The 576716-nt window shown below is 36.0% G+C and overlaps 37 protein-coding genes across 47 annotated transcripts in view; 21 read left to right on the forward strand and 16 right to left on the reverse strand.

Moving 5' to 3' along the window:
• Positions 1-292: 292 nt before the first annotated feature.
• LOC113500632 (odorant receptor 13a-like) lies at positions 293-10398 on the forward strand. Its single transcript, XM_026881484.1, has 9 exons — positions 293-581; positions 976-1163; positions 1909-2066; positions 3082-3335; positions 4179-4275; positions 4732-4831; positions 8804-8911; positions 9921-10085; positions 10342-10398. The coding sequence occupies exons 1-9, from the start codon at positions 467-469 to the stop codon at positions 10396-10398; spliced, it is 1242 nt and encodes a 413-aa protein (XP_026737285.1). The 5' UTR covers positions 293-466.
• A 5707-nt stretch (positions 10399-16105) lies between these two features.
• LOC113500643 lies at positions 16106-18061 on the forward strand. Its single transcript, XM_026881502.1, has 2 exons — positions 16106-16582; positions 17511-18061. Exons 1-2 carry the CDS (start codon positions 16541-16543, stop codon positions 17901-17903), a joined length of 435 nt encoding a protein of 144 aa, XP_026737303.1. The 5' UTR covers positions 16106-16540; the 3' UTR covers positions 17904-18061.
• Positions 18062-20561: 2500 nt separating this feature from the next.
• LOC113500501 (A disintegrin and metalloproteinase with thrombospondin motifs 3-like) lies at positions 20562-62222 on the forward strand. Its single transcript, XM_026881326.1, has 17 exons — positions 20562-21144; positions 21218-21324; positions 21429-21597; positions 22365-22530; positions 39701-39841; positions 41898-42017; positions 48132-48264; positions 49830-50026; positions 50507-50652; positions 52004-52122; positions 52402-52510; positions 53445-53800; positions 55516-55616; positions 58142-58264; positions 59735-59839; positions 60243-60375; positions 61357-62222. The coding sequence occupies exons 1-17, from the start codon at positions 20577-20579 to the stop codon at positions 61645-61647; spliced, it is 3084 nt and encodes a 1027-aa protein (XP_026737127.1). The 5' UTR covers positions 20562-20576; the 3' UTR covers positions 61648-62222.
• A 32665-nt stretch (positions 62223-94887) lies between these two features.
• Positions 94888-122895, forward strand: LOC113500567. Of its 2 annotated transcripts, none has more exons than XM_026881412.1 (5): positions 94888-95567; positions 120192-120424; positions 121078-121181; positions 121268-121383; positions 121459-122895. In XM_026881412.1, exons 1-5 carry the CDS (start codon positions 95423-95425, stop codon positions 122355-122357), a joined length of 1497 nt encoding a protein of 498 aa, XP_026737213.1. In that variant the 5' UTR covers positions 94888-95422; the 3' UTR covers positions 122358-122895. The 2 variants fall into 2 exon arrangements, with proteins under 2 accessions (XP_026737213.1, XP_026737214.1); XM_026881413.1 differs by lacking the exon at positions 94888-95567 and adding an exon at positions 115651-115929.
• A 25850-nt stretch (positions 122896-148745) lies between these two features.
• Positions 148746-152449, forward strand: LOC113500629. Its single transcript, XM_026881481.1, has 3 exons — positions 148746-148871; positions 149332-149510; positions 149935-152449. Exons 1-3 carry the CDS (start codon positions 148829-148831, stop codon positions 150172-150174), a joined length of 462 nt encoding a protein of 153 aa, XP_026737282.1. The 5' UTR covers positions 148746-148828; the 3' UTR covers positions 150175-152449.
• Positions 152450-153124: 675 nt separating this feature from the next.
• On the reverse strand, positions 153125-154493 carry LOC113500627 (peptidyl-prolyl cis-trans isomerase-like). The gene is made up of 2 exons (XM_026881480.1): positions 154316-154493; positions 153125-153765 (listed from the first exon to the last, which is right to left on the reverse strand). The coding sequence occupies exons 1-2, from the start codon at positions 154382-154384 to the stop codon at positions 153337-153339; spliced, it is 498 nt and encodes a 165-aa protein (XP_026737281.1). The 5' UTR covers positions 154385-154493; the 3' UTR covers positions 153125-153336.
• Positions 154494-155087: 594 nt separating this feature from the next.
• Positions 155088-159103, forward strand: LOC113500626 (methylthioribose-1-phosphate isomerase). Its single transcript, XM_026881479.1, has 8 exons — positions 155088-155222; positions 155306-155442; positions 155627-155725; positions 156542-156678; positions 156953-157161; positions 157605-157768; positions 158041-158242; positions 158822-159103. Exons 2-8 carry the CDS (start codon positions 155311-155313, stop codon positions 158935-158937), a joined length of 1059 nt encoding a protein of 352 aa, XP_026737280.1. The 5' UTR covers positions 155088-155222; positions 155306-155310; the 3' UTR covers positions 158938-159103.
• Positions 159104-160151: 1048 nt separating this feature from the next.
• On the forward strand, positions 160152-203270 carry LOC113500625 (disintegrin and metalloproteinase domain-containing protein 10). Its single transcript, XM_026881478.1, has 16 exons — positions 160152-160669; positions 182041-182240; positions 182324-182390; positions 186168-186359; positions 191812-191995; positions 193608-193767; positions 194928-195092; positions 197029-197200; positions 197476-197687; positions 198051-198285; positions 198650-198767; positions 199007-199176; positions 199453-199715; positions 199839-200071; positions 200230-200411; positions 200494-203270. The coding sequence occupies exons 1-16, from the start codon at positions 160609-160611 to the stop codon at positions 200592-200594; spliced, it is 2715 nt and encodes a 904-aa protein (XP_026737279.1). The 5' UTR covers positions 160152-160608; the 3' UTR covers positions 200595-203270.
• On the reverse strand, positions 202451-208253 carry LOC113500624 (membrane-associated protein Hem). The gene is made up of 2 exons (XM_026881477.1): positions 208049-208253; positions 202451-207334 (listed from the first exon to the last, which is right to left on the reverse strand). The coding sequence occupies exon 2, from the start codon at positions 207328-207330 to the stop codon at positions 203953-203955; it is 3378 nt and encodes a 1125-aa protein (XP_026737278.1). The 5' UTR covers positions 207331-207334; positions 208049-208253; the 3' UTR covers positions 202451-203952.
• Positions 208254-209003: 750 nt separating this feature from the next.
• On the forward strand, positions 209004-215155 carry LOC113500681 (cell division cycle 5-like protein). Its single transcript, XM_026881546.1, has 16 exons — positions 209004-209225; positions 209311-209576; positions 209798-209928; positions 210253-210412; positions 210638-210806; positions 210897-211031; positions 211224-211378; positions 211590-211748; positions 211880-211958; positions 212080-212172; positions 212437-212608; positions 212871-213059; positions 213373-213578; positions 213910-214072; positions 214341-214480; positions 214943-215155. Exons 1-16 carry the CDS (start codon positions 209181-209183, stop codon positions 215081-215083), a joined length of 2403 nt encoding a protein of 800 aa, XP_026737347.1. The 5' UTR covers positions 209004-209180; the 3' UTR covers positions 215084-215155.
• Positions 215156-215771: 616 nt separating this feature from the next.
• On the reverse strand, positions 215772-226457 carry LOC113500804 (Fanconi anemia group M protein). The gene is made up of 18 exons (XM_026881703.1): positions 226285-226457; positions 225969-226101; positions 225375-225558; positions 224644-224909; positions 224191-224337; positions 223165-223289; positions 222637-222880; positions 222211-222319; positions 221991-222092; positions 221480-221663; positions 220727-220796; positions 220333-220536; positions 219830-220013; positions 219321-219506; positions 217297-219194; positions 216904-217082; positions 216542-216644; positions 215772-216303 (listed from the first exon to the last, which is right to left on the reverse strand). The coding sequence occupies exons 1-18, from the start codon at positions 226455-226457 to the stop codon at positions 216097-216099; spliced, it is 4698 nt and encodes a 1565-aa protein (XP_026737504.1). The 3' UTR covers positions 215772-216096.
• LOC113500682 (DNA excision repair protein ERCC-1) lies at positions 226367-230929 on the forward strand. The gene is made up of 6 exons (XM_026881547.1): positions 226367-226651; positions 227468-227744; positions 227899-227969; positions 228149-228343; positions 228698-228883; positions 229732-230929. The coding sequence occupies exons 2-6, from the start codon at positions 227639-227641 to the stop codon at positions 230020-230022; spliced, it is 849 nt and encodes a 282-aa protein (XP_026737348.1). The 5' UTR covers positions 226367-226651; positions 227468-227638; the 3' UTR covers positions 230023-230929.
• Positions 230930-231233: 304 nt separating this feature from the next.
• On the forward strand, positions 231234-302004 carry LOC113500683. Of its 5 annotated transcripts, XM_026881548.1 has the most exons (6): positions 231234-231431; positions 242119-242358; positions 274654-274746; positions 296729-297031; positions 297214-297333; positions 297460-302004. In XM_026881548.1, exons 2-6 carry the CDS (start codon positions 242191-242193, stop codon positions 301663-301665), a joined length of 4890 nt encoding a protein of 1629 aa, XP_026737349.1. In that variant the 5' UTR covers positions 231234-231431; positions 242119-242190; the 3' UTR covers positions 301666-302004. The 5 variants fall into 5 exon arrangements, with proteins under 5 accessions (XP_026737349.1, XP_026737353.1, XP_026737350.1 ...); XM_026881552.1 differs by lacking the exons at positions 231234-231431; positions 242119-242358 and adding an exon at positions 263856-264858; XM_026881549.1 differs by lacking the exons at positions 231234-231431; positions 242119-242358; positions 274654-274746 and adding exons at positions 286607-287683; positions 293107-293375.
• Positions 302005-303629: 1625 nt separating this feature from the next.
• LOC113500731 (mannosyl-oligosaccharide alpha-1,2-mannosidase IA-like) lies at positions 303630-361425 on the forward strand. Of its 2 annotated transcripts, none has more exons than XM_026881613.1 (10): positions 303630-304344; positions 346043-346261; positions 348343-348522; positions 350562-350664; positions 351183-351290; positions 352384-352611; positions 353764-353902; positions 356116-356260; positions 357345-357461; positions 357705-361425. In XM_026881613.1, the coding sequence occupies exons 1-10, from the start codon at positions 303736-303738 to the stop codon at positions 357861-357863; spliced, it is 2007 nt and encodes a 668-aa protein (XP_026737414.1). In that variant the 5' UTR covers positions 303630-303735; the 3' UTR covers positions 357864-361425. The 2 variants fall into 2 exon arrangements, with proteins under 2 accessions (XP_026737414.1, XP_026737415.1); XM_026881614.1 differs by lacking the exon at positions 303630-304344 and adding an exon at positions 344886-345332.
• On the forward strand, positions 327629-333806 carry LOC113500733. 3 transcript variants are annotated; one of them, XM_026881617.1, is made up of 4 exons: positions 327647-332871; positions 332941-333102; positions 333241-333326; positions 333469-333806. In XM_026881617.1, exons 1-4 carry the CDS (start codon positions 332589-332591, stop codon positions 333790-333792), a joined length of 855 nt encoding a protein of 284 aa, XP_026737418.1. In that variant the 5' UTR covers positions 327647-332588; the 3' UTR covers positions 333793-333806. The 3 variants fall into 3 exon arrangements, 2 of the variants coding, with proteins under 2 accessions (XP_026737418.1, XP_026737417.1); XM_026881616.1 differs by having other exon boundaries at positions 327648-333102; XR_003401232.1 differs by lacking the exon at positions 333241-333326 and having other exon boundaries at positions 327629-333102.
• LOC113500732 (putative nuclease HARBI1) lies at positions 333461-337333 on the reverse strand. Its single transcript, XM_026881615.1, has 2 exons — positions 334834-337333; positions 333461-334713 (listed from the first exon to the last, which is right to left on the reverse strand). Exons 1-2 carry the CDS (start codon positions 335040-335042, stop codon positions 333825-333827), a joined length of 1098 nt encoding a protein of 365 aa, XP_026737416.1. The 5' UTR covers positions 335043-337333; the 3' UTR covers positions 333461-333824.
• A 16857-nt stretch (positions 361426-378282) lies between the features above and the next one.
• LOC113500835 (xaa-Pro aminopeptidase 1) lies at positions 378283-383288 on the forward strand. Its single transcript, XM_026881730.1, has 10 exons — positions 378283-379385; positions 379801-380007; positions 380198-380414; positions 380502-380763; positions 380998-381253; positions 381472-381679; positions 381908-382141; positions 382318-382389; positions 382502-382656; positions 382782-383288. Exons 1-10 carry the CDS (start codon positions 379098-379100, stop codon positions 383004-383006), a joined length of 2124 nt encoding a protein of 707 aa, XP_026737531.1. The 5' UTR covers positions 378283-379097; the 3' UTR covers positions 383007-383288.
• A 1277-nt stretch (positions 383289-384565) lies between these two features.
• LOC113500727 (STAM-binding protein-like A) lies at positions 384566-401613 on the reverse strand. The gene is made up of 10 exons (XM_026881609.1): positions 401563-401613; positions 390854-391006; positions 390139-390406; positions 389929-390057; positions 389453-389565; positions 388990-389137; positions 388514-388651; positions 387418-387530; positions 386885-386987; positions 384566-386625 (listed from the first exon to the last, which is right to left on the reverse strand). Exons 2-10 carry the CDS (start codon positions 390979-390981, stop codon positions 386563-386565), a joined length of 1203 nt encoding a protein of 400 aa, XP_026737410.1. The 5' UTR covers positions 390982-391006; positions 401563-401613; the 3' UTR covers positions 384566-386562.
• On the reverse strand, positions 400087-404292 carry LOC113500726. Its single transcript, XM_026881608.1, has 2 exons — positions 403842-404292; positions 400087-403577 (listed from the first exon to the last, which is right to left on the reverse strand). Exons 1-2 carry the CDS (start codon positions 404092-404094, stop codon positions 401167-401169), a joined length of 2664 nt encoding a protein of 887 aa, XP_026737409.1. The 5' UTR covers positions 404095-404292; the 3' UTR covers positions 400087-401166.
• Positions 404293-407714: 3422 nt separating this feature from the next.
• LOC113500728 lies at positions 407715-414170 on the forward strand. 2 transcript variants are annotated; one of them, XM_026881610.1, is made up of 7 exons: positions 407715-407875; positions 408340-408407; positions 412145-412304; positions 412540-412679; positions 412931-413087; positions 413687-413753; positions 414133-414170. In XM_026881610.1, the coding sequence occupies exons 2-7, from the start codon at positions 408353-408355 to the stop codon at positions 414136-414138; spliced, it is 585 nt and encodes a 194-aa protein (XP_026737411.1). In that variant the 5' UTR covers positions 407715-407875; positions 408340-408352; the 3' UTR covers positions 414139-414170. The 2 variants fall into 2 exon arrangements, with proteins under 2 accessions (XP_026737411.1, XP_026737412.1); XM_026881611.1 differs by lacking the exons at positions 407715-407875; positions 408340-408407 and adding an exon at positions 408431-408706.
• An 888-nt stretch (positions 414171-415058) lies between these two features.
• Positions 415059-417035, reverse strand: LOC113500730 (CDGSH iron-sulfur domain-containing protein 2 homolog). Its single transcript, XM_026881612.1, has 3 exons — positions 416817-417035; positions 416021-416229; positions 415059-415438 (listed from the first exon to the last, which is right to left on the reverse strand). Exons 1-3 carry the CDS (start codon positions 416911-416913, stop codon positions 415346-415348), a joined length of 399 nt encoding a protein of 132 aa, XP_026737413.1. The 5' UTR covers positions 416914-417035; the 3' UTR covers positions 415059-415345.
• A 664-nt stretch (positions 417036-417699) lies between these two features.
• LOC113500805 (PH and SEC7 domain-containing protein 1) lies at positions 417700-437143 on the forward strand. The gene is made up of 21 exons (XM_026881704.1): positions 417700-418024; positions 425895-425961; positions 426868-426921; positions 427282-427366; positions 429290-429535; positions 429905-430021; positions 430391-430511; positions 430831-431003; positions 431161-431271; positions 432395-432507; positions 432703-433076; positions 433256-433431; positions 433689-433882; positions 434085-434286; positions 434601-434761; positions 435064-435190; positions 435534-435635; positions 435741-435885; positions 435994-436116; positions 436201-436309; positions 437139-437143. Exons 1-21 carry the CDS (start codon positions 417890-417892, stop codon positions 437141-437143), a joined length of 2940 nt encoding a protein of 979 aa, XP_026737505.1. The 5' UTR covers positions 417700-417889.
• Positions 437144-438450: 1307 nt separating this feature from the next.
• Positions 438451-439606, reverse strand: LOC113500464 (BRISC and BRCA1-A complex member 1-like). The gene is made up of 2 exons (XM_026881274.1): positions 439350-439606; positions 438451-439267 (listed from the first exon to the last, which is right to left on the reverse strand). Exons 1-2 carry the CDS (start codon positions 439403-439405, stop codon positions 438478-438480), a joined length of 846 nt encoding a protein of 281 aa, XP_026737075.1. The 5' UTR covers positions 439406-439606; the 3' UTR covers positions 438451-438477.
• A 287-nt stretch (positions 439607-439893) lies between these two features.
• On the forward strand, positions 439894-441990 carry LOC113500465 (RWD domain-containing protein 1). Its single transcript, XM_026881275.1, has 5 exons — positions 439894-440068; positions 440311-440513; positions 440785-440928; positions 441162-441348; positions 441740-441990. The coding sequence occupies exons 1-5, from the start codon at positions 439999-440001 to the stop codon at positions 441850-441852; spliced, it is 717 nt and encodes a 238-aa protein (XP_026737076.1). The 5' UTR covers positions 439894-439998; the 3' UTR covers positions 441853-441990.
• On the reverse strand, positions 441991-461898 carry LOC113500806 (tubby-related protein 4). Its single transcript, XM_026881705.1, has 15 exons — positions 461697-461898; positions 457825-457989; positions 454196-454378; positions 450655-450828; positions 450027-450288; positions 449118-449218; positions 448566-448790; positions 447860-448169; positions 447504-447680; positions 447101-447222; positions 445276-446977; positions 444631-444835; positions 444354-444510; positions 444027-444233; positions 441991-443806 (listed from the first exon to the last, which is right to left on the reverse strand). Exons 1-15 carry the CDS (start codon positions 461790-461792, stop codon positions 443690-443692), a joined length of 4203 nt encoding a protein of 1400 aa, XP_026737506.1. The 5' UTR covers positions 461793-461898; the 3' UTR covers positions 441991-443689.
• Positions 461899-462754: 856 nt separating this feature from the next.
• LOC113500754 (DNA polymerase theta-like) lies at positions 462755-469932 on the reverse strand. The gene is made up of 9 exons (XM_026881641.1): positions 467720-469932; positions 467499-467623; positions 465567-467425; positions 465312-465495; positions 464822-465003; positions 464571-464740; positions 463886-464213; positions 463469-463733; positions 462755-463163 (listed from the first exon to the last, which is right to left on the reverse strand). Exons 1-9 carry the CDS (start codon positions 469819-469821, stop codon positions 462865-462867), a joined length of 5514 nt encoding a protein of 1837 aa, XP_026737442.1. The 5' UTR covers positions 469822-469932; the 3' UTR covers positions 462755-462864.
• Positions 469933-470315: 383 nt separating this feature from the next.
• LOC113500758 (UPF0415 protein C7orf25 homolog) lies at positions 470316-472508 on the reverse strand. Its single transcript, XM_026881646.1, has 8 exons — positions 472237-472508; positions 471981-472164; positions 471752-471888; positions 471366-471562; positions 471040-471251; positions 470818-470952; positions 470522-470664; positions 470316-470435 (listed from the first exon to the last, which is right to left on the reverse strand). Exons 1-8 carry the CDS (start codon positions 472384-472386, stop codon positions 470352-470354), a joined length of 1242 nt encoding a protein of 413 aa, XP_026737447.1. The 5' UTR covers positions 472387-472508; the 3' UTR covers positions 470316-470351.
• A 913-nt stretch (positions 472509-473421) lies between these two features.
• On the forward strand, positions 473422-476957 carry LOC113500761 (proliferation-associated protein 2G4). The gene is made up of 8 exons (XM_026881648.1): positions 473422-473580; positions 473761-473995; positions 474314-474467; positions 474550-474771; positions 475037-475129; positions 475205-475318; positions 475401-475547; positions 475856-476957. Exons 1-8 carry the CDS (start codon positions 473496-473498, stop codon positions 475943-475945), a joined length of 1140 nt encoding a protein of 379 aa, XP_026737449.1. The 5' UTR covers positions 473422-473495; the 3' UTR covers positions 475946-476957.
• A 660-nt stretch (positions 476958-477617) lies between these two features.
• On the reverse strand, positions 477618-478322 carry LOC113500763 (MICOS complex subunit MIC13 homolog QIL1). Its single transcript, XM_026881650.1, has 3 exons — positions 478165-478322; positions 477929-478085; positions 477618-477849 (listed from the first exon to the last, which is right to left on the reverse strand). Exons 1-3 carry the CDS (start codon positions 478170-478172, stop codon positions 477652-477654), a joined length of 363 nt encoding a protein of 120 aa, XP_026737451.1. The 5' UTR covers positions 478173-478322; the 3' UTR covers positions 477618-477651.
• An 86-nt stretch (positions 478323-478408) lies between these two features.
• LOC113500759 lies at positions 478409-480631 on the forward strand. Its single transcript, XM_026881647.1, has 5 exons — positions 478409-479267; positions 479395-479517; positions 479644-479790; positions 479897-480118; positions 480317-480631. The coding sequence occupies exons 1-5, from the start codon at positions 478791-478793 to the stop codon at positions 480581-480583; spliced, it is 1236 nt and encodes a 411-aa protein (XP_026737448.1). The 5' UTR covers positions 478409-478790; the 3' UTR covers positions 480584-480631.
• On the reverse strand, positions 480624-483167 carry LOC113500756 (interleukin-1 receptor-associated kinase 4-like). The gene is made up of 4 exons (XM_026881643.1): positions 482728-483167; positions 482478-482644; positions 481373-482400; positions 480624-481222 (listed from the first exon to the last, which is right to left on the reverse strand). The coding sequence occupies exons 1-4, from the start codon at positions 482898-482900 to the stop codon at positions 480806-480808; spliced, it is 1785 nt and encodes a 594-aa protein (XP_026737444.1). The 5' UTR covers positions 482901-483167; the 3' UTR covers positions 480624-480805.
• A 172-nt stretch (positions 483168-483339) lies between these two features.
• Positions 483340-492459, reverse strand: LOC113500755 (DNA polymerase zeta catalytic subunit). Its single transcript, XM_026881642.1, has 20 exons — positions 492277-492459; positions 492061-492191; positions 491756-491884; positions 491578-491672; positions 490703-491493; positions 490446-490626; positions 490271-490365; positions 488977-490193; positions 488783-488905; positions 487986-488682; positions 487709-487900; positions 487489-487609; positions 487118-487362; positions 486772-486932; positions 486367-486504; positions 485931-486068; positions 485424-485614; positions 484856-485083; positions 484323-484554; positions 483340-484168 (listed from the first exon to the last, which is right to left on the reverse strand). The coding sequence occupies exons 1-20, from the start codon at positions 492290-492292 to the stop codon at positions 484007-484009; spliced, it is 5283 nt and encodes a 1760-aa protein (XP_026737443.1). The 5' UTR covers positions 492293-492459; the 3' UTR covers positions 483340-484006.
• Positions 492460-492854: 395 nt separating this feature from the next.
• LOC113500757 (protein Lilipod) lies at positions 492855-510870 on the forward strand. Of its 2 annotated transcripts, XM_026881644.1 has the most exons (10): positions 492855-493220; positions 494347-494611; positions 495590-495817; positions 496454-496519; positions 501441-501593; positions 506052-506254; positions 506713-506874; positions 507440-507671; positions 508344-508500; positions 510316-510868. In XM_026881644.1, the coding sequence occupies exons 1-10, from the start codon at positions 493155-493157 to the stop codon at positions 510464-510466; spliced, it is 1683 nt and encodes a 560-aa protein (XP_026737445.1). In that variant the 5' UTR covers positions 492855-493154; the 3' UTR covers positions 510467-510868. The 2 variants fall into 2 exon arrangements, with proteins under 2 accessions (XP_026737445.1, XP_026737446.1); XM_026881645.1 differs by lacking the exon at positions 492855-493220 and having other exon boundaries at positions 494502-494611; positions 495582-495817; positions 510316-510870.
• On the reverse strand, positions 496978-501085 carry LOC113500762 (tetratricopeptide repeat protein 12). The gene is made up of 3 exons (XM_026881649.1): positions 500159-501085; positions 498421-498666; positions 496978-497377 (listed from the first exon to the last, which is right to left on the reverse strand). The coding sequence occupies exons 1-3, from the start codon at positions 500432-500434 to the stop codon at positions 497165-497167; spliced, it is 735 nt and encodes a 244-aa protein (XP_026737450.1). The 5' UTR covers positions 500435-501085; the 3' UTR covers positions 496978-497164.
• A 40-nt stretch (positions 510871-510910) lies between the features above and the next one.
• Positions 510911-511888, reverse strand: LOC113500773 (ribonuclease P protein subunit p30). Its single transcript, XM_026881665.1, has one exon. The coding sequence runs from the start codon at positions 511797-511799 to the stop codon at positions 510912-510914; it is 888 nt and encodes a 295-aa protein (XP_026737466.1). The 5' UTR covers positions 511800-511888; the 3' UTR covers position 510911.
• A 57-nt stretch (positions 511889-511945) lies between these two features.
• LOC113500770 (putative malate dehydrogenase 1B) lies at positions 511946-514782 on the forward strand. The gene is made up of 5 exons (XM_026881663.1): positions 511946-512317; positions 512445-513010; positions 513087-513555; positions 513642-513762; positions 513847-514782. The coding sequence occupies exons 1-5, from the start codon at positions 512027-512029 to the stop codon at positions 514083-514085; spliced, it is 1686 nt and encodes a 561-aa protein (XP_026737464.1). The 5' UTR covers positions 511946-512026; the 3' UTR covers positions 514086-514782.
• LOC113500765 overlaps positions 514489-576716 on the forward strand; it is a 99574-nt gene continuing 37346 nt past the window's right edge. The window contains exon 1 of the mRNA XM_026881653.1: positions 514489-514619. Coding sequence (XP_026737454.1) covers positions 514514-514619 — 106 coding nt within the window. The 5' untranslated portion in view covers positions 514489-514513. The remainder of the gene's footprint in view (positions 514620-576716) is intronic.

Genomic DNA, 576716 nt, shown 5'->3' on the forward strand with positions numbered 1-576716 from the left:
AATATGTAATATGGTCACCGATTATGGAGACTGAATACACCCGCAAACATGAATTGCCTAGGCAACAATATGTTGGGCCTGTTTATTTGTTGGGTATAACCTAGATATTTTACCCTTAAACATTCGTTAATCATTTAAATATTAAGGTTTTCCCAGAAAATCTAGTTCTTATTTTGGTAAATCGGTAATTCTGCAGGTGTCACGATGAGTGCAATTTACCACTCGATTAAAAAAAAAGAAGAACAAGAAAGCTTAAAAATTTGAAAACAAAATATAGCAGATGGAAGGAACATTCACGTTATTATATTCACAAAAACACAACAAAACTTTGGAAATGGAAACCAACATTGACTGACATGCATGTAATTAGTGCATTATGTCAATAATTAATTGAAACCTAAAGATATATTAGTGGCTGTGGGATCGACCGCCCTCAATATCTATTAGCTAATTAGAGCAACGAACAATGAAGATCGTTAATACTTTTTGGAGGAAGATAACGCATGGGAAGGATTTGGATGAAGCCGGACCTTTGGAGAAGGCGTTCTTTGAATCCGTATATCGACTCTCTTATATAACAGGTAAAGATCATAATTCTATCTCTATAAAATTATTAAGTCCTGACGTTATTACGAGCAAGTCCCACTGGTCATATAAGCATGCAGTGTTAATACCTATAAACTTACAAGGCTTTAGTTGGGAGATTTTAGTATTTACACATAAGATGCATTATAACTTTAAAGTCTTTGTAAAATACATAATTTGGGCGATTTTTTATTTGGTTTTCAAGAATAAGAATAAATAACGTTTAGATGTTTAAAAATGTTGACTGGGCCTTCCTCTTTCCCTTGATCCGTTGTTCCCTCCCTTAAAACTTTTGTTGTTTCAACGTTTGTATTTTGTTTATCAGACTATCCTCTAACCAGTTTGTAAGCCTCTAAATAACCATTTGCTTATCATAATCCCTTTTTAAAGGGCTATCGACATCCGACGTCGATATCAAATACACGATATACAGTAGCACGGTTAGGATCCTGTCAGCTTTGGTAGTGATCTGTGAGATATGGCGCGTGCTCGGCGACAACCTGAGCCTGGACGAAATCATCTCCTGCATTAACGTCATCTCTATACACATGATCACTATCTGGAAACTCATGATAATGGTATGTTTGATCTGTTATCTATCAGGGTATCTACTGATTTCATTACTGTATATGATTGGCGAGGCAAGAACCCACATACGTATGTAAGTTTCAAGCAAATAGTAGCGAAAAGGGGAAAATGTCAAGATAATACGAATACATCGGTATTAGTATTAAAAGTACGATTATATATAAATGGGGCAAGATGTGGAAGCGAAACGGCTGAATACAAGGCAATGGTCTTTGATCACTGGTGTCTGACAAAATACTGGATTTCTTCTGCCAGGTTTTGAGAAATTCGAGTGTTGTTAATCCTCAATGGATGTCATGATACTTAAGTTACTATTCAGATTATTAAAAGAATCCAAAATAAATCCAAATAAATTAATTTCAAAACAATAAAGCAACCACGCCTTGTAAATAAGGTTATCTCGTAAATTACACCTTTTGAGGTGCATTCAGACATCTCCATAGCACTTTATTCCTGTAGTGCATAAAAGTTAGTGGACAAAAAGGATTCCATTAGGAAAAAAACCGATAAGTGCTGCGCAGTGGTTTATGCTTTTAAGTTGCAAGAATATTCGGTCTCTGGACAATGAAAATAACGTGGCTCATAATAAATGGTAATTTATTAATTTCAGTTTTCTGTCTCTTCCAAAAGGCGAGATACAGAGGAAATAAATAAACAAAGAGAGGCCTAATCCCAGCAGTGGATTATTCAAGGCTGATGATGATGATGATGAAATTATATGATTATGTTTTATAGGTGAGCAATAAAGACGTCTACAAGAAGCTGGCGAAGGCTATGGAGTTTTCTGATATATCTACAAGTAATAGAAAGAAAATAGTCGATCGTTGGGTGAACACGCACAGGAAATACTTGAAGGTGCTGATGACTCTGTCGTGCCTCACTCTGGCTGTCTGGTAGCTACTCATTTTAGTTACTTATTAAATAGTAAATATTTAAAGATGATAAATATTTTAAATCAGGCTTACAATATTGACGGTTCTGCAAACGCTATAAAAATTAAAATCGGTTGGGAAACAAATAAATTTGTGCGTGCCACCACCCAAACTTATTTATCACCCAAATTGATGGCCGGTAGGAACAACCATTGCCTATACTCGATCTTTATTTATACTATATCCGTGAAAATTTTGTATTAATAGCTATCATGGTTTAATAAATACAGGCTGGTGACAGACTGATTGCCGATAGCGATGCCTCAATAATTAAATTCCTTGTTTACCCTTTGGGTACAGAACCAGGTGTTTATACCCGAAATGCTCAAAGAAAGATACAATACACCTTACACGCTGAACCTCCGTCTAATTCGATTGCCTAAAGACGCTACAAGTTTCGAAGTAATTTCAGCGAATCCTTTGTCGTGTTTACTGAATCAAAGAGCTTAACACATTTACGTTGCACTTAGCTCAACTTGTAACGAGTTGGACTGCGAGCAACTCGAAGTTATTCCAACTTCGAGAAATGAATGTCTACATTCATTTCAAACTTCAAAACGTCTTTTACGCATTTATGCCAGGCGGTGTTTGCTTTTACTCAAAATTAATTGTAATACTTTCTAAGTAATAACATTTGAGTCTATTTTGAAGAGTCTGAACCCGAAACGTTAATAAAGTTGCACCATGTTTATTTTTTCAGTAATGAGGATTCATTATTTTGTACCATTTTACTATTTTGCGCTGTTCTTGCATTATAAATAATAATGTATAAGATGTACTACGTATATTCATTTTTAAAAGAGTAACTTATGGAGTTTCTTACCGATTCTTTTCCATATCAATGACATTTTGGAACACAGTACAGTCATTATTGTAACGTTTTGAAAGTGCCTGGAAAACGGTCTACTTGAAATAACACTTTTGATTTTTAATTTTGAAAAATCTTGTGTACTAACTGAAGATGTATATTACCCAGGTACACCTACCCACTTGTCGATGAAGTGGAGTACAACCTGATAACAGATGTGAAGGTGCCAATAGCCTACCACACGCCCACGCGGTACGCAATCACGTATGTGGTGGTTGGGATCATGTTCAACTATGCCTCGTTCCTGGTCATCATGTCTGAGGTCATCATGCAAGCCTACCTCATACCCCTCATCTGTCAATACGCTGTCCTCGCTGACTGCTTCGAAAACTTACTTGAGGAATGTGCTGTAGAGTTTGAAGGTACAAAGAGGTCAAACCATTGTTATAGTCATTTTAGACTCATAGTCATCGCATACACCGAACCCTTTTAAAAGTCGTGACAAAAGTTTGATATCTATCGATGAAAACATGTTAATTTGTGAAATCAATATCTGTCAGGATTATGGCTTTCGTTACCGCAAATGTAATAATGTGTATTTGTTAAAGATCGTCGTTTGTTTGGACCAGGAGTATAAAATGCTTCATTCTTTCAGGAACAAAAATGCCATATCAAAAATAAAGGTTCATAATTTCTCTTTTACTTTTTATGATCTGCACCCCTTTATCAGAAAGTGTAACGGGCCGTCATGTGCACATTGCTTTAAACATTCAACGTTCAACGTTCACAGGTTTCACCTTCATTGAAAGCAAATTAAAATGTCGCGAATTTCAAAGCGGATGGAAGCCGTCCTTTTTAACAAGAGGTCGAGTTTTTCAATAGCCTAAAGGCACTGCTGTCATACGTCAAATTTGGAAAATTTTCCTCTGAATTTTGCAAGGCTGAGCTCAGTGAACTAGGTCATTTATGAATGCTTTTACTCAATTGTCAAACGGAACATGTCGGTAACTGTAGACGAAATTATGCTTTTGCTAGTTCATTGAAATGAAGCGGGGTAAATTAGGACGGCCAAAACTAAACCTGGTTAAGGGCTATTTTTCAAGCGATCTTTTACGGTTAATTCAGGCGGTTGCAGAAGAGGGATACCGATTTACACCGTGTAATTTGCTCATAAAACAATAGCATTTACATAACATTCACATTCTATATTTTATATAAGTAAGTAGGTTGATTCTAAAAAAATTATAAAGTTATTTATATTGCAGGTATCAAACAGGATTTATTAGTGAAAGACACGAAATTCAAAGAAAAATATTTGGCAAGATTAAGTGAATTAGTGAGAAAACATCGGCTTATCTTGGAGTAAGTGCATATTATATACACATTTACGAAAATATATACCTCACTTGATAAATAGCGCAGTATCAGATTAAAATAGCCCATATCATTGCCAACCTTTAGCGGTTCCACTACATGCAAAAGGACGTCAATTATGAAAACAAAAGATGGTTTTAATTGGCAAAATCAGCCCTTTACACCGACGGGTTTGGGAAAACTTGTAGCCATACTAGAAATAACTGTCTTCTTTCCTGCCTTCTCTTTCTAATAAGCAATAGTGGAAGAGAGAAGAAACTATTCATCCATTAAACTAAATCGAAGTTCGATTGATCTTACATGAGAAGTTGTCTTTATCCGGTGAAGGCTGGTTCTATTTTAATCTTCTAACCATTCGGAAAATGAAAGAAAGATTGATTTACTATGATTTGGTTACAATTATCTGCAGCCAATTGTTATTTTATTCTTTGAACAATGTTTCAGCCAGTCCATGGATTTAAAAGCAATACTGAGCGCTCCCATGCTTGGGCAGTTAGCATGCAGCGGCTTACTCATATGTTTCGTAGGATATCAAGCTACAACCGTGAGTATTTTCAGAACACAATAAATAAAATGGAAAAGTTGGTCTGTGGGCGAAGTTATTCCAATAAAATATGGTTCCAATACTAAAACTTATACGGCTTTAAAGCTCGACTAGTTGGAGTAAGGCGATTAACGAGAGGATTTATTAAATGCGAGCAGAACTTTCGAAAAGGACGCCTTAAATGTTTGCTCACTAATATCGTACGGGATATTGTATTACCAGACCAGTTGACTACTTCCAGCGATTAACAGTTATAGGATTTGAATGAGATTGTATGGGCTTTTTAGGAAACTTTAATTTCTTTGCGATGATATTTGTTTGTGGATACAAAGCCGGTGCATATTATGTTAATAATTCTGGTTCATTAATCGAATCTTAACCTTTTCCGTCCCAACATGCGTACAATATATTTTAAATATAAAGTAAACTCGGCAAAAATATCTAGACTGAAAATTAACTTACTTACAATGATCCTCGAGTAAGGAAGTTCAATAGCTAAGTTTTATCTACAGTAAAAAAAAAAAAAAAAAAAAATATATATTTATTAAAAACATAGTTCACATTACTTAAATACATGTACGAATACAAATGACTCGGATGTAAAACCAGTAAAAATATCTTAATAGTCATAATCATAGGAGTTGAGTTAATCTACACCAAAACATAATAATATACGAGAAGGATGGTCTAAGGATAATATAGGGACACCCGAACTAGGTTTGTTTTAAACCTGTGTTTCGGGTTATCAGTGCAGAAAAATGATTGATGGATATTTTAATGTAATTCTATCACTTAATTGTATTATAAAAGACTAAGCAGGACAAGCTGTCCTGAATTATTTAATTACATTACCTGTACTTATTATTATAATTTCTAAGCTAAACAGTTTATTGTAATATTTCTAGCAATTTTTCCGTATCTGAGTAATTGAGGGACTGTAAGTATTCTGTTACCATTCTATTACACCTATTTAAGCTTACACTATATAACTTAAGTAGCCTGTTAAACTTGTTATATAAATAGGGTCCTTGAAATAAATAAAATCTGTTAGTAAAAGCATGTTGCGTTTGTGGGTTAGTGCAAACTAAATCCTTTCTTCTCTTGCCGGAAGGTACCGGGCTGAAACCAATTTCAGTATGCTGGAGTCGTACTATATGTAGAATAAATAACTGGCGTACTGTAAGTACTTTGCATTCCCTGTATAACTGGTGAGTAGGAAACCTGAAAGGACGAAAGGTGGCGACCTTTAGGATTGCTCTTTGAGCACGTTCTAGGGGCAAAATAATAGATTTAGATGCACCACCCCATGAGCCTATGCAGTAGGTAAGAATGGATTGGCACAAAGCCATATACACCTGGCGAATTAGATTAAAGTCTGCAATGTTGCGTAAGTGTTTAAAGATATAGATTAATTTACGTACTCTGGTGCATAATGAATCAATATGTTTACGGAAATTAAGGTGACTGTCAATAGTGACACCTAGATATTTAGTATTGTCAGTTTTTACTAATGTAGGGCAAGCGCATGCAGTCGCCGCGGACGCGCTCGTATTACACTTATGCGCATAAATATTTAGGTTAGTAGTCGACTTATTACTATTTCTCATTGAAAATAACATGTAATTTGTTTTACTTGAATTTAATGTTAGAATATTATTGTTAAGCCAGTTAGACACTGCATTAAAACCATTTTGGGCATTTTGATAGACCTCATCCTTAGACTTGCCTGAGAACACAAGAGCTGTATCATCAGCATACGATATAATGACACCATTTTGCAGAGACAAATTGCACAGGTCGTTTATGTAAACTAGGAATAAAGTAGGTCCCAATATACTACCCTGGGGGATTCCGTAACTACTGCTGTTTAGTCCCGCACTTCTATATTGACCAATTTTTACGCACTGCTCACGGTTATTAAGATAGTCCGAGAATAATTTGAGCTGTGTTCCTCTTATACCAATTTTTTCCAGTTTATACAATAACAGAGAGCAAGCAATGGTGTCAAATGCCTTGGCAAGGTCTAAGAAGATCCCCATTGTGTACATACCTTTATCTAGACTTGTACATACATAGTTAGTTAGCTGATGCACCGCTTGGTTAGTTGATCTTTTTGATCTAAAGCCAAATTGGCGATCCGAAAGCAAATTATTGCTCTCAAGATATTTAATAAGCCTAACGTTAATTATTTTCTCCAAAATCTTAGAAATTCCTGATAGAACTGCAATTGGTCTATAATTGGTAATATTGTTTTTGTCTCCGGCTTTAAAAACTGGGGTTACTAAGGCCTTTTTAAGCAGATTAGGAAATATACCGTTCGATAAACATAAGTTAAATATGTAAGTTAGTGGAGGTGCAATTATGTGCTTGAATCTTTTTAGTACGCTATTTGGGATGTTATCCCATCCAACGGCACAAGAGTCTTTTAAACCATCTATAATACTAACAACCTCTTTAACGTCCGTATCTAATAACACAAACGAATATAAGGTATTAGGCGACATATGTGTAGTTTGTGGACAAGAATTTCGGGAATAATTTTCAGCTAAATCTTTACCCAAATTGACAAAATAATTGTTCACTTTATTTGCCGCTAGTATTGGAGTTACATCTGTTGCTAAAAGTTCTAGAGCAGAGTCTGATTTCTTAGATCTGAAAGTGTTACTTTTAACAACTTTCCATATCAGCTTACTGTTTTTGCCGGCTTTTTGTATTTGAACTTTGTCATATTGGGTTTTTATTTTTTTTCAATAGGTTATTACAGAAATTCCTGTAGCGTTTGTAAGTAATGGAAAGCATCTCGTTATCAGGTGCAAGTTTTAGCTTTTGGTGAAGTTTATCCCTATGTCTAATGCAACGGAGAAGGCCAGGCGTAATCCACGGCTTAATATTGCTGTATTTTCTAGGTATCATTTTGTTAGAGGTATTATTACTAATTAAAGTTTGTAATGAACCAACAAAATACTGCAAACTAATATTTGGATCACTAGAACTGTAAACGCGGTCAAGATTTAAGTCGCGTATGTCGTTTTCAAGTGTCGTCATGTTTAATTTTGTTATGCTACGCATGCAGTTTTTTCTAGGTAACGAGGTTTGTAATGTTAGTAATATTGCTTGGTGGTCAGTAAGCGATGAATTCGTAATATAAGTTTTTGATGGTAATTTAGACTTTATAAATATGTGATCTAAGCATGAACCACTTTGGTGTGTAGGGTAATCATGAGCTGGCCATAGTCCATGGAATGTACAGATATTGAGGTAGTTATGTGCATGAGTGTTAATTTTCCCAGAAACAATGTTTATGTTTATGTCGCCTAAAAGTATGATATTATTATAAGACGAAAGCTGTTCTAAGATTATACTAAGCGAGTTTAAAAAAGTATCTACATTTTGAGATGGTGGCCTATATATAGCCAATGCTACTATGTTTAGGTTAATTTTAATCAAGAGGCTATTACAGCCTTGGAATAAGGGTTCTTCTACTGCTACTTTTAGGGTATTTTTAATATATATAACCAGGCCATCATTTTGATTGACATTTATCGCGGTTTTATACATAGTATAACCATCTAGCAATGGCAAATTATCTACTTGTTTTGATAACCAACATTCTGTAAGTACTATGATGTCACAACTTATATCAAGGTTCTGTAGAAGAACTTCAAACCCACTAAAATTTCGGCAAATACTACGAATATTCTGAGTTAGGAAAGTTAGTAGTTTTTCACCAGTAGGAATATTCTTTTTGCAGTTTTCGACATTGCAGATTATTGCTTCAGATACGGAAAAATGATCAATTTCGCTTAAGAGATTATTTATCATTGCGTTAAGATGTAAATAAGTTAATACAAAAGAGAAGTAAAATCTAGTGTTTAAGTGCTACTTACAAGTAAAATAATCGGCGCTCTTTAAGATCAAGATTGTTCAATGTACTGTTCTGATCAGTGAAAGCGTTGGTTATTTATCTTTCAGACCATTGCTCACAATTTGGGCAAGTTCATCATGACGTTCCTGTATTTGGGTTACAATATGTTCACGTTGTATCTGATTTGCCGATGGTGCGAGGAAGTCACTGTGCAGGTACCTACTTTTGTAGTACATTTAGTTGCTATAAAGTCTACAAGCAGAAGGTAAACATCGATGACACTTATATTAACCTGACTGTTGTGTTCATGATGCTCACGTATCCTGGCATTGGTTTATGATATCCCAAAGCCGGCGAAAGGGTTTTCACATGTTAAAAAAAACATAGAAAAAACCAAGTGTCTGCGCATGGATTTGTATGCAAGCTGGTTTGATCCTAAGGCAGGCAACGTGACTTTTTTAAGTAGTCACATGGACTTTCTTAATTATTCTAAGACACCAGTGACAAATAATGAAGGAAAACATCGTGAGGTTCTTATACCAGCTTCACCTTCACCGTCTTATCCCAGCTGTGGGACGTATGTACTCTGGAATTGTTGAGAAAAAATAAGTTACGGAATCAAAAGTTTACCTAGTCTAGTCCGTGATTTGCATTGTAAAAATACAGGTAACAAAATTAGGTCCAATACGAGACAGTTGCGCTTCGCAAGTACGGTAGCGAGCGCTTAAATTTGTTGATCCGATCATCTGCATTGCAAATGCTAGGAACATTCAACTACGAGAGAAAGCCATTGCAGATGCAGATGCCGCCTAATGTTAATTGTATGTATGTATGTGGACCGTCACTCGAGCATTGTCTATGTGTTTACCTTTGCATACACTTACGGTATAGGCACACTTGGGAATTAATGAAAATGTTCGTCTTTTGACGTTTTGCGAAAATTAGGCAAAGGTCAGGAAAAAATACAAATTTGGTGCATTTCACCATGTAGAAGGCAACTTGAAATGCCAGCATCAATATTTGCATATAAGCTTTGCAGGACTATCTGATCGTCGATCCGTGTAATCATCTTAAAGTGGAAAAGAAACTAACTTAGCATAAAAAAAACGAAAAGACTTCCTCTGTTCCTTCCCATTCTGAACAGTTTATTAATTTTTCACCATTTCACCAGCCTATTAATATTTCTTTTTTTTACAACAGTTTTCCTCTCTTAATTCGATGTAGAGTCAGCGTATCGGCGAGGCAGCATATTTTTCTGGTTGGGAGAGTGGAATCTCTCAAGTGCCGGGAGTGCGAGCTACCATGATCTTAGTGATAGCAAGAGCCAACAAACCCGTCGTGTTCTTAGCAGGAGGGATGTATACTCTGTCGCTATCCTCTTTCACAAATGTAGGTGGTAACTGTTTCACTATTTATGCACAAGATATTGTTGGAACACTTACTGCGAGCTTTTAGACTTATCGGTATTTGAAACCGAGAAGCCTGTTAAAGCTGCACGTAAAGGCTTTGCTTCCACAATCTCAACATTTGAAATTAGTTTTAAAAGGTTGTAGTACAGGCACTACATGATGTTTACCGCATCTCATAAGCTGTTTCCCAGTTAACTTTTATGAGGTACTCACATAAATTATATTTAATTTTCCAGTTGGTGAAAGCATCTTACAGCGCTCTTAACATACTGTTGAGAATGAGCCATGAATAATTCACGAGGTATATGATATTAAAACATAATTCATTTATTTTCATCGTACCTAAATAAACTTTATTGCACAATAAAATTACTAGAATAAACTGAAATATAAACATCATACCTTGCATGGCCATCATGCCATCATATGTGGTTTAATAAAAAAAAAAACCTTTATCTGCGATCCACTTCATGCTTAATATCAAACTTAAAATAAACATTCCACAAAATGGAGAAAATATTCTATAAATCAGGTCTTTCAAAAAATTAGACCTACCTTTAGTTTTCACAAATTGCTTGTCTAATAACTTTTGAACATATTACGATACTTTGTCCATGTATAACTACACTACACTTACAACAACAAAAACGATACCTGACGATATACAAATATATAAATGTCGGTTAAACAAAGAACTTAAAAAGGTATTAGCAATAACAATTCTAGTTGAGTAGTGAATAAGGCTTTGTGGGCACCGGTGATACGCGTTTAGCATGACAATGGCTCGAGTGCTTGCCGTCAACGCCAGAACGACGAGATATTCTGCGAGAATTGAGAATTACTAAGCTGTTGCTTGGATAAATAAATGAGAATACTTTGGAATTGTGTTATTGGATTATTTTTGTAGAGTTGCATTTGTTTTTAATAGAGCTCCTGATGTCTTCATAAGGGATTGGTGTGAAGTTTCTCTTGATAAACTGACTGAGTTATCCGAGAAACAATGGGTAACATAAAAAACAAAACTCCAATCTACAGCCTTTTTAAGATTAGGCAATTACTTACGTTATATCAATTGACAAATTTAGTTTACTGCTATTCGAACTAGCTTTCGATAAATAGTTTGTTATTTTCAGAAGCTCTAATTAGAAAGCTATTTCCCCAAAACGGATAGGAATATCGCGTTTTGGGGAAATCCAAAAAAAAAACGAAACATACAGTAAATCGTATGGACATTGACGAATATCCTAATCGTTTTCTCATTCAGTCTATACCTGATAAATACTGCAAATGGCATTATTTAATTTATAGTGCTCATATTAAAGTAGAGAAACGACTTTAAAAGAAAACAGTATTATCGAATACAGCACCCCAAAAATATTATAAAATTATTTTCCTTGGCTTTTACCTGGTATCATGGCCATTTAGTTGCCTGATCCATCATGACTCCATCCCAAATATTATATAGGCCAGTATCTATGAGACACTTATACGTTACGTGATCAAATATTCAGGCCTCCTACTTTCCCCACGAGCGAGTGACGTCACCGTCGCGTGCATTATTAATACAAGGTATTACAAAGATATGTTCTCATCGGGAAAGCCTGTAATTATATTTGCTGGTGGACACTGAACAGTAATAATCGATATCGGAATATGAATGTAGAGTTGTTGCATTGGCTTTATGTGAAGCTTTTGTTTAGGTGGACAGTTGTTTTTTCAGGATGGATGGAACTTCTTTAAAGTTTCGGTACCCAATAGGTTATATCGAAACGTCTGTATCTCATGAACTGTGATAGGTACCCAAACAGTTGAAATTTTGACAGGCGATGGATTTTTGTAATGCCATAATGCCCAAATTAAGAAGAGCTAAAATCATATATTTTAAAGTACTGTACTTGTAAAAATATAAGTAATTTTCTGAAAGCAATTTACAAATTAAACAAGTCGATGTCCTTTTATTTTCATTGTAATACTCCAATCTCACAGATAACATAAAAAAACTCTACGTAGCCGTTCAATAAACTGAAGAAGAAATTAGTCTGTGCCTCCGTCGTGTTTCTAAACCTTTGTTCGAGTTTTATATTGTTAAAAGTTTTCCCGAAGTTTTATATCTAACGACGTAAGTAGGACGGTGCCCATCGTTTCCAAGAAAACGATATTTCCAAGTTTCTCAGGAACAATACAAATCTAAAGAAAATCACTTCAAGTGTATTGAAACAAAAAGGGATGCTAAGTCGTGATGTTTAGTATTCCCTGCAATATTTATCATCAAATTTTTATCTCATGGGCTCTAAAGTTCACTGGATTTAGCATTTTTTTTAAATAAAGTTAGCCTAGCTGATATCGGTGATATAAGAAGCCATCCTCAAATTACTTATATAGGTTAGGCAAAAGTATCTAAAAATCTACAAACATTTAAAAATTGCCACATGGCCACATCTTCAAATCCAATATCGTTAAATCAGTACTAATGCCATTATGGATCCAAGATGATACAAAACACAGCGCAAAGCGGCATCTTCCTTCTACAACACCTGAAGGTGTGTTTTAAGAAATCATACAGCTAGGTACAGGTCACCGTGGCTTGCAAAGAATCAAAGGTTAAACTTGCAATATTCTATTACATTAGTTTTCCTTTTACGAGGCGTAAATACATGAACACATGTGGCGACAAACTTGTTTCTCTTAATTGGACATTATTCGAAACTGTGGCTTCTAATGAGGGTCTCCTAATTGGGTAATTTAATAACACTGGATATACAGCTGAGGACAAGCCTAGTTATTTATATTGAAGACTTGTTTTATAGGTGATTTGCAAGATGAGGTTAGGTACTCTTACTTACCAGAAAAAATGTTTTTATTTTATAAACTTACTTGCTGTTGCCCGCGATTACATCCACGTGGTTAAAAGATATTTGTTTAGAATTTTTGTTGTTTTACACAATTTTTCAATTTTCCTACGGGAACTACTTAAGAAATCGGGATTAAAGGTAGCCTATGTTCTTTTCTAGATCAAAGGTTATATGAATGCCAAATTTTATCAAATCCGTATAGCCGTTTTTGCGTGATTAAGTAACAAACATCCAAACATCCACACTTTCACATTGATAAATATTAGTTAGGATAAAAAGCCGGTCAAATAGAAGTCAAACTCATGATACAGAGGCTTAAAAGAAAAAAGGAAGTTAAATGACAAATATTTGTCACCCACCATCAAATTTTTGACCGTAATAGCGGTGCTTAACCTTGATCTATGCTACAGAACCCTACAAACGGCTGACAATAGCTGGTCATTCGCCATTTGCCTACTGATAATATGCAAAGGTCGTATATATAATGATAGGATATGTGTTATTAAAGGTAAGTATTGGGCTCACAGATGTGAAAAAATATATCTGAATTCACCATTCAACTCTTGAGATCAACAAGTCTAATAACGTCCTATAAAATTAGAAAGCCGTAGATCGAATATAAACTTCTTGGTTAACCTATTTGAGTTTATAGTTTTCTTTTATCATAAAGGTTATTGCACAATATTGGTTTCTGAAATATTTTCCTCGTTGCAAGGTAACGCAGAGTTCTAAAGAAATCCCTTTCTGAATTGTTTCTTGGAAGCGCTACCAAGAATTTATATTTTTTGATAAATGATTTAATAAAACTTCAATGGTTTCCGGTTGAAATTCGCAAAAGAATATCCGATACAGTTTCCTAATTTTATTATGTACAAAAGGTTTGAATTTTTACCAAATAAGGAAATCAAGTTAACAATTCTCCAACATTCAATAATTTTGTAAGTATGATGTGGCCAGAAATATTTTGTTAAATAAAAACCATTTGCGTCGCATAACACAGTACCCAAATAGACAAAAAAGTTTTTAGAGTCTCTAAATAACCACTTCCAATCTATTCCTACTTCTTCCTCCTTCCTTACTTCCTTCTTCCTCTACTTCTACTCTATTTTTTTAAGAAAAAGAAACAATTTACCCAATTATTTTCGCGAAGTAATCAATGTAGTCAATTTTTTTTTTGAGAAAATTGATAATTTCCACACGCAGATGCAATTGACTCTTCCGGACTTCATTTTTCCAAGTGACAAGAGTTCCCCCTAACCAAGATTTTCGGTTAATTCCAATTTGCCTTTGCAAAGTCCCAAGAATGTAGACAAACATTTATAACCATCAAGTTTAGACATCAGGGCCTTTGTAAGACCCTCCATATATTAATACCAGGGTCACTTTGTTGGCAACGATCGTGATGTTAGACCAAAGTTATCGAGTTTTGTTTAAGCACACACCAAACTACTGAACCATTCCCTTTGTAGTTCAGTGACATCAATATTTGAATATGAGAGTTAAGGTGGACGGGCCTGTTGGTCTAGTGGTTAGTGACCCTGACTGCTATACCGGAGGTCGTGGGTTCGATTCCCGCCCAGGACAAATGTTGTGTGATGAGCATGATCATTTGTTCTGGTGTCTGGGTGTAATTTATCTATAATATGTATGTATTTAGAAATATATAAGTAAATTTAACAGTTGTCTGGTTACCATAACACAAGCTCTGCTTAGCTTGGGATCAGATAACCGTGTGTGAGTTGTCCCAGGATATTATTAAAAAGGTTTATTAGGCAAATATTTTCTTGGATACCTCATATCTTTCGTCAAAGATTACTGATAAGAAAATGAGTCAGAAATGAATTTGATGGAAAACCATGCTGCGTTCTTTGTTCGTTTGATATTTAAATTATATTTTTTTAGAGTCAAGGTTATTAAATCATACTCGGTGCAAAAGCCTAGAGTACTTGGAGAAACCAAAAAATACACATGGTGGTTATTGTTCTCTTAAAGCCAATATTCTAAAATAAAAAGATTCTTGAAGCATATGACTCTACATTATTTGTGTCTGGAAAGAAAAAACTATTCAACAGGTATTATCGATTTATAATATCTTCTCTTCTCTTTATCGACTTCTACTACCATCAGAAAAGTATCGAAAATACCAAAAAATTGTTAAAATCGTACACTTAACAGTCACCTATGTATAAACTTTGTAACAGTACACTTACCTATACATATGCATCGTATTTCAGGTAGAGATCTTAGCCACATGTATCTCGTCACTGTAGCTCTGCTCACGACGTATCAACCGCTTCGGTTTCTAACGAACATCGTAATCCGACATTAACATGTGAATGACAGATTTGATGATGGTTAGTTTATCTGTAGCTGTTAATGTTCTTACTATCTTTATATAAATGTTTCTACTGAACGTCTGCATGATACAGAACTCCTCCTAATTTACGGAACGGATTCGAATTATTAATTATTTTTGAATGCGTTAGGGTGGCATTTTGGATGGTTTAAAAACACATTTTTATTAGTTGGTAATTTGAAAAAAAAAAACTTAAGTTGTTATCTTCTTCTAATATATAAAATTCCCGTGTCACGATGTTAGTTACCGTACTCCTCCGAAACGGTTCGACCGATTTAAACGGTTCGACCGATTTTTATGAAAGTTTGTATACATACTGGGTAGGTCTGAGAATAGAACAACATCTATTTTTTATACCTCTAAGTGTTAAGGGCTGCTTACACTAAAAAAGAAAATTTTTTGGACGAAATTGATTGATTTTATTTTTTATAGTGCTTTAAAGATACATAGGTCAGCTAGTATACTACATTAGTCTTCTCATTCATACTTTGTCTCATAACATAATAGCTTGAAATATCATGCAGAATAACGTTTGTGGGATCCGCTAGTCGTTATGTAAGACGTTAAAAACTTTTTCGATAACAATTACTCTATATTTGCATGTTTATTATTGCACATCACGAAAAGGTTGTTCTTTTTATTATAGAATATTAAAATATTATTTGTTCTGTTAAAGCTTATACGCGTAAAGTTTAAAGCGATTCAAAATATAGAAACAGTAATAAGAATATTTATTATCGATTATTTAAATCACGAAACATTAAGCAGCATATTAAAACTAAACATTTTTGTTCAATGTACGTTATAGCCGACATCTTCGGAATATATTATATAATTTTAGCAAAAGAATTGGTGATTCATGACAGCAAGGAAGCGCTTATAGATTCCAAACAATTCGCAGACAAAGAATAGATCACATGTCATATTAATAGATATGTATTTAGCATATTTTTAAAGAAACTCTACTAATGGAGCCACTTGACGTAAACAATAACAATTATAATATCATATTATAATGTTAATTCACGCGTATTGTTATAAACCATTATGCTGTATGAAATACATTGAGTAGGCAGGTTGAAAAATTAGCCAAAATGTCTGAATACCAATTATAAATAGTGGGAACATGAAATGAGTCTCAAAGTTGTTGGAGACAGGGAAGAGTACGGACCTGATCAGCTCGAGACTACTTCTGCTCAAGAGTAATCTAAGAATATCTGGAAGAAAATGTATCTACCAGGGCTACTTCTTGCGTTCTCTTATTTGCAAGTGAGTTTATTTTTCTACATTTTAGGGCCACAAAGTTTACAATTTTTATTTTTTTAAATAAAAATTGCAAACTTAACAACTAGCTAGGTATAGTTGAAGTTAGTTTGATATACACACAATAGCAACATAGAAGCTGTAGTGTAAAATGAGCCGGATAAGACTCTACATTGGGCTGACTCTACACTCTACTTCTACAATTAATAAAAAGAAAATTTTACAGAGAGGGCTGTAAAATTTTCTTTTTATTAATTAATTAATTTTGAACATTTAGTTGAAGTTCCGGCTGCTGGATATTGACCTTACTGGAATAAGCTTTTTATATCATACACCTAGTTCGCATATCTACAGTTTAATCCCAATGTAGAGTCTTATCCGGCTCATTTTACACTACAGCTTCTATGTTGCTGTTGTGTGTGTATCAAACTAACTTCAACTATACCTAGCTGGTTGTTATCATAGTATATCTACGTTGGTATCAGACATTTGATTTATAGTTGACGCGATGCGAACCGGATCCTTCGCTTATGATCGCGACATTTGGCACAGGCGTCATCGTTTGTTTTTGATTGATACACAACATGTAGTTATTAGCTTTTATCATTTACTTATACCGACATCGTTTAATTCGTGGTTAATTTGTGTTTCCTTCGTATTTTGTTCGTTCGCAATTTTGAACTATTGTATCCTTTAAGTTGTTTTGGTTTTTTGCGATCAGTTCACAAGATGGTTTCTTAGGTTTACGCGAATATTAGACAATGAAATAAAATTTACGGATTTTCTTGCGGTTTAATTTTAGATTTTAGTTCCGGACGTTTCGTTAAGAAGATAAGAGATCCTTTAATAAATATAAAATTTTCGAATTATATACAAAAAATGTGTAACTACTGTTCTGTGTGTAACGTATTAATAAAGTATTTATCCATTTCAGTCAGCTCAAGGACCAAACGATGTGTATGTCCGCAAAGGCTCTCTCGAGAGCTTGGCTGCTGACCTCAAAGCCACCTCTCCAAACTTAAACCTGGAAGTCTTCAAAGATTCTGCCATTTACCGAGAGGGCAACATGGGATACTATCTATCAGAGAACCTTCGCGAATTTGTATCTGGAGGTGACGTACAGCCTACTGAGCGTGGAATTATCATCACCATCACTTTCGATCCTCCTAAAACGGCTGAAGATGAGACTACATACGACCAGCATCTGGAACATATAGTCCACCTTCTTCGGCAAGCTGGAGTCGAACAAAGCCTGGTCTCAGAAGACGAGTCTTACATTAAACCCATGCTTGAATATTACAATAGTCTCCAGACCACATCTGCTTAAAGAAAATTAGATTAAAAAAAACTTGAGAATTATTACCACAACCGATACTGTTAGAATCAAATTCAATTTTAATTGTTACTTCTTGCACTGGCTGCGGTTGCACTTTTCTGTCCTTGTTGTTATCTTGCATTTGTTGATAAATATAGCCTTCTATTAAACTTGGTGATATTATTTAAGCTTAAAATCCTGTTACCCTTACCCCTTCATATCTACAAGTTTCTGTGGGAAAACTAATAAATACTTATAAAATTCATTCAATCTTCCCATATAAAATTAACAACAGCTCCTTAAAGGCATATGACTGATCATATGCCAGAAGAGCATAATTTTTTCTTGAAAAGATTTAATACCTATTACATTTATACGAGTTCCGTTCTAAGAAATGTAACATTTAAATTACATGTACAAATACACCAAGAATCGCATTTCTGCATCACACAAATGCTTGTCCGATGCAAGGATCAAACCCGCGAAACGTCGAGCTCAGTTTAACGTTCCGAAAAATCGTTGTAAATTTTTCAGTTCTTTCTAAATTATTTACAATATAAGTACTTACAAGGCGCTGGAGAACATATGGAGAGGCTTATGTCCAGCAGTGGACAGCTGAGATGATGATAAGTATTTACTATTGTTACCTTTGAGAGAGTCTGAACAAAGTTTGTTTAACACACTGTAGCTACTCGTATTTGTGAATACCTATTCATTTCGGTTAGGATCAAGCGTGTCGCGTGGCCCATTATTCGGTCATACACCAACATTTCGAGGTGCGGTTTATTGTAACAATGCTCTATTAGTGATGGTCGCCTGTTCTGCTGCTGAATCTGCTTACTCATGCCCCGTGATATCATCTGCCATCTGCTCAACTACATTTTATAATTCGTTAATTTTGGGATCATGATTAACAATTGCAAAAAGTCCTTCTGTCTTGTTTAATTTACAGTATTATATTCAAACGACAACGAGTTAATTATTTTGTGCCGTTAATTAATCAATCAATATCACCTTTCGAGGTCCACTGCTGAGAAAAGTCCTCCCCCCATTACCGCCACAACACCCGCATCTCCGTGTACCATGTCACTAAATTTTAAATTAATCTAGTCTACCTAGTTCTTTTGCTCTTTAGTTCACAGTGCATTCTCAACATATATTATTCTAAATTCTTTATATCACTTGTTGTAAATTAATGCTTCCTTCACCTAAACATAGAATAAAATACATACACGAAAGCGTAACGAATGTCGGTGTCAATGCGCAAATTACTTGTAACACGTAAGCATCCAATTTTAAAACAAAAGAAGCAATTACAGAACACACAGTCATGTTAATGAGTAGCAAAATGTCGCCGAAATACATTGCTTTTAATTGAAATAGACGGCCCTGAGTTAAGATGAGACCATCCACAAAATACACATGTCTATTTAAAATATATGAACGAATGCATTGTAATATTTGCGTGCGAACTTGCGAAGCAAGATATAGGTTAGGTATGTATGCGTCAATCACACGAAGTGTGCTGTAGACTTGTTATGCTAAGTCCACAACTACAGAATCCACATACGTCGGGTTGAAACTGAAATTGTGACGTAGAGAAATGTCACCTGCAGCTAATTTGTCACAAATAGCGTCGCCCACAGTAACCTCAGTGGGAGCGAGAATGGAGTTAATTGGCGCCCAGTGCTCGCAGCTAGCTCGGACAATTGTTCACGCATTCAATCGCTGAATGAAACAGATTTGTACTACAAGAATGTTTCTTTAACATTGCAAGCTAAGAGTATTGAGTCTGAGACTACTTATATTTTCTTTTAATAAAGTTGCGCTTAATAGAACAGGATATAGACTATTCGAGTTGTTTTCAAATTTTGTTGTATTTTGTTGAGTATTTTGCGAGTACTTTGAAGTTTGTGGAGTTATGTTGGGCAGCGTGTAGGCCCGGCTTAATATGGTACACGTACAATGTATTGTGGGACTGTGTATGGAACAAGCGTCGCCCGTTCCACGTGACTGAAATATTTATCAAGCACACATTCATAACATTAGGAATTTACTGCAAAAGTATTGCATGTTTTAAATAAATCTGCTTATGCATTTATGTCCGTTGGTAAGATATTTGGGAAGCTATGAAGCATTTACATCCCATCATTTTTGCTTCCTTTAATTTCTTGCCGCAGAAAACAGTTTTTCGTTTTTTTTTTCCTATTTTACACGAAACGTATGAGTTTTTGTATAGTCTTGTGTAAATATATTGCGTCTCTAAAGACAAGGCAGCTAACACATAAGTTTATCGTCAAAATAAATAACACATTTTGTAAAACATACTGTTGTTGTGCACTATCGGTTCAATTAGCAGTGCAAAAGTTCATGCACTTGACATTTATCGCAGAATTCTTATCAATATTGACTACAAATTTGCAATAATTGTCACAGTGGAAGGAAACGACTCATCGATTATATTGAATCTAAATAAAAGGAAAGTAAATTACATCTAACACAAAACAATCGGAAGTTCACGTGCACATACACAGATGTAACGGAGCTATACGCTAGGCGATAATAAAACAAAAACAGGCGCTCGCCCTTTGTTTACAAATGACGCATGAGGCATGAAGCACATGCAATCTATAAGTCGCGGAGTCGTTTACCTTCCGCGCGACGAGACGCTCGCCATGTGCGTAGATGCGTAAGCGCAGCGCGTCGTACGGCGTCCGGCAGAGAGGCGGAGCTCGCGGCGCTGCGCGGACGATGCCGCTCTGGCTGTGGGCGGCGACGCTGCTGGCGGCGGCCGGCGCCGGCGCGTGGGCCCCGCCGGCCCGCTACACCCGCCACCTGCAGCTGCTGGGCTGGCAGCTGGAGCTGCACGAAAACAGAGCCATAAGCTCACCATACTACAATGAGTGTCAGTTTTATAAAGGTAGAGTCGTAGACGAGGAGGGCTCCTCAGCGACGGTCACGGATTGCGATGGCCAGCTGTACGGGCTGCTGCAGGTCGGCGGCGAGGAGTTTGTGCTGCAACCGACGAGGAGTGACAAGTCGCACGTGCTGCGGCGTCGGGACGTGGAGCTGTCGGAGAAGGCTGCCGCGTACAACCTCACGGGTGACACGGTCACCGACCTTGAACTTGACTTCGGAGAGGAGGACGACCCGGTGCCGGTGCCGCATGTCCGGCCTCGACACAGCGAGCGGTACTCTGACTCCGACGTCGAGTACTTTCGTGGAGTGCAAACAATCAGTAGACCACTATCAGGTGTGTTCAGTGTGGTTCGACGAATTGGGAAAATGAATAGCGTGAATGTGTATCATTGTCGTTAATGTTTTAGGTGTCAAGGGATTGTGGCTTGAAATGGCCATCGTGGCCGACCATACGATGATAAAGTTCCACGGTAAAGAGAGAGTAACGCATTACATCCTAGCATTAATGAACATCGTGAGTATTCCGCCGCTGTATCGGCTCTTGTGTTTATTTTCGTATGACGCTCCCGTTTGGAGTGCATGCTTTAACTCATTCAATATTTATGTAATACATTATAGGTCAGTGCCATCTTCAACGATCCCTCTCTGAACTCGAACATGACGCTCGTCATCAACAAATTGTTTCTGATTGAGGAGAAAGATTATGTAATAAAAAATGGGAACGTGAAGAAGTCTCTGGAGGCAGTGAATAAGTGGAACTACAAACATTTAATGAAGTTGCCGGCAGGTGCAGTATATACTGAACACTATCTAATTTTTAATTCCACAGATCATCAACTGTGGGCTATTTATTGTAATCTGCTACAAATCTTAAAGCCAGTAGACTGTGTCACAAGGTTTAGTTTATTCTAAGATTTATTATGATAACTTCCGTTATTCGCACTAACGCTTCTCACTCTATTCGCATGTCACACTATTTTCACGAAATGTTTTTTTCCTTGTCACTTTATAACCACTCATTTTGAACCAACGATATAAGTCAAACAAATATATCGAAAAAGTAACATTATTCGTGACTTTGACTGTTTCTCGATAAAGAGCTCTTTCTTTTGTTAATACTATGTGTTTTCTTGATAATATGCGACACAAACTTATTTGCTCAAATAATTTTAACAGCAATATTATCTGGAAATTAATAAATTGTTTAGCAGTAAAAAAAATGTAGAGTATTATCCCGAAATAAGGAAAAATTAAGTGACTAAAACCGATCATTCTAATACTTATCATGACGCAAAATAGTTCATTATCAAATTCATTACATTTTTTAGAAGTGTTCTAACTTTTAAACGTTAAAAGAAAAATTGCAACAGTACCCGATACTAAAAATCTATATTCAGTTATCGTAGTACCGAAATTGATTCCGCTATTAAAGGGATTGATGTAAAGTAGCTCAAAACAGCAAGAGTCAAATAGAGTAGCCAATGCCATGTATCAGAAACTAAATATAGGTTGCAAAAGAAGTGGAATTTTGAATGTATCCCATATTTACCACAGGCAGCACTGGCTGGGACGCAACAGTCTGGTTGACCCGGTCCCAGCTAGGCGGGCCGTCCGGCTTCGCCCCCGTGGGAGGCGTCTGCTCCAGAACCAGGTCTGCCGCCATCGACCGGGACGAAGGCCTCACCAGCGCCTTTGTCATAGCACATGAACTGGCACATCTGTAAGTGATATACTTGACATTTTTTATTTGAGTTCTTGTTTTTTGTTTTATTTGTATTAGGAATTGTTTAGGATAAAAGACAAAATTTTAAATTTCGAACGAAGCTAAGAACTCTTCTTCATTAAGTCATCAATATTCTACTTCTGTGCGCTTTTATTTAAAAACTTTAAAAGGTTCGACTGATTTTTAACAAACATATCTAAGAACACTCGCATATTAGGTTATTTAGGTTGTCTTTAGAAGAAGACAAACTAAATTGAAATAAAAATCGTTGTAACTGTTCGAGAGCTATGATGCCATAGTCAGGCGCGTTAAACTTATAAGACATCCAAAAAGGGGTCAAAAATAAGGCAATGTTCCAGTTTAGATTTAGTACAAATTATGCATATTTATATGACATGTTATATGATGTAACTCGCTGTAACGATGTGTCGGGAAGTGTCGATAGATAACGACTACCATTCAACAAAACGACACAACCACACATGTCAGTCCCTTATTTACAGTATAAAAACCAAATATCCAAAAACCAAATCTAAGGTACTTTTTAGGTATAAATTCTTCTTATTTTTCTAAACGACATACAAAAACCAGCCTTATCACTTCGTCATTAACGACAAATTTTAATCAATACTTTAAATTAATAGTGTGCTTTAATCACCCACTGATTGACACGAAACCTCAATTACGCCTCTCAATTCAGTAAATAATCTTGGTTCATACATTATGTAGACAAATCGGTGTGTACCTATTTATGCGGGTAAAAAATTGCCTACCAAATGTTGCGATCAATCAGAGTGCCAACTGTTCTTGTGTAGTTATTTGTGAGTCTATAATTGTTTTTGCTATGAAGTTTGTTCAAGATTATCGTTTATTTCTGTTATTTCTAACATATGTGAGTTTGGGATATATGTTTTGATTGCACGCTGATTTTATGAAGAAAAATTGCCAAAAGACAAAACTAGATCAATGCGATTTTTAAATACAGCATTTCTGTATGCGCAACATGTTGATTTTAACTTAAAAATAAAACTATAAAAATGATTAAAAATACAATACAAAATTGTATCATTCATGAATACAAGAACCACGTTTTAAAGTACGATTGCTTCGATAATAATGACCTTTATTACTATTTAACTATTAAACAAAGGTCAACGACCGGACTGAACGAGTAGGTTTTCAGTTTTGTAGCAACAGATAAATATTTTTGATGGGGGCCTAACATCGCCTTTAGAAAGACTGTTCTAAAGTGCAGATGATGCAACTTGGCACGTCGGGTAAGAGCTACAAAATATCGCTGTCCCCGTTTCACAAAACTATCTTGTATACCTTGATCTCGCTCTATCAAACTTTTATCTGTTTTCTGAAGCGCCAAGTTACATCGGTCCCACTTTCACTTCTTCGTCTCGACTACTTACTTAGAAAGCTGTTGGTAGACCCCCGGTTTTTCATAGCAACAGTTTTTACCATCGGTCAACTATGTGTAATTGAGTTCCCTCTAATGCATGTATTGCGTGCAAGACTCTGAACAATTCTTTAGACAGGAAACAATTTCGCAAGTGTCTGTTAGCTACATTTAAAACAAGTGCCAAATATTATAAATATGTACTTGTTCTTGCTAATATTACGGTAAAAAAAAAATCCTATTTTCTCGTCATGTTTTATTTATATATCTTCAAACATTTACCATGTTTAGGTGTTATCTCAGCCAATATAATGTGAATGTGTGTTCTTTTGTTACGTTTCCACGACTAAAATCTCATAAGCAATATTTTAATTAATTTTCATCTAAACTGCGTGGTGTCGCTTTATTATAGGTATAGTTAGGAAAGATGCTTGAACCAGGTGATACTAGGATAAAAAGTGCCCTATATTAGTAAAAAGTACTCTCCCGAAAAAAAAACCTTGAGAGAAAGTTAGCATAAAATATAAATATTACAATAAGTGCGAATATATATTTCATCTGATAGTATAAAATAGGATAGGTAGTATAATTCTGATTCTAGGATTCTTTTTGTTGGTTTTATATCAACAATATCTATAAAAATAAAATAGTATTGATTCATTACGGAGCGTACTCGTAGATAAAAATAACACAAGATCGTGATTTTTATACATACGACGTGTTTTGCTCTAAAAGGATTTTTAACGTCCTCTCATGTACATTTTATGTGAGTCCCGTATGGATTGAAGGGTAATATAAAGCCGTTTCGTAACAACTAGCGATGGATAGTTTGCGGAGAAACTAACAAAGAAGGGTTTAATTTTGCTTTGAGTAGTTTAAAATTTAAAACATTATGCTCTGAGCTATACAACATAACGCTATGACTAACAGGAGCAGAAACAAGCAAAACTCTATTTCTCTTCTCTTTATATATTTCAGTCCTAGTTTGTACTAGGTGCCTGAATCATGCAAAAATCTAATTTCTTTTTAGTCATCTGATAACTGCAGCGAAATGCAGAAGCCTTGTTGAACTGACAATAAATTGAAATCTGTTCCGACATGACAGTTTTAACTAGCCACCTTAATAAGCAGCCGTACCTAAACATTAGTTAGGAAATAGAAGTTAAATTATACGAGGCATGCAGTAAACGGCAGCTTGGCATTCAGTAAAATGCTGAGTGAGTCCACTCGCGTTTAAGTATGGAAACCACACGAAAGACATAATTAACCATTACTGTAGTTTTATTTATAGCGTCCTCTCGCGAACGTGCTCAATTTAAGCAATAACTTACTGAATGAATGTGTGTGGGACTTGGGAGAAAGATTTTGCAACAAAAAGGTTTACTATCGTTTGTCGTCACCTCGATAACGTCGATATAGATTTTCTGTTAAACTAAATATAGTAGAATTTGCGGTGGAAAACTTATGATTGTTTAAAAGATACTATATCGCATTGGCAACTAGAACTGGTGTAGGAGACACCAAGAGGTGATGGTATAATCCAGAGCTTTGTTTGTATGACACGTTTATCTACACAGACATCGAAAACTATATTTCATTTTATCTCTGAATCGATAAAACTCCCTACATTTAAACAAATCAAATAATTATTAACTAAAGCAATATTTCTTGATTCATAATACGGAAGTTAATTTGAAACAAAACCCTTTGTTGGCCTATATGTTGACACAGTGGTGACGCACTAATGTTTACTAGAAATAATATAACGGTCATAAATTAGAAGAGTAGTCTGTTGCGTTTACTTTAACCATTCAGCTAATGGGAACGAATGCATTTATCAAAACAAGACACAAAGGCTAAGAAGTTTCTTCAACAATTACTAACGCAATTATATTTAACTAAATTAATGGATAGGTACTTACTTTAGCTTGCGACTTCATTTGCGTGAGTTTCAAATACTTGCCTGAGTGTTAATCCTTGTTTCATCTATAGTACCAAACTTGTCCAAATGTCCATTATTGTATTGCAGAAGTTTAAACGTAAAATAATGACAAATACACAAGGTATTTTTTGTCTTTTGTAATAAAGTGCAAATAAGTGATATATTTAATTAAACCCATTAAAGTTATTACGGTACTATAAAAGTTTTCAGAATAAATAAGAGTTACCTTCTGTCGGGAACTCCTAAAACATTTTATGTACATTTAGCGCGTCATTCAGACGTCGCGGTTCGCATCGTAAAATGTACTTCATCCTAATGTAGCGGTCGACGAATAACGATAAAGTAGTGAATCAGTGTGGGCCCCGGGCCCCTGCCCCCTGGGCCCCGGTTCAAAGTGTACTGAACCCAACAAAGAACCCTTAGTCCGCCTTTTAATTAGCACTCGATTTATTCGTTTGTTCAACGATCTCTAACAACGATTAATGAATGGTATTTTTATGGCTTTAACGCTGCGTTATGGTACTAAACATCGTTTTCCACGAATTGAATAATTGTTTTCGTCGAAATGTTTAAATTTGTTTCACTTGTTTTGTGTGCAATCGTTTTATATCTTCCGAAATGCAACAAGTTTTATTTATGGAACCGGTAATGTTTCAATTCTGTAATTTTATGCTTTGCTTTAACGAATGTTTGTTTTGATTGTTATTAGTGCCATAAATATTTAAATAGCATTATTTGAATCGATAATACGACAACGTCTCTCTGTTTTGTGCACACATACCGTATCAATTGAAAACATACGGAAGCAGGATTCTTTTTAAATTCATAATTTACTTTTAAATATATCTACGCATTACGTCGATCAAAACCGTTTTATTTATTACAAGACCTATCACAGTCAGTGGCAGATCTAAATATACGCGAACATATAACATTACATTGAAATAAATCTTTGCTCACTCGCACAAGATGTGGATATGCGAGGCTTTCATCTATTTCTGGCTGGATTGATTCCATTTCATTGATATCGACGAGGAAGGTTAAACCGAACTTAAGCCTATCATAGATTTATCATTATATGCATATATATGCCTATTAGTTTTCCTATTTAGTACGTTATACGTAGATACTACAGTAACAGAACGCAAAAGACCATGTAATTCTCGTAGTCGATTTTTGGGCCCTCAAAATTCATTTGCTCGTCTTCATTTGAGTGAGTCGATCAGAAAAAAAATCTGGTAGTCAATTTTTTTTTAATTTAAGCTATGCCATATCGCCTTTTTCGAATACTAACGATAGGATTAAGGGTTGATGGAGCTCGGCAAGCTAAAGAGAGCAGCTGTATGAATACCAGACCAACCGTAGAGGTCGTAATCTAAAAAGTTACCACTATTGCAGAATACAGATTGATAAGCCAATTCACGTTCCACTTCGTCGAGTAGTTCGTCAGTGAGAACGGACCCTTAGCGTATAACATTTATGAGGCTATAGAAGAACTGTACTAGATGTATATAGCCACATTCTATTCTTTATTCAATTGCGTATTTAGGTTAAGGCCATCACGGCTTATGTCAAAACGAGATATATTATGTCAAGTTTTTGTTAAATCCGCTTACAGAAAGTATTGGGTTTTGATCAATGGTTTTCATCCTTGTACAGTATTTAGTTGTATCTTACGGCTTAAATTCTTGTCTAGATTTCAGATAAGAAGAACGCTATTATTATTCCATTACATTGATGGAATTAGGTCATAAAATTGACCGTAATAGCTATAGTAAAACGCAATGCAAGGAATAACTTTTCCTATTTACGTTAACATTGAATCTATTTAAAGATTGGTTGTGTAATTCAAGTGACATTTGTTTATTCGCTTAGTTTGAATCGATTGAATGGATTGACATGAGAAAAAAATGTCATGACACTAGTATATTTCAGTTGGAAGCCGACTTCAACATTGTTGTGAAAAGGCTAGGATGATGATGATGACAGGCCCTGATTCCGTCATCTATTAATGTAATACTATCGCAGTTGTGGAAAATAGACTCCGCTCTACGCCGTGTAGTGAAGCTGTGATAGCCCAGTGGTCAGACCAGAACTGCCAAACCTCATATTTCGAGTTCGATCCCAACACACGCACTAACTCTTGGAATGTTGTGCGCATTCTACTAATAAATATCACAGCATACGTTTTTCGGGAGGCTGGTAAAAATTAAATACCTGCGCCTGATCTATCTCCAGTTAATATGAGAGTCAGGGAATGAAGAGTGCATCTGTCTTGGCGCACACAATTGTGCACTCTTATATTCATGTATGTCCGAGTTGGTTATTACATCCTACTACTAATATAAAGGCGAAAATTTGTAAGTATGGATGTATGGATGTTTTTTACTCTTTCACGTAAGAACTACTGAATGGATTTGAATGAAACTTTACCACAATATAGCTTATACATCAGAATAACACATAGGCTATAATTTTTGAGGTTTCTCATGTGAGGTCGTAAATAAACACATTTTTTGCGCTTACATTGCAAACGCTGACTGAATCCTACAAGATAGATAGAAGGCAGGTATAAATTATAACTTATATCTTCTAACCACGCGGACGAAGTCGCGGGCAACAGCTAGTTATTTATATTATTTTAAAAGGTAGCTTGGTAGGGCTGAGGTAATAACCACATAACTTTTAGACTATAACTAAGGCAACAGATTCTAATTACTTAGTCTCATGGCGACACTTTTGTCTATCTTTCAAAGCTGAACGTTTGACTTGTTTTAATTAAGAAACTTCAGTCATATCCATATTTAAACATTGACGTCGAGACGTTTGCTAACTAAAAGTTTGTAATGTAAGACGAATTGAAGCACAAGGAAAACTATTAAAATCTGAGTCATTTATTTATTTTGAAATAGTTTTAAATAGAACTGTTTATGCCAATAGCTATTCGCCAATTTTAATTAACATATTTTTTTTATTAAAATATCGCGTTCAACGCATGATATTATTCCATTTTAAGTAACCGCTAATTGGATTAAGAAAAACATTATATTATATTTATAAACTGATTATGAGGGAAGAGCAAGAAAGAAAGGGCTCTACGTCGCGCAGTGTGCTATCTCGCTTCTACACGTACGAGTATTACTAGAAAGTAGTGGTAAGGACCAGACACAACTATGTATTCTTCAGAACCCCGTCTTTTTAAACACTCAATAACATGAGCACAGGACTTGCGCCACACACTCGCATAAAAATTAATGACTTATGTAATCTGAAATTTAAATGTTTGTCCCAACGTGATTGCAATGTGTAACACATTAGCTTAAAACACTGATTTCATTTCTAAGTAAGACGTGTGATATGCATATGTATCAATTGTATGCAGACCAAACTGTACTCCAGTATGGTCAAACGTAATACTAAGTCAGTGGCCGTAGCAAAAACAACATTACCACTATGATAATAAGAGCGTTATTCATGTCTTAACTTGTGTCGAATGTAGGTGACGACTGTTCGCTACTCTAGGTTGATTTCTAGATGGTTTGTACAAAGGCAACTTCTGTGCTTCGAAGCTTGTTGCTATATAACGCGGAGTATGTAGTGTTCTACAATGAATTACAAGTTTCTGGGATTGTCGTATACTACAAGTTATAGAAACTATGACCACATATGTCTTGATTTAGAACTCCTGTTTATTCCTAGTTTTACATCGCTGGTTGTTATTTGAGAAAAGGTTTTCTCACGTGTAATTATCGAGACCACCCGACTAGTTTCGGAACAATTATCTACGAGCTTAGGCCACGATTAAAAATTTTACTATACTAAAAATTGTGTTTTTTCATTGCTTTACAACGTTAATTATAATTTAAGAAAAGATTTTCTGACGAGTATATAGAGATCGCCCGACTAGTTTCAGATACAACCGATGTCCTCCATTAACTACGAGTTGACGCCGCGAACTAGTTATTTAAAAAAAAATCGGCTCATAGTTCTCGAAGTACGTTCCACACACAATTTACATAAACACGTATACATAATGTATTTTATACATAAAACACATTTCCCGTAACACGAGACACGACGCTTACATTTCACAAAAGTTTTAACGTATGGGACTTCCTGAAGTAACTTTAAAACGTGTGCTTAATATGAATAAAAGCAGCTGCGGCATTTTAACATCACGGTACTTTTGTTGAACTAAGTGCCTGGTAATAGTTGAGGATTACATACATCAACAATCTGAATGGGCACTTAAAATGATGCTCATCTCAAATGTATCCCCGATCTCATTTAAAATATTGCTTCCCTGAAATAATCAATATAAATTACTATTTGATTTGAGCTAACAGAAGGCGGTACGTTATTCTTGTATCGTCTCAATAATTAGGTATAGAACTTTATGCGCTGTTTGCCAACTGCTTGAACTAAAACTGTCTATGAATTTTAATTTATTGTGGATGTAAGTCGGTTAATATTTGTCATATTAAAAGCTTACATAAGACGATCAAATCAAAAACTCTGTTTCGTGAGACAGATTTGCAAAAAGTATTGGTTGCATATATTTTATCTCGTAAACAAAAAAGTAAGGAGATACAGTAAAACAAAATCTCATGTGACGTCACTTACCAGTACGCTCTTAACTAACAAGTGACGTTTCTAGCCCCCACTACCATACATTTCATCATCTTATGTGCTTTTATTCGTTCTAACCTTTTTAATAATGTGACACCTATTCAATACTAGATGTTGCCCGCGACTTTGTCCCAGTGTTTAGAAGATATAAGTTATGATTTATACCTGCCCTGTTTTTTTCACATTTTCCATTGTATCTTCGCTCCTATTAGTCGCAGCGTGGTGGTTTATAGCCTAAAGCCTTCCTCGATGAACGGTTTTCTCAATTTGGAGATTTTTTCAATTTGGACCAGTAGTTCCTGAGATTAGCGCGTTCAAACAAACAAACAAACAAACTCTTCAGCTTTATATATTACTATATATAGAGTATAGATATAGATTTTTAAAAGTCTGACGGTTTACTTAGGTTTTTTTATGAAATGCCCTCTTTAAATCGGTTCTTCCTTCTCCCCATACAGGGTTTAAACCACCAAGTACCATAAACGCGGAGTGGTATAATAACAGAGAGGAATTCGTGAAACTTGAGACTCCACTCTCCACTTTCGTTCGGTTTCACGCTCCTTAAACATTCACAACGGTTCTGAAAGACGGTAATCGTGAATTGTTTTTATATAAAAATACCTTTCCTTGTATGAATTTTCTAGTTCAGTAAGCGAATTTTCTTTATGAATTTGATTTCTAAACACTTTTTCATGAAATTAAACGTTATTTACCTAGAAATAACAAATTATGCAAACAGCATTTAAAAACAAAAATATTTGATATGAGAAATAACAAAAAATAATAGGAAAAATATACGATATGTTTGTCAATATACTCCTCCTGACTGGGACGATTTCAATGTTTTTGTTTGCATTTGGGTGGCACCCTGTATGGTTTAGATTCTCAAACCAGAAGCCCGTATCAGCAAGTAACAAACCAATTCCTGTTGCAAAAACGACAAATTACAAAGTTTGTTTCTAGTGCCTGTCATATTACATAACAATCAATTGCGATCTATTATTTATGATAATCAAAATAGATTTTAAAGGAAATATTAAATAATACGAATTAACCGCAGAAAATACATGCCCAAGTATGTAGGTACCTGATTGCCCACGTGTTAATCCTTAATAAGGAAGCCTATTATTGCCTATATATTGGTGTCAGGTTATTTATGTCTTATCTATAAATCAATCAATTTAACAAATACTCCATTGATTTAATTGCCTATTGATTTGAAATCGAGAATATTTGTCTCGCGTGGGTATCGATTTAACGAAATAACTACTATTAACGCCTACTGCATTCATTACGTTAATTATCCGTCTATTGTATTAACATTAACGCGCACTCGAAAACAAAATGTACAAAAGGACACATTTTTTTTAAGAACAATCGTATACAACCTACTTAGAATAAAAAACTTCTGAGGCAAACTTGATGATATTCTAATGAACAATTTGATAGCTATTTTACGTTACCTGGATGAATAAAAAACAACAAAATGTTTTTTATTTTCATTTAGTCTGAAATTTTGAGGTAACAAACTATATACAGACAAATCGAGTACGTCTTCTTTCTGAATTTGGTTGAAAACCAAAATAACAGCTTCGTTGAAAAAAGATCTACCTTTGGCAATCTATCACTAGACTGTCACATAGTCCTTTAAATCGGTCAAAGACTGCTCTTACGTTGACTGCATAATTAAAACACCTTTCTTTTACACGCCTCGGAGTCCAATATCCAGAAACTTGGTAGGTGGCTTCTAAATTATCTAAAACGATAAGAGTATTTAGGGTTCCTTACTCAAAGGATAAAAACCCCTATTACGGCGACATCGCGGTCTATCCGTTTGTCTGTCAGCAGATTGTATCACATGAACCGTGATAGGCAGCAAAATTCGCACAGATTAATTATTTCTGTTTCCGCTGTAAAAACAAATAATGAAAATAAACATCGAAACTAAGCAAAGGTTGGTACATTTTTGTTGTTTTTTTATTCAGCTTATTTATACAGAACCTCGCACTTGCACTCGCACTTGACCGATTTTTATAATGTTTCCGTATCTATTTATCTTCTTCTGGTTATACTCACACGACACCAGAAACCTTGAGTAGTATATCAATGTCCGCCATCTTAGAACTGTCTTCGGAAGTGTGTTCCTTTAATTAGCCCGTAAATAGTTTGAGGAAGACGCGACACCAGTTTGTGTCCAATTCCTATTTAAATAGAAACTAGGTGAGACTAATTCTGTGATTTACTCCATCTGTACTTTGAGTTGTTGGATACTAGATTAATTTAGATTGGAGAACAGAATTAAGTTCTGCAGTGTTTGCTGTTTTGTGAGCAATCGTAATTACATTAAGAATTCTACTGATATCATTCAAGTGGAATTTGTGTGTATGGATGTATGGAAATTTGTTCTTCTTTCACGCAAAAATCATTGAATCGATTTAGACAAAACTTAATATTTCAGATTATCAGGATTAACACATAGCATAGCGATTTTTGTCGAAATTTTATGTTCCCGTGGGATCATTTTTGATTTCTAGCAGAAGGCTTTTAAAAACTTAAAAAAAAAAATATATTTTTTTCACTTGACAGTCACTGTCATTTTTTAACCGAGTGACATAAATAGATACCAAAATGAATTTAGACAATCCACTAGTAAGAGGCTCAAATGCGTCATTTATTATGTTAAAACATGTTGCGTTTTAGAATATAACAGAACCTTTTTAATAGATAGAGCCAACAAGACCTTATATGCTTACAAAGTTTAAACATTTTCGCATAAACGCAAAAACTAGACTCCTAAAGTGAGTTATCTCCGCTCTACATTTAAAGTAATTACTGTTAAAACTAAGGTTTATTATTATTTTACCTTTTACGTACACCGTAACGAGTCTGTCTCTATAAAAGTATTTTCTTTGAGATTCAAATGAGTGGTTTTATTTAGCATACCGAATTAAGCAAATCTCTAAAGTTTATTAGATTGACGAGATTTATATCAACATGGTTTTAGTGCACGGCCCTAAAACAGGTTTTAATATTTTTTTTATTACACGTCCCACATGACCTTGTAGTCAAGTTTTAGTTTGAAGTCATTTTACCCTTACATCTTTTCCTAAATAAAAAGGTATCCTTGGTTATGCTACATAACCTCATCTATAGATCAGATTCAATATAAAAATGTTCTCTTCAAAACAGACTACGCTTTGTCGAAATTAAACCGATTATACAAACCATAATAGCTCTTCCGCTTTATAATATTACGTTCATTTATTAACCACCATGCAGAAACTATATTTGTTAGTAAATAAAGAGAGTTTTCTTAGGATGCTGCCAGACACGTCGCCGTCTGATACACGTCGGGTTCATCTCAAACACGTAGTTTATTTGTTTAAACGCTAAACAGAACTTCAGGAAGTCTGGACTGAGCTATATACTATATTATCAATATTTATCAGTTTATAAAGGAGGGTTTCTTGAACCCAAATTTCTTTAGATTTTTTATTTTATTTTACTCAATTTAATTGGCAATCGGGGCCTTTAAACCATGCCAATTAGTTGATTCTGGTAAGACTGGAAGATAATTCTAATACAGAATGACAAAAGCTAGTCAGTGCAGATTACAATTACAATCATCCTAAACTATACTAATATTGTTTATTTGAAACGCGCTAATCTCAGGAACTACTGGTTCAAACTTAAAAATTCAGAAAAAGCAGGGCTAAATCATAACTTATATCTTCTAACCACACGGACGAAGTCGCGGGCAACAGCTAGTATTCCATAAAATTAAAGTTTGTTATTCTATATGTTTGTCAATTCTCCATGCCTAATCGATTTACTAATTCTGATGAAATTTGGTGATACCCTGGATTAACGTATGGACAACTTCTTTCGACTGCGTCTGAATGAAAGCAATGTTTTCACAGCTTTAACGGATATCCACGCAAGCTAAACAGGCTGACTTAATTATTTATTGTGTCCCCAAATCACGTGACAATTTAGAACATGTGACGTTCGACATTCTCCAAGTGGCTATATTACTTGACATCATCATAATATCTCGACATATGGTGTTGTCTAATTGATATGTAATACTACTCTTAATTAGATCAATAACAGTACTTATATGACTTTAGTGTTGGTATCAATGGCTTATTATGAATAAACATTGACTAACTACTGTAATGTCAATTCATTTTATGAACGTCATAAACAGATAGCAGCTCAACTGTCACTTTACAGTGTAAGTACGCTGATAGGTTGATATTTGAGCAATCTTTATAATTTAGTTGCATCTCACTATTCATTGATTTTAGTTTTTGAAAGAATTTATAGTCAATTGTATTAGTGGGACAAACTGCGAAAAACAAGATTCAGATAGTGTTAGCGTTTAGTTGGGTATATCATATTATCAGTCTAAACAGATGTTTACGAATTTTTGACGAACCAAATTGCATCAGATGCGATCTCTTAATAATAGTAAGCCAAGTCCAAATAAAAAAGTAAATAAGTAGATTGCCCTTTATTAAATGATGATCTAATAAACAAATATAGCTTATTAGAATAAGCAAAGCCAGTGTTTTGCGGTTTTAATATACAGCGTCTGTTTCCAACGAAAATAATATCAAATTTAGATTAAATTCGGCTTATCTACACTGGGCACTGTTTGTATTAGGCCTAGGAGATAACCTCAGGTCGCTAGGTGACTCACAAAGGATTTGACTTGCTTCCAAATGACGTAATGATAGCCTGAAATAAAGTGTCGACATGAATGAGACTGATACATTGGTCGTTATGCTAGTCTACGAGGCGTCTTGCATTAAGGTGCAGTTACATGGGCAGACCAAACGAAAATCGTCAAAAAAAAAGAACACAAAAGAATTAGAACGCTATTAGTGAACTCCTGGGCCAAAGAATGTACTCACTGGGTTCCATCCAAAATAAAGCGGCGGCGACGATAGTCTCGAATGAGATGGCGACGAGCTGGATGCATACCACAAAACATGGTAAGAAAAGACCGGAGAGAGTGGAAAAACCTAAGGGAACCTGGCCTTTGGGACAGTAATGGCTAAATAAATAATGCGTATTTCTGTCTTGTTCAGCGCTCAGTGCTAAATTTACCAAGTGTTTCCACACATGCCCTGACCTTTTGATGTGCGCCGTATGTTCAACAAATGTATTTCCGTTGCGGTCATCTGTCACAGTTTTAAACATGGGTTCCCGACACCGCGGTAACTAAGCCGTATGAAATTTGTACAAACAGTTTAAATTTAGATTCCAGCAAAGATACGCGGTCAGATTATTTTATTTGTGTCATTAATTTTTTATAGTCTAACCTTGAACTACACTTTGTTAGAAATAGCAAGTTTAATAAAACATCTGAAATAAAGAAAGAGTAATTTAAGACCACCGTGATGATGTGAATTAATTTACAAAAACATAAACATTTATTTATGCATATTTTCCTCGTGTTTTAACATTAGGTACGGTAGCTGATTTTGTGTACCAATAACGATTTATTAAGGTTTACATATATTGAATAAAGATAACCCTAACAACACTTAATAATTCCACACTTACTAAATTATGAAAACAATGTTTTGAAACGAATTAATTATAACAACACATATTCACGCAGGAAGTAGCATTGAACGAAAATAATTTTGGTTTGTACTTAATAAAGCCCTTGGCCCAGAACTGAATTATCCAGAACATTTTAGTAAATGGATATAAATAAAACGCGAACTACCGTCTCTTTAAGCAGTGGTATTGTAGTTGTGGAAGTGAGAGAGGGAGAGCTCCATCATTACACGGCGTAGAGCGCTGTCTCTTTTCAACACCGTTGACAGTCTTACTTAAAGACTTCATAGTAGGTCTCCTGCTCTACATGCAGGCATGTAGAAGTCTTGAGATAAATCTTTATACGGCGTTGTTTGCTACACTATGTAGTACAGATAGCAAGGATAGAGGGCACGAACAGAATGATTTATAACTTATATGGTAACCTTATCGTGCCAACCTAATTGTTTTGGCGGCAGGGAAATAAATACGGTCAAGGTGTGTTGTGACTTGTGAGAGTTATCACATTTATTACTTGCGAAGTATGATATTATTATACCCATTTAAAATTTAATTTTTAGTTATTTTTGTACCGGTTAATAATAAAATTGGTTAAGTGCAAGTCGGATTTGCTACACTAAGGATTCCGTATTAATAGGTTACACAAATTTTGTCACCCATCAACAAATGTATGACCGTAACAACCGTTATTTAAGCTCCACCTTTGTTTTTGAGGTTAGAGCGTCAGTAGAAATATATTATCTGTGTAATTTTCAACTGTGAAGCTCTCACAGACAGAGAGCGGTGCTTCAATAATAGTTATTTTATCCTTTCGGTACTTTCGTAATAAATAAATAAATGAATTGTTGCTTTTGTTCCGTCATGGATTAAGCTTTAGTAATTCTCCGTTAGCAGTTCCATTTTTTTAAAACCAAGACTACCTACTTAGAACGGACTTAAAATCGATTTATTCTTCCCATCCATATTTTTAGTTCTAAAATTGAGATTCAGAGAAATACACAACTAACGAGCTAGATAAAAAAAAGCAGAATGTTAATAAAAACTCGAAGATCGTTTGTAACGTGACACGGTCCACGCTTGACCGATGTGTATCTGAACATCTGTCTTATAAAAACACTAGTGACATTGATAGATCTTCGTGTATTAGATACATGATTATCTGTTAATTTGTCTGTCTGTACCGTTTTGTTTTGATATGATACTGTTGAGTGATTTTACTTGTTATGTTTGTAACGCTATAACGTTCAAAGTTGACGGATAAATATTGAGACTAAACCAAAATTTATAAATAAACAATTGAATAAAATAAACTGTAGCCAAGTTTATTCCAAAAGTTGTTTTACATTTAGTTTATTTCAATGCAATTAAAAAAATATAAGTTTCTTAAGCTCACGCATATAATATACAACCTCTATTTAATTGCTCGCCATAGTCGAGTAAGTCAGGCAAGTATAACCTTCTCTAAACACCAGATAATTTATGTAACACAGAGCTCAAGCAACTACACGACTAACACCGCTTCACTTAGATTGTAATTTTACATAAATTCAGGTAAACGTCGAACAATTTCCCAAATCGTAGTCTTGATTAATACGTCACGTCGCGGCATCGCGTCGGTACCGGCGGAACACGCGGCAAGCACGAGCAATTAGCTCCGTACTACAGGATTAATTAATTTGCCTCAAGGGAGGTCTTGGGTAAACATGCAGGGAAATTAATCATTATTTACTTACGATTTCGTTACTATGTCTTCTAAGGTATCTACTAAAAATCTGGGTTTTGTTAGAATAGGTACTGGCATTCTATTCGATTCCAATAAGTACCTATCTAAATTATAACTATGCTCAGAGCTCGTATACCTCGTATACATGAAAAAAGGCCTTATACCAAAACTTGTTAACAAATACTGGCCAACATCACATCGTACACCAATTTTATATTATAAAAAATAAAAAGCGGCCGAAAAATAATACAAAAATAGGTTTGTAAACTAAACATTTTTTTTAATGAAATAGCAAACTGGCCATTAATATACAAAAAAACACAATTCCTATTTTAAAGTAAAACAATTGAAACAAAGAGTAAAGTAAATAATAATTGGAAGTTAAAAATATGTGTTTTGTAATAAAACTTGAGCTTAATTGATTATAAATTGAATTGATATAAATAGCGGGTAAGTGAGTGATTTATAACTTTCGAAGAAAGACGATTTCCTTTACATTTTTTACTGAATGGAGAGTTCCACACGATTGACGGGTCGCACAATTAACAGTTTTTCTTAACAATTTCGCCTCTCACGCATCCAAATACGACAGCTTTGCCTTTTTGGGTGTTCAATGGTACTTTAGTCATGACGACGCTTGAAACGGTTAATTGCCATCACACGCTTTATAAAGGCGGCTTCAAACAACCGGGCCATTTAAACTAAGCGAGTGAACCGAGGCAAATTGTTAAAAAGGTACCAACTTCATTCACGTGTAATTGACAGGTATTCAAACTGAAATGAATATAACTGTTTGTTTTGTGCGTGTAGGCGAATAAAAAGTTAACAAATTATTTATATTTACTGTAGGATAGTGTTTTAAAACGATATTTATTTTTAAGTATTTTGTATTTATGCAGTTTTGCTTCCGGAACTGAAAGTACAAGGAATTGTGTGCTTCTTTTCTTTGAAAAGAAAATAGTTTCTGTTTATCGAAACTTATAACTTTGTCTGCGTTTTCCTTAGATTATACGTTTAATAAGCCTCACACATACACACAGTCATAAGTTTTCGATATACATAAAACGTATATAACTACACCCCAAATAAAAAAACACCGTTTGGCACTAAAATGGAGCCACAAACAACAGATCTTTCATCTCCGTGTCAACACTCTAATTGTGTCATGAAAGCTTATAAAAACACAAATCATTTGTATAATGACAAAAGAAAATTTGAAAACAAAGAAAGCTGAAAGCTGTTAACTCGTCAACGTAGCACTGCACACGTCTGGATTTTACAAAACAAAAGAAACAAGTATAATGTGCGAAGTAGAATTTATGACCGCGGTCCCATCTTTTGTTTCACATTATTTTATTGAAATAAAAATGCCTTTATAGGTTTTAATAGCTCCTTTTATTGTTCATAAATAAACATGTGTGAAAGGAGTGTTGGATACGACGGTTATTGTTTTCATACACGTCTTTGATTGGCGTTTATTTCCGTATAAGTAGTTAATGTGTTAACAATTCATTTACCGTTATTTGCTTATTACAATGGCTGTCCTTTTTAGGATGATTTGAATTACCTAAATACCTGAATATCTTAAAAACAGTTATTAACAGACATTTGTTTGTCAGCCTAGAGACATCTAAAATCCTATAAGCTAGAAGCTTCCTTCTTTTAATTTAATTTCCAGTTAAATTGGATTAATAATATATATTGGCATAAAATTACTATTTTGTATATAGTAACTATAGTGAGGATGGTTCATTACTAAACGGGATTTCTGGTTTCGGATCCAACCAGACTCCTTAATCAATTCCATTCCAATAAAAGAGCGTGATTAAAACGTTTTGTTATAAAACAAATATTATTCGCCTCACAAAAATTATTCATTCATTTTCTTTCACAGATTAGGGTTAACCCATGACGGGGACAGTCAGTGCCAGACCGAAGCAACTCGAGGGTCAGTTATGGCCCCGACGGTCCTGGCTACTCTACACAACTACGCCTGGTCATCATGCTCCAAGGAACAGTTCCATGACAAATCCAAGTATGTATCAACCACATAAACTAGAAAGAATTCGAAAATCTAGAAAGAAAAAAAGGAAATGTACGGGTGCGAAATTTTCGCCAAATCTTCACCCGTCAAATTTTTAGTTTAGCATATCTATATTTGATGGGTGACCATTTTTTTTGAGCCTATATGTGCAGAACCTTCAGTGTCGCGAGTCTGACTTAAGCAGTTTCGCTTTGCAATATGTAGAATAGGTAGCTATAACGTAGCTACCTAGTATACTGATTGCTTATCCACCAATGTAGTAGCGTGAGAAAACCAATAAATAAAATCTGAACATGAACAATTTACTTTACAAAACTGGAGATAGAAACATCCCTCGCCAACCTTCATTATAATTTTAAATCAATCAATTAATTATCGTTCGCTTAATATTGTTAGTCTCTTTGCGTTGTTGTTACATTTTTTCTCACAATAATAATCTACCTTTGAACCGTGTCGTTTATTTTGTTTGTTATTTCTCGTACCCTTGTTCTTTGTTCATGTACAAAAAAAATTATTTCAGCTGTCGGCCAGTTATAGTCAGTAAATAAACTTTCTTATGCCCTTTCTACTTTCTTACAAATATTTCCCTAAATCTTTTTACTAAGGTCAGCATTATTTTGTGCTCCAATATGCAGAAATCTAAAACGTCAGTAATTTTTTAGTCACCGTTAAGTGCCATGCTGTCTTATAAAATTTACGTATTAAATAACAGCAAATAAATGGTTCAAAATATTTCAAAGTTATATTACTTTTAAAAATCAAAGGTACGACGTGTATACTTAAAAGTTCTTGATATCAACAAGTGAATAATTCGAAGAGATTATATTTGTGTTCCCAGTTTATATAGGTGGGGTAAAGAAGATAAATCCAAACTCAAATCATGCAGACTTAGATTTCAATCGAAATAATGTTTACTTAGAAATACGGTTCGAAAGATAAGTAATTATTTGCAGAACTGAACTGAATTCAACGTTTATCAAAGAACATTTATTTGTGTATCGAAAAAGGTACTTGATTAAATTATTTATAGAATTACTTGGTAGGAATTTATATGTTTAGGTATATTGCATGTGTAGAGTACAAAATCATCATCGGCCTAGCCTTTTCCCAACTATGTTGGGGTCGGCTACCAGTCCAACCGGTTTCAGCTAAGTACCAGTGTTTTACAAGGAGCGACTGCCTATCTGACCTCCTCAACCCAGTTACCTGGGCAACACGATACCCCGTGGTTAGACTGGCTGTCAGACTTTTTTCAGCTTCTGACTATCTGTAACGACTGTCAAAGATGTAGGAATAACAGCCGGGACCCACAATTTAACTTGCCTTCCGAAACACGAACGTGTAGAGTACGAAATATAATTTATAATAGATACAGAAAATCTAATTAAATATTCACGCACGTTTTAATAATCAGTTTTTGTATAAAGTAGTAGAAGTAGAAAAACATCTTTAACGTTTGTGTTAATGTTCTTTTTAACCTAGTCTATCTATAAAGACTATATCAGACTATTCCAAGTAAATCTAACTACCAATAGTATCCCACAATCATTGTCACTCTGTGTCCTGTGTGACGTCATCGCCTTCTGCTCTGCTCACCTCAAATATCTCGGCCGACCTCTAATTAATATAATTAAATTGTATCTGCATTCTCATTAGCGATTATATACCTAATATGTCGAGGTAAATCAAAGTGATTGTCAGGGTAATTGAGATGGTTAAGGTCATGTGTTATGAGAATAGTGAATACAAAGTGTGTTAAGATAATTTTGCCACCACTAGGAGTATTTTTATTCGTGTCGAAAGCTGATATGACTAAATTGAAGGGAGAATCAACTCTGCGAATCAATTTTGAGTCTTGTAGTAAAAAAACGATTGTTTAATCAAAAACCAAAGTCATTATTTTTTCTTGCCAGTATCCCACATCTGACCCACACCCAAGAAACAGAAAAACGTCATGTGCTTTGAAGAATGACGGGCCACTATGAAATAAAGAGCACCCTAATTCCTAATTTCTTGATACAATTTCTGAGAATAAGGCTTTTGTCAGGCGCTGGTGGTGTTTGCACGAGCGAAGTACTGATGAAGGCGTGGAGCTGGGTGGTGCCAAAGAACTATCCAATTACGTGTTCACCATGGACGAACAATGCCGGACAGAATTCGGGGAAGGGTAAGTTCATTAGTGTATGATAATTAGGACTTAATGTATAAAGAATTGAAGTGAATTCACGTGTAATTTTGCATCAAAATTATTGAGCCTCAAAGGCTCAATGAGATTCTGAGAAAGTGCAGACGCTGGCTTTGCAAGTCAAACTTCAGTGCTATCACAAAACTAACCATAACTATAAGAACGAATTCGGCTAACAAATGAATACGTGATAGTTTTATGAAAGCGAGGATTTGCGATCTCAAATCATTTGAATAAGGCATGTAAAACCCTGTCTCTTAGGTTTTATATAAATCCATGAAAATATCAAATAAAACCCTATCTTGCAAATCTTACTCAAAGTACGACTTGCTGGAATTACCGTGAATGCCACAAATAAAACAACTAGTGGACTCTTTACCTTAAGATAAGCTCCTGGTCAAATAACTTCCAAGTTTCTTATCAACATGGCTACAAGACAGAAGTTTAGGCGCAAACAATTACGAATTTCATCTGTAATGAACGGAAATAAATAGTGTTGAAAAATGAGTAAAACAGAAAAAAAAATGTGGTAAATCGTTTGACCACATTTTGATGGTATTATTTGTACAGTAGTTTCGTTTTTTTATATTATTTACTACGCCCATAAAACAGACGGATAAAACACGGATAAGAACAATTTGAATAAATACTTATTATATTTCCACAAACTCCTTGGTTAAATTAAAAATCGATGTCTGGCCTTGGTAGTTCATTACTCCATTCTATTTTGTTTAAAAGAACAATGGCTATTTAACTTTTTTCCTCTACATCTGACTCAATATAAACCACAAAGAGTTAAGATACATAATTTATGGTGAATCTATATTCCCTGTTTGTGGGCGCAATGACGCTTTAAAATAAAGAGGTCCGCAATTGTCAGACGGTGATGTGACTCTATATAAAAACTACGTAAATACAAATACAGGTACTTATTAAAGTTAGGCTTTAAAGATATAGGTCTGCTTAGTTTATTTAATGTCAGATGTTAAACAAGATAAGCATGCAGTTTAGTAAACAGAGCCTTTAAGATTTCTAGGACACTCTGTATGCTCTGTTGTATGTATGTTTAACAATACTAGGAGTACCTAAGCAATCTTTAAGCTGACATCCTTTTGTAATAAAACACAGTGATGACAAGAAATGCAAAATAAATACTTAACATAGTATGTTATTTACTATGAGGATAAAAAGGAAAAATGTTGAATCATCGATGGCTACGTTACAAATAATTTCAATAGAACGAGTTCATAGATTGCAAAACATCCTAAATCGTATATTTTGTTAAGCCGTTGTTTGCTATAAATATCAAACTATTTAGAAACCTAATACTTGCTTAGCTTTTAGCTTCAACGGACATTCCCTTCAACTACTTTTACGTATTCAGATTGCGAAAATGTTGCTCCTACGTGATCATACGTGGTACTTAGACACAATATTTGACGCAAAATTGGATCCTCAACATTTATCCGAGTAGGAAATGGTTCATACCACATAATATTTCAAATGAAAAGTAGTCAATTTTTCCGTATATATTTTTATTTTTATTACTAAAAGGCTAGTTATCCCAATATTTAAAACGGATATTCCCCGTACTAATCCGAATAGATTTTCAAAACAGTTTTTGATTGATGATAGCTACTGTTTCATCACGCCGCGTGATTGATGCAAACCGAATGCGGTTTTTCCGGAAATTTGTATTTTTTCAAGCGATATTCTAGCAAACATCCCGACATAATCCGAGCAAATATTAATTATCCAATCCATACAAATTGAGATGAATATTTTGGCGAATTCGTTTTCAGTTCCTCGTATGAGAAGCATATTAATAGTACAATGAAAACAACTGTTTGACTTAGGTTTAATTTACGTACTTTTATTTATTCCAATTAACATAGTAACTTACAATAACAAAACGTTTGAACATATGTTGCTTTATTATTGAATAACGAACTGAACACTAAAACGAATATTTTATTGATCTCTGTTATATTGTCAATTGAGTTATATGACATTTAGTAATTGTGGTTGATTCTCAATGCGGGCTCGATTATAAAATCAAAACCAATATTGTGTATTGGCATCGTAAATAACTTTAACTAATTTACTTGTTGCTCCGACACATAAATTCGTTAATGGTGTGCCAAATGGAATATTTTGTAAAAAGATATCTCCAGATATAAACATACGCCTTTCCTTATTAGTTCTAGTGTTAAATCAGTTCATAATAGTCTTGGTAGTATCATACTTTTAGCGTACTTGAATTACCTACGATGAAAAGAGAAGACTAAAACCAGAATCATTAAAATTTAATCTTATAACTTTTGAAGGCACGTATAAAATCACATCAAAGGAAATAGCAGGCGCAAAAATATAACCGCATTATTGATCGGGAATGGTGTAAAATTTGTTGAAATACGTGTACGCTGGCGGCGCGGCGCGGCAACCCTATTTGGGACACTACAGTTGAGGTTTTTCCGATAATCTGTTTACGTGTAGTCGAATCTATGCACGGAATATATTTGCGGCGCTGTACCTACTCGTACATGGTTTTAAACAAACACGAATATTTAGAAACATTTCGTTGGCGAGTAGAAACATAGGCATAAGTAAGGGTTTTTCCAAGATTGTTGTTGTCTCTTTATTTATTTTATAATCAGCTATTAGCGTCATCAAATGGCAAAGGCCTTTATCCTTTTTTTACTTTTCGTTTCTTATGGCCAACAAAGGGCTACATACTCGTTATCTTGTTGCTATAAAAAGTTGTTTACAAAATAAATGTATGTCTTAAAGGCCGGACAAACAATTTAAAAAGCCTTGTTTCATTTCTGATGACTTGATAGAATAATGAAAGGAAATGAAGTCGATTGCTTCATACCGTATCGCTATGATTGAAAGTAATTTCTTTCAGATGCCTACTTACTTGTGTATTGCAATGAAACTATTTTTGCATTTATTTTAACAGTGGCTGCCTGCAGCCCATAACGTGAAACATCAAGGACTCGCTTTAACCCCTCGGCACAGTTACAGCAAATTTAATACGTGTTTATTATATTACTGTTTCCTGCGCTTCCACAAGCTTTCTAACTTTAGTCAATTTAAATATGGTTAATTGGAAAGATTAGCTTTATTACTTCAATAAAAACTTTATTCCTGCTGGCATAATAATTCTAGGCCCACTTGTCCACTTGCATGGTTAATTAAAATTAATTAGTTAAGTGCTGAGCTACTAACGAATGGATTTAATCACATTCCTTTCCGTTAGTAAACGCGTTCATTAATTTGAGCTGCGGTTTAAAGAAATTTATTTTTGGAATGTTGTATTATTGTTTACGTTTACATTAACACGTGGTAAGACTACTATGTGTATTGCTTCATCTACACCGTTCAAAATAGGTCATTAAAACGTGTTGGGATTGCTGAAAGTTTTCCATATACTAACACCAATATTATTAAACTGAAAACCGGAATATAAAACAATAACACAGGCCAAAACTTACATTTTAATCTTTCGTAAACTTTGCACGTTATTTGCACTGAAAATTATTTGTTTTATGGCAAACAGGTAAAAAACAATTTCACTTAGACTATTATTACTGGTATATTAATTTTAATATGAGAATTTTTGTTTTGTCTGAATATTGAGTCTTTAAACGATGACAATATAGTATTTTCTATGATCTGCATAGCGATTTCAGAATTTTATAACTACTTGATCGTCTATAGCTGTCTGGCACTGGCCGATGTTTGTGTAACGCACCACAAAGAGTATTAAAAAGAACTAGTTTTATACACAGTTTTTAATGATATCAAAACAATCCTTAAAAACAAAGGGTAGCCTGGCTTTGTGAGGGAGCGCTCGCCCCGGGCAAGGATCGACATCGCGGGCTCAAAGAACGTAGCGACATGATTCTTTAAACGTAACCAACCCAAACAGCGAACTAACAGTTGGCTTCATTTTGTTACAAAATGTAAGTATTACATATCTATAAGTGTGTAGGTATTTCAGCGTCTTACACGTGGAGTTGAAAGCACTATGGGTAATAAACTTAAGGCAAAGTGAGTATTCATACGCAAACTCTTAATGAACCTACACGTCATGTAGTTTATTCATAGTGAAAGTATAACTAAACGAAGTATTTCTTTATTAAAATACAAGTCATTCTTTAAGTTACTTAAAATATATTTCAGTCCATATACATACTGTGAGAAACTAGCAAATGAAACAAAATATTCACATAGCCGAAGTAAAGAAAATGTTTGGACTTATCATTATTTTGGTGTGTCTACATAATTATATTAGTCTTTTGTTTCGGCCCTTACGAATAAACCAACAGATATTTAATACTCATATTCAATTTTACTTAATGATCAGTTCACTTTGATTGGTTCGTAACGATACGTTTCATTGGAATTTAGGTCGGGTTTCATTTGAACTCATGACGTCGTCTAATTATTGAGAACAAAGGACGATAGTTATTGTCTCATAAAACATTGCCTCGGAAATCATCCTAACTTGGCTTTTTATCGCCAATTACCAGCGTTGGGATTTTATATGCTTTAATGAACCGTAAAATTGCTTTATTTATACAATGTAAATCTGATTACGTTTATTGTTTCAATCTGTTTAGCAAAGCTCAGGGTTTTACACAATCGAGAAAACCCTCAATCGTAAATTGTTTTCGGTTTATTTTTATTATTACGTAACAACAGTATGAAAACATCGTTAACGCTAACCGTAATTCTCCTTAGAGAACTTGTGAAAGTGATTCTGCGATAGCATTCGTTATACAATTTTCCCTGTAATTATATAATTTCCCATAGTATCTACGCAATTTAATTAAGTTAGAGCCTAATGTTTTATCGTCCTTGGGTCCTAGCCGAATAAATATTCATTGCTTTGAAATAAGCTTGCCTCTTCAATATCTAGGCCTCTTTAATTCGAACCCAGGCAGATACGGTAAAAGTACGATAAATATATTATTATAAAACATTTTCAATGCATAATGATGAGTGTATCTACTGCCTATCATCTCGTTCAATGAAATCGTTGTATGACTGACAAAACCTCATTTTTCGTTCATATAATGTGAGCGAAATATGGGGTCTTTTGGTAATCTCTGTAAAGCACGTTTTATTAAAATACGTTCTATGAATATCGTTCAGTTACTGAATTATGTATCTCATCGTAATTACGTAAACATCGATATGTTTATTAAATAATGTAGTTTGGTTTTCTAAATTTGTAACATCATCGGATCAAAATATTAAAACAACTTTCAAAAGCTAATTTAAGCTTTTACAATACATTTTTTTTAAGTTTGTGATATATAAGTTTATAATTTAGCTCATTTTTGTATTCGACATCAATACTTCCAACAAATCGGAATTTACTCATCATTATAGACGTGTGTTGTGGCTACTGCTTAAACGTGGTTTAAACGGATAAATCTGTATCTGTCAATCCTAATAGATCTCTGGTAAACGGTCTACCGCGTTTGATTAGTACTGTAATCCACAGACTCCGCAGCTCAGATAGATCAACCAAACTCGCGGTTTTTGCATTACGTCACTAATCTGTAGCCAGGACATACAGACGACCGCACATGACTTGCAAACTTCACATTAATTCCTTCTTCAATCAATCGAAATAGAGTCTATTTTCGTAATTCTCATTAATCCACAGTTTGCGGCCGACTGTACCCTGTTCAAATGCTATCCGCTAATTTAACCATTCGATATCGAGATCGCTCGAATATTTGGCCGTATTCGGTATTCAGCTTATTAAACAAACGTTTCATCAAATCATACTCGACCAAATATTTGGTAAATGAGAATTGTATTATTATCGATGTTGTTTTGATATTTTCGTTTGTATGAAAATGTCTTTATATAAAGCTTTAGTTAGAAAAAAAGTTAAGCTTTTGAAAAATATTATTGTAATGTCGTTAATTTTATTTTCAAATTGTGCTTGTAATAATATAACTTTTCAACAATTAGCATTTTTTAAACCAGTTTAGATTCAGGACCTCTTATTTCTGTTAAATTTCAGTATTCAGTAAAGCTCATGTATATTTAATAATGTATTATATTGTTCAGTTTCTCGGTGTGCAAGTCAGTGAAGGTCCGTGCGGCGTGCTCCCGGCTGTGGTGCGCACATCGCGCCATGCCTCACGTCTGCCGTTCTAAGCGAGCACCGCCTCTGGAGGGCACACCCTGCGGACACAACAAGGTAAATAGTCTATAAGTAGAGTGAAAAATATTTAATAAAAACAAAAAGAATAGTAATAATAATATTCCACTGACATGTGGGTATTTTTTGTGATTGAACTACATTTTAAAATTATATTAAAATAATGTTTAACGAAAAGTGGCGCGATAGAGCATGGCATTCGTGCTCGCGTAACGTTATCGCATACCTTACTAGGGATTCCATCGCCGCTCGCAAACGGAGGGCACGTGTGCGCGCATAAATTCAATGAAATCCTTTGTGAATATGTTTTTCAAGCTATGCAAATGACGAGTGCTGGCACCGCCAGATAAATACCGACGCCGACGAACCTACTATTGTACAAAGTGGTGAAATAACACAGCACTCCTAGAGCGCTTTCATGCCAATTCAAAATTCAATGACAATTTAAAACCAATTTCAATCCGAGGACACTTCAATGAAGACGCACCCATTTTATTTAAAATCGGCCTGTTTTATCGACGATACGAAGATCTGTCATTGAACTCTTGAAAACTAATTAGCTTTATTAAGGAACGCGCTAAGAGGTTCGTCTCGGAATTTCGTAATTCTTTAACTAGGCGTGTAATCACAAGCTGACTTACCATAGAAAATTATTATGTTTACGAATATAGTAAGTAAGCTTAAACAAACCGACTACTTTTTTAAACCTGAAAATCCAGAGTAGATTCAAAATGTGATGTTAAATTGCCCTTCAGAGCCGTCGGACTTTCTAATCTGCTTATAATAAAGCCGCTTTCAGACTTCATAAAAACAGCAGAATAGTAATTTACTTGTGTCTTGTTATTGTTCTAAAAGAAAATAATAGCTTGCCTAGACACATTCATGAGTATATTTTAATGATTATGTTTTCCACAAAATGAGGAATGAAAATCATGTGGTGAGGAAGGCGTTAAGCATGGATTTGGGTGGATAAAGGGGAAGAGGACGACCAAAGAAACGATGGATTAATTGTATGACAGACGATATGGCTGTAAAGAGTGTTTCTTGTGAGATGACGGCCGATAGAAAGGTATGGAAGAAGATGACATGTTGCGCCGACCCCAAATAAAATAATTGGGATAAGGACAGGGGAATGATGATGTTTTCCACAAAATAATCTTTCAATGAAATAATTATGTAATTATGTACTTGTTAAAATAAAAATGCGAATAATTACATTCAAATACCTACTTATTACAAGAAAAGAAAGATGCTGTTTTTCCATTTTGCAGTTATCTTTATAAGTAAACTTAACATTGATGTTGAAATGTGGTTCCCCAACAAAGCCAAGCCACTCTACTTTGACTAATCTTATAAATATTTGATAGTAAGGTTTTTGGCTTTTATCTCTTGCTACGTGAGAGATTAAAGCTTAGATCTTAATAAATAATAACTTACGTTATATTACTTAAGGAACTCGCGGCATAAATAAATTATTTATTACAATTTTGGAGTATCTTCACCGTGTTTATTACATGATACGAGACTCATCCCAAATGTTATTAAGTTTATAGGTAAGACTGGTTCTTAGAAAACGACATATAAAATCTAAATTGTTATTACAGTGGTGCGTAGACCGGATATGTGAACCGATGCCAGGCCATGTGATCCAGACAGAAGCTGATAGGAAGAACACTGAAGTGGATAACACCCTGGACAGGGAAGAGAGGCCGGAGTGGAGCGAGTGGGGGGCATGGAGCAAGTGCAGTGCGGACTGCGGGTATGGGCTGCGCTCGCGTGTGCGCCGGTGCCGGTATAAAGGGTAAGTGACAGGGAAAACTCAGCAAGTTCTTGTGTAACCACAATTAATTTGTGGGTCATGTATAACACAAACAAATTGATATCTGTATATTCTACTGCCTTCCAAAGCAAGGCTAAAAGAAATCGCTAACTGAAGCAAAAATAAAGATCATGCATTGAAAAAACATAAAAATCCGATACTCTAACTGTTAGCCCATACAACGGGTAAACAGACGCACAACGAAGTTATCTTCTTCTTCTTAATTTAAAGGCTTGTACAAGGCTAAAAATATGTTTTTTTTTGCCACAAGTCGCAAAAAGATTGCATGACTGGTGGAGATATATGTGAGATTTATTGAATCTTATACTCTTTCATTTCCTAGTTCCCTTCCGCAGCCTTTTCTCCCCTTTCAATAAACAGGAAGCCTATACAGAGTATTTTCCCAAACGACCTTACTCCGCATCATTTTAATTTTGATCCCTCACCATGTTCGTCTCTCAGCATGATATCGGAGAGCGCGTGTGAGGGCGCGGGCTCGCAGGTGCGCACGTGCTGGGCGGGCGCCGCGTGCGCCGCGACGCGGGACCCGCGCGCCGACCTCTGTCTGCGGCAACACAACCGGTTCATACCCTACGTGCATCCCAACCGTGAGTGCTATCATGTAGTTAGGGGTTCCACTCACTTGTTAGAATAAAAGTACTGGTTACTATTTTTCGGCTGTATTAATGCATCTTTGACAGTCGTTCTGGGTAGTCAGAGCCTAACAACTGGTCTGACTAAGGTATATCGTGTTCCCTAGGTAACTAGGTTTGTCGCTCTTTATAAAACACAGGTACCTTCCCTCCATCCGATTAGACTGGAAGCCAACCCCAACATATGTAGTTGGGAAAATGCGAGGAAGATGATTAGTTAGAGGTTTATCAGCTGTTTTGTATTTAAAAAGAGAAGTGGTTATTAATGACGATGGCAAAGTGTATCAGAATTTAATATTGGTCATGGTTTACACATTAGTCCATATTTTTAGGTTTTCGTACCCAAAATGTACACACAGAACCCTGTTGTAAAAGCTCCACTATGTACCGATATTTTGTTTATTTCTTTGCCCCCTATCGGTCCCGTGTCTCTTGCCAGTGACATCTATCCAATCAAATATTATTAAACGTCATGTCAGATGGCTATTTTCATATTTGCCAAGAAAAAGGAAATAAGTTTATCTATGCAAAGCCTTTTTCTAAAACTGTGTAACTAAAGATTGAATGTCTTTAAGGCCGTCGGGCAAAAACTACTGTTCGAGTATTTTGTTAAAATTCAATCGAAAATTGAAAAAAATATTTGAATATTTGAAAATATTGAAAGTAAATTCCTGTAAATTCTCACCCGTGTTTCACGACATAATAAAAAGCTGTAATAATCTTCACGAACTCTCCGAACGAAAAAGTTGTACAAAATTATTATCGCAAGCAAAGTATTCATTTTTTCCTGAGGAGATCATTAGTGAACATCGTTTCCACTTTTATGTTGGATAGAAAATAAAGAATAAACAAGACTATTGCGAAGCGTCGGAATTTAAGACATGATATTCTCTCCCGACGTTACAAAAGCTTTGCACGACTAGGATTATGAATATGTTGCGTTTCATCCTCTCATTACTCTTCAAGTGTCTTCAATTACTAGTTTAAAAAAGCTTTCAGTTTGTAGTATTGTGTGGCAAATTTGAAGATTCCTTTGTCTAGAAAAGAGCAGAAACTGATTTTGTTGATAATGAGGAACATGTACTTAGACAAGCTGCACACTCAATAATATATTGAGAGTTCAGTGATCAAAAATAATGGCTAGAATATATTATTGAATGCAGTATCTTTACATATTTGTCAACATATGGTCCGCTCACGCTGAATGTTATTGGCAATGTTACTGCATATGTGGCTTATTGTAGAAAATAGAACTTTCCTATTTTCTTTTGTCATAAGAAAATTTAACGTATGTGTTTTATTGCAGAAACCCAAGAGTGTGAAATCTGGTGCGTTGACTATGGTGGAGGAGGACCCTCTAATTTTGGATCACTGCCTGATGGCACGTCATGTAGCTACAATAGACCTTACGATGTCTGTTTTCAGGTATGTGACATTTTTTCAATAATTTAAACACATTTAATTTGAGTATGCCACTAAATATTGTGGCTTAAAACTTTTAAAGTATGATCTGAGTGTTTTTTTTTTTATAAAAAAGCTTGAAAACACTTTTACTTCAGTGTTGGCACAGTGTTTTTTGTAACACACATTCTGCCTTCGACAAACGAATTATACCCATCATTTGTAACTATCCTCAAGCATCATAATCGTTAAATACTTCTGAAATGATTTCAAACTTTATTAACCAACTCCTGATACCTCCAGGGAACCTGCGTGAAGGGACAGTGCAACTCATCAGACACCATTTGCAACTGGTGTCCCGACGGCTACTGCAACAACAACACTCATATTTACACAAGAACACTGGGAACAGGTCATATATTAACTCACTAAACACTCTCGTAAAAATTTCCTACTCATTGACATGCGTTTTAAATTCACAATAAGCCAAATCAGTTGAATAGTCCTTTAGCGAGCGGAAACAGTTAAAAGATTAAACACAAATAAAACGAAAAGAATGGTAATATCCTTTATGTTTCTGTTGGAGTGTTTCACAATCTCAACGATTTCACAGCCATGTTTTGGAGTTGTTCAATTGTTAAGATTATTATAGGTACTAACGATAGTTCTAATGGATCATCATATTATATTAATTAAAACTAAGTCCTTTAAGCAATTTTAACTCACTTAAAGTCGAAATTAAAGTAAATTGTCACTTAGTCAAAGAAGAAAACGAGTCTGCTTGAGTGGACTATTCAGATTTAATCGACGGGGTAATTAAAAACTTCCACTGCCATTGTTCAGTGTGCATTAAGTTAAACGAAGTTTAAGCTCAATTTTATAAGGAGACGCTCGAATTCAGGAAGCGAGTGAACGTTTTCTAGGAAACGTGGAAAGTCTTGCCATTTACTTACATTTCATTTTAAAGATCAGTCAGTAAAAGAAGTTACCTAACGACATCGGACTAAGATGACTTTCAAGTATTATGAAAAGACGAACAGAAACATGGTTTATTAGTATAGAATTGAATAACGTTACATCATTGATTTTGTTTGGATGTGACGGTTATTGCATATTAATTGTTGCAGGTTTTGTAGTCAACGAAAATGTATAGTTTTGTTAAATAAATTGTTATTTTACGGCTGATTCTCTTTTACAAAGAATCAGTCGTAAAAATCTATCACAAATGGGATTGTGTCATAAATGACGTGGATACATAATAAAAAGCCTCTCCCTTAATGTAAAAAAATCTTTAAAAGGATTTCATTGGGAAAGTGATATAATTAAACTTATGAATCTATCTCCAGGTTGGAGTCGCATGACGATGATCCCACACGATGCTCACCAGCTGTCAGTACACATCGCCACCCCCGTACCACTAAACATCGCCTTACGGGAACGACGAAAAGACAAACAAGTGCTAGAATTGCGGAGACACTCCAAACCTTACGATATCAAGCAAGACAAGTACCTGAAGTACGACCCCAATGTACCTCAAAACCTCCAGATTATAGAAGTGGATAGTAATGTTATAGATATTAAGGAAGGCTCGGGGTCCGAGGGCTCGGTGGTCGCCGCAGGGACCCTGCTGCGGTGGACACAGACCGACACAGATGTCTTCATTTCATCTGAGTCCCGCCTGCAGACCGACTTAATGATATTGGTGAGTCTTCCAATAGCTCTTGTCTTCAAAACTTTGCTGCAAAAAGTTCTCGTTACGAACTTTGACGTAGACATCACAGTAGCTTTTTAGACTAACTTTTCCTTTTTATAACATTTTTTGGAAAATATCGAACGTCTTAAAGCATTTGCAACGGAAAACGGTATTCTATTCTTTAAATGAGAAACTATTTTTATTTAAAGTAAACACAGTTAATGAGATTTTAAGTACACTTGAATGGAACACGTGGAGTTAATTAAGATCCAAGTCTAGTGGAACTAGATAACCTTGCACGTTGGCCGCACAACTTTGTAGGATTTCCAGCTTATTATTAATCGGGTACTTTGAAAAGCGTTCGCTTCTAATTTACTAGGAATAAAGTACGCTCGTGTAGTCTGGATTATGACGGATTTATCCCTCTACGTTAGCCCCGCTGAATACGTCCTCTGTGCAATAAAAAGGAAAAGTGTATTGCTGGCGCAGACTTGATTTTACTATTGAAATAGGGAATATGGATTCTCTATATGGACTAATAAAACAAAATCAGGCCAAGGAAATGCATATCGGAATTTAAGTCTATATCAATATTTGTTTCGATATTTTCATTTTGGAGATATGTATCGTGAACATACTAACTTTAAACTTCAAATACCATGTTTTATTAATAGTAATTGTAAAGTTTGAATGAAATAAATCAATACACATGATCATGTCATTAAATACGGTCTCAGAATGGCAATAACACGTTTGTGTTTTACGTACTCGAATCAGACGTGACACCACACTCATAGCTAAAGTCTACAAATAATAAATAACATAATTAACACCAGTATTTAGCCCCACTTACACCGTAACCATTCATAATTAATTCATAAGAACAAGTAAACCCCACCACTCATGTATTCGAAACTAACGCGGCTTAATTCAAAATCATGTACAAAATATTTAATCTAGCGAACGTGAAACTCAAGCACACGTAATACAAAAAGGAATAAACTATGAAAAGTGTAACGAAGCGAAACAAACATTGAATGATAAGGGTCGGCAACATCCGCGGCCGGTTAATTATTCAGCGACGCTTTCAACTGCGCCGCCAAACTTAATTGGGAACTCACTCCACTTTATATCTCATTTTTCTTTATTATGTTTTATTTAAAGGGTTTTTAGAACGTTTACAGTTCTCGTAAACGAGTGCGGGTTAGGACAAATGCTTTCTAACACAAAAGTTGTATAGGTTGACGAAATTAAGAGCTCGCCTTTCTGTTAATACTTGGAATAAGTACGACCTCTCTACTCTCTTTTCATTTGTATTGTTTTAAAATCGCAAATAAAAGGCTACGTGTGATTATCTACGTTCTACTCTCATTAAAATGAATTCTTAAATAATTTCCTGAGTAATAGGTTTCTAACATTTTAAGTAACAGAAATATCTCGCTATTTTTTAAATATTGGAATCCATTATTGACTTTTGTTCAAGTTACATTGCTATTTTAAGTCAACAGAGCTTTCGTCTAACATTTTAATTATTATTTCAAAGCGAGGTATTCATAAGCAAATGAGAATCAAGCTTTTTAACACTTTACAGCTATTTGCGCTTTCCACTTTGGTGCTGACATAAATTGTCAAAATGTTTTCAATATTAAGAGCTACTAAAATGTCTATTAACATTTATATTCATGTACCTAAACATTGCTATTTACTATATTTGTTTGATACAGGCAATAGCTGAGCATCCAGCGATGTCAGGCAAGTCAGTCTCAGTAGAAGTGTCAGTCAACTACAGCACCCCAGCCAGCCGCACCAGGCCGATGGAAATCAGGTAATTGAGCACTTAGACTACGGAAACCGAAAACCGAAATCGAAACTAAGAAAACCTTAAAAACATGATTCATACTAAAATGATTTCGCGAATTGAATCACCTTCAACTTTCCCACCATTACGACAACAAATTATTAAGGACTATCCTTATTAAAACATTTGTGCAAACCTTTATGTAGTCGAAAAACAATTTAAAATATGTTTGAGTATTGTAGGTTTACTGAATACACACAAAATGTTATTCATCTAATAACACTTAAGAACTGCTAAATAGGACTTTCATAAGCTTCGCTGAATAGATACGCGAAGCAGGCTCATGTTGAAACGTACAAGTTGAACAAATCCCTCCCGTATCGCTGAGGAACAAGCTACGTTAATGTATTTTATAAACTTCCAGCCTTCCGAATCCGCTCGCGTTTCTCCAATACTTCAGTAGTACGCTAAGTAAAACAAAAGTTACCTTTGTCTGTCCGTAGCGGGCGTCTCGGGAAATTCTTTTTCCAATATGTCTCCATTCCTGATTTGTATAAGACTTTGTGACTTTCGAGAATACAGTTAAGGTTCAGTAAATATTTCCAATTCGACGGTGACTGTGTATTTCCATTAAGGACATATGTATACCTACCTTTATTTCTTTGAAGTCAATTATTAGGTATCACATCGATATTTATATTAGTATTTCGACTGTTTGAAAATTATAACATTATGTTTTCGTCGCGTTGTAAACAGTTCTTCAACAATAACCAGAAACTTGGCAATTAAAAGTTCCTCTAATTACTAAACTTAGTACTCATTAGACGTGCTCACGCTGTACACATGCCCCGTGCATATGCTTTGTTATTTTTCCTCTGTCTTATAAATGTGTTTTGTTTTGACTTAGTACACAGAACACGAAATACTTTTTATAGTTCGTGTCGCTATTAACAAATCCGTTTTCATCGTCTTGTTATTAATAAACACGTAAACTTTGCTACTTCGTCCAAACTAAGGCGATGCTTTAAGTGTTGTAACATAGTGCTCTATAGCAAATACTTTCATTTAGCCCATGTGCACTGTACTGAAAAATATTTATAGTGAATGTTCATCGTAAAAAAGGGGCACGATTGTGGACCGTCTGCAAGCTCCTCAATTCTTAAGAAATCTGCTCACGTGGAAACTAGAAGTTTCTCGACTCGTACTTTTGCTGAGTCGCATCCACTAAGGCACCGGAATCGCATAGCCATATTATTCGAGCGTAGAAGTTCTTAAAAAACTTTATTTATTCGTTAAAGCAATATTTGAAGAAGCTTTATATTGTAGAGCAAGTTTTCTTATCTCCCATTATTAACTTTTCAAAAATAAGACGACGAAACATATATTATACAATGCGTACATTTGTAAAGGGGTTGCTTCTATAGCCATGACAATAATGTGACATACATACAAGTAAACTGTCGCATAACAGCTGTTGAGTAGTCATAACTTTTGAAACTCTTCCATGATTTACACTGACATAAATCACATATTATGATGTGGTTTAGAGTATCGCTCCTCCAACAATAGACATTGTCTCCTAACTTTGGATTGAGCCTTTCTACAAATGTTTGTATTGTAACAAGTTTCATGTATACTTGAAAAGTTCCACTACAAGTTCCCTTTATCTGACAATAACTTATTCTTTACTTTAACTTCGCTGTTGTTATTCGGTATTTGAAGATTCATACCCTTTGTATGAAGTTGTTTTGGAAGAAGTGTTATTTATAATGAGAAAATGAGACATTTCATACAGGCTTCTGTGAATCATTAATAAGTCCTAGAAAGTACCTATATTTTTCATCCCAAGTCTTATTAAATTTATAGGTATTATATATCAAACACATTTGCAATTAACTTTAGGTGTTCGCATTACGAAAGTAATTCAGTAAAGGCTACATATTCTAATATTGATTCTATCAACTAAAACATGAAACCAATATCAAAAACTGTGAATTAAGTAGGGATAATGGTTTTCATAATTTATCACTTTAGCCTAACACATCAGCGTAAACAATATTCTGCCACATAGATACATGCACAGCGCACAGATAGAGGCACTTCAAACAACTTCGATCAAACACTTTCACCCTTTAAAGGTCACGCTGTGCCTTTGTTGGGCTATAAATTATGTATAAATCTGTTTTACACAACACTGGCTACATGCCTTGTACATAAAGTTGATGCGCAGCACGCTGTTACACCTATTATCTCTCATATTTGCTACTTGTGTTTATTTTGCGACGCAGTGACAACAAGACGTCTGAAGATGGTTCTAAAAATATGTTTTATCTTCAAAGATAAGATTAAGTTGAAACTAGTGTTATAACTATCAATCTTAGTCTTGTACTAAAGACTTTACATGGCAATTTTTTTTCACTTACTATGTAAGTAACCTACAACGAACAACACGTCATCTTGTGGACCGATCATAGACCCTTGTCAGCCTTGTTGCATGCTTTATCGAATCGTCAATAAATACATTACAAAAGAAAATTCTGTGTCATTATCAGATGGTCGACAGAGCGCGGGCCGTGTTCGTCGTCGTGCGGCGGCGGGTTCCGCGTGGTGCGCCCGCGCTGTCTGCGCGACCACAAGTGCGCGCCAGTCATGTTCGAAGCCTGCAATGTACACAGGTACTTAACCTAGCTCTTGTAGCTGACCAATGTTATATGGAGAGAGGAACCCAGCAGTGGGGCAGTCAAAAGGCTTATTATCCGTTTTCAGGTGTCAAGAGGGTTTCCTAATATTGAAAAGATTTCTATTGTTGTTTCCATGATTGGTGCTCCTAAATTTGTACATATACACCATGTGTGTGTATTGAGTATGGATAGAAGTAAATCTAATAAGGATCACGATAAAATTTTAAGCGTGACTACATATACCTACTAAACTGTAACTCTTTTTATGTATAAAATAAGACATTTTCTGTTAAAGACCGCTCAATATCAAGTCATATTATCAAAAATTCAACAAACTACCAACAAATGTTTACCGTTTAGTAAGTTACCGTCCAATCGATGCAAGGTCTTGCTTATTCATATGATGCACAGGGCATTAGAGCCAACACGCCACAAAGTCGTTAGGCTACTGCGGTAACGGGAAGATTAATATCATAATACACAACAACTGGTGCATTGTGAAATACATACAACGATATAACAGCTCTGTGAATACCAACAATCTATACGAGAACAATTAATGTTCTTGGAATTGTTAATTTTAATTTCGTTGAATCGCTATTCAAAATACCTAAAGATATTTGATATTGAACATTTTAATACTGTAAACTTGACAGGTTTTTTGGAGAAACTATTCTATAATAGACAGTAACTGCAATGCTATAGATATTACACATCTAATCCGATTGTGGCTCTTACAAAAATACAAATATTTCAATCTAAAAAGAAAGTATTTTTCTTGAGCTAAGTAAGCGTGGAAGAACCCAAGAATCACCGATTAGCCGACCTACTTACTTTATATTAATGGAAGGCAAGGACCCTTAACGATATTGATTCCATCTAAATTCCTCGGCGTCCTTTTCGGAAGCCAGAGCTTTGATTGAAATATCATCCGTCCCGAAATTTTCTTCGCCACGTACATTCCCGTCAGAGTAAATGGCAGTAGGTACTTACTTACAAGCTAACTGTAAGTTCTACCACAACCTTGTGTCGTAGCGAATTTCGGACTGAAGTGGAAATACCGAACTACACAGGTATCTGTCTGACCCAGTTCTCGAGAATGTTCGTGTCACATTACGACTGTAGCTGGCAAATAATTAGTGTCGCACATGGACCAGACGTCTAGATGTACTTTATGTCCCTGTTAAACAAGTGCTACATAAATAGAACAACTTAATTTGATGAAACAAAAGAAACATTGTTTCGGAAATTTATCTTTGTAAAAATATTTATTTTACCAAAGCAACATCACTTCTAAGGTTTTAAAAGCTGAAGCTTTTTGTCTAAAATTGATAATGTATTTCCGAAAGCGGTTGATGGACATAAGAAAGAAAGATTTCGTATTTCCAGGAAACTTTTATTTCTGTATTTTATAAAAGATCATAATATTAATAATTAAGGTTATTAATTGGTGACGTTGTTCAGCTGTGAGTTCGCGTGGGCGGGCGGCGAGTGGGAGGAGTGCAGCGCGACGTGCGGCGCCGACGGCCTGCAACAAAGGCAGCTGTACTGCGTGCCTGTTAACGCTAGGTACGATATGCTACACATTTTAGCTAACATTTTACACGTGCTATGAATACATTTTCCACATGACATGACAGGCACATGACGGTATTTTCCCTAAATGATATCACGGTCTGGTTTTAGTCAAACCAGGTTCGGGTTAATACATTATTTTATACAGATTGACTAATTGAAGGACGTTCACAAGCCTGTAATTTTATAAGCAGTTTAAGTATCTATTCGCAGTCCAGATTTCACAAATGCCTTTCGATTTACAAATAATCATATATCTACGGAACAAGCCAAGTAGCTCAAACTTTATGTTTTATTGATTTACAGGACTTTACATTATCTTCCTCACAAAAACCTTTCCTTAAGAAGATAAGTCAAAAAGATAACCGCTAGGTTTTGAAATTGATTTCCTTTACAGCACTTCTTCAAGAAGAGAACTAATAAAGAACAGCGTGTCCCCATCGCTGTGTCCCTCACAGAAACCTGAAACGCAACAAGCTTGCAACCGACTGCCCTGCCCAGTGTACTGGCGAGAGATGCCCTGGACCGAGGTAACATAAAAATATCAATCGGATGAAGGACTGAATTCATTTTCATAAAATTAGCAAAGGTGGTTCGTTCTTCTTTTACAATACCGATTCTTCATCTCAACGGATCTTTATAATTTGAAACAAGAGATATAGATTGAACACACAGATTTAAATGTATTTTTCTTGTATGTTCAAGCATCGAAATGTAGTCTCTAGAGCGCTGATATTTGGATGCGCAAATATACCGTACGTTAGCAACGCGTCTCTAGGGCCTCCTGTGAAACAAATTCCGGATTTTTTCTCAGTAAATATGTACATAAATGCTGCCAACAATAAGGCCCAAAGTAACCAAGCGTTAACATGTAGAGGCCGTATATAAATGTAAATGAACGTTTCATGAAAAAGTCATGAAGCTATGAGTAGCCTAGTTTATACAGATGAAGTTAGAATATTTTACATTTAGTACAAAGTAGCTATCAAGGAAACTTGTCGAATAGATATTGTTTACGTGACCACAGCGTTGCATGCCTATCTTATGACGTTAAAAATGAAATCAAAGTCAAGTGAAAACCCATCCGGTCGTTTTCATTAACAATAAAAAAAAGCATGCTCGACCATTTTCAAAACATTTCCTTTTACACTTTGCAAATCTTTAACTATGGAGCCGTACCGTGCACACTCAATCTCGAAATTCTTTTTTTTCTGCGCATTCCGTGACCGTGATCCGAAATGGATTGACGGTCCATGTTTTACGTGATCCTTCACAATCATGAGACTGAGCGTATACAGGATACGCCGATATCAGGCACCCTATATTTGATGCACCGTATATGCAATGCTAATTTCTTGCAAGTAGGTAAATAAATAATTTTTACTGACAAAAAAATCCATAATTATAATCGAAACTGCCATTCATTTTCGTAAGACATCTTCAGCGCCTATAGGCCTAGAGGCGTCGAAGATGTTGAAGTCAACTACCTCACATATTAATCGTTGTTCCAGTGTTCAACAACATGTGGTCGCGGAGTATCTCGCCGGCCGCTAGTGTGTCCCTCCCCCGAGCCGCACCTCTGCGGGCCGAAGCCGCGCGAGCGTCACAGGCGCTGCCGCGTGCGCGCGTGCCCCCGCCGGGCCCCCCCCTCCCCCGCCGCCTGCCCGCCGCGCGACGCCACGCAGTACTGCGAGCTGTTCGACTCCGAGCAGCTGCGGCGACACTGCCAGGTCACCCCCTTCAGGAACTACTGCTGCACCGCCTGCAGGGACCTCGACAGATACACCAGGGAACACGGGTAGACTTCAACTATACGCTCGGGACTATATCAAATTTAGATACGTGATCTGGAGGACGTGGAGGGGAGGAGATGAGACGCTCGACTACGCAGTACTGCAGGGATATTTTGGGCCTCAAGGCCCACGGACATACTCTACTTATAAGCCGAGCTCTAACTGACACGCGACTAAATTCTTCAAGCCACTGGCAGTTGTAACACTGTGCACCTTCCAAACAACTGTGAGGTACACCACAACATACATGGCTTGCATAATGCTCATAGACTTTAAGCCATTCTAAAATGTATAACTGTCGCTACTGTATCTACTGTAAAGTGACAGCTACAGCATGAGGCTTAACGACATTTTATTGTAGCTTAGTAGAGTATCTCTAGGTCCCTACAGCACCACATCGAAGGTTCCCCGTTCGTTGTAATACGTTCCAAATGAGATTCCGTGTCAGTATAACCAGTATTTTATACGTTGTTTTTCATATTTATAATAATTTAGCAGTAATTAATTTTAAGTGATAATAATAATGCGCAACGAAGTGCCATAATGTATTGTACACTACTCAACGTAATAAATGTGCTATTCTTTTAATAATAAATGTTTTATTTCTTACATGACCTAGTATGGCCAGTATAAAAACCATTTGTAATTTTAGAATAGTTGTGTTAGCTGAAATTATGAAAAAATCAAAATAACATACACAATAATATTGGTGCGATGGGAGTGAATCAATATCGCCAATTCTAATACGAGTCTGCATTCTGTATCGGACTTTTACCATACGGAATACTGCTTGAATAGGTACCACACTCATACCATAAAAGCTTTTAGCCAAGCTCTACAGATTTAAAAGCACTGCACGGTAATCTGTTACTACATTTTTGTTTCAGTAAAACACCCTTTGAACGAACAATTAATTTGTCCAGTTAAAGCTAATGTAATTAGGAGAAATTAATATAAGATTTTAGTAAGGGATACAAGATATTTATTTCTATAAAAATAACTTCTTCTGCTACCGGTGACTCTTGAAAGGCCAGTAAGTTTATTGTAGTACTCTTATCGGTAGCTCGGCAACAAAGCTCTGTTAAGCTAGCAATCTCGGTACACTCCCTAATGTTCTTAAAACGTTTCTTTTTCGGCCCTAAGGCCAATTTTCCTTTCAATGACAGTAATATATGATACATAATGTATTTTGCATCTGCAAAGAATTATAGTTGAGGTAAGATTCGAATAGCATCCCAAACTCCACCCAAGAGTTATTCCTTAAAATGTACGACATATTCGCTTGGTTCGCGGTACTTGCTCGTTTTGTCCAAATATTCAAAGTTAAAACGATTCTAAAAGTACGGACAGAAGACGTTCCGAGTTTGTTTCAGTTGTGTCGGTAGTCGTAAATTTATGTCAACTGTTTTAAACTTGATAATGGAGCCGTTTATAAATCTGATTGTCCAATTTCATGATGTCATAAAGTTTTATAGACGGACATTATTTTAACAACAGGTGAATTTCTATAAAATGAATGAATATTTTTTGAACATTTTAAATGATAATTTTATAATAGTGTCTACGACTGTATTTCTATTAACTTTCCAATCGAACCTAATTACCTAATACATTGAATTTCAGTTCTCCGAACGATTGCATACATTTAAATTAACATGTTAAGCAATCAGGATTGCTCGCATCAATACCTAGAACATTTAATATGCATTGTGAACTAGTTTTCCATTACACGTGAGTTACGAGAACGTACAAAAAATAGTTTGATAGTATAATTAAAGAATGATAAAACTTGTTCAGTGCAAGTCAAACTCACGTCACAGGGTTAAACCTTAAAAAAATATGGATAGTATGTAGTGTGTAGGTCATCTTGAAGATAGCTAGTTTTCAGACAGTTTTAGACACAAACCTTCATTCCTGAAATTTATACACCACGCAATGAATAGAACGACGTGGTCAAAGTTAATCTTCTTACCTAGAAGCCGCTAATCAATATACCTAGTCACATAAATAAGGGAACCACTTCACCGAACATTACTGGAGTTTCTGAAGAACCTATAGATTTGGAGAACTACCACTGTCTCTTAGAGTTATACTGTTGCTGGTGTGGAACGGGACAGCGAACGAAGCTGTGTAAAGCGTTGTCTCTCTTCCACAACATTTATAACCGGTCTTTAAGTGGTAGTAGTTGGCCCCTAGCCTTTGTTTGTCGCGCAGAAAGTCGAATATAACGTGTTTACGCCAGCACCGGTGAGATAGCAGCCAAGTTTCTTATTAGTTTCCTGTTTGTAAGATTAAGTTCAGAAACGAGAACAAATAGTGTTTAGAACTTAGCAAAGGATTTATAAATTAAGTTCCTCCTAAGAGTTTCCTTGAATAAAATATGGAAACAATATTGCTTGGCTTAATTTACTTGATGGCGTTAATGAATCGACGATAAATTGAAGTCTGTTCTATAATGAGACTAGTAATTTTACAGCTTATCGATTTTAAATTCTGAACCATATCTTAGCAATGGTTTAATTTACTGTTTATGGTATTCTTCAGTAGCTTGTGAAAGTCTATTTAAATAAATGTGCGGACAGCATAAAAAAATAATTTTAGCTACTTTATAACCATAAAATAAAACCTGCAACCGATGTGGCTGGTTATGTATTCTGCCTAGATTATCAAAACAGTGCTCTACATACGATAATTAAACATAACATAGACCAAACCTCTCTCAAATTAGGTCAAGCAAGGTTGCTATCCTAGAATCAGTTTTCACAGCTGGCCAGTCATTATAATTGGAGATTTACTAATCCCAGTCGCAGACGCCATTGTTTTTTTGTGTATCTACGTTAAATAAACTTGGCCACAAAGGCATGTCTAGCGGGCAAAGATTTTAAGAGAAAAAAGTCGTTGAATTTTACAAACAATTAAACAAATCAAATCAAGAAGATAGATAAGTTACGATAGATTTATTTAGTTTGTAGGTAAGTTGAAGCTTCATCGATCTTCTGAAAAGCGTACCTATACATACCTCATATTAAAACAAACATCGTCATAACTACGACTAATGTAGTAGAGGATGACTTTTTAACAAAATAGTCACCTGCAAATGTGCCAAATAAATTAAATGCGATTATTCGCGCTCGCTGCGTCACAGTGTATAAAAAGTTAGCTCTTCAGCTTGTTAGCGAGCAATGGAACTCTCAGTTGTTAATAAACTCGATATATTTCAAACTAGCTGAGTCAGGCCTGGGGCCAACTGATAGTACCTACTCTGACATCTGTTGCATTCAGTTAATCCAGACTAAAGGCTGAGCTTTTATTCTATAGCGTTAAGCCCAATGACACGTTCATTTGTATATTTCAATTTGATTGCTGCAGTATCTTTTCAGCTACAAAGCTATGTGATAATACTGTTTTTATTTTATTTATATTTAATTAACTTTTACAATTAACAAAAGAAGGATGAAATATTACAGTACAAATGCAAAGGTGCCTTTGAGCAGTAGTTGAAAAAATGGCTGAGTTTTTAGGTTTTATTTAGTTTTAATAGGAATCATGACTGGATATGTATCAAGAAACCCCTTGTGACGTAACAGGTCCTCAAAATTTATACATGAAGTGACGGCGTACGACGTCCACTGTAATTATATCAATAAATATTTTCTAGACAAAGAAAAAAAACGTATCCATTATTATTCATTAAACTAGGACGGTACATGAAGGACATTTATTAAAATCATAACTATAGAATTTTGGGTCTTAATATGTACTAGCATTACGTAAGTGTGCAAAACAAGTTATATACATTTTTGGATGTCACAAAGCAAACAACACATAACTCTGTCATAAACTATACATACACGACCTGTACTAGATTTGACAATATCGCATTGCATATCAAATTAAAATTGAGTGCAGCTTCGCATTGACACTCAAACAAAAAAGTTTTAGTAAAATAGTTTCAATATCACCTAGTCATGTAGTTCCTATAGAAATGTGAATCCCAAAATTGTAGCTTCACATCACACAGTTTCATTAAACTTAATGGATGCTATCAAACGCAGTATCGGACATTGCTGAAAGGAAAATGAAGGCTTTAGCTGACGAACACTCGACAAAATTATAGATTTAAATCGGTGCATAAGTATTATACTTAAAAAAGCTGTGTAATTTTGAATCGTGTTTTATTTTTTATTGACAAATTGATGTTGGATTAATTCAGTAGTAGTTTAGTTCTCACAAAGTACCTACTATAATTGTTATTATTTGTAATTGTTCCATAGTTGAATTGTTTGACTAAAAATGTACCAATTTTCCCAAGGAGCTGACAACTAGCTTAGAAACAAGGTTTTCATTAGCATATCAATCAAAAACTTCTAATTTTATGTACAAATAAATAAGCAAACTTTTTGACATAACGTAATTAATAAAGAATGTTAATTAGAGGATTTTAATAAAACTGTTTCTGTTCTCTATATTACTGTTTCTTAGTAATAAGGATTTATTAAAATAAATTTACGAAATCTGTTGACTTGAGACAAAATAAATCACAAAAGTAAATGTAAGGGAGTTATACCGATCACATTATGCTCGTATAAAGCTTATATTAATGTACAGTCAGCATAAAAAGTCCGCAAACAAAACCACAGTACCCAAAAAATCGATGAGTAAGTATCTGTTGTGCTATGTAAGGAATTACTCTTGACACCTAATCTATACTAATATATAAAGCTGAAGAGTTTGTTTGTTTGTTTGAACGCGCTAATCTCAGAAACTACTGGTCCGAATTGAAAAATTATTTTTATGTTGAATAGACCATTCATCGAGGAAGGCTTTAGGCTATAAACCATCACGCTGCGACTAATAGGAGCGAAGATACAATGGAAAATGTGAAAAAATAGGGCAGGTATAAATCATAACTTATTTCTTCTACCCACGCCACGGGGACGAAGTCGCTGGCAACAGCTAGTTTAGTTATAAATAGGACACTAGGCACTAAAATTGTTGAATAATAATAGTAATAATTCATTTGCGTAAAATGTAGGTAAATGGACTTGGTTGGTATAAATTAATGCCATATATACATTTTGTTCTTTTAAGACATGCAAATGTTTATACAAATAATTAAAACACCATACATTTTTGAAGCTACGAGGTACATGTAATGCAAGTTAACATTGAAATTATTTATTTATACTGACTCTTTGTAAATAAGATTGTATTCGCACAGACCTTTGTTGCCGACTGTACATAGATGTATTGTATTGTTGGTACGTAACGTCGTAATATATAAATATTATGGATGGAGTGGACATTCATCGCCATCGATCCCGGATAACCTTTGTGCCGCGTCGGCGTCGTGCGTACGCTATTTCGGGAACGCTAAACCACTAACGGATGACTATGATTAAACCTGTACAGATTAAGTGATATTATAATTATACGGAAGGACTTTTACAAACAAAATTGGTAAAAGAAATTTTTGACTTCACTTAAAAGAAAAATATGCCTCCTCTCCAAAACTATTGGTTATAACCAAATTATATAGAGTAAGAGCCCGTTAGTACCGTTTATCTGCCAAAGCCACCATGACCCAAACTCCATAATCGACCATTGTTCTTACCTATGTTGGGAGCATACGCTGATAAACTTTCAGCTTTTATAAAATAACGTAGGTCTGGCGTCCACGGGCTCTTAGACCAATAGTAATGAAGAGCCACGGCACACACTACGTAATCAAATGAACTATACTGCTACTAATAAGTAGTTTACACTTAGTTTTGTAAAGACAGTATATTTTATAATATTCTGTAATAGCTTCTCATAGAACTGCTTGAATTCCTATCATTCGCATAACCGATTGCCAATAATAAAATCGCTGAACATGAACTAGTTCATGTAATAGAAAGTCACAGATGTCATCGATAGCGTATTGTGCGATGCACTTCTTGACATTTTCTTGGTATCCAAGGCAAAATAAAGAAGAACAATATTATTGACTACAGCTTTTAATTATCCAAAGATAATAAGAACCTCTGATGAGATATCAAGTTCCGATCTCGTACTTTATCGCAGTGGTTGTCGCTGATGGAAAATGAATCGATAACTTTTATGTAAAGAGAGACAGAGATATTATAAATGTACTTAAAGATTTATTTGCTGTTGAATAAAGTGTACGTATCAATATAAAAAAATTACATACTTTTCAAGTAGTGGGTACAAAGTCTTAACTGCAATGATTAATTCTATAACCGTTTTGTCGTTTCGTTTTCGTAGAATGCTAAAGCTTTAAAACAATTTATTTAAGCTATAAAAGTATTAAACAGTCTGCAGCAACACAATTCCACCCTTTATCCAAACAAACATAAGCGGCTAATGTCGGAACTAACTCAGACCGAACAACACGATATCCACTGGAACGGGAGGCACTAACTTTTTATTTTATTATCTCTTAAACATTCTCTGTAGCTTGATTTACAAAATGAAATGTCCTTTTCACACCCACTCGGGGGACTGCCAATAAACCTATTGGACAATAAAACAACCTTTGTTCAGCATTCAACGTTTCACGCGAGTATTTTCTGGCACTCGGTTGTGTTTTGATGTTTTTACGAGCATTTATTGTTGGTTAGCAGTTAAGTCTGAATTTTGCTATCAGAACTTTATCTTCTTAATTCGGACTGGTTAACGTCTTTTAATGCCCATTTTTTACCCAAAAAATTAATTTGAACAAATAATATTTTTATTCCTTTGTTTATTCATTTATGTTGAGGTATGAAGAAAAAAAGCATGAAAATATTAAAAAAGGAACTTCTTTTTTAATACTATATTCGTTTGTCGTTATTCAACATTATCTTACCACGTATGTGAAGCAGCTGATCTGAAGAGCCACATATTTATATTTTCGGACTACACCCTAGGGATGATAAATATACTGACTCACAGAGTATTGACAGCCGCGGCACAAACACATAGAGGGATATATCTCTCTATACATTTTATATCTTGCCAAAAGACTTTACGGATATGTCACATGCCAATTGAAGATTTATTAAAGCCACATTCGACCGTAACTAGGTTATTAAGCTGGGTCATTTGACATTTCCTGTGTTCCGTCCTTATAATTATTATACGTTATATGTAACATAATAGTTGGTTCTCTCAGTACTGTTTGGTAAGCGCTTTAATTAGTGCTAGTGTGGTAGAAGAGAAAACGCAATTAGAAAAATTAATGTTAACGTTTCGACAGTGTCCAAAAACAAAAAAATGTTTTATAATTTGATTTTGGTAGGCAAGTGGTGATTAGCATAATAATTGCGAGGTATTTGTGTTAGTTATGTTATTAAAGCCCATCCTCTCAGATAGTCTTAAAGAAAGGGAATCAAACACCGTTACCGTACAAGCACTAGGGTTATACTGAACATCGATAAGAAGCAACTGTTGTCTATTTTCAAAATAAAACGCATCTGTAATTAACGCCAGCTCTTGGAAAACTTTCTTAAGCTTTCATTCTTTCGCTTTTGCACAGAATAAAACAACGCCATACTTTATCAACAACAGTTTATCTTGAAAACCTTACAGTACTATAGAATGATTAAATACATCATCAAAATTCCTTCGTTATCTTGTAGAATATTTTCAGGCACATTTCGTCTATAATTACGGCATCGAAAGCTCCGAGGGTTACAACTACGAGTCGGTGAGCAATTAAACTGATTTTTCAGCTATTCAGTTACCTGATAAATTTGAAGTTAACGAAGCGAAATGGAACTTCAAATATGAAAATCCAGTTTCATAGGTCAGCCATTTTAACTGTCCGGTACTTAGAGGCGTCGAAATAATGAGTGCGGAGTTTCATAAAGGGGGATTTTGTGAGGATTTAATTTTCCCACAATTTTAAGTTGAGTTGTTAAAATAATTAAGACTATACATATAGTTTACCGTTTTTATCAGAAAAGTATTGGAAGCATTTTCATAGTATCCTCATTTATGTTATACTTCATTATTATGGTTCGCAAATGTTAAGCAATACAATTTGGGAAACTGTGCGCCCGTCTGAATACTCAAAATGACAGTACAACGAGATGCGTTCGATACTCAAGAACGACACAGATTAAAAACACACTTCCTAAGTATTATGCCGTCCTTGTTATTGCACACAGGAATGTAGAGACAAAAAGAAACAAAAACCAATCCGCAACACGTCTTTCTTGTAAACATTCGATAATTAAAAACATTCGAGTATATTAAAATTGATACAGAACATATACAAATTCCAATTTCATAGAACGTATTCACGAATGTGTCGGACAGTATCAATTCGTTCGCTATATTTGGCAATGACATCACGCGAGCATTGTTCATTGTATGCACATGACTCTATTAATTTGATTTATGGTTGTGCGACCTCTGGTTATTGCGATTTGACACGACAGACCACACTATATAATATGCAAATTGAGGATGCTGTACTTACCTAGGTAATGTTAGGTATATCTACGTATGTATATTTTGATATGGGTTGATCATCAATTGCATAGTACAGTGGGTTTATTCTGATTATTCCGTGGTAAGATCAAAGCTTGTATTGCGTATAACTTGAGTGCCGGTGAGGTGTCATACCGAAAAAAAATCAAATTCCAGATTACTTTTGATTTTTTTAATATCCCAACGTAGATATTAAAAGCACATCTAAAAGTAATTACCTCTTTTCATTTCCAGCAAATTAATCGTTTACTAAATATATAACCACAATTTATATTAGCTTAAAACAAGCTTTCGGATTGTTTTTTTTTTTTGTCAATTTAAATGAATCTTAACTCGATGGTGCTTTTAACGGAGCTCTTTGTCTATTATTATATCGCGTTACCACACAATATTTAGGTAAGTTTTACGTTGCCGAAAAAACAGTTTAATCGATAACCAGGTAGCGTATCAAATTCAACTTGCAAGATTTGCTTACAGACACACAGACAACGAGAGAGGTGTATGTGTTTATTTCATTATACTTTATCATGTATGCATTGTCAAAAGGAAAAAAATAAAATATTAAACGTATTTCAACCTGTAAGGAGTACCATTTAGTACAAAACGTAACTTCATACAAAGTTTAACAATACCATAGCAGCATTCAGGTGCAGTCTCTGAAATACGAAGCTGATATTGTACGTACATTTGAGCGTGATTTGCGCTGAGTCGGCTGTCAGTAGCGTGAATCATGGCGGGAACCGGACCGAGATCAATACGGCACGGATACAACATCAGCTCTCACGCCCGATATCATTCAAACAGTTATTTTGTTGTATAATTAGATCTGAACTGGAATTTTGACTGTGGGTTTTTGTAATTTGGATTACGGGAAAACATTTTCTTTTAGTTTGACTATGCAATATTCATTTTGGTTTAATGTATTGTAGCATTTATTTTGTGACCTCCACACTAAGTGAATCCATATGTTGCTGAGGATTTCACAAACATACAAATCACGCACAATGACACCCAATTTAATGCCTATGGTTTGAATATTACTTACACATAATTATTTTTTGAAACTTCAAATTCAATTATCGCAACAAAACGATTCAATCACATTCCACATTCTTGATTTTTAAGTTAATAGTTAACAACAATGAAAACTTCCTTTCTCACTAGTATAAAACAGTAGCTTCAAAGTTGACAGGTCCTAACTGGGAGGGACCGTATAAAACAAAGCTCACAGAATCGATGACAGAGAGATACGCTACTATTGGAAAGTCGCATTTATTTGAAACTAAAACGTTGTTTCATAACAAGTACTTAGATATTACAGCGTAGTCATATTTTGCGCTAAATACCTAATTATAGGATATAATATTTCACAACTTTCCCACACTGCTCTCAAACTAAGCAATGCTTGTATTATGAGTATACTCAGCATCTGAAAATCATAGTTACATACATATTCTGAATAAACAAATATAAAAGATAAATTACACCGAACACAGATCACACAATCGTACTCACCACGCAAACATATTGTGTCCTAAGTAGGAATTGAACCTGCGACCTCTGGTACAGCAATACGAGCCACTAACTACTACACAAGACCAGTCATACACTATATAACCTAACCTAACCATTATCTATTCATAAGATTCTACCTCAAAAGTTTAAGATAAAGGGGGACTATTACTAGTCATCCTTAACAAGAGTTTAAGCGCTTTTGTAAATAGCATTACGCTAAGTTTCGGGCGAGTACCGCCTGTGTCCTGAAAATCTTCGACGCTTCGGTGTTTGGTAACCGAATCATAATTTGCATTGACTTAGGAAAGCGGAGTTTATTCTAAGGGTTAATGTTGTTAACAACGTTTAACATAGCCGTGATTTGTTAGTGTAGTCAGATAACACTATGATGGCGTTCAAAACAGAAATTTAAATTATATATGTCATTTGAAAGCCGTTTAAAAGTTACGATTTATATTGTTAGGGGTAAATAAAAAAATCCATCATAAAACTTCAGTTGTTTTGCCATCTGACTGTGGGTCTACCGGGTTGTATCTCATAAACCATAATACCTATATAATTGAAATTTTCATAGATAAGGTATGTCTATTGCCACCATAACAAGTTAGCTAAGAAACGGTTAATATGTTCATAATTGATGAGTGTTTATCGGATGACCGAGAGTGGTACCTACTCATCCAATGTTTGAATTTATTTGTACGGACACCTCGTCATCGCAGTCCAACTCGCGCTTAACTAATGTAGTAAAAATATTCTATACTGTATCTAGTCATTATCCATTATAACCTAATCTAAAGAATCCATGTTTACAGATTACATTAGACTATACCTATATAGTCAAAAGTTTCAGAAATATGTTCGTACTAAATCGAATTCCTTTTAACTGTAATAACAAATAGCGTGAAGTTGCAAAGCAGCAAACGTTTTGCTGTCGTCTGGCGCTCAAAGCAAATTAATATGCCATTAGTGTGGATCCCGGCGCGCCATAGACAGCAGACGCCGCCAGACACCGCCAGCCTGTACCCAGCCTATTCAGTCCCCTAATTTCTCTGCCAGACGTCTGGCAACAAATCCGAATGACTCTGGATTTCGGTTTAATTTCCGTTGCGACATATTTTTGTAGCTTTCGCCGCAGAAAAAGGACACCGAGTCGCGCATTCGTTTTGCTGACAGAGACCGTGGTGAAATAGGAAGACTGTATTATTTTTCATATCTGAAAAACAAACATCAAAAGCTACATATTGAATAATCAATTAAATGCCAGGACTTAGGTATTTAATCTACAAATGAATGATCCGATTATTTATAAGTCCTTGTTTAAAAAAAAACTCCCGACTCTGAGGGTTCCGTACAAACAAGCTAAAAAATAAGTAAAGAAAATTGGTATCAAATTAATGAGTTGCTTACCTAACCATAGAGGTTAAGCAACGGTTAGTTCGCTAGTTTCATGCTACTATTTTTGATTTAGCGGCAGCAGAAATATGTAGATGTGAAAATATAATATGAAAATTATAACGGTCTAGATATCACGGTTCATGAGTTCATTAGCCTGGTGACGGATAGATGGACAGACAGCGTGAGAAATAGGTAAATAACTACTTACTAGATATCTACCAAACTAATTTGTAATCACAGTACAAACATCAAAATGTGGCGAACAGATACATGCTACGAGTTACAAGTTACGACAAGATTTTTAAACATTTGGCTACGGAACAAAAAAAAATAGAAGGTACGAGAAATACATTCTCGAAATGAAACGGAACAGTCGGTAAAACCCATGTAAACCGGTACGTTTGTGTTCTACGTTTGTTAATCTATTTCTCTATAGATTGGAAGTATTCGGAGTGCTTTGAGTAAATTGGTTTGGTTTTTCTTCATTTATTGTGACAGTTGGATAAATGTATTTCTGCAGTATATTTCTCGCAATCATTTTCAAAGTGTGTCAGATTCATTTTCACAGTGTATGTAAGATACGGAAGAATAGAAGAGTTCGAATGTCACGATTTTCATTTGTTTTAACAGACTAAACTAATTGACAGTAAAACTTTTCCCAGTCCTTCTTGTAAACATCGTCACAGTAAGAAGCTTTGTGATAATACTTTTGTAGCCTCCTTGTCTGCTGTACACGAGCTCGCAGTATCGATTAACCGGCTTTGTAAAACAAAAAAGAGTTTCCGACATTTTCAAGACTTGATTCAGTACTCATAACCTGTTCTAGATGACTATACCAAAGATAAATGCTTAATGATTCGAAAAAGACATTAAAAATCGAATTTAGGGTTATAATAGTTACGATACTTATTCAGGTGCTCAAATTTTCGTGGTTCGCTTAATTTTAATGTGGCACGTGCCTGATAAATTTAATATTATAACACAATTATACCTTGTTAATATTTAGCCGAAACCCTCTAGGTATTTACAATCAAAGATAATAATATTATACAGTTGTAGACCCACATTCCATTAATATTTATACAAGATCCATTTCAAATGGAAACCTATCTACTAGAAACAAGGAACAGAGGAAACCTGACTATTATAACTAACTTTCGGTTCTGGTTTGTACCAATTATCACAGAAAGAAGTCTACGTCTCTTTCTTCTTACGTGACGTTTCTAGCCTAGTTAATTATTTCATTCAAGCAATTATCGAAGGATATACGATATAATAGGTGTTAAAGACTACTAGAAGTACGAGTATCTAGTAATATGGCAAAAAAATTACATTATGATTTACAACATTGACTAAAAACCTTTTTACGTCGTCGAGCTAAGCGAATCACCAGCACTCCGTCCACCGCAAAGCGCTACTTCACTAAAAACGTTAAGCATTTTGCTCGATAACGAAACTAGACGTAGAAGTTTATCAAAAGAGATAGGGCAAAGTGACCTCAAGTCTATGAAGCCAGCGGACTTAGGTACGGGCACATAAGACTCAGACGAGATGTCTAAGCCACCGATCTAGCCTCAAAGCATGCAACTAATTGCTCTTTGTAACTCGAACTGCGCGATGGACTTTGTGAAATAACTCCAATGAAAGCTCGAACAAACTTATGTTTAATTTAATAGCTGAAGATTTCCATAATCAATTAAACTCTGAACACTGAAGTTTGGTGTGATTTTGAAAACATTAATTAATATTTAATCAAGAGACAGAGACAGAAACATTAATAATGCAAATGCCTTAGTTAAATTTTACTTCATATTTTTATTATTCTCTGCATATTTTAAGTTCGAAATCAAAATCGCCTGAAAATTAAATAGAAAACGTTTTTTCCTTCACGAACTCACTTTAAAATGATTATAATCGATCAATAGCTACAGCCAAGTCACATGTTTATGTAGATTAGCCTCAATAGAAAATGCTCAGACGTATAGAGGTGACATTTTGTTTTAATTAGTCAAGTGACTTTGAACTGTTATCCATACATTCAAACAATTTGATTTCCGAATTGTTACTTGGCTAAAGGGATAGAGCTTCCGGAAAAAAATGTCCTATAAGAAGCCTATCTTTCTCCCTCGAGCTCGAACTAGACGCGAGCGAAATGTACTACGTTATAAGATGTCAATATAAGCAAACATAGAAAAAAGGCTTTGTACCTACGTCGCGCAGACAAGAGTTTTAATAAACCAAAGAGACTTATTTGTTTTTTCAAATCTCAAGATTTGATCCTATTAGACATTTACTTATTTGCCTTATTTTCGTAGCCTTTCTATATTTTTTCACCAATATCGAAAGGTCAATAGCAACTTTGAAAGCAACAAAATCGCAGATAAAGCTTTACAGCCCAACTCATTTCACACATTTTGTAAATCACATAACTTATAGTTAGACCTCTAAGTGATAATGGCATTAGTTGACCCACGTTTGGACCACATGGTCGCTTCCGTAGGAGCTCTTAAGTTACTGTAGTGACAAGGGTTTGTAACGATATTACCCATCAATGGTCCGGCGACTTCACTCAATAAAATAACGTTTTTGACTTTACGACCCTCTTTACCGTAATTTACTTTTGGCTAAGCTGTGTATTTTATTGTGTTAGGTTAAACAGTCCAAAAGGATTTTCGATAAAATCTAGGACACATACAACATTTTTTGCCCATTTGTGCCCGGTTTTCATTTTATAATTTTTTACCACGTAAAATATTTTTTATAACAAAGACACTGAAATGTTATCTAAAATACTCTATAATTTGTAATTACGCAGTAGACCAGACAACATTTTTTCAATGTTTGTTTCAACATGCATTTCAATAATGAAACAAAACAACACCCCTACATAATATGCATACAATTTTATTTGCCGATTTATCATGAGTTTTAATATCTACGTTACCTTTATTATAATGTAGATATCTCGTGATAATCTGTGAACATTTTCAATAGGCCACCGCGCTGGTGTTTCCAGTTCATTTAATTTGTTAGCTTTTGCATGACCGCTGTATTTGCAGATATCATTATATTCTGAAATATTGAAGGCTCGTCGAGTTTGTTCAATTATAATGGATGGTTATACCTAATATGCATATACCCAGTGTTCAAGTGATTCTACTACAGTTTTAATTACAAATTGATTTGATAACAAGATAAACTTGTGAATGATAAATTCTTTTTTCTCGAAGGCAAATTTCGTCACCAACTTGTAGTACAAATTCTGACTTAAATTATATTTATCATAATTACGAGACTTTGTAACGAGAAATTAGTAAAGAAAACAATAAATCTGGTAGAAACAACTTTCTGTAAAGTTCTCAAATACTTAATTACGAGAGCGCCCAAAGCTGAAACTGAGGGTTACATTTTGACTGTCGACTCTCAAATTAATAAACCATCGCCCTTTACACAACAACACACTGGCTGTAGCGAGGGCATTGTACAAACGTTCTTAATTAAAAGAGAGCAAATAATCTTCAATTATTTACCTCCACAGAAAAGGCAATTTATGTAATTTTATAAATTTGTATTCGATGGAGAATATTTGTTGCTAAATATAGTATTCCATGATGTAGTGTATTCCATGATATAGTGATCTAATAATGACGTATAAGAATCGTTTGTTTTGGCTGCCACAGTGTCTCATCACAGAGAGCTTTAAACGATGTAGGATCAGAAATGCGATTCATGTAAAAAGAGGCCTTTTACCTTGTATCATATTATTATATTCTCATATATTTATCGGGGTTGCCCGACTAGTTTCGCCGCAATCCCGGCAATCTTTACGTACCTACCGATAAGTACGTGTGAGTAAAACGTCGATTTTGTTTTTTAATATTCCATTAAAAGCAGCTGTCCTAAACTAAATAAGAATTCTCAAAACGTTTTAATTTCAATAAGTCTATAATAATAAAAAAACAATTAAAGTCAAGTTATCCACAATTTCTCCTCCCAATAAAACGCTCTCATCCTTCGGCTCATAATTTGAAATACAATATAGCCTTAAACCACAGTCGGGCCAAGAGGCGGGGAGAGGGGCACGTGAGCCTCACGGCAGTCGGCACGTGTACCATGTGAATAAAACACATTCTTCATTATCAAATTGTAATGTGAGCTTCATTGAAGTTATTTAGAAACAAAAAAACATAAACTTTATAATGAAAATAGAAATTAAGGTAGAGCGACGGCCAGTGCGGTCACTAATTTAGTTTTTTAGGTTGTTCTTGAGTTCTGTTCTTAGAATCCTCAGATTGACCGGCATTTAATCACTTTTTTTTCTAGCCGTCAATGCCACTTCATGTTAAATTCTTCCCATCCCTTAATCGTTTAAAGGAGGTGTTAAACATGGCTAGTAAGCTAAATAAATAATATCTAGGCACAAATAGGTCCAAATATAAATTTCGTAACTATGATATCGAACAAGCCGCAGCAAGGATGTCTTTTGAAAAAACTCCTTTTACCCGCCGTGTTTAAAATACTCGGAGCGGCGGACAGGTCCAACTATCGTTATTTTCAGAGAGCGCTTATTTCCACGACATAAACTTTTACGTTTTCTGACGTTGGATTTCAGCTAGTTGGGCACAATTGGAACATTGTATTTTGGGACAGGTACTTATTTGGAATTGCAATACCTAAGAAACAATTTATTGACAATTTAGAAAAGTAGAGTAAATGTTATAGATCGACAAATGGATCGATTTCGAGTTAAGTTGCGATAATATGTCGAACTTGACCATCTATTTAGAAATATATTAAACTTACCTAATTATATTATAACAACTAGCACTTAATATTGAACTCTAATTATTCCTTCCCTATAATAATTTCCAATAATACTCACGTACCTGTACGAACAGTAAACGAAAATCAATTGATACTTTAAGTCGAAAATCTCACTCAGATTTTCCATTCGTGAAAACTTTCACGTACGTTGCGCGTTATGGCCGCCGTTCGGAATGGCACTAAGGTGTGTGATTTTAACTCGACAGATCTGCAAAGTGGCTGGCTCTGGCACCTATCGAACTCAAATCAATATTGAAGGATGCAACCTGCTCTACTTGCTACAAAGTGATTCACATTTCGAAAAAGCGATTTTCTTTGTTTTATTATTTTTTACCTACCTGTATAAGCGTTAGTTGAACAGATATCTTCATTTCTTATACTTATGGGATGATGAAAGTGAGAGGAGGTAAATATTATCTGTTGTTAGGTTAATTACTGGAAATATATAATATATAATTCCCATATACAGCTGAAAGGCTCAATTAAATAGCCGGATAGCCCAGTAGTAAAGGTGACTACAACGAAACCACGCTGCTCGACGTGTCGCGGATTTGATCCCCAAGGACAAGCGTTTATGTGATTCACGCATGAGTGTCCTGAGTCTTAGTGTATATGTACATGTAATTTGTATTATTAAACCCCCTGAGGCAAAAGAATTGATTTCCTTAGTGCGGCAGTATTTATATAAAAAAAACTGATGAAAAAAGAAGTACTGCAAAAAACTTGTCTCGCGAAATATTCCTCTCTGCTCCTTTACGTCCCAAAACTCTCATTTTTGAAAACCTCTATTTTATACCATTTATTGCTCTTATAACATTTATCTAGTCTTTGGTAAATAAATATAGCGACGGTTTCTGTTCATCAACGTTCACGGCACTCGTAATAAGATTCTGTGGTAATCCCACTAATCTTGAACAAAGTAAATATATTTCGGTCCTCGTCAATGCGCAGAACGGTGACCTTTGCCATTAAACTCTATTCCCAAAATGTAAACACATTGTGTACGGTAATCAAATTTAATGTGGTTGTCACATATACGTAAAGCTCTTGGTAATCTCGGTTAACATATTGCCATGGACACGGAAATTAAAAAGTAATGTACAACGTAACATTCGCACGAGTCGTTAAACTGGGTTAAGAAAACTTTGGGATTTTCTAACCCTTCTGTTTCCGTACTAACATTTTTACAGCTTTCAACTTTAGTAATATTACTTGGGAGCAATTGTTTTAGTTAATTATGCTAAAATTTATATATTTCTCAAATTATTTAATGAAAAAAGCGAAATAAAAATGTTCATTTTACAGGCAAAAAACTTAAAACACAAACTTAAAAAACTAAATTTGAATGACTACACGTCATTCAAATTTAACGCATACTGAACAAATCACAAACTGTCTATTAATTTATAAGTATTACGATTTAGTAATGTATTTAAACTTCTACACATTCTACCTCCTGTATGTCAGCAACCCTTATAAGCAGGGGAGCAGAGCGGAGTAATCTGGGCCGGTACACAACGCCACAAGTTTTAATGGTGGAGACCGTGACCCATTGTCCGAGCCACTAAGGGATTAATTCAGATTGTGCGGACACCATGTGTACTTAACTTCATATATTGTACATAGTTTATAAGTCAACATAAACTTAGTTTGTAAACAACATGTTTTGTATGTCGTAAAGGATACTTGGATCTGTAGTTATTGTCATCTCATCATGTCACTTACCAAAATATCGTACGCGATTCAATCAGTTATCACCACGCAAAACCGACTGTGCACACGGGATCGATCTTCGCAAAGCAAAGGCATTTGTGTGATCCATGAATGTGTTTTCGGAGTTTGGGTGTCTTTGTGCCGGTCTATCCCCTGCGACACAAGAATGAAAAAATTAAAAAAAAATGGTGTTTAACTTACGAGTTATCACTAAAGTTATTAGATAAGTGAAGACTAATTAAAAATCACTTGCGCTTTTAATTTGCTAGAAATTGTTAGTAATGTCAGCAGGTGTTGAAAAAGCTGCTGCTTGAGATAGTGAAAGTAAAATGTTTAATTGTCTCTTGTCGCTGTTACAAAGCGTTCTTTTGTCACTACATTTTTAACAAGCGTTCATGAATAAAGGAGGGCTTGCAGTTTCTTGTTTATCCTGAAAAAGGTCAGAAGCAGGACTTTTAATGAACGTTTAATCGGTGACGGAGAAACTTGAGCTTAAAAAAAAACTACGACCTTTTTGAACCGACTTCAAAAGAAGGAGCTTCTCAATACGTCGGTTTCTTTTTCTTTATGTTTGTTACTTCAGAGCCTTGGACTGGATGAACCGATTTTCTTAATACTTTACATTTAACGTTAGCCCTCGTGTGATAGCTGTCATTTAGTCCCATTTTCGGTTATTGAGTTAGAAATAGTAGTTAGTATACGTTTTTGTTCTATAAATATATTATAACTTATATAACGGTTCATATATTTCTCGAAACAATTTGAATAATATTATACATGGTATTACGATAGTCTTAAGATCGAACATATATCACCCACATATTTACTGCACTAAGACAAGCCTGAATACACAAGGGAATTTATCCCACAACTTGTGCCAGAACTCTGTAAATTTCCAAACAGCTCAACAGTTCGCCAAGAATCCGACGCGCGAAGTTAAACCGAAATCTATAATAACTTATAAGCATTATTCAAAGACCCGTGGAATTGCTATAGATGCAGCCACCAGCGAGACGGAGAAAACTTATTATATGAAAGTTCTATCGAAGCGCACAAACGTATCGATATGACGACGAAAATTATTAGCAATAAGAATTTCTTAGAAGCCGGGCATTCCTCCCAGGGACTGTGAAATATGTTGCCCGGATTTCGAATACTTTGTCGTGTTATTAACGGAGTTGTATAAAGCTCTATACATCTTTGTCTAACCTTTTAAATTAATGAAAATAATTGTGCTCTTTTCGTCCTAGGTAAGTCTGCCATGAAAATGTAAAAATTTGCACTGTGTAGATGCAGTAAAAGGTATCAGTTTTTACTTGTAGTAGTAACAGGTGTTTTTAGTGACACTAAACGATTAAGTCGAACATGATGTGACAAGATAAGACATTTATCTGTAAGTACCACAAGGGATGATCATAAATTAAGAGCGATGGAGTTATATTAAAAAAACTACGCGCTTCTTATGTTTTTTTTTTAACTTTTGATGGCATAAAGACACTAACTGTTGAGATGTCAATTATATAATGTTCATTCCATTCATCTTTCTACTTAAAAATAATGTGATTTCAGGCTCACTAATTTCTGACGCTCCTGTATTATTATTTTTCCCCCAGAAAAAAACCTGAAACCTGAAACATTTCTACACTGGGCCTTGAAAAGTAAGCAGAGACTACAGACTACAGAAGTATGTAGAAATAGATGCTCCCTCATCCAATTTCCACAATAATCTCTTGAATACTAGGAATAGTTCATTGACGCGTCGTTCATAACATGACGCGTTCTGTTTAATAACGCGTCCTGGTAGCTAGTTTTATATTATATTATATTATGAGAAATAAACAGGGCTGTACTCAACTTTTTAACACTCACATAATTATTACTGTAAGGTGTCTGCGGCAACCTTGAAATGCCGCGACTGATATTAAAGGACGAATTGGATACGCACAACATAACACTGAAAAATGCGAAATGCGATAAAATAATGAAAAAAGAAACCATTTTATTAAGAATAAAAAATATAAATATCAGACAATCGGTGAAGAAATACACCAATCTAGATGACAAATAACGATACAATTAAATAATCAAGTTGCAAATTTTTCTAATAACTATCGTGAGAATGATTCATTATTAAATTATGCAACGGCTTACTCACGCGTGCTTGTCGCGAGTGCCCGACTAGTTTTGGACCCTACCGGAGTCCTTAATCATGAGCTGACGCGGCAGCATCTCGAGTCAACTCGCAGTAAAAAGACGAAAAGGATGGTTGATACCTCCTGCATCTGTGGGACAAAGACGTCTACAAACTCGATTTTTTATCTCTCATTGACAATGCGTGTACAATAACAATGTTTATTTATGTACCATCGGTACAAAGAAGTATTTTATTTAATACAATATCGTTTTACATCCATTGTGACATGAATACGGCCCACTACTGCCTGCAATATATCCGCATTAAATGTGAGTTACTTCGCCCCACCTGCATTTTTCACTCGTGCAAGCTTAACAGAATGACTCGCATATCTTTTTAATAAAACCTGTACAGTCAACTACACGTTATACTTGGTTTTAGGAAAGAAAACGCCAAGAAATCTCAAATAATATAGAGCTAAAGGGATACAATTTTTAAGAAGTTCATATTTGTACTCTTACTGACTTTGAGGGTAGAAACAAAAACCTATTCCAAGGCTCAGATGGTGTATTTCTGTTGTCGCTATAAAAATCTAAAATACGGTCACACAGCGGCTGGTAGTGTCATAAAATTGATGAAGGAAACTTTAATTTTTCCAAATTAATTATTTTTCTTATTTATACGTATTTCTTCGGAACCCTTAGTGTCGCTCCCGATTTACATTTGTCTAAAATTACTTTACTAACCTAGACTATGCTTTTTCTATAAATATTCATTCTATGCAACTTTTTTCGCAAAACTCAGTCCATGTCTGTGTTATTACATCATATACTTCATACATGCTTGCTGTATGTATATGTTTTAATCTAGCAGGAATGAGCAGCCTGTCTATAAACTTTGTACAATCTAACATTAATTATGTCTCTTAGACAACTATTTCGTAAGTTATGTGGAGTCTGATAGGTATATTATGTATGCAATCCCTTGAGTCCTCATTCTTCTAAAAAATCCCGCACAAACATTCAATTCGAACAAGAAACCCAGAATCAAAACAAGCTTTTGTGGGTCAAACAAATGCTTGTCCCGTTGTCCTACACGGGGATCGAAATCACGATCAATTTGGCGTGGTGACCTATACCACTCGGCTTTCCGAGTAATCAAAGAAATCCGGTCAAGAAATTAAATATTTGGCTTAAATTTTTAATGTTTGTTAAGTTTTAAAAGATAAGTCTGGAGAATGAAAAGGGAAGACCTTTAGCCCAGCAGCGGCTTTTTTCTTAGAATGACAAAATATCAGACGTCACTACCTATTCAGTAAAATAAAATCTATCATAAATAGTTCTTTTTTTTAAGTTCTTAGAACTACCTTAGTAACTTTAACTACCATACAGTAGATTAATAAGGCAAAATATCCTTCAACGTTTAACCAGATTCAAAACTTATTCAATACAACGCAACAATTTGAATAGAAACACCCAGAACAATTAGACCTAATATCGAACAGGTAAATAATTCATGAACTCGTGTAGTGTGGATTTAGTACTTGTAGGCTGAATACTAAATAAGTACTACATATCGATTCATACTTTAAATATTCAAATCATTTTCTAGGTCATTTCACACTACGAGGTCAACGCAAAAGCTGGTACTAATTATTCACAAATATTGACGAGCCCGTGTGGTCTAACGTGTAGGTACATAAATGTATGTAATTATATACAAGTGGCCGCATGTTTTAAACCAGGGCCCCGATTTTGCTATTTACAATAGACAATGAATGATGGCAATTGGATTAAATTTGAGATTATACATATTCTCTTAAGCATTTTGCCAACATAATAATTGTAAATCCACTGTATTGATCTCGAGTATACCGTCCCGTACTGAATTTCCAATTATTGTGGTGGAAAAATGCTTAATAGAATACGAAAAGTGTAATTTTAAGACAATTTTCAGTCAATGTAAATAGCAGAATTGGGGCCCAGGCTAGTGGTCTAAACCGGAACACGGCAAGACCCTTGTTATCACCATTATATGGTCATTGCTTAATATTCTCAAGAAATTTATGCGAATCCTTAATTGAAACATATCAAAATTTGAAACGGTAGCCCGAACAGAGTAAATTTCTTGCATTAATAGCGTGGCAATCAATACACCTCCCTTGTCTTGGAAATAATCTTTCTTCGGCAGTGAATTAATAACAGGCCGGTATTTGCATAAATATTTATTAAATTGGCGAAATAAATTATGTAATTAGAAGGGCAGTCAACGGAAATAAGCAAATATAAATCCTTCTAGAGAAATCCATGTTTGGTCTTAAAGAATTCATTATAAAGATAAATATAAAGACCTCATAAAAGTTCAAAACCTTGTTTTAAAAGTGCGAACGTAAATCTCAATAACGGTATCACTATAACAAAGCCGATCGATTATTGAGGTATCAACATTGCTTTATTACTCGACTTGTCAAAATCAATAATAAAGTTGTTACTGGTAAGTACGTAATAGCAGGTCACCCCTTAAAACAATTTCCAACAAAATTCTCTCGATTCTGAACAAGGAGACACTTTTTAACTTAATAAAAAAAAACTTTTACTAAAACAAAGTGTACTATAACAACTTTACTAAATATAATGTATAGGTACTATAATGACATCATTCAAAGAAGAAAAGAAGGGTTCAATTTTATTACTCTTTTATTTACCTGTACCTTATTCTTTGAGAGCCAGTACTAATAAGGAAAGAGTACGGATTCCCATTTTTCTTTCTTTTATGAGATGGGAAAAGTTCAACGATCAATTTAATTTACATAATTAGGGTCAACTTAGCATAATGAAATACACTCGGAGATAATTTTGTTTGTTTGTCTTTGTTCCAAATTAGTTCAATTGTTTACAAGTATGATGGAGTATACGTTCTTAAAGTGCTGCACGCCTAACAAGTAGGTCAGGTTTGATAAGATATTTGAGGTTCTAATGCATAGCACGTATGTATGCGGAGAATATATTAATTATAATTTGGTCATAGATAGTGTATGTTAACAAATAATAAACGGCCAAGTAGGCTAAAGAAAAACATATCCTTAGACAGCAAATAAATTTTAAGATCGGTTTATTTGTAAACAAATGTATGACTTTAACAACAGTTGCTTAATCTTTATTAAGATTTATTTCTACTACTATACTATAGTATTTGTATTCAAAGCGTCAAAGGAAGCACATCATTTTTGAAAATTTCATCCGTCCACCTATCACGGTTCAAGACACATAGCCTTGGATCGAACGGACAGACAGCGGTTCCACATTAACAGGGTAACGTTTTTGACCTTTGAGATCGAAACTCTAAAAACTACTAAAACTACGCCCCATGACTATCCATACCTCTAAACAATAACTTCAACAACTAAAATAATACACCCACACATTACGACATGTTTCATTATAAACAGTTCATGAGGGTGAAACGTAGGAGTTATAAATTAATAGGGAATTGCGGTCGCATTAGACTTGATTACCTATGCGGAGCAACAAGTCTACAAAGTTCCGCTTAGTTCCAGCCTTCAGCGAGAGCGGCGAGCGAATGGAGTAACTCGTACTAGCTATGTATTTACTTATAGAAGACGATAATCGTATCTCTTAGAGGTGTTTGCTGATACCTATATGTGTTATTGAAGTTCAAAATGATTTAAAAATGAACTGAGAGCTTACTTATTAAACTAGTTTCGTATAAATATTTTTTATTGGTACTAGTTTCCAATCGATACGCAGTCCTTAATCATGTACTGATGCGGCGACTTAAGTTCGAAAATTACTTTAATAATATGGTATCTAATTATATTCCTTTCGACACGACGGTTTAAACAGGAGTTACTTTCATTTTACTTTTAATAAAATGGTATCGAATTATATTGTTTTCTTGATTTGAAAAAAAAACAAGTTCGAGGTGCGATTATGTGCGTTAGCTGAGCATAGTTCCTCGTGCGCTCCATGAACTACCACTCGTGTCGGGTACCACGGTAAGCTGTACAAAGAGAATAAAGAGATTGCTATCATAGTGAAAGACAAGTAGATAATCATATTAAACGACAAATTAACAAAAAGGAACAAAATTATATTCCATTTAATATTTGCGCCCTGACCTAAATTGACAATTAAAAAGTTATAAAATCTAATCAAATATTTAGCTGACAATCCATTAAATATGAAATTGCTTTAACATCGCCGGTCGACATTTACAACGTAAGTCGTAATAACGGAACTATAACTAATTTACTTAATAATGATGATTTCAATTTCAGTCATTGAAACGTGACAATTACTTGACTGCGGAGTTACACAACTGGGTATTAATAATGTTATTTACACATATGTACCCATTAGTTAGTAATGAACGTACTTAATACGACGTTACGTATGGTTTGCTCTGATATTACGATTTAATCAACTCAGTTAATATCGGCCTTCAAGCAGGACAATAACTTCATAATAATTGCTTCAGTGGCACAGCGATAACAATTGACAGTTATTTATTTGTAAAAATGGTACTTAGAATCTTTATTTTAGTAGTTCAAAAAAAATTGAGCTCATAGTTTGACTGCCCTGTAAAAAATCCGTTACGTAATGTAAATTACCTGAGTTTACTTTACATAAATTACCAATTCGACAGTAACCATTGCGGCACATAATTACATCAAATCGCTTTTACTTGATGCATAACACTGATAATACCGCTTCTTATCCTCAATATTCAACAAGTACGTAATAACAGCCAAAACTCTAATAAAATATGAAACAAAAACATTCACTGGAATACGTCTATCGCGTACTCACTCAACAGAATCGATACCAACTATCGTACGAGTATATACCGAAGACAATATTCGTAGCAATCGAATGCCACTCGATTCACGCGACAATCGATCATCGGCTCCTAACTCGATATTCCGAATTCTAATCGAGATTTAAATGTCTCTTTGTTTACCTGTCACGATTACGAACGATAATATCAACAGGTTTACAGCGTTATCGAAGCTTTATCTTTATTTATGAGGCCTGATTTGATGTAAATACGTTTACAATAACCATTTAGGTGATATCGAATTGAATTATGTTTTGTTAACTTTTTAGAAGCAATTTTCAATCATTGTTCTGTATTTAATGTGCTCAATTTGTTGGAGAGGAAAATTTTGTTTGAATCTAAGTTGAATTTGTTGGAAGAAAATGACGCAACGTTTATGTTTAGGGAGTTAGTATTTTGTGGGCTAGATAAATGAAACGAAACTATGAAAGTTAGTGTTCGATCGTTTCTTCTAAGCTGGGGTACCGCTGATCCTTAATTACTACTAAGTAGTTATAGTTGTACATTGTACTGTATAGTAGTTTTAAATATAGGTACGTATATTTAGAAAAAGAGTACAATCTTTTTTGCGAACCAACTAGGTTTACATCCTCTTCTGCAACTTGCATAGATAATATATTTAGTAGTTGTGAAGCAAATAAAACATTACTCTTAACTGATATTACATCTGACCACTGTGGCCAACTTGCTTGTTTTCCCCAGTTACTTTTAAATAAATTTATTAAGGTGGTCAGTAGACCTTACACAGCGCATCGTTGTTCCCGTTTTAAAAACAATATCAAGTCCAAATTGCGGCCATCACTTTTGGACTCCTCTAACCCTAATGCCGCTTATGGAGCATTTTTTAATGTAGTTAAAAGCGAGTTTGACGTAACTTTTAAGTGTAAAACTAGGCAAGTCAAGTGCAGTTCTGCTGCCTCATTTAACCAATGGGCCACTACTGGTATCTACAAGAGTCGAAGTAGGCTGTATGAGTTATATGGCATGAAAAAATATAAATTTGACACAAATTTTATAGACTATGTTAGAAATTATTCAAAAAATTTTAAGAAGGTTTGTAACTCTGCTAAGTCTAAGTATATCAGCGAAAAAATAAAAAACTCTTTAAATAAAGTAAAAGCCACGTGGAATATTATTAATCAAGAAACTGGCAAAGCTACGAAACGTGACAATAACTTAGAGATTTTAACCAACAATAAATTAGTTACTGAAGCTAATGAAATCGCCACTATTTTCAATAATTTTTTTGCTGATATACCAATAACAACAACGAGTGCTTTAAAATCATCATCACTTGATGCAGAAAACTTATTACGAAATTGCGTGCCCAGCTGTGATTCTTCTTTTAGTTTCGAATATGTGACTCCATTAGACATTACCAATGCTTTTAAATCACTTAGTCAAAAGAAAACCGAAGATCTTTGGGGCTTCTCGGTTAAACTCCTAAGTAACATAATAAACATTGTTGCACCCTCTTTAGCCGTAGTCTTTAATAAATGCGTAGACGTAGGTGTCTTCCCGGACTTAATGAAGCATAGTAAAGTCATGCCGTTATTTAAGGCAGGTAGTAGAAGTGATATTAGTAATTTCAGACCTATATCAATTTTGCCAGCGTTCAGCAAGATTTTTGAAAAATTAATGTTAAAACAGCTTCTACATTATTTCAATGACAAGACCCTCTTACATAGCGAGCAATACGGTTTTACAAAGGGACGTTCAACTACCGATGCCGGTGTAGCTTTACTAAAACACATCTACGAAGCTTGGGAGAACTCTCAGAACGCTATTGGCGTGTTCTGTGACCTTTCAAAGGCATTCGATTGCGTCCGGCACGACACTTTAATATGCAAACTCGAATATTATGGTATCAAAAATAGATCACTGGATTTAATTAATTCCTATTTGAGTGATAGGGTCCAATGTGTAGATGTTAATGATAATAAGTCCACCGGACTACCTGTGAAACTAGGGGTACCCCAGGGTTCAATACTCGGCCCATTTTTATTTTTAGTTTATATTAATGACTTACCATTCTCTTTAAAAGGCATATGTGACGTTGTGCTGTTTGCAGACGATACTTCTTTAATATTTAAAGTTAACAGAAACAGAAATGACTTTAAAGAAGTAAATAGTGCACTTAATCGGGTCACACATTGGTTTTCAGTTAATAATTTAGTTTTAAATGCCAAAAAAACCAAATGTGTTAAATTCGCGATGCCTAATGTTAAGAATCTTGGGCCAGATATTGTTATAAATAATGAAGTGCTAGAGACTGTAGCATAAACGGTTTTTCTCGGCATTACAGTTGATGCAAAATTAAAATGGACGGCGCATATTGCTTACCTGGCGAATAAACTCAGCTCTGCCGCTTATGCGGTTAGAAAAGTTAGGCAGATTACTGACGTGGACACAGCTCGTCTTGTTTATTTCAGCTACTTCCACAGCGTTATGTCCTATGGCATACTTCTGTGGGGTAAGGCGGCTGATATAGAAGCGATATTCGTCTTACAAAAGCGAGCTGTCAGATCCATTTACCAGCTAGGCTCTAGAGTTTCTCTTAGGGAGCGGTTTAAAGAGATAGGCATTTTAACGGTAGCATCCCAATTTATTTTAGATAATATACTATTGATACGAAAAAATCTTCACTTATACTCGAAAAACAGTGATATACATAGTATAAACACTCGGAATAAACATAAGTTAATTGGTACATCGCACCGTTTACACAGGGTACACAACTCATGTGTGGGACTTAGTGTTCGCCTCTACAATAAACTACCTCTCACTTTATTGGAACTGCCTTTTAGCTCATTTAAAACAACCATTAAGGATAAACTATGCAAGAAGGCTTATTATACAATAAATGATTATTTAAATGATAAAAATAGTTGGTCGCCGTGATTTACACAGGACGGTTTAGTGTGGATTAATGTTTGACGTGTATTTGTGTAATTTGATAGACATACTCTATGTGTGTAACATTGTGTTACCTATTTTGTTTTATTTTTAGTATAATTATACGCATGCACGTATATATTATTTATTATAAATTTTGACATGTATAATTTATTAATTATAAAATTGAATGACGTAGCAATTTATGCCGCCTCCGTGTTTAGGGCTATGCCAGGTAAATCAACGTTTGGGGTATTTCTTTCAGTCTTATTTTATTTTATTAGCCGGCAGCAGATACGTCATGCTCCCTAAGTCGTCACTGCCTGCGGTGGCGTCTTGGGTCGGGTCACCTCCTTCCCTCTAATATGGCGAGGGAGGTGATGGCTGACCCTTGCGTCATACTCGTGAACGGGTGCTGCTTGCGATGGCTGGTCGGTCTGCTGACCTTGGCCTTAGTACTTAAAGTTTAATTTCGTATAGGTTTATATACAGCGACCTCAAACTTTTGTTTGTTTGGCATGGCACCTGCACACTTATTTTTGTTATTGTTCTGTACAATTATAATATTTTTTGTAAACGGAATGACAGCGTGCTGCTGGGGAGTTTGTTGCGCCGTTTCTTCTCTCACAGCAAAAGCACTTAGGAAGCGGTGAAGGGTGGGCGAAACTGGGTGCTGTCCAATGTAAATGACCTTCAAAAAGTGCTACTTAGTAGCCTAATTTGAATAAATGAATTTTGATTTTTGAGTAAATTAGCCATAATTAACAGCGCAATAATTGGTTTTGCTAATGGATGAAAAATATTAAAACAAAGTCTGTGAAAAAATTATTATTCTTTTTATCTCTTTTCATTCACGGGCTAACTTCATGAGAAGAGACCCGGTCCTTTTTAAAGGCGTGAACGGGGACACAGGTCCAACGCACAGAGGCGTTCTTGAGAACTTTAATATAAAATGTGATGGGGCATCTACTAGGCACAATTCACCTCCGCTCTATGGGAGAACAGAGATGAAGAATCCAAAGTAGATGCAAAACTATTGCAATACGTATGTAAAACTAAATAGGCTATTATATAAATGAGACATGTTAAGTGGACCAGTTCCTTAAAATTATTCGGAGCACTATGGCACCTGCCTTTCACCCTGCCTGGTATTATTATTATACCACAAATCTCTATAGTTCTATAAAGGGTCGTAAACTTCGTATAAGTCTCACGTAACTCGCTCTAGAACATTACGCTTTTACCCTTATGACTGATAGCTGTACACATATCCTTACATACACAAACCTATTAAGCTCAATGTCTAATAAAAATAAATATTTTTTATCAAAACAAAACCTAGTCTTTTGATATTCATAACCTCAGAATATGGAACAAATAGATCAAAAACAACATACGTAAATATGAAACAAACAATATTTTATTACAGTTTTTGAGCAAAAAGTTTCGTAGCAAGAGAAAATAAATATTAATGTAGAACACTATTTTTTTTTCTTTTAACATTCCTGTTCTCAACCTTAATGGTTCTCTACATAATTGGATAATAACAAGCCGCATTTTCACATACATTTTCCTTAATTATAGCTGAACCAATAAACACGGTAATTTTTATTCAAACCGACTGCATAGCACTGACACATTAAATTAAACAGACAACTCATAACCGCAACTAAATAGGGTATGCTCGGATTAAGACCCTTTTGGGGTCAAAACTAACCGAGAACCCATAACCTACCCTTTAATTCTAATTACTTCAGAGATTCTTTAGCTTTAAACTTAAAAGTAAGTATTTTTACGCAAATGTAATCTGTACATGAGCCCTAGTTTTTGTTCTAATTTAGCATTAATTGACTGAAGACCTCATTCCAAAGATCAAATTACTCCCTGACGTCAATCATGTCAGATCAATTAAACAAGTTCACATTGTACAGCTGTTGAAACAAATGACTTTATCCTCGTAACTGCAATTACCACGCTATAAAGAAAGTCATCATCATCCTAGCCTTTTCCCAACTTTGTTAGGGTCGGCTTCCAGTCTAACAGGATGCAGCTGAGTATCAGTTTTTTAAAAGAAGTAACTGCACATCCGACCTCCTCAACCCAGTTACCTGAGCAACACTTTAGCTCTTAGTTTTCTGATCTCAGAATTTCTAGGTTCTGGCTACCCGTTACGACTGTTAAGGATATGATAAGAACAGACAGGACCCAAAATTTAACGTGTCCTTCCGAAACACGCAGGAATCTGTTATGAAATAGATGCACGGACCAACCGTATCAAGCGTAGCTTAACACATGATCGATCCACTGGTGGTGGTAGTTAAGTCACGAGCCACAAAGTAACCGTGTTTATTCAAAAAATGTTGGCTCGACATAAGATGCCTGCCAACGGTCCGCGAGTACAGGCCGTCGTCGCAAGCAACAGGTCGAGATGTGTTCTCCCCTACACACCGCCCCCACCCTAATGCCGTGACGGGAATAATCAAAAGCGTACACTTAAAAATAACCGTCTTAGTGACGTCGAAGTAAATGTAAACTCACTTTGCGTGTTACTTTTTTATCCGAAAGATAAACGGACGCCTGACCTATTTCGAGTCGGCGGCCTTACTTAATAAAGCCCTGTAGGGATATTTGTGTATACTACTCAGATGCTCAGTTATTTTTGCATTATCTGCTGCTCTGGTTGGATATTCACGATATCTACGTATATTCGTATTAAGGCATTTGTGTAAGGGGGTCTAAGTCTTGGGAATAAATAATACTGACGCTGAAGTATACATTTTACTACAGAAATATTCATCACTTACCTAATTATGATTCCCTCAACATTCAACGTCAGCACTCGCAGATGCCTAGTTTACCTACATTAATACGGCAAATGTGCTTATCCGCAACACGTCCTTGACACGCCAAGTTGACAAAGATGACCTATATTATATTAAGAATATAAAAATAGGCTTTTATGGCTAAAACTTTCGTGCCACGAAGATTACAAACAATTACGAATCAGAAACGAAATAAAAACAAATATTTACGAATATCAATTCAAAAATATAACCTTTTATTAAGGTCCTCCATGGACCAAAGATAAAACGAAGGAAATATCGGAGACGTTTTATTAAATTATCCACAAGTAAAGCGCACTTATGGAATTCCAACAGAATAAACCGTACGTCCACACAATGGAATAAAACAGCACTAGAGCGTCGACAATAAGAAATATATGAGGATATTGCGATAAAAGTCAGACTCGGGGCCATTTCTCGTCCATAAATTTCAGAGGGAACAGAGCCTGCGTATAATGACGATACATTTTCAGATCACGTGCTTACATAAGCAATAAGCGGTGCTTTAATCGACGATATGAATTCACGTAGTCTTGTGACCTAAAAAGTAAGAGAACATCCCTTATCTTGCAGTCGCTGTCGCTTTGAGCTAGCGATAAGCTCTTGTTCTGCTAAAGGTGTCGGTCTGTGTTAAAGTTACTGTGTTACTCGGCTGAAAACGTATCAGGTAAGTTTTCAATGACACTTTTAAATTGACTGATACTATTATTTTATTTTACGATACACGATCGAATGTTATTTCTGTTATATGACGTGTTTCATGTTTTAAAATCAAAGAAATAGGAAGTAGTCAAAAAGACTAACATAAAAAGAAACTGTCTTTTTTTAATATTTCAAGCTTCGCCTTAATTACTTCTATATGTTTTTCTGCACCTAATGTGACCCACAAGGAAAATATTAATATAAGTCATAGCACGAACAAATAAAGTTAAAGAAACACTATAATTATTTCGAAAACTTATCATTATCTGAGTATAGCATTTATCTATTCTAGAACTACACTTCAAAACGAAGGTAGCCTTTCTTGCACAACGCTGAAAGGCCATAAAATTAGTCCTTATTATAAACAAATAAGTGCGTATCAAAGTAGAAGAAGCAAATAAAATTCCGCAACCCTTTTCAGCCGATTTGCTACGGGCTTCAAAGTAATGCCTTCGCATGAAGCAGATTACGGTCTTCATAAAAACCTTGGGAGCGAACGGGTAAATTCACACGACGTAGTCTTAAAACGTAGGGACGCCTACTATATTGATATAAACACAAAATTATTTAACATACATAATAGATGATCTGACTAGAAAGGACTCATTATTCCGTTTAGTTTATTAAATAAATTAAAGGAAAGGAAAGTGCGCATTAAGGAAAGTGTAATTATTGGAATTGGCTAACAACGTCACTCGTCGGTAAAAATTCACTGATGAGTGACACAAAATTTCAACTTACTGTATAATATTAATTTTCGTTTACTTACGCTATTAAAGAAAAAATAGATATCCGATATTTTACATCTGTCTGACGGATCTGTTCGATTTTTTTTTGTCTAATACGAACTATAAAAAAAGCATAAATATCCTTCAACAAATTAAATAATTGGAGACAAAAATTTTGATGAAGTTGATCTTATTGTCTCTTAAACAAAGCTGATAATTATTTGGATGACTAATTGGATCGTCTTTTGTTTCTCAATTTGCCTCATTATCAACCGAGATCTACATTTTCTGTACACATTGTTACATTTACTGAACTAAGCAAATAGCTACATAATATTGTCTATCTTTATAATAAGTATCTGCTTTTGTAGTTTCCAGTTTCATTTCAGTTTCCCAGGTGTTCGTTATGCCCGGGTCTTGGCTCACACTATTCATACCGGTTCGTAATTGGGTAGCAGTACGGTCCACATCCATTGTACCTTAATATAGGGACCGACCTACACATCAGATTATTAACTAGTCTAAATCATATATTTTGAAGCGAAAGGTATTTACTCTATGTATCTATAGATATTAACACAATATAACGCTTTGTATTTTCGTTCGGAAATTTTCAAATAAAAATGCTGGTAAAGCAAAATTGAAATATTAATTAAGCCTTTTAGGAGGCTCCTTAGAGATTCTAAACATTTCACATTTAATCTCCAAACCAATTAATATAGCAAAATAATTATCGTAAAAATATTAAAACTGCAATCTTAATTTTAATTTTTTACTTCATTTTCATTAACTGTCTTATTATATTATGTTGGTAAAGCAAACACAGAACGACAAATAGTTGCAACGTAATACCATGTGTCTCAAGCTCACAAGTTAAGCAAAGCTTATAAATAATTAGTCGTCGTCATTCGTCGCAAGTTTAACTAGCTTTATGAACAAGTTATTTAAACATACAATACACATTAATATCACTCTCAATATATACATTTAATTAACTACAATTTAGCTAGGTATACCTAGGCATAATTATTGACCTCCAACAAACGAGTCGTATTCACCAAATTATATTCACGTAATTTTTCATCCACCAAGCTTTTTGGGTTATTCAAATTTTCGTCGAGTACCAAAAACAGGGTTGTACAAATAAGCACATTCGGAACATTTATTTAAATAAAGCCTTAAATAAATTTACTGTCCTGAAGTAAAGACCGCCGGAACAAAGACTCCATTTCTCTCAAAGGCCAAGTTAGGACAAAGTCCAACCGACTGGTATTGGATTAGTACATGTAGTTGCAACCTCCATGTCCACAGTGCACAAGATCTGTCAAAGGCTTTAGTACAAAGCTCGCTCCAGTGGGCCAGGATAATACAGACTTTGCCGGAAATTGGAACGACATATAGCTCTAATCCCTACCCTGCCTTCTTAGATAAAATATCATGACCTAAAACTCTCAAAACATCTTCCTATATGGAAATCCATCAGCTGTTAAAACATTCAGTAAGCCCCAATTCCGTTTCGGTGAATGTTTCCATTAGACTGACTCAATGCTCTAATTGGGCGCTGCTTATCTATTTTTAATCTTATATTTTAGTAACCGCATCAATCTATGTTACTAAATTGAGGCGTAAATATTATTTTTAAAAAATCCATGATTTAAAACGGTCACTATAAAGTAATGGTTTGGAAAATCGGTTAGAAGATGCATCGAAAGTTTGAGCAGTCGAGATTTACATTGGGCGGGCGTCGGGTCCGGGAGAGGCTGCGGCGCGCGTCCCGCCCAGTGGCAGCTCGACCGCCGCACCGAGCGCACGCCGCGTCGCGCACGCACACCACACGACCCGCCGGTACGCGACACAAACACACGCATGCATTACCCAGCCCCCCCCCCGCCCGCGCTGTCACCACCCCCCTCCCGCCACTGAATCCCCCCCCGTGCCCCTCGTATCCTTTCCCCCGCGTCCAGGTGGATACGTATTTCGCACACGTTCATCAACAATTAGCATCACACTTTTGATACTGTCATTAACAATGAAACGTTCAATCAATACGTATTCACCGCGGGTGCAATTTAAATCTCTTTTGTCTGCATGTCTGTGTATCTACAGTATTTTATCTTTGATTGTTTCCAAAATGTTTGTAGTTCTCTTCTACTATCACTCCTTATTTTCTTTTGAATCTATGTTTTACTCAAATTACTATCGGATGTGTAAATCACGGGCCTCGTAAACACCAGTTAATGATACACTAAAACGTATTCTTAAATCGGTTCTCATTAAAGTTGCTTAACAAACGATTATCGAAGTGATAACCAAGGGATTAAATGTTTACGTCAACAATTTCTCAAATAATTTAATAATGTTATTGCAAATTAACCTCATTTTAAGATATTAAGATTTTCTGAAGCTCATCCTCGATCCAAACCCTCCAAGGTTAAATTGTTCGCTGAAATATTTATAAACACTTTGTTTTCATAACTTAAAATTAAATATCAAGCCTCTCAAGTCAGCAATTAGAAGTATTTTGTCTCGCCGAACAACCCTCCGATATCGGGATTAATCCGCAGAAGGAAATCTTTTCAAATGAACTCTTACTTTATTTCAATTTTGCTTCATAAAGTTTTAAAAACGTTTTGATGATGAAACCATGGCTTATGAATAGACTTCATTTTGTGACTGATTCAAAGTTAAATAATTCAACAAGGCAGCTTGCTTCTTTATAAAATTTTCATCAAAAAGTTTTATAATGATCTACATGTTAAGATAAATATGCAAACATACAATTTTCCTACTAAGAATTGTTGTCTGTAATTTGTAACCATTAAAGCTAATCAATCTATGTAGTTGTAAAGTATAGTTAGTTAGTATGCCTTTGAGCGAGCCGGGACAAGGTGATAATGACTAGGTCAAGGTGTTTCCTAGCACCCTCCCCTAACGCGCATATACTATAACCGAAAACAAATACAACTAAAATAGTAACTCAAATAATCAAAAATAACTAAAAAACCCTTTCTTAAATTACATTTGACGTTAATTATGGATAGATCAAGTGTTTATAAATTCACGCGATTCATAATGGCTGCTATAAATGATTTTTAATAAATTATGCACAGCGAATTAATAATGCACGCCTTGTAGCCGACTCACTAATAATTAACTTTATTTATTATTACGTATTGTGAATAATACTCGTTTGGTAACGGCTAAAGCTTATTGTAAAGACTATATCGGTTGCTAGTCTAAGTCTTATTTCGACTTTAACTTACCATAACATTTTCTTTCCTTTACAAGAAAACTAAAACAATTAAACTATTTTCAATTTGATGCGACTTTTAGATGCCTTATCCTTTTTTTTATTGATGAACTAAACAAAAGACAAATTCTACTAATTATTTCGAAATTTGCATATTTCTAAAGGCAGTAAGTAGCAAACGAACAATATGCGTAATTTTATAAAGGCACACAACATTGCTAATCATTTAAAACGAACAATGAACCAATCTTAGTTTTTAAACTGTTTGAATAGTGAAACAAAAGAAACAAATGAACAATGACTACTTCTCTGAATTCAATCACATTTGAGCAGCCATGTCGGCAACGTTCGTTAATGACGCCGATGAATACCGCTTTTACAATTAAAACGAGAACCAATTTCAGGTATTTTGTAATTCAATTAAAAATTCGTCGACAAAACCATTCAATACTTGAAAAATTTAAACGAATCTCGTCCCGCAGTTCATTTTTAAATAATCTCTGACAGGTTTAAAATAAAATGGAGTTTAATTTTAACGTTAGTCTGTTTTTCTATCGCCAGCTCTCTGCAGTTGAGGCTTGCGGCTCTCATTAATCTCAGTTTTAATATTCGTGGGGTCGACGTTCTGATGAGTTTCTGTTCTTTTTATTGTTTATCTATTCCCACCAAGTAGTTTCTTTGTGTATATTATCATCTTTACTAGATAATCCCCTATCCCTTCTTCGTTTGAATTATTAGTCGTAAACTTATATTTTATTTGATGACTTCGTCTTCCTACATTCCAACTAAACACACACTCGCGGAGATTGTTTTGAATCAGTTGTTCTAATTCAGTTTTTAATATTGTTATTAATTTAGGTAAATGTGCGGTGTCTGACCGGAGTACTGTATATTCGTTACAGTAATAGTGTTTGAGTCATAAATACCTGTTAATTTGGGATCGGCGTGGGGCATGCCCTAGCCCGACTCTGACCGGATTTCGGATTTCAATCGGCATCTGGAGATCCGTCAGGTTTGTTATGTTCAGTATTTTTTACAAATAGTTGTCTAACATCTGAAAATGTGACATCTTACTAAAGAAATCTGATTACTTGAGTATGCTGAGTCAAGTTTTGTACGAAGATTGAAGAATATCTAATTTCAATGGACCGTTCGTATTTATAGTAGATTTAACGATATAGGAGACGAATCATCATTTATCTTACCAGCAATGAATGATTGCTACTTACATAGTAAAGAATCAATAGATTTAAGAACATTTGCAACAACGTACGGGTACGATTATTTCAGTAGTTAAATGTCATGACGCTATAGGCAACTTTGCACAATTTTTGTATCCTTTCGGCAGTAATACATGATAAAGGGAAATTAAAAATTTGAAAAAGTTGTTATTCGAAATGCAATTGTAATAGAAAGAAAGCATTCTCTGTTGATAGTGTTTTCAAGAGATATAGATAAATCAGAAACACTTGATGTTTCCGACGCAAAATTAAAAGGGTGATGCTGATCTGAATGCACATAAACAATACGTCAACAGCAGCATTTAGTAAGCAATTCGGGTATTCATAAATAACGTGAAGGTCATTCTTAACATATACGACTATACGTACTTCATGTATCTCGTTCGCAGGAGTAACCTTTTCTAAAATAACCTTTTGACACGATGCTCTAAAGCCATTTTCCACTTTATTTACGTACTACTCGGACGTCAATTTTAGGGCTGCACTGTATTGGCGAGAATGCCCCAATTAATTGTGTTTGTACTCCGAATTGGTTTCATTTAAACCTCCGACGCAAAAAGAGGTTTGTTATAAGTTTGAGTTGTCTGTCTGTCTTTCTGTATGTCTAACTCCCAAATTGAGCTATTGATTACAGTGAAGATTGTTTTAGCTTAATGGTGAATTATGTGCCAGTGTTCTTGGATACGTTTAATAATTCGGTCGAGCTTTTTACAAGTTTTGAGAACGAAAGTATGGAAGTATAAGAACTGACTGAAATAAATAGAATATTAATGACTTAATCCAGGGGATTCTGGCCTCGTTTGAGGCACAAATTCTTGGTGATAAATGGGATATAATCATCCGATATACAACTTAGAGTACTATTTACTACATCACAGTCTTTGCAATTCTGCTAAAGATTATTTTGACATTTGTCATGTGGCTTACTGTCAGGATCGTTTTTTGTTTTACGTCAGATCATGGTTGAGTAAATAAATTACAAGTGTGAGGTGCCAACTAATGATATTATCTACATTCATTTTTTTCTTCCTATATTAATATGTCCAATTTAATATGTTCCAGTGCCTACCATAAATGCTGGATGGTTTTGTGGGTTACTGTTGTGGATTGTTGCAATGATGAGCTTTTGTATTTGCATTTGTTCCAATTTTCTGCACTCTGTTTAGTGCCATTGAAATAAAGTAATTGTTTATAAGGCAATATCAAACAAAATACTTACCATTAACCTGCCTCTCCATCTGTCTATCACTAGACGTTAAATATTATGACCGTGGACTAGACCATTGATAGTTTCATAAACGACGTATTTCTTTTAGAAAAAAAAATGAGATTAAACAACTTTTGTTACAGTGTAAATTGGTGACCATTTTCTTTGAAAATTTCTCCTTTTCTGTGGCGTAAGCTGTGGTGTACGGTAAACTCATAATATTACTACTATTAATACATAATATTACTTCTCGACTTAATCTTAGTTCTCCACGAAACAATTCTTTCACCCCGTTTCCCGTACCTTAAGCCAAGTGGACTCAAGTCTATCAATACCTAAAACTCATTCCCATTAATTAAATAAACAAAAGACTCACAATCCAACAGAAAAAAATATGCCTATTTTATTAAAAAGTAATAACATACCGTTTCGGTATAGGTACGTCACGCCAAAGCGAATCCAGCTTCCTTTCAACGCCCGCCACGTATCGTAATTTGCGAGATAATACCTCTTTCACCTTTCAACACTCCGAGTGCCGCTACACTAATGCACCTGCTTTCAGGCCCACATCTACATAAACTCTAATAATAGACCCACTAAACCTCTACCATGAGACCTTAAGACGAAACTGACATTACTACAAAATTGGTACAGCACAATGCAATACGTGTAACAACGTCGCAGTTCGTCTACGTTAGCAGTATTTTTTCGATATCGTGGTACAGGCACTGGAGTATTATAAACATGTATTAAGATTTATGATACATTTTTTACCTTTACGTTATTTGAGGGATACATCTGTCAATCATCTTGATTTGTTTATATCAATCCGCGCCTCAGTAATGTGGAACGACTTACTCCATCGTTTTTTCTTCTAGCTTTATAACGAAAGCGTATATCTGTTCTATCGACTATTTGCGTGTTCCTCCCACATTATTTTTTACGTTTTTCGTGCTCAACAGATGATCGATATGAATTGGAAATTGATTGTTCGTTTTATTAGTGGAGGTGTTTCGGATATCGTTGTTTATGCTCCTTAATAATGTATGTTAGTGTTGCATTTGTATTGTTTGATTGTACAAGTAATAGCTATATTCGTATTTATAGAATAGTAATCTTACTTTCGTATTTGAGCCGACTGTGTCGCAGGCTCGATCCCCGTAGGACAAGCATTTGTGTGCTCCACGAATGCTCGTCCTGACTCTGGGTGTCTTTGAGCATATTACTTGAATGTTTCTGACTAATTGATTCCTTAAGGCAGTCGTACTTTAAAAAGTATAAGCTCTACAGTCATCTCGGACATTCAAACTCCGCAACAAACAAAACAGCATCGTTCCCTTGTTTTCCTAATACCATCGACTTTTATCTAGCACAATATTCACTCGCTTTCATGTTCGTTACTCACTCGAATTGGGGCGCAAATTCACTGGTGTTTGGAAATAACCCTGTTTAAGCGGAACCAACTCACCGCGGCTATCTATTGCTATTGGGCAGAGTTCGCTTTCTGGAGTACACTTAATGACATAGGCCCTGAACAATGTTGCATCGTATTAATAGAAAACTTAAAAATGTACCAACCCCTTAACAATCGCGGGGCGGAATGACATTCCCTTTCGATAACCGACGTGACTTTGACTTTTGCGTTCAATGCATTCGTTTAGAAGTCAGAAAAGTGGTCTAGTTACTATGAAATTTATGCTATTCTTTAACTGACATTTTTATTCTAATAATTTTCGTTATGACAGCTTCAGAAATACATCATAGGTTGTTTAAATTTTATAACATGCGGAAAAACTGAAATTATGGACACGTTTTTACCCTTTTGGTAGGGAACTCTAGAAATAGCTTCACAGGCCTTGGATAGAGTTCGTTTTACGTTTAGTTTGTATACACTTAACATCAGTTCTTAATGTCCACACAGTTCCCTCTCGTCCCGAACTACAACAGAAAGCAATCTCACTAAAAGCCGGGAAACAATTGGTTAGTTTCACGTTTTGTATCGTTTCAGCCTTATACAGGGTGCACTGATTAATACACGCTCCATTTACATAATCTGATTGAATTGCCAAGTTCCCGGACTCACAATTGACCGAAATTTCCCAGTAACCGTCAAGTTTGAATGTTTTTGAAGGATTTTTTTTCCTATTTCAATTCAAATTTGTTAATTACTACGAGGAAGTACCCATTAATTATTGAACCTATTGTTCTAATTTCTATTTTTGGTCTAAACTCTTTTAAAATTCAAAACTTTGCTATATATACAAAAACGTTGTAACTGCCAACAAAAAGATGTCTCCAAAAGATGATCAATTTTGTAGCAAAATGAAGCAAAGTCAATTGAATTGCAATAACATTGTGATATAGAAGCAGTGCTGTCTCAAACTTAGAAAACCTGAACGATAAGAAAGAGACGGAAATAATTGAAAAATTGTTGATGATTGGCTATTAAAATCATCACAAACACCATTAAAATAAAAATAAAAATCATATTGAAAAATCGTTATAGGAGATATTTCTTATGCTAAGTTCAGCTGAAGGCTAACGTCAAGCGTAAATAGGAATGAAAACGGTGTACGTTCTATTTACGTTCAATATCTGTCATATACATAGGTAGGTAGAAACACCAATCATATTCCTAAAGCGGAGTGCAGTGTAGCTCAAAGCAGAGCGGCCGTCCCACTGGAGAAGCAAATCCTGCAATATTATTTGCATACACGTACGGAACCCAAGACACACAAGTAAACAATAAAAATGGCTGCGATGGCACATATTGGCTTTCTATCCAGACTGCAGTCAATAGAGTATTTTCAGTGATCAAATATTCAGTAGCCAAGTCTTTACTTTCATTACTTATTTTTCTAGCCGAAAAAGTTTCATTACAAATTGTTTCGGAAACCATAAACAAAATATTTGTTTGTGATGTTGTTGCAGTGTTATTTTAAAATTTTGTTTGTTTCATATTTTAACCAAACAATCCGTCCTATATTTGTTTTTATACCTTTATTTACTTATTTAATGAATTATGTAATCTGTTTCGGTCAATGGGAGCTGATAAAAAGTTTTCGACTTGTTTATTATTTTTGGCGAAAGCATAATTTCTGAAAACCAAGGCCACGTAATTATAAGTGTACCTATAAAACTGTATTAATTAGATCAGGCTCGCTTGACAAACTAACGGCTCTGTAATTCGAACCGGTCCTAAAAACAAATGTCGGACAGTTTGCTTTACGACTGTGACCGAAGCACTGTTGTTAGCAAACATTTATACTTTACATAATTTCCTTTGCATTTCAATGTCAAAATAAAACTAATTCCTCTTTAATTTCTTCAAAAGAAGCTTGAAATATTATTCATGTTCGCAATAGGCGCTTTGTCATTTATTTTTTTATTACCACGACAACAAATCCATAGCTTTTCTCGTTTTCCTTGAGGAAAATCAGCGCAGATTTTCCTGCCATTTCTTCAACTATTTACTGTTTGCTTAATTACTTTTTACGAATCAACGATCCTGTCACGAATCAAAGGAGTTAATAACCTCTTTTAAGTATTTATATACGAAAAGGGTTTTTTTTTCATTATTCTTGCTTATTTGATGTAAGTAATTGTAACGACGATAAAAATCTACTGATAAAAAATGCAGTGAAAATTAAAAGCTTTTAAATTAGCGCTCTCCTAAGTTTCTGTTTTCAAAATAACTAGTTTACTCGGTAAGATTCTATTCTAAGAGAAAAGACTTTAAATGAATAAGTATCTGCCACAAAATGACAACTACATCTACATAATAATAAAGTTCAAACAATCAATATTATGAGGCGGTGCATCAGCGGGCGAATTGGAAGGCAAACAACAATTTCATTAAACGCTTGATCCAATGTTGGTTTATTGGTTTCAAAGTAGCCTCTTACCTAGAAATAGCACTGTCACGGATCAATAAAATCTTGAACATGCTTAATTGGAAATTTTGAAGAGTTGCGGCTTTGTTCTTACGGAGATTGGATGTTAAGTAAAAGTTTGGAACAAATGTTGGTGATGTGTAATGAGTTTCGTAGATTTTCGTATAAACCTTTATCCTTTGACACGTTTCATCTTACCATCAGGTGAAGTACCTGTACGGGAAGGCAATGTTAATTACGTTTTGTTTTTTGTAGGGCATAAATACACACGCATTTAAGCGTACCTTAATATGGATAGCCGGAGTAGCAATTAAATTACATTAGATAACATTTTGTCTGTCTTTTTTGTGTGACCGTCTGTCATCGGTCTCGTCAAGAATCAGCAAAATGTCCAGTGAGCTATTATCGACCATATTTGGATGACAACATTTCCTTTGTAGACGTATTTTCTTTCATTTATTTGTACCAGGGACCGGACAACCCCACTTTAGAGTTAAGCCGTTTGACAGGGTAACCCGTACACGGGGTAACTCATATCGCAGTGTTACCTTTTGTTCGAGTTACATCCTCGAAACCCAGCGAAATGGTTAACACCTTCATTATGGTAACCACGTAAAGGGGTTAACCCCTTCAATAACTTAACCCTTTGAAGTGGTTACCTTCACGAAAGGCTTTTATTCGTGTTACCCTGAATTACCCACTAAACTTGAGCGGCATACTTGCACCCTAGCGGCCCCTCATTGCTTTACTAAGACTACAGCTGATTTTCTTCTATCGCCGACGCGTCGCGCCGCGACTCGCGCCTCTCGGACAAACTACCTACGCGCGAAACGTCATATAGGTAACTAGCTGTTGCCCGCGACTTCGTCCGCGTGGTTAGAAGATATAAGTTAGGAATTTTTGAACGAAAGCCCTCGAAGATTAATATTTTTCCCCGTATTTGCCGCATTTTCCATTAAATCTTCGCTCCTATTAGTTGCAGCGTAATTTTATATACCTAGCCTAAAACCTTCCTCGATTATTGGTCTATTGAACACAAAATGAGATCAATTTTTTTAGATGAAATTATTTATAATAATTTAAAAAAAAATCGAATACAAGTTTTTTTTCATTTTTTGCATTTTCTGAGAAGATTTGACGGGTGAATTTTCGATTGAAAATTAGAGTGTTTTTTTATATTAATTCAAAATAAGGTGAAAAAATAAATATTTTTAATCAAATCAATTACAGCGTATTTGGGACACAAAAAAGTAAGTTTTCACCAAATTTCGTTACAAAAATAAATTTTTGTAAAAGATAAAAATAAAAAACCACAATCTTGGTTTTTTAGATTTTTCACATAAATTTTGAGGTTATGTGAAAAAAATGTAAACACAAAAGTTTTAGATCTTTTTCTTTTAGAACTTTGCCATTTGACTTTTTTCGATACGAATTTTAGTTTTGCCGGAAATCGATAAAAACCGTTTTTTACTCTTCAAACGTCACTCCCACCCCCTTCCCGACCTCAGATCACCCGTAAATTATTTTTCTTTTCATTTTTATAATATTCCCCTCCTTTTCTAATGGGTTTCATCCTACTATATTTTTTTTTGGTTTTAAAAATTATCGACCCTGGTCTACAAGTATAGACACGAAAAATATATATCACAACGTTTGAAAAGTGCGACAAGCAAAATTAAACTGTAAGATCATATCCACAATGATTTTTATTCCATGTTTACAAGTCGCTCGGTAAATGCAACAATGGCGCCGCTGGGCGGTAAGATGTCACGTGCGCTCGTGGTTATACTATTTTCAAACTAATGTCTATGATAAAGAGTGCATATTGCATTGTCTTAGGTTGGAGTGGGTTACCCTGTTACAGTGTTACAGGGTAGTAAAGGGTAACCTGTTCGGAACAGGGTTACAGTAATCCGTTCGAAGGTGTAACATATGTCATAGGGTTTTTTCTTGAAGCGCTTAAAAAAACCCCTTCAAAAACCCTTTCAATGAGTATCCGGCCGGTCTCTGATTTGTACACATTAAATGTTGATCGTCCGACTAGCAATTGACAGGTTAGATTTTTTACCAGTTCATTTTTTGGGGCAGAAATGTTAGTTTCCAACAGAGTCTTTTTCTCACGCCGAGTTAAATTAATACATTTTCCGCAATACAGCCTAACCATAAATGATGTCTAACGATTCCACAAGCCAACCTCGTTTAAATAAGTAAATTGCGCACAATCAACGCGAACAACATAACAAGGTTTTTGTGTGACGTATCCGTGCGACACCGGGCTCATTAATTAATTAGCCCGAACGTTCGCTACGCCGCACACTCTTGATGACAATTTAGCTCTGACGTAATTGATGCTTTTTAGGGTTCCGCAGCCAAAAGTTAAAAACGAGACAATGTTAATTAGGCAACTCTATCTGTCCGTCTATTCGTATGTCCTTCTGACACTTAGCAATATGTCATGAATCGTGATAGCTAGACAATTGCAATTTTCGGCAAAGTAGTCGATTCGCCCGAATCAGACGAATCGACTTCTTTTAATTTTGAATATTTTTAGTGCAGATTCACCCGAGACAAATTTAACAGCGGGGGAATCCATTACACCAAAATTTTGTAATGCACTATTCGCCCGAAACTGAACAGATCAAATTCGAGCGAATCGACTACTAACCCCAATTTTCACAGATTATGTATTTCGATATAATAGTTATAACACAAAATAATGATATCGTGGTTAAGCAACTGTTGAGATGGGCGTGATTTTGTTTTACTTTGACCTATTTTCGGGACCCTCAGTGTCGCGAGTCCGACTCGCACTTGAACGGTTATTTATATTTTCTGCGTCATTGATTTTTCTATTAGATATTATTGACACCACATTTGTGGAAGTGTTATAATTGTTATTTTAAAATGTTTGCTAAGAACAAGAAGCACGTCAATCGTAATTTATTTCTTTTCGCCCCTGGTATAACAAGAGCAGAAGGAAAGCCCAAAAGAATAAAAAAATACCACATGAAATGTAAAAAACTTGTTTAGTAATTTAGACTACTGACTGAACTTAGCTTAAACTAAGTATTTCTTTTGCTTCAGACAGAAAGTGACTTCATACATCTGAGTCAAATTAAAAACTATTAAGAATCATTGACACAAATTAGTTTACCTTTCAACCTCAAGCAATCAAGTGCAAGTCGATCTAAGTAGTTGATTCTACCTTAAGCGCACTGCAAACCTCTACAAGAACGAAGCTACCCAACAAATTAAACGTTTTCCACCCAACATAGAACCTCGCTAAACTCGTATCGATCGCCACAAGAATAAAGTCTACAATTTTATCTCATACTTGATTCTATTAAAAGCTTGCCCTTATGTTGGCTCATAATAACGGCAACTGGGGCACAATATCGTTAAGTGAAGCAAGGTGGTGACCTTAACACCTAAGAAGTAATGGGGCTTTGTCGAGGCCGGGTATTACGTATAATAGAGTATGCACAATATCCGAGCTATGCCTCTAGTCTAGCGTATGTATGGTATATAGTATTACTAGCTGTTGATGGCGTCTTCGCAAGCTTGGATGTCGGTAACAGTTGCAAGGAAAGCCCCTTTTTTAACCCCCGATGCGAAAAACGGGGATGTTATAATATTAATTGACGTGTCTGTCTATATGTCTGTGGCATGGTAATGATGGAGTTATTTTAATTTGTTTTAAACATGAATTATGTGTGATAATCAGCTTTATTTTAAAAAGAAAAATATACATTGTTTACAAAGCGTCAAAAAAGACATCCTCATTCCTGCCAAAGTGGGGAAACGTGCCCAGAAGGCTGGCTGCATTGCCACGTTGTATGGCAATGCTAATTCTTTGGGCAAAATATAGACCAGCCTTCTGATCACGTGTAGAGTCCACCAAACGCTTTGCGAGTTCTTTATAAAGAACTCGTGCACCTGGTCCCCATGTGACCCGAAACGGCTTAAAAATATAATTACCAACAAGGTTATTATATTTCCGCCGTTTTAGGGCTTCCGCAGCTCCAGCAGCGATAATTATTAGACTCTACATGTTTGATAGAAATCGGTCGAGCCGTTTAAGTTGTAGGGGGTGACAGTTTTAGTCTCGGAGGATTTTTTTTTAATTTTAAGAATTCGCCTTAAAGTTAAGCCTATATGTTCATCCGAGTTGTCAGCTACCTCCATACCACGTTTTATCGAAATCGGTGCCACCGACTAGGCGTAAAGAGGTAACAAACCTACAAACTCACACAAATTACAATACCAGTGTTGGTACCAGTTATGTAGGTCCGCGTCGTACTTATTATAGGTGTTTCAAGGGTTTGTGCGTTCGGATCGAATGGAGATGATGTTACGTAGCAATAGGTGTAATATGTATAGCGAAGAACGTATTCTTACTTCCTCTTAGATTTACTAAGTTGGAAAAAAATCTGCTTTTCATCCTTTCTTTTCACCAAATGGTTCCTTGTTAAACTGAAATTGCGTTACACACTAGTTGTTGCTCGATGTCGGTTATAACTGCAAAGGAAGTTCTGGAAATCCAGCGTTAGATCTAGTATCTACATTGAAGCCGCTTTGATTTACTGAGCGGACTGAATTTCCTGTGTTAGCTTCGCTGCCGGTGTAGTATACATCGCTATTGTCTATCCATTACGGTAATACTCTGTCTTGTGTAAGGATATTATATAAACTGGATCATCATCATCATCATCCTAGCCTTTTCCCAACTGTGTTGGGGAACGGGATGCAGCCATGTACCAGTGTTTTACAAGGAGCGACTGCCTTTCTGACCTCCTCAACCCAGTTACCTGGGCAACATGATGTTCCTTGGTCAGACTGGTTGTCAGACGGTCTAGCTTCTGAATACCCGTAACGTCTGTCAAAGACGTGTATAAACAGCCGGGAAGCACCATTTAACGTGCCTTCCGAAACACAATTTTATAGACTGGATTAGGTAGTAAAAGAGTTAAGACTCTTTGGGGTCTGCTTTTGTAGGCTTTGCTAGGATCGACAGAATTCGGTCCTTAGTAAACAAACTCATGTCTTCAGCACTCGATACATAAGTAGTAGTACCTAGCTACTACCTTTACCTATTTTCGATAGTGGAATTCGTATGGCTTAGGACGGTGTATCAATGGAAGTACGCTCGGGTTAACTAAAAAGTTGTAATAAAGAAAGAGCTTGTTTGGAGACGAAAATCATGTGTTTTAGAAACTTGGGTTACATCGTATTAAAAGGGGCCTTATCTTTAGTCGAATAGCACCGAGTAAGCGAGATTTTGCGAGTAAGCGGAACTCTATTTCGAAAGAAAGAGGGAAAAAAACACACAGATTATGTTTTTCTTCGATTGCTTTAACATCAAAAACTAAAAATAAAGCAACAGTTGTTACGGTTATGAAATTGTTGGTGGCTGACAAACAAATTGGAGAGTAAGTTTGACTTTAGGCAGTCAGTAGAATTTTTTCTCCTCCTTAAAATAATAAAACTTTGTATCGAATCTCCTTTGTTTTAAATTAAACACAAAAATATGAATTCTCATAAATCAAATATACGTAGAATCTATACGTATTCAACAGGAACCGGTCTACGAGCGCGAGGGACGCGGGTACGGAAGCACACAGCATTAAGCTCTATGTAACTTTACTAACGCGACGGTAATACCTAACACTGTTTACCTATATTTAAAACAAAAGAGAATCACGTAAATTGCTGTTCATGTTATGAATTTTACATGGAATGTTTATTATATTGTAGGGTGTAGTCATTGTGTCGTAAACAAGTTGAATATTAGTAGGTATCGAAGTACTATATGGTATATTTCTAGTGCCAGAACGGACCAGAAAAATACCTGAATCTAGTCTAACCAAGGGGTATCGTGTTGCCCAGGTAACTGGGTTAAGGAGGTCAGATAGGCAGTCGCTCCTTGTAAAACACTGGTACTTAGCTGAAACCGGTTGGACTGGCAGCCGACCCCAACATAGTTGGGAAAAGGCTAGGCCTAGGCCATTTATAATGAGACATTTGTATCATATTAGTAAGATAGGTTGATGACGTCACTTGCTTTTTGGAGAGCCGTATTATTTAACACACATATGTAAGTATAGTTAATCCGTTAATTTCTAAACAGTTGAATTTTAAATCAATGTTTGTTTTCTCGTTCTCCCAATACGATCATAAATATCAGACGTGATAGTTTATAAGAAGTAAATTTTTGTTCTGAAAAATGATATTCTTCTGAAATCACAAAATGAAAACAAGCTTTTTAATTAACCTTGTTAAAGATTTTATACAGAACATCTATGTCCTTTGTGAGAGTAGCATGAAATTCAATATCCGTGCACATTTCAGTCCAGGTGGACATTTCACAATATCTATAGAACAATGCATACCTAAGCTTCGTTCAATATTTTATTAACTGAAAAACTTTTGACATTGGAACCTCTATTATTCTCAAAACCCAATACTGAAATACTTTATTGCATTCCACTATGCTTGCTTTGCTTACTACCTAATAGGTGTAAAGTCTTAGGTTGTGAAAGGAGTTGACAAGACAATAAAAAATCAGTTCCGATTTAAAAAAAAAAAAAAAAAAATGGCAAATGGCTGGAAAATATTTTAAAACAAATAACGAGTGTCATAATATAAGAAGGAACTTATGCTTTGATTTACAATGGTTTTAACATGAATACTATTCCAGCTTTCACACAACGCCATTTAGTGCCAAACTAAGCAAAGCTTGTATTATGTGTACTAGACAATCTATACTAATACATAAAACTGAAGAGTTTGTTTGTTTAATTGTTTGTTTGAACGCGCTTATTTAAGGAACTACTGGTTCAATTTGAAAAGATCATTCATTGAGGAAGGTTTTAGGCTATAAACCATCTCGCTGCGACTAATAGGAGCGAAGATACAATGGAAAATTTGGAAAAAAACAGGGTTTTTTTCCAAATTTTTATATCTTCTAACCAGGCGGACGAAGTCGCGGGCAACAGCTAGTTGACTAATCTAGATAAACTCCACCCAGACACGGAACAAATGATCGAGCTCATCACACAACATTTTGTCCTGGGTGGGAATCGAACCCACGACCTCCGGTATAGCCAGGGTCACTAACCACTAGGCTACTAGGCTAGTCAAATAATATATTACTCATGTCAGTTAAGGTACTGGTAAGTAACTATACTAGTGATAAGACCGTAAGGCTGTAATCAAAAGTTTCAAGTCTGATACCAAGGCACATAACGACTTCTTTAATATTGTGCCCCTTTTAGAAGTAAATGCCGCAGCTACCGCCAGTTCGACGGCACGTAAAAATTTGGTTCCTGCGCTTGTTGTCTCTCTGCTCTTGTCAGATAGCAGTCCCATCGGGCTATAAGAGTAAGGGAACATATATTGCATCTGTGTTGGTGTACAAGCTCGTGCATTACAGTATTCCCCACACAGTTGGCAAGTGGGACACTAGAACCAGATCCTGGGATCTAGCTGTGAGTCGTGTGGTACCAATCTCATCAGGTGTACAAAACAAAGAACAAAGAGCAACTACTAACCTACTGTAATTTTCGGGATAATTTATATTATGTATGTCAATACATTATCAGCGCATCGCCATTAGCGTCTATTATTATTCAAACGAGATACATTAGGCATGTGCCATCAATAAATGATACCATCACAGCATTAAAACCTATTGTGTGAAACTGCTTTGTTTTCATTCGTTTAATGTTTATTTATATCTTAAACATATATACGACTAGCTGTTGCCCGCGACTTCGTCCCCGTGTTTAGAAGATATAAGTTATGATTTATACCTGCCCTGTTTTTTTCACATTTTCCATTGTATCTTCGCTCCTATTAGTCGCAGCGTGATGATTTATCCTAAAGCCTTCCTCGATGAATGGTCTATTCAACACAAAAATAATTTTTCAATTTGGACCAGTAGTTCATGAGATTAGCGCGTTAAAACAAACAAATAAACAAACTCTTTAGCTTTATATATTATATTAGTATAGATTTACGTGTCGCAAAATTAGTTACCATGCACCAACGAATTATATTATTTAGTAGGTCACAGAGTCCGCTAGTATCTTTTTTTCATACATCTAAGGGTTACCTACACGAATAACGTTCCAACACCAGTCACAATATAACTTTTAAACGCGGCGGTAGGCATCCTGAACGATGAAGTTCTAGATTTAAAATAATTGCAGATGTAACTTTTACATTGCCAATGCTTATCGATAGTACTCTTACTACAGACTCAGTACATAACTCACATTCGTGAAAACTTCACAAAGGTATACGTCATTCACAGTAACTTGTTACCGGTACCACCTAACACCAACAAGGAGGTTGTTTAAAGTGTCAACCTCAAACATACTCTCACGTTCTTCAGTCTCAACTCCAACACAAAACAACCTCTCGCACCTTCGTTTTATTACTCAAAGCACTTAATTTTATGTCAGCCTTCAGCTGCGTGTAAAAATTACTTTTCTGTGCCTCAGATAAATAATGTTACATCCATTATTTATTGTCGAACCATTAAGTCTGTGTGCTGAAAAATAAGGTTTCATACAATTGTGTGTTCGTGTTAATTCTAAGTATGTTTATTCTTTAATTTATGGGATGTGATTTTAATTCTTATAGATTAAGTTATCTACACGGCCTTGTAATTTTTTGTATAAGAAACAAAACACTCCTATTTAATTTATTTAAGAATAAGGAAAGAAGCCAGTCTTCTTTTATTCCACAAAAACAAACATCAACAAAGTATACTTTATGAGACTTAAAAGGATATGAAATATAAAACGTTAAGTAAAAGCTGCAATACTAGCGCGGGTCACGTTTAATGGTGTAATTAGAGGCGCAAGACACAGGGCGCGGGCAAAAGACGGCCCTCCCCAACACAACAAGACCCCAGCGACATTTAACACGAGCCACCGCCACTTTTCTTTTCATTATCACAAGACACCTTCTCATTATTCCCGGCACTTATTTTATTGCCCCTTACTCTAATTTCCGCGATAATTGTAAATGTAAACAAACGCTGTAGGTTATTAACCTCTAACATTTGTATTGTACTGTATCGTGGTGGTCTTACGGTTTTATGCTTGGATTTGTATGCTCGAGGTGCGGGTTCGATTCAAATGTATGAAGGATTGCAACGCATTGCACATAAAAGTGCGGATGACGTGGCACGGCGGTTCAGGTTCAGTCAGTAAGAGTCTGTTACTACCCGTTCCCTCCCCGGAGGAAGCGGGTGTCCATGAGGATCCCCCCAAGTTACAAGGCAAAGTATGACGTCTTCAAAGTTAAATGTACTTTTTTAAATCTAAGACACCACTAATAAACGGCGATGAATGGTAACTTGGATTCGAAATATAGAAATCATGAAATCGCCCACCGAAAAATCTTCCCTAGACTGGAATAGGTCATTATCCAGCAATGGGACGTTATAAGCTGCTATAGAGTTATATTAAATTCTGTCCACATTATAAAAGGTCTTACACGTGTCTGCAAATCTGTTTGGTTAAATGTATTTGAATAAGAGAAAAAAATATGCCCCACTCCAACCTCGTTACTCGAAATGAGGTTATATACCCCATGGCATAAGCTTAGTATATGAGGAAATGGATTGTGAACGTCTCGTTGCCACTGTGTAAATGTCTCGCATTTTCAATTACATACATTTTATATAGACGGCTGCGTCAACTGTACTGGTTTACCACAAATTGTAAAATATTCTACAATAAACAAAAATGTTTTGCAATACAAATCATTTTTGTAGAGAATGTGTTTTAGTAGCGTTACAAACAATGACGAACAAATTAACAATGCGTGTCAATTTATTATTAATTTCATTGCGAATCACGCTGCAATTCAGACTTAGGGCATAAACTGCGTTACGCGTGTGTACGCACGTGAGCACGTCGCGGGCCACGCTTCTGGTGCACGCACGTGAGCACGTTCGCGTGCTTATGCGCGGGCATCGGCGCGTGCATCCGCGTAACGCAGTTTTCTCAGTACAATTTTGACGTTGGAGGTGTACAGTCGAGTAATTATGGATAAATTAATGTTGTATTATTTATCAAGACGACGGCGACGACGATTATTTCGCTTGATTGGTCCCATATGGCAGGACGACACTGAACTTCAACAATTACCCTTTCTGTATCAAAATTTGTAATTTTTTGTTATGGGCCGGGCACGCGCGTGCGGTCGGTTCGAGATAGCGCTGTCAACTGAACAAGCACGCGCGTGCACCCGCTAGCGGGCTTCGCGCGTGGACCCGTCCAACGTGATGCGTGATCACGTCGCGTGCATGCGTGCCCCATTGCACGGAAGTATCACGCGACGGGCTCACGAGCGTGTGCACGCGCATGGGCACGCGCGGGTCGTTTTTGTATGGACACGCGAGAGGCACGCTTAACGCAGTTTATGCCCTTACATGAATGACAAGACGCTCTGCTGACCTTTGTACTGAAATTGTATTTACAAACAAACCCTGTACAACCCAAACATATATGTTTATCATTTAGCACTGTAATTTATATTAATTTAGGTACTATGACTTTGTTCTTGGTGCCCCGTATATGATAACTGTGGAACTTGTCGAGATCACAAGCGTTATAAAAAGGAGAAAAAAACGGTCAAGCGCGAGTATAAAAAACTGTAAACAAATTGCACATCCATGAAATTTATGAAAGAACGAATCATTGTTTTTACCTTGATACTTATGTCTAGCTATCACGGTTCACGAGATACAAGTCTGATGGTGGTTTTACCCGTTAAATATGGAACCTTAAAAAGGTATGCACTAAATAAAACCCTTAAACATACGAGACAGAGAGTTACCACTCACTAAAATCTTAATTCAATAACCGAGTTTCACGTAACTTCAAAAGCAAAAATATTCAATAAACTAATAAACAGTTATAAAGGAACATAAACACACTCTTTCAGACCAATACGGTTCGTTAGAAGTTTACGGCTTCACTCGACTCCAAGTGAAGTTTCATGTTAGTGGATATTGCCAACAGGATTTCATGATCCATAACCTGACAGCTTAATAATAAAACTAAAGATCCGTATTACTCGGTGACAGCTAAGAGGTATCGCCATCGCCGTTGAACTGATAAGTCAAAGGTTCGAAGTATGGATGGGCTTTGTGTTAATTATCAGTTGCTAAAAACGGAAAAGGATAACAGCCAGCATCATTGAGAATTTCAAGGGTGTTAACAAGGGTTTCAAGGGTTTGTTACCCACCGCCCCCTTTTTAACGTATTTTAATACGGTAACCCACATTGTAAATCAATCAGATAAGAAGAAAGAGTTCTAAAAAAAACGTTGGAGAATAATAAAAAAAATTGTCAAATTTAGTTCAACAATAGTTTTTTCTACAACATTTTTTTATTATTATTAATTATTTCACACTCTCATCTATCTTTACAGGATCTTAGCCTAATGCGACAGAGAAGTAAATAATATTCTTATCCACACTAAATTGTCATTGTCATAAAGTTGTAATGACATCTTCCGTCTAGCGTTTTCTTAGACTGTGCTCCTGAACAGATACAAATGAATATCAATAATTTACTTCAAGCGACTGCCTATCTGTCTTTTATACGCCATTTACTGAGTAATAAGGTATGCGCGCGGAAGACTGACTGTCAAGGAATTTCTTATTATTAGCGCGATTATTTTAAATCCACTTTTTGCGTTTGTGTTCTTTATAATTCAGAAATTATTGTCAGTGGATAGTTGGCAGCTTGGATCCCTACATATGTTATTACATATAACATGAACGAAGTATAACTTAATCCACAAAGCTTTGATCTTCGTTCCGTACAACCTCTAGTTCGATACGAGTAACGAGCTCAGTCAAATATTCTAACCAAAGAATAACTCTTTGTAAAGATATGTCGATTTTTCATTAGTGAGTGACACTTCGTTCATCAAAACTGTGTTCTCGGCCGCTTACCAGGTATAATTACTTTTTGTTTATGCTGTGTTCACAAATGAATGAAAAACTCCCGCGAAAATGTTTCGATATCATTCCTCTCTTAATTAAAGTTGATTAGTGCGAATGTTTCCGTTCTAGATTAGTCTTCACAGAATGCTTTCTAATTACATTACACATTGTGCTGTTAAAACATTAGAACGTAGAAAGCTCAAAGTAATTACCTTTCGTTGAATCCTAATGGTAGATTTGGATTCTGCATCTAACTCGAAATAACCGATCATTCGTATATACAAGATAGTGTCAAACTATTATGAGTAGGTCTTGACAGTTATTTCCTGAAGTTGCATCTGCAACGGGATTGGTACCCGGGAGAGGGCGGGAGAGCCGAGCTCGGGGCTGGAGGGGCGGAGGGGGGTTCGGGGCTCGGCGGGAGGGGACGCGGAAACGGGTCAGTGCCAAAGCAGCCTTGGCCTGCCGGGGCCGCTGCCAGACCTGTTGATACTCAATCAAATGATCGTAACACTCGATTAGATAATGTCTGTTATTGCTCCGATTTGTTCACGAGTTCTGGATAAGTGACTGTGATTATGTAAAGTTGTGTTATGGTTATAAAAGACAATCAGTGAGTTAAGTGGACTTTCTAAGGATTTGCAGGTAAACTTTAAAGCTATTGCAACTTTTTGTTAATTAAACAAGCGAATCTTTGTTTCCAACTGGCAAAAAAATAATTTCTAATTCTTTGTTCTGAATTTGAACATGAAATATAATACGTGATTGAGGACCTCATTAAAGACAATGTTTTTCATCATTACGTGATTGAACACACTTTTCACCTCAAAGGATCATTCACTATAGAAAGAATCTTAAAAGAAATCCCATTTAAGAAAATATAATTAAAAAGATAATCGTGCAGCACAAAGTTCACCCCGCTACTGTTTCTCGGAAAACTCATTATTTTTCCCGGGGAAAAATTGTGAACCTAATTAGCTAATAATAACATTTCATGTACCACGCAGTGTTTCTTACTCTTTATCCGATAACAAAGAGGTATACTTATATAAGTCTAACTATAATTTACAACAAGGCTCTGCATTTTTAAATATGAAATGTGTTTTGTTTATAATAGCGCTGCAGAACTGTATACTGCTTTCCAACATGCAATAATCTTCTTGTAGAATTTTTATTACCCTGTCTGTACACCTAAAGCATTTATAGATTATATTGCCGTTTAAAAATAGCTTTGTAAACAAATGAAGTTGTAGTTATGTGTTTTGATAGAAATAAACTTCAGTTATTACAATTATTCAGGCTACATCTTTTTGGTGGATATAGTGGCCTTAAAGATCATGTGGCGGAGCTTATGCTTGCTACCTTTAAATCTCACTCTTGGCCAATGGTCTTATCTCGAATTGATCAGGGTTGACTGATTTCATACAGAGGCTTAAATGGTTAAAAAAACAAACTGAATAATAGAATAAAAAAGATTTATACAAATGCCTTAAACATTTTCTACAATATTCAAAGAAGAGAACAAGCGTGTGAACAAAAGAAAATCAAAGGAAAAAGTGTTCCGTCCACGAAAAGGTCAGCATTGAGTTTGTACAAAGTTTTATGGAACTCCGACATCAAAGTGAGTGAATGTGGCAAATAAAATGGACTTTGTTCTTCACTTTTTAATGCTTCTAAATTTGTACGAGATCGGTTTGAGAGTTTAAAATACTTCATGTTATACACCTGGAGCTTTGAATGAAAATAATATTACCTTTCGATTAGCATCTTTACCTGCAGCCGTTGATATTATGAGGGTAAATGGAACGTTTCTCTGTATGGACGGTAAAATTTCCTTTATGGTTTATTTCCTTCGTATTTTTTATTGGAAGTTGTCTCAGTCCTCTGTGATACTAAGAGATTTAATAAGTCACTATTTACATCTCTGATGTGTGGTGGTTGGTTGAAGTACATTTTTGTGGTTTGTTGTAACACACGAATCGCTCATGCTCAAAATGAGCCTTTTTTGAGCTGTGATAACAAATATTCCATTTTATCCTATGAGGTAGGATTACCTACAAATAAGCACAGAGTGACACAATTTACCATTTTTAATATCATCTGTCAAATAAATATACTTAGTTTCAATTATTATTTCGTAAAGCGCTCTTCATTTTAAACTTTCTCTTTCCCTCTTTACCCAATACACGAAATATAAAAGTAAAGTAAATAAACTCACCTAGAACTAGTAAATAAGCTTCGATACTCAATAAATGATTAATGTTAATGGATTTTAAGTGGAGCACTTTGTATAATCAACCTTGTATCTGCCTCTAGTACGGAAACCGAACAATACGGAGAGTTGGAGACTAGACAAGTGTAGCGTTCGATAGAAACAGGACGAAAATAAACAGATCTAGGCCACGCCCACGGGGTCCACGAGATCTACTCTCTTAGACGAGAGAATATCTCATTCAACACTCTGTTATTACACAGATATACAAACTCACCGTTTACAAATGACTGATTCAACAATTGCCTCATGTTCTGGGCCTTATTCCATTTTTAACCAGATACAGAATTAAAACAAGTGAATGAATTCGAATTGAATTGTTTTATTTTACAATACGTAGATACTAATTGGTTTTGAGACAGGTAGGTATTAGGTAGTTATACTATGAGTAGGGACCTGGTTTAAGGACGTGGTGGCCTTACGGTTCTATGGATGGATTTGTTTGCACGAGGTGCAGGTTCAATCCCAAAGCAAGCCAAAGTACCAATGTGAACCACATTATTTTGAAAAAAAATATGGTACATTCTTAATTATTCTCAATAAGTCTAAGGTTCCAGATGTCAAATTCTGAAATCGCCAACCCTTAATGAGCTAGCGTGGTAATGAAATGCAAATGAAGAGACCTGTGCCCAGTAGTTGGACGTATATAGGCTTGTTTTATACTTTTAGTAGGTGAAAGGTAGAAAATGTAGGTTATTGAAAACAAAGGCAAACAAGCCTATGATTAAACATATACAAGGTGTGCTTGCAAAGTATATAGTAGCTAGTCGCCTCTTCGCTGGCCGCACATTAAAACCTCAAAGAAAACTAAGCAAGGAAAATGCAAAAAAGAGTTATTTAAAAATACAACTTGTTATTTCTTGCCTTGGGAAAAAGGGGCGATGTCAGCAACTGTCGATAAATGGCGTGCACTCTATCATCGCTTTGTCAACCCTAAGCTTTTAAACAACACAGCAATACTGAGTGATGGTAAATACCTTAATAACAGACAACCTTAGGGTTGCTACTTAACCACCTGTCATACGGGTAATGTTATGCTGTCAGTCACGTGTTGACGCGACACCCCTGAGTAATTAATCTTTGGATGTATGTGTGGGGGAAGGAAAGTGTGTTTATAATTAGGGATGTCATTCTTATGAAATTAGAATTTTAATTTGAGAACGTATGGTTTCGAGAAAATAAAAATAAATAAAATAGACTGAAACTGCTGATATGATTTGCATTATACAAGCAATGTATATTTTCTTCAGATTAATTTTAATTATGTAAACCTGAAAAAGGCTGTGACGAAAATTCTATCTTGTTTACACATGTCTTTGTCTAGCCACTCCTGTTTCTCTTGGCATAACTTGACATACTGCGATTTGTTGTTTTGAAGGTGACCCGTCCAAAAAAAAGCACGTACTAAATAAGTTGGAAGAAGAAATGAAAGAACGTTTCAATGGATTACAAATACCGTAAACTCTTACTGAAGAAGTAAATTCACTGAAACACAAATCACTGAAATCACTCATTTTCTGTCAGCTATTACGGGACTTATCGAAATAATGCCACCGCTTAACAAAATTAGGTTAATTCCTCCCGAATATTTAATCCATTGACGAAATAAACCGTTCTAAGTTTAATAAATATTTAATGAAACGTATATAGCGGTAATCTTTTGTAAACCACAAGTAATTTGCTGTTAATCATGATGTTACAAAAAACATTGTGAATGTACTTTGAATTTGGAAAAAACTAAAAATTGGAAAAAACCCTGATCCTGAAATAGGAAACCCGTTTAAAAAAAACTATTGGTTTTAATTTAACGATATAACATTATTGTACTTTCACTTCCCTGTTTGAAACCTAACCGGAATTTGTTAACTATCCGGCGGGCTGCTACGCAACTAATACGAATATAAGTTTTGTTCCACGGTTTACTGAACTTAAACAAATTTTTATTCTTGTCATATTATTACAATACAATGAAGTAAAACTCTTTATATTTTAAAAGACAATCTTAATAAATACACAAGCAATATTGCAAAACAATTTGATAGATAAAGTGTTTCGTAGTTGTTTATTAAAACCCGCGGGTACGAGAAATTTATGGAATGCTTAATATATTAGCCGCAGCGCTCCAGCGTTTTACATCCTTTTTAATATACTGTAAAACTTGCGTTCATACATTAGCCCAGATACGGATTATAAAAGACATTTACGAGGTAAAAGTAGGCGAATAACTCTACATAAAACCTCACGCCATCCATATTTTACACATTGATGGAAAGCTTTCAACACAAGTTTTTGCTTGTTTTTCATAATTTCGGTCACCTTTGATGATGAACGAACGATGAACACATCGAACTTTTTAAAATGATAAGGTATTTAAAGACTTACTTCAACTGCATCTTCGTTTATCACAATATTATATATTCACATCACGTAAAGGCGCTATCAACAACAACCAACAGACTTTTCACGTCATGAATTGTGACATGTCAATATTTTTTATCACCACTTTCAAAAAACAGGCAGAAATAAGACCATGCCAGCCCATCTTCCAAAAGATTAAATGAGAACATACCTCTATTAATTTACAAAATGGAATATTGAATAAACTCATAATAAAAAACAAATCTATCTCACACAGCAATGATGCGGCGCGGTTCGATGGCCATGATGGGTGGTGGTGAACCACTCATCGTTGTGGAGGAGAGTGGCACCGAGGACACGGACTCCTCGCCGCGGTCGTCGGCTCCAGGGCGCGGGCTCTCCGTGGACCAGGAGTCACCGCCAGACCCGTACCACCTGTCCCCGTGGCGTGACACTCGCAAGCACTCGCTGCCCACACCCTCGTGCACCACTGGGCCTACTGCTAGCCAGGTACATAAAAGCAAGGAATTGAAGTCTTGGATTGGGCAGTAACAGTATACCAATTGCTAATTCCTGAAAACGCTACATTGAGCTGTTTCCGGAAAACCACACACGTGTTAGGGTTCAGTCTTTAAATAAAAGTTTTGCATTAGATAGGCAAAAGAAAAAACCCCTTGATCATATCTTTGTAACTGAAGTAATGCATACATGACAAAAAGCTCCTGAAAAAGATTCTGTATGAAATTAGATTCAAAAGAACGCATTTAAAACAATATTATTTAAAGTGCCGTTTACATGTGTTTAAAAAAATTGTTAGGTGCGGCAAACTTGTAGATAACTCAACATGAAATGAAAAATCTTCGAAATGGCTAACTTGAAACTGGGCCAAGACTCCGAGGTCATTATTATTGTTTTGATTGTTCAATCTTTGTTTACTATACCGATTTGTACGACTTATTGGTGTTTACTCTCAGCGTGAATGTTTCTACACGTGATTTGTTTCTATAAACACACCTACGGAGGCCTGTTCCATTATAGACAGATATTTCACGTGTTTATTTGTCACGAGATTTTCAATTGTTTTGACTCCTTGTTTAGATCAAATTTATTTTAGGTGACATGTTGTTCTTATAGCAGTATTACATAAGGTGTTGTGGTCGTAGGTTCGCCGTTTGTCTGAGAGGGGCGAGAGTGCTGCTCGCGATGCACGTGAAGCAGCATTTTTAGCCACGCTGAGCCAGGCACCACCGCAGCCTGGTGGTCGAAGGTATGTATTTTAAGATCTTTAATCAAAACCACCTATAAGAAAGTTCAAAATGTAATTTCAGTTCTAACGTATATGTCTCTTTGCAGACATTCCGTAGTAACGATATCTAAAGTGCCTCAGGCACTTTTTGGTCGCGGACGCCGTGAGTCTATCGCAGCTTTCCCGGCATTGGCTCGTCGCAGAGATTCCGGATCTAAGAAATGTGAGTCCATAACAATAATTAACACAATAATAAAATATTATTTTTTAATGAACAGATGGCATGTTTTGCGTACAGCTTTAGTTTCAATTACAGGCCCTCCGGCTACAGACACATTTGGCAGTACCCATAATCTACAGCTGGACATAATGGACGACATAGTTCAGGCGCGCAAAGTGCGCATGCGTCTTTGGAATACTTCCAATGAGCGCGTGTGCGAAGTCCAGCCGCTGGATGAGCGTTCCCCCATGAGCGGCTCCGTACGGTACACGAACCGCGGCCGCAGGCACTCAGACTACGTGGGCTCACCTTTGCCACCGATCCCAGCCCGCCGCCGAGCTTCAGAGATGCCGCCGCCGCCCCCCATTCCACCCCGCACTGGTGCCGGAGTCGTCTGCACTGACACAGATCTTCATCTCATGCTGAATGCGCTCACTTCCTCAGCCACTGAGATCGATACTTGCGGCAAACCGGAACGGACTAGGCGACTTGCTGACATGAGGTCGAGCAGTTTCGATGCCTCTTCGCTACGTGACAAACCACTGGACTCTGGTACTACTTGGTTCACTAGAAGACACCAGACCTTAGCTACTAAGAAAAAAGAAAATGAACCAAAGAAAACCAAAGTAACTTTTGCTCCGGACTCTAAACCAGCTCCCGGCGATGTTGCAGCCGTGGTTTGGGACAAACCATCCGGCTCCGTGGTGGATGCTAGTGCGCTCGGCAGTGCCATCGAAGTATTTCTACGAAAAAGCACTGCCGCAGAGCCAGGAGCATCTACATCCGGTGTAACAATTGTAAAAGAATTGGCTCCAAAAACCGAAGTTCGGCTGAAGGCTCGAGACATTCCGGCTACGGCCAGGCAGACAGGACGCCCCGAGGGCGAGCGCTGGTACCCCAACAGGCCCGAGGAAGAGGAAGCGTCAGAGAGCTGCGACGCTACTCTCTGCAGCTCATTAAAAGACCTTTTCGTGTAGACATAACATGTGTATTTAAAATCTTGTAAATTACATACCTTTAGTTGTCGAGTAATAAAGATTCGTTTCTAAAATGGAGAGTGAGAGGTACGCGGCGGCAGACGGTGGTCGTGCGCCGCCTACCTGATTGTACTTTATGAATCTTTCTATGTGATAGACTACGCGCCGGCGCCGGTCGTCCTGAGTCGACTCACGACCGACGCCTGATTCGCGTAAAATTATTTTTAGAGTAAATTCTATTTTCATTGTAAATTTTTTGATATTAGTGATCAGAATATTGACTTATTGTTAGATAGAGAATTATATTCGTAATTACCGGGCGCGCGTTTTCCACGCCGAGAGGCGGTCTCCCCCCGCGCGCCCGCCCCTCCCCGTCTCGTTCAACAATCTGTGTCTTGTAATCCAGTGTTACCATTAAAACGATTAAAACTTTCTCATATAGCAGATACTAAGGCGGAGACGTCGGGAGAAACGTACGCTTAATAGACGAAGGCGACTTCCTGTCGTCCTTAATCAATAAAAGTTTTTATCGATGTTACGCTGCATTTTTATTAGATAACTCCCCACACTTCCCGTACACACTACACTTAACAAAGCCCGAACCAGTGTTCTGTAAAACATACAGAACCAAAAATAGCTCGTGTCTAAACTGTTGAATGAACCGTCTACGTCACTTTACCCTGTTACGTGTAAACAAAAAGTTAGCGATATAATTTAAGAAGTAATACGTTGTAGAATCGAGGGCCAAATGTCGCTGACGCATATTTCTAAACAAAGAAGACTGACAAACTTATAAGTGACATCGGAACCAATTTGCCAAGTTTGACGTGATAACTTTTTCAATTACTTGGATAGGTAAGCTTCCATTCCAACCGTTTAAGTAAAATAAACGTAAGATATCGTTAATATTCTCATAAACCTGATAACAGTGAAACAATATTTCTGGTCCCCGTTTACCCTTCAAAGTTGAGGATCGATAAAGACATAGCCCCTCTACATCTACACGACTGACTATAGGCGAAAGAACAGACAAAATCTGATGCGTTGAATTAAAAATATGTGTCCCCTTTGATTAATTATTATATTAAGTAGAAAAATACTAGTGGCTGGAGAACCAAGTAAAAACTTCAGGGCCAACTTGAGGGCGGCCTACGTCCAGCATTGGACCTCGATACTCTGAATTGATTGATTGAATCGAGTAAAAAGGCCTTTCAAATTGTTTGACATACATCACAAAAATAAACCTTTTTAAACCCTCCCTAAACACATTAGCGCCGCACCATTCCTGCGGGTTCATCAGATGACTAAGTGACGTCATTATAAACGAGTTACAAGATAAAGTGACACATTCCTAACAGAATACGTTGTTAATTGCATGAAGAGGGCCATTTCAAGCTAATTTGAATGTCAACTCAGTTTCCAGAATTAATTGTGTTCGCTCAGTTCTGCGCTGCGGTGCTCGGTATAGTGGCAACCTCTAATTGTCCTCACTGTGGCATTTGCAACGGAATGTTTAATAGAGCTAACTATATTACATTCAGGGGTGGATTCGGGGAGTTCCTTCTTAATGTTAAACTAAAAGGTAGTATTTAGGTGTAGTAAGCTTAGCGCAAACGTAAAAAAACCCTTATTTTTACTTCTTTTTTTCGCTCATTTGTTGCTCACTAGGCTCTAGGTTTGTTGCATTCATGGGAGGGCATAGAATCTTGGAAGATGACATATTTTGTCGTGCTCTGGTGGTATATGGTGGTAATAACTCGGGTGTGATAATCGGGGCATGCGTGCCGTTTGCTCTCACAGGCTAGCTCAAATTGATACACTGCAAATATTGACTCAAAATGGAAACACAACATTTTCTAGACTAGTCTAGAAAACTATGACTATTGAGTTCGTTTTGACTATAATTTTTAAGGTAAAAATGGTATGAAAAAGCGATAGCATTTATCCTATTCGATGAATCAATCATTTCATTTCATTATAAAATGATTTTTAAAATTGTGACACTCCTGCAAAAAATTGTTTACTACATATCAATCAACCAATTGGAAAACAATATCCAATTTTCTTATTGACTGGTGCCAAATAAAAATAAGTTATTTAAATTGAAGTTGATTGGAAATAAAAGTTGAATATCTGTTCAATCATGTGTTTAATAGAAATTTTCCACCATTTCAGTCGCGGTTCATGAAATAAAATGAATAGGTTTTGTAATGGAATGGTAACTATTGGTAAAATTAGAAGCAGGATGGCGATCTACTGGGAGTAGAGCTAGGTCTCGACTGCTATATTCTTACTTGGCGACTTTGTGATAAGGCGTCAGATTGTAATTTAGAGGAATGGTGACACGAGAAAAGTTTTTGCTGATCCTGACGCCAGTATCCAATCCTGACGTCACTCGCGGTAATGCATAAACGGTAAGTTGTAAAAGGTACAGTAAATAAAGACTCAAAATCAGTGTTTTAAAATCTGAAAGCATGGTGTTTGCCATCTCATTAAATAGATAGTCGAATAGGGATGACAGCAATATTTTTTTCTACTTATCCGTCTTGCAGTATAATAAATAATATGGATACCTACGTATTTTTTCTGTTGTCCCGCAAACACGAATATATTTATAACAGTGAACTAACGCGTGACGACACGTTAGTGTTTAACAATGGCGTTACAGCTTTTCAACTTTAAAACAGTTTATCTGAGCGGACTTAGAAGACATATTATACCATAATTAAATGTATTGGTACTTTCTTCTTTCTAATCTTTTTAGCGTAACGGGCATTTTCACTGGTTGCCTTTTTCTTTTTCAAGCATAAAACCATATTTACGAGTACGTAAACAAAATACATTTTCATAGTTTCATTAAAATTTTACGTCTTAAGATAAAAATATGGGCCGTTTTTTCTCGAGTCCGCTTTATAAATTACAATTACAAACAGTTAGTAATTCGAAAGATTAAGTTGAAATATATTTTCAAGTTCTTAATACCTGATAGTCATATATTTAAAAAGTGCCTTGCCTGAATTACTACGAAACTAGGTTATTTTCTTGAACTTATTCTCTATATCATAAGTTCACGGTCTGTACAATTAGTACAGAAACCTAAAAATTTTAGTTAAACGGTAAACACGGTCATAAATTTTATTGGTGAACCATATTTTTTTGTATAGAGTCGCGAATCCGACTTACAATAGACAGCCTTTTTCTAGTACGTCTTTATATCATTCAATCAAAATTACCCTATATTATTTTCAACACAAATGCATCATAAATTCCGACAAACAATACACAGATATTAACCGACCACAGCACGTATACACTCTGTGCCTTCCGGCATTTAATTAAATAGTAGTCCAGCAAACTGTACGTTATTGCTTTTTATGACTGAGAAAACGCCTTTGAGTCGCGCGACTGTTTCCAGTAAAGGATAACTTTTGTCAGCTTTTAAGTTTTTAATTTATAATTTCATCTCTGCACCGACACAGGAATGCTGCCTTTTCAAGCTTCCTTTGTCCTACAGTCGTACAAATTGGGCTAGTCATACAATTGCCTTACTGTTTTGTTCAACATGCTATTCATTTACCTTCTCTTTGCGATAGTTTTGGAACATATTATATATTATCGTATAAGACCGCAGTCCAAAAGTAGTGCTAATTAGGCTCAATTAATAAACTCAGCTTATTACGATCCAATTCTAGACGTAGGCCCACCCAAGTAACAAAACAATACCCAGGCCTTCAGATTAAAATAAACAATTTTCCTAAACATCTTAGCCGTCTGTTTCATCATTTAATGTCATCCATGAAATGTCAAATATGAATGCAATATCAGTACTATTCGGTATTGATTTTACTATACGCCACTAATCCACGTCAACTGAAGCTATATATCAGTGAACTGTTATTAAAAATCCTCTGCTTCCTTTGTGTACCCTTTGGCCGAGCGTCCGACGCATAATAGGCGGATTTTCCATTGTCCGCTACGTCGTCCAGTGACAACTTAATTCCTAAATTAGATTCTGGTTTATTTCACGATATGATATTTTATGGAGGCTTTAGATCACATACCCTTTAGGTACTAAGTTGATTTTAATCTATAATAACATTAAAAAGGGGTAGAATTAGTGACGATAATCGAGTAATCTCAAAAATTAGAGAGCCGATTTTGAAAATTATTTTACCAAGTGGCATATCGACGAAGTGGGCAAAGCTCAGGCAGTGATAATCTGGTATTTAAATATCGTCACCAGCTTTATGTCACTGGTTTTGAGGCTTAATGACGTCATAACCTAAATATATAATTTAGGTCATAGGTCAGGCTATTATAATTTTATCTGAAATAAGTTATTAAGGGATTGTCGTAAGTGGTTTCACGTGTCTGAATTCAATTAAGTCTAAATGTGCCTTCTTCGGTTTGGCCTTTACCCGGTTCATTGGATTTGTGGGTCTCACTGTATTTTGGTGAACCCATTTTAAAATTGAGCTCTTTATTTAATTGAGAAATTTATTCATGTTTTTTATTGAAGAGTATCGGTTAAGTGAACTGGAAAATGAGTCTATTGATATTTTTTTTGCAACAAACTCTGTTTGCATTTCAAAAGAAAAACGAAAATTCTGGAGCAAGTACTAAATCATCATGCAACTCATCATTGGCCTAGCCTTTTCCCAACTATGATGGGGTCGGCTACCAATCTCACCGGTTTCAGCTAAGTACCAGTGTCTTACAAGGAGCGACTGCCTATCTGACCTCCTCAACCCAGTTACCTGGGCAACACGATACCCCTTGGTTAGACTGGTTGTCGGACTTTTTCAAGCTTCTGACTACCTGTAACGACTGTCAAAGATGTAGGAATATCAGCCGGGACCCTCAATTTAACGTGCCTTCCGAAACACGAAGGAACTCGTTATGACAAAGATGGTCACCCATCTACGGACCAACCGCGTCAAGCATAGCTTAACCTGTGATCGATTCACTTATGCGGTTATAGCTTAGCCACGAGCTCCTCATCATGCAACTGTTTTCTGAAATTACTTTTAATTTGTTACTGTTTATTTTTTAACCTCAACAAAGAGGTTAAATATTCGGTGTTAAAATCAAACGTTATTTATGACAGACTCGTCATTGCGGTTTACCTAGTGCCCTATATAGAGGTGAGGACATTATCGCGTATACAGATATGATCTACAACCTACATGCATGGCATGTGATTGCACCATACATAAACATGACAACAATTACGATTAACTTAATGACAATGAAAAAACATCACTGTAAAAATAAGCTCCAAAAAGTTTCATAGTACCTAGGTAATAAATCCTCATGTTTTATCGAACTCAAGTCAGAACATTGATATTCCAGAATTGACATAACAAACTTACGTACCTGTTTGTGCTCAATAATATTTGTTGACTCGAACATCTGCAATCACAAAGCTAGTATGTTATTCCAACATAAATCCGTCACACTTTGGATAAATTCAATTTGAACTCAAATAAATCAACACGTTTCGTTACAAATGTAGGAGTCGTGTTTCGAATACGTATGAGGTACATGTGTGCAAATCCTATTTGAGATTTACACTCAAATTGGCCGAAACGTGATGGAAGAGACAGCCGCAACGACGTGATTGGCTTAGCCGTGTGTACGCTGCCTTAGCCTTCGTTGGAAAACCAATACCTGCACCCATGTAATTTAATTCTGATTGCTGTAATCTAGGTCAGCTTTAATGTTTTGCTGATGGAGTCATGATCGAAATTTTAACATTCAATTAATATCTGTATGTTTTCATATTCATAAATCTGTCAGTATTTAAATCAAATCGTGCTGAAATGGTTCATAATAAATGATATTTTATTCAAATATATTTTCGTGACTCATAAAAATGTTCGTTAACATAGCAACCAGCATTACACATTTAATTCGGTCAATGTTTATTACAGATTATATTATATTATGTGATATAAATCTAGTTCAAACATATGGACTGGCCTTTTGAAGTTAGACATAATACGCCGTAATAGATGTGAACCATTCTGTGTCTGATGGCACACATAAATCAGACATACACCATGTCTATCTCTATTTTAGGAAGCTTCACGTTTCAATGGACATCGGTACCACCTAACAGACTACTAGTATTATTAAACTAGTTCATTGACAAATGTTCTGTATATAGGTACAAGTTTAATAGATTAATGTTTTTAAGAAATACGATGACGTCGCGGTTAAACTAGTGGGCTGAGTTAGAAACATCACACTGCGTTCCATAACGCAAGTAATAGATGTCGCAGTAAAAACGGCCAGGTTAAAATGGGAGTGGGATGGTCATGTTTCGTGAATGCAGCCCGAACGATGAGCAAAAATCGTCACCCACTGGACGCCAGAAGGACATCGTCATCGAGGTCGTCCGCGGTGAAGGTGGTGGGATAATCTAGTCAAATATGAAATCACAATAGACGAAGAGGTTTAGGAAAAAGGAGAGGCCTTTTCTCAGCAGTGGGATCTAAAAAGGCTAAAAAAAGTTGAGATGAAAATCTTTCATCTTCGGTATCTCATGCAGGAATTAACGCGATATAAACTAGTCAAATGTATTATATCTCAGAGAGTAAAGCAGACAACGCTCGGGCTAATGACAATATGTTTACAAAAATGTAGGGCGCTAACGTATCTTCTCGAAAGGTCACGTGACCTACACTCCTCGATTATTGAGCTTTAATCAGCATTAGTAATGCAGAAAGTACAAACTATTAAAGAAGTGTTATTTTCGAGTCTTTACTTTAAAGGGTAGGGTACAGTGTTTGCGGATAAGTGGAAGGTGATCTTGTCTGTATGCTGGGCGTACTGTGAGATGAGTGCATGATTGAGTGACGCCATATGTTTTACTATTTAGTTTAATTTTGGCTCTAGCTTAGTGGTTTTTGCATTACTATATATTAATAAAAAAAACAAATGAACCCAGTGATGTGTATTGATTTGTATTGTCGGGCTATTAAAAAAATATCAATTATAACTTAAATTATAAGTTTTCGAGCAAACAACCCGATGCCTTAGACTTCAATTCAAATACATTAACTCGGAGTATACATATTTGAATAGGTTCATTACTCTGTACACGACAAACATTAACGTTAAACCAACATGAATCCAATATGTCGTATAATCAATATGTAGTTTTGTACTTAAACTAAAGATATACATCTGAATGGAAAAGAGCTTTTGTAGTATTAGTTTTTAATACGTTTGTGCACATGTTATTGTTCCGAAAGATGTTTTGATACTAAATGCGATACAATGTGATTAATTTTAAGTATTTATGTTTAAATTAAGGTTAGCAATTGGATGGTTTATATTTAAGGATTGGATTTTTTTGCAGCTCAGGGACATTCATTCTATTAACTGGTAAAAGGCTCAAGAAATCGGGTATTTGACTAAGGACCGATTTTTCAATCGCCGGATAACTTTTATCTGACACATATGTTTAAGATTTTGACAGCTTTTATAAAGAACAAGAGACTAGAGTGGAGAGTAAAGAGTCCGTCAGACAGATTTCCAAAAAAAGTTGATTACGCATTTTTCATTTTATCACATCATTAAAAATCAATTAATATAAAAAGCACTTAAGTTTTGGTAGTAGGAGTTAAAGACATCACTTGCTAGAAAAAAAATCATACTGGTTAATTTCTATTATTATCGTTATTTTTTTATGTCATCAGTCGAGGGTATAATGCTATTGACGAATGCGATATTATGAATAGTATGTGTGTGACCTAAACTAAACAATAGGGTAGCAAGTCTTTGAGAGGAGATCGTTCAGTTTGACCGTGAGCAGCTCTTTATAAAATGCTGACTGACTATATTTCTACTACGACGTCTGAGAAAAATCTTTTATAGAAATGAAGGTCGTGGCAATGCCTAACGTTATGCTACTGCGTATAAATTTTCTTAAAATAGTCCAGTCATCAATAAACTTAGGAATTAAAATTGTTTATTTAAATAACCAATACTACATGATTGCTTTTTTACTCTTTTGGGCGCAGTCGCCTATGAAAAGGATTTATCGACCAAATATTTCGTCTATTATTTTTAAGGGTGCGTTACCCAAAATGCAAAAACAGAAACGTCGCATCTGTCCACCTGTCACCAGGTTGTATCTCATAAACCGTGATAGCTAGACAGATCAAATCAGATATGATGTATTTGAAGGCTGTTTTAGCAACATCTATTTAAAATATTTAGCGAAATTTGGAACAGAAATTATTGGAGATAGATGTTGTTTCAATAGTCTATTTGTGCGAATCCGACTCTCACTTAAACGTTTCTATTTATGGGGCATTTTAAATGACATTGCGTATTGATTTCTTCTGATTTTTTTTTCATTTCTACGCAAATCTAAAATTTTAGCTAATCTATTGACTCACTTACAGGGGTTCAAATGTTCGAGATGGTTCATAACAAGCTCTTTTTACTCAATAGGTAATTTGTGTGAGTGGCGGTCCCTTTCATGATATATTTTTAACAAGCTGAAAACTCGGGAACACCATTGATGATCCACGTCAGTTAATGATAAGGGTTGCAATGATAATACTGAATTAGGTTCATTTGATTTAAACAGGGTTTGGGTATATTATTACCGCCCATGTTTACAGTTTGGTTTGCCATGGATAAAGTGAATGACAAATGAGAGAAAACTAAGGTTTTATGTGAAAGTCTATTCTTACGATGGATAACTATAATCTTCTTTTGTTTTTGCTTTAAAAACGAGTTCCGAAGGAATTCAAGGTCATTCTTGCGGGAAGTTTTTCGACATTTAAGTTACGTTAAAGACCGCCCAGTCTCCGACCAAGCCGTCATAGTTCACACAAATGCTGGTCCTACAAAGAGATCGATATGTCTACAGCCTATAAGCTATAGGGTACATGAACCGCTCCTACCTTTCACCTGATAAACTATTCAGAAAAAGAACTCATGTATCATTAACCTATTTCCCTTCATAAATAGGTGAAGGGATATTGTTTCAAAAGCCGGTAAGTCTGTCTGTTGTATCAGATGTCTCGTAAGTAAAAGGAGAGCCATTTTGAACGTGACACCGTGAGTCACGACCCTCGCCGCAACATTACGATTCTGTTTGAATTGTCACTGAGTATTCCACAGGAATGTCAAATTCTTAGGTGATAAATATGTTAATGATTCTAAGAATGAAATGTTGCTTATTTTATATTATACAAGTTGTATAGAGCAGCGAGAGGGTTGGTATCTAAACTAATAAAGCGAGGAATCCATATTTAGTTTAACATAGTTTGCAATATACAATAGTCACTCAGCAAAATTTTGCAACCAAGACGCATAAACAATCAAAGACACCGGATCCTCAATAATAGGGTTCCGTATTTACTCTTTGGGTACGGACCCTATATTTAAAGGTTCTGGTAAAGTTAATAAAATACAAGCAAATGAGGTGTTACCTTATTTTATGTAGTCGTACCCCAACGTATTTTACCACTGTCCTATAAAAAGTGCATGCAGTTGTTGCGCCGTTTCTTCTTCACAGCCAGAGCAATTAGGAAACTGTGAAGGGTGGGCTATACGGGGTGCTGTCTATATAAATGACACTTTGACGTTTCAAAAGTGCTACCCTTTCTTGAATAAATGATTTTGATTTTATATTATTTACACCATTGCTGAAGAAATTTTCATATCAACACTGAAACATAATTTTGTTTACTCACTACTCATACATCACTTTGTCTTTTCTATTGATTGTTCGTGATGTTCAAATGTCATTAATATACCTAGGTGACTCACGATTAAACTGTCACTTGTTTGACATGAAAATCAATAGCAATAAGTTATTTCTCGGTCTAGTTGGCTGACATAAAACATATAGGTAGGTAAGTGTATAGTAAAGAGAATAATTTAAGTCTATAGTGGTTTCTTAGGTTTACGCGAATGTTAGACATTGAAATGAAACGACTTTTACGGATTTTATCGCGGTTTAATTTTTGGTTTTAGTTCCCAAGTTAAGTCTAGTTTTAAGTATCGTTAGTAGGTAGAGTAAGTAGAGTCCACGTTTCTCATGTTAAGAAGACATGAGCGTCTATTAACAGGTTGGTACGTAACTAAGTTTCCGTAACTAAAGTGTGTACCTATAATAGGCATGCATACGAGACACTATGTTACTTAATTTCTAATTTGTTAAATATGTATGTTATGCTGTTGGTATACCTAATAAATAAATAAATAAAGGGTAAAATAGGACGCTACGGTCACCGTGGCACGGGTGTCTGTCCGTTTGCCCGTCAGACTTTCACCAGGCTCTGACGACGACTTCTTCAACGACTTAACTTGAAAAAACCGTGATAGCTAAACAGATGTAATGTTCAAAGATGTATTTATGCTTGTTCTATAACAACAAACACGAAAAAACGCAGTTAATCAGTTTGGTTTGTGTCAATTTTTTTGTAAATTTTGTATTTGACCTACCTGTACGGCTTTACAAAACGGAAAGTTAAAAGCAAATATGTTAACCTATTCTTCATTTATTGAATACGTAAAGGTAAAAAGTTCTGGTAATAAATGGCTTTCGGGTCTCGACGCATCACATACGTTCGTTTAGATCGATATTAAATTTCACAGACGATTCGAATCGCCTAATAATCGAAAAGAGGATATTTATCCCGCATTATCACAGCAAAAAAACTGAATACTGATAGTACAGTAAAAATAAGACAGTTGTAAATGCCCGCTTAATCCACAACATGTAGCCTAGACTAGTCTTATAAACGTGGCAAAAAAATAAAGATAAAGATGTAAGTAGTGTATTTTATGTTGGTCTACGTTGTTATTTATTTTATACACCTTCCTCTTCATATCCCTGCATCACCCTTTCATTGACTGGCAGAGAATGCCACAGGCATTAAGTCCACCATTGTACATGTTTTTTATAAGAAGTGTAAATAAATAAATAATAACAGCTATACTAATGTAATTGCTGCTTAGATAGTTCGATTTGAAATTATCTCCTTAATTAAAAGTGAGTTGAATTCGTATCCGTATCGTAGTAGTCGTCGCCCTAAATAATTTACGATTTGCTCTGTCCCATTTTATGACTACACCTTAAAAAAAACGTTCAAAAAGCAAAAAACATAAAACGCTCTGACTGTTTAGTCAGGTAGGTATTAACGTAATGGAAAAAGACCTGCTGTAATACAAATAAAAGTTTTACGGTACTTTTATATCTATTACAGAGAAATGTTTTGAGGTTTTATTTAACAAACCGACATTTAAATTGGGTCTCTCCCCTGAGTTGAAACGTAGGCGATAAAATAATACGGATTTTATGTAGTCGGTACGTGAGTCGCTACATTATTTCATGTTTCACAGAATGATGATAAATTATGAGTCGCGCATTGATTTTCGAGTTGACAATGACATGCAATGTTTCTATCTACGTATCGATGTTGTTTTACGAAAACTGAGTACTACTAGCATTTGAAGTTGTTTTGATTTATTTATTAATTGATTGCAGTTTAACAGCTCAAATTTAAACTGTTATGTACCTATAAATATTAAATCTGCAAAACACAAACACCATCTCTCGAATTCTAGAACGTATACACATATACGTCACATAATACGGTTTATTATGTGACGTAATTCAACTTGCTTGTTTCCACAGTTTATTTTCACACATATATTTTTGAATGAATATTTCTTGCAAATACGTATTATATGTATGAGATATTATATAAGTAATCAATTTGAGACCAAAAAACCTTCATATCGAAAATATTAAAAATTTACGACTCAACTATTCAGCAGACATTGGCATCGGTTGAATCACAAATCACATATGGTAGTAAGCCTAGCGGTTAATCCGGCGTGACGTCATAGCCGGGCTAAGGCGGATTATCCAGCTCGATTGCGGACATCTTCCGATCGAACAAACTTTACTCAGATTAATGCCTGGCTGCTTACATTACGTTGTCTGAACTTCTGACATTACCATCTCCAAGTGGTATTTATTCACGTACATATCTTACTCGTGGTTAATTAATAAAAGTTTGTGAGTTGTTTTCTATGTATTCGGCGCAAATATTTCTTGCTAAGATTTAAATTTGGTTGGTATAATTGAGCCGTATTATAATAATTTAGTTAATTGAATTATGATTTATTTTTAGTTGTGTGCTTTGCATAGTTGCTTTTATTTCAGGTCGTGGTGGTATTGGGTAACAGACATATAACATTTGTGAGAATTTAAACTGTTTAGCTTTCATAGCTCATAATACAGGCTGGTGACACACTGATGGACAGACGACCAGACAGAGCGGTGCTTTAGTAATAGGAAGCCGGAAAACTGTGTCGTACCTAAATAATATTTGACATTTGAGAGCAAAATTTCGTGGGGCGAAGAAAAGGCTTGGCTCGCCGCTGGTCTCTAAGCTTTTAGGGAGAGATTACGTCCATTCTGCATATTTCATTTAATTCGGAGCGATTACATTTTCAACATTGTGGGACCCAAAACTTTTGCCGATAGCAGACATGGATTAAAACAGAACTTTTTGAATAAATTAGGGATATTGGGATATTATTCAATGTGGCGATAATAACTAACAAAAGTTGAATATTGTTTTAAGAAAATGTAGAGTTTATGTGTTTTATTTCATCGAATTTGGAATTTACGTTTGTTTTAAAATTTAATGATATCAAAGATTTTACAACGGCGTAAATATTACCAAAATGTTATTAAAATAAGCAGAAAGAGATAAAAAGAATGTCCTGAGCAGACCAAAGGTTCCAACACGTTTTCTTTTAAAAATAAAATGAATTTTAATGCAATCACCGACGTCGACTATAATGTAATACCCTTGCCTATGATTCAGCTAAAACTATTTCAATGTACCATTTCCGAGAAGATTTCACAACTCTAATGGTCCTGCCAAAAATTACTAATAGGCAATATTCAAACCTCAGGCACAATGTTATCTGATTTTGAAGTCAAAGAAATAAAATACCTTGAATAGGGTGTTCTTGACCAACGCCCGGCTCAAGGACAGCTTTTAGGCATAATTAATGCCTAAATGGGGCATCAATTAACGATAGCGTTAGAAGGAAACACGATAATTATACAGTGTCCCAAATGTAAATTAACATTTGTAAAAATATTTTTGTATGTAACGAATCCAATTAGTCAATGATGATTTAGTATATCGTCGATTATCACAATGCCAGAAGCTAATTCGAGTTTCTACAGTTCTATCTAATCTTAATAGCTATTGATCGTAACAATCCTAATAATATCAACTTTCGAGGAATCACGATTTACTCTTTTCTCGAGAACCAATAATCCAGGCTATGACATCGTATAACCTTTTTATGTTCTTGTTCTAATCCGAAATATAATTCTAATACACATAATTATGATAATTAATTTCCCAGAAGTTTTTCAAGAGCAACAAAATTTAGCCGTTAAGACAAAGAGTTTGATATTATACAATAATATAGAACGCAATTAAACTGAATTCTATAAAAACTACTGCAATTCCAACATAAACTGATTCAGTAATAACATTTTCGAAACGAGGTTTGTAGCTTAAAGCTACGTGGCTCGTAGCGGCGTAGGTCTCGTAGCCGTTCGTAGCCGAAGGGCATGTATTCATGTAACTAGATTTGAGGCCCGCTGAGCCGTAAGTGAGTCAATTAATATTATAACGTTATCGCCGCGTCACCTTCCGTAATATTATTGTGATAAACTGACGGAGACTCGATCGGTGACACGCGAGAGGTTTATGGTGTAGCTACATAAATACGAAGCTTAACCAATCAGTATCGATCCTGTGTTGGATGGTGGGGACACAATTTCGGACACAGTACCTATATGTATATTATATTAGTTGTGAATTATGCTTATTGTCTTGTGTTGTGTAGTTTTCACGAAACAAGAATCAGTACTAATTCAATTAGTCTACAGACATAGGTGGTAATTAGCTTGATGCATAAGACCTTGACACTTAAGCTGCTTCATAAAAAAATATGGTTAAACCTGTTAACAGTCAATTTACATTTAACAAGTTTCATGTCACTAATTACTAGTGGAAAAAAAGCTATGTAAACTAATCGCGATGTATCCACCTGTGAGCATAAAATGTGAACATGCGAAACATAATCGTTGACAAATGTTATATTATTTTCCTTTATATCTATGCACCTTCTTAATATCTTCTTTGGCTGACTAGTAGACTGTGCGGTGGCTTACTATAATTCGAACTCAAAACAAGACGTTTTCAAAAATATTACTAAATTACGTAACAAACGGACTGACTCACTCAGCAACAAACACAATTTAGAAACACGTGTTTCACTAGAACGATTCAACCTATATCAAATCTGACATTCACAGATCGATAGCTAAACTCCAGGAACTACAAATTGGCGATGAGAACTTGCCCGATGCAGACAGGGTGTTAAGGCTACGATATTACAAGAGAAATAGCAATATGGATGAAGGAGGATCACAAGAATTACTTTTGACAAGGACACTCGGTACACTGATTTCCAAGGCTTAAGTTTAGGAGCGTACTGCTCTTCTGGAAGGAGTTTGGATTGCTGGGCCTACCGCTTCCCAGAACTACACTTCGCAAAACAGGTCAACTTGGAACTTAAGTGTGGAAAAAAAAGACCCTACTAAAAATAGATAGGTTTTAAGAAGGAGAGATCTACTGTCGTAATATTTCGCAGATTCGTATTGTAGCGTTTCGAGTTTAGAACAAACAACTATCTAAAAATACCTACTATAATTACCTCAAGTAACCACGCTAAAGACATTTTATTTACTTACTGTGCTACAAATCTACCCCGAATGGCGTCAATCCCTCCTCCCCAAACGGCAATCCTCGCTCCGCCACTGGATAATACGGACCTAATAGAAATCCGTCGTAATAAGGCCGTTACACAATACAAGGACCCCGGATCATCCAATTTATTCAAATATATTACTGACGTCGACACAGACTTTTACTAAAGCAATCTGTCAAAATCACAGAAAATGTAAACGGATAAATATTTGACAAAGGTTTGATTCCACACGGTTGGCCTTTGAAAGTGATTTATTCCTCCTTACTGTTTAAGATTAAATTCTATTTAGGTACGAAAATAACTTAATCTTTTAAGAGCTGTTTATTAACAAGGACTACTATTCTTCCAACTAGAGATTAGTCAAACATAACCCGTTTCGATATTCTAGTTAGGTTTATCATAAAATACAGTCATGGTAGAGCTTTTAAATTAAACTAATAAAAAACAAGTCATGATAAATCGCAACAACTAAAAACTGGAGTTTTAAACTGCTGCGACACGAATTTAAACATGTTTATGCAAATTGCAATAAATTTGACGTTCATCTCTATTTACTAACACACACATGCAAGGAACTACAAGCTACAGGAGTCAACACTCCTAAAATAATAATACTGCAGTTTTGAGAGCAAAAAAAAACCTATACAGGGCGTAATGTGGCGTCACGCTTTAAATTGTCTTTTATTAAGGATGTGGTAGCTACCAGTACAATAATAACAAACATTCCAAGTCTCCTGGAACACTAAAAATGTACAGGCTACCACTTATTACTGCTAACATATTGAAAATTATATGACTTATTTTAAAGAAATAAATTTGACTTTCGCAAGTCAATGTATCCACTGTCACGAGGTGTGTTGTACATTTTCTCATACTGAAAACAAACATTATTATTCTCAGCAATTAATTGAAAGGCCTTACATTTACGAACATATTGTAAAAGGATGAGTCAGTTTAAATGCAGATAGCATAATATTTTTTGAAATAGTCAGATGGGTTGTTAGGTAGTTAATAATGTAAGTATAATGATACCATGCAGGAATCACATCATCTATATATTAATACGTGATGCCAAAACTTTGTACCCCTTTTTACAAAAATTGCGAGGACGCACGAGCATAAAATTTGGCACACTTATAGTTTATGTGCAGGAGAAGTGCAGAACGCTAATGTTTTTCAATAATAATGCTTATAAAGTACATTAAATCAATAAATAAAACATTACCCACACTACCATGCATTTCACACACACATGTTTCTTTTATATTTCATTTTGTCCATAGACATAAAGTACTGACATTGACATTTCAAAAATATATATATTTGCCTATACATACTCTGTGGTCAAATGGTTTTTTTTTTTTTTTTTTTTTTTTTTTTTTTTTTTTCCTGGCTCTTCACGGTTAGTGTTGGCCAATGACAACATTTACAAAAGGTAGGGAAACTTAGGAATATATAAAAGGACGATAAATTTGGAGCGACAAATTGATAAATTAAATTACAATTTTATGGTATTCGAAGAAATGAATGACGCTATACATTTATATACATGAAAGTTATTAGAATGAAGTAAGGACAGGATGGAAGAAGGAAGAGGAATATTAATGGATACTAAGCTATTTACAAAGGAACTATGGAAATGGTTTCTTTTGATTTTCATTTTGTGCATAGGCATAGAGTACTCAAAAAAAAGTTTTATTTGCCTCATTTAATATAATTCTTTTTTTAATAATAATGCGTAAAAAATACATTAAATCAGTTAATAAAACATTATACTAACCAGCATGCATTTGACACACGCATACATACTCTGTGGTCAAATTGTTTCTTTTGTCTATTAAAGACATAGTTGAAAAGTTTGTTTCCTGCAGTTTTATTGAATGTTTAAACTTTTAAAGTTATTTAAAGTTTTTTTATAATGTTTGAATATTATATTTTAATAATGTATATTAAGTCACTTACAATTTAAATTTATTATATGGTCGAATTTCGACCACTCGGCGACCACTAGTAAATATAATATTACAACGCTGAGGAGGTTTATTTGATGTTAGTTTGATCACGCTAATCTTAGGAAAACTACTAGTTAGATAGATAGAACATTCATTTAGGAAGGCTTTAGGATATAAAGCCGAAATAGGAGCGGAAAAATTACAAAAAAGGGAAGAAGATACGTGTAAAATCCTAACTTTTATCTTCATAATCACGTGACTCGTCGCGCGCAACAGCTAGTTACAAAATAAATAGTTAGTTTTTCTTTACCTGGCCAGCTTTCTATGACAGATGAGCGACTGTTTTAGACCAGGTTATGTATGTCCAGTTTCTGTTTCGCTTTTAAGGAGTTTCTTCAGCGTTATTGCTAGAAGAAATGTATCTCGTCAACATGCAAAAATAATGGGTTGGGTATGACGTCCTTCTTTGTCTATTGAGCAGTGGACTTTAGATATAGCGATGGATTGAATGTACTTGTGACAGTATCTTTTTTAATTATTTATGTAAATACATTAAAACTACCTTATCTATACTCTATATACTAATATATAAAGCTGAAGAATTTGTTTGTTTGAACGCGTTAATCTCAGGAACTTCTGGTCCAAATTGAAAAATTCTTTTTGTGTTGAATAGACCATTCGTCGAGGAAGACTTTAGGCTATAAACCATCACGCTGCCACTAATAGGAGCGAAGATAGGTACAATGGAAAATGTTAAAAAAACAGGGCAGGTATAAATCATAACTTATAACTTCTAGCCACGGGGACGAAGTCGCGGGCAACAGCTAGTACTCCATATAAACAGTGAGATAGATAAAAAAAATCCATTGATTCTATGTAGAGTGTTCACGGATACCTTTTTATTTTTCGCACACAAATTATGTTAGCGTGTGCGCGTCACTGGACGTTGTTGTTTGCGTAGGTACGCTCTGCTTTTTTTTCCTTTTCTCTGCCTGCGGTGGACAAACACAGAATATACACGCACTTGAACAATAGCTGGAAACCAAACTGGAAAATAAAACCATTGTGTAATTTATGTAATACAAACACTGCTATTTTAGAGTTTATCTGTTGTTTAATATTACAAAGAAGTTAAGTTTTCGAAATTGAAGATTTTGGAAATAGTCTTAGAAATAGAAAGCCACGATATTGTGAGTGTTATAAGATATTGATAAGATATGTATGGACAGCATGGACAGCCGAGTGGTTGAGGCCACAACGCCAAAACCCACCGAATGCGACGTGCTCTGTTCGACAAGCATTGTTTGAAACCGACACAATATATATTTTTTTAATTTATTTATGAATTGAAATTCCATACAAATAGAGTCGTTTCTTTAAAAACAAAAACGATTATTCGTCATTAAATGCTAGAATATATCCTCATTGCATTTTTTTTATTAATTCTTGTACTCCAACGAACGAAAAGCTCAATAAATCACCTGCATCCTTTATTTCCGCACACTCGTGCAGCTTGCCGTCTCAGTGGACGGTCATTGAGTGAAGTGTGCTACAAACGTCATGAATATCCGAGCAGCGATTGAAACTCGAGACCACTTACACAGAGCAAAATGCAGCCAATATGCTTTACTCGCAATGTTGGTAACAATGTTATTATGAATTAAGTGGGTTGTGGTTGTTTGCTGATATATACAACCTTTTTTATAAGTACGAAGCTTGCTAGCGTTGTGTTACATTATTTATGTAGGTACTTTATTATTTTTGAAGATGTAGCGGGGGTTTTGATAGAATTCAGAAATAAACCTCTATCAATAAAATAGTAAATTTAAAACTTTATTTTATCCACAATACTTTGTAATAACTCAAACTCAAAGGGTTAAAACGGAGGCACCTCTGTCAGACCGTTCATCTGTCGCCAGGTTATATCTTAAGTGCCGTGATAGCTACCGAGGTATAGGTGCTTTAACAGCTCATAACCGTATGATAAGTATTTCTATTACCGCTATAACAACAGTGCACTAAACATTAATTAACTTATAATTGAACTAAACTTGAGATAGAAGTATAGAAGTATCGCAAGTTACTTTTTGAAACGAATCCCTCAGTGTCGCGAGTCCGACTCCCACTTGACCGGTTTTATTATTTATCTAAGGGCCGATTTTTCAATCGCCAGATAATTTTTATTCGACGAATATGTTTGACGTTTTGACAGCTTTTGTATAGAAAATATGTCAAACGGCCATATTTATTCCTCAGATAAAAGTAATCTGACGATTGAAAAATTGGGCCTAAGTCACTCTATCTATCCATTACTAATCAAATATTGTGTTCGAATTTTAAACGTAGAAACACACACTAGGTCTAACTATGAAACTGATCAATTGAAAACCTTCCAGTCTCAGTCAAAGGTATTATTCCTTTTTCTCCATAAGGGAAAATCACAAATCGACTAGTAAACCGGCAATCTATACGAACCTTCAATTCTTTGAAAGTAAGAGGTAACAAAGCCTCTAACTGAAAACAATGGTTACATTTCAAGGGAAATACGCTGACGAATTTATCAGTTACCTAGACGTTTCACCGTTTCACCGCCTGTGGAACAAATGAGCTGCATTTGTACCAAGACTTCACAATACTATTTCATATGTACAGTCAGTAACGAAGTCAATAAAATTACAAAGAATCAGTATTTTGCAGTGGATTTCTGAGTCGTGAGACAGACGGGTTCGTAAAAATAGGCTGAAGATAAACAAATAGCTTGGATGACAAATGAATTTGTGACTACCCTCAAAAGTGTGTGTCAGTCACCAATAAATTCACGAGTAAAGCCACCAAGCCACCTTAACTTCAATTTTTATTTCTATTATTTGTTGTTATAGCGCCATAGCAGCAACATAAATATATGTATTGTCTGTGAAATTACACCGGTCTAGCTATCACGGTTCATGAAATACAGCCTGGTGCCTATGTGAGGTTATTACACGACTCTATCAAAAATTGACGGCATACCAGCAGAATGCCATTAGGAAAAAAGATACAGTTTAGTGAAGGACGGACAACGGAGCCTCGGGTTCCGCTTTAACCCTAAAAATCAAGATATAGCGCGTTTTAACATTTTTTTAACTAAATTTTTGGTGACAAGTCAATTTTTTAATTCAGTAGCTTTTCAGATCCCTTTGAGACTGAATATGTGTTGTTCGACAAACGGATTATGTCAATCTTTGTTGCTGACCTTACAAGTGGCAGGTGTTACGTCATTTAATTAGTTCATTGGTTCTCGAGTAGCGTTTTAATTAATAATTAACATCGTATATTACGACATCAAATCATGTAGCACATTTATTTAAGTGGTTCCAAACACATGTATTACATATTCGATAATTGTACGAAGAACGATTGTAGATAGAACTTTGATATCAAATTGGCCTCTCATACGACGGCTGATAACTTTATAATTGCATTATACTGAACCAGTGAACCTCTTTAATGTAAAAAGAATCCAACCTTATTTATTTATTACTACACTCATAGAATCATCAATCAAATCAAGAAGTTGCTTTTTGCTTTCTACAAAGGCCTCATCTTATCTAGATTTTTTTTCAGAATTAGCACCTTTTCCAGTATTTTACCGTTTTTTTCTAATATAGTCACTTTAGGAGTCAGTTATTAAAAGAATATCATACTAACCTAAAAATACTTATAAGACTTAGTCAATAAACGACAAATTATTGATTAAATATTTATACGACTGTCGTACGAAAACATAAATGGACGGAAACAGAAAAAGTAAATAAATATTCAGGACACACGCCAAAACAAAGAAGATAATTCGGTTTGATAAACGTTAATTGAAGAATAATCAACGTGAAAGAATTTATGAGGCGGTGCGGGGCTGCCGCTACCCGTACCAACAAACTCTACAAGCAAGAATTTAGCTGTTGTGGAAGCGAGACGGAGTTACGTGCAGAGTATTGTGCCATCTCGCTTCAATAGCCGCAGTAATCCTGCCAAATGCTCATAGTGAACGCTCAAAGGTGTCTGGCAATTAGGTGCGGTCACAGCTTTTCGCCAACAATAATCCTTAATGAAATTTGCTCCAAGAGATTCGTTTATACGCCATTAACTTCCCATCAAAGATATATCTTCGTCTGTCTCGAAGAGTCGTTTTCTCGCTTCGCGTGGCGCTCGCCGAACTATAAAAGTCTGAGATTATTGATGTAATGTAATTGAAAGGAGATCGATGTCACGTGAAAAGCAATTTATTAGGTGTCGCCGAGGACTGGGCCATTATTACATACTTATTTATTCTGTAATTGGACTATTTCGACTGACACCTGTCGAATACCATGACTATTAAGTATTGGAAAATTTAGGTTTACACGAACACATTATTTTGTATCGTCATGTTCTTTTATTGATGAGAATTTCTATAGGTTTTTAGTGATAATAATCGATAGTTTTGGCTAGAAATTTACTACATTTAACGTTAATTAAGTGACTTTACAACAAATATTCCTAGATAAACGATTTTTAAATATAAAATAATTAATGAATTTAATGTTTTTATTATATGACTAAAGAAGATACCAAAGTACAAACTTTTTGATAATCAGAGGTACCTATATTAAACAGCTGTTATTAAATATTTAAAACCAGTATAAACTAAAATTGATCATAAAAAATGTAGCTACGCAACAAATACTAGATAATAAATTTATAATAATTTACATTAAGTGAACAAATGTCTTATTAACGTTACTAAAAGGTTACAAAGTAAACCATTTCCAGGCGCTTATGAATAGTCCGCGTTCTAATTGCGTGTTTAAAATGTAATGAAAGAACGAGCGAAGCTGTCCCACTTGTCCGTATCATTACGTTGTAATCGTAGTTATTACTTTGTTAAATAAGATTCCGAATTGAAATGAAACTACTTTTACGGATTTTATCGCGGTTTAATTTTTTGTGTTTAGTTCCCGACGTTTCGACACCTTTGCAGGTAAAAGTAGTTTCATTTCAATGTCTAACATTCGCGTAAACCTAAGAAACCACTAAGATTCCGAATTGTTAAATTCCTTGGTAATTTGTTGTAGAGATTTGTTTGTTCGTATGCATCTCTTGTGATATGAAGTCCTAGTGGCAGGAAAAGTTTCTTAAAAGGCTTTCTTGTAGTTGGAATAGTAAGGATAAAAGACTGGTTAACGAGAGTTAGACTCGCGACACTGAGGGTTGAATGATAATAATGAGGCGTAGGACAAACGCGAACAAAACACTATATCTGAACTTTTGGTTACATATAATATTACTTTTAATTTGTGTGTTAATTAAGACCTACTTACAACTAATTTTGATAACCGTTTGTGTAATTTTAGGAACCGCTTCAAATGACTAATACCATGTTGTTTTAGGAGGTAACCTAGGTAAGCGTATAAAACAACTGTTTATTTGTAGTTTAAAATGTAAACTTCGAGTATAAATTACTCTTTTGTATTTTTAATTAAAAATAAGCTTTAATAGACAGCGCCTCTAGTTGAGAAAACCAATTGTACTAAGGTTCTACCTATTATGTACCCATTTTATTTTTTGGTGCTAGAGAATGAAATATATATTATGGTGTAATTATATTTAGGTTTAAAAATTTTAACACACACAAAATATGTTTATTTATTTATTTAAGATGAGTTAGTGTAAATAAAGTAACAATACAGAGAATTGGATTCAGTGGAGCGCGGGTAATGGCGCGATTGTGAGGGTCCAAATCTCGTTAGTCAATAGTTGGCGTCAAGGGGCCTACCAGCACCCCATCAAGAAAGACTGCTGCAGAAGAGAAAGAGAGATAGAGCTCTACAAGGTATAGAGCAGCATCTCTGTCCCACACTAGCAACAGGGTTACTTTCAAAGTTAGTAGTAGCCCGCAGAGCCGCGAGAGCGCAACTTCCAAGAATAAAATTAGTTTGAATCTCTGTGAGGGTACCATGTAACTATCCAGACATTCTTTGTGTGCATTGGAGTGTAATCTGGAGAAAATATTTACTTTCATTCCATTTGCAATGCTTATTATATTATCTTTAATATAAAAAGCAACGCGAAGAAAAAATTGAAAATTGCGGTCTTCTTTTCTAATTAGATAAGTCGATACCTTTTAGAAATTATTGTTTTACGTACCTTTTAAAAATTACTAAAAGTTGTATGTAAATGAGGAAAAATATGTCTGAAGAAGGTAGGCAACAGATGTTTAAATTAATTAGAGTTTAAAATGAATAAAGTAGCAAGACGAACTGCTGTACAAATAAAATAATAATGTGATACTGATGCAGTCTGCGAATGAACGCGAACGCGACGGTAGTAATTATCACAACATTAAAACTAAAAAGAAAATACATACGGTTTTTGAAATTCACACAAATATAGTATTAATTGTAGTATTTATGAAAAATCACTCTATTCTTAAAAGCTCTTCATATTGTTGTGGAAGATACTGGTTTCTAATTAACTTTAGTTAAAAATTCTTTTATTGGGTTTAGGTACTTACTACTAAAATTTCCAAGTCACAGCCATTTTTCTAATTACCATGGTAACCATCTCTGAATACATTATGTATGAACACGGTAAACTATAAACAGTTACCTTCAGCTATAAACGAACTTATGAAGATGACGAAGCGAAATTAATGTATATGTATAATAAATGTATAAATTAGAAGTCAGGGAGCTCCGTCTCAATGTTACGCAAACAAAGAACAAATTCTTTTGATTAAACGTAAAAATAGTTCGTCATCTGAATAGTAAATAGTTCGTACTAAGTTGATATAGGATAACTTTCTTTCTCTTTTCTATTACTGCAACAATGACTTTTAGAGTTTCTATTAGGACCTCAAGTTAAAGTATAATTATTTAAGCTGTGAATCATATATTCGTCTAAACTAGGTGCCCAGATGTTACCACAACAAAAAAATGAAGTAGGGTCATAAACGAGCAATCGAGCCTAATTAATTATTCACGAGCAACGGCACTTTCTAGATTTTGAGCTAGCCAGCAACAATTTGAAAAGAGTCACCTTGACATTATAAAGAATTACGTGTACCTATCATAAAACGTTTATATTAATTTACATAGTAAACAATAGTAATATAAACGGAGATCGGTATGAAAGTCAAATAATATTATGGTACACCAATAAACATATGCATACTGAAATCACTTTGTCCCGAGGTTGGTGTACTTAACGGAATGACCTCCTTCGCTCTGGGCCTACGTAAACACAATCCTTGAGCCCTCCCCCTGTTACCTTCGCAAATACCTTCAGATATTAGATAATGTCCAAGAAAAACTATCGAACATCAACGTATCCATTATTTATAATAAAATAGGACACTAATAAACTTGGTTTTTTATTGAATCTGGGCACCGAATGTTGAGTACACCTGCGGTTCCCTTGGATAAAAATATACACTTATATACACTATGTAATTGTTTTTTACTGTATTACATACTTTTTCTTTACTATTCAATAAGGAACCCTATCGTAGGAAATGTATTTATTAATTTAGTCGTCCACAGGTTGTTAACCTTGCATCCTCCAAATTTGATACACCAAAGGCTCGCCTGTACCGTCCTCGTTAAAACTTTTTCACAAAAAAGATTTTTTTATTACTTGTCTTAGTGAAAATGTCAAGTCAATCGCCGACCCCTATCACAGATCGTTTCACCGCTCGCTTGGATCCCAGGGGAACGTGAAATCAACAAATCCTACCCAATTTGAGATGTCTTGTTACATTTCAGATAAATGCGAACTAAATCATGATTTTATCTCAAGTTAAATGTTAACAAATTATTACTACGTGTATAAAAGAGTGCAACACTAAATCTGCAAATTCCTTCACTCACTCACATTTACTAAAACACTATAAGATGAAGGTAAATATAAGAAGTTAGGAAAATTATCCAAACAATGCCAATTATTCGCGGCTTGCATCTTGTAGATGCGTAAATCGATTATCTTAAGTACTTCTTGTCACATCGCTCTCTTGATTCCACGCATAGAACAGACCCGAAACACATAGAACCTTTTTCCTCTTTATAGAGATTTTAACATCGTTTAAATCGTTTGAAATGTCTCTACCGTTACTTTGCATCTGAAAATGACAGAGTATTGAGTAAACATGATACTTATTATAAATGTCAGTTTTAGTATTTGGCTAATTGTATGAATACACTTTACGGTAAACTTGACCGATGTTAGCTAAGTTGACACACTTACGTCATATACCCCGTATACGCTAACAGGTATTAATGTGGAAAAATATACGCTTACCACATATCTCTCACGAGGCGCGTACATTTCCGATTGTCATTTTGCTCAGTCGATATGAAGTGGGGAGGTAACGTCAGCCAGCTAATTAATGTAATATGGAGTAATCCTTTGTTTCTCTACACTTAAGCATACCTAGGTGTCCTCTCTAAAAAAGTTCCTAAGCATTTTTAAGGTAGGCCAGAAATTGTCTTGAATTATACTAACAACGAAATAGAGTGAGGAGACCAAATTAAAAATCGTTACAGACAAAAAATTAAATACTGTCATTTTGCTAACTGGCTCCATTAAATGGGTGGTTGTTGAGTATTCAGAGAATTACTAAGAAATTAACTAAAAGACCTTGAAATGTTTAACCCCTTTTTGACTCTTTTATTCGGGAGCTCAGGTAGGTACGGTAGGTAGGAGCTAAAGTACACGAAGCTAAAATGTATCCCCATTGTAAAAACTATCAGCGACATCTTAAATTTACCCATAAGTGAAATTATTTAGCACCAAAATACAAATTGAATGTGTTATTTGGGATGCACATAACTAAAAGATAATAGTACAATACTAAAAGAGAAACTCAGCAAAACGAATATCAGGAAGTATTAAAACCAATATACAATTCCATTAACCACCACTATATAACTTAGATACATGTTTTATCACTGAAACACATTATATGATTGAGCTCGCGGGCTCGGAATAATAAAGAGTGACAGTAAATCGTAGCACTTTCCCATCGACAATTTGCGGCAATTTTCCACTGAAGTCAATTGGCAGACAATTGAATCTTGATCGAAGATATAAACTGTTTTATGCACACGAATAATTTAACAACATATATACCTAAATACCATGTACATAATATTAGAATTGAGTAGGTAGATAGTTTAGAGTATTAAAATGAATTATGATAGAGCTGTTTGCACAAGCTTTGTTTTATTAAATAACATTTATAAATGATCTCTGATGTGTAGGATTAATTTTCCCCTTTGATGACTTTTGCATCTAATTTTACTTCTAACCGTGTTAAACCATTCATTTGGTCGAAAAACTAAAAGTTTTTGCAGCAGATAATGATGGCTTTCGCAAAATAAAATGTTCTTTGTGTAGATGAATATTTCTTTTACAACAATTATTAATTTGTTCTTCATCGACTAAGCAGTGCTTGTTGGTCTTGTTACGACCAACGATAAAGTTTTAATTTTCTAAAGAATTCCGAAAGTTGAGATTGTTTCGCCTGATCAAAGTGTTTCGAAGAAACCCTGAGGGGTGTGTCGGGTGGGGGGGGGGCGGAGTCAGCCGGGACCTGCAACAGGTCCTGGTCCAGACGGGATCGATACGGAGCCTGGGACATGCGCACTACGCATTGCAAACATCATGCGCTCTCTGATACTGCTCTGCTTGTCATTACTATCGCCAGGTATGTTAAATAGCACTTTTAATACATATATAACTTAGTTTTAACCTCAAGACGATGAAAAGCGATGCCATAATTTGTATTTCGAACATTTTTCATCATAAGCTCAATTCCTAACCTAAATTCGACCACAAACGTCAAATATAGTCTATGGTTCGCTATCTTTGTTTTGATTTCAGAATTTTCTCGAATTTTCCTTTGTTTTTCAGAATAATATGACATATTGAAATGTGATATTAGGAGCTAGATTACCAGGAAATAGCATGTTTTGTTGATGTTTACATTTTCCTTTGTTAGCTACAAACACTTTTTCATTTACAAACATTTCTACCAAGTTAATCCCTTTATTCACTATCTGATTAATCGGAAATCGCATTTCCGATTCACCACGTAACAGTACGTTTAAGAAAGTATGTTTAAGAACTGGCTACATTATCCTGACAATTCAATCATTGTCTTCCAGAGGGTGATTGCGACTTACTCCGGGACAGTGTCCACGTGACATCAGCAGCAGCCAGGCCCAACAATGAGCTGTGGTGCTACAAGTGCCTGGCCGAGGTGCCTGACGACCGCTGCGCTGATCTGCGGCACAACAACTCGGCGCTCATACACAAGTGCCACAACGATCGCAGGATGTGCATGGTAAACATTACTTTACTTAATTTGTAAACTGTGGTTAGTGGATACTGTTTTAACAGACAAAATGCTCTGACCATCTCTAATATGTCTAAAGTAGGTATAGTACTAACAGTCATCTCAGTAAATTGCCAAAGGCTTGAGTGTCGTGGTGACCTACTTATTATTTCAATGTCTACTAAGTATATTATAACATATACTTATATATGTATATTCCGAGCAAATATTTATAATAATTAAGTATTTATGAGCGTTTCAAGAATATCAGGACTGGGTACACCATTTTCAAATTCGATTCTTATAAACTTTTGTATCATTAATCTTTGTTCATGATGTTTTTTTCACGATTAAACAAACAGCGAAAGCGATGACAGGCACTTGTTTTTGTGTAAATGCGACATTTTGATTTCAAACAAGACTTACCTTACAGGTGAAGCGTTTCTCCTTTACAACATCAACGGAAAACTCAACGACGCTGCCCAAAATGTGGGCCTTGGAGAGGAACTGCACCAAGCACTGCGAGCCAGGCTGCATCGTCATTGGAGAACGGACCAAGCTCTACGCGTGCACCTCTTGCTGCACAACGTCCCTCTGCAACTACGGATCTGGCGCTAAACAAATAGTCCTCGACCTCATCATTCTTGGATTCGCACTAATCATCGCGTTATGATTCCACTAACCACTTAGTTTAGCTACACTTGTACCAGGCGGGAAAACGGAAACAATCGGCAATCTGAACTACTTAATAATGATGTCCAAACCCTTCAAATGATATCCCCATATTTATTATTGAAATTTGTTTCAAAATGACTAATTATGGACTATTCTTGGCCCACTTAGACACGCATAGGTCTCTTTTAATTAGTAAAAATGAGAATTTATTGTCCGCGAAGTATCTTTGCTGACAGAGGATTCACGTTTACAGATTAATTAATTGAATGGTGTCCCCGTCCCACTAAGCGGTTTTAATCTACTTCGACCGACATTATGCTCACTGTCTCAGTATTATTAACTTAAAGTTATTTTAATGATATTCCTATACAAATAAATATTATCTTATAACTAAATACAATATCAAATATTTACTCTTTAAAAGAATAAAAAAAAATTACTACATCGTAGGAATGAAATAAATCAGGAGATTATCGTCAAAGTCATCTTCCATTTAGGTTAGGCTGTTTAAATAAAATGCTTTTAGATTAGTCTAGATAATAGGTAAGTTACCAAAAAACAATCTCGAATAAACGTAACTAATAGAGCGATTGCCTCAATTTTATCTAAGTATTTCTTTTCTCATTTCTCCTAGGTAGTCAAAAACTTAATAGTCTAAGTCAGAATAGTTGTATTGTACTCGGCCTGGAATTGTCTCACAGGTGGGCATTTGGGCAAAGGCCTCTATTTATTTAGATAGGGAATAAACATGATCCTCATTTCAAAATTAAATACCAGAAATGAAATTGGCCTTCGAACTATCGACCAAACGTGACTTAGCAAGTAGATATGTTAATTAATAACCTTTCAACAGCTTTGTAACTCCGTAGCTATGACAAACATAAGTACTTACCATGCTTAAGTAGATGAAAAATAGAGAAGGTCCCACTAGCTGTAGTCACAAACATCCGAATTAAAAAAAGTTTTCATGACAATCTGTCGTTACTTTGTTTTAAAATATAGAGACAGCGTGAAAATTATCACCATAAAAAAATGTTGTAACGGTTTTCAATAAAACAAACTGCCCAATACCAAAATTACGTTCGCCACACATAAAATATTGATCTTCAAAAGTTCAAACCTTATAAAAAGGTTAAATAATCATATCGTATGTAAGAGAATATAAATATATTTTGCTATGTATAGATATATTGCCTTGATATAAAGGTTGTAAATAATGTGTGTTTCTGTGTATTTTTGTTGAATAGTTTTTATCTTTGAATGTAGGTACAGTCGTCCGGAAAAGACTTAACCGCAAACCACACAATGTTAAAGATAGTATGTCATCTAAGTACCTATTGCAATACATGGGGAAGTAACTCTACCACTCAATTTTGATTAAAGAATATGTGAAGTTTTTATATTCTGCCACAGGTTGACACACTTTTAACACATCATTATTTTATGCTTGTGACTCTTTTTCCTAATGACTGCACTGTGTTCTATTATTTCATAAGTTGATAGGTAGGGACAATATGAACGTCATTATAGTGATAAATTCTTAATACATTTTAAGACTTCCGACAAGCACAAATACTATCTTCTTACCTACTTGCGTCTGCAGCTAGTGGACTCGTTTCCCTATAGACCTGCTTGTCTTAAGAATATCAGAGAATATTTGTCTTTCATCCAATTTATGAAAAAAATACTTATTAATAAAATATTCAAAGAAAAAATAGAGTACACTTTGAGGTTGTATTTTAATTATGTTGTTGAAATAATAAAGCTATCTGGAGATTAATTTATCGTTTTTTTATCTTCACAACCAGCCTTGCACGAGGCTAAACTAAAGTGACTCCTTACAGACATGTGTTTCTGTACCTGGACCTTCCGTTATTTACAATGACCGATGAATGAATGAAACTTGGATCAAATTTGCAGTGCTCGTATTCTCTTGAGCATTTTGCCAACCCAATAATTGGAAATTCATACGGAGAAATTCATTCGTACGGGGCGGACAAAAAAAGTTACAGTTAATGTAACTTTTTTTTAATATCGATTTTCACATATGATTTACCTAACCAATAGTTTAGAATTGTAGATACTGCTAGTCTATAATATAAATCTTACAAAAACATGCTAAAATATTCAAGTATTCACTTAGAATGTACAACCAATAACAAAAGTATAATAAAAGGCATTTAAATATAACAAACTCGATTCGTATTTCTTTGTACAAGAGAATAATAAGTATAAAATTACCTCGAGAACTTTTGTGCCCAGTTGCGAAGGTCAGGCAGCATAGCAGCGTCCCATATAAAATATAAGTTTCCAGCTGAATCCGGCGAGACTGGAAACCAACCCCAACATAAAAGAATAATAGGCTATTATATAGTGGCTCGTAGCGCCCAATAACAAGATCGTATGAATCATTGCTTAATTTTGTCGTCGACTGTATATCTTTGACCTCCAAGGTCGACCGAAAAAGGTATGATGTAAAATACACAGTTTAATGTTTACCAAGGAAAACTACCGACGAAATTGTTTGCAGACAGTAAATTTCCCCAAAACTGATGTAATTAAAATTATTCCATAATAGTTTCTGCTCATTATTTAGAATTTTTGTAAATTTGGATTTATTTATTACGTTAATTTATGAATTCTTTCATTCGATCACAACGGAAATTTCTAGAAATTTTAGTACATGTAACAAGGAATAAAGTCAGGATAGTCTACTAAATTTAAACTGTTGCTAATTCATGGCATGCAGGCATAGCTTGTTTGTTTCATATAGAATGCATTAACTACAAATTGTGTTTCTTGTATTAATTCATCATGTTAGTACTCTGTGGGTGTGGATTTCAATTTGACCCAATCGGGCATAGATAGTGCAACAGAATCGGCATGCTATCATGCGTAATCAATAAAATAAGTTACTCATAAAAACATTAGGTGATTAAAAAATCAAGTTAGTTTATATAAGTTAATTTATTATGAATAAACAATGCACAGAAATAAATGCAATCCCTAGTTTGCAACCTAAAACATAGCAATAAGTTTATCATAATTGGAATGACCCATATTAATTGTATTCTCTTGAAGACTGGGAAGGTATTGGGAGGACATAGTTTTAAACTTAAAAAATATTGTGTTATACTTTTATAATTATTACTGAATTAAGTTAAGAGAGTTGACCACAATCGGAGACAATGATTTTCTTTGAGGGCTTGCCAGACTGGGAGCCGAAGGCTTCAACTTGCTTGACAACATCCATGCCTTCTACAACGGTTCCGAAGACGACGTGTCTGCCGTCCAACCAAGAAGTCTTCACGGTGGTGATGAAAAACTGGGATCCATTGGTGTTGGGGCCAGCGTTGGCCATGGACAGGACTCCAGGGCCGGTGTGCTTGAGGACGAAGTTCTCGTCAGCAAACTTCTCACCGTAGATGGACTTTCCACCAGTGCCATTGTGGTTTGTGAAGTCACCTCCTTGCAACATGAAGTTGGGGATCACCCGGTGGAAGGTCGAGTTCTTGTAGCCAAAACCTTTCTCGCCGGTGCACAGGGCGCGGAAGTTTTCACAGGTCTTGGGGGTGACATCTGTTCTCAGCTGTAACAATGTAAAACAAATAAATGTATAATGCAAATAGTCCAAGTAGCCACCTAACAATTTGAATTATGGGTGTGTCATTATCGCGAGTCAATCGAGTTAGGCATGAGTAATACGAAAATTCTGCGAGCAGTGAAGTCGCCGCCGGCGCATTGCTTACGTATAATACACCATTATAGTAGCTGTATCAATATCAATACTTGCAAAAATATAAACATCGAGATAATGGAAAAGTCCGCTTTAAACATAATTACCTATCTACAGCTTGAAGATTTGACCTTCACTTAACGGAGGTAATCTAACTCGAGATTATATACATAGTACATGTATAATATGCTATATATAGATTATAAACCTATATTCCACATGGTGATAGTTCTACATTAAGAAACAGATTCCAAAACGAAAGAAAGAACACATCAAAATAGTAGGCGATATACCAATAAGAATTGTTAACAAGAGAGCGTGGTTTTTGCAAAATCACGCCGGGCGGCCAAAGCGCCGGTGTGTGTGTGACGAGATGTAACCCGAAATATATGATGTTACATACCTCAACAACAATTCTTCCCAAAGCTGAACCATCAGCAGAAACGTCAAAGAAAACTCGTGGCAAAGCCATGGTGCGTTATTACTGAGTTTCAGATAAATTAACTTTAATTCACGACAATGACGATGCGTCTCCTGTCGATGCCGGGCGGAAACAGAATGAAGCATAGACAAATGTCTTACGTCATTTCCTACGACGTTCAAAAGCTACGAATAAAAACTTACAGCTTAACAGGGTATTTATTATTTTTAACTTTATTTACTTTAATAACAGGAAGAGTAAACTCAAGTAAAAGAACTAATTGGAAACATTTCAATAACTATGTGCTTAAAGTAATAATATGTTCATTGTAAGGACTGGTTATTGTAAAGCTATTCTAAGAAATACTTAAACCGCCTTAATTTATTGTTAAGTGAAATCGCGGTACAAAAATGATGCTAAAATAACTTTAACACCTTAAATTCATACCTTCAACTATATCGTGTAATACAATGAATATTAAAATAAAATAATTTTTTTTCTATTTTTATTTCTTCGAATGATGGCCAGCTTTTTATCCCATTGCAAAAGTAAGTTTATAAATAATAAATGGAATGAAAAGTGTGAGAATTATGCAAGTATAATTTCTTTGGAATTATGTGATATAAGTCAGAGCCGATTCTGGTAATTTGTTAAATTAGCAGCCCACTAAATATAATCATCTCAGAATTAGAGTTTGCATAATATGCCAACTTTGTTTTGTTCCTGAACGTCTGCATTCAAATGTCAAACTGACGTTTTTATTTGACTGACGTCTAAAATTTCAGTACGTATTTCATGCAGGTAAAAGTTAATACATTCGGGTTTAATTTTAAAAAAGGATAATTTCCTAATCTTCTTTCAATAAATAATTCATCCAGTAACTCAGCCGGTATGATAGTAATACATGATTTTCAAAAATATATGTTTTAGTTCCTCGTAACTACTTTATATTAACTTTTTGATTGTTTTTAGTTAAAATGAGTTTAGAGTCTATAAAATATACAAGAGGAAGCTTAGAGATTTTAGACCAGCTTCTATTGCCTTTACAAACAAGATATGTCAAAGTAAAAGGTGTTGAAGATGGCTGGAAAGTTATCAATAAAATGCAGGTACAACATTTTATTATATTCTAACTGACTGCTCTAAGAAGTAACTTGTTGCTTATTGCTACAGATTAATTTCGATGGCTGTCGCTCATAACAGAAAAGTAAAATTACCACATGTTTCCTGAATTAGAATAATTGTTAAAGTTTTTGTATTTATGTGTCCATCACACTTTTATTTATTTTCTAGGTCAGAGGAGCCCCCGCCATAGCTATAGTCGGATGCTTATCACTTGCGGTCGAACTAGAGAGGGATAACAATTCAGACAAAAAAATTATGAGGCAAGAGGTCAGTGTACTTAACCCCTTAACAGATAAAAAGTTTAGTATTCTGTGTAGATAAACTCTAATCTGACACTATGTTGATAGCTAATTTTTACAACATTCGAGAATTATGTCATCTATAGAACCATGAAACTTGAGGCTATAATTTTTCATAGGTCATGGTGTATTTGATTACATTTTAATTAACAATAATCAAAAGTGATAAGAGACCTATTGTTAGTATTGCTTCAATACAATAAATACTGAATTTTAATACTGCTTCTTGTCAAAATATTGTTGAAGATTTGCCCTCTATGCATGCTCTGTCAAAATGTACCAGGCAGTATTGATAAGTCATCTTTGCATATGACTATGGAGGCTATATACTTGATAAGACAGACAGATGGTGAATAAACAGTTTGTTGACACAGTAAACTTGTAGTTGTGAGGTCATGATGATGTATAACAATAACTGTGTAAAATATGTATGTAATAGGTATCCACATTTTAATATTACTGGCAATACAGGAGGGACCCCATTTTTCTGTTTATTGCTTAGAATATAAAGGGATGACAAATTTCTTCATTCATTTTTGGCGGTGTTTTTAAATGATAAATCTAAATCAGAGCTTTATACTAACTCATAGAACTTTAGTAATATGCTGTAATTGGGTTATGTTGTAATAATATATACATTCCAGAAATTTTGCTAAACTTACACTTGCCAAACATATTTATAGCAATCTAATTAATTAAATAATTCTAATTACACAAGTAAATAGAAAGGAAAACATTAAATGAGAACCTAGATTTGTAATTGGCATATTTCCATTGATTTCAGATTGAGGGTAAACTGAATTATCTGGTTTCTGCTCGACCAACAGCTGTGAACATAAAGCTGGCAGCAGATGAATTGATAAATTTAGCAAATACTCTAAGTGCTGACGAAAGTGTCACTCCTGAGGATTTTAAAGAAAGGTCAGTCCCGCTATTTTTCGCTTCAACAGTATAAACGAAATATATTCTTTCTTACTTTTTAGTTGCTTTTTTCATTATGTTTATGCAATGTAGTATTTTAAAAACTACTTAAAGCAATTAATTACAGCTTTAAGTTTATGATTACATGTGTTTCTATTTTATCTCTCAATATTAATTTGATCTAGCCATCATAAGCTGACCTACTAATGACAAAACATATTTTTTCTTGATGAATACGAAAAGGAGGTAAAATATTTTCAAATAATTTCACCAGGTTTATAAGCAGAATAGAAGGAATGCTGATAAAAGACATAGAGGACAACAAAGCTATAGGCAGGTATGGCTGTGAGGCTATACTAAAGACATTGGAAGGTGATGGTCCAGTCAGGATCCTGACACACTGCAACACTGGCTCCTTGGCAACTGCCGGCTATGGCACTGCTCTTGGTGTTATTAGGTCTCTGCAGGAAACCAAGCGACTTGGTGAGTTGTTATGGTTATAGTCTACATCTTGTGCCCTTATAGTCTAAGCTAAATTCATATTCATTCTAATGAAATCAGAGCGCATTCCTTCTTTCTTTAATACAAGCTAGATGAACTGGATTTAATTCAATTTCCATATTTAAAAACTTGTTCATATAAAATTTTCTTTCGGTAAGATTTCTCATGGTAGGTGCTTCTTGACTAATAGTACATTAGCTGAGATAATTCATTGTATGTTCTAGACAGAAGAAAGTATGTTTATCATCTCTCGTGGACGAGCTGAAGATGGTTGTCATAGGGAGAAATTAGCGGAAAAAAATACTTTGCATTTTAAACACCATTAAAATTTAAAACCTTCACATCTCCACGTAATCAAAATCGCGGGCAAAGGCTAAGTAAAATAAACCTTGATAAGGTATATTATCCTTACTTATGAATTTCAGATCACGTATACTGCACGGAAACGAGACCTTACAATCAGGGGGCGCGGCTGACGGCTTACGAACTGGTTCACGAGAAGATCCCATCCACGTTAATTGTGGACAGTGTCGTGTCAGCCCTTATGAATACTCGGAGGATAAGCGCAGTTGTTGTCGGTGCTGATAGGGTTAGTTCTAATTCTGGAGTAGTCTCTGTTCTGTTTGTATGTTAGGATTTCAAATAAGCAGATACCTGAAATAATTCATATGGTTAAGATAATATTACTGAGAGTTTTTAAGTAAATATTAGTCCAAAAAGTGCAAGCAAAACATATAAAATTAGGCATTACGTCAGATTTAAAGCAAAAACTTCATTTCTCAGGCAATAAAATACCAAATTTGCAGAACAACTTGTTCATATACCTATATGTTAAATTGCCAATATTCACATCCTTTTAAGGTCGCGGCGAACGGTGACACAGCTAATAAAATAGGAACGTATCAAATAGCGATTACGGCGAAACACCATGGAGTGCCTTTCTATGTGGCGGCCCCACTGACTTCCATAGACATGGCGCTTACGTCTGGAGACAAGATAAAGATTGAAGAGAGGCCAGATAGGGAAATGACTCATGTTGGCGAACACAGGATTGCAGCGCCTGGTAAGATCAAATTAAAGCTGATTTAGACAATACAAGAAATATAGTGATATTTTGCGATGTAAAATATTATATAGCATAGGCAAGCTGTGCTCTTATTTTACTTTTTATAAGGGCCAGGGCTTCGCAACTCACTCGAATGTTGTTCACTCACCTCCATCGACCCCATGAGTGCCTGAACACACAGTCTTGTGTAATTTTGTGTTTCCAAAATTTACATGTCTGTCATATATTATATTTTTCTGTCCATGTTTCATTTGAGGTCGACTCAAACTCATTCTTGTAAACTCCTATTTTTTCTTAATCCATCCCTCTCTCTTTTCTTCTCTCTTTTAAATGGGGTCATCCTTGGTGGCGTGTAAACCACCAACGAAAGCACTCTCGAGGAGGGCGGCCGATGGCGGCCGACCTAGTCTTACAAAAACTACCAAAATCCTTTTGAAAAATGTTCAATTATGTTACGAAGTATTTCAAACCTGATAAAACGTATGACTATAACGTAGGAAATGTGACCATATGTAAGCAAAATGTAATCGTTTTTTTCTTATGTTACTAACAAAACGTAATAATTTATTGTTTCAGGCATAAATTGTTGGAATCCATCTTTCGATGTCACGCCAGCTGCATTAATAACTGGAATTATCACTGAAAAAGGTGTCTTTGCACCCGACAAATTAAGCGAAATCGATTCCAAATAACATAATTATTGTATTTATTTTTGCCAAACTTACAGCATCCATTAATTTAAAATTATTCGAAATATTATAAGTAGGTCGTATCCAATACATAGCTATGTTTTTATAAGATTGTTATACTGTTTATTGTTATAATCGCATGTAAGAATAAAATTATTGTAAAAAAATATTTTAGTTTTTATTTAGGATCTATGCATACTGCATACTACGTAATATTTCGAATTGTTAAATTTTGTATGCGGAGACCCTCGAAACGACGCAAACTAAGTAACTGTTTTGTATTGAGAACACCCTTTAGTGTTTGAACAACTCAGCGCAGTGTTCAAGAATTCAATACAATAAAAACGTCTACAGCAATTTATTTTATAATTGATGCGTAATGAACCTATGAAAATGGAAGATTGCTTGTAATCAAATCGAGTTTGCTTTGTCCCTAAACATAGCTAACGGCCAAGACCAAAAATCTGAAAAAACTAATCATACATAAGTTCTTAGTACCAATTTGGTGAGACAATCGACGAAGTTCCCTATATTGGCGTAGCGTGATTTAGTGGTGCAATGGACGTATGTTCACCAAAGCAATAGTTTAATATTCGTATGACAATATGAACAATAATATGACCTTTTAGTACCTATCTAGGCTCGACAGCTACCATTACTAAAATGTACTGTGTTCCACAGTACTAAAATGAAAAAGCCTTATTAATGTCAACATACTGAACCTCTTTTACTAAACTTTATAATTAAATTAATGCACAATATTGACTTCTATCATGGCCTAACGTGTGCAGTGGGCTAATAGAGGTTTTGTACAATAGCTATTCATACTATGTGCTAAAAATGCTAAAATATATAAATTTATGGTAACAATAGAATTTTCGTAATTCAAAAAAGCTATAATATTTAGTGATGCCTTTAGCAGTTCCATTACCATAAAAGTCTTTCGGTTTAAAGCATATCTACTAAAACTAAAAAGAGAATCACTAAAATATATTTACTTTTTTGGACCGATGCAACAATATAACGGCTCCAGCACATTCATAAACTTATAATAATATAAAATACAAATACATTTACTATGTACATTTTTTCATGTATTAGATAATTTAAAACGAGAACATTTGGTTTATGAAGTTGCCATATAGAAATTCTGCAGAAACTACCATGTTGTGACTCACGGCTCAAATCGTAAGATGCTAAACACAGAAAAGCTGATAAAAAAAATCAATTCCAATATGTCAGGTTGTTGGGCAAGTCGAAAATTTAGTTTATAGTTTTTAATTATTTAGGCTAAGAATAGGACGTTGTGAATTAAACAAATAAATATGGCACAACAATACAACTTGGTGCATTGTTGATGATTCATTTATGTTGCAATGAGGTGGTTCTAAATTTCGTTTCTCTTTTTGTTAGACACGGAAACGGTTCTTGTTGTTATTTATTGTTTCCATTCAACTTAAATTCGGCAATCTTAATAAGTTAATCATAGTGGTGATAAAAGTGGCAATTGGTTCTAAGTACAAAAATAATTTGTTGTAATGTAAATAAAAAAATATTGTTAGCTCGCGCATGCGTTTGTGTCAAAAACAGACAAAGGTTTTGTATGGTTTGGAATCAGCTGTATTTTATGTGCGATGACTTAGTGATACAAAAAGTGTGTGTTTGCAAGCGACAATGTTCAGTGAAATCGGATATATAGTTTTTCTACTTCTTGCTCTACCATACATCGAAAGTGGTAAGTACCTCATAAAGTTATATTCTGCAACCCACTTGCAATAACAGACCAAATAATCTCGCTACCGAAATGTGTCCTAAATGATTTGAATGACTAAGACTTCGGGTACAGTAAGGCATGCTGTCTTAGTGTATTCCTTGCTATTATTTTGTTGATTACCTTGGAAAACTAAAAAAAGTAACTATACTTTTTCGCTTGCGTGTTTTTATTTCGTTAAACGAAATAGCCATAATGATGATAATGATCATCATCTTAAATCTCTTGCTGGATTCGCCATAATTCTGTGTGTGACTCATAAGATTTTTCTGCAACTTTTTATTCATCTCCATCTGACTGAGTTTCAGACAACAAAGGTGAATGTTCCATAAAATTGGAAATCAATGACCACACAAAAGCATTGGCTGTATAATGTCACACAATAAATACTACTGTACATAATGTGAATAGTTTACTATACAAAGTAACTGTATTGTTTATTATTTACATACTCATTCATTGGTAACAAACAGTATGTCCTATGTTTGTAAATTGTAGTGAGAAATTCTGATTCTCATATACAAAGTAGGTATATGTTTATCTCATAAAGTTGTAACCAGTATAATTTAGTTTTTTCTAATGAGAGGGCAAAAGGCCTCTTTATTTTCTTAATTATTTTGATAACATTGAACTTCTGGCTGTTGTCAAATGTTCAGTGTCAATTAAAAAGTAATGATTATATTATCTATTCATGTTATTAAATAAAATTGCATGATTTAATATTTTTAAACATTCATCTTTTCTAAAGCATTCATGCTGTAATTGCAGTTTTTTTTCTTTTGTTTTAAACTGAACTAAAAGCCAACATTACTTCAATTATATATAATTTTACATTAAAACAATTTATAATTATATAAAATTATAGGTACATAGAGAATTGTGTTATCATTTCAATGTATTTATCCTGGTTAATATAAAGGGAAGTTCATACATAAGCTCAGGTTTTTATTAATAGACTTAGTTATGCAAACTACCTATCTTCAAAACAAATTCTGAAAAATACTGTGAGTAGATAAAATAAAATGTTTGTTATGTTATTTTTGTAAGCTACCTAGTTTTATCTATTTATTTTTCATCATCTTTAACCATGACCACTAGAGCTATCTCCCAATTTAATAGAGGTGATAAAAGTACTTAAAAGTAAAAAAGAAATAATTGTTTGCATTACTTATCAGTCATAAAATGAAAAAGAAAGAATGCACAGATTATATCTGAATTTAAGTAGTGTATATGGTTTCAATCAGTTTTTTTTTTGATGATCTAAAACATACAAAAAATACTGTTTTATGCATTAAAAATCTAGCATTAAGGGTTTTAATCCTCATGTGGAGAATGTTTCACCAACATTAAAATCACGGGCACAAAGACCACTCATAGAAAAGATAAATAAAAAAATATTCTTTTAAACACACATTTACAAGTAAGTACATACATACATGTACAAGTAAGTAATTGATTAGTATAATGTGTTTAATCTTTAATTAACTATATTATAAATGAAAGGTTATTTTTATCTCTATATTCAAAAAGCTAGATCCATAATCATTTTAATTTGTCATAGACGTACCTTTTGATGGATCACTTATGTTTCTTATTAAGTTCTATATTAAATAAGTATTAAGCAAACAACATTTCCTATTGTTTTGCTGCTTTATTATTCTGTATATATTATGTCAATGTTTTTCCTCAATTAAGCCGTTTTGATATGTGGAAATCAAAGTGCATAACAAGATAAATTATTTTTATGCATTTCTTGCATTAAATAATAGAAAAATGTATAAATTCTATATATCATTCAAATGACAAAAAGGAATAGTTTTACATAATGCATAACAAAGTTTTTGTGACATGGTTTTGAGCACACTCAATAACTTAAAAATTTGATAATTATCGTAAGACACTAAGTAATGTCATGAATTTAATAAGCTACTTTTAGCTATAAATTTAAGCACTAAAAGTGTTGCTGTCAGATTACCATTTTAAATACATATTGAAGTTGACTGAAAATTGTATGAAAAAAAAACCAAATGGTAAACTGTTCTTTTAGCAGTATTAGCACTTTCACAAACCAGTCAAGCATTGAAAATGTATTTAGTAACAATACATTACATAAATCAATTGGACTTTTATTTCACTTGTTGCTTGTTAAGAAATTAACAAGAATTTCTGGCAATTAAAATAATTTAATATTTTTATTTTGTTTAACTGTCACAAGAATATGCTCAGGATTCGATTGATATACAATGTGCAGGTTTAACATTTTTTTTATATACCTTAACTAGCCGATGCGCGCGACTTCGTTCCTCGTGGCTGTGAAACTCAAACCTCTCAAAACCTTCAAATCTCTATTTATGTATGTAATTGTAATTTATCTTAGTCAAGCTAAATAAAGCATTATGCTACCTCAAATTTCTATCATAATATGACAATATGAAAAATCTTTAACAAGCTCTCGCCCGCGGCTCCGTTCAAGTGCCATTTAAAACCATTCTCGGAATTTCACATTATATTAAAAATCTACATTAGTAAATCTCGAGTTTTAACAAGTGTTTAGAAGAATAGAAACTTATATGGCTTGCTGTAGCTATTCTTACTTATGATACTTTTGTTCCACATTTAATATTCGCCTATCAATTTTCGACGTCGTAGCGCCAAAAACCGGTTTTAAAAGTCTGAGTCATCACAGATTAGTCTTATTCACCTATCTGCCGTTGTAGGCTATTTTTTATACGAAGTAAATAATAAATGGCTTTGATTGATATCCTTATGTTATATTTCATGGTTAAACAATATTTTAGTACGGTGAAATGGTTTTTGTATTCATTTATCACTGTAATTGAATGTAGTTAGTATACAACGAAAGTATTTTCTTTTATTTTTATTTGCTGCTTACATTCAAAGGCGGAACTTAACGGTATATTCTACGATTTAAGCAAATATTAGATTAACAGACATTTGTCGATCAAAAATGGTGTTATGCAGAGTATGAGAACGAGGATTATTCACTTTCCCGTCTGGAGATTTTAATAGTTCGATAAGCTATGCGTAATATCCTGCATTTATATTCCGTCGAACCAAGCATTAAAAGAACCGTATTTATTACTCTGATACAGTCACGACAAACAGTACAAGCTGTTCATAATTATATTCTCGATCCAACACTATTACATGGTACATATCCTGTTTTTATGAACATGGTATTCAATTAATAATTAATAGTCTATTGGCTACGAAATACGAGAGAAAGAGTCGACCAATGTGAGATCACCTTTAATAAGATATTTGTAGATTTTGTAGTGGGAAATCTTTTTGCAAGTAACGTTAAGCAGGACACAAACATGAGAGGAAATATCCACTTTGGATATCTGTTTGCATCCTTTGGTTTTGCAGTGCCATTCAATCAATCAGAAGTGAGAAGGGGGAGGCACACTCAACACTTGCCTAATGTATGTAGATAGGCTAATGACTACTTACCGGATATTTATAATTGATCATTGTTGTTAATCTATACGGTGTTTATTTTAAATAACATCGCATGTCGACGGTACCATGGTATAATTAACTGTTATAAACTTACAAGCATAGGCTCATTTCCGAATCAGGAGTTCTCATGCAAAAAGATCGAATGTGAGCAGTTCAGTCACCCGAGAATCTAATGAAATTTGTATTATGATGTTTTAGTATTACATAAACTTGATTTTCCTGTTTTTAATTGATCGATATGCTTAAGAGGAAAATGACTATGAACGTAAATGACTAAGAATTACTATTAAAATGTCTTAATTACTGCCGACTAGCGGAGCTAGAGACAATAATAATTGTATATTATGTAAAGCATATTTTTCTCGTCCGTTGATTGTCAGTTGTTTTTGTAAACACAATATTCGCTGATGCCGGCCGTTAGCTGCAGGTGACTTTGATTTATTTCTATCGTAGTTACCTAGGTGAGTGAGGGGTACTACGATCGTGTGAAAAAGCAAATGGCCCCCGTTACGCCGGGAGGAAATGACTTCCATTCATGCGCTATCTATCCGTTTATCCGTACGTACCTCGAGGAACAATGATCGCAGTTTAAAGATACGGCGACAGTATATTTTACAAGCCCTACTATAAAGTTTTATAGTTCTTAATGCTATCATAATAGCAACAGAAAGTAGCGAATTCTATTTATTATCTGCCTACGTCGCATTTTGTTTAATCAGCTGTTATTAATATTGCCTCATTAAGCGTACTAATGACATTGTGTGCTTTTTCTTCCGCTATTGTCAACAATACCTTGTTTATTTTGTACGTGTTTATTATAAGAATTTGCCTAAACAATTTAATATAATTTAGTTTCATAATTGGTTTGCCAATCAATAAATACTTACTAGCTGTGGTTTTCCGCTTAACAATTTTCTTCTTCTACTATATTTTTGTCTAACCACAAGTTTAACTATAAAAATACAAATATGAAGAGCAGACAAATTATAGTTGTTTTATTCGGTTTTATATCAAAACTTACTGTTTTTCCCTTTTTTATAAATTTAGCTAGTTATTAGTGTAATTAGTTTTAAGATGTCCATTGTTGTGCGTCCATTGCGTAAATCCGTCGTTTGTTCGTCGCGTTCTCAAATGCGTTACGTCCATCCGTCCGCTCCACTTAACTGTTAGACTTGAAAAACAGGTTTGTATTTAGGATAATAATACATATATAAAATTATTAGCCAGGTCGAACGTTCTTGCTTTTGTATAAACGAGATTATATTTTAAATAATTGATTAATTCATTCTGTTTACCGCTCATAATAACATTATTTTAAATTTAGAATATAATTAAGTTTTTAATAATTCTTTTTAATTAATTTTTCTATTTAAAGATAATCAACTAATTTATTAAAATCGATTCTCATGTTGTGTTTAGCTTATTTATCAGAAGGTAAGAAGTATATTAACTAAATGGGCAATATTTTTTTAAAGTTATGTTTCTTAATATTACAGCTTATCGCTTGCCAGTGCAGTCAAATTCATCGTTAGTTAAGAAGAGCCTTTATCCTAATGCAGAAAGGTTGGTTTTCACCAAACCTCCGCTGTGTCCACTGACGTCGACGGTACATTCTTAATTTGCGCAGAATAACGGTGCCTGGTCAGACTAGCCATAATAATCTTAGTGTTTTTAAGTATATACTCCGCAGGTCGCTAATTTCGTTTCTAAATTACTATAAAATAACATTATTAAACAAAAGTAATTACTGTCCAACTTTTAAAGTAGCCAATTACTTCTTTACATCCGTGACGCGAAAACTGACCGTTTCTAAACATGTACACGGATTCTCTAGTGATATTGCATCGGTTCCTCATAAAGAGATTTATGGCTAATAATAAGTCGACTGTCATAATAATATGTTCTGCATTATTAATATATACTATCAGGAGTTTTTATCTAAATGAATAAAGGCGTCAGTAAATAAAGTTGCAGCAAAACAACTGAAGCAAACAGAATACTGCAGCACGACTTTCATGACTCACTGTCGTCAAGTACGAAACAAGCTCAATTAATAAAAATTGAGCAATTTGTCTTCAAGGGAAACGAAGCAAGCGTATTCTCTCAACTCAACAGCATAAAATACTTTATGTTACTACATTTCGATGTTAGCAATATTATTAAGAAATTTGCAATTTTAGTACGTTTCTTCTGTTCTTTTGTTGTTCGCGTCAGTGAAGTACAAGCAACAGCTCGTGGATGGCCAACGATATTGTTACCTGATAAGTTAAGAACAATCGTATTATTTTAGTTTGCGAAGCTCATGAGACAGTGTTGACGCATCGCGTCGCTGCGCGCGAGCTGTGACGGCGCGGCGACGGGTGCGTTCGTTGAACCGGCGAGGTCACGTCCACCCATGACGTGTGCAGCTTACAAACACTCTTTCCGCACTCGATGCCAAGTCCGAGTGACTGACAGACACCGAGCGATACTAGCGATGCTCCACACAATCGCAGTTCTCAGTTCATCATTCATAACGCCGGTATCGCCTGAGGCGTGTCACTCTACTCTTGTCCCGCTCAACGGATATTGTGTGCCCTCTCGTGACGTATCAACACGATATTTTTAGCTCTTTCACTTAACCCTTTTAACTCCTTTCTTACATGTTTCTTGTGATCGCCTAAGTAATATTCAGTTTTACACATGCCTATTCCCACAACGTTTCGATATAATTAAGTAATGACTTAATTTATTAAAACGTTAACTGAACACTGATGTTATAGGGTCTGTCACACGGTTGAAATCAACTAGTCAAAGTAAACTAGTTTTACTTTTTACAACGACTTAATTCTAAACCAGAACACGCGATCTAGTAATTTATCGAGTAATGACAAAACAAGTTGGATCTCTTAGTTTATTCGTGCAGTTTTATAGATCTGTAATGTCAATTAAGTATTGAAAAAATTAAGATTATACTGTTTTTTCAAAATATGTATAAAAAATAGTGCCCAATATTGGGCAAACATTCAGAGGTGATGTTATTATATCTAAGCTATGAACATACCGATAACTGCATTTTTATCAACAAAAAGTTGAGAACTGATAAAAATTACATAAATTCATTGTACAGAACATATTATTTCAGGTCAATTGATCAATAAATTATTCGGTTCAGAAAAAAATATCTTTCGATTTATGTTGCAGCTGTTAATACCTTTAGTTTTACATTGACTCGAAAAAGAAAAACAAAAAAATCGTAGAGCTATATCAAAAGCTCAGAGTTGAAAAGTTTTTACTGCATTTGACACAGTCAAATAGACAAAACCCAAGCGATCGCTGTAAGTCGAACGCCAATATATTTCCAAGTAGTCTCGTAAAACGTTTATAGGGATACTACTCTACATATGCCATAACGAAACACCTCAATTCCTTGCATATGTGAAAGAGCACAGAATAACATTAAGAAAATATTGCCTATTCAATAGATTTATAGATAGCTGTTGAACACCACACAACGCCTATTTTGACTTAAAGCCTTATTTATGTACAGTAGACACTTTGCTTAGTGTCACTCTTAAATGTTTATTTATTTGTCTGTTTATTTCACTTAACAGTGGCGGGGATAGTATGGTACATCGGGCTTTTTTTATTTAAGTGTTGACTTAATCAAAATTATATTAATCACCATCTCTAAACATGCGTTCAAAAAATGAGTAGCGTTAATAGTAACGTGACAGTACATCTATAAATTTTATTTATTTTACTCTATAATAATCTCAGGTTGTGTTGTGTGACAGTCACACGCGCACGGAGTGTGACTATAATAAAACGAATAAAAGCGTGTTAAAAGAAAGGGTTACTAATTCTGGAAATGCGCTTTCTATAGAGTTTAGAATAATAATGTATTGTTGGTCAAATTTATATGTTGCTGACCACCATGTCATGATTCAGTAATTACTTCAAACATTATGTAGGAAGTACCTTCGTTTTAACCTATTTACGATAATTTTCATATACTCATTACCTATTAACATGCATCAGTCGTTACGTCAAAGATCTTTATTCAGTAGTTCTCAACAGTCAACAGAATTCATTCTTTATGTATGGAATTTAGTTGGACGATTATTCCAACGTGAACTCATCAGAACTCGACGATAATAAGCATGAATTTATGTATGTTTTCCTTTTTCGTGAGCATCGTTATTTCTTAGACTTCTTTTACTTACTTCGTAGAACTTTGTATTACTAATGAATAGGGAACATTACCAAGCTTCTAAACAACGTTTGACGTAGCTATATAGTAATTATGTGCAAATTAATTTAAATTAGTTTCTTGTGGTATCGAACAATGGAAATAAGACCAATAAAATTATTAATTTATTACCGAACTATTTAAGTTGTTAAATGGTTATTTCTGAAGAATAATGTTAATCACTTTGATGAATATTTAGTACTACGCGTACTAGTCATACAGTAAAACAAGTCTAATTAAGTAATTAGTGACAATACGTATTTTATGTGATTTTCCTTATCTATACTAAGACTCATGCACTAACGGTGCTAACCAGCTTGTACTAACTGTATCCAGATTATGTACAACCAGGTAAAGAAACAATATTGCACAAAATTAAAAATTCTGAACTCTTTTTTTACAAACACGTAGTTTTCAGAGAAACTGCAATCCTGCATTCTTTTGTTAATTTAATTACAATCAACATTGTACAAACATTAAAAATCAAGCTACAAAAACACACGCGACGTTGGCGGGTGGATGGCACGTGCATTGCGCACTTTTCATCAAACATTAACGGTTTTTATTTTTGCAAAAGTACGATAACAAGGTGTGTTATAAATTTTATAATACAATACGTATAATATATGAGTCGCTGGTTTTTCTCGTTACCTGCAGCGCGCAATGTCATTGTCTCTGTTACATCACCGTAATGTAAACTTACTGAATCGTTCTCACAACATTGTGCGAGTTCAACGCAATTATACTCTTCAGACTTTTATCGCGTCATCAAGTCGACGAGGTGTTCTGAAAAATGAAAGACACCGTATATTATATGAGCATATTGCTTGTGTTCCAATGAGCTGAGTTGATGTAGATTCGTTTCGGTAGACGTTATCTAAAGTCTGCATGTCATGTGACATTATCAATTTTAAATTTAAATGCGCGTAAAATCCATTTCTTGTATCGTATTGTCGCTGTATTTACCATCGTTGTCACATCCTGTCTAGTTAGCAGTGTGGTTTTGATTTAGTTAGGTACCAGGTCTGAAATATAACATTGTTTTAGCGATAACATAAATAATGTGACAGGAAATGTTGTGTTGACCGTCAACTTGATTACCATTATTTAACGTATGACATTAACCTTTTGTCTGTGCATGAGTGCCTGCACTATAGTAGTACCTTATGTTATGACCTCTACTCAGTGACTAACCATCGGCCACAATGGCCGCAAGTTAATTATTATTATCCAATCACTACTGTTGAATTACAATCTCGTTAAACACAGAAACATCGTCAGGAAGATAATTACCAGCAACGTAATCATTGCTAATTAAATTGAAAGATCGAATGAGATAAACGTAAGAATAGAATTATACATGAATCGATTTATACAGCTGCAAGGATGACATCTCTTTTATTATTTGCATTAAATTTGGCATGATAAGATAACAGTTGCAAGGCTGCACGTGTTTCAATATTGTTATAGGAATATGTACATTGTACGGAGCCTAATCTCCAAAATGGCTACCGCGTCGGGCGGTTAGACAGCGCCTGGCACTGCCGGCAATCCCTGAATCGGTAATGCGCGGCTGTAAGAGGTGCATTGATATCCCATTTGCTGACTAACGTTTAGAACGTAAGCTGAATAGAAGGCTTTACTTTAGAATATCTTTAACTCTTTAATATCCTTTCGATAATCTCTAGTCGATACTTATTTATTGATCGTTATACTTATAAATAGAAGTATTAACTTAATAGCATATTCATTTTATACTTGAGTAGGTACGGTTTAGGTTCGTGTCACAAGTTATGTGCGAAGATGTTCGAACTTTATGAGCTAGACTTCGCGCAAGAGTTAACTACGTCTAGTGAATGTGTGCGAGGCACAAAGCGTATCGTACTGACTCGCATAATAATGTACAAAGTACGTGTTAACCTTGAAAAACTGGGTCCTTGACATTGAAAGGACATGAGGAAAACATGACAATTATTGCTTTTCTAACATGTTGAAAAATTATAGATTTGGGATTTTTCTTGAAAACTGATTTCTACTCCGTCATCGTTTCGTGCTAAATCGTGCTAGTTAAACTAATTTGAGTCAAGATCACGCGTGCTGCGTTATTAGAAGGTCGACGTACTAAGTATTGAGTTATTAACTACTAAATAAACCCGGTTAACTAATATTAGGCCAAAATACCGAATAAATAGCCATTTAGCGCTTAATAGGTACCTTGTATTAAGCGTACCGTTTAAATATACACGTCTACGTGTTGATTAATTGTCAGATTAAATCTAAACCGGCCGTAGTCATTGTAATGAGTCAGGCTTCGTCCAGTTGTGCGGTAAGAAAAAAATGTTACAGTGGTGTTTTGGTTGTAGCAAGGCTTTAAATCGCGTTACAGCCTTGGAGGCCGGTCACGCTTGGCCGAGCATGACGCGGCACAGGCCCGAGCCCAGCGCCAATATCTTTAATCTATTGTACCTTCGATACAATCTTGGTAACACCACACGCGTCAACCTTATCTTACCTTGTAAACCTTGTAAAGATTCATCAATTTTAATTATAATTATGCAGAAATAATTAGAAAATGGCAACCTATAAATGTTTAGACCTTTGAATCTGCACAGCGACAACGATTTGCAATTATATATTTTTTTAATCATAAAAGGCAATATCAAATTCCAAAATCATATTTAATTTTTAGCATATTTACTTGTACACATATCGGTTAGCTCTCAATACATTAAACAAAATAAAATTGATAGAACACACTCATTTATTACTACGACACTTAATATTTATAGTGCACTAATAATGAGGAATGTTGCAAAGAAAACAACAAAAGATCATGAACCGTGATATTCAGTATGCCAGTCATTACAGCTTGTGTTAAATAGATACTATTCGGCACATCGACTTTCACTGTGTAAACAACGTCACTCAATAACTCATGTACCAACATGAGTTATCGCAACGAGACAATAGGTACTACCATCGTAAAGCAAGTTCTCAAAACATTGTTGTACGGCCAACAACAGAAGTGGTTAACGCAATCACATTTTCAAAACAACTGCACACTACTTAATTCAACTGAGTTGCTATTGGGCTAGTAAGGAACAAAATAGGCTTGACGCCTGTTATAGTAAAAACATATTGAGATCCAATTTCTTTATGACTGTACAGCTCAAACATGCCGGCAATTTGTAATACGAATGTTCGAACACTCTTACGATAAGCGGTCATTAGGGAATACTGATACAAATAGACTTGCCAAACGGATTTGTGATCATGGTTAGTTAAATGGCGCACGCGAGGATACGATTGTCCTGTTTGACGATTCACTACTCCCATATGTTCTGCATGCAATAAATAAACAAAGAAACCATAAACCATAAAGACATTCTTGTATAGGGTATGACAAAAAATCTCTTTAGTCGGTCAGACAGTCTTCCAAAAAATATTGGATACGTGTGTTTTCTTTTGTGTCAAATACCCTTTTCAATGAGGATACTTACCATGTAAATTATCTAAGTATAGATGGATGGTACACTCTATGAAATGAAGAGAACTGTGTTGTGTCTTTCTTGAGTTAACAGAACTACTACAAATACATCAAGGTTGTTTGATTTAGCCAATACGATATTAATTGATGAGTTATTCGCCTCGTTGCAAAGAGCTTGATGAATAAGCTTTTTATTAGCGGTACAAGTACGCGTCTGTCCGAGGTCCTGAGTGACAGAACTGCTACGATCAAGAGGTTTGAGCCGTCAGTTATTATATTTTACGGGTTCCATTTCATAATATAATATGACGCTTATTGTGTTAACATTATTTCTTAAAAATATAATTGAATTTTTCATTGAATCAGTACTTGAATTCTGACTTGAAATAGCATCGTCTTAATCTTACAAACGGTTCACAGTTTATGTATATTAATTTATTTAATAAAAACAATATCAACTGAACGGCAAGACATTTCCAATTTTAGATTTTGATTAAACTCAACGATATTGGCTATGAAATACCCATTAATGGAATTTTAAGAATCGCAAACCTTTTTCTTTATTCTCATAAAGGATTGAGAATTTTAAACGACGTATCACATGAGGTATTTTAATAAAACAGTGATATGTCTTTAGAAATATTAAAGATCCACTTCGTACCTGATTAATGGAGCACTCATCTCAATTTTATAGAGTTTTATATTAAAAAAATGAGCTACAATTTTCTATCATTAGCTGTGTAGAAATGGCGACTAATTACGCAGTTGGAGCCAGTCGGGCAGTTGTTAGCTGACATAATGGACAGTGAACAGAGAGGCGCAGTGTGTCGGAGGATAAAGACTCTTGGGCTAAATGCACAAGGACTCGCGAGGGCTAGAACTAACAGCCAGTGTCGTGGGAAAGCCCATAACCATAGCATAATAAAACATTTAACGTATTGCTCCTATTTTTTTCTACAAAGGAATAAACAGTTCCGTCCTTATTCTTAGTATCCTCAAAGCGTAGACTCGAGATCCGATCTTTATGAGTATAATCTTCAGATTAACAATGTTATTCTGATCCAAACTTATTCAGTAGCCGCTCGGCTCGGAGTTATTTTCGTTCGTTGTGGTTTGCATATAATAACAAGATATTAAGTTTTATTTCTGTCCTTTATTGTCTGAACTATGCTAGGCACTGGATTAAAACAGAATTTCTAATTGAGACACGTAGCAAATATACAGGGACAGGGTTAGGTTTATTATGTTGTAAATGTGCGAGCAGTGGGAGCACGGTCATCGACCCCGCTGTAGCTACCATCCGGATCCATGCTCCAGGGCGGGCGGAGCGCGGCGGCCCGTCGCGTCGCCCGAAGTTAGGCGCCCTGCAAACATAAACAAACGTCTGAACATGCCTGATAGCTGCCACCGATGAATGGACAATCATTTGTATTTGGTGTTACGGCCCTATGCAAAAGAAATTATTAGAATTTCTACTCACACAACATACTCTTATAATTTAAGTATGTTTTCTACATTCTTGATTCTATAACCAATGAACTCTTACTCGTATTCATATAAAGAAATGAATGTTCAATCCAAAACGGCGTTATTTATCCATTGATCACACTAAATAGCCATTGTTGCGGGTAAAATACATTCATCGGACAGTGAGTGGTAACATAAATTGATTGATAATTGTCCGTCCGTGCAGCTGACGACACTTGGCTTTAATTTGTAACGCTTGCACAAGAATTACCTAATCGACCATACAATTATTTACCAAAACTTTATTGTTCGCAACACTTCGTGTAAATCTTTAGTTACAAAACAACGGTAAACAGACTTTATCATGATTGTTTCTTACTGATAATATTGTGGTAATGTTATTGGCTTATATATAAAATGATGCCACGTAAGGTATTTTTATCTAGGAGAAAATACGATGCTGTAAGAATAATTAGGTCAGCGGAACAACGGGGAGGGAGTTCACACGCTAGATAACACTGTTTTGATTTCCTGCAATGCTTGTATTATCTCTATTATTAATATCTACGTTGTGTAAACATAAATAATCTTTGTGCGGTTTGCGGCCAAGTTGGGCCAAGCTCCCTTTCATTGTAGATGTGGTAAGAGGCGACTGACGGATTATGTCAACGATCGGATATTTGTTAGTTTGCTGGAATATTATTTATTACCGTTCGAAGTTAATAACTCATCTAGGTATATGTTTATTTCGGCTGTGTGGAATACGAATTAGTGTCCTTAGGTTATTTACTCGTGTATGACAGTTTCTGGTGAGAAAACCAAGGATATATTCTATTAACGTAAATAAAGTGTCCTTATGAAGAGAATCCTAAAATAATTATAATAAAAGCCAATCCATTCTTTATCACAATTTTAATTTCCTGTGCATGTTTCAATTATTCTGTACAACAGCTTCACAAGTACTTGATAATAAAAATACTGTTTTTTTGACATTATTCACTGACGCACGCTTTTAATAATGTATACTCGTTTCGCGAATGTTTCTACAATATTAACCGTACAATGCTATAGGGACCGTTTTGTGAGCAAAAGCAATTTGGTTCAGATATAATGTGTCGGGTACGAGTGGTCGTGAGCTCGCAGTCGCTGCCCAACGAAGGCAATTAGCGACACATGCCGTCGACACCGTCTTCTTATAAAAGAGCTCTCCAACTATTGCACCTCTCTTACAGTTACTAAACTGCTTGTATATTTTTCAACATGCTCTATTTTTCCTGCACTCAGTCCTTAACAACACGCGGAGATTAGTCAAAACGAAAGTTGTTTTTCATCAAAGCGAAACGAATTTAATCTATCACGGATCACGGTATTATCTTTACGTAACGACAGAAACTATCCACAATGTCGCCTGTGGCTACCAATTACGTTTAGTTGTTTAACCAAACTTTCAACAAAGAAATGGGACGCGGTGGGGTTGGTTGGTGTCAGTTTAATTGGATGAGGGAGCTGCACAAATTCGCTCCACCAGCCACCCAGTTTATCAATTAGGTCGTATTGCACGGAAGTTTGGTCCCATCAGTGTTTATATTGTTCATTGATTGAGCAATTCTCGTATCCAGTTCATGCGGCTATTGTGTGACAAATCGAAACTCCACTCCTCATTTTAGAATTTAGAAAGATGCTTTATTGAATTGATTTGTATTGTCAGATATGTTTTGTTTGAAAGCAATCTTGGTCAATGTTTGTTGATCCGTTTATTACCGTGACATTATAGCAATACTTTGCACGTAAAGGGAAACTGAATACCGAAGTCTAGCCACCTGATCAAATGATGTTTACACGCGTGTTAGTATTTCAATTCGTCGATAAACTATTAAACTGCTTTAGTGTATTGAAGTTCCGTTCAAGTAGGGAAAGCTTGTATCGACGTAACTGGTCGCTAAGTAATTGGTCTCGTCCCTTGAGTATTCCTCCGCTTTATAGCTTGTTTTGTGCTGTTAACGAAAGTACTTTCTGACGGTCAACTAATTAGATTTCCCTGACTGGTAACGAAAAATTTGATTTGTTTTTTCATCATCAATTTGTGTTATTTTACTCCACGGTCTACTTATTATTCGTATTCCACAGTTCATACATAAAGCGACACTGTCCTATTTTTAAATAAAATCTTCAATTTCGCGGTTTATTTGTAAAGCTTCCATTGTTTGGTAAATAAAATGTTTGTGTATTAGAACAAAACCCATTTCCATTGTTGCCATTATACTGGCCGTGTGGAGGGCGAAAGCATTACATATTTAAAGATTGGCATAAGGCACAAAAGTAGTAAGTAAGAGCATGCCCCTCGTTAACGAGCATCGTTATGTTTAGCGATCCATTTCCTTCAGTTGACTACAATAACTTGTGCAAAGACGATAAACGATAAAATGGAAATAAAATGAGCTTAAAGTGCTTTAACACAAAGCGTGCTCCTTTTATTTTGACATTTATTATATCGTCATATTTTTATAGCCAGTGGCCGTCCATAAAATCAGGACTAGATCAGTACTCGAGTAAACAATGAAGAATGATTATCATCATAAAACGGGATTGATAATTAATTGTTCAGGGTAAAAAATATATTTTTTGACGTATCACGGCGTTTCAGGTATTGTCAGTAAAAGTCTGACACTACCCATTTCCTTCCCCGAGGGAGTGGAAGAAGAATGAAGATTCCCCCGCCTTACTAAAACAAAAAAGGATTAAAAATTATTTTAGATAGTTTATTTTTATTAGTTTATGTTTATTTTGAGTTAAAGAATGTTTTGCAATGCCTATCAAAAACTCTCCGACACAAACATTCTTACATCGATGACAACGTTTCATTAATGACATTTCATGTATAAAGTCATTGTTACTGTTCTCGTTAGTCTAGCATTAGATTGGTTTATTTCGCTTAATGAATACCGAACTACTTGAATGTTTTTCCCCATTATGTTACAAACAATGAATTATGAAATACGTTAATGACCTTTAAATCAGTTGGTATGTTTGTAGTAGCTATTACTTGTAACTTGTCATTTTGTTAGACTTATAAAAAAATAAGGAGATTTTACTAAAGGAATCTTAATAGCCCGTCAAACTACAAGGTAATTCTTTGAATTACAATGACATTGAAATATGAATCTGAAGGAAAATAATAGTCTAACTATAGCTGAATAATATAAGTTATCATTATAGTCCTTGCTTTATCTGCAATACTAACCCCAGCCACACATACCTAATACCCAAGTTAAGTTTTAATGTAAACATCCTGGTACCGTAACTTTCACAATCATACTTATTATGATGAACGACATTCATTAGTCACCTGATCACGGGCACGTACGACACCTGTCGTACAAAATGTTTAGGTAGGGGTAGTCTATGAGGGACATTTACATCAACGTGATTACTTAACGTTAATACCTCAAAACGCGTGATATAACTGTGTACGGCCAATTCTGGCGACAGCAAAGTTAAGGCCTCACGCAGAACAAAGTTTGGAACACCGAGGGACAGGCGAGTAATCCATAAATCCCTTGGAGAGTCCTCCGTAGGTACTTTCACTTCTGATAATATAGGGTCGTCACGTTGCAACCCAGGGACTTGTATGGCGAAGGCTCCAATTTTTGATATATTTTATGGTTTGCAGATGTAATGAAGCGAAGTATTAACTTATAGCTTTTCTTTTGTTGGTCGTTTCAGTTTATTCTTACAGTTATCGTAAATTAGTAAATATATTGGACATGTTTAAATATATATTTAAGCTTGTAGAGGAATATTTTAAGCTTCAAATTAAGGCTTCTTTGTTTACTAGTGTTGAGTTCGTTTCGTATTGTCAACTGCATGCTGTTTTTAATCTGCTTTTGGATTCAACTGAATTTAAGTCAATTCGACTTAAATTCAGTTTAATTAAACATTACTCATAATATACCATGTTCATGTTTAACCATATCTTCTTAGTCACCAGTCATTGAGTAGTTCGTACGTAGTATTCTCATTGGACAGAGAGCACGCACACGAGGACCGTCAATAATGTAGTAGTAGAAGCCTTCTTAAAGGGAAGGGATAATCTTAGAACAAAATATATATATTTACTCTAGCTTTATTCGTAGGACATGAGCATTTACTATATTTTCCTTTATGTGCGAGAAACTTTCCTAAATCATTATATTTTGTTGACTGCTTGCGCTTATAATTTTCATTAGTAATTGATCTTCTAAACTTTCCTTCGATCTTTTATGTATTTGCTTCCTACAACGCGGTAACAAAGAAATTTTATTAGCATTGATTTGAAAATTGGAGACTTCATTGAAAATGAAATATATTAGACGGTATTGAGTTAGTTTCAATGGTGACAAAAAGTGCAGAGAACTATGAATAGTACTGTATAATACAGCACACTTTAATTGCTTCTTTATACGTATAACTTTCATTATTATACATAGTATAGCTGTGAGCTTATCTGAGACAAGCTCAAACGCATCTTCTTGGAGATTAGGTCCATGATGTAGCTTATGTTTAGAGCTAGAAAAATCTTTAAACTTGTCTCCAGCTGTAATAGGTTACACCACAATGATTTGCGTAAATCATTGTAATTAAAAATATCGTCGCCCTATTTTTGATCGAGTGCCTTTTTTTGTAAATTTTCCCTTTTTATCCGGATCTATTTTTGTTACCCGTGGAAATGTAGGTTAAAGGATTGTTCTTTGTTCAATTCGAATTCATTTTCTATTATGTAAATAAAAGCGCAATTTACGATTGTGTTTAATTTATATAAAAAAAACATAGGTATTTGATTTATAAAAGTTTTATTTCCCAGACTAATGGCAATTATTTTGAGAAAGTTATTTCATCGTATGACTTCTATAAATTAACTTTGCTCTCAACCAAGTTGGCAAAAGCTATTAAGACATTCGTTAAACTTTGAGTCCTTAGTGCGTAACTCCTTGTTCATTTGTCAAGTTACAGCCATATAAACACTAACGTATGCTCAAAGTTTTACTCCCACTGTTGGTTTTAGACTCTTAGAGGCTGACTAGCGACAGCCCCATTTTTGTGATCATAGTATTTAAAATTTGTGAAATGTTCTTCATTTTACTTTATGCAGGCTGCGATCTGTTTCCGTCTATATACATACAGCCTTGTCTACGTCATAAAAGAATTACGAACTACATTGCAAACATGTGAAAGTAAAGCAAAGGCTAGTTTAATAATGTTGTTCCAATTAATGAGATAGCGATCTTACTTCAGAATAATCATCGCATCAATCATAGAGATCAGTAAACCCTAAAGCTAACTTTCGCTTGTGCGTTAATTCAAGTAATCATTGCTTTGTTTTTTTTTATTTTCTTATACTCGAGTTTATATTGAAGTCAACCGCTTGCTTGGGAGCGTGACAGTACTTCACGGCTTAGAGTGTCGTCTTTCTTCCACAACTGCAATATTATTACAATAAAATGCAATGGTTGGTGATCAGACATAGGCCCTCAGTGGATATACTTTTATTTATATTTCAATCCTTTATTTCAAGATGGGTAAACCGTAAAGTTCATTTTTATTAATTCGTCTCTGCCTTTAGTCACTTTGTGTGCTTGATTGTAAGAACTAACGAGTCACGAGTACACTTTGCGTTTTTTGATATTTGCTAAAGAGCAAGGCCGATGTTATGGGCCCAGTAGTATTTTGACTTGCCGTGCCTTGACTGCGCAAATAAATGCCGAATGTAGCGTTTTCGGCAAAAGTGAATCTTATTGTAAATAACTTTCACAATCAGTTAATATTTTGTACACAATGATTCACCCACTGCAGATCTGTAATTACGTATCAGGAAAACCCAATGGTAGTGCTAGTGTTATATCATGATGCATACTATCTTCATTCTCGACGGGATTTCCCTTTTTTGTTTTGAGAATAAAATTGTTCTCTAAACATACAGGTTTTAACATGTATGTCAACTTTATTATAAACCTAAAGTTCAAAGTCTATCTCGATAATTTTATTAACTGTGTGCAACACTGCAATTAGTATGTAATTATAAATTATCCAAGGTAAGACATTGTATGCGTGATGCTTAAATGCATAACAATGTCTATAGCCCGCTTTAAATCACTCACGCACTCATTGCTAAAGTATTTCAATACTTCGCAACTAGTCCACCCTTGAATACAATTAGTTTTGTTTCCTTTTGTTGATACGTACATACAACTTGCGTGGGAATCCAGACAACTGATATGATCATTGTTATTTTTATTTAAAACACAGTTTTTTGTTCGTTTATGTAGTCATATACACAATAGAAAATATAAAGTTAGGTAAATGGACGTTTATAGCACTTTAGTGAGATGTAATTCTATGAACGAGGAACCTGCGTGAACATCAAATGATAACAGACATGAAAAGCTATAAGTAAAGGCTTTACAAATAATAAAAGTAACATCATATATCAAGTAGCGCTTTCGCTAAGTCTAGAAAAATGGTCGATTAGGGAATTAAATCAGGCAGTGTGGTGGCCTGGCTTGATAATCGCGTCCAGAGCACGGCTGGCGGTCCTGTCCCACTGACCTAGTGACACGGTACCTATTGCCCAAAGCAAAAAGCTTTACTTGGTACTGTTCGTACGCCTGAACAAATAAACGCGTATGTAAGTGTAGGTACTATGAACGGCAAACCGCAAAGTCACGCTGTAAAAACTTTGATAAATCATTATGTATTTCATAAATAAACAGTGCATGATTATGTTTGTGCGAGTTCACAAAATTTAAATGCTACTTTAACTACTTTATTTGTCTATGCATATTTTTATTTAAAGAGGACGCGTCCTGAAAAAAGTAGTAACATATCTACATATATTATGTCATTCTCGTTTTATACTTTCCTTAATAATTTGGGTACATTCCTCCTCAATAATTAGGATTAGTTTTTTACTTTATCCTTTTTACAAGGTGTACACCAACATAATAATTTACTTATTTTATTTAAAGGATTCTTTATTTCTGATTCTCCGTAGAAATGAATACGATCTAATGTATCAACAGGATGGCTGACAAGCGTCGCATTTTATTTGCGTACATACAAGGGAATCAATTTCAGATGGCACGTTAAATAAATCCGACGCGTCTCACGCTGTCTCGCATTCAGATTGCATTCAGCTGCAGCTCCCTCGTAACTTATGTCCCGCTACCCATCGCATAGCAAACAAATACCAGTTCCGTACAATTTCTCTGTGTCGAAAACTAGTTTCCACTTTTCTCAAATCGCTTTAATCCTATTCCCAATATCAAGTTGTTCATGTCGCTTCGGGTTGCATTTTCTCGAAATGGAGGCCTAACGAGAACGTATAGGCTATTTATTTGCTCCGAGCTTCCTACGTGCCCGATGCGCTCGCCACGTAACAACTTCCATATCCAGTGCTGGACACCTTGTACATAATAAATGTTGTGTACAATACACCACACAATGGCAGAATATAAATAACTGACCGAAGTAGGAGACCGGAGGCATATTGTTCTAGCTGGCATGTACTTTAAGTACGCAGGTACTTGCAATGGCTTTAATGACCCCTTAGTCTAATGGCATGACCAGGCGTGTGTTAGTAGTATTCTAATGCACATAGGTGATATTTCATTAATTATATCTTCTTTAATTAAACGGTAAGACTTTTAGTAAAATACTATACCGCTAATATGTTAGCCCTCTTAAATCAGTAAAAAGTTTATAATTAAAGTTCGAATATTTATCACTAAGAAAATCGAATCTTAGTGGATGGCGTTTAATCAAAGTGTAGGAGTTAGCAAGCAGTAAAGTGATGTGTGCTCTGTCTGTTAAATTGTCGACTAGGGACAAGACGAACTTGTTCGTAACCACCCCAATATAAATTAAAAGAACTTACATAAAATCCGGACGTGGCTTGAACGAACATCCTTTTAATCTAATAGAAATGCTACAGGTAATGCTGTATGCTCTATCACAAGAAAGATTGTATTATATCAAAGGTTGGACTGACCGTGGTGGCAAGCAGTCACTGCTTCCGACCACGGCCAGTGCAAACCTGATCGAAACGTTAAGCCATCAAAGGTAAATTAATGTTCGCGATAATTTCCCGTTTACGTAATATAATATTTAAACATGGAACACAGTTAGTTCACAAGCTATGATTGCATTATTTTTCACATTAAAAACTAGTAACTCGATTACATCATAAACTCCACGGTTTTATGCTTTTTATTATTACGTTTTTATAAATAATAAAGAAATCTTTTTTATTATTTTTTTGGCGGTGTAACAAAAGTTATCTGTCAAGTATATGATGAACCAGACACATTTACCTAAAGCGTATAATATAATTATAAAAGGATCTGGTATTTAACTTAAACCTTCAAGTCTAAAACAAATCTAATTACAAGGTTTCTAATAAAAGATTAAAATTATGCCTAATTTTATGATGATAGTAAATTGAATAGCATTTTTTACCAACCATAGGGATTAAACTTTTTTGAAATCTACGTAGTCAGTCTCTGCGGGCATCCCTTTTGTCCTATTTCTCAGTCAGTAGTCCGTATCTACTTTATCTTTGTCTGGTCTTTATTCTTGCTTACGGATAAAAGCTTTTATACTTGGGTCCGTTTTAATGTCCTTTTTTCTTTTCAGCTTCTCGTCGTCGTCTGAACGAGTACATCGAGCACTACGAGGCGTTGGACTACGACCCCGATACGTTGCACGCGCAGCACTTGCGTGCCCGACGCTCAATAGATGCGCCATCAGACTTGCGACTCAAGTTCCGCGCGCACGGAAGGAGTTTTCACCTGCGATTGCGGCGCGACTTGTCCGCTTTCAGCGAAGACTTTAAAGTAAGTAATGCCACCTGGTTTAAAACTTAAATGTCGTTCGCCTTATGTAACATGTCAGCAAATTTATTTCCTCCTATGTGCAGATTGAGGGCACTAAAGGGCAGCTACATGAAGTCGACACATCACACATTTATCACGGAGAGTTGGCTGGTAAGTAGCTTTGTAAAATTTCGAATTAATTGAGATTAGGTTCATACTATCAATAGTTTAGGTCTTATTATCTCGTCCTAGAGAAAAAACATATATTAAAAAAATAATATGCAGACATTTAATCTTCGGGAATGGTTTAGTGAAAATTAGAAGGGATTCATCAGTTTCTAATACGTAGAGAACAACCAGTTGTTTGCCATAAATACATGAAAATATCCGGTTTAACTCTGAACAATTGCCACCTGCGCTCTCTTTCGATATATTTAAGTCTTTGCTTTCAAGTAAGTCGTAGGTAAGGTTTTTTTTTAACACGAAATGTAGACTATTTTTTTTTGTTATGCTGACTTGTTACTAAAGTCAATTGATTTCGAAACAAGCTTAAAGCTTTTAAAAATTAACTCAACTTAATAAAAAGTACATTGTGACGTCAGGTATAGGTTAAGGTGTTTAGTGTAGAACTGAGCACACACGTACTGAAAAGACAGCTCCAACTTTGTAGGTGGCATGTGGCGGACTGACAGCCACAACTCGGGACACTCCCATTGTACACCCGGAGCCGAGAACAGCGACGTTATCTGCACCCAAGATAGACGCTATTGTTTGTCCTCACCCCGAGGGAAAATTTAATAAGTCCTCGCTCGGAGTATGTCGACCGCGATTGTGTTTCTCTTTAATCAAACAAAAGCCGAACGCTAACTCTCGGTTCGCATCTGCCCACGCTTGCAACCTTGCCGCTCTCGCAACCGACTCGCGCCCCGCGAACCCAAAGCTTCTCTCGTTTCCTACATTAATAATTCCTTGAGAGCACTAAAACATATTTCTTTTCGCAATTACTGGCGGGATGGCGTCAAAGTCCTGGCTAATTGGGAGCTTTTGGTGGCCACTCGACTTTTAATGTTGGCAAGCGGAGGCCGCGCCGATGGGTAGACGCTCCGCTGGCTTAACTACGCTTCGCTATGTAAATAATTACACTGTTGAAAATTTCGCCCCGCATTCCTGGTCTGCTAAAGAAATGATCAAAGGAGATTCATAACATTTTTAGCGCACTATAAGATGTTTTTTTTTAATGGCGTTTAAAAATAGTCTTAAATTGGCTTCAATGCCCTTTATTATGAAAGTTCCTTTAGGTTAGGTTAGTTGGTTATCGGTGAAAAATGTTGTGCGATCCTGATGCGTATCGACACCGCGGTGCGGGTTCGACTTGGAGTTCGGGTGCGGGTGTTATGATGGTGAAAGTTTGGAACAGTGTAAATGGATAAAGTTGCGGAGGGCGGCGCGGCATCGATCGCAGTTCGTCGCCCTACTTACAGCGGTCTCCGCTGCACTTAGTCGTCGAGTTGCAACCTACGTTTTGCATGCACAACCCACGGTGTCCACATATTTCTAAACAATGATTACACGGTTAACTGACTTTACCAACAATAGACTAGGAGGAATTCGATTGAGAGCCATGTTATTTAATGCTCCATGTTTTTTCTTAAACCATTGAAAAAGTAAGATAATAACGGTTTTTTCCTGGGAAATATAAAAAAGTATCTTTCGATTAATTTTCTCTAGAAAATTGTTCTATCTGTTGCGTACTCAAACGCTACCGCTTCTTTTAACGGATTTCTGTATTCATATTTTAGTGTCAATAAATTGTACGTCTTTAGACTATGAATGTTTTCAACAATCAAATACAAAACAAATAATAAAATTCTACAACACTATAAAATACAGTGTCTATTTAGGTCGCCCATTGAAAATTCAACGAACGAGTAAACATTGCGTAAACAAAGAATATTATACGTGAACTATTTCTAGGAAATACTCACTTTCGTTGAGTACAACAATAGATGCTGTTGTGAAACGTGAATAGTCACTCGGTTGATATAAAATTTACTTGAATGATAAAATAAGAGCGGAGCAGTGCACTTGACTTCAGAAAAAGTGCTCGAGTTTTTCAGCCGCGCTTCGCACTTGAATTTTACTGAAAAACATTCGGAGCTCCGCGGTTAGTGCGGAAAACATTTCACGTTACTTCCGTACTTCCCAAATCGCTCGTAATTGTATGTGCACTGTGTGACCGGGATTGTATAGGACAGGATATTATATAGATATTTAAAAAAATGTAAGTCAGACTATAAACGCATATCTTTTTCGTTCATTAGATAAAGAAAGCAGTGAATCACAATATTCTAGCTACGAAAGAGACAGAAAAACAAATTAAATTTGAACAGAGCAGAACGAATACGATAAGTTAAAAATCTTTATACCATCCTCCCTTTTTGATCCCATTCCTACATTTGTTTGTTTAAACAACAGTTTGATTCCATGTATTTTTTGTCATATTCTAGGTACACTGCACTTATAACATTATAACCTAAATCCTTATTTGAGCGTTGCCAAAAATATATTACAAATTCATTTGACAACAACATCTGTTCTTACATCTGCAGTATCAATTATGTCAATGAAAGTAAATATAACACTTGTGTTGGCGATAATTTCCAAGAATATTGAACGTTTATCAGTTTATATCGGTGCTTCATTCCCCAAGTTTACCGTTCTCGGAACGACTGCAGTGACTGTCTTCGATTCAATACTTCATTGTCTCGACAGAATTGGTGTGAACCTTGTATATTGTTACTGTAAATAATATGTACTTAATATTTTTTTAATGTTCATGTGATTTAATAAAGGACAAAAATAGTGTATAACTTGTCTTGCCCCTTAATGTTTAAGATAGGTGGTATTCTATTCTAAAATCATATATTTTGTGTAGATACTGTGAAAACGAAAATAACGCTTGACCGCTTTATGTTCGGTGGTTCAAGGCACTAAAAATATACCAGTAATTTTCTGTATGAAGGATCATAGAAAACACAATAACATAACAAGTGCAATACGCCATTACGAATAAACTGTTATACCATTTGTCATTTGTTACAATATAATTCCATTAACGCTGGGGAATATAATTTTCTATTAAACCTACAGTCACCGACAGCAGTTAACCGTGCAATCAATTTGAACGCACCGCGCTAGCACCTGCATGTTCCACGAGGAAGGGACACCGAACAAATGTACGCCTTCATGGATGTAATTGCAACGTTCAATTTACGTACAATACACCACCGGCCCCCATTAGTGTACGAGTACTGTATGAGTCACCAGTCACTAGCTATCATTATTAATATCCCTCTGATAACTATAACTAACGTGGTTGTGACACGACACCGTTTAATCGTTTTGTGGAAGTTCCAACATTATCGTAAGAGCAGTAATTGAGGTTCGGGTGACTGAGACCGATATCGCTAAGCTGTGAGGTAAAGCATTCGGTAGCCGGATTACCTATGCTGCATAACTTACATTACATAACCGGTCGGTTTTCGAGTTGGAACGTAAACCTGATACTAGGAAGGACTTCTTACTTCAATAACTTGCCGTTTATTGTCCTTAGTCAACAATGGATTTATTGTTTTTATATTGGTCTGAAATGTTGAACGGCGTTTTATTTTAGATATGATTTTAAATGGTCGTTATGCATATCTTGACTCTTTGCAAATGTTTTGACAAACTTAACGCAAAACATGATTGAAAAATAAGTTATATATATAAGTAATAAGCTATATACTTCAAAATATTATTTTTCCATTTTGTTTTCTGGTTAATTTGTGCATCATTATAATAATTGAGCTTTTTGCAGATAATGTTTATGCCGGCAAATTACGTACTTATGTATATTAACTACCTTTAGAACCACTGTACAAACTAACCCTTTATTTGTTTACGCAGATGATCCACAGTCGACGGTGTTCGGTTCGGTGACGGACGGTGTCTTCGAAGGGAAGATCGTAGCGAGCGATGGTTCGTTCTATGTGGAACATGCCCGTCGATACTTCCCTCCTAATGGGACGCGAACCCGTGTCCACTCGGTGATCTACCGAGAGGGTGACGTCAACGACCCGTACGCTCATCGAAGACATGGTGAGTACAGCCATACTCTGAAAATATTACATATAGTATTCAATAAAACAGCCTACTATTATACTGTTCGTATTCGTATGAGGCACAAGGTGAGTCGAGAGTCGGAGACACACAGTTACTTGTAAGTTCGTACCAATTTTACAATCAACTCGGTTGCGATTTCATCTACATTGATAAAGATCACTTTCTGGATGTAGAAGCAACCTGGACAACATGCAGTGAAATAATTAAATTCAGCGGGTCTCATATATACATCTCGATTAAAGATTCATAATCAGGATATAAACGGAAAGAATATTATGATTCATAATTCTAAACCATGCTTTTGGTGCAAGAAAAATCCGATTATCGTGTAGTTTCCTACATACTATACGCTATTTTATGAGTCGTATCAAATGAAGTAATCAAGTTTTACGGTTTTAATCCCATTAAGGTATGTACAATTAGGTTGCTTCGCAGAGGTGCAATAACAAAATTAACTGTGTAGAAATTTGTAACTACACGTGGTGTTTGTGGAGTCGGGAGTTGAGGGAGAGGCGAGTCGCGTGGAAGTTTCGCCACAGTATGTCGCGCGGCAAATGGATTGCAACGCAAGGTCGTTTAACAAAGTTTAATCCCATTTGCTCGGCGCGCTGTCACCGGCTGATTGCAGCACCGCTTGCATCGGAAAATTCGCATAATTTATAACGGAACATTCAACTCGTTCATTGGCCGACGACTCAGTCATAAATTCATTCAGAGGCAGTCGACTTTAATTCCCCATGACGAGCTTAATAAACTTTAAATCATATTTTATCGTTGTGTAGATGAAATTTGGCACGGTTCACAATGTCATCAAACCAGACTAAATTCCACGTTACATATTCATTCGTCCGTAGGCTGCGCTGGAATGGTAATTTCGCGTCAACAACACCGCCCCGCCTGCCGAGTTTGCATTTTTGCCGTTTCAACTGTTGTAGATGCAATATCATTGCGCGGTCGTAGTACACTCACCCATCTGAATGTAAAACTGATGTATTAAATAAACACGACCCCTCTTTCGACATTGCTTTTGAATTCAGACAAAATAACCATTTTAAACAAGTATGAGTAACGACACTGCGTTGCAGGGTAATAATAAAATCCGTTTTTATGGTTCCGTTGTAAAACAAGCAACCCTATACCCTCACATGTCCGTTTGTCACAGAAATTTATTTCACATTTTTCCCCTAGCGAAGCATGCCGAGCGTACGTTATAGAATTAAAAACAAGCTCTACTATTTGATTGGGCCACTCTGTGCCTTGAAGAGCTTGCGCTTGGCTTAGTTAGTTTTCAAGATAGGTTTTATGATTTGGTATGTAGTGAACTAGTGAACGTTAATCTTGACTACGTTTATATTTTTTAAACATTTGGGGGTACTGGGTAAACCTGCTTCACGAAATATAACGAACTTTTGCTATTTATTATAAACACATAACCACTTACAGATATAGCAAACATCTATAACAGATATTATTATGCGTATTCTTTCGTATCTCAGAAAAGTCCTCGCTTCTGGTGATTTTTTCTTTATGTTGATAACAAGGTATTTCATTTGTTTTGCTTCCGAAAATTACGTTTGATCGGAAAATAAATTTTGTAGGTATTGAATGAGCAAGAAGGGTCGCGTTTGTAGCTACATTTGTTTTCATTACGAGTTATTGAACAGCGTTGGGGTACCCCTCTACGCGTTCTCTATGAAGCTTTTATTTGAATATGAAAGACTTTCACGACCAACCAAATAAGGGATATTTTTTAGAATAAATAAAAAAGTAATTTTTAACGACTTTTGAAAATAAAATCGCCGGAACAAAAGCGCCACTCATTTCTATCTATTTAAAGTAAACATTAATAAATATAGAATAACAATAAAGGGTTCTTAATATTTTGGAAGTCAGGCAACATACTCTAACGTTAGCTTAATTGTATTCAATGGTACATGTTTTCATTTACTTCATCCACGATGTAGCTAAGATATACAAAACAAACACGGCATTAATGTTGTTGTTTACCATCGCATAAAACAAATTAACCAAGTATATAGGATAACCTCTCCGAACTGTCTTGAGCGAAGACTGGAGCAACACTAATTTAATATGTCCAAACTCACGAGCTCATTTCGTTATACAAAGTATACAAACTGCTGTGAATTTTGTTCTACCCTGAAGCAATTTATATAATAACTGTATCCCTATGTGCGCTATTATTAAATTCATGTGTTTACAATAATAATATTGTAATATTCTCGCTTTCGATATTATAACGAAATTTAGTGATGACAGTACACCCAAACGGTTCTCGGGTATGGGATTTTGCACGGATGCGATTTTGCTGGCACCGTCCGTGGCAGCATGTGTGAATAAAAGTGTTTCGATTGCTAGTCATCGTTGGCTATGTATCAAAGTTACATGTTTAAGTCTTCGTATGAATCAGAGAGAGCCATTAGGTTTCAAAATCTCCTTTTTTCAAGAGTGAATGGAAAGCGTAATTAATGTAAAGCATTATACAATTACCTTCATTCTCAGTTATTTTAATACTGCGCAAAACAGGTACAAGGTAGACTTCAGAACTTACGCAATACTATGTTATTATGCATTTATATTTAGCTAAGTTCGTAACAAAACAAGGTATTGGCAGCCTTAGAGTTTCTATAAGGCGTTGCCGTGTTGTTCACTTGCCTCCGTAGCAGCTTAGACCGCACCGACCGGAATCGATGCTGTGAAGTATATTTGCATGATCAATGCAATATTTCGAATCGAAGTTATAAGGACCACGTTATTAATCTTACAATACGTAACGTTTATATCGAGAACCCTGTTGAAATATCTACAACATTATTATAGAGTAAATCTGCTTGATATTTATGATCAGGCGTACGTGTACTTTAGATAGTCGGAAGTATTATAAGTGAGTTATATTCCTTTCTGTATTATTTGATTTCATAACAATGGATAAAATACTGACCATTTATACTATCAATAATGGCTTTTTGTCATTGTAATAGTTGTGTTTTGAAAGGACGTTACATACTGTTAACGTTAACGTTTATACAAAATACTTTTCCTTATTAATTAAATCAATTTTTCAACCGTACGTATGAATTAATATCTCTTTGGTATTTCATGACAAAAAGACAGGAAAACTCGGTCAGAATGCTGTCAACGTTGTCTTTTATACTTTAAATCACCTCAAGCAATTCTGAAAATTAATGTAACATGGCTGGCGTTGTTCACGTAGATATTATTTTATAAGACCGGTTGGGAACGACTTCCTAATAAAAGCAATATTACGTTGCCCTTATTAAAACTTGTTGAAGACTTGCAGCCCTCACCGTTCTTGTTCTAACAGCTATCATGTAGTATGTATATGTATAATTAAGTTGTTTCATCGCACTCTTGTTCGTAATTAAACCCGCTATGGTTGACGTTTTCGTTTCGCGCAAAATTAATCATTTCCACGAAAATGTAGTCTTATATTTTTCAGTAAATATGATATTTGAATAGTTGGTAGGCTTTAACAACGCGAAATGTACGCCAGCAGGCGGTAATTTCCGTTATCTGGCTGGCGCGCCGCACCCGCGCACAGGAGGTTCGTTAAAATGCAGCCCGCCGGATGCGAAACGCCAATGTGCTCTAACACGACACACACGAGCTGAAAAAAAACTTCACTATTCAGCACTTTTTAATTTTAAAACTTCGCTTTTCGCTGGCAGTGTACGTACCTAGCTCTGACGCGTCATTATAATCTTTCTATTCATTTCTTACCCCGTTTGAATTACAGTACCAGTACAGTTGTTATTCATCTATTGTTAAATTATATTGCCTTAAGCTATTTTTAATTGTTATGTTTTAATGAACGTGACGTGTACCCTCACTTTGCTAAAATGTATTTTAATCACGTGTCTTAAATTTAATAAATCATGGTACCTCCTAAACGTTAGTCATATGTCATCCAACAGGTCCATGTCATATGCAGTTGGCAAAACATTACCGAGCCATCAGTCTGAACGCTGGTAATTACTTACATCTCGCAACTGGGAGGAAAAAACAAAGAGATTAATATATATTAGGGTAATAAATCTAACTGGAACTCGCTTGATAAATAAATCTCAGAATAGCTCTATAGTAAAGAGTTTCGTGTCAGCGTTCGGTATTTATTTCACCGCGAGTGGGCCGAAAGTAAGACGGCGGTGTCCGCTGTATACTTTATACCTCAACTCTTAACTGCTAAACATTTATTGTGAACTAGCTGTTACGCCCGCTACGAAACGAATAGATGCTCAGAGTAATAGAACATAAAATCTTGGTTAAGAACTAACTTAGTACCATTTTCATCCAAATTCGCTCAGTTTTTTCATAAAAGACTAACAAACATCCACATGTCATTGTATATCAGCGTTTCATTTACGGCTATTGGTTTTAACTATTAATGGCTGCAAGCATTGTCATTGTAAACTCTCCTATATATGTTTACCAATAAGTTCGTCTTGACCGCCGTCGAAGTACAACACATGAATATTTTTTATTGAAGCGTCGTCGACTGATCTGGATTATAAACTTTGATAAATCGAGATATCGTATTCGAGACACGTACGACGTTGCGTCTATTTGCTTCTTGTAATACCCATAGTATAGCGTGGTAACGTTTACTTGTTTGAAGTTACATTGCGTCTACTTCTTGTATAATAGCTACCTGGGTTGTTACTCATTGGCTCGGATCAGATAAAACATCTTTTAATAACCTGATAATCTAATTACATCCAACAACACTAACTTATATTTAAAGAAGCTGCAACAACACTTAAAATTACGCAAATTGTCTAGAATTATGTGATTATGATAAGTTATCAACACCCCTTTCAATATTTTCTTTTTACACCAAGCCAAGCAAAAGCTATAATTTAGGTTTCGCAAAGTCCTCGGAGACATGCATCGACCGCCACGTGTGTTTCACATTTCTTTTGTTCCTTAGAACAATGACCTCATATTCTGACAGTTATTGTAATCATAAGAGTAGAAATAAGTAAAGTAATCACTAAGTCATACACATTCCAAAAGGAGCTTTCACCCTACAGGATATATACAAAAAATGTAGAGAGGAGTAATTTTTTTAAATATGCAGTACGTTTAGTTCCATTTGTGGTAGCAACCAGCGGCAAGGACGCTAATGCTTTTTAAATTGAGGTGACGAAGGTCTGACGAAAATTTAACATCTAGTTTTTTCGTTCAAGGTTAACATTGCGATATGGTTAACAATTTCATTACCATTCTCGTTTATAACCGTAACACTTTAGCTATGTACATTTATTTATATGTGTTTGTTTCGTAGGTGACTAACATTCTTGACTTATCCAAGTGCATACCCCATTACACAGAATGAGCTAACGATTGCTGAGATTATGTCAAGTTTTTAAAGTGTTTCTGATGTGTTTAGGTCACGTGGGCGGTTGCGGCATCACCGACGAGGTCGTCCAGTGGATGGAGCGTATTCAGAACTCGGGCGTGGACGACGAGCCGCAGTCGTCGCCTGCGCCCGCGCCCTCGACGCCGACGCATGGGCACCACGCGCCCCCCTCTCCTCCTCCCCACCCCAATAGTTTGAGGGATGATGAGCCCAGGTAAACATTATTAGACAAATAAATATAATAGCATAAAAACCTATTTTCCTGCAACGTAGCATATCTCAGGTTTTGTTGGGTGTAACAAATATAATAAATATTTTATGCAAGAAGATTATTTAAAACACAAATAAATTCGAAACCAAAACTACAAAATAAATAAGTTATTTCTGTGTGAAGATAAAAGTGAAGAGAATCTAAAATTACTTTCTGTAATTACTTGGTTCTGTCGAAGCTCTTACTATTCAACTAGTGCTTTTACAATAAATATCTAACGTAAGATTGAGTAGAATTTCATTGCAGTTTCAAAATTTAATTTTTAGAACAATATTTTAAAGCTGCTCTCTAATGTTTTATGTACATGGATTAACACAACACTCCTTTCGCTCATTAAAATTCGGTTTTGTTTTACTATCGCTGTTTTACTTTGCAGCCAAGTAATATAGTAAGTATACTGCATTTTACTTTTGTAAGGAACTTTAAATCTACGTAATCCCAAGACAAAACTTGGAACGCTTAAAACTATTTCAGAAAGAAAAACTCAAAGATGCCGTAAGTACTAGCTATTGCTTGCGGCTTTTCTTTCTGGATAGGTTATATCTACAAAAACATTACCCTTTTAATCGTTATCTCTGCAGCCGTTTTGGCCTGAAGATGTGACAAACATACATACAAACACACTCACATACTTTTGCATTTAAAGAAAGGATAGCGTTTTATTTGTACACACAAGCTTCAAACAAAAAACTTTCGTTGCCATGTGGGCGCAACATATGCCACACGTGTGGGGCCTCTAGCAAAAAAATCTAGTATAAGCACAGTGAACACGCCCCAATAAGTGCTACATGCAGTCCAAACCGTTCAAAATCAAACGGCTTATAGAAGCCTATTAAACTCATTACTGGTTTATTGACTTGCATCGGTCAGATCTAGGGAATTAGGTTGTTGCTAAGGCGATGAGACGGCAACCTGTTTTGTCCCTTAATGCACGACTTTTACTAAATGTCTAAACGCAACGCGAACACTACACATGGACTAGTAATCCAATTTCTCCGATTTCTATTTTCAACGTTTTATCTAAGATGCATGCGTACTTTATATGAAGGTAAATTATGTGTTTTTTTGCTATCTGTATCAGCTTACGACTAGTTTTCGAAGCAATATTGCTCAAAGCTGTCGTGACAAAAGCATCTCAGTAACCAACTATAATTTAAAGGTGACTCAATCTAAATCCGTATAATTGACCTATCGCCTTCGCAATTTATCTCCTTAACTAGAGACAAAATTTTGAGACAAGTCGGCTCTACATGTCTACACTGTTGTCCTTTGTTTCTATCCTGCTTAGCACAGTCTGTCATGGGACATTTAGATGCTAATTTCTCTGTTTATTTCTTTTTGCAGCAAGTAAAGTTGTCATCTCTCACTGTTTGCTGTCGAACCTGGTTATGAGATTTTTTGGAACGCTATTCCTTCTCAGTCTCGTGTTTGTTGTACTTCCAGTTCCCTTTAATTTAGCGGCTAAAGCATCATTAACATGCGCTGATAACCTTCAACGTTGTTTTGGAAAACCCTTTTTTTATTTCTTTGTTAGACCATGATAATATTGTTTCAGATACTGGGATGTGCATCACTACAATAAGTACTCGCGCGCAGCTAACACCGGCGAGCACACGCGCACCCGCCGGGCGACCATAGACAAGCGGAACACGTGCTCTCTGTACATACAGACGGACCCGCTCATATGGAGACACGTTAGGGAGGGATTCCCGGACGTAAGTCATCACTCTACTGCTATTATGCTAAAAAGTTTGGTTGTTGGCGCTCACCTTAGGAACGTGGTTTGAACTGATGTTGTCTTTTGGATTAGATAGAGCATTTATTGAGACAACAATGACAACATATATAAAATATGAATCCTTACTAATATTATAAAGCTGAAGAGTTTGCTTCTTTGTTGAAACGGGCTAATCACAGCAACAAAAGAAGCGTTATTTCAGAGTTTGATAGCCCATTTACTGAGGAAGGCTTTAGGGCATATATTGTCACACGGAGCAGACCAGTAGAGAAGATTATTGCAATCTAAAACAAGTAATCCGGTTTAAAAATTATTATCCTGTTTTAATATTACTTATATTCATAATCACGCGAACAAAGCCGCGCGCAACAGCTAGTTATAATACGAAAAAAATGGATGCAACCCGGACTTAGCTAGATCTATCGGGCTACTTGCAAAATAAATATCCTTTTATTAGAAGTTTCATAAAACAAATGAAGTATCGTAAAACTATAACTTATTATACCCCGTTGTATATAATTGCAATTGCTATAGCTGTATTTTCTGTTTTATATACACTTGCCGTTCATACGGAGTTTTTGATTACGAACCTACCTTCATAATGTCAAAACAGTCTACTGGAACAAATTGTTCCGTAAATTCTTTTTCATTATTCACAATAAACATGCATACACAATTATTTGTAAATGCATCAGTTCTCTAAAAATATGTGCTATGTCATACGAATATTTGAGTCACTTTTGCTTTTCCTCTATTTATTTCTACTTTACTCTGTAAAGTAATAATATTTTTATTAAACTGTGATTAAACTAGGTAAATATTATTGACAATTTTTACAACAAGGTTGATCACGGTCATTCTTTAGAGTTCCTCCGTGTTTCGGAAGGCACGTTAATTTATGGGTCCCGGCTGTTAATTATACACCTTTGACAGTCTTGATGGGTGGTTAGAAGTTATAAAGTGTGACAACAAGTCTTGCTAAGGGGTAACATGTTGTCCACGTAACTGGGTTGAGGAGATCAGACAGGCAGTTGTTCCTTACGAAACACCGGTAGGAACATAGTTGGAAAAGCTAGGATGTTGATGTCTAAATATTTTAATCTAAATATCTATATAAGCATCGTTTTATTTTTCTAGCACCGAGATCCCAGTAAAAAGAGTGAAGTGGATATGAAGACACGTGAAGAGATCCTATCTCTGATATCGCACCATGTCACCGCAGTCAACTATATCTACAGTTATACCAAGTTCGATGGCCGACTCGAACACAGGAACATCAAGTTCGAAGTTCAGAGAATTAAGGTGAGGATGTTTAATATGATCATGTTTTCCACAAAAAGTATAGTAGGAAAAATCGGTATAATTCTTCTGAAGATTAATTAATTTCTTTATAATTCTATCGTCTAATCGAGTAAAAAATAAGTCAAAGCAATATGCGCGAATATTTAGAAGAATTTTCCTTAGTAGCTAACGAAAAATATATCTATATGTGTATGTATACATCTATTCTCCAACTTTACCATTACATTAATAGGAAGACATTTCAATACTTTTCTGCTTTTATGATTATTAGAGAATCAACTTTGTACGGTTACACTGTTTTCCGAAATGTTAATAAATAAAGCAACCTTAATAAAAATTGATTGCAAAAAGCGAGCTATTATCGTTAAACTTTATCTAGGTATACTCTCTTATAGAAATAGGTTTGGTGACCAATGACGTGTGGTTCATAAAATGTGTTTTAGTGTAAGTGTACCTACCACTATACTCGGTTACCGTATTGTACAAAAATCAACCGTAAGTCCTTTAAATAATGGCACAGCGAGTCAATGAGAAGTTCTTTTTTTATTAAATGTCGAAAATGGTACATCCATTTGAATATTTAAAAAATGGGGCTTATCGACTTACTTTAGAGATTAGGTGTCAAGTCAATTTTGTTTGTCATGCTTGTAGACAAGAACGTTTTTCCGTAAGCTTCAGCGATCGGTCAAATGTACTGAATGTCATTACTTGTCGAAATAGTCGTTCCTTAACATTTTAAGTTTTCCATTGTAGTCGAATGCAAATTTTCTGATTACAGCACTGGACACAATCATTTTAAAAATTTGTTTCTGTAATCTGAATTTTACTGCTGACGTTACTTAAGGTCATGGCCCACGGCAGTTATACTGCATGACTCATGCTAGATAATGCGGAAAATTTGATTTGAAATAGCAATGACCATTTCGAATGTTATCGGCAGACATATTTAGAAACGGTGTGCATATGCAGCTTTAATTAGTGTTAGCTTACGAAGAATAATGACCTCATCTCCGTACGGAGCCAGAAATATTAATTATCCGTTCATAAATGTAGCTCACGTTGAATCTTATGAGGCTAGTGTAATTAACGTTCGTCGAAAAATATTTATTTATTAAAAATATTTTTAAGTAATTTTAGGGGGTGCCTTATCAAAAGGACGGGACGAAGAACGGTACCTTGTTACTAAGACACTGCTGTCTTTTCGTCTTTCGTCAGGCTGTATCATGAACTGTGGTAGTTATTGTGCTTTGTCATAAACCACAATAAAGATTAAAAAAAAATAGGAATAACAGGAAAACTAAAAACTAAAAAAAAACAAAAGAGTACATTATTTCACCATTACTCCTAGCCCTTAGATGACGTATTTATTTCAAAAATCCAATTTATCAAACTTGTTATGCCTTGTTTTGTTTCGCACTGCCATTAACGATCACACGCACGTGATTGTAAATGCCACTGCTATTGTAATCACGTGCAATAAAACGAATTTATATACATATTGATTAGGTAAATGTCCAGTAGTTGAGTGATGGCCGATACTAATGTATTTGAATACATTTTCTTTTGATAATCGGTTTTGCAATGTGTTTCCAGTAATAAAAAAAAGAACGAGCACCTATTCTTGTATATAAAATTATATCCTGAAAACTCTTCTGTATCACCAATAATTGACTGGTATGGAACGGCTATAACGATGGATGTGCGAAGACGCCTTTACACCATTTTGTACAAAGAGTTTCAATAAAATGTTTATCCTTTATTTGAGATCCTATTTGAAATCCTAACTGTGTTTTGTATCTGAAGATTTTTTCTCTGTTCCATTGTTTGATGCCAAATGATATGGCATTAAATCCGCCTTTGAACTACTTAGTGCAAGTAGTTCAAGAACTGAAACCGTATAAATTGTTGTATATTCTAATGCGTAAATTATCTTTAGATTGACGACGATACAGCGTGTAATACGCACGACTTCGCGGCCGAACCCAACCAGTTCTGCCTGGAGAACATCGACGTGTCCAACTTCCTGAACCTGCACTCGCTCGGCAACCACGAGGACTTCTGTCTCGCATACGTCTTTACATACAGAGACTTTACTGGAGGCACACTAGGTAAGGAGAACACCATCTGTTCTAAGAATACATTGATGTGACTTTATTATCATCATTACTTCTTCTCCGACAAAAATTTAAAACTTGTCCTACGAGACGACACAAGATTTGCTGAGATCATCTTATTTCTTGATTCTTGGACACAAAGTTAACTTCACTTTTTTATTTGTTTATTCACAATTATTTACAGAAACACCGCGAATCATGCGCCGAGAATAATTTGTATCTCTCACTACCTTCTCTGAATTGATTATAATAAAAATATGTGTTCGCAGGTCTAGCGTGGGTGGCGAGTGCGAGTGGTGCATCAGGAGGCATCTGCGAGAAATACAAGACTTACACGGAGACGATAGGCGGCATGTATCAGAGCACGAAGCGGTCCCTCAACACGGGCATCATCACCTTCGTCAACTACAACAGCCGGGTCCCGCCCAAAGTCAGCCAGTTGACGCTGGCTCACGAGATCGGACACAACTTCGGATCGCCGGTAACAGTCTATCTAATAACACTTTATACTGTACAAATCACTTAATGATTATTGTATTTATATAATAATCTAATGTCTATAATGGTTTTGATATCCTCATACCCTGACGGAGATTTGTCGGTGAGACCTAAATGGATGTGGGAGTTCAAATTCAGGCAAGTACTAATGTGACTTTTAAAGACACATGTACTTTCTTGGTTATTTTGAATCTCGCGTGACCATAGCGTACACGTTAACCTACGTGAGAAGATTTCAATTTTTACTCGAGTCTTTTCTTCAATAATAAAATTATATTGAAAAGACTATTAAACACAGACACAGATTGATCTTATCCCTTTTACTCATGAAGTACATTGATCACAGCACGACTACCCATCGGAGTGTCGTCCGGGCGGGCAGCAAGGCAACTTCATAATGTTCGCGTCGGCCACGTCAGGCGACCGGCCCAACAACAGCCGTTTCTCAACGTGTAGCGTCGGCAACATCAGCGCCGTCCTCGACGCTGTGCGCGACGGACGCAAGAGGAACTGTCTCACTGCCAGCGCTGGCGCCTTCTGCGGGAATAAGATTGTGGAGGTCGGCGAGGAATGTGACTGTGGTATGTTTGCTGAAATATCATCATCATATTCTTCATTCTTGCCCGAAATCACTCGTAAAACCTTGAATACCCATTGTGAGATCAATTTTAAACTTGTAGGTATAATCAGCCAGAAATATGCCTGCTTATAATCAAATTCAACAATTTGGTATTGTTTCTGGGTAACAAAGTAGTCTACTCAACAATCATTTGGGAAATTCCTGTATATCAATAAAATACATACTTTTGAACATTTTTAGTAGGTCTAAAATCTGCGTTTGTTTATCGACTCTTAATGGTGACAGTAAATGTTGCCACACCAAAAAATACTATTATTGCAATTGCTACGAACTTATGTGATTTTTTTGTTTCTCCTCGTTAAAAGGTTACGACGAAATAGAATGTAAGGACCGGTGCTGTTATCCGCGACAGGTCAGCGCATTGGAGAGAGAGAAGAATTACACTGCCAAAGGCTGTACGAGGAGAGCTAAAACTCAGTGCAGGTTAGTTATCAGCCGTATTTCTGTGGTCTTTATGAAATTTTGGTCATAACAACATTGATGTTGAACAAAATCTAGATACAAAATTCCGAACAAAAGTGATCGTTAAAACTTTCTACTTTTTTCAACATCATTGGTATTTAAAGATATGATACAAACACAATTTTTACTAACTTATAGCAGTAATAGTTAACGTATTTTGCATTCTCAACATTATATTAATAAATACTTCCCCCTCGCAGTCCATCACAAGGCCCGTGCTGTAACGGCAACACGTGTGAGTTCGTGCCGTCGTACCGCAACCAGACGTGTCGCGAGGCCTCCGAGTGCAGCCACGCGTCCTTCTGCTCAGGGAACTCGGCCGACTGTCCGGAGCCCAGAGCCATGCCCAACCACACCAAGTGTAATAATGGTAAGTGATCTAAGGAAATTGTTGAGTAATGGTGTACGCGCGACTTTTTGTTTGACGTTGTCAACGTAAAAATTGCTTGCTTGGTTAAATTTCGAGAAGGTAAGAAATAAGGATTAAATCGTCATGTTTATCTTTCGTAAATACTCGGGAGTAAACCGTTGCATCATTTAATAATGAATCAGCCCCACGATAGTTATTATAAAATATCTTTGTCAATTTTTTCAGTGCAAGCGATATTATTGTTTGTTGTTGTTGACCGAGTGGTTGTGTTACCAGGCACGCAGCTGTGCCTGGGCGGCGAGTGCAGCGGCTCGATCTGCCTGGCGTGGAACATGAGCGAGTGCTTCCTGTCGTCTGCGCCGCGCGCGCGCGGGGACGGCGTGTCGGCCGTGGCGGACCGGCGCGCGCTGTGCCAGCTGGCGTGCCAGACCGGCCCGCGCCCGGACTCCTGCCGCAGTACGGCGGACTTCGCGGCGCGCGTGGGCCTGCCGCCCGGCGGGATCAGTCTGCGGCCCGGCTCGCCCTGTGATAACTTCCAGGTGGGGTTATGGCGCTTAGCGCTTTTAAAACTAGAGTAATAATAAGGTTTTACGCGACGGGACAAAAACCTTGTTGAACCCAGTTTGAAACAAAAATGTTAATATTACAATTAATTCTTTCAGGGTTACTGCGATGTGTTCCTTAAATGCCGCGCAGTAGACGCGGAAGGTCCGCTGGCACGGCTGAAGAACCTGCTGCTGAACCGCGCCACACTACAGACCGTGCAGGCCTGGGTCACGGAGCAGTGGTGGGCCGTGCTACTGGCAGGAGTGGCGCTCATCGTGTGTATGGGGGCCTTCGTTAAGTGCTGCGCCGTGCACACGCCTTCTTCCAACCCCAAGCGACCGCCTGCCAGGTACTTATACTCACTATTGGGCCTATGCTTTAATTGAATAAAGAACCTCGGGTTGTATAACTCGGGAAATCGCGCACATTCTGATGTAAGAGTGTATACATGGTGCCGATATTATTATATTTCTGCAGTAGAATAATATAACATTGTTGTAAACACAGACGGTTGTCGGAGACGCTACGGCGACCGATGAACACATTGCGGCGTATGCGGCACGCGGGCGGGGCGGGCAGCGCCGCCGCGGCTGGACGCTCGCCTGCGCGGGCGCCGCGTCCCGGACATAGGCGCGCGCGGACACATAAAGGTTACGCACCGCCGCTCACGTATGCACACAGAGATCTCGGTAACTATTACACCAACATAATATATTTATATCTTCTTCGTCTAACATTGATAGAAAGCTAATATATGAAATGTTGATGCAGTAGCAGCATCGGCGCCGGCAGGGCCGAGCGGCAGACGGGGCGAGCCGTACGCGAACGCGTACCCGCAGTCGTACGAGATGCGGCCGCCGCAGAAGGTCTGACAGTACGAGTACGTCGCGGGCGCGGGCGGCGGCGAGGCGGCGCTGGAGCTGGTGGCGCTGGCGCCGGGCGTGCCGCTGCTGCTGGGCTACGTGTACCGCGAGGACGCGCGCACCGTCACCGTGGGCTCGCAGACCACCATCACGCTGCACTCGCCCGACGCGCTGGCCGTCACGCGCCCGCCGGACCGCCCGCGCGACGGCCCGCGCGACCGCCCGCCGCCCGACATGTAGGCCGCGCCGGGGACACACTTATTTGCTCAACGCGGGCCGGCGCGAGCGGTCCGCCCTCTCTGAGCTCAAATGTAGAAAATATTCGCATGCCACGCGGCGATCGATCAAATTATTATTTTTATACAGAAAATACCAGGGAACTCTTAGGGACGGCGCGATGACCGTGTGAACCAGTGATACGTTTTAACTGTTCAGTAGAGTGTTGTTCCCGTAACCGGACATTTATGTATATTTTTGTATATAAATGGAGAGGTATACAAAGGCTACGATGTAAAAATATCATACGACTATAAACCAGAACGTTCATACCGACTCTTAGAGATAATTGTAAAGTAACTGCATTGTTTTACTCGAATCTCCGTAATTGTAATTTTTATATAAAGTTATTTTTAACGTATTTAATGTAACGTAAGTGGAATGTCGAGGTGCCATTATACCGATTTGTATTCCTGTTCCTTTAATAGTTAGTTCTTCATTTTTCACTCCATCGTGATAATGCATTCGACGTAATGTACATTTTATAATAATTTCATTAGGGCTCAAATAATTACATATTTTCAAAATTTGCATTTAGTCTTCCTACGGCAATGAATATACTTTTTGGTATTCGTTTATTTTATTTATCCTATTTTAAGTAGAGTGTAATGTGGAATTCAACAATATTGCCAAATGATCAAATGTTATTAGACTGAACCATGTTGCTAAGATGACATTTACAAACTCATTCCTTGTATTATTTAGTAACTGTATGAGTTGTGCGCAGAGTGGCTCAAGTGGTTTCCACGCATTGTGTTGAATGGTGTTCTAACAAACTTGCATATCACACACCGCTCCCTTCCTATTCCTCCTATACCTGTGTATCCGAATGTTTTGTCGTACAGTCCAATTGATCTCTTTGATAGATTACGAGATTATGTTTACAATCTTATTGCGTAGTATTATTACTTTCCGTCGTGCAAGCCAAAGAGCATGATGTATTTTTATTATTTCTATACATTGTAATATTAAGAATCGGTCTTATAAGTATACCATATTAATGCCATTTTATTAGTGAATGTCGAAACAATACGCAAGTTCTTGTAATTGTACTATAATACTGTATATTTGTATGTATGTAAACTGAGGGTAATGTTCTGTTGTAGAATGACTTGACCAATCGTGTAACCGACGGATACATTATGTCCGTCAATAGTAGTACTCAATGGCATTATTTCTCCTAAGTGTAAGCTAGATTACCGTAATAGATTATTTAAATGACAATGTGAATATTTTTAATTAACAAGATGAATGTTACAACATGTGATTTCAAAATAATAAAAAAACAATAAATTTTACATGAATTCGATACTTTCATTTACTTTCTTCTGTTCGTATAACTTTATTGACCTTAGCCCAATTTCCTTTCCGAATCTTATTCGGCTAGAAATTTAGTCCAGGCCAACATCAGTATCATCATAAGACTACCCGGTACAAAGAAACAAGTATTGAAATACGTCTAATATTTTTATATATTGAAATTTCTATCTATATTACAAGTCTGTAACACAGATAGTATGAAGTCTTCTCACAAATTCTACTTTCCATGGGTTTTATTGAATTGTATAACGTGAATAAAACAAAGTTTATATATTTTTCGAGTTTAATAAAGGATATATCTGTATATACAAGGTACAAAAGTATCGTATCAATAACTAGACAATAAACAGCGATCGAATAAATATCGACGTGTAAGTCAATACCTATAAAATACAAATTAATGCAATAAATTAGCATGTGCCACAATGCATTCAATTTCACTTATCTAGACTTTAAAAAAGCACGAAGTGAATTTAATAAAGCTGTGCATAGATACAACAACAAAAAAGAAGAACCGAGATATCTTCCATGCGTGGAAACGATTCATAAAAACGTAAAAATCTATTTTGTCGAAAATATGTATACATATTATATTAATAAATATTTCAGAAAGTTTGTTTGATTTATCGAAAAAACGAAAAATCTGTTAAATGAATTTGTTGAGGAATGACGTCAAAAAGGGTGCTCCCGTATTTATTTTATTTTTCGACAAAGCAATAACCACGTCTATTATTTTTTGATAATTAACTTCATAGACGAAAACAGTCAACATCATCTACACATACAGCGGAGCGCATTAGTCATACGAATCAGTAGCTTCCGTAATCCAAACGGATTTCCTATTAACTACAGTAATGATATAATTACATACAAACAATTGTATTACTATGTAGGTACCTATTTATCTATGTACCAGTGCTCGTTGCTATTGACTATTACATTGAATGATTGAATCAACTATAAATAGAGATATTCGTAAACCTAATGTAGTTGGTGTTATAAGTTAGGTTAATTTTATCTTACATATGAACATTGCAGTGCTATTTTCTGAATTTAATGGTTAAAAACGTTGAAATGTGTTTTCTTTAGGAATAGTAGTATTTATTATATTATAATCATAAAATAAAAAACTTAATACATTATGTAACTTTTCAATAATATTTTCAGTGGATCAAATTAACAAACTACATGATTTTAGACTTTTAGGCGGTGTCTACTCAATCTCAGAATGTAATGATACTAAACTACAATTTTGAAGTATCTATGAACTATAAAAGCGTCACGGCAATTATATAACTAATCACCTAAAGTATTCACGCATCTCTGTGATCCATACAAGTTAATGAACTCCACGGATTTGTTATTACAATATATTAATCAATAATAAATCTTTGACAATAATTGAACTGCGATGTTTTCTTATAAAGTATCTACTTTAACTAAATATATTAAAATAAAAACGATTACACCTAAAATATTTGCTTACAAGAAAATCCAATAGATATTAGTACTGAAAGGAATAGAATAACAGTCTCATTAAATCTAAATCTTTTGAAAAACAGTTACAGGTTTTTATTTCAGAAGTATAAATAAAATGATTCATCAACGTGTCGATAATAATTTCAAATATGAACATATTAAAAATGAATGCCTTAATAATACTCGCAGTATTGGAATTTGTCTATACAACGACATAGTGTAATAATAAACTATGGTGTAACTAACATGCTACGCAGAATGCTTTTGTCTTTCGTCGTCTAGAACAAAATCATTATAAATGCAATGCCATTTGTTCTTGCTTGTACACTTCGTGATAAGCGTTACGTATTAGAACGTATGGGAAGCAAGATTCTAGCAAGTCCATCGTAAGGAATGGTGATTCTTGAACAATTAAGTCCAAAAGAAGATAAACAGATTCTCGGTTCTTTATAGCTTCTTTGTCGGTCTCCTGACCGAGGCGAAGCAGAGACGAAGACGCTAGAGCCAAAAACTCTTTCATACGATCTTCGATGTCGCCTTGGCCACAAATAGTGAACAGTGCGCCAAAGATGTGGTTTATTGCAGGTGCCATACAATGGATATTATTTGCATGGCCTTCTAGAGAAGGTCTATAGAATGAACCTTCATTGCGAGCCAGTCTGGGCAGAGAAACAGCTACGAACACCATTAAGAAACATACAATGAGATGCTCCTCTTCCTCTACGTCAGTTTTATGTTGGCGTAGGGCTGAAGCTAACGTGGGGTCTACCTTGCAAGCCAAACCCGCGGCTGAACACATTTCCGATATTACTCGCATTGGATCGCCGCTTGGCAGTTGTTGCTGAAAATCTTTGATTGAGCTAATTAGGAATGGAATGCGTCGCTCCAAAACATCCAATAGTGACTCTTGTGCCACTTGTCTAAAGCTCAAAATGACGCCAATTATTGTCATTCTTTGCAAAACGTTGTCTACGTGTTGGAGTCTTTTGAACTGTTCTCTCATTATTTCAGGTTTATCAAAGTGTGTCCTAAGCATTTGAAGCACTTCCTTGTTCTGAACAACTAATTTCTTTAGCTCTTGGACTTGACTCGCAATATGCCACATCAGTGTTTCGCTTAGCAACTTCATGCCGTAAGGTCCGATCAGTTCAGCCAATGCTCGAAGTTCATTAATGTCCGAATACTCTTCAGCATTAAATGGAATTGCCCCTTCTGCTGTCAGACTTACAAAAGCTTTTTGATTCATGGAAAAGCAGATACTTCCAGCGCTGACCCTCCTGAGTAAGATTTCCGAATACCACTGCGTGTAGAGTGAGGCTATGGTTTTTTCCCCGTGACTGTCTGTGTTTTGTGTTTGTTGCAAAAGGCAATTGTTAAACACTCTCGTTATATCAATATGGACATAATTTTCAACTGTTTGCAGTACATTCATGTACGCTCGTACACTGACCAATAACTCTGATGGTTTGGCGATTTCACTAGTATCCTGATTAAACATCACCATGCCAACAAGTGCCTTCGAAAATCTAGTCTCTAAATGCTGATGCAAATACTCGCGAGGTGCGAATGTATATTCCCATACATTGACAGTAGCGCAATAGTTAATAGCGTAACATAGCTCTGTTAGTGCCATGTGTAGTTTGTCCATAGTGGTGAGGACTTCTCTAGTCTTCCTGTAACTCTCAGCTCCTGGCTGGACGATTGCCATTGTATTCTTTTTGTTTTTATCTTTCTTCTTCCTATTAGCCAGGTGTGCAATAGTTTGCGCACAATGTTTCGGAAGTAACTTGTCGCTCATTGTGCATTGTTCATCACAAATTGTAGTGATTATGTTTTTAGCTTCTTTTGCCATTTCATCTAAAAATATGTTTACAACTGAGAGACTCCTTTCTCTAATGTGGTGTCTTTCTTCGGGGCATAACTCATGAGTGCAGTTTTGGAAGTGACTGCAAATTAGCGGGAATGCAATAATGTAGCGATTTTGAGCTGGAAATTCAAGGCACAAGTGGAATTGACTTTCAAAGATTTTACTGTAAAAACAGAACAGGGATAAGTCAGATGTTTCGACCATTATTTCATCGAGATTATCAACCATTTTTGTGTGGAAGACCATTTTATCAATAAACTGTGCTAATTCCCTTTGATCAACGAGACTGAACGCAGCTTTGGCAACTGAAGTGTATGTCTGCAGCCTGAACCAGTCTAGCCGGAAGGCACGGAAATCGAATAATTCATTATCTTCAACTTGCTTTATACTCAGATTGGCAGCAGTGCTGCACAATGACGAAAGGATTATGTTTTCATCGTCGGGATTAACTTGGAGATTCTGTATCATCAAGTTTAATGCTACAGCATCAAACCCTGACAGATATTGCACGTAGTATCTCTGCATAACTTGGCTGTATTTTCTCACTAGAGCTCGGAGCTCCTCCATATGGAACAAAAGTTCTGGAAGCTGGCGGTCCTCCAAATCTTCAGCAGCTTTGCCCTTTACTTTTTGGGGAGGATTATCATTGTGTCGCAATAGCCAGAACACTTCATCTCTTGCATAGCAAAGACCAATAAAAATTAACAAGGCTTTCGGTCCTAACAATCCTGGCTGGTCTGTTAGTATGAGACCTAATTCTTTCAATGCAGTTCTCAAAAACTTTCGCCTTTCCCTGTGTTTGTAACCAGCCTTCTGCACAGCATGGTGATAACAATCCTTTACCTCAGATATTCTCTTGCCATAACCTTTTATACCATCAAAGTAACCTTGGATGTAGCTGTGAATGTAAATGACCTCATCACGGAATAATGCAACTACCCAGCCTGACTCTAAGGCACTAACCCACATCTTATTAGCATGGTCTTGTTGCAACATTTGATGGCAGATGGCAAAACCAAATATGACCCATCTCTCTAGGCATTCCAAAGACACATATTCACATGACATGGTGTTAGTTTCAGATGGTTTCAGAAGTTGTGCCGGGTTGCTAACTAAGCTTAACTTTTGTTCCGACCTCCAAGTGTCTGCTGTCAGATTTCTTGCAGGATATACTTGCCACAGAGAATTAAGTGCACTAGAGAGCACTTTTTGATGAGGGAGAAACTCTTCCGAAAGTTTTTTAAGAGGAGCGTCATAATCCAATATCATTTGTCCCAAGCGAGGGAAACTTGGATCAATTTGGTTGTTCACCATTTCATGGGCAGCATTGAATAAGCCTAGCACGGCTTTGCGATCTTCGACACGCGACAGCAAGATCATTAAAGAAATATATGTTGTTATCAAATCTAGGTAATTTTTAGTCAGTTCAAAATTTAGTGTCAAGTCCAAAGTGACTTGACAGGCATCAAGAATATTTAGCAGTTCACAGACATTGTCTTTAAAGTCTAACAGATCTACAAATGTATAGTAGTACAGTGAAAGGGATTTAATAATTTCATTACGAATGTTTGTGATGGCCTGAAGGCCTTTGACGTCAATGTTAGGGAATCTTCTTACAATATTCTTGATAGAAGACTCTAAAACCTTGTCAGAAAGAAATCCTGGTTTTGATTTGGCATCTCCACAAGCTTTCTTAATGTTGTAGATCCTGGTCAGCATTCCAATACCTCGGTCATTGAGAATGATGAGCTTCTCAGCCAGCTTCTGCTGGCTGATGTGGACTGATCTTGACAGTGTCGACATGGTTCTGTAAACAAAATTTATTCCTCATCATACAAAAAATTTGACAGGAAAACTATAGAATATTATACATAAATATGTAGGTATATTGAGACTCAAATGGTTCTTATTACTAAGACGTTGAGGATAAAACCAGCAAAAACAAAAATAAATAATTAGTAACAATTCAGTGTGTATTCTAAATAATATAATATATAATGAGTATAAAATATACTAATGATAATACATGTGTGGTGTAAAATAAATGCAAAATCACCAATATTTGTTACATTTAAGTATTTTAAAACAAAGTTGATTGTAATATCATGAGAAACTTACTTTCTATGAATTGTATTTATCTTAAACTCTAGCTGCTAAGTAAATATATTTTGATGTCAGTCGCATAAACTAAGCATAAGAATTTATTCAACTCCACAATAGAAATCATAGCATCAACTACAGACAAAAGAATTAGCGCAATAACCGCTAGTTCAATTCAGAACACTGAGGTACAATTCAGAATCAATTGCATGATTAGCAACGCCAAATACAAATTGGTGTTATCACATCCTTCCTGATTACACAAATTGAACTGTTTGCTTAGCTCTCAAGGTATCACTACATTTTTACCGCACTAGTAAACGTTTATCAACTAATAATAGATAGTACGATAGTCTAAGCTTGAGTAGATTCAGAGAACCATCAGAGTAATGATGAATAAATATGCTTGAATCATAGTTACCTTACACTGTGCTAGATCTCAACGTACCAACTTTACACGTTAAGTCAATGTTTCATGGTATTCAGTTCACTGAATCGGTTAGAGGAGATTCATTTTTTAGTCCTTTACGCTTCACTTAAATATGTTTTTATCAATAATCAAGGAAAAGGGAGTGTCAGAAACGCTATCGTATCGCCCATTTACGAGAATTTGACATTTCATTTCATTTCGAAATGTTGGTACCGAAACAGTATTGCCATGTCGATGTTTAAATTGTACTTTAGCGCATGCTCTTGATATTTGGTATTATTTTCAACCGACTTCAAAAAGGAGAAGGCTCCCAATTCGCGTTGCTACCGCAAAACTGAGTTACTGATTGTGTGGATCCTTATTTCTCCTAACGTGAAAAAGCTGTCATTTGGTACTATGAAAATATCATCAACATTGGCTCAGTAGTTTTCATTTGAAGTCAGTTGTATGCTTTTAATGCCTCTTCATCTGCATGGTTTGTACTACGTGAATGCGTACCCCGTTTGTGGCATCGGAAAAAAATGGTTCGATTCGGTTCGGAAGTGTAATATAAGTGTATAGTCTGTTTTGTATAAGTATGTATTAGTATAGTGCATTTTAATGTTGATGAATCAAATAAATAAAGTGTACATTTCTTGCAGGGCACGATAATCAAAAGTCGACCTAGTCCCAAAAAAAAATGTGCGATTATTAAATTGGCGAGGGCTCTCCAATTTATAGCGAAAAGATTATGCTGTGTTTAGTGATATCCGATATAGCAATCACCATCATATTTTTTTTATCATTACAATAATAATACTGAACCCAGAAAAAAAGTGATTTAAAGATTTTCAACAGATATAATAAAGAAGAATAAAATCGTTTTATTATCCCTAATATTGCGTGATATTGCCATCTAGGAATAAGGGGTTGACAGTACTTGACAGGAAATTTTAGTTACTTGACGTGACGCTAACTTCATCTTTCTGAATGAAACGTCATTGTGTTTTATCAATCGGAATAAATCACGTTATTTATTTGCTGGATAATTAGTATGTGACCCATAACAAAGTTTATAATTAAACACCCAGAAAGTTATATTCATTAGAATTTTGTGACCGGTGGCAGAAATAACTCATAAACCATGCCGCGGATTATGATAAAGGGTGGCGTTTGGCGCAACACCGAGGTTTGTGATTTTACCTGAATTACGCACGGATAAATCGCTGGGATTCTTGCTCTAGAAGTAATTTTATGTTTAATTGTCTGTTTAGGATGAAATCCTTAAAGCGGCGGTAATGAAATATGGGAAAAACCAATGGTCCCGTATTGCATCGCTGCTGCACAGGAAGTCCGCAAAACAATGCAAAGCTCGTTGGTACGAGTGGCTGGATCCGAGCATCAAGAAGACAGAATGGTCTCGCGAGGAGGACGAGAAGCTGCTGCACTTGGCCAAGCTCATGCCCACACAATGGAGGACCATTGCTCCTATCATTGGACGTACAGCAGCACAATGCCTCGAAAGATACGAATATTTACTGTAAGTTATATTTGTAAAAAAAAATGAAAATTGGTGATATTTATATTTAGAAATCTAAAGTTCATTTTCATTAATGATAATCTGAATATTCAGCATAAATTTATATAACCTGTTTGCTGTGATTTTCAACGAACTTGAATTTTAGATATCTTGCTAATAGGAAATTATTCATGATCATAGTTTGATATAATCTATTTACTCTGTTAACTTTAATCATTCAGCGATCAAGCTCAAAAGAAGGAAGAAGGGGAGGATATGGGTGATGATCCCCGCAAGCTAAAGCCAGGAGAAATAGATCCCAACCCAGAGACAAAACCAGCCAGACCTGATCCAAAGGACATGGATGAAGATGGTAAGTGCAACAACCCTGATAATCTGGTGATGAAGATTAGAAATATATATGTTTATGTACACCTGTGGACCACATTAGGCTAAATTGAGTTGTTGATTTTTAGCCAACAGCTTTGCCAGTGCCAGATAATCAATCACTTCTTTAATATCCTTGTGCTTGATCAAAAAAAAATTGTGGTCAATACTAATTGTCTCCATTTTTACCCACCAAAACCATTTATCTAGAAACTTATATCACACTGATTATGCAAAAGTAGGTCAAATATGAAAACTGTAGAAAAAAAGATATTGTAACACATTCTCATAAAAAAATATTTTTTTTTAGAACTTGAAATGCTGTCAGAAGCCCGAGCTCGTCTTGCCAACACACAAGGGAAAAAGGCAAAGAGGAAGGCCCGTGAAAAGCAGTTGGAGGAGGCACGGAGACTGGCTGCCTTGCAAAAGAGGAGGGAACTGAGTGCTGCGGGCATTGCTGTCCCAATCAGGTAAGGGTTTCTCTAACAAAGAGATTTCATAAACATCTTTATCCTTATACCATTCCTTAGAAAATATAAGATGTTTATACTTGTATGTTCTACCTTTCAGATTACAGAACCCCTATAACCATGAACATCTTTCCTGCTTTCTAGATAGTATATAAATCTTATATATATAGTTATAGAAATCTTTAAAAATCAATTCAGTTTTAAATTATATCTTTATTTTCATAGGCGAAAGAAGAAGCGTGGTGTTGACTACAACTCTGAGATACCTTTTGAGAAGAAACCTTCAGCTGGGTTTTATGATACGTCTACGGAAGTAGTAGACCCAATGGCGCCAGATTTCTCTAGACTGAGACAACAGCATCTTGATGGAGAATTACAATCAGAAAAGGAAGAGGTAAGGCATCACAAGCATAAATAAAGTGTGTTGTTATATTTCCATGATTTTCTTCTAGTTTAAAAGTCTTGATTGTAATGTTTGTTGTAGAGAGACAGACGTAAGGACAAGCAGAAGTTAAAACAACGCAAAGAGAATGATGTGCCTCAAGCTATGCTGCAGGGCGACCAGCCGGCGAGGAAGCGTAGCAAACTGGTGCTACCGGAACCACAAGTTACTGATCAGGTAATGTATTAGTACCTAAGAGGGTGAATGTGTGACTGATGAATAATCTTCCACCAATTTCGGTAACTGCGACTGCTTCGACTCTATTGGCGTGCGTGCGTGTGTCGAGCTCTCGACTCATCTCGTTTGGCATCCAGCTCAGAAAGCCGGCGTTCTTCAAAGTGATTGATATATGTTGTGTGTTGCATGCAGGAGCTGCAGCAGGTGGTGAAGCTGGGCCGCGCGTCGGAGGCGGCGCGCTCGTGCGCGGGCGGCGCGGGCGCGCCCACGGACGCGCTGCTGGCGCAGTACGCGCTCGCGCCCGCCGCGCCCGCCGCGCTGCGCACGCCGCAGCCGCATCACGACAGGTCCGCTGCTCCACACCGCGAGACAAGATAACAGTGGCGAGCCACTAAAGTGCCCTGAACACATAACACGTTGACATAACTGCAAATGCACCACACATGCCATTTTATTGTGATCATTTTATATTGCACTTATAACCAATTGCATTCATTCACCTTTTCCAGTAAACCATGATTAATTTCAACCAACCAATAATGTCCTTGTCTGTTGTAGGATCTTAATGGAAGCACAGAACGTCATGGCCCTGACCCACGTGGATACCCCCCTGAAGGGAGGTCTGAACACTCCATTGCATCAGACAGACTTCTCCGGCTCACTGCCGCAGGGACAAGCCGTGGCTACGCCCAACACTGTGCTAGTTACACCATTCAGGTATGGTCTTACTATATACACACATAATTATTATTCCTTAAAGGATTTTGATGCAGTTTGCACATTCAAAACCTAAAAGTGATTGTTTTTTCCTCTCTTATTCTCTAACTGTAAATCTCTGCCCAACTCAGATCTTCACGCAGCGAAGTATCAACACCGGGCAGCTTTAATACGCCTAGTCAAGCAGCGGCAACACAGCCAGGACTACTTGTATGTATAACTTATTAATATATCATTGAAGTTTTATAACACACTGGCTGTGAAATCTTGACAACATAAAGAGAACAGTGCTTTGGACTAGATATCATTTGTTTGTTTGGTTGCTTGACAGACACCGGGACTTCGGGACAAGTTGAGCATCAATCCTGAAGACAGAATGAGTACTGGCGATACTCCTCAAGCCGCAGTTCAAATACAGAAACAGGTAACAATAAACTTATTTTAAATGTATGTTAAGCTCAATTCTGCTGAACTACTTTATGCTATACTATACTGCTAAACTATTTTATGCAGAGCGACAATTGAAAATCTAGTTAAAATATCTGTAGATAGTTTGAATTTCTTAAAAGAACTCAAGGAAGACTTGTTTTTCTGTGGTTGGATCAGAAATGTTTCTTTAGTCAACCACAATTGTATACTTATCTACTAAATCTCAGTAAAATAAATAAACATAAATCATATATTACAGCAAAAAGCATCAGTTCGCAACGCTTTATCGTCGCTACCGACACCTCGCAACGATTACGAGATCGTAGTACCGGACCAGGAGGACGAACTCATGGAGAGCTCTGCATCAGACGCTCATGTTGAAGATCAGGCCGACGCCGACGCTAGGCTGCAACAAGAACAGGAGGAATTGCGTATGTTGTAATTTCGGCATCGCCGAGCCGTAGTCCAGATAATGAATCGGAGTTATTCATCCGCTTTGATTACGCTCGTTGTTTAATAGCAAGGCGAAAGGAAGGATGAAGATCTCATTCCAATTTGAAATGTGTACCTTTAAAACCACAGAGAGCTTTTTTTTCTTACACTATTGTTGTCTTTGTCTAAACTGGTCCGTGTGGTAGGCAAATATCTATTTGTATTTACGTGAGTTAACGCAGCCCCTCCCGTGTCGCGCAGGGCTGGCGGCGCTGGCGCGGCGCTCGGCGGCGGTGGTGCGCGGGCTGGCGCGGCCGGCCGAGCTCAACGCGGGCGTGCTGCGCGGCGCCGCGGGGGGCGCGCTGTCCGCGCTGCAGCTCGCCGAGGACCTGCTCAAGCAGGAGATGCTCACCATGCTGCACTACGACGCGCTGCGGGACCCGCCGCCCGGTACGCAAGCTATTTGGAATATTTCACCTAGAATACATACTGCACGTGTATGATGCAATTGGTAAAAACAGCCCTAATATGGCCTACTCGTTGCTGAGGTCATTGCGAAAAAAGTAACAAAGAAATATAGCAATAAGACTGCATTAAATCTCTTCTACCCTCCACCAATTCCAGTTTCTCCTATATAAAACATCGAACATGTAGGAAAATACTGAGAAATGGACTTTATACGGTGAATTATAGACCTTCTTAAAAAAAATGTCATCAGGTTACGTATTTTTGAGCACAAAATAAACATACATCTTTCATTCAGGTGTCGACAAAAAACGTGCAGTACAGTTACAAGCATCACACTTAGCGTTCTTGGAACAACATCCTTACGAGGAGTTCTCAGTGGAAGAGCTAGATGCTGCTAAGCTTGAGATGAAGAAGGAGATGGAGGTAGTGAAGGCGGGCATGGGCCACGGCGAGCTCAGCATGGACGCGTACACGCAAGTGTGGGAGGAGTGCCTGGCACAAGTAAGGACATAATCCATTTGCTATCATAATTACAAAGTTGTTTTCGCGATGCCATGCAGACTTAAATCCTTGAATTTCTAGCTATTCTATTATTTCTTTTATATAATTCAGTTTGGTGGCTAGAGTAAATCGTTCTTCTGTATGTCTGTACGGTTAGCGATATTGTATATTGGTCATTTATTACGCCTTAATATCTTAACGCTATGTACACAATCTGAAGTACTTCAGATTCTATATTGTAGGACGTGTTTTGTTTGTATATAAATAAAAGTCCTTTTGGGTTTCGGAAATTTGACAGTAGACCGCATTATAATGTTATGTTTTCTTTCAGGTACTTTTCTTACCTGGACAAAATAGGTACACTCGTGCGAACTTAGCAAGTAAGAAGGACAGATTGGAATCAGCTGAGAAACGTTTAGAACAGAATAGGAGTCACATGGCCAAAGAAGCAAAGAAATGTTCTAAAATGGAGAAGAAACTTAGGGTTTTGACAGGTGGGTTGAGTACAGACAGTATTAAAAAATGCCGCTCTGTAATATTTAAAACTAGTCTCATTCTGTCTGTTATAGTAATGATAGTATTGTTGACTACATTTTATAGATTATGTAAACGTAAACTTTATAGATACGTACTAGAGACCGTGAGAAACCAAACAAATAAAAATAAGAAAGACTTAATATAAAAACATATCTGGTACTCATAATTGGATTACATACAATCTATGCATTAAAAATTGATTTACTTAAATTTGCATTTTCACAGGGGGATATCAAAGTCGTGCGGCTTCATTGATCAAACAGTTCCAAGAGTTGCAGGATCAAATAGAGCAGGCCAACTTGGAACTGTCCACTTTCAAGTTCCTCGCCGAGCAAGAAAAGGCAGCCATTCCACGTAGGATCGAGGTATGTCGATAATAATTATAAGAATTCAGCTTATAAAATCCATGAAATAAATGCACCTATTTCCCATAAAGCAGGAAGGGTTCCTGCCAGTGAAGCTCGTATTTTTTTAAGAATTATAATATTCATCCCTACTAATATTATAAATGCGAAAGTAACTCAGTCTGTCTGTCTGTGACGCCTTCACGTCTAAACTACTGAACGGATTTAACAAAATTTGGTACAGAGATAGAGTTGACCTTGAGAAAGAACATAGGATAGTTTTTATCCTGGACTTTTGAATAATTCTCTTGGAAACGCGATATAGCCGACCTCGACGCGGGCGAAGCCGCAGGCGAAAGCTATTTATTCAATATTTACATTCGCACACAAGGTTTATTACAAAATCAATCTCAATGAAATCAAAATCAAAAACTCCCTGACAGCTCATATTTGATTTCCATTATAAACTTGTTTTGTTTTCAGTCGTTGACCGAAGACGTTAATCGGCAAACGGACAGAGAAAAACAACTTCAGAAAAGATATGCGGAACTTCAGGCAGAACTCGAGGATCTCCACAAAGGAAAACAACCCAAAGAAGTAGACGCGAAAGCCTCGGACGAGTAAATTGTTATATTTATATAATACAACAATAAATAATTATAATTAATTCAGGTTTTGTTCAAAATCAGTCGAATTTGAAATATGTATAACTATAATAGGCAGACAGAAAATAAAATTAATTGTTAAGTGACAAAGTATTTTATTTTTTGTTTTATATACAACATGATTTACACTAAATATATCAAATTATTAAGTATTAAACCATAATAAGTTATAATTTTCGCTTAGAATTGAATAGCAAAATCATAAATACTATGTATCATTACTATAATTTGACGACCTCCGTGGTCGAGTGGCGTACGCACCGGTTTCAAGGTGTCGCTAGCTCTGAGGTCCCGGGTTCGATCCCCGGTCGGGTCAATGTAAAAATTCACATTTCTACATTGTCTCGGGTCTGGGTGTTTGTGGTACCTTCGTTGTTTCTGAATTCCATAACACAAGTGCTTTAGCAACTTACTTTGGGTTCAGAACAATGTATGTGATGTTGTCCGCATTTATTTATTTATTTATTTATTTATTTATAATTTATATCACAGTAGCGGTTAAAATCCAGGCCCGCTGGATACTGGCCATTACATCCTCTAATAGGACAGCCGCCTTCAATCTTAATATTATACTGTTATGTACATATTTTGCTCTCAGTCAACTACCGGGCAACACCGGTTTCCATAACAACAAGAATCAATAAAAATGTAGTTCGAAATGTCCTTTATTCAGTCTGAAAAATGTTGCGATTTGAACTATCTTTTGATCAGGCTTTGGCTAATCAAAAGAAACATCGCTAATCGCCGACTATAGCGATTTACCATAAACTTATTGTACTAGTGAGAAAGGGATAACAGAGACTAATAGAGACAACAGCTAGCATAGGAGATATGGTGACTGGCTACTTTATAAATGACTTATGAATCATAACTCTTTGTTATAAGACCTCTTACTAATTGCTCCTTGGTTGGATCGTAAGGTTCGATCCTTGCATTACATAAACCAGTGAAGGTTGACCCTCATCATCACGTTCACCCGCTATCATCAGAATCACTGTGTATTAACCTCCTCTTAGGTTTATGTTTTTTCACAGCCACAGGGCTGTCTTCTTGACTACATATTCTTCTGGACTTCTTCTTGGCCTTCCTCTCTTCCTCTAACACCAATTCTGCTAGCTCCAGTTCCGATACTTCATTAACTTGTGTGAAACCGATGTGGGAGTCGACACAAAAGCTATCCTAAAAGAAGAAACAAGGAATAAAGATAGAAAACTAGATCAATCTTCAATCGCCCCTTTATAAGAATAAGTATTTCGCTGTGGTCAATACCAAAATCATTTGATAACATTGGTGTTTATTAGTAAATGCTAGAATAATCTGCAGGAGTAAATAAAAATAAAAGACTATTATTTCAAATAATCTGATATAACTATTCTTGAAGACAGTGTCTATTGGGCCTTATAAAAACACTACTTACCATTTCATAGGTGTCATCCTCAACGTACTGTGACAACACGTCTTCTTTCCTGAACCTTGACGGTAGGTCAGGTATTTTAAAGCCTCCGCCTCTAATGGGGCTCCTGAAAATAATTGTCTCTTATAAAATGACAAGCTTTTTACATTCAGTAAATATGTTACTGAAATGTCCAAACATTAGTTTAAAATAACATCCTATTTTTTTCGGAATAAAATGTAACTTTTGTACATATTGTGTTCTTTACGTTGCTCTTCTGAACATTCATGCATTTCTACCTTGAAGCCATTTCTATTTACGTGAAAATACGACTAATAGACGAAGTCGTCATCACCACACTACTATATTTCCTAATTCCAACTTACTTGATAGACTTCAAGTAGACGGCCTGTATGTCTTCGTGGTGCGTGACGTTATCGTCGCAGATGAAGTCTATGATGCTGCCGACGCTCTCGTCTGACAGCTCATCACCGCTGTGACCTTCGTCGTCCGATAGTTCAGCTTCTAACTCCAAGAACTCGTGACCGGTCTTCTTTTTTTTCTTCTAAAAATTACGTTATTATTGCAATGCATTTGTTAAAACCGTTCAAGACATATTCATGAAGGATGTATAGTAAATAGCTGTTCTACGAAGGGATGTGAGAAAAGTACCCTACTTTTTATTTTATTTTTAAATATGGAAGAATTAATCCTGTGCTGTACAAGCTGATAAAGCGCTATTGCAATAAAAAAACTGTGAACACTGCGGTAGTACTTACTTTCCGAACTTTACGATAAGTTGTTGATCCGTTAGCATCTTGGCAAGGCGACCGTTTAGCGACAGAAAAGCTCTTCTCGTCACAAATAAAATCATCATCACTGTCATCAAACGTTAGTTTGCGTTTCTGCGTCAATTCAGCTTTCTTAGGACTCTTCTTAAATATAGCGTCAAATTTACTTTTATCAATTTTTAGTTTGTTGTCGCGTCTAAACATTTGTAATGCGCTTAACTTATTATTTTTGTCATCATCATCTTCCTTTGCACCATTGAAATGTGGGTTCATATTTTCCTTTTGTGACAGCATGCGAGGTGGTGAAACAACAACATTAAAAACTGTCTTATCACTGTCGTTGTTCTTGTTCAATTTACTCGACGAAATAGCTGCTAGCACTTTTTCTTGTAATGTCATTCTTTTATCATTTTGACTTTCTAGCTTTGGTTTCTTATTGAAATATGGTGAAGATGTTACAGTATCACTTGAATCTAGCTTTCTCTTATTAGTCATTGGACTTTTATTACTATTTGAGGTTATATTAATGAATCCAGCGTTGTCGAAGTGTTTTGTTACGTCATATATTTGGGTATCGTTTGAATCGCTGTCGCTATCGAGTATAGTAAGACTACACCTTAAGTTTCCGTGTGATGTTGACGCTACGGAATTTGTCGTTTCATTATAATATGAAGTTTTCCTTTTTTCTGCTTGAGTTAGAAGGATTGGTGAAACACTTCTTTCTTTTATTGCTACTCGCTCTGGAACTTTATTTTTATTTGCAGTTGATGTGTTACTATCTGTTGTATTAATCATATCCACTAATTGTGTTATCGTCATTAGACTCTTATTACTTGTATCAACTAAACTGTCCTTCATTACGCTTCTTTGTTTTAAAGCTCCATCACTATTATTTGACGTTTCTGGTATCAACTGCTTTCTGCTAAACGGTGTTGAGCATTTCGCTCGATCTTTCTTCGTAGACAAAGATAGTTTACGAGGTTGGCTGCAGAGTATAGGCGAGGTAGGAATATCTTTGGCTTTCGGTCTACCAGACAAAATGGACGGACTTAAAGGATTTTCTGGATTGGGAGCTTTTTGGGATTTTGTTTTCTGGGTATTATTGCTTTTGGTGGGTATAGCTGTTAGTTCTGGAGGTGTGTCATCTATTACGTCGTCAGCAAATATGTCATCGATACTATCTAGGCCGAAGAAACCTAATGCATCATTAGTTTCTTTTTCCTCAGGTACTACTTTGGTTATTTCCTTTTCTATAGCTTCTTCTGGACTACTTTCAGCGAATATATCGGCAATATCACCGATATCAAAATTATCAGACACTGCAGTATTGTTCTGTTCGTTGGCCTCCTTAAAAGGTTGTTCAGGCTCATTATCAGACAGAAAATCTGCCTCCAAGTCGAAATTATTAGTTACTGCCTCAACTTCTTCGTCTTTTGCCTTTTTAGAACATGCCAACACAGTGTCCGTATCAAAATATTCAATTAGATCTATATCAGGTAGCTTTATATCTGATAGTGTTTGCTTAATGGTATTTGAAGATTTCTTTTGTGCTCTTAAATGTTGTATGTCGGTGCAGTCGCCAATGTTCTTGCAAACATAGCAGACTTTATCTGGCTTTGTGTTATCTAAGCTTAGGTCAACAAGTAAACTGATCAAGCGAGTTGGAAGACTTCCACTGTTCTGTAAACCTAGATCATTTATAGATTTCGTATAAGACGTTGTTGATTTTGTTGAAGCGCTGAAGAGAGCTCTAATATCACCATATTTTTTTGGAGATTCGGTTTCCTTTTTAGCGGTCGGAGCTTTTTGCTTCTTTTTGGGTTGTTTTGTTTTTAATGGAGAATTGAATATAATTCGCTGTGTAGGTAATTCCTGGCTTGGGAAACCTAGAAAAAAAGCAGAATGCCTTCTAAGTATCTTATTATGACAATAAGGAAGAAGCCTTTTCCCAGCTATAGATTGTTTTTTTTTTTGTAATTAATTAAGTGGTTTAATAATGTAAGGTTACTTACTAGGGTTCTGTGTCGACGCCGGCATATCAAATCTCTTGGCATCACAATACTGTAACAATTCTGTTAATATTTCTGAATCCTTCGAGTGATGTACATTAACTGTCCTATCTAACCTCCTTTGCCAATCCAACCACTTACTTAATTTTAAACCATTGTCTTCTAAATTGTGTGCATCGTTAAGGGTTTCTGAAAGTTAAAATGGAATTATGCATATTAAGACTCATAATGGCTATTTCAAAACAAATAGAAGCTGAAAATATTACTACTAATATTTAAAGTAAGAAACTGACTCTCTTTGCGTCTGTACAAACCGGTTTAATGTGTTCATAAATAAACCGCATTTTATAGAACTTAAGACAATTAACGTATATAATGCACATTAAATTATTATGCTATTCACATTACAACACGACATTGGTCTTTCAATTTATGTTCTCGGATAAAAGCTATTTTTGCAATACTCATAGTTTAGTATGTAGATAAGCCAAAAAAAAAATAGTCTACATTACCTTTACTCATAGCCCAATACTCCTTCTGTGGGACAAATAACTGTTTTTCAGAGTACCCATCGGGGAATAAGTCATTGAACTCGTTTTCTGTTATAAAACTGTTGCTGTTCGCTTCCTTGACTGTCGAAGTAGAACTTCTTGAAGGACCTTGTTTAAATAGCATACTTCTTAAGTCTTTTTGGTTCTAAAACATAGCAAAACATTTTTAATATATTTATATTAGTTTTGAATAACTTAGCATAAAGTTCATAATACAAATAGTACCCTTCCCATTATGCTAGAATACAGTCAATTTGCATTAACTGGAAAGTGACTTTATAATAAGCGAGTGATGCTAAGTTACATAAATTCCCAGCAAGCTGAAAATTGGTGATATTGTTTAAAATATAGTTATAAATAAAATTGTATTTTACTTGTTGTGAATTTATGTAACTTAAAATTTCTAAATTGACCGAAATATAGTACCATTTAAATAAATAAATAAAATATTTAATTATTATTACCTTTTTAGACTTCTCAATAACTTCCTTCCCCTTGTCCTTGGGCTCCTGTTTCTTTTCCACAGTAATGTACATCTTCTGGCACTCGGGCATAAAGTCGTGAGGCATCATGCGAGGGTTCAACTTATACAGGTTGTTCTTTATATCTTCTGATTGTAAAATCTTTTTATTGAGCCCATCTCTTTGCCGCATGCATTCCGTTAACGTCTAAAGAAATGTTATCTATTTATTTTGAACCTTATTTAAATGCATTAAAACTGAATTCTGATTGAGATTTTTCTTTTTATTATTGTTGGGACAACTGACGAACACGGAACAAAATTGTACTCTATCTGTTCGGATACAAAGTCTAAATTAGAAATGCGATATTTCCATAATTATTATAGTACTTAATTACCTGTTGTTCTTTACCCTCTGTGACTAGGATGAATACTTGTCCGCCGCGCTCCCGCCCAGTACGACCACATCTAAAAATAATATTGAAAATTTGTAAACAACTATACTATTTGTTACCACGCGCAACTAAATTAATCAATTCAATAAAATAAACAACAAATTGCAGGTGCTCGTTATCTGTCTTTGGAAGCGGATAGATAAAGTGTTTTACTACACGTGTTATCAAAATCGATGTCGCTGTTACAATTTAATTGGTAAATTTCTTGACGAAAAACTGAATGGTATATTTTTGATAATTGTTACCAAAATGGTAATTTTTGTGCAGCTCGGAGACTGCATTAGTCAATATTGTTTATACTTGACGAACAGGGAAAATATTAAGTAAGTATTGCTCATATCTCAACTTTATCATTTCACCATTGCGCTGTGTGACCCTTGTACATATATAGTTTCCACGAAGCTTTTTTAATGAAAAACATCTGTGGAATGCACGTATAAATAAATTGAATTGTTTGTGAACTGCGTTTATGACATCACATTTATGAGAGAGTTAATACCACTTTTAAATACCAGCTTATATACTTGCCCCTGCCGAGCACAGGCTCCTTCCTTTATATAAAAGGTTTGATTTAAGCATTGATCACCAGGCTATGGGTTATCTATTTCAGATACCAATATTTGAAATCCAGGTTTCCTCACGATATTTCTCTTCACCGATTTCCTACAGTCTTAGAATAATGAAGTAACGACCTACCGTTGTACAAGTCGCACGGGTGACTTGGTAGAGATATCGAAGCACACGATGAGGTCGACGGAGCCCACGTCCAGCCCCTCCTCGGCGACACACGTGGCCACCAACACGTTGCACTCGCCCTTACGGAAGCTGTTCATGACGCGCACTTGTTGCTTCTGAGAAACTACTGCTTTACCGTCCTTGCCTGTACGAAAACATATTTGTGTGAACTTTCTGCTCCAAAATGAACATATATTGCACATAGGGGTTTCTTAGGTTTACGCGAATGTTAGACATTGAAATAAAACTATTTTTACGTAAAAGTAATTTTATTTCAATATACAATACACTACACAATAATGACCTAACAGGAAGAAGTCATCTCGGAGCTTCGTTTTGGATGGGTTGATATTGTTGATTTTTTTTTTATTTAACTTGTAATAGCTGTCATTGATTTCATAAACTCTAATAATTTATTTTGGTCTTATGTGTCTATAACAGAGAGTCTTGACAAAAATTTGAAAGAACTGACCTGAAGCGCCTTGTCCGACAAACATTTGCGGCTTGATGAGCGGCCGACACTGCAGCAGCAGGCAGTGAACCAGGTTCACACTCTCACGGTACTCGCAGAACACTGGAACAATGTATAATTATACATTGTACAGGTCGTGAATCACGTATTTTTAAGGATGACACTTGCTGTCGGAGATAAACTTAGAGAAATATGAGTAGTACATATTATGTTACAATACCTATGGCTCGAGTGTCTTGCTTGTTATGCTGTGACTTTGTAAAGTGGTACATCATTATTTCTTTCAGTTTATGAAACTTAGGGTGTCCGAAACACAAATCCTTTGGAATCTGAAATTATAATACGATCATATTTAAAAAACTGTATAAGTACAGCAACAAAATGTGGTATGTTAAGAGAACAATTGATTGTATCGCTAACGAAAGGATAATGATGGGGAGTGTTTGTGCTGTTTGCCATAAACTAAAAAAAAGATTTTTTTGCGCCCTAAGAACATTCGTGAAAAGTTAAAAGTGCGCGAGTCTAGGTACTGTCTGTTCTGACCTGTCCTTGGCCAATAATACCCAGCTCTATCGACACCAGTACCACAATTGACGGAATCCAAAAAAAACTTTATTATAAAGCAGAAAAGTTCATTTTCGCTTACCTCAGGCACAGTCCCATCAGGCAGTATACTCCGGTCTAATGATAAAGGATTGACTCCCAAGTCATCACGTAATCTCTCTAGGAACGCTGTTAGCTGATCATCGGACTGGATCCAGGACTTTTCTGGGTGATCGTTGAAGAAGTTGAGGAATACTCGCGAGCCTTGCTGAACAAGTAGTTCTAAGCCGTGGTATAATGCAATCAGGATTGTGAAGTCTTTCATTATGTAGTTGTGTTGGGGGTGCCTGAAACATATGTTTATGTAATTCACACTTACATCTATCTTTATAGGATCTTAGCCTTATGCGACAAAGAAGTAAATAATATTCTTATCATACTAATGTCGTGTAATGTTATATGGAAATGGATTTTATGATGAAGAAATGTTTTATTATTGTTATGAGCCTCAAACACGATGTTTTTCATGATAAGAGAATGTAATGCATGCAGAACTTTTTCAGTTACCAATAAAACAAAAGCGGTATTTAAGCTTTTCGTTTATTTTATGTATCTTCCTTCGATATCTTACCTTGCACTTCGATCCTTATTCTGAAATTCTTTGTAAAGCATCACTATCCGACCTTTCGATAAGTTTCCTAGATTGGTCGGCAAAATGTTCATTTGTTTTAACCTCCTTGCATATCCATCTAATATCTGAAATGATAGTGAATAAATTTAAGTAGGTCATATTCTAATATTTGGCAAAGATCTTACAATCGTTATCGTACACACATACGTAATTCAAAGCTCACAACACTGTGCAGGAAGCGCAACACTCGAGCGCACACATTATTATATTCGTAAAGTTTCGATGTTTCACATTTGCCTGTTGTGTGTATCCGTATTATTACAGCACACATTTTTTTGTTATAGAGGACACGTAGCTCCATCATCCGTAATAAATAAATATCTAACTGTTTAGGTTCATTCCGCTATTTACAATGGAAGATGAATGAATGGAAATTGCATTTGACTGGTAACAGAAGCCCGGACAGGCATTGGAGCCTTAGTTATAGCGTAATTATTTTTAGGCTTTAGGTACGGAATACCAAACTAAGGACCTTGTAACGACAATATAGTTACTAGTTTAAGTCAAACTATCAGGCAATGCATTGTTTCATACATTGTACAATTATCGCGGAATGACGAGTATAATATCTTGCTTCCTCTACTATAGCGATGTATGAAGCAAATACATTAAATTAGTCATGCAGCGGCATACATCTATAAAGGATGTTAATATATATTATAATTTTGCAAACTGCGCCATATGTGTATAGGATACATTTTTTGTTTTGTTTGCATTGTCTGCATACTAATTACAGTTTTTAGTAACAGTATCTACCTATATTTGAATTCTGAAGACGCTTTTGGTATCAGGTGGGTCACATTACGAGTCTCGTTGTCGATCGAGACATTTACGAACAAGCTACACTGAAGGGAGGGCGAAAGGGTGTTATGGTAAACTCAACTTTATACACAGTTGACTTAGATGTGATATTTACAAATGTCGTCCGAGGGAGGGGAGGGAGAAAGTGTGTTATGGGAAACTGACCTCTATGTACTGTTGTCTTAACTGCGTAAGTTGCGTGTCCAGCTGGATGACCACCGTGTTTATCTTGCGCGCGTGACTATATCGCGCTACGTCTAGGCATTCTTCCGTTCTAAGCTCCAAGTGAGCTATGTGAAGGTTCTTGACTACCTGTGAACATATTGACAATGCTACATCGAGATGTCACTCTAGGTTAACTAGAACTAATGTATTTTAATTTTAAGATAAGGTGTTTTACTCTTAACACTCGTAAAAACCCCTTGGTAGATGTACTTTGAATATGATAACTAAAAGGCATAATTTTGATAACTAAAAGGTTTACTTTGAGATACTTAAGGAAGAAAATATTGTACGTTTTGATCGCAACAATACAGAAGGCGTACAAATCTATGAAATATTTAACTGTGGAACGTTACACACTGATTTACAAAAATATATGTTTTTATCCTTACTTACATTGGAAACATCATCAACCTTACTGCCAGGTGTAGCTGATAATGCCAAAACTCTATAAGTTTTAAGTCCCAAATCATCTAAAGTGGATATAATCTGGCAGTATGCATAATTCCTTTGCGCTTTGTGTGCTTCATCAAAAACTAAACAGCGAATCTGGTCACAGGGACAGATACCTGTTTTCATATCATTATAAATTACTTGGGGTGTAGCAAAGAACACTCTTTTCTTCTGCCAATGTTGTTTTCTTAGGTTTACTTGCATGTAACCTGCAATGAAAATTATAGTATCGTCTGCTGGTTAACTGATCTAACTGTACGGAAAGCCGAGTGGTATAGGTTAAATTGCCAAAGCAACTGTGCACGACGTGTCGCGGGGTCGATTGTCGCATTTAAATTTTCATATATAATAAATACAAATATGAGAAGAATTTTGACTTCTTTTCAGTTAATAAATCAAAAAAATTACATAAAAACTATTCTATGTGTTAATCTAGATTATAATCTATATGTGTACTAGGCATCTTCCAAATCCGTTTCATGGTTTTGTGTGAAAAAATAACAAATTGAACAAACATCAAACCATTCTAAAAAACTTTCTTGTTAATAAAATAAGTAGGAGTCTAAAAGCAAATCTAAAGTTGTTGGCAATAAAGAATGGAATGACAGAGAAAACCTTCATACAGCTAAAAATATAGATAGTAAATCCAAAATAATAACAATAATATACTTTACCTGTCATTTCAATACTGTCATTGGGTGGTATAGCAATAATATTGTAGCATGCTTCTATCTGCTGGGCCACGAGTGGTCGGGTTGGAGCAGTGAATATGATCTTACCGAGAGGATACCAACGGTAAAAGTTGTACATAATCACTGCAGCTATGAAGGTCTTACCAAGCCCAGTTGGTAGGCTGACCTATTTAGAATAAATGAAATGATAAAATTAACATAAACTACGATAAAGTTTAAACTTAGGTGCTGCAGAGTTCATTAAAGCTAGAATATATAGTAATGTTATTAATTTTGCATTTCTATTGCAATTTAGAGATACATAAAATTATAAAGTTTGATTTTTCCAGTAATTTTAAGTTAAATACACTTGAAATAAGTAAAAAGCTATAATAAATATAGCAATGAGATTCAACAGCAAAGATAATGTTTTCTTTCAAGTAATATTCTAAATTGATTTGCAACACTCAACCCACGTAAGTTAGTAATTATAGACTTTAGTTAAAATAGCTTTTTGCTGTCAAAGAATATATATTCTATAGTATATTTACACTATAGTATAAATTAATAAAATGAGTATAACTAGATATAACTTACAAGTGTATTCTTTAGGATAGAAGCCCTAATAATATTGAACTGGTAATCCCGAACTGGGTAGTTTGTGGGGTAAATCCATGTTTTCCCTGTAAGTTTGTCATATCCACTGATTTCTTCATCACAACACAGGGCACTGAAATGTAAACACTTTTAATAGCCATGGTTTAAGTTTAAATTTAAAATAGGGATGCAACATGCATTATCTTAATTAATCATGTAAGTACTTGCTTCTAGGACAACAGACCAGAAGTCAGAATACAACTGATAAGTCTATTGGAAACTGTGATTTTTGTATTACATTTATAAAACAACTTACCTGACATTTAAGGCGCTTTTATTCAAAGAAGTATTTATGTTATTCTGAGTAAACTTGGATATTTGTTTGGAGGAATCATTGAATTCGGCCAAGAAAGTCGAGTCCTCAAATATTTCATCGTCCTCAAAGTCATCGTTCTGTTTAGATTTACTAGTAGAAGGAAAATTATTCATAATAACTTCATAATAACATGTATTGAATGTAAACACAGGGAAACGTGATTAACTATTCATTAGAAGAATATCGAGGCCAGATGGTATATCAGAAACGAATAATTCATAATTATTATAGAGGTGACTTAAAGAACTTGAAAGTTAAAACAACACAAACGATATTGGCGGTCTTTATTCCGCTATTTTGAGATAACGTGAGACTGATTGACCGTGATTATTTGACAGCTCAACATGACATACTACGTCAGATGTGACAAAATAACAATCGTGTAGAAATACAATTGAAATGAATAGCTAGGTCCCAAAATCAATAAGGCGTTGTATTAAGAGAAAAAATAAGTTCTTAAAATAGCACTTTTATAATGTAGTGTGATATTATGAGGATGGTTTTAGGCAAACCAACGTTTGCTAAGACATAGCTTTAGGTTGATTTGACAAACGTAAAATTCAAAGTCTAGGTTAAGGACACAGGATTACACGAAGCGGTAGCTGCATGTTATTACACAATTAGTATTCGTAATTAAAAAATTGTATAATGTGTGTCATCATCCTCCTAGCCTTTTCAGAAATGCGTACAACACATATTATATTTTACAAATGCGGATACGGAGGGCCGGGTAATGTGGTGTCAGTCACGGGAAAGGTCTGTGTCCAGCAGGTTCGGACTTCGTTAGGCTGAATTGATAATTAGATACTTACACAAATGTTATATTTATGTATTAATATTTATTGTTGTCTTAAATTGCTTTCGCCTCGTCTTTTTTTTAAACTTAGTTACCATCTCCATTGCAAATGTATAATTTAATGTACATGTTTTTCTCCATTATTGTAAAATTGTTTAATTGTTTTGCACATCTGTAAAGTAGTTATAAGATTCGTGAAATGTTTATTTTTATGTTTGTGTTTATTTTATTGATGTGCCTAAATAAATAAATAATTGCAAAAAAATTCAAGAATAATTTCGTGATTTTAAACACTTTGATATATTATGTAACATGTTACAATTCCAGTTACAGTATTCCTTGATCCTTCCTGTCACTGTCACTTGTCATTGACCAAAACAAGGCATTTTAAAGTTTTGAATTTTAAAACACAAACTATGCGAAAAACTGATTAAATACTCACTGAAATCACGTATTGAAATAAACACCAGTCGCCTACTTCCTAAAGTTCAAGGTATCATGGAATTAGAAGATGGTTTTGATGATTTACTCGCTGAAATCAATGAACCAACTTCACCGAAAGTTCCGAAGATAGAACCAGAAAGTTCAGAACAAGTACAACCCGGTGAGGAAGTATACTTATATAAATTTAATGTTCTTTTTATCATATACTTTTTTATGTTTGTTTGAGGCTATATCATACGACAACCTCTAATAGTTGCATGTTGCCTATAACCTTTGTTATTTTAACTTATAATAAAAAAATACATGTTTTTCAGGCACATCAAAGGATCCTGTTTCTAAACCAGCTTCATCTAAAACTCATTGTGTATTAGTAAATCAGAAGCAGGTAAAGATCTACTACTTAACTGATATTTTGAAGTTAATTAAAATAATCTGTCCCATTGTTATTATAAAATAATTATTTATTTATTTAGTTTGTCAGCCTGTGGCATGCAGATGCCAGACTAGCCACTGTTTTGAAACTATAAAAATAACTGTTTTTTTTTAATTCTTCTTTTTTTACAGAGAGGCAATCCAGTATTGAAGTTTATCAAAAGTGTTCCATGGGAGTATGATGATATAATACCAGATTATGAAGTGGGTAAAACTATATGCTTACTGTTTCTCTCACTGCGGTATCACAATATGAACCCAGACTACATAAACAACAGGCTGAAGGAACTGGGGAAGAAGTATGAGCTGAGAGTTCTTTTAGTTCAGGTATTAGAAATGTTTTTATTATTCATTTTTATTTAAAACCTTTTTGCTCTTTGAGGTACATTGACCGAAAAACGAGCAAGAGTTGTTGTCAAGGTACCCCTAAAGATCTTCTATGTATGTAATCTAGTATATAGAATTAAATGAATATTTTTCATTATATCATAAATACCTCTTGCTCTAAACTTAAATTGAGTATCAAACGGGTCCCTAGAGTACGAAATCTATTTTCTTGGCCCCCTAATGATTTGATGACTTAGTGGTTTAGGAGTTGACATATATATTTTGTATGTACTATTTTTTTCTTGCCATTTAATCCTTTTGTCTTTAATATAACCCTTAATTTTTTTCTTGTAGGTTGATCTCAAAGATCCCCATATAGTTCTAAAGAACTTGACTAGAATCTGTCTCCTCACAGACTTGACTCTCATGTTGGCCTGGAATCCTGAGGAAGCTGCAAAAATCATAGAGAACTACAAGATATTTGAGAATAAACCTCCTGATAAAATTATGGAGAAGGTAGAAAATGATCCTCACCAGAAGGTAAGTTAAATATTTGTGTTATATTTTTAAAGTAAGTTCTAAATGGTTCTAGAATCATGTTATTTTAGCCCATACCTAGAATGTGTAAAAAAAATAGTAGGAGTTGTAAAGAGAGTCAAGCAGCCTTTGCCCTGTTGCTGGAAAAAAACAATAATAAGGTTTACTGATTTTAGTGCCAATATTGTCTGTGCTGATACAGTGTAAAATCATTGCAGTATGATAGCTACAACTCTTATGCTCATACTCATTCACTCTTAATTCACAGCTTGATTCAGTGTTTTGTAATATAATTTATGATACAACATTCAGTCCGCTTGTACCTTAATGTCGTATTTTATAAGGATGCATTAACATTTAGTTAAGTTTACTAACTACGTGAGTCAATCGGCGGGAATCAACTATACACGTTGTTAAAGTGCATGAATCTAAAATACCTGTTTAGAAATTTTCTTTTTACATGATTGAACGTCAACGTCCGTCGGGCATTGCTCTTGAGACGTATCTGCCTATTTCGTGCGGTTATTAACTTTTATTATTGTCATAGTTGTCTGCCCGATATTTGCGACTCGGTACAATATCTTAACTTCTGCAGACACGCGATGACTTCACAATACGCTACATTGACATCGATCGGTCTTTCAATACACAACCAACTTGCGGGAATAGTTTTGTGGTGTGGTGTTTAGAAGTGTTTTGGCCATCTCATATTATAGAAATGGTTTATTTAGGTATTGATGAAGAAGTCAAATGAGTACTAACATACTAAATTAATGTCTTAATTAAGTCATAAATACTACCGATATCATTAAGCTTGGAATTCCGTTACTCACCTGATCTTTTTGTTTTAGGTCGTGAATGCATTAACAACAATCAAGCCTGTGAACAAAACTGATGCTATGACATTAATATCAATATTTGGTACGTTAGAAAATATAATTAAGGCATCGGAAAGCAGGCTTGCTGATTGTCCAGGTTTTGGCGCTACGAAAGCAAGGAAACTTTACAAGGCCTTGCACGAGCCGTTCTTAAAACGAGCCAATGTAAACCAAAATCAGAAGAAAAACGATTTCGATGGTGATTTAAGTATTGAAGACATAGAGAAGATTGAGAATGAAGTGGAAAAAGCTGCGGAGAGCTGATAAGAGCTTTTAATGTTATTAAATTGTGCTTGATAGTTAAATTACATACTGGGTACCCCACCCGAAATTAGATTTTGTCATTGTCACGAGTATTTTCTACTTTCAAGGAAAATATAAGGAAAATAAAATAGGGATCAAGCAAGTAAATTGGAAGAATATAAGGACTTTAGGCCCCGCTTGTCGTGAATAAGTGATTACGTTTGTCACGTTTTTTTATTACGTGTCAAAGTACGAGCTAAGTGAGCTCGCCTCCGCCATTCCCAAATTTTGCTATTAATATTGTTTTAAACGTCGTCTCGCGAAATAAAACACCTGATTAACCAAACGCCAAGTGAATCAAAAGTAAGAGATACCTGTACATAGTTTGAATATACTTAAGCAATATGATTTTGTGATAAGTAGTTTAAGTAGTTAGTAAATTTACCAAAGTTCTGTAGCTACGTTAGGCCGTTCACGTCTATTTTTCTATAGAGCAGTGGTGGATGGCCCGTGGTGGATTACTGTAACTCTGTACTTTCATCTCTCAATGTTGGACTTCTCCCCGTGTACGCCTTTAAGAAGAAGGACCGGGCCTCCTTCCTCCTCCACCTTCCCCTGAAGTTAACCCGTGAACGAACAGCGACATTTAGGTCACTCACTAAATAATAAATCGTTACATAAACCCCCATCAAGTTGTTTGTTTGCTCATAATTTCTGCAAAAGTTAATTTAAGTAATTTTGAACTAACAAATAGCTCGGGAGGATCTCGATAAATTTAATTATAAGCACGTACCTAATTTATTTGAAAATAATGTATAAAACAGTATCTTAAGTGTTTTTTTATTGTTTTAGTGCAATTTCTGTTGCTGCTTGTTTATATGCATCATGTTTGTTGTGAAATCAAATAATAAAGAGTTTTTTACACTAACGCAGTAGTCTCTTTTTTCACCTCAACTTATTAAAAAAAAAAACTCATCATCCAATACTCGGGAGAAGTGTATTATTTTCTTTTACTTTTTTTAGTATCGTATATCGAGGGACGCTTGGCCGCTCAGCGCTCGGCTCGCGGCCGCTGCGTTCAAAATAAAACAATCAACAGCGAACCGGCTCCGCTCGCGGTTGGACGCGCGTCGCTGTGCCTCTGACGGTTATCGTCGAAATAAATAAACGTTTGGCGGGAAAGTGATTATTTAAATTTGAATTGTGTTCTATTTCGCTAATCCTGTTTTTTTAAACTAGGCACGGTGCTCACCGTGCCTACATTTTTTTTGTTTTGGTGATATTTGGGACTTTAGTTTTCAAGGTGTGTAAATTTCGTGATTGGAACCTTGTGTGATGGATTAAGTGGGACTCAAGGGTGAAATAACCAGAGGTGCGAACGTTGATCAAGTTAAGGGAACTGTTATTGCGTATACATTGCTGAGTTTATGGTAAGTGATTTTTTTTTAATTATAAACAATAGTATGTAAGATGTTATAGTAAAGTAGGTAAAGATTTTTAATTGTTTTTTTTATCCTTCTACTTTCACCCCTTAGATAACCCAATGACCCTGATGGTTTATTTTTCTGTAATAGTTATATCATGGTCATGTTTATCTGACTTAGTATTCTAAATCTTTTTCTTATAAATTATTAAAAAAAAACAAAAAGCTCAAGATAAGTATTAGATGTATGTATTTAATTATATAAGCTTGCGTAGTGAATTAATAGAGCAGTCGTTTTTCCTGTTTGAACTCGATAATATTTAAAAATTAGTTTTTAAGGAACCATGGTTAACATAATATAACAACATCTAATTAAGTAAAATATAAGACGAAGACATTTACATTTATCTGCAAAGACATCTAATTATACAGCTATGTTTGTACCAATAAACGAAAAAGGCGAACTCAACTAAGTGAATTATCTTACTAGATGTTTTTATTTTATTTATGAGGTAACTAAGTAATTAAAATTAAATGAAATAATTATTGTAATTATAATAAAATAAATCATTTTGTACCTAGGACATCATCAGGTTTAGATACGTCTTTTTTTTCGAACGTTTGACTCCAAATTTCCTATCTGACTACCCTGAGAAAAATGGCAAAATAAACTTATTGTTTGCCGTCTCTTTCAAAGTCCAGACACGATAATATTTCATGATTTTCATTCAACTCACAGGCGCATCAGTGTTTATTCATAAATGAATAACTTACTACTTTAAATTATGTTTAGAAAGTTCTATTGTCGTAGAAAAGAACACTCACACTGACTCACGAAAAGAGTGAAAAATCTTTGAAATGTGCCTAATTTTGTAATTCATTACGGTTAGCTTTTGTTTCACAATTAATTTAACCAATCGTGTTTAAAACTCAAAAATACTCAATGGGTTACATTAATTATGTAATAGTATTCTACTATTCATTCAAAGACATTTGCTGATCGTGATTTCAAATACGGTCAACGGATATTTGGCAACGTTAGCTACGTTCAAAAGTAATTGTTAGGAGAGAAAGGAAGAACTATACGCAATAGAAGTAAATGCTCAAACTAGTGCTCATTTAATTATGCATTAACGAAATGTACGATGTGTTCTAACTCTTCATGACCGAAGATTGTGGGTGTTACTGTGTTGTGTTTTTCGTCTTCCTGAAAAAAACTTTTTTCTAAAAAACATTCTGTTTCGTTGAGCTCTTCGCCTTGCTGCATCTAGTTCTAAGACAAGTACGTAATACGCCTTCCTCGTATCATTAATTTCCAAAATTTTTACCAATTCAGTTTTCATCATATCTACTTTTAACTAAAGCGCAGCCATCCTTACATTGTTGATAATTTTTGGGACGTGATAGGGACGAATTTCAGACAGTATCAGACATACATACTGTCTAAAATCCTGATTGTAGAGTAGGTAGGCATCTCTATAATAAGTATAACATCCTCTTGAACCTATAGCGTCAGCCAATGTAGTAAGGATAGGGATCTTCCTATTGAATGATGGGTCTCGGACCGCAAAATAAGTATTTTAGATCCATTCTGTTCTCGTGGTTAGCACATAATACCTGTAGCGAACTGTTGTAGGCCGGCAGCGGATGTATTATGAGTTAGAAATAGGACTGTTTGGCAAAGGATAGATTGGCTGTCATATGACAAGAGATTCAATAGTTTTTCGTTGTACTCTTTTGGACTTAAACAAAAGCAAAGGAGGCACTAATCACAAACTTTTATATTACAAATTACTTCTCGAATACTCCAGCTATACTTACAAAATATTGTTTGTAACAATTGTAACTTTGAACGACTTCAAATCTCTACACATTAATGATTATTTAATAATGGTGGATGCCTACCATAACTACTGATCGCTTAATTGCGTGTACGATGCAACAAATTTGTAAGTCATACAAGAAGTAATAGCACGATCCAAACAACTGAATGCCGGTTTCGAGCCCCTACTTATTTAAAACTGCGACTAAAGAACAGGTGAACGTGGCACGTGCCTCCAGCCAGCTGAATACTGTGAAGAGCAATTTTTTTTAATGGCTGTATAATTAACTATGTCTATGCAGATAAATGTGAATGTCGTTTTTTCTACCACATCAGAGAGCGTGCTTTGGAAGCTTCTGAGTTCATTTTCGTATTACAGCCCGTGCCATAATTTCTAAGAACGAGTTTCTTCGATTAATATTTAAATTGAGCTACCGTTTCGATAAGCTGGAAGGTTTGAGTGGTTCGTGAGCATACAACTTAACGAGTCGACGAACTGTGCCCGTTAACTAAACTAATATGTTCAAAGGTAATTCTGTCATTGCACAGATCCTACCATTTATCAACAGTTATATTTCCCTGCTCTACAATTATTTCATACTTTTAAGCATGACACATCGCATGGTCGATTTAACCTAGTTATAAAGCTGTGTATATGTCACCATAATATCGATGTCAGTTTATTAACGATTTTATATTATTTATGTCTTTTATAATTTACGGTCCAATCTGCTCGTTAATTTGATTTCATTAAGTTTATCTTGTAGTCTGAGTTTACTAACTACTATAATTTATCCTATGAAGACTAGAACTAGAACTCGTGGATAGACTATCGTATCATGTTCGCAATGTTTGCTTTTCTTTGAAAAAGGTCAGTATACATTCTGTAGGCTAGTAAAAAAAGCAGCTTGGCTTACCTCCGCCTTGTTGGCTGACCTATACTCAGGCTTTAGTTATAGGCCCTAAGTGTACAACCACACTTAAACATAGTGGTAGTTACGTGCCCTTCATGTTATTACATATTTTATTGCATTCATTTTGTTTCGTGATTGTGTAATGTATATGAATCAGGCTTGAGGCCACATCGTGATCATCACGGACTTCGTGTGACAAGTAAGTCTCCGGCGGTGATCGTGATCGCTTTCATCGAGATATGGGCCACATCACGACCGACTAATCTCAGCCAATCTGTTGATACTAGTAAACAATAGGCCGCGGGAATATACTTTGTGAAACTGACAGACATGCGAATATGTATGTACCACCGAGCACTGCGAATGAAACTTAAGATAATATTGGAACATTTCCAGCTAATATTGCTGCTTCTAGTCTGGTCAACAGTCATGCCTTTGTGGGAAAATCACTTGATCGGTTAGTTTGCATTCAAATTGAATATATCAATAGTTGGGCACTGAATACTTTGTTTTAAATTTTAAATTCAGTGTAGTGCAGCTGACACACAATAGCTGATAATACTGAGTGATATCATTTTGCTAAAGCTCAAATTACAATATTAGCATCTGTTTGTAATGACATGTGTTTCCAAATGAATGGTATGTATTTGAAAAACAAGTACTTAGGTACCTACCTCAAAAATGGTTTGGAGTCGGTAATGTACAATATCGAAGGTACTTGTATGGGCAGTTTGAACACAAGTATCTACATGAAGCAAATCTTTGTTAGCCTGTACTTTGAAAAAATACAGCCATTTATGGCTAATGCAGTACGTCGACAGTCGATGCTGCCCTTTTGAATAAGCTACAGAGCTTCAACAAGTTTAACTTCTTCATCGTCACACTACTCAGATACGCCATTATATTATTCAATTCACGTATCCAGATTAATTTGTGATTGTCATCGTTGGTGGTCTCAAGAGTTTAGTAGAATTTTAAGTTAGCTTTTTTTGAACTAGTTCATATCAAACAGTCTGTATGGAAGTAAGTCTAGAGATATACTTAGGTAGAGTCGATTGAAGTGTAGTTTAGTCTGGAGTCGAAACAAAGCTCTTACAACGCCGTGTGGCCTTGGCAAAGCTTTAAACATAGGTAATAATAATAACTTAGCTTTACCAAGTCCGTTTGGACTGAATTTGAGCGGAGAGGAAGGATTTCGTTTCGCTCTTTTGTTTAAGGCGAAATGTTATCATAACATAATGACTGGATCATTATGTTATAGGTAGGTTTTAATGTAAATAATAGAGTTCACTTTGCCAGTGCCAAGACAAGAAGTATAAACTAAAGATTATCTACTTATGAGTGTTCGATATTATGAGGTGAAGATCCATACGAAGAATTTATAGAGGTATAAAAAGGGTTTGACTATCAGTTTAGTGATGATCGTGTCAATATCCGTGATGTTTATGTGGCTGGTGTTTTTATTACGGGGCCAAATGTGTTTATAGTGGAGGAATACTGTCATAAAATAATAATAGTAATAATATGCGAGGCGCGGCGCGGGCGGCGTTTTGACTCGTGCCATCTCGCGGGTCGCCGACTCGGAGCACGAGCAGCCTCCGCTTTTGCTCTTTTTGTGTAACGTATAATCAAGTTCGTGACGTTAGCATGTGTGTGTGTCTCTCGTAGTGTGCCGTAGAACACGTGTGCTTGGCTGTAAGACTGTCTGTGCTCACAACATCAAGGCGTTTACTTTGGATAGATTTGGTTCGTAATTCATATGAGCGTAATGCTTTGCTAAGCTGATCTTTGATGACTTAAACTATCAATTGGCATTATTTTACAATAACCGAAATGTGCGACCATTTGTAAGTTCGTAATATAGGGTAAAATCCGGACTGTTGCCCCAGGCATTGGTATTTATAACTCAATCAGGTAACTACTCCTTACATGGGATAGAAATCTATACCAATATATAAAGCTAAAGAGTTTGTTTGTTTGTTTGTTTGAACGCGCTAATCTCAGGAACTACTGGTCCAAATTGAAAAATTATTTTTGTGTTGAATAGACCATTCATCGAGGAAGGCTTTAGGCTATAAACTATTGGCCATAGGCTGCGACTAATGGGAGCGAAGATAGAATGGGAAATGTGAAAAAAACAGGGCAGGAATAAATCATAACTTATATCTTCTACCCACGGGGACGAAGTCGCGGGCAACAGCTAGTTACGAAATAAAATAGGTCCGCTAAAATCGCTAATTATCTGAAAATATTAAACTAAATTATTTAATCTTTTTTATAAAAAGTATTACTAACACACGGAGTGTTACCAAAAATTTCGGCAACTTTTACGGAAAGTACCAGATCTTTGTCGGAGATATTCTTTAATGTTTTATCTTAACGTTCCAAATGTCAAGAAATATCTTAAACTGTGGAATAGATTAAAAAGAAAACCCAAAAAACTACCTATTAATAGCATAAAATCTTCAAAAAGAGCATGTCGACCTTTAAATATATAGACGAAGAAAGATTGACGTCGTCTTATTTCTTTCATAGACTCTACATTGTTCTAAAATTGAGTGCTTACTCACTTAGATACATATGTAGACGTAGACAGTGTAGTGGCCGACGGTGAGCGACTAGAGACAAAAAAATGTGGAACATGTTACTTTAGCTTATTTTCTTTTGGCTTAAGGCTCTATACTGACCGCAATAGGCAGTAAGATCTACGGAATGTAGGCAAGCCTTCCGAACAATTATTTCCGTATTATTGCACGTGGTTATAGAGATGCTAAGTTAATTAATTAAAAATCAATTATTAACGGATTTCGCGGCATTTTATATAATCATTTGGCGTTTCTTAAATGGTTCCTGTTGGCACAGTTTAGAAACCGTTTGTTTAGTCAGTAATTTATGTGTAATAAGATACCTGGTAGATACACAAGTAAAGCATTGATCTAATATGGGTAATAACGTTTTAACGAGCTCACAAAGCTACGTGTGTCTAACTTGAACCCAGTATGAACCCAGTCAAAGGGAATGCTTTTAAACTTTTAAAGTTATCACTTAAAAATATTTATTACTAATGGAACACTTGAAAGCGTCGCTTTCTTAAATTCTTGTGAGAGTTAGATTTTTTGTTCCCATGGACCTAATGTGCAACCTCTTGAGCGATTCTGATTTTTTTTCAGTAATGTGAGTGGCGTTGAAGCCGAATCACACGCTAAGTTTAAAGTTCTGATTTGTTTATGAGATAAAACTTGAATATTTTCTTAGAATAAACAATCCAACTTCTCACTTGACACCTGCAAATGTCTTTGATTTACTGAAGTGTGACTTGATATTCGCGTTCTTAAAGAACTCTACAGTATAATTTAAAACTTTGAAAGTAATAAATCACTGTATGACGTAACATCTACGATCTCTAAATTACAGTAAACAAACACTCAAAATAACCGTCAATTATTTCTGAATTTCTTCGTATAAGACGCAGTCGACTGGTAAAAGAAGCGTGACTAAGCAATAAGCAACAATTACTTGATTGCTGCCCAAACTAACTTGTTATTAGGCTTTTAAAGAACGTTTAGTGACAAAGCGCATCATCATACATGATTGGACGTCTTATTCGAATTGAGAACGACATAACAATTGAAAGTTATAATTATATTTGCCTCGAATAAAAATACTTACAAATAAAATATCAAATTACTGAATCGAGATTGTTTCTTAGTTTTAAAGTGCATAGTGATAGAAAGTAGTAGACAGTAAAAAGAAATTAAATATCCTACAACACGTATAAAAAGTGAATCTTGAGCGTAGCGAACGCAGGAATGCGCGCTGCGGTCGTCAGTCCGATCATTTCGGTGATTACAATCGTTATTACTTATTACTCACGTGATGTCCGAGGCAAGAGTGTCTGCTAAAAAATATGAGTGGGCTTCAATATATAAATTGCAATTAGATTATCTTTTTGATGGACGGAGAAAGTGCGTTTATTCTTCGACAAAAATTATATCTTTTGTCACGATGACTCCCGTGGGTGGCGGACTCTACCTACTTTGAAAAACTCTACATTAATGAGCACCAATTTAACCTCCTTGCACCGATATATTGAAAATAATATAAAAGAGTTCCACCCATGTGAATTAAAACTTATGACATTTCAACCGTCTAACGTGGATCTTTTAAAAATTAAATTATGTATTATAAAGAACGTTGCGCTTAGCAATACTAATTATCTAGAAGTTTTTATATTTATAACCTTGAGTGAGCCAACGAAACAGGTTTGGTTAACACTCGAGTTTAATTATTTTGGGTGCACCAATTATGCACGGTGTATTAGTACCAACCGTTATGGGGTTTTTAACCCTTCGACTTTTAATTGTTGGCTGCGTTTAATTAAATAGAGAGATTAGAATATTATCGTCAAGTTTTTATTCTTGCTTCTATTTGTTTGGATCCCTAATATCAGTGAGATAGTTAACCAAAGAGAATATTATTAAACATTGTAAACTTAATATTAAAAATTGGAACTATTCACTCTGTGATAAATGACAATCGTAAAACGAAAAGAATATCATGTATAATCATTCAGTTTAATGACCTGCTTTAAAGGATGATGAGAGAGCAAAAATAAACCTCCTAACCGCTCAAAGGGGCTTTGTCCGCTAAGGCCTAAAGGCTGGATTTGTCAATAAACCTTGTACTAAGCCATTAACTTTTAGTATATTTGTTTTATGAAAATATGTGCAGCTCCTTCAGGCAACAATTAAAATAAAATAAAAAAATCGTTTTACTGTTACAGTACCTAGTTACTGCTAAACAAATTGCATTCTAAAATTGCTCTCTGTTAGGCTGTAGAAAGAAACCTCCCGTAATAGGAAAGTTTTATTCATACAAATGTTTATTGCTACCGACTTCTGCGCCGGCTCAGTCCGGTTAACTACAAATATTTATGCTCTGGAATCCGTAATCACGATCTCAGTTACTTGTAACTGAATCTGTAAATAAAATAAGACGAGAACGTGTTCGTTGCACAACATACACAACGCAAATGATATCCAGGAATTAACCCGGATTTTTGTTAAATTATCGACGGATCGAAGCGAATCGGAAGTGTGCAAGTGACTGAAATAGCGCAGCTTGCTTGCTTAGTATTTAGAAACAACATGTAAACTCGACACGTACGCGTGCATTTGAATTACAAAACATTGGCGCCTCTAACGGAGCATTACGTTTATTGGAAAACGAGATGGACAACACGAAACGAAGCTTTCGTGATTGTGTATTGTAAGCGACAGGACAGGTGACGCGTAGGAATTTATATTAAAGAAGAGACAAAACGTTTCCTTTGTTATGTTGCTAAGACTACAAATATTAAAATGTTATCTTTGATTGTAGTGGTTGATTTTATTACCAAAATGAAACGAAATTATTTTTCAATCAATTGCCCAATTATATCCCGAATGCTCAAATTTTAGCTTAAAAAATATTAGAAATTTTGCTATTTTTACGTCTTTAATTAACTGAAAGCATACTAAACAGCTTAAAGTGATTATTCGGCCTTACACCTCAAAATCTTATGAACGACAAGAAAAGTAGTACTGCCTGGTAGCTGCAGCTGATTTATATGTATAACACCTATAGTCCGATTTTTAATTCGAGGCAGAAAAATGACAATTGCAACTGTCATTTATACAAAAAAGGGTGACCCGCTACAATAGTGATGTTTGGAAATCTTACTACGACGATGACATTTAGTCATGCTTTATTTTATTATGTATCAAAAATTTACTATTTCTATTAATTGAGCTTTTATAATTGTAAGTTGATATTAAATTTGTTTTGCATCCAACCACTGCATAATGTCAGAATTCATCCAGTTCGGAGTTGGATGCGCTCGACTTTTCTTGCATGGTAAGGTGCTTCATCTTATACCACCACCGCATTTGGCTTTAATTTTATAAATTTAAATTAATATTATTATTTTTTTACATTTAAAAACAGTCACCATGCATGTCTTTTGATTAATTGTCGTAAATATTTTTTTTTTATACAGAGCTAATTTGATATCTGAATAAAAAAATGTAAGCTCGACTAACTTTTGATTGTAATAAGTCGATTCTAACACATCACTATTTATTTGGAATTAAAAACCTGCCACACTGGAAATGTCATTTTACTGCCTCGAATTAAAAATCGGACTATAAAACTATTTCATCTTTTACAAAATGTTTAAAAACCTTACACGTACACAGATTGAAATAAACCGTATTATTGCCTCGGCGATTCGCGGAAGCCCGCACATGTGCCTCGGTGCGCATGCGTCGCCGCACCGCAGGGCGCGGGCGCCGCCAACATGCAACACTAATTTGGACAAATTATCGGCAAAAACAACCATTCCTTTTATTTGTATTATAAAAAAAAAACCACAAAATGCCCTTCTAATTAATGCTTTGAATTCGTTAATTTAATTAATATACTTTTCCTTGTTTGTTTTAAGGAATTTATTTTTTTGTTTATCGTTTTTTATTTGGGAACGCACTTTAGTTACACATTAAATAAAATAAAGCAGGGTTATCGTAAAACTTTAAGATCCGATGTATCGGGAATATAAACGATCAAAAATAAAATTAACATCAGTCACTAAACTGAGTATATGCTCCAATTTGCATTTTACCAATAAAACCTTTGACTCGTTTGGGAAGTGCCGTTTCAAAGCTTTGATTTTGTTGAAATTGCTCCAACTTACAAACATGTTAACTAAAAAAAAAGCAGGTAATTATTTTCAGTGTAATTTAAATCAAAGGAATACTTCACAATGCGGTAGCTGTTAATCGTACCTTACGTAGCGATGTAAACAAGACGAAGCAATGTCATCCGCTTTTCTTTTACAAGGTTTGATCATTAGCGACCGATATGGCTTACCAGTCGGCTAATTGCCATCTGATTTCCTAACATCGAGTATTCTACAGTCCGGATATATACTAAAGCAAGTCTAAAATGAGGTCACTATACTTATTACCTATTTTCTCATTTTGCTCTTTTATGGAATTTGCGAGAAAATGTGTGTGTTGTTTCAGAACACACAGAACATCCCGTTTTATAAAATTGGTAATTTGGGAGTTATACCTTTGTGTCACCATAAGATTGTTATTTACATTGAGTGTTGCAAAATGTTTCTCTATTTACTATTAAGCTAACACCAATTTGCACGGTCAGTCTAACAATTGATCGATAAGTGGCAAGCTTTGCCAACGTTTGTCAGTTGGCTTGAACCCAGCGAAGGTTGACATGAATGAAACAATTCATTGTTGTGGGTAGGTTGGTACCTACTGCAGTAGTCGCCGTCCTAACAATGCTCACTCGTGACTCTAGCAGTGAAAGGAATCGGTTAATTAATCATTGTGTAATTAAATATGAAAACTCGACTTATTAACCCCAATGTAACAATTATAAGAATGAGAACATGGAACACGATTGTCGACTCCGCCTACCGATTGTTTTGTCCGGGCTGTGTGAACTTTACGTCAATTCTTGTCTCTAGCTGTTTGTATTGTGGGCAAAAAAATTGCTTTACATTTCAGTGTCACGCTTGTTAGACTTTTTGACGTTTGCATACTTTTACTGTCACATTTTGTGACTTCTACCAAAGCAAAATTTAATTGTAGAGCTACCTACAGACTATCTACGGTTTGACATAGATTTATAAGTGATTTAAATTAAGTACATTCTTGAAGCAAGAGGCCCTTATTATTAGTTTAATGATACTACCTATAGGGCTATCATACCCATAAATCCATTAATACTTTAATATTTTACATACACCATAATTCAATACCACAATTGCTGTCTCCGATTATCCACATATTATAGCCATATATTATAAAGAAGAAAGCAAGGATAAACCGAGAATCGTAAATCAAACGTGTTAACGAAAAAAAAATATTAAAGTTTCCACTTTATTTTTATCTTTTCAGATACGAAAAATGTGGACAGGTGACAAATTACTGTGATCATATGTTATCAAAATGGCGGCCTGGTGATTCGCAATGGCACCAACCATGGTGACTCCCGCTCACGAACGTTACTCAAGGGAAACGGAACTCCGGCCGCAGCACTCGAGAGATGGATCCCGAGATTCTGGAATATTCCACACTACTAAAGGATTGTGGAACGCTCCGGGCCAAAACAACTGTTTCCTGAATAGTGCTGTTCAGGTAAGTCAGAATTTAGTATTAAGTGACGAGACTAATATGGGTGAACAAAACTAAACACCTTCGGTACTGAAACGCGCCATATTTGTGATGAAGCTTCATTTATTTTTAATCTTCAGAAAAACATCTAACGATGGTAGGAATTTAGGATCATCGTATAATAAACAAAAAGTTGTGGAATGTGACAGTGATCTCATCACTCGTAAAGTTTGATTTGTTCGTGCGAAATTAGCTAAAGGTAAGCAGACATGTGCTTAAATGGGTGTATGCGAAGCTCTACGTGTTGTTTGACTAGTGGGCGGCGACATGATATACGTGTACCTAACCTACCTATGCTTGGTAGAGTCGCAGTGATTGATTATGTAGACATTTCAGTTCAGGGACATATAAGGAAAATTAATTTGTGGAACGGGTACGAGCCTCCAAATTGCTTTGTTTTGGGTATATTTGGGGGAACTCTCATGACTACTGGCTCCACGGAGGAGGATGCGGTAGTGTTAGATTCTTACTGAACAAAACTAAACCACCGTGCTAGGTTATTTGCGTTTTGCAATGCATTGTATGGCAATGTTATCTGCACCTGTCCGGTTGCTCCAAAATTCCCGCAAAGGTGGTTAAAAAGTCGTGAGTGGTATCAACTTAGAAAGACGTTAAAGGCTCATGTGGACTTAAGTATAAATTGAGTTGTACTTTGTACAATTTCAATAGAAACATACGCTGTGCAAAGAATATAATAAAGGCAAGTAATATCAAATTGCGAGCTTTTTTCTTAAGAAATGAACATAATTCTTACAAGGCACATAAAAGTATTTAGAGTTTCACACCTAAACACATTAACAGCTTAAGTGTGCGTATTAAAAGCCATAATTTTCCTGGACTTAGAGATTTCGTTTTAAGTTGACGTTTATAATATTGAGAGATAAATTCGGAGATAAATGGGAGGTATTAGTATGCTGTCATTGGCGCGCCTTCGTGCATTATTCAAATTTCATCGAGTAAGCTGGAGGCCTAATCCTCAATCTTGAATATTTAACAAAGCATTATTCGTTATCAGCTTCAGATATTAGAAGCCATGGTTTTAACATAATTACGTGATATTAGTGGGTGTTCCTAAATGTTCGCTTAAAAGCTTTTAACGTTTTTTATGTATAATGAAATTACTTACTTTTCAACTACAGTTTCACATTGTATTAATGGTAATAATAAATAGCTTAAAACATTAAAGAGTCTCTATAATAGTAAAATAGTTTTATAAAGTAATTTGTAGAGTTCAGAAATCATAATTTTGTGTGTAGAAAAGGTGTTAAGTAAAGCCAAATGCACTTTTATTATATGTACAGCTTGTTATGTATTCAGTATAAGTAAGCAAGTACTTATGTTTAGTACAGTAAATAAATTGCCTAACACCGACTCTACAGTCAATACTTACACCAATAGTAGGCCTACGGTGTCCAAAAAACATATTCTTCCAAAACAAAATAATAAAAACGGCAATAACGATACATTTTATACAAAATACTGGTACGATAACATTTTTATGGTCAAAGGTAAAATACTTAAATTATAGACGGACAATATGGTTTGGTGACACACGATATAACTAACGGTGTGTACTCATTTACACCGACTCTCCTTTTATTTACACATCAAAAATGAATTCTATGTTCTATGTTATAAAGTAAGTTGTTGTGTGACGGTATTTGAAGATGACACTGTTGGCTATTTCCATTAGGGGTCGTTTGTTGACGTGACTGCTGTACTAATAGTGTTGGAACCTGTTTGTGTTCAAAGGTTTCTTCTAGTAGCGTACGTAAATATTTTGATGAAGATTTATATTGGGCTTGGGCATTAGAAAGGTTTGATTGTAGAATGAGTCTCTACCTTTCATGTTGTTCTTTGTATTGTAGAGCAGCTGAACAGTAGCTTTTTACAATCCCTTATTTGTTTAGTAGTTTCCACTATAAATTCACAATTATTTTTAATAACATTCTCAGTTTTCTCACCAATTCGAGCACGTGTGGTCTGTAGAGACGTCGACGTCGACGATTAAATTATAAGTTTTCACACAATACCCACTTATGTAGTGTTACATTTCCCACAATGGCGTCAGGCTCATTGAGACAGACTCGTTTGAAACGCACGAAAACGTTACGTCGCCAGAGTGTTGCCCAGACTGTGGGAGAAGTTAAATAGACAACCATACACTAGAGTAATATTACAATATTAAAAAAAGTTGTGCCTAGCAGTCGTGTAACCGGCTTTGCGGCAGCCTTTGCCCTCATAAATTTTGTATTCAAATATTGAAAGCAAATTTGCAGGCCCATACCAAACTCATTCAGCTAACTGGTAACACTTATTTTTATTGTTGGGAGTCATGGTTTATAAATTTTGGTTCGGTGCGCTGAGTATTAATTTGAATTGTGGGGAACTGTATGTTCGTATTTTTTTTTAAACCAAGTTGTCGATGGGTGTCTAAAATTTTGACTTCATTAGTAGACAAAACACTTGCAAACTATTTCTAACTATTAGACATATTTAGAACTGGCATGCACGTAAACAACGCTAGAAAGTAATAAACCTATTTCAAATAATAGCTGGTGCTAAAACATTTCCTTTTCATCATATTTTGTAATTACTTTTTTAATTGCTCTCACATTCATAAGTAATAGTTAGTTGTGGCTCACGTGCATGTTGGATACATTTCTTAAATAGTTACGTTCCATCGCGGTCGTTGTGTGTTGATAAATCTGGTCCAATTTACATAGACATAATTACGACATGGAAAAGACTCGTAGCGAGTACAAAAAACTGCCTTCCATCAGTTCTGGGCGTAATGACGTGTACCATGGGCGCCGCATCAGACATCCATTAAAATGCCAGCCTATAGGTAGATAGTAGCTACATACGTACAATCTCAAGTGAAATTTTCTACGAAATGAGACAAATGATGTCATAGCTTCGAGCTAGTCAGTGTTAACTTAATTTGGTTTGAACACGTTATGTTATAGAGATAGGTATCGTTGTGATGTCTCTTAATGTCACAAATTCTATGATTTATTATTGCTTTGTTGGAAATAGTACAAATTATTTTACTTTAAAGTCTGTCGAATCATAATCCGTATCATATACAAAAACAGCAAATACTTAGGTAGATATGTATATTTAGTCCTTATAGGAATTTTGTTCTCAGAAATCATAGAAAAAAGCATGATCTGCAATTCTACACAGTCCTTACAACCAATACAAGTTACTTCTATTTTACATTTACCACAGATTTGCGGCCCTTTAGTTCCAATCAAAAAATTCTAGTAGTGGAAACATATTATTTAACATTCCAAAGGCTATAAAAGCGTGGCTAAATAAAGAAATGTACCATGAATAGTTGGCACGAGCCAGGAATGCAAGAAAAAGTAAAACCTTGAAGGAGGCAGGGATTTGCGCGGGCTGTGCGCGTGCGCATCAGACTCGCGAGCTGGCGACGCGACATGGCGCGGGACAGATTGCGTCGCCTGTATTATGATGGATTACTCTCGCTAGACGATACCTAATCAGGCAATTTCTTTGATAAAAAAAAAATACATATACCGATTCGCTCAACCGACTTTTGCATTAAATAATCAAACAGCAAAAGACGACCTGCAATACGACATAGATCCATCACACATAATTATTTTGGAACATCTTTTAGACGATTAATGTTTCACAACCAATTAAATATGCCGCTAACACTGAACCAGACTGATATTAATGCGAAGAGTATTAATAAAACGAAACAAAGATCGTGTGAACTTAGCCTGAAGAGATATTCTTAAAGTTTTCTAATAGACGTCTCGCGTTCCCATAAAGGTAGATCAGATATTTAATTGGAGCACGCGATAGCCCTATCAATCTCGCTCAGTAATAGAATCAAAATTACTTCATTGTTTTGAGTACTTTTGAGGCAAGTACAGTCCGCAACAAAAATTAGTTCACAAAGCAAGATTAAAAACAGACAACTATATAAAATCAACACTAGTAACGAACCAACTGTTTTGCTCTTAGGTAACAAAATGGGCTTAAGATCTAGTTTAGGTACTTAAACCATACTCTATACGTAATAATTCGCATACGAGCACTTTGTTAATTTTTTGTTAACCAAATTTTGTTGCTGACTTTACAAAAGTATGGGTCAATGCTCTTGCGGGCAAAATGAATTAGGATTTAAGATTTAGTATCTTCAAGATAAAGTCGGAAACAGATATCATCGTGTTAATCTCGTATCTCTTATCTCTGTAACGGGTTGAGCTTTCAACATGTGTGAGGAAAACTTAATTAGGCAACTGCGCAAGCGAATCAAAACAGTTTGAAATATTGACTTTAAATTGCGGATGCTGTAGATTTTAAACAGTAAACACCGTGTTTTTAAATTGGATTAGATTTAGTTTTAACGTTACTTTGAAGACACTGTTAACTTCATGTTCTTTTAGTTCTGACAACGAAATACATAGAAATTTGGTGTGCCCCACAGAAAATAGTCTGAGGACATCAACTACAAATGACTTTTTCTACGATAAGCAATAAGGTGTGTACCAGAAAACGAGTTCGTTATACTTTCTTCAACCTGTTCGTAGACTTAAAAGATAAGACCGTGTTAGACCTTACCTCATTGTTTACATGCCTTATCGCTTCCTTAATGGATGCCTTGGAAGTTATAGTAGGTACCATGGTACTTATGTCCTCACTTGCTTGTGAGAACATGCTTAACGTTAAGTTGGTAACACTTGCGTATTTTATGAGCCCATAATTAACTACTGAACGTGGCATAATACGAGGGCATTTAAATGACAATGATTGGTCGCAGGAATTGCAAGGTTGGGACTATTAATTTGTATAAGGAATTATACAGCTTCTTCGAAGCCTCTTTATGTGGCAAGATCAAAGTATACGGAGTGTTCGAAAGCAAGTAAGACGGTCGGTAATTGAAAACGTTTGTAGCGCAATCCAGATATTACTTTGAGAGTTACACCGTAACATTGAAATAAACTTATTGCTTTTATATTCACATGTAAAGTCGTAAACCTTTCTTGTAACAATACGCAAATACATAGCCCTATAATCGTAGGTTTACGATAGCTTGGTAAAAGTAGATACGCTTTATGCGTTCCAATCAGAAACCTCGCTTACATTATCAACTATTAAATTTTCTTGGATAAAGGATGGATGAAGTAAACAAACTATAGATTTCATTCAAAGTAAAAATGTGTAGGAAACATAGGCATAGTTTATATAAGACGTCGTTATCGATGTCCCATTTCATACGGTTTTTAACAATACGGCGGCCATTGGCGGAAAAGCACTAGTCTGAAATCGGCAATTAGATACGGAATGAAGTCACTATTTTATTGTTCTATCAATAATTTATTTCTTTTGTGTCAAATTGAATAATAGGATTCGTTAGCGTTGGAATGTGTTATAGACCAGTCAGAAAGGTAGACTTAGTCATAAAACGGCAAGAATTATACACATTTAGAAAAAAAAACTATTAAAGAAATACCTTTAGCTATATCGTAAATCTTAATGTTCTTTATTTAATAAATAAGTAGATAGTAAGTGTTTAAACTGAGTTTAAATCCTAAAATGATTATTTAAAATCACAACTGCAACACATGCCATTATTTTTTCTGTAGGAGTGTCGAAACACGACAAGATTCAAATACATCACCTGTTTAATAGCACGAGCATCAAAAGAAATGTTAATCGACTTATCAACACCTTCCTTTTTTCTCCAAGTGATTGTAATGCGAGTGTGAGCGAGACGGTCGATTGTCTCCTGTTATGGAAAAGAGCGGGAACATTGAAGCTAGTTTTCTAAACAATTCTCTTTGAACAGGTGCACGTGTGCTTACACAAGTTATTTTACAAACTATCGTCTATTCCACTCACGTCTTATACTCAGTTGTTTACTTAAGGCCCACTTTGTATAATGCCATCTATATTATATACATTGTAATGGCTTTAAAAAGCAGAATAATGTATATAGCGCCGGGTTCTTACGATTACGATATGCATTAAAGAACAATAGTTAAAAAATATTTTGCAAGAGAATTGAAAGCATGAAGACCGTAGGTTCCATTTCTACTTTTAACCGTAAAGTTTGGCATACTTATTATTAAAACTATGTAATACTTTTCAAGTATTAGGGCAAGCTTTGCTTCAGCGTACTATACGGGCGTGTAAGGGGAGAAAAAGAGTGGAGTAGGTATGCAAAAAAAATCAATAACAATATCAATTTACCCACTAACCTAAAATGCAATAAAAGCAAAACCCCTGTCCATGAGGAAGGTGATAAAATGTAAGCTCGTTAGATTGATAGTTGAGACGGTACAAGCATTATATCTCGCACGATATTAATGTTCAGATTGTCCTCCACCAACGTCTTTTGTTCCATTCTTTTGTTATGAACTAGGAATAAGTTTTATGGACTGCGCAAACTGTCCGTCATCAATTAAACATTTCTGGTCAGCTAAAAATGTAATGACCCCGAAAAAATAAAAATATCAAAATAACGATGTTTGATTCTGCCAAGAATGTCAATTAGCATTTTATTTAAATTTCAAATTTTCAATGTTATTGTTGAGTTCCTGAAAAATGTTTTAAATTGCATAATATTTCGCCTATACTAGTTCAATTCTAATTTCGACCACGTCAGACATGTCTTAAGTATAAACGGCGTGACGAGAGTTGCCAACAATGAATATGAAATGAGGATGTGTGAACGCTTGGAACATAATAAACATAACCGTGATTTATATGTTGATTACTTTTGTGGGAATGTAAGATAATGTTATTCGACACGTAAAATATATTAAATAAATTATGTTACGTTTACTACAGGAAAGGGCTGATGAGAGAGGTCTACTCTACTAACACAAGTATTTTTTTGTCAATTAGAAGTATACAGTTTATATAAAATTATGTTTTTATTTTGCAATTTAGAGTATTTAATTCCCTCTCTTAAGATGTGTCCTCTACAAGGTAAATAGTTTTAAACAAGTTCAAAAAGCAATTGGTTTCAAATTCGGCCAGTATTTTCTTTAATATCTATATTATTTATACAATTGATGGATGCTCCAACATAAAATGTTACATTCAAAGTAAACAAAAAATTTAATCTTTGGTGTGAAGTGAGATCTAAACAATACAATTAACATTACAATGAATTTTACAACATAGTTAACGTAAAATTTAAAAATATTAAAATATTTTTGAACCGAACCATTAGAACATACATTATGTGTATTTCTAAAGGTACCAACTTAACAAAGGGAAATTTATTCGACATTAGAGAATCTAAATCTTTTTAAGTTTTTATGTACAAACACATTCACACACTTTTTAATTTAAATTTTTAGAAAAAATGACACACCAAGATTGTTTACCTTTTTCAATACCTCAATAAACTATAGTCCTTACATGGACTACACTTAAAAATGAATTATTCTAGTTTTAAAATGGTATACACAAAATAAAACAATTTTGGTAGTGTACAAAATGAGTTAAATAGTAAATATTTTATAATAGCCTAAGATTTGATAATACTATGAGATACAATTATAATATTGTGGTTAATATATCACAGTCGGGTAGCATTCTTCAGCCACCCTCCGACATCTGTAAAAACAATGCATAATATATAGTAATTATAAATTATCTTATTAAACTAATATTCAAGTAAATAGTGCACATGAATTACCTCTTAACTTAAATATCTTATTACCAAGTTTAATACGGGACTTGGAATCTAAAGCAATCAGATGCTATTTTCCACTTGCCATCAACTGCTACAATTACAAACGTTTCTTGAAATGGTTTCCTGCTTTCATCATTTTGATATGTAACTTCTCCACAAGCCTGGATTATGTGGGTGAAGTTATTGGACACCACACTTTCAGATATTGGCTGAGCGTCCAACGCCTTGAGCACATGGGTACTAGCCGGCAACTCCATTAGAAATTTCTGAATTTTCTCGTTGCCGTTGATGCCATTACCATTCCAAACTAATAACCCGGTGTCCAAATAAAGTTTAGAAGTTAGATGACGGCTGCTGTCTAATTGTTTATAAAACAATCTTGTGAATTCTTCAGCAGTTTCACACGCATTTTCAATATTTTTGAACACTGCTTCTGCCATGATGGTATTGTTTTTAAATGATTTATACTGTTTACTATTTACTATTCTGCACAGCAAATACTGCCCTCAAACAAGATTCATAATGACAGTGACATCCTCTGACAATAGAATTATGCCACAGATAAAATTATTCATACAGACTACCCTATGTTGACACATTTTCCTCTGATCGATTTGAAACCATACCTTACGTATCGTAAATATTTTTAATATTGTATTAACTGATTTTTTTCTTATCTTGGTTCCTAAAATATGCCCTAACAGTATTCATAAAAAATCTTATAACCAGATCCTGTTGTAGCACCTGTCGATCAACATACAATAACTCACAAATGCTTTTTTATGTAACTATTGAGATGAGCGTGCACTGAAATTATATTGTAATTAAATGTCATCACTGTAATTAACATTTATAATGTGATGTATAGAGCAAAGGTGTTCTCTCGTATGTAAAGACGAAGTGTTATGAGACTTATGAACTTGCATTATCGACTGTCGATAATTATGTTTGCGTTAATGGTTTATTCTAACATGTAAAGTGTATTGCAAGTTGAACAACTTGAGTTATCCATTAATTATATTACTATTCAAGCTGATCTTCTCACGGTTTCCATTAATAGTTTATTGAAAATTCACAAGCACCTAGATACATGGGAGTCAAGCTAATTATTTATTTTTTAAACGTAGCTTTCGAGCCGGCCTTTTTTGATTGGGTTGTGTGTAGTTTATGAATTATTTTGTCACCTGAAGGCAGCAAATGCTCCAAGTATCAGCCAGTTTCCATTTCATAAGACAATATCAATGACAGGGCTTGCAGTGTGTTGTCCAAGGGTGCCTAAAGGTTGTTTTTTACCGTCGCACCTGCGCTTGCGACGACATTCTGTCGTGTGCCAAGACTCCCGGCGCTCCAGACATTTCCGTCACACCGCCTTGTTTTTATCCTTCTCACTAATAATTAAATATTAATGGTGTTTCATTGTGAAAGTTGCAGTTAAATGTACTGTTATTGTAACTTGCTTTAGGTTTAAACTACTCAGCAACAAGACCTTGCAAATGTTATCTTCAGGCGCAAGTTTTTAGGAAAGGTTGTGTTATTAAAAAGACTACAGATTATAAAATATTATAAAAACATTAATCACTTTAATAGCTTTTTTTTTAAAGATATCTCTTACGGCACCAGGGGTTTTTGCATTAAAATCGGGGCCAAAATCCATACGCAATTATACAATTGTATATTAGATTAGTGGCCCTTGTTTTAAGAGGTCTATCAGTAGTATAAGACAATGAGAGGCGCGATGTGGGCGCCGAAGACGGTAGCGTCACGGGTCGCCGCCTCCGGAAGGAACCGTGGCGTGGCCGCGTGGGAACCGGCCGCAACACTTGGATTCACCCTATTATTCACCTGCATAATGTTTTGATAATTAGAGCAAACCCATTACCTATGTAATTCTTATGTGTTAAAGCTATTACATGTTTTAAGGTGATGACTTAATTAGAATTATATTCGTGTTTAAAAGTCGAGTAGGCCAAATTGGTTTGATACCTAATTTAAAGAGTGACGTTTTATTTTTAAGGAGGTCCGTATAAGGATAACTTGAAAAATTAGTATGCCCACCTTCACCTAGCATGTTTCGAAGGTAATAAGGCCTAAACATGGCTCGGCATTATTCAATTTTAGTGGATGTTTTTAGGTCGTGGAAAAATAAAACATGGGTTTCTGATTCATTTTACTTTCTTTTTATTTTTCTTTAATTCTTTTCTTTTTTTTGATACTTCCTTTAATTCTATTTGTTTATTTGATTTTGATCCGGATTGGTGACTGAATATTACACCTATAGAAGCGATCAATGCTCCGACGTAGAACGCACTACAATCACCTATTAAGGGGCTGATGAGGCCATAAGTTATCGGCGTCAAGAGATCCGATGCTATTTCTATGCTATGGGTCATCCCTATAAGGGTTCCTCTACAATTAGCTGGACTTCTATGAACTATAACTTGTAGCGTCACAATTTTAGCCAGAGAAAAAGAAAGCGCTTTAGGAACTATGAGTGCCAAAAACACAGGGACACTCGGAGCTAACGCTAACCCTAACAACGAGACTGTCATTAAAATAAATATGTGTGACATTCGCCGACTATAATCTTTGTCATTTTTATAAAATTTCAATAAATATACCACAGTATTATTAGATATTGATCCGACAATTCTTTGGAAGTTTAGTATGTATGCTAAACTTGAGGGCTCGATACTGAAATTGCTGTCTAAAAATACATTAAAGTTGCTGTAGTATTGGCCCATGGCTAGCATCAGAAGGAACTTGAACAGTAGTATGTCCCAATAGGTCGTCCATTTGATGCTGTATAGCTTGTTAACGGTTTGTTGGCATGTATCTAAAATTGAACCAGGATTCTCTGATTTGGACCCACTTTCTGATTTTCGCCGTTTCTGATTTGTATTTTCTGGTAAGAATCTGATTAGATCTGTAACAAACAGTTATGTTACCGTCATATATGCTATATGTATAATGATTATTGTAAAATATGTGGGCCGATTGTGATGCTAGAAAAGACAAGAAAGCGAAGAAAATTGTGTTTTTGTGATATTAGCTTATAGCAATTTGTAAAAAACGAGGCTTTATTACTTTTATAACATAAAACTTACCCCTATTAAACATAAAAAGCGTTGCTAAAATGGCGCAGAGTATAATAAAGCTGACATCGGGGTACGCTTCGGTGATGCGTTCACTTAAGCCGGGTCCAAAGGCCAGGCCAAAGGTGCTGACAGACAAAGATCTACCATACAAGGCTGCTATTTGGTCCATATCCTCTATGTAGTCCGGGGCCAAGGCTTTTGATAGCGTCTGCACATGCTGAAAAGAGCCTGACAAAAGAAATGCAAACATTAACTACCATCCGTTTTAAGAGCGCTCCTCAACCTGCCTCTCTTTCTTTGAATAGATTAACTCAGCGAGGTCTTATAACATATTAAATAGAGTAGTGTTTGAGAAAAGTATTGAAAAAGGGCCAAGAAAAAATTCAAGTTTCTTGACTTGAAGACGGTTGCAGACTCCAAAATATTTTTCTCCGAACGAAAATATTTTTACTCACCAATAATCGCTCTCAAGGTGACATATGCGACAAACGATGTTGTTATTCCCAATGAAAAATAGGAAACGGAACAAATAAATAAGCATAATAATAGTATTGTTTTTCTGCCTTTAACATCAGCTAGGCTGCCCTAGAAACAAAACACCATGTTTTAGTTTTATATTCTCAATAGCTTATAATAGACCTAATATTATATAAATATAGAGTCGTATTTTGAACTTACAATAATAGGTGATGCTATTATTTGGCATCCTGTAAACACGGCTCCCACGATACCAATCTGAATGTCATCAAATCCTAATGTTCGTTCCTGACTGTTTAGATGAGATGCCAGTAATGACACTGATATCGAATCCTAGAAAATTAAACATATAAATTTTGAAATTCATATAATTCTAAAAATGCGTTTACATACTTTTTGCCCGCGAATATGTCTTAGAATGCAAGAATTATTGACGTGACAGCGCGGCGTAACAAACAATCCTTATTAAGATAAATTGATTTGATATTTACTATTTATTCAATGTATTTTATAATTCTTACAGATGTTATGAACTGTTTCGTAACTACATGTACCAACATCTTGTATTTAATACAGCCAAATGATTCATAATTTATAATCCTTAAAAAAGAAGCAGAAAAGAAAACTTACCAGTAATCCGACGAACAAAAATACTATCATTGGCGAAGCCATTGTTAATATTTGTTTAACAAAACCTTTGCAAGAAGCTCTAGATAGTAGTAAAATACACGTTGTGTAGCAACTACCTACATTTTAATAATTAAATTATTTACTATGAACCGCGCACTACACCGTCCCAGCCGTGATTAAATCCTTCGTATATCTTTATCAGTATTTGATAAAACAATAGATATCATATAATTTATTTATCATTCAACTAACTGTAATTTATTATCATCATCGCATACGCTAATCATTAAAGATTAAAAAAAAATAACACTGATTTTGTTAACTGCAAATTGGGATCAACGTACGAACAAAATTTGCAAACTAAAATGGGAAGCGATTTTCAATTGCCAATGTCCATCCAGACTGCGGCAAAGAACAGTGAAGGCAAAAAAAGGCTGACTAAGCACATTTTAATTCACTTTTCCTTTCCAAAGATAACGCCTTATCAAGGATCTTATTTACTAAAAGTCCTATAGATTAAACGTTAGACGCTATCTTTTGAAGACTTTGTACTCTGCATGGCCTAGACCTAGACCACGCAGGGATTGAAGTAGCACTTTGCAGCAAAATTCGAAATAGTTACCGCGACCACACAAAGGGCAAGGAAAAGAAGGAAATTGCGGGGGTTTAATCAGTAAAACTCTGACACACATTTTGCTCAAACTAAAGCGGGAGGACTCATTGATGCTTGATGCTTTTTCATCCGGAAAAAGCAAAAGCATTAGTGTCGGCGTTCAAATAGACTAAAAATTTGTCTGTCAATTCTATTTTAAAAATTAGGTGAAGCATATGACATTTATCGCACTCATTTATATAAGATCTTGCGGTTCCTTCGCTCCCACGGTTGGGCATTTGAATAGCTCCCATATTGTGGGTCATTTTTATTGCATTTCTAATAAGCTGTTACGAGTGCAACCGTCATGGTTCACGATTTAATTGTTTTTCTTACATTGTCTTTGACTGTTCTTGAAAATATCTTTTGATATGCAAGAAAGTACGGTACAATTGTTGCAATAACTCAACATACATTTTTAAATGCTGATTATGCAAATTTTCTAATTTTGATAAATGCAAGTTTATTAATCGAATATTAGCACTGCTTATGCAGTTTACAAAAATCGTTTATTGTATTGATATATTTTATCCAACCAAAGTTTTAATATGTAATTCGCCAAATACAAATTTCGCCTTTGTTTTGAATAAATAAATAAAACCAGTGGATCAGCTACTGACTAACCCTGTTTCCCTAATTTAAACTCTCTCATCCATACAAACATAAGTTAAGCGCAATTTCACGACAATTTGTCCAAACCGTCTTCGTGTGTGTCCGGAAATGATAAAAACTATCTTCTATAATATCCAACTTCCTTTCATCTTCCCAAAATAAAACGGAAAAGGCATAATATCAAAATAATTACGAAATAATGTATAACGGTAACAATTTCATTGTTGGCACTCCGTAATGAATAGTGTGAAAGTTGAAGACACGGACAATATTGAAATGGCTATTGAAATAATGATGCTAATTTAATTGTCTTGTTAATTTGTGTTTCTCTTTGTTTGATTGTTGGTTTGGTGTGAAATGATATCATTATTTCTGATTAAGTTTATTTACTCTTCACAACCTTATTATATGTTACGGCGGTGTAACTTTCGCAAAAAATGTAGTTTCTGCGTATTTTTCCCGAAATCAGCCAATTCTGAAAAATGACAAGACTTGGCGGTTTATCCAGAATGTCTTTCTAGTTTCTCTTCAAGTACAGTTGATATTCTATAAGAAGTGTCAAATAAATAGTGTATCATCGCCACGGTGTGTTAATTACATGGTGTTACGGTTGATTACCTAGAATAGCCCGGCGACCCCACGGTTGGCCCCTACTTAAAGCATATTATTCGGTCTGTCAGTCGTTTGGACACACTTACACCGCTTCAACTTTGTCGTACGACACTATGCTTCAATGCTTTCGCTGGTTTTGTGTATTTAAATACCGTTTATGTATCAGTACATTGAGTTCTTCAGTATACAACTGGAAAGTTCTAGCGGTACTCTGATAAGACATTTTCAGTTGCCAGTTTCTGATACACAATTTCTAATATATCTATTTTTAATATAGACATTGTGTAACTATGTACATTGAAGGTATCTTTTGATTTGTCAATGTTGTTAAATAAGGAGTTTTTTGCTTAGCTTCTCCTCAAGTCCAGTTTGATTGTTTTTTCCTAATGTAGATCTTTGCCTAATGTAGACCAATAGCAGTCCTCAGTACTTACAGACTGTCTGGCTGTACTCATATAGGTCGTAGATGGAATGGCCTCCTTTGTACTATACAAAGATAAATGACTCACAAACCGCTTTCAAGACAGACAGATACAGTTTGTAATGACGTAACTGGCAGTACATAACATTGGCACATTTCGGTTGCGCGCACTGAACGCTTCCTGACCGTCTTCAAGGATATGCACTCCTGTGACCAATTCACGATAAAAAACCGCCATTGTTCGAATATAGACCATTGTAATGCTCTGTCGTAACTCGCTCACGGTAACACTGTACTGACATTTACAACTCCGAATTTTAGGAAACAGTTAAGTATCGGGAATGTTTTTTTGTGATTTGATACTAAAACGTAATTGGACACATTTCAGTGTTTTGTGTACCTACTCTATTATTACGAGTATTTACAAGCTTAATTAACATCACAAAAGAATTTCGAGATTACTGACATTATTGAAATGAAAATCAAATTGTTTAAAAAAAAATCTTTAAAAGTCCCGTTAACATCCAAAAATAATGATGTTATTAAAGTGTAACAATCAACAAGTTTTTTCTATGCGATATCTAAGAATCGCGTTAATCTCATGATCAGAATAGTCAGAATAGCGAGGGCGGGTCTTAGCCGCCAAGACGTGTGGGAAAGCCAGCCGAGCTTGACCGGCGACCAGCCATGCTCCGGGTAACGATCTAATTACAACACCTGACAGGTGCCCGGTCAAAGGTTGAACAATTGAGCCCTTGAATTACAGGTTATTCTCGTACTCTGCAATAAGGAAGCAAGGAACTGGTAGTCAACCATACATGGGTACGTCTGAAAAGGACATGCGGTATGCAATTTAATTGTTTTCTAAGTCGGCAGTATCTTAGTGATTGGTCTTCGAGATTCTTGACGCAAAAGGATAATTATCTGTTTACTTGTTCGCACGGCCATTTTTAGAAAATTTTCAAATGTTTTTAAATACCAGCCTGTAAACATCCCATTTCTGGGAAAGGTATCCCATGTAGAGAAGGGCAGATATGTAGATTTAGATTCAATCTTAAAATGTATTTCAATCAAAACTTTTCGGTTAGAGTTTTTAATGACAATACAATTTAGAATACTACCCGTAGTGTTGTTTACGTAGCTACCATGTGAACTTGATCATGGAAAAAGCAATTTATGCAATCCAATTCAATAAATAAGATGTTCCGTCCTTTGTTTCCCGACTTAAATGGTAACGAAGCAATTTATTTCCAATATACCCAGTTCGAAATTGAAAGTCTCGTAGAACAATTGTATCAATTTATGGAAGTAGTAGTGGGATAACTGTGGGATCGCGGTTGCTTCAAGCTTCCCGCTTGCTCTGAAACTATTACAATGTTGCGGTGGCTATGTTTACTAACATTTAGGTAAGTTTGTTATAACAGAGTAACACCTAGTTAAACCTATCTATGTCTGTTTTTGACCTCATCAACTTCATCAACTTCTATGGAACTATAATAAAGGAGTTTTTTTTGACCTGTTTGAATTTTAAAGTTCGTCAAAGTTGAAGTTACGTATGTTATGCAAACTCTATCGTGATTTTATTGGACAAATCTCTCTATGTAACTCTAATCAACTCAAGGACTATGTAACACACATGGCATCAGTGCAAAGTTCTGTAATACCATTACAACTGGGCTTGGCTTTTGTTTACGTCCAAAGGCCGGTTTAGACAGATTTCTCCAAATTCGGATGTGGGCTTCAAGGCGAAATTTTCGCCTTTAAAAAAGTTTTCTATGACGAAACTTATGTCGCATATCGGTAACAGTTTCCTAATATGTCTTATGCGTATCAGACGTCGTTTGCTCCCACGGGTCGGCGCCTGCGCACCCAGCCACGCTCTACGACGTGTGATCACCGTGAGAAGTTATACGCCAGTCGCGGATGGCAGATTTCATACGAATACAATTTTTTATTCGTAATATCGTATAAAAAAAATGTAATGAGCGTGATTTCACATTTGTTGATTATTAAAAATTTGCTTTAGTAGATTACTCTATGCTATTAAACGTTGAATGAGTTAACTAGCTACCCTTATAGTCAGAAAGCTAAAGTTTTATTTTTAGAGAATTTTTTACCTTTCATATTAAGTTATATATTTATTTTTTGATAAGAGTTGCCAGTTTTTTCGGTAGAGCAGGAGGCAGAAATTATTATTTTAGAAGTTTGTTGTAAAGTACTATTTTGGTAATAAGCTACTGGAACTCTCTATTACATCTCAAAATGCCTGACACCCAATTATGCCGTTACAAACAAATACATGTTTGTTTAGATACTCTAGTTTTATAACTCCATTCCATCCAATTAACTGTAATAAAGCATAAAAACAATAGCACCGAATAGTTTTTAATAAATTGATCATTGAGGCTGAGATAGACACTCAGATGGCTATAAAATGCAAATGAGACAGCCGTCGAATATAATTTGGCTGTTAACCCGTTGGTTCGCCGTAAACACGAGATTGGAAACTATAAAACTCGCTAAAGTTTCGGAGAGCCATTTGTAAGACGGCCATGTGTGGTCACTTAAAGTGCCGGTTTTTGAGGAGTGGGCCAAGATTGTGGGACGTCCAAGGGAAACTAAGATAGATAGTGTTGTCCCAAAACCAGTCGGGCCTACTTGGATTAGAAACCTCGTGCGATATGCTCGTCGATCCAGTTTAAACTCATCTTTCATGTAAATTGATACCGTGATATGTTTATTTATGTATCAGTTATTTAGGCTTTGATAGACCAACTATTTTATGTGATATTTGAATAATATCTACATTATATGAGATATGTGAAATTGGAAACAAGACCTTAGTAGTTCATCGTTAACGTTGAATTTAATAAAATGATTACAAAACGTGTGGTGGTCTAGTTGTAGAAGTGTCTATCTTCGAAGCATGATGTTGTTCGATATTTCGTATCTTGTTTTAAATAAGTATAAGTTCAAGCGACGCAAGGGGTGGTCAATAAAAAAAACATATTTCTTGTTCAAAAGTTGTTTGGAAGATGTCATTATCTATGAGACTGCCATTATCATTGCACTGTTTGCGTATGTATAGGTATTGTTATTCGTATAGCGTACTATGAGAGAATTTTATGTACCTACATACTCTACACATTATTTTTTTTACAAGTTCTTAGTTTCAAAAGTTTGAATCTCATTAAATTATTGGTGTTTATTACAAAAACGTGGCAGGTGAATGACGTAAACGTTTAGATGGGACTCCATTAATAAAGAATAAAAAAGTTTTATGGCTTGACAGTGATTTTTATATCACTTTTAACAAGTTCGTAAATAAAATATTAGAATTTTTATTGTAAAATATTTGTCTATTGTTTGAAACGATGTCACATAAATATGTATAAGCGAAATCAAAATCTAAGGGTTTGTTGCGAAAGTTTTTTAGATAAAATTGTAGTAAACGATATTAAGTAGGTACTTAATATTGCTAGTTATGTTGGCAGTGCTTTGCATGGTATTACAAACTTATACAGTTCGTTCCACCCGTCTGAGTGCCCCAAGTGTTGCGGGTTTGTGAATGGCGCTGTCGTGGGAATCGCGTGCAGTTTCGACGTAGTAGCACCCGCATGTAACAACTTAGCTCTAGTGCTTGTAACAGTCTGGAAAGTTTACTAATCTGGGAAACATAGAGAACAATGGCCGACTCACGGGTTATTGGAAACCGATTGTCGACGACTTGATTATACTGGCTCAGATATCATAGCTTTATTCGAAGATAATTTCAAATAAAAAAGGATTAATCACAAGTCTTTTAAATAATATTAGATGTTTCGTAAATCTTTTGCTAATGTCTGTCATTTGAAAGTGCCTAGTTAAAGATAAAAAAGTAACGCAGTGCTGCAAATTATTGCTCGTGTAAACCGGCAGGCGCTCTGCAATCGCAGTATTCTCAGATTCTTTTCTTTTGATTAACAGTTTTGCCTTTTATTTTGATGTGTGTACTGTTATTTTAATACTTCTTAAATATTTTATACGTAATCATCAATTTACTTACTTAACCTCGATAAAGTCAAAGTAACGAATGTATGTATCTTTAAAACTTTACACACCTCACAAAGTCATTCTTCACTTCGTGAAACATTATTATATTCCATAGTAGGACATAATATCTATGTCCTGCTATATTTGGCCATGTCTTTAACGGTAAACATCAGCTTTTTGAACGAAGTGGTCATTTCCTCTTAGCACAAAACTCGTTTGATCTTACTACGACCTACTACAAGATCAACAGTTTGTGGAATACATAAACCCAACCTTCTTTTTATAGCTTAAGTGTATGGTGTTAGAGTTCATATTTCTCTGATGAAAATAAATTACATGTGAGTAAGAGAGATAAGTATACGTTTGTATAGTACTACTACTACAAAAATTACAAACTAAACCGGTTAGGGGTGTTGTAATATTATCTTCTACGATGTATGGGCATTAATAAATACTCAAATGAACGTTTCTTATTTTATCGGACAGTTACTCCGAGAGAAAGAGGCTTTAGTGTCAGAAAAGTAATGAACTGAACACTTTGTTTTTCACTGAACACAGTAATTAGACGTAACACCTCTTGATTTTTTTTCTAACTGGCATGTATGTGTGATTAGAAATTATTATCCGACATAAATATGAACTTCCCACAACAGTACTTAAAATAAGTGGTTTTCTTCTTATTCTGTATTTCGTTTTTATTATTTCTGACTAAACACCAACCTAGCCATCTGAATTACTATCAGCACATCTTTACGCTTTACAATCGCAATACGAACCTTGTTTTTTTATTCTCTATCTCAATTTATTGTATTCAAGTATGTGACATGTATTTTATTGAGATTATTTTTTCTGTAAACCCTATATAAACGCGTGATTTTAACTTATATGGCCTCACTTCACCTCTCGAAATAACATTGTTACAGTTGAGGAAGCAAGATAGAGCACTACAGTTATAGAGCGGTATCTCTCTTTAACAAGTCTAAAATTCTTATATTATAAGACGGTGGTAGCGGTAGTCTAATATGACCGCCTAACTAATTATAAAGAAGCTTCTAAAGGATTAGATCCTTATCTCCGCTTTTTAAATTACGTTTCATGCTTCCAATAGCCATTAAGTCGATCGCCTCGTAATAAGATTACGATAGCTTTTGTCAGGGATGAATAGGGAAGTGGAAGGTTGTGTTTTGTTTGGGGCTGTTGTTGTTTTACGATGAAATATTTTGGTTTCAAGAAAAAAGAGTGTTATTATGTATCTTCAACTAGCTAGCGATTAGTTTTTAAACAGTCTATATCAGGGAAATTCTTTGGAAAGAAGATAATCCTAGAATGATTATAGTGTTTTAATATAAATACCTTTTAACTCCTTTTAACCTTTACCTTTTAACTCAAAGAATGTATTCCATTAAAAAGTCTGTTATTAGATACCGTATCAATAAAGACTTACATTTAAAGGTAAGCGTTTAAATAAGAATCTAAAACGGTATATACTTATACTGGCTGTAGTAAAACTCATTACACGTAGAATTCAAATTACTTACGCGAGGTTTTACATATAAGAAACAAATGACGCTCGTCTGCCGGATCGTTAATACAGGCAGCTAATTATAGGCCGAAGGCTGGTTAAATGTTGTCATCTCGTGAGCAATCCCTCCAGCATTCCTTGATGCCAGGAATGTGTGCGTCATCAGCATTATTATGGTTTAATAACGTATGGCTTCATCGTTTTTTTGGCTGTGAGGCTGTAGGATGCGTTTTGTTAGTGATTGTTAATAAGATTGAAATTGATAGATAGGTTTTTTAGATTGATTGGTAGTTTGCTAACTGCCTAAAATATTTGTACGAAGGGCTATGTTATGAAAATCAATTTGCCCTTGGACGTGTATTGAGCTAACAACGAACGCCTTTGAAACTACTGGAATATTATCAAAGTACACGAATACGATATGAAAACAAAAAGAGGTTTCTCTCAATCTCATTAAAATGATAACCAATAAACACTTTTTATAAAACTAGTTTCGTATTTCAACAGGCCATTACACCTTCAATTTCTTGAGTCAAAATAATAGTTGGGTCCGTCGTCACGCCGGCTATATTCTATTTCTCACCTTACTAAACGAGACAGGAGTATATAATTGGGCCAGACTGCCCACTACGCAATTACTACGGAATGGAATAAGTAATACTTGGCTTAGACCAGTCAAGCCGCTCACTGTTCGGAAACTCGACGCTTTTTATTTTTTATTTTTATCGATTCTCTCCTAAAGGTAAGATTACTGACGTAAAAGGAGGCGTAATTTGTTGTACCAAAATAAACGGCTGAATGTTGTTCTCGAAAGATATACTGATATGTTCTTAAGTTTTGTCATTTATAGGTGCGCCTCGTGGTCTTTACCACTTCAGGATATTCAAGGGTTGTAGCTTTGTAATGTGTTTTTAAGTATATTAATGGATGCATACAGTTAGGTGCGCGGTTTGATCAGATAACCGGACTATTAAACAACTATTAACCTACTTTACTCGGGATGATTAGTAAGAAATCTAAATTGGACTATGTTTCCAGACTTTATCATATATCCAAACCCTTTAAGCTAACGATTATAGAAAAGAACCTTCTTTAGGGGCCAAAACATTGTTCAAAATTTCAAAGTACGCACTCCTGCTATTTAGAATATAACAAAGCAGTGTATAACTGTGACCGCACGTGCGCTAAAACAAAGGGAACCTGAGACCTTTGTGCTCAGGCCTCAGCACAACAGATACATGTCGCCACAGTAAGGCACCGAGGTGTTGCGCCACCGGCGCGGCGGCGGTGTGCCGCTAATATCTATACACGGACACACCTACAAATTGTATTGATAAAGCAAGATTGTCAAACAACGGGAAATTGAGGACACGACAAAATGTATCGACGATTTGTTCTGCAGTTCGCCGTAGTTGTAACTTGAATTTTCAGCTGAAACCGGTAAACTGGTGTGGATAGGTTCAAAACTTTATATATTTAGACTGAAGTCGTATAATTGGTAGTTAGTACTTAGTCGTATCATATTTTTTCAATCGTCAATATTGGTCAAAGTTAGCTGTCCAACTCGGATCGGACATCAAATAAGAAAGGGTATCACAATACTTAAGGTCAATTATTATCATCGCTTATTCTTATAGGGAGATGCAAAGGTCAGTGCAAAGCTAGATCAAAATTGATGAGACCAGTAACGTTAGACACACATCTAAGAAAATAAATTACACATGTGCAGGTCAAAGTGAAATAGGCAAACGTCGTAAAGAACTTGTACGAGTACACAATTAGTTACACTAACCGTTATTACTACGAGTTGTTTACTACAATTTCTTACGAAAAAATGTGCGTGCTTACAACATGCGTGAATAGGAAATATTCTTAGGAATCGACAGATAACGTGTTACAAAAGATTACGTATACAAGGTGTGTTATTAGCGATTATATTTTTTATATCGTTTTCAATCACTTATCCCGCTGTGCAGACGAAACTCCCTCGCGTTCGAACCTTTTTTATACGGACACCTGCTTTTAAAAGAATAAAAAAATAAGAACAGGTAAGGATGGTATATTATTTTTTGGCTCAACACGGCTTCGCGCCTTTTTGTTATCATGTTTTGGTACAGGTGATATTCGAAGGCATATTTAATAGAATTTCAATTCAAGTTATGCATTTTACGTAGATATGCATATTTAAAAATAGAAAGATATTAAGGAAAATTCAAGAAGGGTTTTCTTGAATCTTTCGAAAAATATTCTTGCACAAAAACATAATAACGATACTTTATAAGGAATGCCACTTCCCATCGTATTCCTTGATAAGTTTATAATAACAACAATTTCTGTCATCATTATTAAAGGCATCCCGTGCGTGGTTCTATAAAACAAGATGGCGGATGAGGCTTTAAAATCCTGATCAGATTAGTTCCCGCCGTAGCCGCGCGGGTCGCTGTGTGTTTAGTTCCGTACTACGCCGCGGGGCGTAGTGGCGCTAGCGTGGCGCTGCGGCGGCGTGTGCGCGGCTCTACAGTACACTCCCACGTACGATCTCTCGTTGTAAACATCGCGCGTGTCTTGTTTCGTATCAATGGACTAAAGACTAAAGGATTGTTATCATGTTTTCTATGAAAGTGGTGTTTTGAACTGTGTTGCATGTGAACAGGATTACAAGGATTTATTATGACGAAGGCTAAGATAACGCGAAGCAGCGCTCTGTACCACAGCGCGAAGGTGAGCCCTTAACTAATTGTTGATATCGATGTTATATTATTTGGAATAATGTTTTCAATTAGCTCTACAATACGTAACTCATACATGAAGTCACATACATTTTATAGAGTTAAGTTTTCTACATAAGCGTGTTATTTATGTAAATAAACGGTACCTAAACTAACTACACAACAAACTGCATTTAAATATAGCTACTTATAGTAAATACTTTCGAAGTTCTAAAGTTTAACGTATAAAGCATTCAAATCTCTTCGTTATATATTTCGTGTTGTGCTTGTATGGAGAGCGATTCATTCGGGTCCGGTTTCTGGACGTTCGTCGTGAATCTTGATCCCTCCCGCCTTCCCTCGAAGCCTCCGTGCTTCCAATTTAAAATATTGCAGCGTTTAACATAGTATATAATGGAAACAGATAAATTGTAGAGTTTTTAATGCATTTTAGAAGTTTGTTTTGGTTTAGTTAGTGCTGCATGATATGATGATAGAGTAGCTTTGTTAACTTCATGTTATTGGAGAATACTAATTACATGTTAATAATGAGCATTTTAAGATAACTCTATTAAGCAGAAGGAAGCAATTATTAAATTCTGAGTAACAAATTTTTCCTTCATTCATGGCAACTTTTGTCTTGTCCTTAAAACAAATTATCCCAACAATGCAACATTTAAAACATAAACAAAAAGTTGTCTCAACTCTTTCCGTATACTGTAGCCCAACGCTTCAAATAAAAGACATCAACGCACTCGAACAAAAGAGACAACAATACTTTAAAGGCGCTTTTGTGCATGCGCAAGGGGGACGGATATATACCTGTGTTTATAGTTATACTTATTTATTTGTATGTATATAATTATGCTGGGATTTTGTATAGAGGTACAGGTAGGCTGCACGGATGGTCGATCTCCCCACTTTTAAAAGGGATGCTCTATAATGGGGTTTATTTTGACCGTATGTAAAATGTACAGGCATTTAAGCCTTGGGGTCTTTCGTTTCGGACAGTGAGTGCTAATGTTGCGTGAATGGAACAATTCTTTAACTTATTCTCTGATAGATTTGGGAATTTCTGTGTGGGAATATTCGTAATGATGAGTGGAAGTTAACAATGTTTCATTTTAATATGTAACGGATTACGGTTGTTGTTACCTTTTCAAATTGTAAAACAATTATTTGCAGTATGATTGGAATTGCGTGTGAAGCATATGTATGAATGGTTGATACTAACAATTGGTTTTATAGTCGGTATGACGAACGAAAACCTTGCAGTAGAGATTAAAAGATTAAAATACTTCTTGAAAAAGGTCAATGACGAAGTAGGTTCTACTTAATCTCTTACAACTCGTATAGTGCAAGACTAATCTGTAAATACTTGATTTGTATTTAATGAATACTTAGATAATAATTTCTGGCGATTTCAAAAAAGTAAATTGGCCGAGATGTGTGAGGTTCTCGGAAATTGAGCGCACGTTCGTCTCAATCTACCGACCGGTTCCGGGCCGGTACGTTTTACACCCTCTCATACGAATATCACCTTTAATTTTCAAATGTAAAGTCCAATTTGGTATGTAGTAGGCAGGCCTTATATAGGTACTTTTACATATCACTTTTTAATGCTCAATCATCTCAATATATTAATAACAGTACAGGCTGTTGGTAGTAAATTATAGAATAACTGCTAATCAAATCATGGCATACGAGATTCGACCGTGAAATTTGTGTGATTAGGTTCCAATTAAGTTTGTTTTTATATAGTTTTTCTTACACTATAGAGCAAGTTGCTATCCGTACCGGCCAATTGCCTTATTAGAGGCTTCTCTTGCATAAAGATATTTTAATTCTAAATTTAGAGTCTGTTTCGGCATCTTGTTCTCTTCATCATGTTTTCTTGTAGTACCTAATAAATTATTGTCGGCTATAAAACAATTAAAAAAGACAGTAACTACATAAAAAGACCTTCTACTACATTTAGTGGTCATTAGATCTCATTTCTTATTAAAGTTAAGCTGCACTTTCATTCAATTTACGATCACACGAGAAAGTCCCTACTATATAACTAGTAGCTAACAAAAACGGATCCCATTAGAAAATTAAAGGAATATTCAATCTAGTAACTGCATACAACTCATTTTGAACATAAGAGCAAGTACTAAACGATCTGAACAAGGTAATCTGATACTCGTTAGTCTAGCAGTAATACTCGAGTACAAGACTATAGTTGATCGCGTTGACGATAACAATCGTAGAAAGTAAATTTCACTGTCTACGTCACAATGCAATGTGTATCTAGTATATTTATCATTATATATGCGAACTTGTGCCTCTATTGCTTGAAAAGGTATGTAGGTAGATTGATGGTTTGTATACGGACGGTATGGTGTAAAATTTTAGATGATCACAGTGTAGTTATGTCTACCCAGTAGATAAAGAGGTTTGTTTAGATTTTGAAAGACGGAGAAAATACAAGATATTGCCTGCCTGAAGTTTCAGAAAAACGAATACAAATTCAAAAGCATTGGGATGGAAAAACCATTTAGCGTACTACAGGACTAATAGCTACGTTATTAAAAGGTCCTTATGCGCGATGACCTCTAAAACTGGAACTTTTTGTTAAGGTTTTGTAAAGTCTAAGACGCGAGACGTGCCTAAATGTCTGTCATTCGCAACTTTACATATTCAATTGATAGATACAGCATTAAACATAACGACGATTTTATACTTAGTATTCAGCCTCATGTATAAAACTGTTCATAATATGGTAAATTTTTCAAACCAATAACATAATTGAAAATTAATAGTCGTGCAATAAATAAGTAGAATATTTACATTATTCATGAAAAAACAAGGAAGTCATATTTAACCCAGCTTAGGTATTAAACTGCAATAAGAACTGGTATCACTGGTATGTATCTGGTTCTACACATAAATCTGAGTAATAACAGACAGATTCCTTCTAAGAATTTTATAAACAATTGATTGCGAGAAAAATCTAAAGAATAAACTATATCACTCATGGCGATTGTATAATAATGTTTATGAATAGTCATTATTCAATAAGATCACGTTTATAAGATTGTTATGACATATATCATCGGCGCCACAGTAGAGAACTGTTATGATTGGCGAGATTCAATCATGTTGTCATAGATTCCGTGACAATCCATGATTGTCCGTGTTACTCCGTGACTCACACTCACGTCACGGTACAGTCGCCGCCTAGATACGCTCGTCACATACCTGTAGCTCCTAATTAACTCTTAATTAGACCGCAACATGCTAATTCCGTGACTTACCGGTAAAGCTAGCATAAGACACAAATCTACACTCTAGTAATGTAAATTTGTACAGTCAGCAATAAATTAAATGAAATCATTTGTTCTGTAAGTAATATGTCTTCACTTGTGTTTTTTTGCCTAAAAACTGTTTAAAAAAAACAGCAATGCAAAAATAACAAGAAAGATTAACACTGAAATATTTTATTCGATTATTTATTTTAAATGACCTTTTTAAGTAGCTAATAAGCAAGTGTTCGTTGTATTTTGCTCCCGACTGTACAATATTTCTAAATTAGGAATTTAAATCATTTGTTCGTAGACTAATCAGTTGTGTTAATCAGAATAAGCAGGTTTAGTTCTAATGATGGTAGTTTAGTGAGTTTTGATTTATTGCTTCCAGAGTTTTAGAATTCATATTACGCAAGTCTTAGATATTAAGTATTTAATATATTTTAAGCATTCTGAAGCCTTTATTCTGAACTCAGTATTTGTTTGCTTCAACGAGATATAATTCGAATGGTTTGTTGATGTTTCGTCATGTTTTGTTTTAAACACAGACGTTTGTCCGGCAGTGGACCTCAATAGGCTTATTTTTTATTAACACATCCATAATCAACGAAGCGTGCATCAGACTTACATTTCAAATGCAATATTTTCAATAACAGCTCTATTTAATGTGTTATCGATTTTAAACACATGTTGGTTTACACGTATCGCTTAACGAAATGAGCAATCAAACGCGTTTGCTCAAATTATTAATACGTTGTAGTGTAGTGGGTGAGTCGCTTCCGTGGGGGAAGTGCACCGGCTATATTTTGATTTAAATACAACTTCCGCTCAACGATTGCCGATAGCGCCCACTTGATGCCCAATGCGCATTTAAAGGATAAAAATAAAACGTTTGATTTTATTATTTTAATTTTAAATTATATTGACGATAGCTTTATATAGAGTCGGTTTTGTCGTGATTTGTAATGTTTTTGTTTTAGAACAATGGTTTTCCTAAAACGATTAGAGTTAGAATGAGGGAATTCTCTGGATTCGAATATTATCCTTGCCTCTTTGTAATAGGTATATGGTATGCTATGGTAATTCTGTATACAGAAAATTAAACTAATTTACTTATTACGAACATAATTATACAATAATCATAAAAAGTAATTTTCGCTTATTAAACCAGCATCTAAGTAACCACAAAGAGGCGTATAATAAAATCTAGATAAACCACAGTTATAATAAGCATACAGACAGATTATAAGTCGATTAAAGAGTTGTAGTAAATCGTGCGAGCTGGCGGCTTCCCACGCGAGCCATGGAGCGTCAAATCGTGGTTTTTACTTGTAATATTATTCAATACATGTCCGACGCATCACTGCCCTCCCCTCTAATGTAATGTACGTCATGTAAAAACGTGTACTAATTGACCCTCTCTATTTCACATTTCTTTTGAATCATAATTATCACGTTCTTAGATTACTTTGTACTAATCAGTTTGCAAGCGGTTGGTTTGTTTTTATGTAAGTCCCAGCTTTCAGCCTAAGCACAGTGATTGTTTCATCAGACTTATCTGAGAGACTTTACAACTAGAACGAAGATAAAAACTAACTGTGATGTATGCGTAGCCTGTAAGTAATCGGGAAATTTCGGACAGCTTCGTATTCTGTCGGGCATACAGCAAGAACTAACTCTTAAGTAATTGATGATTTAAAATGTTTGTTTATACTTTTCAATAAATTCGAATAACAAAGGCAGCATTACAGCTAAGGGCGTTTTTTGCAATGCGTTATTTTTTTGCATACGTTTGTTAAATTTTAAGATATTCAGCATTCTGTACTACTTCTGTCGGCCTAAATGTAAAGTATCATAATGTGTACTGAACCATATTCTTTAAAGAACGTCTTACGCATTTATTTAGTTCTCTGTATTTATAGGTAACAATTTGCGTGTTATTCATAACATGTAGGTCAAACGTGCAATAATAAATAAACTGTAAATAAACAATCATAAAACGTGTCGATAAAATATTATCTTAAACACATTTTGTTGTGATCGTAACGTTGCAGATCATTGACCTATATTTTAAATATAATTTAATGATATATGTACTTTGGAAAAAGTAATATATTGAAATGTTACGGTAGAAATATTATATTACCTTCTCATACCTAATTATTAACCCACGGCTAGACAAAGGCTTTTAAAACATTTTTTTTTGTTTCACTCAGACGCAGCTTCGATCAAATCTATGACATGGGCTCAGATTTTAATCATAACTGCGTTATAACGAAAATAAAATTCTGCAAAAATGTTATATAGCTTTGAATTCATTTTAATATTTCTTACGAATCAATATTACATTTAAATAGTGATAGAAAACTGTCAAACACCCTAGAGTCAGTCAAAAAATATTAATGGGAGGAACATTTAGGTGTCACTTCATGGTCCATTATTCTTCGTCGCTTTGATAATACTGAGTGAAAAAATCAATTTAAGAGAGTGCTCCAATTTATCAAAGTCGTTGAAACAGTTCCCATTCCGAAGCTTCCGATTTAGTATTCAAGACCTACTGCACTTAAAAAATTTCAAACGAATTTATTAAATAGTTTTTAGCTACAAAGGTAGGTATTTCCGATTTACCGCCTATTTGACAAAGTTTACTATGTATGTTTCCTATGTATTAATTTGTATTGTATATATTTTTACTGCAACACTTATACTTACACTTTTTTATCCTGGATGACGTCACGTCTTAACGGAGTTAGGTGTCAGCCATTTCTGCTTCACAATTTTCGAATATTGTAAAGCTTAGAAATTGTAAAGCGATCAATAGTTTTTTTACATTATACGTCAAATACATTATCTGTAATTTAACAACTTATTTCTATTACAAACAGTTATAAGTTCTTACGTCCTTTGATCTCTCAATGCGCAGGCGCAGCGTCCCGTTATACGTCGTCATACGTAACTTGTTAGTCTCTAAACAGACAGCAAACATAACGACACTCTGTAGAAAACTATGCAAAAGATTTTAAACCTTAATTTTTCAACAATAAAGTTATAATTCGTATAATAAGAAGTCTGCCAATTTATGATTACGTACTTACGTGTGAAGAATGAAATTGCATTTCGTTTTTATTCATAGCTTCCTAATTGTATTATTAAAATTTAACGTTTGGACAAATACATCCTAATGATGTGGCTTACCTTGTCTCTCTTCCACAACTGCAATATTCTTATTTCAGGATTTAATTAGCCCACTGATCTTTCTATGTAACGATAAGGTTGAATTGACAATATAAACCTGTGCTTTGACATTTAATAAATCTTTCTTCAGCACAAGGGTTTCTTCACTTCTTAGAATATTGCTCAAATACGCTTTCAACAACTTAGAGTATCTAAAATCTCCACTTCGATTCTCCAAACCTTATCTTAAACAATAAACAATGACAAATCCGTTGTTCCGAAGACCATCGTTATCTGCGACAGAACGACTCTACTTCCATTAGTAAGAAATTTTATCTGTTTGTCACGAGCTTTACTTAAATTAGGCTGTGCACACACGGACCGGCAGTCACTTAACATCGACCTCCGAAGATATTCTTCCCTAAGGCCAGTGTGAAACCATCCTTAGTGGGTTGTTTGTTCAAGAACAGTGCCTTTATTGCTTATTTGAGATGCTTTTATAGAAATACAAGGGAATCTTCACGTTCTTAGTAATTCCTTACGCAAACATGCACTATTTCGTGACGTAGATACGGCTTTGTTATAGATAAACTTATGTAAACTACTGATAAAGCTTTGTAGAATATTCGTGACGTTCGAGAACAAGCTTTTTGTATTCGCTGCGGATTTTTGCAGTGTCTATAAATATGGCGTCGATGGTAATAAGTTCATTACATATTCCGCTGTTGTCGCTATAAACTAGTTCAAATGCAGTGGTTACTAACTACATAAGTGGTTTATATGTCGCCAGTAACAGTTAGTTACGTGACTGAGAAAAATCTCCATTAATCTGCCGCTAGTTGTGTACTAAGCTCATTTCGCGGAACATTACACTGTCGGCGCGCACCGCGCATGCGCCACTTGTCCATCTCACATCTGTCATCCTTCCTCCTTATTTTTTCACCTTCCTGTTTCTGCTATCCTGGTACAATATTAAAGGGATTCACAAAGTTTTACAAGGTTAAGCGCGTACTTTATAAAAATTGTTTAATTAAAATTAGTTATTTAACTTTATTTTTGGATTTCTCGTACACGTGCTATTTATTAAGCATAATGAGACACCTCTTATGGTAATTTAGTACCTACTTGCATGTTAATAACTAGCCAAAGTATGATCGAATAAAACATTGATACGGATAAAAATAACAAATGACGACTTCGAACGATTCCAAGATACAAAATAAAACAAGAATATTACTGAGAGCATTCAACATCTGCCCGGACAGGCTGAATGCACCTGCCTTTGCGCGGCTCTGCCGAAAACCAGCGCGAAAAACTACCCGCCGCGGCGTATCGCTCATTATAATAACAGGTGAGGTTATGGCAAACCTAGAACCTAACTGTACACAAACACGATAATTGCATACATACAACATATTACTATAAATTCTGTAGTAAACTATTTTCTTATCGTACGTAATTGGAATAATGAGTGTTTTTGCCTAGCTTAATATTTACTACGCAAGGTGTGTGTAACTTTAACAATTTGTACAATATTTTGATGGATAATACCAATAAGGTGGTGACTGGTGATAGACAGTAATGACACCTATACATAAATGCAAACTTGATGTAAATATTGTCTTTATAAATATCGATCTAAATGCATGGAAGCAAAATGGCTGCTGTGTGACATTTAGTATTTACCCTTTAGAAACTGGTCTATAAAATCGTGGAGTCGTAATTCTTGTTATTAAATCGTAACAAAAATTAGGTAGCGATGACATAGCCGTGCATTAAATGTTTGATGTGGGCGGCGCAGGAAGTGTGTTGGCGTTTGCCCATTATCATGTAACCGATACGTGCATCAATTATCTTAAATAGTATCGATGATTTGAGCAATATCACGACTATCTTGTATGGTCCGGTTTTTATTGATTAGGAGTATCATCTCTTCCCAATTTATTAAATAGTATCTTCTAAGTACGACTCTAGATAATAAAACAGTAACCTAGGCTGCATATTTATATATTTAGACATTTTTCGTTTACAACATCTAAATTTATGCTTCATCGATCAGCATTATAGTATACCAGTAGCACTGTCTAATCTACAATGCTGTTGGTATTATAGAAATACATTGACAGTATTTAGCTCTTTGAATTTACGATGATCAATGATGTATAGCGATTATCCAAAGCCTTTATAATCGGCAAGTGCTAGCGACACATGTTGCTGACACCTGACGCTTGCCACGTGCACCTAACGAATACTTTATTATCAACATCTGGTACCTTTAACCCACCCAAGTAAACGTGCTCACCGTTAAAGATGTCTATTTTCATTTGACTTTGAAAATGTACTACAGATAATTTTGATTTCTTAAGCTTATTATAAAGAGATATGTTATATTGTCGATTTGATCTTGTTACAAAATTTTTATTCTGAAACTTGTTTTAAAAACTGGTTAACCTAGTTTTGGTATTAAATTTAAATCTAATATAGGTTTTAGGTGACATCTTATTTTAATATTAATTAGTATATATTAATTAGTATCCTAAATTATGGCTTTTAACATTTATAAAATGTAAGCATATGAAGATTCAGTAACTTTGTGTCAGACTAAAGTTTGTGTTTACTTCTTTGCCAATATATTTACTATAGCAATAAATTATTTTAATGAGTATTATAAGCTGTTTCTATCAGTTCTTAAGTAGTTCATTTAAGTAAATTTTCATATAATTATGGACTTCGTTAAACAGTCTAGTGTTGCCTATTGCACCTGCTTTGTGCATGTGCCCGACTCACTACCATAGTAGAAAACTAATTAGCCTATTAACCAATATTTATTAGTTTATCAGTTGATATGATTTCAGTGAAAAACAGTGCCTGTACCTGAAATATACAAATTTGTAGCCGTAAAGAGCCTTTGCAAGCTAATATCTTAGTATCAAGAACAGCTTCTGATATTTCTATTTTTATGGAGGTGTAATAGGAAACGATAACTTACATTCAATTAAAAGCAGTATGTCGAGCAATTAAATAGTTATCATGAATCGTGAATTTAACTAACAAGACCAGGAAAATATAATGGTTTTAATATAAATAACAAGCTAGTTAGTTCATAATAAATAAAGCTTCGGATAAATATAGTCTTCTTTTAAAATAAAAAATTAATTGATCAACGTGTGTAATATACCTGACTCTAGGCAAAAATTAATAAACTAAAAATAGGTTTCAATTATTTATTCCGTGTAATAATCGTCCACGCGCTACACAGCTGTGCAGTGTGCAATAAGACTACTGCTGTTTACCGTGTTATTCAATTATATATATATTTATATGTTTGTCCTTCTGTTTGACAGGTGCTATGGCATCTGGATATATTCCGGCGCAGCTTCCGCGAGCTCACAGGCCACGCTTGCCTTGGACCGTCCTGCATTTTTTGCGCCCTAAAGGTAAGAACAATTACTTCACTCTTTAACTTCATACATCTGCTGCAAATGAATTTAACTCGAAATATCGGCGCTTAAGCCTACGATAATTAAGTTAATCATCAATTATTTGAGAATTCCAGTTACGAGGTATAAATTGGTAGCAAAAAAATCCATTCCTCGTATACGCGTAATTCATTGCAAGTTGTGTTACACAATTTGCTTAGTAGTTAGTACATAGAGTAGGTATTACAAGATAAGTTCTCGTTGCAGAAAGCGCAAAAGCCTTTCTCATAAAACAACGGCGTGTTTTTGTTGCGCAACGACTGGTACTCAACATAGAAACATGAGGCTTTGACCACTCAAAACTACTCGAAGTACTTTTAACAAAGCGAAAGAACAACAGAGTAGGTACAGAGTACGGAGTAACCTCGGCGGTTGCCCGCCAGACAAACGTGACCTTTTGGGAACAATAGAATCTCTTCAAAGCCTGATTCGAAACGAAATCTCGGAGCTTTCGATGCGTAAATACAAAGTCATGTTTAATATAAACCTTCTTTTCATACAGACATGTGACTTTTTACATGCGAATACGAGTTTGTGATGGTACGCTAATTTGTTTGTTCGCAAATTAATACGAACTTCTCGGAATACAGAACTGTGATTTCTTATGATGTAATTAGGCTTTTAGGCTTAAAATAGCTTCGACACGAGCTGAGATTCACGGGTACATAGGGTTAATTTACTAGACTGGACTGACTGGTTTCCATAGAATGTCTGCAGCCTCCCGCCAGCGCCAGCGTTGTGATTTAGCTGCTTACCCAGTTTATTCTTGTTAACTGCAGATTGGCCCTGTGCCTGAGATAGTTTTATGGCCCTTTGTCCTGCAATCCGGGCTATCCGACTTCCTATCAATTTATGCCGCATTTATTGGAGAGCTTTTTTTTCTTTTTGACATGAATAAAATAACATGTAGTAATTTAAGTAGGTAATATTTTAAATTTTTGACCATAATAAAAACGTACATTCTAAAAAGACTGTCTATTCTGTGAAGATGGATTCGATAGATATTGATTCCGATTAAAAGTAATAGAATTGACATGCATTGTTACTAGAGCAACACTTTCTACTACGTACGATACATTTGTTTGTATTTGGTACCGACAAAAGTAGCAGCCAGCGTGCGCACGCGCCGCGGGGCCGTTACAATTCCATTTTCAAACTCGTTTGAAGTTGGCGCGCTTTTCAACCAATCAGGAAGGTTGTGAGTTCGTAGAACTCTTAGCCTCTGCCGTGATTGGTCGCCGTTGTGGCGCCAAGCACACTTAGTTACTCCTTTCTTTCGAACACAACGACACATTCGTTTTTCGAATTTGAATTTAAACTGCGCTACGATAGATTAAAGGCTGTTTGGTGCGTCTATACCCAATTAATTAGAAGAAAATAGTTTTTACCAAAATCTTAATCATGATATCGTTCTTTATTAAAAGGTGCAAAATAAATTAAAATAATTTCCTCAATCTCTAATCTACCTACTTTATAAATCATCAGAAAAAGTGAATGGTGAGGACTACAGAAGTTTTGTTAATAATAATCTATGATCTATGAGTTTTAGCTATAGATACTTAATGTCATTGATTAATTGTTTTTCAACAACAATACCCCGAACTGCTTCTGTATAGTTCATTAAATAATATTTAACAAACGTTCTTATTCTTAAATGATAAATCTTATAATTAAATCAGCTATGAAGTTTGAACTAGCTACCTATCGCCCACGGCACTTTTTACTCTCGTGTCGTGGGTGAAAATTAATATGCTTCGCCTAATTATAAACTTGTTTGTGACCACGTTATACCAATAAAAAGTAAATATTCAAATGTATTTCTTGGGATTAAGTAAAAAAAAATATACGTGAGGTTAGGAAAATGTCAAACAAATGGCTGTAACTGTTCTTTTTATAGAAGTTTGAATATTAAATTCTCGGAAGATGTCAATAAAGTTGGTTCCAATATCGTACTACCGTAAACAATTTGTTTCATCGTAAAGATGTTTTGAAGTTACGCAATACTTGAATTACGTCTTCAAATAACGGTATTATGGCAATAGTATAGCTAATGAATGGGTGCAAGGTCCATAGCGATAAAAATTGAATTTGTTTTACGGGACTACGAATGCGAATCCAACCTTAACGTTGCTTTTGAAAATAACCAACTAAACTAGACCTCCACTAGTACAAATAATGGAAACATTTCTCTTCACCAATTCAAAGTGAAAGGCGACTCCAAGGGTCTAGGATTTTTTGCTGAATATCCAAAAGATTGGAAAACAAAATAATTGCTCTATCATGCAGAGAAGTCCCATTAAAATCAATTAACAGTTTATTGATAATCTATTTAAATGTTTGTGTTATTTAAGAGGTTAGGTGAAATCAATCTAACTGGTTTAATTGTCTAAATGTATAAAGAAATCGTGCTTCGAAGTCTGGAATACATGATTAAAAGTTTGTTATACAAGTTAATATTGTTTTTACACGGAGCAAAATTGTCGTGAGACTTGTGAAGTAGAACAGCGATGGATATGGGTACATCTAGAAGACAATGAGTGCGCAGTCTCTAGTTACAACCGGCAATTAAAACTTTTACTTCAGCTTTCATATAACGGCCTAACGTCAGTATTTCACACAGATTTACATAGCCTACATGAATATTGTTCGTTTAGTACATGGAAAATAGGAAAATAAATAGAAGTGCCTCTAAGCAGCCGTAGTAAGCATCAGTGATTCTCGTCGCGTTACGTTAACTGTCAAAAACGTAAAATATTAATCATTTTGCTCAGTTGTTTAGTTCCCTCATGCTAGTAATACATTTAAGTGTAAATCGTTTAAAATTTGTCAAAATATATGTCGAGTTCCACCTGGTCATCATCTCTTAGACGTAACTTAAGCACGTAGAATAAATGCCTCTTCCACATATAGATCGCTTAGTCTAGTTACTTCTGACTGTACCTACTTTAGTGTGTAATCCGATTAATATCGTTGCAAGATTCCGCCGTAATGGGTGTCAAATTAGATACAGAACGAATACAGAAGAAACAAAAACTCTTTGGTATCAAACGCTTACTGAATCGAATCAATTGCGTTTAGTGACCGATTCTTGATAGACACAAGAAACTTCTTTTGTAATTACATTAGCTGACAGAACTCGATATGGGTCAATTAAAGTATAACTTTAACTATGTAAAATCAGCAAGAAAAGCATGAACAAAATCAGTTTACAAAAAAAATAGTGTTTTTGACATCCCCCGCCACACAAAGATTTAAAAGAAATTACTTAGTGCAAGAGTCGTATACAAAAACGGAATAGTCTATTTTGTCTTGTAACATGTAATGTACTTGTATTGCATTTTCTTACGTTAAGATAATTAGCAATATCTGTGTTCTTCAATTCTCGTTGCTGACTATACCTAACACTCTATTTTCAGAAACCATAGCAATCAACGAGCAAGGTTTATTGTTTCTACATCTCGAAACGTTCATTTCGAAACAAACTTAAGTAGGAAAGTGTCAATATATTTTCCCTAACTAATGTATAATGAGTTGAATATTACGAGGTATATGTATAATATATGGTATGCAGGCACAGCGCTAGGCCATGATCTGGGCACGTTTTGTGGGAGAGTGTCGCAGTATTACGTGCCTCTAGCTGAGCACAAACTGGGGCAGACAACCACTAAGATAATATTACAACAACACTATACTATACTTGAAGTTTCGTTTTTAAATCGTTTGAAAACATAGCCCTGTTTGGCTTGCATAGATCAATCAAAACGTCGATTAAGTAGGTACCACAGGCACCAAGCGGTCAGGGTCAAATAGAGTTGAAATTAAAAGCTTATTAGTTACAGTTATATAAAGCATAGTTCTTTGTAATTATGTCTATCAATATTCACGAAATTAAATCTGTCAAATTAGAAATTGGCAAAGGTTCTTTATAATTACTGCTTTGTAGACGCTGGCTAAGCTTAAGGACATGCCAAGGGGTATTATTAACTACCTTTTAATTGTAATCTTTAACAACTCCACTAAAAGGTTCAAGTGAGAATCTTCTTGTATATCGGGTATAAATGACAGTAACATGTCAAGTGTATGTTTTGCAATAATAGCGATCTCTTTCCTCCCACACAAAAGCTCTTATGCGCTCAAGACTCTGCCCACACGTTTCTCTATATAAATTTTGTTTTAAATATTTTATGAAACAATAATGGCTGTCGCTCATACCAGTAATAATATCATGTTGAGTTTAAATCTGCAATTCAATGGCTGTTGATCTCAGCACAAGCATTGGAATGACGTAATTCTCCGTGTTATACCAATTGTTTCAATACACATTTTTCTCATGTATCGATAAAATAATAAAATAAATTAATTCATAATACGAATTATGCAAATGCCTTTTGTTTTGTAGAGCAATTGTCATTATGAAAAAAAAAAACAATAGAGGAACTACAGTTTACTACATTTTTATGATTAAATTAGGTCGTAAGATCCATTCAGTTGTGCGGCCTTATTGCAATATAATTGGCTCTACAATAAAATCGTAGCTGAAATTGCCGGTCGAAGGGCTGACGAAGGCTTTATGTAATGATTGGAGAGTGCACACAATTTCTGTGTTTTTTTTTGTTTTTCATTCTCACAATGAGTCCAAATTCTTAGTATTATTAATGTTAGCAACCATAGAAATCGAAATAATAAGGTTACCTTATTTACCTTATTATTTAGATTTCTATGTTAGCAACACATTTGCTTGACATTCCAGTCTTCGAAATATTCAAATACTTAGGTTAAGTAGATATTATTTTGTTTTACTTAGTACCTACCTGTTCAGGCAGCTATAAGTATACCTCTTTGGATTTAAGTTTATCTACTTTAACTTCGAGTTCAATCTCATACTCATATACAGACTATAGATAGACATAATATTTGTCAGAATTCACTAAACGATTAAACGTGTTCACTAAATAAGAAATACGTATGTATGTATTAGCAACACTATTACAAATACACGTTTCAATTAACTCGCGCAATAATATCTTAATCAAAGCCGATCGTGATGATCAATAATTGAAAACACAAACTTTTGAATCAATATTTATTTACCGTTGTGGAAAAGAGACGGAACTCTACGCCATATAGCGCTGTCACGCTCCCACAAGTACTAGCAGATCGCACAAGGCTAAGTAGTATAGTGAGGTGCCATCATTTCATGGAACTCACGAAGTAAGTATCTGTCATTCCATTGTTGTAACTGATACCCTGATACCTCTACTGCACAATGCACAGGATGTGAGCAGGTAGAGTACGTACCGTTTTTTTCGCAATAGTAAACAATAAAATCGTTTATTTGAAAAAAAGAATAGTTTTTCTTTTTAAGAAAACAAATTTAAGTTACGTAAATTTGACCAGTGTCATTATTCTAATATATGACACTAGTGGTACTGCAGTAATCTTTAGGTTGAATTAATGTTTGTATATTTCTTTGGTCAGAGTCAAAGGTTATAGAAAGTAAATAGCCTTTGACCTACAAATATGGTAGAGTTGAAATTATGTTGAAGCTTTTAATATTCTAACGGTTTTTCAGTTTCGATTTGTAAGAAATCCTGTATATGGTCACGTAAATTGATGTTAAGACTTGCTTTTATATTTCTCGCTACTATCCGCCCCCATTTTTCATGAAATTGATTTAATATAAGTTTACTATGTCTTTACTTTTGCCTAAGTTTCCAGAAATATATGTATTATAAGTACAATCACTTGTACTAAGGCGTGATATCCTAATAATAATAAATTCGTGTTTTGTGTAAAACCTAGTTAGTATCAACTAGGATAAAAAATCTGCGCGGCACATTAAAAGCTATTAGCTGCACGTTTCAACCAGTAAAGAGTTTTTACTCTTATCTTTAGTATAAAAAAAAACAATTCAACGTTTGAATTTTAGTCGCAAGACTACTGGCTGGTAAATTCGAATTATAAAAAAAGTCCGCGGCTTAAGCGATGACATGGTGCGTTAGTTTCACTACACTTTGCTTGGCTCCCATGTAGGCCTTTTATGTCTTTATATTAAGTACAATAATATTCATTTGATACTTATGTGTAAACCAGTGGTTTAGTAGTTAATCGAGTTTAACTATTTTGTTCCAGATTGATTTGGTTTTAATTTAAATGCTACATGCATTCTGCACGAACTATCTCATAAACTATCCTGTAATTCATATACAAAACAACCAAGTCTATACTGATACTAATTATTCATAGATAAATAATCGCTGGTGACTATAATCTTTTCCACCATAAAATCATAGATTTACGACTTTCATCGAAGAAAACTATTAAGGAAAATCAATAACTACAAATCAATCTTTCAATACCGTTTACGCAGCATCCGCGTCTTGCATTGGCTTAAGTTCATCTTGCATCTTTATATATATATTCTATAGCTGTAGTGGCTATGACATGGCAGAAGTTGGTGTAAACGAGAAGCCAAAACCGGTTCTGCAGCTGCGCGTGCGCCGGGCCTATAGATACTCGTACATGGGCCATGGTGTAATGTAGATCTATTATGTTACCATCGTCCGTGGTCCGGCACGCTCTCGCGTGATCAACCCTCATGAAACATAATCAATCAAAGGTTTTCACGACCACTTCGTAACGAGAACGAATTCGTTCGATCATGTTAACACGTTTAATCGTTTAGTGAATTCTAGTGAGTTCTGAATTCTTATTTACTTTTTTCGGGAGATTGCTTATGATTATTAAATATTTATTATAAGCATGGAACACAGAAAATTATGAGAAAGTAATGAATGAGTAATAAACAATCTTTATAAATAATATCATACGTAAGGTACACAATACATTTCGAGAAAGTTACGTTATATGGGGATCACTGTAAATAGTGAAACCTGTGTTTCAGCTCATCATGATGTTTAAAAACACTGTTTTGTTATCTTTATTTAGATTGCTCTACTAAACAACTATACTTTTTGTCGTCTTTGACGTTAATTACAGCAACTCTATAATTTAGCTAAAAATCGAAATTAAAAGTAATAAATCATAATCTGATTTCCCTCGCTATGTAGGAGTTTTAGACCAAGGATTTCGCCCACTTACATTGACCATTGATCGCAATCACTTTTGAAAAATAAGTGGTTGTCAAGTTAATAAAATTTGTGTTTAGGTAGTTTAGTTGTAAAAATGCAATATTTATTAATTTCATTTGATGTTGTATACTACTTTTACTAACTACAATTTCTCGTAGGTAGAGAAAATAACACAGCTTCATATTTTCATTTCTAAAAATAATCAAATAGAAAAGAGACTGATTCACAATCATGTGTAACTGGAAAGTGGTGAAAACAGACCTTTTAGGGTCCGGCCGGTCGCCACGTGCGACAACGACCGGTCACGCTGCGCCCGCGTACCTCCTACCAATGCACTCTACAAATCACCACGGATAACATCGTAAACTTTATTTTATTTGATTTATTGCGTAATTAAGATTGTCAGGTTTGCTTTCTTTACTCCTGTCAGAGTTCATGGTAAAAGGTTCACGGTCAATGTATGTGGGAGGTCGTAGGTTGTAATTGGGTTTGGAAATGTATTTCTACAGAGGTTTTAATCAATTTTTAATAGACGAGGTGGTCAAATCTTGTTTGTCTGGCAGTTGGGTTTTAAATTAAATATTCATATTCTCCCGTGATTTGTTTCATTTTGGCAGTTAAATCCAGTTTAGAAGGCGTTTTAGAACGTTCTATTAGTTTTTGCTAAATTCTTCAGCTGGTTTTGCTAAACCAAGTCTAGCATAACTAAAACCTAAAGATGCAGAAATAATAGATAATAGAGCCGTCCTACATTGTGCTGCTAATGATGTTTGCTTCATTATAAAAGATGAATGCACAATAACGAAGAATTCAGTTTTTGCGGATACGCTTAATGGGGCTGCTATTGTAGTTTTTGGAATACTATATTTAGGTATAGCTCTGGATGAAAAACAACAAAGGAAACACTAAGTAGGCGAGCAAAAAAATTAAAATTGTAGGTTTGTTTTATTCTAGAACCATAAAAACGCAGTATGAAATATACAAATAAGATTAATATCATACCTTATGCAAACTGCATAATTTCTATGAAAAATGAGCTCTGTCAGACATAATAATTTCACTATAACTCCATTCAAAAGGAAACGTACTTACCCTGAGTACGTGTCAAAAGAAATCATCAACCGCAAAATGCCAATACCATCTATTATGTGGTTGTCATTACAATAGGCCCAACGGTCCACATTCATTCCATTGTCGTCTTTATTGCTATTGTGTTTAAGCTCTAAATAGGTTATTTTTGTAGAGCTAGGGATGTATTCACATTAGCCATTGCACGTCAATCATTGTACGCATATGTGCGTGGCCGACTGACATGCGTGTGTGGATAGGCTAATCGGCTGTTGTCAATTCAATGTATTGTTTTACGCGTAAACATGGCTTTGTTCTTTTTATTCTAAAGCTGTTGTCATTTGTTTTGAAGGGACACTAACAAAGCTCTTTTAATGGTGATTATTTGATTGATTAGATAGTTTTTTGCCAAGTGATAACATATTACTTACTTCGTTTAATTTCAATTATGTAAGTTTTCTGCCTAAGAATTAAGTGGAATAATGGAAGTTTTTCGAAACTACATATTAGTTACTAAAATATGGGAAAATTGAAGGCACATTAATTCACATTCACATTGAAGGCATAAGTAATCTTTGAGCATAGACAATGACTAATGAGTTATTTGAAGCTGTTTTTGTGGATCTCATGGATTCAAAAACTAAATTTATTATTAATAAATTTAGTTTTTATAGGAACCGTGGCCATAAACAATATCATCACGGTTTCTAGGCAAAATCTGACCTACCTGAGTTGATTCAAAAGCTCTGTCAAACAAAGAATAACTTTAGGATTAAGTTTAACCTTCAACCCACTTAGAATGGCTTGGCTAGGTACTGGCTGTGGAATGCGTAATCGTTGACCATTATCTCAGGTGTTATCTACGGTAATTATTTACCTGTGGCAACATCTAGAGATCCGAATTGATTTGTAGTTAAAAAAAAAATGTTGCATTTAAATCTCGTTAACAACAAAATTGAGTATGGCTTACATGTGGATGAGTGTGTTTCTACACAATTTTTCATCCACTTGCGTTGAAATAGCTGTTGGATTTTCAATTTTATATTTATGTTTTTTAATTTTGTATTGATCCATTTTCAAGGAAATACAACTACTAAAAACCCTTCTTAAACCAAGTACTTTAAGTAGTCCCCATTTAAAGTAATTGCCGCAGAATCGGAATGTTAAATACCAAATTGCAGTTAATGACTACCACCTATAACGGAAACAATCTTACTTGCTAGTAAAACTTGGTTTAAAATAATTAAAATATGAAACAAATCAAGTTTAAGACATGTTTGGGTGTCAAACTGGTTGTGAGTGAAATGAACAAGTGTAAGACAAAGTGGGACGATGACACACTTTTGTATAGTGAGAGTGGCGTTACCAAGCTCAATGTCCGAAACTTAATGAAGCCTTGAGAAGTAGTCTTTGATATAAATGTCTAGGGGTACCTTTTTAATTTGGGTCAAGGGTATTGAAGAAGTCATAATGTGTGCCTAAGTTAGTGGCAATGAAAGCATTAAAAATAACTTTAAAATGGTTCCCAAATGAAATTTTTCAATGGTGCAGCATTAACAAAAAAAATTGTTTATCGTATGCCATAATTGTCCATTGCGTGAAAAGAACATTTAAAAAATAAATCGAATGTTTTCGCATACCCTTCTTCTTTGGACAATACTTTTGCTAATTGGAAAGACCAACCAAGATGACCACATAGAACATATTTATCTACAACAGTCCTACCTGTATTCATCGACCACCTTCTTAAACTCATATTTATTGTCGTGTGAACGTATACCGATGCAGGTGGTTCCATTGTTCAGGTTAATGCTCTTTTATTGAAATCTCTATGTTTGGCACGGACAAAAGATTCTGCTCTGCCGTTCAAAACTAAGCACAAACGTCTATTTTCCACGCACGTACATTGATTTCGCTTCTCATGATTCCTCGATGCGTGCGTATTTGAATTGGAACTTGGATGCAGAAGCTGTGTTCTATAGTTTATTTGATTTCAGCATTGTACTCTAGTTTCAAACTGTTATTTGAACTGTTGTCGTCTTCTAAACTAATTTAAATAATTCGGAATGCATAACTTGCTGTGTTAATATGAACTCTACCAAAACTTATTTCCTTGCTAGTTCTAAAATCAAAATCCAGACAATATTTTTTTCCGAATAAAGTGTTAAAACCGGCCAGTACCTACTGAACAAATTCTATATGTAATATTATTGCTATTGTTCATTCACACGCTCGGAGATGAAGATTCGTAAAATGTGAATTCCAATATGTATGACGTGGCTCAACTACATCGGTAGTTACAATTGCCATACATAATTTTATTCAGCTATTGCTAATAATTGCTAAATTCTTGTGCGTTGAAGTCCCATGTATGATCGCGTTAATACTCTAGCAAACCGTACTCTGTATTCAATGTACTGTGGCTAAACATAAATTGAACGTATTCAAGAGTGTGTTTCGTTATTAATTTCCTATCTACAAGAAGCATGATATATCAAACTTAACTAAACCTCATGTATTATTCTTGAAGAAATTAGAAGCCATTAAAAATATAGAACGATTGCGATTTTAAATGTAGAGCCAGATAATAAAATCCAAGAAACTCGTAATTATTATTCAGATATATTTATTCAGCATTTTATATGTAATAACGTCATAACATATGCGGGTATATTCACGGTCGCGAAAACAGGTTGTTACAAGATTTCAATAGACTTTAATATGCAACTAAACTCTTGACATTTAAAGCATATTGTAGCTGGCTGTATTGACACGTTTTAACGAACTGTTTGTATTTATATAAAATAGTATTCAGCAAAAAGTTTTACGAAAGAGTTTCTGTTCTATGATGATTAAAACTTGTGTTTGGAATCCCGTTTCAAATATTGTTCTGTTTGACAGCTGACAGTTCTTAGTTTTTTTTTGTATAAAAGACACGCGTACCTCATTTGTTTATCTAAAGAGTTCGTTGTTCGTTGCGCCAGTAGTCTCATCAGACAGCCAGATAAGAAAGGCATTACATTACGCTGGCTTGTCAAGTATGAGTGTTATCATTATAAGTATATGCAAGTGTCGTTAGTCCGTATCGCGTTACTGAAACCGGTACAAGTAACCGCGGCGTGACCCCGCACTCACTAGATTTGTTTTGCATGCAAGATATACTATCTGCTAGATTAGATATTGTCTTAACACTGAAACGGATACCAGCAAAGCTTTTCAACAGCTATTTCCTCCTTAAATCCTTGAGAATATTTAATTACATCTAATAATATTATTATTGTAGTGTACAAATACAGGCCAATTTGTTGCGTTTAATTCGTGATTCGAACTGACATGAATACTAATGTTGCCAAGGTTTAATTTGTCAAGTAAGATTGAGGTGTGTGCAACTCTGTAGTGAAGGGTGAGACCAGACGGTTGCTCGGTCGATGATCTAAAACAGATAGTGATACAGACAGTACTCGTGTTTGCCTGTACACCGGATTAATTACGAACGGTTCCGTGGCGTTGGACACAATGACGTCATTTACTAGTACTTAGTAGGCACTCATTAACGTTAAATGATGATGTTTTGGCTTTTTTTTAGGTCGTTGAGGTGCTTTGTCGCTGACTCAGTTAGTGATTTATCAAAGTTTCTTTAAGATTAAAAACGTTTCGATTAGTTTTAATTTTTCAACGATGCTGCTTACATAATCTTCTACGTAACTTGTATGACACATCTACAGAATCATCCAGAAACTTCAAAGTTTACAAGCACTATAACTTATTTAAAACAACATAGCTTCTAAGAAGGTAGAGCTTGGATGTAATATTAATAATATTATGTACGTTTAGATAAACAATCGTGACTCAAAGTGGATGTTACATCAAGTTCCTAGATTACAAATATTGAACACCCTGTTGGCATCCAGTTTTATATGTAAGCAATTAAAAGGTAGACACTGGAATAATTTCAGCTTATTTAGTTATCTCCTTAAGACTTTAACTGTCCGTTTCTTTACCATGTAGAGACTGCATTTTTACGAGCCATAACTTTACTCTCTTTATGTTAAGCAAATACCTTTAACCTTATTCATCTTTTGTTCGTAAACCCTTTGTTCTTCGCAGTTCAGTTGTAAGCTTTCGTGAAAATTTTGCTTCGACCGAAGTCTACATCTAATAGAGTGGCCAATATTTTTCTAAAAGCTACGGAGAAACCAGTTTCTGAGCCAATAAAAGGTCGCACCGGTACTTAAACATTTTATACAATCATTTAAATGTTGTTGTGACAGATTCCCGTTTTATATGTACAGTATTTTAATTATAATTGCAACGTAAATTGTAGTTTCCACATATTTTTAATCTCCTTGCTTTACAACAAGTAAGAAACATAACCGGACTCCCGCGTAAGCCCCTCGTGGTTCTCGCTCGCACTCGGCGGCTCTCGCGTTTGGCGCCAAAGCCTTCGCGCGTTGTCTCTGTCGCTCGCGTGCGCCTGCGCAGCCTGTCACTGCGCGCCGACTCCACGTACAGTCGTACATGACGCCTCTCTACCGGAGCGCGTACCGAGCGTGTTTATTTTGTGTTTAATCGAACTTGTGCATTTGTTACATCCAAAACACAATAACAAACCCGGATAGCACTTCGCAGTGACCCCTGTTGTGCAAACACTACAGAGTGAAAGTGCCGTGTCCCAGTGAAATGTGTCAGTGTTAAAGGTCATTATCATATAAAATCGTGTCCTAATCAAGTGAACGGTATTGTATCTATATTCGATGTGATCTTATACAGTGAATTGGTTACTTGTTAGCCTTGTGAACGACAGCTCTGTGATGACTGCAAACTAAATATACAACTAATTTATTTAAATGAGACAACCCTGTAGAATGATAAGTAAATGCGCGGTTTCAGGGTCGCGTTTTATTTGGTTATCGAAATAAGAAATTAAAGCAATCGATTGGTTGCCCCACACAGGGCGTAGAGTTGCGACACTTTAATGGCTTTGTAATATGTCTGAGTTCGTGTCTAATCTATTCCTAGCTCTACAAATAGTTCTCTAGAAATTATTGTAACAAACTATTTATTAATTTGTCCATTTAGCTGTCTGTCAAACGCAATACTAATAAATGGGAATACAAACCACCGCATTTCCACTTTAACGCGAAAAATATACTCAGTTTTTCTTCGAATATGAAACAGTTGTCTCGCGTCACTAATTATTTTGGTATTGTTTGTTCACCCACACGGCGCGACATACACTTGCAGAGCAACAATCTAAGTACCAACATATTCGCCAAACCCGACGCCTGCGCACTTATACATTGTCATAAATGCTCTCCATGTCCTCGGTACTAATTGCTTATCACTCCTACATCTCCTCCCAACCTGCCATTGTATATTAAAACAATTTAAATGTAGATTCGCTGGTATTTTGATACCTACTTGTTTAAAGGTGAAATCCTCGGAATTTGCATAGATATTCACGCTGTGGATGTAGGTACTTTTTACGTTTCCGAGGTTCTTCATACATATGTATGGTTTTAAGGGGATTGTTTGGTTTTTTCGGAAGTTCGATAATGTATTCTCATTCATTTTAGATATTAGTTTTTTTGACTGTTCTGTAAAACACAAAGGCAGGACATGCAATTTTTGGAAGATCATTTGAACCTGGAATTCACACAGGCTTTTTAATTCTCTTTTAATACAAACTCACTTACGTATACGTTTCAATTTTGGCAAATGTCAAACTATTTCGTCGTCATGGGTATTCCTCGCATCGAAAGCGAATGGCCGTAGTTTCAGTTTCATAAGCAGTATATTTATGTGTTTCATCAAACAACTTGCATACGGGTTAAACACGTTCCTTGATGCATGCATGCTATAACGCCGGTTTCATCTGACATATTGATCGATCGATACAACATACAAATAACAAACTCTATTTCCAATATAAAGTACCTAAGATAGTTGCCAAAATTGCTTTGATTCACAAAATAGTATTTAATACGAACATAAAACATAGTTTCCTTGTCCTGAAGAATTAAAAAAAAGCAATTGACAGACACGGACTTTTGTAGATAGAGCAAAATGAGACTCAGCGTTCTACTCTTTAATTAACCTATTCAATTTTCCTCCTTCATTTGTCAAAGCATTTTTAAAACCGAATTTACATAAGAATTGCATCCATTAATCATTGTGTGCAAACATGATGCTGGCATAAGGGTTCCGATTGTGTATCGATAAATCACACATCGGAGTTTATCGCGGAGCTCTCTTGCACAATGGTTTATTGCGGCGATAATTGAATTAGATGTTACGAGTTGAACGAATCGATTGTGGTCGCCGATAACACCGACTAATCGAATGGAGCGTTACTCGAGTTCATCATACTGTGATAACGATTCATCTCGTTCCTTCACTTGGATTTTATTCCATATCAATATGCTAAGAAATATTTGGTAATAATGACTCATTTGTTTCATTCTATTTGGTCGAGTTTCTCTTATTTAATTACACGCAGCTCAGAACTAGTATTTCTAGGACACTACAAGCTATTTCCGCAAGTATCAGTAAATGCAGGAACGGTTCAAATATAACGAAGTAGGTCACAGTTATTTATAACTGAGGTTATCTGCAGATCATCTCATGGTATACAATGGTTTTCGAATATAGACTTCCCTGTGTTCGCTAAAATCTGAAACAACAACAACTACTTAAATAAGGTACTTATTAAATTGTTAAAAGTGAAATATCCTATCCTCTTACATATCCACATACTCAGATATTTTGAGAGATAATCTCATATTCGACCTTATAACAGATTTGCCGATGTACAACCTCCTTGTAACAGCTTCAGAGAACCTATTAGGTTGCATTACAATAGGTAATTGATACATGTTGGATTCTACAGAATTAAGGGTTCCGCTGAGTGTTGCAATCGTCGATTGTTTATGGTTTCACACCTTAGCAACCGCAATTACAAATGAATTAGGTTAAAATTATCTACGCCATATGTATGCCTGATAGGATCTTTTAGATGTAAACCCCAAAATTTGTAACTATTGTTTGATGCTTGAATGTTTTGAAAAAATAAGTTATAAACTTAACCCTCCTTGTAACGCTGTCGGGTAAATTACTAAACAGTTATCCAGCATTGACATTAATATTCTGTTCCTTATGATGAGTGTTGTTAAATGTTATTAAAAGCTCATGAGCCTCTTTAGGTTCCTTGTATCCCGTTAGTGGCACAAAGACGTAATTATTGTACACTAGCTTTTCGCCCGCGTGTATGTCGGTTATATCGCGTTTCCAAGAGAACTCTTCAAAAGTCCGGGATAAAAATTATCCTACGCTCTTTCTCAAGGTCAACTCTATCTCTGCACTAAATATCATTAAAATCAGTTCAGTGGCTTATACGTGAAAGCGTAACAGACAGACAGACACACAGAGTTACTTTCGCATTCATAATATTAGTAGGGATGTGAAGTTTTAGTTGAAGGCTTAAATATTAAATCATGAAGGCACGATAACACGATCTATTGACATTTTACCAGCACTGGGTCAGCATTGGTTCTCGATTCAAAAGTCAACAACATCCACAATGTATAATGAGCTTTTACATAATACCCATCTAACGTCATTTTAGACGCATCAAAAATATATTAAAGTAAGAGACAAAGTACACAAGGTCTGTGTCGCAAGAGTGTGAGTAACCGATGGTGTGATATGCCAGATCCGCCTCTTGAATAGCCTTATTCGGTGAAACTGTGGCGAAACGGTGCAGAATGACAGACGCAGTAAGGTCAATACTTTTTAACAATGAACGTAATATGACTTAATGATTTGAATTGCAGATTTGACAGGGAAAACCATGCGGGAATTCATAGAAGGGCATACTACAAGGAAACTTTAATATAGTTATGTCATTCATGCTTAGAAGGAGAAAAAGTTTAGGCGATACATTTCAATATAAATCGATTTCAAAATTTTCTATACTTATCGAAAACTCGTGCGCTAGTTTTACACACACGTCTTTCTTTCGCGTAAACCTCAACATTACATGATCTGAAAGCGGGAAGTTGTTAATAAAATTAATAAATAAAAAGATGATCGTTTCTCACGTGGAGTCACAGCTACTCTACAAGTGTAACTGGATCGCCGGCGGTGGGAACCTCTCACGGTTCATACTTATTAAACTTCTTTTATTAATAAATATACACTTTTCCTATTCACTATCTTTTTTGTTAAACACGAACGGTGTTGTACAAACATTTGATGGTGATTCAGTTATCTACTGATGCTAAGCAAAAATATAAACATATCTCCGAGTACTTCCAATATAAACATTAAATAAAAAATCGTAGTAACTAGTTGGCTTTTGCATTCATAAATGACGATACTTTATTACATCTAATCTACTTACATAGTCCACGACCGTAATCATCCCCAATACGGGACAGCTTTGTTAAAATTATTGTTAGCAAATATCACCTGACTATTACCATAATTTAGCTCATTCACACGCTACTATTAGTTTTCGAATACGATCAACATCGCGTGTGGGCGAGATTTTTAGTTTTCCTTATAAGGTGGTCTTACCTCAGTTCTAAGAAACAAAAGCTTTGAACTTATAAAGAATCCGTCCTTTCAAATTCGTAACTTGAATGAATCATTAAATTAATGGTAACTTCGGAAGTTTGTAGTGGTTTCTTAGGTTTACACGAATGTTAGACATTGAAATGAAACTACTTTTACGGATTTTATCGCAGTTTGTTATTTGGAAGTTTGACTTATAAACCCATTTAAAGACATATTTATAATGATTTTAAAATTAGCCACATGTGATAATGTGTTTTATGTGGGAAACGAATGACATAATTTTCTTTGGAAAGAAAACTACATTTTTGCGAAACAAGTTGTGCCAAATAATATTTTTTTTACATGTTTTTGAGAGTTCGATATTTATATTTGATTTAAGAAGTACCCCTCTTACGCATCGGCCGGTCGAGGAGGAAACTGACCACATATTTTACAACTTCGGCATACTTACTGTCTGACTCACGTGGCGTGAAAGTTCATTCATAATTTCAATAGAAAATGTGTTACATATGTTATGCTTTTTTATCAATCTCATACTTTTTGTAAACTATTAATTTAGATGTAAAGGGTCGGTTCAATAGGCTCCCTTAACATTTTTTAGCTATGAGTCACGTATTGTAGTCTTTTTGTTCAAGTTGACACATTTTTTGAATGTTAAGATGATTCATGAAGGTTTAATTTTTGAGAACTTAGAGAATTTAAGAAAAATATTCATGTTTAGTTGAAAAGGCAATATTTCAGTATCTATTTATTACAAAAACAAAACCACGTGTTATTTTAAGCAAAGGTTTAACTTTTTTTTTTTAGGTTTAACTTTAGATTATAATCCCAATTGCAACAGACCATGTGCTGGGCACGTGTACTCTACTCTAAGAGTAGTATTTTCTTAAAATTTCTTCACATTACGAAGTTTTCGAGCTTATCGCCATAGAAATATAAACAAAAGCACACCGTCATAAAAGGCTATAGTTGGCTTACGTAGAGTGCTAATAGGCAAGAGTGAGACAGAGCATGGCCCACGTGAGGTACGTTAACAATAGATTAAAAAAAAACGTGGTACCTGGAAGGTAGAGCGGGTCCCGCCCCCGCGCCGCTATCTCTTGTCTCAAGCCAGTCTGCACGAAAGCCTGCGTAGAGCCGAGCGTACGAACTCTACCGCTAGAAACTAGTTATTAAAAACTTATAGTTAATTTATAATTGACAAACAGTTTCATTTGTGTTGTGTGCTCTTGCTAGTTAACCGCGACACAGGAATACAACAGTTGCTTATTACTTTTGTGACCACCTGCTGCGTTATACACCTGACGTTTTCGCGCCCAAAACTTAAGGTTTCTTACGAACTGACAATAATAATAGTAATAGTGTTGAACATAGTGACAGTGTACAGTGTGTACTTGTATAGGCATATCTTAACGTAACGCAGTGCGGAGTTGAATTCAAATGAAAAGTTTCTCAATCGTACGTGTGCTGGTTACTTATTGCCTTGTAGAGGTGTTTGCGGACGAAGACGAATGTATATTTAGTTTGCAGCCATTGTGCGATAGGTATGGAGATTGAATCCAAACGTGAATATTTTTATTAGGTAGTGATGCGGACTAAAGTGAGACGATGATTAAGTTTCGGTATAAACGTAAGGAGTCGAATGATGGCGGGAAGAGCGGGACAGCGATACAGAAGCAGAAGATTGAGGGTCTGCGGGACCGGGAGCTGCTGCCTCCTAAGGACATGTTGCTGACTGGCTCGCTGGCGGGGGTCCGGAACAACACGCTGCCTCGCTCGCGCCCGGCCTCCGCCGCGCGGCGTGAACCCCCGGAGCCACTAGTCAGCCAAACTACTATCACGCTGTTTAGAGTAAGTTCTTGCGTGTTGCAGAAAACTTGAAAGTAATATACTATGTATGGTAGACTCTATTATTACGCATATTGGTCTCTTGATTAACACAAATATTGCAGTACATGTATGATGTATTATACCTACAGGTAAAAAATATTTTTATGAAGTATTTCATATGAAAAGTTTACCTAGCAACGTCAAAATAATCTCTAAATAGCTATTGATTAATTCATTTCACGAATTCCACTAAAAGTCAGTAGCGCTGTTCAAAAGACATCAACGATTTCGTTACAAATGTAATCGAGTCGTTACTTCATTGCCTGCTAATTGTTCATGTAATTATTTATTTAAGCACAACCAGTGCTGTACAAGGAATCGATACGTTTAATGAATATTTAAATTCCTGTAAATATTCATTGAAATGATTGAATGTGCTGATTACTTAGTTTACAAGTTAAATGAAACCGTTTGACTTGATTTATACTTATTTTTTAATTAATTTATGTATTTAAGTCATAGCACTGTGGAATAATGTAGGTAAACTAAGTACTTTTAAGTCACAGCCACTCAGGCAACGTTAAATTTACACGTAACGAAGTACAAGCAAGTTTTTAGTAATAACGTTTAGCTTTTAAAGCAAACTATAACAAAGACAATACATATGGCCCTTCAAGGAAGGAAAGTAAAATATGCATATTTAGTTAAACACAATATATGTAGTAAATGAAGACAGAATAAGTTGTAGATGCGAGGCTCGTCGCTGACCCCCCTAAAGGCTATTGTGTCGATGCCTCCAAAGGCAATTTGTCTCGGGAATACATAACGTGCCCACTTAAGTATGTATGCGCAAGCGTCGGCCTCCGGCGTAACTCGCGCTTGGAATCGACTATTGTCTCCACATCGTGACAAACACTAACATTATATTAAATTATTATTACAACTTATTCTTATATTTTAAACACGTGCACTTCAAACAGCGGTTACATATTAATATTCATCTGATGGATTAAACTCAGTTTATAGCTTATTTGCTATCAGGAAATCAACATATTTGTCTATTTGATATTGAATATTGTTAAGAATAATAATCTTAGTTACTGCATAACTTAACAGCACTAGGTAATAAATACAACTGCTTTAGATAAACGTGATAAACTATTTATATGCAGCGCTGAGGGAAAATGAGTCACTTTTTTATGCTTTAACCATAGAAATCTCTGATGAATAAGGCGTACGATTGCAAAATTATGTTTGTCATGTTTTCTGAAGCTCTTGTATTGTGAATTACGCATACGAGTTCTGCGACCTCCATAATAATATAAACGATGTTTTCTTGACGTTTTAGTGTCAAGCACTAAATACAAACTCGCGTAAGCATGATAAATGTACGATTATATTGAATTGTGTAGAGTTAGAAAGAAAATATCCCACGAGCATTAATATAAACATACATATATGGCACGGTTTTCCTAGTTTTCTCGCCTTGTATAGAGAACAGAGTTGAGGTACTAGGCGAGCAGCAATACAAGAAGCAGGGTCAGGGCGCCTCGGCCGGGTTCACCGCATCATTCTCACGTAACAATAGGCCTCGTGTCTGTGTGCCTGGTTCCCACCCCGCGCAGCGCTGTGCCACTAACGTCAAATGTATGATGCATTAGTTCCGTGTGTGTTCCTATCCTCGCCATATACTTTGTTAATTAAAACGACTACATTCTACAAGACAGGTTACTTGACATAATCACTGTATTTGCGACTTCAACGGCTAGTTAAAGCCTTCCGTACTTTACGAAGTACTTGACATTTTCTTGAGTTGTTGAAGTTTTAAGCAGCAATTAAGTTTTGTACGCTACTCCAAAAATTACCAAAATATAGCATTTAATTCAATGTTAACAAAAACGCAAGAATCACTTTTTCTCATTCCAAACTACAATTAAATTCTGAACTAACCGCACGTGTGAACAACGTTTTTGAATATGCCTCTAATGAAGTCTTCCAAAGCAATTTCGCTTACAGCAAGTTAGACATTGAAATATCAATTAACCGCTAGTTAACTCGTTGAAGTAAAAAACGATTCAAAAGCAAGAACCGTCTGGTATAATAGTACTTACTGTATTTTGCTAACTATACAAATTGTTACATAAATGCAGCTAACAAAAGCTTGTATGCGTGCCTTTTATCACAATCAGTTATCATTTAGTATGTCTTATGCAAAACTTTCCTGCGAGGAAATTACTTTTTGTAGACCGCTTTTTGTTTAAGGGCGATGACCGGCAAACAGGTCTGTAGAACTAGCTTCTAAAACTCTATAAGGAATAGAGCTGCATTTATAAACTAGTATGTAACATTATTATATTTGGGAAACTGCAAAGTTGCTCAATCTGAAACAAAATTGAATTTAAAATATTAATTTTATATTTTACAAACCTTTTTGGAACGTTAGCCTTATTTTTAGCAAACCTCTCCTAAGCTCGAAAATACACGTGAATCGTATTAGCAAGATAAACAAGATCACAGTATTCGGGTTTGTTTAAACTAAACAGACGAGCATCGTATATTCGTATCTGGTTTTAGCCGTGTTTATAAAGCTGAGTAACGGAAGGCGCGGCGCGGCGCAGGCGCAAGCTGCGTCCGCCGCGCACCGGAAAATACGCCATTTAATTGTGCACTCATCTTTATCAGGTTGAATAATGTTTGTTCCGCTTTACAGGTAACAATAGCATGTATTTAATAAACAAAATGAAGTAGAAACTTTTGTGGCCATGTAGAACAAGCAATAAATGTTATCTCTTTTTGAATTTACGTTATTCTAATGCATTTAATATTATAAAGCTATATGTGATACTTCGACACGTCCGACCGAATGTATCTAATATAAGTTTAATATCTTCTCGAGTCGTAACGGTTACGAAATCGTAAAACAGCGAGATATATCTACGTATATATAGGAAGGTACGTCAAATCACCTCGGCTGGGTCACGCCATGTTTGTGACCTATACCTTAACTCGTATTCGTGCCATACTGGTTTTGTTCCAGTCTTGTATCAATGTGGTGCAGCGATATTCAATCTTATTGTGCCTACGTTAAAACTTAAATTAGCGTAATAGCCAGTTGGTCAAAACTTTCTTTATGTAGAGCCTGCGGCCCCGTGTATTTTTACGAGAAATCGTTCACCGGTTTATAAAAAAGAAGGTTGTGTCAAATATGACATGAAACAACCGTAGAGTGCTCATTGAAAAAGATTACAAAAGTAATTAGTAGATGTTTTAGTTATAGACTCTTTGTCCATTTGTTGATTCTGAAAAGGATAAGTCTAAATCGAAATAACTTTTACTTTATAAACGTAACTTATGAAAGATTTCTTTGTTTACAGGAATTGTTCACACAGCTGCAATGGTCAGCGGAGCGCGCCCCCGCGGCCGACGGGCTGCGGCGTGCGCTGGGCGGCGGCGGCGCCCGCTTCCAGCTCGGCTGCATGGCCGACGCCAGCGAGTGCTTCGAGCACCTGCTACTCCGAGTCCACGCCCACGTGGCCGCCGGCTCCGGTGACAGGAGGGACGACGACGCCTGCCGGGCCCCGCACTGCGTACCCCACCGAAAGTTCGCCATGATGCTGGTCGAACAATCTGTATGCAGCGCCTGCCAAGCAACGTCCGAACCTCTGCCCTTCACTCAGGTAGGCATCATATATTATTGATTATTATACCGGCTTGTTATCGTCATCAATCGCAGCGCAGCCCTCCGTTTATCAGCGAAGTTAACTTTCATATGCTAATATCAACTTCAATTCATTTAGATGTATAGAAAACAAAACACATTATTATGATATGTATTAACGATGTTTTGTTCCTTTAACAGATGGTGCATTATGTGTCAGCTACAGCTTTAACAACTCAAGCCGCTTTGGGTGAACATGGAGACAGTTTCGGCCTGCTTCTTAGAAAAGCAGGAGGAATGGGCGATATAAGAGACTGTCCAGTAAGTATACACAATTGATTCGTAATTTCCAGAAACAAAATGTTTATTTGTGTACTTGTAAATGGATATTTCAATAACCTTGATTTTGTATTCAATGTACTACAATCTGGTTCTCTTTATTTACAGAATGCGTGTGGAGCAAAAATACAGATTTGCAGAACACTCATGAATCGGCCTGAAGTTGTATCGATTGGCATGGTGTGGGACTCTGAGCGTCCCTCAGCAGAACATGTGGCGGCCGTGTACGCAGCGCTCGGCACAGAGCTCCGGCCTACCGACGCTTTCCACGCATGCGTGGACCGTTCGTGGGCTGCCCGAGCCACCCACCGGCTCGTCGGCCTCGTCACCTACTACGGCAAGCACTACTCCACCTTCTTCTTCCATAGTAAACTCCGCCTATGGATATACTTCGATGATGCGGATGTCAAAGAAATAGGACCGGAGTGGTCACACGTCGTGGAAAAATGTCAAAGAGGACGATTCCAGCCGCTCCTTCTTTTGTATGCTGCGGTTGATGGAACGCCGTGTGACACTCGTCATGCTCCTAAAGATGTTGTTCCATTCCCGGCACCCGAACCGCGTCGAGCTGTGACGCCGGCGCCCGAACGTCCGGCGACTGGGTTCGCTCGACGAGCCGTCACTCCAGGCCCAGACAATGAGAGTGACTACATAAGCAGAAAAGCTGTAGAGAACATGCTGGAAGTTCAAGCGAACCGCCGCGCACAACTGAATCGTAGTTTGAGTACTGGTTCCGGATCGGACACCCAAGAAAGGCCGCGTGCTCGGCGGGACTCTGGAAACTGGAGTGGAGATCGTAACAGTGCATCTTCTGCATCTTCATCCACGGCTGAAAGCCCATACATGTATCCAAGAGGTCGTGGCGCGGGCAGCATTCCCAGCAGCCCCACACGCAAAGGAGAACTCTCTAGTGGCGGCTCGTGTGATGCGGGTTATGACTCTTACTCTCTGTCATCCACCGATAGCCTACCACTACAACAAGGTCTACGACACAACCTACAGCTGGCTCAAATACCAGAAATAACAACACGTGGTGAATGTGAAGCTCTTTGTTTAGAAGCTGACAGACTCCTAGAAAAGTCTCGTAACGCTGAAGACTCAGCTGATTATGAAACAGCTCTAGTGCTATGCGACGCTGCTGCCACTAAGGCTCGTGTGGCAATGGACGCACCATACAATAACCGCCACATGGTGACTTTCGCTCGCATGAAACATAACACATGCGTAATGCGTGCGCGCAGTCTACAAAGGAGGATGGCGGGCATGACTAGAGTCACAGAAATACAACCAACTGCTCCAATCAGAAATACAAAAGGTGGTCTGGAAACATCACCAATGACTATCGAAATCTATGCCACGCTTCCTAAAAAGAAGGGCTCTTCAAAAAAGTCTCCCAAATGTATTGAAGACGATATCGACACGGTAACACGTGAGCGCCCGCCTAGACACAAGTCTAGGGATGATGAAAAAGTCAGAGAAAAACGTTCTAGAAGTGAAGACCGGAGTCGTGCTCGAAAAGAAGCGCCAGTCGTTAAACCTGTCGAGAAAAAAGAGGAGTCAGCGGAAGATAAAAAAGCTAACAAGAAACAACACAAAATACGAAGAAAATTATTAATGGGAGGTTTAATTCGTAGAAAAAATAGATCGATGCCAGATTTGACCGAAGGAGCTGACGCAAATAATGAGGCGAACAACAAAGAGAAGCGTGTCTCTTCCGTCGATGACACCGAAGTTGGAAGAACTACCGAGGATAAGACGAATTTAAGCGGGTATTTATCTGAAGGACATTTAGAGTACTCAGTAGCAAGCGGCACCAACCCTAACCTCGAGAGAAGTAAACTAATGAGAAAAAGTTTCCATGGGAGCGCCGGAAAGATGCTGACAGCAGCAAAAGTACCTCCTCCACCACCTCTACGCACAACTTCACAACTAACAGCCTCTAAATATGCATACACAGAACACGGCAAAGGGGCATATCCAACGGAAATTGAAGAAGACGGCGGCTTCTCGGAACAATACGGAGACGAACCTCAATCTTTGCCGTTTTTGCACTCTTATGATGACAAAAATGGAGGTCATTATGACAGGCTAGACACATCGCCGTCACAAAACTTCCACACTGTGGTGACTAAAGCAATGATTCATCAAGAGCAAAGCCCCGTGAAAAGGGATACGATGCAGCCATTGCAGCCAACCCACAACACAATTCAAAATCTCACGAATAGTTTTGATAACGGTGTAGATGTGGTTGACTGTGCTCTCCCGATGAGGAGGTCGCCCACAATGTTTGAGTTGCCACCATACCCCAGTCCCATGAATTCTGTAAACCACTCACGACAACCCAGCGAAGAGTTCCCGCCACCTCCACCACCTATTGATTTAACACCACTACAAGACGAACTTGAGAAAATACATAATGTTAGTGAAATGTCCATGGCTAACGACCTGGAAGTCGCGAAAGGATCTCTCTTGGCAAGTTTGCAGGAAAAAAGAAATCAAATATTGAGGAATGAGGAGAGCCCACAAATTCTTCAAATTGAAAAGTTAAACGTTCACCCATCTTTACTAAAGGAGCTGCAAGCTAAACAAGCAGCTTTTAAATTGAAACGTTCAGGCTCTTTAGAGGGGCAGCTTTCATCTCCAGTGGAAAGTCACAATTTGTACGAAAGTAACAATAATGTAAGAAATATTGCCTCGAGATTTGAAAATAATGCCCAAAATGTATCACAAGAAGGTGACAGAACGCATATCGGTTTTGTGGGTATGAGTGGAAATAGAGACGTTATCAACTGTTCTGATCAAACTAATGCCGGACTCAATCGGCGCGCGTCGGCATCGTCAATTGATCCGAAACAAATCGAAGAGGAGCAATGCGAACAGAAGTCAGTTGCGAACACATATGGTGACAGAAACAAACCTAAAAAGAAATCGGTGTCGTTCTGTGACCAAGTGATCTTAGTATCAACGGCCGAAGACCAAGAGGATGACAGTTACATTCCAAATCCCATCCTAGAAAGAGTTTTGAAATCGGCCATGAACAAGCCAGAGCTAACAACTATGCCACTGCAGTCGGACAAGCCATCCTTACAGCGACAGGACTCCTTTGACAGTCAGTCCTCTAGGTCCACTATATCTTCACTGTCACAAAACTCATTTGCGCCCAACGAGAATGCGCATGCAGAGTATGTTCGATTACAAAACAACTACCCAGCGTATCAGATGCCACCAAATCGTGCACCGTTGCAGCAGCAGTACAATGCACAAAAGAATAACAGTGTTTACGGAACGAATTCGCCCGTTCAAACTGCACAAAATCAAAGTGCAATAAACAATAATCAAATTTATCAAGCGCTTCCCACCAATACGCCGCAGAACACCACAAGTCCGATACCTTACAACCAACCGCCGTCCGTCTACTCAAATCACAGCAACGCTAGCCCACCGAACTTTAGCCAAACGCCTGCGAACCGACTGACGCCCACGCATAACCCTGCCTACATGCCTAAGCACCCTGTCAACATGCAGAGGCCTCTACCCAACGCATGCCACCCACCTACACAGCTTCATCCTATGAACCCAGCTATCAACAACGCTTATTATCACCGAGTACCACAAACAGCAAGCGCTTCCACGATGCCCAACAACAACTACGCTACGAACCGTCAGTACGGTCACAACATGCCAAACACCAATCACACATCTTATCAAAGCGTGCCCACCAATTCGCCGGCTTACCAGAGCTATCATAACCCACCGACAAGCTACGCAGGCTCCGAATATTCTAGTCGATATCCACAGACCAATAGTACAAACCACTACACATCGTCGTCGTACCAAAGGGTTCCCCCGCCCCACGGCGACGTTCCTATTGAGAACTACAACACAATCCCACAGAAAATGACAAATAACTACTATGTAGACAACCCATCCGGTCAGCCCCGTGTCCAGGACACAAGGCACTACGCCAACACGCAGCAGCAACGCATGTATGGCCAAAATGTTAATTTAGAAAATAATGTTAACAACGAGCAGATCGGACAATACCAGTATGCTCAGAACGGTTACAATCCGTATCAACACATACCTCCACCTAAGCAATTGCAGAAAAAGTCTGTATCATTCGAGCCGGGCACTAAGGGGGGAACGGACTCGCCCATACCTCCGCAAATGAACGGCAACCCCCCCTACCCGGGAGACGCACAGGCCTCACAGAAGACGCTGTGCAACTTGTGTCGAAAGAAAACCGTCGGCTCCCCGGCCATGTATTGTCCAGATTGTGACTTTTACATGTCCAGGTTCAAACCCCGCTCATAGCATAAAACTAATTATGCGTAAAACATACTCAATAGTGTAACTATAACAAATTGTTTTGTAAATTATATTCTTGTGGAATGTTAGTTGTTCAATGTATTATGTACCTATAATGTAATAAAAGAGATGATTAAACAGATATTAAAATAGATTTATTGTAAGTATTAGGGCTTGACTGATCTCATGTGCGAAAATATTTTTTTATAAACTTTCAGACTTATAATTTGTAAGAATTGTATGATTGTAACCTTTTTCATAAAGTGCCTTAGTCTCGTAAATAAAAATATGGATGTTTGTTCTAACATCTTAAATCAATAAATTATTCCGTTTTAAGTAAAGTAACCTTTGTTTTATTTGTATTTGAAAAAACTGACAATACTTACCCCGAGATTTACGCGCAGTTTTGTGTGCGTATACTGTACACTGCACACGTAAAAAGTGAAACAACCCTATGACCTTATTTTTCGAAAAAATATTGACTATGATATGCAACTTTCCAGAAACTGGTTAAAATAATAAAGTTAACTTAGATGAAGTTTTTTAATTCCGGAGACACAATCACACCAAAGTATGGGAAAAAGAGATAAATATATAAATTATTTATTTAGCATACACAAAGATTACAGAACTAATAAAATGCAATGATGTAGTAGCGGGTCCCAAACTAGGCACAGCCTGTGACCCAATTCAGAGCACATAGTAGAAACATGTTTCGTGTTCTGCTAGCACTGGATTGAGTTTCACTAACTTTTTTCAGACGTAATAAAGTATGATGAAACGTAAACAATATTGAAAATAAAAATTAGACAAATACATTTGAGGTGAGTGAGGGGTGTAAATGGGTGAGAGTATAGTGAGTGTAGGAGTGTATAATATATTGTGTGTTAGGAGGTACTAAATAGTTCTACAGAGAAGACTTTCCGTTTCCTTGTAAGTCTGGTAAGCCTTGTAAGATAATCTGCCAAAAAACCACCGTCAACCTCATCTCAAAAAATAAAGATCGCCTCGACTTCGTTCGAGGCACGGCGTACTGTCTGCGAGGCACGGGCTCTGCTTATATTCATACTTTTTTTTCTAGTAAGATTTAAAAAAAACCTCCAACGCCGCTTATTGATTGCATGTAACGAAGTCGAGGTTGAATGGCTAAGTTAACGCCATCTTCATCTTAAATTGAGAACTACCTAAGTGCAACAGGTGGTGTGGTTTCAAAATGTAACTAGATGTCACTTAAAACATTTGGAACCATAGCACAGATGGCGCCGCTGTCTCTAAAAATAAGTAATTGCCAATGAAAAAATGAAATTGTATGTAGTAGGAAAATTGTAATTTCGTCATGAAATGTAAAAGTAAATATATTTTTTGAGTTTTTCTGTTTCATACAAAACATATGATGATATGTTTCCAGCACTAATTCTTTTCAGAACGTCATTAAATGACGTAATTATTTAACTTTCACTTAAATTATTATCTTATAAATATTCCCCTTATAATTATAGTCACGAAATCAGTAAAGTGATAAAAACATTGAGTTTCAAAATTAAATTAGTAGTTTTAAAGATACCTTAGTTAAGTAACACTAAATCGAAACGTCAACAACACAATGTTACCATATGAATAAAAAGAAGTATAGGGGTATTTTAAAATAGGTATTCAGAATTTATTTCAGCGTCTCATAAAATTATGTTATGAACGACAATTCAAGAATCTTCAAGTTCAAACGCAAGACAATTCAAATACAAAATATATGTTTGATGTTAAACGAACAAATCTTTCTCTTTTATTTATAGTAGTTTTGAAAAATCGTGGTCGTTTTACAAAATATAAACATGAATAAGGAAGGAAAAATTATTAATATTCAATAATTAATTTTATTGATAAATTCTATTTCTTCATTTTTCTTACTAGGGACTCTAGTTGGGAGATATTCTCTTGAGGCTTGTATCCCAGTTCCAACAAAACTTTTTCAAGTTGGCAGTTTATTAATGGCGACCGCGGGTGACGGGTCGTTTGTCTGGAAACTGTCACTATTTATTATTTTAGATATTTAAGTGTAGACACTGTGTTTACGTAAACATGACGGGAATTTTGCCTTCCTACCAACGATTTGTTAATGGAGTTCCTGTGCCGTCCATTTCCCGACGATCCTTTCGCTTACGAGAGAAATATTTGATTGTTTCTGTACTTTTGACATTCGGGATCGTGTGGTTAGGTGCACTGTTTTACCTGCCAGAGTTTAAAAGTTCCAATAGTGTGAACGATAGTGTTTACAATGTATATAAGAGAATTCAGAAGGCTGGGCCCGAGCTGCTCATGCCTCCGCCGCTGGCACAAAACGACGTCGGAGACTTTCCCGTCGTGGGGATCGCTCACCACGGTGGAGAGGGTGATGATCCTCACATAGTGGAAGATAGGAACCGTTTGCGAGCTAAGATAGAGGAGGACATGGGCATGAAAGTGTTAGAAAGGCCTCAGTTCGATGTAGCACCTTCGATTTCTTCGTCGCGAGGACCTAGCAAGCCTCCAGTAGATGCGATTGAGGAGCCCGCGGTCGGTAACAATGCAGCTAGCAAGGACGTGTCACCGTCAGGACCTAAGGCAGAAAGCTCCAATAAGTTTGTGGCTGTGGTACAGGCACCTGGAACAGATCCTGATCTAAAAAACAAACTGGAAACTGTCAAAAAGGTGAGTCATTTACACATTTATACTACTAAGTTTGTCCATTTGTCCTTCTACCAGAGTAGATAATTCCTTGTCTATGTATCAATAATTTGCATTAATTTCATTTCTGTGAAATGATATGGTTTTATTTTTTATGAAATGCAAATATCTACTTGTTCTGAGCATAAAATCTTAATTTTTAGGTCTTGCCAACTAGTGAGTAACTCAGACTTAATCAAAATAAACTCATAAAAAAGTCTTATCAGTCAACTCTTGCAATGATTTCCTATTATTATTATTACCCATTCAATCAATTAGCTAATAATTGCCTACAATTATGTATTTAGGTAGTTGTCAAGGTGTGTCATGTTTAGCTTTAGATAAGCTATAATAAATTCATGATAACAAAAAAATGTTCAACTTAATGAACTTCCTTTTTAATTACTAAATTTCTTGTTGATGGAGTACAGTATGGTATTTGAAACGGATTGAATTTAGTTTTTGAAATCGATTAAAAATAATTTGTTACCTGATAGCAGAAAATACTCTAACTGTTACAAATTGAAAGAGGATAACTTCTTCAAAATTGTATCTTTTACCCGATGTTTATCTTAAAAGCCAATATGTCATATTTATTACGAGGAGCAGATCAGAAAAAAATTGTAAATAGTATAAACTATTAACAAGTAACATTATCTAAAATTATTGCTGACCAATTAAGAATGGCAATACACTTTCTATGATGTCATGTTATAAACATGAAAATTTTATACTATGCTCAAGAGAGTGTAACAAAATAAAACAATTTTTTTAAGTATTACATATTCAGCAATGATTTACGTAGAAGACCGTTACACATTAATGTAGATTAGTATTTCAATGAGTACTTACTTATGACTAAAATAGTTATGATATTTAGATATTATGTGCATGGTAAGTTTTATTTCATTTATTAAATGATACCGTATGGAATTTGTTACGCTACACACATACGTAATTTACAAGAATGATTGCTTTTTTAATGTTTGTCATGGAACTAAATGTTATATTTCATTTTATGTGATGAATATAATGTACTTTTTAAAAGATCATTAACTCTATAATTTAGACATCCGCAGCAATTTTTGTTGTTTTGGTTGTAAGTGAATTTGAAACTTATGAAAGATTTATAGTAATTTAACCAGCAGTCAATTATCAGTAACTGCATATTTCTGTCATCTTAATAAATTTGATTAATCTGGACATGAAGGTGATATCAATCCTGAATCAATTTTTTTTATAAAGATTAAATAGAACCAAAGTTCGCTTGACAGAGACTAACAAGAAAATCCTATTCAATAGCAGGTCCTAAAAAATAATTACCTTGACCCAACATGATAAGAAATGTAAATTGCCCTATGCACTTTGCATTGTGCTTGCCATGCATAATGTAGAAAATGGTTATCACTTCAATTACAGAATACCAAACAGCATTCCATCTAGAAAACGTAGAATTTCAATCAATATGAAGAGCTCTGAAATTATAATAAATGTGCTAAATCTGTAACTTCTTTTTTGCCAAATTCGCAATCGCCGAGTCAACTTCGTCAATGTCAAAATCAGACGGGCCTGAAGGATTCGTTATTAAAGATTATCTTAATAATTTGATTCTCAGCAAATCGTACGAAAATACGGATTATTTAAGATTTTACTAAAAACATCAGAGATGAAAGTTGACAATCTCAATCGTAAAACTGCAGGATCGAAAACGCCGATATTTTTATTACTCGCATTAGAAAGTGATGATTACTCTTATCCAATTACGAATAATTTTCTAAAATATCCGTGCTGGTATCAAAACCCGTTAAATCACTTTCAATAATCCTTGGACAGAAAAGGTTTAACTGCGCCTCCTATTATCGTAGCCTTGACACCGATGAAGCTCCACAAGTGTACTAAGAAAGTAGAATCAATACGTATTATTTACATGTTAGATAACTGATGTAATTGTTGAACAATTCTGTTTATCAATAAACGCGAACATAGGTAGACGACCTCTTTTCTCATCTAAGATTTCCTGATTTCTCGTGCAGGGGTCACCTTTTCTTAGATTGGACGTGACTTATAAGTACAACGATTATATTGTGTACCTCGCGTTTTAATTGCTATAGTAATATGGATTACTGATTATTTTCTACATATGTTGTATTTATTTCTCCTAAGATGTGAACGTGACGATCAATGAGTATGAGGAGTCCTAAGACGTGTATTTATTGTTCGGTTGCAGGCTTATAGTCCCTTGAAGCAGTAAAAGCCTTCGCTCGAACTAATTGAATACAGATCTGTTAAAAAACAGTCACAGGCGTTTTTTATTGTAAGAACTAGCGTACAGGTTGAATCTAGGATTCTTTTTGCGGTATTCGGTATCATTATAGTAAAGACCGTTATTTCGTGTGTGACTATGGCAACATTAACTCACAACATTTATAACGGAGATTGTAACACATAAGGTTTAATTCAAGACTAATTTTGACCTACTATCGCTCTATTTTAAACTATTTTAATTACTGCGTCCTCGCTTTGTGACCATTGTAAAGCGAGACTCGGACGCATTGAATATCTGTGTCAAATTACAATTCACTTCACTCATAATCGCTTGATTAGATAACAAAACTCAAATTTTGACATTGACAATGTTTATGCAACTGGAACGGAACAATACATGAAAATGAACCGAGGCATTTATTTAAAAATCGATTGTTTTAAATATTTCAATATTTATTTTGCGGCATGAGTAAAAAAATTAAGGCTTTTTAAACATATATAAAATACCTACCTTTATTCAAAATATTTCGTTCTAAGTGGTTTAAATGTTGGTTTTGCGAAAAAATACAGCAATCGACGATCGTATAATAGTACTTGGTGCTGTAGCACAGAGCTCAGGGTCGTATGATAATTTGCCGTGCCTAATCACCGTCGGCAACGCTCGAACATGTTAATCAAATCCTGCAGACCATAACGATATGAAACCAAATGGCTTGAAAGTTGATTTATACTGTATGCAAGTCACTAACATGCATTTTATTGCTTCCACGTGCTACCTTTGTTTTTTTAAACCTTACTGACTCTGGGGAGTCGTTTGCACTTATCTGTTGGATTCACTTTCCAATCTATGTGTCTTTTGATCAAAGCATTGATGCTTTCGTATCCTATATTCTTGTTAGTCACGCCATAAACTTTACGTTCCAAAAACCATCTATCTGTCGTCCGTTTCCTATCGAGTAAAAACTCTCATAAACCATTATCAGCGTTGAAAGTACGTAAATACCTACTGTGAGCATTCCAAACCAGGTAGATAAGAAAATAGAATTACTACGAACATACTAATTAGTTTATAGAAACTACATACATGCAAGACTGTAACGAAAACACGTAATTAATCAGGGCAGACATTAAATAGCGTATATATCAACAATCCAATTTTTTCTCAATGCTCTTGTTAATTGCTTGATAAGGACATAAAACCTCTTATCTCTGTTATGAAATACTTAACTATTATCAAAGAGAATTTAATTTTAATTGCACATGAATGTTCTCATTTAGATGACTTAGTATAGAAGTTCTGAAAGATTCTATCCCAATTTAAATATGCGATAGAATGGCCCAGTGAAGTTTTATAACCCCATTTATTCATTTTATGGTCATTTCGACATCCATTAAATGACTATCTATGTCAATTGGAGGATATTATGTATAAATTGGGTTTCTTTTAATTCTTATTGCAATTCGGGTTTGTCTCGCTTGTGATGTACCTATTGAGGAGACGTGATTTTATACCATTTATATTTTGTTTAATTGACTTGGGAAGTTGGGTTACATCAGATTTTTCGATAGAGTAAATAATATCAACTAATGGGTCGTAATCGCACCATTTATACGAGTCAGTGATTGTATGAGCCCATTAAAGTCGTTTAAAATACTACAACTAATAATGTCAATCACGAGTCGTGCTTGATTCGAATATTTCCCCTTCGTTACTCTATTTTCGTTTAAGAAAGTAAAACGATTAAATAATAACTCATTTTCATGAGGCATATGTGTATACAGTTCATGTACATTATTAAATAATATAGTATATTCTGGTAAGTCGTGTGAAAGTAGGAAAATTCCATTCAAAGAAGCTTTGTTCCACATAGCGACCGTGTGAAATCGTTCAACCTAAATTTACACCATGCTCTAATACATATACTATCTATACCATCTATATCTACCCATTCATTGTACAACCAAATAAAAAACTTAAGAAACGAATAGCGCCTTATCGGAATAATCGAGCAATTTGTAAACGTTTTATGAAGATGTTTATCAAATTAATTATTCAAGCCGACAATGGCAACTACGGGCGCGTGCAAGTAAAAGTCTAGGCTTTCTCCATAACTTTCATGGTGGGCTGCGATATTAATTTCGTATTGGTCGATGACCGGCCGGTGGCAGGGTAGGCGGGAACCTTTGCCTTATGGTTATGGCACCATGCTCGCATGCATCGCAAAGTAAAACTTTGTTTATTACTAAACGCATGACTTGCGCTCTGTACTCATCTGTCTTGGATTACTTCAGAATGTTACACACTGGCCATTCAATATTTGCGTCGAGCTTCACTTGATTTAGAATATGTAATTAATTCCTGGCCATTCAATGAAAGTGAATAATGCATTGGGTTACATAAATCATTATATTTAAATGTTAAGCGAGCCCGCGGTTATAGTTATTTCATAATTTCAGTTCATTCAGCTGGTTTAAAACGGTACTTTATTTCTGAGCTGCTAGATTTTTTACTTTGTTTTATTTTAGCATCAACTTCTTCATACGTCCTACTCATTTCAGACGTAGTTACTACCTAGTATGTAGTACCTAGACCACCTAGGTATTATTCCAGCTACCGTTGTGGTCTGATTATGTTTGAACAGCTATGAAATTAACAAACAAACCTATTAATTTTATCGTTTTGTTCTTTGACAACGTATTGTTTAGCCTGTATTGACTGAGCCGTGTATTTTATGTGACTGTGCCAGTGACTCATATACATAAAACTTGAAAAAATAAAATGTAGCTGCAGGAAATAGGTTTTTGTATTATGCAAGTACTTTTGTATAAAAAAAAAATAGTTTTAGCAAATGAAAGTTAAAAAAATAGATGTTTGATTATCGTAGCTTTTATTTTGATCCATGATGTCTTACATATATTTGAGATGCAATCTTCAAGGGGGTATTAAATTAAAAAAGAACAGTTGAAATAAACAGCCGGTCCGTTTACCTCACCGTGTGTACATCGAAATAGATGTGGAGCGCACACGACTAGAGCGTGGAATGACACACGGACGGTGTGGATCTAAAAAGCACATTCCGCAAATACCGTGCAGACCCAGTTTACTTGTGTCGGCGTCATGGTGGCGTGCTAAGTACCTAAGGTAACGGCACACCGAATCGGTCTCGTCGAGACGTCGCCGGTGACCCCACGACACACATTTCCCACTAAAACAGTAAGCCATCACCGTTCACTGCACACCAAACTAACGACACTTTCTCGAAAACAGACGTGCAGTATTACAGCGGAATGTTAAAACTAAAAATATACATGTCCAAGATATCTCAAATATTTAGGTTGCCTCCTAGTATTCGAGCGAAACTACTATTATATATTTATCCGTAGGAATTGAGAGGCAATTGACCGAGGGAGATGCAAATTCTACATAAATTACGCGAAATTGCGTCATTACGGCATCATTTTATCCAACCGACCTACCTACCGTGTTTCCGGGTTCTGAATGGTTAGAGCATGTTATTGAAGTATCGACACATTCGAGCCTCTGCCGTTGTTAGAATTTAGGATATCGGAATTGAACTTTGTATTCTAAATATAAAAGTCTACGTATTTTGATTTTCTTTATTTATGTAGTTTAGTAACACGGGGTGATTGAACTTATGAAATAATTGCAAACAAATAGATGCAGAGCGTTTAAGTATAAGTCATGCCTATTCATGATATTGACACACTCCTTTGTTATCAGATAATATCTAATTGGTATGATATACCCTTATATAAACGGATACTAAAATGTGTCCGTTCCCATAACTTACAGTTTTGATGTCTTCAAAATACGATGTACAAATTCGATGTCATTTCAAAGGGCCCTTATACTAAGTTACTAACGTCATCTGATTACAGAATGTAATTAATATCCAAAATTATAATTCACCATTAGGCAGTAAACATTATATTAATTCGAGTGATAATTCAAAGGGCGCGGCGTCGGCGTCGGCAAACCGTCGCGCGTCGATAAGTTAGCGGCAAAACAAACAAAACGTTGTTGACGACGGAGTTGGGCTTGTTGAGAGCAAACCGGGGCAATTAGCCGGCCCCCAGTATCGCGCCAGGGGGAAGTGATAAAAAAAAACTCGGTCAAGAGCGCAAATCTCTGCTGATTTAGAGTCCTGTGCGCTTAGGGTGTACCCAATGTCGACAGGTGAATTTGCAACCTGACAGTTTTGTTTCAATGCCTCACTGCCTCAATAATCCTCGTATCCAATGAGATTAATTAATACTACATGCGTCATTGTACCAAATGCTGCACTGAGCTTCAATTCTCCGTATTTCTCTTGCATGTGGCCCTCTATTGTTTCAAAGAGGAAGACAATCGGCAGCATTACTTGTGATTCATTCTCTGTTACGTAGATTCAATATTCCATAAATCATTTTGATGAAGCTATTACGTAGACTAATCGTAATAGTAACTGAAACGGTTACGTGTTGGCAATATCTTTCATAATCTTAACATGGGGGGTACTACTACACCGGTAAAGAACATTTGTTGATGGTGACGTGACATTAACTTATCGCTAAACATTATGATGTAATCTTGATAACAAAGTCACAGCTGTTCGGAAGTTTCTTTTATCGTTATCGATTTAGACATTTTATCTTTATTAATCTTTTTTTTCGTTGGAAAGGTTATGGCCCTCAATCGATCAATACCTGCTCATTAATATCCCACTTCTGGAGTGCTGGGTGCAGGCCTCTTTCTACTACATAGGTTTAATTGAACACACCACGCTACCTCTGTGAGTTTGGAATTCAAAGTCCAATACTTGGTTCAGTAACTCAGGTTTCCTCACGAGGTTTTCCTTCACCGTTTATCAGTGGTGTCTTAGAATAATTAAGAAAATACATTTAATTTTGGAAAGGTCACATTGTTACCCGTCTGCGTTGGGTTCAAACCTGTAGCTCGTGCATACATAGAATCGCAAGGTCCCACCTAGACAAAAAACGGAAGCTACAAAGATATTTACAAGTGTGAAATGACATCATTCGTGCTAAAGACATAATAAGAACAAATAAAGAGATATTGTAGCATAAAGTTATGACAATCTTTGAATACTTTGTATGGTTAGGAAAAGTATTCTCAAATTAGTCGATTATGAAGCATTAAATTCATTTATCAATTTTAATTACCTAGCTAGATAGACATGTGGCAGACCGTTATTGATACATGAATATTGCATTTTTAAAACATCATAAAAACTTCAATTCATCTATGAAGATGTTTTATGAATCTAGTGAAATGCTACCGTTAGATAACCCGTAATCTTTCACATTATAAGCTATCAATATGTCGATCCGTTATTTGAACTCTGTAAATTAAATATGTATATTGTTTGTTAAACAGTAGAATTCAAGAAATCAAAAGTGACCCTCAATTATATGATTATGAATGCCACGCAAAAGCTACTTATTTCGTGATTACGTATAAACTTTGTAGAAACAATACCCTCTTTTAAACTTTTTCGCAGACATTAAGGTTATCAGCGTCTTCTGTAAATAGAATTACACTAATGATGTCATATTCTTTTCCGGTAGCTTTAATCGTGCGACCGTTGAATTAGTTGAGACTATACGTATGAAAGGCGCCGTCCTAATGCGTGCCGCAATTAGCACACAGGACGCTCCGGAACAATTTTATTGCGTTTAATGTCCCTCCAAACTGCTCCCGACGGGACTTCATCACATTAAGAACTCGATCTCATCGCTATAATGTTATCCATCCGAGATATAAGAATCTTGGACCTCTGTTATTTATATTTAATCATACCGTCCACGAAAACTACGGTTTTCCCAATACTTCTATTTGCAGAACAGATTATGGTTATTATCTACGAACACAATCGACTTAATTACGGAGTGTAGGTTTAGCGTGCACTGATAGTATAAAAATATGCATCATAAAAATGTTAATCTGTCTTCGAATGATACAGCTCTCTTTTCGACACACTATTACTCACACAGCATTGTCATTCTGTAAGGCTCCGCATGCTGCAGTTTTTGTGGCATGTCTGTACCTCGGGATACGTGTTTACATGGCGACGGAAGACGCATCTCATTCTCTCATATTTCGGATTGTTCTTTTTGCGACATTTGCCGATTACAATCGGCTGTACGTTCCATATGTGCGCTAATTTCTTCTAAATAAACTTATGTATGGAGAACGATTATAACAGGATTTCGTTCGTTTGATTCTGCATTCCTTCAAGTATAACAGTAAATAAAAAAAAAGATTAACACTTTAGTTTTAAAGTTTTTGTCTAATGGCGAGTTTGTTTTAAATCAGATTAATTGTTTGCTAAGCGCTAGAGATCCGATATCTAAATTGGTTACTTAGCAGGAGTCTGTAGGAAATAAAGTAATGAGTATCTTCCGTTCCTAACCACAACAAGTTGGGCCCTCCTTTGTCCAATGCCTTGGTCGTCTCGATCCGTGTCAATGAACTGCATCGAGACTTTACGAAGGCGAAAAATATTTATCCTGCCACGAGACGTTATCTTTATTTCGAATAAATATTTTTTTACGGTTATTGCTTATGGATGTTTTACCGTAATAATGTTGCATATCATTTTCAATAAAGAGATCTATGTTATTATTTATGTTTCGTGATGAGTTCTGAGTCTGAGTCTTTAAACGGTTAACGCAGTAATTGATTAGATACGGAGTTCGGTTTTCTTTTTCTTGTCTTTCATAGTTTGCATGAGGAAGGAATGGTACTTTTCTTTAACTTAAATGTTGTTTATATACGATAATAATAATAAGAAATAAAAAAATAATCTATAAACGTAAATAAGTATCTACATATTCCTGCGAAGCTGCTTAACAAGTTTGCTCATATTTCCGAATATGTTAGATTCTTGATTTCACTTAACCCTACTATCCTCGCATCACTTACCGTTTATCTCCAATTGAGTATTATTTACATTCTGAGATTTTCTAAAACACGTGAAGTACGATTTGTATGTTTTTTTCCTTTTTCTACGATTACACTTTTTCTGCATCGGTTCCGACAATATTCATTGGTGATCGTGAAGAAAGAGCGTGGTCGAAGTCTAATGGACTGTGAAAAGTAACCGGACACTTCGTTTTTCTTACTTTCCTAGTTGGCCCTCGGGCCTCGGGCAGGAGTTCGTTACACAATATCTCAGCCAGTGAGCACGGCGGATATACTCAGCTTACGTTATGCCCAGCCAGAAACAATACTCGTGCATTTAGGTGAAATGTTCATAGAATATTGTTTGTGGAAACTCGCTTGCTTGTGACGTCATGGTATAAACTTCACTTTAGTATAATACTAAAGTGAAGTGTATTTTATTGATTGTGTTATTATAATATATTTAAACTTCCTCCCTTTCTTCCTATTTTGATGGTTTCTAATTCCTTTACGTTTATTTGTTTTTACAATATTAGGTTTCCTTCGAAAACGTTCAATAGTATTGTTTATAAATCAACCACACCTAGCAGTGATTCATTTGTTGCAGTGAATGATTTCTTTTTTTAATAAAACCACTTGATTCGGCAGTACCATGCCTCCGACCAATTTGATAATCAAGGAATATTAACATCATCTACCACAAGCAATTACCACTGATATAAAAAATAAATAACTTGTTTTATGATTTCAATAACGAAACAAGTCATTTTATAAGTGCCTTGTTTGTGTTCTTTGTTATTTTGTGTGTTGATGATAAGAAGCAAATTTGGATTTTGTGCACTTCCCTATGACTATCCTAAAAAAAAAGAATTTCCTCTCCAATTCACGAAGCAACTTATTTTTGTTTACACAAATGGATTACTGAAATAAATTACCAATTATACATTAATTATCAAGCAAACATATTTAACAATATACACTTATTATCAGACAATATTGAAATAATTTCAGCTTATGACGTAATTTTCATTCTTAGTTCAACTAATTCAAACATCTTCGAATCTAACCGCATGCACATAAATACTTTATATTCAGTACGAAGTTACGTTATGAGTGAAATCGTAAAGTAACCTATTAAACCAGCATCCACGTCATATTATTGCTCGTCACTATTCATATAAATAGGCTCGAGGCTAACACGGTAATATCACAGTAGAATTCTACTAAGGCAATTACGAAACATAGTAGAGGGAAGTGCACCTACACAGCTGGAAAACAACTAAACCTTCAGTCTTTGACGTATGTCAAATATCTAGGTAAAACAAGATTTTTATAAAATTGTTTAGACATACAAACACTATTTCCAAAAAATGATTTTTCTATTAGTGCATACCCCCCGAGTGCCGCTTCCCTTAATATTTCTATGTTCCGTGGTAAATATTGAGGCGAGATATTTTCACTTCCTCAGCAACTTCACTACTCGACTGTGCCCCTAACATAAGCTAGATATGTTTCCGCCTTAATACGCTTGTTGTTCGCGTTCGACGCTCAGCTAATGTGCGATAATGCGGGACGGGGGGTAACGACAACGTCTCAATCATTCGCCTGACACCACCACCCGCCTGATTACAGTACTTATGGAGTCATTAAGAAGTTATTATTTTGTGTACATGTTGATAAACTTGGAATATTGCCAAGGATGCTGTTACAGGTAACTTCATGGTAAATCAAATGGTATGCCTCAGTTGCTGTCATTTCTAACAGTTTCTTGAAACTGTACCAGATTGTTGCTAGTTAAATCTCATATCCAAAAAATATTTAATAATTACCTACATTTCAGAAAACACCCAGGTCATATCCCTTCAAACAAATTTGTTCCAAAAAAGATTTAGGTATTAAACGGATATCAATAGATCCAATAGAGTTGTGTGCCTCGAGAAATAGTTTATCCCGGTAAAAGAACTTTCATCTCGCACTGAACCGGGCACAACTCTCGCCCATTGATTTTATATAAGACGTTTTTCTCAGTATATTATTGACGTCCTTTGAAAAGGTTTGTTTGTTATATGTTCAATAGACCTAGTTACGGCCCACGATTATACGACGATTTTGTATAAAGGGTTTGTACCTAGGTACTTATCACAATAGTTTTATCTTCTATATTGGATTACGATTATCGCATTATACCTTATAAAAACTCATTCACATTTCTTGACAGGTATTAGTCTAATTAAACAAAAAATACTCAATAAAAGTATTGAGTATTAAATATAAACAGTTATCAACATACACATTGCTTGATAGCTGAATTTTTTAGATAACACTTATGCTCTTTAATTAATATTTATGACTTTATCTTTTTAGGGTCTCGTACCCAAACGGTAACAGAAGCACCTGTCTATCCGTCTGTCACCGAGTTGTATCTCGTGATAACGAGATAGTTAACATTTTCAAAGAGGACGTTGTTTTGTTGCCCTATAACACAAAAAATTAAGTTTGAGATTAGGCTAAACTAAGTAAGTAAGGATTCTTGTGGCTAAAAATTTGATGGGGTGACTCTTATTTATTGCAAATTGATTTGCCCTTAGCCTATTGTAGTGGAACCCTCAACGTCACGAGTCCGATTCGCACTTGCCCGGTTTTTTCACATATTGTTACCATGTGTTGTTATTGATTACGTATCTTATCAAAATATAAATATACTGAGATATTATATTATTCCACATCTACAAAAAAGACGTCGACGTATATTCAAGTATCTCAACGACGTCGCATGAAAATATCGCGAAAACATTAAACACACTCGTCTGAAAATATATTGCATGCCTCGTGTAATATTTAAAACGATTTTCTCAAGTTTAAAGCGAATTTATTCGTAAATTTTAAACGCGAGCGATGTTTAGCGAATTCCGTGAGCTCGCCTTATCTGGCCTCGTTTGTCCTCCGGGAAGCTCTTTAAACCGATACGGAGAGTTCTCTATAACCTTCAAAGAAACGGGCGAATCACGCTTCTCATGTAAAAGGTACCAGTAAACATGTACGGAAGACGTCATCTGCATAATGCATACACTACACCTATAAGAAATATTACACTCGTTAAGATCTTCGTACCTAAAGGTCGTTGTACTAATAACAATGTTACGTAATACAAGCCTGTCTGTTTCACATCATGTTTCATATTTACTTTCCGTTATTAACACATGTACACAGCATACTAAATTAGACTGTAATTCGTTCACGCTTCACGATATTTTATTGTAGTTCCCGTACTTTTGTATGAAATAGAGAGTAAACTTCTAAATGTCCCTAGCATTATGAAGATTTATTAAATTACGAGTAAAAGTCGCTGCCCATAACTTTTTCCATTCTTTTGTGCGTGTTCGTAAAATTCTGTAGATATGATCCAGCTATGGGATGAACTAGTTTTCTTTACGTAAGATTTTTACTGTCGTCGAGTTTAAATTTTGTCCTGACAACAGAGCTAAGTATAAAACCTTGTCATCTAATGCCGCTTTTGTGTCTCCAAGCCAATTAGACTCACATTGTGTGGTGTGCTGCATCTTTATAATTTTCAAGATTACTGGCGTAATATAATTAACTGTCATTACCGTAACACAGTTCTCATCAACATACTTCGCCAAGGTTAAATATCTTTAATATGTCGAATAATATTTTTTATATTAAGTGATAACGCTATTGCGTATTTATGGAGATCAACCGAATCGAATGAATCCGCCTCATGAAAGTTAGTATAAAAACCAGCCAAGTGAAATAAACGTGTGTGACAAAAATTTTAGGTACCCCCTGTCAAATGTGTCTGTACCTCAACAACCTCTCTTTGCTTAAACGCGATGTTTAATTTTAGTTTTAATTTAACCTATTTACTTCATTATTTGATTGCGGATTGAACTGACTGCGGAGTCTCAGTATTAGCGCAACCGAAATCATTTGGTAAATTTCATGGGATACAAAATCTTAGACGGAAACAATTTATTTTATTTCGGACACTACCAAGGTTTGTGGCAAAACAATCGAGTGGCAATTTATCCAAATGTATATTTTCAGCTCTGCCGAAGTAACTAAAGTACCAAGATATAAGGCATTGGACTATCCAAATCGTAGGCGTTGTTTGTTATTCGAGTATAGAATTTCACATGCTTACTATTCCTAGAACCTTACACCAATGGCACCGGGATATAATTGCGCCTAATTGGTTTGTTATACAGTCTCACTACCGGCCACGGTGATAATTGTAACCTTAAATAAGATATTTGTATATGCTGCTCACTAGTCTACTTGGAGATTACTCATAAAAAAACTTAAGTAAGCCTTATACTTTAACTCTACTAATGAACACTAGCACAGAATGAAAGCTTTTCCAGTAACGGTCTTATGTACTTAGGTAAAAATGTACGTACTACAGTTAGTTTAAAGACAAATCACTACATAGTATAAAACAAAGTCGCTTTTTCTGTCATGTGTCATGTTGTCCCTATGAACGCTTAAATCTTTAAAACTACGCAACGGATTTTGATGCGGTTTTCAACAATAGATAGAGCAATTCTTGAGGAAGGTTTTAGTGTATAATAAGTTTAGGTTTTGTGTAAACTGACAATATTACAACGATATTAGTTAAACATGTCGGAAAAAATTAAGCCATTCGAGAGCTTTCCTCGAGAACGCTGCCAAAACCTTTTGAGTTACAACAAAACTATGTATGGCGGGTTTGTACCTCTTTAATAAATCTACAAAAAAGTCCGTGGTGGTATATGTCTATCTTCCAAGGATAACCCACAATAACCATTTTTATGTGTTTTCTTAATACAGTAAAATTATGGGTTATTTACGAACCTATTTTTAACAATACAGTATTAATCCTTATCCAAATAAATAAGTTAGATATATTATACATGTAATATAGAACAAAATTGCCTTTTACACTACACCAAAAAAGTGAATAGGTAATGAGTTATCGTAATATTAAAATCTCCGCGCGAGAAATTAAAAATCGATGAAACGTAGCGAAGATATCGTTAGCATCTATATACTAATATACTTATACTAATATATAAAGCTGAAGAGATTGTTTGTTTGTTTGTTTGAACGCGCTAATCTCAGGAACTACTGGTTCAAATTGAAAAAATATTTTTGTGTTGAATAGACCATTCATCGAGAGAGGTTTTAGGCTATATATCATCACGCTGCGACCAATAGGAGCGAAGAAAAACTCATAACTTATATCTTCTAACCACGCAGACGAAGTCGCGGGCAACAGCTAGTTATAAATAAATAAGTAATGATACTAATATGAATATTTCGTTTATTTCAGGTAATTCTACCTAAGCAAGGTGTCTACGAATCTCTCCAGGGTAACATTTTAAACAGCGTCGTTAATATGTTTTTATATTTCCCCTCTGTTCACGGCGTTATTGTAGCAATTCCCGATTTCCGTTGTTCCGGCCATATTTCTGTACGTTCCTTTTTACGAGGAACATAAAAACCAACTCAGGGCTCGCGAGTAAGTACTTGTGTAGAGTCGTCGTATTACTAGTGCTGACTCGGAAGGTTGCGGGTCGGCCTGTTTGCAATAACGTACGACTTTGGTGTCTAATTCTTTTTCCTTTTTTCTGTGTAAAAATCACTCAGCAAGAAGCCGCAAGCGTTTACTCCTCCTTACGCAGTGATACGAGGGTGGCAACGACGGCTGCCGGAGCCGCCTGCCCACATAAATAATCGGGGGCTTACAAATTCACCCACCCAGCTTCTCTCGACAATATCATGAAAACTTTGAACCAAATTGATCGCAAAACGTAACTCTCTAATGGCGTGTAGAGCCGATTATAATGGACAGTTTTAATGCCGCTTGCCAATTAAAGAGAATCCTTTTGTAATTTGGAAAGTTTAATATTAATTCGCTTGTAACATTAACTCGACTGTTATGAGAGTCCTTCGTATTATTGATATTCGCTTCTAAATTATTGCAGTCCAGATATAATATGCGTATAACCTTCCGACTGATTTACAAATATGCAATTGATTTGGAGATCTTACCGGGCGGGAACTGAGGATCATAAATTGGGCAGTGCGGATCCCCTAGGCATAAATCGACAATTGTCCTGTCAACGTGTGGGCGCCGCCGCCGCGCCGCCAGCCGCCGGCACCTCTCCCGATACACAATGTCCACCACATATCAGTCGATTCAATCTCGCTTTTGCGATCACTGTATGAATTAAGCATTTAAATGCTGATGAAGGTACTTATAAATTCTTTCGAGTCTCAATTAGATTTATGACCTCTTTTCCACTTCTACTAGCTCTTGCCAAGATACTGACTGAATATATCTAATTCGGTGGCTATCTAATTCCATGAAAATGATTATTTATAACTTGAACATCTGACGAAACTAATATATTCACGAGGATTACGTTATTTAATAAGGCAAGCTTATACTCGCAACCGTTTAATATGATGTTGTCAATCAAAATGCTGAAGTGCTCTCCTGTCCGTTCCTGAATACTGAAATACGTTAACGATTCCGTTGGGTTGTTATTTACTTTTAGTAATAATAAATAAGAATATGTGAATGCAAACAACTAGCGCCGCCGCTAGACTCGTAAACAAACACTCTTACTGGCCCCTTACGTACGTTACGTAGCATACCTTTAACTGACTGAATTCTACTAAGTATTAAATGGAGTTTTTTGACATTTTGTAGTGTACTAAAATTAAGCTAATGAGTTAAAATAAAGCTAAAAAAAAGTTAAAACAAGCAAGCCAAAGCCAATCTTATTTCTACGGTATTTCAAAAGGTACCGATAGAAACGGCAAAAAATATACGATTGTCTAACGCATGACCGAGGTTTATATGTAGGTTGTGCTATTGTATTATTCTCCTTGCGAGCTTCACAAAATGTCTCGTGTACACATTCACCCGCACCGTACTTTGAAGGTCAGAACACATTCGCATTACGTTTCATATTCATGTGCCGTGCCCGTCACCTTAACGCTTCCCAAACTTAGTTTTGTTGGCAGATCGATTGTGACTTCGTCGTAAGTTTATAAACACGTTTCTGAAGGAGAGACCCTTTTTATCATATGTACTCTATCTTAATCTACCTTTTCAAAAGTTTCATTTGTGCTCGTAAATGATGTAGCGAAAATCGTGATAAGGTAGAAGCGCATACGTCCGCGGTAACGATTCAAGCATTCAACGTAACGTTCTGAGAAGTCTCGATCTCGTTACGATAGTTGGTGTTCAGCACCCCGGGGCCGCCGCCGCGTCGCTCCAAAACTTATCGTGAGAGATACCGGGACCATGCTGCCGCCGTGCGATGAATTAATTTGCCACCCGCTATTATTTAAACTACCCAGATTGCAATAAAGATACCTTTGGCTCTGGGTCTTCAGCATAACGTCACGTTATTATCTTGTTCCCGAAAATGTATACTAATTTACTGTACATTTATTAGTATTCAATAAGGCAGGATCTACATGCATGGCAGTTCAGCAGTTTCAACACGGTCATTAATTACAGCTATGATGTATGCTTTGTCTCTGATGTTCATACATGAAATGTGTTGGTGTTCCCTTAAATTTATGACGACATTACAACAAAGAGAAACTGGGATTCGATCGATGACCTGGCATTTACCTTAACTAGAAATGGCGTTTCAGTGAATAGTTCATAGTTCCTCTTTTCTTAAAAAAGCATAAATTGAATTTCCTGATAGCGGTAAAAGTGAAAGGACTCGTAAGCGTATTGTGGAAATAGTTGTTGAACACATTTGAGGAAACTTCAAAAGTGGAAAATTTATTTAAATACAAACTATGCGGAAAATGCGAAGTGAAAGTTTGCGGCGATGGTTGAACAAAACCATATGTATACGTTATTGTAACTAGTGTGTAACAATAGTCTTGAAGCGTTAAGTATTGTTACGGCACGTTACGTCATACACTGTGGTTTCTGTTTGGTTTACTTTTAATTTCACGACCGTTATTACGTTAGTTAATGAAGGTCTTTCACTTTTTCACAAACATAATATAATTTAAGAATTTCTATGTAAATCTAAATTCATTGAATACGAACCACGTCTTCAACATTTTGTCTTGATACGACGTCGTTGTCCATAAACGTATATTTCTCGAATTCAAACAATTAGAAATTTCATGGTTTGCGTTTTTGTTGGGATAAATAAATATTTTATTCGAGTATGTTGGGCAGTCGCGTGTCAGTCGACAGTAAGTGCTCCAGTGGTGTCGCGCCGTGGGTCCACTCGCCTGTGATGGATGTAGCTCGCTGCGATCCGTCATCGAAGCGGATGCCGCCGCCGACGGATGCCTCCCTCGTTTTTTTGCAACGCTAAGTTATACATCAGGCGACGGACGATATAAATCCTTGCGTACTTGACAGCGTTTCATTGAATACAGAATTGAATATACGCTAATTAAGTACCTTCTTTCTTTGACTGCAAGTATATTTAGTGGATGAGTCTAAATGCTAAACTCGGGCTCCCGCGCCTTAAGAGTAATGAGTTACTATTTACATACGTGTACTGTGGGTGCGATGGTGATAAATGCGTTATCAACCGTATGCATTCTTCCGAAAACATTTTAGTTTAGCTATACTGTATTCACGTTTTACTGCGGTATCTATACCGTTAAAAAAAAAGTTGTTAAAAAAATTATAAAAAAGTTTAATGATGCATTTAAATTTGTTTTTATTTGTTTTCGATAACTGAAGAATATATATTTTAGTAAAAAAAAAGAACTTTCACCGACTTCAAATTACTGATTCGTCCATATTTTATGTCATTGTATAGTTCGTTGCTTAACGCTATGGAGTTGTAAAAAAACTATTGAATCAGATGTTAAACTACATTATTGTTAACACATCAATTTGAGGGAAACATATGGGACCAAAGTGGTTTAATAATATCTACTGCATTAAGAAACTATATCTTTTTTGTAGGATAAAATATCGTCAATGGCTTTATCTGCTCGTGCTTATTAAATTTGATAATTCATCAATCCTGCAGGCTGCGCCATCGCGCCGTCCATCCACATGATAACAAGTTCCCGTATTAAAATGCGCTACTTGTTGCCATGTTACATAAAACATTAACCCCCCGTGGTGATCTGTCGTGTTTCGTTTATCATATTATCTTTATCGATTAAGCCTCAACTCTGCATTTCTAATTCTCCTTTATCTTTCGTATTCATTGTATTAAAAGATTCCCCCAACTCGCTCTCGTTATGGTTTGTGCGGATTAAAGTCGTCGATGTTTTTGTCCTGGTTTTTAAACGGCAAAAGCTTTCGTCGCGTCGTTAAATAAATCAAATTTAAGATTTCGTGGAGCATTAATCATGTTGCATGTTGTCGGCGCAGTGCGTCGTGTTTGATAATTCTGTCGGTGCCCGTCGGAGATGAAGAGCGTGCGTGAGCCACCGCTCGCTCGACGTTTTTGCCCTGCTCCCGTCGACTCGTCTCATTGTCTCACCAGGCGGCATATTGGATCTTACTATTCGACACACGAAGTAATACAATAATTAAACCTTAATTTGGACTTGTAAAAATATGGGCTCTCAAAAAGGACTCGGGAGCTAATTTATAAATTCAGTTTATAGTATGACGATTTGTGGAGAAATGCTAAGCAAATTTTATGCGTTTTATGTGGTTTGCATTCTTGGATCTTATTTAACTATTTGTTAATTAACGAAATCATAGTCGTATTTAAGAAAATGTTTTAGTTATTCACCAGGTAAGCTAGCAGGTACTGAGTTAAAACTAAGATCATAAAATTTTCACGTCCTAAATTCGGAAACAAGTACTGATTGATCGGAATAAATGTCGTTTATAAGGCGACGGTCGTAAAGAAGCGGTCTTTGCGTCACAGGCAGGCAGCACGGATCCTAGAAAATTAGATTTTACTTTGTTTCTGTGACACCGGAGATTTAAGCTCGAGCTAGTCACAAAAATGTTATTCCACCACCTGCAGACGTTTACGAACCCTCGTAAAACTGATGGTCTGAGACACTGAAAGTAAAAGTGTCTCTGTTTTATAGGATTCTCTTTATATGTACATTATTTACGCATCGCAGTTCGCCATTTCTTCTTTTCTACCTTTTTAATGTTAGTCGTAATTTCTAACCGACTTATATAAACGATTTTGCATAGTTAAATCGAAGAACAGTTTGCCATCTTAGTGATTAAAATATTGCAGTAGATACGTTGGTAGCTCAATTAATGAGCGGGTGGTGCCGACAGCCCCGGGACGGCTGCATATTGCCTGCCTGTACAGCGCCGCTTGCCGCGCAGCTTCTCCGATTGAATTCTTGGCAAACACTTGCACATTATTATCGAAAGTCTTCTTCGAATGAACCGAACAATTTAAAACATAGAAATGAACATTAATCGTTCCTTTATCCTCGACGACTCCTAAGCACCTTTCAAGTTCTAAAGATTAATTTTAAACGTTTTTTTCAGATTTTCATAAGATAAACTGTTACGGAAGTTCCGCTTCATTGTTGTGAGTCCGCCAGACGAGGCGGCAGCTAAGTTTATTGACCATCGCCAAGTTAGCCTCTACCAAAGTACGCCACTTTGAGGAACTTTAACTCGGTAAAAGCTATGGCCCGGAAAGCCCCTTTTTCTCCATTTATTGCTAAAGTTCTTTCATACGTGTCTTGAGAACTTGAAAATTCTCTTTTTAATGTTAACTTAGCGCCTGTGTGGGTCAATACAGTTTTCCAATGCTATTGCGCTTGGATTCGTATATTAAGTGAAGGGGCTTTAAAGTACTTAAATGTTCCCGGAGTCTGCATTCGTTGGCAGAGTGCCTGTTTTCACGAATTGTTGCTCTCAGGGCGAGCAGGCGACTGCGACAGCATCTGTACCCACCTCGGCATTCTCAGTGCCTGTCGTCCGCACCAACTGGGGATTATTTATCTAAATTTAGAACAGTTTATTGTCACGAGCAAGCACTGCTTATACATTTACCTTGTACTACTTTTTCTGTTGTTTTAACTCACGTAACCCACTTTAATTGCTGACTTTAAAACGTGTTGTGATCACTGTTCCTTGTTTCTATTCCGACATCAGGTAATTTAAGCAGAATATATGTATTTTGGAAGATAATATTTAAAACATAGAAAACCATTTAAAAAAACGCGTCCTCTGTATGTATTTTATAAAACATTTTATTACAAATACGAAGATATATTTCATCGCGCCTATATTTGGTTACATTCCCGTTTTTCCGCCTAATATACTCTGTACTGCAGCTTCTCCAATATCGATTTCGTCTACATGCTTTGCATTCTAAATTAAAACGGGAAAGGGTTTGAAACGGTTCAACCGAGTTCTAGTCTCGTATTCTCCATCATGCCTTCGTTGCATTCTCAAACTTTAAGCTCTGCCTTCTAAACTGCACCGCCTCATTTTTCTCCAATGCTTGAGATTCCTCACTACTCCACGGACGTTCATCTTATTCATACCGTTTTCAAATTGCCCGATAGATACTGTATAATTTATAATATCTCTAATCAGAAATTGAATAAAAGTGAAAAAAAAAACTCAGTCCTGTTTAAAAAGAATAAAAATTCGCGATTGAGAGTTGGCGGATGTCATTTGGATAGTAATTTCCGCCATTACCCTTCTTTCCCTGACCAGTTATTAGAGGTCTGACAGTTTTATTCGACGACGTTGAACTCTAATTATCCTGCCCATTAATTACTGAAATGAAACGACTATTAGAGTCTATTTCGTCTATCAGCTGGTATTGTTTCTCGTAGCATATCAATAGACTAACTTTGCTTTTAGTCTTCCCCAAAAAAGATTTGGTGTCTACGTGACGATACTAAAAAATGTGAATAAGCAAGTTTAAAGAACTTGATACTGTTATACCTTCATATAAAAGTGAGAAACTCCAGACTCAATATATAATTTAAAGCAATATGCTTAATACGTTTTCCTCGCCTCGTAGGTAGAAACTGTCGTGTCGCAAACTTTAAAGATATTCCTTGAATGTCTCAGTCCTATGTCCTGAGGGAGTAGTTACGTGCCTGTATGCAGCGCCCGAGGCCTCATGTAGGTACCGTATTCACAAACACCACTCCGATCGTTTAAAGTGTAAACTCATGAATTGAACGTTATTTTATGAAGATAAATAAAGCTCCTCGTAAGGTAATTATACTTAAAAGAGCCTTTGGTGTATTAAGTAAAATATTGATAATTTGTCAGGCTTCATAGCTACAATACACTATGCAGGCGTTGCAGTTTAAACTGACACCACGGTGAGTTCTTATTCAATTTGCATCTTTTTCATAAACTGCTGAAGGGCGAAAATCTATGAAAAAGAAGGCATCATTCTCAGTACATCAAGGGAACGCTGACAACGACACGTTCTAATAGAAAATTTTCATATTCATAAGGACGTAGAAAATTTGCATATAAAACGAGCAACTTCGCCTCCCCCGACCCGCGGCGCTAGGTCGAGCACCCTGTTTTCCATTCTCTCTCCTTGTAAGAAGTCAGGAAGATTTTAGTTTACATTTAACAAGTCGCCGAGAGTTTCAATTATGTAAGTTCAAATTTACACATGATTTGTTCGAGTGGAAGTGCTTGTAATAGTTTCCGCAAACTACTTGATAAAAATGGAAATGGTACCTACAGGCTGACTCAGTTTGTTCACCGCCTTTTCCATTTTGTAGTACTTTACGTATTTAATTGGAAAAACTGGACTAAAAGGTGTAAACCCTACTGATCATCAATTAAAACAATATGTAGCCAACATTCGTTAAACCGAGTATTTCTATGACGACAACGTATTGATTTGATTATGGTAATTTTCCCTGTGGTAGGTACTGAATTTTACATAAATCAGATGTTTTTGTACATCCGAAACGAATTATGTGCCTACTTCCTTAAATATTTTACTTCTCTCTTTGCTCTTAAACTTTGATTGCTTAACTTGAACTTTGATTTTCCTTTTACGAAAGTCATCAACGGCGGCAATGTTATTTAATTCTAAAAGTAAATGGAAAGAAATAAAGTTCTCTAGATAATTATATTTATACACCGAATATACATATTCATAACGTATTCCAAACAACAATACATGCAATTATTATTCTGCGCTTTCGTTTTGTAAATATAAAACATATTGTTTTGAAATTTAGATGTGGTGATACTGTAGTATCTTCGGGATAAGAGATACTCTCCAATGAATATTAATATATTTTAATACTTCTTTTGAAACTTGTATTAAGGTCGACAGCTGAATCATTACTAAAATTGCATTGTAGGCACGTTATAAAGGGCAAAAATTCGATGACTACACTTCATTCGTTGCTATGGCAAAGTAATTTTATCGATATACTTAGGTACAAAATGTAATCGGAGTTCTGTTGCTGTTAACAATATCAACAAAAGATTTTATGATAGCTTTTCAATGATATTATGCTTTGTTTTTTATGTAATATTCTTGAAACTGTGTACACAGATGAAGTAGTAAACCTAGACCGCGGACGGGGCAATGCCATACACTTGGATTGAAATTGAAATGAATTGTTTGCGGAGTCAACCCCGCTACAGGATTATATGCGGTTTGCTCTCGCTTCCGCGTAAATTGGATCTCGAATGAGATGTCTTTTTCCGAATCGGTTGCAATGCTTGTTCATTTTTAACAGACTGTGACAACCCAATGAATCGATCCCTTTGAATGCCGATTGCTTTTTGCCGCAACGGCACACAATTGTTTGAGGTTATGCATTCAAATAAATATCTGCTGTTAGATCATCACATGCGATTATTGTGCTGACATACATTCGGTAATAATAACAATAGAAAACGCATGATGCAGAATGCCGTATAATTGCGGCTTGACATTAATAGTCACCAAATTCTTAGCTAATCTTGCCATGGCGGCCGATTAACGAATGACCTCAGATCCGCCTACCGCAGTTCACAGGTTAAACCACGGGCCCTACGTACAATTCTACCATAGGTTTTATTGTGCAATAACGTTTCCGGTAAGCAATTGTAATGCAAATATGTATGACAATTAACCTTACAATTAAGTGATTAATATATATTAATTATTCACAATATAGAATTATGAATATAACTTAGTTTGGATGCAAACAGACCTCTGTAAAATTGTTTTACTTTGGAAAATATTGGCTGCAAATGTAACCAATTTACGTTCCTTTTTACAAACGGAAATTGTGCTCGCCGTTACAGTGGAGTACCTATTTGTGTTTTTAGTGATTTAGTTTATGGTTGTGTTACAACCCGCTGTTCCGGCATGATCAATTTAAATAATATGTAATTTTTTTTCGAAGATGTTGACGTATTGAAATCCTTTTGGTTGGAAGTTATTTTATTAGTTTAATGTTTTTACTCAAAATCAAAAGTTTTTATTTCAAATAGGCCGTTTTTCAAGCACTTTTTAAACGTTACATTACTGTCTCTAGATGTACGGTTCCAAAGTATTATTCTTAAGAAGACCCGCTAAAAACTCCATTCATTTACTTACGTTTCTTTCTAGCCTTCTATATAGGTACTATATTTCCGAAATACTTTACATATATTGCCCATCTTATCTTAACTGGACTGTAAGTTGTCTTAAGTTTAGACATTCAATTATTCAATTTAAATTCGAGTGCAATTATTAATTGGGCAATTATCTTCCGTAACCCTACACGATTAATAACCACCCTTTAAACGTATGTAAATGGTATTTGAAGAAAATAAATAGTCAATCATAAACCTAGAGACTGACTAAGCATAAGAGTAGAAGATCGATAAAGCCGCAAAATTAATTATTCATTATCATCAAATCCGCTTTCAAATTCCTGTAAAGGAAATTTTAAGCTGACGTTTCAGACAAGATATATTTCGTAGTCTCATAATATATTCAATGTAAGGTCAGATCAAGATATTAGCCGGATTGGCGGCGTAACTAAGGGATCATGACTCTCATGTCCGTCCATCAAGATGAAATTATTGAAATAAACGTATATTATTTGTGATATTGGTAGCGAAGCAAGCACGCGCGAGGGTCGTGTGAAATCCTTATTGCCCAACAACAATGCGCCTCGTGACTGCCAATGCGATTTTGTCTTCAGATTAAACGCTGACATAAATTCCCTTGTATTTATTATATCGATATGAAAGTGGAATCTAGCCGCTGAACTGTAATTTATGTATGTTCTACGAAGAAATATAATGTTTGATAATCTTCGGCGTGGATATCAAACAATTGTGTTTAAGGCATCGTTGATACGTAGATGCGAGGATACGAGAATGTTTTGATCATTTTATGTGGTTGAATATATACGTCGCGTTTACATTAAACTCATATAAACAAAGGTAGAGTTAACATGCCACTTATCTAATTAAATCGCGCTAATCCTTCTACAAATATATCAGAATATTAATTAATTAACCGTTTCTGATTAAGTAAACACAGCGAGCTTCATTTTGTAATAGCATTCAGACAGATTTTCAGTGACTACTTGTCGCTGAATAGCGCGCACTCGAGCGCGACGTCCTTCCTCCAGTCGCTCAATGGATAATGTACGTGCCAAACGCTAACTTAGCCAATCGCCGCTCCGTCATTTGGGGCGCATCATTAGTCATTAGTTAGTGTCTGTGACACAGATTATGTCGTATACACAAATAAGAGTTATCTTTCACAGCTTACTAATCTGTATTCACTACGCGTGGTCTTAGAAGCAAGGATGAACTATCCCAAACATTTTCGACTGCCGCTACATAACAGCCGGTCCCCGTAAAAACATATTATGTCTGAGCATTATGTCCGTTAACAATGCACATCTGACATGCCGGGGCCTTTGTCGCGTTCTGTACGTACAATTAGTTTCTTATACACGCGGAATTGTGAAATCGTGTCTTTCAAGATTCTGGTTCACCAATTTTTGCCTCGATTTTAGCAGGTATGTAGCGCATGTCTCAGTTCGGCCATTCATTTTTTTTTGAATTGTACAACATACGTGCACAGAAGCAAAATTCGTCAAAGAAAAGAGCCACTACATGTCGTAAATCAACAATTTTGTCGAGTGTAGCCCAGCCGGCGTTAACTTAGCTCCACCGACTTTGAAATTACATTTCGTCTTGAGAAAAGCTTTAACTTTGTGGTCTTTTTCTCTTCAGAGGGCTTTGTCTCGAGAAAACATTAATACAAGTTTCAAAGTTCAGCTTTTAAACAGATTTGAAACCCTCTATGTTGCTTTTGTAAAGAAATAACCAAAATAATTGTTTTGTGTAAAATAACTTAGGTAAATATAACATATTTACAACACATCTATCTTAAAATTTAGGCCTTTTAGCTGAACGATTTCGAGGGTAAATAGCGTCACCAAACTCAAGCGAACCGTTTGAGGTTTATCTTCACCCGCATGACGGTTCCGGCTGTTTTCTATTTATATTCTATAGTTTCTACACTATTTGTAACCATAGCATTGTTTAATGTTTTAGTCTTCCACCACTTCACTTGTGTAAATATTAGCCACTCGTGTACCGTATGAAATATGTGAGACATGTAAATTTCGAATTGGATGAGCAATGTTCTTAAAGTAAACTTGGAGGGCGTTTAGAAGTTTGTGACTTCGCTCAGTATTCGAATAAAGAGATTTCTTTAAAGTTGTTGGATTCGAGGCACGGGTGGCGGAGGGTGGTTAGTGTGCACCGCAGGCTGCCATCACGACGAATATTAAGGCGAGACGTGCTAGTCGCACCGTTCACCGTTTTCTTTCATGCATCGCCGACTTATCTTTCGCATTTCGATACAATCTCGATTGCCAGACACGTGATTTGAAAATGTTTACTACCTACAGGATTATGTTATAAAATTTTGTTCCCCCTCCCTAACTCATAAAACGTGAGTATATGAAGTTACATCGTATTCTCAATACTTTGTGTAATTTTCCTTTTGTAATCATATCAAAGAGATCTCAGTATTATATGTGGATTGTATCAACATTTTTTATCCATATAAGAAAAATATTTTTTTCTGAATGAAAAATGGGCTTCTTTCAATGCTTCGTTTTATATAAAATTATAACGGCATTTATTTGCTTTTGACATCGCCAAGATCAGTAATGTAAGTACCAAGAACCTGGACAATCGAGTATGCGCACACAATACTCATACAGTTTTCGATACAATTTAAATAAGTACCCAAACTAAAATTTTATACCGGATGTAACTTACTTATCAAAATTAAAAAAGTATAATATTACATCTATAATTTGTGGTAAACGGTTGATGACGCGACGAATATATGTCCTATATTTAGTACGTATATACAGCAGAGAAGGGAAGATTTTTCCGTTCACACACCCACATCCCGCCTTTTCCGTGTCGCCGTGGTATTGCGGCAGTCGTTGCACTGGGGACCGCTCGTTAGGGACTGTCCACTGCGATAAATCGAGTTTTCTCTATCGCCTACTGTAAATGCTCGTTCGGTTAAACTCAGCCTCGAACTACGTAACTTTTTTTGTACTATTGTTGGTAGTCGATTCACATTTTTTTGCTATTACCAGATTATGTGATTAAGGTTTTATAGTTTTATCCATGGCATGCCTTTAACGCCCTTCAACAGACTTGCTGATTTTTATTTGATCTCGGTAACGGCCTTTGATTTAGTAGATCGTAAACGTGATGTTCTACTAAGTAGTTTTACGACCTGTACGACTACAAGCTTGCATAATAGATTTGTTGGGCGATTTTTCAGCCGAAGGTTAGGTCTCCCAAAATGTAGCAACATTTATTAGCAGGCACGCGAGCAGTTTCTAATTCCATTAATTATACAGAAGGGTGTTTTTTACACAGAAACTACGGAGTTTACAACCTTTGTTTAATTCAGGAAAAAAAAGAAACATGGGTTGGTACGTTAATCAAAAACTCAATCAATAGTTCATAAGAAAAGATTCTTCAAACAATTTTAAATACAAAACAATAGCTAGAATTAGCGATTAACCAGAGGAAAATAATGTAATATTGAAATGTTTTAGTTAAGGGGTTGTCGGAAAAATATAGTAAACATCTTGTTTTTCGGGATTCAAGTAATATTATTCACAGAAACTTTTGCGACTGGTTCTGACAGCCATATCATTAATTAAGACAAGTCGTGATTGATTACCTATTTAGCATCGAAACATTGGCATCCATACTAATAAAGTTGTGTTTGCGAATTAACGGGTGATGCTATAGGTGCTAACCCACCATTTAAAGTAAGAATTCGTAAGTTATGGGATAAGGACAGCGCACTATGCAGCGTAGAGCGATGGTTCGTAATCAACAACTACAACTCCTGCACTACAAGAACTGGTGGAAGGAAAGTGAATGGAGAATTAATAAATTACATTTATCTAAGAATGCCACACAGTCGCAGACGGAAGTTAATACATAACTAAGGAGCAATTAACTGTTATGAAATATTTTAATCACAGTAAAATACAAAGATATATATTATACAAACAGTCTCAATTAAACTTTTCATTATTCCTTAGACAGAGAGGACGAGATATATCACTACGCCTGTTCGTCGACGTAGAGAAGCCGAAATTCAGTAGCAAATGCAGTAAGAGTAGCAACTGCAGATAATGTAAGCGTGCCCAGCGCCAACAATGTCCTTATCATAGAGCACAAGCCCATGCCAAAACGTTTATTTGATTTAGGCCCGGTTTCACCAACATCGAATTAACACGAGAGTAGCTACCCCAATATAAATTTATTCTAACCATTTACCCCTTGGTTAACTTCAATTTCATTTCACCAAGTTAGTCTGCGGATATCTTAATCTTGTTTAGTTACTCTGTAACCTTGAACGAATGGATGGAATGAAACTAGAACGCTACCAAGTAAAATAGTCCGGTTGTTCCGTGCCTGAGCAATGGCGCTCCCTATTTTCTAAAATTGTTTGGATAATGTTTTGACTTATGCTTTGATCATATTTGATTAGTTTCCTTGTTTATAATTGTCATCAAAATAAAAATAAATAAATAAGACCTGGAAATGGCAAATTATAAGAGAAAGCGATCTGCTAATTGGATGGCATCAGAAAAGACGCAGCTGGTAGATCTAGTTACTGAGCATTTTCATGTCATAGAAAATAAAAGAACCGACGGGGTTTCAATGAAGCAAAAACTTGCGGAATGGACGACAATATCCAATAAATATAATTCGCAGACAACGCTTTCCCACCGTACTGCCGAAAATTTGAAATCCCAGTGGGAAAGTTTAAAAAAAGCTACCAAAAAAGAAGCATCTTTTAAGAGGATGCATTTAATTAAAACCGGTAAGTGTATGTTACAAAATTTTTATGGCAATTGTATCTATAAATCTACAAAAACTTGTTTTTTCTTAGGTGGTGGACCATCAAGGCCGAAGATTGATGATCCTCTTCAAGAGAGGATCCTGGGTCTTATAACGCCAAGTGCTGTAGGTCTACATAATCCGTATGATAAAGATAATGTAAACGTTACAGAAAATATCACGGAATCATTTTCAGCAGAGGCACATAAAAAGGGTTTGTCAGATATCAATTCATACCTAATAAATAAAAGTAACAGCCTTAAGCTTTGAATAGTATGATAATGTCTCACGAAAGTTTAAACTCAATGTATTGTGTCTTTGCACGATGATCTTCTATTATATATTTTTTCAGACGAATTATTACATACAATTCCTGGCCCTGAGGTTCAGACTAAGTCAACACACCACGTTGATACTAATGAAACCATGAATAATGTGGTAAAGTTGCACACTTTTTACATCATAGATTCAAAAATATTAAACAAAAATGTTCCTTAATTTTAGTAAATTACCTGTTTCTTCATATGTGTACTGTATTTCCATGTTTACGGTTGCTTTACATATTATGTATCTTTTTTAGGATTGGGGCGATTACACTCCAAACTGTCTAAAAACGCCTGTTTCAGAACAATTGAAACCTTCAGGCAAAAAAAGGCCTTATTCAGGAAAACGACTTGAATGGATGTCGAAAAGGCGGCCGCAACTTACGAGAGCCTCTCTTGAAAACTTGCAGGAGTTGAAGGGGAAGGCTATTAATGTCCAAATCGAGCATGCAGCTAATGAGAGAGAAGAAGCTAAAAAATTGTTTGAAATCCAAATGGATATACAACAAGAAATTTTAAAACAAGAAAAAATTAAAACTAGGTTGCTACTTTTAGAGTTGAGACAAAAAAAACGCAAATAAATATTTATTGCTTATAAAATTTGTTTTATTGGTTACAATATACTTTGAAAATAATTATTAATGATAGCATCTCGCACTGAATTGGGCCTGATGTATTGTTGTGGATGTTGTGGTTGCTGAGTTATCTGACCATGGTGTAAAAGTTCATCCCATGGAGCTGGAAGTTGTAGTGCGGGATCATCAATGGGATTGACTTCACCTCGTTGCATCAACATATTATGCAACACGGCAGTGGCTACAATAATAGTCAAAGACTTGTCCAGCTTAGTGCGAAGCCCTAAGGCCAATGCAGGAAACCGTTTCTTCCAGATCCCGTATGACCTTTCAACAGGATTACGAGTCCGTATTTGTGACTCGTTATAGAGTTGTTCCACTGGAGTCCTAGGGTTCTCTAAAGGCGTCATCATGTACGAAGTGGAAGCATACCCACCATCTACTAACAGCAAAGCATTGCCATACTGGCCAGTTTCAAACTTACTTTTTATGCAACTATTATTGAATATAGTGCTGTCGTGAGATGAACCTGGCCACCGGGCTACTATATCAGTGATCTCCAAGTTTGCATTGCAAATAGTTTGCACGTTGATGGAAAAGTAGCCCTTTCTGTTGCGATATAGTTCTGCATGATCTCCACCTGGTGAGGATATACGGACATGAGTACAATCCATTGCACCAATGACTCGCGGAAATCTAGCGATTTGAAAGAATGAATCCTGTTCTTTTCGTATTTCCTCGCGTGTTGTTGGAAATCGGATATACTCTTTGTGCAACGATGCTATTGCTGCACTGACTTGGTGAATAACTCTGTGTGACGTTGGTGTACTGATACCGACAAAGTCACCAATGCTCATTTGGGTATTATTTGTTGCGTAAAATCTTAATGTAGCTAATAATTGATTGACAGGCGATATTGGCTTATTTCTGAAACAAAACGAACAAGTGCTAGAATTAATTTCCACTTTTTACATAGAAGAAGGCACCTTTTTTAAATAAAATTTGCATAAATTACATAAATAACATGCTATTATTAAGAAAACTCACCTATCTGATGTATACTCCAAGCGGTGCTCGATTTTTGCCAGTAAACTTAATGTTGCCTCCTTGGATAAGCGAAATCTTATCACAAAATCGTGTTCGTCGTACTCTTCAAAATAATTAGCCCTTTCCTTAAACCACCGTGGACGAGGACAAAAATAATCATCATCTTCGCTATCGGTTTCATTTATTAATGCATACAAACGGCGCGCCATTTTTTAAATGCGATGAACTGACTTGACAGTGACACTTCTAACCAAAGATTAGCAGCTTATATGACCGAAATTGGCGGTATATGACCTTATTCTAGTATAGAGGTTTTATCATTAGTTTAAATGTTGGTGAAACGTAAAATGGATATACTCGAGAGTAATTAACGATTTATTCTTGTACTAAGACTTATACTATGTTGGTGAAACCGGGCCTTACATATATAATTAAAAGAGCCTTGTTCGACACCTAAGTGCCTTTCTAAAAACTAAAAATAATCTTAAAACTTATGTTAGCTTTACCTTGACAAAATATTGTAAAAATATAAAAGTAATTTAGGTTTTTACTGTGTCTCACGGTAAGGCACGCGTGACATCGTGCCATAAGGTGTAACACGCTTCCCGTATCGCTGGCAACGTACTCTCTCTTTACTTACCAATTGCAGTAAAATAGCAATAACAATAAAATGTTGAGATAAAACTTTTGATATAGAGTGGTGGTCGTGAAAGTCGAGCCATGCTCAGCGCCCTCAAAACTCACCAGTATCTGAAGTCCTAAGTTCTACGATTCGTGATTTTCGCTCTTTCCCAACAGATCCGTATCGGCACATTGGTTTATCTTTACCCTCGATGGGTATGGGTGGGCGTATGTCGCGTTATGACTTGGATTTTTAAACGATAAATGTATTAGTACATATTTTGGTTATTTTTATCCGCAATACGCTTCCGTTATTGCGCCATTCTGTTATCTGCATTGCCTGTCTCTGTTCTTATGATTTTTACACCGATTCTGTTTGCGAACTGAGTAAGAAACAAAATGGATGCAGCTATTGAATCTGATACAAAAAGAAAAAAATACCAGAGTAATGTATTTTTCTTATTACTTCCCAGTTTGATTAATCTAACTACAGATAATAAATATATAAAGGTCTAAAAGCATAAAGGTATTATTGCTATTATCCTTTTATCTTGTATCATGTTGTTTATAAGGTTTTTGCGCGCACATTATTATTTATACAGCAAATATTTTTCCTCATCGGTTTCAATTAGGTTCGCTTACACAAAACATACTTTTGTAATTTCCTTCAATTTCTTTCATTTGGTCTTCGTGTACAGTACCGTCCGGGGTACAATGAGCGTGTGTGACTTGACGTAGGCCGCCTTAATTAGCGCGCAGTCTACGAAACAATACAAATAACATTTTTGACTCGGCCGTGATTAAAGTTGTGGGAGCGTGTTTGCGGGTATGCAAATATTTTGTGCTGTTCAACGGCATACCGCACCGCTGTCAGCACTCGTAAATTCGGAGATTACCCGCAGAGTGTGTTCCCGCTGTATATTAATGGATGCCGCAATAAACCGTTGTCGTAAACAGTTTAATTGAAAAAGTACGTTATAATTACTTATCGTATATTATGTGCGTATTCGATTTCAAACCAATGAACCTTGATGATGGATGTATATTTTAGGACGTGTTTGTTTATTACATACTTATTTGTCGTAAAGGCACGACAAAATGAAAATCTTAAGTAGTATTATTTATTAACATCATCGAAACAAAGGTGCTACTTTAATTTCCTGTTCGAGTGCAACATAAAGGCGGCTTAAAGCGCATTCCTAAGAAATGCGGCTACCTTACAGCTTAAACTGGGCGGCTTAGCGGTGCCGAATGAAAGTTTACACAAAAGATAAACTCGCCTCCACTTCGACGCCAACTACTCTGCAGATTAGCTTTCCTATTTCACGCTCAGCAACGCCCTGATATTTCATCACTAAGAATTTAAAGCTATACGTTTAAAGTGCAGCAAGATATATCGTCTGCCTAAAAATAAACTTTACAGTAATGACGAAGCATATGGAGTGCTTCGTGTTGCTCAATATGTAATTCTGTTATTAAGATCCAAGTACTTATAAATAAGAATAAAATGTTCTATTATCTAACACACAGAAGTCTTTCTAGTATTTACCTCAATTACAAATATCTATATTTCTTTGCACAAAATATTATACTCATACAATATTTAACAAAAGGTCCTTAAAATACTATTTTATTATCGTCGATCGTTTGAAGTGGTTCCTCTCTATAATTGTGATTGTTCGCTACTGTACACCGCACGGAGACCGTCGCGCGTCGCGTGCAATACGCTACGTGTGATAGCGGCCTGTTTCCAATAGAGTCAGACAAACTTGTGGGAAATATTAACTAACATGAAAAACAGCGAACACTTGATTAATTTACATTATTTATATTCGTGTTGATAATATACAACAAACAAACGTGTACATTCAAATAGTATTGCAGTCAAGCGTATTGTTTAGTTTCATTCAATTTAATTTACCGATCGAATAAATCTAATGTTGTATATAAATATAAACTATTGTAATGATTTCATTTACGATATTAAACAATATCTCATAAACAACAAATAAGCAAAAACAATTAACACAGACAAAGTCTTTAATTGTGTATGCTTCATATTACACAAATGGGTATAATTAAATACTTATTATTTAGTTCATAAATCATCAATCTATCAAAATTAAATAAGTAAAAATGTTAATTACTTAGCGGACCAAATTACACTTTATATAAATTTCAAAAAAAAAACATTCATCCTTAAATATATTACGACAGCGACATTCGATACGATATCAATCAGACGATTTGTAAAATATTTTCATTTAAAAATTGCCGTAGACAATATGTTGGCTTGCTCTATGAATTGAATATATCCCTGTAAGCTTTTCTGAACATTTATCATTTTTACAAACCACTTATAATTTAAAAATAATGAAATACTTGTCCTTTCTAACACTATCAAATATCAATGTAAACTATACTCACGTGAAAGGCGTATCAAAATATTTAATTATTATATTATACGAGCAGATAAGCTTGTCATGCCATAACCGCACCTTAGCTCCGCCTAATAAATCATAAAATTGCAAGTATAGTGTCACGTTCTCCCAAATAACGTTCTGTTATCGTCTCATATCGTGAACTTATAATATATCAAACGTACAAAACTGAATTATGTGCGGATAGAGTAATATAATGTTGGGATTTTTTATATGAAACCAAACTAGGATTACAAGAAACTTAACGCGTATTAGATACATATCAATTTACAAGTGTTGAATTAATTATGTAAATAGTATACAGGCCACGTAAAAACATTGCAGGTCTGAATTAAAGTCATAAATCTAAGTCCTAGTTTTAGATCTCTAAGATCAGGGTCACTCTAGCAAAGAAGCCTTTACGAAACCAGTTAAACATTCGCGAAACAATTATGCATGCAGTTCGTTTAAAAGTCACAAAACTCGTAAGTCAAGCTTCATTAAGTAATTTATTTTTTCGAACCTTATTTTTACTTTTGTTGTACGTTTCTTCTTTTGTGTTGATGAATTGCTCGGTGCTATAAGTTAGGCGAAGTTTTTTCAGTCGATAGAGCCGATAGTTTTTGCAGTGCGCAGGTGTTGCAGTAAAAATAACAGGTTGAAGGTAATGTTCGCCTTCGACCCATACGAAATGGGAATCTCGTAACTTGTCTAACGCCGAAGAAATGTCGTCGGTCACCTACGAATAGCCATTTTATTGAATCGAGTGGAAGCCATCGTCTACAGGCAAACTTTTGTTATTTAAGTATTTATTAAAGCAATAAACAGAACTTGTTTGTAACCTTCTTTATTATGTTTTCGTGACTTCAATATAATATTACACTTATAAATGGCTCACGTTTAGGTTTATATACTTAATTTTCTATTAATGTCGTCATGTTTTTGAGCTTGAAGAACATACTAAAATTTTATTGGTTCCCAACACGACTTTGTTAAGGTTTCAGATTTTTCAGGTCAACCGTGAAACTAGTTTTTCGGTATTAACCAGTGGTTTCTTATGAAAATTTAGTTACATATTTGAACAAAGCCTCGTTACAATGCCCAGCATTTTGCTTTAGTAGAGCCCAGTATTGCTCTATTGAACGTTGTGGAGTATACTGCTAAATCGGAAACGCGCCGGTGTTTGCGATCCGCGCCTACACGAACTTCCGTCTACGCTGTCCTGAACAAATAGAGCGGTACTGTTAGTGCAACCCTGCGAATGGGCGTTTCATTGGCCGTGCTTACATGCAACCATTTATAAATTCAAATGAACACACAGAACACAATATAACTGGGCCGGTGCGTATCACCTCTCGCCGGTCGATATCTGATTACAACTAACCCAATAAACAACGTGTCGGTTTTCCATTTTGTTGTTCCTTATTTAGTAACAGCGCCCTATTATGTATTACTTAAACTTTCAATAATCAAACAGCCCCTTTTTATGAGGTTCATAGTTCTTATCAAAGGAACAATAATTAATCAACTACCTCAGACATCTATTGTTGCTTCAACGTTAAATAATTCCGGCCTCTAAAGAATTCTGTTTATCAGATCTCGTCTTCGCTACGTCTTAAGTTGATAAACGATTTCATGTCATCCTTACTATTTATCCTCTTTAAGTATTCAGCTAGTTTCTTTGTTTCGTGTTATATTTTTGCGTTACCTTTTTCAGAGGCAGTGTCTAAACTAAGAGATGTGCGAAAATATTCTTACCCGCACCTGTCGGCTCACACGTTAACTACTCACGTATATAAATGCCCTCCAGTTACATTTTCTTTTCCTTCGCGGCAGTAACATTTTCTTTGTATTTTTGTACTTTTATTTTCTTAATACTTACCTCATGCGGATACGTATATGTTTGTTCAAAATGGTGTCTTTGTGTTTCCCGCATTAATAAATCTAAATCTATAGTTACAAGTGCCAATCAATTAAGTATGATTACAAACGTAAGCCTGGTATAGTAGTTTAAAGAATGTTTAGTAGTAGTCAGGATATCGTGATTGACAATAGTTTAATTCTGGGGTGATACGTGAAGTGGTTCGTTCCGTGAAGCAGCTCACGTGATAATTTATCATTAGCATTACTTAATGGATGTTGTTCCATAAGACCCCGTGAGAACTAAAGCCACTTATGTACAGTTGGGTGAAATATGATTCCAACTTGCAAGTTTTATGATTTAGTAGGTAAAGCAAAGGTGCGGTGACCTGCCACCGGCGACGTGATAATGATAAATGTGGGCTTCGCTAACCTCTATCAAAAATATTTTCCGATTCCGGCCCTCGCGCGTTCTAAATGGAAACAGATTTTTATTGTTTCAGTAATAATAAAAACCCGTATACAATCCTTGCAATTTTCAGGATTTTGAACGACCCTAGCCCGCGCCCGCAATAATTAATTGGTTGTGCTTCGTCATATTTTTTAATATTTCTGTCTGACTGATGATTTATTTCACCGCTGTCACGTTGCGGGTCAGACACGGTGATGCTTGCAAATCCTTTGGTTCGGCGTGCCCTTATAATGGACATAAAACACGAGCGAGCTAAAGGGCCCGGTATTATTGGATATCGTTTACAAGGGTTCCCATGTTTGTCGGTGAGACAGACGCCGACGATCGCTCGTTTTATCCTCGTGAAAGGCAGTTAAGTCACAAAGGCGGCCCACTTGCGAGTTCTCTTTAGAAAAAGGAGATCTACAAAAACTGTCGTCTTCCGTCTACGAGTAAATAACGGTGGTCCATTAGGAGCTGCCTGTGACGGCGCGCGCGCTTCCACGATAACGTGTTTCGTGCAAATCGAATCACGAGGGAGCGAGCCATTATGCAGATTTTCCATTAGAGAAAAACTCAAACAGTAGCTCCGTCCTTCAGTTACGTCATCCTGCGCGTTTATCGTGACACAGGCCCGTCACAACCATCGCTCTCGAGTTTCGATCGCCCCTTGTACTTTGTCCTGATGACTTACAAAATTTATCGCCATTTCAGTAGACAATAACAAACTGAAATGTTTATAAGTTCAACAAATGATGGAATGTCGTTGGACGTTAGGTATTATCTGCTAGGTATAGTATTTCGGTTGCTTTTAAGTTTCCGCTTTTTGCCGTTAACTACTAAATGGTCTAACAAACTTATTTGGAAAACGTGCACAATGGGATTTAAGTGATACATGCATACATGGCAAGATATATATGTAAATCTATCTATAGTTGGATTACATGAAAAACAAATGTTCCTAAATCAAGAGTCTGCCTCCTGCCCTATATACGTTATTCATTTCAATTTTACGGGTTGCTGGTTCACGTTGCCTGACGGCATCACGTTAATCAGAACGATCGTATGTGTTTGTTGGTGGCTGAAGGCGAAATAGACTAACGTATTTCGGGACAGAAAACAATCGATCAATGACAGCCCGCCAATCTGACACCTCGGAACGGTAGCGAGGGTCGGGAGTGTCGGGACGCGCGGGACTCCTCGTTAAACACGCGTTGTCCGCTGGATTTGATGCGATAGTGACGTAAATAATCACATGTTGTCGTCATGCCAATCCTTCCTAGGGTGTTACAATAAATTGACATAATTGGACACAAAAATCGATTACTTGAGGTTTTTGTCAGCTCCTGTGATGAGAGTGATTATAAGTAATGGCTCTCATCAATATTTACGCTAAAATTGACAGAATTAAGTTTCGGAAAAGATTTGTACGAATTACCAAATAAGTCGCCTCAAAGGACTGCGGGCTTCAAAGTATCAAATAAAATTCCGCTACAGTAATCACTTTTCATTCAAACACAAATAAGAAAGATATGGACGCATCTGCTATCTGCTAATCAACTTGATAAAATTATACGAGCAAATAAAATGCAACTCGCAGCCGCAGTAGTCACGGGAAACTTTTAATACCTAATAAAACAAGTAAAAATAATGAAGCTAATAATTTCCCAGAAAAATAATTATAAGTAGTTCCTAGTAAATGTCATGGCTAGCATTATTATTTGTTGTAATGGCTAGATATGCATCTTGGCAGGTACGTACGTTGATGTTATAAAACTTATAAATATAAAAACCTCCAGAACAGATCTTATATTACGATTTCATACTTGTCTACAAATATGAACGAACAAACCTCTAAAAGAACATTTTGATTCAATTTATTCAAAGAAAACAGGTTAAATAATTTTATATGACATCAAATATTTTCACATCTAGTAATGTTAAGAACATGAATCCAAATAAAGGTCAAAGCGTCAAATCAAGAATTCAGCATAAAACGCGACAACTACGAGTCTCTTTGACAACTTGCGCGAAAGAGGCACTTCTCCGACGACAGCATGTAAATAAGTTCTCAACAATATACATTTATAAGCAGAAGACTTTATGATAATATAGAAGCCGTACCGAATTGAGAAAGGTACGTTTATTTTATTTAAGAACATCGTCTCCTCACATAAACCTTTAAGTGTTATTTATAACAACTCTAAGCAATACCACAGCTTAGGTACAAAGTATTGACAAATAAAGTGAACTGCGCAGTGGATTTCTGGAGATAAAGGTTTAGTGGCGTCGCGGGCGGCAGTTAAAGTGATAGTTTGGAGGGCCGCACGAGCAATAAGTCAGTGTGAAGACGTGTGTGGAGGAAGAGGTCTTATGGTGTCTGCGCGGGCTATAACAGTAAATCTGGAGGAGGCTTGGATTTACGCCGGGCCGGCCGTACTGCACTGGAGGCCGCGCCCGCACTTAATTACCGCCCGCCGAGATTAGTTCCCGCTGCGGCGGCGACGGCACATATTGCCCCGCCTCTGCCACCCGCCACTACTTTTCACCATCATCCACTTCGTACATCTGAGCCGGCTACCGTCTATTATTACCCTTTTGTTTTTCGCACACCTTAATGGTTCACTCTGTTGTTTCATGAGAGCTATTTAAATCGTGTGTAGGTATAACATTAACAACAAATAACAATAAAATTAAAATGATGTTTTGAGAAGCCATCGACAAAATGATTTGAGTGTGCACATATCTTTCAACGTTTAGGAATCAATTAACTCTCCGCCAGTAAAGTATTTATAATTAAATAAAATTATTTGATTGGGGTCGTCGCCTACAGACACGAATATCGAAAATTTCTTTTTTCATGAATTACAACTTTATCTACGTGCTTGTCTGAACAATGAGTAGTTTTACCGCACTTCATATCAAAATAGTTATTTTTATAATAATATAATTAAATGTACGAACGATATTCCCATAACTCAAATAACGAGACTGATGTAAATATTTTGTCACCTTCGTCGTAACGTATTTCTCAGGCGCAAAATGTATTTGACATCATTAATATCTCTCTTTATCGCGACTGCTTCGAAAGCTGTACGTCTTCCCTTAATCTGAACATGGTAAATTGTTTCCGTACAAGTCACCATTTTATCTTAAACTATGGTACTCTTAGGTATTTTTTTAATGGATACAGTATACGCTCACGTATACCAATATAGTAACTATAGCAGATTTTTTTCCTTGAATGGTTATCTCGTCTTTTATCGGCACGGAATTTCCTAGCACAAAAAAAATTGTGACTCAAATGATTTACGGAATATACCGCAATTATTACTTGAAGAATGTCGAAACACAAATGCGCGTAGGTGTAATAGTTGAAAAACAGTTGCCAGACATTATTGCTGCTGTGTCCTCGCAAGAAAGTCCCTGCACGATTTATGCCTCGTGAAGAACAGAGCACTTCGACAGAAATTCAGAATGTACAGCTAAGTCTCATGGCTCACCAATTTAAGAGTTTATATTTGTGGATTTGTACTCCACATAATTGTGGAGCTAAAAGACAGGCGTTCGAGTCGGTAATTTTTGTTTCTGGACGATTGTAATTCTGTCAGTCGTTTTGATTAGTCAATCATTTTCTATTATTTGTTTACCTTTTTTCAATTTCATTTGAAATGTTAACTATATCTTGATGGGATTTTTCAGTTTTTATTAGATTTTTGTAGAAAAGGGTCTTCAGGATTTAATATGTTATATTGACTTGTGAATGGATTGCACTGTTGGATAATTGGAAGTTTTTTCACCAAACCTCTGAAATGATACCACATCAATTTTAAGGTTTATGTATCAACCACAAATTCATGGAGATTACGATAGTAGCAATTAGTTTTCTTGTTTTTAATGTTTCAATTCATTTTTGTTGTTTAATTAAGTGAATCAATTCTCAATTTTCAATTCTCAATTATGTGTATTAGGGCAGACATTGCCAGACAAGCTGTCTTTTATTTTACATCCGAATGTAAAAGCAAAAATTACTGTCTACAGCGACATTAAAACATTACCAATTTGTAGATCAAACGGAAATCGTTATGTATTTTGCTGACTTGAGTTACATTTGACATAGATATTGAGGGTACAGTAAGCACTTTTGCGTAGAAATTGAACCTTTGCGTCGAACTTTGTCGATATAAATATTCGGGTCGCCCGTACCGTAAATATTTGTTCCGATCTCGGCGTTATACGTGTCGTAAGTAACATCTACATACGTTACGTATTGCCATAATTTATTTTGGTGAACATAATTAAGTTTAATACTTAATTGTAAAACAATCTTATCAGTACTTTAAAGTTGGCCAAATTGACAAGCCAAGCAGATCCCGGAACAATAATTACGATATGGATAAAAACATAATATGCGTCATGAAATACACTTCGTAGCAACGACGGCTCATACTTTATTTTTACATTCGTCACTACCCATAACATTAATTTCATACATCAGTCGGTGAAAACAAAAGGAATATTTAGACTCTGTGGGATTTATTTGTAAAGTAGTGGAATGCTTTACAATAACAAATAGTATTGATGCGGTGACACCGGTATCTGGGAGATCACCAAACATCAACATGGTAGCGAGTGACGGCTGATCACATCATCAATCTCTCGCGCGGCGGCGACTCGTGCGCAAGTGTTCGCATTCGATACATATTTATTAAATTAGAGTTACTATACTATTGCAAACTATTGCCACATATTTGTTCCATTCAATAGATAACATGTAACACGTGACATATTGATAAATTCTGCTATCATATATGAGATATATTTTTCCTGAATGTTTTATTTTTGCCGATAGCTATTGTAGTGAACGGTCGTTTGGAATAGCAGTGGATTAAATCTGGAGTATAGTTACCGTGACATTAACAATGCGTACAGTACTGCGCTTAGTGCTTGTGGCGGTGGCTTTTACCGGCACCATGGTGCTGTTGGTCCGGATGTCGGATGATTTGGAGTATGGCGATTCTGCCAGGAGCCCACGTATATCGCGCGTGTATCGCCACGTTGCCAATGACATAGAGAGACAGTTGGAAAATGCAGGAGGTATCGAAGGGACAAATTCTACGAATTTAAAGCTGCAATATGTCAAACAGGTGTGACTTTTTTTAATGTAACGTGTTATACGCCATTAAAATTTTCTCAAGCTTTAGTTTCAACTTAACATTTTCCGACTTGCGTAATTTTTAAGAGACTTTTTCTCCAAGTGCTTAAGTGGATGTTTACGTGACCGTAATAATAAATCTCGTTGTGAATTATTTCAAGTGCTCACAATGCGGGAAACGTTAAAATACTTTCTCATTATCCGGCCCATTATGCCCGTTTAGCAGTTGTGGTCAAGAAGTCTGACTTCAATGTTTTAAATTTTCATCTCACTAAGTTTTGTTTAAAGTGTAATTGGTTAAGTCGCTCAGTTTTTCCAAGTCACCGGAGACTGGAAGTTTCCCGGTACCTAATAATAATTAATGGCCCCGACGAAAGTCCGATATCCTTTCATTAGTGTCCCGTCTCCGCACGGAGCGGTCGAGATTAAAACTTGTTCAGAATAAGAGCTTTGCGAGCACATTTTTTGAAAAGACTTCGTTCAGGGCAAGCTTTTGAAATGTGAAATGTGGTCGACGCTTTATGAAAAAATATTTGTTTGCATGATCTGGAAAACATTTTAAACTTACCGTGAAAGCGACAGTTTCTGGTAAACTTTAATCTTGAGCTCGCGGATTTCTGAAATGGTTGCCTCTGACACCCTAGGGGCCTGTTGATTTTTATAAACCTGGATGAAAAATAATGTTAAAATTTTCGTTTGTAGATGATGATGCACGCTTGGAACAACTACAAGCTGTACGCTTGGGGTAAGAACGAGCTGAAGCCGATTTCGAAGCGAGCTCACCTATCGAGCGTGTTCGGCGCGGGCGAGCTGGGCGCCACCATCGTGGACGGGCTCGACACGCTCTACCTGATGGGGCTCAACGACGAGTTCCGAGAGGGCAGAGACTGGGTCGCGCAGCATTTACATATTAATGAAATAGTAAGTACGACAAAGAGCTCGTCTCTTGCGACTGATTGGGAAGTCAGACGTGCTCAAGTATTCATAGAATTGACAAAGACTTTAATTTACATGTCAAAAACTGGGAAAGTAGTAGGTAAATTGTTGATTTAGTTTTTATGTGTCTGTCGGTTTATTTAGGTAGGTGTAGGAAACGTAACTAACAGTAATAATTGGTACGAGTATATGTATTATGCCCATGCCTTTTTTTATGTCTTCTATTACATTCCAGACTTAACCACTTCCATTATTTCTATATAATTTAATTCACGCGTAACGCATGCCATTCAATCAGAAAAGGTTTATATACAGTTATAGCACAGCTTTTATCTATGTTATGATTACTCTGGCGCAGTATGTCGAAGCGCTAAATTAGTCGTAGCCAAATGGATAACGAATCTATTAATAGACGCCTAACATGCCTCACCAGTCTGCTCTAAGCATTACGTATCAATGTGATAAGAAAGGCCAGAGGGAGCTAGATTGCTTAATTTTATGTAGGACAGATGAAATATTTCTGTATCTGTGTCAATGGAGAAATACGTAAGTCTCCAGAAACGTCAAAATAACGTTTGGACTATTAATTATGCGAAGCTTGTGGTATGCTTCAATTATGTTTCATATGTGTAAAGATTATGGTAACTTTAACTCTCCAACCCAAAAAAGAATACAGTAAAATTGAGAAAATAATGTTTTGTTTAAAATGAAACACTTGGATTTATGTTATTCTTTGACCGAAACGCTTAACAATAGTGTTTGGTTTTCTCACAGTCTATAGTAAGAGACGAAAGTAATACAACAATATGTTATTGTCAGGCTCGACAATAACATATTGTTTTAACGATTCAAAACTGGCGACTCGACGGACAATTGATGTCTGGAAAAGCGGGAAGAGGGCTAGTGATGGGGTCCGTTTGAGATTTGCCGAAAGAATGATGTTTTGCTTTACAGACAGAACTTGTACTACTAATACTTATAGTAGTCCTAGTACCGTAGTGCAAGCGAGGAAGCACAATTCACTTTGCACAGCGGCGCCTCGTTTTATAACATCAACAGTCTTCTTAAAGAGCTGTTAATAAGCTCGCAGTAGATTATTTTAGATGCTATTGGGTATTAGTTAGCAGCTTCATATATATGTAGATATTGTTTGCAAATAATTAGTTATAACAACAAGTATTTTCTTGTGCTAAAATAACTAAGTGACAATTTCTTTTGTAAAATGTTTGGCGTGGGAATACTCGAGACATTATTAAACTTTCGTATGAGAATGCCTGAGAGAATTTCCACAATTACACTAAATATTTACCTTTATATATGAATACATAAATTTAAAATGTCAAAATTGTACCTCATAGCCCAATAGAAGATAGGCTGATAATAGAAAGGTCAATTTATACGTCACCTTAACTGATCGTATTGTGTGAAAAACAAATGCCGCATCGACAATATAGATACTAAGTAGAGCTTATCGAAAGCCTGATAGTGAAACCGTAAAAGGTATATTCAACAGCACCATTTTACCATAAAACGAAAATTATTGCGCCATTTGGAGAAAATTAAATTATAAAAGCATGTGTTTGAAGTATTAAAACAATGTCATGACTTGAGTAAGGAATTTATTTTATTTTTATGTCACGACTGCTGTATAAAAATAAATATATTATAACCAGTCACATGTAGCTAGCTATAAGGCTTGCAAAACTCAATCGCTGCAATCACTAAATCAATTAATACCTATCGAGGTCCACTGCTAGTAAATATTGTGGTAAAAACCGTATATTTCTCAAACAGAATTAAAATAATCTCACAGATCAATACACATACATATTCAAGAAGACATCATAATAAATTATGGAAAAAAATGAATAACTATGTTCAAAGATAACGTTTAAATCTATTGATATCAAAAGAATATAGCAATATTATTATAAGTACTAATTAACCATTATTTTCAAATCGAAATAAGGATTTTCTTTCTAGAAAGAGATAAAGCTTATTAATGCTGTGAGTTTTAGTACTATTATTTTTCATTACATTTTGTAACCTTCACTTGTTTTGCCCAGGATTCTGACCTATCAGTTTTCGAGACGACTATCCGCTTCGTTGGAGGTCTCCTGTCGTGTTTCGCCCTGACTGGGGACACCATGTTCAGGGACAAAGCGGTTGAGGTCGCCGACGCTCTGCTGCCAGCCTTCGACACACCCACGGGACTGCCGTATGCACTCATCAACCCATCCACTAAGGTAACGATAGCTCACTTGAATATTGATCAAAGGTCATAACAAAATTGCAAAGTTTCAGAGGGCGATTGACTTTTTGAACTATAGGACATTTAAATGGAATCCATAAAAAGTAACAAGAAAATTGGCGTAAACTATGAAACTATAAGTTATAATATCACAAGCAGTTTGTAATAAAACTTTTACGTCTTATATTTGATAAAAATGGCAGAAAATATATTACAAGAATGTATTACTCATTTTCATATTTGTCATTTTTAGAGTTAATATCAAGTATAATTCAACTATTCAATCCTAATGAAGATCCAGTCAACAGGTCTAATATATTTATGCCAATTAGACAGAATTAAGTAATAACACATTAATGATTAAAGGCGCGAAGAACCTTTATGGAATAGTACCGGCAACGTTTATGCGTAAAATAAACGTCTGAAACCTAATTGCCTTCGGGTCGGCTGTCCTTGGAGCGTTAATTTATAGATTATATTCATATTTTGTCTACCCACTGTCACATTAAACGTGCCCTGACTTGGATATTATTGCTACACTTAGGCCTGCGTACAATTAGATTCTCTACGAAGATGGCGAATGTGGGATCGGTCGATTAGTGCTCGGAGCTTCGGTTCTTATACTAGCAACGATACGACTATTGAGTCAAAACCTACATTTAGACTATTTCTAAGCTATTTGATCTACATACATGTACGTCAAAGTATTAACATTAAATATTCTGTATGAAACAGACAGAATATATATTATCACTACAGATAAGACAGTGTTCAGGTTAATTATTCAGTAACAGAATCTATTTTTCGTTTGTATATAAATGGAGGGTAATGTACGCAACATGCTGAATACTGAATATTCTGCGGCCTAATTCGCAGAAAACAATAACGCTACGTGACTCACAGCCTTCGAGGAAAGCCCATCTAGGTGTTTTATGATCCTTGTCGGGAAAATATGTTTATCACATCTGAATTATACCTAGGCCTTTTATTGTGAATGTGTTTTTGTGTTCTAATCGTTTGTGGATGCATTGAAAATTGAAAATTAGCCTTTATTGCTGATACTAAAATACAAGTTTTCTTACATCTAAACAATTTTTTTTTTCTTTTTTTTTACTTAAACTGTCAAATTGGATTTCCCGGTTTTATGATCAGCGTGTGGCGTGTGGATGCATTAGTGTTACTTTAATTAGAAATTTAGGCGTTTCTAGTGAAACTTTAGAATTAATAGTGCATTAATCCGTATCACCTTTGTCCGAAAAAAATATACATTCAGATAGAGCGTTTTTACTATCTACTTTGGTGATATCGTGTGTTGCTCATCCCACTAAATATCTATGTTAATTTTGTGGAGTTAGATAATACGTTCGACAACAGTAGTTTTACAAACCCTTTTTAAATATGAGCGATATTCACAAATGGAAATATTTTGTTGTTTTCGGTTATCTCGTGTTATCATATTGTTTCTACCTAAAACACTTGGAGTACGTCTAAACATGCGATAAAAAGCCCGGTGAATGTTACTTTAAAAAGCTAATTTACTAATAACCTACGTGTATATTAATTTATCATGCAACATTATGATAATTATGGAAGTAGTAAGCAATTAATTTTATAATCATATGAAGAAACAGGATACAATCATTTCAATATCCTAAACCAGCAATTTCCACTTATCAATGCAGTCGTAATAAATATTTATTATCAGTAGAAAAATACCTCCCATCCGGTTAGCCGTTGTATACTTGTAATTAATCAGATATTACTGCTGATTGTTTTAAGATTATTGCTTTTTATTATTACAGATTACTTATTTTATCTTATAATTTGCGAACGAAAACAAATAATACTTCGGTTACATTAAGATTCAATTAAAGATAGTTAACAAAGCTTGATTTCGTAAATAAATTTTTGAGCAACACCTATCTCTAGATTACCGCTAGTCGGACAGAAGCGCTAGGCTCGCTTGCGTATGCAGAGCTTCCCAACCCTTTCTATTTTCATACCGCAGAAGTTAAATAATGTATGTGTTGGCAGGCGAGCCGGCAGTACCACTGGGCGGGACCGAACAGCATCCTCTCCGAGCTGGGAACCCTCCACCTCGAGTTCACCTACCTCAGTGACGTCACCGGCCGTGATAGTAAGCACACATTTGTCATACTCCGATATTACCAGTCATTCATCATTCTCTCTCCAACGTCTACCGAACCGTCGCACTAGTCGTTTTCTTTTTAAAGCATATTTTACAAAAGCTGTAATCGAAGCGAAGCATGATCGAATTTCAGAAAGTGATAAGTCTTATATTGAATGATTAATGAGTTATCGGATGGATTTTTCATTTTCGTAATAGATCCTTTTTTGTCATTGTTTTGACAGGACGTATTCTCTGAAAGTCCGCTAATGGATAAAGGAGTGCTTCACAGCTTTCTCTATCTGATAACGGTATTATGATCTATGTATTCCGTTTCGTGATAACTGCGATTGTGGGATCATAGTCACGAGTATTTTTACGTCACCCGTTAAGATGGCTCGTGTTTAACACTTGGTGGATAATGACTGCAGGTGGTGATAGTACGCTAACTTTTCTACATCATACTAATTAGGAAACCATTCGAGTTTCTTTTGTTCCTCCGTGTATATTTACCATGTGTCGCGCAGTCTACAGGCAGAAAGTGAGCCGCATCCGTGAGGTGCTCAACAACATTGAGAAGCCTGGTGACCTGTACCCGAACTTCATCAACCCTCGCACCGGCCAGTGGGGACAGAGTAAGTAAACAGTTTCTTTTTTATCTGGTCAATGACCGCTTTCGTACGCGTTTGTTTTCCAGGGCTTTTAATCGTATTTAAATTCTGATTGTATGTGCTATGTATTTTTTTAAACGCCGAAGAGGTCCCGAATCTCTATAAGTTTCCAATTTTAACTCAATACATTTCAACACCATACCTGTAATATACGTACAAACTATCAAAAAGCCATTAGTAAGTCAAGCCTACATTACTACATTACTATAATGGCTTATCATCGCAATATTATTGTCACTCTAATGGAACTATCTGCACTAGTTTTATAGCTAATCATTTTACACATCCTAAAGCGATATTTATGACTGTACTGACGGAATGTAGGCCTATAAAATCATAGAAATATCGCAGTACACCTCGCTAAGTCTTCATTCTAAGAAATTGATCTTTCCTCTACAGTCAACACGATTTACCAAATCTGTTTATATAGACGTCGATATCAAAGGCCTATCAATACACTAAGATAAACTCTTAGAAATGGTTGACAGTACGCGTATACACACCCTTACAACATCAAATGAACTCACCCTCTATAATCAAGTTTGTCGTCTTGTTCCGTTTCCGAAACCAATTGATAAGATTAGACCAATTGATGTAATCGATCAGATGTAGTGTAGTCAACCTACAGAATACTATTAGTCAAGGTCGACTACGTTTTACAAAGTTCGTTGAAATGTGAACGAAATGCCCAATTTATTTAAGGGAAAGTTTCAAGTGTATATCTTGTTCCCCTAAAGGTCACGATCACAAATAGCACGCGTTGTTTGATTACCTGAAAGTTTGTGAACTACTATAATATTTAAGTTGCGGATGTAACAACGACCGGCCAGCACGGCGCGTTTGTTTCAAGTCACTTATAATGTAACAAGACAGGTAGAACAATGAATTTAATTTTTCGGCCCATGTCAGAGGGATTCTATTTAAGGCAAAAAAAAACAGTGAAAACAAAATAACTCTTAAGATACCAGGCTTTTTAGTTGTATATGAAAACCTTTGAAAGAAGATCATGGTCTAAAATTGACAAGTTAATATTCTAAATACTACGTTTGTTCACCAGGGCACATGTCTCTGGGCGCGCTCGGCGACTCATTCTACGAGTACCTGCTGAAGGCGTGGCTGATGAGCGGCGGCGGCGACGAGCAGGCGCGCGTCATGTTCGACACCGCCATGCAGGCCGCGCTCGACAAGATGCTGCGCGTGTCGCCCTCCGGTCTCGCCTACCTCGCCGAGCTCAAGTACGGAAGGATCATAGAAGAGAAGATGGACCATCTCTCCTGCTTTGCCGGTAAGTCAACACTGTTGTGGACATGCTGCGCGTGTTCCTCACCAGCCTCGCCGACCTCAAAAGTGGAAGGATCGTAGAGAAGTTGGATCATATCTCCTGTTTTGCCGGGAGTCAAAACTATTGTAGGTATTGAGTACCGGCAACATGCTGTGAGCATGAATATCCTGCCTTGCTGACCTGAAAGGTGGAAGGATGATAGAGAAATTGGACTATTTGTCTGTCTATGCTGATGAGTCATAACGTCGAAGTCACGGTCTTCAACAAGGACGTAACCTCTACTTGACATCATCGTCATAACTATCTTCATAGAATTGTATTTTTAAGCTACCAAAATCATGATCCGGTACCTGATGGAGGTTTAGATACATAGATTTTTTGTTGTGGCATTTTGTAAAGTCCTAAAGTCCATTTCGGTTTAGTAAAGAATTTGAATGGAAACCCGTGGCATAGTTAAGGTAAGGAAATTCTACACATGCGGGTTATTTATCCGGTTGTTAAATTATATATTATGCTCATGCGCGTACGTGGCGATATGGGTTTTAACAACACTTAACAATAATTTATTCTACTAGACACGCTTGGCCTAGTTAACACCTTATCAGTCGATACTAAGTTGCTATCTATAGTTACAAACTATACCCATGTGCGTATTTCCACAACTAAGTTTGATTGCAATGGCTTATAAACGAACTACTCAATTTTAAGTTTTAATTGGTCATGGTAACACAACACTTTCCGATAAATTGTTTTTAACCACTTCCTTATCCCTTGACTCGTATGAATATTCAATATACTATTGTTAAACTATTTTAAACATTTTAATATGTATTTTCGTAGATATAAAGGACTAGCTTTTCGCTCGCGGCTTCGCCTGCGTCGAAGTCGGTTATATTGCGTTTCCAAGAGAATTCTACAAAAGTCCGGGATAAAAACTATGATTCATGAACCATGATTGAAAAACTATGTTCTTTCTCAAGGTGAACTCTATCTCTGTACCAAATTTCATTAAAATCAGTTCAGTGGTTAGACGTGAAAGCGTAACAGACAGACAGACAGACAGAGTTACTTTCGCATTTATAATATTAGTAGGGAAGTAGGGATTATTATAACATACTTTCCTACCTATCTAATAATATAATGGTAACTTTCCAGGTGGAATGTTCGCATTGGCATCTACAACTTTGGACAACACCCTATCGGAGCGGTACATGGACGTGGCGCACAAGCTGACCAACACCTGCCACGAGAGTTACGCGCGATCTGACACCAGACTCGGACCAGAAGCCTTCAGGTAAATAGACAAATAAACTTTGATTCATTTAGATCAGTGAAAGTGATAAATAATAATATTAGTGAAAAGTAGAGTCCAATTTTATAACAGACTAGCTGTTGCCCGCGAGCCCGCCCACTACAAATCAAAAATAATCCCACGGAAACTTAAAATCGGCTATCCTTTCTAACAATCCACGTTACAAAACTATATGTATACTAAGTTTCGTCCAAATCCTTTCAGTGGTTTCTGCGTAAGAGTTACAAACATACATACATTCAAAGTTTTGCGATTGTAATATTAGTAGAATGACTAGTGATTACATTATTGGCTCCGAATATGTTTTATTTTTCCTGTTCGTAATGATATAACCACAATAAGGCACTACACGTGTTCAATAATAGTAGAAATACTATAACAAAACGAATTGTGTTTGTAAACCCTCATTTGTTTTGAAAGTATCAAAAACACTCATCGTATATTTGTTTATAAGACGTGTTTTGTTATATCATGAGAGTGTTGTACTAACTACCATTAAATAAACAAAACATTCAATAAAAATCATTATATATTCGCTGTTACAAAGAATCAATCATAAAGTAATAAATTTCCAATAAATAGCCAAATATAGACTGTCTGCATATTCGAATTCATGACAGCATGAACAATATTTCAGATAAAATCTACCTTACTGCTTTGTAATACAGGTGACAATAATTATAGCGCAAATAATGACTGTTTTAGTGAACATTATCATAGGATTGATTGAGTCACACAGAAACAAGTTTACCATAACAACGGCATACCTAGATACGATGTTATTGACTCCTATCTACGCTAATCCTCTTACCAGATTAATGAATAAAACATGAACGAAGACACATTTGAATATTTACTAACATTAAATTAAATTATGACGATAATGTCCGTACATTTTGCACGCCTTTAAAGGATGTACGTAAATGGCAATAAGTTCAATATATTTTTACTGGACACCTTTTGCATAATCTTTGAAATAAATATGTATGAAATGTTAAAGTAATAAATGTGTCGTATGTACTGTAGTATCAATGTTGCAAAGAATACTAATGAAATGTTACGATACGATAAAAATAACCAGTTTCCTGTGCCTGCTGTGTGATTAGCCTAAAATACCGGTCAAGTGCGAGTTAGACTCGCGACACTGGGGTTCTGTAAAAATATGTTAAATGAAACAATTTTAAAAGAAATTGCACCCATCTCATTTTGGCCGTACCGACTACAAATTTCTAAGTTAACAGAAAGATATTCATAATATAATTAGTGAAAAAGTTTTTCGCCCAGCTATAATTTATGATTTTGTTGTTGAAATTATTTATAAGCGACTTATGATGGAACAAAACCATTACTAATAGAAATAAAAAAAATTAAGGGTGGACAACCTTACCATTTAGGGGTATAAAAACAGATAGTACAAGATTCATAGACCTACTAAATATGCAAATAAAATTTCATTCAAACGGTAACTAGTACATACTGTGACACGAGAATTTCATATAATTATTAGATATGAAGGGGGAAAAAAAACAAATTATATAAAAAAACATTATTATATTCTACGTTAGGCTCAGCTAGAGATTATTTAAAAAACCCATAACATTTTATTTTTATAGCCTTACAAGGACACGATTAGTTTTAAAGACACACACCGTTAGGTATCCCTATAATAAAATACCTTATTCAAACACATGTAATTTTGTTCATCGCAATAAAATATGCGAACTGCAATAAATACCGTAATCGTGTTATACAAGTAGGTAATAAAAATCCGCACGTGAAGCGTGCATATATGCTTTAAATAATAAACATAATATTTTAATACTTCTAGACTACCAGTTAACGAAGCGGAATCCTTACTAGTTTCGATACAAAGTCGTTATCGAAGGAAAATTGTTTGGAAACATAAGGATAGTCGACGGTTATTTTTAATATTGAAACAAAATATTAATGGTTTCTTTGGTTTACGCGAATGTTAGACATTGAATGCGAATGTTAGAAACTACTTTTACGGATTTTTCGCGGTTTAATTTTAGACTGACTGTCTGCCCGTGACCACGATACCTGCAAAGGTGCCGAAACGTCGGGCACTAAAATCTAAAATTAAAACGCGATAGAATCCGTAAAAGTAGTTTTATTTAAACATAATTATTATTTTATACGACATTAACGTCACCATCCTTTCATAACCGTTACAGATTCTCCGGTGCCGTAGAGGCACGTGCGCAAAAGAGCAACGAGAAAGTGTACCTCCTGAGACCAGAGACCTTCGAGAGCTACTTCATCATGTGGAGACTGACCAAGCAGCAGCGGTACCGCGACTGGGCCTGGGAGGCCGTTGAGGTAAAACCGTTTATATTTCCTAGACCGGAACAAATTTAGCCATAAATGTAATTCATCGAAATTTATTCGGAAATAAATTAGAGCTGTTATTCAGCAAATGAGGACGCAGAAGACAGTTTTCTATCATCTCGAGTCTTTTTTAATTTCATAAATATTGGACCTTTATTTGATAAATTCTGATATATCGATTAGTCCAGTGAAGCAGTCTGAGGTATTATCCATTTAGTATTTATACGACTTGTAAGCTCAACGTCAATAAAGAACGCTAATCTACAAAAGCAGTGCCAATACTATTGAACTTTAATTTATCTTCGATAGTTTTTCAAGGCGAAATCGAAATCATTAATGTTACAGTCAAAAGGAAAAGTTAAGGATCAAATTAGAAATGAACGAAATTCGCGTCAATTAGTAGTGTCGAAGTGTTTCAAAGCAGTTCTGACGCGAGAATTGAATTTCAATGGTCAATTGATTACTTACCTTCTGGCTAAATAATGCTTGAAGCGTGAACGATACCAGACTTTTCGTCTTATCGCAAGTCGTAAAATTCAGTTGTAAAAAATGCCTGCCGACGTATTTTAATGATTTCAGGTATATTTACATAAGTTGATACAAACACCACCTATCGGGGGATTGGTAACTTTTGAAACGTTTGCAGTCACCCCGATAGGTGGCGTTGTCCTCTATTTTAACAGGAAATTTATTAATACATATTTGAAAATTATTTTTTTTCACTCGTCTTGTATTTGCAACAGTTATTATTTACTGCACAAGATAAAATGAAAGTGAATTTATTTGAAATAGTTCCATGCCATAGCAAACGACAAAACATCAAAGAAGAAGAAGATGATGAAGACGTAGTACTACATGAAGACTTATTTAATTTTGAATGTAACCTAGATTCAGCATTCAAATAGCAGAACACTAAGAGAATTCATATCATACCGACGCAAGGACAATATGAAATGTGACGGATCACACCGCCTACATACTGTCCGGTCTTTGCCTCCGGGGAATCACTTACAATAGTATTTCGGGAATATCACTAAAAAAATACTATTATTCACTAAAATGAAACATGTTGTAGGCTCTGGAGAAGCACTGCCGCGTGGAGGGCGGCTACACGGGGCTGGTCAACGTGTACCACCAGGTGCCGCAGGGAGACGACGTGCAGCAAAGCTTCTTCCTCGCCGAGACACTCAAGGTGAGCAGTAATATTCATGATAAAAATATTAATAGTATAACTGTTTCCCTTGAAAATGGTGAGCTAGGACTATGCCTGACATCATAATGCCAAAAAATCCACAGTGGCTTGTCACGCCTTGACTTAGTCTAAAAAGTAAGTTTTTTTTATAAAATTGTGCCACTACAAGACAACGAGCCGAATGCTTTAACTGATTCCAATAGAAATTTCAGAAACTTTTAATATTTTTTTTATCATCCGCAGTACTTATACCTGATCTTCGCCGACGACTCATTCCTGCCCCTTGACGAGTGGGTGTTCAACACCGAGGCTCACCCGCTGCCCATCAAAGGCAAGAACCCTCTCTACCGCGAGGCCCAGAAACCCATCGCAGTTGCAGGCGCTGAAGACAACAGGCTATAAACACATAGTAACATGTACTTTGTTTTTCAAATTGTTTTGTTTCTAATGCCGATCACTGACTTTCGCACCAACGTCACATATTCGTGAATCCTACATGGGACAAATTCGCCGAGCATTGTTTCCGGCATCCCCAGCAGTGTCAGTGTCTGAGTGTGCGAGTGATTGCTACCTAACATGATCGTATACATTCGTATGTGTGTGAAGGTACGCTCATGTGAGGAATCGATGACTGTTTCACCGTGCAGCTGTGACCTAAGCTCGTATTATGAACCGCTTAAGCTAATTGTCTGGTTTTGAAAGAGATAGCTCTGTCTTCCATATAGCTTCATCTCTCTTTATCGGCAAAACAGTTGGTTCAGTACCGCAATGGCCTCTGCACGCGAGTCACGTCGTGATTGCTTATTAAGTTTTCGCGACGGCATTTTAACCTTTAGTCTTGTCTTAAAATAATAAAGAAATACAGCAAAAATATTAAAGAAATAGTTAATTCGTTACTTATTGGATATGTATAAAAAGCTGTATATGTTTCATTGGTTGATATTTAAATTAATTCGAATAGCTAGCTACATTTTTTATTAAACATTTATATGTATATGAAATATGAAATTATATGTTGTTATAAACTTAGTTGACTAAAAATAATGACATATTCTTACATGCTAATCGCCACATAACTTATGATAAGTACATACCCCTATAACTTAATTGGTAACACTACAAGCTCTTATGATATATCCTACGTATAATCTCAGACATTTGGTACGTAGTATTAAATTATAAAACTATAGCTAATAAATTTATTGAATGTGTATCGCATAAATCGATATAATTTTTAAACCAAAATTACTTTCAAATATCAGAGACCTCTCGGTTAACAGATATTATATTTAAATAATTTCATTGTTTTTGATATTGCAGTTGATCAATCAATAAGGAAATTATTATTAAATTAATCAGCGTTGTAAATCATAGGTCAGTTTAAATAATTGAAAAAAGAAACAACCGCAAAGAAATCATTAATCTGGTGGTTATTTGTCGAAATTCTTGAATGCTTTGAAAACAAAATCCCATGACTATAACAAGTCTCGCCGCGTCCGTTACAAATTAGGGTGATGTTGCTCAAGTCAATTAGTAGATGGGATGACGTCACGTTCGTAGTGTAGATAAACCAGTACTAATCAACGCAGTTCAAATATCCGTGATCTCAATCGTCATTGTAACACGCCACAAATTATATGATAAATAGTAGCTTCCTTATTCAATTTTAATGCCAGAATCTTTCGCAGTTTCGTTAAAAGTGATATCTGTTGCAAATTTCATTTATAGTTTATATTGATTCTGAAAGTCATTCCCATTATTTCGTTGATTGACAACGTAATTCATTATATTTTTTATATGTATATTATTATTTTTTAGAATTATTATTTATTAGTTATGAATACTCACCGGGAAGTACTTTATTTTGTAGGGAAAATTATTACTAAAACTGATTAAAATCTCGTAGTGAGATGAAATTCGATTGAGATTAAATATTGACGACAAATATTGCGATGTGTGACTCAAAGGGCTCAGTTATATCGACCAATGTTAACTTAATGTGGGCATTACTAAGTAATATGCACAAAACTAGGAGTTTCTTAGGTGTTTGTACGTGGCTTCGAGTACATGCAACATGTGGTTAGACAGCTTTGATAATGTAGTACTGGTGTAATCGATAAACATTCGTATGAATGTGTACAAACAACACGTTTACATATTTCAAGTTTTATCAATTAAAAGACAATGCTTGTGATTGTATGTATGGTGATTAAAATTGTATGTTCCAATTTAAAATATGATGTTCTCGAAGCCACAAGTCTATTCTATCATGTCTATGCTTAGCTAATATTATAGTAGTGGACGAGGAGGCGCCCGCGCCGGCGACACTCACATAATGTCGCACTTTCAAATCGTTATTACGAATAAACACTCGCCACGTTAAATTTTAAGTAGATTTTTACCTACTGATATGTAATTTAACTGATAACTTAAATATGAAACTATTTTTATTTATTGAACCCTATTATTTACTTTCTTATTAATAATGTAGTTTTCATTTGTGTCAGATCTCGTATTTATAAACTTGAAATATATTTTCTATATTCTTTTTTAAAACTTATCATAATAATTCGGTTTAACAAACTTACATATCTGAACGAAATTTGTAGTGAGTTTAAACTTGTTAGTAAGTAATAAATATAATAGAGGCATGGATGTAACACCTGGACCGGCCTATGGAGGAATTAGTTCAAACTTGTGAGTGATTCAGTTACTGTTTATTGTAGACCATGTACGTACCTGCAGAGATATAAACATCTGTGTCAATGTTACACAGAACGTGGAACACTTGTGTCACCTGCTATCAGTGCAGTAAACGGGTACGGGCCGAGTCGCTTTGTTCATTTTGTGATTTAATATACAAAGTTACATAATATATTTTATTATAATTTTCTGCACCTGTTAATAAAGCATAAAAAATAAATAATTGTTCTTTGTAATGAATTCGTTGGATTACGTTTGTTCTTCATAGCGAGCCACAAAGCATTGGATCAGGATCACTAACTGATATTAGAAATCGTAGTTGGAATAACTGTAAATTGTGTATATAATAGTCATAGATAATAAAATATTTTAGTTCTAGGTTTCTGTGTGTAGATTTACATTGTTATTTTTTTAAATTAAGAGATGTGGGTGTGCGTCCGTTGATGTACATATTTATGTTTATAATATTTATGTTAATTGTATTTTGTACTGCCATGTTACGCGGCGTCTGTTTGCGGGAACGTATCATCATTGACAATTACTATCTTCCATACAATAAATCCTTTTATTCAATAATTGAATTCCATCAATTTTGCATAAAAAATCCGTTCAATTATCAAAATTTATATACTCATCACAACTAAACTTCAACTATGTCAGATATTTCATATACTTCGACATAATTTATTTATCTCGTTCATGACGATACGTTAAACGCAGATGCCTAGAAATTTATGTAAGTCCCTCAGAGTGAAAATACAAAAGGAACTCGAGTGAGAATACTGTACACCGGTAGGCCACGATCACAAGAGTCGTTATCAACAACAAAACACATCTTTAGAACTACTTACTAACCCAACCTACATAATTTAGACCATTTAATACTTATTTCTAGTAAATCAACGTTTTTGCACTAATATGCCTTTAGATACCACGAAATTATAATTTCATTTCCTTTTAGCTTATTGTTTATAACCAAATTAAAAATGGCATAATAGGTAATTAATTAGACCTAAGATATGTTTGTGTCTAATATCTTAAAGTTTGTTTTATCCCATATTAAAATGTATGTGTCGAATGATATTGTATAACTGTTATAAACACTTTTAAATGAATACAAGTACGTGCGATGATGAAGCTCACCTTTTGTATGTTAGTTGTTCCGTATGTACTGCCTGTTGCGGTGTATGTATGAAGTTGTAGTATTTAAAATAATAATGTACATTTTTCGGTTATTAATAAAACATGTTTATAAACATTATTGAGTTTGTTTTTGTTTACCCGATGTCATTCCGTTTCTCGGAAATCTATGCAGAGGTCATTAATGATTGTCTTATCTATTATTTCATGTTGAGCACACGTGGTAGTAAAGTATTTATACAAAGTTTATGCAGTTATTTTTTGAGATTTCTACTTCTACTTTATCTACTACCTATATTTTTGAGCCCGTACTTTAAATTGGCAAGTGAAGAATTTTATAAGACATAGCAGTTAAAAATATGACACACTGGAGTTGCGAAGGTGACACAGAAGCTGCTATTCGATGATGTGCAGTAGGTTCGATTCCCATCAAACCAATTGAGAATTTTATTCTTTATTACTACTATTAAAAAGTGAATACTATACCCGAAGCATAACTCATTAAAGATCCAAGTATTTTAGTTTTAAGTATTTTACTAGTTCGATCGATGCCTCCGTCGAGTGGCGTACGCACTGGTTTCAAGGTGTCGCTAGCTCTGAGGTCCCGGGTTTGATCCCCGGTCAGGTCAATGTAAAAATCACATTTAACATTGTCTCGGGTCTGGGTGTTTGTGGTACCTTCGTTGTATCTGTATTCCATAACACAAGTGCTTTAGCAACTTACTTTGGGTTGATTTACTATAATATGGTTGTGATGATGCTTTCTGCTTCGAACAAAGACAAAAAGAAATAATCTTCGTCCCTAAACCAAATTAAAAACACCACTGCTCTTTAAAAAAAAAGTCTAACACAGAAAATATGTCAAACAAAACACCTTCTCATATTACAGATAGAAAATAATGTGCAAATAGGTTCATTATTGCTTTGCTTGGAACGACGCGACGCCGGCCTATAAAGAGGGTGGCGAAAGGTAACGAAGCCATAAGTTTGGTAAATGCCGCGGCATGATTGTCTCTGGGCTAACATTTGTGCAGCCATCCAATTAGGGGACGGTGTTTGTATAGTTGGATACATAACCTTGCCGACTGTACCTACGTGATTTAAAGGTCACGGGCCTTGAGTGTTGAGTCTTGATGGCCAGTAATGATTTTTAAATGTTTTCTTTTGATTTTTTTTAACGATTTACGACGTACTTTTTCCTTACGTCGCGGGAGTTTTACTCATATTCAAATCATTACACACAGTCCTAGCCTAGTTTGGCAACTATGTTATAATTTATGAGGTTTTATAAAGTGCACATAAAAAATCGAGTACGAGTCGAACTCACGACACTGAGTTTGAGGCTCCGTTTAAATAGGCTAAAGGAAAGCAAATCAAACCTTCTTGTCACCCATCATGGCCGTAAAAATCTTAGTTTAACCTCGATCTATAATTTTAGTATCTGTTGTTAAAGATAAATACAACCATACATCACGCGTACATTATAGCAGTTCATGAAATACAGCCTGATGACAGACTGACAGACAGCCTCAGCAATAGGGATCCGTTTTTAGCCTTTGGGTACGAAATACAAACAATCACGTGGTCTACGGTATGTTGACGTAATTATATGCGATAGCACTACCTACCTCAAACCTTAAATATCTTTTCCTATTACATATACTCAGAAAAATGTGCCTTACATCAACTAAATATCAGTAATTGGTACCTACCCAATTTTAAACTGGCTAAACTAACTTATTTTGTACTGGATGAACTCATCGCTCCCTTCAACACCTTGCCTATAGCGTCCAGAGCTTATATGAGTTTTATTGTCGGGTAATAAAAAGCCAGGTTCTTATCTCGCCTTGGAATTCTATTAGCAGCAGATGATGTCAGCTATTCCATTAGTTACCTGCACTCCGAAGGCTGCACATTATAACGTGATGGTCGTATAACCTACAGTGTGTAGGCATAGCCAAGTTAACGAGGCGCCTATGAAACCTGCGCGACACCGTTTCAGGCTACAAATATTGTTTCAATCAGCGCAGTAAGACAATTTTCTTTATGGCTGTGGGACGCTCCCTGTCCCCATTCTATACCACCACGGCAAAGGGTGGTGGGGTTGCGAGGGGCGAACCCAAGCTTTCAGGATAGCTTGCTGAAATAGTTGAGCGACTGACAAAGTGACGAGCGCGCCCCGCGATACACACCGACTTCACTCTTCCTAACTGATTTCAGCACAACTTAATTTCTATTTTAATTTTCTTCTAGTAAATAATTTATTTATTAATGTTGTTTTAAAAGTAAGCATTATTATCGTTGAGATTTATCATTATTTGAATACGTAGTTGACCCCGTCGTGATAGTTTGATAGCTTTGAACATGCTTTGAATTCGTTTTTGCATTAGTCTGGAGTGATATACAGCAAGTCACTTCAAACCATGTGGGGAGTCCTGCACATTCTGGCAGTAGCCACATTCGGCCCAGGTGAGTTCTACAACTACCCTATATGACTATTCCATGTAATATTAAGCATCTACTGTAAATAGACATATAAATGTTACGTTAAAGTCAATGCGAGTACAAACTTTTTCGAAAGGTTTTCGTGTGCAATTATTCATTACCGGTAAATCATTTTTTTTAATAATTTAAATCGTTATGCGGTCGGTGGATCGGTAACTGAAGCCATTCCTAAGCTGCGTAGCTTGGAAACCCACGTGTAGGTCTGAGCATCCTAACGTCAACTTTTCCTCTCTGAGAAGAAATGTCGAGACTAACTCATTGTTCGCCGTCTCAACTTGCCAGATCGAGACTACCAATAGAGATGATGAATTTAGACCAATTAAACATTCGTTTTACTCCTAGCTGTCGGTATCGTAGTTATAATAAATAAATAACTTGTATTAACTATATTTAGCTACAGCAACTACAAGTTAAATTAAATTTATAAATGTCGCATATTCCTATAAAATCAAGAAAATTAAATTGTCGACCAAATCATTCACCGGGTACTTTTTATTTTGAGTGCCGAATTCATAATGACATCTAAATGGAATAAAATTAAACAGAGTTATTTTAGAAATAAGAGACGACTAAGTTATCCAATTTTAACTAATTGGTTCATTTTAATAGAATGAATCAACTCATATGGTAAACTTTAATTACATTTTTAAACATAAATTCATAATTAACGTTAAAATACTGGCCTACATTACATTAAAAATGCAACCCCGGACGTGACGCTTGTCAAGCCCGCACAACCTTTTAGGTAACTTCCGGTGACGAGTTCCGGTCCACGTCGGTATCTCGTTGCACAGTAAATAGGGGCCTAAAATTAAACACAACTTGCTCTACTTTACTACGTACTGATTGAAAAACAAATTCCAATATAGTTTATACGTATAATATCACAAGCTCTTTGTCTTCCTATTTTTGTAACACTTTTCATGACTGCTTTGCTCCTATTAATAAACGTGATGGTATGTATCCTATTAAATACTGAAAGTATTTTTTTAAATCGGGCGATACTTTTTGAAATCCTAGAGATTAGCACGATCAAACAAAAAATAACTCTCTAGATTGATAATATTATAGATTTGTAACCACCAGAACAAACATTTAGCACATACGACTCGCTATGACAAAGTTAAGTATGCGGATTGAATAAAGCTCGTAAGTAAAGTGTATGGTAGAGCCAAATAACCAACTGCGAGTCAAAATAAACTTCAAATCGCCAAAAGCGTGTTACACAACCCATTTTCTTTACTTAAAGTAAAAAAAAACTAGCATAAGGCCAGTTCAAACTTAGTCTTAAAAATGGGAACTCTGTATAAACGGCTGTATTTTTACTGCCTGTCAAGTCAGCCGTTTTCCTTTATACACGCTGATTTTTTAGTCGTCTTACAAAAGCAGCCCAGTTTATGGATCCAATGACTAGAACACGTTCATGATAAAAAAATAGGTATTTTATGAGATTTGAATAAATTTAAAATGCAATTTTTATTCAATATTATGATGCAATTCGTAGTTTTTTAGACACACAGCTTACTTGTTATTTATTTGCACAAAACATCCCTGTGTATTTCTCAATTATAGTTGCAACAAACCCCAGTAAGCTAACCCTACACACAATATTCACTGCACTGCGCGACTCCTAGGTTCGATTCCCGCAAATCAGATTATTGTTGGAATGTTTATCTTGTTTGACACAGACTCGTTATAAAGGTCAGACATGTCTTTTTATCATAATAAATTATAAAATAATTAACCCATGAAGATAAAACTTTTATTTTCATTCTATTCGCATGTTAACACGCCATAACGCATGAGGTTCATGCGAACATTATTAGAAAGGTACTTAGCCAGATTACACATAATTTAAACGGACGTACCATTTAGGAGAATAACTATTTATAAAGCAAAATACTGTTGAAATCTTATGTATTTTTTTCCTATTTTATTTTAAGTATCCCTCGGCAATATTGGTAGAATACATGAGGAAAATTAGTGCATGTTACCAACTTGCAAATAATATATATTCCCTGTACGAATCCTTGATCCACAAAGCTACGGCAATGTAGGATAGCGCATTGTGATTTTTTTCAGTTACATCCTTCTTCCCATAAAACAGGGAATGTAATAATTAAAACGTCAAATCTATTTCAAATTCTTTTTACGAAAACATATAAATTCATTTTTGCGAATACGCATTCATCCGTAGCGGATGAATTCACATTTCATTGAAAAATGAAATGACAAAAAAACCTTTTTAAATGCCTTTAAAAAGGACACCTATCGTGCATTCATAGAATGCGTCTGTAAAAAGATTTTTTTATTCATATTGTAGTGAAATTCCACAAGACCCGTTAAACAGCCTCTTTACAATGTGCAAGTGTCGTGATCATCTGTTATTCCCACGGAATAAGGTAATGCGTGCGAGCGGCGCGTCCCAGGAAAGGAAAGAGATAGAAAAGGGATGCTGGAGGCTACGCGGGTGCGAGCGTGAGAAATACGGGATGCTGATGGGTCCTTTTTATTAGGAGAACATGACAACCGAAGATATTAAAATCCGTGAGGAATCCGACGGGATTTACAAGTGAAGATGTGTTAGTGTGTGTGAGAACGAACTTGTGTAGAGGTTGAATAAGTTCTTTTTGATTGGCTTTAAAACTTTGAAGATAAAGATAAAGTATAGGATTCCGAGAATAAAGAAATATTAAAGAGGTTTTAATTTACTTTTCAAACATATTTGATTATCATCGTTACTTAGGACATAATGTGCAAGTTTGCTGTTTCCCTATACACATCTAACAAAAATTTAACGAGATGAAATAATCTATAACAGGAAAGGTCACGTCAACAATAAACTCCTAACAATTTCCATGGTCAATCAGGGTTTAACGATTGGGAAAAAGATGGCTTTTCTTTTTATAGTAGGCGCGTAAGGCTAAAAGTCATAACGCACGGGGTTCTAGGCGCGCCGGGCACTCCCCTGACATTTATCCGTAGACCATAAAAAGAAATATCTACTAGGGTAGCATCGCAGCGAAGGCTTGCTTCGCAAAGGCCTCGCCGCGCCCCATAAACTCGTTCCGCTCTGACAACGTCCCACTAACCTGTTTAACGCTAACTCTGCTGGATTTACAAAAGTTAATTAGTAAAGTAAAATGCACTATTAGTTCAGTACTTGAAATATTCAATTTAAAAAAAATGTATAAACATGAACTGGTTTTCTGAAAAATAACACGACTACCGTAACCGTCATCCCTTGCATCACAGAGACTCATGACTTCTCGGTATTATTAGTTTTTGAATTAAAGCTAATCAAAAATTTATGTTAGTACACACTTATCAATACAAAAAAAACATGCAGATAACATTCACATAGACAAAAAACTTAAGTTTTAAATAATTTTAATAAGTTGTACTAAAATGTAAAACGTGCTTAAATGTGGATTATTACCTAGGTATAGTGTTCGCAAAATTAAATTCTGTTCTCAAAACGTTAAAGGTTAGCCCTAATGACTAAATAAAGGTAATTAAGTGGCCGGGATTGTAGGGTAAGGCTGAATCGCATAGTTGTGACACATATCGAGGTCGCGACCGGCCCTTGGTCCGAGGGGTGAAGTCGGGGTGGCGGGGGAGGGGGCGCGGTGACAAATGATGCCCATTGTCTTACTTTATTAGTGAAGGGTTGCGCCGCCACGATTCTGATGACCCATAAACCCCGGCCAGATTGCTTGTCCGTTATTAAATTTCACTAATTTAGTAATTGTGTTGTTGTTAGCTTAAACATTTTAACAGTTGGTTTAAAGTGCTTTAATCAAATTCTATAGATTTAAAAAAAAAATGCTCCAAATGCATCCCGATTACACATACTCTCTACTAGCCCTCTTGTCATGTCTATTAAAATATACAACAAGCTTCCTGAATCCTTCCGAAATGAAAAAAAACTAAGAATATTTATATATAAGCTTAAGAATATTTTACTTAGTAAATATTATTATAGTGTGCAAGAATTTTTTAATGACAAAATAGATTAATTTTAAGTTTATATGTTAGAGAAAAAACAATATTAATAGTAAGTAAGCACACAACTATATATTTGTAGTTATATTTTAACTATATCTCATTATAATTAAGAACAAATTTAGTCGTAGTTTTGCTTTTGTTTTACTTTTGCCGTGACCGATAGGTTTCACAATTGTTACTATTATCCTTTGGAGACCTTTATACATTGTGAAGAGCAAATAAAGTATTGAGTATTGAGTAATTGAGTCAGTAACATTTTCATATAATGTACTAACATAATATTATTTACGGATGTATCGGGGTTCACCCCTTGCTAAAATAATGCTCACCTCGCCGCACCCGCTGCGGTATATTGACGATATACTTATGATAATTTTGAAAGCAACGAAATTGTGGATTGTGTTAAGCAAATTACCGTACTTAATTCGACGTAATATCAAAAACATCTTCGATGAAATATTTTGATGTTCCGCTTACTAAAACAAGGTTTTCACTAAAAAATATATGACTATTACTGGTAATTAATGGCAATATTTAATTGCTTTTGTAATTGTTATTAAATTGTTAAAGTTATCTATTAGAATGTTTGAAAGCTTAAAAATTTTCACTAAAAAAAACAGCTGTTAATGATTCTTAGAAATTAAAATTATCATAAAAATATAATGGCCTGTAAATTTTAATGATCTTCTTATTTAAGAATTTATCCAAATTGATTTCAAACTTGTTACTTGTTAATATTAAGGAAAATTGATGTTGTAATATATTCTAAGAATAATTAGTTTTGTCCGACTCTACATTTTGAAAAACCTTAATGATGTTGCTCATTATGTGTTATTTTGAGCAATAAGTGAGATATGTAGCAAGATACTTATGACTGTGTTAGTATGAACATTAAAAGCGTCTACAGTTATCAGCTGGGCCGCGTAAAGTGAGCAAACTTAACCGAGTGCAGTGCGGTGAATGCACTCTTGTTGAATGCAATTGCAGGGAACACCGCCTCGGCCGGCTGTGCGCCTGGTGGCATGGCCGCGCGACTCAGCCCACCACGCCGGCCACTTGGCAACCAGACAGACAAACAGACACGACCATGGCACACTTACAGCACTGACCACTCCGCCTGCCTGTCATACTTCTTGTAAATAATTATTTTAAAGTGCGGTACAGCGATAATGATTTAGATTTACTGCAGCTAGTTGAAGCGTTGCGTTTTGTTATGTGTCTATTTACGTCTTAAGATCTTGTTGATTAAGTTTTTTCCAAATAATATTCTAAATTTAACATCTGAAAACAGTAACAAAAAGAACTCGATGCGAATTCTCAGGATGTTTTGAGAATCAGTTTTTGTATTTCATGCACATTTTTATACAACTGTTACCAATAACTAGAATGATCTAAAAAAAAATGTAGGGCATGTAACGTTACGTTAATATCCATTATGTTAAACCCTGTAATGGCCCGCCATATGCGAGTTTGGTAAGTAGCCGTTGTCGCTCGTTTCGAAAGCAACTTACACCTTCTACAGCTTATAGGTTACTGGTAGATGGGCAACACCGTTTCCATTACAACACCCACGCGCGCGCATTTCTCCGCCTACCTTGGGGGATGAAACATTCGCGCTCCGGAATAGCCGCTCTCGTTTATGTTGCCCTGGTAGGACTAGATTGCGAGCTTTCAGGAAGGGAAATAGATGGCACTTGGCGGCATTGTGGCCGCATACTTGCGCCATAGCGACAAGCCGAGGAGCAAGGGCACTATTCCCGGCGTTAGAGCCGAGCCTCCGAGTCGCGGTAACGAAGTCCTTCGTGCCCTTATCCTTACTCGGTTCACTCTGGTACCTACCGAATATGTTGTCCTGTTACTTCTTTGCTCTAATTACGCATATCATTATGTCACTTCTCTTTTATTTTTTGCTCTGAGATTCCTTTGTTGAACTTTTTATGGAAGAAACGACATTGCTTTTTTGGTTATGTCGAGTTAAATGCTTTTATTTGCCTTTGTTTTAATGCGTTGAACTTTGGAACATATTTTTATCTCACTCATTCTTTTGGTTATGATCAGGAGAAAAGAAGCCACGATTAAAGTTCTTGTTGTTAGTAATTTTAAGGGCTTTATGTTGCATCAGTACCTACCGACTTATGTGGTATTACATATAAGTTGTAGGCAGATAGAGACTTACTTAGTTTTTCCTGTTTCACTATCAACTACATACTTATAAATGTTTACCATACTTATTTTTTAACTTATAACTATAACTCAAATACTTAATTCCCGTTTAGAGCTTGCATTTTACACATAAAGGGAGAAAAAAAGAAGATTCCGAATTAAAATAATTACCTACACATAATTATCATGCTTCGGACTCTACTTTTTTCTTATACTTATATGTGAAAAGCTTTTTACAAGCCGGAAAGTACTAATTTCTTTCAGATCTCAAACAGTAACGTATTAAGCTGTTAGTTATAATTATTTAAATACATCGTTACAAGTTAAAAAGTCGCCAAAAGTTTGAATGAAACAAGCTGTATTCGCGCATGCGTGTTTCCGGCATCTCGGGGAGCTTGGTCCCGCCTCATCCCAAATGCATCTATCCCTCACGTTCCCTTTCACCTGCTCCCCCAAACCAATATACCGAGCCCTATAGCTTCGAACACGTATTAATGGGATATCGATTTCTGGTCAGCGAGCCTCCTCTGCACCCATGATGCCTTGGTGTTTTCCGAACGGATCGACATTATCGGCGATTGCCGATACGTTTCCAATAATCAAACTTTGAAAAGAAATATCGACAACGGTTGCTCATGAAGGGACACCCTTAGCCTAATTGGTATTTTAGTTTAATTGGCATTAAAAAATAATGTTGATTTAAATTGAATGCTAATTATGTTTCTTGATACCACAGTTAATTACGTTTTGCTTTTCCTAAAATGAAGAATTTGATATTTAAAGATTTCTTTGACTATCTAGGCTATAGGTATTCTTCTTACCCTGACCGGATATTGATTTTCAGCACACGACCGCGACACCGCTTTCACTTCCTGCTGCCCTAGCACTTACTGAAAGGATTTCCGGTTTGGATCCGTCCCCTTCCGGATTTCATCCGGGATTTATAGAACACAGATTATTCCCCTTTGAAGTATTGCATATAAGCAAAAACTGAAACATTGTTAATTTAATATATTCTGTTAATTTGTATAGTTTTAAGGTAAACCATTTTCGCACTAGTTTCAGGGTGACAGTTTCAGTGTTAATAGTTTTCCTTTTTCATCATATTCCCATATAACTCTTTCCCTTCGGCAGCCATCTTAGTTGCCGGGGGTCGGATCTGCAGCAACACCGCGCACAAGTGTACTAGGCGCGCAGAGTCGGTAAAGAGTTTGCTCGGATTTCAGAGGCAGGGCTCGGTCCTACGCGGTGGTACTAATAAATTGTACGCAGACTCTACTTAGTGTAAAGTTAATAACATTATAATTATGTATTAAATATATTTTTAAGTAAATAAATATGTTTTTCTTTAACATACCTACACTTTATTTTAAATAGCAGCTTACTCAATACTCAATACGTTTGTTGCATTCCACAATGTGAACTTATGCTTACGATATGGTATGCTATTAATTACGGTAATGAAATAGTTTATCTTTTAGGTACAATTCTAAGTAAATTGGTTCTTCCAATAACTTTGTTTAAGTTTCGTGTATGATCAAATTCTAGCTATTTGACTTAAGAAAAGTTACAAAAAGATAAAAAGGTCAGTTAATTGAAAATCTAGTCAGGGGCATAGTCAATACGCATAGGTTAGGTTCTTCTGGTTCACGTTAGGCAAGTGCTAGCGCGCTACATGTCCTCTCACTTTAGCAGTAATCTCTCCCTTTTAGTAAGATCTCTGTAGAATATATTTATTTATATATCTAAGGAGAATGTTTTAAACATGGACGCGAAAATATGGTGATGCTCTTAGAACTTGTTTGTGGCTTATTACTTATAAATATTGCACATATGCCAGTCAATTTTATTAATACAAGCATCTGTAGGCGTGATACACTATGACGATTGAAGCAGAGTGTTTTCGTCGCTGTACCTTTCAAAAAATACTTATTTAACAAAATGTGAGACTTTTTTTATCAAAATAACATTTTTAGGGGACTTGACTTGGATCCGATTCGGCAAATTGCGGGCGCAGCTTTCATAATAAAATCTGATAAAATTGGTTAGGTACATTAAGGATAGATAGGACCAAGAGATAGTTATAGAATCTAAACTAGATTTAGTAATAGGGGGTTAATTTAACCTCTTCTGGACTCTGACTACCGTGTACAATACACCCCTTGTGCACGTGTCATGGCCGCCGGTGTCATACACACAAGCACACAGACAAAAACTGTTCATGTGTTTCTGAACTACATGCGAATTATTATGTGTGCGATGTAATGTGTATGTCTACATACGTCTATTCTACAGGCGTCGTATTTACGCTAGTATTCGTAGATTTAAGTGAATGTTGACGTATCGCGTGCATACTTACATAGGTATAAGTTGTTTAATATTTCTTGGCTACGTGTGTTTCGTATTTACTCTGTTCTGTGTCTGTCTGCATTTTAATGGAATCGTAAACCATATAAGCATGGAATCGTAAAAGTTTGTTTTCCAACAAATAAAATAGCCCAAAAAAATATTTTGTCACTTGAAGCGTCTACAAGCATTCTATATTAAATGGAGTCTAAAATAATATTGTAACCTCTGTAATGAGATCTGGATTCCGAATTAAGATTTTCTGGAGCATGTAATGTTTTCATGACCTATTTTGAAAATACTTTTACCTATACAGTACCTACATATACCTAAGCCTGCGATGATTAAATTAATATGGTGTTTAAAACAGAAGATATTGTCTAACATCAGATTCTCGTTTAGACCTTATTTTAGGATTTTATTCGTGCCTGAATGTATTCCTTTTCTTCAAAACAATTATGTATTTTGTAGCTGATTTTGCATTTATTCTTTAGAAAGCTTATTAATATTGTAATAATTAAAAAAAAATCTACTTGAAATAAACGGCAAACGCCGTTTTAGAAAAAAGAGAGTCCGTACTGTAGGTATGTACAAAAGGGTTCGACGGCGTGCGTAGCTTCTTGCGTAAGTTGCTACAACCTGATTGGTTGAAAAGGCCACGCCCAATGCGTAAGCCAAACCAAGAATTCGACAGGCCCTTACGACGGCCCTTTCATACTCTTAAAGTCTTTGCGAGCCTAGTAATCTGTGTTATATTATAAATAATTTAAAGGGCTCCCCGATAATATTTTATTTGACAACAAACAGTTTATTATTTGTAATGACTAATAATAATAGGGGTGTGTAAAGAATGCAGTTGTTTAATTTTTGGACATTTTCATTTGATATGCCTTCACACCTAACTTTTAACCAATGGATTAAGAAATTAACCACGGTAATCACGGTCATAATTTTGTTTCTAAGAAGAAATCTCCATAATTAACAGTAATTAAAAATGTAAATTATTAAAAAGGGCCCGCCTGGAGCCCTCGAAGAAGGTGTAAATGACAGACGGGGCTTCTTTGTAGTGAGAAATAATGGGCATGTCACTCCCAATGACTTTGTGTACCAGGCGCACATAAGTAGGTAGGAGGCGCAGAAAGGGCTTTGATACTGAACCTTTATACGAGACATTTTACTGTTCCGAACGTTTTTATAAGTCTTGAAACAGAACGAAGCTACAAGCCACTGTTGTTACACCTACATATACATATTTCAATTATTTTATTATTTGACTTATTGGTGGTTTACGGAGGAAATAATGTTTATCGAACAACTTGCTAACCTAAAGTAGCAAAATACATAATGAAACTTGGAAACTGTGTTTAAACAATAGAATAGCTATAATTTATATAATTGTTAAAAATAACAAAAATATGTGGAAAGTGGATAAAGAAATAAATTGATTTATTTAAATAAATATTTATTTATTTATTAAATGAAAAAGTATGATAAAGTGTTTCATAAAATGTGTATTATATGCTTAAACATGTTTAATAATAAACTATAGATAAGCCTTCAAGACAATAATTAAAGTACCTCATGACGTTCTGTAATTAACAGAATAAAGAAAATTATAGCTAGAACCAAAGAAAAATTTCCCCGAACAAGAGTTATTTTTCTCTAGCGACATTCCGACAAAGATGGCCTCACTTGAATCCCATGTACCAGGCAAACATGATTTGAAAGCGGCTGTACGAATTCCAACAAAAATATTTCTTCACTCGGTATGGCTCGGGTAAAAGTTAACAATTACTTTACAAATGTAGAGTTCGTAGGTTAACTGAAGTTACTAGAGGTTTTAGAAATACAGTAAATACTATTACCATACTCTTTTCACATGTTCTAAGTCGACAAAAATATGAACAAGGCAATGTTCTTGTAATTCTGATGTTTTTAACCATCTTGGTTCTAAGTATACAATAAACACATAATTTTCATAGAGCTACCGACTCTACCTCTCAACTGTGTTATTATGATGTCGGAGAGTTTAAAATAAAATAAAAACTGATTTAAATTATTAATTTCTTTTTTGCAAGAAATATCTATAACATCAAGTTCGAACGATTTCGTAGCAGCTGCTACGAATGATTTCATTCACGACTTTGGCAGTATGACGTCATCGCATATAGAGCTTTGCTACAGCGTTAGTAGAGGTTTGCCCTACGTAGTATAAATACGACGGTATATGTAGAGTTTGCACACGCGCCCCAACCCACGCACATTTCCACACCCCTCACGTCAACAGCTGACTACACACTGACGACACACGTGTGTGAAGAGCCTCCACCCCGTTTATGCTACCCTGGTACTAATAGCCCACATGTGCAACCCTTTCTGACACGTGGTCGTGCGTGATCTCACACACTACTATAACAAAATTATTAAGTACGGTAAATGTTATTAATTAAGGACATGTGTGTAGTTAGGAGCTACAGTGTTTTTCATTTGGTGGTAATGTATTCAAATCGGAAATTTTTGGGGCAGGCGGAAACCTTAAAGTAGTAATTAAAATAAACCAGATGTGTTCTTGAATAACAACTATACCTTACTAAAATAATTTATTTAAAGAATTACAGTACTAAAACAATTCATACAGAACACGAGTATGAAACACGTGTAATGCACACATGTGTAAAGTGACACAGCCACGCGCGATGAACAATGAACCTATCTTCGGAGGCACAACACAAGCAGAGTCGTGGTTGTAAGCGTACAGTAACAGCCGCTGTCTGCGCCGTCGCACACGCCCCGTGACGCAGTGACATGCGTCAACACTGACTAGTACACCAGGCCCGCAGCCGGCCGAAGAGGTGCATTGCCCTTCATTACACCACCGACCAACGTAACATGAACTGTAGTTTACTGCACGCTCAGATCCCTCTGTTTCCCTCCAACGTACGTTCGTTGCACTTGTAGGGAAGCGTAGAGGGGAAAGAGACCAAATTATCGTAGAGGGCAGACAATGTGGTTCTCGAAGTCGTTCTCTGTCTTTCACATTGCCGCTGTATGCATTGCCTCACGCCTGTGTGTTTACTAACACAGATAAATTATTTTTACTTTTGTAGCTCCACACTAGTGACTCAAAGAAATGTTCCATGCATGTCTGTGCGGATTAATTCAATGAATTGTTGGCTTACACCAATAATAATAATTTTTTCCATTATAAACTGCACATAGATACTATAGAGTTTTATCCAATACAGTAAAAAGTAGACGGTGAGAGAACGATTTTAGATCGTGATCGAACCGTGAAAAATGGTGCAATCAAAAAGGTAGAGTTTGGTTTCACGAAAACGCGCAAAACAATCAACTGTTGACTATTATTTTGCTCTATTAGGAGTAATCCAAGCTTATATAGATGTCCAACTAAAGCATTTTTTTATGTCAGTCCTAGTGATCCAGGCGTGTCTGGATTAAAGCCTATTGACGTCAAAAACTCATAACAAAAGTAACAAAGTAAATAATAAATTATGTTATGTTAAAAAGCGATACAAACAAGTTATCTTCTTTACTTTATGAATTCCTGATACATTGTATCATGTGTTTACGCATTTTTGTCACCATGATAATTTAATTTACATTTTATTTGAAATCTATATATGCAATGTTAAAACGACATTCAATTTTTATAGTACCTACAGGTTTTTTAACTATCGTTTCGCTATTTTTAGATCAATACTTAAAAAGATGCATGTTAGACACATGCATCGGTGAGCTAGTTGAAAACGTGACGTCATAGTACACCTTCTCATATGCAATAAGCACCTATTACTTAGGCTGAATACCGAACACCTTCTATCAAGTTAGGCGCTCCTAGTAAACGATCCACCTTTGACGCGAACGGGTTACGTTCAATGAACTAACGTTGCTTTTGCAATGCTAATATTGCCAAGTTATTTGTTAGTTAGTAATGTTTGTACGTTATTATTGTTTAAGTGGTTATATTAACTTAATACTTATATTTTGCAAAAAATATATTACTTATGCGTTTTTTATATTAAAGCTTTATTGTTTCATTAATTGAATCAGATAACAAAACAAGATAAATAAATAAAATTTAAGAGCAGCCCGCCCGTTGTCACTTGAAAGTTGAATATAAAAAAACACCCTTCCAAACTTTGTACCTGCGGAATAACCTCCTACCATGTTCTGACAACCTAGTCAAAGTTGACGTCATAACACGAGAAAATAAAAATACTTTTTCCCATCGGAAAAAATCTACTATGATAATTAGGGATGACGAGCTTTAAGAAAAAGCTACCATCGATTGACATTTGCCAAATTCAATTGTTTTTTAATGTAGTTTTGTCCCATTAGGAGGAGTCCTTTGGTCGTTAGTGTTGTTCACTAACAAAATAAGCCACTTTTTATATTTGAAAAACAAAAAGTATTTCAATTACATTTGCCTTATCTTTTTACTTTGTCGGGTAACACACACAGCTTTACCTTGTTCACAACAAAGGCCGGGCCTGCCTACACAGCACCCCACACCCGCACAACGTGACGCGGCCGTGACGGCGGCTATTCGGAAGCTGCAGCCTCCCTGCAACCCATAGTACCCTGGTATAAAAAGGGGGCAAACCATTGTCCTTACGCACACGCATTTTTTACGTAACAATGACTTTTTGGCGACAAACAATAAAGATTATTATTGTTATTGTGCCTTCTCAATAAGCACATTGTAGAGATAACAAGGTTTTCTAGCTAGGCTTTTTTTAATTTCTGCTCTAAAACACTATAGTTTCATGTTATAGACATTTTCGTTAAGATTTGAAAGAAGGTTTTCGTTGTAAGGACGATATTTTTAAGGTTTACAATTTTTACATCGTGTCTTCTCACTCCCGCACGTTGATAAAATTGAATAAGGAAGCAAAAGGACGAAGTACGTCACAAGGGACGAATTAAATGAAATGTAGAGCCGTCCCGATCCTTTGTTTGTAGAAACGAGATAAACATGTTTATCACATAATATGTGTTCTTTGTCTTTTTTAATTAGTCCTAATTGTCCGATATTTATATAAATTAATGTAATTGAAGTGCTCTTTGAGGTGTGTATGAAATCAAGCAAGTCTTTTATTAGAAACTTAACTACATTTACAAATGTAGAGCACTTATGCAATACTTTAAAAACCTTTATTTCTTACTAAATTGTAGGAATGTAGAGTAAATATTTCTATTTGAAATTGAAAATTTGGCTTGAACCCTCATTATTTGAAAATAATTTGTTTAAATTTAAAGCAAGTGTTTTGTTTTCACACATATTTATAAATTGTACGTAGTAGTTATCGCAGTGAAGTGCATTATCATTATCAATGTTGTTTGTACGTAGTTGGCTGAGTGAATGGCCGCCGCTGCCGATCCAGCGACAGACGGTCGTTGCCTTTTATCCTTGAGTATCCTTGAACAGGACGACGCGTCAGACTTAAACCTCTTATATCTTATAACGCCCTGGTACCTCGCAGGATATTTCGTCCCTTTGGGAATATAACGGACCATCCTTAAGGGATTTTTCTTTTACATTTTTTATCGAGAAGGCCAAGTAATCCTTGCGATTACATGCTTTGTAACTTTTGTTTTATTTTTACGAGCAAAATTTATATTGTATACGTTATTGTATTATTTTATTATCTTTATGGCAATAATTAGTGCTTCTTCATTAATTAACTTAATTCCATAATTAGTTCTTTTTAAAGAAACGTTAAGTAAATTAGACGTTTAACATCTGAATTAAAAACCGTGACGAAGTATTTTCAGTCGTTACTCTAAGTAACGTGTTACAACAGCTGTTTACTAATTTTCATACAACGTAGTACAACGACTCTTCGATCTTATGCTACCCTAGCGCTTTCTGACGTCATTTTAGCCATTACAATGTAACAAATTACATCCTTCATTTTATTACTCTCAGCAGTCTCCACCCCTATATCTCGTATGAAAGGGAAAGGACAGAGTACTTCTTCGTGGTTTCTGAAGTCCTACTAGTTGTTGACGTCATTCCAATAGAATCCACATCCCTTGGGTACCCCTCGAACATTGACCTTTGCTGGAAGAGAGAACTCATGTGGAGGATTAAGTTCATATACCTGTCTGTGCTACGTATAGCTTGAATAAGTGAGTCTTGTATGTTTCAATTACATCTACGTGGCCAAAAAAAAACTATGTACTGCGGTTTAAAAAAACCAGACGTGCGACAAATCAAAAGTTCATATCAAATGGTGTTTTTTTTTTTAATAAAGGACCTTTTTAACCCAGGCAGTCACTCTAACAAAATAAGATCTCCATAGTTAGCTATACAACACAGCGCCGCGCCGCGCCGGTCGGCACGCCCCCAACAATGAAAATAAAAGGACCCCGCGGTCGGGAGCAAGGCTAAAACGAGAGGGTGGATTCCGTTGTCTGTTGTCCTTGTTGCACCAATGAGCTTTCGAAAGCTTTTGGTCCCGCCAACCTCCTTATTCCCTATGCTGCCCTGGTACATTCCCGCGCCACAAACGCCACTGTCGCTAGCCGCTTTCTCCTTCTCGTGAACTTTTTAGCTATCGTAATCGAGAAAGGGACGTTATATTTATTGCTTATGTCTCGTTCTACAGCATGAATTGTTCTCCACGTAAATGATATAAGAATTTATAGTCATGTAGAGTTATAATTTACTCTGTAAAGTAGTATCTACATTAAAAATTGCCATTTCGGAAGCTTTTTTTAAATAATTAACTTATATTTGAGAAATTAATGAGGTTTTTTATTATTTCAGTATGTTGGGGAGCACGTATGTCTCAGCAAGGGCCTTTGATGCCGACCGCAACTGCTCCGGTTCTGACATCCATGATGGCTCGGTCCCCGGTCCCGCTGACCATCATACAGGAGCAGCCCACGGTGCCAGCGCCGCCTATCTGTGCTGACGCTACTGACATCACCACGCCCTTATCCAGGCTTCGCAGCGCTATGAAAAACCCGGCCTACACACAAATGAACGCGTTCTTTGATGCTTTTCTTATATTCTATACTGACGAACATTTGGTAAGAACTTTAGAATCTAAAAACTCTACCTATAATTACATTCAATTTGATTTATTAGTGTGCCTCAAATAGTATCTCATATCTCTAACGTTTTTGGACAGGATAATTAGCTAATATTTTAAATTATATTGTTTTTATATATATAGTGTTAACATTTTGTAGAGTCACAAATTTCTACGCGTGTGTTTGTAATTTTACAATTACAAATCTGGGTATGTTTCATCGTTTGGGGGTCTACATAATGTGAGAATGTCCACGAGATCATTAATTCGTCGTCATCATTTGTTGATGACTTTAAAATCCCTTATTTCTCTGGTCTAATCTATTTTATTCTATTTAAAAAGCAAAAGTGGTTAGTAATTAAAAGGGCCGTAAATTGCGAGTATCATCTTAGGATTATTTATTTTTTAATCAGAGCGAAGAGCCGTTACAACCAGAGCGTCGCTTGGAGTACATCAGCGGCTGGGATGGTGCGGGCACTGGGGCCGTGCTGGCAGACGGCGGCGCGGCTGTGTGGGTGCCGTCCGGCGACGTGCGCCGCGCGAGGACCATGCTAACCTGCGCCTGGCTCGTCATTGATGCCGACGACCCTAGCCAGCCGACGGTCGCCGAGTGGATTTCCGTGAGTTTAAACCCTAATTTTCGAAATCAATGTGTTTTTTTGAGGAAGCAATATAAATTTAATGTAACAAAATAATTAAATATCGGTTTTAAAAGTTTTATAAAAAAAGGATTTCTCTTTCCGATTAGTATTGAAATATCGTGTACCATCGTGTGCTTAACTAGATGCATTAGTATTGTGCTCTTTTTAGGAGAGGTTAGCACGCAGCGGTCGCGTAGGCGGCGACGCTCGTTTGACGTCGGTAGGAGAATGGCAGGGCCTATCCACGGCCCTACAGCGCGAGGGCCTACAGTTAGTGCACATACCTACATTGGTTGACCAGCTCTGGAACGAGGAACCCGACCCAGATCGCAGGAGGCCAGACTTTCCTAAAACCGTTGCAAAAAATTACGAAATGGAACACGCTGGTAAATTCTTCTTTTTCTTTTTTAATGCATTTAATGCATTTCTCTTAAGATTCAAAACGATTATCTACTACATCAACTTAATTCTAGGCGAAAGCTGGCGCGACAAAGTGACTGCGGTCCGAAACGAATTACGCTCTGTGGGGGCCGACGCTTTGATCGTGACAGCGTTAGATGAGGTGGCGTGGTTGCTGAACGTGCGCGGGCGGGACCTGCCTTACGCGCGCCTGCTCAAGGCCTTCGTGGTGGTGAGCATGCGCGACGTGCGCGTCTTTGTCCCGCCGGGAAAGCTGTCCGTGCACGTGCGCGACGCGCTCGCTGTGTACAACTGCGTCACTAACAACTGTACGAGGTGGGTGGCGTCATTGGACTCAATGGACTACTATATGATCAAAATTAAGATGCTTACATTTTTGCGACACAGAACAACAAAAAGGGTTCCGTAGTGGCTTGAACTGCTCATGTCAAAAAAACTGTACATTTTTTTGGTACCATTTTAATTATCAATTAATGACATCAGTAAATCATTACGCATCAGTAGATAAACCAGAGAATAACTGTAAAATAAATACTTCTTTTTTATTAGAGTAAGCGAGTACACTACCATCTACTCGGAGCTACGCCGTGCACCTGAGTCTAAGATCTTGATCCCGGCCGCGGGCACCTTCCAGCGCGGTGCGTCAGCTGCCATCGCTCAGAGCGTGCCGCCCGCCAAGCGCGTGTTCCTGCTCTCGCCCATCATTTATCTGAAGGCGCAGAAGAATGAGGCTGAGGTCAAAGGCATGAAGAAGGCACATTTACGCGATGCCGTCGCTATGTGCACTTTACTGAATTATTTAGAGGTGAGGTTGTAATTCTTGTACGACTTGAACTTTTGATTCGATACTGCTAAAAACCTCTTAACAGTACGTCAGTATAAGTGACATACGGCAGAACCCAGTAGCTATCGATAAATCGAAATATCGAAAACAAATAGACATCTTTATATCCAACTAACTTCTCTTCTCACTCTTATTTATAGGGTTATTTTTTATGATACAACTAATAACTTCTATCTCAGACTAAGTCGGGTCTCAGCGAGATGTCAGTGGAGGTGACGGTGGACATCACCCGAGAGACGCAGGCGGGCTACGTGGGCCCCTCCATGAAGACCCGCGTGGCATACGCTGCCAACGCCGCGGACCCCGACTACAGAGCCACTAACGTTACCAACAGACGCATCTTCAAGAACGCTACCCTCGTTATACAGTCTGGGGGGCAGTATGATGGTCAGTTACTCGTAGCTTTAAATCTCAAATTTCCTTTTCCGTTTACTAACTAGGTTGTTGTGTAAGTTAAAGGAATTAACTAAAGTAACGTTAATACGAAGTCTGTGGCTCTATATACAGACATAATGTTCAGTAGTCATACCAAATTCTTCTTCGAAGTAGCACAAGGCCACATTTCGACTTCCGAGTCAGTGAGAACTTCAAATAATATAACATTGATATAAACAGAGGGTACAACAGTGGTAACTCGCACTGTTCACTATGGGACACCGTCACGGGACGAGCGGCGCGCGTACACGACGGTGATGAGGTCTATGGCGGCGCTAGCGGGGCTGCGCGCGCCCGCCGCGCTGCCTGCCGCGCACGCGGACCCCGTGGCACGCGCGCCGCTGTGGGCCGCCAAACAAGACTACCCACATCCCACCGGACATGGGGTTGGAGCTGCCCTGGCTAGGAGAGAAGGTAGAAACCCTTCAATCTTAATACAAATATACAAGTAAAAAATCTTAAATTTTTAATTCAAAGCAAACTACATCGGCTGGTAGTTTTTCTTTATTTCTCCATACGTTTGCACATACGTAACGGTCAGAAAATAATACGTAAGTAGGAAATAACCGCTGATCCCGATTTATTCACAGATCCAGTAGTCCTAGATTACAGACAAGACACTAATCTGCACACCCTAAGAGAAGGATACTTTATTACGATTGGTAAGTTAACTAGGGATCATTATGTTGATACATCCGGCAATGTCTCATATCGACAATAAATCATATTTATTCCAAGCAAATAAATGTCTAATTATTGCCTAATTTATAACAGAGCCCGGTTGGTATGAACCTGGTAAATATGGCGTCCGTCTGGGGAACATTTTTGAAGTGGTATCCAGACCTAACGGGTACCTAGGGTTCAAAGAGTCTACTCTGCTGCCCTACGATCCCAAGTTGATTGACAAAGCTTTGCTGACCGAGTATGAGGTAATGTATTGCATCATGAGCAGGATCTTTAGACATTTTTAATAATTTTGCAACATCAGCTTGGAAAAGCCTGGTAATAGAGTTCTAAATAAACAAAACTTAAATAGTCTTTATTGTTTTTCTAGATAACATGGCTAAACGGGTACAACGACAGAATAAGAAAAGAAGTTGGCCCTGAATTGAAGGCAAGAGGTCTGACGGACGTTTACTACTGGATGATGAACAAGACGATACCATTCGAACTGCCATCTAAAGCCAAGAAACTAACAAGCAGCTCCGCCGAGCCCAATGTTGTTCAAAAGGTCACTAACATAATTCTTGCTATAACTGTCCTCCATGTTGTAGTATGAGACTATAATTTATATTGACGCAGTGACAGTTGTATCACCTGAACTGACAATTTTAAAATTACCTAAATGTAAAATGTAAGTTAATGTTAATGTAAGCACATTCATTATACTCGCATAATCAGGCAAAAAGATTTTTTAGTATACTTTATTCTGTGCTAATCCCCTGTAAGATCGCGAAAAAAAAATTAAGTGGTTTATCATGGCCGTACAGATTTGTCATAATTTTAGGTACGTACTGTATTTAAGAAAGAAGAAAAAAAATATAAGAAGGCCATCAACATTTTAAGCACATATCGTAAATTATAAAACATTATTACATGGCGGTGTTTAATTTAAGTCTTTTAAATAAAAAACATTTAAAACTTAGTGGATTTGTTGTAGAGTAGATAGCAATTTTTAATTGTAAGGTATTTTATCTATCTTAAAGTTACATAGAGTGCCTTTTGAGTACGAATGTTTATCCGAGATGGTGCCTTCTAGTAATGGAATTGTGAGCAATTTTCTTCAATGAATTGAGAATTATTTATTACTTGCTGGTAGAGTGAATGTATTTTATAGTAGTATTTTACTATAGTAGTTGTGTTTAAGCATGTCTCTTTAGAATATACATAAAACTTTATTATAAGAATAATATAATTATTGATTTATTTAGTATCGTTATTATAATTCGTTATTAGTCTACTTCTACGTTTTTCTAGTATTTTCCCGGCATTTATAAATTGTAGTCCCTACTAATATTATAAATGCGAAAGTAACTGTCTGTCTGTAACGCTTTCACGTCTAATCCACTGAACTGATTTTAATGAAATATGGTACAGAGATAGAGTTGACCTTGAGAAAGAACATAGGATAGTTTATATCTCGCACTCTTGAAAGGTTCTCTTGGAAACGCGATATAACCGACCTCGACGCGGGCGAAAAGCTAGTCGTTAAATAAAATTTCCTTTCCAGGTCTAGTTAATTGTTAGATATACCAAAACCGAATCAAATCCATGCTGAATAAATTAATGTTTACATTATTTCAGCTGTATCAGCATTCATTATTTATTCAAATGGTTAATACAATTATTAAAGGAATCAGTTTCGCTTTACATTTTTTAGGATTTAACCACATGATTTAATCGTATTTTTAAAATAGTGCCTCTAATTTAAATTATAATTAAGTAAGTAAGAAAATGGTAATATCAAGCACCGAGTGCCTTATTGAAAAAGTAGTGTGTAAAAATATAGTAATAAATGTGTAGTCTTTCTTGTAAGTGTTTTTGTAATTATGTTAAATGTTGATGTATGTCATTGCGACAAAAAATCTTAATATGCACAAAATTTATAGTTAGATGATTAATGTCATAAATCTTTGTGGATTTAACTATTTATCCAATTTGCACCTTGTAAACTTATAAAGTTACCACTTATTTATTATACTATTGTAATAGGTATGTAGTTGTTGTAATTTAATGTTTAAAAGGTGTGTGTGACGTAATTGTGTCCGTATAGCGTTGCTTCACTGCCAATCTTTGCATATCATAACCATAATATTGTGCAATAAATAAAACATATTATGAATTTAATAAACTTTTTATTCACATTGGTCCGTGTTAGCTGAATCACACATACATAAGACTGTTCTTATTTACTAGACGTTGTTCACACGTTCTTTGTTTACCGCAGGTTGTACGCATATTTTTAAGATTGGAAGAAGACTAATATTCATTTGACTAAATACTTTATTAATTCCTCAACAATATAAAACATAAAATAAAATGTAACATATTATTTTGAAAACTATCTCGTAAATTTTGAATCAAGAATAACACGCGAAATAAATATAATAAAAAAATTATAGTAGGTAAACAGGTTTTTTACTAAATAGTAAGGCGTGTCTGTTTTAGTTAATACGCAAGTGTAGTAAATTATTTGTGATTATGAATATAAATGAAAAAAATCATAACGGTAAAACATGTGATTTATATCTTGAACAAACAGAAATCAAGAAATGAAAAAGATCACTCCGACAGTCGCAATTAATTGTTTTTAATTATACATGAATATGTTACAACATTCCGGTATATACAAAATGGCACGAATGACATCACCACACGAACGTGCTTTTAAAGTGCACTCAAACATCACAGTGATAGTGAAATAACTAAGTTTCAATATATACTTAAATTATAACAATACTTACAAAAAATAATCAATTATTAACACTCAGTGTAATAAAATAATAACATCGATTTTAGTACATAGAAAGTAATGACCGATGATTTTTATAATTTTGCCTTTGGCAAGTTTTTATGTTATTGCAGCAAAAAATATAAACTAAAATTAAGGCAATATAAATATTCAATTTGTTTTATGATAATACAAATTAACAGTGTAAGTAATCCGATAAATATAAGAATATAATATTTTAATATCTAAATATGTATACTTTAAGCTTCAGTCTTCAGGCTGCGTCTTAATTATCACACAATAAGAATACTATCAGTAACCTGTCCTACTAATTATTATAAATAATAATTGTTTGCTTTTGAAAAGTATGCTGGCTGTTGTGCAGTCGAATACAAACCTTCAGTACGAAATATAAAGAAACTCAGACCAATATAATACAGAAAACTGTACCACTGAAAAGACGTTATTGTTATTTAAATGAATATCTTTGGTCAAGTACTGGGTGTTGTGCAGTCTAAACTACGGTCAGGATCACATACAAAATGTCACAAAATGTCTACTCTAACCAAATCCTCCGAGTCTAAAAGCGAGTGTAGACAATTAAATTTAGTTCCCACGGATTAAAACCTTATTTTATTTAGTGCATTGTTGAAACTAATTCGTTACCTCTACTTTGTTCGTAACTTAAACTAAAATACAGTTTAAATATGTGATGTATTTATTTGGTTGAATGCGTGTGTGAAGGCAGAACCGAAAAGCATGCTTTTGCTGACCTAAATAAAAAAATAAGATTTTTATTTTAGAATGAAGCTAGATTCTTTTACTTCAAAAGCATATTTTATTTATCTCAAAGCTCTAAACTCGTAACGTCTTTATATATTTTAACAAAATATAATTTCAACATATAATTTGTGGCATAACAGTATCATAGCCATTACAATCATAACAAAAAACGAGAGAGATTGAGAGAACAACTGTCAAACAGTGTCACAGACAACGTCAGTGTTCAGTCGGACTACAGTCAAACCAATCGTACTCTACTCTTTATGAATTAAAATATGACTACAACTCAAACTCTTTCTCTTAGCCCTAAGGATTTATGCTTTCCTAGTATCAATTAATATATTACAAATAACATCCACGCGATTCATAATTGAATACAACCACTAATTACTAACAGCCCACAATTAATAAACAACCTGTACATACTCAACCAGTTATGGTCATATATTTTTTTATATTCTCCTATCTCTGGCCGATATACAGATAGTTTATTAAATTGGGCTATCTCTATACAATAGATACAAAAATAAAGCGAGGTAAATGCACTAACAGTGAACGTAAGCAGTAGTGGAGGATTTGAAAACTCGTTCTGTATTGATGCTCATCTCCTGAGGTCAACAACTTCTACTGGCGCAGAGTCGTCCACGCGGATGTGTGTTACAGTCTGTAAAGCAATAGAGAAAAAATCTTATAAACGAAGAACGATGCTCAACGTCATGAAGTGTGTTGCCACGCTTTCATAATTGCAATCTTATTAATTTAAGTGGTAGGCCCATGCCCTTTAATTTGTAAATGGTTCATACTTGGCCAATCAATATCATTTAGTTAATATTAATAGTTGGTATGTTAATTTAGTTAATTAATTAAATCTGACATTGCAGAAACGTGTAGTTTTTACCATTTTTAGAAAGAGAGATACTTACATGAAAGAGTGGGGGATCATTTGGATGTGGATGGAACCCACTCTGTCTGCAATTCGTGATAAACTGCATTCCATATTCTGGCGTTAATGCAAAGTAACCAGTTCTGAAAGAATTGTAATAAACAAAATATAAAATACTAATACATAAAGCTGAGGAGTTTGTTTGATTGTTTGTTTGTTTGTTTGAACGCACTAATCTCAGAAACTATTGGTTCAAATTGAAAAAATCTTTTTGTGTTCAATAGATCATTCAGCGAGGAAAGTTTTAGGCTATAAACCATCACGCTGCGACTAATAGAAGCGAAGATACAATGGAAAATGTGCAAAAAAACAGGGTAAATATAAATCATAACTTATATTATTATCTTCTGACCACGCGGACGAAGTCGCGGGCAACAGCTATTAAAATATAAAGTTAGTTACCACATCTTCAAATATTTGAGATGGCATAAGCATTGGGTAACCGTCTTTTAACTCGGAGGGTCAACGGTACAAACATCTTTTTTGATCATTCTGAAAACGAAATAAACTTACTCATTATATTTGGGCGCGCAAACTATAGCAATAGCCTCGGGCATCATCAGCTGATACGAACACTGCGTGTGAAGGTCCACGGATGAGAGGAACGCTGTCTGAGTCGGATGAGTCTGTAACAGATGTACACATCAACATTATCAAAACTGATGTGTATTATACAGTAAGCCGAGTTGTTTAATAGATCAGCGCGTCTTTGATCCCCGTATTTACGTAACGCATACACAAATGTTAGTTCTAATATGGTAGTCCTTTATGCATAATATATGATGTGACTGTTTACGACACAAGGATGAGTTTCCAACAACATTAAAATCTGATTTTATAAACAAGAAATATCACTACTCAGTAGTACACATTCCGTAACAACAATTTTTTGGTCGTAACATGAGTCTTACTATGTTTAAGATGTTATCAAATCATATTTTGAAATCCTCAGGGATCTCGCAAAAAGTGCAAAAACTACAGATAACGTAAATATGCATAATATTTGCTACTCGAGAAGTTATCTTTATAATTTTGGAATGACTCACGCGTTTTATCTACATCAATGATTCATTTAATTTTATCTTAGTCAACAATGTCGTGATAATTGATTTCATGGTTGTCAGACTGTCACAGAATGAGTCATTATGGAAAATACAGGGGTAACGAAGATAAGACAATATTTATGACGCTCATCTTCGTTTCCTGTGACACACGAAAACAGGTATTATTGTGATCGAGTTTGAATTATTAACCAAACCGCTCTCTTCTCAGATAAAAATTGTTGATGTGCTGTTATTCTTTTGGTCAACGAATCAAAGTAGTGAACACAATAGACTAAATTGTTCTCAGTTTCCATAAATCGAAGGTCAATTAATACTCCCACTATAATTGAACGAGACAACTACGACATTAAATTATGCCCTTAGTATGAAATTAGCATGTCTAAAATTTTAAAACCTGTTTTCTTTGTATTATGACTATACATATAACTCTACATATACAGTGTGCTTAGTGAATAATCTCGATCAAAGACAGACTTGTCATTATATCGTCGGTTCATACGACCTCTAATAGCACCTATCATGTGTCGGATATAGATTGTACTCACATGTATCCACCCGAGAGTGATAAGGTTGTGTTGATCCTGATAGTGGAAGATCTCTTCTTCATTGTTGGTACTGCACGAGTCGGCTGTACCAGTCTGCTTTGGCACCACCACGTGCGTGATCTTCAGCTGGTCGCGTTCCTATAATATTTTTTACGTTAATAATGAACTTTTGTACAAAAATATATTAATTTTTGTTTGTTGTTGTTTTTATAATACTGGCACCTCGAAATTATCGCCAATCTGTTAATGTTTTATCAGACTGATTGTTCAACCTATGAATACTATATCTAGCACTGTCTCATCTAAAAACTAAAAGGAGTAAAAATACAGGTTACAAAAAATAAAGGGCCAAAGGTAGGATAGTTATATCCAACAAATGTATACTAGCTATTATGAAAGGCAAGACATATAAATGGCAATTATTATGAAAGGCAAGGGAATTCAGGGAACTATTGGTGAGCTATAAGAGTAGTTACGAGTATCCCGGCGAGTATGCCGCAGGTCTCGACGTTGCGCGCGGTGTTGGCGGCGGCGAGGCGCAGGAAGCGCGCCAGCAGCGCCGCCGGCACCAGCACCGGCCGCAGCCGCGACGCGCCGTACAGCGACTCCACGCTCGTGCTGCCGCTGGGGGAGGGGGGCACATACTTAATTTAATATAGTACTGTGTAGGAGGTGCATGGCTAATTGTAACTTAGATAGATTGGCTCAAAATGTTTTTCTATCCTGATGAAGCAAGCCAGAGATATTTGGGTAAATCTACCTAGTTACAAAAAAGAAGGTATGGCTTCGCACAGACTGCCTAAACATGAAATATGATACATTCCAAATAGGTAAAGTTTGAAGAAAAATTAATCCACACAAGAGTATGTCTCGTTCTATGCAGCTAAAAACTTAGTCTCAATCCATATAATATTAAAAAGGAATGTAGAATCAACTCACGCCTGGGGTTTCGCAGGTGGGATGAGCGGCGGCACAGGCTGGTAGTTCGCGAAGTCATCTGGGTACAGCACGCCGTCCACGGGTGGGGCTGACGGCGACACCGCCCACTGATCCTGGAAACAAACACATACATATTTTTTTATACTGAACTGACACAGGTGTTAAGTGCTGTAATATAAGCTGTGTAGTTGTAAGCAGTAGAGTTTGTTGCAAATTTTATAACGAACTAGCTTTTCGCCCGCGTCGAAGTCGGTTATATCGCGTTTCCAGGAGAATTCTTCAAAAGTCCGGGATTAAAACTATCCTAGGTTCTTTCTCAAGGTCAACTCTATCTCTGTATCAAATTATATTTAAATCAGTTCAGACCTGGTTTAGACGTGAAAGTGTAACAGACAGACAGAGTTACTTTTGAATTTTAATATTAGTAGGGATGGTGACTATGGGCCTACTCAGCAAAAATTGAGGCAAAAACATACATCATGAAGCAGGTGAGGTGTTGTTGGGTTTGTGTCTCTTTTGTTCTCATCAGCTTGCAGCCTCTCAGCCAGCTTAGCATCTTCCCTTTCTTGCTTTTTCCTTTCTTCTTCTGCTTTGCGTCTCTTGGCCTGCATAATACATTTTGAAGATGATATTAAGTTTTGGCAGATTACACATCTTATCTATTTAAGCAACATTTTTACACAAACCTCATTTTCTAGATATGCTGCATGTTCTTTAGTATATTGATCCAGAAGTCTCTGCTTAAGTTTTTCTGCTTTGGGCATGACCTCTTTCAGATTTGTTTGATTAACAGATTTCACTTCAACTGGGACGGACACATACTCCGGATGCTTACGAATCTTCTCCAGGAACAATGTCATAAACTTCATATACAGTATGTACGCATTTTCAAGGCTGCCTTCTGCTAGGTACACATTTGCCATCCTAACCATCTCCAAACCTGATCTGTAGTACCTACAAAAAATTAAGAAATTATAATATTTAAAAATTACAATTTCATAAATCATGTCTAGAGCTAGCTCTGTAGATATTGACAAGGTATTTATATTGACAACTCTTTATATATAGATTGTGCTATTGTGATAGTGATAAAGTTTATAATACTAATTAATATATGATAATTTTAATTAAATGTAAACAGACTAATTTTAGCTAGGAATCACAAATTTATCAACTTTTACATCTTAGGGTTTTTTGAGCCAGGTACTAGACTGGATATTTAACAGTACTGCAACGTCTCTGACAGACGTGTTAAATAAGGAAAAGGCTAGATTTATATTTATGTCACATGGGATAACTAATTAAATGTCATTGCATACCAACAAATCAAAGTAAGCTAATAAGAATGTAGGTTTTCCTTATATTCCAATAATATACTACTGTACTAGTATGAGAAGTTACCTCCTGGGTGGCACATTAGGGTCTACATCAACCATAGCACCGTAAGTAGCCAATTGTTTGACTCTTGCCGTAGCATCTAACGAAGCCAAATCAACTGTAGATTTGGTGCGCTTTTCCTCTGCTTGCATAGTGGTAAATTCTTCCGATTCTCCTCTATAGCAACGTTAATTATATGTATAACAAAATACACACAACAATAACATGCACTTAAATCAAAAATGTTCTATAAGATACCAGGCCGATGAAAAGCAATAAACGCGCGGTAGGTATGAGGTACAGTCGTTTCATAATGTCACTATTCACAGTTGTCAATGTCAGAAATGAACATTTGGCATTGACAGTTGACAACTAACTATGGGTGTGTTCAACAACAACAACAAACGAAATAGGATCGTGTTATGATAGTGTCAACTGGACCGTGTTGTTTCAATGTTCTTACTTGAATCGATAGATGGTGGACTACAAAAATCATGTAATGCAATGTTTAGTCAGTAGTAGTGTCAATAGTCTTTAAAAAAGTGTTTAGGGTAATACCTAAAAAGAAAATAATTGAACCCTTATAGGATCTTTTTTGTCCGTCCGGCCGTCTATTTATCTTTTGTATTGCGTCTAGCAGAAGTTAGAATCAGATACTATAAAATTCTAAAGTCAAAAGGTCATGTTGAACGACCATGTCGTGCCTATACTAAAATTCGTTGATGGGATAGCTTTTGATGTTGTGCAGGGTAAGCTATTCAGCTATTACAATTACACCTGCAGCCGTCGAGTATACATAACTTTGAAGAAGAAACCGAGCGAAGAATCCTTTTGGCCTCTGCAGCTTTAGTAAACTACGTCGAATTCATTCATTCTCATTGCTAGTACCGCAATCTTCAAATAAAGCGTCCTGTGTTTCATGACCTAAGGCACCCTGACGCCGAAACGTGGACACTAACAACAATCCAATATTTTGATGTCGTTGAGCGAGTTATGACCTTAGTTACTTTAGAGAATAAAATGCGACATTAAATTATCTTTTTTTTTTACTATTACATGGGCTATTATATGGGCTAGCCACGTCTCTCAAAGGACCGATGACCACTCAGTCGAGTTCTTCAAACGAGATCCAGCGGTTTATGCCGCTAGACTCTCTCAAGGGAATCACCAGAGTAAAAACTACTTCTCGTCGTTATGAAAAATCTTTTAAATACATTACAAATTTTTACTATGTACCTACAGGTTTATACGGAACTCTCGGTGCGTGAGTCCGATTCACACTTCGTCCGATTTTTTTGGGTTGAACCTCTATATAAAACGCGAGATTTAGGGCTGATCATTATGTTGATTGAGGTCTAAGACAATGCCTGTTGCAAGTTTGCAAGCTACTTTCCACCAAACGACCAGATATTGAGTTCAAATCTGCAATTAGTTCCCACTTTTGTTGTCGAAATCAAAAACCAACCTATATCATAACAATGAAATTGGCTCTTGTTTCAAATTTGTTTTTGATTTTTTTTCTGTATTTATTTAATACGAGCTGTTCGCGACTGTTCTGCCCGCGACTCTGTCCGCGTGGATTTTAGTTTACAGAGAGAGACAGACAAACGGAAAGATAGTTACTTCTTCATTGATTTAAATAAATATTATTTATGCCATATTTCTAAGTCCTGGAGGAGCTCGTGGCTAAGCTATAACCGCATAAGTGAAACGATCACAGGTTAAGTTATGCTTGACGCGGTAGTTCCGTAGATGGGTGACCATCTTTGTCATAACGAGTTCCTCCGAGTTTCGGAAGGCACGTTAAATTGTGGGTCCCGGCTGTTATTCCTACATCTTTGACAGTCGTTACAGGTAGTTAGAAGCTTGAAAAGTCTGACAACCAGTCTAACCAAGGGGTATCGTGTTGCCAAGGTAACTGGGTTGAGGAGGTCAGATAGGCAGTCGCTCCTTGTCAAACACTGATACCTAGCTGAATCCGTTTGGACTGATAGCCGACCCCAACATAGTTGGAAAAGGCTAGGCCAATGATGATGATATTTCTAAGTCCTAGTCCATTCCAGGAAGAAGTTTAAAAAAATTACAAATATTGACCCCCATTACACGGCCTTACAGAACTTTTTTCCAGTTAAAAAGAAGCCTTTGTCCCTCCCCAGGCTCTAGACAATATCTGTTTATCAATTTCATTACAATCGTTTGAGTAGTTTTGGCATGAAAGCGGGAGAGACATACAGTATCTCTGTATGTCTGTCCCGCTTCTTTCTTTCGCACTTATAATATTAGGACCAGTAAGGATATTAGGTAGGATTTTCTTGGTTTTTATTTAATGTTGATTGTCTATAAAACTGTTAGGATTCGGCTATGCATAATATACAAATTGTCGACATTTGACTTTTTGTATCATGTCCCAGCGGGTGCACGTCGCGTTATGTACCCTGTATAAATTTGTCTTGCAATAAATTAAAGTTCATTCGTTTTCCTTTAGGGGTGCTATAATATTCTTACCCGAGTTGCGAGTGGTCATTTATTGTTCGCTCAAATGTTAAAGGCAAAACTGTGCATGGGAAGTTTCTTCGAGAATATGCTTACCAAAAATTTATGTTAGCAGCTAATCTAAATATGCGTAAAGAAAACTTTGATTATTTCAATACAATTAATATATTCATATAAACATTTTAAATACGACCGCTTTATTTATAGTAATTTCTCCTAATATGTCTTAGTTTTATTAAAAATTATGACCACAAGTTTATTTCAGTGAAACATTTAATCTGAGCCACTCCCGCACATTAACTTGCAACAAATGTATCCACAAACAATGAGAGGACACCAAAAACAAATCGAAATCAGGTATAAAAGTAACTGACAAATGTTTTCCTGACATTTGTAACAGCCAAGGAACGTGGGATATAAAGACGGGCAGCATTTGTATACCCAGAAACAAGGCCTTTTCCTCATAGCATGGATGTACAAAGGTCGACAACTAACTGCAATTGGCCATGCATCCGCTTCAGCCTCAGCAACAAGCTCTCGAATACACGTAATGACTTCGCTTATCTTGTTTCCTCCTCCTGTTTCTCCTTTTTGTGCTTTCTTTTTCTTTTTCTTAAGCTCTTCCTTTTTCTTGGCCTCTTCCTTTTTCTTAGCTAGTTTAGTTGCTTCTTTTCCTTTAGCTGCATCTTTTCCTTTGGCTGCTTCTTTGCCTTTAGCTGCTTCTTTTCCTTTTTTTGGTTCCTTTCCTTTTTTTGTTTCTTTTTCTTGTTTTGGTGCTTTCTCTTGTTTGTTTGGTGGAACGAAACGAATAGGCCTGCGTTTATAAGCACGCCTAATTGATTGTTCATCGCCACTTGGTTTCGGTCCACATTTATTTAAAGGATTGATAAAACACGGTAAGCGCGCATAATTCGGAGCTGGAGCTCCTGCTGCTGGTGGTGGGTAATAATAATTGGCAGGAGCAGGAATATGCTCTGGTTTTGGATTATGACCAGGATAACGCATTGCCACATTATCAAAATCTGGTTGAGGTGGTGGCATTTTTTGGTGGCCGGCTGGACCCTGATGTTGTTTTTGATGCTTTCCACTCTCAGTTGACTTTTTTCGTCCTGGATGAACTTTACCCGCTGAATGCTGCTGCAACAATCCAGGCGGTTTGTCTACAGGTGTAGTACTCGTTAAAACATGACGGGATGTCTTGCGAGGATATGACACAAATGTCAATCTTTTAGGGCCTTCGCTATCTAAATTAGTAGATTCAACAGGTAGTTTAAAACGAAGAGAACCAGGACTATTGTGATACACTTCAGACCTTTGAATTGTAATATGTGTGGCGTGATTTTGTTGAGTATGACTCATTCTCGCTAAGCCTTGAGGATGTTCAATGCGATGCATGTACGATGGTTGGTGCGATGTTCTATGTGACTGACTTAAATGTTGATTTAATATTTGAGATTGGAACATGTTTTCCGACGCTGTTGTTTGTAATTGGTTTTGTACTATTACAGGTGATTTCCTATAGTGACTGACAAAACATGTCCTTGGTTGTCCCTCAGTAGTATCAACCCGGGAAGAATTTTGCTGCATAGATCTTTGTTGATCAGCTGCATGTATTGGGCTGGTCTGATGTTCGCTATTACAAATATTGGTTTTCTGATTTAAACTTATTTCTGGGTATTTATGCTGTTGAATCTTATAGTATTCCGACTGATTGTGAGGGCATTTGCATTCACTTGGAATAGTTGGTACGACATGATTAGACTCTACAATTTTACTGCTTTCAGGCGTGATCTGTGTTTGTTGATGTAATTGTTTTCGAGATGAAAATAATTGGTGCTCAGATTTACTTGGCTCTTTTATGATTGTTTGATTTTGTGTAATAGAATGTCGTGAAAGAGTAGGTCTGAAAATTTCAGGCAGCTGATTTGAAAAATCCTGTTGTCTTAACTGAACTTGTGTGCCTGTGGGTCGATTCTCCTTTCCATCGGCCGTACTGCTTGGTAAATGGAGAAGCGAGCCAACCCCGGGCTGTCGTACTGGAGGTATTGGTGTAGAACCCTGAAGCTGGCGCGAATTTATTAAATTATTAGATTTTCGAATTGAAAGTTGCCGTGAATATTCAGGTTCCTTAACATCTAATGTAGAGTTAAGTGGAAAATGCCTTATCAATTCTATAGGTTGGTCTGTTTTAGAGGTTGTAAGGGGTATATCGATTTTCATTGTAGCTTTGTGATGTTTCAATATATCAGCCGACTGAATTTGGGGAATTTTAAGTTGGCTTGGTGTTAATTTCGAATTTAATTGCGGGTTCAAAACTTCCTCTTTTATAGTTTGTTGGGACTTGTTACGTAAAATCATGTTCTGCGTGTTATCTGATTGAATAAGCGGTTTTTGTTTGCAACAACATTGGCCAGGTATTAATGGGATAGGTATAAACGGATGTGAAGGGTACCTTTGTTGAGGTTTATTTGGAAAATGTAGCAGTCGCGTTGGCTGACTAAGGTTTTCTTGATTACCACGCTCATATGGGTGTTGAGCTACTTGAGGAGTATCAATTTGATCGGTTTCTGGCCTATTTTGATTTTCATAAATGTGATGACTTGTATTTACATTTTGTTTAGATTTTTTTTTTTCAGAAATTTGTTTACCCGGTTTTTTATTTTCTCCTGGTAAAAGAGAACTTTTATCTTTATGTGAGTATCGCGATAATTTATTAGAATACTGTTTAATTTTTTCACGTAATCCCATTGATCGAATCTGTTGATAAAGCGACGAATTTTTAAATGTATGATCCGTTTGATTCGAAAGAGTTTGTGGTAATGAATCAAAGCAATCAAAGTTTTTCGCACAAATCCTGTATAATCGTTGTGATTTATCTGATAGACTATTGTAAGGGATCGTAGTTTGTTGACTTTCATTACGGCGAGAAACGTTAAGTAATCTGATATTTTGTGGCAAATCTCTTATCGAATCTAGATAAAGATTTTGATGATTTGTAATTTGAGAAAGTTTCGGAACAGGATTTGAAGATTTAAGTTTGGATTTTCTTTTTAATACATGATCCGATACATCGTCATTCTGCGAAGACAAAATTGTATCATTTGTGCAATTACACTTAAATGGCGTTACAGGAAATAGTATAGAAGAATCATGGACTGTGTTAGCCATCATGTATGGAGCATCATGTATGGATTGTTGGGATGGTCGTGTATTATGTTGAGCCACTTTCGGTGCTTGACGAAAAGTTTTAATGGAGGAAAGTTGTAATGAAGGGACCCTATGATTACACTTAATACAGCTAACATTTGATGGCTGGCTTAAATTCTCCTTGATGGAACATGAACATGGGTCATTTAGTTTAATAGAATCGTAAAGCTGTGTTGAATTACTTTCGGAATTGTTAGATAAATCCTCGTGACCTGGGCATCTACATCTACTATTAGAATTTACTGAAAGACGCAAACCTAAAGATCTTTTTCCGTTTCGACTATCTGATTTTAAACTCATTGGTGATTTATCTTCTTGTAAAGATTTCCGAGTATGGGATGATGACGTTAAGATAGGCAAAGGATGAGATATTTTTGAATGTTGGCTGACACTACACGTTAAAAATTTTTGTTTAAGCGGATATTTCTTACGACTAAATATCTTAAAATGTAATTTCTTTACTAGTCTACTTATCCTACATGAAGCATACGTTATTGAAGTCGGTGGCATATGTGCTGACAACGATAATTTATTTGAGGAGCATTGACAATCTAAATGCATATTGAGGGGTCTCTTACAAGTTTGACATATATCTGCAAAAGCCTTAGGGGTTGATTTTTTTATTTTGCCGTGCTTATGCTTAATTTTTTCAGGTTTACGGGAATAGTTATCAGGATCGTTACGGTCGATAGGCGAGTAAACACACTCAGTGTGGTTGAATGATGTTTGGGACATGCTATGTTTAGATGGCAAAACTGGGTAAAAATTAGTTCTATTGTCTAATTTATTCTTCAAAGAGCAAGCGCAAGAAGGGCAAGTTTTTTTCGAAAATGACTCTTTTTTGTGACAACGACAGGGAGGCAATCTTTTAAATGAGGAAATTCGTTTTTTTAAAGAGTTCACATGTTCTTCAACAGATTGTGAACGAGATCCTACAGTCGAGAGCTTAGGTACAGTCACAGGCTGTGATTTCGAGGATCGGTAAGAGTTTGCTGTTTCCCTCGCGATGTTACCAATTTGCTTTCTGGTTTTATCCAGATAATCAATTGCTTTATTTTTATACGAAGCTGATCTATGTTTTGGTGAGCAAACACAATGCGGGTGTAACCTTTGAGTCTTTGGCTGTGTTTCCTTTAAGGACTTCTTGGAAGGCGATATAATTTTAGTAGGTTTAGGAGAGGAAGGAGGACCAGGAGCATTTTTTTTAATTTTCTTTGTGAATTCTTCAGAACCTTTCTTGACCAAGGTCTGTTTTTTTGACTGTCTGTTCAATATCTGCGCCGAGTCGGGTGGATGGACCTTAGTCGAACTTGTCTTTCGAGAATATAACGATTTGGCTGGCTTTGGTGGGGTTTGCGAAAGCTCTCCTGTTAAAGTAGATTTATTTGCAAAGTTTTTATGATGATCAACCCTCTTATATAATGTTTCAATTGACGGTCTCAGCGTCGCTTTGTGTCTTTGAGGCGATAAAGGTAGCTTTACATTATTTTTTTCCATTTCCAACTTCTTTCGGCATGTACAACCAGCAGGTATTCTAGATACTGGTGATTTTCTGACTGGGTGATGGGACAGTGTCGTCTGTTGTTTTTTAGCATCACCAGTAAGGCCTCGTACGTTTTTTTGATCCCCTTCAATTGGTGAATGAATTTCTGGATCTTTTTGCTCTTGAACGGCCATCTCATTTAAGCAATCACACTTGACTCTGGTATCTGAAGATTTTTTTTTTGATTGATTTAAGCGTTGCACCATTACGCCAGAAAAAGCTTGCTGGTCATCATTTACGAATTCCTGATTACTATTCGATGACTTATTTGTACACTCATAGTATATTTCGTCCTTAGGAACCTGATGTTGTACGGTGACGGACGTTGTCTGGGTTGATCGTTGGTTATTTACCACTGGACCGAGGGAACTCAATTCATTTCCGGTCTGACTGTAGTTTCGTGTTTTTAAAATAGGCTGTTGAGTGTTAAGTGCTTCCTTATTAGTATAACTAGCTTCGCATGAACAATTCCAAACTGAGTCCAACTTCAATAACTGAACTTCTGCGTTATTTTCTCTGTGTGTTTTAAGCTGTTCAGGTATACCATTTAAGTCATTAAGGTCCGCGTTTGGTCCACAAGCGCAATCCACAGCTTTTGCTGTCGAGGACTGTTCATAAGGTTGTGTGCTTTTGTTAGTACTTTCTGATGCTTTGACACTTAAAGATCGTTGTGAGGCCACCGTAAATTTAGCAATAATAGGTTCATTACTTGTTTTAGTTTCTCTATTGAATGAATTTAGCTGCCCTGATGGTGGGCAGTAGCAGTCTGTTGCAGTTCCGTCTTTTACTAAGACTGCCTTGTGACTTTTCTGCAGTAAAGTTGTACTTGTTTTTTGACTTATTTTTATTGAAGGTTCGTTTGATGATGATGGGCATGGACAATTTAGGCCGATATCGACCGTAGCCGGCGTTGCAGATGTTTTAGTTTCAGCTATATCTACTTTTTTCAAATCCTCGGAACCACAACCACAATCTACCTTCAATTGAGATGGTTTATCTGGCTCTTTGGAGAACTCACCCTTTAAAAATTGCCTATCGGTTTTACAACTACAATTTACCATTAATTTAGATTGCTGATCTATTCTACAACCGCAATCAATCACTAATTTAGATGTCTTCTCGTTTCCACAACTACAATCAATCATCAATTTAGATTGCTCCTCGGTCCCACAACCGCATTCAACCTTTTCCTTAGAAGATTGTTTTTGTTCAGAGGGGTTTATTTCTTCTTGAGCTGAAATTGGTTCCTTTTCAGGCCAACATTCACATATTACGGACTCCTTTTTCTTAATGACCGATTTCTTACATGGACAGCAGGGTTTCAATTTGTTGGACTGTGTTTCAGCCTTGCAACGGCACTCTATTTTTATTTTAGGGACCGACATTTTTTGAGGTATATTTTTTTTGTTAGAGTACGCAGTTTTCGTTTTTAGGTTAGTTACGCGTGGTTGTAAATCTCCAGCAGTAATTAGTTGTTTATCGGTCTCACACTCGCAGTCAATCGCTATTTTGTAAGAAAGGCCTGGTTTCGTAGTTTTATCCGCTTTGTCACGTTTGCCCGAAGCCAGTCCTTTTTGTTTTGAATCTGTCATTACTTCTCTATTAATAACATTTCCAGGTTGCTTTGAGTTGGGACAAGGACAAAAGGGTGTGAGTGACTGAGTAAATTTATTTTTAAATTTTTTATTGCTTCGCTTTTTGTCCTCTTCATAACATGCGCAATCCACTTTACTCTTTTTTAGGTCAGCCTTTTTACCTCCCTTTTTTAGTTCCACAGAAGTTTTTCCTTTAGTTTTTAATTTTTCTTTACAAACACACTGAGATGATTTTTCCATTCCTTTTGTGGCTGCACAGGCACAGTCTACTGCAGCTTTTCCTTTAGTTTTTAATTCTTCTTTACAAACACACTGAGATGATTTTTCCATACCTGGTGTGGTTGCACAGGCACAGTCGACTGAAGTTTTGCCTTTAGTTTTTAGTTCTTCTTTACAAACACACTGAGATGATTTTTCCATTCCCTGTGTGGCTGCACAGGCACAGTCGACGGAAGCTTTTCCTTTAGTTTTTAATTCTTTTTTACAAACACATTGAGATGATTTTTCCATACCTGGTGTGGTTGCACAGGCACAGTCGACTGAAGTTTTGCCTTTAGTTTTTAGTTCTTCTTTACAAATACACTGAGATGCTTTTTCTCTACCTTGTGTTTTGGCTTCACACGCACAGTCGACTGAAGTTTTTCCTTTATTTTTAAGTTCTTCTTTACAAACACATTGAGAAGTTTTAGCTGCCCCTTCTGTTCCAGGTCCACAAGCACATTCGACTGTTGTCTTTTTGCTTACTTTTTTTTGCTGGTCTTTACAAGTACATTGAGATGCCTTTTCTGTCCCTTGTGTTCCTGTTTCACACGCACAGTCGACTGCAGTTTTAACTGCTTTATTTGATTTTGTTTTGCATTGACATTCGACCTTTTCTGAAGATTTACAAGGACAACAAGGACGCTTGTCCGACTTAAAAGAACCAATACGTGAGATGCTTGATAGGCGATCGAAGATATTGATTTTACTTTTCATGGTAGAAAGACGTGATGCTGATTCGGTCCAACACCCACATTCCACTAACGTGGTATCACAGCCACATTCTACCGCGGAATCCTTTGAAGGGCCCTTAATATTAAGAAGTTGCCTCGACATGTTTTGGGATCTATCAATCATATCTTTTTTGTTTTGACTGAAACTATGCTTCGATACGTTTTGCGACCTATCTATAAATTTTTTATTCTTTGCATAAATACTATTTTTTGAAGGATTTTGTGCCCTATCTATTATATTTGATTTTGACGCGTTTTGTGATCTATCTACCAGATGCTTTGACTTTTTTCTGAAAGTGGTTTGGGACTTATCCGATTTGTCAATTTCAATTGTACTTGTTTTGGCCTGTCTAGTTAATGCAGATTGTGATAGTTCAGCTGCTACACTTCTATTTTGAGTGTTTCTATTCATGTAGTTTTGTAATCTTTTGTTCCTAGGCTGACTTTGAGGACTTTTTCGCTTCCGTTGTATTTCTTTTGGCTGCATTTTTTTTTGTATAGGTTTGCCTACTTGTTTTGGTTTACCATTTTTTTTTTTTCGTTTTTTTCTTTATCGCACGGGCAATTCAAAGCTATCCTTGTTCTAATAGAATCTTCTTTTGAATCGGAGCTAGCAGTAAGTTTTGTATAAAATTTGAGTATTTTACCTGCTAAACCAAACATGTGCATTGGATATACTTCTGTATTTGTGATAACCGGGTGCCTAGTTCCACAGGGACAATCGAAAACTACTCCAAGCGGCAGTGTCCCACTTTTCCATTGACTTTGGCATTTTAGGTAATTTGTTTTAAGTGTTTCATTTCTATTGGTTGAATTTAAGTGCTTCGATGTAGTGTATTTATAATTGTGAGATGAACATGACATTCTATACGATGGATAACATTTCGTTATAGGAATATTTACCTTTTGTCCTTGATGATAATGAGATGATGTTTCTGGCATTGACATTGCAGCTTGTTTACTTTTGTTATGAGACTCACAGATACAGCCCGCACGAGTCTCTATTTGTTCGGCGTCGCCTGCTGGCGATAATTTTTTGTTTTTTAATTTTTTCGGGCACTGGTCGCCATGCACAGCACATTTAACAGGAGCATTAGTGCATGCGGCTTCTTGCTTTTCATTTTGACCTTTTCCCTTCGGCCAAAATTTTGGTCTGAACTCACACCGCATACTCTGCACAATTCGAGTGCTCGATCGTTTATTATTATTACGACGTGAAGGTTTCATCATCCAACCTCTGTTGTCTGCGTAGTATAAAGTATATCGCTTTTGCGGATTAGGATGAGATGAAGTCATAAATGTAGATCCAGATGATCGCGTCTTCTTGAGTTTAAGCGTAGACATTAATGCATTTAAAGAGGTCATTACAGTACCAGCCGCCCGTGTATACCAACTGGCCGCTGAAGACATAAAACTTTTACGGTTTTCCCGCGAACAATGGTCACACTGCATTCTCTGGTAATAACTATCAGTATCTTTTTTACGAAATCTATCTGTCAAAGATTTCCAAAATGAAAACGTTTTTCTAGATTTATTATTAGCCAACATGTTTGTCAATCTCACAGGACACATTACTACCCATGCCAAAATTACCGCCAGCAGACACGGAGACCAAACTACTATTAGAAGTCCAAAGAACGCATATTTGATACAATTTTTTCCTGAAATTCTAGACTTAGAATGGTAAGCAGCAATATTTTGAAAAAATCCTCTGAATATTCTTTTTCTTTGAGTATTTATCAAGGAACTCTTTCTTTTCTTTTTTTGACTTCTCCGACCCTTACACACAACAAATTGTGGTTTGTACAATTCACTTGGTTTTTTTTTGCACGAAGGACCTGCTGTAGGTTCCGCGAGTAGCTTTTGAGGACCCAATATACTATCTAGAGAGCTTGGCTTCTGATGGCCTTGCGGACTTTGTTTTGGACTTGCATTCGGACTTGCTTTCGGGCTTGCTTTCGGACTTGATTTTGGACTTGATTTTGGACTTGATTTTGGACTTGATTTTGGACTTGATTTTGGACTTGATTTCGGACTTGATTTCGGACTCGTTTTTGGACTTGATTTTGGGTTCGATTTCGGACTCCTCGGACTTGCTTTCGGACTTGATTTTGAACGCTGCTTGCTTGTAGCCTTATGGTGGGAAGATGTGGCATCACGATAGGCGATAGGAGGTCGACGAAGTGCCCGAGGTATCTCCACTTTACTGGAACCGACACAAGCATCGCAGCAACATCTTTTTACAGACACTAGGGAAGATGGTGAAACGGCGACGTTTTGGTCTTTGTGCATGGCATAATGCGAAATATTTGTGACCCATCCTCCATCCTGACGGAAGGAAACGTCTCGTTTGCGACGGTGTCGACGAGCATGAGAGTGAACTTTACTTAAGTTATAATAAATTGATGAATTTTCTACACGATCAGAGCTTTTAACTGCGGAGTTAAGAACTCTCATTGCATGATGTTTACATCCATAATCTGTGCCTGGCTGAGATTTAGTCTTTACCTTACGTCTGAACCCTTTTCGGAGATTTTTAAAAGGAAATTTATCAACATTTAAGTAGTTGCAGGAGATCTGATAAAGGTAGGGGTCAAAATATCGATTGCCTTTTTTAAATCCGTATACGTCACTGGAACATTTCTGTTCCGAGCCTATTTTGGGCCGTTCATGCTTCGCTCGTTTTCTTGAATGTCTTATGAAGCTGGGAGTTTCACGAGAGAATAAAAAATGTATGTCTTCGTGATTTTTTGAAGATTCCAACTTCTTTCTTAAATCTTCTTGCTCTACATCAAGTGTGGATCTTCTGCTAAACAATCTTAGAGTTTTCTTCTTTTTACGTAAATACGAATGTTTTAACTGTTTTGGGAGATCTTCAAAACTCGAATTCAATTTCAAATCTCGATTTTGTAGTTTACCTGAAAATAAAAAGCGGAAATCATAACTAAACATTTATATGGTGTCTTAAACAGTATTGGGCTCATATAGGTGAGCCCCGCAGCGCTGGTTTATATTTATTCGGAATCAGACTTTAAAGCGATCCGTATAGTACATTAGTTGCATCTCAGTTATTACTTCTGTATTAACTCTGTTTCAAAATTATATAAAAAGTCCCCTACTCTATTCTTCACCTCACGTTCGCCGAACCTAATAAGTGTTCTATTCAGAAAATTAATACTTACTCGGGGATGAAATCCGGAATATCTCGCTCTTTGACTTGTGGGTCACAAAATTCGTAACTTTAGATGATCCCGAAGAAACCACATTGACTTCTGGACATTTTTCATCACTTGCTTCAACTTCATTTGTTTCGTCAGGTTTATCATCAACAATGACATCATCTTCTTTTCCAGTCTCTTCATGTTCTGCAATGGTTTTATTGTTGCCGTTTTCGGCATTAGCGAAACCCACAACTCGTAATCTATGTATATCCATACTCTTAAAGGACAAATGCTACTTGAGACATCTGTTGGAAATACTTTATTACAAATAAAAAGACTATAAATACATAGTAAATAATGCCTTAGTTAATTAAATAAAAATTGTAAATATATCTTAAAAAAATAGTTAAAATTATACCGACTATCAAAACTGACAGTCAAAATATGTTACAAAATATCATGACGGTTTTATTTTTCTGTATTTTATGTAAAAAAGAGGTTAAATATTGTAGATTATAAGTAAAGAAAGTAAATATATATTTTTAATCGTTTTGAAGAATTTTGAATATTTTTATTAATTATTTATTTTTTAAAGTGTATTTTTTTTTGCTTACCTACTAACGATCAAAATGCCAATGCCCAAGGTTTTATAGTCGCATCTACGGAACACCAGTGAGATACTTCGTTACAAAGAATACTGTTATCAGCATAAATATGAAACTACTTCACAAAAAAACGAATTTGAATACCTACAAGATTTTTTTTGTTATCGTATAGTATCCCCTTTAGTATAGTTCAAAACTCTGGCTGTCTAATTTACTGTTACTGTGAAAAAAAACTCTTTTCTTTATTCTAGCTTTCTACATATTAAGTACCATCTAAATCGGCGCGGCAGTTTAGCTGAAGCATAAACATGTAACAACCAAACAGTTTTGTCATTATGGATTCGATAAGCTGCCTGTTGCCCGCGACTCCGTAAGCGTGAACTTCAGTTAACAGTGCGCGAGAGATTTCGTAAAGCCTTCAGGTCCCCATTACTCCCCCTCGTTCATATCAGAATACCATTATTATGAAATAAACAATATTTGAGCCGAATTTTAAAGATGTAGACCATTCCACCCTAACATACTTTGACCCCATTACACCCCCTTACAATCCTGTTTTCCAGTTAAAAACTACCCTATGTCCTTTCTCAGGCTCTGTGTACCAAATGTGATTAATTTCAATCGGTATGTTTGTCGTGAAAGCGAGATAGACAGACACACTTTAGCATTTATAATACTCATTGGGATTGCTACAGCTACTTACCATCTTCTTTTTATAGGTACTGTAAGAAACCAAAACGGTATTTCTGTTTATTCAAAAAATTTCTTGATTTATTTCCAATTTGTTCTACGTACCTATAGATCAACAATCAGAATTACAAAAACAGCAAAAGCACTTGCACAATAGCAAGATCAGTAGACAAGGTGACCAAAACAGGAAACTGGCAAAGCACACCATAAAAAGCTTCAGAGTTCCACAACGTGTTCGCTGGGCTGGGCGTGAGCTAAACCCGGAGCATGCCGGGAAGCCACACCCTAGAGGCATTCTGCCCATTGCCATTCTAAAACAATCGTCGGTGGCTGCATCAAAATAAGAATACTTTCTAGGTCCGTCAGACGAACTATCGCTAGAACACTTTCCCGGTGTACAATAGCCACCAACATTATCTTCACAAGGACAAGAGGCGAACGCTTTCTTAAAGTATTGTTCGCACAGGTTACTGAACGCTTGTTTCTTCGTACTGAAACATGGACAACGATCACAACTTAATAAATTTTCAACCATCCCGTGTATTTTGTCAACCCAGTTACATTGAGTTGGATCACATATTTTACAAATTTTCTTTTTCTTGCGCTTTTTCTCTACTTTTTCTTTTACATCAACAGCTGCTGTAAGTTTTTTTCGTGCTTTATTCAATTTCTTAGCTGCTCTCAAATCCGCCTTAGCTTTAGTATTACTCTTTTTCTTGAGCTCATTCATTTTCTTTTCCAACTTCTTTTGCAATTCCTTTAGTTCTTTTTCTTTGGATGTTAAGTAGTCTTGCTTTCTCTTCAGCATTGCATCTAAATCTAAATCATTTTTCGGCGGGGAGGGGGGCGTCTCTGTAGAAGGTGACTTGATCTTTATCTTCTTCTTCTTCTTGAAAAAGTTCTTCATTTTTCTATTTCTTGATTAGATTTAGAGACACGTGCTTATAAAAAGTTGGTTCGTTTTTATTATAACGTTACATCACTTGTTAGAATGCAATTATACTCAACTTTTTATTCAACTCCTTTTTTTTAGTTTTTTATAGCTTCATTTTATTTATAAAAATATTATTAAACTTTCGTCCGTTACATTTTAGTTTCCTGATGTCCTTTTGACAGAGCAAGTAGTAGTTTGATTGATGTAAGTATTTTTTATCTATAACCGAGTAACAAAAAGCAGTTCGTGTAGTAATGAGGATAGCTGACCAGTTAGTTATTACAGAATATTACACTGCGATTCGTTTTGAACCATGTACACACTGACCTCTATAGATAACATGTACACCATGTGTCACCTTTTCTACCTTTTAAATACACCTTTTCAGTTGTACGTTCCTAATATGAGATTTACCCTATGCCTAGATATTCCAGGTTTTCATTACATACTTCAGATGATATTTGAGTTAATATCCATTAAATTTTGTAAAATTTAAAATAATGTTTCACATTTGAGAATGTACTCGTGAGGCACGAACATTCAATACAAAATCAAACGGGCAATGTTGATTTCTTAAACAGGACAAGCTGGTTTATTCAATAAGTGTAAAATATAAAATAAGATTTTCGTATAAATTAGTACTCAGTTACTCACTAAACCGGAATGAGGCACATAGGAAGAAACTCGTAGTCTTCTTTTTTTTGGTCACATATAAGCTTGACGCGACAATCACAGGTTTAACTTTCAAATTTATTCAGGTCCGCGGTCAAGTATGGGCCAAATGCTTAACTTAATGAAAAATCACGTGTTTATGTATCGATGGATCTAAACGAATTGAAATTACTAAAGTTTTCGTACAGCTTCGGTTATTGCAGTAAATGTAAGTTATTTCACAATAATCTTCGCAAAAACAGGTATCACAGTATTCACAGTACCCGTCATCATCCATTGTTTATGTGTAATCAAGGCATTTTGTGTTTGAGTGTAAATAAGTATAGTGGTATCTGTATAAAGTATAGTATTGTGTACTGTGCAACACATGTAGGGGTCACCGGCATCTTCCCGACCGGGAGCGCGGGCGCATGCGCGGCGACGCGAATTCCCGGCAAATGTCTCACGCGCACCGGGCCGACGTTTGACGAACAAAGAGGTTTTTATCTCAATCTACTTATAAAACAGGCTCCTTCTACAGCATCGACTCGTTTTATGGACAGACTTTAAGTAGACTGTATTTGTTGGGAACACTTGCAATTTTATTACGTTGTATTTTATCGGAAAATTGTTTACGATTAAAATTACTCAAAAAGAAAATAATTTTATTATTTCTACAACTTAGTTATAGATAAAACCCCAATGTATGTATGTATTTCTGCTCACAAGAGAAATATAGGCAAAAACCTCAAGGATTTGAACCCGCGCTCTAGACGAAACACCAACAAAAACTTGCGACTACCTCTCCGCAAAACCTGGATATGATACCGTCAGATATTATAGATAAGTTTAAGTAAGAACGTTCTAAATCTTCATCATCTTTTCACCTTTGGCTTATGTATAATTCGCGAGTTCAGTGTATTTCCTGCATGAGTGAGGTCAGAAGGCTCCCGCGGCAAGCGGCACAGGCGGCACTCTCAGAGCCGCGAGCGGCGCGCACCGGCGCATAACACGGCCCGCCTCGGGAACAAGCGAACGTCCGCGCTCCGCAAGCCCGCCACCGGCGCCCGCGCACGCACGACGCTCATCAAAAACCAGTGAATCACATTAAATTGAGTTGAACGAGAACAGTGTTACTTTCCATCAGAGGCCAGACCCCTCGCAACAACTCCCAGGTATTTTTAGAGCAGTCGTGCTCACATCCAGAACTGGTTTTCTAGTTTTACATCGCGAAAGTGACTCGAATAATCTTGTTTATTACTAGTGTTACGTGCATTCACACAAAAAAAATAACATTAGATTATTTAAATTACTGCGTGGTGTGTTAATGAACGCAGTAACACTGGATTCGTTCGTTCCACAACAATCTATAATTAGCAGAACGTGTTCGATTTGTTTACGCTTGCATACTAAACACATAAAGTTTAAAATAAAAATATCCAATGCATGTGTACTAATGGAGTATTGGCTACCCTAGACGTAAACGTAAGAGGCAATTTCTAACAATGATCAGTTCCATTGTCCGCTTATCAGTGTTCGTTGCTACGTAATTATGTATGTCAGCGTGTGTGACCACTGCAGATAAGCGCATAAAGTAGCGCTATTTACATAAATAATACAATTGGGTGTCTGTTTACAGGGCGGGTAATGAAATGGCGTACTACCAGCTCGTGACACTCCTGACTTTGATGATCGCCGCTACATCGGGTATGTATAATTATTGGCAATTAACAGCACACATCTGTGTTCACTTTAAATAAACTCTACATACAGATATTCCTCAGTCAGGAACTTGGCACAGAAATCAGACAGACTTCGTGACACATTGGCAGATGCATACCTAATCGAAGCTTATCAATATTAAGTGTCCTGTATCCCTGCTTAACATGTTTTGAGGTGTCGCTATCCATATTCAGTGTTTATATGCATAACTCATTACTGAATGTACTTTTAGATGAAACTCACAGAGAACGTTAAACTACTTTTATACAACAAAAACTTTCTATGTAAGTACTGGTAACAAGTCAGACTAGTTTATTATCAAAGATATTATGAACAAGTCCGCCCTAGTACGCACTACATCTCCAGTATGGCTTTTATTTTCGAAGTCATCTCATACATCTTAAAACCATTATTGTACGATTCCATTGTTGCGACACTTGCGACAGTTGCTTAAAATGGCTCCAATTTCAGACAATAACGAATATATCCCACATATATATTTGTGGTTCCATTCATGTAAAACATCTATCTATGTTATCACAATGATAAAGTGTTAAGAAAAGAATTTCTAGTAAATAGATAGCCATACACAGAAGCTACATCAAAACAAACCCTTTATCAATAGAATCATGAATATTTATTCCGAAATCGGAGAAGTATACATCAGTATCATTTGTGTGGGAGTGATTCATGATTTCGATGATTTAAACAGCGACTCATAAGGAAACCCATTCGTATTATTATGTAAATACCCCTTATGTGTAAGATCAGAAACAAAATATATGGACGCGTCTGTAGTAAGTAGCGTAAAACAATTATTATTTACATAGTGATTCATGGCCTCAGGTGGCCGTGAATGAATGAAGTTTGAGATTATGGTTTTACCTCATCTTGACCTTTTTACAGTGACTAAGATTGTAGAACATTTTTAATCTTATTCTACTCTCCAACGCACCACGAGCTATAGAACAAGAGCACGCGTCCGATACAAACAAAGAAGTCATATGTAACTAATAATAGTTTAAACAGTAATGTGTTCACATGCTGCGAGTAATTTGTATTCATTGAAATAGCACGTGTAACTGAATTGTTTACGTAAATAAACGTACAAATAGTAAGTAGTAGTAAAAACAGTTTATATTACATCATTTCCAAAATTTAAGATCACAAAATTACTAAATACAGCGCTTATTCAAATGGACTCTACAAAATCCATAATTACAGTAGGCATACTTACTCATTGGTGATAAAATGGTGTTATTATCTCATAAAATTTGTTTACCGTCTTACAAACCTACTTAGTTACAGATTTAGTTTTAGTGAAGCGATAAAAAGTGAAAAAATACTTCTTCGATAGCTCTCGTACCTGATAATGGCAGTCCACAAAACACGAAGCTATAAAAGTATCTAGTATATAGAGTGTGGGATGTGTGATCTGTAAAAATACTCCAGTCTTCTCCGGGGCTATGGTGAATATAATTCCGAAGTTGTCATAGAGATATCAACAATATTTAAAAACATAAGCAAAGTAAAAATTAAAAATAGTATCTAGTCATGCTCTACTTTAATTCAGTGTAGCTTGTCGTTGTTGGAAGATCAATAAATAAGGTGCTTACTTCACAAATACAGTTAGTACATATGTGAACCGAGATCAATTTCCCGGATAGCCTGCGAATACTTGGATATTATAATCGTTCGAAAAACAGGGTCCCCTCTCAACTAAATAGCTGAAATGGTTGCATTAGAATGTACCCACGCACGGTACACAGACGAAACGTGACCGGTTGAGTTGGAAAAGGGACCTAAGTGGATTATTTCCTTTCCCGGCGTAGGTCACCGGTTCAATGTACATGCATAACGATTTCGCAGTCGAATGGAAGTTTCTGTGTGGATTATAGTTGACCTTAAAGATATGCAGTAAACGCTCGCCGGCTTGAAAGTACACACAATCTTGACTGCTTATCATATCGCGCCAGTGAGGTGCAGATAAGTAAAAATTACTTGATCGAATAACCCTTAATCTCCTTCAAGTTCGTGGGTTCAAGAGTCAAGTAGGTGAATGTAGAAAGTAATAACAAACAACCACTTACTGCTCTCACATTTGTCTACACCCACAAAATAAATAAAAAGCCATTTCAACAAGCTACCTGTAATGTAAGTGCACTCTACTCTCTGTCGGCTACTTCAGAGAGTAATAACATACATACATACATTATAGACACTTCATTTATCTGCACAAGATAGACGAAATAGGAGACTTGCGTGACTGTGGGCACTGGAGCCGAGAAGATAACGGACCGTTTAACCAATTTACTGTATTTGGTAACAGGAAGACTCGAATCTTATCTGTTGATGACTTTACTGTAGAATAATGCAATAAATAGTCTTTGGTAGATAAATTATTTAAGATCAATAAAAAGTGATAGTAAAAAACTCATTTTAATAATAATTATAGGGAAAATTTTGTAGGTACAGGAAAAAGATTTCTCGGTTTCGAGAGTTAATGATCACGAAAAGTTACAAAATTAATATGTCTGTTCCGACAATTTATTACAGTCGTATTGTTTTGAAGCGTGTCCAATGAATAAAGGTAATGAAGGCAGCCATATAAATTATTAATTGAACTGAGCGAGGATTTGAATCAATCAGTAGTTTCAAGTGAATTCTTCGTGAGTGATCACGAGCGCTTATTATACGCGGAAGCGTTTACCATTCTTCCGGCAAGGGCCGTGAGAATAGCAATATCTACCTTTTAAGCGAGTAGAAACTACATGACCAATAGTGTAATCTATTAGGTACCCACTGGCGTAAACAACCACAATGACAACACACATTAACTCAAGCTCAGATAGCTTAATTGCTCAACCTCCTAATTTGTTCTAATGACGTCGTTAGACAAAGAATTTACCAGGAAAATAATAAACTACCATCGCTGAGTAAAGTGCAGATAGTAAAGAAGGTGCAATTTAAATGCAGTGTAAAATGATGATTAATCACGAATCTTGTCCGGGTGTTTAACGATTTCCTTGAAAGGACTCTACTTAATGACCAATCTACAACCAAATCATTAATTTGTTTTAATAGATTGGAATTACCATAGAACAATAGAATTCAAGGAAACAGTGGAAACTATTGCTCGCGTAATAAAATATCTACCTAGACCTCTTTCATATACCTACCTGAATTTGAAGACATCATTCGAGCATAACTTTTTTGCCAGTAAATAACGCAACGAGCAGTGATCTAAAATACATACATCTAACGAGCACTCCATTTGCTCCGATAAGTACTTTCACTTCGAGACACGAGGTTACTCTCAACAATAAGATAATTGTGAGTCATTTCATCAATTACAGTATCATTTGGATATACTTAAATATGAGCTCAGCCGTCGTTAGCCCAGGAAACCGGATTTTAACACCGTTAAGTACACATTATGTTAAAGCTGCGCCTGACCCACTAATTGAAGTGTTCGCCGGCCTCCCGGTCCGTGGCGACACGAATGTTTGCATTTAGATAAGTTTCGAGACCACTGCAGTCTATTCTCTATTAGCTAACAACTTAACACTGACTTTTAACGTAAACTTTGAACATGATAACGGTTTATCGGCATTTCCAAATAACTTTCACGTCGGCCGTGTGATAATTGATTTGTGTTACATAGCAGTTTAAACTAATCTTTTAAGCAATATCTGACTTTTGTATTCTCTTTCACATTGCAGTTGTTACTCCGTGTAATGGCGAGAACTCTACTCCAAAAGAACAGGACACCACATTGCCAGAACTCGCAAAAGAGGAGGAAGACAATAGCCGCTACAAAACTCTGGAGGCTAACGCTACTGTTCTGAAGCTCTTGGTTGACGATAAAAATGGCGTCAGCAGGTTAATACCTACCTACATTAGCCTATTATAAGCCTTCTTCGACGTCGTAAAACCCTAGATGAGATTTGGAGGGAGAAAAGTCAATAATCTCAAGCATAGATCACCATCAAATGTTTGAAATCAGTAAATAAAACTATCAGGGATGCCTTTGCCGGAGCTGTGGATTCCATTCACAAGCTTTGCGATATCCTAGTAATGTTCAAAAAATACATGAGGAAACTGTCTATCCCTTCAGATCTGAGGTGTTCGATATGCTCCACTCTCGCGATGACATCGAGTCACACATGGACCTGCCCTCTTTTCCTGAGGACGCGGAGGCCGCTCGCGTAGAGGTGCCTTCTGTGCTGCCTGATTCTCAGGCTGAATTCTTACAAGGTAGGCCCGATAGTACGTATAATGTGGTCGCACGTGGTTTGGACAACATTAACCCTCAGGCTTGCCGCTTTCCTTTTTCCTTTTTGATACGATTCCAAACCCAGCGAGTACAGAGACAAAATAATTCCAAGGTTCTATTACTCTCAGTCTGTCGTGTAGCTGAACGTATGATAATGAGTTTGGAAAACCACTCCTCTGTATCTCACTTTTCTTTAAACATGTTTTAACTTAATTCCTTTGTATAATTTTAGGTCCTGGTGAGACAGTTCGAAAGGATTCGCAGAAGTTCCGGTACAGCAGTGTGCGCGGCGAGCCAGCAGGCGCTGCCGCTGGCATCATGGTTGTTGTGACGTGCAGCATCGTGTGTCTCGCGTACACCGCGCTCATCGTGTGGAGAAGAATATACTTGTGAGTACCAGTTAATAATCTACCTAATATGTTGTTCATCTGTCTCGTAGGAAAAATATCTTAATATCCACGAATCCAGATCCGATCTTTATGAGTTGTGAGAGCATTAGTTGACTTAAATTCAAAAAAAGAAAGAATTACATTTATTTTTTAAACATGTCGAAATCGGTAAATGTCCCTTGATTGCGACATTCAAAATTGATTTTACCTCTCATTTCAAAATTTGAAACCGTCGCGTCTCACAAATATTATTTATTTAACTACGTACGTCCCATAAAACGGCTATTGTGTGGTTGTAATATGATCCGCGCCTTCCCGCGACCCGGTGCGTAGGAAGCGGTCAATTGGGACGGAAACCGTGTTATGCTAAGTGAATATAGCCCTCTAGAACACATTAACGATGACTGCCTACAGCGTGCAGCGGTTAGACGTTGATTTTGTTCTATTGTCTGTTGATATGATTTCGTGGTAATACGTGATATGAATTTCATGCCTCTAAATATACTTAAAAAATAGGAGTAAACTTATATATAAAGGAAGTTCATTGAATTTTGCTTCGCACTTTAGACAAATAGATTAAAATCTTTTTTTGTTTTTAGAAAAAGAAATGGTCTCAAGCATGAACTGTTAAGAAATGAAGAAAACATTGCTGAAACGAGGATAGAGGTAACTAATACTTTGTACTTACTAATATTACCTATATGGCTCTATTTACGTTTGTGCCTCTGCGGTTAACGCTGTCAAGGTTGTAATATACACATATAATTGGTACAGTCACCATCAAAAGGAAATGAAACAAATTGAAGGGCATGACCCTTTAAGGAAACTGCATTATCCGTTGATATTGACTAGACATAATAGCCATTCTGTCTGGGTATAGATTTAAAACCACACGAGGCTTTAAAAACTCGAACTGGATTTCATTCATGTTTTACACTTTTGTTGGTGAGTGTACCTATTACCGTGTCAAATGAAGTGCACTGAGATCAAAGATATAATTATAAGCACTGTAATTAATATGACTTTCAAATGTTTCTCATTTCAGTTGTGAACGTGCCAATCAGAGGAGCCATCTGAACAAAATAACAAAGAGTAATTGACTCTAAAACATCTCAGTTTGGTTGGCAGTCTTCTGATAAGCTTCAAGACTGAATTACATTAAAATTGCGTTAAATAAACATTAAGTTCTAAGTAAGCATCTAATATAGAGAAAGAACAATTTTAAATCCAAACAAAACCAATTTTACTACCATTTAAGTTTCAATTCATGATAGTTGCACTGTCATTCTAATATTATCGTAAAAAAATGAGATAAGAATGATGTAATAACATCATATAATCAATCGAATTATTTGCAGCTCAATAATTATATTATTTAATCAGGCTGATAGGACTAGTCTAGAAAATTGATAGTTGTTCGACCAACTTTTGCAATAATTTTTCTCATGTTTCTTTTAGCCCCTTATTTTATATTGTTTGTAAATTAATATTTAAGTACAATAGCGTTTTTAATCGCTTAATACTATTACATTACACACACTTAACTCCTGTAGCATTAAATGTGCCATACTATCTTCAACCATTTGGTCTTTAAACAAATGATGCAAAACATGATTGGCATGTATAAATATTTATTTTTAATTTAAAGTCAGAACATGTCTGTGATTTTTAAATTAAGGCAATGTGGAAATAAACTTTTTTAAACAAAGCTTTTCTTTTTTTATGGCCCGTTAAATAAATACTCTGTTTTACATACAATACAATTATGATGACGACAATCATAGCATTTAATGTGTAAAAGACAATTGTATCATGTTTTTGATGGCCGTGAAACACTTTTCAAAATATTGCTTTGAAGTTGTTTTTCTTTAAAAATTTGATTCAAAACATAGTTGAAATAAAACAAGGATTAAATCAACACATTGATAACAAAACCAAAAATCTATTTAGAGGATCAATAAAAAACCATTAATTCAACAATCCAAATTTTATTTGTATTGAAATCTAAAAATATCATGTAATGTGATGTTAATACACTGGCTACAATTAACATGATCAAAAATAGGTAAAAAAACAAAACATAACAAAAGTAAACATTGTTTGTTCTTACATTATTATGAGCATCTCCTGTTTAAGTTGTTACTTTGTATAAAATAAGAATAATACATATTTAATACATAATATTTTAGGGCAACCTGCAATAAATATGATCACAATTATTTGTATATCACCTTTTTCTACATATTCTGTTCTAGTTTTCACTTCTTTTCCTTATGTCTAACAACAATGGGACCAATGTTGTCACCGGTTGCTTTGTTATGGGCCCCATGAGCACCGTCACAGTAAGGCCACTGAAAATAGTAAAAGAAAAGATTTACGTCGAGCAAATCTAATGTATCTTAGCAATACATGAGCAAAACACAAGATGATAACTTCAAGGTCAGTTACATGCTGATAACATAATTAAATGATGCAGGCTATGTTTGTTGGCATAATATTTACTCTATTCAACTATGTTTTAATTTAACTGAATAGTGAATAGAATAGGGAAATAACAAAATAGAATTAAATTATTAATATAATTTATAACAGTCTTTATAACATTTTGTTGAAAAAGATACATATTTTTATCCAAATATCTAGCTCAATCTTATCAAACTTTTATGACATACTTAGTTGTTGTTTTTAAATAAAAGTAGGTGCAGTTCCATACTATTATCTAAGTGACACAGAAGGGCCATATTATTTTTACACTCTTTACTGGCAGTTCCTGCAGGCCAATGCAGTATTGTTCAACAAGAACTGCCATTTGCAAAACCTAAACCAGACCTCTATTATAAAGGATTATTTATGGTTCCTTAGCACCTTACAAATGGTATACAAACTTTTTGAATTAAAAGTGGTATTTCATTTACAATGGGTATGGTACTTACATTTTTGCTTCTCCAACAGCGGCATAGAGATACCTTCTCAGTGATGTCCTCAATGTCAATAAAATCAACTACTTTGTTAATATCCTTTCTAACAGCAGGGTTGATTGTACCATCACCAGCTTCACGGGCTTTCTTGATTGTTTGGTAAGAGTAGTATGAAATGCCTCCAACTACCACTGTGGGCGGGATTAGAGCAAGCCAATCCCTAACTGAAAGAAGAAAATAATAAATAATAGTGCTGAATTATCATCATGATTCTTATTATTTAACAATTAAAGACAGGTTCCTAATGTACCTGTTCATGAAAAAAGTAACAGTTCCCAAAACAGACAAAAAAGCAACAGTTCCCAGAACAGACAAAAAACCAGCTGCTGGAAAATCATTAACTATGAGGTCAAGGTAAAACTATACATAGACATTAAAATTATTAGACGAGACAATAGACATGATTGCATGTCGTCTATAAATCTAGGCACAAATAATTACTGCTACAAAATTATTTGAAAGTAAGTACCTAATTGAAAGTATGTCATTGAAAAATAAACTGCTCTAAGGAAATTCCACATTAACCACTTTACACAATTTTGAATTTTATAGTGACCACATAAAGTTAACTATAGCTCGCAATACATTATTTATAACTGTTACTTCTAAAGAAACATGACGTAAAACATTAGACCAATGTTATTTGAATTTTCATGAGATAACATCGATCCGTTTTAATTACATATGCCTAACAAGTTAATTAATTATATATTCGCAACTACCTTATCACATGGTTAAAATGTAATCTCACCTCCAAGTCGAAACCATCCCCCAACAGAATCAGGAATCGGCAGGCTAGCTAAATAGTTTGGTATGGTAACTTTAACTAAATTCGAGACAATATACATTTTAGGAATATAATTGTTTAAATCTTTAAGACTACAACACGCTTTCTGAATAAGGTACACAGAAGCCAAGTAGACTAGATGCACCGTGCACGGTACAGAAGTTTATGATGACAGTTATACTTCTTTACAAATTTACATCTGTCAAAATGAGTTACACAACCTCTCAACGAGTTCCAGATAAAATATTGTCTTCATTTTCAGCTTCTCGACGAAAAATTGCAAAAATGTAGATGTAATGTTTAATTGCCTAAAAGGCTATATTTTAAATTTATATTATATAAGAGGCAGGTAGTCCGTAATCGTACACAAAATCTAAAATGAACGGCGAAATAATATTGTAGTTATAAGTACAGCCTAAGCACTACGGTTTTTTCTTTGCAGATCTACAATGAAAGAAATTAGTTGTAACATCGTTTCATTACCCAAGCCTTATGGTGCCTGAAGTACTTTTTATGAAAATGTCATTAATTGATTATTAATTTTAATCTCGATATTGATCCGAAATAACTAAGTTTTGTTAAAATAACCCTAAAACGAGTCTTGTTGAATTTCCCTTGAAACAACTTTAATCTGTTCAGGTTCTTTTTGATAAAAAGAAAACAGCTAATTTTATATTATTTTATGTTTATTGATTCTTTTTGCATATGATTCAAGCTTAAATAATCTTAATCAAGTTTTAAAGAAATAATATTTAGAAATATATTATTATGAAATGAATCAAATAATCCGACGACAGAGAATGCCACCCGACGGTCGACCATCAAACTTCAAAATGATCAAAATTCTTAAGTATCTGTACTGTACCTGTCTTCGCTTTGGTTGGGTGCGCTTCCTTTTTATCGTGTGTTGTAATAATGAATATTTTCGTTTTATTTTAGAGTATTAACCGTTTTAAATATTCCCTCATGTAGTTTTGGTAAAGTGTTTCTAGTGAAATCCTTCGGTGGATACTGATCAATGCTGCTGTACACTGAATATGGCTGACGAAAGACTAGTGGTTCTGAATCGTAGTGACAATTTGGGATTCGGATTCTCTTTGCTTGGCGAAGCCGGTTTGCCACATATTATATACGAGATTGAAGAAAATTCCCCTGCGGCTCGAAGTGGCGAGGTAAGACTGCGATCCTTATTCTCATACCTAAATATCGAGAGTATACCTAGTCCTACCTGCTTGTGACTTTATACTCTTCAGCGCTCCTATAAAATAGCTACAGACAAATATCTCTGAAAAATAGACGGTATTATTGAGAAAATAACAAAGAAAATACGATACAAACTTTGTCAATATCATTTTTTTTTAAATTTGTCATGGTAATCAGTTTCTAATTATGATAAATTATTATTATAAACAACTGTGTGTTTAATCTTTACGAGCACAGATTTTCGTATATGTATTTATATTGAAGAAACACTCAACATTAATTCTTAGTCATTGTCTGATTATCAAAAATTGAAACAATTGGGATAGTGTGTTTTGAATAATCTTCAATGACTGCTAAAGTAAAAATCCTATAATATAATTCACGCAATCTATTCATTTTTATGACTCAGAAGCTTTTAACACTGCATTATTGATCATGCTAAAATATGTTACATTGGTCTTAGCATAACAAGTATCTGGACAAAGAATAACTAAAGCTAATGGTATTGAGTTACAGAAAAAAATATATTGTTGTCAGAATATGCAGTAACATGTTCATGTTTGTCAAAGTCTTACTAATAAAATCCATATCCTATTATCACTGAATAGTATCGTAGGTATCTAAAGTAAAGAACAATCATTATTAAATCAAAATTAATTAAGACTTTGTTTGTCTCTGGCCAGTTCTTCCCCTTATCACATAATTGGCAATCTATTTATTTAATAATTATGATGTGTTAAATGTACTTAGTATTAAATATAATTTTCACTAAATATAAATAATAATCACAAATAATCACATAAATCTCAGCTCTACAATTTATTAGTTATTTACACATTTAAATGTTACTACCTATTCAGTCTTATATCTGCCCTAAAGTAACCATATGCTAACCATTAATTAAAATAAAACCTTTGTTGTCATGTCAAGGCAAACTAAATTAAGACCTTATGATGCAGGTTATTTGCCTACCACACGTGAATTGTTTACCTGTATAACTTTAATTAAGTAAACAGTGCTAAACATTCCCTATCACCAGCAATGTGCATTTATCTGACATTTAATACATTCATCATGACCATAGGCAAGAAAAGACCTTAATTGTAATATACCTTTTTGGCAAGTTGTTGTGGTTTACCCTGAAAACCTTTAAATGCCATGCAGTCAGAACTTAATCAGATTATCAAGTTACAATAATGCCTTCTAATTCCTAACTTGTAGATTGTTAATTTGATACCATCCAACAAAATATAAAGCTTAAAAAGTAAAGCATCTAAAGTCATATTACTAAAATAAATTCTATACAAATTTGATTAAATTGGTTTCTGGAAAACTAAAGCTGAAATCATTTATTTCATTAATTCTACAACCATCACATGTACCACACCACTTTTATATGCTGATTGAGTACACCATGTTTCGAATATGTTAATTTTATGTTTGGCACAATGACATCATTTATATTTACAATCATTGAGTTTGAGTGTAGTTAGTCTTTATTAAAAGCAATATACCAATGCAACAGTTGTGAGTAAGCAGGCCAGTATTGTGTTGGGTTGAATAGTTCCTCCAATGATGGAATTAAATTTGTTGCTCACAAATTATATCAAGGCCGTTGTGCCATGACTCCATTGCCATTTGCATTTATGTTTCATACACCTAACCTATTTGATTTTATATTTCTTTATCGTGCCTTCTTAATGATTAAGAATAAAATACTTGCTGCTACTTGCTCTCACTGAAGGCCACCCATATTAAATACGAGATAATTACTCAAAACCTGTTATTTAAGAATAATTTATTTTAATTAAGTAGAAAGTACATATACATCTCTGTTGAATTTATAATTAAATACCTTTTAACCTATGTCTTCAGTCCTCATTACCTATGTCACCTATGTGTATGGGACCAAAGGTTGATTATCACTGATGTGATAGGTGTCTCTGTTTATCGCAACTCCCGACACGTCTTGGTATGTTGTTCATGTGAAAACTACGCAATTGAGTAAAACGTAAACAGTTTAAAACGATACAGACAAAGACGATTCAGTTAATCGCAGCTTTATACCTTATTAGATTAACATAATTAATTAGATATCCGATAATAAACTACTTAGAACTCGCGCAGTCGTAGACTCATAGTTACTAGAATGTAGTATGTACTAATAGGTAGTATCTATTCCATACAAGTCCACTAGTTTTCACTACTAAAATGGCATGTAGTATATTATTTTCACGTACGATCACACGACTCGTAATCCAACGTAGGCGTGGCAGAGCCAGTGTCGGCACTCTTTAGGCGTTTGATAGGTTTTTTTTTATGATTCCACTTTAATATATTCTAATACCGTATTGTTAAGAATTGTGCTCGATCAGTTGAAATGTCGCTGTTTTAAATTGCTAACCGTACATCAAGGATACATTCAACTAACTTTAATAATAAATAAGCGCCGAAACAGTTCGCACTACCTGTACTATTTATACTGGGGTATAAGTGATACTGTCCTACTAAATCTTTCACAAACAACTTAGCACATTTCTTTGAAAATACGTGTTTGCCAAATGTTTTCGAACTTTTTGTAAAAGATAAGTTAAATTGCTTTAAAACAAAGAAATAAAGTAAAATATTAAAGTTTATTGTCCACGCTTTCGATTTTCCAATTATAAAGTGATTTATTTGCATCAGTCATGCGAGGCACGGTTAAGCATTACAATTCAAAGCTTAGTAATCTCGCCGTATCCGACTGCATCGTATCCGTCGTCAACAAACATCTAACAAACATGTTTGTTATGCGATTAGGTTCAAATGTCATTTGTTAATTTAATGCCATTGATTGGACGCGATAACGCGAAGAGTGCGCGATAAACGTTCACTAACTTCTAATTATCAACAATCAATGATAAAACGAGATAATTCACACATTGTAGTATTTACGTGCAGGTGGCAACAACAATGAAATAATATATTTTAATGAAGACGTACTTCTGAGAAAGAATTGAATAAGGAATCGTTTAAAAGATTAAAGAGATTGTGTATTTGATTTCATATACCACATGATCCGAGAAGCGTTTTTACTTTTATCTATAAATTACACCAGCGTGCTTACTAAATGTATAATACTTTGCGGTGCTAGCGTATTGTGATAAACACAATATCATAGCTACGACCATTCATAAAACATAGGTAGAAGCACTACATAAATGGTAAGCTAAAAACTATTGTCGTTAGTCACGTACGTAATGGCGTTGTAAAATTGTTAAACAAAAACTTAGTCGCTGTTGATAATATAGAGGTGAAAGAACATGGATGTTTACTAAAACTTATACATATGTGAATTCTCACGGTCATGCCATTGGAAGTTAGCTATTGCCAGATTGCCTGCAGTTTCACCAATCTAAGGAAGACATTCTGCATCAATCATTTATCTAAGTAGCGCTTAAATTATACGGAAAATTTTACTACGATCGTTCTGTAGTCGAAGTATTGAGACTATAAACAAATTAAATTGCTATTTATAATATGATTACCACAGCATCTCAAGCGACGTGCGAAGGTTTCAGTAAGGTAAGAGCGGTCAGTGGTCACCCCTTAATGGTACGCCTCACCAGGTGCGGCTTAACCTTGCCGATCGATCGATGCGCGAGGTTGCTATTTTGTTTGTACCACAAATTGTTTCGGAATATTAAAAAGTTCGGCAATGCTCGCATCGAATTTATTCGCAGTACCTATACTAGACAGCTCCCGTAACGTATTTTGCGTTTACACGCAAAGAGATTGAGATATATATAATGTTCTTTTGCATCTTGCCGTTTGTAATAAATCTAACATATGAATGTGCATCGCCTTTTTGCGTTCTTTATAATATTTTACCATCTTTGTTTACTTTTTCTTTCATTTATCAATCTTAACTTTATAAATAAAACCAGTATCTATGAAACTCTGAATCATATCGTCTCGAGTTAGATAAGTTCAATGTTGTCTGCCTGTCTTCTGTCTTAGTCTACCTTTTGCCAATAATATTGAATGTAAGGATACTAATTGCTTATCGCACCATTAAAGACGCAGTTTTTATTATCTTTAGTCCAGACGTCATTACGGAGGCCATTGTATTTGATCATAGCGGTTAAGTCTGAGATTTAATTTGTTCCTCCGCATTACTTATTCAGTACATTCAGTTACTGAAAGTCAAGTTTTACGCCCGAATGGACGAAGGAATCGAGAATTTTTTTTTACGAATCAATTTCAATGTCAGAGCGTAACTAAAAATACTTGTATGTAAACCCCGCGGATGCTAGTAACGGATGGAGGGTATACTGCGCTATTTAGTAATGTGTTACTCACACCGTCATATATGTATATTTATGGTTATTGTAGCACTCATGACCGACATAATCAGCCATTACTTACGATTCATCCTAATACATCTCTTGACGTCTACATATTATGAGGTGCATCGTGTCTATTCTAAACTAAGATAGACTTTTTGTTCAACATATCGTCTCAAAGAATACTGACCAATGGGCAACGGGAGTGTTAAAACAATGATGAGATCACCAACGATAAAAGTAACGAAAGCGACTGGCAAATGGTAATTCGTGGTAACTAAACCCTTTGAGATGCAGTACAGACATGACTTATTTATAAGGACAGGATAAGTAGCCGTTTTCATTGGAGTTGCATCGCACGGATCATTAGAAATCTTCTTCCGTTATAACAAGCACTTAATTTACTGTTCGATTATTTTTCCTTCCTATTCTGTAACTAATTACCGCAATTCTTTAATAAATACTAAATTTTTAAATCAAAACTCCAGTAAAAAGTCATAATAAATGGTGTTTTTGTGATAAATTATTTTTCCATTAAATAATCAAAACGAATAAGGATTCATGTTTAAATGAATTATTGGTACATAAAGCAAAGCAATATAAATTCTAGCCTAAGAACGACCAACTGATTTTATATCATCATAATTATTTAAATATATACTATTAATAAGTATTAAATAAGACAAATCATTTGAGGCTATTAAAAAATATTAAGGCGTTGAAGACATTGGTATCCCAAATTCAAATAGTTTCTAATTCAGCAAGTCCGTTTCATCGATAACATTACACAAACAATGTTTCCCCGTAAAACGATAATGATGGACATCTGTAGCAGCTCATTCAATGATTTAGCGTTTATATATAGTTTGCACCTCTTTATAATCAGCTACAATATGACGTAGGTACCTATGAGATTAGCAGATCACATTATATGACTACCATATACCTGTACTAATACTAGCCAAATTTTGAGGATGCTATTACACCGAGGTCAGTGATGAGCGTGAGGGATCTACATATGATCTTATGAAGGTTAAATAAAATAATATTCAATCCGCATATACTACTAACTTTTATGTAAAATTTAAATTCACCGTTCAAAATATGTTAATTCTATTTTCTTACATCATTCAACAAGATTCCTATCATCTCGAATTTGTTTAGAATGAGTAAGGATTATTTTGTTTTCGCTATTCTCCAAACAATGGATTCCACTATTGTGCATGCATTTAGACATGAACCTCACATACACAATTGTTCAGACTTGCACTAAATATTTATAGATGTTATCTAACATATTTTTCTCTAGCAAAATATTAAGATTTTTCGCATTTAGCTAATATAGTGTATGTAACTAAACTTGTTTTAGAACCGTATGTTATAATGAATCATACTCAGGGCGTTTCCTTTATTGGCGTCATAACATAATACATAATAGACTCGACTGTCGAGTTCTCGACTAATCTGTTGGTAGTGCTAATCGTAATTTAATATTGACTGTTGGGGCAAGTGACCCTTTGTAAGCACTAAGTAGGGTGGCATCAGCAATTCGATATACCTAGCACGCTACTTGGTCGCGGTTCGCTGGACCTACGCTAAGCTACTCTCCAAGTCAATCACACAATCACACAATCTGATCAAACTTACAAAGAAGTAGTAGAGTGTAGTGTAGGTGGGACATTAGAGAAGTCTGCCTGTATGCGAGTGGGCGTAGCGCCTGCGGTCGGCGTTACAGGCGGGCGCCCCATTCACGAGACTAGACGACTGCAATAAATACTTGTCTTATAACATGAAAAATTTACATAAGAGTTTTCATCTGATACTTAATTTATGATATGATTTTGAACGATAAAACTAATGAATATTCTGTTACTAGATTGTTGACATTCTGTTGCTAACTTATTAAAGTTAACATGAACAATAGTGTTAAATGTAAATAAATTCCTGTGAATCTCAATACTAAATACGAAAATTTTTAGATTTGCTCCAAATGTCGTTCTAGTCGTTAATTCCATTTAATCTAACAATCAACAAAACAATACGTCACAATAACTCTTGTGACATCTCTCTTTAGTCATTCAACGTATCTCGTAATATCCAGATACGTACGATACTATCTATACTATGAGTAGTTTTAACTCATAACTGAAAAAAATACAAAATTATCAGTATATTACCATATATTTTTATAATATTTTCTCGCAATAGTTGATGCACCTGTACTTTCGTGAAATGTAGTTTGTTAATAACTAATTAAGAAGTTATTACAAAGAGCGCCGTGTTGTTCTGGTACAGAAAGTTAAACTTTAAACTCTTTAGTGCTCATTAATTAATTTCCAATATTATATGAAGATTTTATAAAAAATTAGCTCTATTCGATATAACCAAAGCTTGTTGTTGAATCCAATGTTTAAATTAGCCCGAACGTCTATCACTAGTGGCCAGCTGACACATAATTCATTTTTCCTGTACGCATTTCGGTCGGAGTTTGAACAAATTTATTTGTAAGCTCAATCCATTAGTGGACCCTCGTGTGATAACGACAAGTTGACAGTAGGACGGCGGGCGCGGCGGACGCCTGCGCTGCATCTCGTCGCTAGATAAACTTATCCAACATAATGTGCGTCCCTTCAAGATCCTCCCTACGTACGTGTGTCGTCCTAAGTGATGTGCTATAAAACAAATACGTTCAAATTAATTAATATCCTTCTTTTTAATGGGAATTACAGTGTTTGTGATTGTTTGAGTTTCAAGTTACAAAGTGTTTTGAACAAACCGGTCATGATTAATGGACTGGGCCTCGGTGAATCATTGACATCGCCGCAAGGATGCGATACCGACTGTTAATCGTCAATATAGTATTGTTGTATTATAGTTACAGTGTGTGTATTAAAATTAACTCATTTTGCGTTAGCATTTAGTTCACTCTGCTTACTACGCTATTCACAATCTGCCAGCATATTAAGGTCGGTATTGGCTTGCCAATTTGATTTAATAGTACAACAAACTCAGTTCGATAGTACATGACTGATAAATGTGTTTGTTTCTCCGATTATTTGTTCAATGGGTACTCACTAGTGTATATCATCGGGACAATGAAACACTATTAACTATTGACACGTTCGTTTGTTTATTAAGTGGTCCAAATGCGCAGTACCTTCACATAATTCATGTGCGTTCGTTTTGCAATGGCATATTTCGATTAAATATTTCTCTCCAAACTCTGAAGCTTAAAGTCACGTGTTGATTGCTGCTAAAGACTGCAGTATTATTGCGTATGCATGTTAAAAGTACATTATTTTACAATATCGTATCGATTGTTGTATCGTTATTCCTTGAACCGACTGCGAGGATGTAGCAACTCACTTTCCAATTATGATTATTATCCAGTCATCTGTGACCAAACATTAAATTAATCTAATATACGCTGAACTTTAAAGTAGGTGGAAGCAAAACAGTCTCAATGGTTTTTAACATTTGAAATAAGTAAGTGAAAACGCGTGTTGGTTTACAGGTCGAGGCGGGAGACGTTTTGCTCAAGGTTAATGGGACTGATGTAAACCGGTTCACTACCCGAGAAGGTAAGGAATTTGCCATTTATCACGCACACGCCACTTATCTACGAACATTCTTAACTTACAGATAACTAGTAGTGTAATTGAGAATGTTACTTCATCTCGTATGTAAATAATTTGCAACAGCCTCTGTGATCAAATGTAAAAATAATTTGAATGACGCCAGCAGTCGTTGCTATACCACGGTATATCTCAATCACCAAGTTAACGCACGAACTATTTATATAAAGAATAGTTGTGTTATCGAACGTCAGCTGTCACCGCTATCTTTGAACTTATTAACACTAATTCAATGATCGCGTTATGGCCGGCTCGTGCCCGACACGCAACCGCACTATTCATATTTCACACGTCTGCATACAGACTAACAACAAAAGATTAATATTTTTAACTCGTAATGGTGAAATTTATTTCCTTCGACGCCATGTAATAAAGATGTTATCGTCACATCCTAATCTATAAATAATTGGGTATGATTGAATACTCTCGTATTTGTTTTGGTAACTGCTTGACTTGAGACAATATTTATCTAAATTGATGTCAATAAATTTAATAATTAAAGATTTTCCCTTATCCTAGTGGTTAACGAGGTGGGGACTCGCATTCGTCCAGCTTTTTTTAATTAATTCAAAGGTTTAGAACACCTCCAAATAACTTAAACTATTAATGCTTACTTGGCGCCGGGTGTAGCCCACCCTATATTCACCCTCCATTAAATGATGCCTGAACTGGAGTCTACTTACCACTAACAATCAACTTTGCCGACTTCGATTATTGTAGAATAACCCTATGCATAATATTGTTTAGTTCTACAAAAACAACTCTAGTGTTAGGATGATAAGCGAAAATTAGCTTCCTTACAACTGTTTCATTATATATTCCATTTAGAGATGAATCAATTAATTGTTGCAGTTTTAAAATGCTTGCGGCTGTCGTCGGATCCCGTCACTATAAGACTGAGAAAGGGTGAGTTAAAGTCTTTACCAGAATTTATCGCCAAGTATTGGTTTGGTGGTTATGTGCCATTTGAACTATGACATTCGAGACGGGAATGTATCGTGCCAGCTGCAAGTAATAAAATTCGTTTATCCCCGAGTGGTTTGGTCGAGTTTGCGAAGTAAGCCGCTACAAATAAGAGTAGCGATACGCGGAGTAATTTTATAGGTGGCTCTCGGGATCTGGGCCGGGATAACTCTAGTTCACAGTGGCTTTGTTCTCGTTAATAATGTACGTGTGTTATGATTATAGTAGTCTTCATTTGTTGGTACTTTGACGGAGGTTGTTGATAGTGAGGGAGAATATCAGCTGATAGTATGCTATGTGCAGACCCACAGATCAAAGCGAGCGTGCGGCGATACCTGGCCGCGGCGGCCGAGCGGCGCTCTAGCGGCGCACGCATCAACCACGACAAGTGAGTTTGTTTTGTCGCGATTCTTGTACAGATAAGCCCATTGATGCTTGTGAAAGCTTGTTCGTTGCTTCCACCGCGATTAGACGCGCGCTTCTTACTTTCATGCATCTTATAATTAATTTCTATAGTCGCATACTACTATGAGTAATAACATTAGAATATTGATTCTCTTATGTTAGTTTCACGAGTGAAACCTGGTGCATGTGGTAAGTAATCGGAACCCCTCTGGCGACAGCTGATTTCCGACGCCGATAAGTGATTATCGGTACCATATGTATGGCAGCGAAGGGGTACACCACCCTAACCCCAGTGACACGTCACTTTTGATTATGTATTTTAGGAACACAACGCTGCAGTTGAACGCAAGCAACGTTAAAAGTATTTGAAATAACTTAGAACATCAAACGACAAACCTGGAAACATCGGATTCGACGTTATAGTATTATAAATTTATTTTGAAATTAAAGCAGATTACAGCTTTCCCTTAATAACAGAATCCTTAAGTGTATTCATGTAATGCTTGGCTTATTTTAGCTTTGAATATTTTATAGTTCTGTGAAGATAACCTAAAACAAACAACAGCTGTTGCCAATGTTGATACTGATTTAACGACTTTCTAAACCGAATCGAACATCTCTAAATATATTGTTCAGAGATTACGTTTTCAATGGATATGATATCAAACATAATTTACCGTTTTTAAATTGTTCGGTTTTCTTTTTTTTCAATTTGGACATAAAATAGATATTGATTTTATATCGCTTACTGTACACAAACAAAGATATGAAGCATTCGTTGTTTATATTGTGACCAAGTATATTTAGAACTGCGGTCCGGTTAAATACTACTTTAATAATAACCTTTGTTGTTAGGATATTATCCTGCAATACCAAGGTAGTAAATATTTTCTTAGATAGAATCACAGCAATTGTGTACGATGTTAATCTAATGTTGTTTTCCATTAAATATTTATTACTGGCTAGCCTGTTGCCAGCGGCTGCCCCCGCTAGCGCTACAAATCAAAAACTATCCACGGGAACATAAAATCCGTATAAAAGCTGTCCCTTTGTTAATCCAGGTTACAAACTATCTGTGTACCAAATTTCGTCTAAATCTGTTCATTGGTTTTTGCGTGAAAGTGCAACAAACATCCATCCATACTTACAAACTTTCACGTTTATGATATCAATCTATAATAATTCAATTTATATTTTTTTATCAAAAGGTTTTAGCTTCCATTTCTTAACATATTGAAATGGTTGCTGTATGGGTACTTCTACCCTCTAACAGGACAGTTTAACTTCCTTAATCTAGAAATAAGCATTACGATTAATATAACTATGAAAAATAATGTTTACGGAAGGAAAAAAAACTTGTTCGCTTTGTTTTCAGTTGAACAATGGATAGCAACTACTTAATAGATTATATTTGTAACAAAATTGCGGAATTGTCCAGTATGACCTCATTTCTGTAATTTAATTTCGAGTCGTCTCAAAAGCGTCGAGTTTACATTAGACTAAAGTTATCTATATGCGTCACGGGTCAACGGTTTATTATGGTTGTACCAATTTAGCTATATTTAACCGTACTACTGTATTATCCACGAGAGAACAATGATGTTAAAGTTATGTAAAATCATTATAGATTCTTGTAGCTCGTTGTGTATTATTTATTGTACGTACTTATCTCACGGCATACTGTGACAATCGGCGATGACTGAAGTTATTGTATCGGTCGAAGTTAATGTACTGAAAAGGCAGTAAATGTACGGAAACCTATTAGTTCGTATTTCATATTCAGGTTAACAGATGCAACATAACTGCCTAGTCTTAGAAAGCTTAAGCTGGACATGTTAAGTAGCAGACAGCGGTAGATTACAAGCATAATTGCAAGTTCTGGATGTAAATTAATAATTCGTACCAGATCGGGATCTCCGCCGTCGAGCAACTCGAACAGTAACTCATCGAGCAACTCGTCGAGCAACGGGTCGGGCGTGCAGTCGGGAGACAGCTGCGAGGCGCTGGTCGGCTTGGAGGACAAGCGGCGAGGGCGCGTCACGCCCAAGTTCGAAGCTTACATGATGACCGGCGACCTGATGCTCAACCTGTCGCGAGTCGAACACCCACATCACAACCATCACGCACCCACGCACCGGACACACTACCACAGGTGAATATCAATATACACAAACATAAAATAATCTCATGCTAACCACCCTTTCCTCAACTACTCTTGTACCGCCTCCTGCCAAACTAGAAGCCAAAAATAATCTACAACAAATGTCTCTAAGTTCCGTATTCCAACTTTGGCCCGGCAAATGAATATGTAATAGCGTTTTAATGTCTTATGTAAATAGCTGACGGAATGCTGTTCCCTTGATCAATCATCCCTTATTCTGTTTTACGAACAAAGATTTTGCTACAAGTACTTAGTAACAGAATTTTTATCCTTTTTAGACCGCCTTTTTGAGCTCTTTAAAGACCTGTTTGTATTATTTGTTCCCCTGTTCCCCTGTACCAATACCCTGAACTCCGCCAGGTACAACTCTACCCCGGCGTCGCCCAGTGACAACCGTGTGTGCGGGCGCGTGGAGCTGGCGCAGAGGCACAACTCCTCGCCCGACACTGGTCTCGTCGGGGACCATGCTAGTAAAATGTACGAATATAGGGTACAGTACGACTCTGTGCGATATTGGAAGCTTATTCTGTCTTCCATACACCCTGACACGTGGGATTGTGTAAAAACTCGTTTCATGTTAAAATCGGTCATAAAATGAAGGAGTTTGTTTACCAGACGAATCAAACTAATTCGGTAACTCTACATGCTTTAAATTCTTTCATATTAAAATTAATTTTGCAGTGTTTAATTTTAAATTCCGCTCCTTGCCAGCTCACACCTATCACCTAAACAAATGTGAGTCACTAGGAAAGAATTTCTATTGATTCCCGTTGAAAAAAAATGTTTTAATATTTTTCATGTTATTTTCGACCTGTAACACTTAAATATTTTATACTTGGACTCTAGGTTCATATCTCAGCCAGCATCGCCGGCGAGCGGTGGGTGTGGCGCGGGCTCGAATTCTGCTGACGTATGTGCGCGTGCGCATCACGCTGTCAGAACCTCGCGGTCCGAGGATCATCTACAGGTAATTAGCTATCCTTTATGATTTTAAAGGTTTGTTAACCAATCATTAAATAGTACGTACATGTTACTTAGCAATATAATCATGAAAATATGTAACGTCTTATTACAAAACTTAACAGTACTTATATTGGTTTTATGTAATGCTTTCGACGCATCTTAAATTCACACCTAAAAAGTCATAATCACGTAATGAGCGTCATGTAAATTGGTGGTAAATTAGTCGTAGATAGAGTAATCAGGAGTCATTTTAGCTGTACCTAAATAGCTAAAAAAATACTTGACGACCATGATCTTCGACTAATTTACAAGGTGTCTTATAGCTTGTCCCACGGTGTCGAGTATCGCGACGTAAGTTCCAGAAGGAGTCGTCGCTGAGCGCCGTGGCCGTGGAGATGGAGGAGGACGTGACGTCATCGCTCAACACGCTGCTGGACGCGCGGCCGGACTCCGCCACGCCCGGCCCGCGCTCCGACTCCGACCCCGAGCGGGACAGGTGACACACTACACCGACACTTCATCCCGACATTATTATTATTATTATTTCGTCATTTAACCACGCTGCTTCGCGTTAGCATCACTGCTCGGTTTATTTCACGGCGTTTGTTGAACAAGTCAATCCCCGCGTAGTAACGCTAGTTCTGTGTGGGTAGGATCGTGTGGACGTACAACGCGCCCGTGTCGTGTGCGTCGGAGCGCACGCACTGCAACGGGTCGGGCGCCACCTCCAACTCCACCTCTATATCCGACGGCATATCGCAACGGTAAACTAATTTTGTTAAGAAAACATTATTTAGATGCACTTAGTTTACGTACGTTGCGCTTACCGTGACGCTGCTCATACTGGGGTCGTATTATGACGCTTTAAATACACAATAGCTGAGAAGATTAAGAGCGTCTGTAATTTGATGGCTTAACATTTGGTAATTCGGCTCCAGATAAAGAAAACTTGCTCTCCAGTCACGGTTAAATTAGAATGGATTTTGTAGTATTTTTTTTTTGCACGCAATAACGGTTCCAATTATTAAAGTTACTTTTTAATATTTAAATGATCTGTCTTTATTAATGAAAGCCTAAGAAATGAATCCGAAGCAGTATTTGATTTAACACGAGGACTTAACCAGTCAAGTCAAATTAATGTTGCTTTCAATGTTATTAACCCAGGCATTGTTTCAACACTTTATGTTAGCCTACTTTGATTTAATGTCAGTCCGAGTTACCCTAGACCTGTCTAACTGATTATAACTAATGTATAAACGTTCTTGTTAAACTGTGAACAATGTATAATTACAATTTATTTTGATTGTACATTGTAAAATGAAAGCTCAATTGGTTTCAATCTGCAATCTCCTTCCGCGTCTGTACGTCAAATGTATCGATGCTGTCTAAAATAGTTCGTATGAAAGTATTAAGTAGAGGTAGTATAGTTCTAGACGTTCTACATATGTACATGTAGCATCCAGCTAAATCTCATAAGACTGAATGCTAACCCGATATAACTTGAGTAGGCTTTTGTTGTGAACAAATTATCACAAATTGACAAATGACGAGAATTTTGATGCGGTTTTGCATTTTTAAAGCACTGTGCTCTATTTATTTTATACAAAATAGTGTAGCACGTACATAAATAGTAAATGCATGGTGAGAGTATATACTAAGCGAAGTCATGTATATAGTTCAACTCATTTTTGCTCGCGGCGCTGTGTGCGATTGACAGCGACTGTTTATTATGGAAAATTTTAATTTGTGTGACAGTGACACACGAATCAAAGCTGTGTTAGCACACAACGTCACTGTGTACAAGGGCTACCCACATATGACGCCGCGCGCAAATATGAGTTGAATTGACTAACATAGATGTGTAGTGTAATAACTCGTGTTGTGCAGGTCGTCGTCGCCCGCGTCCCCCACGTCGGCGTCGTCCTCCGTGATGTCGTCCCGCGCCACGCCGCCGCACCGCCAGCTGCCGCAACAGCATTTACATCATCGACCGCTTAATGGTAAACCATCTTATTAAATATAATATGTCTTATACTTGTCCTAATGTCATACACATGAATGTATGTCTTTGTGACATCAAACAATCCTCCTTTGTTTATTGAAATTACTTTTAAAATTGGTTTTTGTTTTAATGAATTACATGCAATAGGAATCGTACTAGTTTAAGAAAATGTACGATATTTATATTATCGCAGGTGATATGAGTTTATCAGAAGCAGTGTCAAATATATCGAGTCCAGATTATCAGGACCAAGACGACATGTTCGAGACGGGACGGGAGTGTCCCAGAATGGAACTGTCCGATCCCTCCGACTCAGACTCCACTATCCTGGTGTCTGAACCTTGTCACAAACGAGCCAAATCCAACTCTACATACTCGAACGAACACGGGAGCGACGTCACGCTCAACGGCGACCACAACAACGATTATAGAATAGTGATACAAGTCAAAGGACCCGACAAACAGAACGCGAACGCTACGGAAAATGTAAATAATAACAACAATAGTAATTACACGCAGAACGGCAAAGAAAACGGACACAACTCACCGGAGAACCAAGGCTATCAGGTAATACTGACAATTAATATTGTTAAAGACGCCAAACAATATCCATTACGAAATTACTTCTTTACCTCAAAAAAATTAGTCTTGTAATCATTTTCATAGATACCTTTTAGCAATCCTAAGTAGTATTGAATTCTGATGTATGCATATTTTATCAATATCAATGTTTCGTAATGTTTCAGGAGCTGGGCAGCGGGTCAGACGGCGGCTCGGACGAGGGCTCTGACGGCGACTCGCTGCACTCTTTCCACTACAGCCCGAAAGCCGTTGACATACCTTCAGCGGAACGACTTGCCAAACGATTATACCACCTCGATGGATTCAAGAAGTCTGATGTGTCTCGACATTTAAGTAAAAAGTTAGTTCCCAATCACTTTTGTCCAATAATCAAGTTATTTGGGAACAAATTCTTGGATAATTCTTTTAAGAGGTCTAGTTTGCACTCATCACCAGACATAAACACACGGTCTCGACCGATCGCGCATCGTTATTTCTGTATTTCGAATGTTGTGATGCGGTATGTTATGCTGCAGTCATTACCAGAGGTGCCAAATCAGGATAGATAATAAGAGTGTTCCCAGAGTGTCCGTGTGCAGTAGTGAGCGTGTGTTGCAGCAACGAGTTCTCCCGCGCGGTGGCGGAGGAGTACGTGCGTCACTTCTCGTTCGGCGGCGCGACGCTGGACGCGGCGCTGCGCGGGTTCCTGGCGCGGTTCGCGCTCAGCGGGGAGACGCAGGAGCGCGAGCGCGTGCTCGTGCACTTCTCGCGGCGCTACCTCGAGTGCAACCCCGGCTCCTTCAACTCGCAAGGTTTGAACTTCAGGCACTATGTTTATTATTATTACCTAAATGTGCTACTCTGAACCAAAGAACTTTCCACATTTTCTTTCTACTCCTCTCTGTTATCAGTTGTGAGTGACCAGTACGGCAAGAACAAATGAACCAATACACTTGGATCTCTCTAATAAATTAGCCAACAGTAAATTTAGAAAATAAACAAACTTATTTGCAGACGCGGTCCACACGCTGACGTGCGCCATCATGCTGCTGAACACGGACCTGCACGGCTGCGGCGGCGGCGGCACGTTCCGGCGCATGTCCTGCGCGGAGTTCATCGAGAACCTCGCCGACCTCAACGACGGCGACAACTTCCCGCGCGACACGCTCAAGCAGCTCTACCACGCCATCCGCACCATGCCGCTGCAGTGGGCGCTGTATGTACACTTCACACCCTTGTATAAACGTCGGCTAGCTAATGCTCATGTGTTTCTACTAATTCATTATTTTCTTTTAAATTAGTAGCAGTGTTTATCCAGAAAACACTTCAAACTTTATGTTTGGAAGCCCTTTTTTGTCTTAAGCAATTTTAAAAACTGAGCTAATTCTTTCTCGTTTAGTCTTTGTCAACAACCCCATTCTCAACATCTATTCAACCAGCTACCTTTCGCGATCGTCTACTAGACGTAGGACTTTCCCAAATGACGGTAGTGTGTGCTACATGAGACTAAGCAGTATTGTTGTTCCGCAGCGACACGGAGGCTACGAGCGGCGCGGCGGCGGCGGGCGGCGAGTCGCGCGGCGCGGTGGGCAGCAACCCGTTCCTGGACGTGCCCGACCAGAGCCGCGCCGTCGAGTACAAGAAGGGCTACGTCATGCGCAAGTGCTGCGTCGACGCCAACGGCAAGAAGAGTCAGTAACAAACTCACTACTACTCATAGTCTTTAAAATTAGATTAGATCATTCTTTATTGTACACCATAGATGGCGGTCTTGTCGCTAAACGCTATATACGTACATCTCTTACCCCTGTTTTCAACTCACTCAAAATTTTACAAGATTTGAGCCAAAGTGTTTATATGTATAATCCTATAATGACCTGCTTCCATTATACACCATTGATACAACATGATTCCTACATCAATCGAGCAGTTTTTTGTATAGTAATTCTTGACTTAATAAAAATTGTAAATCAATACTCAACTTTTCTTGCAGCTCCCTTCGGTCGGCGAGGCTGGAAGATGTTCTACTGCACGTTGCGGGACTTGGTGTTATATCTTCATAAAGACGAACACGGCTTCAGGCGCAGTCAAATGTCGGATAATTTACACAATGCCATCAGGTAATAAGTTATTGTGCTTTTAGTGATATTTTAACCCGGCTACTAATTTATGCGTGTTTCAAATAGAACGACTTTTATTTAGTATTTTAGAGTTCCGTACACAAAAGTTTTAAACGGAAACCTAATAATAAAGTTCCTCAGTCCATCCGTCCATCACCACGATGAATCATAAAAACCGTGACAGCTTGAAAGATTTTACAATAATATGAAAAATTTGTTAGAGGGTGATAAATAGGGTGCCCACAATTCTTTTTATGGCCTAACAAACATGTTTATCTCTTGGCTGTTTGTACGGAACCGCCTGTGTCAAGTAAACATTAAAACTCATCCTTTTTATTTATAGGATACACCACGCTTTGGCCACTAAAGCCACAGACTACACGAAAAAGCAGCATGTATTCAGATTGCAGACAGCTGACCAGGCTGAATACTTATTTCAAACAAGGTAATAATAAACACAAAACCAGATTTTCTTTTTAAAGTATGACTAGTTTGAAAAGTTGCTCTTGTTGTGTAAGAACTTTGTGTAAATTCAAGAACTGTTGACCAGTGACTCCAAAGAGCTGTGTTCGTGGGTGGAGACGATAAACTTCGTGTGCGCGGCCTACTCGGCGGCCCCGCTGGCCGGCGCCGTCGGCTCGCAACGCAAGTTCCAGCGGCCGCTACTGCCCTGCACGCACACCAAGCTGTCCATGGTAACACACACGCTATATTCCTTTCACGATAGTTATAATAGACTATTAAATAATTGCTGAATAATTAATTAGAAAATAACAAGTTATAACTCTAAAATTATAAAATAGCGAGACCAGTTGGCTGAGCATGAGGAACGCGCGGCGAGGCTGGAGGAAGAGCTGGCGGCACTGCGGCACGCGCGGGACAACGCACCGCACGCGCGCGACAAGGAACATTACCTCGTGTATGAGGTGCGTATACGTCTTACTTTCAATTGTATTTGCCGCTGCACGAGTTTAAGGTAGTAGTAACAAATGTGATGTTCTGGTGTGCAGATAAAGAGGTACCGCACGTACGCGTACGTGATGCGGTCGCGCGCGGGCGGCGCGGGCGCGGACGACGCGGCGCCCGCGCTGCCGGAGCGCGGGGGCGCGCTGGGCGCGGGCGGGGGCGCGGGCGCGGGCGCGGGGGGCGCGGGCGGGGGCGCGCACGCGGCGCCGCCGCCCTGACGCGCCATGGCGGTGTTCGCCGCCTGCGTGCTGTGACCCCGCCGCGCCGCGCCCGGCCGCCGCGCCCGCGCCTGCTGCCGCCGCGCCTGCACTCTGTTGTGAACCGCGAGTGGGCCCGGCCGCCGAGCGACCGAGTAGGACTCGACTGAAGGACGACCCCGGGTCGATGTATAAATTCTATTGTGCGATTGTGGAAGTTCGTCAGCGAGGAGGTCGAGCGGTTATACGCTTTAATGATTCTCTTACTATCACAAATATTGGCTTAATTAAGTTACTGTAAGTAAAATCATTCCATGTAATCTGTATCGCTGTTCATTCTAGTACAGATTTAAGAAAGTGATAAAGTGGCTAGTTGTAGCTGTTGACTCATTTTTAATCCGCATGATATTCACTCGGTATTTTATTTGACAACGGCTGAATTTATTACAATATTGTAAATAGTTTTTAAAATATTGAGACTGATACATGAAGTTATTTATTTCGTAAATTAACCAGTGTCAAATCTTAGGCATCGATAGTGTATCATTACACCCCTAGGATCTCAGATGTAATTATAAATATATAGCTATAGAAAGAAATGTATGTGACTGATGTGTATGAAATCTCGTGTTGATCAATCATTTGTACTCGGGGATAATCACGTATTATTGTAATACAAGCTTTATTTAATTTTTTAACAGTCTAATGACATTAGGCAGATAGTGATACTAGGATTTAAAATCTGAATTGTGTAATCTATTGGTAATGATAATTAATTGTTCCAGCTTGATTATAAATTTTAGAGCTCTTAGAATCCCAGATGTAACGCTAAATCAATGGTAAATCAAGAGACATGCCAACCACTTGACAAAGTATCCTTACTTTAGATGCCTTTATTTTACAGAGCAGCTTTATAATTCCATCTTTTGTATTAATTTATAGTGCCACATATATTTTTGTATTGTTCACAATATTATTCCAGTTAAAACAAAGCTCACTAATTTGAAATTTGAGTGATATATATATAATTTGCTTACATATTGTAATAGTAATTGTTGTAAATATATCAATATTTTTTTGAATTGTTTACATGTTTTATTTTACTTTTATATGTTTTTTTTTCTTAAATGTAAAGCTTGGCGAGTTTTGTTTTATTGATATAATGTTTGCTACGTGTTTGTGACAATTACCAGCCTGTACGTGATATTCGAATCCTCTTATAATAGAGCATCGCTTAGCAACATATTTTTAAGCGGCATACAAATATGTGCATAATGGCATTTATAAACCACTTAATAGTTTTGCTCAATAAGGGAATGTCATAATCTTGCTGATTTGTTCAATTTAATTTCGTTGTATGTGTATTTATTATAAAAATTGTCAACTTAAAGTATTATAAAGTAATCTCTTATGGTAAGTATGAAATAACATGTTGGCTGTGCCGGGAAATTAGATTACTCAATTGATTCTGAAGGTAAATTATTAAAGGTAGCTGGAATTATGTTGTAACATATTATATTTCCAGACTGTATTAAGAAGATAGTAATTTCCAGTCTACTCTGCATTTCATGCTTTAAAGGATGTAAATATGATGTGAAATACACTTGTGGGAGCCTGATAAAATATTGATCAACTCTAAAAGTACATAATAGATGTCTAAGTATTTAAAAATATTGTGTAATAAAATAGCCTTAGTTTTTTTCTTTTATACCAATCATAACCCCTTTTAAGAGCTGAAATAAATATCCCAAAAGGAATTTAGTTGTTTTCATAATCTATTGTTCATCCCACACCTCTTTGCTTTTTCTAAGATCGAATTTTAACAAGCCATATTACGTCTGTTAAAATTCTGTATCAAATCATAGAGATTAACATTGTTCAATGAAAAAGGATCAACTGGATACTTCGAATTATGTTAACAAGGTCTGTTAGTCTAGGTTAACTCCTAATACTGGCTCTTATAATTATTGATCATTGTCTATCTTATTTACATAGAAACATGTATTCTCTGCTATTAAAAGCAAGATAAAAGATTTTACCCCCAAATGTTTGTTAATCTATACTAAGATTTAATGAGGAAATTAAACAATAAAACAGTTTTCATTATTAAAATAGTTGTTTTACTTAATATCTAGTTCCAAATGTGTAATCTGTGTTCTTTTGCAATGGTCTTTGTAAGGGATGAGCTAGTAACTTAGCAATACAGTCATGAATCTTGGTTGCATTTCTAGAAACTTCATAAACATAGGAATATCCATTATCCAAGTCTTGCAGAGCATCATAAACCTCTTCACATTTGTATGTAGCACACTCTTCTTCATGAGCCAGCAGTATATCAATGTAAAAGTACAGTTGTTTCTTCAAGAAGATGAAAAATGAGTCATCTTGTGGTATAAGTGGAATGCAGTTGGATCGTCCATACATGACAATCATGCGGACTACATGTGCAGGAGGCAGTATGCATTCACCTTCTTTGAATTCCGGTATTTCTACTTTCTGTTTAATCAATTGAAACAACTTGTTAAAATCAAAACTATTAGAAGTATATTCTTCAGGATTTAAATAATCAATGGCATTTAGTATTTCCTTTAGATTAGAAGTAAAGTTTTGAATCCAACTAGCTTCTGTATCTTTTAATACAATTAGAGCAAATTCGGTCTTTTTGTTGATGGCACTTTTTGAATGAATGAAGAAGTCCAGTACCCGCTTTATCATGTTGATAGGAGTGAATGTAGTTCCATCTCCTAGTCTAAAAAGGGCATTGTGGTTATCATAACAAACATCCAAGCAAAAGATGATTCTCTCTGGTACATTAATATTGGGGACATTTGGCTTCTGAAAGTTGGACATCACTTGCTCTTGTAGGTCAGCCAAATCTTCGCCAGCGGACAATACGGCTCCGGCCGGCACATTTCTAGAAATAGATTTATATTTTATTTATGGGAAGAATTAAGTACAAATAATATTATAAAGATTCTTCAAAATTAACATCATACCCCAAATCATTTGGTTCAGGATCAGGATTGTAAGACATTATGTTAGGAGTCTCCATAATGTTTAGAACTCTTCTTATACTATGTTACTTAGTTTCATTCAGTTATATTAGGCTATAAGTAAAAGCCAGTTAACTTATCATGCAACTGATTAATAAATTGGATGTAATACTTAATAATTAACAAAATTTGCAAATTATATTAGAATTAATAGTAAATAAACCTCTTGTCTTCAGCCATGGAAACTGACATTGACATATGACAAGTGTTAAACTAAAATGTCTTATTGACACCCAGGGTGACCATTGGCCTATTGTTTATGTTCACGGTGGAGATGAACTGGGGGTCCTAGTAATTTTACTTATCAGTGTGTAATAGCAGGAACACAATGCTTTGAACTTCTACTTATTAAATGAATGCGCTCAATTTTCTGAAGAAAGAACTATCTTAATACCTATAAAAAACTACGAGATCATTGATCACTGTTTTTTCTCTGTGGCTCCTGCCAATTTTTGGCAGTCTTTGATCTCTTTGACATTTTCATACACAGACTATACAAGTTATGATTGCGAATGTGTGTGACGTTTGTATAATCCTGAAGTAAAACGTGTGAATTTAGATATAATTATAAATCAAAATATATATTTAAGCCATGGATTATCAGTACGAGCAGACGAGCGAAGTAGAAGCTTTAGATTCTATTTACTATGGAGACATGCAAGGTAAAAAAAGGGGGAATTCATTAAAACATGCCGTTTTCAGTTCTGACCAAACCTAAAGTTATAAACTTACTTAAACCGGTGAATACTATTGTTTTTTGAAACTTTAGGTATCCACTGAACATTCAACAAGAACAGTGAAGATCCTTTATGAGACCGCCTATCCTTTCAATCCATAATTAAATGATCTACTAAAAAATAATAGATTATAAGGTTTTCATATACTGCAATGATATTTGTTACAGTTATTGACAAAGTACCCTTCCACAAATTTAGTATACCAATAAAATCGGAAGGTTTTGATGACGGTGAAGGTCTAGCCTGTGATCTAGTATTCACTTACACTGCAAAATACCCAGATGAGCTACCTATCATAGAAATTGACAATGAAGAAAATTTTGATGACATAGTGGATAAGGATGAACTACTCTCACATTTAACAGAACAGGTAGGTTTTACAGGAACTGCATGGAAAAATAATTATCATAATATAATTAATATTATTATTTTTAATTATCTGTTTCATAAATTATATTTCAGGCATACTTATACAATACTTTTCAATTACAACATTTTTAAAAATACATTCCTAAACTTAGTTACTTAAATAAACACAAAATAAATACACAGATGATATTACTCACGGGTACATAATGAAAAAGCCACAAAGACTTTCTATTACTTGTAAAACAATCAATTTTAACTTATTGCTCTTCTAGGGAAATGAAAATTTAGGAATGGTAATGGTGTTCACATTAGTGTCAGCAGGTCAAGAGTGGCTCAATGTTAAATGGGACACAGTTAAGAAGGAAAGAGAAGAACAAATCTTTGCCAAGAAGAAGGCAGAGGAGGAAGCGGAACAGGTAAACAATGTTTAAATACTGCAATTACAGGTTCTAAAAACAAATTTCTTATCAGAAATTTAATTTTTCTGTAGTAAATGTTTTCAATTACTAAATATATTAAGTATATGTAAATTGTATTAAATATAATATTAAATGTTTATAATACAGCCTAAATGAAACATACAAAAAAAGTGCCTACTCTCTCACCTAAATATGTTTTTGACCAATAACTAAAAATTATAAAATTACAGAAAAGATTTGAAGGTACAAGAGTGACAGTTGAATCATTCTTAGCATGGAGGAAACAGTTTGAAATAGACATGGGTATTCCTGCCAAGAGAGAGAAGGAAGCAAAGGACAAGAACAAGCTAACAGGAAGAGAGCTCTTCTTGAGGGACACCACCCTCAATGAATCTGACCTTAAATTCCTTGATGATGGTAAGAAATACATACTTTATTCCTTTTTTCAATAAATTTGAATAGTTAGTAGAACCTATCTGTTCATCTGTTATATGAACTGTATGTTATTGTTATGATATTTTGACCTACATGCAGAGCTTCCACTCACAACTACACAGCTTAAAGTAATATTTTGATGGTTGTGGAAGTGTGACAGCCCATTTGGTACTTGACATAGAGCCACATCTTTCTTCAACACTTGCAATAAAATTGCTTCAAGATGTGGCTCTCAGAAATATTATTCATAGTACTGTTCTATGCTGTGACTTTCCATAACCCAAAAAGCACATAATACAGGCAAATAAATAATCTCTGTCTTGAGTAATATAAATATGGGAAGGTCATACTTAATTTTGTTCTTCTTTCCCAGGCGATGCAGTCAAAGTGGACGAATCTCTGTTCCAAGACTTGGATGACCTAGAGATATCTGATGAGGAGGATGAAGACTATGTTCCTGGTAAAAGTGGAAGTGAAAGTGATTAGCTAGTGCTAGCTAGTGATGCGCCCCTGTAGGGGACAGTGAACTGAACACAACTCCAGCCGTCAGGCTGACGCGAGGCCTTTCATCCGATGTCGTTTACACCGTTACTCAGTTATTGTTCAATAAAAATACATATTTTACTTGGAGAATATTTTATTTACACTTTGTCACTAAAGTAGGTATGTACATTCGGACAAGTGAAATATCAAAGAAAAGCGATAGGTAACAATCAAGGTAGCGTAATAAAAAAGCGCGAGACAATATCAGTGTATCGTGCTGCATTGCCAACAAATACCTATGTTACTATTTTTAATAACAAAAACGTCATATATTAATCGTGGTAATCAGTTCGTTATTATTAACAGCACAAAACATTGCGGATATCGACCTTAACAATTCGGCTTAATAGAGGACTGGCAAAGCTTCGAAGTTCATTGGTATTAAGCGTATTTGTTCGGCACAAATACCTTCGTGAAGTATTTAATTACTAAAACGTAAATGAGTACATGGTGGTAAATAATTTAAACAGTACCGAATGTGCGCTATCCGTAATGCTTGTCGGTTCAGTCACAACGTTTACATACCTAAAGAAATGCTTGAGCAACAAAAACAAATCTAACTTGGCTTATTTAACGTACTTAACATTAAGATTCTCTAAATTAGACGACACAATAATCAATAAAATAGTTATCAAAATATATCAACGATGTGCTACAGTCTTTAAATGAATCGGTGAAAACTTAAGGACAACAACACTTCTAACAATCTAGTAATAATTAACCATAGATATGTAAGTTTTGATCAAAGTAAAAATAAGTGCAATTAACATCATTATCTTATTAAACTAACACCGCCGTATGCACTTATACATTTAAGTTTACACGGACTACACTTTCATAAATGAGTTTCTTCCTCCACATAGTAAATCAATAATACTTTTATTTCCATTCATAAATAATATTAAAACACTCAGAACAATAAGGTAATTGTAATAGTAATACAATGACAACAATTTTATTTATAGTAACACACAATACAATGTGCTTGAATGCACGTTCATTTCTCTAATTCCTATTAACTATTTCGATTGTAATTGTTGGACTGGTATTGTGTAGATATTTATTTCATGATATTATTATACACTTGATCTAGGCCTATGTTTGGTAAATAATGCAAGATCAGTCCTTCAAATCAAAACCCGAAGTGCATCAGTAAAGGGTAACTTTTCATAAAATATTCAAACATGTAAAGAATTCTTGCATAATAGTTCAACACGATCATGTTGAAAGTAAATAAACTAGTGGCTTTACATATTAATCGCTATTGTGATAAAAGTAAAAAAAAATATGTGCCTGTGTGTGTCTTCTATGAGCTATAGGCCAATACAGTAGTCATCTCAAAGGTTCACGTGTACTTCGTCTATTGTGAAAATATTTCTTGTTTGTTCCTAAAATATAGTCTTACTTCAGATACGTGAATATGTGGAATATAAAATAAGACACGCTCATTTTGTCCGTTATGGTCCCAATGAGTCCGATTATTGTTTTTTTTTTTGACGGCATTGAGACTGAATTTGAAATTTTACAAAGCTAAGTATCCTATCTACGCTTGTGTAAAAATATTTATGGATGGGCGAATTCGCTGATCAATATCTAAACGGTGTTTTAAAACTACACCGATTTTTATAGCGCCTATCGTGGACGCTAGTCGCTATAGATAAAATACCCCGCGTCTTCGATTTGATGTGTTGTCTGACTCATAATGAATGTTACCGTGCTGATCTAGAGCAAGTTATAGCTAAAGGTGGTTTCTTCCCTAGAGAAACGGTTTTTAAGTTGTTTACTTCAGACGCTGAGTGACGTTGGCAAGTGCAACTGCAAAGGCCTGCAGAGCGGAAAACGGGTATTGAAAGTCCAACGTGTAGGCGTTCCCATCAATTCGTCCAAACTGCATTACCTGTTGAATACAATTGTACATGTCAATACGAGATCACTTAATCTAATTATTAATAGGTAATTTTAATGTTTAATTTAGATTATTTCCTCTATATCACCAGAGTTTTTCTCTAGCCTTCGGTGATCTCTTGCACAGTTTCAAATTGTGTCCATAACACACCCGACAACCAAATGTTACTACAATGATATTTGTAATATAAACACTATCAGCATAACTTTACCTGTTTGCCATGGTATTCAATTTGAAAATTCTTAGCTGACTCTTGAGTGACCCGGCCGCCGAAGTCAAGTTGGTAGACCTGGCTGTTTTCATTCCACATGGGGGCCTTGTTGTGCATGATCAGCTGTCGGCGGGCGTGTGCATTGCTATTGCGACCCTCGCTGTTAGATCCAGCGGCGGAGCTAAGAGTGCCACCAGCCCGTTTTAACTGAAAGTTGAACAATATTTTATAGATCTAGAGCTGATGGGATTCAAGATGTAAAGTACTTAATATGTCATTAAGACTTTATTCAAAAGCAGTTCAATTTGTTAAAGCTTCAGGCTTCACCTTATTCCTAAGCTGCGCCTTTTGGAAACTTTCTAAATCCCGGTAGTTCCTTCCATTCACCTCACTGTAGCCACCACCAGTAGAGTACTCATCGTCAGAACTTTCGGACGGCTTTTTGTTTCTTCTGCGGTTAAGCAGCGGAGAGTTCAAAAGTTGCCTATAATAAATATTTTTATTTTGTGAACATGCAATTATTAAAAGGAAATTAGAACATTAATTTAGGCGACAAGAATATGACAGAACGAAATAGCAGGTACCCTCTAATCATCGTATGTACCTGATCGGCGAGGCGGAGGAGTATCGGTGTCGGCGCGGCGAGGCGCGCGGCGCGGGCGAGGCGGGCGCGGGGCTGGCGGGGTGCGAGCGCGCCGGCCGCGGCCGCGGGGACGCCGGCGCAGAGCTCACCTCGCGCGCCGCCGCCTCGCGCGCGCGCTTTGAGCTGCGCGACGCCAGCAGCCGCAGCGCCAGCTGCTCCAGCGAACCTGCCCACCGACACCATGTTACACGCCTGTCACTGGACTAACTACTCATGGTCTATGTCATGCTCTTGTCATTCCTAGGGAAGCTTCATGCTTTCAAGAAAAGCTTGCGCTGAAGGCTATCGGGAGAAGCAGTTAGTGTTGCGTGGGTAGCTGTTAGCACCAGTGGTCGGTGTTTCACTGTTTGGTAGGCCGTGCGTAGCTGACCCGAGTTCAGGCCGAAAAGATAGTGAGGAGTCGTTGACCGTGTACTGGTCGGCAAACTCCGTGCTTCTCTACTTCAAAGTACCTAACTAGGGGTGCAGCCCAGGACAATAGGAAGCCGTCGAAAAGTTACCCAAAATCCAGTAGGTCGTGAACCAGTCCTGTCGGAGTAGTCGGTGCATCGCCGACGGGGGTGAGTGGGCGGCGGGTGAAGTAAAGCATCTACTTATCGTACTAACTGTAATACTTGCTGTAGTCGGAGTCGCTGTCGGTGGCGAGCGGAGGACGCGGGGCGGGCGCTGGGGGCGCGGCGCGGGGGGCGCATGCGCAGCACACGTAGGTGCGCGCGTCCACGTCGCGCGTGTCGTAGGGCGACACGAGGCGGCAGGTGGTGCACACGGGGTAGTCCCGGCGCGCGCGCGCTCCCTCCTCCGCGCTGGTGGCGCCCGTGTCCTCGCCGCCCGTGCTGGTGCAGCGGCTGCTGGACTGCGCTGAAGTCACGTCCGGCTTGGCCGACACTGCGTCGACCCTCGACTGACGCTTGCTCTTATCGACCGTCAGAGACATTTCACTCGAGTCAAGACTCCTCGACTTTCCACACCTCCTTAAACTTGGAGTTTTTGTGCTTTCGTTTTGTTTAGCATCAGCAGTGCGCACATGTCTTCGCTGCTTCCTTTGGCGCTTGTTGTTTACCAGAATTAATCGTCGAGGGGGTTCCCCGCGTAACGCAGTGAGACTCACCTGAGCGTGCAGCACTTGTGGATCTACTAGATCCAGATACCCTACACTGCAACTGCGCGTCATAGTATCGTAGACTGGAATAGTAGCACATACGGGACTTATTGGCACTACGGTTGTAGTTCTCTGGACCTTAATTTCTCGAACCTTGTCGGTCAAATTATTTATAGTAGTATCAACTGGAGTCTCTTCATCAATGAACTTTAAGTCTTCACCCTTTTGTAAATGTTTAAGAGTATCTCCGCGCTTGGTCAGAGCGTCTGGATGCACTTCGTGTTCATAATTTTTATTGCACAGCGACTTTAAGATCCTTGTATTCATATCGTATGATGCAGATTCTCCTCTGCTACAAATGTTTTTTCGCAGCTTCGATAAGCAATTATCAGTCACGTGATTATCACACTTTTTAATAGTTACTTGTCTGCTTGGTTCGAGGCTCAAATTGAGGCTGAAAGATTGTTGTTCTAGATTAGACAAGTTGCCCTTCAGCGAAACATTGTCTCCGCGAACGCTATAGTCAGTCCTGCCGCCACAGAAGTCTCCACGGCCTCCGCATGTCACAGTTTGTGGAGAGGGTCTTTCGAAAATGATGTCAGTAGGAGCGACTGCATTTTTTGGTGATTGTAAGGTGGGGACTGAGCCTTCGCACCTGAGCGGTGATATAGCGTGTCGGTTGGGCACGCCGGCCGTGCTGTTGACCCTGCGCTCGGCGGGCGGCGCGGGGTGCCGCACCGGCGTCGAGTACACGCTGTCGGCCACGTTACTGATAGTCTCATTAGTGTCGATGTAAGGGAACTCCTCGTAAGACTCCGCTCTGGCGAGTGACGGACCGTTAGGATTGTTGTTATTGGATGGGTAACCATCGTTCTGATTCATGTTGTTAGTGTTATTAATTCTTTCACTGAGGGTTAATTTTCTTCTGATATTATTATTAGTATGAGACGGAGAATCGTTGGAATCGTTAGACTGGAACACTTCCTCTTCGTCTTCTGAGAAAATGTTCGGATTGAAGGTGGGATCTGGGCCGACGGGGTAATCGTCCCTCAGCTCTGTGATCATGAGCGTCATCTGCCGCGGTTGCAGATGTAACAACGATGTTTTGTACGTCACCTGCCCGAGGTTGGCTGGTACGTTTTTGGCTAAACCGTGCATTTTAAACTTAGTTCCCCATATATTAGATGTGACTTCTACTAAACGAACATCCTGTAACAAGGTTCATGTTAAAAATGTTCTCAAAACACGTAAGACATAAATAGAGCAATAAAATATTTGCGTTTTAAAATTTTAGTTTACGTTATGTATTATGTAATAGACTAAATATCATACCTCTGGCAGTGAGTCGATGTAAGCCAGTTCATCTGGCGGCTGGTCCTTGTCATTGGAGTTGCGTACCTTTCGTCTTTCACGCGCTCGCCTTCGTCTCTGCAGTCTTGGCGATCCAGAGCAACCTTGAACGAACAAAAAATTACAAATTACTTAGCTTTTGCATGGTACATGGAATAGAAAGAACGATTCTGTTTGGTTCGTTCCATTTGACCCTCTGATCAGGTCAGTAGAGACATTACTTAACTTTTTCGAGCAGTTTGCCTAACCATTTACGCAAAGAAAAAAAACGGCTGACGTCGATTTGTTGTTAGTTTTACAAGTAAGATGTCGGCAGTGAACTCTGCAGATAATGACGTCATCTGACGATAGTTGTTGTGTATGAAATATAGACGTATGTGTGTACCCTCCTCGCGCTCGCTGTCGGAGGTGGAGCTCTTGTCGAGCGGCGCGTGCGCGTGCCTGGCGACGCGCGGCGTGCGCGGCGAGCCCGCGCCCGCGCTGCCTGACGAGCTGCCCGCGCTGCCGCCGCCGCTGCTGCTGCTGCTGCTGGCGCGGACCACGCCGCCCGCCTTCTGCTCCGCTGGGACCGGAAACAACATATTAACATATTAAACTAAGCTTTGGTTTATGAATAAGGAACAAAGACTAACATACCTACAGTGAATCTTCACTGTTCCAATTCAGAAGCCTGCTACTAATGGATCAGTTTAGTATTTTTTCATGATTCTCTATAGTTTTCGATTATAAGTTATGAGTAGGAATACAGGAAGAAGGACAACTTTTTGCTACACGATGGAACAATCTTACATAAGAATTGAAACCTCAACCCTGAAAGGAATAAATTCGACTTACCTTCTGCCTGCGGATCGAAGATCACGAACTCTGGTCTGATCTTGCTGGTCCTACGCCCTTTTAGCAGCGGCACAAGTCCTCCAAGGTGTTCTAAGTACAGTGTGTAGGCGCCTGCCTCCTCGTCGTCGTGACGCAGCATGGTGCAGTGGAGCCGCGCGCCAGTCGCCGGAGGCCGGGACACGAAACGACGCAGGTCATTAGTTTCCGGTACGTTGCACTGCAATATTGTAATAGTCATGGCTTAAATTGAGCACTTCGTCTCTTGATTACGAACGTGCGAGCAAATTCGAGAATTTGATAACAAAAATAAATGAATGGACATATTATTATGAGGCAAAATTCGGCATCACCAGCCTGGTTCTTATGTAAAGGTACTAGAAGAACTTGAAGCCTATGGCAAAGTGTGCGGTAATAATCTCTAACAGTAAGACGGCAGGACGGTGGAGATGGTGAAGTGTCTGTCTAGTCAATCGTACCCTGCGTTGTCGCATCGCTCAAACCTCATTCGGTAACTAGCACTTAAACACGAACTATACTTTTGTACCCATACAGCCCACCACATGGCAAGGGTAATCTTGAGAATTTAACCCCATCATACATAATAACATATTACCCTGATAGTGTGCGCGAATAAGTTAGCCAGCGCAGGCTGCAGTCGCGGCGGCAGCGGCAGTCGCGGCGCGAGGCGCGGGTCCCGCAGCGCCTGCGCGGCCCGCACGCGCGCCAGCAGCTGCAGCGGCGCCACCACGCGCCACACGCGCGCCGTGCACACCGCGCCGCCCACACCCACGAACAGGCGCCGCGCCGCGTGTCCCCATGTCAGAGCTGATACGCGGGCCTGTACAACATTGCATTACTTTTATTATGCATTTTTGGATGTTAATTTTGCGTACGAAAAAAAATAGATCTACGTCATGGGTCTACCTGTGCAACCAATAATGAAATAGATGAAATAATATGGTACAGGTATAAACATATTCACCGCAACGGATCAATGCTAAAAATGCAGCTACAAACTGCAAATTAACTACTTTTAATAGCAAAGCGAAAATATTCTTTATCTGATCGAAAATAGAAATTAGGACTAACAATAAAAAAATACACACACATTAAGACTTAATTCTAGTACAACATACAATTAAATGACTATCGAACAAAATCTGACCTGAGTATAAGGAATAGGGACGGTATAGATAAGAGCTCCGAGGTCCGAGTAGAACTTCACGACGTTCTTGTACGGCGGTGAGTCGGGAGGCTCGCCCGGTTCTGGAAATACAATACAATAAAACATTCCAAAAGGTACAAATAATTCACTAAGGTTCAATTAGAAACTTATAGAGTTAAGTAAATTGAATGATAACCTGTTTTACATAGGAAATTTTACAAGAATTTAAATATGTTGTTGCTTCAATACTATATGCTAACACAATTTCTACTTTTCTACTATATGTAATTTGATAATTTACGTAAATAAATAAAAATATCAAAGCTTATAGGAATACCCATCAACTAACACTATTTGCAAAGTACATTCCTTAATGGGTTTTCTGCGAAATATTACTAACGATGTGTTTATAAAAACCATCGCCATGACCTGCGTGGCCCAATGCGGACATATCATTTATCAAAACTACAGAATGGCTCGCTTTCACACGTCCATTTATCAATATCACCGTTCCCATTGAAATCATTTCATCGTACAGGTGTTATGTGTAAACACGTTTTGGGCGGAACCTATTGATGATATAAATAGTATATTTATTGACCAGCGAAATAAATCCAAAGGTTGCTTAAAGCTGTTTTTAGATTTGAGGCAGTTCAAAGTGTATAAGAAAAGTTTCGCAGGACAAAGAGGTTGTGGTATATGGATAACTGCCAAAAACCCTGGCAATCCGGAATCTTGAAACAAAGTAGTACCTACTTTGTTTCTGTACATCTAAAATTGCAATTTGATTAATTGCATTAGCGAAGATTTACCACGCATTCAAAAAACATAGGCGTGTCAGATTGTATCGCCAGAGTAGCTAGGTGACGGATTATTGCAAGATTCTTCAATTAATTAGAGATTACGTACCAGCTAGCAGGGTTCCAGCGACAGCCAACAGCTCCCTGGAGTTGGCCCACTCCATGGCGAGGGTATTTCCCCGCAGGCCGGTGCGCACCCGGACCGGGCTGACGTCATCATGCCCCCGCAGCAGCACTATCTCCCCGTTGCCGAGGGCTACAGCCAGCACGTGCCCTCCGTTATTCTCGCCCCCCTCCTCGCCTTCCTCCATCTTGAATTTTTCGCACGACCACGCCATAGCTGTGATCCCGCCTTCAGCGACCAGTTGTACCTGAGTTTTAGATAAAATATTCGATAAAAACTAACGTTATCCCCATAAAATATAACCCCGATTATATTTCATCGGGAATAAAAGCGCCAACATAAGTTAAAAGTCCGACTTTTCACTTTCCATGAATAGTATACCGTTCATTACAGATGAGTAAGATTATATCAACCAAGAAAATACTTCGACTAAGTTTTAAAAGCCGAAATCGAGTCTAAATATCCTAGAAATATGTAAATTTAATTTTTTGCCCTCTTATTGAGGATTGTGCTTATCTGATCTCAGAAGCTATATTGAAATCTTGGCTAAGTGGCATATTAAATAAAAACACAATTTCCTTTATTATAATAACAACAAATAGGTTCATGGTACCTGTGACACCATAGCGCCGTGCACGTCCATGACTACGAGTTGTGCAGACGCGGTTCCGAGGTACACCTGGTTGTCGTCCGGCGTCCAGCAGCCGCACGTGATGCGCGCGTCCAGTGACAACATTGACGACCAATACCGCTGCCCAGCCACCGACCCCACTAGCACGAAACCATCCTAGAAACCAATAAGCCGTTTTGGATATGTACAAAATGGCGGGAGTTCATGATGACAAGGAACTTCGATACTACCAGTAGTATCGGATTTTTGAAACGACGTTTTAGTTGTCTAGATAAGTGGTCTAGAGCTTCAAACAAACTAATCGCTTCACAATTTGATATAATATCAATACATCGTCTCCACATATTCCCCTTCTCTGGATGTGACAAATTTTAGTACCTACGCAATGGGCTGTATTCAAAGAACTCACCAACCTTAACCACGTGTTTGCAAAATTACATCAATTATCTTCGCCGTAACCTTTTCAATCCAATACGTCGAGCAAAGTCTTTCTTTTGTTTTTTTTTTCATGGTTTATTCACAAAAATGCTTGTGTAAGAACTAAGGTCTGTATGTTTGAATAGTCCCTCATAATCAAGAGATAAGCTGCGGCCTTGTACTATACAGCGTTATTGCTGCATGAACAATGTGTACCGCGGTAATCGCCAGCCGGCTGCTGCTGAATTAATAGGATTCACTCTGAATAGAAGAAGGTGCTCTACGTTTTTATTAATGTTTACATTACAGTCATATAAAAAGGATTATGAGAAAGCTCCCGCGGAATTTCTTTGTTAGCCCGTTTTGTGTATTGAAACCGCTTAATTATGTGGCTGATAAGATATATATTTTTCACTTTTATGAAACTTGAATTTTGCGAGACGAAATTATAAAGTTTTCAAAATGTAATATGAATTAATACGATACCGTGCCAAAAAGTCATGGTAGATCTTCCAAATATAAACATCGATTCTGATCAAAACTCTTACATGTATCAATTATATGTAAGTAAAGTATAGATAGAAGAACATAAAAATATACAACCTAACAAATCCAGGGTAAATGGACTATAAAACTGATAACACATCCCCAAGATTATTTGAAGCACCCCCTATTTGGAAAATGATTTATGCCTATGACTTATGCAAATAACTTTGTTGTACCGAAGACTTTTATCCATATAAGGGATGTTAACGTTTTGGGTAGTTTGCCAATATTAACAAAGAAAAACTAAGAAAACAGCTTGTGCCAAATCTCACGCCCATCAAGGTCTGTGTGTCCTAGTTCTCGGAGAATAAGGAACAAAACACAATAGAAGTCTCTGTGTTGCTAACTATTCTAGTATTTTTGTACTTCCTATTGTACTTAGTAGCAGACTTACATTTAAACTACTAAGTTGATAATGTAATACACGCCTTACTAGCAATTATCAGGGGTGTAAGTGTGAAACACTAAAAGTGTCATTACATTATTTTAAAGTGTAGGCACTCATATTACAGTGTAAAAAACCTGCCGAAAGAGCTCAGGAGTTAATCGGCTAGGCAGGTCTGCAGTTACGTAACCTAAGCAGGTCTCGAGACTGTTGCTAGGTACCGCGGCCCTCCCTACAACGCCACCGTATTTATTTAAAGCGTCTAAGACAATATGACGTGTAAGGTGTAGAGATCGATGCACGCCCCCACAAAATCGAGCACACCTTTCTTAGCACGTTTTCTGTTTGTTTGTGCTCAGAGGTGTCACGTAACGTCGGGCGCACGGCTTCACTGGGAAGCCTTTTAGCAAATTGCTGCGACATTTTGACTGATCCGACGAAGGCTTTAGGCCCAATTCACGTGGATGCACACCGCGTCGTCAATTTAATGAACATGTTTTTGATGTGGTGAAAATTTCATTAATGATCGGTCAACCGAATGGATGGGTAGCCGATTGAGTGAATGGATTAATAAGCGATGTTGCACTTTATTATACGAAAATCGGCCTGGACCTCGGATGTTAAAATTTGGTCTTTACTTATTTTCTGTGGGCCAAAAATGCGTACAGATGGCATCCCGAAATAACATGTATAAATAACAATGATGATTAAGTACTTATTAGAAAGTTTACAAACTATTCTCTATCTAATAGTTAAGCTTCTTCAAGCTTACAGCGAATAGGGGGCGGCATAGTTTTGCATACTGCAACGATCGTGAAAAAAATATTTAATAACAATATCCAGAAGCAATCCATTGATCCTACCTGCACTAGCATAACTACCTATATACATTATGTCTTCCTATAACTTTTTACCTATAACTACCCCGACTATCTGCACGTCGAGTAGGTAATCAATCACTAACCTCTATTGTGACATTTAAATACAATCGATTTCAATTTTGCCGATCTAGGTCAAACCAAATTAAAGCCCAGAATACATCCAATTAAGTACAATTACAAAACGCTGCTAAGCATTTTTGTTACAAGCAAATAACATTTAGCTTAAGGGCAGTCTCAGTTTATATCTCCTTTAGTTACCTCGTCAAGAGCTACCTGAACATCTATTTAATTTAAGATGGCAGTTAACCTTAATGACGACTTAAATGGTGCAGTATTTAAGGGATTCAACTTCAGTCCTCGCGAAGGATAAAATACGTTATAGATACTTGTGTATGTTGTGTAAGATAATCGAAACGTAACTTTGTTGTTGTCTTTCAGGTTTTATGTGGCTTGGCAATTTGTAAAGAATATTTCTAGTTCAAATTATAAGCTGATATTAGCAATGTTTATATGGTAACCTTCAAAACAAAGCATTGTGCACAATTCTTCAGAACCTTTAATACGAATACCTATCTACATCATAAGAGCTTATTTAAAATCCATACATTGCTGCTGGCGTTAGAGAGCCGAGGGGGGCGTGGTGGGGCGACCAAAGGGCGCAAAATTTTGGGAGCGTTAAGGTTCTGAGTCTAAAATCCGCCTGTGGTACATTTCCTATATTTATTAACTAATCCCTAAATAGTTAGGCGCCACAATATATTTTCCCCGGAGCGTCAATGGCCATTTAACCGGCACTGCATCCAATATTATAAATCAGTCAGTAACTGTCTGTCTCTTTCGCTTTCACGGCGTAGCCTCTGCCACTGATTTTAATTAAATTCTGACTTTCCATACACATTTTGAGTAGAATGACTATGTTTGCAATAGTACCTTTGGAGAACAGAATTATTCCTTTTGGCGATATTTAAATAGGACTACTTAGGTTCTGTTTTAAAAACGGACACGGATGGACGAATCTGCGTTGTCTCCATTATATTTTGATGTTTCAAAGTGCTACTTAATAGCACAAAGACCAAATGAGTTCTAAAACTCTATGTACCCTCTTTTTATACCAATTCACAAATATTATTATTTAACATGTTATAGGTACGTATTGCAAAACACCAGTACTGAGCCTCATGCGGTTGGATTGGAAGCCGACCGAAAGATATTTGGGGAAAAAGGGATGACGAGAATGGTGATACGAGGGAATAGTTGACGTATAATAAACTGAAAAAGAAACAAGATTCCTTACCTGGTAACAGATCAGTGCCATCCTTCCATCGTGTGACCATGAGAAGTGCGTGACGGGCGTGCTCCGGTCGTTGATCAGCTCGATACTCCAGCGGCCCTCATACTTGATCCACACGAATATCACCCCGCTGCTGTCGCACGACGCTAGCTTTTGGTACGGTTCGTTCCATTTCACCAGGATCACCTAAACAAGATATTTACGTATGTACTTATTAACATTTAATAAGTAGGCAATGTTATCTTATTTTTATAACATTTTGTACTTCTTATTCTTATAAAATTTTTAGTAAATATCTCATTTTCCATTCTACTAAAAGTCGAGAAATATTTTCAAGAACAAAGTTTCCGGTTAAGCCCCGTCAGCAGCAGTCAGGGTTTCGTAAATATTTGATAGTTTTATGTCTCGTTGGAACGTAAGTACTGACCTACAATAATCCACTTGATTACTCAATGTCCAAAGAACTCATCCAAGCTGTAAATAGTAGTATTCCGAAATATGAGATTTCATTAAATAAATGCCTCATATAGCAAGACCAATAAGCCATACCCACATTGTTATGCCGCCCCGCGTTGGGCGCCACTATAATAAAGTGTATTAATTAGCAGCATATACGACATGTTATAACTGTCATGTTAAAATAACGAACGAGGACGGAATCGTGGAAAGTTAAAAAATAACGAGTTAAGTTTCAAACAGTCGGTACGAACATGGATGCGAGCATACCCGTGCAGTTAGTGCCAAGAATGTACTTAAGTGACAGCGCTAAATTAATTACCTTTGCTAGTTTTAATTAAGTACGAGAGTACTAAGAAGCACTCCAGGATTATACGTACTCGTACTTAACAAGACCGAGTGTTTAATTTTAACGTATTGAGACGACCTCATGAGAGTATAATAGTTCTAGTATAGGTACTTTAGGTACATTTTTGTATGGATTCTACTTTCGTGTCGCATCATTAGGAAGTTTAAAGAAGCTTCTTGAAAAATCGTGCAGATAGACTTTACTACACAATGGACGCCTAAGAATGACCGCTTGATAGCCTAATGAGCAGCGGACGCAACTCAGGTGAGAAAACGCTGTATCCTGGATCTATCAGCACTTTCTAAAATATCATGTACTTGGTATCCTATTACAAGTACGTTAAGGATTTACGTAAGGCAGGTAGTAGATCTACAGCTTCACATTCGTGCTTCTCCTATTCCATTTCCAAGCGTATATCAGTTTACTAGTCCAGGTGTCGGTCAATCACTGTCACTGCACACAACAGCAGCATACAACTTGATACAACATGTGAACCGACGCCAAATTACTCAGACTTCATCCAGTGTCCAATGCAGATAGCAAATTAACTTGATAGACGGCGTAATTTAACACGGAATATTGGTTAAACAATTCTGGATATTTTGGCTACTAACATTAATTTTAAGTTTGTTCCTGTTCAATATGGGCCTGTTATTAAGTCTTAAATAGCTCGGAGCTACTTTATAGCTACAATTACATACCTAGTAGCAAACACAGATACAATATATTAACATAAAGGAAATTTCTCGTAACCCAATTGGCTGAATGAATGTTTTATAGACGCTCGAGTGTTATTAAAAAAGTACTGTGTTGTCATTGGAAGGGAGAAGCGCTCCAGACGCTGTTATAAGACATTCCTAAAATTTCCATGTGCCCTACGCGCCATGTACGTAACATTTACTCAGAGAAAGCAAACGATATGTGAAGGAATTCGGGACATAAGCCAGACTCGCGCGTCTCAGCTTGAAGACGAGAAATTTATTACTACCTACGGCATAAATAAGCTTGAATATTTTAGTTGTTAGATAATCCTTACTGTTTATTAATTCTATTCTTGGATGCCTAAAACGGATAGATTTCGAAAATGGACAGTTTATTGTTTTCGATCGAAGAAACGGGCGCCTAATCATGAAAATACTTCGCTTGTAGCTCTTTTATAAGCTGATGTGAGAAGGTTTATTAATTAATCATCTATACAAAGAAATCAGTGTAAAGTATCCTTCCTTCTGGCGCAAGCCACCAAACCGGCAAAATGGGACAATTTCTCTGGTTACGACAGACGGTCATTAGGTATGCTTTCCAAAACCTAACTGAATAAGCTTACACTTGCCAAACCAGCCTAATTTACATCTTACTAAAGAGTAAGAAATTTCAGCACTGCACGAAACTGCCTTTACTTCCAAGTCGGAGCTGTTAATTGAGTTTTTAAGTAGAAACGGAACAACCGGCACTCCTGCCGCGGAATATTTTTTACATCATAAACAATTTAACATCATTATTCCCAAGTATGCTTACGACTCTGAAAAGATTTGTCCTACCTTCATTAAAAGGTCATAATTTCAAAACTTTTCTTTAGAGCTATAAAAAAACCTTATTTAAACTGCGATATACATATGCCTACAGTATCGCAGGTGCTGCTACAAGCGTTTATTAAAAAGTTAACGCTAGAGCTAAACAAATAAAAAGGTACGATTATTCTTGCTAATATTATGCTTGGATAAATTTAAAAAGGGTTACAGCGTTGGCCACGAGTGAGTGGCACTTATACGCGATAGGGTGGGGCTTAAAACAAAGTCATGTCAAACACTCGAGGACTTTGCCTTTTGAATCTAACGAAGTCCACTTGTCGATACGCTTTTTCTTTTATAGGATGTGTAAACCTCTAGAGGCTATACAAACAATGGGGACCTCGGACGCGGTTTTCAATCTCATTCACTGAAACTTACATAAATGAATGATTCAATAAAGAGCAGGCAACAAGAGGGACCTTTAAATGTACTTCAACCATAATTATGCTAGTATGATAATTTCTTGACTCTTAAATAAAGAGGTGAAGTTACTAACAATCAACAAAGACGTGTAAATCCAGTTTACAGTATTATGTTTTGTCTCATGAACCAAACAGAAACCTTCTTAATCCGCGAAGGGGAGCTCAGTTATCACCTCACTTGAATATGTAAAACAATTTACGTATTACGATTCCGTAGTGGAATTATACGATTTTCATTCGAAAACAATTGTCTGGATCGTCGTAACTGAAAATTAAACTTGGTTCTGCCGTCAGAAGGATAAAGTTGACTTTGTGTTGGCATGGACCCCAAATAGCTCGAGTTTTTAGGTCACCCCGCTACTATTACAAGCCCAGATTTATATAGAAAATCAATTTCCATATAGATAGGTAAGTCTGAGCGTATTTGCCTAGAGCCTTTGTTATATGGTCAATGATGCATTAAAACAGAAATAACTAGGTTGAGACTTGTTTAAAAGAAAAAAGAAAGGGAAGGTACTAAAGGTATAAGTGGTATCTACAAAGAATTTAATAAAAAAGTCTATTATCAAATTGAATATCGGAAAATCACTAAGGAGGATCCTATTAATGTACATTCACGGGTACGTTTTCGCTTAATGTTATCTTCTAATTTTTCGATGACTTCAGTAGTTTTTTTTAAAGATTTTAGACGTAACTCCGTAACGGAGTTACAACAAAACAAGATAACACCGCAACGGTTGCGGAGTCATCTTTCAAAAAGAACATTTCCATAAGCAATTTCAGTTAGCTTATTATCATTGTGTAAACTAGGAAAACCTTAAAAGTGTAGTGACTTACATCGGATCTGTGGCCGCGTAAATTGTAATTGGTACGCAATGGGAGCTCGTGCGGGCGGCGCGCGTGCGACGACGTGAAAGTAACGCCGACAACCCCACGCACGTTGCCCGTAGCCAGCCATCCTTCCTGGTAATAGTTGTTGCGGTTCAACTTCCAACCCTCCTCCTGTTAAAACAAAGCATATTTTCAAATATCAAGCACGTACTCAAACCTCAGCCTCGCGCCGACCTTGGCCTTGTGGTAACGAGCAGCGTGGAATCGTTGCTTACAAATTGCAGTCTTACATTAAATATTCCAGTTTACTACATTTATATAAAGTAGGTATGTTATATTCATTCGTGTATAAATTACATTTTTATGCAACTTTCTGTGATACAAACATCTGGCCCAGAACAGTTACATAGCTGATGGCACTAAATTAGGTAACTACCTCCTGCTTGTGAAATATACATACACATATTACAATTTTGGTATAGTATGATTTGGAAATATAGGTAATGGTATATTGACATAACTGTGATCAACAGAATTGTGGCAATATTTATTTTACCTTCGTATTTCAACATAAAGGTCCTCATGACCTTTATGTTGAAATACGAACGTCGCCTGCACATATGGAATAAGTAATTAATTTTCAATAACGCTACAAATAGCATGTTCACTTGTACGGACCGCATTAATAGGAAGCCAAGGCAATTAACAGGCACGTAATGGTGCATGCCCTGTCCCGACGCGACGGCGGCAGACCGGAGATCGAAGGCGAAATTGGCAATTAGCTACATATTACGAGATCCACCCCTCTCCCGATTAATTTCTGCCCAATTAAGTATTAATGGACATAAAAAACACATTATTTTGCACTCATCCCTTTGATATAGTCAATCATAACTTTATCAAGTTAACCTAGTTTTTAGATGGCAAAGTTAGTTACTCCCGAGAGGCGTCCTCTTCCAGTAAGAGGGATTTCATGTGTATATAAAACTTAGTAACACGGTACTGAAAGCTTGTGCATTGTGCATTAATTTCTAGCGGTTTGGGTTTGTACTACCTAGTAAAAATTAATATCTACCCGCACTCTTGTGAGCTTACCAATTACTGAAGCTGTCTGTACCTGTACCTAGGATACGAAGAAAATATGATCAAGGGTACACAACATTTATAGTTATATTTATGTATCATGTGGGTAAATATTCGTACTTGTAAATTAATTAAAAAGAAGAATCCCTAATGTGTCCAATGCATCAAGTTATTAAAAAGTGCAATCGGCTGGAAATTTTAAAATGGAGATGCCACTTCATTAACCGAGTTACAAGCGCAGACCGTGCCCATAGTTCAGTGTCTCTAATTGGCTGTCACTAATGAGAACTGAGAGCCCACTTTATGTAAATCTACGCTAAGGATCTAACGATAGCTGTATACTGGCGGAATTCTTCTTTGAATAAGAAACTTGGAGCGCATCATTATAAACAAATCAAATTGAATCATGACCGTTAAAGGTGGACCGTTATGGACAATGCTGATTTAGAAAAAAAGGCAATTTTTTAAACACGGCGGTCTACACGAGAAGATTTGAGAGGATACAGAGAAATTTTATACACCGAGAGAGGAGACGGATTACTTTTACCGGTAATTACCGATATCCAAGTGGGTGAAAATAAGAGCAAAAGCTTCTATTTTACAAAAATATTAATCTTAACCTGCCTATAAATGTCTTCTTTTTTACCGTACCCCTATACAATTCCTACCTAGAATCTGCATATTTTTATAATCTCATTGTTCTATAATATATACATATTATGTCTTAATACAACCTTTATTTATCTAATTTATCATCCTGTCAAGGTAATAAATCTTTCTAAGACTTTCATATACCAGCGCAGACTATATTAAATAGTGCACACTCACAGATGCGACAGTTAACACTCTGTTTCACTTGAAAGAAAATTGAGGAAAGTAGTGTTTGGCGCACCGCAACTACTTTCTTCAATTTTATTTGTTAGAACGATAGATGATTGAATGTTGTTGGTTGGTTATAGTAACTGCGACAGGCTGATTTGATCGAGCGATTTCTTAGACTTGGTAGTTTTATTTGTTTCTTTCATTCCGAGGTACGACTACCCTTAAAATAAATACTTATTTACTATCGAGCAAAATCCTTTATATTTTGTCCATTTTCTGCATTACTTTTACTTAATTATTGTGATGGTATCTTTACCAGATTAAGATATACTTAGATAGCTACTACGTAGGTACTTGCTTGCATAAACACACAGTCATGTTTTAAATACTACCGATTTGTGCATTGAACAGAAAATTAAATTCTACACAAAGTTCCCATCACCTGATTAGAATTAGTGTAGGGGGTTCATAATCTTTTTTTGATATAATCATGATTTTATCATTAAATAACCAATTAGGTATGCGTGGAAGCATTTCTTCTTTGAAGAAGCTTTTCATGAGCCCTTCACGAATGGAAGCTGTTTATTTCTTTTTATATTCTAGCTTTACGTGAATATTAAAAACAAAAATTGCGTATTATACGGAGAGTGCTTAATCACACTGGCCCCTGACAACGTGGCGAAAATGAAGTGGGAATAGCGGTCTGGCCCCGTCAGCTATGATTAAGGGTTGTTTTTGGGTCTAGAAGTTTGTAATTCCGAAACTAGCCACTCCAATATAAACCTTAGTGCATAAATCGTATTAAATTAATACAACGTATGTAAGTAATATATTTCAGTGGGGTAGTACTTTTCTAAGCTTACAAGATAAATTGAAATTTAAGTTTATAATTTGTATCACACCTAGTAAATTTACTATTGCTTATTAGTACATTATGTTTTAAATAAGTTGCCAATATGACGTTGATAAAAAAAAATCCATTTCAAATGAATTGCTATTCGATTTTCTTTCAAATTACTTTGATCGTTCGCCGGCGCGGGTCATACAGTTGGCATAAATTTAAATCAGTTGAGTTATGGAACTTGATGGCAAATGTATATCTGATTGCTTTTTAAACATTAGGAATTTTCTCAATTTGTTCACTTATTGCTTATACAGATAACAAACATTGAGAAAACTTCATTACGCTGCGTCCCTCGCGCCGCCGTTAAGTAAATTGTTGCATTCTTATTCGATTCGACGCAGCCGTGCGTTAATGTTTCCCCCAGGTGTCAACCAATGAATAGAAATGGAATAAAATAGGTCAGAAGTTAGTAGAACCGAAGAAAGGTTAATTTAATGGTGCCCCTAGACGGCCGCACTATCTGCATCTACATTGTAACGGCTAGGAATGTATACAGCCAAAATGTTAAGGAATGAATCCTGAAATATGTATCTGAAAATATACTAAGTTGAGTCCTCTTAAGTAGGTATAGTTAGTCCTCCTGAGGTTGATCGATTGGTACTTGTGTTATATTGGAGTGAGTACTAGCCACCTTACATACTAACCGAATTATCTACTGTTATCCGCCAAGTTTGTCCAGCACTCATTGTATTACGTGAAACTGAAAGATGTTTGTTTTATTTCACATACATTACACGAGGTATACCTACTGTTTACTTTAATTAGTATAAAACCTTTGTTTATTAATTCTTTTAATAATAGCTGAACTTGCCTATAAATATGAAAGCTACCTACGGTCATGTCTGGATTCACGTTTATATACAGATGGAGATCAATGTTTAAGCTAACGTGTGTTTTAACAAAATGGTTTTCAGCGTGCCTGTTACTTTGAATAAAATGTTAGAAACGTTTCATAGAAGCTAATGTTAATGTGTACATATATGTAGCGAAATCGTAACGATCGCGGAATTCTTTCAACCTGTGAAAACTATTGTGAGATCTAGCGTCAGTAGATATAAAGTACACTCACCTCGGGCAGCTCGTCGGGCACCTTCCCCATCCAGGACAGCGACAAGATGGTGCAGTCGCATTTCGCGTTTACGTTTCTCTCGAAGTGAAGATGCATTTTCGCTGTTCACGTTCAGATGTAAACTCAAATACAGAACATTGTAGGCAACTATTTCATCACACGCGACAGACGCGAGGTCCTCCGCGAAAGCTCGCTCTCCCGACTCAGCGTACACATTTTCCGAGGCCTATTGATAATACATTTGGAATGGGTTTTACAAAGTTCATTTATGTTGGATAGTGAAGTGGTCGGGTGAGAGCGCGTCGGTGGCCGCTCGGGTGACGTGACAGAGGGTGACAAGCGAGCCTTCAGTACGTCGGCGGTCGGCGCAGGTATTGATTGCGCGCAGAGGGCGCGCGCACACCCCGCGACCTCTACCGCTGCCGCGAAAAACCGGGAAAACCCTCGGAAAGCCCGCTGAGATGGCGCTGCAACGGCGGGACCCAAAACAACAGCTTATTTATAGAAACGGCGCCCCTCAAATATTCCTAACACTAATTGTTTAATGCATTACTCAACAGAACATTAGTTATCCTAATTGAAATGAAAATATCAAAGCTATTCAACTATGCTGCGGTAATTCCCAATATTTACCGTTAGTCTCGTATTGTCTTTATATCACTTTGTTTGCGAGGTAGCGTTAAACATTTGTAACTTTTGTAATTTCATCTTTGTACCTAGCAGAGCTAAGTTAATCCGATTGTGGAACTTTTTTCAAATCCAAATGAATGTTCTAGTTGTGAATACGAATATATTTGGCAAGAATCTCCAAAGGTATAAAATGCACCCGAGTTCGCATTACTAAATTATTAAAAAGTGTGAGCTCAAACAATAAAAGCACGCATCTTAATAATTCCTTATACCCTATGATGCTTATAAAAAGCTTTTATTACAAGTCACGGAGACTAGAACGAGAGTTGCTAAATGAAACGTAATTAATTTTCTAGCAGCTACAGTCAGAAGCTTTTCGTACATCCACTGAGGCTTAATTCGCTGATAAGGCAATAAAAACAATCTAATACATTTTATAGTTTATTGTCTATAAAACCGAATTACATTAGGGTATTAAAATATCACGTGACCGGAATAAAATATCACAGTATACAGACTTTACGAACACAGTATTTCATTAAATAAACTTGATTTCTTTTAATGATCCCCAAGTGAGTCCAGTCTTGACTTTGACAGGTAAAGGTACGTTTAATTTAATGGTTTTCTCCATGACTTCCTTCAACGTGCCTATGAATCTGTGTTGGCTGACTTCGGGCACTTCGTATATAAGTTCATCGTGCATCTGCAGTATCAGCCGTGGTTCCGGAACCAGGCTGAAGAAGTCATATTTGTTGTTTATAGTGCACATGGCAGCTTTAGCTATGTCCGCTGCTGATCCCTGTATCATTGTATTCACTGCTTGACGCTCGGCAGCATCTGTTGTAGAAGAAAACACTTTTATTTAGAATCCTTTATCAAGTCATATAGGTATGGCTCACGGGGTAGGTCTGCATATGATGTAGAGTTCGTTTTAAAAGGTCTGAAAATCGGACAACATATACTTTTTTATTCGCCCCTATTTTTTGCTGGAACAGTTAGTTATATATAATATGTATGTAGTAAAACAGGTTGCCCAGGTATAGAGGAAACTTAGAGGTATATTTATCAGTTTACTGAGTGTTTACTTAGTTTGAAACTGGATAGGGAAATCCCCAAAAAAGAATGAAGCAGAGAATACTCACTCTTTTTAGAAATAATCGTGCTCTTGATATCAGGCAAATATCTTCGGCGCTTAGTGAGAGTTTCAACATAGCCATTTTTTCTGCAATCTTCTATGACAGACTGCGTGAACGCTTTCACCGCTGGATAAGTTTTATAGAAATCGAACATGAACACTGCTGCCTCCGTCTCCGAAACTTCGAGAATCTGACTCAATGTTTTCGTTCCCATCCCGTATATGATGGCATAACAAAGCTGTTTAGCTTTCTGCCGGAGATCGTCGTCAACCTGTTAATATTTACGTAATGTTTTTTTGTTTCACATATTTTTTTTAATATAGCAAAGATAAAGAATACCAATGATAGAACCATTATAACGAATCCAAACATAAATTATTTAAGTGGGCGAATTTTTTTATAAATAAATAAAGAAAATCTCACCTCCTCCTCTGACACGTTACTCCAAGTCGCAGCGATAGACTTAAACACATCCATGTCAGAGTTCATAATTTCCGTCAGCACGGGGTCTTTGCTGAAGTGCGTGAGTATTCTCATTTCCAGCTGACAATAGTCCGCCGACACAATCACAAAACCGGGGGCTGCTTTGAATATATTCCTACAGTTGAACTCTACAACGTCATCACATTTATCCGAGTTCAAAGATAGGTATTCTGAAGGGATGGAAAATGTTCGCGGTACGTTTTGTAGGTTCGGTTCGTGCATACTGATGCGGCCCGTACAAGTGAACATTGTGTAAGAAGGAGTTATCCTGCAAATGAAAAAAATCTGATAAAAACAGCTCAGCAAGCTCTCACTTTAATTAATCTACAATTTGTTGTGCCGACTCCCCCGCGCGTACCACACGTGGCATTGCGAATTTATGTTTCTACCTGGTTTTGTATTGTTTTACACGGTGAAAAGAAATTATGAGTAACGAGGCTAGAAACATTTTAAAACGAAAAGTTGTTGGAAGAAATCAAATTAGCACTAACGAGAAAAATGTTTCTTAAACATTTTTTACTAAGTCAGTGCCTACCATCTTGTATCTACTAATGAGAAAACACGAGACGAGAGAAATAGGTACTCGACACATGACCGAGTAAAATAATAATATATTTTGGCTTACCTATCTCCCTCGCTGTACATACAAGCTTTCTCCGTCAGAGGGTACAAAGTTTTAGTCAATATAGAATTAAGCTTCCTCCAATAAATAACAATACTTGACATCGGAGTGTTGTGCGAAGTTAACACGCTTTTCTTTGTGCTCACTTTACGCCCATTATATAGCCCTAAAACCTGGCAATGCAAATTTAATAAGCATGTATACTACGAAACAATATTGTTATAAGTTGTATGTTTAGTAAAACTCAACGGTACCTTGGCAACATCTTTCGAAGAGTTAAAGTTGAAATGATATCCGCAAAGTTTGTATGCCTTCTTTTGCAAAGTTTCTTGAGAAATTTTCACATCAATCAAAAGTTTCGAAGCGAGATCCTTGTCTACAGTGATTCCGTAATACTCGCAGTTAGCCAGAATTTGCGCAATTTTGTTTTCGATATCTGTTTCAAAGATGGAATTGATCAGTTAAGGCCAAGGCATACGGACAGTAGAGTAATTGTTATCAGATAAAAAAAGTAAAGATTTTTGTTTTTTATGAATAGATCAGCAAAAGTTACGTACCCACAACCCTAACGAGTTTGAAATTGTCCCCAATATTTTCTTTCGGCTCACCCCTATTATAATACATTATTTATTATTTATTACTCTCCCAATGTTTCTACGTCCGCAGAGAATACGAAAAAGGTAAAACGAATATAGATATGATACACTCGGATGTTAAATGAAATTTTATCCATAATTTTCTCACCGGTAATATTTCGAGCAGGTTTAATAGATTCGGCAATTTGTTTCTCCTGGTACTCCGCAAGTTGCCATATGGACCATACTTTCATACACCATTTTTCAAAACTTTCCAGATTCTTATACCGTTTCTGCTGACTGTCAATTTTTAGTAACATCCTTTTATTATCCAAGCCATAATATTTTTTCATCTGGAAAAAGTAATATATATTTACTAAAGGACTAAAACCAAAATCAAATCACATCCCTTTTTAAAACTTACCAAGTAATCAACATCGGGAACTTTTTCACTACTATCTAGTAACCATTCGTTTAATGATATGTCAACGCATTTTGAATGAATCCGTCGTTCCATGTTAGACCAGCGTTTTAAGTATAAACACACGGTTTTAGAACACAGTACCTTAAAGTTATACGTAGTAGAAATCCAGTTACAAAATTTATATTCGAAACATTTCATATCCTTTATTGTCGTTAGGTCTAAATAGACACACAAGTCTTCGCTAAAGTATATGGCTATCCCTTTAATTGGACAGTCATATTTTAAATTTTCCTTATTTTTCATATTTTTGTTTATGTTTACTACGCTACTACCGATTATTTCATTACTAGCTAAAATCGATTCATTTACATTGAAGCACATAGCTGCAAAGCGGAATCTGTGAAATGAATCGAAATGCAACACGAGATCATCTTCTCTTAATACAAAACAATTAATTTTATAGTTATGAAATTCCATAGTAAATGTTTTCGACGAAGAACATTTTAGATATAGCCTACTGCAAGATCCACAATTCTGTGATTTTGTAAATGAATAAAACTCAAATTCATCTTTTTTCTTCTTCTTTTTTACATGCTCTTCTTTATTGGCATTTTTTCTGCGTTTTGATGGGATCGAGTTTCCATTTACTTGTGTAATCACTTCATTTGATTTGTTAGTTTTTTCCGTCAATTCACTATCTGTTACTTTATCGTCTTCATAAACTAGCCTGATATCTTCATTATCATCATCAACTAAAGTCGATTGGAACGCATTAACAATTGTGTTCGAATTGATACTAGAATAACCGAAGTCGGACTCCTGTCTACGCAGCGCTACAGGTTCTTGTACGAGTAAGTTTGTGTTTATTAAATCTATAGGTAAGCTTTCTTCAAACAAACTTGAATTGTCACCTTCCGAAGAGAATAAACTAAGATCTTTCGTTGACATGTGCTTAGAAGAGTTCACATGGTCATGCCCGCCATCAGTTTTTGCTTCAACATTGTCTTCGATCTCGCCAAAACTGATATTTGGTGAAAACATCTTGTCAGATGTGCGTAATTTTGTCATATTACTCAAACCAGCTTCAGTAAAATTTAAGGAATCCCATATGATCTCATCTTTATCAGTAACACTAGGACTGCTTTTTAAGCTCGAAACCGCTTCGTTTTGTGTTACAACGTTAACGCTTATAGATGGTTCATTTTTGTTGATTTCACTGCAGCAAGCTGAATCTAAACGTTTCCGTACATGTGATATTTCTAAAACATCTTTCACTCTCTTTGTTTGACTTTTAGGAAATGAGGAGCTCATAATTCCTCCTGCTTGGCTTATTTTACCTTCACAGGTATTTACATGTTCTGGTTCTGTACTTTTAGTAGACGATTCATTCCCATCATTGATTTGTGTTCTGTCCAGAGAATCTATCTTGGAAGATTTGGAATCCCACTTAATTTCCGCGACACCGATTTCAAGCGACAGATAATTTCTAGCTTCTGCTATCAAATTTTCTGCGGCTTCTTTCGTAGTTATACCACAATAACCAGTTATCCATATACTTTTTATTTTGTTACGCTTCCTTATATCGTCGCAATCATCTTCTTCCCCTACTTTCTCGCTTTGGAAGGGTACAGACTTATGCAGAATATTTTCAATAATATTCGCATCGGCCGAAGCGATACTGGAGATTGATTCAAAGCCTGAGTCAAACAGCGTTCTTGCTCTCATTCCGTTTAGAGATGGCAATCTCATTAACTCAAGCAATTCTGAGTGAATTCCAAAATGGAGGCGATCTTGAAATTGTGATATTAACATCTCCATATTTTTCCAGCCCAGCTGACGACAAAAGGCTGTGACCATACCTAAAATTAAACTTTTAGTTGAGTAAGTAATTTTGAATTAAAAATACGATCATAAATAAACATAAAAAATCACCAGCGAATGTTGCTGCTCCTTGCTGCAGGCTTTGCAGAAATCCTCGGGCGCATTGGAACTTGTTGGCTACTTCTGCCAATGGAACCTCGTTAACTAAGTCTTGCAGGGCCAGGGCTGTATAAAACCTATGAAACAACATGAATAGTTAATAAACAAATGAATCACTATTGCTTCCTATGGCAAGTCTTTTATGTGTCATGTGTCTTTACAGTTTTTCTTACCTTTTATGTATATTTACTTTATTTTGAACATTACTTGATTTATTAGCACCTCTAAGGCATCTTATGATAAAGCTTTCTTGCACACCAACAAGTTCCCCCACTCTTTTCATGGCTTTGGTTAGGGACTCCCAAAGTGTGAGCAAATGTATCCAGTCAATATTACCCCACTGACTACTAACACTGTATGGTGTTACCAAGTAGATAAGGTGTAAATCTGTCTCAAGCACTAGACACTGGCGAGCTTTTTGTAGCTCACAAAATAAAGATAAACCATCATTGGGTGCCATAGATGAAGAAAGGCAGGCCTTTCCTAAAGGCGATGCTACATAATGTTCGTTATCCCCTTCTTTTTGAACTCTTACCAATTCAAAATTGATTAGTTCATCCAATGTGTTTTCCAAGAGAATATTTTGGGTTGCTGAACAGTCCTGTTGATTGTACAGCAAAGTACATTTGGAATACAAATCTAACTGATCTCTTGAAGATACCACTTGACTTGCTATCATTTCTAGCACTGCTCTCATATATTTATCTTCACTTTCAATACAACTCTTTACTGGTTCTAATGACCCCATCATCAAATCAAAACCAATTTTCTTTTCTGCCTCTGTACAAATTAAAATACTCTCTCCCTTTGAGTCTTTGCCCATTCTTCCTGCTCTACCTATCATTTGCTTATAAGTTAATATGTTAATGGGTTGTCTTAAAAATACAGGAGACCTGATGATGACTTTTCTTGCCGGTAAGTTGACTCCTGAGCTTAGTGTTGATGTAGCTACTAAGACTCTTATCGCCCCAGATTTGAATCCACCTTCAACAATGTCTCTCTCATCAAATGTGAGTCCAGCATGGTGATATGCAACCCCAAATGAGATAGTTTTCTTCAATACTTGGTCTAGCCCTACAGGAGAATTTTTAAGCTGTTCTAAGACCTCTTGAATGTTATCAGTTTTTAACTGATTTCTTAAAATATGTCCAGCCTCACTTTCTTCACATCCTATTTTATAAAATGAAGCTGCAATAGACTGTGCTAAGCTTTCACACCAATTCTTGGTCATACAAAATATGAGTATGGAACATCCATCTTTTATTGTATCCAGGCAAATATTTAAAACATTATCTCCTTCAGATGTTAGTTGTACGTCAATCGTGTTTATATGCTTTCCTTGCTTATCATAGTATTTCGATCCTATAAGACAGAACTCATCGAGAGGTATTGGTCTAAACTGCGTAATAAATAACTCAGCATCCAACCAATTAGCCAGCATTTCTAGATTAGGTAATGTAGCAGACATTCCAACAATCTGTATCTGAACATCATCTGACTTTGATGAAACATATTTAATTTTTGTAAGAAGCAATTCTAAAATATATCCCCGACTTGGGTCACCCAGTAAATGCAGTTCATCAACAACAATAGCTCCCAACTCTGCAATAGATCCTTCATCAAGTAGTTTGTTTACTAAGCTGTTAGCCTTTTCAATAGTGCAAATGGCAACATGAACTGCTTGTAAGCCTCCAGGTGGTGACTGAGATCCCATAAACCCCTCCACTCTAATACCAGAACTAGACAGTATGTCTTGCAGATAAAACATCTTCTCTCTAACTATGGAAACAAATGGCAGAATAATAATTACCTTTTTCTGCCTTTCCAAAATAGTTTTAATAGTAAGTATTTCTGCAACAAGAGTCTTGCCTGCAGATGTTGGAGCAGAATATACTAAGTTACAGCAATCAAACAGCACTTTTGAATTACTTAAACAAGACACTTGCCACTCAAACATTTCTGTAATACCCCTATCTTTGTATTTTTTTGTTATTTCAGGTGGTAATCCCCAATTCTTTAATTTATTATTATTTTCCCCAAGTTGCGATATAACTGGAATAATTTGCGTGGCATCGAGGGATGTCCTAGTTGTCTGTAGTAAATTGCTATTATCCGTACCTTTCTTCTTGCTTTTTCCAGGATTAACTTCATTTTCTGCAGCATGATCTTTTACAACTTGCAAAGAAGTTTGTAACACAAACGAATTGTCGAAACAATTGTCTAAGAAGCCGATATTCTCGGCTATAAACTGTGAATCGATTTCTTCATTATCCATATTAACTATTGTTCAATATATCATGATTATATGTAAAAACATACAATAATAAAAAAGCACACGAAAAACAAATCAAACTCAACTGACAAAATTGAACTTGACACAACTTTGACAAATAGGAATTTGTAAACAGTCACAGCTGTTGGTGCCAGTGTTGCTACTACAAAAGGATTTTAAATTACGATTCAAAGAGGAGGTAGAGGCAAATAATTCTAGTCCGTAAAAATTTTAAACGAAAGAACATTTTACCATGTTTCGCACTAGTTTATAGTTACTATACACTTTATTGTATCATAACATATTATACTTTTTTCTATAATATTTATATTTTTGCCAAGAACAAGAATTTAGTAAATAAAATACTGAGTATTGAGTAAGAAAACAGCAATGCATATTTTCCCAATGAGCTACATTCACTTTTTTCAACTATATATTTACTTTTGCGTGTTGTAAGTAGAAAGTTCCAATTTCAGCAAGGATAATCAAAACCAAAGTAAATAACAATATATTTATTTATTAATTTAGCAATATCATAATGAGATTTTGGTTGCTGTTGCTTCTTTGCCCTCAGTCAAAGCTCTTGATTCATGAATAAATGCTGCATATGTTATGCCCTGAAGACAAAAGCCACAATCAATAACATATTCAACTCAGTGACATTAATAACAAGTAACATTATTATTTTATTATTGTACATTACCTGCTGCATAGCAGCTCTCACGAAACCTTCATTAGCTGAAACTGTCAGAGCCTTGATTCTATGTCCAAAATTAAAAATGATTTTTGATCTTAATCGGACATGGCCTCTAACCTTTAAATTTTTCCTAGGGTAATCATCTTCACCTGCAAAATAAAATAAGTTTAAAATTGCATTTTAAGGCTATGATGCGGCTTTGAACAAAAGTTACTTTTTCAAAGCTCTCAAATCAAACTATTTATTAATCTTACTTAAAGATGGTGTGTTCTTAAGTTGATAAAAAGTATGTAAGTTTTTACCTCCAAAATCATCTGGAAGGATTCTCATCATTTTCTTTAATTCCTCAGTTCTCTTGATTTCCATTGGACCTCCTAAATTATGAACTATCTTTTCAAAATCATCCCAAGCTGTGCTGCAGCAAACTAATGACTTTTCTGTAGAAACATAAATAATGACATGGGCATGAATGGAATCATGATGAAGGGAAAAGATCCACAATTTTAATAAACTCCAGGCTTTACCTTTAAATAACCTTTCCAAGACAGGTTTGACTGGCCTCTCAGTTTCCCATGCAGACTGCTGTGTAAGTACTTCCTGTTTAAACACATAATCACAGTGTCCATTTGTCATGTTGCTCACATATGCCATCATTGCTGTCACATCTAAGTTCAGTGTTTTGATTTCTGGGTGCCCATCAATACATTGGGATACTTCTGTCAGGGAAGGCTTATGACTGAAAATGATAATATGGTGGTACTTTAAAAAAATATTCTGTCTGCAATAAATACACACACTGTGTCACAAGCTATGTTTTTTTTATCTATGGCAGATTTATTAATATTATTACATTGATTTCTCATCATGGATATTCCTGTTGTAAAGGCACTCATCATCACTTTGCTCCTCATCCTCCTCTATTGAATCATCATCATCTTCTTCGTAATGGTTAAAGTCTGGCAATGTATCACCTTTCACAACTACACCTAAATATTTTAATTTATTTGCTAAACTCTCTTCTATGCCACTCATAAATTCAAATACAACCTGAAATCAGGCAAAGGAAAAATAAGTGTTTGTTTTTTTATATACCTCAATTAAATAAAATATTAAGTCAAGGAATTATATTTTTAATCAATCATCAGTATCTTGATACACTATTTAAATAGCCTTTAAAATCATTAAGAATCTGAAACAGCTATTTTTATTTATTCACAAAAATAGAATTATACATACCTTGGGTGGTTGGTACAGACAAGGATAGAGTTTGGCACACTCCATATAATCCTCAGCTTGATCAAGTATGGATCTAGCACCATATGAAGCATTCCCAGCACTTAAGGCAGATAAAGATTTAGGGTTTCGAGCAATAACTGTTCAATGAAAATTAAAGAAAATGAATGTTCCTGCTCAATAGTAAAGTGATGGTAAGTAAATATATTCTCTATACTTAACTCATATTTACCTTTAGTCCATACTTTGCCTTCTTCACTAATTACATCAATAATCTGCTTAGCAGTTTCATTAATGTGAAATATTTTACAAACCGCTATAACACCAGGTCGCAAAGCGCAATCGACCATCGCACCTAAGTGCCGAAGATTTGAACATGATAGTTGCTCTATTTTGACTTTCTTCGTCTTTTGTAACTGAAAGAAAAGTTATTATAAGTTTGTCTTTTACAAGACGCGTAATTAAACACTACCGGCACCTTGACTTACCTTTCGTAAGAACTCTGTTTCTTGCTTAATTTTCCTTTGTAGTTTCTTTACCCCATCCACATCTTTTATTGTTTCTAGCTTTAAAACAAGACTGTCCCCAAAGATAACTTTTTCATTAAGTAAAGCGATTAGATCTTCAGGGTTATCCATTGTACATATTATATTAAAAATTATTTATTTACAAAATTTTGTAAGATTTTTCTGTTCCACTTTCCATGACACTTCTGGCAGCAGATTACTGCGGCGAACTCTGACTGTCTGTGCTGTCATTGCTGTCAATGTCAAAATTACTTGAAAGTGTCAGCGCAGTGGCAGAACAGCATAACAAAATCACAGCATACACCAAATTTTATTACATTTATAATTTTTATAACATTACTAGCTGTGTCCTGTGGTTTTACCCGTGTGAATACATAGGTCCCTTTCCCGGTGGCTATAATATATTTAATCGGAGTCAGAGATTAATCCAACAAATCACTATTTTAACCAAAGTCAGGATTACTTAATATGTGGTTAAGTAGGTATTCTTAAATATTATAATTTTTCGCGCAATTTTTAATTGTTTTTTCTTTCATAAGAACCTTCTCTTGACAATATCAAACGCAACAAAAAAAAATTAGCAAAATCGGTCCGGCCGTCACACGGCACATGATGCCGTGACCAAGGGAAATAAGGATTTATTAGTATATAAATAAGTAGATTGATTTTAATGGAACAAACATGTTTAAATTTAATTTAAATTATGCTGTCTTATTAGCTTAAATTTTAAAATGATGTCAAAAGAAACAAGTTAGTGCACAATTTTAAAACTTTATCCTAGTCTAAAAACTAAGAATAACAAAAAGCTCAAAAATACGAGTTTGTTAATTCTTTCCAAGAACGTTAATTTATTAGTTTCGCAGGCACCTTTGCCCTGACAACGTTCCAAAAATAATGACGTGGCCTTATTAGGCAAAATATCAAGTGTTAGTTTTTTTACCATTAGCAATAAAAAAAGTCATAATTTACTCTCTAATATTCTCTCCTTTGTATTTTGGGCCACTATTTTTGCTTTTATTCACAAATATTTTACAAATAGCTGAGTTTTCGTGTTATAAAGAAATATTATAAAATTACATGAAAATAATACGTGTTCTTTTTAAATTCTGATTTACCCGCCATCTTAGTGATTCGTTGCCATAACGATCAAGTGACCATAACCTACAGCAGCCAATCAAAACTCAATGCTATTAGCCGACCGACAACCACAATTTTGAGAAATGGCTGACGATAAAGAAGTAGAGAAAACTATTGCTGAGGACTTGGTTGTAACCAAGTACAAACTAGCAGGACAAATTGTAAATCGTAAGTTGTTGTGAAACAGTTATTTCTTATTTGTGTTTATACATCTGCATGTCAATTTACGACCAGCTACGTAGGTTGGACCGATGGACGCGTGTCATAGCCATGCGGACAATGTGGTGCCGCTAACCGTGCCAAGTTATAATATGGTGCAATTTTAACCCAATGCATATCATCTTACAGGTGTCCTGGAACAGTTAATCGCGAAATGTGTTCCTGAAGCATCCGCCAGAGAAATATGCGAATTTGGCGACAAGCTTATTTTAGACGAGACGTCTAAGGTTTTTAAAAAAGAGAAAGATTCCAAGAAGGGTATAGCGTTTTCGACATGTGTGTCGGTGAACAATTGTATATGTCACTTCTCACCGATACCTAGTGAAAACGATTACATTCTGAAGGAGGGAGACCTTGCCAAGATGTAAGTCGTATTTAAGAAACCAGTGAACTTTGTTCGAAACTCGTTTAGCCCCTTTTAATTTTTTTGAGCCCTTAAGCTTTTAATCGGGAAGTGTACTTTACAATCAATGTGCATTTTTATTCCTTTTTTGGTAACGATTAGTGTTGATGTATTCACCTGTGTTTATAACCTCACAAGCCTTGTTGCTGTCGTCTAAATTAGGTCACATTCAACAGTTATCTATCCCTCTCTTGCTAAGAATAGTAACAATTATTAAGGTAACTTTTGTCTAGGTTCATGTTTATTTATAGAATTATACTTATGAATATTCTGTTTCAGTGATCTTGGTGCTCATATAGATGGGTTCATTGCAGTGGTCGCACACACTGTTATTGTTGGTGGTGTGGAGGCAACTGGACGTGCTGCTGATGTTGTCCTTGCTGCTCATTATGCTAGTGAAGCCGCCCTGAGGTTGCTGCGGCCTGGCAATGAGGTTTGTATTTGCTGTGGTGGATAAAAAGGATTGGCTTACATTATGGAGAAACTGGCAATTTCATAAATTTTCTTTGTTCTAGAACTATGCTATAACAGATGCAGTGCAGAAAATAACTGCAGAGTTTGGTTGCAAACCTGTTGAGGGTATGCTCTCGCACCAATTAAAACAATTCCGCATTGACGGTGAAAAGAGTATCATTCAGAATCCATCTGAAGCACAGCGCAAGGAACATGAGAAGACCACTTTAGAGACATATGAGGTCTATGCAATGGATGTCCTTGTTTCCACTGGAGAAGGAGTGGTGAGCTACATTTTGCATTAATTAATTCTCATCCTAATTTTTTATGTGCTTCCTTAGCATAGTATGTAAATGCCCTGAATTCTTTCCAGACTTTGTTCCATACATTGTTTGGCAGTACTCAGGGAAAATTGAAAAGTATAATTCTAACTGAAATGCATTTTCTATATCATTTTGGTTTTAACATACTGACAGATGAGCTCAAAAGAAATGATATCTTGTTTTTGTTTATGTTATGATATGTAACAATCAGTATTTTGACCTTCAGGGTAGAGAGATGGACACAAGATGTACAATATACAAGAAAACTGAAGAGGTTTATCAATTGAAACTTAAGGCTTCAAGAATGTTCTACAGTGAGGTAAATAAAAACACAATCCTGTGGTCATATAATAAATGAATTCATAATTTCAACCAAATTAATTACATTCAACAGGTCCGCAACAAGCATGGTTCCATGCCCTTCAACCTTCGTAGTTTCGACAAAGAAACAAGTGCAAGATTAGGTGTTGTGGAATGTGTCAACCACAAGTTAATTGAGCCATTCCAGGTAAAAATCTCAGGATTTCTTTCATTTACTTTCTCTTTTACTTTTGCAATACATATCAAGTTTTTTTTTTCTATGAATGCAGGTGCTGTATGAGCGTCCTGGTGAACTAGTGGCACAGTTTAAGTTCACTGCTCTGCTGCTGCCTAGTGGCACTCACCGTATTACTGGACTGCCTTTCGAAAAGAGTCAGTGCAAGAGTGAACGCAGCATCAAGGACCCTGAACTTAACGTAAGTTTTAATATTCACTCAAAGTATAATGTGAAAAATGTTTGTTATATTTTGTAAATGTACCATGATTAACATTAGTGTTTGTAAAAGCAACATGTCCCTGTTATCTTTCAATGCACACTAACACAAGGTTGTGAATTGAACAAGCACAGGGTAAATAAAATGTAATGTTTTTGAGCCGATTTGTGATTCAATCGCACTTCTGTTTGAACCATTACAATATTTACACAATATAAACTGTATATAATTAAAACTATTTAACTTCATGCACAGTTATGAACTATAATTATATTTTTTTTAAATTACAGGCACTCCTCAATTCGTCCGCAAAATCAAACAAGAAGAAGAAAAAGAAAACTGGTGCTGAAGAACCCATGGAAGTTGAAACTGTTGCCTAGCAACAGCTTAATTTGCCGAGGACAATCAAAAAGAAATCTACAGCTTCCTTTGACCCTCCTATGGACATTCATTTCACAAGCCATTTTCTCCAGACTTTTGTTTAACATAATGAAAATATTTTATTTCACATTTTAAATCTGCAGGATGTGTTAGGCTTGTGTTATATCAGAGATACTCCTCCTTTTTTTTATAACTAAAATTGCGTAAAAAAAATACCTTTTATGTGGGATTCGCAATTAAATGCAAAATGTAACTTGTGTGCAATTGGGTATTTTAATTTTTGATTAAAATAGGTGAAACTAACAATGTAATAATTTTCTTTCTCTTTTGCTTTCAATACGTAATTGCTCACTGACTTCTGCATCAATTAAAACTGTAAATAGAATGAGGACATCTATTTGACCAAGTGCCTGTAAAAGCATAATTCTTATTAAACAGACTGCTTGATAAATGACCATTCCCTTTGAAATGTAAAATGTTATGTTTAAGTCAGTCAATGAAAAGTGCACAAAATTAAAGCAGAATTAATGTAAATAATAGTACATTAACGTATCGATTTTGAGAAATGTAAAACAGTTTAATTAACTAAATAAAATGTTACATTTTTATTGATATGAATATATATGATTATATAGCAAGGCTGTTATCAGTTATATACTTCCTTAAAGTTTTACGTTTCTCGTTATATTCATGTTTATGCCAGCTGCATAGGTATATTTACACAAGCAAGCTTATTTTTAAATTGTTAACTTGCTCCAGTAACTTCAGAACTTAACACGACTATTTACACAAGAAACTAAAATTAGTTTAATAGTAGTTAAAAAAATGAGAAGTGTATTCGTGTTTAGTGAATGTCACATCAGTTTTGTGTCAGCTGCAATACTTGTTAAAGCTTGGAAATGTTTGCATGTTAATGGAGCGGACCCTAATATTAGGTAAAGTTGTAAAATATGTGACACTGAGAGAAAGGAATAAATCAAAATGCCACAGTTGTGGGCTGTTTTTGTAAAATGTTTTTTATTATTTATTTATAAAGTTAACCCTTACTTGTCTTACCTTTAATGAGACACACGTTTGATAGCCTTCCATAAACTCGACGCTGCAAGTTGTAAGAATAACAACTCATAATTTTTGTTTAAAGCCACAAAATTAATTATTGAACTAATTGATGAATATGTTTAGCATAATCTGCAGAGATTTGTTAGTACCACACTAACAATTAAAAAATCTATATTGTAGAAATCTCATTCACCACCCTCAATGCTATTTTTATTGGGATTATGGGTGATGGGTTCTTACAATTTAAGCTGAGTAACCCAAGGTTGCTATATAAAGCGTGAAAACATGATGGAGGTAGTGCTATGTTATCCTGTAAACAATTTAGTGAAATTTTCACTATCAATAACTAATGGCTATTATGGGTTTTATCCGCATCATTTGCCTTGGAAGGGCCTTATAAATAGTTCACATATTTTTGTAAAAATATTCTAGGTAAAGGAGTACACAGGACCTTCGTACTTAAATATAAGCCTTTGGCCTTTGTCTAGACTCCAAAAAAATTACTCCTAAGGCAAAAAGGCAGGGAGAAAACATATTTTGACCTCCATAATATTATAAATAAAAAAAATGGTTACACCTATTACGGTTTTTAATTTAAATAAACAATATCAATCACATTTTCAATAAATACATTGTTTTCTAATCTTTATTTATTTTCTTGTTTAGCACTTGCACTTTGTTCTCCTGCTTCAAGTGTTGAGTTAATGAATTCGTAAGCTTTGCCTGCAGCATAACTTGTGTGTGTTGGAAGGTCGATCAGGAAACTGAAAGTGGCCTTTACTCCACTGTTCCAATAGTATTTAAATAAGTACGAAATACGATCATTTGTAGGAAGTGGAGGCAGCTGGAAAACAAATATAATTGTAGTAAGAGCACACAAAAACCAAATCAAACGAACTGCTGACAATAATTTAAAACATTACTTCATATGGAATCTGTTTCTTTAGTTCGCCAACGTAGGGTGAAACTCCTTTTTCGAGTTCTTCATACAAAGCACTTGTGGTAGCACTATCTTTCCAAACGCCTTTGTCAATTGTATAATATACCGCAGAGCCAAGCACGGCTGATTTAATTCCAAACCTGAAAGTGGTAAAATAAATGTATTATTGTACACGTACATTTTACAACCATAATAAAAATTAACTTGTGATTGACGTACTTCAACATTATTTTGGTTAATTGATCATCAAAGTATAAGTAATTGTTTTTATTTACTACTAATATTATGTAATTCTCGATAGATATAACCTTAATTTTTTGTGACTGATATTTATTTAACTTTTGAGTTGACTTGCCTGTGTTGCTATTTGCTTGCTAAGTATTAAACGTCAATAGTTTAAACGTCGAATATTGATAGTTCTTTTATTTTTTAAATAATATAAAAGATATCATCAGCTATTTATTTTATAAGATTCCTGTTAATTTCATCAATCGCAATAATTCGTTGAAAACTGGATGTTTGTAAATATGGAACATAAGACTTCGGTTTGATATTGGGCACCTGCTATTTAAATACAAGCAAGCAGGTTTTTATTCTATTCTCTGGATGTATCTAAAACGTTTCGTATCTTTTTTTGTTTCGTATCTTTCAATAGCAATACCAAATGTCAGGCAGTCGAAACAATTGTCAATATCAATTTTGATGTTATTCACAAGAAAGACGAAGTCTAAGTATTTACATTTTCTACATAAAATAATTATTAAATTTCTTCTGATTCATGCCGTCTAAGTGTGATAAAAATGAAGTATTGATCTATGCGTTTATTTCACTAAACTATAATAAAAATGATTGATACTTTCGTAAGATTTGAAGAGTGCATAAACAATTGTTTATTGTGCCGACTTTCTAGACCATATTTGGAAGATGAGAACCTACCCGAGTTTCAAGTGAGAAAAAATAAACTATGCCAATATTTTCCTAAACTTATGCTATTGTTAGAAAATGTAGATTTCAGGGAGCAACCTGAAATTGCTTCGAGTACCTTGTATTCGCTTTTAATTTTGTACTTGGAGCTTAAAAGTGCCGGAAACTGGAATACAGAAGAGATCCAATTAGAAGATTATGCAGGAATAATAAACCGAACATTCAATGCTAAATATAATATTGAGTTGGATGAATTATTACAGGAAGATGATTTTTTCAATGCACAAGAAGTATTCGATAAATGTATCAAAGAGCTTCACCAGAAAATGACTATAGATGATTTTAGGAAATATCCTGGACTCATTGAGGTCTATTGTATGCTTATAAATAATGTTAAGGCAAGTAATAACATAACTAATTAGAACACACTTATAAACATGATTTAGCTATTTGGTTATCTACTATTTATTAAATTAGGTACATTATAAACCATTAAAATGCTAACAAATCCTTTAATATTTTCAGAAATGTAATGTAACTATAAATCCAGTAACAGTATTACCTGTAGCATTGCTTCTGGTTGATGACTTTACTGTTGCCAATAGAGTTAAGGGTCTTCAATGTTGTGATCTGATAATCCAATGTTTGGTAAGTTTGATTGTAGATATAAATATGCTTATCTCCAACTTATTTTCTCATTAAAAACTACTTTCTTCCATACTAAAACACCAATAAATAATAATATGTTTGCTTATTATGTGATATTTATTGCAGAAACCTAATGATTTTAGTTCTGGTAATTACTATGAAGTTATTCATAGAAGCCTCATAAATGCCATGGTTGAGAAAGATATTGAAGTAACACAGCACCTATTCAAATGTTTTCCAGATTTTCTGAAAATACTGCATGTGGAAGTTCAGGTATCTAAGCTATGTTACTTACAACATTACTGTTAAGACATTTTTATATTTTCTTTCACCATTGCCTATTAAGGCTATAGTACAATATTAGTTTCTTATCTTTCAGAAGAGTAAGTTAGATGATGTGTATGCCAGTGTACTGGACCAAATGCTTACAGAAACAAACCTGTACAGGAAGGCTGAATGTTTTGACTTCACAACCAAAATCATAGAAATGCATGGTATACACTGTGTCAAGAAGAATATATTCAAAGATATTGTTTGTGATAATTTGGACATTTGTACCACTGAGGGAGTATATGAAATTCTAATTGAGCATGTCCTAAAGGTAAGTGCCATCAGAACACTTTTAATTTTCTAATGAATCTTAATCTTATTAATTAATCATCAATTATTGGAAGCTGTATCAAATAAATCTAAATGTTTGCATTTAGAATATATACCAGTAGGATTGGTTATGTTTTGATTTATCCTAATGTATAGTGTGTATAATATATAGGTAATTAAAAAGTTAATTTTGTTACAGTGTCTCTTAACTTGGATAAGGCATTGCTGGTGTACATGGAAGCTACCTGCAGACCAGAAAATACTATCAGCACTTTTGAAGGTCCTCTTTGTGGCCAATGATGAAACAAATTCATTACAAATACAAAATCTGATAGTGACATTAATACAGCTGTGTACTAAGGAGGAACAAAAAGAGATACTGAATAATCTAGAAACACTACCAAAGTGTGTAAAACAAGAATTTGTTGATAAGATTGATACAATAAAACAACAAATTTCTGTATAGTACTTTAATTTAAAATTATCATAAAAATAAATCTCTTTCATTAGTCAATGTATTGCATTTTATTTGAAGTATAAAACTCTGATCTAATCTATTTACATTAGTGACAAGAAATTATATTTCTGTCAAATTTTCATAAAAAAGATAAATATTATGCATTTACCCCTAGCACATACCATACATTGCCTGCTTTGCATAATTTTAGTATGGCCTACTTTCTTTATTTTAGACCTGAGCATAAAATACATTACCAGGTTTTTTTTTAATATGAGTTATGATATCACAGATTTCGTCTATAGTTGGCCTTTTATTTTTATGCTCCAAACATCGTAAAGCAAGACTGTAAATGCTTTGAGCTTTAGTCCATTTGGGTACAACACGGTCTAAAAGATTACTAATATCCCCATTTTGAATGTTTTCTTCAACATAGTTCTTAATATTAATATTTTCACCATTGGTTATAACAATTGGTTTACAACCAGTTAGTAACTCTAAAAGCACAATTCCAAAACTGAAAATATCATTTTTCTGTGTTACTGTTCCAGAGAAGCCTTCAGGTGCCATGTAAGCAGAGGTTCCCATCATAGACTTTGTAGTTATGAAGGTGGTTTCCAGTTGCTTCGCCAGTCCAAAGTCACAGAGCTGAAAAATAATAATTATAACCCATAAATTTTAATGATAAGACATTGACCTTTGCCCTAGTTAGGCGCTTAACATACACAATACAGCTCAATAATTTCAAATAATAATATTTAATTACACCTGATGCTTAAATAAAATAGAAGGTCATACCTTTGGCACACAGTCCTTTGTAAGCAAAATATTTGCACTTTTTACATCTCCATGAAGGTAGTAGCTTTTCCTAGTAGATAAGGAGTCTGACTGAATTTCAATATCTTCACTGTCTGCTGGTCTTTCACTGTGGTGAATATATTTCAGGCCTTCAGCTGTACCTTTCATAATATCAATCCTCTGACCCTCAGTCAATACTTTTGCGGCAATTTTCTGTTGCAAGGAACCACCATCAATATATTCACAAACTATACATGGTATTGCACTATCAATTGAGTACCCAAAGATGGGAACTATGTTTTCATGTCTAAGATGAGACAGTGATTTAACTTCTGTGTTAAAGACTTTCATAGCTGTCTCACAACTGATGTGGAAATGAATGCGCACTTTTTTGACAGCAAGTATCCCATATTTAGGATGAGTACCAACATACACTTCTCCAAAACCTCCACTACCAATTTTTCCCACTGGCCCCTTTGGTGTTTCAATGAAGCTTTCAGAAAACTTGTTTGTTATGGCTTCTAGTTCTTTATATTCAAAGTGTACTAACTTTTTATCTTCTAATATAGCATTGTCTATTAACTGACTGGGATATTGCGAGATATCACTTGTTGGTGGCATATTGAAGCTACTTTCAGTAGCTTTGGAACTTGTTGGATCAAATTTATCACCAGGAATCAAAGCTTTAAAGTCAGGCAGCTCTGCAGAAGCCAATGTTGACTTAGAAAATTCAATAAGATTAGAATTCTCTACTTGAGCTGTAGATTTGTTGTCATAATTTGCAAGTGCACTAAATGCTGGTATATCCTTGCTTTGTACAGTTTCTGAAAATGCTATTAAGTCACTTGGGTCCTTCAGTGGTCTAGTAGTGCGGTTACAGGCAACTTGATCGTGACTGGAATTCTGAAGCTTGTCACTTTGAATGGAATCCATTGCATTCAATTTTTGCTCAACACTTTCAAGTAAATCTGTAATGTTTATAGGTACTGCAGCTGCAGGTCCATCATCAGGCCGTGGTGGAGGTGGCTCTGAAATATAAATTTCATGGTTAATGATTATACACAGTACTCGAAAACATATAACCTTCTAAATAATTAGTAATTACCTCCTAACATGCGAGCTATTTCATCTACTGCTCTGAATATCTGTGCTTTTTGTAAGTAGTTCATAAGTGTCTCCAAAGTAGGTCTAACTCTTCCTGAAGTTCCCCATTCATCAAACAATACTTCGGCACATTTTCTGTTTGTATTCTTTGCATGTTCTTCTATAAGTCTGAAACAAATATTATTATAACAGCATAATAATTATATTCTTAGACATAATTTGAAGAAGCACTGCCGTCCTTAGATATTTACCTCATGTGTTCATAGTTGTATTTACGTTCAAAATGTTCACTTTGCAGATCTTTTGGTATAAAAGGTATAATCTTTTGCCAATCTTTGTCGATCTCTAGGATATTTGCTATATTGCACAAAGATGCCGCAGGCAACTTCCTTAGCTCTATGTGCCGTTGCATATTTAGTATCATAATATTTACTGCCGCATAGCACTATGTATTACAGGAATAACAAAGCTTCTCCACGTGTTCTAGGGATAAAAAGTTTAAAAATTAAATTTTGTTAAGTAACTTTTTTTCATGACATCAAACTCAAATTTTCTGATCGACCGCGGTCAAAAACAGTTTCACGCGCGACAAATGATGTCCTTTTTTTTATTTATAAACGATTGACTTATTCGTACAAATAGAAATAGTATTATTTGTATACAGTAATATTGTGTTTACGATACGAGCAAGATGTCAGTTATGATGACGTAATACATTTTACGCCCCCAATTTATTTAACAGATAAGTAAAAAGATCAGATTTGCCTAGTGCCTTTTAAGCCATAAATATTATTCTGTCCCTTGTCGGGCAATGTAGTTGTTACTATTTCTTCAAGGCCGAAATGGCGAATCTATGTAGATGAATCAAATAATAAATAAATTATAAGGGTAAGCCTTATAATTTACAACTTTAACAATATATAGGTGATATTATTACTTCCGGGAAAATTTTATTCAGGTCCAGTAGCTTTTATTTATGACCATTATTGTTTAATTTGAGCGGCGAATTACCTTCAAAGGTATTCGCTTAATATTGACCTTAGTTGAGTCTTTTTCAGGCCATTTGCCTGCTCATAATTTATAAAAGGTAATCCCAACCTGTGCAATTAACATTAAAAAAAGGAATCAACTTAAAATTAGCCGAAAAAAACTCAGCTGTAATCCATTTTGTTTAGGAACTTATTAGTAAAGGTAATGGAAATGAAATTGTGTGAAGCTCTTAAAGTCCAACATACTTCAATCAACATATAAATTAACTATGAAAATTAGGCTTTGCGTCGACTTCAGAGTTCAATACCTACCTGGTACTTATGGTTATAAGGTAATTGTCATTTAGTTTATTTTCGCCTTTCAAGTGCTGATTGCTTTTGGAGTTGGTTTAAATTTTAGTTAATAATGCAGGCTTTTCAATTATGCAGACATTACATTTTGCTTTGAGATTACCGATTTATTTACAAAAAATACAATAATATGTGTGAAAGTATTTTAAATTAATTAAACATTATTTAAATTATTTTGTATAAATAAGATTCAAAAGTCTAAGCACTCCTGTGTGAAATTAGATGGTAAATGGCTGATGACGTCACGGATTTGAGTAAGTTTGTGCTGTGCAGTGGTGCGTCGCCATATTACTGGGCATTCGGTGTTCTCGCATTCCAGAGTTCGATTATGGCCGCAGCATGATTTACAAATCTGAGGCATAAAGAATATATTTAATTTAGAATTCATTCATCATACACAACATATCAGTAATGAAGCTCAGCATGTCCTATTTCAGTTTGGTTCACTTTACTAAAAAGCGTTGTAAAATGACTTTTTTGTAGCACTGGCTAGGGTCTAAACTTACGTTGTCACAATAGCTGACATCTTTAAGCGCAGTGCTGAGCCTGGCCAGCAGCGTGGCGGCGGCCCGCTGCGCGCGCGGCCCCCCGGCGCAGTGGCCGCAGAGGGAGTCGCGCGCGCTGCGGGCGCCGCACGAGGCGCAGCGCGAGCGCCACATGTAGCGCGCGATGCCGTGCGGAGGCGCGCCGCAGCCTGTGCCAGGGTCGGCCTCGCGGGTGTAGCCTATCTCATTCCACCTTGTAACATAATAGATATGATTTATACTTCGATAAAAATATCTGGGCGAGGGACGCACAAGATAGAAAGTGGCAGAAAAGGGAGGGGGGGTAGGCCCAACATTCACTAAGGCTGACCTAGAGATGACATACTTCGATCGTTTGTAGACTTTTTGATTTTAAGGACTTAGGTCATGAAATTGAGTGTTTACTCTGTCCAAAAACGGGATGGACAATTTAGTTTTTGGCCATTTCTAATATTAGTACATTATTTTTTTAGTGAAAATGTTTATGAAGATAATAATGTCAGTCAGTTACTCACCACTTAAATACATCGACCCCAAGCAATGAAAGACAGCGATGTAACGGTGGCAGAAGTACTCTAGCAGCGTAGTAAGTCTTGTGTGGCTGGAGGGCGGGGTCCCGCAGTAGTTCCGCGGGAGTCCGCGCGAGGCGCACGAGCGCGGCGCCAGGCGCACCCGCCGTCACCAGCCAGCTGACGCGCCAGCCATTACGAGGAACCGCGCGTCTGTCCTGGGATGCTAAACGTCTGCACGGAAACATAAATATGACTTTACTACGTACAAAACCGATATACTTATAAAAAAGTATATTAATCGCATAGAATGCCTTGTGTTTATAATATTGAAGATCATTAGCTTAGCCTTTTCCCAACTATGTTGGGGTCGGTCACAGAAAAAATCGCTATAATATTTATAAACAGCTGCCTCGAATCGCCAATCTACAGTTAGCATAAGTGGCGATAATTACTAAATTTTTACTGGAAGAGGGCAACAGAACATTTACATGGTGGTATTTACCCTGAAAATACATTTAGAAATCCTGCTTCTAGAGGTATTTTTATAATTAAACGAAGAAGATTATCATACTTAGCTATCTCGTTAGGCGGCGCAGACGCACCAGGACGATACCCATTAGGTCCGTGATACTCTCTCGTAAAGAACAACTCGTGCAGTGGGAGAGTACCATCGGCGAGACGAGATAACGTCGACTTCACTGAACGTTTGACGCGAGACAAGTCACAAGTCTCGAATAACTCACATAGAGCTCGTTGTAGTAACTGAAAATATTTTCTAAGGTCATAGGAAGTTCGTAAAATGAACACAACAATAATTTATAAGATAGTGTAAAGCCCGGTCATACTTTTATAAACAACTAACTGGGTTTTACTTTTCAAGAAAGTAGCAATTGTGGATGAGACAGCCACTCTACACTTTATTACACAGACTGTGTATTGTGCCTAGTGCCTATTATCTTGTTTAGACAAATGAAACAGTCTTATTATAATAGTTGGTGGTATGATCCCTGACTCGTGCACATGTACAAAATATAAAATAGTTCCTTAATAAAGCCGTGGAATGCCATCGACTACTCACTTTAACTCCAGCTGGACAGCCATCACGGCGCACAGTTTCGATACCTTTAGCTTCATAAACTGGCTTCTCTTGATCGGCACTCTCGTACATATAGCCAACATAACGTTTTTTCGTTTGTAGAATACATGGCTGGTATACCTGTTAATGCAGAATACTTTGAATATGAGTATTTAGTTACAGTGGCATGTGGCGCCTCTATATTCATCAGTCCGTAAAGTTTGTAGTTGCGTTAGTGGCGCCACTGATGCGCTACTAGAAATTGGACGAAAACTGTAGTGTACCCCTCTCTCCCCTTAAAGGTACTCCGATATTATGCCGAGATTATGCTTATCTTTAACCCCTGACGCAAAAGAGGGGTGCTATTTAATCTCAGTCATCCTAATCAAAATAGTGTAGTTTGTTTTGTATTGAGATCATATTGAGCTATGTGATTTACCTTTTCAAGTTTGAGTGCGACTGGAGACGGATTATCAGCAGTGACAGCGTCAGCAATTTGTTGGCCAATTTCAAATGCTTCTTTACGAGTGCCTCCCGGTACAAGGACGAACATAGAATCCGTATCGCCGTAAATAACCTGGGAAATTTTAATATCACAACGTAAAATATCTCTAATGCTGTCTGCTCTCCCATGGATGGAAACTTAATAAATATAAATATGATGTAAGTAAGGTCATTTACATATTATCGGAACGAACGTAGATCATACTAATCATTGACCAATTATGAGGTAGTTTTATCTACATATTATTATGATAAAATTTCACTCGAACTCGTATTGCAAATTGTTGTTACGATTTGCACAAGATGATTTTGTTTAAGGGTGTACGGAAACGTAGCTTACCTTTGCGTTCCACTGTTTGCTTTCTCGCACCATCTTAATGGCTCGCTCCAAAGTTTCTCGTCCTTTAGCGACAACGCTGTCTCCGACCTCAATGCATGGCATTCGACCGCTGAAGTTTGCTGCCGTATATCCGTACGTTACGTTTGCAATTAATTTTAACCCTAAAAAAAAATACGAATCTTATAATAAATTGTGGCTGATCAAGTAATTATGCTGTTAATTCATCTAATCATAACCCTGCTTGGTTAACCAAATTATTTGAAACTATTCACAGCATTTAAGAAGATATAAAAAAACCGCTCAAAAAATTCCTGCATCGATCAACGTTCAAGAGAGTAAATGTTACCTAATTGCCTGGAATGCATTGCTTTCTTCACTGCCTCATCAGTTTGCACTTTCATATTTTTCTTGACTGCCTGCCTTGCAGCCAAGATCCTGCGCAACAGCGCTGGTAGTACACCGCGGCGTACGGATGCCTTAACAAATCCTACTCCGACCGGTGACCAGTGGACCAGACCATGTTTTACTAATGTTTCGAGTTCTGATTTTGGTATTTTTAAACGCCATGCCCCAAATTCGTATGATGTTTCGCTAAAAAAAACAAGTAGTATATTTTTACACACGCATTAAAGAAGGGTTTGACTTAAGGTTTGAGTTAAGCCTAAATATAAACAAAAATATGAACTTGTGTTAAATCGATTGGTTGGTTATACTCACCCATTGATATTCTGTACACGACCAATACATGTCGAAAAGCAGTAGTTGTAAGCAATCATCATGGATGGATACAGGCTTTGGAAGTCTAACACGATAACAGGATCAGTGTAGAAACGAGATTCTGGGAAAAAATAATATGCCATCATAAAGTACGTTGGAGTCTTGTAGATTTGTGCTTATCAGCTAGAACGGTGAGCGACGGAAATCAGTCTGCACTAACCTGGTTCAAAAATAAGTGGCAAACATTCTGGAGCTCTCATAGCTGCCCTCTGCTTGACGGTGGGTGATAGTGCTACTAAATTAAGTGGCTTCGCAGCTCGCAGCATAAGAGACTCGACACGAAACTGAGAACCCCTAGACAGGACCTCCCACCACTGCAGCCCAAATAACCGTGCCAGTTCTGATGTCCTATCTTTGATAAAAAAAATATTTGGTTAGGGTTAAATATTCGAAATTAACTAGCAATATAGTTTAGTACATATAGAGAGTATGCTTACTTATGATATCAAGTTTATCCAACATTCTCACAGTTCCAGATAGCCTTGTCAAGTAATACTCTACCGGTATCCATCGTAATATCCTAGACTCTTCGCTCCACCACGTCCACAACTGCGCATGACTGTATGTAGGAACTCTCTCCTTCAAAACTTGGTACATACAGTTCTCAAAACTGTAACTGGACAGTGCCATCTCGTGCCGAAACAATCGCCACACATTTAACATGATTCTCCCGATAATTTTCCCTTCGAAATCATTTTCGTCCCCTCTCCAACGCTTTTGTCGATGTTTTTCGGTTATTCTAGACACCTCTTTAACAATTTCTAGACCTAGAACTTGTGCTCTTTCCAAAACATATCCCCAGGAACTTGTTTCAGTTTCATAGCCACACAATATGTCAGGATCATGCTGTATCACTAATTCGATTATTTTTTCTATCAGAACAGTTTCATTGTCGACATACGTTAACGTTGATATATCAACGTTAAAAACACATCTCTCCAAATGTTTCGTGGCTGCAGTAACTTTTTCAACCACTATAATTTTTGTAATGCTTTGTGCCAAGCGATGACCGGGCGGACTGTCGTTAGTTATAGTTAAAAATATTGCACAAATAGGATCGATCGCTGGATCGGGATTTAAATTTCCTCTGACAGATGTATGAACCTCCACCAACATAACTGTGAGAAAATTTACCTGTGCAAAAATATTCACATCTTAAAATTGTTTGTTTAACAGGTATTTATAATAATATAGTATATGTAGTTGTATTGATCAATAATTATATATTACTTACATCTACTGTTGGACTTTCGCTCGAGCCGGCTTGAAATTGATTCTCACTGTTTCCGAAGCATAGAAATGAACCATCTGGCTGCATTGTGATCTGTAGACTATTATTCAAATTCGTAGTTTTATCCTAATAAAAATAATTTAGTTTAGCCAAATTTAAAATTTGTAAACACAAAATGCTTTAAATTCATTAATTACCTTTTCGTCGTTATCCATATTTATACTGTTATCAATTTCATTCAGACCTAATGCCTGAGAATTATCTAATTCATCATTTTGCTTGCTCGCATCAATACTATTCTCTATTATTTCTTCTTTTTTGCTGTTGGCATTTTTGTTTTTTATCCATTCTTCTACTTCTTTTCTTGTGGGGGCTTTCATAATCGGTCGAAACACACATTTTCTGTTACCTGCTAGAAATATTCTTAAATCATCTGGTTTTATGGCTTCTTGAGACATGGACTGATGCGATTGCATGAACAACAGTTGTCGCCATTCTTCTATAGTGGTCCGATTTAGAACTCTCTCGTACGGTTTTTGATCCCTTGCAAGCTTACTGCCAACTTTTAACACTAATTGTCCGATTTCTACTTTATCACCTACATCTCTAGGATCCGAATAAAATGGTGTTAAGTTTCTTACCTTAGGTATGTTGTATTCATGCAAAGTAGAGTATACTTCGTCAAAAGTCGGTGCCCTAATTTTCGGTTTTAGAATTTTTGTTTTCGGTTTTTTGGCAGGAATTATACTTGCGTTTTCTTTTTTTATTTCTTTAGGTGATTCTTTCATTACGACTTTATCCTCAGAAACATTTGTTTCCGTTTCTTCGACGAAACTTACTTCTTCTGTTTTTATTGCAATATCGTTAAAACTTTCTTCTAAGTCACTTGCAGTGTCATCTTTTTGATTTTCTAGTGTTGTATCAAATATTTTGGATGTATCGTAAAAGCTGACTATACCTAGTTTCTCATTCTCTGATTGTGTACTTTCATTGAGTGTTTCATTAAATGATTCATTTGTTTTAAAATTAGAAGGTCCTGCCTCTGGTTCATAATTATTTTGTTTATCATAAGCTTCGGCTAATGGCTCTAAACGTTTATGACTTTCTGTTACACTATTAACTAGTTCTAGGATTGATTTGTTTTCTATCTCACGTTTAACTGCGTTATCAGGGTCGGTGATCATGGACTTCTCAAATAATGTACTGTCTGGCTCAGTTTTTACAACTCCCCTAAGAAACCCATCTGAAATATCTTCTATAGTATCTCTGGAGACATTAATTTCTTCCATTTGGCTTACATCAGTAGTAGATTCGGATTTCCTGTCAGATTCCTCTGTACGCTCTTTCTTAGGTCTAGGTCTTGATAAACCAAGTTTGAATGGTCTCATTTTTCTTTTTCTCACTTTTTTTACATCTAAAAAAATAATTCAATTAAGTAGTGTAATTACACTATTAATTAAAGACTACTGTCATTTGGTAACAAATACGTACGATCGTCGTCAAATGTGCCATCAAGCTGTGGTATACTAGCGCCATCCCAGAAGGAATCATTCCATGACGAACTAGATTCACTTTCATCACCTTTACTAAAATGACGACATTAAGTAAATTATCTGCATTAGGTGCAATCTTAACAAACTTTGACGGTAAATCGAATCTTGCATACCTTACATCTTGATTTAAAAGTAATGTAGCTTCATCAAAAATTTGTGAATATTCAGCATCATCAAATTCGTCTTCTTCATCAATCACGACATTTGCAGGTGTACCCATAATACTATCTTCTTCAACTTTTTCTGCATCCATATCTTGTAACATATCTACCAAATCCAGATCTTCACTGTTTACTGTGGAAGAAATGGATAAATAAGGATAAGCTCACAGTTCCAAAAAAAAAAATTAAAAAAAATCTGGGTTACTTACATAAAACTTGACTGTAGTGCAGAGAAAGGCTACTATTCAGAGCCAAAGTCTCATCTACCAAGGTATCATCGAATTCTTCAGTTGCAGACTCATTTAGATCTCCTCTTAGAGTTTTATTAAAACTTGCACCAAGTGTGTTATTAGGCAAATGTACACTTACATCTACAGCTTTAAATAACTGAGATCCTGCCATACTTTCAGCTGGATATTGCACTATGTCTAATGGCTTCGTTTCAGGTTCAACATTTACAGGCTTATCAATCAAATTGGACATTTTGATCAAAAACATTTGTTCATATTTGTAATGTGATTCTGTTTCTTCAGCTTTAATTCTACCTTGTGATAAAGATTTTGATGCAAGTGATATGTTCAACTGTTTTCTTCTTTCTATTTCTTGATTCCATACTTCTTCCAAGCCTGGGTTTTCAATACCATCACCTTTGCCTATCCTTTGCCGGTTAATAATATGTGCTGCAACACAATCTCCTTCGTAATAGCAAGAACTTTCAGGTTTAAGTCCAAATTCATTGGATGATTGGTCTGCTTCACTTAAGTTTGGTGTAACTGGTTTCCGCAGTTTAATATGCTGTAAATCTACATTGCTCATGCCAAATAGATTGAAGTCTATGAAAAATTGGAGTGTGAAGTTTAAATGTGATTCATGAGGCTGGAATACTTGGCCTAGGATGGCACCATTGCTGCAGAGCTCAACTGCTTGTTTAATTAAACCAGGGCTGTATAAAAATACTTTTAGGTAAAGATGTTCTCTGTTGTGGTATCCATAGAATGGTCTGCAACAGCAAAACAATATGTGCTAATAAGAATAAGAAACTAGGTATGGTATTATTATAAAAACTAACTAGTATTATACTTACAATCCTTTGACTAGTGATATTTTGTACACATGTTGATTTGCAGACATTGCCTGTTTCAGTGCAATATTTAAGGCTTTGTCTAAACTTGCCGCAATCTTGAAGAAAAGGTAAACATTATAAAAAGCAATCATAATTTTAAATAGGAAAGGAAAATGTAAGGGGTGTAGAGTTTTCATACCTGATACAAAAACTGCGGCTCTGGGTTTGGTGTTGGACATGGTATGTAAAAGTAGGGAAACACACCATGTATATGCACGCATGCTTTGTGGCCATCTGGGGTGGGCCCAAAGATCCTTAAAATGGGAACCTGAAACCATTAGAGGTTCTATACAAACTATTGTGGGTAACTTATCTTACAAAATAAATATACTATATTTTATTTATTGTTTTTAAAAGCAGGTAGAAAATATTTTTCACTCGATCCTAAGAAGGTAATTGATGATGCTTTGCAAAACATAAAACGAGTTATTTTCATAGTTTTACCTGTTTTATATCACTTCCTCTAAAATCTGAATATATCACGTCTAAACCGGGAGTTGGTTTCGCCAAATAATGATCGCAGACCACAATCCTCACAGAAAATTCAGTGTTCGTTGAATTATTATAATCTGAAACTGCACATGTTTATTAGAAATAGTTTCAAAGTATGTAATAATTGTGAACTTGACAAATTATAACTTAATATTAAATTTTACTTACAATCTAAAGTGCTCATGTTGGCGTTATAAATTAAGATCCTGCGACATCATTTCAGAAAAAACACACACATAATATCACATTAGAACTTCATGTTCGAACTTGTTATCGTCTGGATTTGTGTTTACGTCTGTCATAATCGTTTTGTTTACAAATTTGTGACATTGACACTGACATTATTTTCAACACAGACACCGCGCAGGTTTTATATTTTTTGTTTGTCGAGTTCATTCCTTGGCTTGGAACAATAGCTTCCAATATCAGTCTTCCTGCATTGGAAAAAGTCTACCTTTTTTTTGTTGCATTATAACTTAACACTGTCTTTGTTTCAGTGAGTATAATTAGTAATCTTTGTCTTTAATCGGGTGGCTAGTCGTTTTCCATAAGGTTTTGCTCCTGAGCTGATGTTTAAAAATTTTGTCAGTGCACACCTATCCAGCTATGGGCTAAACAATTATAATTGTCCTATGATGTTTGCGTGATTAAAGTCACATCATTTGATATTTATTTGAAAACTGACTTTATATAAGTGTCTGAAAAGCCCATATCCTAAAGCAAGTAAAACATTCAAAATTAAAGTTCACTACTGTAAATTGGTCGTGTTTTTGCCATTCACATTCACAATTTCATTATTTCGTTGCGTTGTGTGCTACTTGCAAAAATATTTTTTTAAATAGTAATTATCGTTACTGAATCTCTTTTATAATTTGTGTGGTGAAAATAAAATTAAAAGTCTACAAGTGATGTCTAGTGTGGTGTTTGGTTTATTTTAATTTCCATTAAAATGTAAAGTTATTTAAAAAATGATGTGCTATTTCAATGATAGACTGAGCAAAGAAACACCGATATTTGTTAAAAGATAAGAATTAAACAAAAGCGGAATGATGGATGATGAGGAGGCAGATTTGCGGGAACAGATTTTTCACAATAATGTTAGGGAGCAAATTGTAAGTATTGAACAAAGACTATTATTATGTTCTCGTGTAAATTTCGATGTCGACGTACGACTTCGAAATTTACTCGTGCAGTCTTCAAATATTTCAAATGCAGAATCTACATTCCATTCACCAGTTATTAAAGGAATCTTAGTATCTTATTAAGCAAGGTTATTGTGCCATAAACACTCTTTTTTAACTATTTAGAAAACTAGTTACTATTTGTTACCTCTGTTAGTTTACTGTTAACTAGGCTATTTTCATGAAACTAGCTATGGTAAATCTGATGATGCTTAAATATCACTTATTTATAAACAACTTTAAAAAACTTTACTGAAGATTCATACAATTTATGTGCCTAATTAAACAATTTTACTGGCCCTGTATGTAAAGAATCCTTTTATACAAAGTTAACCCTTCATGATTATAGTCCCTCTATATTATTAACATAAGTACAGAATCAAGCTTTCCTTGTAAATAATTTCCTTTTGTAGATTAGTCTGCGGTTTCTAGTGTGACTGTGACTACCCTGATAAGAGTAAAGTTTATATTTTAATTAAAACTGATGATCGGGTTACAATAATCTTATAATTACTCATTGGTTATTCCGTAATAAGTCACTCTTGGCCCAAGCTGCTAGAAATTGTAAGTAGCCATGTGACTTAAATAAAAATTCAAAAATTATTATTTATTTATATCACATTTATATTTGGATATATTTATGTTTGGATTCATAAAAAAAAATCTATAAAACATAACTGTAAAATGTACAGGTAATCAATAAAACTTAAAAAAATACTTAAAGTTTTGTCCTGTTAAATCACATTAATAAAATGTTATGTCTGGTATGGTCTTCTAAATAATGTTTCAAAATAAATTACTATTGGAAAAACTCCTTCACTTAATGAAAACTGTAGTGCGTATCTTAAACATTATAGAAATATTATAAAAGTAACTTTGTTGACCTAGAAATAAGCCTTTCTTAACTCCTATAAATAGAGAACCCCGCTTGTTATCTAGGTTTTCAGTTCAATGACTCTCTATTCCATTGTAAAAAGATTACAGATATTTAAAATAGACTATTGAAGAAAACAATTCCGAAGTGACAATAAACATTTGTTTCTTTTCTTTGTTCCAGATCTTTCTACTACTTTTTATTCTCCTGTATCTTGTGTCATTCATGCTAATTGAAAAATTCCGACGTCGTGACAGCGAGGATTACTTTACGGGAGATGAAGACGAAGTGAAAGTGTACCGTATAAGCCTGTGGCTGTGTACATTTGCATTAGCTGTGTCACTAGGCTCTGCACTCTTGCTTCCAGTCTCAATAGTTAGCAATGAAGTGCTAATTTTGTACCCTAACAGTTATTATGTTAAATGGCTCAACAGTTCTTTAATACAGGGTAAGTTTTTACCATTAAATATAACAAGCACATAAAACTTTAAATATTCTGATAGATGAAACTTACATATTTGTAACCAAAAATTAACCGAACTACTATTTGAAGTGATACAATGGGTCAAAGTAATTTGTGAAGAGGTCATTGACTATCTGTAGATCTTTAAATGTAAATGCTCAGTGAGGTATGGTGGCTTGAGAGCCAATGCCAGTTATGCATGTAACAATGACTGCCTGTGGAATCTAGGATACTAAGCCTAGTATTCATAGTCTGCAGGAAGATCATAAAATTCCACATAAGTGTATTTTTTTCTGCATAAAAGTGGTTGGTGATAACAATAACCATTAATGATAAAGCCATTCAAAAACGTGAAAATATCAGAGGGGCCTGAATAACAACAGAATTATACAGATACAGACCCCTTAACCATTTAGGTCATTACGCGTCCGTATATCGAGATTATTTCGCGTCATTTGTTGCCGTTTAATTAATAAGTCTTTAACTGTAAATTGAAGGAAAATCAATGCAATCAGATAGGTAATAAAAATGTTAAATATGAGCAAACAATCTAAACAAAAAAATAATTAAACACAGCATACATGTATGACGTGTCTTGTTGTTCAAACAGACAATTTCAATATTGTACGTAAAAACAGTGTAGTACCGCCTTATGCAATAAACAATGAACATTACATCAACTAACTTAGTGCTAAAAACTCAACGGCACAAGTTATGAAATCTAGCTCGATACAATATAAAACCGATTTTGAGATCTAAAACGTTTTTATCAGTTCGGCAGTTATTTTATTATGAAAATACCTAGTATAAATTTTCACGTACCTAATTATTGTTAGATGGATAGAGCCTGATGAGCCTCTTGCAGACACAAAATTTGTTTGCTCTGATAAATTTTTTGTCGTTTGAATGTCTCGATAGCAACATTATCCAAATACCCGACATTAATAAGCTAAAGTTTTCCAGGTCTATGGAATCATGTGTTCCTATTTTCGAACCTCTCGATGTTCGTGTTCCTGCCGTTCGCGTATCTGTTCTCGGAGTCGTCTGGTTTCCCCGGCTGCCGAGGACTGCGGGGCAGAGTGTACGAGACCTTTATAGTCCTCGGCTTGCTCGGTGTTGCTATGCTGGGCCTTGCTTACGTTATCTCAGCCTGGTTGGAAGGCGACCGCTCCAGTATTGATGCTCTGCTTAGTAAGTCACCTTTAATAAATATTGAAAAAAACATGTAAAAAGTTCTGTAACATTTAGTTCCATAATAGTTCACATCATAACAACTAGTTTTGCGGTGTACAGTTATTACAGTCGGCGCAAATAATATGTCCGTCGTGTTCAATTGACTGTAAAGAAAGGCGAGCACATGTAATTGTCCGGCCAGAGTCAATGCTAATGTTACGGGTGCGTCGATTGCTCCGGAAACCGTGATACGGTTATAACAAAAACAATGCGCCTGTATTCCAAAATGTATTGGCTAAAGTCGAACGAAGCTAGTCAAACAATGTGCATTCATCTGTGACATGACAAATTTGTACGATATTGTAATAGGAATGTCCAACGTCTAAGCTCGCTCGTGCTGTACCGGTTTCACATCCTCTTTAATGAGGCTTTTTGTATGTTAAATGTTAATCTATGATTGAAACGGCTGAATCGTTGCATCGACACGCATCACGCGAGGTGGATAAAGTATGATGCTGTCCTGATTGCTATGCCTGCAGCACACCAGTAGCCCTAACAACAAAACCTACGGAGCGTATCATATGAATGTATTATAAGTCACGTTAATGTATTGTATGGTAAATTGTATTTACATTTGTCATTGTTTGCCCACAGATTTGTGGACATACCTCCCTTTCCTGTATTCCTGTGTGTCGTTCGTTGGAGTTCTTATGTTACTAGGTGAGTACTTCAAAGTTACTTTATTTTATTTATTAAATTATCTCTAAGCGATGTAATTTCTTATCACCCACTTGGCTGTTACTTCAACTGATTACGGATGCTTTCGTTTGTTGCAAATAGAACAACGTATGTACTCGTGTACATACATGGAGCGCAAAATGATTTTTCACAGCGTCCAATTTCCTTTAGACCATGCTCATTTAGCATGCTGCGCTGTGTTAGGATGTATGGTATTTTATTTTTTATAGCTATGAATTAAAATCATGACATTTACTGTAATGTTGAGCTTAAAAAAGTGAGTACGGCACATTAAGTACTAAATATAAATTCTTCTTTAGAAACAGTCAACAGTTGGCGATGATGATCTTTAGAACATAATATTCTATACTCAATAACGATAATCTAGGAAGGTGATGTCGTTTATCGATATAACGGCAGTGATAACGTTTAAACAGTTGTTAGTGTTTAAATCTAATAAAGTTTTATTAACTCAATACACGTGAATAAAAATAAACATAAATGTTCTTATCTTCGTCCTGCAAAATATTCGTGAAATCGTGTTTCAAATAAAATAATTGTCATTAAAATAAATTGCAGCATTGAACTTGGATGGAACTTTCTAGTGTGACATGTATTTTAATATTTTTATTCATCTTCATCCTCAATTTCGTAGCCTACTTTCTTGTCGAGAAAGAATTGTGTGAGTTCTTTGTGTTGGGGAAACATTTCATCTATTTCCTTCCTGCTCTCTTCCAGCTTATCCAATTCTTCAAGTTCTTTGTGAGCTTTTGCTAAGTAGAGCCGCGCTTTATAACTTTTCTCGTTGAGACGGAGTGCTAGGTCACAGTCTCCGGCAACCTGGAAAGACAGTATTCTGAGAATATTTTTTATGTAAAATATAGGGTCCATTCTCCGATAGGTCGAATATTAATGTCAGATAATTTCCAATGTACATCCCTACTTGACAAATGCAATTTTTGTATATAGGATATAAAATATGATTTAACCGTGTACAATTCAAATATTTCTAGAATAATATAAACACATTAACTACGTACGAATGTTTTCTGATAATTTTAATTTGATACCGGGTCGTTCATTATTATTGTTTGTACAGCTTGCGTTGTGGACTTTGCGGTGTGTATATTGAGTATTCCATTTGATAATTCACTATATAAGTGTGGTAAAGCCCCATATTACATATAGGGGCTTTAATTACCAAACAAAGGTCTGTTTTGCTAGTTCATTTCTTATTATTGCTCCAAAGTATGAGAATATTGGTTTATGAAGTAAACAGTTCCCGATAATAATAGAGCTTAGTACAGAAAGACAGTCAAGTATTTCCTAAAAGGTTTAGTTTATATAATATATTCGTCAGACTGATAAAGGTTGATTATGTTTGTATGAAACCATAATGCGCCACAGCTCGTACGCTGTTGCAGCTGATCAAGTCGAGTTTGTTTATTGTTTTCGTGCCCAAAATAGATCTTGTTAAATAACAGATACACCGGATAAATTTCAAAACAACATCAAGATGATGTATGACCAAACAAAAGTAGATTAATTGTATTAACCGTTAATTGTAATGTAATTTCTTCTCGAACATAAAAATAATCAATTTCGAAGTACGGAATATTTAGACAATAATCCCATTATCATTATTTAAGAACATTATCTATGTTCAACCGATCGTGGTAATACTGATAATATCTTATTAATATTTAGATTATTAGTCACATATTGACCTATCATTTTTATCAACTGTGTTGCCTTGCGGATCAAGGCTCTTGACCGCAGGTAAACCCAGAATATTCAAAAAAAAATTACCCGTGTTTTTGTGTAGATAGAGGGAGAACTCTATTTGTTACTTATTTTTTATAGAAGAAGAAGGATAGATATACCTTTTCAAATTTCCCTAGCTTGATGTTCGTCAAGGCTCGGTCACAGTAGAACATAGGGTTGTCTCTGATTTGTTCTATGGCTTTATTGTAGCATGACAGCGCCTTGTCGTACTCCCCACGGCGGAACGCCTTGATAGCTTGAGTGTTGAACGTTTCGGCACGCTCGCGACGAACCTTCCGATCTTGGTAACGCTTTTCTGCATCCTTGCTAACTTCTGCCATCCAAGCTTCTTTGTCAACCTCAGTCTGAATTTAAACAAAAAGGACATGTTAGCTGAAAGAAATTACGAGAAAGTTCCTACCTCAATTAAGTAAAATTGATCAGACCGTGTTTAATTTATGAACTGTAGATAAAATCTAATTCAATAGGCAGTAACAATATGAATATTTAATACAAAGGCTATCGTTACTCTAAATTAATAATGATTGGTAGACGTAGAAACTTCCAAATCCATTAAGTAAATACTTGAGTAAATAGTACAATGTGTCATAGTACGTGTCTACGTCTTACTGACCTATTGATCTAGAGCTATATTTAACCACAACCGATTACGATATAGGTATTTCAGACATTTTTGGTTGTCATTCTTTGATTGTGTAATTAGCGCCTTCATGCCTGCTCCTAACATTAATTTGAACATAACACTTTTTTACTGATGCTCAATTCTCTACCGTTGACCAAACATGTAATTCCTAGGGTAAATAAAATACACCGGGAGCTCATAAATACTATATTAAACAGGGCTTACATTTGTAGGAGATCATTATCAATACTACCAGCGCTTTTTATCTATCCGTGACGTGTTATTAAAGGTCAGGGATCGATCGTTAACCAACGTATTCACCCCATGACGATACACTAGTATGTTAACATCGAATGAGCATAAATATTTCTGTGCGCGATGCAAATAGAAAAGAACAACAGTATCTACACGAGTTGGATGTTTATTTATAGAGAAACGCGAGCCAAATTGCTTTCACTGATAATATTATACGGGGACGTGCATCTACTTGCATCTGAGGTCTACTATAAAAATGCAAGGCTTGTGCCGTTTATCACCTGTTGCCTTTCATGCTTTTGCATGTAGTATGTTCAAAACGTAGTTGTTATCTAAATTTTCAAGAGTGATGAGAAACGATATTTCTTAGTAGGCCTCTTCAATTTAAATGATCAGCGAATTTATTACGAATTTACGACCCAATTACATGGCCACGTGTTAACTAGTACATACGTCGATAAATATATGTCTTTGGCATGTTATTATGCTATTGTCGTTCGCAGTGCTCGCACAACACATAAATATTTATACGTGCCACCTACGCTGTATTTTTATTCGTTAACTGAAGTGCATGTCTGGGATTTAAACTCACGATTATATTATAACGGTACGCTTCATTTGTTACAATATTGTTAAATGTTTAGGTGTAGAGTACTCCTGATAACCTAGTTTCGATCTGAGTTGAGTAACTCAATTATTACTCGATCGGTACTTATAGCTACCATAATACCTGTTACGAATTTGATTAGGAATGCTAAGTGTGTCATGAAATGTTTTAGTATTTCGTAACTAAAATTATTTATTGAAATTAGATTGCTTACAAAACTTGATAGAACATACACTTAAAGATATAAGACACCATTATTTTAATTCCTTAATATGTTATTTCAAGCGTACCTACTTGTATGCTCACAATTCAGCTCTACCAAAGTTTCACAAGTCCCACAAGACCCACTTACCGCATCTTTACTCCCAAGATTTTTGAAAGCTTTCTCATTGATCAGGGTGCGGTTCTGTTTAACCGTTAGCTTGACATCATCATCGAGAATGACTTTTCCATCCAAGTACTGATCGGCGAGGACCCTGGCAGCTTCTGCCTTGACTTTGTCCCCACTGGCCATGTCTTTCACAAGATTCGACACTTCACCGACTCTCTTCATGAAGTTGGTAAATTCTTCATCCTGCTCTATAGATTTTTGATCCCTTAAAGCGGGATTCGCTAATATATTACTCATAGTATGTTTAGTTTCTGTAAATTAATAACTTGTAAATCAGCGTGAGCTTGTTTTCAAACCGTCTTATCAAATTGACATAACTCCGTACATAGCAACCGTTGTCAAGTGGAAGCTTGGAACACAAATTATGTTACGTATGTATTGGACTGACGGCAATATGAGAACTCCATACAAGTATTACAGAGAACAGGGTTATATTGATACTCAATGTTTACAAACTATTAGGCATTTACTTTTAATGCTACCCTGAGTCTTGGCAGTAAAAAGTACGCATGATCTGCATAATTCGTATAAATATGACTCTGCAAACGGAACCCAATTTACTATAGATACTTAATTACGATACTACTCCTACAGAGTTTAGTGACATTTTATTTAAAATAACTTGTAGGATTTCTATTTTTATTTTAACGGCTTGTGTTTATGTTACGTATTAAGTCGGCACGTCTTTTTAAGAATGTTTAATGTTAGTAAGTTACGGCCGCACTCGGATCTATTTTTATGTTGTAGTCGGTTCTATTTTGGAGTCAAGGTAAATAGAAAAGCTTCCTTGTGGATAATTTTAAACACGTGTGTTATGTGTACTTAGTATTGTTTTACGTTAGATACATAAGATAAATATGAAGCTTCCTTGTTTTAATTCTGCTCATAGAAAAAAATACTTGGTTTCTAAGAATATTGTAAAATATATTTAAATATTACACAGACAAGGTAGGTACTTTTTGTTAGAACCAACTTCAAATTGATAAAGGTGATTGAAACTGCTAGCTGGATACATAATAAGTAGTATTTTTGACCTCATATTTAAATATGGTTTTTGTACAACGTGCGTCAGTATTTAATTTGTTGACGTTCGAAGATTTTTTATCGATTCAATAAACAGACATCGATATTATGCGTATAAATTTAGATGTGATACAAAACATAGTACTGCGATTAATCATTGAGATGTTCCAATTGACATTCCGTATGTAAGTAGGTGATTAATTATGAGTGTTTGTTGCAGTGTTCACTCCGCTCGGCTTCGTCCGCTTGTTCGGGGTTGTGGGCGGGGTGCTGGTCAAGCCCCAGTTCCTGAGGGATCTCAACGAGGAGTACTACGTGTACTCTTTTGAAGAAGACACTATCAGGCGGCGAATCAACAATGCTGTCTCTACAGGTATCTTTCAACCCTATACTAATAGTCACAAGGCCCAATGTAGAATTCACTTCAGGAATTTAAAGTTGCGTTCTTATATCCCAGGCATTTGGTTGTCTAAACAATGGATTCTAATTACATACTTGCTGTACAAGGATACTTGACGCCGCGTATGTAATGAAGCTGCGCTCGCTTCCTATTTCACGACGTGAGCGGCCTAACCTTACGAATAGTTACGAATCATCGACATGACCTTCCTAGCGTATAATGATTCAAAAATCGCATCGCACGTGCCATGGCTTGCGCATTACGAATCTCTAGCATTTGAAAAATGAATTTGTTTATATTGCACCTACTATTTGTACACTATAGTCTATGCTTTTGCCAAGCGGCTTGCGAAGAATTTCAGGCAAATAACCCGTCCTCGGTCAACCGTAGACAATTACCGTTCACTATAATTATGAAGATCAAATTACGCATTTTGTTCGACTGTTGTTTTCGTAATCTTCGTGTTAAATATTTATTTACAAAGATACGATCGCATCACGACTACTGTGGCCTCCCAACTTCCGTGTTAACTAGGGAACTAAACGACAGTGAATATAGCGTCCTTTAAATTGTTTATGTTGGTTTTTTTGAATTAAATGTATACTTGGGGATAATTTGGTTTGCTATTTCCTGTAATATGAGTGTTTTCCATGTTCTGTCGATGTTTTTTTTTGTGGTATAAGTAATTTACCTACTTTAAAAAAAATCGACTCCCGCAGTAAAAAATTTAAACTTCGTGTCGCGCGGGTATCACAAATATTTAAGTTACAATCACACAGCCACCTAGACTCAGGAAAAGGATTCATAGATCACACAAATGCTTGCCCTACGCGGGAATCGATCCTGCGACATGGCACGTACAGTGCGTACCGTGCAGTCAACATTGAAGGTTATTCACGAATTGACAATGATTAGGCCTAAGTAGATATGTACATATATAAAACTGCGCATTGTAGAGCTCCCCTCTGCCGTGTTCGCAATCAGTTATACTGATTATGTTGTACGATACAGTTTCATCACGTCCGTCCATCATCAAAACAATATGTCTATAATACATGTCAAAGCAACACTTGGAGTTTGAACAAATTCTGTACAGTTAGCTCGGCCAATAACCTGTATGCGGTCGAAGCAGGTTCTTAGTGCAACACACGTAAAAATACTCTCCAGCTAAGGAAGAGGTTTAGGATATCCTGAACTCGTAAATTCTTAAATGGATACTTAAACTGCACAGTCAAGATAATTAAAATCTGATTTCGAAACCGGTATAAATAGATGCAACTTTAGATTTTTTGAGACGGCCATTTTAGAAATCTTTAAAGTTCAGCCTATCTGTGACCTGGTTTATTCAACTTTATGGAAGTTTAGAGATTGAATAAAGAAATAGTTTAAGTATAAATAATGGCGATTCGGAAGATTTGTAAATCTCAATGCTAAACCAGACTGCTGAGCTGTAACAGGTTTCTCACTTCAATTGTTTTGGCTGGCTAAACAATTCGCACAATGGCGTTGTCAACAACACTATATTATATCACAATATATTTATGTTAAATAAGATTCTATTGCTAAAGATTATTCCTCTTACACAATAACTTGTTTATTTTATCTGACGGTAAGGTATTTTAAGTATTCATAGTTAATTGAATATGCAGCTGGCTATTATGGTAGATGAGTTATATTGAAGGCGTAGCCCACGGGTGTTTATTTTCTTTTGCAAATTTGCATTTTAAGTCTATAAATAAATTAATTGGATAATTAATATGGCTCGTAGTCAGCCCGCTTGGGTGTCGATCATGACGTTCTTGCAGCAAAAAGTACATAACCTGTCGTGGGGTTCAAACTCCATGGCTGTTCCATTCCATATTCAAAAAAGTAACAAACAAAGAGACTTTCTTATTTTCATGTATACTTTGTCTACTTACTACTTAAAATTCTAGACTTGGGGTATAGAAAAGTGGGTTAAGTCAAGATAGTTTAGCTGGCATTATGCAATGCCTCTCATGTGTTCGAAAGCGTTGAAGTGACATCTCTTCATTGCCAATCTCCGGTTGTTCTCGACCGGCGACTAATCGTCGTGTAGTGTCTCTCCAACTATACGTACCTACACTCATTGGCATCGTCAGGCATCGTCGCCTAAGATTTTTATGACACTAAATTAAATGAGTCGTAGCATTCCGAGTGATTATTTTAGAAAGATGAGACGTCATAATGCTTTTTGTCGTGCTCGTAAATAAATGCAAGACTTCTCCAATTTTTTTATTTTATATAATTTAATGTGAATTTATATCTGTTTTTTTTTCTTTGCTAAACTAGTTTGCTATTAACAGCTGACCAAGTGGCCTACCGTCACGTCGTATACGTATACACGGGTATAGAAGAGAGCTCCGCTCTTCGCCGTGTACTGCGCTGTCACCTTCCACAATTACAATAATGTTACTTTAATAGGTGTTTGGCAATCAGAAGCCACTATCCTGCTTTAGGTTTATCTGTCTGGAACACAATGTTTATATTTTGTTCTACTTCTATAAGTTCTTACTTCTACATCAAGCCGTGGTAATAGAAATTAAGTTTTATGGGTGCATTTTGATAACACATTATCCACCTACTTTGTTACATTTATTAATAATGACCAATGTGTTTCATACAAAAGTTATTGAATTGAACGTTTCCCTTCGTAAGTAGGTACATCATATCATAATGAGATGAACATCACAGTGACTGACTAGTGACCTAGCTAACAATAGCTGTGTTTACAAACGTTCACTCTCCTCACTGTTAGGTGTCTAGCTTATTTATATTGCTATGAAATTAAGTATCCTATAGCTCATCTATTATTTCTTTCAGCATTATGAAACCAAATGTCACGAAACTTACAAACAAGGCATTTTAATGTTAGATTTACTAAATTCTAAGCTTCTACTAAATCTTTGTTTACCGAGTGTGTAGAAATAAATACATAAATATCACTTGAAACGAGTGGGGTTTAACCTTTACTTAATGTGGACACAACACGAATAAAGACAGTCTGTTAGGTCGCAGCGAAATGATTAAATTGTTGTAATGTCACGTACATTTTACACAAAGGATAACAGTTCTAGTTCTTGTATGACATTGCTTTAATGTTAGAACTTTAGCATATTACCCCGATGCATAAATTGTAAGAACATACCAAGACAAGAATATCACATGTACGTGTTTATTATTTATCGTCAACTGAACATAAAGCGATCTTTGTCTCTCTTTTCTAAGAACTAACGTAGATACTATTAAAATAATCGTTAAAACTATTTCTAGTTAAGTACGTGTACATATACAGATACACAGACAATGTAGGTTGAATGCAGTACAAAGGTTTGTTAATTATAGATTCGATAGCCGTTGATATCATATAATAAATCAATGTTGCAACATACATACACAGCTATTATTTTAGCCGGTTAGACGCGTCACTAGTTTTTGTGACCTCTACATATCTATAAAAGAAACGTGTTTGAGCCCGGGTTTATTGCTAGAATATTATTTTTTAAATTTAAGACGTCAACAAAAATAAAATAACACTGGCTGGTTTAGTCGCGAGGAAAACTATGGACCTCTATGGAGCTTATCGCAACGATACATTGTCTCAATAGGTTAATGAACGTTGACAATGTGCAAGGACATAACCAATACTATTGTGTTTACTCTGTAGAGTTGAACCCTCACATCACTCATCATCTTATCTCACGTACAGAACAAATCCGCATTTGGAAAACAGATTTCCAATCTCCACAGAAATACACGGCTATCTCTATGTTTATTTTAGAACAATAGAAATATTTATAGACCGTTCAAGTGCATAAACCCTGACCCGTTTGGTGCGTCTCGAAATAGTATTTGAACTATAATGCTTTAGTAGTATTTATTTCTCGCTTAATTTATAGCTTGCTTTTATAAAGCGATATCGTTTTTTTTTCAATAACCGTCTAAAAACTAGAAATTGATTATTACTTTTTTATGTCTATAAATCATATCGTTTTATTTGATTCTATAATCATTATAATCGCTATTATTATTGCAATTGGCATTGGTTTGCAGGTGAATTTACTTCTGTACTTATAGCCTTTTCTCAATTCAGTTAAGATAGGCTATTTATTTTCTTAGCTTTAATTAAATGGAATGCGTTTTATGGGATACTGTGCTGTTTCCTTGGCACAAATTAATTTATTAAAAGCTAAAATGACAATTTCTCACTGCCGCGTCCACGCACCTTCAGCAAGGATGGGATCAACGTGTATGATGACGTGATGCAAGTTAGATGTTTTCGCACCCAGCCAGTGCCCTCGATGTTGATTGAAGTCTTGTTACCTTTTAATCCAAAAAAGGTTTAATTATACTTACCCGAACTTACAACAGGAAAATCCATATTTTTGGATTAACGGAGTTTTATCATTCCAGGAGTGGGCTACATATCCCCCGAGCCCATGTACCCTGACCGCGGGGACATATCAGCGCCCGCCGACGCGGACCTGTCCATGTCGAAGGAGAGCCAGCACTCGTCGCTGCTGCAGGGCAAGGAGACGCCCCTACTGCGGCTGAGGAACGGAGCGCTTCAGGCCGGACTCAATGAGAGGCTGCATAGAATTGTTAGCAGAAGGAAGGTGAGTGACGTAACCTTGAGAAAACTGGAATTCTATTTATTTTAAGTTTTTCCAAATTTTAAGTTCTTTTTATAAAATAAAACCATGTAGTCTATGTAAGCTGCTTGCTTGCTTTATGTCTGCCGTAGATTCCACTCTTACGGAAACGTATTTGGGTTCTGATCAGAGCGAAATAAAACGGTTTCTGATTGAAATATCGGTTAATTATACTAGCTGATAAGTGCAAAGCCGCTCCATCGAAATGCAGGAAAATAAATAAATTACTGATAATAATTTTGTATCATGTCGCTTCAACCGAAGCTCTGCCCATTTGCCGTTATGTTTAACCAGGTTTACCTCAGCGCTCATATTGCGCGGGAATCAATTCAGCTCGGAACGAGCGTCTTACAAAGAACTTGTTAAAGAACCAAAGTATCCAAAAGTGTTCTAGATTCAAGAATTTTGTTTTTTCTTTCAAGGAAGTGGAAAATCAACGCAAGACCTCGTCTCTCCAACGTAACGTGGTGTACCCGCTGGCGATGCTGCTGCTCCTGGCGCTGACCACCATCACGGTGCTCATGGTGCTGCAGAACACGCTCGAACTGCTCATCGGAATCAAAGCTCTGCCGCTTAGCACACGGGTCAGTATATTATAAATTAATTAAAAGCGCTTTCTAGCTTGAACGTCTTTAGAACTCCTTAGAAGTATTCTAGAACCTGCTTGTCTTGCAGAAGCTCTCCGTGGAAAACACTTTCGAGACAAAATTCTAGGTAAATGTAATTTAGACCAACACGATATAAAAGATTTACGAGTGAAACAGCAGGTTGTCGCTAAGTTATAAATAAACGGCTAGTTGTCTTTACCATCTACTATTCCAAGGCTTACGTACGTACATGGCCTTTATCTATTCAATATCTACTATGACAAGGTATAGTTATAAAGGATACAAAAGGATACACATATGTACAGATAAGAATGTGTATTTATCCATCGCCATTACCTATAATGTATGTTTGTTTGACTTCAAATGAGTGAATACGTGTGTTGACATTTTAGCAACGTTCAGACGTGTTACTTGGAAATATTTTCTCAATAAACGAGTTTTGAATTTTTAGACGCTTCTTAGATATTGGTGCCACTTTTTTTGTAATTCTACTATAATTTTTCTATGCACCTTTTTAAGAAAATAAATAATATTGTTGCAGCAATTCACGTTGGGCATAGCGTCGCTGTCCAAGCTGGGCTGCGCGGGCGCCGTGCTGGAGGCGTTCCTGATCGTGTACCTGTACGCGGCGTCGCTGACGGGGCTGAGCACGCCCATGCGCGCGCTGCGCGTGCTGCCGCGCGCGCGCCGCACGCCGCTCGCGCGCATCATCGCGCACTGCACGCTGCTGCTCGCCTACTCCACTGCACATCCGCTGCTCGTCAAGATGTTAGGTAGGATGTTTTATAATATTTCTATGAGATCAATTAGAATTGTATATGACAGGGACTACCGTAAGCTCTAAGTAGCTCGTAAGTATCAATGACGGTTGTCTTCAGGAGTCGCCCCTGTGGTCGGCGGTGGTTACACCACGAGCCGGCCCTATGTCGAAAACCAAGAGCCGTTATATTATATCGATGGCGACGAACCGCACTAATCATTATGAATGTGTTAAGCACGCGCCGTGCTTCACAGCACGTGCCATTTTTATCGCACCTTTGAAGTTTTAATTACGTTTACAATATGTAGTGTATAAGTAATATTCGATTGATATTACGAATTCACTAATACGTTTTCAATAGCACTTATGATCCTATCAACAAACGTATCCTCGTTTTGAATTTATCATGATTTATGAGAGATAAGCAAATGCTAGTAGTACTTAGTAATTTCTCAATTCGACATTGATTAAATTATTATTTAATCAATAATGTAAAATCATCATCATCATCATCTCAGCCTATTGCCGTCCACTGCTGAACGCGGCCTCCCCCAAAGAGCGCCAACCATCCCGGTCCTAAAATAATGACACACTAAAAAAAGCTGACGTGGAACGAAGAACAGCCAGTATGATAAGCGAATATATACCTACTTGATTATTCTAAATTACGTGTTTTTTTCTCCAGGTATAACGAATTTCGATTTATTGGGCGAGTTTGGTCGCATAGAGTGGCTGGGTAACTTCAAGCTTGTCCTCCTGTATAATGCCATATTCGCGGGCGCAGTGACCCTGTGTCTCGTTAGCAAGTTCACGGCGAGTGTGCGTCGGGAACTTTACAACAGGTTGGTGGAAAACGTCAACACGGTCGCGCACTGCGTATCTTTCCTCAACAACTGAATGCACTATTGTTCGTCTATAAGTTTTTTTAAAGTATCGAATTACATGTCCATGGCGCAGATTACTATCTAATCTGCTTAACCTGTACATAAACAAACAAATTGGAGAGGTTCCATATTTGTGTATTATTTTCGTTCATAGATCTGGTTCAGCTCTCTTTGTGTGCTGTATAAAATGGCAGAATGTTCTTACTGCTCATCGTTGAAATATAAAACGAAGCATATATTGTGTAGCACATTTCACAAAAATAATAACGTAGTTTGTGGCCTGTAGTGGAGATAATTCTCCATATAAAAATTGTTAAAATGGATCAATAAATGTTAATGTAAATGACATATAAATAGGTATTATTGTTAAATTACTTAGTATTGTTAAATAATTAATTGTATTATACATGTACTAATGTATAAGTGTACACAAAAAAAGATAAAGTAATAAAAATGGTAAAAACAACAAAATGACTAATGATGGAATATTATTATAGTTTAGAACATTGCATTTATTTTCTACGAATCAATTTATTTGTTTATTATTTCGGTTCCTATTTATGCCTTTATTATGTACGGATTGTGTCGTGTCATAAGTATCTATAAAATTATAATTATTGTAAAGTTTTTGAGGAAAGACTCGCTAGAATAAATTTGATTTTATTACCAATGAGACTGAATTTGTTAAAGTTATGATTAGGAACAGGAGATTATTTATTTTATTTCGTTACGTCCATGTAAAACTAAATGTGACTGGTGAATGAATTACAAAATTAGTTATAATATTATTTTAATTGAAGAATTGTGTTGAATGATTGCCATGAAATATTAAATGTAATACTGTGGTTTCCTTAATAATGTATAAAGCCACAATGTATATTTTGTCTCAACTTTTAGGTTTGCGCTGAGCAAAATAACTTCGCATATTGATTTTAAAATGATAAAAGACATTGAAGACTGTTTTTATCTTAGATTAACTTTAGATTTATGTAAGCTTTGTTGCTCAATGTTACATCACACAATGATCCCTGCAATGGCGATTCAAATATAATATTTAATTACTCTTTATGGTTAACATGTCGAGGCTATAAAACAACATTCTAGTCTTAGATCTCTGTTGCAGGGAAATTTTCTTCCAAGCTTCAGCACACAATATTAATATTCTCGAACAACTAACCCCTTTAAGAATTCATCAGCTATCATTATTTATGTATCATTAACGCGCAAACTTGCATTACTTTGAGGAGTTTAATCGCGCACATGCAACATATACTTAGTGTGTTAAAATTTTATAATATATATGATTGAAAATATATGCCAGTGGTGCTAAGATTTATCATTAAATAAAATAGAACACACCACGAGTTTTAAATATGTAACGACATTCTATAATGTACTTAGAACCAACTAGGCCCTTATGTAAGTCTTGTGTGTGAATCTCGATTGTTTGTGAGTATAGTTATTATATTTAGTGTGCCGATTTTATACATTTTGTATTACCTTGTACCCAACGTTGAGATTGCATTTGAAAACAATACATAATAAAAATTGATATGTTCTTTTTATTTCAACCTACATGTGTGAATGCCCACAGTAGTTGTAGACCTGCCACATTACCCGACAATGCTTATCATTTAATATCATAGCTGGATTCACGCTTTTTGTGTATCTTTGCTTCTGCATGAAATTGCTTTTGCCTCGAATTGAAAGCACTTTATTCAGTCTCATTAGGTTGGTTATAAACAGTATGAAATAAAATATGGTTTGATTTAGATTCAAATGGATAGCTGACGGATTGCCAGATAATTCGGCAAATGCGTCGTTGAATGAGAAAAGGACTTCAGTAGACAGAACACATCACGCTCCAGTAGAAAAGTTAGAGCAGCAAAGTGAGCAACACATAGAACATGCTAAATCACAATAGAACTACCCGAGGAGAATGCACAGGTAACACACTCGTTAGTGAACTCATGTTATGAGCCTATTAAACTCAAACTTAAAAGTTTAAAATGGTGCTTCAGTGCCAATAGTTCTTTTTAGGTAAGTACTCAGAAATAATAAGTATCTGAAATCTCACCTGTCTTAAATGAGTATGGTAAAGCTTTGCATACTAGTTGATACCATATAGTATTGGTATAAAGCATAAACCTAATTCATAGAATCTTTGTAAAGCCAAACAGGATTGATTAGAGTAACACTGAAAAATTGGAAAAATATATGTCTTATTCTGGTGTCTGAAAAACAATATATACTAGTTACTGTAAAATGTAAAATAGAGTATTTATCTGTGATCATTTATTTAGTAATAATAATTGCGACTGATGTTTAAGTTTAAAAAAAATGCATGAAATGTAATTATTAATATAGGTTCATAGAATTAAATAAAAAAGTGAATAGACTAAAGTTGTTTTATTTTCAATATCATTAGGATTGACATTAGCTTCATCATTGTTTGTATCAGTGGCAGCTTTATTTGTATGCCAAGTATCATTATCATCTTTATCTATTCTCATGTAATGTTTACCGCACCTCCTTGCCTCAGCCTTTAGTATAAGCTTCCTTGTATTGCTTCGAACACAATCAAGACTGTTGTTTGCATTGATTCCAAGTATAAAACCAAAGTTGATAACATCATGAATATCTCTGATTTGCATATCATTTTCAGCACCACTAGAGAATACTATATTCCTTGATTTGCCTATAGTATAGTAGATTTGCGCGGCACTAATTATATTCTTCCTTGATGTTGAATCCCGGATAGCAGGTGAATACATTATCTCAAAAAATATACCCCTCTCCACAGCCTGCGAGTACAACTTCCTACTGATTTTAAAAGGAAATTTACTCTCAGGTTCAAATGTAATCAAATCTATATCCATGCTACCGCAGGCATACTGGAATGCCTGGAATGTTTTAGGAATAACAGCAATTATGTCGTACTTTTTTAGATTTAATGACTGATTCAATTTGTGGGCTATGCTCGAATCGGAAAACTCAATTGTAACTCTTTGTAAGATATTCAGTTTCGACGAATTTAACACATCTTCTGGTAAGTCTACTGGTGGAGGCACAAAGTCCATTTTTTTTTCTCTAACTTCGCCTTTCTTTTTCTTTCTCTTAGGTTCGTCTGAAGCATCCACGATATGTGTGTTAAGAGCAACAGTATTATAACCGGCAAATTCTAAAAAATGAAGTTTGTCAAGTCCAAAATTCTTGCTTACAGATAAGTCACAAAATCCCCAATCTCGATTTGCCATAATGTGTGATAATAGGAATTAAATTATTTGTTTTATATGATGTTAAACATAACCGTATTTCAAAACATTAGCAGAACGCAGGAGTGGGTTTCATATGTCAATGTTGACAGTTGACATATGAAGACAGATAAAAATGAAAATTTCTTTTTGACGAGTGTTTTAGTCGATTTGACTATCTTCAAATTGATAACTGATAGAGGTAATATGAAAAACAATATTACTGGCTAATGACTTTTTTTTCTATAAATCAAAAACTAAAGTTATGTCAAAGTTATTTGTTTCAAAGGTTATTAATAAAGTACCGGTTTATCCCAAAAAAACAATTAACAACCGAGACTTACTTTCAATACATATTTGTACTTTATAGCCAAACTTTATTAATGGGAATTCGGATTATAATAGCAGGGGAAACTCAATGCCCGGCTTATGCAGAAAGTTGTTATCTAGCCGATTATCTTTCTCAAAACCTACCAAACTTTTGCTATCAACGGATAGAAAAATCTGTTTTAGAATGGAAGGTAATTTCTATGCCGTTGTCAGTCTTATTTTATCTTGGTCTGTTACTTTTAACACACTTCCATTGTAAAACAGAATAACAGTTTCATTACATGTGACGTGTATATATAATGAATTATTATGTTTTAGAGTTGGCTGTGTAAGATAAACATTAAAAATAAGTGGCATCATATGGAGTCACCTATAATATGGAAAGAAATGTTAATGAAAGGCAGTAAACCATCTTATATAGGTGGAGCCTCGGAGTTCTTGGACTACTGCTATTCATACTATAACTTTGATTCTTTGTTTGCTTCTGAGAAGTTTGATGAACTGTTAACAAACGTATTGCAATTCAAAAAGAAAGTGAATGCGGAAAATATACTCATCAGACAACTCGAAGCTAAATCCAATGTCGAAGAAGAAACAGCGATTAAAACCCATTATGTAATTACTATAATTGGGGCCGGACATATCTTAGCAATGCATTTGATTTCGCAATTGCTAGATCATAAAGTTGCTGAAGGAGATAAATATATAAATAAAATATATTTGTACGACAATAGTTGTTCTGAGACATTTATGAAGTTTGTCGAGAAAGAATGTTACTATGTACAAACGAACTATCCGGGGAAAGTTGTAAAATATGTGCAGAAGATAGGGGTAGCACTGACAAACTCTGATTTACTGATAGTATTGGACCACGAACCATTTAAGTATGCTAAGTACTACCAATTTCTGCCTTGGCTAAAATTTAATTTCCAGTATCTTATACCGCCGTTTCTTTTTCAGCGATAATTTAGCTATGGGCGAATGGCTACGTTTAAATAGGAAAAAAATGAAAGAGTTGGCTTTAATGATTAATGCGTCAGCTTCTCGCAAAATGTACGTTATTTTTGCCAACTTGGGTCCAGCCTGTTATAACGCAACTGTACTTAGAAGTCGGGTTAATATTAATAAAAACAACATTGCTGTGGCTACCTCTGATTTAGGATTAGAAATTTTACCAATACTCGCTGAAACTGCTCAAGTACCCATGAGAAACATATTTTGTCCACCTGTATGGGGTTTCGTTGGGATAAATCAAATAGTAGACGTTAGAACTACTGTGCATAAGTATAACTCTTTTGAGCCTTATAATAGATACAGGAAAGTACATAATTCTACTTTGAATATTGGTATGATAACTCCAGAAATGCGAACTATGGACTATTTAATGCATTTTGATGTTACTTTATGGCCAAAGGTTGCTCAAATGAAAGTAAGTATCAATTACGTACTTCATGACAATCACACTTTTTTTTTTTTAAATACGTCAAAGTTAACTTGTAACTTTATATTTTTCAGAGAAAATACTCTCGAGGAATAACGAGATTAAATAAAGCTATTTCGATAGTGCATTTGGCAAATCTTTGGCTGCTGAACCCTAATCCTGATAATATCGTATGTCTCGGGATGTACTGCAACGGTATGTATCTGCTCTTATTAAAATGTTTATAGGTAGGTTTTGTACACCAGAATCAGTTACGAATTATGTACATATTATTTTAAGGATCATTTGGATTACATTTCGAAGGTTTGTTTTCTCAACCAGCAAGATTCATAGACGGAAAATGGGTACCAGCAACCGATTATTCAAAACCCAAGGACCCAGGGATGAAGTTACCATATATGTTAGAAATGGCGAAACTAGTAATGTCGATGAAACCGACCGATTTACCACCTGTTGTACCTTACTTCCCATGTACTTGTAAAACAAAAATAATTAAAAAGAAACATTTACTTCATTGATGCCTTGAGTATAACAATAACCAAAGAGTGAAGAAGTCACTCATTTCTGAACGGCAAAGACAGGACTGACAAAAGTCACAAACGCAAGTTTATGAACGTATCGTCAACTGTCACTTCATCTCTACCCAACAACCAGCCGACTTGAACAAATAGTGGTGGTCGAAACGTCGTTGTGGATTGTTTCGCGTTTCGTGCTCGAAGGAATGTTATGACGTGCAGTAACTGTCTTTGTTTGAATAACACATGTTTTTTAATTTACTCAAGAATCATAGAATTATGTGATAGATAGATTTCAAAATGCTCCTAAACAGTCTCATGTTTTTTTTTAAAGTATGATCGTGCCAATAGGATTTATTAGTATAGTTAGGCATTCGTATTTATTAAGTTGTGTGAATATTGTGCCAATTATGAGATAGTGGAGTGTTGTGATGTGGTTGTGGGACATGTGGGGGGTGCTGTGGGCCGTGGAGGCGGTGGCGCAGCTGTCTGCGGTGCTGGCAACGCCGCTGGACCCCGCGCCGCCGATACCGCAAGGTGAGAGGAGTGGAACCTTGCACGCCTACGCTTGTCTCGTTGCTTCACTGCCACCTCAAATTGCATGCGATTGAGACTTATTTTACATTTGTTTATCTTGCTTTGAAACTTTTATGAAGTGCAATTTTTAAATTCTGTTGTCAAATATATTTTAATGTTAATATTTCGCGCTTTTATTTGTAGTGAGACAGTATAACTTTTCCTTTAGTTTGCAACTTTTTAGAAAATTCGAGCCAGTTGTAAAATGTAAACATATGATAAATTAAAGTTTTTAAGGATACTATCCTATTTGTATTTAAAATGTTATGCTATGCACAACCTTATCCAAGAAACTCCTGATTTCTTCAGTAAACCAAAAGTTACTAAGCCTTAAAAAATTTAACAAAGTCACTACTTTTATGTAAATAAGTGTCTAATTACTAAAAAAACCTGTTCTGTGTTCATGTCTTGCTTTATGCTTATTGTTGTCTTTATTTATAATTGTATTGCAAACATCAAATTCATAATATTTATGAACCACAGTGCTTATCAAAATAATAACAAACCTTTTAAATAAGGTTCTACTATAGCTAGTAGAAAAACATATTAAAATTGACTGAAGAAATTTACTTTGGGAAATAAAATTTGACAACTAATTGCTACAAGAGAAAATAAAAATACCATTCATTTTGAAGTAGATTTTGTGGAATTATAAGAAATTTAAGGGGTTGATTTTGGTAATGTTTGCAGTGAAAACCTATGAATAATCCCTAATATAAGGAAATGGTGTAAATCAAAATTTTAGCAAAAACAAGTTTTAAGCTTCTTGTGTAGTTATAACACAAGAAGTTCTGAAAGTGTTCTCAAACATATCAAAATATTTTAATTGTTTGTACGCGCAAATCTCAGGAACTACTGGTGAATTTTTTTTTGTGTCGAGTATACCATTCATCGTGGAAGGCTTTAGGCTATAAACCATCATACTGCGACTAATAGGAGCGAAGATACAATGGAAAATGTGAAAAAAGCGGGGCAGGTATAAATCATAACTTATATCTTCTGCCCACGGGGACGAAGTCGCGGGCAACAGCTAGTTACTGATATTGCTTAAGACTGCTTAATAACTTTAAAGTGAATTCACAGATTAGTAAACAATACCTGAAGATTTTTATTAAATTAACACTTTAAGGCGATTTAGTAAGGTATATTTTCGTTTGTCATGGTTATTACTAATCTTTCAAGTTTCGTAAATATTTAGTCTTAATTAATATAAGTAAGGTTAGCAATAAATTCATTATGCAGCATGGGATTACGACCATCAATTATGAAACCTGCCTTTTTAGTAAATTAAGGCATACAGGCATAAATAAGCACTTATAACCCATAAAATTGACCACCTGTCTTAACTTTTAATGTTTTTGGTATCCCTAGATATTGTTTCGTGTGGTCGTATTCTTTATTATTAAATATTAAAAATGTAAGTTTCCTGCATATGGTTTTACCATGCATATTTTGTTTGCTCTGAAATTTCCCCAATATCGACTAAAAAAAAACGTTCATTTTCGCAACATTTTACCCTCATTAAAAATTCATCCCACGAAAGTTAAAAAAATATATCTTCTGTTCGTTACGTAAAGTATTGGTTTCCGATTAAAACCGATATTTCTATTTAGCGCAGATCAACCGCATATCCCCAACAAATTGCTCGCAGAGACTTTAATCTGTCGGTATTGGGAGAACTCTCACCGGAGCAGGGCTCATCTTGCACTACGCCACGTCACTCGCATTAGTTACCGCTACTTGATGAACATTTTATTATACCTAATACTCTGATATGTTTACTTTAGAAACTAATTTGTCGTTTACATTGTTTATTTAACATGAAAGAGTTTCGAATTCGGGGATTGATTCGAATTTAAAATATAATCGGTTTTCAATATTCCTTTATTCCTACTGAAGATACTAAATAAAATCTTGAATTAGAATTCAAAAACCAGTTTGTGGTCGTACCTTTTTCAGTAGAACGTAAATAGAGCTCTTCGACACATTCAAGTTGATCGGATAGTCGATTGAACTGGACTGATATATCTCAATACAGCTTGCGGTTCATGTGCGGACGTAACACGTGAGGCCGTGAGAGTGATAGATAGATTATCGTAATTGGTAAAAAATGGGTCGGTTATGATTTTTGTAAGCAATGGTCAGTGCTTAAATTTTGTTATGAATATACAATTGATGCACCTACCCCTTTAAGGATAACTTGTAAAATATTTATTGGAGTTATATTACACTAACGCGTATTGTTGTATGCGCGAGCGCTGATGCCTCCGACGCACAAGCCACGCCGGCGCGGTGCGGCAAACGAGGGACACATCAGTTGCATAACAAGCGGGCGCTTCGGCGTCCGAGTAACGGGACTGCGGCGCGAGGGAGCCCGAGCCACCTCCGTGTCTAGACGTGATACTGCGATTATGTCAGATTCGACACTACCGGTATAATATCCGGCCACTTCGGTTAAGTGTTTTGGCAATTTTTCACAGCATCACTTCATCTAGATGACGCGATAGTTACGCGCCAGAGATTCTCACGAAACTTCCTCATTTCGTCATTTCTCATCACGAAATATGACTGTGAAACATGGACGCGGGCTGTCTGTTAGGCCGGGCTTATTCGTGCGATCATGAACGAGACCGTGACTGATCAGATACAATGACTTAGGCGGAAGAAATGATGCCGAGTAGCTTTTTAATGAGAGTAAACAAAGAAGGTCGCATCAATATCTGCGAGTGAGGCGTATTCGTTAATGTTGTAATTTGGTTTGTTTGCTGAATTTACTATCATTAATGTGTTCATGTAATTGGTTCGTAATCGTCGAGTACGGAAGGCGTAGACCGCGAATCCTGTTTGTGATCGCGTCCATCGAACTGGTTTGCAGAGGGCAATGAGTCTCATTACATGGCAAATGACTTCGCTAGCTACCAGTGGCTCGTTGCCTTTACGTATTAGCTCGTTTACATTTAACGAGTACGAATAGAGTCTAATGGTCTTAATCCTCTATACAACTACATGCAAAACATTTTTATTTGGCAAGAAATTGTTTACTTTTATGGAAGCGGACGACATTCACTCTCTTATATATTTTTTTAATCATCAACAACCAACCAAGTAACTGCCTAATGCTATTAATGAGTCTGTGAAAGTAACTTGACATCATGATTAATACTTGTTCTTTTCGTATAGATGACTGGTACTGCCAAAAACGGTAAGGTTAATGCTCGCCGGTTATCCTCCATAAGGTCGACCACGCTGCCGCTAACGGGGCAGTCATTATAATAATAGATCCTTATAGCCTTAGTGTATACATCCGCCTCCCTTTACTTTCAGTGCTTTACTTACATTAACCATCGTGATTTTCGGTTAACCTCCCGTTTGTGAAAATCACCGTTACTAAAAAATATTTTTGTAAACCGGCGTAAAACGTACGCAATTGAAACAATTGATCGCGACGATCGACCATTGTTAAATTGACGTTAACAATAAAATGGGAAACCAATTGGGGGACCGTTATTAAAATGTCACAGCGTAAAGAAATACCTCGTTTGATGTTGCGTTGCCTTTGTTCCTTATAACGAGCTATCAAAGAAGCTGCGCCCCGTCTCGGCTCGAATAAAACGAGTGTTAAAGGCCGCCACTTGGAATGTTTTGCTAAAAGGTACGAGCACAAGAAAAAAAATCTTTTAACAGCTATAAAGGATTTCAGCGAATTAGAATCAAAAGCAATGGTAGATTGTTTTGCTCTTAAGATTATGAAAAAATGGTGATTATACTACTCTAAACAATTAGATGCTTAAGTTTTTGTTCGTAATTTTTCACATTTAGTATGCCTATAAATGATTGTAATTAAAAAAAAAAAACCGGCCGTGTCTACTGCCTGGCTGGTTGAATTTGAGATGATACGATATTGTTTAATGCAGTAGGTATTGGAAAAAAGTCAATATCGATCATTTTTATAGTTCACAAAGCGCACACACGCACATAACCGATACAAGGCTTTATCAAAAGGATGCTTAGCATTGGTATTTAAGAAAATACCAGTACAATGTTATAGTATTACGGAAAACTCTAACGTAGAGGTATTCGAGTAGCCGAAGTGTACGAAATATCGTAACAACTTAGGAAAGTTACTGTTTAGCGGCGATGCGGTGTCGCGCGTCCTTACACTGAGTGGTTAGACTATTTAGTACGATACTCACCGTACCCCGGCTACACGAGTAACAGAGGTATTCCGTTGGAGTGTTCTGTATACCGAATACACCGTTCCAGCAAAATAAATTCGTTTTACAGCGGCATCCTCAAGTGGGCTATTGACTGCAATCACCGATACTTGGCTAAGCGTGGCAATAATGAGTCACGTTTATTGTAAGCGTAATGAGAGCAGTAGCTTCGTTTTTCGTCTTTGTTGGAAACATGTATTATGGAGCCGACGTAATTAAGACTTAACGCTCTCCATACATTTTGCTAATCTTTCATGATTTACATAGCGATTTAAATCCTACGATAACTGGATAATGCTTTAACAATGATTGCACTACTGTACATTGTGTGGACTGTACTCAACAATGGGTCCTACGATTCCTTCTCAACCTTTAAAATGAACAATACTCATTCTCAAGAATAGTAAGAATTCTTCAATCTTGATAGCTTTTAACCTGTGGGTAAGCAATATAATAAGATTACAACACAGTTATCAATGATGCGAACATTGCGACAGGTTTGTCGCTGCACTCTGCGGCGATTGTATTAGCTACGAGGTCGCTCTTAACTCAACCATAAGTCTTAATTATGGAAAAATATAGGTATAATCGCACGTTTATTATACACTTTGCCTTACTTATTATGTTCTACTATATTATAAGACTTGCTTAGGTTCAGTTAAGTCTATTAATATATTGAATTCCTTATGTATTTCTAGTTCTAAACGTTTAATAATGTTAATATTCAGTATATACATCTGTAAACTGATAAAAATTGTGTCAAATTATAGCTTTCAAACAATGTGTCGCCGTTTTCCATTAGGGCTGTTAACTAACTACCCCGTATTTCGCCATAATTCTGTGCGCAATAAGATTTCTACGAAGGTTCTGTTCTATTCACCAAGAGGTTCTGTTATTTTGCTGTAGGTACTTTCTATTCATTGCCTTGCTGCAATTGAGATGCTAGGGTTATTTTGTGCTAAAGGCAACACACAAAGAGAATTTCAAACTGGCAAGTTTGCAATTCCTTTCAAATTGTTAGAAAAAGTTATTGGTAACTTGTGGTTTGAATAAGGTTCAGGTTAAACTTATAAACATTTTTTGTAATAATAAAACGAAAAAGTAATACAACTTTTGTTACTAATTCACAAACTATTTTAGGGATCTTTCGAAGCCTGAAATTTACCGCAAAGATTTGAGATTTGACCAACACCCAAAAAGCACTTAGAGCAAGTCAAATAGAAGTAGAATGTTCTGAATTTTCACAGACATAATCTTGTGGACTGTGTTTTATATAATGCATGCTACGTAATGCTTTCAGATGAGTACAGCCTTACGTATTCCGCAGAGGTCATTCTCAGACTTAATGAAACAAACAGAGCAGACCTTAATAATGCTTGTGTTTGTAGTTTGGGTCAGAAGTGAAGACTTTGTACTTCGTTGTTATTCAAGTGAACTTTACTTTCTTATTGTAAAGCTCCCTTGATATCAAACTTACTGTTCAGATTGTTCTGTGCATGAATAGAACTGACGAAGTGAGTAAAATTTGTTATCTTTCGAATTTTTAAGATGTACTGTATACCGTCTTTATTATGAAACGACGGAATAACCCCTTCATAAGTTAAAGAAAATGGGAGTCGTTTGACATTAAAATTGTGTGACTCAGACACAGTACTAGTAAGATGAGGTTATCATTTATTACTGGTTTCAACAAGAGCGTGGAAGCCACTTAAGTGATGAGGAAACAAGGACAGAAACGAGATAGTTAAACTTGATAATGGCATTGTTAATACTTAATACCTGCCTGTGTCCCATCAAACGCCGCGCTCGAAGGCTGCTCTATCAACTAACAGTAGCAACTGGCTCTTTATTTGAATGTGGTGAGATTGTTTTATTGACCGCTTCTAATTCCTCAGAATTAACCTAAGTACGAGTATTGATTTCTTAATTTATCTGTTGGCTTACCGCGACTAGATAAACTGGGAATCCAGCAGGGCCGACCGGTTGTTGAGCAATCATTCTATGTGTATGCGCGCAGGAGCTAAAATGATCTAACCTGTTCTGACTATGCATTGGCCTTTACTAAATATCATCTTCGTCACTATATTTAATGTTCGTAACGGAAATCCTTGGACGCCGAATATAATATTATACATTATTATATGTGAATTGTGTCTTTGTTAGACTTCAAATTAAGTATACGTTATGTAACGAGAAGTTTAATTTATTTATTTTAACAACGTGTAGGTTAAAGAACAAACAAATAAATTAGGTGGCTTAACGCGCCTTTACTAACAATCCGTTTTATAAATTACACAGAAAGCACACAAGAATACTAGTTAACGCTAAGCTATGCAGTATTTTAGCCTCATTGAAGAACGGAGAAGCTAAAATGATAGTAGCACGACCCTCACTGCTACCAGGTACTTCGCCTATAGGCGTAATCCAGGATACATTCCACAAAGATGTGTTGATGTGCAGTTGTCTACTATTCGACAGTCAGGACAGTTCGACGACGAGACCCTTATTCTTAAAATTAGCAAAACCTCCTTGATAGAACATGTTCAGAAAATAAAATAGCTAAAACAAGATAAATTCAGATCAAAAGCTTGTCTGTTATGTTCTGTTATAAAAAGCAGGTTAAACCTAATTTGAAACTACAAAACCGTTAACCACTTTTCGACACAGTAGACTAGACTAGATGTGGAGGGCTGATTGCAGAATAGCGTGTTTCTATTACATGCGTGTAAGTAGAGTATTTTATTCATGCACATGTTATTCCGCGACGCCACGGGCGAAATTAATTAAAATAAAAAATTGAACCGTTGTTTCTTTTGTAACGGCGCTGTTTGTGCTAAAAACTGTCTAGGTGGCTATCAAAGAAGCAATTTCTTTTTTCTGACCCTCATGTTTGTTTTTTGTGGGTATCGAAATTACTCTTTAAATTGAGATTCGTGGTTTTGTAGCTATTTAATAATATACCCGCTTGTAACTGTCCCCAGGCTAAAATTTATTTCTAAAATTCCTTTGAAAAGATGATTAATATTGTGATACAATTAACTTCGTATAAATCAAAATGAATTGAGTGTCTTGTAAAAGATTAATAGTATACAATTAAGATTATTGAGTGTATGTTTGATGGGAGTTGCGGTTGTGAACCTCAACAGGAAGACTACATTACCATTACTGTCGCGTCGTGTCAACCGAAGACAGAAGTTGGCCACAGGGTCGCTACCTCTCACCCCCGCCCTCTACTACCCTTGTAATTATTTCGACACAAGCCAATTAATGACCGCGTGTCTTGTGGACATAAGCTATAATTAAATTTTAGTTATTATCTACTCAACTCGCGTATTTCGTACATACGTACCTATGTATTAATGCTATACACGGCGAGTTATGAGCTTATAAAAAGTAATGTCATAACGTTTGTACTTACATTAGTGTGATAGACTGTTATGCAACGTTTAATACTCTGCGGACATAGAATGGTCTGTAATATGTAATTTGCAATCTGTAGTCCGCTTGTGGTTTGATCTGTCACGTACGATTAACCTGAGGTTATGTTTTCTAGTATCGTAGTTGGCCGATAATTCTGAGGCAACTCATTTAGTATGGAGAATAAAGGATACGGCAATCATGACATTTATTTAGAAGCCGCTGATTAATGAATATTACCTGAACAAAAAACATAGCAGAACTAATCAATCTCAATTTACGAGTTGTACCGTTAAGTTTGATCAACTTACAAATTAACTCAAAGCGCAATTTTAATCTTTGACATTTTACATAACCAGATAGTAAATCTAAGTAGTTTTCAGACTCAAGCTACCAAAACCAACTTGAATCGTCATTTCAGCGACCTATTAAATTAACTATTCTAAAATGTTGATTCTGACGCAATTCAAATTTCGTCGCTTCCGCCTTATATTGTTCTAACCAAAACAAGAAGTTTTGGACACCTATTATTGCCTAGCATCATCCTATAATTGGTCTGGGATATTGTAAAAGTTCACATTGATACACTCAAAGTCACCTCAACTAATCTGTCAAGGTGGTACAAAATGCTAAAGTTGAACAACAAGACGCGCGGTTAGTTCCGAATGTTTACGAGCGTGTGGTGAAGTCATCGGAGGGGCATGCAGTGGCGTCATCCTTCGCGGATGCAAAAAGGTTTTACTTATTTTTTTAAATAGGAAATAATGTTGTAATGAAACAACCTTTTCACTTTGTATGATATGTTGTATTAATATGAATGTTATTGTATTGCTAGAAGAAGGCAGTACTTTTGTTTCTGGACAGAAACACACAAGCCAACAAAAAAAAGCTAACGTTCTATTTTCAGACTCTACCAAGACTAAATATTTTCGCTATACTCTTTATCTTCACCCTAGAGTAAAGTGGAATACTGTTTATTACAGAGAGGTCGTATCAGGCAATCAAAGATAAATTGCGACGCTTGGTAAACTAAGCTAAATAACCTATTATAAAAGTTGTTGAAAATATGTTAGGTAATCTTTCAAAAGACTTGCATTCAAAGATGCTGTAAATGTCAGATGTCGGTAAGTGCATATGCAATGTATAAACGTGTTTATAAATGCAGATTTCGAAACTGGATTCACAATTGCTTTTGTTTTTGAAAACGTTCCACTATTATGTAAAAATGCAAATGTACACGTTACTGTGTAAAATCTTTAATGGATTCATTTGAAATGCTGCAAAAAGAGTTTTGAACAAATCCTTCTGTGAGTGGAGCGCAACTGTTTTCCCACGGGAAGTAAGAAACTGTTTAATACAATTCAGCTTCGGATTTCCGTACATACCTAGATTAGTTCTACACTGAAGGTTAACTACAAAACATGAGATCCGTGTACTGACATTAATGGTAAAGATTAATGTTATTTACAGTAATCGGGATGTAACTGTATTTGTTCCTTATTTGGCAAGACGAGTTGGGCGTAACACACTTTTTATATTGTAGATGTTAGAAAGGTCAGCCGAGTAACATTACTGCGGATCGGCGGGCGGCGGGCGGCGGGCGGCGGGAGGCGAGCTCGCCTACACCAATAACATTGTTTTTGTAAAGAATTGTTATGTAGATGATTGATTTTACTGTTTTTAGTCTTTGAGGATGTTCGATATAATTGGTTCTTGCAATACCTTCGCTATATTAACTCTGCATATTTTTCTCTTTAGCATGCTCTATGTAGGTATTATTATTATAAGTGTTGCTCTTGCAAAATTAGACGGTTGACTCAGATGCACATGACACGATATTAAATATTGCTGTTATTATGTTGCACCTAAAGTTTGTCAGTATCACAATGTTCTCTACGATATCTGGAATACCTGACAAGGGTTACTTCTGCCAAGTATGGTAGTATACTTTCTTTGATTACCATTCCCTAATTACCTAGAAACGTGTACATAGTTACTTTTACTCAAAATTATAAATACGTCAGAGGCAGCGTAGTGCTTACTTAAGCCCAAGAACGAAGCTTAGTTATTGGATCTAGCATTACTAAGGATTCTGTAAGACGGGGCGGGTACAAGCAGCAATAACCACTACTAACAGATTGTAATATTACTGTAATCTTTGACGCAGACGTTGATGTATCAAGAGAAGGAAATTTATGACGTGTGCAATACCTTCATAGTCTTGCATAATGAGAACGAAGCTTATAATGCATTCAATTAGCTCCATAATGCTATAGGCTGTGAGTAAACTATTTTTGAAATGTTTTAAGATTAGAAAATCTTTATTAGTCTGCTTGCTGTGTCTAAATCAAACATTCAATCATCTCAATTGAAACGTTTAACATTAAAAGATGAGTGTAGTCAAGGTAGCAACAGTTTTTGAAAAGCCATATATTTATAACTATTCATTTTCCACAATCAATCCGCCCACGTTCTCGCTAAGTCATCAATCGTTGAAAAAATGTACCTCAGTCTACTTAAATACTTCTGTTTATTGAATCAGAAAATATTTTGTTGCAGGTACGTGACTAATATGCCTATATCAATGTTTCTGAAGTTCAAGTATATCAAGAAAAGCGCTTTCCAGCTTTCGGTAAGTGGATGTTGAAGAAAATGGTTAATATATTTCTTTTGACATAGATAGAGGTAGGCTGTATTACCTGTTACTGTGTTATAAATTAACTAGCTAATTGTATTTATTTTCGTCGTGGTTTTGTTCCCTCTTTAAACATTTACAAACCAATTATTAAGTATTTTCAACTGTTAGCGAAAAGCTGGTTTCGTTTATGTTTTCATACGCTGAGCCCTCAGTGCCGACAGCCGGCCTCATTTCCGTGCTGTCTAATTTGGGCCGACTACTAAACGTTCACGTAGGCCGGTGAAATTTCGAAGGCAACCATAATTACTCAATTAATATCAGTGGAGTCGCGTACTGCGGTTTACTTCGTGTTCATTTCATTGCATAACCGGTTATTAGCTTGCTCTTGTTTGCAGCCGCACTGTTCTCACAGATTTACAACACTACATGGGCCAAATAAAAACAACTGTGGGAAATTTTATACACTATGTTTAAACATATGGCTCTAGTGCCGACGTAATTGGCGAACGGTTGCACTGAATAATTTAAAGGAATACGTATAACTTCGATGTAATATTCAATGCGGAGAGGTTTTAACTGTACTCATACGAGGTACAGGTAAAAACAAATATGTGTGTGGTCATTACGTATCTACTTATCTTATTTGTGTCAAGCTGGTGTTTTGCTTCGTTCGCATTCACGCATGCTTTAAATAGCGGTCGCAGTAATCTAGTCATTTACATAAATGGAAAAATATAAATGGATGATTAAAATAATGATGAGGGAATGTCCGTTAAAAGTTTTGTACAAGCGAAGCAAGTAGCAACAAAGCGTTTAGAACGTAATCGGTCACGAAGGTCTCGTTTGTGCATTGTTGGTTTCCTCCTTATGAGGCGGGGAAATGGGAAAGTCAAGGTATTTAATTTAATGTGTACGAGTACCGCGAGTGACGTGTACGTTGGAAATTTTAAGTTTGAGCGAAAAGTTGAAACAAATGTAATTATTTGTTCGGGAACGGTGCACGGCCTTGCCATGGCGCCTTAACATTTCCCCACTGCTGACAACTGACAACCTAATTGTTTAAGAAGCAGCTTTCAATTAAACCCGTTTAAAGTTTACTTTAAATAGAGTACTTTCTAAACCTACATAGTAACTAAATAACATAATTGAAGAGAGATTCTAAGAAAGGATAAAATATCTGGGAGACTGTTATGGTTGTACGCTTAGTTAGAAACTTGTCAATTAAGTTGTCTCATTAAAGTCCTATTAATTTTGTAATAAGAGGTTGTTTAGCGAGCGTCATCGCTACAAGTTCCATTGTTATAAGTTAAATTGTAGGTATTCAATATCGACTACCCGTGTCTAGTAAATTTGGAGTTTAATATTTGTAATAGTAAGTCCTCTGTTGCACAAGCACTCATAAACTCTGTAAGGCCAATTTGAATGTATAATAGCCGCCTTCAATGTTAAAAGAAATCACGAGGAAGCCCACGCTTTCATTATGAATTCTGAGTGTGTGTAATACTGTCAGGCTAGTAGTGACTCTGGCGGCATCGGTAGGTGTCACTTTGTCACGTTGGCTATAAACTACCGGAACTGCGTGGCCCGGTAGCGTCGAGCGTGAAGAGTTCACCGCAACACATGCAAGTTCAAATGAATTCATGCTTCATATATTTGAATTGAACAAACCGCATCCTACTATGTAATACAATTATTATATATTTTTTTAATATTGTTCAACCGACTTTCAATAGAAACTACGGAGACAAAGTTGAAATTTATGGGACCAAATGACAGCTATTTCATTATAAATGAAAAAAAGACAACGAAATCGGTGAAGTCGAAGAAGTCGAAGTTCCGAGGTAATAAATCAAAGAATTGAATTAAAAACCTATTATTTGAAAACTGTTGAAAAGATGAAATTCTTTCTAGCGATACACATATGAGAGAAGACCTGTTCACAACTGTTAAGCATGAATCCTATTTTTTTACTTTATTAAAATACACTAAAGAACATTACGACCTCAAAGACCGTTAAGAATTATCAACTTTAATATAGGCAATATTCAAAAACAATTGCTACGTTACGAAACCTTTATAATGAATGGGCGAAAGTTTCGAATTTCATTTCGATTCGGTCCCAAATAGAACATGATTAATAAGGCAAGGTCCCGGTATTTTAATTTACGTACTGACTTTATTTTAACGACAATTGATTGCTTGATAATGAATACCAATAGAATAAAATTATATTGCTACGACTTGAATAACGCAATTTGATTACAAAATACAACTTAATGTTTTCATTACAAGAGAAGCTCTACAAATATCTTCTTTTTCAAAAACATCACTCTTACTTGTTGTTGTTCTATATCTAGTTTTTAGAAATTCTGGCAATCCCAGTTTCTTATTTCACAAAACAAGTCTAGTCAATGTGAATTTCTTAGCAAGTCTTAAGTTAATTCAACGAACTGAAACGTAGTTTTGGAAATGGGCTTGGACGCAGATTAATGTGGTACATTTTATACCGACAACGCTAACGTGTTACGTGGTTTTATGTGCCTCAAACGGTAGGCTTCGAATTAGTTTAAGTCAGGGTGTAGTGAGGTCAGCGATAGTCGGGCCATTTGTTTTATTTTCGTCCAGGGAGATACAATAATGGTTTGTTTACGGTTCCTTTTCTTTGATTGATATTTTATGTGTGTATCTACTTATTTTACATTGAAATAGGGTCGAGCCGATTCTGACATTATTATAATTAACGTCGATAAAAATCTTTGAGGTGTGGACACTAACGACCTTCGGCACTTATCTGAAGGTTCACACCCACCCACGTGTGTCACCTAGTTATATACACAGGAAAAGGTGTGGAGGATTAAAACAGCAAACTATTGACCAAGTTTGTTGAAAATTGTTTACAAAGGCAATTAAGTGGGTTTTCATTTAGACTTTCAAGCCACGCGCTCGCTTTTACGCGACAAATCTAACACACTAAAACCTACAAGAGATTTGAGATAAATCACGTTAGAACGAGCGGTCTTAGTACATATACACACCTGTATAACAGGTTGACCCTGTGTCTCGGACACAATTTGTCGCTTAGTAAAAATACATTCGTGCTGAATAGACTTTTTATCCGACGTCAATAAAAAGAAATTACTTAAACGAAATGCTTCATTTCTGTACTAAGGAAAAAAACGTATAGAACTTAAAAAGGGGTAATTTCCCCGTGGGAGAGAAGAGTTGCTTTTGCGGGTCATCGCGGATCGCCCTGGGGAATGCTGAGGAGGACCGATTTAATTATTGTTCTTGTTCTTAATTGTTCGTGGGGGGATAGATTAAGAGTACAATCCCCCTTCGCGCAAGAGGCGATGAACTCGACGTGGGCCTGATGAATAATCGACAATAGACTGGGCACATACCATAGGAAACGTGGGAGTATAATTCGCTTCGTAAGATTAATTATATTTTGTTAGTTGTTATGTTTTTTTGTCATGGGTCATCAATAGAATGTCATCTAATGAACGGTCGAAACATTCGAAGTAAATAAATCGATAAAATTCATGATCCATACCATTTTTACCATTTAAAAGTATAAAGTTGTCTCACCTCTAGCTTGGATTATCGACTGTCACTTAGACGTTTACCTATTAGACTTGACATTTCATAAAAAAGGTAGATGAAACCCGTGTTAGGCAAATAAATATTTACACAATTCTTTCTGTAACATTTCCAAACCTTTCCTCTAGACTTGGGAGTACGATTTAGTTTTCTAATTTATTGCGTTCTACGTAAAATACTATACTTAAAAGAATTTCTTAGTAGCAATTTAATAAATCCACCTCTCCAAGTTTCAGAATTACTTTCATTTATACATTTGTTTTTTATATTTCCTTTAATCAGCGCAGTAATACCATAGAACGTCATATTAAAACGTTTCGTATCTTTTAGATAAAATAGTACTCGTAGACTGGTGATTGTTTGAGCTGGAGTTTGGAGAGATGTAGCGCCGAGTCCATTTTCCGTAAGCTCTCTTATTTACCCGCGCTAGTGTGTTCAGTCCCCTTCAACCTCTATCTCTTAAATTCACTTAGTACTGAGTATCGTTCGTCTCTGCTTCAGTTATTTTAGGATAACATAGATAAGTAGATAATGCACTTTTTAAATCGAATCTTATCAAATGCGTTTTGCTTTTATTTTACTTTTGCTTGATATACACAGGACAAAAACGCTCAATGCGTAATGATTCCCTTCCTTGTTAACAAGCTCCTCAGTACATGTAAGAAAAATATATTCAACCGAATCTATTAGCACGTCAACAAAAAAGTTTAATTTAAAACATTACACAGAACTGTCATGACGGTCGTGTCCGGTTATGTCCGCTTTATTACAGGTTAAGTATGCAGGTAGCCGAGTGATTGATGTGTGTGATGTGAGGATCGTTCTGAGTGCATCGTCCTTCCGCCTGAATCATAGATCGTTAACCCACTTCCGCCCACGTGTGTGTCGTTTTAAACAAAAAGGTTTGCTCGGTATAATCTTTGCGTATGTTTTGAATACTTAAGGCCGTTGTCTTATTCGTCTCCTATAAACATTTCAGGTCGTCCACAGCGTCACGCCATGGTTTGTGACGATCCAAGTTATTACAGAAAATATTATTGCAATTGCGGAAGAGAGATGCCTTTCTACGCCTTGTAGTGCGCTGTCATGCTTCTATATATTACTTAAGAGCCCTCAGAAATGCACGCTACGTCAGCGTGTCAAAGGGACCACATCTGCTCTGCAAATGAGTGACGTTGTAGGCGGCCTATGGCGTTTACAGGAAACGACGGAGTTGCCTAAGAGTAGTATGTAGTGACTCGTGTGTACGAGGGCGAGTCACCGACCTCTCTGTTGTATTGCGTGAATATTTTATTATTTCGGGTCTCGTCCTCAAAATTAGCATTTAAACATGTAACAATTAGCGAACAGAAGTACGTTGTGTCAACACACCGAAGCTATAAATTAATCAAAAAGTAAGTAAAAGCTTTCGTCTCGTTTCATTGTAAAACGGTTTTCAATATGTATAAACAAACAGTGAATTTTGTTCAATAATGCCTGTATCGTACTTATAAGGTCCTTGGTTAAGGTTGTCAGACAGCTTGTGTTGTAACCATAGCAATTACTATTTAGGTAAAACTAGTGCAGTAATTTAACTGTTACTATCTTATTGCGCACCTTTTCAAAGGCTTATTTTTTTAAAGACGATTTTTTTACATTATTTGAATACCAGTGTCCTACTACCTACTTAAACTTATGTAGTTTCTCGTTCGTATTGTTGTAAGATCGAGTTCAGTGCTTTGTCAGTCAATTCTCCAATTCGTAGGGAACAGACTATTGGGTGGGGTCTTACAAAAGCCGGTACCTACTCGTACCTATAAAACGAAGGTTTTTCCAAAGAGATTGTTTATTTAGCGAACAATTGAACTCGGTCGTCCTTTGATCAATTTTGGATAAGGCGTTTTGTTCAAAAGCTCTCTTCACTACGAATAGTTGGGGATTAGATAATCTAGTTATTGATTACAAAGAAATGAAAACGAATAGACACATTATTGTATTTCCTGTACAAAAATCTTGCCAAAATTTAGACGTTGCTTTACATTATGATAAACTAGCTAGCTAGCCCGCTGCAAGTCGAAAATGATGACAAGGAAACATAAATGGTTTTGTTAATCGTGGTAATAAACTAGGTGTTTTTTCATTAAAGTGGAACAAACATTCATACATCCATACCTACATACAACTACATACTTTCGCGTTTATAAAATAAGTAGGATAATCTTCTTACTGGAAACATTTGATTCAGAAATATTGCGTAAAACATCAATTAAAAACATGATAATAATATATTTAGTGTGATGTGAAACGTCCACTAGGTAGTTCGTATTGCGGTCGTGTGAACACGCCACATCACAATATGTCCGCTCCGCTGTCCGTGGTCGCAGCCTGACCTGCACTGCCCCGACTGTCCTGGTTTGCGGTCGCATGCGTTATTTTATATAATTCGGCAGGTTTACTTATATTTTCAAAAATAAAATATACTTTTATAAACTTGTATGTCGATTGTCCACCTATTTCCGTAACATACCCGTAATACGACTGACTGCACATTAACAAAAAACAAATCCGTATGGAGTTACAAGTTCACTAGTTTATGTTGGAAATCATCCATCCATACATAATGACAGTCGTTTTGTAATAAAAGTAGTTAAGTTCAACAACCTGACAATATCAACAATTAAAATAGACCACAACTGTACTAATATTTACATAAAGACTGCTGTATTAAAAACGTTATAATGAAATACGTAACCTGTATTGAAAACCGTAATAGCTTAATCACTGAGCCACCATTAATCATTGTCGGAGGTAAAAAACTTAGAAAACAATAACCTTTACCAACCTTCTTCGTTTTAATAACTCTTTAAGGCTGGGCAACTTGGGAATTTATGTTTATCATTAACTTTATATTGATTTAGGCAGTCCGCAACAGCAAGGTGACCTAAATAATGTAATCCTTAAACTTCTACCTAGTCTAGACAGCAATATCGCTAGATATTAAATTACGAACAAATGAGATTACGCCTCTGTTCAATTGTTTTAGTCTTATTTATAATATTGTTCGCCAGGTACCACCTACGTCTATTTTAAAGGTGAAATTACAGTTTATTGAATTTTAGACTGTTGTCTATTAAATATCAGTCAATCAATGTTTCAACTGTAACAAGCGGCCCTTTAGAGAGACTGGTTGGCTAATATTCATATCTAAGTAAGAAAGGTTGAGAATCACCGCTGTCACGAATTGTGCTGGTTCTGATAGAGCATTTTGTGAGTACCTACACGTAAAACTTTGCTTTAATGTATATTGATGTTTTATTTCGGACAACACACGTACTCATATTTATTTCACTCATAAATGAGAAATGTAAAGTACCTACGTAATATGTTCGCGCGCATGTTGCTGCCTCATAAATAGATCAGTTAAAGCACTATAATTCTCACATCGGCGCAGCTCACTGAAAGCTCCCATGAATTTTATTGATTCCCTTTGAGCCATCAATTTGTATATTCTAGTTACTGTAAACAGAGTATTGAAAAGCGTGTCTATTTACTCGAAGGAAAGTAGTTGCAGTTTGTTCACCACTTATTTAGAACAATCCGTACAAATGCTTCAATAGCAAGTGCTTTAGTTGTTTTACCCTGGCTGGTAGTTTGTAAGGACGGGTTAGATCGTGATGGATAAATAAACCCAATAAAACGAGTGTTTCGCAGTAGTTCTTTGTTTGAAATAGTTCTGCCGAATATCATACAAAAAGGCCTGTTAAAATTCGATAGGATTTTATACATCGGGGAATCAGAGAGATTCTCTAAGTTAATTCAATTTACCGCTTCGGCGTTGAAGGTGTTAGATATATATTTTGGCGTGATTTTCGTTCCATATCTGTGCATACCGTAACGCCGTGTATGACTGGATGTTCTCCACTCCTCGCCTAAAGCCTTGCCAATATAACCCTCTGCTCAATTTATTCCTTTCTATCGGATTTCCTCTTCTGAGTTCTCTTGAATATTTATGAAGTTAACTTTTACTATGGAGCTTTTTAAGCAATATCCGTCTGCCAAAATTGATCGGGAATTATATAAATGATACGGATAAATGTTTGTCGGATGTATTTACATGTTCACTGAATATTTAATCTTATGGATTTCGTTAATTATTTACATTTTTACGATTAATATTAACGAGACTTGTGTAATGTCAACATTTACATAACTCGTACATTGTTAGGCATACTAATAGTAAGGATCCCAGTAATAAAGCTCACCACGTTAATACAACATTCAATCTCCCGAGCCGCCATCCGCCGTCAATTTCGCAGGCGTTTGTTCAATTTTCGTCGGAGCTGATAATAATGGATCAACATTTTTCTCACATACGTAAGAACCAGTACACAGCATCTAATATCGGCCTTTTGTCCGCGTGTCTGGGGCAAGAGGGTCGCTATCGTCGCTATTAATAACACGCTCTCAATGTCACGTCTCCACGACGAAGTTGCCCCACGCATCCTTGACATTATCTGTATTTGCAAGGCATCTCTATGCACAGTATGACAATAAAATTCACACTTTAAAATATGTTTCGAAGACAATTTTATTAGGTTCGGATAGATTATAATAATAACAAAATCCGCCTGTATTCGCTCCTCTGCCACGAAATCCCTTTGGTAAGTCGTTATAGCAACAAAAACATGATAAAGGAGAAAGGTAGTTTCAATTTAATATGCGACTGTACCTATATTTATAGATAAAATCAGAAATTCTCTTTAATAGGTCAAAGAGCGGAAATACATAAATATGTCTGAATAAAACATTTCATCTGAGCATATTCAACGCACGGATGAGCTATTAACATTAATTACCGTTGCTTAATTATTGATAAATAATACCATATTTTAATTTATGTGAAGCTGAAAGGTAAAGGTTCACAATCGACGTGTATTCGAGTCATTGATATTTATTGTTTTATTGCTACTCATGGTAGTAATTTTCCAAGGATATTGTCAACTGACATCAAATTTAATTATACCGTTTCGGGTTGAAACGACTATTATAAAATGCTTTATTACACTGTTTTACTTTACCTATTAATTCAGTTTCCTATGTATTTTGTATCAGCTATAAATAATTTAGCTATAGTATCACATGTTAACATGGGCTTACATTTGCAATTGACTAGGTTATAGGTAAATCTATGTTGTGTTAACATATCTGAATTTGTAATCATTCCATTCGGATTGGTGCAATACGCAACTCTTTTTCTCTGCTGGGGTTCTGTTACTAGTTTGTCTTAAAGTAATATTATTATATTGCAGTTGTTGAAGAAAGACGTCGCTCTATGCCGTGTAGTGCGCTGTCATTCTTCCACAACAGCAACAATCTTCCTCTAATGAGAGGTTGTGGCAGTCTCCTTGTTCAGAGTTTTAGTACTTATGCCATATAAAAGTAGAAACAATGAATGGCGAAATATCTTCTTTGAAGTAGCACTTAACGCCATAAATATTTAAACTTTTTATAAAGTTGCTGTCAATGACAAAATTGTGACAAGTACGCTCGATTGTGCAAAAGGTTAGAAAATGTTTGAACTCGTACCGTTTGAATTATTTATTAACATTATTAGTGTTAGATGTTGGCACAATGGTTATTGTATTTTTCGTTGTAAGTAGGCTTTCTTTATCCTCAGACGGTGACAGTCATTCGTTATGTATAAGATAAGGTATGAATAGAAATGAAAAAATTACAATAAGAAGATTGGTTGTGATCCATCACAAAATATACGAGGTTGTGACGCTTAGCATGGCCGGCAACTTACAAAGGAATTTTATCAGATTTTAACTAATTGGATACTATATAGAATTGTAAACTTTATCAGGCAAACATTTATATGATTTTATACGCTTTGTTTCGACATTTTTTAATACGACTGTAAAAAAAAACCATATCTACTTTTAAACATAAATAAACAAAAATCGCAGTTGAAATATTCCGATATAAATGCGTATTATTAATAACAGACGCAGTAACGGATATGAATGTTCGATACAGTAGTTCATTCACATGTAGAGTGAACATCCGCAATGAACGAATGATTAAGTGAATGGTATCGCACGCTCCATATACCGACGCTATCATGAATACGTGGTTATGGTATGTAGTATAATATGCGTACGGCATAACTGTCCCAACGGTTTGTTACATGTATTGTGATATTCAATATGCAGTGTTCACATTGTGCTTGTGTTATTCTACAAATACTTGGCAAATATGGGTTAGTTGGTTAGATAAATAATGTTCAAATTCGAATGTACTGTTTTAGGTTTCTTTCATTCGTTTATGCTCTGGTAGGGCGTTTTGTTTCATTGACGTTCTTACTCATCTTGTCAATAATTCTAGTCCAAATTCTTCGAATCGCGACGCCACCGCCGCGTCAGCTCATGATTAAATACTCTAGTTGGGTCCGAGACCAGTCGGGCAATCCCGATAAATATGCTGGAGTAACTTTGCATCATTTAATAACATGCAGACGAATGATACTGGGTGCGAGTTTCCTTCATGGGACCCCCACAACCTCTCAGTCGTAGAACAGAGACAACGTTATACAACGTGTATTACGTCATCTCGCTTCCACAACTGCTTCAGTACTGTTTAATACAAGATGGTAGGTCCCCAGATCTAGGAACGAAAGCATAATGTTTATACGTCATTATCCATGATATGTAGTGCAACAATATAATTGTATGACATATTCTCACGCAGTAATGCGTGCAATAAATGAGCGTGTAATTAGTCTCTTAAGACCATTGTTTGAAACGCACTGTGGCTTTAGTCAAGCACTCTTTCATATCATATTATCTTCTAATTTGTAGAAAATACATCCTTTTGTATTTATTACTGGTATATTTGTCTTATACTTGCTGACCCATGACCATATTTAGAGGTATTTTCGTATTGTGCAAATCATTTATGACACTCATCAAAATAGCTTTCTTTTTTTTAAGTTTCAAAATCGGTTCATTAGTTCCCAAGTTTACCCCGCTAAAACACCACACTAACGAATTCCTCTGTAAGTAAAAGCCTTTGATTGTCCGATTGCTAAGAAAAGCCCTCTGATTTCTCTCATTGATTTCTGTTTGCCGCTACATATTTCGTATCCTTAAGAAATCCATCGGAATTATTCCGCGGCCCGAATATAATGGCAAATATAATCTAACATGTAACCGGAATTCGAATGTTTGCCTATAATTCTCATCTCACATATGATACTCGAAATATAGCAAAGGAATATAGATCTATCGAAAAATAAATCGAATCTCATCTCGAGAAGATTATCCTTAATGTGATTGATATCAGCTTGTGTGGATCCGACTTACATATATGACTGTGATCTTAATATTCCTTACATCTCTTTATTTTAATTCAGTGCATTTCGGTTTACCTACGTCGCTTTTTAAAGTCTCCCACAAAGCTTTGTCGCGTTTAAGCGCGGACTTAATGAAAGTCTGGCAAGGAGGCGTTACGGACCAAATCCCCCTTTAGCTGAAACCCGCGAGGGCACAGATTTATAAGGATTTTCTTTCGTCGACTTTGTAATGCTTTTAATACGACATTCTGTATTGAAAAAATATATTCGTTCAAAAGGTAATGTATTAAATTGTGTGTTTGCATTGAGTGTTTTTATTTCGTCTTTTTTAGGGTTCCGTACTCAAAGAGTATGGTTTAGAGGTTTAGCATTATTTTACGAAATCATCAGTGTCGCGAACTCGACGTGCACATGACTGGCTTTATTATTCAATTTCTATGTTCTTTACGTTTTAATGATAGTCGAGAGGGTAATATTTATAAATATAAAGTTATCCTCTAATATTAAATCAAATATTTACACAAAATAAGATTGGTGTATCTAAAAATAATCCCATATTTATTTTCAGCAGATACGTTGCAAAGTACAAAAACTTTTTTGTGTCAAAGAAATGGCATTCGATTTCAAAGGTCAAAAGGGTCTTGTTCATAATGTAAGTAACATTTTATTCAGATATCGCTATATTGCTTGCAATGGACATTTATATTTTAAGTAATAGCATAAAAGACACTGAACGGACTGATTCAGATTAACGAGTTCCGAATGCTGTAACGTGACGTCATCCGCAAAATTAGATGCCAGCGCATATCAGTGTTGCCAACTTCGAGAGCTACACTCTTGACAAACAACTTGCAAGACTACGAGCTTAACACTGAATATTAATACACCAAATAAACGTTCCAGTCTTCGCGTTTATTTGCCGTAAATGTCAATATTGGTCGTTCGCGTTTGCTTAAATTTTAGTTAAGCATGTAAACAAAACGTGTTTATTTCAATTAATATGATTAGCTTAGCTTTCTATATTGGGGCTTGTCTATTAATTATATTAATCAAATATTGTCGTTCATGTAATAGAACATAGTTTAGGTCGAAAACAGAGGTGATTGGGCATCTGAAGTCAAATTTTAGGTTGTAAAACTGAACATGACTTATTTTCAATATTTTATGAGCTAAACAAACGTTATTAACAAATCTGGATACAACAGTTGCAAACATCGTTGACTTGAACCCACTAAACATTGACGTTTTAAGAAGAAAACGGCAGTTAATTAAGCTCAGGATTTGTCTGCATTAAAAATAAGTCCGAGTCGCCGGTATTTTTCTTTTTATTTGAATAAACGTTTCATATCTAAAATGGTTTGTTTAACGGCAGAGATGTCAGCCCAATTAATGTATTTTTGTCGCATGAAAGTTGTTTTTACGAACAGAATGATCTATCTTTGTATAACACTTAAAATGTTTTTTTTTTTCTGTAAAACACAATCATGTTATTAATAAAAGTACTTTGTTTTTAAGTACAAAAAGGCCACGATGTCTAGTTTTGTAGTTACCGATGGCCTCGCAACAGTGTTAAGAAGTGATTTATCAGTAGAATGGCTGTAAATAGTGGGCAACATCAGTATTCGTCCGGTGCCCGGCCGAACGTTAATCAGTCCTCAATGCAAGACACTTTAATGAGATTTCTTTTGAGAATCAACTGTTCCGTGTTTCTTCGGAGGCTTTATTGGCAGAAACTTTTATAGGGAGAATTTGAACGGCCGTGACTGTTATAATTGATTTTTTGGAAGCGGTCGAAGTAACTTAATTATTTTGTTCCCAATCGACGGAAACTTTTTGTAATTTACTTAAAAACATTTTTTCTAAGTTATTTATTGCCCATGTTTTAATTAAATATCGGCTTTATTCGTAAAACTTTTCCATTGAATGTACAACAAAAGAATCACCCATCATTTATTAAAATTGAATGAGGCTGAAATCAAATGAAATAAATAATTTATTAACAGTATAATCTGTCAGTGTTTGGTATTAATGGACAATTAATTTATTCAAGCATAAAATGTTTTGTGGAATATTGTAAAATTGTGCCGTGTTAAATATCCGACGGTTTGTAAATTCATTTCATTTAATTTTGCCCGCATTTGTAGGTATGTACATGTGATAAGTCGGTAGAGAAACATCCGAGCGTAGCCGTAGTGTTACGGAGCTACGAGCACTTAGTGCTACGAGCAGCGCGCCAGCGTCGAAGATATCAACGTGCCGTCTTTTAGGTGCGATTTAAATTATTTAATTTTCATCTATTTTGAGAGAAGCTTTCATGTTTTTTGTAGAATATCCAATTATTATAAACTGATGCCTGTTGTACAATAAATGTAAAGCAAGTGATCGTATGAATAAGCGTGGATTAAGAGGGTTACCACAACCTCGTACCTAGACATCGTAATGGACTCTGAAGAAAAATATATTTTTGTTTCAAAAACTCCAAAAATAAATGTACTTCGTTATTGAACCATTTTCATTACTGGAGGACGATTAGTGGCTTGCTTCGTTTGAACAAATTGCAAAAAATAGATAAGTTTTAAAGAGGCCATATATCTAAGTGTACCCATTTCACGGGCCAAAAAATATAATGACGATGAGATACAAACTCGATAACGGCTTGGGAGCGTTGCTTACTGAAATGTCAGAGATTTTTTCACGAAAATTATGGAACAATTTTACCCGTGGAATAAGGTACTAAACTTAATTTAAAATGTTATTATATGTAACATTACTTTCTTTCTTTAGTATGTCAAATGATGTTTATTTAACTAAAAACTAATTTAAAAAGCCTACATGAAAATTGAATTAATACTCTTAACTCGTTATAGAAGCTTTCCCGTTTATTAACATTTCATTTAGTCCAGATTGTGGACTTAATTAATTTAATTACATAATATTTTGGTTGTTTTCATCAAAGGTTCTCTCAAAGTATACAGAGTGAGGGAAAAGTTGAAGCACACAAACAATTGGAGGAGCTGGCATTGAGACTGAAGTGTGCAAGTGGCCGCGCACCGGGCGCCAGCCAGGGAGATTAATATTATAGATACCTGGATACATCTGACTTTACACATGTCTCTTTAATGGAATACCATCATTTCTACACCAAAACAAGCCAATCTGCTGACAAAGAAAGATGCTTAAGAATTTTCTGCCAACAAAAAAAAAGAAATAACCAAATTATTGTTCTCAAACAAAATATAAATACCACAGCAAATTGAAATTTAGTAATAACTCGAATAAACTTGCATAAAAAACACATTACCCATGCATTAAGACCCACACCGGCCATAACCCGGTAATCAAACGTAATTCCAAAATACAGTAAAAACAGCGATTCCGAACAATACTTTGACTCCGCAATAAATCTGTTGTATCACTGGGACCATTATCATTATGTACAAATTGCGGCCGTTCTAAGTTTGATTAAGTTAATTTTTCATCAGGCAAATGGCGGAGTGGTGGTGCGCGGAAAGTTTCGGCGTAAATGTTTTACGCTCACGTCCGCACTGTATTTATACAGGGTACACGCCGCTTGTGTCAACTTGTTCACCCGGGACTACACCGGGGCCCGAACGGGAACTTCCCAGTTTTAAATTCCATTAAGTTTTTCAATATTCAGAGCGAGTTAAGAAACGTGAGATGAGGAAGCTAATTATGTATACCGGTCGCGCTCCTTGTTTCTGATTCCCATTGTTTAACGCTTGGCTTTCAATGTTGGTCAAATTTAATTTAATATTTACACGATTTATTTTTGCTTCAATGACTACCTTCTGTTTCTTGTTTTATTTTTATAGTTTAATTGAAATTGTTGTTGCTAGCTTAACCTCGGATTGTCTTTTGTTTTTCGGGTCGGTATTAATTATTTTTTCTTTCTTAAAAATAATAGGAACTATTCTGGATTGGAACAGTGGAATGTTTTACGGGCAAATAATGAAATATTCTTTTCATGTTATAAATTAAAACGAAACGAAATGAAAAATTCAAAACGCAGTTATAAATACTAAATCATTTAGATTTAAATGAAAACTGTTCGCTACTAACCGAATGTTTCCAATTTGATTCACAAAAAAGAATTTATTTCGCGTTTTAGTTGTTTTTGATTAACGAAACTGTAGCATCGTGTATTAGTCAGGTCAGTACCTAACTGAAAAGCTGTTCGAAAACCAATATTTTCAGATCGATTATTATTCGTAAATTTACATATAATCGGTAAATTAAAAGGTATAATTAAATCATCAAACATAATATGCGGTCTCATTCAATATTACCAATATAAGTATTTTAAATGAAACAGTTAATTTTGATCGTCATTGTTGGCCTTATTTAAAAATAACCCGTCACTCTGCGTATTGCAGCGGCTGAATAAATAACTCGCGAAAATAAAGGGTTGATGAAAATAAATGATTAACACGGACTCTTAAAAGGTTTCCAGCTATATTTAAGGTGACCTGCAAACGCAATTTGCCCCAAATTGGAACGAAATAATGAACATGATGTGCAATGTATGTTTGGATAATACATGAAACTGTGTCTGTACTGAGATCTCTAAAGTAGGAGAGCATCTCTTGTGGATATTGTGGGGGTGAGACGGCGAACTATATCGCAACTAGCGACGTCTTGCTTCATCTTATAGTTAGCCCGTTGGTAAAATAGTCCTACTGATTATTAATAGCCATTAATTGGCTTAAGATTGGGATGACATAGAAGTATTTAAAACCGATTTTTGTTGCCAAGCCGGTAACAAGCTATCGGGGTTTTTAACATTTCAGAGATGGAAGTGTTTTAATTAAATAGGCTATTCATGGAGCAAGTCTCTGTGCAAAATACTATTTCAGAGTATTAAGTTAGTCTGATGAGATAACAGGATAACAACACCGAAATTTTTAAGTGGACAGTTTTTTTTTAATTTTCCGAAAAAAGCTATCCAAAATTAATACATAATTATTTTATCATAGGAAATGGGTTAATAAGCTCAACATACGATGATAATTTTAAATGTTGCAGTGACGGATGACTGCTTTCAGTAATGTACGTAGATAAAGCCACGCTATAAATTACCGCGCGATAGTACACATTGTTTACTTATAAAACATTCGTGGAAAATGAAAATGTTCCTTTATTTTATGACTAGAAGTAATTTCATTAGGTGTTCACTTTATCTATGCACCTGTTAGTGGGTAACAAATGGCTATGATAACGCTTACTATACTTTACTGTTATAGTTTCAGTAACACCATTTATGAAGATTATCGTATGATAAAGGGTAGCGTGTCATAAAGTTATGTGAAAAGCGACCTTAATGCTGTAAAGATGCTAATTTACTATCGTGCAGTGTTTTTGGTCTTCTGTACAACAAACAATTTAAAATCATGTTTGCTTTAATTATCTTTTTTAAATAGTAAAATATTTGGTTGTTACTTCTCAGTCAAGGAGCAAGTTCAAACAAAAATTGACTGGTAAAAAAAAAACTAAAAAAAACTTCCTTTAAAATCAAAAGTCAACTCGATAAGTGATTCACCGCATTCGACTCAGAAACGAAATCAAAGCACTATCAAGAAGCCCTCTTTACTGCAAATTGGGTTAGAGAACAAGAGGCGACACTACACGGCACTTAGGCCCCCAGCCCTCGACGATAACCGTGACGATGTAGGCCCTCTTTGATATTACATTAATTTATGTGAGGGTCCTCCACCGCGAAAACTGTTTGTTGATTTGCTGCCGCTGTGTTGATTCCGCGCTGTGATCGCATCACTACACGCTTCGCATTTAAATTAAAGACATACGTCTACATGTATAATCTTGCTTATGCATAAATACTTTGTTTTCTCGCTTTAAGATAATTCAACAGCAGTTTTTGCAAACTCTACCAAGTATTAAGATTGATGGTTAGGATATTTTAAGACGTGTTCTTATAAAGTCCTTGATATTGGTTTTCTAACTAGCTTCTTAACTTCCATTTGTCCTTCAAAGAACTTGAGCGATCATTTGTTTTCTTGAGTTTATCGAGTTAAAGTATTTTCACAAATCTGCAAATCTAAGTTACGCGGACGAAGTCGGTGAACAAGCTGCCATGAAAGTACAGTATTTAAATGAATATGTTGATATAACCTCGCATATAAATAGTTCGTTAGTAGAAGTTGCTAAATAAGTTACGCTTCACTAGTCAATATGAGTATGGGTAAATGTTAGGTTGGAATGGTTATAGTGTGCAATATGCTTCTCGCAATGCGTTTTCGATTAGGGCCGCACTGCGCATAAAATTTATATTAGGTTTGGGTGGCCAACTAAATATCAATAATCTATTCATAGCATTAACATTACATAAGTTTGATTTATTAATAAGTTAATTAATGTGGAATAATATGCAGTACATCATAAATAGGTTTTGCAATAGACCGTATCTAGACTCACACTGATATTATTAGCACCTTATGTTCATAAATATAAGACTCATTTTCCTCTTACTTTGACGTTTCATAAGGTATGGGTAAGTTACACACTTTCATACAGTTCCGACATAAAGTATTCTTAGATTTCGTCTTTTTGTGTTGCTACAATAAATATTCAGCGTCTCAAAATCGCAGCACCCCTTTCATCTGATAGTTTTTCAAGTCCCACGTAGCACCTCTGGGAGGGATCCCCTGTGTTGCCACTTAAACACTTTGCTGTTCAATGGGATTGCTCCACAAACGACCCAGCTGCGCTCTTATACATACTTTAATCTTAATGGCTATTTACACCGATCGTGTGGCACTTATATGAGGCTATACGTTTACATGGGTATGTGTGTATACACCGATCTTGGCTTTAATGAAATAAAAACAGACTTATGACCTGCAGGCCAATACCCATAAATTCATAACGATTCGGTGTTATTACGACTCTCGTTTGAGATTTTTTCATGTTGAACCAATCATAGTCCGTGCCTAATATTGTGTTATAGTAAAGGGCTACACACGGCCCTAATGATGTTGAATCGACGAGATTGCCTTTCTAAAGGTGAAGCCTCTTGTCTTGTTCCAAGTCAAGTGTTTGTAATAGGTACATGTATAATGGTACGTCTATACTCATATTAAATCTAGGTAAAGTTTGAAATTTTAGTATGCCTCTCATTTTCAGTAAAATATAAGTTTTAAACACCGACTGTAATATCTAATTAATATTCAGAAGTTTAATAGTTGCTCAAGTCTTAAAAGTACTAAAACTAATATTTAACGACCAGCTAGGGCCCTTTGTCGAGAGTTTAAAATTAGGTTTTGAACATAACATTTTGTTTAAGTAGATTGTTTACATTAAGAATCAAGTTTCGTAAGTGCCCGTAGTTACAGGTACAATAATGACATCTAAGATTATTACACAGAATTTCGGCTGATAGTTCTCAGATATACGTAACGAGTGTTTCTAACTTGCGGTAATGTCGAGACCAAATCGTCGAGGTGTGAATCGTTTCGCTTCGGTGTGAGCGGCGGCAACCGCAGGCACCTCGTAAAGGCGAACTAAAACAGTGGGTTCATTACTTTCATTGCCGAAGTTCTCTACTCCCTCATGCATTACTGGGGCTTTAAATTGAACTGTTTATGTATTCTGTAGCTACCTTCCAGTGGGGACCGCGCCGCACTGGAGCCTCACTGAATTATGTGCCGTGTTATTACTGCTCTCGAGATTGTTTTAAACAGTACATGCGTTACGTTACCTACCCTGGTATTTAGCCGCTACCAAGTCGATATAAATTTGAAATAATTTAAAATGCCTGATATAGTTTGAGATCAGTAAAAGGATGTTTTGATATGGCACAACTAGCATAGCTCATAGATAATTTGCCATTGTAAATTTCTTTAGCAGTGGTAGATAAGACTGTCTTATTCTGCATTCGATTCTCATGGTTGACGGTCAGTGGATTCAGTGGTCGGGAACAATTGTTTCAATACTCTTTTACTTTCACATAAAAATAAAATTATTCATGGATGTATAGAAATCGAAACCCAATTTGCGTACATTCCCGATGCCATGAGTACTCGCCTACTTTCTCTCTTCATGCTACAGTGGGCTCGCTATGTCCACGAGTCAATGACTTGGACATTTGTTTTTGTAATTACATTCGCACAACTAGCTCAACTCGTAAATTACAGCATTCACGTAAATTATTCTGACCGAGATAATTTGGGCGTGCTCATATATTACCCCAAAGCAAAGGAAATTTGAAACTGTGTCCTTGATTTAGTGTGTTCGGTGATACTCCCTGATTCATGAGCATTCTGTGTTTAGTGTTAGCTGTAATATCTTTTTTGCTTGTTTGAAATGAACATATGTTTGTGCACAGCGCAATTTCTCTTTAGAGCGTAAATATTTAGTTGATGGTCAATGTAGTTTTATGGTCGGATAATTTGGGCAAATGTAAAGTGTTTACTAACATCTCTCCACAAAACAACTTTGCACTAACGTCGAACCCATTAACTTGGGCTTAACTATTTATCACACAGGTGACCTCTTTTCCAAGTTGTCCCAAAGATAATTTAAGCAGCGTTCCTCGGCACCTTTAGGGTCAAAGTGTTACGAAATTGACTCGACGTGAGCCCTCCGGGAAACAGCCCCGTTTCGAGGTCAACGAACATTTTTGCCTGTATCCTCGTGAATATTATAAAGGGCAACCGCATTTCACACGTACGGTTGACACTAAAAACGTTCAATTCCATCCACCGTGAGCTTTATTCCTGGCGTTGTTTTGGCGTTACGCTTTATCTTTAGGGCAAAATGACAGTTGTTGGTCTCTCCATTACTGATTCTTACTGTGTACCTATATATAGCTAGTCGAGTACGACCATTCGCTGTAATTCAGAAGAAATGTTTAATAAATGAAAAGAAACTCAGTTTTCTTAAATGTTTGGCCAAAAAAGAATAAGCGCCGTTTGTCTGCAAAGTTACAGATACAATTGTTGGTTACTTTTATGTTGAGCAAAGGTCTACCTGATTATTCTTTTATTGTTCAAGTACATTGCAAGAAGTTTTGCTTTTGATAACAATAAAATTGCAAATGATAAAAAAGAAAAGCAAAAAGACTGATTCAAACAGGCGTCCCTAAAGAATTGAATGAGACAAAGAAAGAACACGCGTCTTTTCTCTCCGAGCTAAAAGTTCTTATATTCTTTTGCGAAAAATGTCGCCGGCTTAAAATTGAAATAAATTTGAACACAACATCTATTTCTATCTCGACTACTCCAATCAGACACAGTTGATTAAGTGTGTCTGGGCCTGCGTGTTACCTCCTAATGTACTCGAGACAACACCTGTTCCCGAGCAGTGAATTTATCTTCATCAAAGGCTCCGCGGTAATCAAGTTATTGGGAAATATTTATTGACTTCCTCTGCGCTCCCTTTACGAAGCCCCATATATCTTGTATAGGAAACATGTTTTTGGTCCGATAGTAATTTGTTGGCGCTCTACGGTATTTTTTCCGATTTTATTGTTGTTTAGGATCCAAACGTGGCCATACTTCATCCCTGTCTCCCCTGCTCTCCGTCATGGGCACAAATGGGAAAGGGTCACCGTTATGGGGTTCCGTTTCGCCTGGCTGTATTTTCGCAGACAGCGAGGGGCAGCCATTTTATTAGCCCAGTGATCTGGCTTTATGAGTCATGTTTGCTGTAATAAACTCGTTTGTTTCCTTCGGAATGAGCTTCAATATTGAAACTTATGTGCCGCCAATATCCGAGTCTGATAATAAGACGGTTTCCATAAATAAAACTTGTAAGTTTTATTTAGCAGTTACGGCTGCTAATGTCAATTTTGGTACCTACCAAATTATGTTACTTTTATTGTGAGTCACATATAATATAAAAGGAAAATCACGACACTATGGGAACCTCGAGAAAAAGGTTAATCTAGAATAATGTAAATTGTAAAAGGCAAAGGCAAGTTACAATAAAAAATCCAAGATACCCTCCCAATGCTATCTCACTTAATATTTCTTCACGTAAGAATAGATGAGACTGTCGGAAAGACATTTTGTATTATGATTATTAGCCATTGCTTTGCGAGAATTCCTTTGGTTCCCGAGAGTAATAATACCGGTTTGCTTCAAAGACATTACTTCGATATAAAGCAATTTAGTCAATGTTCCCCCGTCAGTCACACGTCTTAGAAAGTGTCCCCGCATGCCTAGTTACCCAACAAGGTTCTCCGCAGTTATCTGCGTAGGGTCGACGTCCTTGCGGACAACGGCAAACTTGCCTCAATTAATCAGCAACGCCTGAGAATAAGTAACGAGCGAAACGCGATTAACTTTACCAACAATTTGTAGACTTATCGTGTAATTTTTTATCATATTTTACGCTCCTCTTTATTTTATTACGCCAAAAAGTTAAATTATCACCACCTTTTTACGAGCTGTATAAAAACTTCGGTTTACCTGCTATGTTTTCGCTTGTAAAAACTTTTTCAAACGTTTAATTTAGTAAATAGGTGCTGTGCATTATATTGCTTCATCAGCACTTCATTCTGGGGAGTATATATACCTACCTTACTTTTAAGGCATTACATCATTTCGGGTGCCAAAAGTAACCTTCAGGTATCAATGACTCGAATTCGATTAGTTTCGGGGTCGCTGTGCTCTCGTTACGGGGGCCGGCGTCCAGCGCGGCTTCCCTCGTCAGGTACCGCATGACTGATGGGGCCGCATCGACGTGATCAAGGGTTCTGACCAATCCCTACCACAGAGCAGTCCGCTAATGCGGCAAAGGATTAATCAACAATTAATTTGCTTTATTTGCCCACATCGAAATGTTTGATATTTGCTCAGGAATTTGCTAATTGATTTCTAAGTAATTCGCTAATATTCTCTGATTGTATCGTAACCATATTACGAATTAGTAGTCATCTAAAGTATATGGTTATGTACGTTATCTTGGCAGGGATCTGCAGTCGTGCAGCTGAAACTCTCATTTCTCGGAGCAAATTCTTAACTGCACACATTGTTGCAACAGTTGGATAGAGAAATTAAGCATTTACCTATAACAGTGTTAACAAGTTGCTTTCTACTATTTTTCAGAGTATTCTTAGTATCGTAGTTTAAGGTGGGTGAAAGTTACTCAAAAGCCGCGCTAAAGCAAAGGTCACATAAGCCGAAGTCGAAAGGAACAACACCCCCGAGACTGTATTGTGTCTAGTACATAATGAGTCCTCGTGCCGTCTATTGTAAGTGACCTGTACTACATAATTTGTCACTATAGGTACATGTGACGTGTGTACGAAAACATGACCTTTTGACAGCCAAACAGGATCAATGAAACCATACAGAACGTAGACGATAACATCGCGGCTTTATTGGAAACCTTACAATACTTTTCCGTTTCTTCACCGACTTGAAACGGAGTAATGTTTAAGGGAAAACGTATTAACAAAAATGTAGGTACGCAATGTACATACTTGTATCCATTTGCATTTATTTATTGGGGGGCATTTGTGGCGCAGTTGTCCGCAGGCCGGTCGTTGAGTGCTCTCGTGACGTCTAGGGCTGCGGCCGGGAGCGGCGGGATGCGAAAATTATGCGGTTACCGGACGCTATAACTGGCCAAAGCTCCTAAATGTTCGCATTTTAGAAGCTTCTACTTCTATAGTATACTATGGTAATACTATGTCTTAGAGGCATATAGTACATTACTTTGCTATCCAATACCGTTACTCAGTCACATAAAAAATAGTGAAAGCATTGAAATTAACTCCTAGAACCCATAGTGCCTCAGAGATTGGTTCGTGTTATAGGTACAATTATATTATTTATTGTCCAGCAGTTTTCCTAATAAATCGTGTTTGCGAAGAGATTATTAAACCGTTTATTGGAAAACGTCTGCTCTTATGTATACTAGGAATGGCAGATGGCGTGACTTTTATTTTTACTATCTTCTGGGAAACACTTTGATTTACACATTAATAAATCATTGTACTTTACAAGATAGTTGAATTAAATTTTATACTTTTGTATTTGCAAAAAATATGACTATAGTGCTATTTCTACAGTGTTTTATAACTAATGTAAGTTAAATATACGTTCATTCATGTTATAATTAATGCGCATGTTATTGTTATAATTAAAACGTGATAATCGCACAAAATAAATTATAAATATGGATCCTGCTGTTTATTTAATAAAGCTAAAGAATGTACTCGTAAATTTCCTTTAATTCATTTAAATACATATAAATTACATTTTTAAATATATATAAAAAACAACATACATTTAAAAATATAAAAAATAGTGTCCAACCGGCAACGGGAACAGGGCCCAAGCTGCCGGTGGTCAGGGCTCCAGAGAGAGGAACCTCCTCACGATGCGCGCCGTGTCCAGAAGTACCGCTTTCTGAATCAAATTCGTACTCGTAAATTTATTATTAGAAATTGGAAACTAAGTGTGTTGTTTCAAATCAACTATACATTATTTTACCAATTAATTATTTTCTTAACTTAAGAGTTTTTTAAGTTCGCACTAGGTTGTACTTCAGTTAAATAATTCTATTCCATCTATTATTTGAAACAAAGAAAATAAAATAACAATTCAATTTAAAGACTTTATATACAAAATGCTTAATCCGTCTGTAAACTTCAATTTGTTTATTTAAAACACGAGCTGTGTCCTTCATTCGTGATTAATTCATTTTATTTATTATTTAATTTATGGGATTATTTTCTCAGAAGTAACATGTTTATTGTTAAAGTTTTAAATGAGTTTAAGAGGTTTATTAGAAAAAGTTATTATGTACATGTAAATAAGTTTAATTTATTTTACATGGGGTGGAGCTCTGATTTTTATAAAAACGTGTATTTATAAATTGGCTTTTTTTTTCTTCTAAAACCCGTTAACATTAATCGATGATTTGTAGCGGAGCTAATTAACTTGTAAAGTGAATCAATATTGTGTCCACTTATTATTAGAAATAGATTTTAAATAATTCTCAAGCACTTATAGTTCTCAATACACAATATAATTTACATAGCTTACTTTGAATAATCCTTAAAAAGTTCCATTATCTCCCCATGAAGATAGCCAAAGTAAGGCATTTCTTTGATACGCGAGAGAATTTGCGTGAAACTTCCCGCTTGCCAAGCGGTCGTAACTTTAGCCTGGAACACAGAGTTCGGCATAGCGCGGACTGTATTAGGGAGTATTTAACTTTACATTTATGTTCATAAATCATGCTGAAATGTATCTGTTGCTTTACCAACTTATGAGATTTCGTGTGAACTGATCTTCGAGCAACGTGTTTACGGGACATATTTTTCGTGATCTTCATTTTCATTTCTGCATGTGAGGAAATCTGGATTCCAAATATTGGAATCTGATATCACCATCTCGTAGTTAGCCAGCGTGGTGACCAGTGCTCAAACCTTTAATAAGCGGGAAGTGGCCTGTGCCCAGCAGTGGAACGTAGATCATCATCATTGGCCTAGCCTTTTCCCAACTATGTTGGGGTCGGCTAACAGTCTAACCGGTTTCAGTTAAGTACCAGTGTTTTACAAGGAGCGACTGCCTATCTGACCTCCTCAACCCAGTTACCTGGGCGGCACGATACCCCTTGGTAAGGCTGGCATTATTATTGCAAGAGGTGTTTCTGCTATAAGTTACGATGGATTCTTTTCATAGCTGGCGTAATTACGATATTAGCTTTTCGATACTATAGTAGTGTTGTCATATATTTATTACGTTTCCCCTTTTGTCTAGTAATATATACTATCTCAAACATTAAATTAATCTGACCTATATTCTCATAATAATTTATTTATTTATTTATTTATTTAATAATCACACTAATCTACCATTACAGGTTACTTAACCTAATGCGGTAGCTAGGACTTAACAAAGGTTTTTATTAAAGGGTATTTATGTGAACTAGGGTTTCAAAGATTGAATTATTATGCACATAGTTGCAGGTCTAGATTCCAGCGACTGTTTTAATATGTAATCTTCTGATAATTCTGATATGCATAGGCAATAAGTTAATAATGGTCAAAGCCAAATATTATACCAATACATCCCACAAAAACGGACAATGGTTTTATTGATTTTGTCAAAACAATGAGGGGTGGAATCGAAAATAACAAATGAAGTCAGGTTCATTGATATACTGAAAAGCTCTCGTCAAAATCCACGAGTGAATATATTTATGAACAGAGATTTCATATACACACATCGATAGAATTAAATTAGGCCAAATCTGTGGCGGTGCGGATAAGCATTTGTACGTACACTGAGTTCTCTAATACTTTTTCACAGGTTTTCTGATTTAGAATGTACACATGTATCTGTAAAGTGCCAGATGAAGTGAACAGATCCTGTAATAAGCTTAATTCTGTTAAGGGTGTGTGTTGTCAGTTTCGCTGCTCCTGCCATGTATTTTGAAACTTGTATTTATGATGTAAAGTTGTTGCCGTAGCCAACTATAACAAAACTCTTGCGCCATATGCCGGCGAACATTCTAGAAAGGCGTGTTACTTGTTAGTTACTTAATAAAAGTTACCGTCGAGTGTAACATCTCATTATACTTACAGCTTTAACATGGATACGGCAGTTTTATGTGCGAACTTTCTTTTTTGTTTTAGTACTTTTTTACAGGCATAAGGAACTCGTAACATAATACTGTTCACGGGAACACTGAGGACGCTAATGCGATGGTTTGCGTTACATTTCAATATTGTTGTGACGCAATGTAGCCTTTTTACAAAATTGGCTTCGTTGTAAAGGCGAAATGACTTGTCGTCGCGAGAAGGGAAGTACTTATCGTTACGTTGCTTGTTTCAAACTTTATTGACAGGTAACTTTATGTTAAGTAATTAGGTAATGTGTACCCCAGGAGCCATTCAAACTGCTGCCGAAATAAACCTGAATGAACGATGAGTCACGTTGAATGATTATTTGTTTGCCAAATATTGCGTCGGAGAGCCCTCGATCCGATTTGGCTGAGCGGCCGAGCACCTAGCCTGCCTGTATCGCGATAACAGCGAAATAAACGTTTACGCATTCACTTCAACTAACTACATACACATTTTGGCAAATCAAACAGGTATCATAAACTTGAAACGGGTATTAACTTTTAGTCAAATGGGACCATTCAAACTCTGAATGTCGTCATAAATGGAATTTAGAGCAAATTTTAACTGACATACGCGTACACATAACGGGTTGATGTTAATTTTACGTAAGTTTCTAATGGCACGTATCAGTAAATGCTTTTGTGTAAAATCATAATGGCCTCCGACTGCTGTCATATAATAGGAACTGTAATTGAGTAGTTACTGACTCTTTTGTTTATGACATTGTTAGGCTTCGGCTAAAGTTGTTTGTATACTTAGTTTAATGACCTTTTTTTTTTTTTTTTGTTTAGGCGGGGGAATCCTCATGGACACCCACTCCCTCGGGGGAGGAAATGGGTAGTGTCAGACTTTTACTGACTAAACCTGAACCGCCGTGCTACGTCATCCGCGTTTTTGTGTCGGTGTATGGCAATGCGTTGCAATCCTTCATACTTAGTTTAATGACCTACGATAAAAGAACCGTTAGGTTCGATGGAAAATTATTTTTCCATTATAAGGCGGTAGTTTAAAAACAAAGTGCTAACTATGGGCATAACTCCAATTTATCATTTTAAATAAAAGCCATTTAAGTTGATGAGAACTTACGGTACCTACGTCGTCAGGTTTCATGATCCCGGTACTAAGTATCGGGAACGTAATATAATTTTTCAAGCATAATACGAAGTTGATAACTTTATGAAATTACCTTCGCTAAGTACTAACATTGTTTATTGCGGGCGTTTTAGTTAAATTACGCTCGGCTCTTTGTAACAGTAATCTTTTATACAGTTTGGTTGATTTAATAGGAGTTGGCAACCCTTCTTCGAATCTGCAATATCATGCGTCGTGCACACGAGGAATTTAATTTTATTGAACAAGACTGAAGGTTGCTTGGTGTGGTTACCGTGGCAAGTACCAAGAATGTTTTCGAGAACATCAACTTGTTACATGAAGACGATTTACAGAATCTTTTGGGAATCGTTGTTTGATGGGCATTGTTTACACGGATAAAAGTTTCGAGTTTACACAAAGTTTTCAAGTATTAAGTCTAAAATAAGAGGTTAAATTAAAAGCTATAGATACTAAACATAAATGTAAGTGGCTTTTTAAATTTCTGCAAATTCTGACTATTTTATTCTTGCTTTTTGTTTATAGAGGAAATTAATTTTACACAAAGTTATTTTTCTGTACGGTTAGAAAGTAATTTGATACTTATATCAAAATCTGATACAGTGGTTCATGCAATTTCTGTAGCCTTATCCCGCAAAATATTATATAAAAACACTACGTGTGACAAATTTAAACTAAAATGACCATAACCATGTGTTTGTGTAGTAGAACTCTGTAATATTATCTTCAAGGAGATGAGTAAAGTGAAGCACTTAAATGTAATGTAACGGCGTGGTAATAATTAATAAACCACAAAACCACTTGCAAATAACTTTATCACGGCCAACATGATAATAAACAAAAAAGTACGTAAAGTCTTTACGCCCGAGCAGCGAGAATTTACGTATTTTTCAGGCGAAACGGCAATAAAGTGCTTTATAGCCACAAGCACAGCTGAGCCGGTGGAAAATAATTATATAGCGGGCTTTCATCGTCATTTTCAGTGTAAGCATTGGACGTGAAAAGCCGGTGACGAGCCGCGGCCGGTAATGGAGGTGGCGCCGAGGGCCGCCCGCGACACCATTGTGCCGCGGCCCGCTCACAGGCCATTGTGGCCCGCTGTAGCGCATGCAACCGTGTGCGCATCTGACGCTGCACTGCTGCCTCCGGCGACATATTAGCCATTGTAGATACGTGACCAAATATATACTCACAATATCTCTTAATTATTTCAAGAAGTCTTTACCAAATCTTTTAAAGTAGTCTGGCTGGTTGCCCTAATGGCGCATTTGATTACCCTTAGGTACATCTCGGTTGTAATATTTTCAGAGCGATTTATTCCGAACCCCTCTCATACCTCGGCGGTTGTGAGTCAGACATGTGAGATATGCGTCTGGAGCCACGACGGGGAATTCCAGTCCGAGACACCGATTTCTCAACAACCTTGGGCCTCTTTGTAACTGTAACTAGCTAATGTAAATCTAGCAGCTTTAAACGAATCGTCGGTTTTGTCAGCTAACAAATTATGGGATTGTTATCGAAGAAACGAGGAATGGAATTAAAATTTTTGTTTATACGAAAGGGTTATCAAAAACTTACAGATAAGGTACGAAGACCAGAACTAAACATTTTTCCATTGTCTAAGCAACAGCGGGTTCATGCTAAGAATAAAATGTATAATGGAGTCTTACAAAATACGTCACTATGACGCTTGTGGTTCCACCTGACTCTAAAATATTATGTTATTTTCTAAGAATCTGAGGTGACTTTGAGAGAAGCACCTTTTCCAAGAAACGTATATTATTATTTCTTGTCGTTCGAAATGTGCCAATAACAAACTTTCTAATACAATAGCTTTGCCCTTTGCTTCGTCCGCGTGAAATCTTACATAAAACCTTTATTAATTGTAAAGTTTAATCGAAATCGCTTCAGTAGTGTTTACGTTCAAGTATTTCAACAAAAAAAAAATACTTTGCATTTATACCTACTATTAGCCGGTCTAAACTGATAGTTCGTTACTCAAGGAGTTTATTTTTACTTGTTTCCATTTATTTCGAACAATAGTTGTGGCTGGAATTGGATTCTGTGTGAGCGATCATAAAACACCCGTCCGAAAGCTGACCAATACAGTAGTATTAATTATTTGACCATTAATTAAACTTTGCGCAAACTACTATTTAAAATTAATTTTGTTAATCGCGTTCTCGATAATGTCAAAAATGATTGAATTTAATTTTAAATAGGCTTGTTTATGTGCGAAAGTAATTTTAGTTTGTGTGTGTTGGTAATGATGGCAACGCGAGGAGTTGATATTGTAAATTATTGGTAAAGATTGATAAACTGACCAAATGTACTTACCGTCATGCATATTTTGTGTGTTTATCTTACGTACGCTTCATACACGATTCATACGAAACTCCAACAAACATAGATAGCCCACAATAAGTAACTGTTTCATTTACACAGCACTGAAGACATAATGTGTTGATATCGAGTCGCGTGTGCGAGAATATTTACTGTTTATTAGTCCCACGTTGGGCGGCAGGATGCAGCGTCCCCGGTGCGTTGTTTACGCGTCATGCCGCCCCAGTGTCGCCCGCAGCGATCGATATCGAGCCTCACTCGCTCTGATATTGAATTTTAATGAAGCACACCAACTTAAATAACCGTACCCAGAGTTTCAGAATTCCCAAAGTGCGTTAAACTCAGCGCCAGAACTTCTCGCGCACTTCAAACGGTTTTAATACGTCTTTTAACTGTCAGAGTTCATGCTTATCTGCCGTTCTTACGGTGTAAAAGAAACTTTACCAGGATTCGGCGGATCGAATACCAAAGTGATCTCTCCTTTCTTTGTTCCTTGTTCATACTTCGAAATGTATTTTACTATAAATTAACATATTTGCGTGTATTCTGTATAAACTTTTTAACTTTTGAGGGTGCAAGTTACAATAGTTTTCTAAAAGCTTAGATTCACGAAATATTTTTTCAACGCGGGTGGTCACGGCATATTGTTGTTTAAAAAATGATTTACCCGAGCGCTACGTAGGAACAACATGGCAGATGCTTTTAAAAAATGTATTCAGTCGAAGAACAATAACCCGCGTAACCCGATAGGCATACAAAATCAAATTTAATATCCGCGGATATTGGAGTCAATGCGATACCCTTGCTCGAGTGTACGGAATCGATATGCTGTTATCGTGGAATGTAAACGTCGTGCTGTGTTATTGTCATCGTTACCACAAGCGATCTTTATCAAGCGAAGTGTGTTCTATTCCCATAAGAACTCGTCCAAAATTGATTACTCTTCGCCCATGCAAGATTTTACTTGAGCAAACGGTCCCCCAACTTTAAAACTAATTCCTCTTTGTAAGCTGGCCACCTGCGCCCCGCAAATCTGATAACATCATAAAACAATTTTTTTAACATGTTTCAAATTAATAAACACCATCTGAAAGAGACTTTTTTTGCTCCGATACAAAATCGAACTATCGAAAAAAGATTCACATTCACTCTTAAAATATATGGAAGTGCTATTAGGTGATGAATAGGGTTTAGCGATAGAAAATGCGATAACTGAAGGATTGTAAAGTGTATTCAAATGAAAGAGATACAAAAGGCAAGAATCCCATAAAAAAAGGGTCACTGCGATACTATAGTTGGTATTGAATTCTCTGAGCTGCTATACATTTATCCCTGTTTGTCTAATGTTTTAGATCGCTTTTGTTTTCAACGATAATACATTGTTGTAAGGGCCACGGTTGCTGACGTAAGATATTAACCGTGTTTTCGTTAAAGAAAGTAAAATTGTACTGTGATAAAGTTTGGTTAAGTGCCATTTTTCTTAAACCCAATTTAATCTGACGTTGAAAATCAGAAGATGCTAAAAACTTTTTCAGTCAAAATTGATTAGAGTGAATTTCGTCGACACCCGCACCTAAATCTCAACGGAGTCTGCACATAGCAGTTTAATCTATAACAACGAGGGTAATTTCGAAGTTTGAGAGTCATTGTACTTATGTATTCTTTGCAGATTCGTGTTATTAATTCCCGATCGCCTAATATTAGCTTTGGCTATAGTTATTAGTTTTGGATATGCTTTCGTACGTGTGCCGCATAAGTGATGGAGAGATTAGAAGAACGTTGAATTTAGAAGAAAAGAAGTTAAAATATACAATTGAAAATTGAATACATGAATAAAAGAACAACTGTGACTCGATTATATGTGTTTTCTCTTCGTATAAATCGAGAACTAATTGTCCTATTAGAAAACAATAAAATAGCATTGCATAAATTGTATATTTTTTTCAAATGTTATAATTACGGCGGTGCCCTCGCATGGAGTACACAACGGTTACGTCCCTAACTTGTATAGATGTTTGCATCTTCCCCGCTCTCCTCGTAAAGTGCCTCTTTACCCGAGCGAGCACACCACCTCCACTTTTTTCCACGTTCCCGCAGCACAGAGCTTCGTTTAATTGCATTAAAAAACTTATTATTCCATGCTGTATATTTTCCTAACGTCATAAACGTTGTATATGCAAATTGGAAATTTCTCGTGAAAAACAACGCCTTCTTGCGACTAAAATTATTATCGTCTTCCCCTTATCCTAGTTTATTCCAATTTGCTGTCTTTGTAATTTGATTAAAACGAAATTTTCGAGCACTCTTTCTTTACAACGTTTCGGTTTGAACGTAATTGGATAAGTAAGCAAAACAAGTACACATTTGTAATTTAAATTTCGTTTTATAAAAGGCTACCAATGATTTTTATCTTTTCTTCGAGCGAAATAATACTTCTCTTGCTTTTTATTTGCTTTATACAGACTTTGTAACCTTTAAGACAATACGCTACAATTTTAAAGCAAGACGTTCAGTAGAAAAGCAAAACAAAGCTCCGAAGGAAGCACATGAGAACCCATTTGTACGTAAGAGTTGACTGAATATGACCATTTAACCTGCGCCGTTCCCCTTCCAGTTGTTAAAAGAAAAGCATTTTTCAGAGAGCTGGGTGCGCGACCGGGTGCAATTTGTGTTAGTCGACGACGCCATAGCAGCTTGAATACAATCGAGGAATGTTACCGTTAAATTACGCGAAAATGTTATTTATTCAGGGTGCGACGGATCGATTCAAGTTTGTGATCCGAACGTCTTCCAAATGCTTTGAATTTCCTCTCACTATAAATCGCTTTATTTGTGAAGTGATTCACTCAGTTCGTTCAATCTGATAGTATTTGCCTATTTGTTGCCGATTAAATTATTGGCTTTGCATATTACTGTGCACACTAATTGTTTATACACATAGATACATTTACACCTATTTCACCACACTTTATTTTTTAGTTTATTATGTTATTAATTTTCAAGTTCAACTCTCTGTTTTTTTTCACTGAGGCTGAACGTTATTACGTTGCAACAGGAATGCTTTTGAGATGCTAAGAAATTAAAATAGAGGTACTGTAAAAGCATTAAAGCGGTTTTTTACTATCAGTATTCTCCTAATGAGTCTTCTAACGGTGGAAAATGAGCGCTGAGTTTGTTATTACAATTATAACACATACTTTCAATTTTCCTTTACCGTTGGTCAGTTTCAAAGTGAAACTGTTATAGTTGAGCACATAACTTGTATCAGATTGGATATAGTTTGTAAAAGCTCACAAAAAATGTGGCGGTGCCATGTATAGTCAGCCTGAACACGCGAACTTCACCGTATAAAAAGTAACGGTAGTCTTTTTAAATCAATTCGCGTTATTTTATCACGTAGACAATGTTGTTCAGTTGTTTCTTCCAACTCATGCGTGTAGTTGATTCCTAAATACATTTCTGTTCAGAAAACAATGGCGTCGTCAGCCTTGTTTACTGACAGAGAGCAAAGTTCCGAGAGCAAACTAAAACTGCTGACGCGTTATGATTTTTCCCAGTTCTTTTTGTGTGTCTTGAGTTCTTGTGTGTTCCGAGTTCAATTGTTGTTTATCGAAAAAATACAGAAGATATGTGCTATGAGGGTCATGAAAGACAAATACATACTCAATGTTTACCACATTTGATCGTGATAAAAATGTTCTTTACATATTTTAGACATAAATGATGATTTACAACATTATTAAAAGCGGCGGTATAGATAAAAGTTTGTTTTCTAAATATTGTTATTCCATATAATCTCATTACCGTTCTGTAAGTGTGGGACGAGTCATTTGTCACCACAACAATAATTCCGCGGAGGACGAGGATTTCTTCGCCTGCTCTTTGAAAACCGTAATATTACTCAGAGCTCGCTCTATTCCGGCCAACCCTTTTTTGTGTGAAGCTCGTATTTTTCAGTGGCAAGCGAATGGAACGCAATTTGTATAACTCCCAGCACTCTTCTTGTTATGTTTGTAGCTCTGCCTGTAAAATAATTCCTCGACGTGCTGATTTTTGTACAGATGCACATTTTTTCTCATTTTAGGCAACTGTCAGACCATTCAGTGGGTTCGCCGAAAAAGCTTTAATTTCTGTTTGTAAGTTGTTTAGAAGATAGCAGATTTAAACACATATCATGGTAATGGTGTTGTTTGATCCATCGTTAAATGGAAAAGTATACTTGGAAATCAAGTTTCAAGTGTCGATAACGAGCTCAGACATTCGACAAATTGTAGCAAGTGCAATTTATTGCGGCGGATAAACTCGCCTCCGAGTCTCCTCCGCAGCAGCCGCTACCGACATTAATACACTTCCCAATCTTCACTCAGGATTTGCCTAAAGAATTTAAGTGATTGATTAAATTAGATTTATGCCTACTTTTATTAGGTACGACCTCCGCTATAACGAAATAGCAATATCCATGTTAATAAATGACACCATGTTTCTTAGCTGGGCGTTGATATTGTAATGTTACGACTGCTCGCATTTCATTAGGGGTGGTTGTTATTTGCCATTAGAACGTGCACGGGTGTGTCTAAGTACCCGAATACGTTTATCTCGCGTGGGAGAAGATTAATTTAGTTTATTGTGGTGCGCGTATATTGAACTCCGCGATGGTTGTGAGGTCGCGGGCGCGGCGTCGCGCGGTTCGTTGCCCGCTCCGCAACATCATGTTGATTTGCATGTTTCTTACCGATTTCATGCTCTCCTTGTTTCTTTGTTCGTTTATTTCTTTCTCGGAATCGTGACTAACCGAATTCGTCGCATGACACTGACGATGATTCCTATTATTGTAAATATATTTTATTAAATTGCACCTTTTGTCTCAGCGCGGTGAGTGCACGTTTCCATGCGTCGTAGAGCGATAATGAGTCTGACAACATGGAACATTTAATAGAAAACGAGCGTTCATGTCCGTAAGGTTTCGTTCTGAGAACTGTTGAAAAACTAAGTCGGTGCATAATGGTGTAGTGATACGAGTGAAGTGGCCGGTGGAGTGGAACGCCCTGAGATCGTGTTCGCGGTTGTTGGCGCCTGATTAAATCTGTCGGGTGCAAGTGCGGCAACATGCGGTCACCGGCGACGACCTCCGGCGCGGCGCCGCACCGCCCGCCGCCCGCCGCCGCACCAGCGCTCAAATCACACTCCGTGCACACCTTACTCGCTTGATTTGATAACGACATCCCGTTCAGCGAACTAAAAACAAATTCATTGTATAAACGTGCACCGAACACCGGTTGCACTGATTTAGAGTGCTAACGTTACTGATATATAGACCTAACTAACCAGTTCCCCGTTGTGTAGTTTAGTGTACAAATAAATGTACGTGCACGTGGGCGACAGTGGGGCTGAATAATATTTTTCACAAAACTGAGCAGCGGCAATAAAACGTCCAGGAGCACTAGCGGCGACCGTCACAAACTATCTGTGCGCGCCCGCCTGCATAAAACTTGCTAATTAACATACTCGCCAGTGTACCACATTTAAATGTTTAATGGCGTTCCTAAGGGTATGCGGGTAAAATGCTGTAGAATTTTTATCCGTAAGATTGAGCTAGAATGGTTTATTCTGTTATATATTTCCAAAGAGGGTGATACGAAACGAGCTTAAATTCAAATTCTGCTGAATTTAGTTATTATTTGGTAACGGTGAAGATTTGCGATAAGGTAAGCTTGTGAAAAATCTAATAAAATATTGGTGCGGGCGGGAGATTGGAAATATCGCTTAATGCTCGTCGTGATGAGACCGCGAGACGCAGACGTGGAAATAATTTGGGACACAATGGGCACCCTCGCCCGGCCGCGGCACTTCTAGCGGCGCGGCTCACTCCTTACCGGGTGTTTATCAGATATTGGGTCCTCGTTGCCTTTGTTGGCAGGTGATGTCATTTTATGATTAAAAGTAAATTTAGCCTTTTGCTCTCAATAAGAATGACGAGTAAGGTATTTTCAAGACGGTATTCATGATTGCAATGAGTCATGATTAAAGCAAATGCTCTGTTACTTGTTAGATAGTCGTGATTGAATTGAATATAGCAACTTTTCCGTTGTAAACCTAACAGATTGAGCATTTGGACTGGGTAAACACAGCTGAAACTTTTTAGCATTTTACCTCTGGAAATAAACTGTTCCTAACTGATGAGAGTCAGTAGCGGTGCGCTCGATCTCGTGCTGATTTATTGCAGCCTGTATGACTAGTGTACTGTGTGACCCAATTCCTAACTGGGTGCTCTATGTTACCTGTTCGGATGCAAATGTCAAGGATACAGGCGGCGCAGCTTAATAGTTATGGTCCGTGACTCCTCTCACGTGGTAATGTTTACATTAGTTTCTTGGGTATGTAAACTCCATAATGTAATGCTTATACAAACACGAGTATTGCCATATAAATTGGCTTTCTGTAACATTAACATTTTGTTACCTGGGTCACATGAAATCTTTATTTATGGGATACTTGAATCATGTTTTTCATAACAGTCTGTCAGATACCTTACTGTTTTAAAGAGTCATGGTGACTTGTAATGAGTTAGAATACAAAAGAGATTAAGCACCCAGAAACAGGGTCACTCGTTAAGTAAATAAACATTAACTGACTTAATTCTCCATTATACAAACAAAATATACAAAAATGTATTCATTTAATTTTTAACATAGCATGAAGTGTGTAACATGTACGTAAGTTTAATTTTACATTTTGTTACTAAATTTTTCGTGCAACCCTCTTTTCTGCTACGCTACGTTTTTGGGATAATTAGGTTAATATACTTAAAACGTTCACGTAAAATAATTTTATGGATATAATATGTGCTGGACTTTATATTCTATAATACCAGCTGTTATGTTTAAATCATTTCATTATTCAATGCAGAAGTAATATTCACAATGAAAATAAGGCTGAGTCGTCACTAGCAAACAGATCTTTAGAAGGTTAAAAAGCTAATAGAATCTGTTATTAAGGAACGTCTGTTGTCGCTACGCTGGATAATTGGGTGACCACGAGGCCGTCTTGTTCAGTGTGTCGTTTGGGACAGAGTAAGGTTGTGCTACATGTATCTATGAGACATGTAAATAGGACCGTGTCAGTGTAATGCATAAATAAATGTTTTTTAACTCGACTGCATCAAAAGAAGGTAAAAAATTCTGTCAAATATGCCTATGTGTTTATTTCTTTTGCAAGCACAGCCCAAAAGGCAGGCGTTTTGGACATAAGACCTCAGATATTATAAGGTGTCGTTGATTTTATTATTTTTTATTGTCTTAATAAGGCATAACCAAATGGCTACTTTATTTTTATTTACTTTATATCTACAACGACTTTCGTATGTACCAGCGATCGATCAATCAACATAAATTAACATCTTAGATTTTTACAGCTTCCCGTAACATGCCTTCCGCATTTAGCTTCTCTTGTAATTTAACTACATTAAGGAAAAATGGGTAATTTTATATTCATACAAAAAACTCACGGGAACTGCTAGAAAAACTATGCGCGCATATTTACACAAAAAATAAGCGAAGTGCAAAGTAAAGAAAGATTCCGGGGCGGACCATAAAAGCCTCTTACCGTTCGTCATAGTCTGAATATATTAGAGCTATATATTATGTGCAGAGGTTTATCCAGTGAACCAAAAGCCGTAAATGTTTCTAGTATCAATATCTCTCGGGTTTCCTTGTGTACCTTAGAATATTTTGTGTGTTTTATGTTTATGTGTGTTCCAGTCGCCAATATTTTGAGTGAGGAAATATTTTATGGAGGAAACTTTTCTTTACGTGGAATGTTTATAAAAAACCTTTGATCTACGGATAGTTTTTACCTCTCCAAACGATAACTTTTTTGTTAGCAGTCGAGATTTTAAAACTTTTAACTCAGAAATTGGTTTTAGATTCAAAAATCGACTTATTAACTTGCTCTTAAAGACTTTTGCTTTAGCAAAGCGTCTCTTTTGTGAAATTTTAAAAGGCCGGTTAACAAGTTTTCCCTTGAAATATTTCTAGCAGATTTTGTAGAAGTTTTCCTTTGTCGAACTATTTAAATAAAAGCTTACCGTTTGTGTAATTAAAAACCTTAATTTTTACGCCTGGATGAAAATATTGTGTTCAAAGAGTTGAAAATAAATTAATTTAGAAGTTGCAAACGCAGACTGCTGTGCCTTTATTATTTGTATTTCTTCATTATGCCGTAAAAATGAATACCTTACAAGTGAGACGGAGGAAAACAGATTTCGTTCATGAAATAAATCAGATTTATGTAGGTATTAAATTGCACTAAAAAGCTGAACATACCATCTTACTTAATTTGAATGTAACATTGTATGCTATTACGAATTCAAATTATATGCATGACTTATCAATTTGAACGAATTCGTTTCTCAGCAATACAAGTTGACTACATATTTATGAGAGCCGCCGAGATCTTTGAGCAAGAATATCTCCCATAAACTGGAATTTATTCCCTTACATTTCTATACATAGGTAGTCTGCAAAAAATCTGCGTAAGGTTCGCTTTCGACACGAGCGGTGTATCGGCCCCACGAGCCTGCGGCGGTTGAGACCAACGAAATATATCTCTGAACTCTCCCTAGCGTCTGAAGTCTGATTTTTTCTTAGACTAATATCGTTATTCAATAAGTTAGCTCTCAATACAACATGAGGCCAAAAGCGAAGCGTACGTGTATGCGAAGGTTTTATAATCGTGAGATACAATTGCTCATCATAACAGTTAAGTGAGTGCCATATCGTTTTGCGTGGTATTCATCAGTTTGAGTGAAGGGGCTCGTGGTATAATGTGACGTGGGTGGTAAATAAATGCGCACACGTCGCGGCGCGCGGCGTCACCGCCAAGTTCGTTCACTCGCACTCCCACGCATGCCCGACGCGAGTCCGTGCTTCCTTTCCTATCCGGGAAGCGGCGTTGAACACACAATTATGTACCCATTGTATTGGACACGCTACGTTATTTCATAATTATAGATATCGTGCAAAATGGTTGCCGTGAAAATAAATAATGCAGCTGGCATTGACACTCAGTTGTTACGTTGGCGCTGGTGAATAATGCTAGTTTTTGTTGCGAGGAAACCTAGCAATTATTCAATTTCTATACGCAGACGATGGCTATCGGGTGTAACGTTAGTATAAGTAATTATAGTTATTAATTATTAGTCGGCATTTGGCCTTAACCATGACTTTTGTAAGTTGATTAATAAATGGTAACGTTGTGAAGGTATGGTTCTTATTTACGGTTGAGTCGGGGCCCGGGCTCGCGCGGAACGATGCATCACTCTCGAAAGTTACTATCAATCATGCGGCAGCGGCACTGAGTGGCGGCAACAAACAATGCTCCATAATGTATTATCGTAAATGCCGTTATGCTCGATGACATTACTTGCACATGTTACGTGCTTATTATTGAAAGCAGGAACTTGAAAGGCTTAACAGATAGAACCCATTGTATTGTTCTATTAAGTTATTATGATTTAATGTATTAAATATCAAGTACCCATTGTTTTAACATCTCGTTGTAGCTGCTGTAATTATCTACTCCCATCGTAAAAAGCAAAAAATAAAATAGTTTCTTCTTCAATTCTCTGTTCCGTTTAGGGAATAAATGGTAAAAAGATGTTTATTTTGTTTAGCATTCGACAGCAACATATTGGATCAAGAAACTAGACTATATCGAATGAGAGACAAAATATCCCGGCTAAAAAGGTTTTTCAAATATCACGTGAAAAATTGGGTTGTTTGTCCCATATTCATAGCGGCGACCGCGATAAAGCCACTGGAATTGATGGCCACCGAAATTGCCCTATTGACAAGTGACGTCATCGATTCCCGAGGTGGCAGTGACGACGGCACGTCTGCACTCGGCGCCGGTCCCGTGATGAATGCCGTTTTATGCCGGCTTGATCGTTGGAGCGGGCAAGCCGCACACGCGACCTATTTCTAACGAAATACAAGCGCGCGAACACAAATCACTTCACGTAAGCACTCGTAAACAGAGCCAGGAGCCGAGGGTGTGGATGCCGGAATTAAACCTCGCCCCTATTAAGACAATCGAACTGTTATCTTAACGAGTTACCTATCGTGTCCATACATAGACAGTCGCAAGATTGATCAGCTTGCGGTTTTAACCTTAATGGTATACCTAGCGATGTGTCTTCGTTAAAACTGTTTTCCTTAATGTAGGGAGAGATGGAGACTCCGACATATCCAACGCTCTGTTCTGTTTTATTAGAATAATTATAGTCGCATACTTAAGTATGTTAGCAGTGGGAAGATTTAATAACGTGGGTAAACTATTGTTCGCAGAGCATAATAAATATTAAAATATGAACTACGCTTTCAGTGTAGGACAAGCGAAGCGACAGTTTTCGTGACACATTCAACAAAGCCATAATATACGTATGTCAGAAACTTTCCATAAATCAACACGGGCTGGCTAGTTCGTTATTAATCACTCTGCTTGTATTCTCTATGTTTCGCAGAGAATACATCAACATTTTATTTTCCGATTTATGCTTTTTCAATTTGACGCACCCTTTAGTAGTCGAAACGCGTAACGGATAACGAATCGAATGGAAATATGTATATATAGTATGTACTATGTTAGTTGCAGTTGTTCAAATAATTTGCTGGGTGCAAGTTTTAGAAATAAATAAATATCATTTTTACGCTTTAACTGAAATATGTTGCAACACGCCGCGTATAAAAATGCATGGAAGCATATTGGCCAACACAACAGGCCCGAGGGGCTCTGATTGCTTATTTCCAGTGGAAACGATACTCAGTAATAGTTTGTAAACCGTGCAGTATATTTGAAAGTCTGCTTTTTCATTTATTGAAACAACAAACCGATTCTAATCGTTAAAAATCTATTAATTGATTACAAGTTTCGTAAACGAGTTCCTTGAATAATGTCCTAGATAGATCCAATTTGGAGAGGTTTCTGAAATCGTGACTAACCTTGTTAGCTCTTCACATTTCGCAGTTTGTAACTACGCTGTATTATAGACTTAAGTGATTATTAATTTAAGATGTTACAAACGACTATATATTTACACTATGTATTGTTGACGTATAAGCACAGATTACCAACAGGAACAATGCGTACAACATCAATACAAGTGCAAGGAGGTTTAAAATAACTCCAATATTTTATTTTACCTTATGTGATGTTACCTACCTCCACCGAGTTCATTTCAGACCGTTTAAAGGCTTGAATGTCGACTAAACAAGGCAATAAATACTTTATAGGATTCTTGCGAGGCACAAAGCATTGCACTTGCATTTTATTGCAGTGTTCGTCGCGATGAAGCGGGGCCCCGTCCCAGGGCCCCAGTCGCCGGTCCCCGGGCCCCATGTTAAGATGACAAAGAGACGTGAAATGTCGTTTAACCTTTGTCGTGCTGAGACGTCGTGACTCTTGTACTTACGTAACAATAATGAGGCTTTAATACAACGATACTGTATCGAAACTTGAGTTGCTGTTAGCCAATCGTTTTATGTTTTAAACCAGTTCTATGTTGGGTGCCTAATTTCTTTCCAGCTATAATCATTTAAAATAATTCATTGCTTACGAGATCTTGTTTTAATATATTTTTACTTAGCTGCTATACAAGGTTATATTTTTTCACGGAGTTGATCGTTTCCTTACTCACGCTTTGGGCAAAGGCTAACAAGATCCTGGGCTTAGTTTCCTCTATGATTAGGTGGCAACCCCAGCGTAATTACTTTCTTTACATTTTGTTGCTGCTACAAAGACAAAATGTTCTTTTATAATAACTACACTTTATTTAAGATTCAATTCAAGTCTTTCAAAACATTTTGTTTTAAGAACAGTTTTTAATTTGTTATTTCTTTCTTTTCCAGGTAAACTTCAATAAAAGTGAAGCGATTATGAACCACGACCCAACTCGGTATGGTATTTATTGAATACATCCTCGTTCTTCCCGCTCCGTTTAGTAATTATGCAATGTTTTTATTGTATGCGATGTAAAGTAATATTGTAAAAATCTGTTTAGCTTCAAATCGAAGCAGGAGTACTTGAGATAAACGTAATCGACAAAGCAAACAAACTCTTCAGTTTTATAATACTATATCGGAAATAAATCGCAAAAGCATAACGCAGTCGCTGATTAACCGTCAAAATCAAATGTAGTTTCCATTAAAGCTTCTAAGTACCTAAAATCTTGGAAATGACCGGAGTGAAAGGGTGTAGAAGCTAGGAAAAATTGCTTTACAAAATCAGTTCCCGAGATATCTCCGTCGTGGGTGATTGATGTGGCGGCCGAGTCCGCTTAATTGCGAGCCTTCATCATTTATATTGTAGTCGTTTAATCACTGCGCGACTGGACGCCACTCGCCCGATAGCGCCCGCCTTGACACTTACCATTATATTTATTGGTGTCACAAATTGTGGGCATTTAGTGCTACTAGACAGTATGGCCCTCATAAACTACTATTGGTTTAAATTGGTTAGGTAACAAGTAGGTACACGCTTGTATTGCTCGTAAACGTTAGGTCCTAACTATAGCGTCCAAATGTTCATGAGACTTGATAAAAAAGTATACTGCGAGAACCTCGCATATAGTGGATCGTGTTTTGTTAACTTCTACTTTCGTTAGCACCTCTTTAGTATTTATGTAAAGACATACTTCACCTTCCATTATGTTCCGTCCTCTATTTCTCGTACACAGGCAGCTGTTAACTCGAGTTGTTAAGCTTTCTACAGAATTCCATGTGTCGTCAAATATAATTGAACAATTACGAAAATTGAGTTGGACTTGTTTAACTAACTACGTGTTTGATACCTCAGAACGTCTTCTTGTGAACTAGATAAAAGTAATTCATTACGTACAGTGACGGCAACAGCTTTGTAGATTGTAAATGATTCGAAATTTTATGAATAAATAATTCACTGGAATCACTTAGTCTTGAGTATTTCGAGGTCTTGGAAAACTGTTAGAAACTTTATTAGAATATTCATCACAAAAGTTATTTGGTGGCACGTCCTGCCGTCATATTTAGACCTTTTCGTCCCCTTGTTGGAAAATAAAGCTATTTAAAATGACGATCGTAATATCTAATCAGGTACTCGCATCTATTTGTTTAGGACGGGTTTTATTCGGAAAGATTAAAACAGAAGCAATTAACGTGAGGGATGGAAACCACCATAACACACTTATAAATGGTTATGGGGCTCTTGTGGACCGTTATAAAATAGGAAATTGTGCATATCACACGCCGGGGATTTGTAGCCAGCTGTTTGATAACTAATACGAGAGAACTTTGTTTTCTCTAGTGTTCCGACCGTGCTGCCTACGTAGACTAGTTTGGTTTCCGAGAATACTACTAATTATAGTACAATACCCCGTTTAATACTTGGTTCGGGAACATCATATTATGTGGAATTGCTCTGAATGTGAGTGAGGATATAACTATAAACTCTTGATATCCATGTTGTATGAATACGATGAATTCGGTTTTGACTAATAGAAATTATTAATTAAATTAGACATATTGGGATCTGCTGCTAAAATTAAAATATGTATTGAGAACTATGTAGATAAACCTTCGTACATACCTATAAGTATTTAAAGACAACTCATTCTATATTATTTAGTCTGTTGCTGTGAATTAATAGGTAGTTTCGTGAAAATTCGTCAACAAAATACCGCGTGTTCCAAAGTTGACACAGGCAGCTATCTTACTCAACCTTTTTCAATGCGATATAATTGAAAAACAACATTCTGTAATTTACAAAACCCGACGGAACCCGGGATGTTTGACTTGGCGAATGGCGACATTGTCACGGCAGAAGCTTTGGAGTAAGTACATTAATTAGTTTATGTTTCTTAAAGCTTTGTTAGAGGGTGTTTGTAAAAGTTCATACGTCATACTGTAAAGTGCTCAAGATTCCTATAATTGAGTAAGAAGGCTTTGAGCTCACACTGGAACTATGTATAAGGTTGCTAGTAATATCGTACTAATTATGAAAATCACGTATCAGTGGTGTGGTCTAGACACCACTCTGTTACATAATTTATTTTAATACGTATTACGTCTCAATGGACTCAAAATATACATATTTCTTGAAAAGTAACAGAAATAAAAACCGATCCATTTTTACAATATGACCTTGAACGACCGAACTTGAAATACAAGCTTCAAATAAAACTTATTAGCAGTGTCGAGCAACAAGAATTAACCAAATGAGGTGAAACATTAACGTAACGACATGTAAGGTTGGCTCGCGGCGAGTGACCACGCGCGGCGCGTCACGCGTAGCCTTGTTGATGTTTATACCTAGCTCCATCCTCTAGCGTGCCAGCAAAACTAGCAAAGTCAGTTATTTAAATTAAATTTACATAATTCACAACAGCAAAAGCTTTTACATTAGCCCGGATTCAGGGTGACACTCGCAAAGCATTCAGTTTTATTTACTCCCACATATAGCGCACGAAGAGCTTACGTTAGGCAATTTATTGAAGCACAGAAAATTACCCTTTGTAAATATTGAAACAGTCATCCAATCTTGAATAGCTTTAATGCCATCACAGTCCTACATGGGTACGCGCTGGGATCTTACTCGGAAATGTGGACATATTATGAGATGTATTTTGAGGATGTAAGAGATGGATAGAAACCAATTTAACATTTATTTATATCTTCCAGAAGTAAATATCCGATTAATCGAAATCACATAAAATAATGGAAACGAAAAATAACAAGTCTTATGTTGCCCACATATAGTCTGTTCATTTATTTCCGAGAAGGTTTGCAACGTTCCGATGAGTAAATCTTTCTTATTTTCCCATTTCCTTCAGAATCAATATAGCTTGAAATAACCTGGGTCTTATCTCGTACCTTTATTTTTTCATAAACCCACAAATAATTTTGTCCCTGTCTGACAGAATAAAACTTAAGCGAATGATCGGTAATCCCTTTTAAATCCAAGGGGAATTCTTGAGATTCAATGAGGTTCTGCCCTCTGTAGGTGACCTTGCCGGGGCGCTCCCCCAATCTCTGTAAATTTTCGTAATATCGGAATACTGAATCTTAGCTTAGATAACGATGTCAAGATTCAAAATATTTTCCCTCTTAGAAAATGACCTTTGAAGGCTTTTTTATAATCTGCTTATAGTTTTGACATTGTCTACAAGATTATGAGGACCAATTAGGACGTATTTATATGTATCTTATCTCTTCGTATTTATCTATCGTCATCAGGGTTTCTTATGAAATTTGTCGTTGAGAAACCCGAATATTACCGAAAATGATTGGAGGTTTTAGATATCTCTGGGTATAATGGAATCATATTTCTTTAACATTGCTCTAATCATAAATCATAAATGTACCTACAGCTTTACCTTTTCGATTTTGTTGATTTATTCTTTTTTCCGTCATCAAACATAATAGGATATTTCCTGCGTTGGTACCATGATGGCCCGTTTTAAATACCCAAATCGCGTAAAAATGTAATCAGAATAATTAGTTGGCTAAAAGATACGAAATAAAAGTAAAAGTGGATATCTAATGTAAATGCAAGAAGAAATTACAGTGAAAATAGGGTCACATTAATCCGCCACAATCTCTCGCTAATTTGCCGTGACATTGCGGTGTAAATAACTTCAGAGTACCCAGTTTCGCTACAATTTAAATAAAAAGTTCCACTTTCCATCGGGAAATTGTTTCGAGTTCACTTTACTATTCATTGATTTATTCGAATGGCCTGTAATTATTATAGTTAGCTTTAAACAGGAACGGGTTCCGCGGCTTTCATGCTAAAACTTTTGTTATAATATTTTTGAAGAGAAGTTAACGTAATTGACGTCGGGTCCTGGTCGAGTTTATTTAGGACTGGACGTAACCTCTCCGAATATTGGGATCGTGATTGGGCGCGTGAGTAGGCCTTTATTTATTGTGTACATAAATCTTTAAGAAAAAGGTAAATACGGGAGATGAAGCCGTTGTATTTCTGCGAGACTTCTTTAGTGGAAAGTAAACTTGTATTTGTTCAACCCCTCTATTTTGATATCCGCTGAGCGCAGGATTTATTCGGAGTAGTATGAACCGAAGCGTAATCTCCACGTTAACACGTTCCAAAATGAAGAACAAGCAGAAACATACCGATAGCGATAGAGCATAGCGTTGTAATCCTTACGTTCTGAAAGTATTAGATTATATTTCTAGCAAAACTTATAGATACGATTCTGAGGCTCGGATTAGTACCATGTTTATGAAGACTGTGTTTATCATATAAGCATAAAGTTTTGTATTATTCCTGATTTATGTATACTCAACTACAGCCAAAGCTAGCATGTAGTAGGGACGATATTACTCCCTGCGTACCCCTTTCTCTCAGGCGTTGCGTGTTAATAATAATAAAAATAACTTCCCTCATTCCAGCAAATAAATTGTACGCACACAGCAATGACCCGGTCTCAACTTAATAAAACGTCCATGTTATTTTATTGAAATTTTCAACATGTATCCACGGCCCAGGCTCTGTTATAAAGTTACTAAATTACGCTGAAATAACCAAAATTGTTGTCGAAACTTTGTAGCGCTCAGTTTATAGGCGTTATAAATTAATAAGGAATCATGTTATGACTGGTGACTCCGCCTAATGCCAGGTGGAGTGGGCAGACCGCGCGCCGCGCTTTGTCAGCTAACTACACTTGTTATTGAATAGTTTCACTCAACAATGAGCCTGCGAACAAAGGGAACATTTCGGAGCTTTGGTCAGATACTTTCATATTTATATCACAACTTCACAGCAACGGAGTTTCCACTTTTCTTTTGTTGTATGTTTGTAGTAGTTCAACATTCGTGATTCTGTGAGTTCATCTCAAAGTTAGGGATAGCTTTTATTTCTTTTGAAGGTAAGACAAATTAACTTGTTTTTTATTTCTGTTCGCGGACTTTGATAATCCTGGTACATTTTGGTTTACTCTTTTCATTGAAGTCATCGTTTTGCTTCTCTTTATACGAAATCTTTAGTATTTTAAAGGAAAATGAGACCTGCCTTTAAAAGTAAATACTTTCCTGAACTATGCGCTAACGTAGACAGCTTGCATAGGATACAAAGGTCTTTGTGCTGAGCACTGAGAATAAGCAGCTTCCGCTCTTAGGACATTTCATCATAAGAATAGGGGCTCACTGTGAGCTGGCCCACATGACACATCCGTATTCTTTATTATTATAAGGCAGATTACAATTTATGCTGGAATATATAGTTCAGTGATTCAGTACCAAGTATCTGAGCAATACCTACTTGTTCTAGAGTATCGCTAAAGTATAAAAGGTGGATTAGCCAACATGTTACTACTAAAAGGGTGCTCAAACGAGTTTTTACGGAAAGTGATATTTAAAACATTTTCATGTATTTTTGCACTGTGGCAACTGATGTCGGTTTCTATCGTAGTTTTTTCTTAACAAATCCTTTTCACGAAGTCGACCATCTTATCCCCTAGATTTTTTTTAAAACTTATGCGATGCCCATTTTGAGTGTAAACTGAAACACGAGCGAATAAAATTGGAAAACATTTGTTCGACACAAAATATTAAATATTTACGTCTCTCGCGACATTTACGTAGAAAAGAACCTTCCCTAAAAAGCTCGTCGCTCACATTCGTACTTAAATTACGACCGTATATATGCGTGTCCTGGAAACAACCCCGGCAAACCACTAGTATAATTTTACGAGCCATTCACTTCGTAATGCCTCAGACCGTAAATAAATCATCAACGCAGTGTGGTCATGTAAAAGTTTCCAGTTGAAGGATATATACAGAAGCAGTACAAACACGGAGCAAGTTGAGTCGATCTCTTTATTTCCTCTGCGGCGCGAGGACAGCTGAAAGGGTTCTCATGAAACTTTATGATTCAAGATTCAGCGTTGTCAAGCGTATAAATGACCTAGTTTTGTTTTTGTATTTGTCTAGGCAAATTTTGCGCTCATTATGTATCCCCAGGCCTTTTGTTCTTTTTCTGGAAATTAATTTCTGTATATCACTCCAACACCGCGTTCAAAAAAAAGAGCGATAAGTTTCAGAGAGCTTCTGAAACCTACCACTATAGTTTTTCATTGAGAAAATCAATCACAACGGTGAGCTTTAAAATCCAGGCTGTTTATTTTTGGGTATTCGTAAAAATACTGCATCATAATAGATATGTATGAATGAATACCATACAATAATAACAACGTGGAGCATGAACTGTTTGTATACAAAACATACAAGCTCTGTGAGTGGTGTTCGTCGTCGCTCGCAGCCGGCCCCGGGCGGGATCCGATCAGCCGGTGACGCCTATTAAACCCCGCCGAGTGGGGACCCGTGTTAACCTGAATTTGCTTTTGTCTTAGCAACGAGAATAGTTGTAGGTGTCCATACAATAGTTGACTTGTTTTGTTCTCTAGGTAAGTAGACGCAAATCAAGATTGTTTCCTAAATCTCCTTCTCACATACCTGGAACTAACTTGGATAAAAGTTAAGTGAGATTCAGCAGAAAAAGGCTGATTTTGCAGAGTGCATGTGACTAAGATGATGACATTATGACAGTACGTATTACGTTCCTCACTAAACGAGAGGACGTGCATTTTGTTAGAGGCGTGTCGTTTACGAGGGTCGTTGTTTAAACGAAGCCGCACCGGACCACAGCATGTGTTTACTGCGGTGACCGTAAACGCCAGCTTTATAACCTCGAAAACTGTCTCCACAAACGTTGATTGAGAATGCGACTCAAAAGACGGTCATGAAACTGAATTCAAGTGCTTCGCTGCGCACCTAATTAATCTACGGAATAGCTGCCACGTTTATGACTGCCATAAACGATGGCTGTTTTTCATTTGTCCTACACTATCTTGTCAACTAAACATAGCACAATCTTCGCTAAAAGACCTCTGTCCCTTTATATTGGATGAGAAGTTTCATATTTGTCCGTGACTAGAAAACTTTTTGTCGCACCAGAAATCGCCTGTTTCCTATTGAATCTTTTTTGGGGTAAAACTAAGTCAATCGAAAAACTCATTTTGTTCGTGCAATTTATGAAAGTTCTCTATATGAGTGCTATCTTATAATACGAACACAAGTAAACGTATATTTTATCAAGAGAGTTTTCGTTTATTCTTATAAAAGATGGAACCTTGTTGGTTGTCAAATGAACGTTATAAATTACAAAAGTAGGTTGTATTCTATAACCGACCTTAAAATGTTGGCATCCAAGTGTTAGTTCATTAGGTCAAAGTCAAAACACCATAGACTGGCAAGCACCCAGCATCCACAAAGGTCACCTTGGAAATTTGCGTGGCTATACATTATGCCGTTCTCCATGTCCAACTTGGCTGGTTACCAAATGAAAAAGAAATGTTAACGGTTAAGTCAAGGTCGTGAGAAAGCTGACGGTCACTGGGACAATGTTTAATGTTAACAAACCGGTCGATAGACTAAAATAGCAGAGAACTGTTCTCTTTAATCGGTTTAAGTTTGTCTTTAAACGAATCGAAAACCTAATATGAATGATATACAGTTAAATAATGTAGAGTCGTTATGTCAATCAAACAAATTTTCCGCAATTCGGCCTAATCAGATTTGTATTTGTACTAGAAAATTACAATTTAGTCGGTAGGTACACATGTGGGCAATTTTCCGTGTCGCTAAGTGTAATTGGCACAGGTGCCGGAGTCTGTCGCCCTACGAGGTGTCACCGTTCCAATTTCCTGAGCACCCTATTCCCCCCAACAACTGTTATTGGATTTTTTTGCAATATCCCTCATTGCCAACCAGCGGGAATGCGAGTGTACTCGAATAACTTGCGAACACGCACTTGTGAACGCTACGACGCTTTACATCCTCCACCTCTTGTATAATATGATAGCCTAGTATTTTTATTGCTACACGTCCCATTTCACAAAGGTGTGTAGTTTCTGTAGGAAAACAGATTCATATGTTCATGATATACATATATACTTTTTTAGAATAATAGCGTGTGCTGGTAAATAATGTCAACAGCTAGTCGCACAGGTTTTGCTTTGTATAAATTATTCAAGTCCAATAAGTCTCACTGAACTCGTTTTGTTGGTACAAACTAGTTCCACCTGAAATTTTTAATTGGTTTCGCTGTTAATATAACGAAAGCAATGTCGACCAACCACTTTCATTCGAAACGCCAAGCGAAACTAAAAATAAACAGGAAATATTTAACCTTTACTAGGCCATCAATAATTATAACAATGAGAGACTGATGAAACTTTGTTTTTGCCCCTTCGTGTAATAAATAATCTCTAGTAGATTCTGTCTTTCAAGAATTCTATACTTATGTCATTTCAAATATTTGTACGCTGTTAGTGGTTTAAATATTTAATATACCTAGTCCGTGTTTATACTGCCCCGTCTGTCGGAAAGGATTTCCATAAAAGCTTTATTTCGTCTCTTATCTTTATCCCTTTTGTATCGACGTCATTGATAGCAAGTACCTCGTAAATCTTAATGACGGAGGATCGTCAGAGCGTCTCTCGTATAAACAGAAGGGGATAGCGCTATTGTCTCCACACATTTTACGATTTCGATAGTTTGCAAAAAGCTGAATAACGCTCGACGAAAATAAAGTAGCTGACGTACACGCACAGCTCTAACAAAAACTGCTTGATACTATTACCCTATATCAAAAGAACAGTATAGAAATTTAAACGATAAATCCCTCAGTGACCTACAAAAGAATCTGTTCAGTAATTCGATAATCCGACTTACAAAGTCTTTCTTCGGGGGTTTCGTAGAGCAAAAATATGTTCGTGTACATAATCTGTTTAATGTGTGACGTGGATAGGTTGTAAAAATGAAAATTTGGATAGTGGGGGTAATTCTTTTTACAAATACCTTTAGTCTTAAGCTGCCAGTGATATCGAGAGGCCGGTTACGTTGCCTGTTATTCCCCTTAAGTGCCCTGTTTGTCTTCGCGCTTATTTAATAAAAGCTTCTTCCTATAGGGTTGTTGATTTCATTTCCTTTCCCTTATTAAGGTGGTAATATGAAAATGGAACATTGTAAGAATATATAGAAGCAACAGTAACAGTAAAGGTTAAGGAATTTTGTAGTAAAATGTTGCTGCTTGATCATACATGCAGGAATGTGGATAATGAACGGAATTATTATGATTTCTATGCACTAATAAATTTGCATATTACTGTAGACTGTTACGTAAAGTTTTAATAATAGCTTGTGTTAACTTGTGTATATGAAACGGGGTATCAAATACAAACCTGATTAACTTCAAATAGATTATCTGTTATTTTTTTTTGCCCAAAATAAACAGCAGCTATAGGTAATATTATCTTTACCAGAACGTAGTGTCTGATGTTATCACACACAATGTGGCTTCATTTTACTATTGTCTGACAAAGCTAACCCTACGTCTAAGGTTTGTGGGTAATTCTATCTGCTTAAGTAAACTACCACCAAATCTGAAGGATTGTTTACACAAAAGCTTGGATCTCATGAAGTAGAGCTGTTGTGTTTCGTATTTCTAAAGTCACAAAGACGGGAAAACTGATATTAGTTCCAAGAATCTTTGTTTTCAAAGAGTATTAAATATCAGTTCAAGAGATTGAATTTGCATGTAATTGTTATTGCACGCTGTCTGAAGTTTTGTCGTACTTATTTGCTGTTTGCATTTTTTAAATGTTGTAATTGTTTTTACTACGAAAATATTGAGATTTCTCTTCATTTCTTCATTCTTCCATGGGAAAAGCAATTAATTGACAATTTATATAAACATAAATGTATGTATTTTTCTTTTATTTCTTGTGATTTACCCTCTTATAAATTTAAATTTTCCCATTCGTTTATTTTGGCACCTAAAATATTTTTCTATTCCGCTCTATGAAAATCATTATTTTGGTGTAAATGTGTTTTAAGTTACATATTTGTATTAATATAACTTGTAAAGGATTAATATCTGGAGTGAATATTTAAGTACCTTGTGAAGCAAAATCTTAACTCAAATTAGTTCTAGTTCTATATGGTTATTATTAGGATTGAAGCTTTTCAGAGTATGTAGAATCAATAGAGCGAAATACTGGTTTTGATATCTTGTCGGAATTAAAAAACACGAAAATAATGAAATCAAAAAGGCACAATAAACATTGCAGAAACTACTGTTGTAAATGTCTTCCTTAGATTTAATTTCAGTTAAATAGAAATTCAAACAATTTTAGTGTCGTTGTAATTAAAAATAAAATTTAGATTTGTACTACTTTCCTCCTATAAAAGCCACTACTAGTTTCTAGTTGGGTTTTTTGTTCGGTACTACTAGTTATATACTTATTATTATTTAATGACTAACTTATTGTTTTTTTTTAGCTTGATAGCTAGTTTATATGTTTGGTAGTAAGTTTTATAGCACGTCTTGTTTACGTTATCAAAATATTAAAATATTGTCGTGTATACTCGTAAAGACCCGAAAACAAACAAAGCCATCATAATATATCAAGCGCTTTCGCGTTTTGTTTTTGTTTTCTCAGCGGGGCCCTCATAATACCCGATCACCAGCTTAATAATACATCGACTTGCGAGTTTATCACAGGCAGCCAGCCTGAGGATGGTAGCTAATACATTTTCTATCAGAATTTCCCACGCGGATCGCAGGTGCGGTGCGGCGCGTGGTGCTAACCAATAAATAACCCGACGTTAGCTTCCCTGATCAGTGTAATCTAACTAGACGTGATATAGTCAGGCGGCGCCGGCCCAACAAT

The sequence above is a fragment of the Trichoplusia ni genome, chromosome 14 (assembly GCF_003590095.1).
Source record: "Trichoplusia ni isolate ovarian cell line Hi5 chromosome 14, tn1, whole genome shotgun sequence".
In the NCBI taxonomy this organism is placed as follows: Eukaryota; Metazoa; Arthropoda; class Insecta; order Lepidoptera; family Noctuidae; genus Trichoplusia; species Trichoplusia ni.

Excerpts from the sequence above, each read along its gene's own strand:
- LOC113500632 (XM_026881484.1), top strand. The coding sequence starts at position 467 with ATGAAGATCGTTAATACTTTTTGGAGGAAGATAACGCATGGGAAGGAT. Across the intron at positions 3,336-4,178 it reads ATGTGCTGTAGAGTTTGAAG|GTATCAAACAGGATTTATTA; the intron begins GTACAAAGAGGT and ends TTTATATTGCAG. Across the intron at positions 4,276-4,731 it reads AAACATCGGCTTATCTTGGA|CCAGTCCATGGATTTAAAAG; the intron begins GTAAGTGCATAT and ends ACAATGTTTCAG.
- LOC113500643 (XM_026881502.1), top strand. The coding sequence starts at position 16,541 with ATGTATCTACCAGGGCTACTTCTTGCGTTCTCTTATTTGCAA. Across the intron at positions 16,583-17,510 it reads TTGCGTTCTCTTATTTGCAA|TCAGCTCAAGGACCAAACGA; the intron begins GTGAGTTTATTT and ends TATCCATTTCAG.
- LOC113500501 (XM_026881326.1), top strand. The coding sequence starts at position 20,577 with ATGCGTAAGCGCAGCGCGTCGTACGGCGTCCGGCAGAGAGGCGGAGCT. Across the intron at positions 42,018-48,131 it reads CGGACAGAATTCGGGGAAGG|TTTCTCGGTGTGCAAGTCAG; the intron begins GTAAGTTCATTA and ends TATATTGTTCAG. Across the intron at positions 59,840-60,242 it reads TGCGTGCCTGTTAACGCTAG|CACTTCTTCAAGAAGAGAAC; the intron begins GTACGATATGCT and ends TTTCCTTTACAG.
- LOC113500567 (XM_026881412.1), top strand. The coding sequence starts at position 95,423 with ATGCATCGAAAGTTTGAGCAGTCGAGATTTACATTGGGCGGGCGTCGG. Across the intron at positions 120,425-121,077 it reads CTGGGCCTACTGCTAGCCAG|GTTCGCCGTTTGTCTGAGAG; the intron begins GTACATAAAAGC and ends TTGTGGTCGTAG. Across the intron at positions 121,384-121,458 it reads AGATTCCGGATCTAAGAAAT|CTTTAGTTTCAATTACAGGC; the intron begins GTGAGTCCATAA and ends TTTTGCGTACAG.
- LOC113500629 (XM_026881481.1), top strand. The coding sequence starts at position 148,829 with ATGCGCTCTCTGATACTGCTCTGCTTGTCATTACTATCGCCAG. Across the intron at positions 148,872-149,331 it reads CTTGTCATTACTATCGCCAG|AGGGTGATTGCGACTTACTC; the intron begins GTATGTTAAATA and ends ATTGTCTTCCAG. Across the intron at positions 149,511-149,934 it reads ACGATCGCAGGATGTGCATG|GTGAAGCGTTTCTCCTTTAC; the intron begins GTAAACATTACT and ends CTTACCTTACAG.
- LOC113500627 (XM_026881480.1), bottom strand. The coding sequence starts at position 154,384 with ATGGCTTTGCCACGAGTTTTCTTTGACGTTTCTGCTGATGGTTCAGCT. Across the intron at positions 153,766-154,315 it reads TGGGAAGAATTGTTGTTGAG|CTGAGAACAGATGTCACCCC; the intron begins GTATGTAACATC and ends ACATTGTTACAG.
- LOC113500626 (XM_026881479.1), top strand. The coding sequence starts at position 155,311 with ATGAGTTTAGAGTCTATAAAATATACAAGAGGAAGCTTAGAGATTTTA. Across the intron at positions 156,679-156,952 it reads CCTGAGGATTTTAAAGAAAG|GTTTATAAGCAGAATAGAAG; the intron begins GTCAGTCCCGCT and ends TAATTTCACCAG. Across the intron at positions 157,769-158,040 it reads TTGTTGTCGGTGCTGATAGG|GTCGCGGCGAACGGTGACAC; the intron begins GTTAGTTCTAAT and ends CATCCTTTTAAG.
- LOC113500625 (XM_026881478.1), top strand. The coding sequence starts at position 160,609 with ATGTTCAGTGAAATCGGATATATAGTTTTTCTACTTCTTGCTCTACCA. Across the intron at positions 182,241-182,323 it reads CTTTCAGCGAAGACTTTAAA|ATTGAGGGCACTAAAGGGCA; the intron begins GTAAGTAATGCC and ends TCCTATGTGCAG. Across the intron at positions 191,996-193,607 it reads TTGAGGGATGATGAGCCCAG|ATACTGGGATGTGCATCACT; the intron begins GTAAACATTATT and ends ATATTGTTTCAG.
- LOC113500624 (XM_026881477.1), bottom strand. The coding sequence starts at position 207,330 with ATGTCGACACTGTCAAGATCAGTCCACATCAGCCAGCAGAAGCTGGCT.
- LOC113500681 (XM_026881546.1), top strand. The coding sequence starts at position 209,181 with ATGCCGCGGATTATGATAAAGGGTGGCGTTTGGCGCAACACCGAG. Across the intron at positions 210,807-210,896 it reads TACAATCAGAAAAGGAAGAG|AGAGACAGACGTAAGGACAA; the intron begins GTAAGGCATCAC and ends TGTTTGTTGTAG. Across the intron at positions 213,060-213,372 it reads GCTGCGGGACCCGCCGCCCG|GTGTCGACAAAAAACGTGCA; the intron begins GTACGCAAGCTA and ends TCTTTCATTCAG.
- LOC113500804 (XM_026881703.1), bottom strand. The coding sequence starts at position 226,457 with ATGAATAATTTTCCTTCTACTAGTAAATCTAAACAGAACGATGACTTT. Across the intron at positions 225,559-225,968 it reads CTATCCTAAAGAATACACTT|GTCAGCCTACCAACTGGGCT; the intron begins GTAAGTTATATC and ends TATTCTAAATAG. Across the intron at positions 220,537-220,726 it reads CAGAGGGTAAAGAACAACAG|ACGTTAACGGAATGCATGCG; the intron begins GTAATTAAGTAC and ends ACATTTCTTTAG.
- LOC113500682 (XM_026881547.1), top strand. The coding sequence starts at position 227,639 with ATGGAATTAGAAGATGGTTTTGATGATTTACTCGCTGAAATCAATGAA. Across the intron at positions 228,344-228,697 it reads TGAGAGTTCTTTTAGTTCAG|GTTGATCTCAAAGATCCCCA; the intron begins GTATTAGAAATG and ends TTTTTCTTGTAG. Across the intron at positions 228,884-229,731 it reads AAAATGATCCTCACCAGAAG|GTCGTGAATGCATTAACAAC; the intron begins GTAAGTTAAATA and ends TTTTTGTTTTAG.
- LOC113500683 (XM_026881548.1), top strand. The coding sequence starts at position 242,191 with ATGGCACCAACCATGGTGACTCCCGCTCACGAACGTTACTCAAGGGAA. Across the intron at positions 242,359-274,653 it reads TCCTGAATAGTGCTGTTCAG|GTGCTATGGCATCTGGATAT; the intron begins GTAAGTCAGAAT and ends TCTGTTTGACAG. Across the intron at positions 297,032-297,213 it reads AACCTCTGCCCTTCACTCAG|ATGGTGCATTATGTGTCAGC; the intron begins GTAGGCATCATA and ends TTCCTTTAACAG.
- LOC113500731 (XM_026881613.1), top strand. The coding sequence starts at position 303,736 with ATGACGGGAATTTTGCCTTCCTACCAACGATTTGTTAATGGAGTTCCT. Across the intron at positions 348,523-350,561 it reads TCATCAACCCATCCACTAAG|GCGAGCCGGCAGTACCACTG; the intron begins GTAACGATAGCT and ends ATGTGTTGGCAG. Across the intron at positions 353,903-356,115 it reads CTCGGACCAGAAGCCTTCAG|ATTCTCCGGTGCCGTAGAGG; the intron begins GTAAATAGACAA and ends TAACCGTTACAG.
- LOC113500733 (XM_026881616.1), top strand. The coding sequence starts at position 332,589 with ATGGCAAATTATAAGAGAAAGCGATCTGCTAATTGGATGGCATCAGAA. Across the intron at positions 333,103-333,240 it reads AGCAGAGGCACATAAAAAGG|ACGAATTATTACATACAATT; the intron begins GTTTGTCAGATA and ends ATATTTTTTCAG. Across the intron at positions 333,327-333,468 it reads ATGAAACCATGAATAATGTG|GATTGGGGCGATTACACTCC; the intron begins GTAAAGTTGCAC and ends TATCTTTTTTAG.
- LOC113500732 (XM_026881615.1), bottom strand. The coding sequence starts at position 335,042 with ATGGCGCGCCGTTTGTATGCATTAATAAATGAAACCGATAGCGAAGAT. Across the intron at positions 334,714-334,833 it reads TTGGAGTATACATCAGATAG|AAATAAGCCAATATCGCCTG; the intron begins GTGAGTTTTCTT and ends GTTTTGTTTCAG.
- LOC113500835 (XM_026881730.1), top strand. The coding sequence starts at position 379,098 with ATGAGGTTTTTTATTATTTCAGTATGTTGGGGAGCACGTATGTCTCAG. Across the intron at positions 379,386-379,800 it reads TCTATACTGACGAACATTTG|AGCGAAGAGCCGTTACAACC; the intron begins GTAAGAACTTTA and ends TTTTTTAATCAG. Across the intron at positions 382,142-382,317 it reads TGCCCTGGCTAGGAGAGAAG|ATCCAGTAGTCCTAGATTAC; the intron begins GTAGAAACCCTT and ends ATTTATTCACAG.
- LOC113500727 (XM_026881609.1), bottom strand. The coding sequence starts at position 390,981 with ATGCAAGCAGAGGAAAAGCGCACCAAATCTACAGTTGATTTGGCTTCG. Across the intron at positions 388,652-388,989 it reads GCATACTCGCCGGGATACTC|GAACGCGACCAGCTGAAGAT; the intron begins GTAACTACTCTT and ends AAAATATTATAG. Across the intron at positions 386,988-387,417 it reads TGCGCGCCCAAATATAATGA|AACTGGTTACTTTGCATTAA; the intron begins GTAAGTTTATTT and ends CAATTCTTTCAG.
- LOC113500726 (XM_026881608.1), bottom strand. The coding sequence starts at position 404,094 with ATGGATATACATAGATTACGAGTTGTGGGTTTCGCTAATGCCGAAAAC. Across the intron at positions 403,578-403,841 it reads ATTCCGGATTTCATCCCCGA|GTAAACTACAAAATCGAGAT; the intron begins GTAAGTATTAAT and ends TTTTATTTTCAG.
- LOC113500728 (XM_026881610.1), top strand. The coding sequence starts at position 408,353 with ATGGCGTACTACCAGCTCGTGACACTCCTGACTTTGATGATCGCCGCT. Across the intron at positions 408,408-412,144 it reads GATGATCGCCGCTACATCGG|TTGTTACTCCGTGTAATGGC; the intron begins GTATGTATAATT and ends TTCACATTGCAG. Across the intron at positions 413,088-413,686 it reads GTGTGGAGAAGAATATACTT|AAAAAGAAATGGTCTCAAGC; the intron begins GTGAGTACCAGT and ends TTTTGTTTTTAG.
- LOC113500730 (XM_026881612.1), bottom strand. The coding sequence starts at position 416,913 with ATGTATATTGTCTCGAATTTAGTTAAAGTTACCATACCAAACTATTTA. Across the intron at positions 416,230-416,816 it reads GGGATGGTTTCGACTTGGAG|TTAGGGATTGGCTTGCTCTA; the intron begins GTGAGATTACAT and ends TTCTTCTTTCAG. Across the intron at positions 415,439-416,020 it reads GCTGTTGGAGAAGCAAAAAT|TGGCCTTACTGTGACGGTGC; the intron begins GTAAGTACCATA and ends TACTATTTTCAG.
- LOC113500805 (XM_026881704.1), top strand. The coding sequence starts at position 417,890 with ATGGCTGACGAAAGACTAGTGGTTCTGAATCGTAGTGACAATTTGGGA. Across the intron at positions 426,922-427,281 it reads CACTATAAGACTGAGAAAGG|ACCCACAGATCAAAGCGAGC; the intron begins GTGAGTTAAAGT and ends TGCTATGTGCAG. Across the intron at positions 430,512-430,830 it reads GGTCCGAGGATCATCTACAG|CTTGTCCCACGGTGTCGAGT; the intron begins GTAATTAGCTAT and ends GGTGTCTTATAG.
- LOC113500464 (XM_026881274.1), bottom strand. The coding sequence starts at position 439,405 with ATGGAGACTCCTAACATAATGTCTTACAATCCTGATCCTGAACCAAAT. Across the intron at positions 439,268-439,349 it reads CCTGAACCAAATGATTTGGG|AAATGTGCCGGCCGGAGCCG; the intron begins GTATGATGTTAA and ends ATCTATTTCTAG.
- LOC113500465 (XM_026881275.1), top strand. The coding sequence starts at position 439,999 with ATGGATTATCAGTACGAGCAGACGAGCGAAGTAGAAGCTTTAGATTCT. Across the intron at positions 440,929-441,161 it reads CAGAGGAGGAAGCGGAACAG|AAAAGATTTGAAGGTACAAG; the intron begins GTAAACAATGTT and ends ATAAAATTACAG. Across the intron at positions 441,349-441,739 it reads CCTTAAATTCCTTGATGATG|GCGATGCAGTCAAAGTGGAC; the intron begins GTAAGAAATACA and ends CTTCTTTCCCAG.
- LOC113500806 (XM_026881705.1), bottom strand. The coding sequence starts at position 461,792 with ATGCATCTTCACTTCGAGAGAAACGTAAACGCGAAATGCGACTGCACC. Across the intron at positions 448,170-448,565 it reads TATTCGCGCACACTATCAGG|TGCAACGTACCGGAAACTAA; the intron begins GTAATATGTTAT and ends ACAATATTGCAG. Across the intron at positions 443,807-444,026 it reads TTGAATACCATGGCAAACAG|GTAATGCAGTTTGGACGAAT; the intron begins GTAAAGTTATGC and ends TGTATTCAACAG.
- LOC113500754 (XM_026881641.1), bottom strand. The coding sequence starts at position 469,821 with ATGGATAATGAAGAAATCGATTCACAGTTTATAGCCGAGAATATCGGC. Across the intron at positions 465,004-465,311 it reads ACCTGCTCGAAATATTACCG|ATATCGAAAACAAAATTGCG; the intron begins GTGAGAAAATTA and ends TCTTTGAAACAG. Across the intron at positions 464,741-464,821 it reads CTTCGAAAGATGTTGCCAAG|GTTTTAGGGCTATATAATGG; the intron begins GTACCGTTGAGT and ends TTGCATTGCCAG.
- LOC113500758 (XM_026881646.1), bottom strand. The coding sequence starts at position 472,386 with ATGGATAACCCTGAAGATCTAATCGCTTTACTTAATGAAAAAGTTATC. Across the intron at positions 472,165-472,236 it reads AAACAGAGTTCTTACGAAAG|TTACAAAAGACGAAGAAAGT; the intron begins GTAAGTCAAGGT and ends CTTTTCTTTCAG. Across the intron at positions 471,563-471,751 it reads GTCTGTACCAACCACCCAAG|GTTGTATTTGAATTTATGAG; the intron begins GTATGTATAATT and ends GCCTGATTTCAG.
- LOC113500761 (XM_026881648.1), top strand. The coding sequence starts at position 473,496 with ATGGCTGACGATAAAGAAGTAGAGAAAACTATTGCTGAGGACTTGGTT. Across the intron at positions 473,581-473,760 it reads AGCAGGACAAATTGTAAATC|GTGTCCTGGAACAGTTAATC; the intron begins GTAAGTTGTTGT and ends ATCATCTTACAG. Across the intron at positions 475,548-475,855 it reads TCAAGGACCCTGAACTTAAC|GCACTCCTCAATTCGTCCGC; the intron begins GTAAGTTTTAAT and ends TTTAAATTACAG.
- LOC113500763 (XM_026881650.1), bottom strand. Across the intron at positions 477,850-477,928 it reads AGAAACAGATTCCATATGAA|CTGCCTCCACTTCCTACAAA; the intron begins GTAATGTTTTAA and ends TTTGTTTTCCAG.
- LOC113500759 (XM_026881647.1), top strand. The coding sequence starts at position 478,791 with ATGATTGATACTTTCGTAAGATTTGAAGAGTGCATAAACAATTGTTTA. Across the intron at positions 479,268-479,394 it reads TGCTTATAAATAATGTTAAG|AAATGTAATGTAACTATAAA; the intron begins GCAAGTAATAAC and ends TAATATTTTCAG. Across the intron at positions 479,518-479,643 it reads ATCTGATAATCCAATGTTTG|AAACCTAATGATTTTAGTTC; the intron begins GTAAGTTTGATT and ends TATTTATTGCAG.
- LOC113500756 (XM_026881643.1), bottom strand. The coding sequence starts at position 482,900 with ATGATACTAAATATGCAACGGCACATAGAGCTAAGGAAGTTGCCTGCG. Across the intron at positions 482,401-482,477 it reads AATAGCTCGCATGTTAGGAG|AGCCACCTCCACCACGGCCT; the intron begins GTAATTACTAAT and ends TTTATATTTCAG. Across the intron at positions 481,223-481,372 it reads CAAAGGACTGTGTGCCAAAG|CTCTGTGACTTTGGACTGGC; the intron begins GTATGACCTTCT and ends ATTATTTTTCAG.
- LOC113500755 (XM_026881642.1), bottom strand. Across the intron at positions 491,673-491,755 it reads AGCCGCAGTTTTTGTATCAG|ATTGCGGCAAGTTTAGACAA; the intron begins GTATGAAAACTC and ends CTTTTCTTCAAG. Across the intron at positions 485,084-485,423 it reads CCGCCTAACGAGATAGCTAA|ACGTTTAGCATCCCAGGACA; the intron begins GTATGATAATCT and ends GTTTCCGTGCAG.
- LOC113500757 (XM_026881644.1), top strand. The coding sequence starts at position 493,155 with ATGATGGATGATGAGGAGGCAGATTTGCGGGAACAGATTTTTCACAAT. Across the intron at positions 506,255-506,712 it reads GAATTGTTAGCAGAAGGAAG|GAAGTGGAAAATCAACGCAA; the intron begins GTGAGTGACGTA and ends TTTTCTTTCAAG. Across the intron at positions 507,672-508,343 it reads GCTGCTCGTCAAGATGTTAG|GTATAACGAATTTCGATTTA; the intron begins GTAGGATGTTTT and ends TTTTTTCTCCAG.
- LOC113500762 (XM_026881649.1), bottom strand. The coding sequence starts at position 500,434 with ATGAGTAATATATTAGCGAATCCCGCTTTAAGGGATCAAAAATCTATA. Across the intron at positions 498,667-500,158 it reads ATCTTGGGAGTAAAGATGCG|ACTGAGGTTGACAAAGAAGC; the intron begins GTAAGTGGGTCT and ends GTTTAAATTCAG. Across the intron at positions 497,378-498,420 it reads AGCTAGGGAAATTTGAAAAG|GTTGCCGGAGACTGTGACCT; the intron begins GTATATCTATCC and ends CTGTCTTTCCAG.
- LOC113500773 (XM_026881665.1), bottom strand. The coding sequence starts at position 511,799 with ATGGCAAATCGAGATTGGGGATTTTGTGACTTATCTGTAAGCAAGAAT.
- LOC113500770 (XM_026881663.1), top strand. The coding sequence starts at position 512,027 with ATGACTTTTTTTTCTATAAATCAAAAACTAAAGTTATGTCAAAGTTAT. Across the intron at positions 513,556-513,641 it reads CAAAGGTTGCTCAAATGAAA|AGAAAATACTCTCGAGGAAT; the intron begins GTAAGTATCAAT and ends TATATTTTTCAG. Across the intron at positions 513,763-513,846 it reads TCTCGGGATGTACTGCAACG|GATCATTTGGATTACATTTC; the intron begins GTATGTATCTGC and ends TATTATTTTAAG.